The sequence below is a fragment of the Neodiprion virginianus genome, chromosome 4 (assembly GCF_021901495.1).
Source record: "Neodiprion virginianus isolate iyNeoVirg1 chromosome 4, iyNeoVirg1.1, whole genome shotgun sequence".
Lineage (NCBI taxonomy): Eukaryota > Metazoa > Arthropoda > Insecta > Hymenoptera > Diprionidae > Neodiprion > Neodiprion virginianus.
Genome location: NC_060880.1, coordinates 38,815,697 through 39,338,905, shown reverse-complemented (window position 1 = coordinate 39,338,905; position 523,209 = coordinate 38,815,697). Strand labels below are relative to the sequence as shown.

General features: G+C 38.6%; 41 protein-coding genes and 5 long non-coding RNA genes across 111 annotated transcripts; 20 read left to right on the top strand and 26 right to left on the bottom strand.

The window, feature by feature from the left end:
- The first annotated feature begins 88,844 nt into the window (after positions 1–88,844).
- LOC124304072 (solute carrier family 35 member E1 homolog) lies at positions 88,845–91,466 on the top strand. Its single transcript, XM_046762038.1, has 3 exons — positions 88,845–89,361; positions 90,015–90,223; positions 90,307–91,466. Exons 1-3 carry the CDS (start codon positions 88,890–88,892, stop codon positions 90,814–90,816), a joined length of 1,191 nt encoding a protein of 396 aa, XP_046617994.1. The 5' UTR covers positions 88,845–88,889; the 3' UTR covers positions 90,817–91,466.
- On the bottom strand, positions 91,129–96,223 carry LOC124304069 (glutamate receptor-interacting protein 1). 4 transcript variants are annotated; one of them, XR_006908051.1, is made up of 6 exons: positions 93,846–96,223; positions 93,212–93,732; positions 92,824–93,143; positions 91,947–92,159; positions 91,498–91,881; positions 91,129–91,419 (listed from the first exon to the last, which is right to left on the bottom strand). XR_006908051.1 is itself a non-coding variant. In XM_046762036.1 (6 exons), exons 1-6 carry the CDS (start codon positions 94,521–94,523, stop codon positions 91,560–91,562), a joined length of 1,758 nt encoding a protein of 585 aa, XP_046617992.1. In that variant the 5' UTR covers positions 94,524–94,564; the 3' UTR covers positions 91,129–91,559. The 4 variants fall into 4 exon arrangements, 3 of the variants coding, with proteins under 3 accessions (XP_046617992.1, XP_046617990.1, XP_046617991.1); XM_046762036.1 differs by having other exon boundaries at positions 91,129–91,881; positions 93,846–94,217; positions 94,514–94,564; XM_046762034.1 differs by having other exon boundaries at positions 91,129–91,881.
- An 18-nt stretch (positions 96,224–96,241) lies between these two features.
- Positions 96,242–104,867, bottom strand: LOC124304068 (probable serine/threonine-protein kinase mkcC). Of its 3 annotated transcripts, none has more exons than XM_046762031.1 (7): positions 104,656–104,867; positions 100,615–103,736; positions 100,016–100,129; positions 98,529–98,659; positions 97,838–98,332; positions 97,408–97,662; positions 96,242–96,661 (listed from the first exon to the last, which is right to left on the bottom strand). In XM_046762031.1, the coding sequence occupies exons 1-7, from the start codon at positions 104,742–104,744 to the stop codon at positions 96,455–96,457; spliced, it is 4,413 nt and encodes a 1,470-aa protein (XP_046617987.1). In that variant the 5' UTR covers positions 104,745–104,867; the 3' UTR covers positions 96,242–96,454. The 3 variants fall into 3 exon arrangements, with proteins under 3 accessions (XP_046617987.1, XP_046617988.1, XP_046617989.1); XM_046762032.1 differs by having other exon boundaries at positions 100,028–100,129; XM_046762033.1 differs by lacking the exon at positions 100,016–100,129.
- Positions 104,868–109,112: 4,245 nt separating this feature from the next.
- On the bottom strand, positions 109,113–111,724 carry LOC124304070 (ran-binding protein 3). The gene is made up of 5 exons (XM_046762037.1): positions 111,626–111,724; positions 111,283–111,369; positions 111,083–111,142; positions 109,850–110,532; positions 109,113–109,657 (listed from the first exon to the last, which is right to left on the bottom strand). Exons 1-5 carry the CDS (start codon positions 111,675–111,677, stop codon positions 109,346–109,348), a joined length of 1,194 nt encoding a protein of 397 aa, XP_046617993.1. The 5' UTR covers positions 111,678–111,724; the 3' UTR covers positions 109,113–109,345.
- Positions 111,725–113,455: 1,731 nt separating this feature from the next.
- On the top strand, positions 113,456–122,182 carry LOC124301859 (E3 ubiquitin-protein ligase MIB2-like). 8 transcript variants are annotated; one of them, XM_046757379.1, is made up of 13 exons: positions 113,456–113,548; positions 113,658–113,749; positions 114,020–114,479; positions 114,589–114,704; positions 115,158–115,537; positions 115,780–115,992; positions 116,221–116,389; positions 116,491–116,806; positions 116,921–117,232; positions 117,380–117,743; positions 117,852–118,069; positions 118,191–118,447; positions 118,540–122,182. In XM_046757379.1, exons 3-13 carry the CDS (start codon positions 114,049–114,051, stop codon positions 118,818–118,820), a joined length of 3,057 nt encoding a protein of 1,018 aa, XP_046613335.1. In that variant the 5' UTR covers positions 113,456–113,548; positions 113,658–113,749; positions 114,020–114,048; the 3' UTR covers positions 118,821–122,182. The 8 variants fall into 8 exon arrangements, with proteins under 8 accessions (XP_046613335.1, XP_046613332.1, XP_046613337.1 ...); XM_046757376.1 differs by having other exon boundaries at positions 113,479–113,548; positions 113,658–113,695; XM_046757381.1 differs by having other exon boundaries at positions 113,492–113,548; positions 113,658–113,695; positions 114,045–114,479.
- Positions 122,183–122,340: 158 nt separating this feature from the next.
- On the bottom strand, positions 122,341–173,304 carry LOC124301860 (midnolin-A-like). 2 transcript variants are annotated; one of them, XM_046757383.1, is made up of 5 exons: positions 172,217–173,304; positions 167,135–167,222; positions 124,987–126,261; positions 123,348–123,687; positions 122,341–123,225 (listed from the first exon to the last, which is right to left on the bottom strand). In XM_046757383.1, the coding sequence occupies exons 1-5, from the start codon at positions 172,642–172,644 to the stop codon at positions 122,975–122,977; spliced, it is 2,382 nt and encodes a 793-aa protein (XP_046613339.1). In that variant the 5' UTR covers positions 172,645–173,304; the 3' UTR covers positions 122,341–122,974. The 2 variants fall into 2 exon arrangements, with proteins under 2 accessions (XP_046613339.1, XP_046613340.1); XM_046757384.1 differs by having other exon boundaries at positions 125,017–126,261; positions 172,217–173,303.
- On the bottom strand, positions 129,442–134,476 carry LOC124301873 (uncharacterized). The gene is made up of 3 exons (XR_006907571.1): positions 134,362–134,476; positions 129,785–129,981; positions 129,442–129,496 (listed from the first exon to the last, which is right to left on the bottom strand). It is a non-coding gene; the product is annotated as an uncharacterized LOC124301873 (long non-coding RNA).
- Positions 173,305–173,666: 362 nt separating the features above from the next.
- LOC124301863 (ATP-binding cassette sub-family D member 3) lies at positions 173,667–179,765 on the bottom strand. The gene is made up of 13 exons (XM_046757388.1): positions 179,284–179,765; positions 179,121–179,163; positions 178,868–179,055; positions 178,688–178,757; positions 178,338–178,435; positions 177,967–178,147; positions 177,582–177,794; positions 177,423–177,492; positions 176,841–177,316; positions 176,455–176,754; positions 176,195–176,356; positions 175,999–176,106; positions 173,667–175,080 (listed from the first exon to the last, which is right to left on the bottom strand). The coding sequence occupies exons 1-12, from the start codon at positions 179,397–179,399 to the stop codon at positions 176,029–176,031; spliced, it is 1,995 nt and encodes a 664-aa protein (XP_046613344.1). The 5' UTR covers positions 179,400–179,765; the 3' UTR covers positions 173,667–175,080; positions 175,999–176,028.
- Positions 179,766–180,516: 751 nt separating this feature from the next.
- Positions 180,517–185,250, bottom strand: LOC124301865 (GPI mannosyltransferase 3-like). Of its 5 annotated transcripts, none has more exons than XM_046757394.1 (3): positions 184,644–185,250; positions 182,592–183,445; positions 180,517–182,530 (listed from the first exon to the last, which is right to left on the bottom strand). In XM_046757394.1, exon 3 carries the CDS (start codon positions 182,440–182,442, stop codon positions 180,961–180,963), a length of 1,482 nt encoding a protein of 493 aa, XP_046613350.1. In that variant the 5' UTR covers positions 182,443–182,530; positions 182,592–183,445; positions 184,644–185,250; the 3' UTR covers positions 180,517–180,960. The 5 variants fall into 5 exon arrangements, with proteins under 5 accessions (XP_046613350.1, XP_046613352.1, XP_046613351.1 ...); XM_046757396.1 differs by having other exon boundaries at positions 180,517–182,525; positions 182,689–183,445; XM_046757393.1 differs by having other exon boundaries at positions 180,518–182,530; positions 182,689–183,445.
- Positions 185,251–185,934: 684 nt separating this feature from the next.
- Positions 185,935–189,817, bottom strand: LOC124301864 (GPI mannosyltransferase 3-like). Of its 3 annotated transcripts, none has more exons than XM_046757392.1 (3): positions 189,612–189,817; positions 188,894–189,081; positions 185,935–187,927 (listed from the first exon to the last, which is right to left on the bottom strand). In XM_046757392.1, the coding sequence occupies exon 3, from the start codon at positions 187,867–187,869 to the stop codon at positions 186,358–186,360; it is 1,512 nt and encodes a 503-aa protein (XP_046613348.1). In that variant the 5' UTR covers positions 187,870–187,927; positions 188,894–189,081; positions 189,612–189,817; the 3' UTR covers positions 185,935–186,357. The 3 variants fall into 3 exon arrangements, with proteins under 3 accessions (XP_046613348.1, XP_046613345.1, XP_046613346.1); XM_046757389.1 differs by lacking the exon at positions 189,612–189,817 and adding an exon at positions 189,405–189,581; XM_046757390.1 differs by lacking the exon at positions 189,612–189,817 and adding an exon at positions 189,252–189,341.
- Positions 189,818–191,632: 1,815 nt separating this feature from the next.
- Positions 191,633–199,676, bottom strand: LOC124301869 (galactose mutarotase-like). 9 transcript variants are annotated; one of them, XM_046757410.1, is made up of 5 exons: positions 199,590–199,676; positions 193,338–193,546; positions 192,749–193,116; positions 192,069–192,494; positions 191,633–191,973 (listed from the first exon to the last, which is right to left on the bottom strand). In XM_046757410.1, the coding sequence occupies exons 1-5, from the start codon at positions 199,598–199,600 to the stop codon at positions 191,890–191,892; spliced, it is 1,098 nt and encodes a 365-aa protein (XP_046613366.1). In that variant the 5' UTR covers positions 199,601–199,676; the 3' UTR covers positions 191,633–191,889. The 9 variants fall into 9 exon arrangements, with proteins under 9 accessions (XP_046613366.1, XP_046613369.1, XP_046613364.1 ...); XM_046757413.1 differs by having other exon boundaries at positions 199,522–199,668; XM_046757408.1 differs by lacking the exon at positions 199,590–199,676 and adding an exon at positions 195,899–196,470.
- LOC124301866 (choline/ethanolamine kinase) lies at positions 194,508–210,060 on the top strand. Of its 6 annotated transcripts, none has more exons than XM_046757401.1 (6): positions 194,508–194,770; positions 204,438–204,550; positions 205,382–205,861; positions 206,074–206,320; positions 208,249–208,413; positions 208,533–210,060. In XM_046757401.1, exons 2-6 carry the CDS (start codon positions 204,438–204,440, stop codon positions 208,644–208,646), a joined length of 1,119 nt encoding a protein of 372 aa, XP_046613357.1. In that variant the 5' UTR covers positions 194,508–194,770; the 3' UTR covers positions 208,647–210,060. The 6 variants fall into 6 exon arrangements, with proteins under 6 accessions (XP_046613357.1, XP_046613356.1, XP_046613359.1 ...); XM_046757400.1 differs by lacking the exon at positions 194,508–194,770 and adding an exon at positions 199,872–200,303; XM_046757398.1 differs by lacking the exon at positions 194,508–194,770 and adding an exon at positions 201,831–202,838.
- Positions 209,708–212,044, bottom strand: LOC124301872 (histone H2B.3-like). Its single transcript, XM_046757421.1, has one exon. The coding sequence runs from the start codon at positions 211,954–211,956 to the stop codon at positions 211,585–211,587; it is 372 nt and encodes a 123-aa protein (XP_046613377.1). The 5' UTR covers positions 211,957–212,044; the 3' UTR covers positions 209,708–211,584.
- A 165-nt stretch (positions 212,045–212,209) lies between these two features.
- On the top strand, positions 212,210–213,049 carry LOC124301871 (histone H2A). The gene has a single exon (XM_046757420.1). It carries the CDS (start codon positions 212,265–212,267, stop codon positions 212,637–212,639), a length of 375 nt encoding a protein of 124 aa, XP_046613376.1. The 5' UTR covers positions 212,210–212,264; the 3' UTR covers positions 212,640–213,049.
- A 378-nt stretch (positions 213,050–213,427) lies between these two features.
- Positions 213,428–217,558, top strand: LOC124301861 (ribosomal RNA processing protein 1 homolog). Of its 3 annotated transcripts, none has more exons than XM_046757385.1 (8): positions 213,428–213,569; positions 213,652–214,101; positions 214,224–214,447; positions 214,529–214,699; positions 214,918–215,100; positions 215,196–215,485; positions 215,693–216,497; positions 216,596–217,558. In XM_046757385.1, the coding sequence occupies exons 2-8, from the start codon at positions 213,852–213,854 to the stop codon at positions 216,860–216,862; spliced, it is 2,190 nt and encodes a 729-aa protein (XP_046613341.1). In that variant the 5' UTR covers positions 213,428–213,569; positions 213,652–213,851; the 3' UTR covers positions 216,863–217,558. The 3 variants fall into 3 exon arrangements, with proteins under 3 accessions (XP_046613341.1, XP_046613342.1, XP_046613343.1); XM_046757386.1 differs by lacking the exon at positions 213,428–213,569 and having other exon boundaries at positions 213,623–213,710; positions 213,788–214,101; XM_046757387.1 differs by lacking the exon at positions 213,428–213,569 and having other exon boundaries at positions 213,625–213,710; positions 213,808–214,101.
- LOC124301870 (lysocardiolipin acyltransferase 1-like) lies at positions 216,926–222,341 on the bottom strand. 4 transcript variants are annotated; one of them, XR_006907569.1, is made up of 6 exons: positions 222,187–222,341; positions 221,631–221,814; positions 221,282–221,489; positions 220,514–221,080; positions 220,137–220,401; positions 216,926–220,066 (listed from the first exon to the last, which is right to left on the bottom strand). XR_006907569.1 is itself a non-coding variant. In XM_046757418.1 (5 exons), the coding sequence occupies exons 2-5, from the start codon at positions 221,796–221,798 to the stop codon at positions 220,253–220,255; spliced, it is 1,092 nt and encodes a 363-aa protein (XP_046613374.1). In that variant the 5' UTR covers positions 221,799–221,814; positions 222,187–222,341; the 3' UTR covers positions 216,926–220,252. The 4 variants fall into 4 exon arrangements, 2 of the variants coding, with proteins under 2 accessions (XP_046613374.1, XP_046613375.1); XR_006907570.1 differs by having other exon boundaries at positions 216,926–220,046; XM_046757418.1 differs by having other exon boundaries at positions 216,926–220,401.
- Positions 222,342–222,817: 476 nt separating this feature from the next.
- Positions 222,818–226,865, bottom strand: LOC124301868 (regulator of microtubule dynamics protein 1-like). 3 transcript variants are annotated; one of them, XM_046757406.1, is made up of 6 exons: positions 226,478–226,865; positions 224,988–225,179; positions 224,639–224,830; positions 223,836–224,068; positions 223,508–223,746; positions 222,818–223,387 (listed from the first exon to the last, which is right to left on the bottom strand). In XM_046757406.1, exons 2-6 carry the CDS (start codon positions 225,173–225,175, stop codon positions 223,121–223,123), a joined length of 1,119 nt encoding a protein of 372 aa, XP_046613362.1. In that variant the 5' UTR covers positions 225,176–225,179; positions 226,478–226,865; the 3' UTR covers positions 222,818–223,120. The 3 variants fall into 3 exon arrangements, with proteins under 3 accessions (XP_046613362.1, XP_046613360.1, XP_046613363.1); XM_046757404.1 differs by lacking the exon at positions 226,478–226,865 and adding an exon at positions 225,431–225,524; XM_046757407.1 differs by lacking the exon at positions 226,478–226,865 and adding an exon at positions 225,431–225,526 and having other exon boundaries at positions 223,165–223,365.
- Positions 226,866–227,453: 588 nt separating this feature from the next.
- On the top strand, positions 227,454–237,300 carry LOC124301857 (uncharacterized). 3 transcript variants are annotated; one of them, XM_046757373.1, is made up of 10 exons: positions 227,454–227,734; positions 228,350–228,823; positions 228,989–229,258; positions 229,759–229,910; positions 232,823–232,920; positions 233,553–233,913; positions 234,073–234,284; positions 234,367–234,702; positions 234,910–235,821; positions 235,984–237,299. In XM_046757373.1, the coding sequence occupies exons 2-10, from the start codon at positions 228,494–228,496 to the stop codon at positions 236,406–236,408; spliced, it is 3,096 nt and encodes a 1,031-aa protein (XP_046613329.1). In that variant the 5' UTR covers positions 227,454–227,734; positions 228,350–228,493; the 3' UTR covers positions 236,409–237,299. The 3 variants fall into 3 exon arrangements, with proteins under 3 accessions (XP_046613329.1, XP_046613328.1, XP_046613327.1); XM_046757372.1 differs by having other exon boundaries at positions 234,913–237,300; XM_046757371.1 differs by having other exon boundaries at positions 234,910–237,299.
- Positions 237,301–242,170: 4,870 nt separating this feature from the next.
- LOC124302056 (inositol 2-dehydrogenase-like) lies at positions 242,171–243,934 on the top strand. The gene is made up of 4 exons (XM_046757825.1): positions 242,171–242,330; positions 242,569–242,814; positions 242,893–243,274; positions 243,335–243,934. Exons 1-4 carry the CDS (start codon positions 242,248–242,250, stop codon positions 243,791–243,793), a joined length of 1,170 nt encoding a protein of 389 aa, XP_046613781.1. The 5' UTR covers positions 242,171–242,247; the 3' UTR covers positions 243,794–243,934.
- Positions 243,935–244,098: 164 nt separating this feature from the next.
- On the bottom strand, positions 244,099–248,160 carry LOC124302055 (protein DDI1 homolog 2). The gene is made up of 6 exons (XM_046757824.1): positions 247,694–248,160; positions 246,751–246,972; positions 246,387–246,641; positions 245,812–246,117; positions 245,604–245,720; positions 244,099–245,278 (listed from the first exon to the last, which is right to left on the bottom strand). The coding sequence occupies exons 1-6, from the start codon at positions 247,953–247,955 to the stop codon at positions 245,046–245,048; spliced, it is 1,395 nt and encodes a 464-aa protein (XP_046613780.1). The 5' UTR covers positions 247,956–248,160; the 3' UTR covers positions 244,099–245,045.
- A 5,386-nt stretch (positions 248,161–253,546) lies between these two features.
- On the top strand, positions 253,547–259,632 carry LOC124302566 (pancreas transcription factor 1 subunit alpha). Of its 2 annotated transcripts, none has more exons than XM_046758856.1 (3): positions 253,547–254,678; positions 255,521–255,846; positions 257,156–259,632. In XM_046758856.1, exons 1-3 carry the CDS (start codon positions 254,407–254,409, stop codon positions 257,356–257,358), a joined length of 801 nt encoding a protein of 266 aa, XP_046614812.1. In that variant the 5' UTR covers positions 253,547–254,406; the 3' UTR covers positions 257,359–259,632. The 2 variants fall into 2 exon arrangements, with proteins under 2 accessions (XP_046614812.1, XP_046614813.1); XM_046758857.1 differs by having other exon boundaries at positions 257,152–259,629.
- Positions 259,633–265,823: 6,191 nt separating this feature from the next.
- Positions 265,824–278,235, bottom strand: LOC124302309 (protein AF-10-like). 5 transcript variants are annotated; one of them, XM_046758328.1, is made up of 14 exons: positions 277,826–278,235; positions 276,854–276,933; positions 276,123–276,293; positions 275,735–275,932; positions 275,324–275,441; positions 274,782–275,131; positions 274,332–274,651; positions 271,479–271,928; positions 271,134–271,317; positions 270,761–270,956; positions 270,193–270,345; positions 269,825–270,107; positions 269,402–269,530; positions 265,824–269,305 (listed from the first exon to the last, which is right to left on the bottom strand). In XM_046758328.1, the coding sequence occupies exons 1-14, from the start codon at positions 277,932–277,934 to the stop codon at positions 269,155–269,157; spliced, it is 2,892 nt and encodes a 963-aa protein (XP_046614284.1). In that variant the 5' UTR covers positions 277,935–278,235; the 3' UTR covers positions 265,824–269,154. The 5 variants fall into 5 exon arrangements, with proteins under 5 accessions (XP_046614284.1, XP_046614280.1, XP_046614282.1 ...); XM_046758324.1 differs by having other exon boundaries at positions 274,782–275,441; XM_046758326.1 differs by having other exon boundaries at positions 269,825–270,089; positions 274,782–275,441.
- LOC124302310 (uncharacterized) lies at positions 276,289–277,331 on the top strand. The gene is made up of 3 exons (XR_006907681.1): positions 276,289–276,447; positions 276,541–276,973; positions 277,146–277,331. It is a non-coding gene; the product is annotated as an uncharacterized LOC124302310 (long non-coding RNA).
- A 7,333-nt stretch (positions 278,236–285,568) lies between the features above and the next one.
- LOC124302434 (uncharacterized) lies at positions 285,569–288,383 on the bottom strand. The gene is made up of 3 exons (XR_006907709.1): positions 288,095–288,383; positions 285,800–286,000; positions 285,569–285,716 (listed from the first exon to the last, which is right to left on the bottom strand). It is a non-coding gene; the product is annotated as an uncharacterized LOC124302434 (long non-coding RNA).
- Positions 285,843–287,450, top strand: LOC124302433 (uncharacterized). The gene is made up of 2 exons (XM_046758624.1): positions 285,843–285,946; positions 286,058–287,450. The coding sequence occupies exon 2, from the start codon at positions 286,223–286,225 to the stop codon at positions 286,988–286,990; it is 768 nt and encodes a 255-aa protein (XP_046614580.1). The 5' UTR covers positions 285,843–285,946; positions 286,058–286,222; the 3' UTR covers positions 286,991–287,450.
- LOC124302432 (arylalkylamine N-acetyltransferase-like 2) lies at positions 287,584–293,155 on the top strand. 3 transcript variants are annotated; one of them, XM_046758620.1, is made up of 3 exons: positions 287,584–287,722; positions 291,050–291,335; positions 292,191–293,155. In XM_046758620.1, the coding sequence occupies exons 1-3, from the start codon at positions 287,673–287,675 to the stop codon at positions 292,680–292,682; spliced, it is 828 nt and encodes a 275-aa protein (XP_046614576.1). In that variant the 5' UTR covers positions 287,584–287,672; the 3' UTR covers positions 292,683–293,155. The 3 variants fall into 3 exon arrangements, with proteins under 3 accessions (XP_046614576.1, XP_046614578.1, XP_046614577.1); XM_046758622.1 differs by lacking the exon at positions 287,584–287,722 and adding an exon at positions 289,917–290,365 and having other exon boundaries at positions 291,036–291,335; XM_046758621.1 differs by lacking the exon at positions 287,584–287,722 and adding an exon at positions 289,935–290,365.
- Positions 293,156–296,035: 2,880 nt separating this feature from the next.
- LOC124302367 (uncharacterized) lies at positions 296,036–300,396 on the top strand. 3 transcript variants are annotated; one of them, XM_046758487.1, is made up of 6 exons: positions 296,036–296,397; positions 297,622–297,806; positions 297,878–298,065; positions 298,537–298,703; positions 298,788–298,988; positions 299,160–300,396. In XM_046758487.1, the coding sequence occupies exons 1-6, from the start codon at positions 296,393–296,395 to the stop codon at positions 299,176–299,178; spliced, it is 765 nt and encodes a 254-aa protein (XP_046614443.1). In that variant the 5' UTR covers positions 296,036–296,392; the 3' UTR covers positions 299,179–300,396. The 3 variants fall into 3 exon arrangements, with proteins under 3 accessions (XP_046614443.1, XP_046614441.1, XP_046614442.1); XM_046758485.1 differs by having other exon boundaries at positions 296,037–296,397; positions 297,487–297,806; XM_046758486.1 differs by lacking the exon at positions 299,160–300,396 and having other exon boundaries at positions 296,038–296,397; positions 297,487–297,806; positions 298,788–299,090.
- A 5,022-nt stretch (positions 300,397–305,418) lies between these two features.
- LOC124302619 (cardioacceleratory peptide receptor) lies at positions 305,419–355,170 on the top strand. Its single transcript, XM_046758951.1, has 8 exons — positions 305,419–305,655; positions 311,637–312,260; positions 343,295–343,430; positions 345,514–345,711; positions 347,720–347,814; positions 348,983–349,238; positions 350,817–350,997; positions 352,892–355,170. Exons 2-8 carry the CDS (start codon positions 312,048–312,050, stop codon positions 353,049–353,051), a joined length of 1,239 nt encoding a protein of 412 aa, XP_046614907.1. The 5' UTR covers positions 305,419–305,655; positions 311,637–312,047; the 3' UTR covers positions 353,052–355,170.
- An 8,269-nt stretch (positions 355,171–363,439) lies between these two features.
- Positions 363,440–374,581, top strand: LOC124302135 (pleckstrin homology domain-containing family M member 2). Of its 7 annotated transcripts, none has more exons than XM_046757950.1 (9): positions 363,440–363,497; positions 366,414–366,609; positions 368,015–368,202; positions 369,021–369,215; positions 369,307–371,028; positions 371,227–371,451; positions 371,532–372,113; positions 372,176–372,295; positions 372,374–374,581. In XM_046757950.1, the coding sequence occupies exons 4-9, from the start codon at positions 369,051–369,053 to the stop codon at positions 372,488–372,490; spliced, it is 2,931 nt and encodes a 976-aa protein (XP_046613906.1). In that variant the 5' UTR covers positions 363,440–363,497; positions 366,414–366,609; positions 368,015–368,202; positions 369,021–369,050; the 3' UTR covers positions 372,491–374,581. The 7 variants fall into 7 exon arrangements, with proteins under 7 accessions (XP_046613906.1, XP_046613901.1, XP_046613899.1 ...); XM_046757945.1 differs by lacking the exon at positions 363,440–363,497 and adding an exon at positions 364,062–364,435 and having other exon boundaries at positions 369,021–369,197; XM_046757943.1 differs by lacking the exon at positions 363,440–363,497 and adding an exon at positions 364,062–364,435.
- An 88-nt stretch (positions 374,582–374,669) lies between these two features.
- LOC124302136 (39S ribosomal protein L47, mitochondrial) lies at positions 374,670–376,281 on the bottom strand. Its single transcript, XM_046757951.1, has 5 exons — positions 376,111–376,281; positions 375,586–375,753; positions 375,293–375,507; positions 375,002–375,161; positions 374,670–374,884 (listed from the first exon to the last, which is right to left on the bottom strand). The coding sequence occupies exons 1-5, from the start codon at positions 376,230–376,232 to the stop codon at positions 374,743–374,745; spliced, it is 807 nt and encodes a 268-aa protein (XP_046613907.1). The 5' UTR covers positions 376,233–376,281; the 3' UTR covers positions 374,670–374,742.
- Positions 376,282–377,178: 897 nt separating this feature from the next.
- Positions 377,179–378,794, bottom strand: LOC124302907 (cilia- and flagella-associated protein 69-like). The gene is made up of 4 exons (XM_046759476.1): positions 378,473–378,794; positions 378,067–378,281; positions 377,547–377,978; positions 377,179–377,382 (listed from the first exon to the last, which is right to left on the bottom strand). Exons 1-4 carry the CDS (start codon positions 378,792–378,794, stop codon positions 377,179–377,181), a joined length of 1,173 nt encoding a protein of 390 aa, XP_046615432.1.
- Positions 378,795–378,831: 37 nt separating this feature from the next.
- Positions 378,832–381,052, bottom strand: LOC124302906 (cilia- and flagella-associated protein 69-like). Its single transcript, XM_046759475.1, has 7 exons — positions 380,801–381,052; positions 380,287–380,719; positions 379,972–380,221; positions 379,588–379,888; positions 379,348–379,529; positions 379,125–379,276; positions 378,832–379,043 (listed from the first exon to the last, which is right to left on the bottom strand). Exons 1-7 carry the CDS (start codon positions 381,050–381,052, stop codon positions 378,832–378,834), a joined length of 1,782 nt encoding a protein of 593 aa, XP_046615431.1.
- A 1,067-nt stretch (positions 381,053–382,119) lies between these two features.
- On the bottom strand, positions 382,120–382,773 carry LOC124303218 (uncharacterized). Its single transcript, XR_006907867.1, has 2 exons — positions 382,660–382,773; positions 382,120–382,475 (listed from the first exon to the last, which is right to left on the bottom strand). It is a non-coding gene; the product is annotated as an uncharacterized LOC124303218 (long non-coding RNA).
- Positions 382,774–383,240: 467 nt separating this feature from the next.
- Positions 383,241–411,332, top strand: LOC124303213 (plexin domain-containing protein 1). Its single transcript, XM_046760170.1, has 8 exons — positions 383,241–383,771; positions 405,948–406,267; positions 406,545–406,871; positions 407,118–407,310; positions 407,412–407,621; positions 408,120–408,506; positions 408,586–408,722; positions 408,869–411,332. Exons 1-8 carry the CDS (start codon positions 383,651–383,653, stop codon positions 408,935–408,937), a joined length of 1,764 nt encoding a protein of 587 aa, XP_046616126.1. The 5' UTR covers positions 383,241–383,650; the 3' UTR covers positions 408,938–411,332.
- Positions 411,333–412,397: 1,065 nt separating this feature from the next.
- On the bottom strand, positions 412,398–438,005 carry LOC124303216 (uncharacterized). 2 transcript variants are annotated; one of them, XM_046760174.1, is made up of 4 exons: positions 437,725–438,005; positions 437,391–437,524; positions 415,343–415,919; positions 412,398–414,694 (listed from the first exon to the last, which is right to left on the bottom strand). In XM_046760174.1, exons 3-4 carry the CDS (start codon positions 415,806–415,808, stop codon positions 414,501–414,503), a joined length of 660 nt encoding a protein of 219 aa, XP_046616130.1. In that variant the 5' UTR covers positions 415,809–415,919; positions 437,391–437,524; positions 437,725–438,005; the 3' UTR covers positions 412,398–414,500. The 2 variants fall into 2 exon arrangements, with proteins under 2 accessions (XP_046616130.1, XP_046616131.1); XM_046760175.1 differs by lacking the exon at positions 437,391–437,524 and having other exon boundaries at positions 437,818–438,005.
- On the top strand, positions 428,785–430,082 carry LOC124303219 (uncharacterized). The gene is made up of 3 exons (XR_006907868.1): positions 428,785–428,893; positions 429,161–429,344; positions 429,494–430,082. It is a non-coding gene; the product is annotated as an uncharacterized LOC124303219 (long non-coding RNA).
- Positions 438,006–438,151: 146 nt separating the features above from the next.
- LOC124303212 (uncharacterized) lies at positions 438,152–443,419 on the bottom strand. 2 transcript variants are annotated; one of them, XR_006907866.1, is made up of 5 exons: positions 442,316–443,419; positions 440,851–441,625; positions 439,261–439,448; positions 438,704–438,909; positions 438,152–438,471 (listed from the first exon to the last, which is right to left on the bottom strand). XR_006907866.1 is itself a non-coding variant. In XM_046760169.1 (4 exons), the coding sequence occupies exons 1-4, from the start codon at positions 443,309–443,311 to the stop codon at positions 438,844–438,846; spliced, it is 2,025 nt and encodes a 674-aa protein (XP_046616125.1). In that variant the 5' UTR covers positions 443,312–443,419; the 3' UTR covers positions 438,152–438,843. The 2 variants fall into 2 exon arrangements, 1 of the variants encoding a protein (XP_046616125.1); XM_046760169.1 differs by having other exon boundaries at positions 438,152–438,909.
- Positions 443,420–445,039: 1,620 nt separating this feature from the next.
- Positions 445,040–449,898, top strand: LOC124303215 (calreticulin). The gene is made up of 8 exons (XM_046760173.1): positions 445,040–445,206; positions 446,184–446,288; positions 446,886–447,089; positions 447,385–447,536; positions 447,970–448,236; positions 448,336–448,572; positions 448,785–448,928; positions 449,169–449,898. The coding sequence occupies exons 1-8, from the start codon at positions 445,122–445,124 to the stop codon at positions 449,184–449,186; spliced, it is 1,212 nt and encodes a 403-aa protein (XP_046616129.1). The 5' UTR covers positions 445,040–445,121; the 3' UTR covers positions 449,187–449,898.
- On the bottom strand, positions 449,636–454,382 carry LOC124303214 (E3 ubiquitin-protein ligase TRIM23-like). Of its 2 annotated transcripts, XM_046760172.1 has the most exons (7): positions 454,184–454,382; positions 453,392–453,952; positions 453,005–453,113; positions 452,522–452,895; positions 452,068–452,436; positions 451,738–451,942; positions 449,636–450,796 (listed from the first exon to the last, which is right to left on the bottom strand). In XM_046760172.1, exons 1-6 carry the CDS (start codon positions 454,250–454,252, stop codon positions 451,754–451,756), a joined length of 1,671 nt encoding a protein of 556 aa, XP_046616128.1. In that variant the 5' UTR covers positions 454,253–454,382; the 3' UTR covers positions 449,636–450,796; positions 451,738–451,753. The 2 variants fall into 2 exon arrangements, with proteins under 2 accessions (XP_046616128.1, XP_046616127.1); XM_046760171.1 differs by having other exon boundaries at positions 449,636–451,942.
- A 17,334-nt stretch (positions 454,383–471,716) lies between these two features.
- LOC124303211 (homeobox protein 2-like) lies at positions 471,717–476,256 on the top strand. Of its 3 annotated transcripts, XM_046760168.1 has the most exons (5): positions 471,721–472,035; positions 473,263–473,449; positions 473,542–474,365; positions 474,405–475,335; positions 475,429–476,256. In XM_046760168.1, the coding sequence occupies exons 1-5, from the start codon at positions 472,002–472,004 to the stop codon at positions 475,730–475,732; spliced, it is 2,280 nt and encodes a 759-aa protein (XP_046616124.1). In that variant the 5' UTR covers positions 471,721–472,001; the 3' UTR covers positions 475,733–476,256. The 3 variants fall into 3 exon arrangements, with proteins under 3 accessions (XP_046616122.1, XP_046616124.1, XP_046616121.1); XM_046760166.1 differs by having other exon boundaries at positions 471,717–472,035; positions 473,542–475,335; positions 475,432–476,256; XM_046760165.1 differs by having other exon boundaries at positions 473,542–475,335.
- Positions 476,257–476,581: 325 nt separating this feature from the next.
- LOC124302174 (gem-associated protein 2) lies at positions 476,582–477,805 on the top strand. Its single transcript, XM_046758024.1, has 5 exons — positions 476,582–476,823; positions 476,901–476,985; positions 477,065–477,223; positions 477,286–477,552; positions 477,634–477,805. Exons 1-5 carry the CDS (start codon positions 476,717–476,719, stop codon positions 477,724–477,726), a joined length of 711 nt encoding a protein of 236 aa, XP_046613980.1. The 5' UTR covers positions 476,582–476,716; the 3' UTR covers positions 477,727–477,805.
- A 2-nt stretch (positions 477,806–477,807) lies between these two features.
- Positions 477,808–479,541, bottom strand: LOC124302175 (ubiquitin-like protein 4A). The gene is made up of 3 exons (XM_046758025.1): positions 479,168–479,541; positions 478,735–478,840; positions 477,808–478,601 (listed from the first exon to the last, which is right to left on the bottom strand). Exons 1-3 carry the CDS (start codon positions 479,213–479,215, stop codon positions 478,312–478,314), a joined length of 444 nt encoding a protein of 147 aa, XP_046613981.1. The 5' UTR covers positions 479,216–479,541; the 3' UTR covers positions 477,808–478,311.
- A 406-nt stretch (positions 479,542–479,947) lies between these two features.
- LOC124302170 (uncharacterized) lies at positions 479,948–485,156 on the bottom strand. Of its 5 annotated transcripts, none has more exons than XM_046758017.1 (6): positions 484,964–485,156; positions 481,871–482,029; positions 481,551–481,785; positions 481,218–481,344; positions 480,934–481,108; positions 479,948–480,850 (listed from the first exon to the last, which is right to left on the bottom strand). In XM_046758017.1, exons 1-6 carry the CDS (start codon positions 485,091–485,093, stop codon positions 480,645–480,647), a joined length of 1,032 nt encoding a protein of 343 aa, XP_046613973.1. In that variant the 5' UTR covers positions 485,094–485,156; the 3' UTR covers positions 479,948–480,644. The 5 variants fall into 5 exon arrangements, with proteins under 5 accessions (XP_046613973.1, XP_046613974.1, XP_046613976.1 ...); XM_046758018.1 differs by having other exon boundaries at positions 480,988–481,108; XM_046758020.1 differs by having other exon boundaries at positions 480,765–480,872.
- LOC124302169 (uncharacterized) lies at positions 481,956–484,049 on the bottom strand. The gene is made up of 2 exons (XM_046758016.1): positions 483,962–484,049; positions 481,956–483,783 (listed from the first exon to the last, which is right to left on the bottom strand). Exon 2 carries the CDS (start codon positions 483,731–483,733, stop codon positions 482,375–482,377), a length of 1,359 nt encoding a protein of 452 aa, XP_046613972.1. The 5' UTR covers positions 483,734–483,783; positions 483,962–484,049; the 3' UTR covers positions 481,956–482,374.
- Positions 485,157–485,185: 29 nt separating the features above from the next.
- On the top strand, positions 485,186–487,277 carry LOC124302172 (ribonuclease H2 subunit A). Its single transcript, XM_046758022.1, has 2 exons — positions 485,186–485,700; positions 486,037–487,277. The coding sequence occupies exons 1-2, from the start codon at positions 485,551–485,553 to the stop codon at positions 486,880–486,882; spliced, it is 996 nt and encodes a 331-aa protein (XP_046613978.1). The 5' UTR covers positions 485,186–485,550; the 3' UTR covers positions 486,883–487,277.
- Positions 487,278–487,684: 407 nt separating this feature from the next.
- Positions 487,685–514,185, bottom strand: LOC124302173 (uncharacterized). The gene is made up of 6 exons (XM_046758023.1): positions 513,596–514,185; positions 490,413–490,618; positions 490,032–490,167; positions 489,530–489,669; positions 489,158–489,422; positions 487,685–489,055 (listed from the first exon to the last, which is right to left on the bottom strand). Exons 1-6 carry the CDS (start codon positions 513,651–513,653, stop codon positions 488,985–488,987), a joined length of 876 nt encoding a protein of 291 aa, XP_046613979.1. The 5' UTR covers positions 513,654–514,185; the 3' UTR covers positions 487,685–488,984.
- Between the last annotated feature and the right edge of the window lie 9,024 nt (positions 514,186–523,209).

The following is a 523,209-nucleotide window of genomic DNA, read 5'->3' as shown; positions in this document are numbered from 1 at the left end:
AACAATGATAATATTTGAACGATCAAGGAAGACAGACGCAATGAGTGAAAAAAATCGGTATGTATAAGTACTAACTCAGCGCTGAAATCTGGCCCAACTTTGTACTCCGGAGTTTCGTCTCCATCTCTCTTACTTCCCGGAGTGTGTCCTGTGGGATTACGTATTAAACGGCGCCCGCCGATAAAGAAATTTTTAGGGCCCTAGGCCTACTTACCGACCGAGACCGGTCGCGAAAATTCGCCCAGGGGTAACGGTCTTTAAATTCTTCCCTCAACTACGCGTCTGTTATTACACCGCGTTAAGCCGGGCATTCGTAAATCGGGCTCTGCGCGTGTTTTCATGTGTGTATAACGAACGCGCCACGTGCCAAGTGCCGGCGTTGCCGCTCGCGAGAAGATTATGCCCGTAGATATAGGTACGTATGTATAGCTATAGAAGCAGCGCGCTCACTCGTCAGTTAATCTTGATGTATCCATCTAGATTAGATATGCCGATTTAGATAGAGGCCCGCCAATCTCTGATCTAACATCTAACAATCTAAAACCGAGATTTTAACACGCGGCTTCTCGCACTGTTCCGAAGTTAAACGCTATAATAGCTGATGTACAGTGCAGTTGTAACAGGTTGTTTTTCGTATCATATTCCTAGTATCATCAACGAATTAACTACGCAACCGCGCGCATTGCTGAAGTTTAAGGGAACTTTATCATCGCGTTATAATATACAACGACACGTGTAAACTAGCGATTTCTGTACAAGGTAGAATCTGTGATCAATGATTTTTTTCACGCCTGCAGTTAAATTCTGCTAAATCAGGTATGATGTATGCCTACCATGCGGAAATTACATGCTGAAAATGCATTCGCGGATAGATACGTTGCATAATCTGCGCAAATCTCCGTTCAATTTCACTCAAATTAAAACTCCGCACATAGTTGGAAATATAGACGTGGAATTATTTTTCGATTCTCGGTTATGGTACGATAATATTGACGTTTCGCTGCCTGCTTCCCCCGATGTGTAATATCAATCCATCAAATTTCGTTGGGGATGAAATTTTTCGTCGTAATATATATATATACACCAATCAGGCTTTATGATTATAAATCCTACAGGGTTTGAAAAATAACCAAACTTCGTCTCTGCAGCTTTCGCGTGGCAGCGACGAAAATATTCCGGTCAACTTGTAAGCCTATAAATATCCGGTGTCGAATCAATTCTCATTACAGTCATCGGTTAACGATTTCAAATAGTTTCAGGTTGTAGTAACATTTGGACTTTAATGTAACACCGCATGAGTAGGTAAGTATAACATTTAGCGTGAAACGAAATCTAAAACACAGAACGAGCTAACCTCAAAGTAACACACATATATTATATATATATATATGCGACAGAGGAGCGACGATAACAATGATCGTAACCGAATGTCCTCGGTTTTTAATTAAGGAATAAGATGAAGTTTCGCCTTTCGCGAAGAGGGGTTGCTGGTGCCCGTGTCTGTCAAGAAGGTGGTTTCATGCCCATTTCCTCTCCTCTCCTCTCCTCTCTCCTCACCTCTCCTCACCACTCCGCTCCACGGCTGGCCGCGCCTCGACGGCAGGTTATAACGCGGTTCTGGATCCGGCGGCTAAATCCCCCCACCACCGTCGGATCTTCTTTATACGACTTCGGGGTGAAGCCTGCAGAGCTTTGGAGGAGTTGTCAGTGACGGTGGGGAGCGGCGGACGAGTACAACCGAACAATCTGTAGAAGCTTGTTCGGGACGAGAGAGCGAAGTCCGTAGATCAGCCAATCAGATAGGAATACCCCCTCTCGTCCATTGTCACAAAATGGCGGCTCTAAATCAGCCTGACTCCGCCTATTGCCTCACCCCCCTCCTCCCCCGCCCCCTTCATCTCCCCGCCACACTAAAAGCGCCTCTTGCGGCGCGTCGTGGAAAAACTCCGCCTATCGATTTATTTTTAACCTTCTTGTTTCTCTCTCTCTCTCTCTCTCTCTCTCTCTCTCTCTGTCTCTCCGTGACTGTGTGTACCTCCTACGGTTTACGTCTGCTGTTCTCGAAAACGTGTAAGCTCTTCACGGAACCCCGCGATTAATACAACGCTCGTTTCAATAGCCTAATTCGATTATAATTAAATACTCCAAATTTTAGACGCACCGTTGACCGCGTTTTGCACTTTACTTGGACGTATTTACGGAAACTCTACGACTTTTGTTTCTTTCAATGGTTTGTAGTATAACCTCAAATTCACCAGAGATTACAAGTCTGACTTATTCAGCGAATTACGTTTGCACCTCATTCAATAATTACTTGTACGTTGCGTTAAAAATTATGTATTTGGTTAACGATGTTCATTCGAATGCTCGTGAAGATGATTTTCCAGTCTTATGTAACCTGTTTTCTTTGATAGTTTACAGTCAGGTTGACTGGTGAACTTATTTGACTAAATCCATTTAACTTGACCTATTGTTTCTGGTAACAATACGGTATTTGGCAAAAGTCGATAAGTTTCAATCTCGTTTCTTGTCCACTATTACAATTGTGGAGAATTTTCGAGACACCGTCGGTCAAGGAATAGCGATAGGTTAGAAAATTTGGCGGGAAAAAGTTGATCAACGAATGACGCGTAGTATCGATCATTGCGGTACATCGTTCGCGTCAACGATTTTTTTCTACTTTCAAGTCTTGCCTGTATAAATTGAATATCGCGACGAGAATTGCTGCATATGTCACGCATCTGAATCTCGTTTCAAGTGAAAATATACGTGGTGGATATTTAGGTATGATGACATTGTTTTTGAAATTGAGAAGCGCATATTTCTGCCGACGCACCGACGGCCATTTTAAGATTGAAGATAGTTTCGATCGTACTTATATACATACAATACTGCAGCAACGACGCTGGTCGAGGTTCTTCTTCATTCACGTGAGAATTCTTCTTCCCCTCCCCCTTGACCATAAGAAGAAGGAAAGAATATAAGAGATAAGAAAGTCCCGCGGACATAAAGAAACGACTTCTGCAACGGAGGAGAAGAGGAGGTGGTCGAGGCAAAGTAAGGAAGTATAAAGCGCGAGTAGAGAAAGAGGAAGGAAAAGCGAGTCGGGCACAAATGGAGACCCCGAGCGGATTCTTCCACCCTCAATTCTCACCCCCAGCTCCTCCTCTCTTCTTCTAATGCAAGCTACACGGTCACCCTCCTCCCCCCCTCCCCGCCCCTTAGCCTCCGGCCTCAACTACCCCTGATAACATTCTTCTGTTTCTTCTACATACATATATATTCACCGCTCAGCGTTGAAACTCAAATTTCCCGCGATAATATAACTTTTATTTTGTTTTCCCGCGAGCGGCGACAACTTCTTTCCTTCATGCAGGCATGTACACCGGTTATAAGTATAATATTTGTGTATATACCTATATATGCATCGAGAAGGCGAAAAAACAGTGATAAAAGTGTGAATTAAGAGAAGAAGAAAAAAGAGTAAATTTTATTCAATAGTCATAATTTCTCTTGTGATGTAGACGAAAGGAAGAAAAAAAATGTTGGTACTTTATCGAATGTGAGAAATGAAATACTTTTTTTTTTTCTTCGATTCATTTGACAGCACCTGTAATTGCCGATTGTGTTTTTACCATGTTTCCGTGAAATAAATTGACGAGATTTTACTTAAATCGAAAAAAAGAAAAACGAATCCTCCGCCATATTTGATCGCGGTGACAAATCCTTTTGTTGTGTGATACTCAAATCGTTCTTACGAGAGAGATAAAAACCACGTAAACAAATGTAATAATTTTCATTCGCACTGTTAAAAATTTCTGTATGGAACTTTTTACACTGTATTAGAAGTTTTATTCGGATACGGAACAGTGAATTCACCATAAATTTACCGTGTATTCAATCTACGAACACAATAAATTTATTAGAAAATTTAGCGAAATCAAATCACTTTTTTGTATATTCCCTATAAATTTTAGTAAAATAAAAAATTTTCATTGTATATTTCAGACAAACGCGTATAGTAATTTACGTTGCTGCACTGAATTTGTAAATTTACACCACTTTTGTACAGTACATTTGTAAGTAAATTCACAATAATTTCCGACAGTGCAGAGCAAATTAACTCTAAGAACATTGGAAAAGCATTAGAAACTGGAACAACAATACACGCGGACTGTCAGAGCGTGGGTAAACAGCGTCTAATCGGCAAATACCATGAGCACGGTAGGATCGACGGGGGTTCTTTCGCTCTGGACAGATTACCGAGGGAAGTTAACCGGAGTCGTAGAATAGAAGGGAAAAGTCAAGTAGCGGTACAACAGCAATCGGCAGAGTAAACATGGCAAATTAGCGATCCGCCTGCTGTACGGTTGTTTTTTTTTTTTTCGGGATTTCCTGCTCATTCGGAGACACGCCCAGAGGGTGGAAGACCCTGGATTCGGAATAGGTTCGTCGGCAGCAAGGCTGGACCCACTGGCGTGTTGTCGCAGAGTCTCTCGGGTGTTCCCCTCAGACCGAATTGATAGACACACGTCGTGACAACGACGACGGATGTCTACTCTTCCAAAGTTTCCAGCCGATTACTGATTACCACCATCCCAGCCTCGTCTGCAGGCAAACACCAGGCGAGCACCGAAACATCTTGACAAGGTCTTGGGTAAATATTGACTCTGGGATGAAACGGTGCCAAAAGCAGCTAGAAGCTGTTTTCAGCCTGCGGCTTCGGCTCTTGGATATTGTAATTTGCAACGCTGAGACCCTCGGCCACATGCTGTTGCAACGTGTTTGCAATCCCATAGGTATCATTTATTTTTTTTTTTTTTTGTGGTATTGCTTGTATCCGTTAAAGTGGATAAAATAAATCGACTCTTTCGGAATGGAATTCGAACTTGACGTTACGTTGTAAAGATGCTTCAGCGTTAGCCCATAGCTCCAGTTTGTTCTCAAAACTTTACGACCTCTTGGGAGAAGTTCGCCGGTGAGAAGAGACAACGGCAGAGATTTAAAGCCCCTTGATAAATCGTTTGTAGCGATTAGAATTAATGCCGGATTAATTCCAACGACTCTGATAAATCCTTATCTCCAGCGCTAGCCTGGAAGAATTCTTAACGAGTATCTGTATTGCTGCACCTTTATACGTAATACCTATAATACTTATATACCTGTGCCCCTCTTCTCCCACCATTCAATGCGAGGATAATGGGGTACCAGGAAAACTTGTTACGCAATCCCCTTCCGGAGGATCGAAAGTAATATCGCAGAATGTAAAAAAATCACCCAGAGACCCATTGAACTCAATGCCGTCGTAACTCGTGAGGCGTGAGGCGTTGGAGTGCGGAGGATGTTTTGGGAGCAGAAAAATAAAATTCTTGCAACGTCAGAGCCACTTAGGGACGGATGGCCAAGACTTCGGCAGTCCGTGGCTGAGTAGTAGGTGGTTTTATTATACCCATAGACGCGTGTCAGGAACGTGTTCTGCCCTACGTCCCCTTCTGCTTCAGCATCTTCTTCCTCCCGGTGTAAAGAGACGTCGATCGCGACCTTGGCTCTCGAACCGTTCCTAAAAGGAAGAGGTGGGACCTCCCCGCATCCCTGTGATTACCTTAATGCACCGACGACCAAACGAGAAATCACCTACTGCTCCGTGACGGGCAAAGATGAAACCGGGCCGAGTTCCAGGCCCAAGAAGTCGGATCGAGAAGCGAGTTCATCCGAAGGTATCGCTGGAGGCACCAATCGCATGTCGCGAAGTCGGGAGGTCCGTTCGATTCGTTACGGACTCATCGTCAACATCCTCTTCTCTTCTCTTCTTCAGTCCATTTCAGTGATTCGGTGACCGTCTTCCGGTGCTCTCGTTCCTAATTGTCGAGAACGAATCATCGTCTCGAGTCCAAAGTCTCTGCAACCATACTCCGTAAGGCTTCCATCGGGTTTCACGTTTGACGACGGAAAGACGAGCGTCGTCGTATAAACGCACAATGTCTGAGGAGCACAAAGGCAGCAGTCCGAAGTTATCTTGATGAACCCTAAGTACTACAAGACCTATTCGGAGATGGGTCGGTCCTGGCCTGGCTGGAAAGTGAGTAAGTGTGTAAAACGCACGGAGACCTGGGCACGCATAAATAGGTAAATACACACGCTGTCTTTCCATCTCACACTCGAGCATCTCCTCGGTCGAAGAGTGAGAAAGAATTTTGAAGCGCGGTCCCGATGATGCCATAGTGATAAGCTCGACTCGGTAGTTTTGCCAGTCGTCTTCTGTGTATGCGGAGCCGGGATTCGACGTACACGATGCGAAATGTACACGCATGCACGGGATGGATGTCCCGAACAATGGATTCGACCCAAAGACTACGTGATGCCGGCTCCTAGTTGCCGATGCACACCATTGCTGATACATTTCGTAAAAAGGCTCTCAAGTGTCTTTGTATATTACACTGGGCGGGAGAAGAAATTTGCCATTTTCTTTTCAGTGCGCAAGAAGAGGACTGGGCAAAGAACGAAAGCAAAGGAAGAGTAGAAAGGATTCTTGTACCCTTGACAATCGTGATATACCTACCGACGAGGGTGAAAGTTTCGAAACTGTGCTATATAGCATCAGCCCTTTGCGTGTCTCTCCGAGTTTTCGGTAATCGATTAACGGCTGGGGGTCAAAACTTTGAAAGGGCTCAAATACCATATTTCGAATAGTCGATATATTATCGAAATTTGAAACATGCGCGAAAGATGAATAGTTGAAATCTTGATTTTTGAAACTGTCACTGATGTCCATAGTCATTGCTAATCGGTTATTTGTTACTTTTTTTTCATTTACGTTCGCATGTTCGAAATTCCGATACATCTACCGTTTAAAATATTGACCCCCCTCCCCTCAAAGTTTTGATCCTCATCTCGATTTATGTCATTCCCGCTAATCTCAGTAGCGATTTGCACAGGTACCTTTTGCTCAGGTAAACCATACATTAGCGCCAGCAAATTCTGTGTATTTTCTATGGGCATACGTGGTGTTGAAGAGAAAAGGTCATAAAAATTAGGCGTGATGTTTACTACCCTAACCTCGTTAACGCCCCGGATATAAATACAAAATACCCCGATTTCGGTGATGGTGAAGTACCTACGTCTTACCTGCGCAAGATGCCGATCTAAATCGAATCCACACTTAACCGGGAGCGATATAAATCAATTACTAAAAACTCGAGAGAGACAATACGCGAAGGGCGGATGCTTGCGCCTTGATCCTACAATTAACACAGCGATTAAGGTTTTCTTGGAAGCCCCAAAGTTCCGGACGAATTGGACTCGTGTCCTGGGTCAAAGGGGCCCGGTTTTTAAAAACAGTTTCACCCTCTCGCACCGCGTGTCCTGGGCCAGCATAACTCGACCTCACCGCAGAACGGGCCTAATTAACGGACTCCACATTAGCAGCACCGTGAGAGGCTCTTCGCAGTACTTCGAGTATAATCGGAAACGGAGGCAGTTAGGCATCGATGTCACGAAGGTAAACATCGCTAAGTGGAAGGACTAAGTGCAGGTTCGTAAATTTGTATATATGTATATACATGTCCGGAATAGTCCGGTTTGCCAACCGACAAGGTTTGAAGAGTATACAGAGATTGCAACATTTGCAGCAACATGAACGACTTACCTGGGTCGGTGATCAGTGTGTTTACGAACACCGATGAATGGGTCGAATGGTGCGTCTTATGGCTTGGGGAAGGCGTGACGTTTAACATGCAGCCGAGAATTAGTCACGACTAGAATGACGGACGGACGGGTCGTCTTCGTCGAGTCCAACGGTGCGTCGCGACGCCGTTTCGAGTGTAGAATTACACCAGGAGTAGGTACACGAATATCCATCGACTCCGTTTTCCTCCGTCTAGCGCCAGGCGACTGAGACCGCATACTGCGGACAACGTTACGCTTTAATCCGGAATTTTCTACAGTTTTCAAAACCGTGCTGCGGCAGCCGACGCGGAGAATATAGACATGATAAACACCCGAAACACACGCATGCACGGAAAAGCTGGATCAGATCATTTTTCATATGAAGAGACATTTCGATTGATTAATATCAAAATTTATGTACCCACGTATTGGGGTAACATTGAACTTGATTCTGATATCTTTTGTTTGGATGAATAATGATTTTTGAAGCTGCTACAGCAGATTTCCGAGAATATCTCTAAAAAAAGGCGTCTTGCGGTGAGCAAGATATCTCTGTATTGGATCATCCGAAATGAAAAAACAAAAAATATTTAGTTAATACGAGGTATAATCTGGTATTTGATCGAAGTAATAAGGAAAATACTAATTTTTAACAAAACGGTGGCTTCTCAAATAAAAAAAAATTCGATTTTCCACAAAGATTTTCGCCTTAGTTTGTTTATAAAATCGAAAATATTTATAGGCGAGAAAAAGCCTTCGATGAAGGACTGAAAAATATATTCATAAAGCTTGTGTAAAAATTTGAGACTGATCGGTTCGGCCGTTTCCTAGAAATCTTGCTCACCGACAAAAATGAAATTAGAAAAAAGAATAAAAAAAATCGATTTTGTAAAAATCCCAACTAGGCATAACCCGTGAATCGCTCATTTCGACGTCTCGATAAATCGTTCCGATCGATCGACCGACTCCTCAAGGTGTGAATCAGCGGCGTGATCGTTTGATCAGCCGCCACTCGTTTCGGCAAACAGTCAATATTGAGCGTCAGTAACCGATGACGTCAGATAACCGACGACCCGCGATTTTATCTCTCGGAGCATCAGCTATCATCCGAATGGTCCGCAGCACTTATCTAGTGGGGCACGGAGTTGGTGTCGGGGCGTGTCGAAGATAGCCGGAATGATTTTTTCCTCATTTGTTCCAGAAATCAAACTTTATCTACATGCCGCAACGCTGCCGCGAGCAGATGCGAAGCCTCTTCACGAGCGGTCAGCTTATCTTTTTAAGAGGTGTGGCTAACGCGTGTTGCGCATCCGCATCTGCAGCTACTCCGATAACCGAAAGCACTATACTCGTGTCCGATGACCTGCAGGTGGTCGCTATCTCCGAAAGCTGTTCCATCCAATTTCCTGATCTTGCATCTTCAGCGTTGATTGGATTCCTGCAGTATATGCAAAATTGAGGAGGTGTCTTAAAGTCACTCTAAACTGTCCTCTGGTTTTCCTGGATTTTCAAAAAACTGTAGGTACTCAAACCATGAATGACGTTGACACAGTCATACTGTGAAGGTATCCCAATATATGCAACATGTTGTTGTAGTAGACTAAAAACTAAGGTTTTATCTACCATTAAACATTTTGAAGGGGGAAATCACCCTCCGAAATATACAAGGCATGTTAAGCGACCATTTGGCAGTCTCACCCACAAGAACATCGTATATTTCAATCAATCCAACTGGAAACGTTTTCTCACAACGAGAAATGAAAATAGTACTTTTCGTATCTAGCGCGTAAAGCAGGGTTTTACACCCCGAGTGTTCGGCACTTTATGCGAACAATATTTTTTGCCCTACGAGTCGCAAACTTGAAAAACATTGTACAAATATTGGAAAAAAGGCAGAGAAAAAAAAGTCTTGTACATAAGCGTGGAGCCCCTCCGGAGGAACAATAATAATTTGTTGTTAAAAAATATTTAAAATCATTACAAGTAATAGTAATATAAATTTGTTGTTTCACCACAGAAAGATTCTTAACTGAACAAAAAAAAATTAGCTGAATTCAGATCCCCCCCTTAAAGAACAATAATATTTAATTGTTAAATAATATTAAAGAACGATGATACGTTATTGTTAAAAAAATTTCAGAATCAGCTTGATCTGAATTACGAGTGCCAGATATTACGAATCAAAGAATTTATGTCCTTTTTCATTTTACACATACCGGTGCGTAAAATGGAATTTTACACTCGTAAAACGGTGCATAAAATACCATTTTACGCATACGTAGGGTGAAAATGTAAGTTTCCCTATGAAAAGAAAAAAAAAAAAAAAAAACACCCTTACACACGTCTTACTTTGCAGACTGGTTTCAAAACCCCTTAAAGTGTTTAATGTCAGATATAAAGAAAAAAATGAATAAAAAATTCGCGTCGCTTAGTTTTCAGTCTACTGTAACATATTGGAAAAGAAATAAAATCGGATACATCGAGCTGGGATACCTTCCTTGTCCTCGGCTGTCTTCCATCCCTGCGGAAGAGTAGGTATGTGATCATTGATGCGGAGACGCGAGGATGATCACATAACCGCAACAAGGGAAGAAAACGTTGCCTCGAGTATCCCGGGGTAAGATCGTCGAGATTGTCGCAGGGCCGTTAGTTTGCGATGTTGAATTCCGTGTGACGCGGTTCTGTTCTTCGCAGCAGAGGGATGGAAGAAGAAGAGACTCGCCCATTCGCCGGCTATACACCCACGCTGCTTTCTCGCGCACCTGACGAGCTTTTCCCTGACGAAATCGAGTCTGGACCCCGGCTCGAATGCATACCTGAGTAGTCCCGGAGTCCGTCACGGGTTTTTGGGGATAAGCGACGAGGGGTTGTGTCTCGACTTATTGTGAGGAAGGCGCCAGGCCTCGTAACCTAGCTGCTCGTAGACGGGCGTGTGTCTCAATGTACGTTGCACGTACACACGGCCACGTGGCTCCGTTTACCGTTTTTGACAAAATCTTCTGAATCGGCCAGCGCGCGCTTTGAAAGTGAGGAAAACTAGACCGAAAACGGGATAAAATTCTGAGGAACTGAAACAACTTGTACGTACAATGCGTACGTACATTTTCTTTTTCACAATGTTTTTGTTCGAGTTTTGGCGATTAAATTCAGTTGTTGAACTGTCAAAAATGGAAATATTCGAGGTAGATATCGGCTGATCCCTTCTTGCAACGATTCTGAGTTAACGGTTACAGTTTTCGCCAATTTTAAAGCGCCATTTTCTTTGTGGGATGTTCCTCTATAGATTGAATCAAAAATTTGTGGAAAAACATAAAAATTAAACGAAATTGAGACGGAAAGTTGAAAAAATATCGAAAAATGGACGAAATTTGTTCTTATAGTAACAACAATATACAATAACGAATTGATTGTTTTACATAGACGTGGGTTTCACTTTGCAGATACAGTTGATATCTTCGTAAAAAAAAAAAAAAAAAAAAAGGTGATATGCTTCGGATTTATTCTTGAGTCTCGCTCTAATACATGTTAATTGGAAGTGAGAAATCACTTTCGCACAGGATTTTTTTAATAAAGAATAGGATACCAGATTTCGAATTAAACGTGAGTTTAATTCTAAACGAAACTACAAAGACGAGTTGAAGAAAAAACCTGAAGCGATGTAACTTTTTGACTATTATTCAAAATAAAATTCATTTCAGCCACTCCATACGAAAATAAAATCATATTTTTCGAATATCCAACCGAACGGAGACTCGCCCAAGGCTGCGTCATGCCTGAAGGTCCATCTCCTAGGCAGTCCTGCCAGGAAGGTCAGGTAGAAGGATATTCCGTACTTTTGCTCTAAAATTTCGTAATGCGTTTGGACCCGCCACCGTTGTCCATATACACGGGATTTTGTTTAAGAGACACCCTGCCGTCACCAAAACTACGAAGCTTCTGTATCGGTGTAGGTTTCGTCCTTGCGCATGGTGGGTTTTATGGGCGCCATTGTGATTTATAGAAGAGGTCGCGAGGCGTGGAAGGAGGAGGAGGAGGATGAAAAAAAATCGTAAAGTACGAAAATCTACGGGGATATTCGACCCGGGAGGGTGAGTGAGAGAAAAAAAAAAAAGAAGGAAAGAAAAAGAAAAAGAAAAATCCCACCCCCGTACCTTTTTTAACGATTTTTTTTTTTTATTTTTTCGTCTCCCCGTATTGTCTTCAAGTTGACAGTCGGTCGTTTCGTTTATTTTCATTCTTCTTATATATTCTTAATCATTGTGTTTTCCCGAAGCATAATCATCGCCCAACAACCTCCCTAAATCATTCCCCATAATCGTTTTCCTTTTCAGAGCTTCATCTTCGAGAAAAAGCTGCAAAACAATCGGCTCCGTTTATTTTTTATTTTTTTTTTTTTTTTTTTTTTTTTTACGACTCTTTGCGGTCCAACTTTTTCTCATATTATCTTTTACATTCACCGTCTTTCCAAGTCACTTCCCTTAATACCGTAATAATAAATCTCAGATGCCTAATTTCAATTTCCTCTCGATCCACACACGCTATATATGCATATGCGATGCGCGTGTCTCAATCTATCAACCGTTTTTTGCCCCTCAACATTTGCTCTCTTGGATTTGACAGTTTTCACGTGTACGATTCGCATTCCATTGTAAATAAATAACCGTTCATTTTTCATTCCCGGTAAGTGATTTTAATTGTACATAATTTCGGGGTGATTATAAGCTGCGGCACGTGACGGAGAACCTTGAATTCCAACCTAATAATGATAAAAAAAAATCTCGTGTGCACATGCATGCGTGCATATATATAGACACATAGGCGCGTGTTTCCTCTGATTTTCCTCCTTCCTTTTTTTTTTCACATCTCCCTCTCCTTCTCCAAGCCGAGACCTTTCCATCCCTCTCCTAATTCCACCACGAAACCCATCAAGAGATCTATTTGGCCGCAGCACCGCAATTATCCGGTAGCACATGCTCTCATCTCCTGGCTTCCGACTTTCCTACTTATACATATAGTCACATAACAGTCGACTACTTGCATAGCCGTGGTGGTGCATCGTCGTCCTTTTTCTTTTTTTTCTTTTTCTTTTTTTTTTTTTTAACCCATAAGTCTTCCAGACCCTTCATATACCCGCATGCTTACAACATTGTAGGCAATCCCCATGGGCTTGGAAAATAGTTTTGGAACCCTTGACGCGACCCTCGCTCGTTGCCTCGGAATATACAACGAAATTAACGGTTCCCGAGGATACAGGTACCCTCGATCCTGATCCCTCTTCTACGTTTATGCATTTGCTGAACGTAAGGTCGGGGGGTTGTTTTTATTTTTTTTTTTTTTTTATTTTCTTCTATTTCCTAAAAAAGATAGACTCCGACGTTCGAGAATTGCAGCTCTCGAAATTTCTTTACGTCAGGCTTCTTCGTACGGAAAAGAAAAAGGTAAAAAAAAAGGATATTAAATAATACACGTACAGTATCATCGGTAAGAACTACCGCAGTAGCCGACTACTCGGTATAATGAGCGAGGGATTTTTATAGCCATTATTAATCAACAGCCACTTAACAATGGTATGAAAAGTTTTATACCGCTGTATGATATAACAGAGAACTGGGTATAAATGATAGTATATCAATGTATGGTTGTCGTAAAATAAATTTTTATGTACCTTATTTTCACCACTGACTTGCCCAATAAACTGACTTCTGACATAATTACTACTTTTTCACCCACAACTCTCGTGCCCACAGGTAAGTACCAAATGACTGTAAATCTTATGGGACGGTAGGGACGACGATTTGACTCTACGGCTGTATAACCATAAAAATTATACAACTCTAATACACCATCTAAATTTACCGATTTTCGTCGGGTGTATAATATCTGATGCGTGGAAAATCTTCAGATACTTCTGCAGAGGAAACGACTCGATATTCCTGATGATGGTAAGTAACGGTACACTGAAAGAAATTTTTAGTTCCGGTTACCGCTCAGTCCTTAACTATTTTTATTTTTTACCACAGTCGAAGAATATAGTTCTAGGTACAAAATGAAAATTAGTTTTCTAGCTGATACCGGAAAGTCTAGTATCCGTTACTATTCTTTCTCATTACGATCACTCTTACTATATTTTCTTGCAACCGTTGCGAAAATTTAACGCTCGTGCAACGATAAATTGACGTTAAAGCCTTGTTTAACTAAAAAAGTAGAGTAAACCGCAGAAACTGATTCTGCGTTGCAATAACCAAAAAAGGATCGACGATAGCGCGAAATGGTTACGCGTACCTCGTTTTTCGTAATTCCAACGATATTCAAACAGTTTTTTTAACGATACCTGTTTTACTCAATTTTTCTAGTCACTGTAACAAATGAAATTTTTCTCTGAATGATCTGAACAAATATGAAGCTAACGACAAGATTTCCTTCGATTTCGAACCATTAAATCGTATCTCGAACTACCCTGCCTTCGAATTTCACGGATAATAAGTACGCAAGTGAGGCGAGAAATTGATTAGCGCGTGTACAATAAGAGGGAACCTTGTTATACCATATATACATATACACATGTATATGTACGTATATATATATGGCAGACGTCTCGCAACGACTCGGTCACGACTGAAACCATCCTGCAGCCGATCCTCCGTAGTTTTCGGAATCGTCGAAGAGGCCCCTCTGGGCCGTCAATAACGAGGAGGCGGGGCCCGTTAAGTCCTGGGTCTTAAAAGCGGACGCAGTTCTCGAGGCGAGGAGCTCGATCCGTCCGGGTACCGAGCGATTCGTACGGAATCACGAGCCCGATCGCCTTTCGAAAGAATGGAAAAATTTTTGTCTTCAAATCTGGAGGACTTCTAATAATATAATACTAATGCTTATGAACAATGGTTAATCAGACCACGATACGAAAAAAACAAACTGATATATATACCGGGACAATCTCTTAAAACTTGAAAATCAACCGCGCATGCGCCAAATAATTAAATCTCATTGGTCGGCGAAATCTTCCCGCAGCGATAATTTTGTCTTGCGATGCAGGCGGGCCAACCTACGCAAAATGTGTACGTTTGAATTTTCAAAGAGCGTAAGCATTAAATTCCGACCGTTCTTTGGAGAATCAACTTTTCGATCCGATATCAAATGCTTTCCAAACCTTTCCGAGGTCGCTACCTCAATTATTTGAGATTCTAACCTCGAAAATTCGTATCAAACGCATCGCCGGCAGAAAGAGTTTGACAGCTGAAACTCGGGTTGGCCAGCCGATAAAACTCGCGCATGCGCGGTTGATTTTCAAGTTTCAAGAGATTGTCCCGGTACACAAGTCCGTAATGTTTAGGGATAAAAATAAATAAAAAATATTACAATAATCGGTAGCGACCTCTGAATATATTTTTTTTTTTTTTTTCAGCATTTGTCGCAGATTTTTCGAATGGCACCTTGAGACAAGAAGAAAAAAAAAACAAAAAGTTGAAAAACGAACCACCCTGCTTGGTGTAAATGAGAGCGCGAGGAGGTTTGCAGGATGACGCGCATTAGCCTCTCGAGCCGGGTGCTCGTTACCTTGCCACTGCACGTAGATGTCGATAGGGCAGATCGGGTCCTCGTGGCGAAGACAAGAGAGCGAGAACCGAGAAGGTATCATCGTCCAAGGGCCGAGTGGTCGACGATGAAAATGGAGAACAGCTACTCCTCCACTACTTTCATTCCAACGACTTTCGACCGTTTCTCTTTGTCAAGTCACGGAGAAGGGAGAAAAGTTGTTCAACCGAACGGTATAATTATCCAACCACAGTTTCACCCACCCACATCTCGCCTTGGGTATAACCTTCTACCGTATTATCACACACCGTCATCACACCGTGCACAGTCACTTCGAGTGTGCAGGTTTGTAACTTTACCTCTCGCGAAGCTTGGCTCATGCCTCGGAAAGTGTGCTTCTACTATTGTTTCTTTCACGAAAATTGCACAACTTGACTTACGACAAATCAGCAAAAATTTCACAGCACGTCTTCGGATTTATAAAGCTGTTTCGAGGTACGTTATCGGCGCATGGAAATCAGACTAAAAGCTTAACAGCCGTTACTGTAACGATTCGAACGTACTCGCTGAATAATCGAAACAAGGACTGATCAGAATTTGACTCATGGAGTTTTGGACACGTGGTACGTTTCTTTACCGGTTACGTCTAACTTTATAAGAGGCATGCTCTCTCTGCCAACAAATTATAACCAGTCTTTCACAGGTGAAACAAACATAAAACTCGTTTGACTGATCTTCGATAATGCAAGAAGAGATCTACCGATGATCTTCCGCACTAACTGGTAACCAAAATTTAAAACGGACGAAGTAAAAAGTTGAACAAAAATATAGGAATTAAAGAGAGACAAGTTTACCGATTGAAAGGCAATTGGTATTTACAATTTTAACATTATACGCCTGTTTAAATAACCTAAATACGGAATGAACGAATGATGGAACGGATTAACGAATGAATCTTAAACTTAAGGACGGCTCATGTTCTGTATATTTGATACAAAATAAAAAGAAATCGTTGCCATGTTCGTCATAAATCCTAAAATACGCGTATAATTTGTTCTGAAAATAATTATGAAATCAAAATAATCTTATACCATACTGCAAGCCAACGATCGTTCCTCATCATCAGTGTCGGGCAAAATCTGTCCTCCTGGCATTCCCTCCATCGGACGAATTAATTCAGTGACGGATAGTGCGATAGACCGTCGCATAACTCTGCGAGGTGTTATCTGCGGCTTATCAACGTCACACGTCACGTCATACGTGGAGGGCAATTAGCCATGCAAGGAAAATTCTTATCCCGTATACCGAGTGCCCGGCGTCTGTATAATAGCCGCGTAAATATCATTCAATTATACCTGTTCGTACATCTGACATGCAGAGCTTTCGCTCTCGCCTCGAGCTTATCCTCCATACTTAATTGCTCGCAGTCTTCCCTTCTTCCTCTGTCTAGGCTGTTATCCACGTACATACATTTATGTCCGGCCATTGTCACGCATTGCAATTATCCACGAGCCATATCCTGCAAAATGTGCCACGCACGCGTGTGTTAATACATCCATTTTGGATAATTATACTCGCACACACTTTCACACCATGGTAAATGTATCACGATAAAAGCTGCCGGTTAATTAATAAAAATAAAGCATACTTTGTGTACGTATATTACTCGCGGAATGGTTTTTGATGACGTTTTATATTGTCTTGACCACCTTTGCTTTCGAATCATATTTCCCCAATGTACAATTTTGGATGATATATTTTCTCGTATTCTCGTGGGGGCAAACCTTTTTGAAAAATTAAAATAGTCAATCAAGTTTGTTCCCGACTCAATTATTACAATGTCAAAGTTTTTCACTTGAAAAAGCGGGAAAAAGCCGGCATCTTATTCCCTCTTGGCATTTCTATCAATCTTCGACTTTATTCCCTTGTGACATAATGTACTACAGTCACTTTTCTGTTAGGTTATTTGTATGAGAAAAACTTTTACCGCATCGCATTTTCTATACCTGTGTAAAATTTGACCAAATTTTCATGTAACCGATCAAAGAGCTAAGCTCACGAAATCTGGATAGTTTTTCGAAATAAATTTGAGAAAAGCTTAGAACTACAGCTCGCGTTGCGGAACGGACTTGTTATACGATTTGAAAATTCTTGAAGCACGATTGAAATAAATTTTAACTTCACGATGTGATAAAATCTTTCCGGTAGTGGAATATAAGTTCAGCGGTGGCGTTCACTTGGCATTTGAATAATATATCGCGCACATCATGTGTCAGGATATCGCAGTGCGGTGTGCATACGTGCAGCGCAACGTCGCTGGAATAATAACCTATAGCCGAGCTTGACAGATCGACTTGTATATCGGTGGAGAGTAATGAAATGATATCGGCTCTATGTTATACGCCAGAACCCATTACCGAGGACGCGAAACCGCAGTTTCAATGAATTATGTCCGTCTGTAACGGAACGATTTCTGCTGCTGCTAAGCATGATGTGCATTAAACAGATCGCGAATTACGGACATCGACCGCAGTCGATATTGTGCAAAACATCGACAATATTGCACTATCTGCGAATATTTACGTTATAGTATGCAATATTTGTCGGTAATGAATAAATTACCGGTGCAAGGTTGAAGATTCAGGCTTCTGTGGTATAGTCGATTTTCTCTTCGTTATTCTTATATACCTATGTAAGGATATCGAGAAACGTTTGCAGGAAATACTGATATTAATATGGCTATTGTGTTTTCCAAATATTTTTCAAAGTTACGAAGGAGAGATTCGATCTACGAGTCTCTGATGTTGAGTTAAAATCTTTTGAAATCATTAATCACGTAAATGTTAAGTACGAGTGACTTTATCCGAAAATAATAGTAACAGATGCTAGATTTGATTGACACATTTTATTATTTACGCTATGAAAAAAATTACAAGAGCTGTAAAGAAATTATACCTAGACGGAGTTTTCCAAAAATCGATTTTTTTTTTTTCTTTTAATACCATTCTTCTAATGTAGATGAGCCAATCGGTCTTAAATTATTACCCAAGCTCTATGCATATATATTTCACTCCTCGATCGAAGGCTTTTTACTCGCTGACAAATATTTTCGATTTTATGAACAAACTGAGGCGAAAATTTTTATAGAAAATCGAATTTCTTTTTGAGAAACCGCCGATGTGTTGAAAATTAATATTTTGTTTATTCCTTCGATTAAAGACCAGATTATACCTAATACTGTCTAAATCTTTTTTGTTTTTTCATTTCGGACGATCCAGTTCAGAGATCTCTCGCTCACCGCAAGACGCTTTTTTTTAGAAATGCTCCCGAATCATTATTTTTACAGATAAAAAACGTCACAATGAAGTTCAACGTTACCCCAACATGTATATAAATTTCGATAATAATAAATTGAAATGTCTGTTAAAAAAAAAAATTCTTGAAAAGTGGCTTGTTTTCGGTCTCCTGACTGTTTATAACCCCACAAGAATTGTACAGTAACCCTAGAACCGCAAACGTTTCTCAACATGCCAACAACATTATTACGCCAATCGTCGACAATTTTCCCGCAACAGTTTATTCAATCAACTAGAGTACCCAATTATGTAAATCTCGTATAATTGCCCTAATCAACACCTGTCTCCAATTCATTCATTAACCTCTGATATCTCGTATTTGAAAAAATTCTCAGTCAACCAGCCTCTGAACAGGCATACCTGATACGTACAAGCGCTTAATACCGCCGTTGGATGATTGGCCGTTATTAGAGAACCGGTAGGCGGTGTGGCTGTTACGTGTCGCGTCATTAGTCTGATTTGTCGCTTTATTAGATCTTAGTTTGCCGTCTGATTGCTGCGCGACTAGCCTGCTGGCCAATGTACTTTAGCACAAGTGTGTGTATCGGCATGTATATATACGTACGCATACCTGGTCGTGTAGACGTGGGAGCGACTGAGAGCCTGGTCCAGGACCAGGGAAGAAGAGAGAGAGGGTGAGAGAGGAGCGCGATTTGCAATTTGCGTAAATTAGACGATTGTGCCCCGTGGCTAATGGCGCGCGTAATCGCCAATAATTTGCATTCTCCCTTTGATTTATAATTGGCGCTATGCTAATTATTTCATTAATTCTACCGCTCATGCCGCACCGCGGACTCTCTCTCTCTCTCTCTCTCTCTCTCTCTCTCTCTCTCTCTCTCTCTCTCTCTCTCTCTCTCTCTCTCTCTCTCTCTCTCTCTCTCTCTCTCTCTGTCTCTTTCTGTCTCTCTCTCTCTCTGTGTGCCGCATCGCTGCAATCGTAATGCTCCTGCAACTACACCTGTCACTGATTATTATTGTCGACGTTAATGCGAATGGCGCTGGGTGATTCGATATCGCAGGAGAGACACGTCTTCAAATGTGAACATTGCAATTCGAAAACCATGCAGTTTACACGTCATCGTTACACGGAACATTGATGTATATAGGTGGTAGTATAGTGAAAGAAAATGTTTAACTTTTCTAAGATACTTGAATCGAAGTTTAACCTCTTCATTTTGAAATTGAGATATTGATACAATGTGCCGTTATTTGAGTAAAGAAACACTTTTTGGCAAGATTATCAGATGTTTTGGACATGTTGGAGAAATTGAGTTTGGCTCGCGAAGTAGTATAGCAAGGAGAGTTCTACACGCAGATTCCTGTTACCGACACTTACTGACATTCTCCCCAGACTTAAACCCTTTGCGCGATGGCGTCACACACTTTGACCTTCGGTCGGTAAGATTGTCGGTAAAACAGCATGATTTTGCCCTTCTACCGATAAGAATTGCCGGCAAGGCACGGCGATTTTTACCGTCGACCGATACAACTGTCGGTAAGGTTGCATTGTTTTGACCTCAAGCCGGTACGGCAGACTGTGACGTCATCGCGGAAAAGGGTTTGAGTCTGGGGAGAATGTCAGTAAGTGTCGGTAACAGGAATCTGCGTGTAGAACTCTCCTTGCTATACTACTTCGCGATCTGAGAATAATTGTAGACAGTGAATAGCCACAATCAATTTTTCATAAAATTTTATACTTTCATTTTTTATACTCGGTAATTGTTTAATATGCAGTATATCTCAAGAAAGTTGTAAAAAACGAAAATCAATGGGTTAACGCCTGAATTTGACCCTGCCAAGGTTCATGTAAACCTACTTCGAAGGACAACCTCCAACTCCTAAAAATTAAAATATCAAGCCCTACTTTCAGGCTTTCGGTAGACGATTGAATCTGTTTTGACGCTATTGGACTTTTAACTCCTCATCTATAGATATATTATTTACAGCGACATGCAAATGTTTACAATGGCTAAATCCGAGGGCTATTTCGACCTAATTTTAATAAGTTTCGATAACATTTGTAAATTAAGTATCGCATTTCAATTGTATTTATTCGACGTTCTTACGAATACAAAAACCCTTTCAAGTGGTTGAATATAGAGGAAATACGATTGAACTCATACAGTGTAAGCCAATTCCTATTTGTTGGGATTTTAATTGGATTTCATACGTTTTAATCGTATTTTTTGTATTTCAATCATAATCGCTCAGAATCGATGGACCTTTATCGGCGGGTTAGAATTTCGAGCGTTAAAGGAGGGATTTGAGCAAACAGGTTTAACCCTACATCTAGAGGGTTAAAGGAGGTTCTAAACAGACCCTACTTTCAGCCTAAGCTTGGTTAATCGAGAAATTTCGGACGTTTTTAGAGTCAAAATGGGGTCTGATATCGCTTCGAAATAGAACCTACTTCACTATCTTTAAACCCTACGTAGTTGCTTTCACGTGGAGTTTAAAGAAGGCGCTAAATTTCGACTCTGCTACCGATAATCAGGATCCGCATGTACATACCTTGTAAGATGTTACAGCTGCGATCAATTCACCTTGTATAATACAAAAAATCGAACCAAGAAACAAAAGTCAAGACAGAATGGACGAAAAAAAAAGGAATATTAAAAATTTTCAGAGCATCCCAAACCTCCAATAATACAAATTTCACAATTCTAAACTCTCTGTAACTTCACCTCTGATAAATGCGCTCATGTACAAAAGTACACAAAGCACAAATGCACCCATAAAATAATTTAGAGAAAAGAGCAACCACGGGGTTGGGAAAATGCACGAATTGTAACTCTACGAGCTCGTATAAACGATGATGGTGTGCGGTTGCATAAACGGGATCCAAGCCATATGTCGGAGATCGAGCTTCGTGCATCCTGAGGCCTGAACCCCACGACTCAATTCCCGGTGTTGACATCGGAATTATTTTATTTAGTCCCCAGGGTGCGGTGACCGGAATTGTCGACATCTGCCGCTCTTACAGCTTCGGTTACCTACCACTTAATATCCGTCAAATTGGCAGGATCTGAATTGAAGTTGCGGTTTGAGATTGAGACGGCGGCTAATCGAGAGGAAAAGATTACGTCGGTTATATCGATCGATTTCGGCTGTTATTGGGGGCAGAAAAAAGGATGACATGATCGAGCTGCGCGCTGCTAATCATCGGATACACAAACGTGCTTGCAGCACATGAAATCAAGCCTAGTGTACCGATAATCGATGCATCGAATAATCGAGTAGAAAAAAATAATCGAAGACGACTCGATTGAATCGGTAAAAATGAATCGATTAATCCATTATTTTGTTGTTTTTTTTTTAAACGGTGCATTCGAAACCAAAATTTCGTAAATTTTAGTACGTAGTCTTAATTGCGGAAAAGTATTCCGATGATTGACAGTTTTATTGAAAAGATTTTTCAATTTTAGGTGAAAATATTTGTTCATCTTTCACTTATTATATCAAATAGGTATAACTTGGTAAGACAATGATGATAATAATTGATACTTTGATCACATAAATTGATATATTTGCAAAACGTCGTTCATGGGAGTAAAAAACAAAAACCGATCGTGAGGAAAAATAATCGTGTCAGTCGATTAATCGAGTTTGAGAAATAATCGATTGTACTTGATTAATCGTGAAAAGATGATCGATTATTTTTTATCATTTTTACTGAAGCGACCCCTGACAATTGGAACTATCGAATTACAATTCGCAGAAAGGTGGACAAAATGTCAGTAACGGTTGAAATATATTTTTGTTCTAACGTTATATATATACCCCTATTGAAGGACTCATTTCGCCCCCATCTCTCCTATATCGATTGTCGTTTGTATTAAGAAACAAACGATATTAAGAAATTGATGCAATAAAAGTTGACGAGTGATCTAATTTCATAAATTTTTAACATTTGTCCATCAGTTTGTTTATTTTTAACATGAGTCGTCAGCCTCTCGAATTAAGATTTCTGTTTTCAAGATGGTAATCTGCTTTGTTCACTGTATAAGCCTCATCAGTTACCGATCGTAACACAACGTTGAAATTATCGCTGTAATTTTTCCAGTGTATATTTGTCAATATTAGTCAATAGTTAGTAATTTTAAATCGCATATTTTTCACCACGTATCAAACGTTTACACCTCGCCATGGCTAACTACCATATATTATTAAACAAAAAACACGAATGCCGCCAAGCAAATTCATCCATTATCAAATTTAAACCAGTCGTAAATTACACATGAATTCCGTGCCGAATCATTTATGTATCATTGTAAAAGTTGAAACTACGACAAAGAAATAAATAGTCACATCGACCAACAATCGACGAAATAATCCATCGTACGAATTATATAATAAACTCTACCGTTATTGCAATAATACAATAACAAACGCGATATACAACTTGAGATACAAACTTTGGTGCGATAAATAAAGATCCTGAATATATCACGTGGAACGTGCACAAAGTCCTTACGATATAACATAAAATAAGAAAGGAAAAATCTCAAGTTCCTTATATTCGAAAAATCGGTACCCATATCCTTGCAAATGGAAAGGATTTCATCCCAAGGGAGACCTGAAGTTGAAATCGTCGTCCTATATCTCCGCATGCAGGACGGTTTCGCGGTAAATCAGGAGGTAGACGCCATACCGCGGTATAAAATGCTGGGGGGGTGGGGATGGGGTGGGTTTTGCGGGTGGAGAGTAGAAGAGAAAAGGTCGACGGAATACAAAGCAGAAGAAGAATTACCATTTTGCGGAGGAGATCCGCGCGCCGCGGCGAGAGCTCGAAGCGACTATTTTCCAATAATTTACCCCGGGGGTGGTTTCGTTTCGGGGACGATTCGTGGCCACCGAGGAGACGGCGGGTGCAGCGGAGGAGAGAAGCGTAAGAGCCGGGGGCGAGGGTCGCGTACGACTGACACTATCAGGCCCATAAATACTGGAAGTCTCCGACGTCACCCGGGCAGAGCCCCCGATATTATACTTTATCTGTGAACTAATTCCAGCGACCAGATTTATTGCAAGAAAGGGTGAAAAAATACCGAACCCCACCCCCCCCCCCCGAAACTCGGCAACCTGCCGCCCTCCACCCCCCTTTGCCACGCCGAAACACCGCGCCAACTTATCTCGCTAATGTAAAAGTGCCCTCGCGAATCGAGATTCTGTGCGTGTGTTTTTTTTTTCCAATTTTATTTTTTACTTCTTCTTTTTCTTTTTCGTTTTCTTTTTTTTTTCACATTTTTGCGCCGCTTTTTACGCGATAACCCCTCCATATAACAACGAGTTATACGTGCATATGATGTATATGTAGGTATGTGGACACGCATACTCTATGGAGAATATTTCCTGTAACTCGACTTTTAAAATATACTAGGTACATATTGTAACGTATGCTGTCCTGCGGGTTTACCAATTTTGCAAAGGAATGGCGGCACTGAGCTAGGAAAAGTCTTTGATTTTTTTTTTTTTTTTCTCACAACTTTCACTGCGCAATGCCGATATTTCAATCTTTTGTAATACGTATTGTTATACAATGTGGAAAAACGAAGCGGAGTATACTTTCGAAAAGAGTATAGTTTCATAAGATGTGGTGCGAATTTCTCTGTGCGGTATACAAGAGAGAAAGAAAAAAAAAAAAAAAAAACACCACTCCTGGACTTACCGATCATGGATCATATCTGACGATGGAAATCTTCACAGCAAAAATTATCGTTCGGGCCACTTTTTTGTCGAATCGAATAATATTTATTCGAATTGATATGACTTTTTTCGCCATCTCTTTCTCCCTCTTGGAGTATCGTGTGTATTTCATGGAAAAATCTGGTTGTTTCGATTAGAAATTTCGAAAATTGAGGTATACAAGATCGCTTGAAGAACAACGATCCACACTTAGATTATATATAATATCCGATTTGGCACGTAATCTGTACTTTCTTAATTATCGATTATTGAATCAACACGTCCGGATAAAATGATTTCAATTTCGCCCGGTAAAACTGTCACGTTACAACAATAACCGACTGTGCTTCAATACATGTATAATACCTATAAGTATATCTACAGAGATGATAAATCGACCGCGGTGGAGGAAATGTATTAAACGATACCTATACACACACATCTCGATATAAGGTTCATGTCCCACCATTTACATTACAGGATAGATATTTAATACCGTGATAACTTACGGGGACAACTTGGCGAGAGTACGTGAGGTGCAAGAAAACTGCACGGACCGGTAGATACAGTTCCCATACCAATCCATTCGGAACATCGTAAAAACGTGCAAACTCTCCGACCAGCAACGTTCATATGCATATAATACCTGCATAAGCGTAGAGAGAAGAAAATAATTGAAAGAAACTTATAGGTGTAACATATACATATATATATATACATAAATACACGTATGCATGGGTTGTACACATGTAATAAAAAGGAGTGAAAATTTATCATGCAAAACGTGTTCTTCCGTCGGACAGCAAAGTGCACGCAACATTTTACCCGGTGGTAGGTGTTACATTTCGTTATACATATATATATATATTACTAGGTACGAGTGTATATACGTATAGGCATTAGGTGTACAATTAAAGCGTTTCGGAAATACATAATTTACGATTTTTCACCGTGGAACACCCTAAAAAGTTTGATTGGGTCGAAAGAAAGATTATGTGAAAGGATGAGCGTTCTAGGTTGTGTGGAAGATCGAGCTCGTTTCGTTTTTCACTTTTTCTAGAGATTTTTGTTTTTCTTTTTTTTGAATTTGTGAAGAAACACGCCGCAGAACTTCGATTATTGTTTCTTTCCTGACATTTGTATTCGACCCAAAGATGACGGTCCGTAACGCAACGATGTATCAATCCGGAACCTTGTTCTCCTGAATTAAAAGTTTGCGTTCGATTAAAACCATTGCATGAGATTGAATTAATAATGAAAAAGTCGTCAGATAAATATCTCAAACATCAACTGGTGACTTGATATTACCAAGCGCGGGTCTTCTTCGTGACGTAAATTGATATTACGAGCGATGTAAAGAATTTTTTTAAAAAAAAGTGTACAAAAGTGAAAAATCAAGTGAGAGCGACCTTCCACATAACATGTAACGCTCATTTTTTGACACAACCTTCCTTTCAACTTGAACAAAAATTTTCTAAGGGGTGTCACGGTGCACTGAGAAACATTTCAAAACTAATTTTCATTTTCTACCTAGAACCGTATTTTTCGATCGTGGTAAAAAATGAAAATAGTTGAAGACTGAGCGGTAACCGGAACCAAAAATTTCTCTCAGTGTGGAAAATGGCGAATTTATTTTTCCGCGTTCGCGTTCGTTTACTAAGTACGCTCCACAAGGTGAAGGTGAAATTCTTATTATTACAGTTACACGTTCTCTGTTTTTTTTTTCTTTTTTTTTTCTATATCTCTCGGCAATTAAACTTCGAGGCCGCCGCGTTGTTTTATAAATATATAGACGCCTTAATACATACCCCGCAAACTAAACTGACCGTATCTCTACATGTCGTTTCACTCTTTTCCCTGCGACCCCTTCCAAGCATCGGGCCTGGTGGTTGTGGTGGTGGTGCTGGTACGTTGGCCATAATATATCAGGGATATCAGTGCTATCTGAGCGAGATACCCCAACGCTCATACTTTTATAGATATATAACAAGGTGTGTGTGGTTGGGCTTACACGCAAGTGTGTTATATGTGTACACGTGTGCACGTGCGCGATTACACGAGAAAAAGAAGTAATTTTTATGAAAAATGTTACACCTACGTATAGCGTTGAAACCGTCGCGACGACGCGAATATTGTACCTTCGTTGGTTCGTAATACGTGAGCTGTGCGATGGGAGAGGGTAACCAATGGCAGTCGTTCGCGATTTTAAACGAACTGTTTTATTGAGCCTCCGTATTTTTGTCGGGAAAATCTAACGGCGTCCAATTTTTTGATTCGCTTATTTGGTTCTCGTTGCCCGATAAGTTTTGTTACCAATGCAGAGATCGATGTCGACTTTTAAATCCATTTTAAGAATTTTAGAACAACCCTCGGAGCCCCAAAATCGGGAACTTGGCGAGCGTATGGAGTAACCATCGCTTATACGGAGATGAGAATTTGACGCGTGTTTTATATATTTTATAGTATACACTCTGAGGGTTTTAAATCGCTCACAGCCCCCAAACCGAAAACTTAGCGAGCGTCTAGAGTAACTTACACGCTTACACGGAGATTGAAATTTGACGTATGGCTTCTGACTTTTACAGTAGACACTCTAAAAATGTAAAATTGCTCACAGCCCCAAAACCGAGAACTTGGCGAACGTCCTTCAAAATTTACTTTTGCAATATACCGTAGGATGCACGAGGTTTCACGAGGCTCAAAGAAAGCAGCGAGGGTCTACACATTAGTATTTAAAGCGCTGCATGGCTCCGCGCGGTGGTATTTCACATTAAAAACATCCCCCGGCTACGTGGAGAATGGCGGAGTATGAGGAAAGGGAAAGAGGAAAAAGGATGAGGCAGGGAGGGTTGTTCCGAGTCCCCCGTGAACCCCGGCGAGCGAGCATATCTCTGGAAGGAATAAAACACGTTCGGAGGGTGGAAAGGGTGAAAAGGGTGGAGAGGGAAAGGGCGCGTTGCATCCCTTTGTATGCCGCGTATACCTACGTTCTACGGGATTCTATGGTGTACGTAGGTACGCCTACGTGAGGTTTTGTTTCGTTTTCCTCCTTCCCCCTATTTTCCTGTTTCACATACAGCACATGTATCCTTTTAAGCTGTTATTTTTCTCTGTTATTTTAATATTCGTTTTAACTTTTATCCTTTATTTTTGCCTTGTTTTGTTACATGTATACGTTCCAAGCACGATGGGACTGCGAGGTACGATTTAATTTAAAAAATAATTAAACCGCAAAATTAAACGCACGATTTTTCATTCTTTCTCTCTAGCTCTCGTGTATCAGATAAAGCAGAAAGGCGAAATGGACTGACCAAAGTCACTGACATGCTAAAGTCACGCCGGAGGACCGCTTATTCGGGTTACATGCATAAACCGCGTATGGAAAATTCTGCCCACTAAAGGTTAGGTTGAAAAAATTAATCGATTTGTTTTTCCTACAGGAGTATTTGATCCTTTCAGGCGAAATGGGACGCTCAGCGTTCCGCCTCCAAGATTTCCATGTCGTAGCTTGATCATCCTTTGTTCACAACTTCAAATGATCTTTGTCACTTCGTACAACCCTAAAAAATCCCGAGTAATAAGTTTCGGTGACAATCGTCGAATTTTTATAGTTTCTTCGATCTTACATCCGCCGTATTGGGTCCGCCATCTTGGATTTGGGAACTCGCAAATTCCGACTTCAGATTCATGATCAGGGACTCCAAAAACCGCCGAGTAACAAAACTCGGGCCAAAATATTGAGTTGAAAAATGTGTGACTGAAAGGGTTAAGACTCGGGGGACTCTTATGACACAGTGCACGTGATGACATGTCACAATTGCAGCGAAATCGTTTACCCATTGCTATAAATAGCTGGTGGAATTCCTCACGTATAACACATCACGAGTATAATATTCAGTTATTGAACGTGAATCGTAAAACTGTGAAAGAAACTACTTATAATCGATCTTTTTTTCATCTGTTATATAATAGAACATTTTGACCTAAACAAATTTAATTTAAATTATTTGTGTTTTGAATTTATGTCCGTGTTTGATAATGTGGAACTATAAAAACTATTTTGTAGAAAAATATCCTGTAGAATATTAAATGCAGGATTATTTCCGATGCGAATCTCGAATTCCTTTCTGTTAGAAAAATACGATGTAGAACAATTCTCCCTCAGAATATTCAAGCATGATTATTTCCAATGCGAATCTCGAATTCCTTTCTGCATGGAAATATTCCTGTAGAAACGTGTCTGCGTAACATATTCCGTAGAACATTTTGCCCGGTAGAATCGATTTCTATAGAATCTTTCCTCCTCCGTTCCAAACCCCTGGTATCAGAATAAAAGAAGCAACGCTCACAGTCAAAGTGGCGGGAAAGATGAGTTCCACCGGCACTGCAGAGACCTGAATTACTTACAGACGGAGATCGGCGCTTCTGTTCCGCTCCACATAACTATCGGGTAAGGACATCGCGAGACAGACGCCTCCTTCGTCCTGAACCGCTCTCAATATTTTAAACCGGTGATCTCCGATCCGGAGTACCGATAACTGCTGTCCGAGAGCTGTCGAACATTGTCTCAGGCATTGTTGAGGGTGCAGCGGTGGATTTTTAAGAGCAAATAAGGGGCGGGAACGGGGGGGGGGGATAATACTAAAAACCTCGAAGCCCCCTTTCGGCCCCCCGGAAGACTAAGACTGAAGCACCCGACCCGGATCAGAGCTTAAATCCTGCGCTGTGAACCAGAAGAGTTGACCCCGCTGTGCTGAGGCGCCCTGCCGGAATTATGGAAACACTCGGAATTACCGTGAGAGGTAAGAGCCTCGAGGAATGTAGTAATGCGAAACTATTGTCGACAACAATGAGGACAATCCTGCCCCCGCTGATCATCCCTGTAAACACCGGTGCCTTTTCCTCGCCTCGCTATAGTGAAGGGGCGGGGGGTTGAAATGCTCCACTTGTCCTAAGCTCGAGGAACATCTTCTCCCCGAGTGTTTCTTCTCTGATCTTCTACGTTTCGAAACTGTTGTTCGTTGGAAAGCGGTGTGAAAACAAATTTTCAACGAATTTTTGGTACAATTGAAACGGTGGGGAAATTTTATAATCGAAGATGTGTTAGAAAATTAAATGCAAAATTTGTTGATCGTTGGGTTGATCGAAATTTTACGAAGAAAAAATGCGTAGGCATTTTTAGGTGAATCGAGAAAATTTAAGGCTTTGCAGCAGAAACTACGAAACTTTGAAACCGCAAGTACTTTACTGTCGAAAGTCATTCGCCAGAATGATTCAAACTACGTTTCGTTATTTTTATACTTCAGGTTAACGATTTTTTAGTACACATCTCATTGTTAGGTTACTATTTCAATGATTAGGTATCAAAGAAGTTGTTGATTGATTATTATTTCAGTAATTAGCCGTCAGTACCGATTTTCACAACTCTGGATCTAATCACGAATGAAATCCAAATACGGTGTCTGCTTAAAAACACGAAAACAGAATTACCTAAAAAAATCATTTTGTCTCCAGGCAACGTAATTGTTTCATCCAAATTCCTTTAAACATGTATGTCCAATCTTGATCATTTGTGTGAATCTTTTTTTGCTTTCGTTTTTTACAGATGTCGTAAAAAATAACTACAATTTTTTTCATCTGTAGATTTATATTTTTAGAATGAATATAACAAGTCAAGAACGATAACAACAAGTATTTCAAAATGCTGTTAAACGTTACCGATACGTGTTTCATGAAGAAAGATTTCTTTTTCAAATCGACTGAGAATAATATTTTATTTCCAAACTCAATCTTGTTGTTTCAACGATTTCTATGAAAAAGGAAGATCGTTCACTCATCGAAAAAATTCGCCACAATTGACCCAAAAACTCTGTCGAGATTTTTCGAAAGTTTTTCAATTCGATAGAAAAAAAGAATCCTCTCAGATTACCGGGTGTTTCGATAGTATTGAAAAATTCGCTGTGATTTGTGGTATTTTTTCCTCGCAAGAGGATAAAAAAATTCCAAATAAATTCCTGCCCTTCCCATGGGATGAGAAAGTCTCCCGAAGTGCTAAAAATTTTTCCATCGATGGAAAAAGAAAATTCCCCAAGAATTCCAATTCAGATTTTACAACCTCGAATTTTCCAGAAAACGTACACCCGTTGTCAAAAATCCGTAAGCAATGAAAATATTCCTGAAAACTCGCGTACGAGGCACATCGTTTTTCGTAAAAGCTTGCACGTCACGACGTCACCGGGATATTTCACCTTAGCAGATGGTATGAAACCCCAAAGCTGTAAGCGGCGATAGATTATTTAGCAAGAAGCTCGAAGCGCCATGGTATGTATAGATGGGCGAAGCAGCGAGATCCACAAAGTTGCCCGAAGCGTTGAAATAAGCCATAAAGATACAGACATTCGATGTTTTATACCGCAGACTCACACCGAGGCCTGATCCAAGGTATTTCCCTCCAAAGCGAGGTTCTACATACACACTTTCGCATGTAACCGAGGTTCGCAAGACGTATAATTATAGACACGATCCACGCTCCGTAAAACTGTATAACAGATTCATCCCGAAGATATTCATTCGCATGCGCGTTTCGTTGGCCCCGCGGGACGTTTTTTCATTCCCTTTTACTCTCCCCGGTCTCACCGCAACTGGATTTCCCCCTTTTTTTTTTTTTTGTCTTTTTTTCTTTTCCGTTTTTATTCTCTCTCGTTTGTTTGTTTTTTTTTTCGTACAATATTCACCGGCAGTGTTTTTAACCGCATTTACCCCTGCGTATTCCGTTTTGTTCGGTTTTTAAATTGTTTGTCTGTTTGTTTGTTCGATTTTTACCGATCGCTGGACACCGTCCAATTTACAGTACCTACCACCCCAGGCCCCGGTGCCCACGCCGCTTTATCTAAATATTAAAAATATCTACTCTGGTTTTTATTATTATACTCGCGGCCCCGGCAGAAATTCACTGGATTCGTGTTTCGCATGGCATGCCGGCTGCGGTATGGATTCCTCTGATAAAACACACGCGACCGGAATCGTAACGTTCTTTGAGCTCCTCTTTGGTCGATCTGTTGGACAGACTTTTTTAAACAACGGTTTGAAAATTTGATCGAATAGTTGTACAGCCGTTTTTCGTGTTAATACAGAACCTCTAAGTCGGAAAAGGAAAGAGCTAATTGGTTTCAAGTCGTTAAAACTAAATTCGACCATTGAATTCTATCCATTCAAAGATTTTCTCGAGAAAAGAAGAGAATAAGACCAATTTTAAACTTCCTTCGATCATTTGGCGCTGCCTAATGGGCAGAGGAAGAGCGACGGGTTCCTCGAGATGAGAATTCTCATTCTGAAGTTGCCCGAGATGTTTTTCTCAATCTCCGATTTGCTGTTTCCGGTGAATAACCAAAGAACGACGAAATAATTGACACATTGACGATGGTTGGTCTACGATGAAACATCGAGAAAATGCACGAATTTATATAATTTTCACCTCTCGATTAATTCCTTCTTCTACGTAACTGATAAATGAAAAAATATTTTCATTAGATAAAGTTTGTTTGGTTTTGTACGAATGTAAAAAGAATTGACAAACAAAGTGTAAAAATGAATATTTTTCGTACTTCTATTTTCGCACGGGATTTCTCGTATCTAACCCCATACATAATTTCCCATCACGCTCTCATTATACTGCCTCTTGGTGAAAACGTTTTTCTTTTTTTTCTAAACAGGCACCCATATCAGCTACATCAACCAAAAACTTCAAGACTTATTTATCAGCGTAAAAAAGAAAAAAACAAACTTTACAAGTGATAAATAAAGGTTTTCATTATTATTCGATTTATAGAAACGAAATTTATTTATCTCAATAGGACTTTCAATTTTTTTTTTTTTTTAATTCATATCGACCTATGTAATCAAATGAATTAAAATTGCATCGAAAATTGCGTTAAATTTCAGTCAAAGCGAAGGAATATAATTTTAACGGTTTGTTGTGACTCGATGAATTCTCTGTTGAATCCCGTCCATTAATTCCTCGCAATTTTCTACCGCACGGGTTATTGCTAATGACGGTAACTACGATTTACCGTTGATCTTAACAGCTTTTATACATTGACATCGTCACCGCTACCTAGCTGCTTGTGCATTCGTCGTACGAAGACGAATTTGGTGAGGCGACGCCAAGACGAGACGCTAGGTATTCAAGCAACGGATTATGGCGCTGGAATGACTTTGGGCAGCTCGCAATCAGACATCAAGACGCCAGCAATTATGTCATTAGTCCGTTTTCCGAACGGGCTTTGCGCGGCTTTTCGGCTTTTCCAAACGAGCTGTAATAACAATAACCTAAGGGTAGCCAGTTTCAATTCGAAAAGAAAGTGGCGAGTTTTCCTACAGAATTGAAAATGGTATAAAAACTTGAGTGATCGATTTGATTGATAACTCTGGAATTGTTGAATTCAGGTAACAGTCTTTTGACATTTGATGCGAATGATGGTTAAATCCTACCGCTGTCACTTCAAACTACGTCGTACATCCGAAACACGGATAACACATCTCAAAATCCGAAATATCGTTCTAGTATCAACAAAAACAAACTTTATCTGATAAAACTATTCTTTCATTTATTACCTACGTAGAAGAAATAAAAATTTGACGTATAGAACCCAGACTCAAAATTCGCGTTGACCGGTGTAATTTTTAAACGTGACAAAACGCAGCTTATGAAATTCCCAGTTGTGGAACGCTTAAAGGTGGGTAATTCTTCTTCTTTGCTTAAGCGCAACCACCGTTAAAAGTGCAGTAATGCCTACAGAAATTGCGTAAAAGTATAACAGACGTAATTCATCATGCGGACCGCCAGAGTTTTGTCTTATTGTTAGACACCTTAACCTCGGTTCATCCTGTCAGCCATTACTCGATATTTTCCAACGTAATTATCGAGTCCAGGTACAAAGCTCAATTAGGCTATGCCTGCTGCAGGTTAGAGTGTTCGAGCCGAAATATCCTTCCGGCATCTCAAATCCGCTCTACTTTTGCCCAATTCTGCAAGCACAGGTATAACACAGGTATACCTACTCCGGAGATGTCGAAGGAACGATTAACCAAGCTAACGACCGGCATCCCGGTACGACTTGCCGCACTACTTCGGAACAGTAATTGTTTTTCCCTTCGAACTAATCGAGGCAAGAGTTCAAAGTCTAAGAATGTTGCAACTTTCATTCTTGAAAAGTATGTGAAGTATTTACTCGACCCCGTTAATGTCCACGAGAATAAACGACGCCCTTTCCAAGAACCTTCCAACGCAGACTGTTTGTGGTCAGGATATTGAAAGTGAGTTTCGGGATTCGGTTTGCGCCTCTTTCGGGTCCTGTTCACGACCTCGGGGACGTGAGCATCCGTTGAATACGGTTGGTATGACACTTATGTCAGGTTAAATTGAGAGGTGACACGACTGCCTACAAGTATATCGGAACCGCATCTCAGCTCCTTTTGGGCTGTTCGTTTTCGGCGACAAACGATTCGGAGATAGCACGAGATAATCTTCATCTAGGCCAAACAACGGGCAAGGCCAACCCTTGAGATAACGGAGATAGCATTGAGCCGATTCTTTGTCGATTCAATAAAGCGGTGAATGCACGCTTTGTCGAACGCCGAGTGCCAGGGGTCCCAAGGTCTGGGCAAGGCCCACCGGGCCGAAGTCGTGGATGCGGGAATCTGCATATGCCGCGTGATCCTGAATCACGGCCGCGGCGTGTGCGTACAATTTCTCAGCCTGGCATATAGGGGCGACTTTTTTTTCCACCACCAAAGACTCAAAGGGTAGATACGAGATCTGACATTCCCGCGATTCAACGACCGAACTCCGTGCACCGTTTTGCTCACCTTTGTTTCGCCTTCTCTCACGTTCCTGACACGCGTAATGTGCCCGCCTCTCCAAGAATTTCAGCATTGTAAGTACCGCGGTGTAAAACTGCACGAAATCGGCGCTCGAACACGAATCACTTCAAGTGAAGTTCGCGGTCTTCGATCAGACTTCATGCTTCCGAACGTGATGAGAGAAAATCGATACAGGGAAGCTTGCCTGAGTCGAAATTTAGCGTCTACGTTTCACCCTACCAAGGTTCGTATAAAACTACTTTGAAGGAAACCGAACTTAGAAATCCTACATTGAACCTCCAACTCCTAAAAATTTAAGAACAAATCCTACATTGAACCTCTAACTTTGAAAATGAAAGTACCAAACCCTGCTTTCAGGCTTTCGGTAGACGATTGAATCTATTTTGACGCTATTCAATCTACAGCTTCGCCATTGGGCCTGTAACTCCTCGTCTATAGATATATTAATACAGTGATACACAAATGTTCACAATGAATATTCCGAGGGCTATTCCGACATAAGTTTTATAAGCTTCGATAACATTTGAAAATTGAGTATCGCTTTTCAACTATATTTATTCGACTCTGAACTTCAAATAATTCAGTTCCAACGATTCCAATACTTCACTGCAATAGGGTTAAAAAAATATGACGAACCGGTACCCACTACTTCATATATAATCTTGACTTGATCATTTAATGAAATAATCTACGGTTTAGGAGTGGTTAACCACTTATTAGAAGATAAGGGGTGGATCTGTTCTGAAGTACCTCAACTGAAATGGGGTCGAGTTGACAGTGAATTGAACGAGGTTGTCGCGAGCGAAATCTGAGATAACTAAATCAGCGTCTACCGTACAGAGATTATCTACCAGTGATCTAAATCAACGGTAAATGATATTTGACCGGGCGTACGAATTTCGGCGCGGTGGCGCTGCGTGGTTCTAGGTACCTACAGTTTAATTCCCGGCCCCGAAACTCCTGCGCATTGCCGCAGGATTCTACACAAGCCGCGGGGTGTATAATAACAACAACAACAACAAGAACAACAACAACAACAACAATAATAATAATAATAATAATAATAACAATAATAATAACAACAATAATAATAATAGTAATAATAATGATGATGATGATGGAGAATACAGCGGGAAAGTGCTGCGGAAGGGCGATGAGGGGGCAGCGGGGAGGGGGGAAGGGGGGTGAAAAAACCGTGGACCAGGGTGCGCTGTAGCGTTTAAACGCACTATACGCGCTTATACGCGCTGCGTTGCAAAGCCCGGGATGCAGATGAGATTGTATCGCGCAGACCCGCAATCGCGATAGATCTGCTGTAGGCGCGGACAATACACGGTGTTCTCTTCTGTTCCCGAACACTTGAACGTACCGAGCGAGCCGCACAATGCCTTTAAATCAACGACAGCTGCCCTGCGCTTACGCCTGTATTCCGGTGACACGGCGAGCTCACCTCTCGCCAAATCTGATTGACGATTTCGGTGGGAAGAGAGTCGAGAGGAACCTATTTCTAAGGCTCCCTTATTTCCCGTCGAATTTCGTCGTCGAAATTTTTTTATAGGTTACGACGATGAATTCTGGGACGAATCGTCATCTCGCGTCGTGTAACGAGGAATATATCCGCCAGGGTTACCACTCTGGTAATTGATAACGTACCAACTCTATGGAAAAAAAAGTTACTAGATTGGTAGTAGAATGTACTAAATGAAAGTCAACGATTGTGAGGTTATGTTTTCGCTTCCAGACGGTGCTTTCGTTGTTTACGCACGTGTCAGTGAGGCGCCAAATCACCAGTTTATCGGAAGTAGTCTTGGGATAAATACAGTTTCAAGAATATAGTCTTTTCCATACTATAGATATTCTTGATCACGGAGTAGTACGCTAAATGCTAAAATATCTCTAAATGTACGGAAAACATTGTGAAGTGTACTAGCGTACCTAAAATGGTTGAAATGTACTGGAAAAGTACAATTGTACTAAAAATAGCAACTCTGAATTATACGCGCCGACGATTGTCTAATTCCGAGTTTCGCGTGGCATGCCGGGAGAAAAGACGCGCGCCAACGGAAGCAGGCGGGCCCCATGGGGCCCCATAAAAAGTGGAAATCCGCAGATCGGCGATTGGCGATAAGTGAAAATACAGCTGCCCCACAGTTTGTGGTCACCCGGTATAGATGGGAAGAGCTGATTGCGCCCCCACCTAGGACATATTTTGACTGAGCCGGCCGTAATTTGGTAAGCATTGTTGCAGCTTTCAAGGTGCAACAATGCCCTGAAATCGTGCGTCGTCTTCGTCCCGCCCTTCTGTGTCTATCATTGTTGTTATTATTGCTACAGCCATTCCTCTTCGTCTTCCCTGTTCTCATCCCTGTATCGAAATCTCGTGCGGGGTACTTTACTATTCTGTAAATTTGTTTGCAGTTGTTGTTACTCGGATCGTCACGGCCCCTTTCAAGAGATGAATACGCGCGGTTATAGTCTCTCTATTGAGATACTACAGAAGACGGTTTCATGTTCTCGCTCAAAAGGACGCGGAGTGAGTGCGCTTTTCCCAAAGTGACCCAACGCTAACTGATGCCAGACTGGCGATGGAGACTGCATGCAGAGCTTTATTTGAACGAACCTGAAAAGCTCGCCAAAAACAATTCGTCAATCTTGATGCCAGATTGAATTTTCTTCAAATTAAATTGTAAAGTCACGATATAATTATGATGAGGCGTGTCTCTGCAGTCTATGGAAAGAAACTCATGTCAGAGTGAAGAGGCTACGTTCAACCACGAATATTTCTCATTATTCGACGATAAACGGAGAAGAAAAGACAAACATGTGCTGTGCGCATGATCGTCAGATTAAGTCTGGGTGATATTTCAAACGAAACGTTGCTAGGATTCGGTGAAGAGGAATCACCTGCGCCGCAGCATAATCATTAAACTCGTTCTTTGTTCGAGGAAAAGGGACAATCACTTTCACGCCGGTCCGGGATGTTCGATGAATGTTCCAGAATCTATCATAACCGGGCGCGTTCCTCCTCACAGTGGTAGCCGGGAGCGACGGTAGGAGGTCCTGTCACGTCCTGGGGGGGCTGCGGACGCCCTGCAGCCGCAGGAATATCAATCTCACCACCACGGAGCGGATCCTCCCTCTACTCTGGAGCCCGTACAAGGTGTCGGGGCACTTATGGCTCAGCCGGCACCATCGGCCACCCAGATCCAGCCGATGTGACGCGATCGCTACTCGGAAAGCGTCCTGTTCTCCATTTCGCGCTGGTACGAGTGCACATCGAGGGGGTAAAGTTGGAGTCGATTTTTAATTGAGGTTCGTTCGCTATTCCAAGGATGAAATCAGTCGGATCTTGGATTGCCCGGGTGATAAATTAGAGAGACCCTTGTCACGTGAGTTTCGGGGTAGCTGACTACACGAGGCATGAATGACCCGCCCGAATTCGGGACTGGAATGTTTTAATAGGCCTCTCCGCGCGCTCTTGCCCAAAGCGGAAACCATTCAGAAACATTGGTGGAGGAATTCGGATTGATTGCTGTTAGCAGAAAACAGCGGCATGCTGTGACGGGGTGAACAGTGCGCTTAGGATAACTCGGAAAGTCCGGCAATGAGTCGTCAAATTAAACGAGTCTCGCAAACGGCGAAGGCTACGTGCTTCTCCCAAATTCTGTCAACTCGGTAATTATCTCTTTTCAGAGATTCGAACCGTCGAGCAAATTGATATTCTTAGAATCGTTTTTGAGTATGGTTTCTATATGTATAACGTGACCGCGCAGAGCGAGGCAAAACGTCGATGGGGTAGGAAAATTAAGATATTTATCTATTGGTCCGATCGAAAGCCATTTAGAGGTATACTGAGGTCGGAAGGTGACATTGATTAAATTTGTAAAAGATGTAGATGGCCTACGGTTTGGCTTGTTTATTTCTAAGGACAAGAAAAGGGTGTGCCCGGCAGTAGCCAAATGGGCCAGACTAAAATCCCTTGCGTTTTTCTAGAGAGATAGATAGAGGAATGGAGGGAGGGTGAGAGTTCAGATAGATCTGATTGGGGTAGGCGAGTTAGGATAGGTCAGGTCAGGCTGAGCTCAGCTGCGTTTAGTTTGTTTCTTTTAGTCTCGTTTCGTTTGGTCGAGGTCAGGATGAGGTTGGGTTTACTTTAAACATGGGTGTTCCCTGTGGATAACAGGATGTCCTCTGATTGCTCCCTTGTCCCAGAGATTATCTGCATAGAAGGAGACGCGTATTTCGGATTTTCGAATATTTGCATTTTTAATATCACCCCGTCAAGCAGCACCTTCAACTCCTGCTGCTGCACCCGGCGGCTCGTATACGGTAGCCGAAGATTCCACCAGAGATTTAAATCTTGTTACGATTTCAACGAATATAAGAGGATGTCAACATGAATACAAGACTAGGATCAGCGGATTATCATTTTATAATTTCAAATTCCCTCACCAAGACCCCAAGGCCAACTACACCACGCTCACGAACCTTGTTTCGAGTCGGTCTTACAAAACCCGGAATCGTTTCACTTCCACCCGTTTAAAGTAGAACAGTTAGAAATTCGTAAGGAGGTTAACAATAACCGACGAACGTTTCTCCTCGACAGTTGCTTCCAGTGGTCGAGATCCGTTCTCATGATCACAGATCGATCGCTAGCATGACCAAGAAATGAGACGTGAATCAATCAAAGTGTGAAAAGGAAGTGACTAGCTGGTTGAGAGTCTGACGTGTGAAGAAGATTTCACCTCTCGGTCCATCGCCTTCCGGCCTCGATTTCATTTGGGTAATTGAAGGCTGAGAGTGCGGCACCTCCGGCTGCTCGACCAGAGGAAATGCGACGGAGCGAGTTTCGGCGGCATCAACGACGACGAGGAGACGAGGACGAGGATGAGAGTGGAGCGAGCAATTCGAGCGAGGAACAGCGAGACCTCTTGACCGCGTCAGCGTGCAGACGGACGGACAGGCGGTAGGGACTATGCAGATACGTGCCCGAGATACGCTTCAGGAGCAGTCTTGCCCCCATAGATAGAGCAGATATCATTCAGCTAGCCTCCTCACTAATTCCATTCACTCGGCAAGCCCGGTGGGGCTTACGTTTGCCCCAGGATCCGACGCTGTCACGAACCGGCGGGTCCCTCGCGACCCGGAGAAATAAGATATTGATGCTGTGGCACCAGAAAGGGCGCGGAGATCGTTGACTTTGAACTCATCGTTTCATCTTCCGTCGCTCTTGTCCGCTGGCCGTTCGTCTCCGACGCTAAACTTGGCACTACGTGCTGATTAATCTCAGGAATTGAAGAAGACCAGCAAAACGCCCCCCCCCCCCCCCTTATTTCACGCATTCCGAAGTGACCTTCGGTTCATCTTCCACAGAGATTTCCCCGAAACTGCCGGCCATACGGGTTGAATCCCTTGAAGCCCTCGTGCGATTATGAACAGCCTCTTATCCTAACGAGTCAATTCCAAGTGAAACGTTCCGTCCCGTAGCGAGAGGCTGGGTGGAAACTGTCTATTACGGCTTAAAATCCGCGTGGCTGATCGTATCTGTCTAACGAACTCTACGCTAACACCTTCGCCCGAGAGTACGAAGCGAGTGTAACTCACCTGCCGGGCCAAAATCAGGTCGGGAAAAATCTCCGGGATGTGTAACGGAAGCGGAAACGATGCACCATGGTATTAGGAAATGGCGGGTCTCGCTGGTTGCATGCATGGGGCTATTTCGATGGTACCGCAGATGTCCAAATGGCTTTTAAGACTCCACGGAGAGTTTGGGGACGATAAATACTACCGATGGATGACGGAGCTAGCGCAAAACAAAAGCACACTTGCAACTGTTGACACAGACCTTCAGGACTCGCAGATGTCTCCACGCAATTACGACGCAATTGAGCTGGTGCACGCCGCGGGTGTTCCGGTGTTTATAGCTCGATCCGTTCCTGACGCACTTGTTGACCAGAATAACACCCGTAATGGTTTCCAACCAATGTCACCCCTGAGAAGAATTGACACCATGGACCCCAGCCATCTGCTCGTGAATCGGTGAATCCGATTTGACGGAGAGCAACGAAGAGTTGACGGGAGTTATATGATCAATTAGAGAGTCGATGCTTCTCGGAAATAGTTGCATAGCTTCCCACGGTGTTTTGGAATCACCGCAAAACCGTTCTCGAGAGGAACGAGTGCGTCGAGAACATTTTCAGTATTCATCCTGACTGCTTTGGAAGAAGATTTATACCCAGAAGAGGAGGTAGAATAGACCCGGTGAGGTCAGAACGGTTCGGTGAACTCGTTTAGTAGGCTCATGTCGCGTACGCGGAAGTGGCGGTTTCATTGCGTGCTTTAGACACCGGGACGAGATCGGAGAGGATCCGTAGCTGTAGGTTGGTATGGTACATACAGGCATCTGGTCTGCGGGATGACTATCTGTCTCGGACGGGCTCAAAGGACGAAAGATGTTTCCAGCTACCTCCGTAAAAAACAGTTCAAAAGCGGCCAAAAATGGACAAGTCACCGCCCAGCACTTTGCCCGATAATACGCCCATCAGAAATACATGAATACATTATGAATTTATAACGCCCCAACCCACGCATCAAACGCTCTCTAATTACCGGTTACCTAAAACCGATTGTTTCCGTTCCCAGCGCCGTTGCATTGCGATACAAGTCTATGAGTGCGAGAGCTCGGGAGCCAAGGAAGAGTGGACTTCTTCTTGATTTTTCTTCTATAACTTTCATTTACGGAGAGGTTGAATCGAGGTGGTTCAAACCCTCGCCAAAGAGACCGAAACACTCTAATACCGTGAAATTCAATTGGAGAATGGGAGTTCTGTATCACGGTGAAAGTTTGCAAGCTTCGTTTCTGATCAAGTTCGGGGAAAGCTTTTCGGCGATAAGCCGTGGAACGTGTTGCTGGAGAGGTCTGGCCTGATTTCAACACACGCGGTTTAATTCGGCGTTACATATTTCAGGATGCATAGATCGCGCGGCGTAGTCTCAAGTATATCGAAAACATATTCGAAAGTTAAACGAACCGTAAAGTATGCTCGATTTAGCTCCCCTCATAGACGTGCATGGGGGATGAATGGGTGCCTCGTTCCTCCCTCCTTTGGTCCACTGGCCACACTTTCCGACCACCCACCCCTCTTTGCGAAGCCAGTTTAGTCACACTGGATGCTAACAGTTATTTATACCAGTCACCCCCCGAATTTCGTTATACGCAGTTATAGGTGCAGTGTCTGCGCGTTTCTAGCACCTCCATTCGCCAGTGGCGTATTCGATCCCTCGGCACCCCGAACTTTTGGGCAGAAATGTCACATTTTTAATTGTTCAAGCGGTATCTTTATCTCCCATCTTTCCTTCCAAATGCCTTGTCCTAACGTCACCGTAGAAAGATTCGCTGGGTCAAGCTGGTGGGGTTTCTTTTCCCAGAAAGAAAACTGGTCCACCAGTGCCTGAACGAGGCGTTTCGGGGTACATAATCGTTAGGGGCGAGGACGGCCCTGTCAACTGTATACATCCCCGTCCCCGCCCGTAAAGTAAGAATGCTGTTTTGAGGAGATAAGAGTTATCTGGCGAGTTCTGATACGATAGAGCCTGCGGCGTCACGGCGGAGGGTTCGGTATAGTCGGAGGGGGATGGGAAAGCAGTACTTTGACTCAGCTTTTGGGGTTCTCGATGTGTGAGACCGTGTGAGATGATCGTCGCGTAACGCGGCCCGAGCCGTGGGGGTAGTTTTTCTTCCATGGTAGGTATTACGGGGCCATTGTTGCCGGTGATGCATCGTCTCGTAAATATTATATCGGGTCTGAAAACCGCCGGCGTACCTATATAAGCGTCTGCAGACGCCCGCACGAGGTTACGAAGGTACCTGAAACCGCCGTAAAGACGGCGCCGATCCCGAGGGCGGTTTTTTTATTTATGTTTCACCATTGGATTCTTCCGACATTTTTCTTCGTTCCTCGAAAAGTAAAAACATGTCTGCGACCCTCCTGGTTTTATTGCGATCAAGGGAAAATTCTCAGCCGTATGCAAATTTTGAGATTACAGCTGTACCCACAGACTATTTTGGTGCGATATTTGCTTCTATGAAGCTCCATTTGTCGATAAGCTTGCTGCTGGGTTGGACAGGAATTTTCGCCATGGATTTCAAGCTTCGCATGGAGACTATAAACAGAAACGAGATACGGAAATCCATGTCGTTGCGGGTTTGATCGGCGAATTTAAAATACCATCGACTGGGCTACTTTATCTCATGAACCCGTTGTGAAGACTTCGGTTTCCAAAAGTTTAATGGCACCGCGTGGTTCGAAGATCGCGGAAGAAGTAGCCTGCAGACCCAGACCAACCTCCATAGATCTTATCTGTTCGGCTTAGACTGTAATTATACAAGATCTCCGAGCCACCGCGTTATTATTATTAATATATTTATATACCTTCAACGTGTATTTATATATAACGTAAAGAGTGCTGTGTGTGTCGAGCACAATGGCTGCCGCGAGCGAAGGCAGGACGACGGAGAAATCCTATTTGCATACCGAATCAGACCGACTGTACACAACTTCGAACGAGCGAGTCTTCTTCGTCCAGCTCCACTGAACCTCATAAAAATTTCGACGTACTTACGGTTTTCACGTCATGCACGAGTCGGGAGAAAATCTTTCCGATCGTAATTCATTCCACGAGTCTGAAACACTTCGGGTATTTTCTGAACGTGTAAAGTAACAGCGACGACAATAATAACCTAAGGAAAGTTTGAATGACTTGGTGATCTCCCCGTGTACGATGGGGGTTAGCGCGTCTATTCCTCAGCTGAGTGACCGCAGTTGAAGACCGAGATTTTGTACCAATAATAAAAGATATGCTGGCGGAGTGACAGATTCATTTTCAAACTCTCATCCTTCACTCAGGCGGGGTCGCGAAGGAGGATAAAAAACAGTTGAATGGAAGATATCAGACGAATAAACACCTCCACTGACTGCTCCTACCGTCTTCCGATTCAACCTAATCCTTCCCGAAGTTTCCAACCACTCAACCTTTTGCTTCTTCTTGCCGTACGCTAATTGCGTCGAGTGTTTCAATGATGGACGAAAGAGTCGGAGAACGAGTCTTCGATGTCGATAGGTTTTCACATCCGAGAAAAGTCGTGCTTATGGGAATCGGTGAAACCCAATCCGGAGGAAACCTAGCTTCGCTCCATTATGGATCAGAAGTCCGAAGGCGTTAAAGAGGAGGACGTTCGGTCTTTTGTGAATTAAGCGACGCGTCGCTACGGATCGTTACCCAGGAACGAGCCCATATTCGGTTACGTCTGAATGCGAGGTGGACGAGGGATGCTTTGATTGGGAGTCTTTGTCAAGGCATCGCAGCAGACCATTTTCTTTTTCAAGTTTACATAAAATTTCGTCACTCGTTTTGACGTTTCGCCTGCATTTCGTCTTCCCCGTCGAATCGCGTTAAAAAACTCTCTTTATCCGTAACGACCAAGCTCGCTAAACAAAACGCCCATGTTTCAGCATCACGAACTGACATCGCGATGATGCTTCCAGGATCGGATAGAAGCGGATCGAGAGAATATCTTGACCGACAGCCCGCGCCTTATAGTGTCAGAAATCACTTAGGCGATCAGGTAGCCGCACAATGACACACGCCCGAAAGACTGAGGACTCCATATACATCGAATACGTGTACATTGTGCGGGGCACCATGGGCTGCAGAATGGGGGCTGGTCGCCGAGACGAGCTCTCGATCTATTCAGGCTGTTGGTCCCCGGAGCAGACATTGACGGGAACAACAATGCGAAGACTAATCGAGCTGCGATATATATCGATTAGTATCGATACAGTCGGGACCGCCGGCCAGCGGAGGGACAGGATCCATTGTCCAGTGACGGACATTGTGCCGTTGCACAGCTCTCCGCTCCCTCTCTCTCTCTCTCTCTCTCTCTCTCTCTCTGCTTCGTGAGTATTATCGTCTGCTCACGGACCAACCTACACGATTACATAAGATACCAGGCGTTAAGAATTCCACGACGAGGATTCCCGCCAAATGGATCATGCGGACATCCAGCCGCTTCTCCACTGTGCATTGGACACGAAGCTTTATTAATTCTTCGTTAACGCTCGTCCACCGCGCAGACGTCTGCCGGATCACAATAAGCCAATGACCCTCGAAACACGGCATGACTCACATTGAAGCCGTTTCGAAACGGCTCCGAATCGGTTGAAAGCAATTCACTATAGTACCGGCAGTAGTAACTGGTGGCCATTGTGTTCAGGAATCGATTGCACAAACTTTGATACACTCTGCAGGTACTTTCACACAAAAGTAAATCCGCTCAATCGGCGGATTTGGTCCAAAGAAGAACGTCGATCACTCAACAGTTCGTGGTGAAAAGTCACTCAAGATCAATTTTCAGCTACGTTGGAAGTGCGGCTCGGTAATCAACTGCAAACACATTGACTGGGCTAGAATGACCATAATTATGGCAGTTAATTTCACGGCTCATCCATCTGAGCCTATTGTACCCTATGAGAGAAATTCCTCTTATGATCGATAATTTTGGAAAATAGGTGGCCAAAATATTTCTTTCCAAACAAACGCGCTGAATGACCCCCGTTAAGGAAATAGTCAAAACAGGCCCGCTCCGCCCCCGACATAAGTTGACCAGCCGAACAGGCGTATCCCCCAAAGACCCCTGGCGATCGAGTCCCGTAGCGCGTGTCTCTTGGGAAAAGAGGCTTCCCCCCATCAGATCTCGAGGATGCCGAGGGGACGGGGATACCCGGGAACGGCCCACCGTGACACCATCGAGTTATCCTGTTTTGTACACAGATTCGGCATGGCCAATATAATGCTATTTGCTGGGCAGGGCAATGCGAGAGGTGCCTTTGGTCTGTTGGCAATAAAATTATTCAAGGTACAACGTTATGATACACTTGGAATCGCGAATCTCCGGTAGCTTGGAGTCTAAAGGTCGCGGCGAGGGGATGAAACCCGGTTAGAGTTACGCCCTTACTCGTTCAGGGTCTATCTGAGGCGGCTGCAGTTTCAATTACCTTTGCTCGTTATATTGGTAGATTGTTGCATGCCCGCTATTTCGTCTATAAATATGAGTTATATATTGGTGCAGCGGGACGCGAGAGATCAGGAGGCGTGTGAACATCCCGTTCGGGGAGATTATCTCTCACCCGTAAAACTAGTTTATGGTGATATGCTTTTAATTACTTTTCTCTTCCCGCGGTGCAGCCCGCGCAGAGTCTGTAGGCATACGTACCATAAGAGAAGAAAAAAGATCTCACTCGTAAATCGTCGGGAAACAATTACTTCGTACCTTGGCACAGATCATGAGGCACACGATGGTGAGGCTACTTGCACCTGTTATAATGAATTTTGGCGAGGGTCTGCGTGGACAAGAAGAAGAGAACCTGAAGGATAAATTTCTGATCGTGTATATTACGTACAATACGCGGCATTCCAAGAGTATAGGACCGTGAGACGTCAGGAAAAAATCATAAGAATTGACGAGTGAGGAAATAATGGATCCTTGGAAGTTGGGACCGGGTTGACACAACAACAGTCTCCGAGCTTCGAGAGGTTTGTCGATTCTGGGAAATAGTAAAATCAATCAAAACTCCCGACCGAGGGCTTCGCTGCGACGTCGCGAAGTGAAGAAAAAAAATGAAAATGAAAAAGGAAGAAAGAATGAAAATGGGGAAAACGAAACACGTGGGGCAGAGTCTTCGATGGGCTTCGAGCTGGTCTTCGGTCCGCCGTCCTCGCCGCGGGTTCCCATGGACGAAAACCATCGAAGAATCCACGAGGCACGGAGCAGGGCATGAAAAAGCTACGGTGGCAGGTTGGCCCACCCATGGCCATCTTGTCTCGACTCGACCTAGCCCAGACCATTCAACAGACTGGCGAAGGAGGCGAGAGCACCTTATCCTCCGGCGCGGATAGAGTTCTTGGAGTTCTTGACAGCGGGGGCTTGACCCCCAACAACCGGAGGATATAATTCTTAACGTTTCTCGTTCATTGTTGGTTAAACTATAGATTATGCCATTGTTGCATTGTAACCGATCCTCTGGCACCTCGGCTCTTGTCTGGGTCAGCAAGAATCGCATTATGGGTCAGTGTGAACGTGCTGAAAACACTGTCGTTGTCGATGCACTTGACTTCTTCTCTCATCCGTTGTACAGTAGTGCACAAAATCCATCCCTTATTGTACGTGTACACTTGTACCCATTGTAATGTATCGCAGACACAATACAGATATCCCGCCGACGCACAAAATACGCACTATTTACTGTAAGTGTCTACACTATCGTTCGAACTTTACCTTCAATGAGAGCCGACGAATAGTCGACGGAAAACCCGGCGTCAATTTGCAGTACATCAGTAGTTTTTTGAGTGCTTCAGCTACGAGTGTATAAGTTTTGGCAAACTATGGTATGCTTACTTTTGAAATGCACTCTAAGCTTCAACCGTCTGGAGGTAATTATTAGTTTCTTCGAAGGGTCAGTTGCTACTCAAAGTGTCCAGAGTCGAAAGACGGTATAACCTTCTTTATCTTCAATCAACTCATCGGAAGCGACAGAGCCACAAAATTCTTTAAACTCTCCATCATTGTCATCACTTATCAGTTACAAAACCATAAAACAGGTCAACAAACGGATAACAGGATACTGTGGTAAAAAATTTTCCACAAATTCGCAGATTTTTTTAAAAACTGAGGTTCCACCGAATCGGACGCCGTTTAGCAAACTTGTTCAATTACACGTATGTCCAACAAAAAACACAATGGCATAAGTTGTGCTATTGACAGTGAGTTTAACGTCTCGGCGGGTAGTTTTAATCCGTCTATTTACTCGCGAATGACTTTTCATCATCCCCCAGTGTAATTTGGAGGGGGTTACCCGCTAAGCTGAGATCAGGGTGTTTCGTCCCCCGAGGTTGAGTTCCAACGTAGCGCGAATCTGGCCTCGGTAAAATCCTCAGAACCCTCGGTCCAAACGCCTGCTGCACCCCAAAAAGTCATCGGAACCCGCGTCTGTTATCTGGCACGCGCATCGGATTGCGTATAACCTTATCGCAAAACTGCACTACTTTTACTCTTGCTGCGGCCGGGTCGCTTTCACGGGCCGAAGACCCTTCGTCGATTCCCTCCCTCGCCCCTCGACGCTTTACACCGAACTCGTAAACCATTGTCATTCGCGGATTTTAGCGCTTGGGAGGACAAACGATTCATTAAGCGTCGCCACGTACCACGCGAAATAAATGCGTGCAGGGGAGATGAAGAGAAAATAAGGGCATTTCTGCATATTCTACAATAACGGGGGGGGGGGGAACTTGTATGGTCTTAAATCATAACTATTTTTAGGAGTTTCGAAAAAAAAAGAAATGAAAACACTTGGAGCTTGTCATTTTAGACCGTCCATGCTCAATTGCAACCCCCTCCCCACCCTAAGGTCTCTACAAATCTGTGAGCATCAAGTTTTTCGTTCAGCTGTTAAAAAATCATAAACCCGCGAAGGAAAGGTGCAGGTTCTAAATTCAGAGAGGATTCCAGTCAGTTCACGCGTATTACAAAGGTATGCAGTATGATATTTACCTTGGCAAGTCACAGTATATTAGTAGGAATAAAGCGATCGTTGTTGCACGGAGGGCCATAAGCTAGTGGAAATATTACATAAGTATAAACAGGCCCAAATGAACTTGAGTTTAAAGACGATAATCCAGACAAATCCTTTCTAAAGCAGTAGTTATACTGTCATATATTATACGCCGGGGAGTTTTTATGGCGCCCCTCTATGTGTTAACGTCTTACTTTTATTCTTCGAGGTCCATTCACTGCAGCAGTCGATGGGGTACGGGGCATGGGAAAAGAGGCAAAATAAGAGTAAAGGTAGAAAAGGTGACGTGCTGCCCGGTGCTACGCTATTATACTTTCCAGTCCATTATGTTGCAGGCCGGAGTGTATTAAACTGTTGATAAATAGTTTATAGGTGTGCCCTAGTGGCGAGCATGGTGTCCACAAAGAATAGACACGGATCAAATGTGACGCAGGTGACGAAAGAAGAAGTTGCAGAATTTTCCGCCAATCGGGAAACTTCACAATAAACAGACAAAACGCAAATCACCGAAGAATTGGAAGCCAAAATCAACTTGTCATTAGCGTCGACTCCTCTTCAACGATGAAATTCGGTAAGAAAAATTTTTACTACCGTCGGTGTTTCGAAACGGCGATGGCGAGGGTGAAACAACGTGTTTTTTTATGGCCTCATTTATCACCGGATCAAAATCTGCAGTCACGATACCACGAGGGAGTCAATTTTAAACCGTATTATATACATAGTTACCAGTGAATATTCTCCAACAAGTAGAAGTGCAGTCGGTATAAGTTAAGGCGCAGGTAACTCTGTCTCGTTTTTCCTTTTATCCAGACTCGCGGTTCTTTTTTCTCCCCCTCTCTTTCTCTCTCTATCCTCTCGACGGTTTGACTGTTCTCGTTCTTTCCTATTGTGTGCATGTGTGTACGAAAAACGTATAAAAAAAAAAATAACCGAAACGAAAAAGAAAATGTCACCAGCCCTCCTGGAGTGATCTACAGGTTAACGGGGACGCGGGATGGCTCGTGACGTTTTTCATCTTTCCTCAGGGGCAGCGAAAAGTACGAGTCCAATCCAAACGTTTCTGCGATCAAATTTCGTGCGATCGATGTTCTGAGATCTTTCCGATTTCTGAGTAACGATATACGATCGGAATAAAATTATCAGGATTGAATAAAGTGCGCGTTTTATATTTTTTTATAAGTAGGAAAACGAATGGGTCGGATGTAAATTTTGTGTTTTAGGTGCGCCCGGAACGGGACCATCGGTAAGAATGCGAGAAAAAAGCAGGTATACACGGAGAGGAAGAATAAGGTTGGTTATACCTGTCGCTAGACGGGGGAGGTAATGTATGGGGTAGCTAACTGCTTCGGACAGTGAAATCCCTCGATCCTAGCTGAGACTAGCACATCAGGTGCTCGGTGCCAGAGAAAGTTAATAAGTTACCCTCGCCACACAGCAGCAGCAGCGCCGGCAGCAGCCCGGGGTCATAAGTCACGGATTTTACGGTGGGTTTGTTTGGAAATCGGTGGAAAATTATGCAGAATTGTTATGGAAAACCCGTGCCGTAAATGTCATAGATATACTACACACGGTTGATGGATACCTCTCCGTTCTTGACCTGCGTTCGGCAAAAGCCACGCACCGCGAAAGAAAAGTTAGTTCCTATCTCTCTTAATGTCTTTGCGTGAGAATTCACTCCAATGAAGTGAAAAATCACTAAGCGAGAGTGAAAACAACGCAAATCCAAATATAGTGAATAATTCCACTTCAACCGAGTGAAATATACTGTGAAATTATTCACTCCAAGGAGATTTAGTCAGTACTTGCTTCATCCACCTTAGACATCAAAGTTTGATACTCATTCACAGCCGTTGGAATAGGTTGACTGAAACGAGTCAAGCCTTCGCGATTTTCGAGATGTTGACCCGACGATGATTCCAACGATTAGTAATCACTCGATGAAACTTTACCTGTAAAATTAAACGAAATACTATCCAAACTTCTGGTTACCGAGAACTACTCGAATAGTCTTACGAATCATGTCTCAAAAAGAATAATTTCTAAGCAACGTTTACAATAAAACGGAAGCGATTTATTCACAGAATATAAACGAACCCGGATGATGATCTAAACTTTCTCAGAATCAAGTTATAACAGCATTCGATGAGGAATGATTTTCTGTCGGTCGTGAAACTTAGGCATGTACCTAGCCGAGGTAATTTATCCGTACCTATACGCCGCTTATGTACCTTGTACCTGTAATAAATACAAGGGTGTATATATGCATATATGTATCTGTATGCACATACGCGGCTATACGGGGTTACGAGTTACGGGGCAGAACGTGATTGATAGACTGAGGCAGCGGGTATAATGCGAGATAATTTGTCCGCCTCTCCAAACACAATCAGACTTATTGCTGCGAACGGATGCACCACATTTGTAATCTTTTATGTCCCAGCGACTGCTCTCCCGGTTGCAGTAAACTCATGATATCCACACGTAAACGAAAGCGAGCCTCACACACGCCAAGGTAAAGGCTAACTAAGCACAAGCTGCATTCACGCACGGGCGCCTCCACATGCCCAATGAAAGTGTCTTGTTACCGGGAGATATTAATCCCGCCCATTAAAAACTGGACGAGTGAAAAATAGTGGAATAAAAAGGCCAAAACGACACTGCTACCTGTCTTGCTTCTCAGGCCTCCGGACCCGATGCGATGCAGCTAGAAACTTCACCTCCTGCAACTCTCTGGCTTCTAAGGTTTCGATGAAATAGTGCACAAGCAGGGATCCAGCTTCTTCATTGTGGATTTCGCGTGGATTCATCGGCTCACAACAGTTCAGCGATTTTTGAAAACTCACGTGTCTTCATACCCGATGAGTCAACTAGCATTGGAATACCTTCTTCCTAGAATCGTGCCTTATTTTTGGCTCTCTTTCCTCAAACTTTATCCCCTCATGCGACTGTTCAGAATCGTTCTCAAGGAACACGTTCAGGTGATCAACGATTTCCTTCGATTTGATGTACTTTGGTCGTACCACGACCAGTCACGAGCCAGCGCAATTGAAAAATTATACGTAAGTAATATTCGGAAGCATCTACCAACTGCAAAATGTCTTTTTCATAAGTTACTGGAACCATATCTGAAGCTGCCCTGGTCACAATGAAAGTTCAGTAGTTACAGCTAATTCGTTAACACGTTTGAACATTATACTAATAACCTTATTCAAGCATCGAAGACAGTAGAATCGAATGGAAACATGTTCAAAATAGTAATTCCAAAGTTACTTGGTACATTCTTCAAGAGTTTCTTTTAAGAATATTCATTTTTCTGTCACAAGAAGTACGGTAGTGACATGAATTGATTTAAACATTACGGAACCCCGAAACGTGACAGATGATGGATTCTGAACTTCAAGCCTGGGGAGTCGGTTGATCACAACGATGGCGACTTATCATTGTACGAATTGTCGCGTTGTGACGTTGTTAACCGGGCTGCTGTTCAGTTCTACCACGAGAGGTGTTCACGAGGACACAATGAAAGATCCACCTGACGTAATTGCGGCCAAAGTTGAACGTCACGAGGTATTTTCTGTGAGTGGAAGCTACCGCGGGAATAAAAGGCAGGCCACACTCTGGCTTCCCGAGTCTATACGAAGCTGGCAGTAGACACCTAACACAGCGAGCGCATAATGTCCTCATCAGTCACAAGCTCGCCTTCCCTCGAGTCGGGCCCCGGGTCCGTTGCAGGTCTGGGGATCCGGGGCCCGGTGTACCAAGTTGGCTCCACGTGTAGGTACCATAGAGCATATTGGGGTGGTCCGAGCCACCGTAGCGAGTGACGCAGAGGAGCAGCAGCATCGGCCAGCAAGCCAGAGACGACGCCACGCTGGGAGACGACGAGAACTCCTAATTGAAACGTTCTTTTTCATTTGTTATTGAGAATTCAACCAGAGATTTCATCTCACCCCCGGAGAGAGTCGAGCGAACCCCCGTAACCCGTGTCGCGGGAACTCGAGGACTCTTTTGCCGCCTCTCGTTCGTCGTCGTACTCTCGCGGTCTTTCCTGCCAAATCGTTATTTTAGCCTTCCTTCTACTCGATACTCACCGTTCAATCAGTTACCAGCACCGAGTGCAGGGTGAATGATTGATCAAGCAAAGTGCATCGAGGGTGGAATGAAATCATATTGCTTGCATTTATTTGATGCAATGAACATTTTTTTCTCTCTTCTCAACGGAATAAATCTTTACTCAAAACTATGAAATAAAGAATTATTTAGTTGGAATGAAAAAGTTTTATTCCATCCAAGGAAATGAATTCACAATGGGCTGTCAATTAAATATTTAGTCCATTTTACCTGGTGATGTAAAAGTGGAAATCGCAGAGTATTCACTTACCTCGGATAAATGCTGATCGCTTCAAATAAATTTTCGTTCTACATGTATGAATTTTCGTCTCGTATAGTATGTTCCGTTGGTAACCTGCAGATAATTCATAACTGTAGACGAAAGATCCTGATCCTGATGATCCAACGACACGATAATTCATGACTTCGTAGCTGAAAAAAAATATTTCATTATAAGGTGAAACGCGGTTCAGTAATAGAACGTATTGATAGTGTAAAGTATCAGGCGACGAATCGAAATCAAATTACTTGTCACTTCTATAAATCGGATAAAGTTTTTTCCTAATATGGTCAACACCGTTTCACCAGTTTTCGAGCAATCTTTAAAATAATAAAATATCCACATATAATCGTAAAAAGAAGAACCGCCTGCGGATGGCGGAGATTTTATAGTTTTGAAAAAGGGGGAGGAAGAGAAGGAGGTAGGGAACCAGGGAGGATTCTGACGAAAAGAATATCGTATCGCGGATATAACTCTCGGAGTATTGTGGCAGTAAAAGCAAACAGGGCGACATAAAAGCTGAGCGAGGGTGTGTCCGGTCGGTAGCAAGGGATGCTGGGAGTGACGTTAAAACCGCTCTGCCGTAGGGGATGAACAGATCTTATCTTGTAACCACCATCATGCTACCTTCCATTCTTTATTTGTATTAACCCGATACAACGATGTGGTGTAGGTATACCTCGTATAGGTATATGGATATAAAATACCTAGTATGATCTCGACGGCTGGAAGGATTTTCAATTTCTTACTTCCGTTCGAGGATCCATGAAATATACGTCCAGAATCCTTGACATATGTATGAATAAGCATACAACACTTTTGTCCGTATAATAACCCAGGTCTGCTGGAAAATATTTTATTTAGCTCCATAGGATGTTTTTGGTAAATATTATGTTTTCGAGTGTCCTGAATCCAAGAATGACTTCCATTTCCCTCCATCGCATACGGTATTCTTGCAAAATACGAGGTGTTGGCATGAAAAAGCATACCGCCTTATCACAATGAACTAAACATTGTTTTTCATAAAATTAAACAAATAATGACTTTATGATATTTATTTAACATTCCGTGTTCTTTGTTTTCGCCTATGAAACCTTTTCTTCTTCTCTTCGATACACCTCCGAACACGCTTCCGCTTTCCAATTTCTGTTTCCCTGTTCGTATTTATTCTTGAGTCTCGCTCTACTACATATTAAATGGAAGTAAGAAATCACTTTTGCATAGGATTTTTAGAATAAAGTATAGGACACCAGACTTCGAATTAAACGTGAGTTTAAATCTAAACGAAACTACAAACACGAGTTGAAGAAAGAACCTGACGTAATGGAAGTTACTAATTGTGAGTAATTTTCTCTGTTTCAGTGAGTGAAAGTCTATAAGAAACAGTGTGAAAAAAGAAAACCTGTGCAGTTTTTTCGTTGCAGACCTGTGTAAACCGCAGAATATTGCTCTCGGCGTAGAACGAAGTATATAAAAAAAAAAAAAACCATAAGAAAACACGAATAATACCGTTTATAAAAAAATATAAAAATTTTTACCCGATATCATGCTATCTGCAACTATACTCGCGGTCATGTAATAGTTGCAATATATGCTGCGGTTATCCAACGCGAACCTGTAATTACAGCATAGGTACACACATAATCTCATACCCTGCGATACCGGCATAGCTTATTATACGTACATACATATACAAGACGTGAGGGAAAAGCGAGTGTGTTCAACGTGCCGGGTTAATTTTTCTTTAACAGATGATAATAATTTAGCGAGGTTCAACATCGCGTACAAGCGCGTGTGCGCCGCGGGTAAAACTTTATCGTATTATACGTGGGTACCCTGCGTCATGTTGGTCGCTTTTGTACATGTATATGTATGTATATATACACACCTCGTACACCACGTGAAAAATTATAAATTTTTTTATTACCATTATTCCCCCCCCCCCCCCCCCCTCTCTCTCACACTCATTTTTATCCCCCTCCTTGTACGCTCGCGCGATACAAAATGCCCCTCGCGCAGCATATATTATCTCGAACCCCTTATCAAGCTTTATGCTTTTGTGTTATACTTCGTATACACCCTGCACACTTTACCGCAAAAGCAATGCGCGTACACGCGAAGCTCGGTTTTCTAACGCCCCAGTTTTACGGACCACCTACAACAACCCCCCCCCCCCCCCGCCCCCCTCTCGCTACTATCACCTTGCACGCGTGTTTTTACTCTTCTCCTGTCCCCCCCCCCTCCCCCTCCCCCTCCTGCCCTTCTTCACCGCCATTTTTATTTACATTTTACACACCGCGTAACGTAACGCATGCGATTCCAATAGCAAACGTTTGTGTTGCGGTGGATTATTTTTCATCGGACGTGACATCGTGACGTTGAGAAAAAACTGCTCAAGGTTTAGAAATGTGATAAAAAAAAATTAAAAAATTCCTCAGTCTCAAGGAAAAATAATTGTATTATGGATTGCACATGCCCGACAAAGATGCGAAAATTGTACAGTGACGAAAATAACACCAAAAAAAAGGACAAAGAAAAAAAAACAAATAAGCGAACGGTTAAATGAGAAAAATATTCTTCCTGCACGAGCGTTAGTTTTATCGCGAGCACGTTCGTTGCCGTGTTAAAATGCCCTTCCTTTTCTCTCTCTCTCTCTCTCTGAGATCCTATCCGGGATAATTAAGTGCCACGGATAAAAAAAAAAGATATTATTTTGCATCAGAATTGTAACGAGTACCAAAAAAATAGAGGGAGAAAGAAGAATATGAAAATAATTTTTAGATTAAAACAATTGCGTATTTTGCTTGGACGTATATACGAGTTAAATCGGATCCATCGCCAATTTTAGTTGTATAATTCTTCTGGTAATTTAGCGAGACGTAACGAACAGAGAACGTACGATGTAAAAACTGCCGACACAGGCTAAACGCGGGATGAAAGGCGAGTATAATGAGAGAGAACCGCAGAAGAAGCAGAGCAGCCGAATTCAATGAGGTGGATTTCGATCGTTGCAGGTGTGATTTAAAATTCGCTGGAATAAGATGGTGTGTAATATAAGAGAGGGGGGGGGGGGGGGGGTCGAGTTGGCGAGATTCGAGACGCGCCTCTGCACGAGAGAAGACGTGTAGTCTGTAATACAACTGCTAATTAACAGTCTCTTCGGCAGTTAATTTGAATACAAGCTGCCGTCGGAGGCCAAGGCGTAGGTATAAGATATAGATTCTCAATTCCTGGTGCGCCCGGGACGCCTGCAACACCGAGCGACTAATTTAAATACACATGTCGATGCGTGCGAAGATTGCCTGCACTTATAGCGCGCCTCGGCTCGACTCCGAAGACTCCGAGCCGCAACCGCCTCGACTCGCCTTTTCTACCATCTGCGGAACGCGATTACATGCACCCAGTTATTCTAATGCTGTGCGTATACGCGAATCCTCCTCCCCACGCGTTCGAATATAATTCACTCAGTCCGCTGCGACGATCTCGACGGTCGAATTATTTTTCAAATATTTCTCCTCTCCTTACTTCGTGTTTATAATCAGCACGGCGTTCGTTTCACGAATTTGTCGTTTTTTGTTTTTATCAACGATGCAAAATGCAACAACTTTTTTCAACCTATGTATTCCTGGCATCGTTTAAATGGTAGTCTTTTTCTTTCAAACTTCCCGCCTTCTCGTCGTGTCGCTTCGCTGTTGGTTACTGGCAAGTGACGTCACTGATCGCAGCGCCTCTGACGGATTTTCGCTGCGTCAAACCTTCTCGGGGCGCTGTATAATACGATGATACGCATTTTATCACTCGACTCGAGCGAGACAGAGATTCGAGATGAAATTCATCACTGAAATGCGTTCAGAACGAAATGGAGAAAATATTTCTGGAGTTAGTTGCCTAATTTTTTCTAACTAAAACCAAGTGAGAGCTGTTTCAACACAAAAAATAATTTCATAATCACGCTAAAGTTTCATATCCAAGAGAATTAAGAAACGGCTGTATCAAATTTTTTCAACAAATTTTATGATTTCAGAACATCTGCTGCAGTTAAAGAAATTCATAACGATTCGTTGCTGTTAATTATAGGTTTGATTTATCAAAAAAGCCGTTCCACTCCTCGCTGGCTTCCTTTACCGTCGCTTGCGGCGTGTCGCGACTTATTAAGTAGACTATACGCGCATATTGCGTATGTGAAAAATAACACCTGTCGTATCTTCGTAAAAAATGTATTATCGTCATTAAAAATATCGTTACTGTTGTTATTATTAACATTATTATTATCATCGTCGTTATATTATCACTATCATCAACGTTTCCATTTTTAATATCATTATTACTATTATTATTATTTTCGGTAAATCCGGTCTGCAGTAACGATCATTCTCCCTAGATAGGTAGTGAAATAAAGTTTTCTCACGTGTACCTGAAGAAATATATCTCGATCGTCGTTAATAATGTAAAAAAATAATAACATATATATGAAATAAAAAAAAAGACGATGATAGAATTGTGGGTGAAAACACGAGAACGGAACAAGAAATAGTAACACGAAACGGTTTATACGTGTAATCTTGTGATCTTGATCTTGAATCGATTAGGTACATCCGACTTTAAGGGTATACCTAATTATACGCGTTATTCTGCCAAATGGTGAAAATATCACTGTTTACAACGCATTATCTGCACAGTATCCCGGAGTCCTTTCAAGAGCGGAGATAACGAAACGGAAGGATGCCCTGCAAGGGTATGACTTGAACAAGATGCCGGCAGTAAAATGGCGCGTTGATCAGTCTCACAATAAAATCCTGAATTCTGAGAATATAAATATCATAGAATAAATTGAATATGATCCTGTACAAACTGTATCAAAATAATTAAATGTTTGAATTTTTTTTTCAAAATTTTAGTCGAAAATATTGTTACAAAATTTTTTCAAAGTTCTTAAATAACTTTTTAGAGATTAGATTTATCATAAAATAACAACAGACCTTTTTCGTGGAGCGTTCAATTCCCTACGAAAGTAAGTTATTGTATTATCAGTACACCGATACGTTGATGAGTTATGAAATTTCAAAAATTAAAAAAATAAAGAATTCTCATGCCATTTAAATAGGATATACAAAAACGCAACTATTCACACCTGAATATTAATATTAATAGCGGAAACTTGGACGTCACCTTTTTGTTCGTCATTTTGAACAATATTGTTGACTTGAATTTTGAAAACAACAAAAAAATAAATAAAGGAAACGTTAATTTTTTTGATACAATCTAATGCACACCGTACATTCCTCCATTAATTTTTCAGGGTTGAATAATTTCGCCCAAATATTTCCGTACCACATCATCCGTGTGTTTGGCGATCTCTTCGGTGTTAATGATCGCGGCCTATCATCCAACTGCGAAGCGAAAGACGCGAATTAAAGCTGATTCCACCCCCACCCCCCCCCCTCCTCCCCCCCCGGCGTTGTGCAAAGGATCACTGGCTCCGTCAACAAAGGGTGGAAAAGGGGAGTTTGGGGGGGTGGGGGTGGGGGTGGGGAGAGGGTCGGTAGGTAGTCGAGATGCTGTCTGCAGCAGTAGAGATGCGATCAATATTATACTCCTCTTCTCTTCTCCGCACTTTCCCTCGGCCGCGGCGGTCGGCAGTCCTGTGACGTCACTATCGTGGGACGCCATCTTGCCATCAGACAACCAATCCCTCCGTTATCACGAAAACCTCTCCCACCCCTCTACCTCCGCACACCTCTCAGCCCTCGCCTTGGGTTATTCTCGCGGTCTCATCCCCTGCACCTGCAGGAAACCCCGAAGACTCCCCAGTAGCTCCAAAATACACAACGCAAATTTAATCGTCAAACTGAACTAAACTGAATTCAAACGACGGTTTTCTAGTCGATGATGTTGGGAAATTTTCATAATGATAAAAAGTTTTGGTTTTTTTTTTTTGGATTTATCGTGTTCTGTATATTGTAGTGTGAAATTTTTGGATTTTTAACTAGGAAGCTTGCCGGTACTTGATTCGGTCCTCTGGAAATCTTTGTATACGTTAGTGTAACCGTAATAAGTCGGATCGGCAGAACGTGGTTAGCAAAAAATTCTGACAATCGTGTTATGGTTGGAAAGTATTTGAAAAAGGTGTTCTCATAAATTTCAGGAGGAATTATTCAGAATTGTATACAGTTTTGTTCTTTTCGTTATACACTGGTTCGAGTTGCTTGATTTTATAACAGGACGACTAAAAAGTAATTAAGTATAATCTTCCAGCAACTATCTAAATAACTTTGTTTGTCTAAATTTTTAACTCGCCAAATTTCGTGACAAACTTTTTTTTTCTTAAACCGAAACAATTCAACGGAGTTAAATTTCAACACGCGATTATAACTAAAGCGGATTGAGGAAAAACTATGTAGATATATGCAATTCATCGCACCTAGTTACATATATTGTCAAATTGAGCAAATAAAAAAAATTTACGTACAAAGACTTGAAAAAACTCAGCCGATAAATGAAAGAAATTTATCGAGGTTGAGAGTAACATGAAAAGCAAAATTTGTGACTCTCATAATTATCAAAATATTGAATATTCTGAAAATTGTAGTAAATTTGAATATCGAACATGTGAATATACATATATTATTGACATTTTTTTTTTAATAGTTGCTATCGATAAAATATTACGATTTACCGAGTATCAGCCCTTAAAAATTTATCCTTTGGGAGGTGAGAATTTATTTTCGAAAAATCGAGAAAAATTCATATCTTTTGAATGACTCAACCTATTTGGCTGAAATTTTGATATGTTGTAGATATCACTTTAGTGCATTTGTAAAAAATTGCCAAATCGGAAAAAAATTTATAACCTCAAAAACGAGAACATCTTATTTTTCTTTTTCTTGTTTTTTTATCAACTTTCGATTTTAGTACAACCACCAAAATTTATTCACACGTGTCTTAGATTATTTTAAATAATGTATAATATTTTCGGCATTTTTTTCCTGCTGTATCACAGTTGAAAAGAAATAAAATATGTAAGAGTGTATTCTTTGTTTTTTTTTTGAGGTTTTCTTCATCGTAAAATTACAAAAAAATTTGTACATATATCGAACTCTATTCGACACGATATATAATTATTTCAGAATTCTTGTTCCGGGTGCATCATAGATAAAATAAAAAGTCTAAAAATATCCCGCTGTTTCGCAAACCAAAACTGATTGTCTAGATATTGTTAAAACATCGTCATAGTTGAAGAAAAGTGCCAAAAATGTCGAGAAAAAGTCTTTATTTCGGATGAGGAGTGGTCCTCTTCCATGGCTAAGGGACTTTACGAGGGGTGTGAAAAATGTTTGGGTCGGAATTCACCCCAAGTGATCTACTTACGGTTACGTTAAAAAACACTAATTGTTCCAACCGCTTATTTCCCATATCCGATAACACTTCTTCGAATAAAAAATAAACCATTTCCTACTCCCGTTAATTCGCTTATAAATCGAACAAATCCACCCGATGTGCGAAAAGCGGCGCAGCCGTTCCGACAGGCGGTAAAAAAGGGCTCTGCAAAGGATGTTAAGGATTCTTAGGGGTGGTCCGTCGAGCCGCTGCTGCGGTTCTCGGCACGCGGTGAAACAATGGGGTTTAACTAGCGCGGCACTCGAATGGTCCACTCGAGTCATCCGTGGAGTGCGTTTTGTGAGGGCACGCGCCCCGGGCCGAAGGTGAGCGGCACCCGCCCTCCGTGGTTAACCCGATCAACGGTTGTTACACTTCGAGGGCGAAGATCCAAGCGCCCGGGGGGCGTCGATCCGTGAACCGGTGAACCGGGCTCGAGTAACGCCGTCTACCGAGTGTCCCCCTCACTCCCGGTGGTCCCGTTTCACCTATTCGAGTCCTCGTTATCGAGCTCGATTTCATCCCATGTACCGTGTACACTGAGAGAAATTTTTAGTTCCGGTTCCGCTCAGTCTGAAACTGTTTTCATTTTTTACCACAATCGACAAAATATAGTTCTAGGTACAACATGAAAATTAGTTTTGTACCTGTTACCGGAAAGTCTGGTATCCGTTACTATTCTTCATCATTGCGATCGCTGTTGCTATATTTTCTTGCAACTGTTGCGAAAATTTAATGCTTGTGCAACGATAAATTGATGTTAAAGCCTTGTTTAACTAAAAAAGTAGAGTAAACCTGACAAACTGATTTTGCGTTGCAGTTACCAAAAAAGGATCGACGATAGCGCAAAATGGTTACGCGTATCTCGTTTCTCGTAATTCCAACAATATTCGAACAGTTTTTTTAACGATACCTCTTTTACTGAATTTTTTCTAGTAACCACAACAAACGAAACTTTTTCTCAGTGTATCTCACTGAGTTTGAATTGGATCAGTTTTTAGTACGATGTTCCGATCAACCGAAAAAAGAGTATCGGGAATTTTTTCAAATTTTTGTCAGCCACTGGTGAAATTTATACAAAATCGCAAAAGCAATTACGAAAAAGCCATTTTTTTTTAATCTTAGAAAATTCAAACCGATTCTATGATTCGAAATTTGATTTTCGAGCAACACACGATAAAGGGATATCAACATTTACTAATTTTTAAATAAGTTTTTAATATCTCCATGTCGGAATTCTTTTCACTTTTTTATTTATTTATTTTTTTTTGTGCCTCGATCCAAATAAATTGCAGAATCACATTATTTTCCCGTGGCTCCGTGATTTTATATTTGGATCGGAGAGTAAAAATAAAAATCGCAAAAAAAAACTCCATTTTACGACATGGATAAACTAAAAACTTAGGAAAAAAATAGTAAATATTGAGATTCCATTGCCGTGTGGTGCTTGAAAATGAAATTTCCAATCATAGAATCGGTGTGAATTTTTCCAGATTTTTAAAAATGGCGTTTTTCGACTTTTTTCAAACTTCACCAGTGGCTAAAAAAAATCTGATAAAAATTCAGAAACTTTTTTAAATCGGTACCAACATCATACTAAAAAATGATTCAAATCATATTATAATATAATTATTTATTTTTCTGGATACAAGAAAATTCTCCTTTTTTCATTCGTATTTTATTGTTACCATTCAACTAATTCGACGTCATTTCGTATAGTCGTTATAAAAGGGAATATTACCCAGGTTCAAACAAGGCTCAAGATTTTAACTAGTCGAAAATGAGTTAATGTACTACTAATGGTAAGAGAGAGAGAAACAAGCGGACATCATTCTCGTTGAAGTATAAAAACAAGGCTTCCCAATTTAGGGAAAAACAGAAATAACAGCTAATGGATGACTCGAGGAAATGAAGGAACAAACGCCGCGTGGCTATGAATTAATTAGATATTGGGAATACCGAGTTTGATACAGTGAGATTACACAGTACGCGTGAACTGGAATCCATAATCGTTGAATCGGAGTGAAAAAAATTTTACAGTAAAGACGTGGCGACGAATAATACACGTAACACGATAAATTTTTTAACATATCAGATAATTCGTCATTGCGTTAATTGTTTGGGACGAATTCAAGCCCGAACAAAAATTTAAAAAATACGAACCGCACTGCAAAACAATTGAATTTCTAAATTTCGTGACGATCGAAACAAGATCGACGTACCGAGTGATGGTTAAGGAATCGGGGACCGATAGCGTATTGGCTGATCATAGATCGGCCGATAAAACAGGACATCCACGCATGCATCACCGCACCGCATCGTCACAAAATAAATTACGGTTGTGTGCAAGGACAGGTGATTAAAAACCGACCGCACCGCAGTTTCGTAAACGATGCAAGTTGCACCTGCGTAATTCGAAGAGATGATAACACGAAAATTTGAATATTATTACGGGGAAAAATTATCACCGAACGGTGTATCGATCGATAATCTCCGGCTATAACGAACGTGTAATATTACAACACACAACCACCTCTATCGCGACAAGTGCGCGTGTTAAAATATTTTTTTTTTCGCCGAACCGAAGGGCCTTGTCCCTCCCCCCACCCACCCCACCCCCGCCCCGATTTCCTTCCTTTTTTCTGTCTCCCTGTTATTCTCTCTAAATTCTTTCCTCTTGCTCAACTGATTCGAAACATATGTGGCGAACTCTCGAGTCTCGAATGCAGGGGCGGAACGGGGAGGCAGATCTGTAGGGTCCGCGCGTGTCGAACAATGCACACTTCTCTCTAGAGCTCTTCCAACTTCTCTCTGCAGCTTGTATTGTTATGATTATAGGTAACCTCCGGCCTCAGCTCCGCGACTAGAAGGCCCCCCCGGGAGACCGCCGGATGATCGGACCACACGAGATGCTGCCGCGACACCGATATTAACCCTTCTTTTAACCACCCCTAAATTACAACCCTAACGAGGCATTGAATTTGAATTTTTCCGGATAATCATTACGACCGTTTCACCAGTCTGAAATATCTTTTGAATGGGATTTCCGGTTATGGGCCTTAAGATTTCTGCATCTACAGTTTTAAATGAAAACTGTAACTGAGACAAAAATGTCGAAATAGTTTTTTCTATGTTATTGGATTCTTTGGATACGCATTTTTTGAATAAAAAATTCTTGATACTTTGAGAAATGTTTCGACGAGCATTTTCTGTACACCTCTTTAGATTCTCCAAATGCGTTTTATTCATTTACTTATTTTTGTATCGCAAATTTTATATCTAGAAACAATGATTATTTTTCATAATGAGAAAGTGGGACTGAGCCGGTAATATATTTTTTTTTTTTTATGAATTGTATTTTCAATTCGAAAAATTTAATGGGATCGAAGAAAATGAAGAAAGAGAAAAATTCCTACAAAGCTAGTAAAGAAATGGAATTAAAAAAAACTTTGAATACGGTTCAAAGAAATAAAAAAAAAAAAAAGACAAAATCGCATTTAGAAAATGGAAAGAAGAACAAAAATGCTTGTTGAAACATTTCTCCTAGAGTTATAGTAGGTACTTACTTTTTAATAAAAAGAAAAGTTAAAAGTTTCATCGAATGATACTCGATGTTTAATTTAGCTAGTTTTGTTAGAAAGAAGTGTAAGTAATTAAAAATCTTATTTAAACAAGACTGAATAAATAATAAATGCCGATGATTATTAATAAGCTTGATTTTATTTGGCAATTAATTTACAATTTCATGATTTCTTGAAAGTTTAAAAAATTTCTCGGAAATTCGATAATTCCCGGGAATTCCTAATCAAGAATTCTCGAGTCACGAAAAAAAAAAAAATTAAGTTGAGAAATCAGAAACCCTACTCGTTTGCCTTTCGCCCAGAAGCTATCAATCCTTATCACTGCGCGTATAAAATTTAAAAAACTTAATTCGAATCGCAAAAAGTTTCTCATATTGCGAGGTAACTATTCACACGTATAAAAATGTGAGAAATTTTTCTTTTCGCAGAACAAATTAATCAGGATTCCAAGCACACAGTTCCAGTGTTGAATAAAAATTTTTACTACCGCAATTCGACGCTAGAGTTGCGCAGATATTAACATAGACAGGTTCGTTCTGCCGTTGCTGAAGCGTGACGTTTATCGGCGGATACGTCCGAGCACGATAATTGGGACGTTAATCGGGTAATTAATTAAGATACCGCAGCAGCAACAGCGGACGATTGGATTCCACGAGTGTCAAACCGGTGATGAATTTACGCCTACTCTGGAGTTGATTTCTGCATTACAGTGGAGAAGATGAGAGAGACGGAGGCGCAGATCACTGCCGCATTTTAGCACTGATATATACTGTCTGTATATATAATGCAACATGCAAGCAGCGGTCAACCTGCTTTTCTCCATTGTAAGATTACACTCGGTGATTACCACCAGATTTATGGTGCACCCATAGCCGAGCTCTGCCACGCATGCACAACGTAACCTGCATGAGTTGGCACACGCAGGTAGATTACCTGGTGAAAATGATTTCTACGATTATCTTAGAATTTTTATAAAAAACTTTAGAGATTTTCGTGAAAATTTGTATTTATTTTTCATTTGAAAATATCTACAAGCCTGTAACGATTTTTCATTATTCTAAATTCTACGCGATAAAATCAGATAAAGACACGAAAACAGAAAATCAGACACCAATAGAAATTGAGTATTTTACATAATTTTGGGAACTTCTATTTTTTATCTCTTTCATTTATCTACACTCTCTCAAATTCGTTCTTTCATTTTTACTGTATAAAAGGTACCCTACGCGTCGCGGGAATAAAAAACCTAGCTTGTTAGTTTAAACACACACGTAATGGACAAGAAAGAATACACAGATATAAATAAATAGATAAAACGACGAGTGAGAATGTGATTAGAAATAATACATAACAGAGAGAATACTACCGAGCCTTCGCTGTTCTTGACTTCAGCTTGTCACTCCCTTCCTCTCTCTTTCTCTTTTCTCCAATCTCAAATATAAATCGTCGCAAGCTACTTTCCAATTTTCAAAGAAAATTAACAATTCTTTACGAAAAACTATGCATATTCACAATTTCGTACGAAATAATACGAAAGATTCTAATTTTCCTAAAAATTCGCAGTAGTAGAAATTTTCACCAAGAATTGTCTGCTGTGGTGGTTTCGGTTGTCAGAAAAACTCGACCAGTTTTTCGCGTCATGACGCCTAGGAATCGAGATATATTCACAAGTACAAGATGATACGGGAATGTTGTAAAAGGAATGTTGACGGTGGAAATGGAACGAAGAAAACATCGACATGAAGGAGGAAAAAACCATCAAGCAAAAGAAGACGATAATGCAGCAGCGAAAAAATATCTGAGAGTGAATTAATGGACGAAGGTGAGACTAGGTGTAAAAAAAAATGAAATTGACAGACATCCCGGATGCGTGAGCGGGGGCGTTGCGTTCCTTGCGCCCGATGGTGAACCGCCAATGGGAATACTGGATAGCCTTGCGTGACTTTCGACTGTTTTCCATGGGTTCAAGACGAGAGCCTCTCTCTGGTGCAGAACTCTTATTGTTATAGCAGTATAGGTACCATAACTACGACGCGGTGTCACCCTCCGATTCTGAGGCGGCCATTTTTTATCCGCAATTATTTTCCGCTGTCTCACCTGAAAGCTTTTAGTTTTTCACCATGGGGTTACGAAATTTATAAACTGACCGAAGGCTTGACTCGACAGCATACCGTACTGCAATATTGAAGAATCCTTCATCTTGTCCAAATACAGAAGAATAGAAAGAAAAAACATGTTTGGCACGTGATGAATGGTGTTCGATTCTCAAGTTACAGAAATATTCTGCTATAATAACACCATAAGGTACAGGTAATAATGATATTGAGCACGATGGTGGTTAGAGTGTGATGCAAGTACCTATAGGTGTATCTGTGTATGTACATGATGTACATATTTTGGACAGAGAAAACAAAATTGAGTAGCGGAATGCAGTTCTAGCGTATCAATAGGACCGTGGGTTGAGTGAGTTCGGAATGGCATGCAACCCGTCGACAAGAACAATCAATAACTGGCTGCACTGAGCGGTTTGTAAGCTGCTTTTATATATCAGTAGATAACGAAATCATTTATAAACCAGCACATAGCGACAACTCGACTGTCAACCGGACCGACTGCAGACTAATGGCTACGAACCTGACAGATTGATTGCCGTCTTCAGAAGCCAAATTAATTTAAATACAGAGCGCAGGATGCAGCCTGGACTTGAAGATTGAGGTACCTTACACTCGTCATGCTGTACCGATCGACTGCGGATCCCTGCTATCGGAATACGCCAAGCTGGATTGATCTTCTTCCGAATAAGCGTTAGGTACCGCTGAATCTGCAAAAGTGAATTTCTCTGACAAAAGAAGACCGTGGCAGTTGTCAAAAGTCTTTGATGAAGAACTTGAATCGATCAAGAAACGTCTTTTAGCAGCCTCGTTCTCGTTTTAAGGGAGGGTTCGGTTAGGTTAGGTTAAGTTATGTACATTTTGGGCGATTGAAAATCGTTCCTATTTTTAGGAATTATTTATTTTAAAGACACTGAAAATACTTAGAGCAATTTGAGTTTGAGGGCTTTGTTATCTATACTTTCAAAAACAATTTCGAATTTTTTCATATAAATTAATAACAAAATGCCATGGTGCATATGCGTAGCGAACAACCACGTTTTCAATCCGGCGGCGCAGATTCCTCGCTCAATTTTTATCCGATCGACTTGAAATTTTGACACAATCTTTAAAACTTGGCTAATATTTCGAACTCGTTGCTAGATTTTTTAATTTCAAACCTGCATTTCTTTATACAAATCGTTTTTTACAATTTTTATTCGAAAAACGAAATATTTTGTTCATAATCGTATATATTTGAATTTTTGACTCTTCAACTCGAAGCCGAAAAGGTGTTTTTAACTCGAAAAATCTTTTCTATCTGTTATAAGTTCGACAAGTAATGTCAGGAGATGCGCCATCGCAAAAGATCTTAAAATAGGTATGATTTTAGACAATCCAAGCTGTAACACCCCCCTCCCTTAATATTTCCACAGATTGAAAAGGCATTTCACTTCTGCCTGTAATGTGTGGGTAGTAAAGTGAACCTTTCAATAGACATGGACGTGGTAATGTTCGATATCGGTTAAAAGTATGGGTGGAGTTATTTACACGCTCACCTACAAGTGTATAAGATAATTTACCGAGCAGCACCATTGCAGGGCAGCAGACGTTCGGGTTTAATTAATTTCCACAGTACAAGACGCGGGCGCGTGGTATACTTCAGGTTGGAATATTATTCCGAACGCGGGTTGCACCGCACAGCAGCAACAGCAGCAGCAGCTTATACCTACATATAACGCGGAGGCTTGAGATAGTAGCCGTATAGAGTGTGTTCCCACATTGTTAACTGTTAGAGCTTAGGTGGCAGCTAAAGTTGGAGTGGTTCTGTCTCTTGGTTTGATAAATGGTCCCATGTTTCGCTTCCGAAGAGAGCTAGTTAAGAACTGCGGTGGCCAATATAATAACACGACGATATTATATATGCGACCGGGTCTATAACCACCCAGAGAACGTACCCACGTATACTCTTAAAGACGGATGCACACGTCTGTAGGACACCTCGTGTAATGTAATAGTTATATAGGCAGAGGAACTGACCACAAACGCGTTCCACCGGCGTGTCCGCATGGATCTACAACGCGGGTACCTTATACATCTGTGTAACTCAACACGATGGTGGATATCATGGGTACCTACTTCTGCGCTCACTAATTGGGCATCCGAAGGTACGCCACACCCTGTAAGAAAACTTATGTGTACCGTGCATATCTAGTCTGGAGTTACAGAAGCGGTCAGCTGCTCCGCGGCACAGCGTGTTCGAGATAACCATTCAAATCGTCCAATAAATAAATTAAAACAAGCGTGCGGCAGCCAGGCGTTACTCGAGGTACCGGAGACACCGGTCAACCAGTAACCCTTCTTCCTCCTTCGGCAAATCCATCCTTACTTCGTGTTGATTACAGTAGTCGCTCGTCGTACCCGAAGTAGGTATCAGCCTTCGTTGGAACATCATCGGGCCACCTGAGAAATTCTTCGTATTCTAGATCCTTTAACCAAGAGTTTGAAGTTTCGTTCATAGAACAGTTCGCAAAATTGAGTACACCAGCGCGTATACGAACCATTCCGATCTCCGATGCGTGGTTAATGGAAGTCGATAAGCTGAAACTATTAAGTATGCTCCACGTAAATATGCGCGGTAAATATGTAGGTATGCCAGGGTAGGTGTGTATGTATGTATCGGTCACTTCCCATGCATCACTGATAAGATCGATCTTGAAGCGTGCATTCGTAGCCTCTGGTCCCATTTAAAATAACCATACCAGCCCCATTTGTTTGAAATAATGGGAGCTCAAGGGACACTCGATGGGTGTCGCATGATTGAAAGGTTCGCTGCAACCTGATCCTTTATCTATCGATATGATTCCGTTTTGGTTCAACGCCCATCGAAGATACGCTATACACTATACGTATGGGACGAAACTCTGTTTCAAAACCGAACCGAGCCAAACCCGCGACTAGTCTAGCGAGAGTTGCGCGCTGAAGAGAAGTTTGAGATTCGTCACGAGATTAGGGAAGGCAGGTTCTCCTCGTTCCGTAGATCGCTCAGCCGAAGATAACGATACTCAGGATATTGGTGCCCGGCTGAAGCTAAGGTCAACGATTCCGAAAATCCATACTCAGCTGACTCAGAATCCTGTCATTACGGGCCCGAAATTCAAGAGTTCACGATCACGAATTGCGCAATTTATTAAGCATCTCTCTCCTGGGGTATTTTTACAGACACGCGCGGGCAGCTGAATGATAATTAATATGAACCTTATCCATGAATAAGTATTCCGGTACAGAGAGAGACACACACACACACGGAGTTCAGGCGGGCGTTGCAAAAGCGATCAAAAAATAATCCGGCCATTAGGGTGACTTTACGTGCCGTGTACCGAGGGTCGAAGAAGGCGGTCTGTTGGCCCCCTTGCGAAAAGCTAGCCCAGTCATAATGCCTCGATACATCAAGCTTTGCATGCGTGATATGGGAACCCGTGAGTTAACTGTTAAGTCACAGGATTAGCTAGCACCGATGTCAAACTTTGTCTGAGCCGGGAAAATCGCACGTTTGTGGGAAAAAACTGTCTCTTGGAATACGGAAAATCATTTTCAATCTCTCAGTCAAGTTCCTTATAACACATAGAATTGGCATTTTTTTTACCCAACGATAAGTAATGTGATGGGATACATTTTCAAGACGAAGCAGTGAGAATCTAACAATAGAAAAAGAAACTCTATACGGTCCAGCGATATTTGGAATTAGAAAATTTACTAAAATAGACAAGTAAACAGCCGAAGCTGTTACCGAATTAAACATGATCCTATAAATACAGAGTCAACAAAGTTGTACGAGTGTCAGAATCCTGAATAAATACTTGACCAAAAGTCCAGAAGCAGCCCCGTTGACGTTTGGTGACTTAGCGCCACCCCTGACAACAATTCGCCGTCGCCAAAGTTGGCCCGTCTCCTGGTACTCGGAGGGGTTGGGAGCACAAGCAGCAGCAGCCCTGAACCGCACGTCGACGTGGTGCCTGGTCCGGCACACGCGGCACGTGCTGATCTCTGTGGGAGCAGTGAAAGGGGCGCTAAACCCTAAATCGACCGATACCTAGTATGAATCTGTTATTGTATCACCCCGGGGATACGGCCTGGGCGCTGACGCGACGCGGGGGGCTAACTAGCCCCAATCGGTGGAATCAGATCACGGAGTAATTTCAGAGCAAGAGAACATTCCAGCCTCCTCCGCCCGCCTTAGACTCGAGTAGATAGGAACGAAGAATTTTGAGCTGGAGGTCGTCAACTCGCCCCGCCTTTCCCTGCACCGGTAGTGGTGTACCTTCATCATCGCGAGGCGCGGATCAATGCCGCTGCATGGTACAGGATACCCTGGAGGCAGGATGAAAGGATGCAGGAGGTAGGATAACGGTGCACCTCAAGGTGCAACATCTTACGCCGAAGCTTCCCTCTTCCCTCTAAGCCGCCCTGGTCTCCCTAGCGTTGGGATTTATAGTCGAGCGAGTCCGCCCCCTACGCGTATCTTCATCTCCCGAGGACGTGCACGGCTTGCCTCGAGTCACAACCCAGCACTACGAGCTCGAGCCGAGTCGAGCCGAGCCAAACCTCTAATTAATAGAGACACCGACGTGCATAGGTGTTTCCCTTGGCAGAGAGCAACAGCCAATAACCAATATACATGTTAATATATTTATACAACTGGATGAGATTCGACTCTGCTCTTGGGAATCGAAGACCATCTTCAATTTTTATACTCCCCACCATACTCGTACACTCCTCTGGAGCCTAACTTTACTTTCCATTCCCTTCGACCAGAATTACGTCAACCAACCTCGCGAACCTGACATTAAAGCCTCTGATCCGTGGATGCAAAATGCTTGAACCTACTTTCCTTGATCGTCTAATTATACCGATTAAAGCCCTGAGCTCCGGAGTGAATTAAAAGCTTCCATCTTTCGTCCCTCGCTATCGGGTCCAGCGGCAAGAGCGCGGAAGACATGGAACATATTGTTCATTTGGAAAGCGAGTCGACCCTCGACCGTCAAAGCGATATACGGTTGGGCCGTTCTGACCTAGTGCATCGGGGGACCCCCCATGGGAACATTTCACACCGGTAACCACCGCGACCCCTGCAGCATGCTTGCGTCGCGATCTCTCCGCACCCTCCAGGCTGTGCAGTTTGGTTACATAAAGTCGACTTAGTCAGGGATGGTTTGCCGAGTGATTTATAATGCCGGCGGATTAGCTCTGGCTATACACCTACAAATCGTCTCATCTTTAAGTTCCAACGGCAGATTTCAATTTCTGGTAATCAGAGGCACGTGAAGAGATCCCGACGACAAAACACCAAAAATCACTACACCGAGAATTCGATCCCCCACACACTTTCACCCGTTGTAATTATGCAGTATTGTATAACGTTATAGAGAAATAATATCTATCTTGTGTTCATCTGTCACTGGCACCAGTTCTCGAGGAATACGTTTGACGGCGTAACCGATACACGTTACGTAGCTCTGACTTCCACGGCTTGATATTAATCGGACAATGAAGGTTCGCCTCTCTGTCAGTGAGTAGTTTTTTTCCCTCACGGTCTTTTTTCGAGGCCATATCGATCACCGTGCTTGTCACCATTCGATGAACCGAACACGGGACTTAGCGTCGGGCTTTACGGAAATATTTCTGGCTACAGGAATATCTCATTTTCGTTTCGGAATAGGAATTTTTACTACCAAGAAGCGTGAAAGTCGGTAGTTCTTTTGTTTTGGAAAGACGTAAAAGTGAGAAACGAATTAAAGCTAACCTTGGTTTACAGAAGTCAACAAGTATTTGGGGAAACGAAAAGGGTACTGGTACAAATAACAGAAATCGTAGAGCTGCACGGTCGTGGCTCTTCGAAGGTATGTACGTACCTCTCATACCTACATATGCAAATGACTTCTCTCCGTTAAGAAAGCTAATCACATAGGGAGCACTCGCATAAATCTCGCCACGTGTCATTCGTGAATCACACTACTCAGGTGGTAATAATAACCCAGAAGCACGACCCAGGCTGTTATTTAAGTTCATTTTTGCCTCGGGCCGTCACACTTCTTACTCTTCTATGCAGGTGTAACTGTCCGTTAATTCCACGTATTACGATCCACACGCGTTATGTAGCCAGCTTCGCGTTGGTGAACCGAACCGAATGAATCTTTCCACTCTTGACTACTGCACCGATGGAGCAGCTTCCATTGCAAAGTTGTTTCATCAATTTATACTGGTCTTCACACAAGTATACCCCAAAAATAAGTTGACACAAATCTTCGAAACTTAAAATTCAAAAACGAGGATGAGTAGAAACGAATAATTGACCCTCACAGCTTGAATTCTAAAATTGCAAATTCGTTGTCATTTATCGAAGCGGAAAAGAAGACCCCCCAACCAGCAGCGGACAACTTGAGGGGGCATTTTGTGCTCGGGATCACTGCGGGTAACGTAATAGAGGATGCTGGGGCGTGGGACAGGGTATCGGTAACTGAGACACCCTCGAGTACCGGATTAGGGATTAAATAACAGCGTGCAGTCAACCCCAGAGTCAACCGCGCGTACGCATTCATTCGATGCATCAATTTGCCGGAATTTTTTTTGAATTCATGCCATGTTTATGAATTTTGACATGGTGTTGTTAATTCTTTCTCTATATATTTCAAACTCAAATGCTGTAATTAAAGGGCTATACCTAGTCAGGAGTCCGAAAAAAGCAACTTTTCAAATATGTTTCATGAAAAGACAATTCCATTTATTGTTATAAAAATTTATACACGTATTTGGGTAACATTGAAATTCATTCTGAAATTTTTTATTAATAAAAATAATGATTTTCATAACTACTACAGTCGATCTCCGGGAGCACTTCTAAAAAGGCGTCTTGCGGTGAGCAAGATATCTCAGGACTGGAAAATATTCAACGGCGAAAACGGAACCTTCGATCAAGGACTGAAAACTATATTCATAAAACTTGGGTAAGAGATTTTGAAAACATAATGTTGAGAAAAACGTAAACAAAGTTTCAAAAGCACTTTCAAACGCTCTGGGGCGTCTTTGCAAATGTGCGCCTATAACTTTGAGAATATTTGTCGGATCGACATGAAATTTCCTGTGCGTATACTTGAATGTATGTACGTTACGAAAATGAAATTTAAAAAAAAATCGTTTTTCCAAAAATCCCGACTAGGTATAACCCTTAAGCCTGAATTGTATCGACTCAGCAATAAACGAGAAAAAAACGATTGAGATCATAAAACCTACGCATCTGTTTCCTGCCTATTTAACCTGTCGACGAATGTAGTATAGTACGTAATCCGTTAATGTCGAAAGTTGTTGGATCGGAAGTTCGATCGGTAAAAAGACAGGTAAAGTCGACTTAGTCAGTCACTTGGTATGCAAGTGGCGCGTGGCTCACCTGCCTTTCGCTGGAGTTGATTGCTGACCACCGGAATCTAACTTGTCCGATATGTTTAAAATTTACCTCATCACATATAGCCTCGAATTATAAAGAGTCGAGGCGAGTTCTCGTAATTTTAAAACCTGATCTAAATGTATCCACCTCACGGGATATGTCGATTAACTGTGAGTCCACCGTTAATTCCGCCCGCTTCTCGAGTTTAATGTTCTTTCAGTAACGAGCATCGTATACTCATCACAAAGAAGGCGAAACGAACTTTACCACAATCTCTGATTAATTACTCAGCAAGTGCTTCGTAGTGGTACGTCAGAGTGTTCTAAAAGGACTGGTTTCATTCGGTTTAAAAATTTTAGTCATAAAGGGTTGGTCCTGGCTGAGTGAAAGGTAGTTTACTTCAAGAGAGTGTGCTTCGAAGGCTTGTCTAGAGCTGGTCTTATACATGCTCGAATGAAAAGACGATGCTTGAAAAAACCTCAATGGCAATTTTTCGAGGTACATACCTACGCAGGCACTACACCACAAACTCTGAAGCACCATTTGTTTGATGCGTACTTACGAAAGGCTGAAGCCATCGTAGACCTGCTCCTTTTTACACTGCGACTCAAAAGACAGCAAATGCGCACTTACGCACGCACATACCGACCTGCCAACCTAGCAGCCGCAAAATTTATTCAGCGACACACTCCGAGCAGAAGAGCTTTCGTTGGACTGAAAGTACGAAGCTGCGTCCTCTTGTTTTCACCGAACGCGCAGGAACATCTACTACCAACATTTCATGCATGTGCAGAAGCTGAGTGAACTAGAAATGATCAACGCGTGTCCCAACTTTGTCTGTCTTACACTCGGGTTGACACCCGCACTGCGGTGGTTTAATGGATACATAGGTCAGAGGTTACCGGTTCACCACATCCCCACGATGATGATGAGTCGAGTATTGTATGGTTGAATGTAACATTGGGCCGCGATCGACATGGGAAATGGACACCTAACGTGACAACTTTCACTCCATTAAACAGATAATGAACTTCCAAGCCTACTCCCAGCTGCTAAATGCTACAGACTCGTTGCACTCGCTCGAGTCGACGAACTCGCATTTCCATGCGTGTATAATATTACAGAGGAATTTCGCAGAAAATTATACATAGATGTATGCAAACGGTGAATGGCTCGGAAAGTTGTCATGGCCACATGTATAATATACACGTATAATTTGACCGATCGTCATCGCCGCGTGATTGAGACAACATCCACACTATGCAAAGTGGCACAAAGGCGCTAACAAATTGATGGGTTAATAAATAAGTAACTTAACCCGACTCAACCCTTTCAGAGTTTTAAACTTCCGAAGGGGTACGCGTGTGAAATTCTCTGCCTCCCCTTACAGTCGGGAGAATGCAAACTGGAAGGGGCGCGCGGACCGATAGAGCAGTCAAATCCCGGGATTGCCTTATAACGATTACGTAGACGATGCCAGTGAAGAATGAAAAAGCGAATTTCAAACGAGATCACAACGAGAGAAAACTTTGTTAATCTTGTTTAGCCGCCATTTATTCCTCCGTCTCTTGGCGCCCATCCTCTGACAGGCAAACCCCTTCCGTAGGATGGAATTCGCTGAGGTAATTATTCAACCATCCAGTATTCCAGACTCCTTGAAAGTGCAGGAATAGCGGAAGTGAAAGTATCTGGTGCACATACATACACCACCTTCAGAACTTGCGCTAAGTAGAAATTTTAATCATTTAATTAGCCAAAAATTCGTGATATCAATTTTCTTGCCGCTTCAGTGACTCTGCTTTTTTTTCCTAACACTGCAGAGCGGTAGATGTTACAGAAAGCGAGGAGCATGGGCGTGATGGGGCACGGACGTATGCACGGCGTCGCGACGCCCTTTCTGCTTACCATTTCAATGGGAAATATCGAAGTGACAATCGGCGGAAAACACCGTTGACAACTGCGCAGCCATGCAGTCGTACGCATCTGTACAACGATACCCATGAGAATCTTTTTAACGTTTTCAAAGTACGAGACACACCCTCAACGCCCTACGCCAGTGACGAGGGACTTCGACGCGAAATTATATCGCTGACACTTGAACTGTGCGTGTAACAAGCAGAGACTCCGTGATGTTCATTTAGTGTAGTCAGGCACAATTTTGGTTCTGCTTGCCCAAGTATCGCAGCATCAAGAATTGGTCGTAGAAATTAATTCACGTTTTTTTCTCCCTTCCGAGGGTGTGTCGTTGACCATTTGATTTCGACGCCGATGGTGTAATATGTACATATGATGTCATCGGCAAAATTTTCTCACGAGAAAATTGACCCGCTTACAATCGCAGTCAATTTGCAGCAACCAGGATTTTAAAAAAACCTTTCACAATGGATCGGCGCTGCTGTGCTCCGCCCACCGTTTGGCGAGTTTTAACACTTTAAAACAACCCTTCCGCCCTTCGATACCTACCCGCCGTACTTGCGTTTCTCGTCTCCGCTTACAGACCCCTGGCTGCATTGCAAACTGGATAGAAGGGTGACGCCGGGACGGTACGAAAAATTTATTTCTATGCCTGTGTCCAACTTGGTTCGTGGTTGTTGTACTGATCCATCCATCATTTCTCTAACCCCCCCATTAGACAGCTTCGCTGCGGCACGCGCCCACCCAACGTAGTTTCGAGATTAACTCACTTTAAATTTAACTGGGTACCCTTTCAAAATTCAACCTACACGCGTGCTCTACAATTGCTCATTACGCATATACGCGTTCCTTGGACGAACATACATTTTTTCCTGTATTCTCTCACATCTCGGTGAAAAATATTTCATACCAAAAAATCAAAGTAAGCCTACAGCAGGATTAAACTTCACGCAATCGCTTCGTCCTCGAGACGATAATCCAACTAGTGCATCGATCGTCTGGTGAATTCGCTGCAGGAATCGCGTTGCAAGTTTACTCGTTCATCGAGATTGATGGAATCAATAGAGCAAAACGTCGTTGCAAAGCACCTAACAAGCCCAGCAAATCGCTTTTGCACCAACTACCTGCATTGCCCGCAGATTCGCGCCTTCTTGGGGATAGAATCTCCTCGGCATGGTGGATAAAAGGGAATAAAGTTTTTGGTTGTATAATACATGAGGTATGCATCGGTTACGTATGTACACATTTTTATAAACTAGAAACGAATACGATGAACAGTTGGATTATGCCTATTGTTCGAAAGCAAACCCAGTATACGTACAACGAAAGCTGTTGGATAAATTGCACAAGTCGATTACGGCGAAAGATTGTTTGACATTAGCGGGGTTGATGATGGGGTAATAGAAGCATTGATTACATCGTTCGAGGAATAGCTGCGTGGTCCAAAATGTCGAATAGAAAATCCCTCCCGCCTCGAGGATATGATCGCGTAGAGAAGCCCCAGGGTAGATAAGAAGCGTGTACATACAGTGCATACATGCATACGAAGGTTGATCCACGCTCTGGTCATACATATCTATATTGTTTATATTTCGCTTATTATTCATGATGCTAAGTTGGCCGAGGCCTGCTCTCGCATCGCCTCCAGGCACCGTACAAGATACCCGGTACATATATAGGTACGTACATATAAACCTGGTACACGTCGAAACGTATCGAAGAATCGTGCACGCCCAACGACCCCACCAGCTGACGATATCATCGGTGGTTTACCGGCAAAAATACCTTCGGCACGTTTGTAACGTTATACGCTACAACCGGACAGTGAGTGCAGCTCATGACCGGGTTCGAGAAAGAGGGTGAAAAATGTCTAAAGAGCTCAAGGCTAGCTCGACAGCTCACCGATCTATCCCCGGAAGTGAGACGCCGCCCCGGTGTGATAATTGCCTAGCAGGAATCAAGACGAGGATCGGTAACTCTGGTGCAAGTTGGATAGAAATCTGAAGCCCCGCTATCTGGTTCCGTGAGCGATCGTCTTTTGGTTCGACTAACGCGAGCGAGGAGAGAGAAAGAGAGAGAGAGAGAGAGAGAGATCGAGGGAGAGCCTCTTCGCGTCTCCGCGAAACGGAAATTACGTCTGGGTTTCCATCTCCGGTGTTGTGCCCAAGTTGGTACCAAGTTACCATCGCGTTCCCACCGCCTTCCTCGCGATTCACAACGGGGGAGGAAGCGAGCTTCGCGGAGTCAAGAGAGGATGGACCTCCGGGGTATGAGGAGGAGTTATTAAAGTTGTAACGCCGCGTCGTGGTTGGAAACTTCCCTACCGCTATAACCGGCGTAATCACGCTCGGATGACGGGGAGCCATGAAGAGCTGAGCCACGATGCAGAGGATGCACGGCCCGGGCCCGAGTCTGGGAGGGTCCGGGTTCCAATCACAGCTTCCCAAAGTCGTCGAAGGGTTTGGGATCCAAGCCAAGGTACGGCTGAAGGGCAGAGTCGATTTTGAAGCCGGGTAGCGTGGACCAAGGGAGTTTGTGTAGAACAGCAGCAACGCCGGCATTATAGCCGGGTCCTCTCCGTGGGTAATAAAGCCATCTTGCCGAAGCCGCCCTCCGCACCTCCGCCCAACGTCCCTGCACTCCCGGAGGAGGCCCGGAGGTGGTGGATAGCGATCTATACTGGTGCACCCCTCCGGCCGTTGCCAGGCAACGACTCAACCCCTTCTCCTTCTACCGGGTAGAGATTGCGCCCTTATCTAGCGAGATACCAGCCTCCCCTCTAAGCCCCAACCCACCCTTGCTCTTCTCTGGGGCTCTGCTCTTGCCTCCCTTGCCCTGCCGCCTACAAGTTTTCGGGCAAGATTGACGGAGGGGTGCAACCGGCATCTGATTCGATCTCGGCCGATAAAATTACCCCCACGCCAGATAGGACGGTGCAAGAATCTCAAGTTTATAGACAGATTTCCGGATTAAGCGATCGAGCTGGCTTCCTCTCCGGAAAGGATGGGCTTTGAATTGCTTTCGGTCACATGCTCAGCTGCACTTGCAGCTTCATCCTTCCGCGGAATTATACCCGGAGTGCCAGCGCCGGTATTTCTAATACGAGTACACTCGCGACAAGGAATCAGGACCTACTCGTCCTGATTCCGGGCTTAAACTCTTATCTTGGACAAGACCGCGGAGCGAGTACTGTAGCTGCGGCTTATTATATCTTTATATATATGTATAAAGTTGATTCGAAAGAATTGCTCGGTCGAAACGTTGGTTCAATCTTCGAATCTGATATTGCGTACAATTGAAAGTGAATGTCATGTCGCATGTCGCAATAATATCCATGCATACGTACGTACAACGGGTATGAATATTATTTGTTTTGTGAGTAGCAAAATGTCATCGGGTGCAATATTGATGTTTAACAATGGGTATAATGCTGCCTTTGGATATATCTGTAATGGTATTCGTGGGAGTGACTCGAACAATGAGTAATCAAGGCGAATCACAAGTTGGAGTCGCATTGCAGTGGTAGCCGAAGATCGAGGAGCGCTGTAGCTGTTTGTAGATGGATACGTTGGTAGGTAGGTACATACGTCTGGAGAGCATATTCCGGTTCGCAGAGAATCGAGCTCGGAACTTTTCTCGGCGATCCCGCGAATATAAATCAAAATCCCTAGCAATCCAATTTACGCCGGGTTAAAGAATCCCTCCTCGTCTCGTCGCCGGTCCTTTTCTATCCCAGAGGAATCCCGCTTGACCCGGTACTCTCCCTCTCTGTTATCCCCGTCCCGCCTCGCCAATTCGCCCCATCTCTCTCTCTCTCCCTCTCTCCCTCCCTCCCTCTCTTTCTCGGGAAGGGAAAAGGGAGCCAGGGAACTGATAACGGTTTGATGTATGGCTCAGTGACGTCACGGGCTGAGGGGCCGAGAACAGATTACGAAAATCGATAGGATTATGAACAAAGGAGTTTCGAAGCGCCATTCGAAAACGATCTCTGGTAACGCGACTGGAATTTTGTCATTTTGTTCCGAACCCTTTCCGCCGTTCCACCCTCGAACGTGTCACCCGAAGCCGGTATAACCAAAAAATTGAAAACCATCGGCAAACACGATTGCCAATTGAACAGGAAAAAACGTTTTTCATCGCTGATATTTACCGACGGTTTTATAACCAGCATACGAGAAGTGTGGATCGAATTTTTCGGATATTCAAAATCGTCGAATGACCGTCTATCAGTTCTCAGATCCCTTCATTCTTGAAATCTTGATACGAAAATTATACGCGACATAACGTAACCTGATGTTATCCACGACAGTCTTTACTCGTTGTTTAGGATTTGAATCAGTGTTCAGATCGTCGCTAGAGAAGCAGAGGAGAAGGAGGAACAGAAAATGGCGCCGGATGGAGGGGCTCGTGGGGTTTGGAAGCCGGAGGAAGAGGCAGGGAGTGATTTAGTAAGATGAAAAGCCACCCCTGAGGCGTTATCTGGCGTAGACAGAGATTGCCTGTTCCTTAGGAAACCCCAGCGACGCTAGGAACAGAGGGGGTGAGAGATCTTTGGCCGCATCTCTCCGAGGCTTACACGGGCAATGATAATAATAAGAGAATAACATTTGGGTTAAGCAATAACCCCGTGTCGAAGATGTATTACCCCTGACACTCCTAGACAGTGATAATGAGTTCCAACTTCTTCAGGACCAATTTTATTATATACTTGTCATTGCCCTTGAAACATATCCCTCCAATAAAATTTCACCAAGCTGACATTGCCGAGTATCGAAATGCAAATCGTGCCGATAGTCTTTGTTCTCGAGGTTACCCGAATTCACGCTTCGGATGCGGATGACGTGAGTTGGAACAACATCTAGACAAACGGTGAAAATGGAAGCGAGCTATCTGCATCAGCGAAGAGGTACCAGCCGCAAACGATCAACAGTGGACGAATCACTATCGTTCAGTCTGAGCGAGACCTCGGCACAAAGCAGCCGAAGGCTTCACGAGAGGACAGTGATCTTCCAAACACGCTGGGACTACGCTTTGGTGATAATCGGTCTTCAGACCGGAGTAAATCAACTGGCGTTCATATATTTGCAGGTGGAACGGTACGGTGGACTTGCGGTATTCGCGATATTCTTCACCCTCACCCTGGTAATATCACTACCGTTAATGGTCCAGCAGATGTTCTACGGCTTCTACAACAAGTGCGGATTCATGAAATTCTGGAACATAGCGCCGGTCGGTTTGGGAATCGGCATATCAATGGCGCTCTACAGCGTCTACGAGTGCGTGATATGGTCTCTGGTGGCCGGCCTGCTGGTACTGCACATGGCCCACGTGCCGTTCCAGAGCATTTCGGAGTGGACGAAATGCGAAACTACTGAAAGACCGGTAGGTATTCTCTGCTACGATGCTGAGTCAAAGCTTCCGGCAACCTCGTGCGAACTGTCTGCCTACCCTGGACGCGAATTCTACGAGAGAATATCGTTCCAGCCGCAAGAGAACGGCAAATTGAACGTCGCATGGTTCACTTGCTGTTGCGCAGTATGGCTACTCGTCTTCATGATAGTTTCACAGGGCTTTCGCCGCATGAGAACCTTACTGATCAGAGCCTCGGTGGCCGGTTTACTCGCCTTCGCCTTACTGGCAGTCTTCTTGATAGCCAGTGAAAAGAAACCGGGCACCGGCAGTGAACCGAATTTCTTCGCCGCCAAAGAAGCCCCCAGTAACAGCAGTATCATCTGGCTAGTCTGGCACGCCATTAGAGTTATCCAAATACCGCTCGGGACCCTCTACCAGCTGGGCAGCTACTCACCCCCAGGATCACCATTGCTCAGTGACGCCGTGATGATCCTGCTGTTCGTCTGCTTCTATAACTTCGCGTTTGTCTTCTTTGCACACGCTTGTGTCGTCTGGACAATAGTGAGCTTCAACGAGATCCGTGCAACCTGTGTGGCGGAGGACAGGTTAATTTTACTCTTCGCAGCCGTACCGACGGCGGTGTCATTTCTCGCCATGGGGAACGTATGGCTTTTCGTATACTTCGCGATACTCACGGTGAAAATAATAACCCAGATAGCGGTCACCCTGACTGCAAGCATAAACGCGATGTCGGAAATGTTTCACCTTCACCGTCACCGTCAACAGATCGTCGGCATAGTTTGCACCGTAACTCTTCTTCTCAACCTTCCGGTGACCATGATAGACAGCCGGATGTTCCTTAAACGAACCTGCCACTTCGTCGAGGTGATGGTGGACTTATGCATCGCGAGCATATCGTGTCTGCTGGTGGTTTCTCTCTACACCCTGACGCGGGTCTTCAACGACATGCACTTCACTTACAACGCGCGTCCGGTACCGTTCTTCAAAATCATATCGTACTTGTCCCCGGTTCTGCTGATTTTCTTCTTCATCAGCGGCATCGCGTCGGTTGTATCGATGTGGAGCGTGGACCCAGTCTTCAAAGAAGATCGGTGGGCCCACCCGTTCGTAATTCTAACGGTATTCTTAATCCTCGCACCGATACCAGGATTCGCTCTCTACATGTACGTAGTCCACCTAATGAAGCACAAGATCCTGGCGATGCTGCAACCCACCGTAAACTGGGGTCCCCCAGAAGCGGACGTGAAGCACGCCAGACTGAACTTCAACCCTTTGTACGAGCTTCGGTACAGGTCGAAAAAGCCTTGCACCCACAACTGCCTGGTGAACAATCTCCGGATCAAGATTGAAGTCGAGAAACGGGACTGCCAACGAAGGGACTTCTTTCTCAACGTCTGCCACATACCCAGTTATGCCGAATGGGACGACGATGAGGAGTGGCATTACCAGGGCGATATCATCGGGAAAACACGCGCCATTGACTCTGCCGGTCACTCTAAAGTTCTGGAGTATCCCACCATGGCTCAAGCGCAGGAGGTTTTAAACGTGAAACATGAAAGCGAGGAGGAAGATGGCGAGGAAAGCGGTGACGAGAAAGCGGGCCATGAACACGATGTGAATATTCATATGGAGGAGGAAACGAGTGATGATGAATTATACATGGATGTCAACCTTGATGAGGAATCTGAAGAAGGCCTTCGATTTGGGAACAAGACCGACGGGGTAAGCGTCGTAGGAAAAGAAATTGTTATCCCAGGGAATGACACTCGGGTCGAAGAAGAACTCGACGTCATCTTTCCAGATTTGAATTCCTTCGATCCATCGAATCGAGTCTCGCATTCGACTCCGCGATACGTTGTCATTGAGAAAGGTCGGACGCTTCGTCTGAGACGGGAACAACGAATGGAAAATCTAGTCGAGCCGGTAAGCAAGCAGATCTGAGTAAGTATAATAAAATCTGATTGTGTAACTTCATTCCCTGTTTTTTTCACATTTCGCAGCCCCACGCCAGCAAAAAATTGTACAGACTCACGAAAAGACGAATGAAACGGCAGTCGAAAGCGAAACATTGTCATACGGAAACGGGGCTGAACAGTTTTCGGAAAATATTCATGCCCTGGAAAAAGAGTAAGAAATGCAAAAAACACAAGTGTATCGGAAAACGTTCCGACAATTGGGCAACGAGTCGTTGCAGCAACCCTTCAACCTCAAATGGTTCCTCCGACGACACCGAGGGGTTAAGTGAAACGGACCGTTGGCCATAAGACTGAAATCGAAAGGACGTGACGTCGGAATTGATGAAAAAGAAAAGTGTGAAACAAAGAATTGTAATCCACGAACATAACGTGAGTGAACCAAAATTTTCCCCTCTTATATCCGGCGAGTAAAATACGAGGTACAAAAATTACCGGCAGAAGCGTTAAGTGCAGCGTTCGGTGTGTGCCGAGTCCAAAGCGGAGAACTTTTTGCGAGGTTGGAGAAAAAGTTACGAGGGTAAAATTAATGCTAGTAGTATCTATATACCTGTATATAAAGGTTGAATCTCACCAAGGGTGATTGCAGGAGGATTGAAATCGGGAGAAGAAAACTTATAAAATAAGTTTAAAACACCGGCGGCGGAAAGTTGCGGTACCGTCACGTCATTCTGAACGTGGAATTAAATTTTTATATCCCTTGCTGAGAGCTCGGAACGATTGAAGAAGCTCCTTCTCGCCGTGCTATAATAATAAGAAATTCTCTCGCGGAATGAGCTTGTAAAAAAAAAAAATAAAATAAATAAAGACATACAGATTCTATAACCGTACATAAAAATTAAATTCATTACCAAGTACATGATTTGAACGAAAAGTTAACGGCAACACTGGAGCCGACATTGTTTAATGCCTTGGGATTTATAACGGTGCCGTCCGTCCTACAGTTGCAAAATCGGAGGACTCGTATTACATCAGAGTGTGCAGATGGTGGCGATAGGAACGAAGAAGACGCCATCAAACGCACATCACGGGGAAAACGAAAGACGCGATCGTAAACCAGGAGCAGCTCTGCACGAGGGAATACGGTGTAAAACGTGGTGGATGGAAACATGGGGAGGGGGCGAAGGGCGAACGAGGAAGACGAAGTAGGAAGAATGGATAGAGGGAGTCATAAACCGAGCAATCCCTCGTAAAATCAAGTTTATCTCAACGATCCAAAATAGTTATCGCCGTAGCACGACGTACGCACACACACACGCACACACACACACTGTTCCCGGGATCGTTTCTCGAAAATCGTGGAAGCGATTGCCCGTCAAGAAGTATTAATTCTTCCCGAGGGAAAGGCGAGGCGCGAAACACTCTTTTAGCGTAAATTAGCCGAACGGTCCGGCATCGTCGTAGTTAGTCCGAGATCAATGCGGTAACTATATGAGTGAAACGAAGAGAACCTCTATAATCAGATAGCTTGCCCTAATATCCCTCGGAACTCTTCGCCCCTAGACTGTCATCCCAACGTACACGTCTATCCGAGCTTGGTAGGTGTATATTTTCCTGGAGTATCTTGTATTACAACTATAGTCGAGTTCTCCCTCCCCTCCCCGACTTCCTCCGAATCCTTCTCACGGGCTATTCCGTCCTTTTAACCCCCATGAGCCATACCCTGCACCCTATCTGATCCAACCGCGAACCTCACGAGAAAGTTTCGATTCGATTTCCTCGTTTCACCGAATCCACGATCCTAGAGTACATAGTGTATAAGCACAGTAATTACCTAACGAACTGATAGTTTTTTTACCACTTTTGTATAACGTTTTACTTGTTGATAGTGCTGCAAGTCCATCCAATTCTTAGATTCGTTACAAAAGCCTGTTCTGTAGATAATATTACTCTGATGATCAACTCTTTCAAAAGCAACTCGAAAAATGATCAAATCTGATTCAACGGTTTGTACCGCTTGTGGCCATTTTCTCAATTTTCACGCAGTCGTTGTTGGTCACAAACGGTACTAAAGTGGCCATGAACGGTACGTCCATCCTAATTGAATTTATCAGGTGTTCGTTATTGCGACGTGTTGCATAAACTTCTGATTACGTTCAACCCTATCGATACGTCGATTCTTCCCCCCTTCCACTGTCTATTCTGCACACCTACCCCCTTAAATGTATCAATCAAATTCATCCGCTAGCATATTCTGCAGCCGTATTCGATATTCAAAGCAGCCGTGATCGTGTCGTCCCTGCATCGATACGATCCGTGTTTGCATATCAGCTATAATGCAATCCGCCCTAAAGTTACGTACACCGCTGGTGAAAGCACGTGGATATAACGTAATTATCCACGTGCCAAACGGTCGTATGAATATTATACTTAATATTGCAGCTGTAAAAGATTAGAATCACGGTAAAAAAATTAAAAGATAAAAACTCCAGTCAGGATTACAAACGTAGAAAAGATATTTGTCGTCGAAAGTCTCAACGCATGTACACGTACATAAAACTACACAAAGAGTCTCCTGAAAAGAAATCTCTCAAGTATAAATCCGCGTTTGCAATGAACGAAACTCGGATTCGGCAAGCAAGGGGTGGAGGCCAGGCAACAGTCACGGTCGAACCTAAGCGGTGCAAGGAATATGAAGGCAGCATTGTAGGGACGACGATATCGGTAAGCAGAAATCAGTGTGGTAGTTGAATGGATGGCGCCAGTCCACCACTTGCTGCATCTCCGCCAGCGGGCCGCACAAACTCTTTAGCATTTATGCCTGGAATCGCGTCTGTCTGTCTGCCCGAAGGCGCTACCGAGAATTCTCCCAACTTCATTAAAATATCACCATCAACACTCTCCGCGAGCGTTTCTCACATTGTTGAACAAAGACTTGGCAAGCGTGTCGGCCAAAGAGAGACGAAGATGGGGAAAAATTGCCAAGACAAATTTTTTCAATACACTCGCGATTTTTGCCCGATATTTCACTTTCCCTTTATCGTACCGCGTATATAGAAGATAAAAATCGTTAGAATTCTAGTTCAACCACGGAAGAAGCGGAACGAAGGAGTTTGTTTATCGCAATTGCGAACTCTCTCAGAGACATGAAAGCACTCAAGTAGCGAAGCGTTGCACCACCGCGTCTAAAGCATATACAGAGCATATTTTCAGGTTGAGAGAAGATACGTGTAGGTTCTACATTCACTGGGCAACTTGTGCCACATGATGTACAGCCTCTTGTACGCATGCGGGTACATGTGACAGTTTTATTTCATAGTAACAAAGTGGGGGGACCACGCACGATGTACGAGGAAGTTGCTTTGGTTTTTGCCGCTCGAGTAATTGAGCTTGTCTCGTCTGAAACAGATCCACCAAATGAGCTTAAAGGCGCCTCTTCCATCCTACCCTGCGGATACCAACAAACGTCCGCCAATGCGTCCATACACGTGGCAATAAATATTCAACTCCAAATTCTACCGCTCACGTCAACGAGGAACCAGCTAAAAAAATTAACTACGTAAACGAGTCAATATTGTTCCCACCATAACGTGCTAGCCAAGTTGAGCTGGTAACGAGAAAATAATAATAGGTAAAGATAATTTACGAATATTACTTTTGTACTAATTCATCTGTTATACTTTTGAACAAGATATAAACTGGTTTCTTTTCAACTATAAGATTCCATACGCGCGTACTCGTAGAAAAGATATAAGAATTCTAGACATCTGGTAGGAAGTTCAAAAAGCAACCCTGCAGTCGAGAGAGGTAACGATGGGAGATGGGATAACTCGGTTCGTTAAAATAGATGAAATAAATGCCGCGTTTATAACTCTCTGCGTTGCTCGAAACAAACAACGGTTATTGCTTCGCAAACTACGCGCATCCCCTGCAGACGATAATCACTGGCAACCATTTGGCTATGATTATATTACTGCCACGTTAATGTAGCATCTTTGCAGGCTTAGCCGTACAAATATTACGGATGAACGCAACCCTTTTATGGTATACCTAATGAGTTCCAGATTTCGATTATTTTATTTTATTTATTTTTTTACAATTTTTTATACTTGTTTCTCTTTTCATTCAGTTTTGATGGTTCGTAGTGTATGGTAACGGTACCGGCTTGTCCTCTGTGCTATAATAACAGAGAAACTGCGCGCAGGTTTTATCTCATCATTGTTCGACAAACGCTGGAAATTACGCTCATTATATCAAAGATCCATGCCGAGATTTGCTAAACAGATGTCTGGGTAACTGTTTAACCGTTCGCTAGCTCGCGTAGATATTCGTCATGGTTAAAACGGCATTGTTCCTTTTATTGCCCACCATAACAGCGTGGAAAAATTCAACGACTCGGTGAAGAAGAAGGAAATTGAAGTTCCGGAAATCTATCGAACAACTAATAATTACGCAGTAATACGTAAATAATGACTCTCTGAAAATCATCCGACTTCGGTTTTATGAAGACTCCGATGAAGTGTTTCTCGGATTTTTCGTATAAATTTTACATACGAATTTTTCCACCGTGACGTCAAGACAAAGAATACATTGCGTGGTTTTAAATTGCGTCGAGGCACCAAAGAAAGATTGATGAGGCGAAGCGGATCTCTATCTGCTTAGATTGCTATTCACAGGCGGTGAAATGTAGGTATAAAGAGTGACATAGGAAGAATGATGCGAATACGAGACGTGAACACACGCACATACGTGCAGAACAAATTAAACGTAATTAACGACTCAGACGAGGAAGTGCGGCTTGGATTGAGTTGATCTGATAGTCGGGTCTCCATGAATGCATCAAAGGAGATTTGATGCAAACTGCATCTCGCACATACGCACGTTCAATTTAACTTGATAAATAAATGCTTTCACGAAACGTAATCAGATTTTTTTTCATTCACCGCGATGCTGCCTGTGGCGGTGTAATGTAAGTATGTATGTACCAAATCAAAGAGAGAACCGTATGAGATTTTATTAATTCGTCTTTGCACGATTTACATGCCAGCAGTTGGCTTTTTACGACGACTCGCAGGACAAAATAACTGCAAACCTTACCGAATAAATCAAGAAGAAAATATTACCCGGCACGCGATCAACTTACAGGTGCTACATAACAATCATTATTCAAGTCACATTGAGTATCTACTTATGGCATATGTATTAAAGTACCGATATCGCCACTGTAATGGACCATAATTCAATCGACGTTACATTATATCGTTATACTATCAGATTGAAGCGACGCTCTGAATTGATATTATAATATACGATACCGCCTCTGCACAGATCAGGCATAAAATAATAATAAACTTGAACTAACGATTCTCAAAATAAAGAATAACTCCGATTATGAGATACTTTGAACCTGAAGCTATGCAACGAATAAAAATCTAAATTTCAATAATATCTTTTAACAAATTGTAAATATTAATTTCACAGATTATGAAACAAGTTTTTGAGGGTTTCTTCAGCGCAACCCGAATGATACGGGCTCTCTAATTTATTTACACGAATTATTGTTTCGAATGCAGGAATAATACGTTCATGTCACCCCCTCGAATTGAATTTAGACGAGAAATCCACGTCGTCTATATTTACTCCTAATCTTAACTCAATGATCTAACGTGAATTCCGGAATGCAGTAATTGCGGATTTGTACAGACTTTTACCTGCTTAATTATGGCAAGATTACATATACATATAATGACATTGCCAACAGGAAAAATGCGAATCGGTAACAATACCTTACGGAGCGAAAATTAACAGTGAAAATTTTTAAAAAATCTTACAAAGTTAGCAGTGGCGTCACCTAGCGAGAATTTTTTATTAACCATGGGATTCGTAAGCAAACCTTAAGATACAAACGTCATTTCTATTACCGACAGATGTGAATATGACAGGTGATAACACGGCGCTTAATCGGTATGTGAAAGCTGTCGGTAAGAGTTCCTTCATCAACTTGTCGACGCATCGAGGTCGGTATAACAGTTACCATAATGACATTACAGAACGCAGACTAGCCTGCGATTTTAATTAATGAAATTTCAATAGAAATAAGTTACATGCCAATTTCAAATTTGCGCAAAAATGGCAGGATGAATACAACGATGCTTACCACTCCTGAAGTATGATCAACGATCCTGGTAATGATAGCAGGTATGTATGTACAATGACGTGTTCATGGATCTAGATGATGAATTTTCAAATAATGCTGCCGTGTTTCCCCGCACAACCATGATACCACTGATGCGATCACAAGATTACCGGTATATCGAATTATGGCACCAAAGTTATTCTGCCCAAGTTATGCTCAACAATTTCATATACTGACTGCGCAAGAACTTAAACAGCATTTTGACTGAAAACTCGCAAACAGAGTAACCGAAGGTCAAGTAAAACGAGATAGACTAAACCTGCGATCTGTGATTGTTTACTCTGCCCGATACACACATCGCGTTCGTTGACTAAAGATATTTCAGTCAACGTCACATTGTTGTATAAAAATTGTTCCCATTACGTACTGAATATATCACTGCTACAATATATATACTTAGAGCATAATTTCAATGCAAAGTTAGTCGATCTGCATGCCGATCATGATCAAACTAACAGGCAAAGATTCAAAGAATATTCGAATTGTATGTTTCGATCAAATGAACGAGACTTTCCACATTAGGAAAAGTTCTGCTTGCCGGTCGCTGCTCACGTCCCACCGATTGTCTCGTTACTGTCCATTACAGAAACAAACCCCAACTTACAATATACAGTCAAGGTATCATATCAGCATATTCATACCCACTATAGTGACTACTGCACGCAACCGAAACAAAAACTCGTCGAGACGAAATTCTGGACGCCTTCAACGAAATCGCTCCTGCAATATTTCTGAAAAAACTTCACCAGAGGGCAGTAAAAACATGCTCAGTCAGATTTCTTTCACAAATACGACGCGTTCGACGGTCTCGATGAGTTTGTTGATCAGCGATTGACGTGCGTGCACTGATATACCTATATATGCATACATGTATGTAGTATATAGTATACCTATATATCGGTGCATGCGTGGTACTTTTACTATTTTTTCCGGGGGTTTCGGTTTCGGATTTTCAGTCGTGTGTCGCGACCAAGACACGTCGTGTGGCGGGCGGGCATTGGCAGGCATGGTGATGGGTGAAAGACGGGACAGCCGTGAGGTGCTGACGATATTATTCCTGTGTATAATGTGGTACATCGTGTCAAGCAGCAACAATGTAATCGGCAAGATGTTGCTGTCCGAGTTTCCGTTTCCAATGACTGTGACGATGGTGCAGCTAACCTCAATCACCATTTATTCCGGCCCGTTTTTCAATCTCTGGGGTGTCCGAAAGTACGCAGCTGACATATCGTGGCCCTATTACTTTCGCCTTATCGTGCCCCTCGCCCTCGGCAAGTTCTTCGCATCCGTATTCAGTCACGTCAGTATTTGGAAGGTCCCGGTCTCCTACGCCCACACTGGTACGAAATAGAACTTTGTTATGAAATTACCTCATGCACGCTTTCTTCGTTCCCGGAATATTCTACAGAGATAACATCTAAGTTACGAGCCAGTCAATTATCAACGACAATAAATGTGTCAAAGAGTTCTCATTCACTTATCACGATGCATGTGCGTTAGCATGTGCGTTTACCAAAGGCGCCGCAAATCTGCTGTCTGCTGATAGTGACAGCTGTTATCTCAGCTGCGGTCACACATACACGTGGTTACTGCGTGGTACGAGGAAAGAGTCTGCAATAAAGATTATACCGACGATTGCTAAATAGCCGCGCTTTGCTTGATAGGAAAATCGGAAGACTGTTTAATTTGGAATTACTCATGACACGTGGCTACGAAAATTTCAGATGAAATGAACAAAATCGGTTCCAATATTGAAGAAAAAAAATAACTGGTCGAAAAATAACGTGGCAATGGAGAAAACCTATTTTGCAAATACCTGTACATTTCCTAATCTTGAATACAAGAATATCAAAGTAATCCAATATTATGCGGTAGCCTCATATTCATATTCTTTTGTGTGTACGTCGTATCACGTAACTGAAAAGTCACCTTTCGTCGATTCTTACTACCATTATGCGAATTTGATTCTTATGAAAATTTGGGTTTGTCCCAGTAAAGGCTACAATGCCCTTTTTTACGGTGGTCCTGTCGAGGATAATTCTCCGTGAAAAGCAGACCAACACTGTCTACCTCAGCCTCGTTCCTATCATTGGAGGAGTAGCGATCGCCACCCTAACAGAACTTAGTTTTGACATGACGGGATTACTCAGCGCCTTAGTCGCTACAATGGGTTTCTCGCTACAGAATATATTCTCGAAGAAGGTAACAAGTGAAATATCGCATATGAATTATCAAAGACAAGTTCACTGCTCTCCATAATTACTTATCTTATCATAAACTTCCAGGTATTACGTGACACGGGGGTTCATCATTTACGGCTTCTACATATCCTTGGACGATTGGCTTTGTTTATGTTCTTGCCAGTTTGGTTAATGTACGACTTCAGAAGTCTTCTGCACGATCCTGTAACGGGGACTAACGTCGAAGTCAGTTATAAAGTATTAATGCTACTTTTCGCCGATGGTATTTTGAATTGGCTTCAGAATATCATTGCTTTCTCTGTATTATCTATCGTCACACCGCTTACTTATGCTGTAGCCAGTGCCAGCAAAAGAATATTTGTAATTGCCGTCAGTCTTTTCGTTCTGGGTAACCCGGTCACAGGACTTAATATCTTAGGTATGACTTTGGCCATATTAGGTGTCCTCTGTTACAACAAAGCTAAATATGATCAGAGACAAGCCAAAAAGAAAGAATCTTTGCTGCCAAGGTACAGTTTTCCCATTCGAAATGGCACCACTCCGTTTATGGTCAATGGCTGGCAGGATGACAAGCATCAACTGCATGCCGTTTAGTTTAAATAAAATTCAACTACCTAGTTTTTTTTTAATGTTGGATTTTTTTTCAATCATTTCTTAGGCACAAATAAATTTAAGCCCACCAAATAAATCTTCAGCGGTAAGAAGGAATGAAAAAAAACAGTATTTTATCATCAGTTTTATCAAAACTCTACTCGAAATAACAGTGTAACTTTCCTTTCACCCGTTGTTTTCTAACATAGAATATCAAGCTAAATACTTATCAAATATTAATCACCAGCCTTATCTATTGTTAAGTTGTTAGTTGGTTCGAAATACTTCGCATAAGTTTGTGCCTAAAGAAATACATTCTGAAGAAAATATTTATTTTTAGACCTAAGTACATACCGTGAATAAGTTTGGTACGCAAGATATTGAACGGACAAATCTTATCTACGATAATTATATTTTACAAAACACGAATGAAGTGTTTACAGACAATTGTCTAAAGACAAGATTTCTTTTACTAATGATATTGGACAATTTTTAAATAGAATGTACAGTTGTATAAGAGAGAGAGCAAGAGGGAGAATATGTTACCCTTGTGTGTATGGACGGAGAGAGTGCAGAAGAGAAGAGTTGATTTTAGCTCAAAGCAGTCTGTAATATATATATTTTTTATAAATAAACACACGCGTACAAAAATAGATGAGTATTGTTTGATTCGTAATTAATTACCTTCCATCCTTTCTCTCAGTCAAATTGCACGAATATTAATAATCGGGATAATAATATTATATCTATAAAGTTTTCGTAATATTCTGTGGAGACAGAGGCCGAGCTACCGTTAAATCCAGCCTAGGACCTGCTGCAGCGATCAATGGGACAGCTAAACAACAGTCACAGTCTTCGGTGCTCGCATCATTGACTCGCAAAATTCGATCGAAAGGTCTTAAAACACCGTCACACGGTCCGCCAGGACGCAATCTGTTAATGTAGACACCTCGTTCGTACATTCCGTCGGATACAGAAAATCCGAAATCTTCATAGACGGGATCCTTGTGAAGAGAGACGTGAACTATCTGTTGCGATCTGTTGTCAGTACCATTTCGCCCAGGAGATCTAAGATTTTCGATTATCGATTTCAAATTTATAATTAATCCAGTAAGAAAATGATTAGTACTAACCCTGGGTACGGAGGCATGGATAAATCGAGTTGACCGCTATCCACAGACGCAGTTTCCCAAAGTCGTAGCAGCTCTGGTTCTGGACCGACACCTTCACCAGCGTCTCCCCAAGAATCTACGGCACTGTCTACACTCGGAAGACTCTCTCTAGCAGATCTTAAATTGCCTCCCGAATACTGTGGCTGCACAGTATCATTTCCTATATTCGATTCCCTGCGAAGATTTATTGTGAAGGAGTATCATACGAGTAGACAACTGAAAACGTGGGTAAATTTTGGGAATTTATAACTCCATAACCAGCGATTAAATTCGATTCAAGCCTGTTTTATTCACAAGTATGTAGATGGGGCTTCATTCATGTATTTTTTTTATTGGAATCAATTAATATGAAGCATTGTTATTAACAATAACGTCAATCTTTTTGCTCAGTGACGTATTTTGTAATTCCCACGAAACCTCGAAAAGGACTCGAGCTATTTAGTATAAATTTGGAGACAGTACACTAGGATAATTGTTCCTGTTTGCCACAATCTGACTTTTTTTAATCGCATGACTGTGTCCAAATTTTAAGTAAATCAGATGAGCCATTTTTGAGATATCACGAGCACCGCAAAAAATCGCACCAGATAAAATGCCTGATGTTATTGTCAATAATAATGCTTAATACTAATTGATCCTGATAAAACCTGTTATGTAAATGACGTCCGATCTACATACTTTTAACTAAATCTAACGGTAACCAATCGAATCAAATTGTTGATTGGTGACGAAATGAAAATTCTCAAAAGTTACCAACTTTTTCCGTCATCATTTACCCCTCAATTATGGAAATGTGAGCAATTATGTATCTGAACTGTGGTTCAACATCAGACTCTACCTTCCATCTGTGACCATATCTGGTTTTCTTATTGTAAGAGCTACGACCGAGCTCCCAGGTCTATGTAGGAGTTGAGCAGCTTGCCGAAGATCTCCTGAATTCAGTTTTTGACCATCTATAGCCAACAGTCTATCTCCAGGTGCCAGACTTCCAGTTCGGTGGGCTAAGGAGCCTTGACGAACTTCAGCAATAGCTAAATCTTCGTTTACCGTTAGCCCCAGGTCGGGTTGCCCGCCGAGCGGTCTCGCTACCCTTACTGTGAACACACCAGAACTGGGGACTACCGCCCCTCCGACTTTGTATTCTGTCACCAACTCGACCTGATGGTAGAAAAACTTGTTATTCACCAAATTACACCCTGCATACACCTCTGAGAAGATACGTTTACCTGAGAGGCTTCTAAGAGCGCTGCAACTTCTGCTGGCTGTAAATCTCTCAGCATTCTTCTATTGATGGCAAGAACCTTGTCTCCAGGGAGGAGAACCCCGCTTCTCTCAGCTGGACCACCGGCTTCCAGCAGGTCTATTACATACGATAGACGGTCCTCCGAGGGCCTCAACGATAAGCCGAGACCTCTGTGATCAGGTCTCAGGACCACAGTCAAACTTTCCTTAGTGTACAATGTTTGCGTAGAATTTTGCTGAGCTTGGGGCTGAGCCCTCCTTTTGACTGTTCTGGACGAGGCACTCGGAGGTCGGGGTAAAATTTGCAATCTAGCTATCCGACAATTGTCCGAAACATTGCGGAGTAACTTTGCCGCAGTCACTGCATCTTGAACAGGCATTTCATCCACCGCCAAAAGCCGATCGCCCGGTTGAAGTGCTCCGCATCTATCGGCAGTACTGGCTGGTCGAAGACTCTCGATGCAAACGCCGTTCGGTGTCTCTCTGACGGTCAGTCCTAGTTCTCCTGAAGAAAAGCAAGCAATTCAAATTACGAAATCAACTCTGGTCGTAGTACAAATTCACTACCAAGCAGATTGACAGCATTCTTGTTTAATTCCTATATTTCAAAGAAATTACCTGAGAATCCGCGCTCTAGTTGAACCAAAAGTGGCCCTGATGTAGCTGCACGGGCCTCTTCCATATTTGCGACGTCATACTCGATGGTCAGGGAAGCTACGAGGGCATCGGAGCTTCTTCTGAGAGCTCTTTGCGCCTCTGCCAATGTGAGGCCTCGCAGTTCAGTCTCATCGACTGCCAGCAGTCGATCGCCGGGTCTTACTCGTCCCTCTCTAGCTGCAGGACCGTCTGCTCTAACTCCGGTAACAACTAGGGCTCTGGCGACTCCACCTCTAAGTGTAACACCGAGGCTTCCGCCCTCCCTCTCGACCCTGACTTGAGCTACTTTTGAGGAGACGCTAGAAGGAGGCGGACTGGATCCCTCTCCCTCATCTAGAGCCAAAAAATTATTTGGATAACATTGCTGCTGGCACATTTCATCTGGACGGGCGGAATCAGAGCTCGCCGAAGTTGCCACGCTTCCTGGTCTCGCTCGACTCTTGTGCGAGCGCATACTGGCCAGTCTTAACGAACTGAACATTTTTATAGCTGAAAAAAGTTTTTTACAAAACTATTTACTCAAATTCATGTTTTTACGTTCTTTGATCGCTTGCTTCTGTTGTATAAATTTAAAAATTTTTTTCTTTTATTTTCGTTTCTAGGAGTAATCACCGATACCAGACTTTTACCTATTAGCATGCATAACTTTTATTTTGTACACTGATTTAATTTATATACGTATATATTAATATGATCTGTTATATTTATTAAATTAAGTTCACTAATTATTATTATTCAACAATTATTTTAAATTCTATTTTAAAAATAACATTATTTTTTTTTCCCTTCTTATAAAAATATGTACACATGGATACACGTTGTATCAAAATATTCTATACAAAAACGAAAAGTTTTATATTGACAAAGTTTTATCACGCAATTTTGTAACTCGATGGGTGATTATATATATATATATATGTCTATCTTTTTTTATTTATTGTTCTCGAAATCGCGCACGGCGGTTTATTTGATTTGAAATTCGTATCAAATAACGAAGAGAATCTTTGCTCCAAGAACGTTGTTGCAAGGCAAAACTCCTTAGAACTGAGCAGAGGAGTGTAACAACTCGGTATGAGTTCAAAAATAGCATCAATAGGGCCGCACCTAAAGGCAGACACGAAAAATCTATTTATAATAGAACACCCTCGCTTTTACGCTCTCGGGATTACGGGATGCATTTTGCGGCCCTGCAGGCGCCCCGCAGTCGCCCTGCAATCGTACAGTAGCGTGAAATAAGTCTGTACTTCTCGTTATCGTCAGATCCGACTTCCAACTACATACATGCATGAAGCATATCACGTATGACGCATCATTCTGACCATATTCCACATTGCCCGTCTGTAAATCGAATTATTCTAATCATTCCGTTACCAATGTGCTGCAATATAGATCAGAGGAAAAATTTATCGTTTTGCTGCTTCGCGTTCTCGGTAATTATCATGATACATGTGTTACCTTAAATCTATACGTACTACTTACAGTACGTTTCACTAATTGATTGAAACTTTACGAATTAAATTGTAAAAATATGTAATACACAGGTATCGTATCGGATTCTCTGACATAACATTCGTATATCGTTTGCAAACGCAATTTTATTATTTACTTTCTCCGAGCCAAAATTGTTGGTGCTGTATAGATGAAGTTACGTGAGTACGGGAATTGGCACGGTCTTAGTGATTATCGATGGGGGGAAAAAAATCAATGATCCAACAATAAAAATCGGTGCCAGAGAACGAGGTTTATATTAAACAAATCCCGTTCGAATTCGTGTTAAAGACACTGAACAGAACCGTTTCAGATATCATAACGAAAGCAAAACTGCACTAATGCCGATTTGCTACTTCCTCGGAATATCTAAAGTTGGCGCAGCCCGGCGAGTACGAAGCCAAACGGGCAGAAGAGGGAGGAAGAAGAGAGTCTTTTCACTGGGAAAACACTCAAAACTTTATCTATCGTGGCCATAATAATATAAGATACTTCTGATGTATTAATAACTTACAGCCACGGCCACGTGAGCCCAAGAAGACGAAGAGACGAATTCATATGTAGACGTAAGGGTATACAATACGTATAAGCAAAACTCTTATTTGCGACGCGTTAAATATTTCGCGTGACTAGAAGATGGGCCGGGCGAATCTCTATTTCATGCAAACAAAGATCGTAGCCGTGAATTCTATTTTTTTCCTTCTCACCGACAGGTATATCCTATCTCATTTATTCTTTTTCCTTCGTTTATTTTTTTTTCTCTGTCTGCTTTTTTTTCCCTTTTCTCCTTCCTTGTATACGTTTATGTCTGTGGCGTGCCTGTTTCTCTGTGTGTGTGTGTGTGTGTGTGTGTGTGTGTGTGTGTGTGTGTGTGTGTGTGTGCGCGCGCGCGCGTGCGTGTGTGTGTGTCACGACGCAATCGTAAAACTGAAACGACGTCAAATACATCTATTTTAAACGTCGGAAGATGCCTAGCTTGGCTTAGCTTTCGGCGCTTGATATCAAGCTGAACCTGAAAACTGCTATCGGTTTTCACATTAGTAAATCATTCGACACTAGGTAATTAGTAAAATTGGTATTCATCAGTCGGTCGCATTGGGATTTGTGTAAGAAAATCCTCTGAAGACTCCCTGGTCCATCGAGATGAGGATTTGCTCCGGCACTATGCTGAGGCGAGGTCGTTCGGCAGTAAATGTTGCATCAAAGTATCGGGTATCAAGGGTGTGTTCAAGCGCTGGTTTAAAGGGCGGCTCCAGCTGTCTTCTCTCCAGTCTATCCCAGGATAGTCCCTAGAAGCGTAGTATATTTATATAAAAAGCCGGTAGGTGCAGTTATATCTGTGTGCAAAGGCAGGAAGTAAAGAACAGGGTGTGAAACATGTCCGTAATACTGAGACTTCTATAACACAATAGCTTCCACAGACTGTAAGCAGCGAGTGTATAAAAGTGATTTTTTGTGTACTATTCATACATTTGAATCAACAAATAGTTAATATGCTGAAAGTTTGTGGACGCTGCGGTAGTTCTACGTTTATCGCTTCTCGAGTATGCCATATTTACGAGGTACAAAAATAAATATACCTCAGTCTCTAGACCGGCAGAATATTAATACTGATTTCCGTGGGAGGAATATTTCTCTTTTCTGTTTCATTATTTCGACATAGATTTTTTTTCTTATTTTTTATTTTTCTATAATTTATAACATTTGCAATTCGTCCTCGGATTTTCTTAAACAAATTGCCTCACCTAAGCCGTTTGCAAAAAATTTGAATCCGCATACCACGATTTTCTTCACTTTCAATGTAAAAAATCTAAATTTACACACACAGTAAATTCCTGACATTTTAAAGTTTAAATTCATGTTTTGACACATCCAAAGCACAATATCGTATTTTTATTAAATAACCGGAAATCGTTGCGACATACACAAGTGTATCACCTAAGAAGATGCTCATAAATTTCAAAGCCTTGATGTGCGAGTTAAAACAGATTATATTAGGCATGACATTAACAGTATTTAACAAGTTTATATATACCTGAAAGAAGGGATGGATTATGATCTCATGTCCAGGTAATCGTTTTCCTGCGTCCTTCTCCAACAGACAAACCAATAGATCAGTCGCCTCTTGACTCAAGTATCGCGGTATAAACGGCCTCTCGTTGCAAATACTCCAAAACAACTCATCTTCGTCGCATCCCGAAAACGGTGACTGACCAGTAAGCATTTCGTACAGAAGAACACCATACGACCACCAATCAACTGCCTGATTGTATTTCAGCCCTTTTATTATCTGCAGAGAATAGGAGACGAATATACTTTACTACTAATGTAATATTATTCACGAACGGTTTCGTATGAATAACGAAATTAGATTCACAACAAATCAAAAATCATTGTCCGGCTTCGCTATTTGGTCAGGTACTTTGACTTGCAATATGGATTCGCAACTGCTAAATTTCACTTACTTCCGGAGCCATGTAGTCTGGAGTGCCGCAGAATGTGTCGGCGGTTCGGTCGAGGTATATTTGTAGTTTGCACATGCCAAAATCAGCAATTCTGATATGTCCGTCAAAGTCTAATAGAACATTGTCCAATTTCAAATCTCTGTAAACGATTCCTTTTTTATGAAGAAAAGTCAGACCGGACAATATCTCAGCACCATAGAAGCGCGCTCTAGGCTCAGGAAATCTCCCAGATCGTTGTATGTGAAACATAAGATCACCGCCATTGAGATATTCCATAACAAAGAACAGATGGGAGTCTGTTTGAAAAGTGCAGAACAAATGACAGAGATACGGATGTCTCGTCGCTAGAGTCAGTACTTTTCTTTCGATGAGTGTACATTCTACGTCGTCATCTTCCAGCACAACATCCTTCTTCAGACACTTGACGGCGTAGAGGCAATCGGTATCCCTCAGCTCTGCTAGCAACACCTTGCCAAAGCTTCCTTTACCCAAAACCTGGAAAGTGTTCAAAAATCGAGCTGTAATATTAAACCAGTCATCTATTACCAAGCAGATACATGGATTATAGAAGATGTTTAAGAATAGATAAAGTTAAACACGTGACAATAACACGTGGATATAGGTTCAAGTTCTTGTTGTATAACACAAAACTATTTTAATATCGTTATTTAAAATTTGTTTCTAAACTTACTTTAAGAAAATTGAAATCAGTCACTGAATACTTCTTAAATCTTGGCAAATTGGTTGCTGGTGGTGTGATACGTCCGCTTGAAAATCGACTTGACTTTTCTGAATTCTGGCTGTCCGACGATTGCGACGGAGCTAATAACAAACATTTAAAAATCAATATTTCACAATCAATCAGGCATATTTACATTATACGCAATGCCACGGTCACCCTTTCTCTACGGCAACATCGGAGTAAATATTTACATTACGTACAGATTTCGTTAAAGGTGAAGGTTTGCTTAAAAGAGCGTGTTCAGATTAATTTACCTTAATTGGTGATAAAATTGATAAGTTGTCCAAGATCTAAAACACATACTTTAAATAGGTTCCCAGGCTCATTTAAACAAATTTACAAACTTCATATTCACAGGTAATTAGCAACATTGGTAATAAGTTAATCATCGTCGCGAGACGTCTATATTTAGAAAAATAACAGAACTTCATATTCAGCTGTTAAAAGTATATTCGAACCGCTTTGCTTAAAAGATTTTCAAAGTAGTAACTCAGATGCAAACCTAATGCTCATTGGTAGCCAGTCTTTTATAATAACTTCGAACTCGGAATTGAGAATAATTTATCGCGTAGATTGGCACCTGCTAGCACAAACCCATCTGTTTGTAAACAGACTGTACATAAATATATACATATACGATAATATTCCCATTCACTAGATACCTGTTCGTGTAGAATACCGAGCGACCATATTGCGATTCAAATAATTCGCCTTATTTAACTTCTAATTTGACATTCAAAGCGATTTTCAACTGGCAGAAGATAAGCAATTTGTTCCTAATATTATCAAGCATTTTTGCTATCTCAAATATCTCATCCTACCATATGTTTTATGTAGCCAGTCAAAGTAGCTAGTTATTCGGGCATTGGTATCCACTTAATTTCTGATGCACTCTTGGATAAATTCATTTGGCACATTTTTCCCATCGAGCATTGTAATTGCCTTAATACTGGCATTTAAATACTTCTGGCAAATTTGGCTGGGGGGACATTTTTCAAGAATAGACTTGGCAGCTGGTCGTTTTATATTTAGAATCTGTTCAGCAGTATTCACGAATTAAAAGATCCATTACTTATTGTTATATCAAATGAACAATTGATTCTCCATTAACGTTAAGCGTTATATAATATATGAATCAACCGTTACAATTCCGACTTGAAAATGTATTAGAGATAAATTGTTTCAATAATACACAGTGCAGCGGCACCCATGCAGAGCCCATCAGAAGATCCATCTAAAAGAAATAGATCTTCTGACGTCATGCTGTAAGTGAATAGAGGTAGGGTTTCGTATAAATAGGTTCTGTTGTGCGTAATAACACCTTACAAAATTCCAATCGGTCATAACTAACTAGCTAACATCGCATGTTCTCAATCACACAGAATTTTTTTCAAATACTTTGCTTACAACTAAAATAAAGAAGTCGGATAACTTACAGGCTGACTTACCCCTTTTCAGAGCCTGCAAAGCTTCGGCAACAAGTTTTTGATTCAGTCCACACAGATTTCCAGTCAATTTTTCGCACTTCTTATGACAGGCCATGTCGCAATCTATATTTACATGTCAAAATGCAGGTACAATTTATTCCACATACCTTTTAGCATCTGATCTGTATTCAGCACAGGATCTCGTGGCATATTGAAAGTTTAAAGTCGACTTGGATGGATTACAAGTGAAACAATCAACATATTCATTCAAAAGTAGCGACAAACGTAAGTAATATCATTAGTAATTTGTAAATCATCGTTCGAACCTGAGATTATAATTTCTATGAATTATCGATAGTCACATTTATCCCATTTATTTAATCCCCTATATTTCACCGAGATTTTGACTGAAAGCATTACTCAAGATTTGTCACTGCATTTACGCAATATATTTTCGAAGTTACGAAACGCTTATCCACCCGGACGTGTGTTAATTACAATAGTTAGATAAGCGCATAAACCACACGACACTTCAATCCACTGTAATTTAAATTATGCAAAAATAAAAGAAAGCTCGCTGTAATAATGAGTGATAAAAATATATATACTTGTCAGTCTTGGAGATCCATCGAAGCCAGAGTCATTGCTTCTCATGGATGTTAGTCTTTTATCATCTTTTGCCTCGTCGCCACCCTCGGTACAAGTGGAACTAGTGTCTTCGATGCTTTCTGTCGTTGTGCTCTGAGTACTCCTAGCACTTTCTGTGCTATCGCTCGCTGAAGAAGCTATCGACACAGGACGTTTCCGACGTTTTCCTCCTCTTCTTACTTTGGACAAGTCTCTCGGTGTAGCTGTCAGCAGCGGTCCTGGCGTTGTGTAGAACATTCTAATCAGATCCATGGGTCTCTGTTTGGGACTGTCTCTGGGACTTGACCTTGGAGAGCAACGCGGCGAATTTAGCGCTGAACTTTGCGCCGAGTTTTGCGGACTTGGTTTCGGAGACTTTTCTGGAACTGGCTTCGCTGCTTCTTCAACCAATCCGTTCTCTTCGCTTGCCAATTTCTTAACTGCTGATTTCTTTCTTTTAATAATTTTCTTCTTCTTCGAAGATTGAGCACTGGTGCTGAGGTCTGGACCGCTAGGCGGTGTGGGCGTTGTTTCTTTGTCAAAATCACCAACCTCTGACAAATTATTCTGGCTCTCCCATTTATCCTTTGTTAAATTTGCATTGGGCCATTCGTTGGTCGGTGTACTGGAACCTTCGTGAGGCGTTGATTCTACATTTACTTCTGGCGTAGCTGGAGCTGCCACAATGTTTATCGTCGGGAGAGGAGCGTCGAATCCAGAATTTATTGCTGTTTCTCCACTGGCAGAAATAGGCGTCGGTAACTCATCTATATCTTGATTATCTTGGCTTTCTACGATGTTGGTAGTATCTGTGTTTTCTAGCTTCTCAGATTCGCTCGTGTCCTGATCTTTAATACAAGCGTTTTCTTCCAAGGATTTCTTTACTTCTGATACCTTGTCATTTGACGGAATTGAAACGCTACTTTCAACACTGGTATTCACATCTGTCGATGCAACATCATCGTCTACTTTAATATGTTCTTCAGAAACTTTTTTGCTCACTGTTTGCAAAGTACCGTTTAATCTCCTATGGTCATTTGAATCAGTCTCTCTGTCAATTGAATTATCAGCAATAATTGTTAATGGTTTCTCAGCAGTTACAGTAGGTACCTTTTTTTCTGCAAATGGAGCAGGTTCATCGACACTGACTGATTCGTCCGCTTTCAAGGATAATTTTGACTTGGGTTTGATCGGAGTGGGTACCTCTTTTTCTACAGATGGAACAGGTTCATCGACACTGACTGGTTTGTCCACTTTCAAGGATAATTTTGACTTGGGTTTGATCGAAGTAGTTTCGGGTTCAATTTCAACCCAAAAATCGACCTCAGGCAACTGAGCACTGGGTGCAACTGAACCAGCTTTGTTTTCTACGTCTAAAATAGGTGACGCAGGTGCTAACTTTTCTATAATCACTTTTGTTTCTGAAACAGTGCCAACATTGTCGATTTCTTTGCTTGGTTTTGTCAGCTCCGCAGTATGATTTAAAGATTTTTCTAATATTTTATCCGTTATAGACACATCGTCGATCGCCTTAGGTGAAGTTGATATTTCCTCTGTGGAATTTGAAGCGTTACTGTGGTTCTGGGATTCTTCCCTCAGGCCTGTATTGTTAAATTGAAAATTTGACTTCTTGATTGGCGTCTTAGGATTCCTAGATGCGTTCTCAGGTTTTTTTATAGCAGCTTTCGAACGGTCTTTGATACCTTTAGCCACAATGACGGTTGTTTTTTCAATTACGTCAGAAGAATTTTCAACACTCCCAACTAGACCTGTTGTATTTATTGCCGACGTTTCTACATCTGTATACCTGTCGTGCTTGCCCGTGAGTTCAACTTTCGAGTTGACAGCTGTACTAGATTCCTTTATCGAATCTTTTGAATTACCTAATGTTTTTATAGGAGAATATTTATCAGACACAGTTCCTGTAACGCCAATTTTTCGAGTTCTAGATACTGCCGGTTCTTTTACAACAGTTTTTAAAGTAAGGCAAACACTGTTCCTCGATGTATCATTGACGTATTGTTTAGGCAACGCCACAACGACTGAATCGTCGTCATTTTCATTCGATTGTAATTCATTGATGACTTTAGCCAGCGAAGTAGTTTTATTACTTTTCGGCGCAGGTAGCCTGATTGATTCCCGATACTGTTCTGTAGACACAGGACTAGTTGGTGCGGATGATGCGTTTATCCATAGCGTTGAAAAATCACCAACACTGTTAGAAGCTTCTATTTTAAATTTCTGCGGTCTAATTCTCGACCTCTCCTCGCCAAGTTCCACTGATGACTGACTTCGTAGTGTTAAGTTGCTGTCCGACTTGGTTTGTGTAATATATTGTGTCCCATTACCAGGTTCGTCACAGTCTTCACTCTGTGACGGACTTCTGTTGAGAGTTTTTTTCTTTTTTTTTATCTTCTTCAACGTCTTCTTTACCGAGCCAGCTCGTTCCGAATCTTCAATCGTATCCGTCTCGTTATCCAAATTCTGTACTGGAACGGAAATTGAGTCTCGAGACATGCTTCTTTTGACCAATCTACCCTTTCTCGCGTCAACTTTAATCTGCGCCTGTTCCTGTTCCACCAAAGTATCCAAAGCCACTGCTTGCGCTTGAGCGATTATAACTTCTCTGGCTATTATTTCAGAATCTGTCGGTATCTCTAACGAAGATCGTCTGCGAGTCAGTCTCCGGGTTACCTTCTTTTGAACCGCTTCATTGACTGTCCTCTCTAAGCTAGGCTGATGATAAGCTTTAATCATTTTGATAGGATCCGCTTCCGATTTATCTCTGATCAAAAATTTCTCCACAAGGAGTTCTCCGACTGTTTTCTCATGTTTTTCATTGAGTTCTCTTAGCGCCGGGTTGTCTTTAAGAGCCTGGGATCTGATTCTAACTGTCGGTCTATCTCTTCGCACCCTATTTCGTCCATGACCCTCGGTATGCGATAAATGTCTGGGAGTCGAGACATCTATGTCTGCTGTGTCTACGCTTTTCGGTCTTGAGGCCACTGCAACGACCGGAGAATAACGCCGCAGGTGATTCAGCGGAGATTCAGATATCGTAGAGAGGTGTGGCGAGTACCGTGATACCAGGGGACCATGTATGCTAAATAAATAAAATTGTTAAATAGTTTCAAGGAGTCTGTACTCCTCGAAAGGAAATATTATCAGAGGAGCAGTTCAACGCAGAGACATTTTGTTAAATCCATCGTTTTGCCACAATCTATTATTATTTATTTCAAACATTGCGATAAAATATTGATTTTCTTCGATGACTACTGATATTCAGAATAAAATGTTATCGGATATGGTAACCGCTTTTAGACTGACTGTAGTTTATTACAAGAGGCAACGTCTCATACCCAGAATTTTGAAAAATTATTTTGTGATAAGCTAGACCCTTAAAAATCCCACTCGTTAAGGTGCATTTTCTTGCAATGGCACAAGTACAATGGAGTGACGAAAGTGAAAGAGACTGAAAGTAGCCGTGTGGTAATTTGGTAGGTTTAAAAATATATTAGCGACCGAGACGCATAAACTATTTACAATATGTGTTCCAAAGTAAATATAAGAGAAAGATAAAGAAACGAAAACCTCAGCTCAATCTATTGTACCGTTCCTAAGAAACTGTGAAAAAAATTCATTACATAAGTTTTTTTGCAGTAGTTTTGATGTGAGGTGAGAAAAAAATATCAAAGAAATTCGTTCGCTTTAAACTAATTGCGTGTTTGCGAGCACAATTAAATTTTCCTGAATTTCTGCCTACACGTATATCAGTGATCAAATTTTCAAATAGATCTTTAATCACCCGTTCACTTTTGTTAATTAGATCAGTAGTATTAATTAGCACTGCGTGCAAGAGAATCACATAGAAAGCATTGCCAAGTGTTTTGTCCATGGCAATAAAAGTTCAGAGATAGTCGCAGTGGTTCTATAAAATACGCGAGTATTTTAAAATGACAATATGTGGCTTGGAATTTGCAAACGGTCAATTTAACTTGGTTAAAATTCTGCAAATTTCTTACCGCCCGAAACCTGTAGTTGTCATCAATGAACTGTGGTTTGAAAATGACGTACCAAATTGGTACGGAGAGCCATCGCCATACCGAGGCATTATTTAGATGATATTCAAATCGATTACCTACGTACTAGAATGATTTAAAATACATTTGGGAAACTTAGTTAAGGAGCACGTTCTTATGGTTTGGAGATCCAAGACCGACTGAGTGTAAGCCAGCGACCTAGTATAATAATAGAATTCTAGTATATAAGCCTTCTACCGTCTAACTATACACCTAAACACTAATAACCCAACGAATACAAGTAGTTGCAACACGAAAATGCATCGGCAAAGTATACACAACCATGCAATTCATCACACCATCTAATTGCATTAATTGCACGCATGCGATATATATATATATATATATATATATATATATATATATATATATATATATATATATATACATATACATATGTACTCAATAATCATGCTTTAATCATAAGCACTAACGATTAAACAGATCTAACTTTATCTACCTTCAAAATGCCACGGGTTCCTGTGAAATTATTACGATTAAGATAATCTAATCGCAGAATTTCATTTAATATGACAGATTCTGCCAGCTTATGTAACGTCAAGATACCAATACTAAGGTTTCATTCGCTAAACCATTGATTTATGCATTCTACTGCAGGCAAAAGAGTTTATGGTTTCTTCGAAAGTTCTTTCAACACTTTGTAGCTCAAATCATCGAGTAGGCAATGTTTGCGAAAATTATCTAACTGATCTTGGTAATCATGCTTCGCTTAAAAGGAAATTTTGTTCTTCGTTATATTTTAGAACTCATTTCTATCACATTGATGTAAGCTATCGAATGGGGAAGAAAAAACTTTCGTATGTGAGTCCTAACAGTGAATACTTATAACTATAATTTTTGAATAACTTAACCATATTTTTGGACTCACCGTCACATCTCAAACCTTGTCTGAAAAGACCGTACAGCATAGATCCACAATGATCACAGAATGTTGGCGACATGAATGTATGGGGTCGAAATCTATGTGGTACATCAACTTTAAAGCGTTCTCTTAGATACTGAAATTGAAACGAAAGAAAAAAAAACTGTCGAGGATATCAGTTCGTTCGTAATGTTCAGAATATTAATTATGTGTGACGTAAAAGCAAATTAATTTCTAAGTGTTCCAATATAGCCAAATATCATTTAAAAAATTAGTGAAAGCAATGCATAATTGGCAAACAGATTGTTCTCTGATCGAAATGTTAACACTTACAATTGTAGTTTCCGACTCGCGACCGCTCTCTGGGCACTTGGTTAACAATTTATCGTGACATTTTTTGTGCACTGCTGTCTGACATGCTGTAACAAAATAGAAAAATATTGTACATTAGTTTTTATCTCATCAGGGCTTGATTTAAGATAAACAATAATCGTAAATGCATACCAACCTTGACACTGATATCCCTGCTTTCCAAAACCCCTGAAATTGCAAATACAAATTATATTCTTTAATCTGAAACTGTTTGAAACAGTTCTACAAGGCAAAGCTTCAATTAAACTGTACATATATCTATGTAAAGGGGTCGATTAAACAATGTGTTGGAACAGCAATGTGATTTATTTATAACAAGGTGAGCTGGAATTTTAGAGTGTCGATTCTAAGATAGCGATCTTCTTATTTTCTTCTATTTACTTGGTTAATGACAAATCGGAAGCGGCAGTTTCTGGACCTGCACGACCAAGTTATTACCACTTAAATCCATATTGGCAATAAACACACCTTTCATGGTTTGATTTTGTTCGTCTATCTGGTTTTGTCATCGAAAAATCCATCTCTAATCTATTGTGGATTCGGAGACTGACAGAGAAACTGCCTATTTTATGTTTATAAATTACCGAATCGGTTAACGCTACACCTAATCACAATATCTGATCCTTATACATATATATATATTATATACATGTAATATATATGTATATGTAAGCAAGTAGAAATGTGCTATTAATTTTCAAATCTCACCATAAAAAATCCTTACAAAATGCACAAAATGTTGGCTGTCTAAAGAACTTGGCGACCAATCGATGCCCTCGGACAATGTGAACCTTGTTATGTTTAACCGCACCTCTTCTCCTAGTTATTGGACCTCCAACATTATTCTCAGGAGAGGATCTCGATGCAGCACCAGCGTCATGTTCTCTATGAGGTATCCTTGTTCTATATACATAAGTCCTTCCGCCCGAACTAGCTGGTGGAAGATCTGTTGGATCCACCAAAGCTGGAACCCTAGTTCTAAAATTGACAAACAGAAAAGTACATCTCTCAGTTGCTGTTTACCAAAAGAAATTTTAAACGGGATAAACTTTAACGATTAGCCGAGTGAGTGAATATCTGTGCCGCACTATTTTCGCTCTGCAAATTTGATTGGAATTTATTTTATTTACATTGGAAGGTTTCAATTGTTGGAATGATGGAAATAAATATATCGAATCATGGTCTTCCCAAAACCAAGAAAATTGTCTGATCATCAAAGTGTAATAACTCATTAATGTCAGTCAATTAGAATGACTTTTGAAAATTCAGGACCGTCATTCGTATTACTGATATTTCTGAGATTTGTTTCCCACAGTATAAAATTATGACAATACGACTGAATTGATTTGATCTGAAATATTGCCAGAATATTTCAAACATTGGTATAATCTTGCCTGTAAGTATATCCTTCAACGCCGGCACGTAAATGTGGACGACTGTGCTCAAGAGACGACTTTCTTCCAGATCCTCCGCCAGTGGTACTTCTTCGTTTGGTACGAGAACCGGTGAACATCATTTTTACTAACTAGAAGAGTATAAATTCCTTGGAGAAGACTCTTAGTGCTCCGAGAAAAATCCGAGCATGGCGCAAAACATCGTCGACGACTTATCGAGAGGTGTTTTTATTTACCTATACGGATCCACGAACTTGTAAATTGAATTAAAATAATATTAGCTGTCTATGTGTGCATGCCTGATGAAGTAAAAGGATTGATATTCAAAGAATAGAGGAAAAATGTGTGTTTAAAAGTGTGTAGACTACTACATTCTTAAAATAAAATATTTGTACATATCCACTAGAACGGTGATTGTTGTATCTACTATATCTCCGTCAACTTCAAAATAATTTACTATATTATATTCCTTGGCACTACTGTCATCTTCATGAAACTAAACTCTAGTAAGGAAACATTACTTTATCGAGATTGAACCGTTGGTTTGCAAAAAAAAAAAAAATTCGCAAATAAATCTCATAGTGTGTGTATTTAATATGCAAAGGGCCTGGACTTTGACGCCCAAATCTTTATACGCTTACACGAAACTCTCTTGTGTCTATAAATATCGGCCTGTTGAATACCGCCCGCCATATAACGATCCTTGTGGAGCCATCTTTGACAAAGATTGTTAACCGTTTGATACCCACAGCCCGTTTGATTTGATCAAAAATTATTATTTTGTGCTGCTTCATCAATTTCAGTATTACAAGCTACAAATTATAGAAATAATTATACTAAAATAACAATCATAACTATTAATTGCAAAAAGTTAATACAATAGGTAGGTACTAACAATAAATATCATATTCTTTCCAATGATTGTGTAAAATCGAGTGACGTACTCAAATATAAAGTCAAGGGGCATTTGTTTCTTTAATGCAAATTCTGTATTTTAACGCAATCGACGAGTTTTACAATGCGTTTATCATTTCTTTCTTCTCGTTTTTTCTTCTTACTAATCAACAATTACACACTTTCTACCGCTTAAGTGTTATTACTGATAATTTATTTGATAGAATGTCGATTTGAATTACTGTAAATAGTATTTGACTCAAATTATTACCTTAATATTTACTTTTACAAACTTATTTATTTTCATTTTACAACAATAAGTCTGTGAGAGCGTGCGTCGGACAGTTTTAATATAGCGGCGATAACAAAATCGAAAAAAAGAGAAAAAAAAAAACGTTGACCTCACTGTACAGGGTGGTATAAAAAAAGAAAAAAATACATACGAATGAAATTTAATAACTACTAGATAGAGATTCCCGTGTAACGTAAATTCCTTTATCTACAATATTTGAACAAATAGCACATTAATATTTTTTCTTTTGTGAAATGTTCGAATTAATAAACACGCTATACCGCTCAAAATCCCTATCTAGATATTTTTTCCTATCCTATATATCATGAATATATATATTTGTATATACCTATATTTATTTATTCATCATGTGTAGCTTCTTTCGTCTTTTTAACAACCCTGTTACGTGACGTTGACGGAAAAAAAAAAGAAAAAAAATGCTAAAAATAAAAACCGAGAATATTTTTAGGAAAAAAAATAAACAAAAAACAAAAATACGACGTATCAATTGGGAATGATTAGAAAAAGGCTTGGGTGCATCAAAACAATAAGAAAAACCTCATGATTGGTGTCGGAATTCCTCGTACTCAGAAAATATTGGGAGGTATACACGAAAGCTAGCAACTTTAGTAGATAGATCGATGCATAAATTATGTAGCAGCTATCAGCATGCTCAAAGTCGGTCCTTACATCACGAAAACAATTATAGTTTACAAACGTGACATTTCACTCGAAAATCTTATATTGATTGAGTCGAGTCAAGGGTGAGCTCCACTAGGGATCAATATTACTGTGAGGTCAGTGTTCGGTTGCTAACTTCTTGGGCTGACGATCCTGAGCTCGACGTAATCGCTGCATTAAAAGACTATGGAGCTGATCAACTTCTTTGGGGGCTGCCTGAACGACAAAGATTCTGATGTCCCCATGCACATCCATCGCTGTAAGCCTCAAAGATTTGGGTCCAGCTCTTTCTGCAGTCATTCCGGGCCAAACTTTTGTATTTAGGACCAGCCTCTGAGTCCCGGCTGCTCTCCCTACTAGTCTTGACTCTTCGTCCCTGTCGTTCAATCGCAGACTTCCTCGCCCTCTTTCCTGCCACCCACTGGTGCCCTAAGATTTGAGTCAGAATTTAGTACAATAAAATGCAGATGAATCTCACTTAGGTATAATGATCATAGAATTTTTGGTATGTGCAATGCAGATTTGTCATATTGTTTTCTTTTTTGAACTCACTTTCTAAAGAATCAAAAACTGTGCAAGTGAGAATGTTAGTGTAAAAGATTATATAACAATCATAAGTACCTTGTCAAAAGCAAATAGCTTGCAGTTGATTTGTAATACATTAGTTTCATCCTCTTCGCCAGTAAGAAGTGTTACCTGGCTGTATTTACGTTTGTTAGCTCTGCTGGCCTCTTCGAGTTCTTGCGCAGCTTGAGAAAGTGTTAAACCAGGCCGGCTAGTACTTCTGCAGACTGTAGCCGCGCTAGAAAACAACATTTCCGAGGATCCATTTTCATTGCTCTCTTCGTCTTTAGTTTCATGCTCTTCAGAGCTGTCAGAAACTTCAGTGTCATTTCCAACGGCAACACGTTCCTTCAAATTTTGTCCGAAAATAAAACTTGGTGTCGAGGCACTCGGAGCGACAGTGTTATTTATACCATTTTCATTATCTTTAGTATTCACGCCGAGGGGTAAAAACTTTGGCTTCGTATCTTCTTTACTTCTAGAGTCATTGTTTACAGTTTCATTTTTATCTGTGTTCTTTGTAACACTGCTATCACTCTCGAGTTCAATATTATCCGTTACTTTTATAAACGGGTTGTGGAACTTTGCTGGCTGTAACGGATTCTTGGTAGATGGCCCAGGGTTATTCGTCACTGCACTCAACTGCGACGGCCTTAACAACGCTGGTTTTGGTTTACTAGAATTTGAGAATTCACTAACTCCAAATGAGTTTCCAAACTTGGATGCAGCTAGTATAGGACCTGTGAAACAAAGACAAGATATAATGAGGTGTTTATTATACTAACATTGTGTAAAAAAGTTTTGATTTTCACAAATATGAATGTCCAACCTCTAACATGTCAATATCAAGGCAGAGTAGAAAAGAGTCATGAGTAAATTCCTAAATGAAAATAAATGCATCAGATGAATATGGCTGGATTTGATATACTTTGGATAATTTCATTTAACTGTCTCATGACTTGATTCTTTTGGAAGAATTTTTCCTTTTGACAGAAAACTTGAAGTTGCCGACAGTACAATTTGCAAGTACATTTCCAGTGCGTGTTATATTCTAAAACGGACTTGTGCTGAGCTTGGAAATTTCCGAAGTGAAAGTCATCGATGTGTAAAAGTATTAAGGCTTATCATCGGATGATTCTTTCATATCGATATTTCCCTTTCCATATTAGCGTTTAAAACTGATATTAATATTTTTTGCTATTCTGTTCTTGTTATTGTTTGATCCATCATTATTAAACTTTTCAAATCCATGTGAATTGTGATAAAACTCGTAATGTATTTTACTATCACCTTTGCTTGTAGAACTTGAATTTGGTGAGTCAGGTCCTCCAGATTGTCCATCTCCTTCCTCTGAAAATATTTTACGATAATTAATTTTAATGATTTTTCTTAATTAAAAATTGTACCAAAATTTTTTAAGCATAAATTGACTAGTTTGATCAAAAATATTGAAGGAACTTTAAAGTATAAGTTGATTTGTCACTTCTGACCATTGGCCGAGTTTTCGCTCGACTCTTCCGGGGCATCCAACTTCATGATAATCGGTGGCCGAGGACAATTTTTCTCGTCGGTATTCTCTGAATAAATTATTAAAATTAATATTCATTAAATATTCGTGAGGTTTCAGTACATGTAGAGTGAAAGTGATCAAAGGAAGGGATCAAATGTCCCAAACAATAACAAACTGTCACAGATATTCTTATATGCGAATTCACAAAGCGATAATAATGTTTCAACGATCTTCAACACATTCACAGCTTTGATATATCGAGAATTTGCATCCAAGCAAACAATAGTAGGATATATTTTAATAAATAAAATCACACAACGCACCCTTGCAATCCGCCATGTTTTGCGTGTGGACTAAGCGGCGGTACTGAACCATAGAATTATCTCTACAAGAAGATAGTAGAGAACCGTATGGTGCTGCTGCCAATCTGAACTAACCGTTACCATGCAGCAATCAGTCACATGATGGTAACTCACAATTTAAAAAAATGTACGTCGGCGATTGGTTGAACTAATGGCGTGGGTGTCGTAGTCGCCATAATGATAATTACATTCGATGCTATGCCACAGAGAATAAGAAATATATCTACGTACTTTCACTTGCACTTGTGGTAGATCTCTGCATGTGTACGCGAGAATCACCTGCTTGATTTCATTTAAATTTTACCGTAAGACCCTACTTGCTTAGCCTTACAAATTTCATTAAAAAATTTTGAATAAGGAAATTTGTCACTCCGAATAGTCACGTCATGTTCTGCACGTTGACTAAAGAACCCATCAGAAATTGCGCAATGATTGAAATTGTTGGTACGGATCTTAATTTACCGGGATCAATAACTACAATAAGCCCATGGCAAAAGCCACCCCCTCGGCTGTTGATTTAGATGTCACAAGTTCGACGGAATAAAGAAGATATGGGGAAATGATGTAAGAATTAACGGGCGTTCTTTTTTATTAACATTGGACCCAATATCAGCTAATTGAGAAAATTCGAAGTTTATTAACCATTCTCAGTAATCTCAACCGCCATACTCGCCTAAATTGCTTCGATTTCTAACGCGCAGAGACGTTGATACACTTCACAGAATACGACTCAAGGTCGTTTTTTAATAAATCAGCTCAAAATATATTGAAACTTCCTCTGAAATATGGGGCATGTATTGCGGTACATAAGTTCTGATGAGATGACATACATATCTCATATATCACTCAAGATTTTGATATTTTATTTCAGTCAGCGTTAAATCTAACCGAAGTGCACTAAATTGTGAAATTACACGGGAAAAGTTAAGAACTTCGCTCTAGGAGTTTCTAATATACTTGCTATTATTTCATAATCCAATGGCAAATAAAGTATACTCTATGTATAGTATTTGAATTTTGAACTTTGATGCGTATCATTATTATTATTCACCAGAATCATTTTAAAGCACCATGTTAATTCGCAGGCTTTTTCGATTATATTATTAATTTATATTCTCTTTTATGTTTGTTTTTTTCGAATAGTGTATCGCTGTAACTATTTTGAAACCAAAGGCATTAAAATTCATGGAAGGAGGAAAAATAACGAAGTAGGTTTATTGCAAAACGCGCTACTTGATATCGAGTACATCCCAATTTATCCTGTTTGCTTAGCGGTTGGGGCAAACCGAACCAGGATAAATAGAGTTGATCATTATTAGGTCGAGGAAAAACACCAGTATAAAGTATTCGCGTATTTAGCTACATACTCATGCAATGAATAAATCACACGTTCCAATCCGGTACCACGTAAGTAATTTGAATGCGAGGTACCTAAATTTTACGTAGCGCTTTGTTCGGTGTCATCCGCGTCAAGTTTGTCATAAATTTTCACCGAATTTCACAATCTTACTCACCTTTCGGGTTTTCCCCGTAGACTCCTACGATGCCTATGGAGAATATGAGAAGCTACGTGTAATCTGCATCGACATATATGTAGTATGGACTACGCTTAGGCCAGTAGAATACGGCCAGCTGTAGAAAGAGATAGCCACTGGTGACGGTCAATCTCCGTTTCTTTCCATTCAGCAGCGTAGCAATATGATAGAGAGAGAAAGCAATTGACCCCCACCTCGTTCTCTCTGTCTAAATCTAGTGGACACTTTGCTAAGGCCTTCATGCCGGATTGCATGGTCTATACTATATGTCGATGGTAGTCTGCAAACTATGTGATATTCCGTAGTCCGTGATCGCTGGGAACACAGGATTAGATCACGCATAAGATGTGTAAGTAATAATACTGTAAAAATGTCGGGTTATTTTGGGTTACCCGCATAGTAAAATACCTAATTAGCTACCGACATCGTTTACATTGAAAATTGTACTCTCTGTGCAGTTCACTCGTGATATCTGTGCTTGACAATGTTGTCGTAGGTGAGTTTCGTTTGACGTTTTAATTGAGGAAACGGGAATACATCGCTTATATCTGTAAGTACGCGCGCAAGCCTAGGTGGAGAGACGTCGACCTCGTATCACAGTTCGTTGCTCACCCTGATTAGTACATGACTTGAAATACATTGCGTGGTAGCAACGCGAACGAAGAGTAGGAATGGCTAATTTGCGATACGATTATTCATAATGCGCAATAAGGAAATCTTCTAAACTGAGGAGGAAAATAATACGCCTACACATACACACAGCACACGCTGTATTAACGATACACAAATACAAGTATGTATAACAAATGATTAACTCCAGGATAAACACGATCATTTTCCTCAAGAGATATGGAAGTGGGATTGCGGGTAGTTCGTGGCCCACATTGGACTTGGGAAGACCAGGACGGTGGCGAGGGCCACGCAGGCACTGTCATAGAAGTTGGGAAGTCGTCTGGCTCTGGTAACCCTTCAAATTCGACTGCAAACACCGCTGAGAAGACACCTGACAAGACTGTAATTGTGCAGTGGGACAGGGGGTCGAGAAGTAATTATAGAATCGGATATCAGGGCGCCTACGATCTACTGGTCTTTGACAACGCAGCTGCCGGTATCAAGCACTCAAACATAATCTGTGACGGCTGTAAAAGACACGGAATTGCAGGCATCAGATGGAAGTGTGCGCAGTGCATTGACTACGATTTGTGTACCCAGTGCTATATGGCGGATGTTCATTACCTTAATCATACCTTCCAGAGATTTCAAACTGCCAACGCTGTGGGGTGAGTTTCAATTTTATTCTTGTTTAGTTAAAACTATGTTTGTTTCATTTCGTTCATGACAGCAAAATTTCGCTCAATGCATTTCCCACGTTGTATTTTTTTTTTACAGTGTGCAACTGACCCCAAGAGAAGGCTGCACTAAAATACCATTAAAAGGGATATTCATTGGTGCCAAAGTTGTGAGGGGACCAGATTGGGAGTGGGGTAATCAAGACGACGGTCCCGGTATGTGCGTTTGAACAATCTTGTGAGTTTTTAGAAACCTAAACAAACGGTATGGAAATGGTGCATTTTCAATCTGAAAATTTTGCAAAAGTTCAGGAATCTCAAGTGTAAAAAATTTGTGTCCAAATCGATTTCATTTTGAGTACTAAAGAACCATTAACTACTTAGCTAGCAAAACCTGATTGACACCTGATATTACCTTTTATGGACTCAAAAGACAAATTGCAAACTTGGAAACAAAATTCTGTTACTCCTATGAAGCGCCAGTTTCTAATTCACTTTCAGAAAAGTATTTCGAATTTTACTCTAAAAAATGTTTTAAAAAACCATCCTCATCTAACATATATCAAGGTTTCAAAGAATTAAGAGTAAATTAGTTTGCTGTAAAATTATGTCAATACTTGATAAATGGCTGATAAATGATGAATAAACGTTGCATAATATGCCATACAGATAAAACTGGCCGTGTAATGGATATTCGTGGATGGGACAATGAAAGTAGTCGGTCAGTAGCAACAGTGACATGGTCGACTGGTACCACAAACGTGTATAGACTTGGCTACAAAGGGTGCGTTGATCTCTGCTATGTTGAAGAAGCTACGTGCGGTACTTATTACAAACAGCACTTACCTGTTCTTGGACACATTGTGATGATGATGCCAGTTATGGATCAACCCACAACACCTAATGGTAGTAATCCTACTCTAAGCCCTCGACATTTGTCTTTTAATGTTGGGGACAAGGTCAGAGTTCTAATGGAAGTCGATACACTAAAACAAATGCAAATTGGTCACGGTGGCTGGAATCCACGCATGGCTGAATATATTGGAAAGGTACGTGCTATTAGGATTCAATCACATCTATTAAAATGACGCTTAGAATTTCCTTCAATATTTCACTTCTAAATATCGTAGAACTAGAAAATATAATAAAATTTACAGTCTGATGTTTGATAACACATACTTATCTACTAATTATCTAATCAAAATCGTATTTCAGATGTAACAATACCGAATATTGTTTATCGATTTGCATTTTCTTAATTTCGTTAGAAACATAATATTATTTATTTCAGATTGGTACAGTTCATCGAGTCACAGATAAGGGTGATATTAGAGTCCAGTACGAATCTTGCAATAATCGGTGGACTTTCCATCCGGGATCATTGACCAAAGTCACTACCAAAGATACATTTACACTTGGAGACATTGTTAGGGTCAAGACTGATGCTACATCTGTCAAGCATTATCAACGTGGCCATGGAGAATGGATAGATGTTATGAAAACTGTAATAGAAAATTCTATCGAACTGTTCAAGAAGGCGACATGGTCTATTTTCTTGATCCAAATGCGTTAAATAGTCAAAGTACTTTCCATTACAAAGAAGACTAGAAATTCTTTGATGCGTCTGCCAGCGTTTAGTTATGAACATTCTTACACCTCTCGCCTTCTTGTTCTGTCCACTTTCAACCACAGATCCGAAATTAATTTACATAAATTTTACGATACACCATAGGTTTTGGGGAAAACAGGAAAAGTAATTAAAATTTATTCGGATGGAGACATTCGGGTAGAATTTGATGGGCACACATGGACTTTTAATCCAGCAAACGTAACATTGGTTCCGCCCACAAGACCAGGAAATGGAGGTCAAGGTGATGCTAATCGCTTCAGAGATCGCTCGAGTGGGTATTAATAATTAATTGATGTTTCAAATTTCCCATTTATGTCATGTGCATATTTGGGATCAAAGTACAAATTTTCATTACGAATCTTCATGCTGCAGATGCGTTAAATCCGTCCTGGCGTCCCGATGGCGTCACAGGATCAGGTGATAATAGTATTGACAACGAAGTAGAGAAATTGCTGAGAGACGCAGCCTGCGGAGAAGCTGGAGTTACTGCAGTTAAAGAATTTTTACGTAAAAATCCTGGTAAAGTTGATGCAAGATCTACCAGACCAGGAGGTGGTGACAAAACGTGCCTGCAAATTGCCGCCCACCAGGGTCAGTGCGACATCTGTTCATTACTAATAGATGCTGGCGCATCCCTCCAAGCAGTAGACGAAGACGGGGATTCCCCTCTTCACTACGCTGCATTTGGGTATTATACATATTTCACATTCATCCCAACAAACTTATTGCTAATCTAAGACAAAATTATTGTTACCTCAAAAAATTTGGTGAAAGTAAGTAGAGTTAAATTATATTTTTGCAGAAACCAGCCGGAAATAATGGAATTGTTGGTGGCACGAGGTGCAGCTGTTGATGCAGTAAATAACAGCAAGTGTAGTGCGTTGCATGTGGCAGTAAACAAGCAGCATGCCGCATGTGTCCGAATTCTGTTACGCCATGGATGCGATGTCAATCTTCAAGATGAATATGGAGATACAGCGCTACATGATGCAATTGGCAAAGATGACCTTGACATTGTTGAAGCTTTATGCTTGTGCGACCGCCTTGATGTGACGCTTCGCAATAGAAGAGGGTTTAACATACTTCATCATGCAGCTTTGAAGGGGAACACGTTGTAAGCGATTTTTGACCCACACTGGTGGCTACATTATCAAACAACAGTATTAACAAAGAGAATATTCCAAATTAAATTCTAAATACAATTTAGAGACCTCTCTCTTCAATGTAGCTTCTTGAAGAAACAATTATCAATATATTACAGCGCGACTGAAAAGCTTGTGGTTAAAGCAAGACAGCTGGTAGACATAAAAAAAGAGGATGGATTCGCGGCTCTTCACTTGGCAGCTCTAAATGGGCATCGTGACGTTGTGGCGACGCTCCTTTCGCCGACGGGTGGTTGTGCGCGTGTAGATTTGCGTAACAACCGTCGTCAGACGCCACTGCATTTGGCTACCTCTCAGGGACACTTGGAACTCGTTGAATTACTGGTCCAACACCATGCAGACATTCTTGCCCAGGATGAAGACGGGGATACTGCACTTCACATAGCCATCACTAAATGCCGACCCCATCCCACCAGCGTCACACCGACTGATGGAAATAGCGAATTTTCAGTTATACACGCGGTAAGTTGATCAGATGTCACGTTCGGTATGGAAATTTTGTAATATTTTGTGGTTGTCTAGGCAATAATTGGTTGTACACAGTTCGTTTCAACATGTTGATCAATTCAGATTTCGCAAAATTTACTAAGGCGAGGAGCAAGACCGGAAATGGCTTTGGCATGCTTCCTCGTCAGTTCGGACAATTCTGGGCTTCTGTTAGAGCAAGTAAGGAATACTAAAGGCAAGTCGGCATTGGACTTGCTACACGCGGACCCAGAATACGCAGCTTTAGCTGATCTGTTACGGTCTTATCATACAGCTATAACCATCAGTAGTGAAGTACCAAGGTGAGAAGCAAGGTTGTAAAACAATTTTTCAACGCTCGAATAGTAATAGGCATACCGTGACGTGGAGAAAAAAAAGTAAAATTAAACGAGTTAAGTAATGTTTCGAATGATTTTTCGGCAGCAGTGGACCCACGAGTAGCCCCCTATGTAGAATTGCAGAGACACTGCCGAGCCAGATAGAAAGAGAACTAGTAACAGAATCGTCAGAAGAGAGATTGAGAAAGGATGAACAAAGGCAAGACTCTGAAGAGTGTGCAACATGTTCGGGAGTAACAAGAAATAAGCAAGAAGATATGACTGGTGTACCCGGTAGCAACGTAGTATCATATGGATGTTTACGATGTGGTCGGAATAATACTAAACGTCGAGTGAGTCAAGGTAAGCCAAAAGATTCACCAACTTTCACAGACTTACGCAGAAAGCAGTGCATTACAGCTTTGCAATTAATAATATTGTCACCAATAAACTAGATGAGCGAACGCTAGACAACGAGCAGGCAGAGGACAGCAGCGTGGACGTGGATGGGAAAAGGAGGAAAGAAGAGGACAAAGACAAAGATTTGGAAAGATTGCGTTACCTTGAGTCTCGAGTTGCCGATTTGGAAGAAGCCAACACATGCAGCATTTGCATGGAACGGCGGAGAAACGTAGCCTTCCTTTGTGGACACGGTGCGTGTGAGCATTGCGCTGCGCCGCTTAAAACGTGCCACATGTGTCGCAAAACTATAACCAAAAAAATCAATCTGTATTAATATACGATTCTAGACACCAATTTCGCTCGACCATCCGTTCACCTCACCTCGTGTAGAATAATGGAAATATATTATTATCATCACATGACTTCTAACACCTATTTGATATTATTCACACAAATATTTATAATACTAATAATGATAATGATAATATAATATTATATTGTAATTACACGTGTGAAGTTAGCATTAGGTTTTTCGTTTTGATTCTCTATCAACACTTTTTATTCTAACCTTCTATTGCTTGATTTCTACCCAGCAATTGTTTGAATGACCAATGATGATCACATGCTGACTGAACAATACTTTTTGAAATATGTTATGTAAATATGCTGTTTGTGTAATTTAATTTTTTTTTCTTCATATAATCGTCAATAGGTGCTACTTCAATAGTACCGAAAGAGATTCCTGTTACCAGTATGTATGGATCATTTACTAGATCATAATGTGCACGTCTTCCGCCGTGCAAATTTGCTGTCGATACATGAACATTGTGTACTTAATATTTACTCTCGGTTACAGTGAAAGCCAGTTTTATGGCAAACCATTTTTTCGAAAGCCAATAACATTGAGAAACTATCGGCAAAACGTTTGTACAGTAACACGTTTTGTACGCAATGACCAGGTTACATGAAAGTGATAAATGTTGTAACGCGGTCACTTTGAAAAGGAATTATGAATCTTATGCAGGGTTGCATTAATCACTTCACACACTGATATTTACGGGTATTTGAGCTTTTTTCATTGGTCACACGTCTACGAAAGTCATAATTTCGCGAGTCATGTAGATTTCGTTCCAATCAAAATCAAATATCAAAAATGTATTAATTTTGTTCTAATCTTTTTTATTATAATACTCACATCAGCGTCCTCCATGATTCGCGGATTCGGGTCATTCTTCACAACTTATTCTGTCGCCCGATTTCTCAAGTGTCATTATCGTCATTTAGTTCAAATTTTGTCGACTCCCATATGTGTAATTAAAGTAAATGAGATTACGTTATTAACTTACCTAACTTTATCAGATTGAGTCCTACTTAAAAATCGCCGTTTATAAATTTGCCTGAATACAATCATCTATTGTATAAAACAGGGTACATAAAAGCACCGCATGTTTTTTTCTAACGAGGTAAATTTCATTATTCAATTAAGTTAGACAAAAAGATGTAACGTTTTCTCCATATTGCATACACTTGTGCATCCCATCATCACTTAGTTTAAGTAGAATGATATAATAAGAATGGCGATGAAGTAGTTTAAAAACGAATCAAATATCAAATATATTCTCAGAAATAGTTCCAATTTTTTAATTATGTACGTTTGATATCCAATTCAATATAGACAAAGAGAATTATTATTAAGTTGAGTATTACCTTCAATTATGAAGAATAAAAATTACAATGGAATCGCGAACTGATTTGAATAAATTATTGCGAGTTGAAGTCTGTACTTATTATTGTTACACTAATTACTTTATGCGGAAAATTTTTTTTATCATAGTTATTTTAATGGGATAATTATTCAATTATTTGCAAAAAATAAGGGCGTTCAAATTTTTCAATTCGGGTGGTGATGCTAGGTTGGCCATGGTATAAAGTATATTATCATTTTATGGTACGTAACAATCATTTACCGGAAACATATTAAAGTTTTTGTAAGGGCTCACGTTTATTTGTTCACTTAATTAACTCATCACATTACTTTACAATCCTAGTTTATCATTATTGCCTCCAACTGCACAGTATAATGATAACGAAGTTCAACATTCGAATCTTTGGAGAACTAAACAGGTGAAAATATTGATCAGTGATCACTCATTTCAAAATTCAAAATTTATCCAAAGTTTTTTATCAACGCACATCTTGCTTCCATTCTTATACACTTTAGTAACAAATAATATTGTAATCAACAACTAAATGTAAACATTTTAAAATTAAGTGTCTCAAAAGCATAACGCAGTATCTAACAACAAATTGTAATAGAAACAAGAAAATCTACTAATAATATTAATCATTATCAAAGAGTTGTTCGAATTTGTTAAGTAATTTGCGAACAGATTTTAAATCGCTGCATATCGATCTATTACCAGTTGTGGATAGTTATTTCATTCGCAACCGCGATCTTTGATTAACTATAGATTTCATAAAAATAAATACACAAAACCAAGAACAATTTGCCCAAAGAGAAACAGATTCTGGTCAATTTTTATTGATACGTTGACTAATATTTACTATACTTTTCATCATTTCATCAAATAACGCATTCCGCATTGTTCAAGTATCGTGAATCGTTAATTACCGTAGGGTTTCTGAATCGTCTAGTTTTAGCTTCGGCTACATTGTTTGTCACTTTGTATAACTGACTTACAACTAACAAACACCAGATATTGTTCCCAAATTTTACTACTCAGAGTTAACAGACAATGGGGATATAGGGAATGTAAGGAAGCACGTGGTCAAAGATTACTTAATTCGCTAGAAAACTTTTGTTCCATTCCTTTTAATTCATTATTCAACATTGTGAAAACTGATGGATAGAAAAAGTGTAAGGTTTGAACGGAAAGACAGTCGAGGTATTAGTTTAAAAAAATAAAATAAAATGGATATTTGGAATATGACGGGAACTAAAAGAGACGCTCCAAATTTGTAGTGCTATTTCGTCACTGTATTCTATAGTTGTTTACATAGTTATTCGTCACTTCTTACTTGCATGTATTTCTAAAATTCTTTTTTGTTTTTTCTCTTTCCTTTTCATTGTATCTCGACATAGGTATACATATATAACGCTTAAGATCAAAGAGCGTCGTACAAAGGTAGCGAATGACACGTGCGAAGGATTATTGTGTAGTAACAATGGTCTGTATTACTACATACAAATGTATTTTAGCATTATATATAATACAATCATTGTTTAATTCTTTCAATTGAATTCTATCGGAGTAACTATAAAGGAACGTCGTAAAGACAAATTAATTATCTATTCCACAATGCAGCGGCGGGTGTTTTGGTTCCAAGGCGAGCTTAACTACTAAACACGCACAGACACAACACTTACCTATATGTATATTCAATTATTATTTCTATATTCTATTCAATCTATAGATGCTTACGGTTGTTGATAACAACACGAAATTTCATTCTACCATAGCTTAGCAAGCAGTATTTATTTATTCATTTATTTTGGTACTTGATAAAGTTTTCATAAATGTATGTTACAATATTGAGCCAGTTTGCAAAACTGTAGTTCATAGTAATGATAATAATAATAATAGTAATAACTCATCCTTTGTAAACCTAACTCGATATAATGATATTAATGATGACAATAATAATAATAATAATAATAATAATATTTAATAGCTATAAAACCTAAACGAAATCGCAGCATCAAGGCCACGTCGCGGGACCACCTACACACCTGGTAGCCCAACTTTCTTGACTCTTTTTCTCAACAACTAATAAATCTTATAGCTTGAATATATAATATAATCGTCTATGACGAAGATGGCCTAGACAGCCACATGATAATATATCGGCGACGGTCAAAGAACGACATGATAATGATTCGTTAAATTTTTTTTTTTTTTTCCTTCTCTATCTCTTCTCCTCTTTGTTTCATCCAGTACATTAGTCTAACTGTATTATTCGTTTTTACGATGTTAACGTTAAATATGATACAAATTACAAGTCTCACTTAACAAATGAATATGTACGCATATAGCGAGAGGATAACACGATGGTCCTAATCCGTCGATTAACGCGTTGACGAATTCTCATATTGACCTGCTTGAAAGCTATAATATTATAATTTACTCTTCCTCCAATACTCATCCGACAATATAATAATAGTTTTTTTTTTCTTCATACCTCACATACGTCATTATCGTTATCCCGGCAATTAATTATATATTTTTACAACAAAATTTTCGGTTTTTGTTGCGCGTTATTATTGTCATCTAATTGTTTTTCTCAAGATTAAGTAATTAACTACAGTGCATACAATATAAGTGTAGCGTATTAATTAAAGCTTTTCTCAACCTCGCGTTCATTATTGCGCGTCGATAAAACCGAACAGAAATCAGTGTAAATAATTTCTAGGACAACGTGACGTAGAGGTACAATTGAGTACGAATATCGTGTAAAAGAGGTATGATTTCAAGCTACTACTGGCTCAGGACTGCAAGGCTGCAATTCGGGTTCGCTTTGCGGTTCGGTATTTGTATTAGAATTTGTTGATCCCGACGTGGAAGTGTTATCTGGATTGGGCGTCAGTGCCGCCCATTGTGTTGTGTAAGGCGCAGCCCTGGCCTGTCTTCTCGCTTTTCTCTTCGCTCTTCTCTGTTCCATTACCAATCGTAGTCGCTTCATCTTTCCCTTGGTCGCCTCATTCTCCCTTGACAATTCTTCTGCATGGACAAAGAAACGAGCATCCGTTAGTAGTCAGTCAACAAATTATTCCAAATACCGCAGTTGAGATTACCGGCAGAATTTTTTTTGTAAAAAAGTATATGAAGTAGTAAAACCATACCTGTCCTGAAGGTAGTTTTGGTGATAACGGGTTCACCGGAGGTAGTCGTGGTGGTAGTTGTAGTTGTTGTTGTACTGGAAATAGTTGCCGTGGATTGCTGCTGTCTGTTGGTGGTCGCATGGGAATGCCTGTGATGTCTGTAGTGTCCAGCGGCAGCGGCGGGAGTGGCGCACAGCAGATCATTCAATATGTGAATAATGGTACTGATGTCCCGTTTCGGCCGTCCGTGACGATCCTGAAGCGCCGGATTAAGCGTGCCGCTGAACGTCCCGGAGTAAACTCCCTTCCCGTGGTGATGCATGCTCTCTATTATTGCCCCTTGCCTACGCCTCGCATTCTCCTAATTGTGCAAAGATCTCTGATATTTAGAAAAGTTGCACGAGCCATTGGCCACTTTGGGCCGACAGCTACGTGCTGTAGCAATGGAGGGTGAGACATTACGTTACGTTACGTTACGTTACACATTATTAGAACGGTAAAGTCGTCGTAGGCATCTGAACGCTTTGTTTGTTTGTTTATTCATTTATTAATTTTTTTCTCTCTCTTTTTTTATCTTTACCTCTTTCTCTAAACACCCAGCCATCACGGTGGACGGTACAAGTATTACATACTTCGAATAAGGCGAGGAATCGACTTCACCAGTTGGGCAATACCTTCTTCAACTCAGACCCTTGTTTCTTTATAAGGCGTTGTAAAAATAGAAATCAGAACTTGTTGCAACGGTTAAGTAACAGTTTCCCATTATTGTGTCACTGTTGGTGCATATAAAAGGTAAGACATTCCCTGGGCAAGAAGGATGTGGAAAAATTGCCAATTTTGGCAACTTTGCGGAATTTTAAAAGCCTAAATTTTTACAAAATCTCCAATTTAGTAGTTACAATAACATTTGCAATTGATTCGACGGTAGAGTGAGTGAAAAACGTGAGTATTACTTATTCAAAATTAAAAATGCACGTCAACGAGGAAATCATAATTCAAAAGATATCGTAAGAATATTGTTTTGCGCGATGTTTTTTCAAATCTGATTTCTCGTCTCCGTGAATGATTTAAACAATGAAAATAAATAAAATAAAAAAATGTATACATTATTAAAAAAAAAAAAAAAAATACATATACTAAAAAAAAAAAAAAAACCCACTATTATACGATTATATTCATAATTACATGCTTTTAGTGAGAATCTAGTTGTAAGCAGAGAAAAATTGTCGACAAAATCATCAATACTGGGACATAACATTCCATTCTATAAATAATGAGCATCTATTGTAAAGACCGCAGAAAAAAAAAGTTTGAACTGCTTCAAGTATATTTGAAAATGTACCGTAAAGAATTTAATAAATTTGACGAGCCGAAATAACTGTAGCGACGAAAACATTGCTTGTAAAATTAATTCCCACGCCCGAAGTATAAAATGAAACATATATCTAGTCAATACGCGTTCTCCTTTGAAAGTTGCTAGTGTGAAAGAGAAGAGAATGTTAAAATTGAAAGATTTAAGCAATATCGTCATTTAATTATTACATATAGCAAAATAATGAAAATATTATTATACGTAAAGATGAATCGACAACAACGTGAGTGACGCAAATCAAGGGATTTTTCTTTTTTCTTTTTTTTTTTTTTTTTAAGTAATGTATACCTCAGCGAGGTGGACCCGCGAGGTGAGTACCTCAGAGGAGAGTTGCTTCAGCGTCTGTGTGAGATTTCGCGATGCCTCTGCAAGAGCTCTGGTGTCGAGAGTGGCGGTTGGCTTCCCTCCGTCAACGGCGTTGTTCCCGTTAGGACTTTCGGGTGAAGTACAAGAAGCCAGAGACGACACAACGTTCTCCGTTCCAGATTCCTTGTCGATCTTTCTCGCATTCGGTTCCATATCAGTCTGCTGTACCTGGTGTTGTTGTTGCTGTTCTTGTTGTTGCTGGTGATGATGATTCGTGCATAATTTCTTTTTCTGTGGTGTGCCTAACGCCGTAGACTGCTGCTGACTACCGGCAGCCTCTACGATAGACGAGGTCGAGGAGGTGGGATCCGCTGAGGTTGACGGGTGAAGGGGATCAAACGACAACAATTTGTTCCTAGAGTGATGATGACTGTGACTGTGGCTGTGATTGTGACTGTGATGATGGTGACTGTGGTGGTGGCTGTGGTTGTGGTTGTGGTTGTGGTGGTGGAGGATGCAGGACTGACGGCTCCCCGACGTCGATAAGGGTGAACTGCCCCCTGATCTCGGAAAGTGGCCGACCGTCGACGCGGAGGAAGGTAAGGACTGGGCCGAGGGTGGCGGGGAGGGCGTCGGCGAGGCTGGCGATTCTGTCGTGCAGTAATGGGTTCGTGTTATGGGTGAGTGTTCGAGGTTCGTTGGACTAGCCGTGGAGTTACGGGGTAAGGTGGTGGACTTGCTTGCTACGGTGGGCGCCGTGTTGCAGGTCGAGGTTGCCGAGGACTCCATCGTCGTGGTTGTTGTCGTCGTCGTGGTCGTCGACGACGATAAATTTGAATTGCAATTCGTCGCTGCCTGTAATATAGAAGCTAGGCTACTGATAAGGGACGAGGTTCTCGCCGCTGCGTTATTTCCCTGAACTTTCGGCGGTGTCTTCGGCGTCCTTGGTGCCGGTATAACGTACGATCTCCTGCTCTGCGTCGTCGACGAGGACGAGGACGAGGACGAGGTCGAGGATGTGTTGCCCACGTGCATCGTCGTAGAGCTGCTAGACGTCGTCGTTGCCGTCGTCGAGCCACCGGGTACACCAGCTGGTGCCGCCGGCGTCACAGTCGACAACTGCAGCTGTATCAGCATCATGTGGTCCCCCAGTCGCATAGTCAGGTTCAACGGTGCTTTCCCTGAAAGGAAATCGTTCACCTGCGAGTCGTTCAGGCTTTCCAGGGCTTGCATTACACTTTGTTCCGGTCTCTGTGCCTGAAAAATAGAAATATCATTTCTTTCATTAGTCAATGGTTCTCAACGACAGTCTGTGACAAACTTTTCTCTACATGTTCGAAATAGATCACATTCCCGCATAAATATATGGGGTTTCGGGGTTTTCAAAAAATATCACTCGTATTTAAATGTAATGCCAATTTTCTCATCATTCCAGCTGGAGTTATACGTCCTATGATAGATATACACGAACGTACATTGATCGTTGAATGACGAAGAAAAAAAACGTGGTGTTATAAAAACAGCGTGACCGCAATGCGTATATTTTTTGTTCAATATTTTTATCTTCCCTCCCCATACACCACACAACACATTTCACACGCATGAAACGCGAAATTCCAATAACCACGCGTCTGTTCCTCCCATAAATTGCATCGATTTTACTCAAAAAAAGACACAGCGACTGACCAGCGATAAACGTTCGCAGATACAACGCAGCTTTTTATACAAGTCTGAAAGCTGTGGTGGTATAAGAATCAGCGCATGTTTGCTGTCGTCCGAGTATAATATCATGCCGAAACGTCGTTACGTAATATGTCTAATGTGTAATGACAAAATATGGATGGGTTGTATATTATTATATACAGAAGTATCGTGTCGCAGAATTACCTAGGTGAAATAGTTACCTGATCTTTGCAAGTCTCACGCTGCAGCTGATGGCAAAATTAGAATCGACCTCCGAAGGTAGATTATTTTTCATTGCCATTATATCCATTATCAGGCGGAGATTGAAAATAACCAACAATCGTACGAATGGTTCAAATTTCATTCAAAGAAACAGCACAGCGGAAAACAGGTCAGCCATTTCAGTGATTATTATTTTTGACAGTCAGCTGCCGAACCTGCAGTACTTTTTTCTTCATGCCCTCCTCTCAAGTTTCAAGTATTCTCATTGTGCCAAGACAGCATATCAGACTTCTATACCTGCGAGGCCTCAACAATCAATAACGACCTGAATCAGGCCTATTGCACCAAACTTTACAGATACATCCCCACCTCACCGCAACCCAAAAACCAGACGTAAATATCATTACGTGCAGGCGCTGAGAAGGTTTGAAGTTGGATTTTATTCTACGTGACACAGCGGGATTGAAAACCATTCAGTCACGTTATACCGCATACCTACGAGACGAAGATCGCGGGATCGGAACGTTTTCAACGTTTTGCATTGTAATCGTATCATTTGAGAAGAGCTATGGCCTGTAATATTCGTAAATCGGCGTGTTCTGCTGTGAGAGAGAAACCAGATACATACCAAATGTAAAAAAACGTGGAACAATCGTTAAAGAAACATGTAGTCTTATTTAAACTTCAACACTGATGTGAATATATACAATAATAGTACTGTTTATAGAATATCTTGGTATATGTTCATTTTGCAATTGAATAAAAGGATATGTTTCAATCTGTTTGTCAATGACACTACAAACGAGACTATCAGCTTTAAGGCACTTGGATAGCGACAGTAACGCCATCCGACGGATAATCGTGAGCACTGTATTCTTCAAATATTCAGAAAATAAATTTGACAACGTCGCGTGATTTTCTTTTGTTTTAGTCAGCTTGAACCTTCGATGTTTACCTCGCAATACCCTTTATTTTTGCGAGTCAAAATGTCATGTCAGTTACGATTTAAGGGCAGATTAGCAAAAATCAAAAAAAAAAAAAAATGTTTTAGCAATATCATATCTTAACAATAGAAAATAAATAATTTGAACACCGCGCGTAATGTACATACCTGCGACGTTGCCAAATCTACAACCTAACCAACATTACATTGAATTTTTAATTTTTTTTAGATTGTGTTTTTAATTGTTAAATAACGTACAAGATTCACAAAAACTTGATATATTAATCCTAAATATCCATATTACATTACTCGATATTTTTTCCCCGCCCTAAAAATTTTATTCTAAAATAACCAACTCGAAACTGTCAGTTTTTATCCCAGTCCCTATCTATACAAGATAAAATAGCTCAACTTTGAAATGAATAAACTCAGTAACTAAACGGTAAATTATTTTCAAAAAATTATATAATTAAAACTCATGTGAATTAAACATTTCCGAAATTACTGCCCAACTACCTTAAAACCAGTTCAAATCGATAAGCCTTTCACCTTAACCACCCTCTAATCCTAAAAATCAGCGAATTCAAATGGCGATGCTCATTTTCCCCCTTGAAGAAGACAACTCCATCAATCGGATTCGTTGATTAAAAACAATATGATGATGATGATGATGATGATGACGATGATGACGATGACGATGACGATGATGATAATAATAATAAACTCAGGAACCAGTGTACGCAAATGCGCGAGACTTCAAGTCACACTGATATTACGAGAAGAGTTCTATAATCCTGCCACACGTGCAATAGAATATAGATCACAAGCCAAGGGATGAACGTTCTGAGATCCATCGAAGAGCAATGCACCCTTCGCCATTCCCGCGTATGTGTGTGGGGCGACATTATCGTAACGCTGTTACCACCAACACATTAACATGTACTTTGTACGTATAGGATACGTGTGCATGTGTTGCCCGCTTTCCCAGCACACAGAGCCCAGTGAAAACGAAGTTTGTGGGCTCAGGCGGTCGGGTCTTCTGCAGTGGTTGGAATTGTAAAAGCGCGGATGTGGTGCTCGTGCGTAAGTGAGAGCACCGTGTCTGGCGGTATACCAGCAGGGTTTATAGTCGGGAGAGACTTGCTGATGTTGGAGAAGGACGCGTAGCTCTCTCATGAAAAGGGGGGTCCTCCGTCGCCCCGGGCAATCAATACCTACACACTGGCCTCGCCTGGTCTGCCTGCCTGCCTTCCTACCTCGCCCGCGAGGATGAGGACAACCTCTTGCCATGTACTAGCCTCACCTGACCCCCTGCATCGCGACCACGAATTCTTACTGGCCTCCACCCCATCCGGCATCCCATCTGGCGACTCGTTCTGCCTCTCCCCCCCCCCCCTGTTTCTCTCTCTCTCTCTCCTGCTCTCTCTGGTTCGTTCGGTCTTAACCTCAAGGATCCGAGTTCGTTCGTCTCTTCCATCCCGTTCCACCTTTCGTCGCGTCGACGGTCGAAACAACCTCTCGGAACGCCGACGACGACGACGACGACGACGACGACGACGACGACGACGACGACGACGACGACGACGACGACGACGACGACGACGACGACGAGGTACGTGCAACGTGCCCCTCATCGACTTTAGCCTGAAAGATCGAACCACTGGTACTGGAAGACGACTATCGTGCCGGTTGTTGCTGCTGTTGGTACTCTTGATCAAAAGTCCGATAGGGATGAATTCGAATAAGAAGGAAAGAGAGCGCGCGCACACGCTGGAATAGAGAGAGAGAGAGAGAGAGAGAGGGAGATCGCGCGCACTATAGCAAACGAGCACTATAGCCAAAAAGTGTCGGTTTTTTGGTGTCGTTTTTTTCCGCCTAGCCCCTACGGTGAACGAGCGATAAGGAACTTCGTTCCAAAAAGAAATTTCGTACCGGAAGAGAGAAGGGACAGCTTTAACCACGTTCTCTCTTTGCCCGTCTGTTTTCTCATGCGGTAAGGACGCGGTATGGAAATGGAGAATCTAGAAGAGACCAGACGTGGGGTCAACTGGCTTGCGCGAATCCTTTCGTCAGAGCTGACTTGCCCTCTGTTTCCAAATTTTGTTGGAATTGACATTCCTTGTAATCCACTGTGTACGATGAAAATACAAATAATTATTAAATACCCACGACTCTAGGAATTTAATACTTCAATTTCGTAAAAAGTATCACATAATTCCTTTATTTCTCCGTAAAATAAAAATTGATCGTAGTGATTTTGTTCGGAATTACATACATAATAGCGCTTAAGTTAATCCCTTTTTCACGTTTGCGATACGATACGTGGACTTAGATATTTGGAGATGTGTATGACAACGTCGAAATGAAAAAAGCTTCCAAATGCAATAAAAAAAAAAAAAATAACAATAAATAACAATTCCAAATGTCAGTGTGTATGCTTGAAATGAATTGCACATCACAAAGCGTTAACATCGCAAGGGAGTCCAACGTTGAATTGAACAACAAGACGTCCGCACATCAAATACCGATGAATCGTCATTGATCGGAGTACCAGTTCCATCTAAAGGTTCAGTACGAATTGAATTTAGATCTGTTTTTGAAAAACATTTTTTTTAAATAAATAAAATTCCACATTTCGCATGTACCGCAACATCTGACCCCGTCATCGTCGCTTCAACGGGAACGTGTATGTATAAAACGAAGCAAAACGTAGACGTACGACGTATATTAAAAGTGTCCGCGTAGCATAAACAATACTGAGAGAAGAAGGTGTGGGCGACGAAGGAAGCGGTACCAAAGCATTTGATTCAGCAGCGAGTAAGTAAGTAAGTAAGTAAACGACAGTGGGTACAAGGTATGGATGTACATATATGTGAAATACGACGCATAGGAACGGATTGCAGGGCCTTGGCAGTATGGATGGGGGTTTGTGTGACATGTGTACCAATAAACGTAGGTCGGTCTGCCTTATACTCGACGCCTGCATGCAGATCGGCGTGGCAGGAGGTACAAAATCGCGGTGTGAGATGGTGACGGGGTAGATTGCGTCAACGTCAACGAGCCCAGACAAGGAAGGCATTTGCCTCGCCCTCGCCCTCGCCCTTTACTCCGCATAACAGAACCCCGCCCTGCTGCAACGTCACGTCGCATTTGCAAAACCAACTACTCGAAACTCATTATAAAATTATATGCAATTTTAATGATTTTTCCATAGTTTTTATACTCATCGTATCGTTACGTTAACGTTAACTAACTTCATTCCTATCATTATATTATACAAGTACTTAAAGCTGCAAAACTGCAGTTTATATTCACCGAAATTAAAATTGATGCAATATATTCTCGATTAATTGTAAAAAAATTTCAAGCAATCGTTTCTTCTTCTTCTTCTTTTTTTTTTTTATACGTTCAATCTTTATTATACTGAGTTTGAATTATTGAACAATCGAATACCAAACGATTCCATTCTTCAGAATTCGGTAAGTTTTTCCCTCGTTCATGAGCGAAAACAATATTTTTCAACTTATCCCCAACTTCTTGGATTTTCATGTCGTTATTCCTGCGTCTTCGATAATATTCAATTAGACCCTGCAATACACGCAGGATCCCTCTTGCAAAAGTAGTCGACTTCACCGCGAGGTAAACGCTACAATTAGCCGCACACGTGTCGAATTGTTTCGTAAAGAGAAAAGAAAAATAAAAAACGGAGAAAAAAAAACAAATAAATAAATGAAAAATAGCGCACAGAGGGCAAAGGCCCCTGCTGCTGCAGTATTTTTGCAACAGTGAAACATTATTCAGCACATCCGGTTTTTATATTCAAAAAACGCACGAACGCAAACCGATATAAAATAGTCATGAGCCTTTCCGCTATACCGTACACATCATTACCCTGTATAATGTAGTTTGTAGAATACAGAAACCAACTTTTTTTCTATCTCCAATCAAATATATATCTATCAAATTGCGTAAAATATTCGTTTCTTTCTACACATGTACTTATACATATATGTAAACATTATAGTATACCGAAATACAGATAGTGTTATAGAAATTGTAAACATTATTGATTTTTAGATAGTGATATTAGATTTAGAATTTAGTTTGGTTATAAATTCATAATATTAGATATACATATAATGCTTGAGCAGAAGAATTGAGGCTATACAATATTATACATATAATTGTAGAACGCGTGCGGCAAATGTTCAAATACTCGGCATAACTTTTGCACAGCACACATGTCTGTAAGTCTGCCTTACATATTTGCGTAATTGCGAATGTATGTATCGAGCTTTGCAAAGCAGCGGTATTTCGCATTGTGGCTGCATCGAGTCGCGATCGTTTATACACGCACAGATCGATCGATTTGCCTGCAGTTTCCATGATTCGGTTTGCTGCATCAATGCGGGGATTGAGCTAATCGATCAAAAGAATTTATTGCGCGGAACGATAAAAAATGATCGTGAAAAAAATAATAAGAAATATTTTTAAATGGCAAAAAACATTATTGTTGTCGTACAAATACATCTAAACCTTACCAAACCCCTCGCAATCGTCGGCAATATTTTTCTCATTGTCAAACATTTATATCCCATGCAATATAATAATATACAATAGAATAGAGCAACGAAGGAATGATATGAATGAAATATTATGAGATTGATACAAAGAGAGGAAAAAAATACAAAATTTTACGACGTTACAACATACATTAAAATTATATTTACTGTCAATTTTTTAGGGGGGCGGGGGGTTGGGGGGGGGGGGGGGGGGGGGAGGGGGGGGGATCTAAACAATTAAAATTAAACGACAGAAACAGAGAAATACTTTTCACCAAAAATTCCGATAACCTGCATCGTACTGCATTCATTGCATTGTGCATATATGTACAATATTGAACGTAAATGCTTACAATTAAAGGGCTAAATATAATAGGTAATTAGGTGAAATCCGACACTGCGCTGCAGTATTTTATCCGTAACCTGTTAATCCCGCGCAACTTTACACAGCGATTTCACTGTGCATCGAAGGAGGAAATGGTTGACAGATGAATGCGTGTTCTACTACAGCAGCAGCAGAGTAATTTATTTATACACATATATATTATTCATATCTTACCGATGAAATTGCCAAGAAAGAAAGCTAATAACTCGGTAAATTTTTCATTCAATTTACCGGTCGTTACGTTCACCATTGTGAATAATTAATATAGATAAGCAAAAATATCGAGCTAACGAGTTTCGAGATATGTTCACATTTATATACTTTATACGTGAAACTAATAATAATAAGATAAAGGACTTGTGATCGAAATCAACTATCTATGAGAATATCTTCCGATTACTTACGAAGCGCCGTGGAGGGGCGACGGATCCTAGGGAAAATGCGTGGGGGATCCTAGGGAAAATGCGTGGGGGATCCTAGGGAAAATGGGTGGGGAATCCCCGGGATTGAGGGAAAGGGATTCTGGGTTATTCCTGGAAAACGTGCCTTTACGCTACGCTCACGTACAGGCGCTACGGATCAGCTACGCTCACTCACAATCAAATACAACCCGCACTAATCCAGCGCGCAGTAAGGTGCACTAGTGTACCAGTTATTCACACGTTTGAACCCAATTATTGACCCATCTAATTTCAAAAATTATAAATTGACGGCACAAATAATCAATTTCTTAGTTATTAAAACCAATTGCTACATATATAGTTAAATATTACGAATTTACATTTTACTTGGTAATTTTAGAACTAAGCATCAAAAAGATATAACCAAAAAAGGTCAATAATTGATATAGGGTCAGTAACTGGTACACTTACCTTACTTGTACGTGTTACTGACCACCGTAGCGGAAAAGCTTGTGTTCCACGCACAACACTTTCGAAATATAAGAAAACAAAGGGAATTTTGAAAAAAACTCGGTGAATTATCGCCAGATTTTCTTATTAACTAATTTATTAATCGTAAGATATCTTGAAAAATCGAAGTAGAAAAATCAATTCGGGATAAAAGTTTTTGCTTTTTTTTTTTTTTCTTTTCGTAAAATGCAGCTCTGTAATAAAAAATTACATTGCATACATACAGTAGCGCTCAAAAGAATTTTGATAATATGAAATTCGTTATTACTTTGATCAATCGTTTTTCTTACTTCTCTTTATTTTAACTTTATTTTAGAGTAATTGAGAGTTAATTTTCAACAATTATGTAGAACATCGAATTTGTTTCAACAAATAATATTATTGATTTTTGTAGTTTTTTCTTGCATGTAATCAACTCAATTACTATCTTTGTCAAAATACTCTTCAGCGCTACTGTATAATATACACAAATATATACCTATTGATATAGTATATAAAGCACGAGATGAAACGAAAGAAAGAAGGGTGAGAAAAAAAAAATCGAAAATGAGAAGTGGAAGGGAAAAAAAACACCACATCAAAATAATGACGAGTAAAATGTCCGCCCAGAACCTCCACCCCCCTCCTGCGGGCTTGCACATCGCTACTCACATGCATTATAACGCTCGCCTACCGGCCGGTCGGCGCTCGATAATCCGTCGGATAAAAACGCGATACATACACTTGGTATGCATATATACACATATGTACACTTGGGGCCAATGAATCTGAGACGGATAATGTTTTACACTAGACAGTTACGTTGGCAACACTGAGAAACCTGCAGCGCCACAGTCGGCCGAGCGCGGAACAAACTCGATCTTACTAAACGTAACATAACCCACGACCGTCGAATCTAACCTTAAAATACGTGTCAATCTAACAAGTCGTTATCCCCGCGGTATTCTGAGGTTGGATTCGACGGTCATGGGTTATGTTACATTTATGGAGATTTAGTTTCGCGCTCGGCCGACTGTGGCACTGCAGGTTTCTCTGTATTGCCAACGTAACTGTCTAGTGTAAAAAATTAGCCGTCTCAGATTCATTGTCCCCAAGTGTACGTACAGTACTCACGCGGGAGGTACACAGAGGCATATACCTACACTGCGTTGCAGGAGCGTAGGCATTGCCCGGGGACGAGGAGGAGGAGGAGGAGGAGGAGGATGCCGAGTTAGCCTCTCTGCTCGTTCAGCTGGGCGTCAGCGACGTTGCTTCCCCTTTAACCTCAGGCTGATCGCTGTTGCTGCTGCTGTTGCCGGTGCCGGTTAACCCTGTTCGTCCACCGTGGGCTGCGTGTGGGTGGTATACGTACGCGTGTATAACACAGAACCCCTCCTTCGCATGCCACATGTGTGCGCATATTTATTTACGTTTATACATATGTATATATATGTATATAGATATAAATATAATCACACGCAATACTGCACCGCGCATTCACTGCGAAATGCAGTAAATACAGGTATGTTAATTACATATAATATAAGGTACACACGCGCAATCGAAGAGGCAGAGCATCTTGAATCCCTGCGGCAGTGCGCATTGTTATACATTTGGCGGATAAAAGCGACGAGATGCAACCTGCGGCACTCGTTTGGTTCTTAATATTGATATTGCCATTGTCACTGTCATTTTTATTATTATTACCATTATATACAACCTGCACGATACATGCAGAGGTGTAACAAGTACGTATTAGTAACAAGTGGAAGTGGGGGGGGGGGGGGGGGGGGGGGGGGGGGGGATCACAGGTTACTGCTAATCGACTTGAAGAGGAAAATTAGGAGAGAAAAAAAAGAAAAAAACGAGGCGTCGTTACTCTTTGGAATTTATTTCAATATATTGAAATATCTACAATACTATCATTTTTGCAATAGGTTTGAGCTCGATGTATGGAACATATAGTCGAGCTAAAAATACGTAGAAACATAAATAGGTATGTACAAGTATAAGGAAAGGTACAAAAAGTGCAAGTGAAGCCGATCAAGCTGAATCTTATTTAAAAAGTTCTTGCGATCGATGCGGAATATATATATATAGATATATTTTTTTTTCTAGATTGAATCTCAACTGCAAACACCTGATTGTTGCTACAATTAATACCCATGTCAAAGAAATCAGATCATCATTACATTATTCCTCCGATTTTTATGAAAGACGGTTAATTCACATTCGTAAATTTATACACCCCCAAGAAATAGTCTGACAATGAGATAGATTTTTTTTGTTGATAAAAGAAACATAAATCAACATATTTATTACAGGATCGTTATAATTTACAAATAATAAATTTGTGCCTCAGCAAGAAACACGTTACAGTTATAGAAAATGTAGGTACGACGATTTCTGGAGAATTTACTTACGAATAAAACCAGCTATTGTCCTTCAAAACCGGTCAAGCAGCGTGAATATTTAGTTGCAAAAATAATTAATATAAAATAGAATCGTATGATTTCTCTGATTTTGTTAATATAACGATAAGTTAACGGTAATTAATTCTTTTTCTTACTTTGACGTAAACAACTAGATTTGCTTCACTCACACCTCGTCAATCTTTGTTTCGAAGCATTTTAACGTGTCTGTACATCCCATACGTCGTTAATTACCATGGGTTCAAACTTTACCCGAATATGTGCTCGTCGTGCAAATACACGTAGCTCTGAGACTTTCAGTTTATTTCAATTTCTTCATATCTAGGTCGCGTTTACAATCATTCGCGCCTGTTTTTTCAAGTGAAAAAAACAAGTGTACACAAGCAGGAGTCTCTTATTTCTCTCGATATTTTTATTCATTGTTGTTATTATTATTATTATTATTACTGTATTCAAAAATTCAACTATCCTATGTAAAATATTTTGATGACGAGTTGAGGACGAATGAAAAACGGTGAAAAAAATTCCACATCATTCTTATACGCAACAACGAATTCCGATATCGTTTCAACTACAATAAATATTTTACTATATAATGTACACATGGTTACGTTAACCCAAGTAGAACAACGCCAAGATATTTTAATCGACAAAAAATATTCAAACCCGTGGTGAAAATGACTGTATGAAAATAAAAATATTTATTAAAATAGCAAAACAACGTAATAACAATAATAACGAGAATCTTGTACTTGAATAAATATCTATTTCAAGAAAATTCAAGAAAGTTATAACATACTTGACTTGTAATATGCATATTTTGGCGATCAATTTTGGCTGAAAACACGAGAAAAAAAAAATGCACCGAATTTTTTAAAATTTCAAAATTTTAAAAGTAAGTATTTTTTTCTTATAATTCATTTTCATTACAAAGCAGTTTTTCAAAAGAAAATAAAAAAAAAAAAAAACTGACGTTAAGCTTCGAATAAATTCCCTGAAGTTTTCTTCAGGTTCGTTCGGTATTTCACTCAAAGAGCTTTAAAGATCAACGATACATGTTAAAAATAATAGATAAAAAAAAATGTATAAAATTAATTTTTTCAAAATTATCATTTTTCATTATTACTATTTCTTATTTACATGTATTTATCTTGTCATAAATTGCGCGTGTTTATCTCATAAAGTTACAGGTCGCGTTGTTAAACGGAGAGGGAAATCGATCCGTCAGCTTTAACGAGTATAACTTTAATACGTAGGTATACCTACGTCACTCTCGAGGAACTCGTGTCGTGTTTTCTCCTCGTCGCCGTCGAGAGAGAGAGAGAGAGAGAGAAAGAAAAGTGGGAGGGTTTTGTCAGAAATCAGCCGGTGCCTCTAATATCGATTTCGAACTGCCGCCGGACTGGCGAATAACAACGCTGGCGCATTTTGCGAGTTTCGTTCAGCGAAGGGCGACAAAAAGGGTTGCGGCGTTGGGATGAAAAGGGGAGGGAGAAGAGAAGGAGGAGAAAAGTATAATGGAGGGGAGGGAAAAAATCGAAGGAGGTAAAAAATAACCACGCGCATATAGCGTCAAGTGTAAAGTGTAACAGAGTCGTGGGCACCGATTTTAGCAAAATAAATTTCATAAAATTACCAAGTTTTTTAGGGCTCAAAATGCCATTTTTCCATCAAATTTCCCCCCTCTAACAATGAGTCATTGGTAAGTGTCCTAATTCCTTTCGGTACTTAATTGACCCTAAATTCGATCAAGATTTTCGTATTTTTCTCTTCGTATCTTCGTCGATCTTTGATAACGAATGAATTTTTCGTAACAAGGATTTATTTCAAGTGTACACGATTTAAGTTGACTAACAATTCCAGATTTTCCAGATTTCAGGAACATTATACAAGATTTTCAAGTTTCAATATTGACATAACTTGAATATACATTTGTATCCCGAAAGGAATTTCTCTGTATAAAAATTCTCCAATCTCTTTTTAAATAGATCTGTTTTCACATCGATTTAAATTTATTTCTTCATTATTGAGAACAGTTGCGATCGTTAAAACCTGATCTCTCATCAAAGTGCATAAATACCCATAACGTATCGTACAACTATTTGTAATTGTTCTTTTCTATTTTTTTTTTTTTTTAATGGAAAAAGATAGAAATTCAAATGTAAACACGTAAATAAATAAAGAATAAAAAAACGTAATCATACGACAGATCGTTTGTTATAATCACTCTGTCGTATGTCATCTTTGTTACATATATTATACGTAGAATACTTCTCTAATTTAGAATTTTCTCCTCAATCTCATACATGTACATACATAGTATACAAGTATATACATATGTACATGTTTATACAAGTCGATTTCACAGCTTTGATCCGCGGGGAAATCATCTATATCTATCAATCCGTGTAACTATTTTTATCATAGTAGAGAAAACCGCATCTGGAAAGAACCAAGACGCGATAAAAGAATAATTACCGTCAAAATTCTCCAGGAATCGTTGATTATACGTTATATTTGAATTGAACATGATTTATACATTATAAAACTGTATCGAATTATTTCTTACACAAAATATTACACAGGTTGAAAATTTAGTACAAATTTAATTCGCTTGCATTTCGGTAACCCAGAGTAGATTTTACCGATCGACATTTGTTTCACGGTCCATATGATTGGTTAATTAAAGATACTGCAGTGAAATGTCGACGATTCAAATGACCAGTCTGAAGTAAGTAACTTTTACGTTACGAAACATTAGTGGCGAAAAAGAAAAAAAAAAAATAATCATTATTGTAGTGCAATTTGATAATAACTATCAATTGGGATTCGTCTTTGCAGAAGCTATGAGTAAGTTTTATTTATTATAGTTAACAAAGTTTCAGTTTCAAACGATCTTAAAGGCAGGAAGTACAAAAATAACAACTCTTTCTGATGAAGATGCATAGTTATACGATAACGTTGCCAACTTCACACTCGTGACAAACAAATGGCGATCGGAGAAATACACTCTCGGTTGCCGGAATGCAGGCGTAGATTTTCTCAACATGTAAAGAGTGTTGCATAAATGTAGGCGGATTAAACCATGATCAGTGTTGAATTGACCGGGAATGTAGCATTTACACGAGGCTTGCTTTTTCCTTTTCACGATTAAGAGGAACTAGAGGTAGCAAAAAAAAAAAAATGAGAGGGGGAGAGGGAGGAGCAGAAAGTGATAAATAGAGAAACAAAGACGAGCCGAAGACCTGCTGAAGACGAAACCTCATCTAAACCTTGTTGCCGCCGCAGCAGTGGAGGGTTTTCCTCCGCCCTGGCGCCTCTCTCTCTCTCTCTCTCTCTCTCTCTCTCTCTCTCTCTCTCTCTCTCTCTCTCTCTCTCTCTCTCTCTCTCTATCTCCCTCTCTTTCTCGCCTTACTGCCGCCCTAGGAGTCGCGCCCATCTAACGAAGCGACACCTAACGGACTTCCCATACGGGATATTAGACTTCGCAGACTTCACCTGATCGCTGCAAATCTATATATATATATACATATATATATATATATATATATATATATATTGTAATTTATACACCATCTTCGCCGTCGTGTTCGCAGCTCACGATAAATAACAATAATATAAATAAAATAAATTAACCTTTTCAATTTTCATAAAATAATAATAAAATTTGCCATAGAGTTAATCCTCCTCACTCGCTGCTCGGTTTATTACTTGCTCTTGATACTTGTAACGACTTGCTGCGTGAACGCGGGAGAGGATGCTGAAAATTATACGTTACAACGTTAACAATGCGAGGGAAATTTATCGCGTAGGTCAGAAGACGACGGTGCTGGCTGGTTGCAGGCTGATGGTGGTGCAGATGATGGGATGCAGACGTAATTTTCGTAAACGGTAAGATAAATTTGCTAATAAATTTCCAGGTGTTGATATATAGTTGGAATAATATTGTGAGAGGAATTGTAATAAAGGCGCGTCTTGAATTTTCATGATAAGTGATCGCATGGTAGATTCGCTTTGGTAGGGGAAAAAAAAACTAGTGAATCCGGAAAAAGTTTCTTAAATTCGACAGAGTATGTATACAGAGAGTGAGTTGTTAACGACTGAATGGTTTAATGCGCATGCGTGGAAATTCGAGAGCAAGAGCAATTGTTTTGACAGGGCGACCAACATTTTAAGGTTATTAAGAGAATTTATAAATGTTGGTCGCTGTGCCAAAACAATTGCTCTTGCTCTCGAATTTCAGCGAATGCGCATGTATTAAACCATTTAGTAGTTAGCAAAATTCCCTCTGCATATACGTATATAAAGAAAAAAATAATGGAAAACCGATAGAATTAAAAAATTACGATTCAGAGTTAATAATTTTTGGCATACCAAATTCGTACAATTTCTCCAATTCCAAATAATAAAATAGCTTCGTATTTTGTTCGTTAATGAATTTCGCGCAGATCACCTTTGACTAAATATGAGGACTTTCGATATGATTAATATATTTAAAAATCAAGCATTAATTAGTTCATTACACGCAATCTGTGATTATACTACACACGTATTGATTTCACACAACTTGTCTATTCGGTCATAATACCGAATGCTGAATGATGATTTAAGTTGAGCTATTACTTGTCCAGATTGGATGTTGTTTAAAAAAATTAAAACAGTCTTGGATCGAAAATATTGTTGTTACCTAAGATATTTTCTCGACACTGAGACCGCATTGATTTGACCCAATTCGACCTGACTAACCTCATTTGTACTTTTTTCAGTCTTCATTACATGTAATTCCTTATTTTGGACACTGTTTTTTTACACTGTAATGTACACCTAAAATACGCCACGTTGTACAGCGTGGGTATGACAACAGTTTTTAGGACAGATTTTAGGACAGAGTTGTAAAATTCTAACAATACATTCCTAAGTGATAAAAAAAAAAAAAGAAAAAACTTTTTACAGCTACAATATAAAGAGAAAATTCTCGACGTTCGAAACCGCAGTTTAACATTCAAATGTACATATATAGATATATATTACAGTGTAAAAAATCAGTGTCCAAAATAAGTATATATATATATATATATATATATATATATATACACATACACACACACACACGTGTCTAGATAATAATAAGAAGAGAGAAAGAGAAAGAAGGTGAAAAACACAAGGAATAAAAAATAGCGAAACTGAACCCGCTATGAAGAGGCATGTAACGCGAAGCTGATGGCGAGAGCCAAAGCCAGAGCCAGCCAGCCAGTCAGCCAACCAGCTTCTCGTTGGAAGTGAATTTTCAAACAGAGTAGATCGTGGCGCTGCCGGTGCTGTTGTTATTTATAGACCTCGAAGTCATTCCGAGCAAAAAGGAGATGAAATCGCTTAACCTGCAGTAATAATCAACCTGCAGCAGCAGCAGCAGCAGCAGCAGCAACGCCTCTCTTACAGAATTATAATTCAAACAGGTATATCTAAAGCGTATTTCGATAGAAAATAGATTACACCTATAACAGACAGATATTAAATATTTATTGTTAGATGAAAGTATTTTTTTTTTCTAAGACCTTAGATAGAAAAAAACCTTGCGTCAAGTATAACGGTAAAGTGGAAGCTGCAGAGAAAAATTTACTTCGCAACTTAATAAACACCAAATAAACAATCCGCAAATTTTCGTTTGAAAAAAAAAGAGAGATCAAAATTTAACTAATAAAAGATTTTAGAAACACGTTCACGCGGTAAAAATATTGAAATCAATCCTTATTGCCTGCAAGTGCGTAATTTTTTTGCAACAAAAAAATAAATAAATAGATAAATAAAAAATAAATAAATAAAAACCAAAACAAAATAATAAAATAAAATAAAAACCAAAATTCAAATAAATTTTTCAACTTTGGATATCGCAATCGCTCTTTACTTTAAATACTCTTGATCTGGAGACAAAAAGAAAGAGAAAATGTTTGCCCACTGCTGAATTTATTATGGCGGTAAGTTTCTCCGAGACGTGTAAAGAATCATTGCCTGTGCCTAAAGAGAAGAAGCAGAAGCAGAAGCAGCAACAGCAGCAGCAGCAAATAAAACGCACGAGCAAAAGTGAGAAAAAGAGGGAATGAATACCTTCGTATTTCTCACAAGTGCAAAGCAAGGAAGGTAGGTAGATAGGTAGCGAATGCAAGGGACCGTGGTAAGGACAAAGGGGTTTTTTTCAAAGCGTTAAAAAGTAGGTGCAACAGTTAAGGTGGTGGAGAGGGCTATGCAAGTGTATTGTGCGTCAGTATATATATACATATAGGAAGGATGAAGGCATTAAAAGGGAGAAAAATACCACATATAGATGAGTACGTGTCAAGTTTCACCTTTGAGTTTCATGCCGTAACATAAAATCGCCTGTTTATACATCACTTATACATTATATACTTTTCATCACGCGTACATATACATATACACGATAAATCCTGAAGGGATTACGAGAAGCAGCTTCTTTCATATCGTGACACAGAAAGATGTAATAAATCCTCCAAATATATTCGCAGACAAATTTCAATTTGTATAATCAGCGGTGTATTTGTCTTTTTTTGTTTCTTTTTTCTTTCAAATTTAAATTCATTTTTACATATAGACGATAATTTTGAAATTTTCACCGTTGTTTTCCTATCATTGTAAGCAACAACTCTGCCAAGTTTCAAATCAGTCCCTCAATTTATACCAAAGTCATACAAAAGGAAATAACTGGTTATAAAAACTATAATGTATTTAAAACATTCGAAGCTTAGAGGCACGTGTTCCAGTTAACGTAGAGGTTCGAAACTTTACTCACAATCAGATTTTCTTACTTTTTTTTTTTTTTTAATGATGTGGAACAGATCTCAAAGTTTTTCGACCCCCAAATAAGGACTTATAGATACATGTATACGCATGTAAAGTACATTATACGGGTAAAGATGTTATAATACTTCATTACATCGACCAACCAACCGTCCGGAGGCTAACGATAAGCGAAGGTTGCGTTACACTTGAATCGTTCCAGAAATAATATTCAGGGTTTTCATTTATGCAAATATAAAACAGTGGGATTCCCTCGAATACATATATAAGTATATTGTACATGCACGTATGTAATGCATTCGTATACTATGTATATTGCACAGAATAATATTGTATAACATTGCAGAGGTGTTCCGCTTATCTCATCGTCAAAACATAACGACTAATATACATATCTATGTATCCAACTTGTATGTATACTCATATTGTGATAAATATTATCAGTACATGCACAAACAACAAGCATATCTATTTATATAATATTTATATTGTACATTGCGTGTATAAAATATGAATAAATTACTCCCAGTTTACGATTATTTTCACATATGAATAAACACCGTGAAAGTGTGAAAAACGAAAGAAAAAAAAAAGGCTACCTCCGTCGTCAAAATATACTATAGGCGTGATATTTGTTATATAATATTTTTATCTCTGACCGATATTAAATTACACAAAATTGGATTTCAAACTGATGGTACGGAAAAGAAAAGTGGAAGGAGCGAAGTCAACACGTGTGGAATCTTTGCATGGAAGAAAAGAGTGACACCTAAAGCCGTGAAAGATGAAATACTATATTGTGTAACAAGGAGGCAAACTCGGTCTTTTCGGGCCGAGCTTAAGTTTGCAATACGAGTCGTAGGTGAAGTCGAAGGCAAATATTGCAGATACACGAGGCGAAAACACCGTGGCTTCCTTGTTGCACTTGATTCTTTATATAACAAGTGTATGTTACGCGTTTTTTTCCCATAGCACGAAATTGAGGTTAGGGTCGCGTAATGTCAAATTTATTCGCAACAGCGCATGCGCGCATTACAGAAAAGACCGCTTTTAACTCCTCGAACTTGAAAGTGATCCTTGCTGTACGTCGCGCATGCGCATTCGCAAACTCACAATACCGTCCTGGAATAGCTATTTATGTGGCATGCCCGTAAACCGCCTGTTTTTGTTTTTTTTTTTTGGCAAGGATAAAGATTTCAGGACGAGCTGAAAGCGAGCCGGAAACGAGCCAGAAGCGAGTACTGAAATTATCCGAGCCAAAAAACGGTTTACGGGCATGCCACATACAATATTTTTTACGGTATGGGCATTGAAAAGCAAAACGAAGAGTGAGGTTATGTCGCGATCTGTTCGACGAAGCTAATTTATTCGGCAGTTTGGGATGCGCACTTCGAACTGCGCATCAAAACTGCGGAATAAAGACTTTATTCCGCAACTTTGTTCGTTGCCGTATAAAGCCTCACTTTACGAAACAAAAACTGCCACAAAAAGTGGACTTTTCAATACCCATGCCGTAAAAACGTATATTTTGTGTACGGAAAACACGCATGAAAAACCGCGTCGAGCATTCTCGCGTTTTATCAAAAATATTTGTATCTTCGCTCGGTACCTGAAACACGCACATATAGCGGGGCCAGGGCATAAGCAAGAACCTTACACAATTTACTCTCCGAGGTTCTCTTAGCACCGACCCACCACCGTTGGGGATCACGGGTCAGTGACTCTGAGCTCGGGTGTTGTTCCGGTAATCCTGCAGGGTTGTGCACAACAACCTTTGCCGCGCAGGCTTTGGCAATTTTTTTTTTGTTTATGTTTTGGGTACCGGTTTCAAAGTCCCTTCGCAGATATTTCTAATATGGAGAGAAATATTAGAAGATACGAGGTAATGGAGAAAGAAAGAGAGTGAAAAATCGAATCTTAAGGAATGAGAAAATTTCCGTCAACTTGGCGAGTTGTTTCGAACCCTCGACCTCCGGATTCCAAAGCCCGATGCTTTGCCACTGCGCCACCATTGCCCCACGAATAGGCTTCCTTAAAAACTTTTCTTTTATTTTCAATATTGCCAAATTTTTTTTCAAAACGTTTTCTTTTTTTTATTTTTGCTTAAGATGTCAAAGAATTTACATTATTATTATTATTATTACTAGGAAGAAAAGAAAAAAAAAAAAACATCGTAACGAATTGAAAATTGTATTTTGAAATCGGTTTCATCTCTCGTCTTATAAATTCTCTGGAGTTTGGTAAACACAACTTTGTATGTATTGAACATAAATTATTCGACTCTCTGTCTCGCTCTCTCTCTCTCTCTCTTGTTGTGTATAATTATGTATACATATATTATTCTCGATCGTGTAGCAGAAGATAGAAAGAGGCGGGAGAGGAGAAGGAGAAGGAATATTGATAAAACTTTATAAACATGAAGATAATTTAACTGAAATAGAAGCTTGGAACATTGCGATACCAACGTATTATGGCATATTACATTGAAACATATGTATTACATGGGGTGTGTACCTATATAATTATATATGTACGTCTGCCTGATGTATACAGATTTAAAGCATATATTATGAAACCATTATAGCCATATCTTGTCGAACATTGTTTCTAGAGACAGGCATCAATATATTTTGAATATATGTACATAGCTTTATACACAGAATACGTAAAAAACAGACAGAGCATATGTGTACGTTGTAGGTTAGAATTTGATTGTACAGTTGGTCAAATGGAAGCGTGACCTTCTGGTATGTGTGTAAAAAGAAGAGAAAAAAAAAACGAAACCGAGAAAATGCGAGTCTTTATAACGTAAATTTGTGCAAAATATTCCGCTTGAATTCCGTCGCAAATTATTCTGCCAAAATTGAACGTGTACGTTCAATATTCATGCGTTTACGTCTCTATACATGATACATGAGTAGTGGAAAGAGAGAGAAAAAAAAATGTACATAATACTCCACGCACAACGATCGGAATCGACCCAGTTTTTTTTCACATTCGCTTTCCATTTACGGGCACCATAAGAAACGTAAACTCAGAGAATTCTACAAGCGTATTTATTGTTACAAAAGTACTCCGATATACATATACAGATATGGGGGGGGGATTATCGTTCTGCAAAGGTGTTGATGTATAAGCTGTATAACAACAGTGGAATTTGAGCGACGCGCATTACGTATAAGAACCTTACGAGGATTACGCAACGTCTCCGAGTCAAACTTTAAACACTAATTCGTAACTTAAATTGTTATTACAATAACAATAGATCATGATAAAGAGAGAAAAATTAATTAATAGAATACCGTATAAGGTGGACAAATCGTGTACGCACAGTGTGTACAAATTTTTCCTATAACCGTACGAACTGTATAAAATTTTTTCAAAAATATAATCGAAAACACATGTAAAATTTGAAAATCAAACTCTTTTGATAACATGGTAAAAGGTAATATGTCTTGACGATTGCAGTATAAAAATTATAGCAATGTATATAAATTCCATGATAGTATTTCATGGAATTGTAAAATGTAAACTGTAAATATTCCTCGTAAAATTTCCTCGTGCAGAATTTTCCCAATTTTGCGAATAAAATTCCCATGAATCTGCACTATGTGATGTGATGATATATTACAAGTGTGTATGTATATAAATTCTCGGTTTTCTCGATATTTCCCCAGCACTACTTAGACACAATTTTTCTTTATAATTCTTTTGCGTCTGCCGGTTTCTACGCAAAATTTTGTGTCACTATTTTCTCGTAAGTATAAATTAAGAATAAGGATTTTTAGATGACGCAGGATCGGTTCGGGTGTCTGGACTTTATCGTTCGTTCGCTCAAAACGAACAGACACTCAAGACACACTCGCTGAATCAGTCATTCGCTCATTAGTTCTTTCTACCTTCCTCTCCTCTCCAATAGAATGGGAGAGTAAGAATAAGAATAAGAAAAAGAAACCACGAGGGTAATTATTATTAGAACTAAAATAAGAAAACGAGAGCCCGCAAACACGACGAGCTCTTCTTTGCTCTTTTGCATCAGCCTACGCTTCTCTCCCTCTTTCCTTATCCTAACCTCATCGCCGCATCTACCGGGCCTAAACGTGGAAACAAATGCCACCTTGGCGCCTACAGATAGGCAACGACCGGGCGTTACAATCTCTTTCGTGAGATGGCGAATTGCAGCTCCGGTTGCCTATCTGTAGGCGCCGAGGCGCCATTTGTTTCCACGTTTAGGCCCGGTAATCGGTATGCGCTATTTTATTTCTTTTCACCGGGGTGAAGTTTGTAACGTTATCGTGATAATGTTTAGAAAAACTCGTTATTTTGTAATTTTAGGATGACCTGAAATTTAGGAAACTGTTAATGAAGCATGAACAATCACAGATTTTGTAAGATTTTATTAAGATAATTTTTCTAGTTATTCTAAAGGTGACAAATAGTGATTTTTCTTTGAACGTTTGACACGGTAACGTTACTAACTTCAGCCTCGTTTCTCTTCTAGATCTGATTTGCAGCAGGACAGACACGGAACTTGAGTGGTTTAGTGTAACAGCACTTCGTCATTTTCCTTCCATCACAATGACAATCGGTAACGTAGAAAATCTTTTCGTCCGTTTAGACAGGCTGGCCAACTCTGTCTTGTCGGATCCCCCACGTGAACTGTCAATAAGCGTCAACGTTTCGAGGTTACGTTGACTCAAATACAAACTCTTCAAATTTTGGATATTTCAAATTCTCAACTACGCAACATAACCTCGAAAAGTCGGAGAATTTCTATGGCTAACGTATGGCCGTAATTGCGTTGGTGGTTGGTCAACCTGACGAGAAGATAAAAAACTGAACCACTGGAATCACGTGATTTGACGCATGTGAATTTGAGCACTAAATTTCCTGAGTTGCAGAAGGGTACTGTGATAAAGTGAAACAGACAGACAAAGGAAATAACGAATGTAAAAAAAAGAAATGCTGCAACGTCCAGCCAACAGCGAGGAAAATAATAAGAAAGATGGTAAACGTAGGCGAGATTTTCGCTTGCTCCTTTTTTCACCGTGAGATCTACGACTCCGCTCTCCTTTTCTCTCTCTTCCTCCTTAGTTTACCAAACGACGCGGTCGTCGTTGGCGGTAGTGGGTTCCTTTGCAAGAAAAAAAGAAGAAGAAAAAGAAATTCCGTCTCATCCTACAACTTCTACTCCTACTCCTACTCCTACTCGAGAAACGATGAAGAAGAAGAAAGAGGCAAATGTGGAGAGAAGAAGTCTCACACACGCACTGGAGCAGCAGACGACGCATACATCGATAAGCCTGGCAGCTAACTTTAATACGTCTGCGAGACCCCCGAATGATCCTTTGTTCATGGAGTCCTGGAGCAGGGGTCTAAAAATTGGACCCGCCGCTGCATTGCTGCCGGAGTTTAAGGACCCGTTAGAATCCAGAACTCCTCTGCTTCTTCTTATTCTTCTTCTTATACTTCGCCCTGGCAACGGGCCCGAGTTTCGCCGAGGCCGACGGAGGTTTGAAACCTCGAAACGTTCTCGAATCTCGGGTAGGATGATGCTGCGTTGTACCCACACGGATATCGTCGTCGATGCGGAGGAGGGCTGCTGTGTGGTATGCGAGTTGTGATGAGGAGAGGGAAGGATAGGAGAGTAGCAAGAACGTGCGAACGAGAAGTACACCCGGCGTTTTAGAGTCCGTAATCAAATTGGATAACTCTTGCAGCGGAATAGTTAGTCAATACAAAAAAACCCCTGCAACGTAAGCATCAAGCTTGACGTCACGTTGTTACTAGATTTTTATTTCCCGTGATAATGACGTAATTTCACTTGAATCTCATGACGGTCAAATATCCTGATCAAAGAAAATATCATCGTCGAACTCTATTGCCAACATTAAAATATTTCTGCAAACTTTTGGTGTATCGAAAACAAAGCGACCTCCTTAAAACTAACGTTTAGAGTTCAAACTAACTAGATCGGGGTATCAACTGATTATTTCCGTCAAGTTTGAGACACTTCGAGACTGACAATGAGAAACTTCGCACGGTTGTAATAAATGTTCTACTGTTTTCCTGATATTGATTGAAATTGATTGAAATAAAAAATTCCACTGCAACTTTTATCTCGTTCTTGTACGTCACATAACGTGTATTACACTGCTACGACACGCCTTCATTTTCGACGTTTACCTGCCAACATTTAAAATACCAGGTGTACAATGTGTAAAGGCATACAACTTTATACCTACACACACCTTTTCGCAAGTATAACGATGTATTTCCCATATGCATATACGTTGCGTGTAAGCGTGGGTACATGGATAAGGTGGACTCGTGCACGTGTCCTGCACCGTATGTAATTTAAAATATACATTCATTACACGACATAGCGAATAACACGGGGTATGCGCCACATGCGTGTATATGGATATTATGGAATATCACGTCGATTTCATTGTCAGCAGGATGCTGAAATAGTTACGATGTGTTGCAAACTAGCATAGTAGTTTGCACAATACGCAAGTAAAAAGGTCGTATGATAATCATCGCGAATTTCAAACACACACTTCATATATATATCATAGTTTACCCACGATACGATGATCTTTGTAGGTTAAGTTAGGTTAGGTTAGGTTTCTAGGTTAGGTATTTTTGTTGGTTTACCTGATGTATATCGTCGATATATGTTAGGTTAGGTTAGATATATGTATGTAAGCAAAACGATGGTTTTTTTCTGAATGGATAGGTAAGTAGAAAAACGTTGCTGAAAGACAATGGTAGGTAACTTTTCGTTGAATTTCAACTCCTGCACGACGAATCGATCGAATCACTTTCACGTTTGCATATTTTCATCTTCTCTCTAATCATTTCGCGATTACAACTCGCACGAGTAGGTATAAGAGTGTATAAATTGCGTAACGTTAATAGTAAAACGACGATGAAATTTGCAAATCGAATCGAAAGTGAAAATAGAAATCACGGACAGTACGAAGGCAGCGCACAACAAACCGCACGTACGAAACACGGTTATGTAAAGATAATAAAAAAAAAAAAAATCATAACCCTGCGATTTTAGGCCCGCGAATACGACGTCGTCGTCGTTGTCATCTTCGTTATATTACACGTCTATACTAGTCGTCGTTAAAGGCGCCTCGAACCGGTAACGCAATGTAGGAACGGTTCGGTCGTCGTTCACGGTGATTTTCTTCAGTCGTCACGGCAGGTAGCCAAGGCAGTCAAACAGGCGAGCAGACCAACCCGTACATGCACATTCACATGTGGTGTTTATACCACCTTAACATCCACCATGTAGGTACCTACACATTAGGGGACACACACACCATTCCAAATCCTCACATGTATTTATAAGATAAAGGTAGTTGTACAAGGCACAGGGTATAAAATCCTGCGCGCCCTCTCCTTGCGGTCCGGGTTACGTGGGTTCATACGTGTATGACATTGCAAAGAGAGACGCGTGTGTGTACACGGGGATAATAAATACTCTACAGAACCAGTGTGTGTCGGCAGCATCTTTGTACAAGTCCAGACGCCAGCACAGACGTCGACGATACGTTCTTCGTCTCTCTCCTTCACATTCTCTCTTTTTATCCACATCTCGTTATTCCTGCTGCAGCACTGACGCTAAGTTGAACGAAGCAAGAAGAAGAAGAAGAAGAAGAAGAAGAAGAAGAAGAAGGGAAGGAGAAGAGCCAAAAGCGACAAAAGCATGAGCGTGAGCATGAGCATGAGAAGGAAAGGAAGAAGGAAGATAAAATGTGTTGGATGCCTAGACCTCGGTGATCTCGGCACTTATATTTTATACACACACGCACACACACACACGATATACGCGTATACGTACACCTTGATATCCTTGTGCACGGCACTTTCAGTAAGGTTGCGGAATGGTGTTGTTACACCCTCTTCCACAGCAGGTGATTTCGTCCTTGATGCATGGACGTTCGATGGTTCAACGTTCAACATTCCGCAGCATCGTTGCTGCACTTCGCGATACTTCGCCAAAAGAAATTCTTCGACAATCATTCATATTCTTTGATATTTTTCGCAATGTTTCACCGTAACGTGATAACACATATCAACAGTGTCGACGGGTAAATTGGCGAAAGAAACAAGACCCATGCTGTACTTTTGCCTCGAACGATAACCATTTTCATTGTCCTTTGACGAGGTTTCAACGATTATATTGTAAGATCTCATCAACAGGAAGTCTGAACGAGTACTGATATAATTTCAGAGCAATAGTTAGATAACTCGTTGTAAGAAACCTTCGGCGACTTGATCTATCGTACGAATTGATCGAAGGAAGAGGAATCCATTATTCTGACCTGAGAAACACCCCCAAAAATTTCAGCATGGTCCGATGCTTTCCTTGTTGGTCTTATTGTTAGGTATAAATGGTCTCGTTCGCTCCGTTATAACCCACAACTAGTGGTTCGGTCGTTGCCGTTGCATGAACCCCGACGCAAGTTTGGAATTTGACGCGTGGGTGCGGAAGGTTGATTTTTTTTCTTTAACGCAACGAAGAAGGGGACCTCTGCAGACAGGATCCGGCTGCTGAGCTGTTCTTTGCACCGCGTCGGTTTGGTTTCACCTTCTCCTCCTGGTCCCGTTGTCGTCGCAAAATAAGCTATAGAATTGCTGCAGGTAAAACCTGCGCCATGCAGCAAATCATCGTTGCAGCATCGGCATAAAGCTACGCGTGCGCTGATCATATCCACAAGACGATTCGGAAGAGAAGAAAAAGGTTGCTGTCAATCATTTGAGTGTACTTATAACCACGAGACAGAGTAACGATGTACACATTTACACCTCTGCACGTTTGCAGAGAAAAACGATTTGTCGTTTCTTCAAAGTTTCATTTCTTTACGTAAAGTTTCGCCACCGATAAATTCGGAATTTCGCGCTATCCGAACTCTTTAAATTCGGAATTTTAACCCTACCCCAAACGATCTCATATCATATTACCAACAAAGCTCATACTTTACCATTCGAGAAACTTGTCGTCTCGCTTCTTTCTTTCGACTATGAATTAATTACGTACCTTCAATGCTTTCCCCGAAAATCATATCACCATGCTCTTTATACAATAATTTCTTTCCCATCTATATTGAATACACTTTTTCCCTATATTCATACCAACGTACTCAAATAGATGTATTCCATAAATTTGATTAACGATAAGTATAATTCATTGGGTTTAGCACGAAATTTCAAAGAATCAATTAAAACTTACCAACAACAAACCATTCATTCATCAGTATCATTCGTTCATATCTACGATATGATCCAGTAAAACTGCTTTTTTTTTTTTTAATTAAATTTCCGCTTCATTCCACGTTACAGTTTATTATTATTGTAAAACCTGCAACACGATGCGATCGTGAGTTATTCCTTTCAGTACAGAGGATCATATTGCACAAAAGGACTGCTGATGCTGCACGGATGATGCTTCTGTAGCGTTTTAACAAAAAAGGGAAAGGCTCCCCCCGCACGACGGATTATACATATAATATTATACCATAATGGCTAGTGAATCGATCGAGATCGTTGCGGTAATCGATACTTGCATCGTTCTCAGGTTCAGTCTGCGTTTACGTACCTCATCGATGATCTACAACGATAAATGTGGGAAAAAAAAAGATATTTTCTCCAGTATAACGCGTCGATCGATGTGCGAGTAAAAAAGAAACGCCATCAAATCAAAATCATCATCAGCGGTAGTTTTCGAAAGAAAAAAAAGATTTAAACGTTCACCAAAATCCCAAAAAGTAAAAACACGGCATGAAATCGAAAAAGAACCAAGCCTTAAGTTTCATCGCACAACGCACTTTGAACATTTTTTATTATCAGGTATATATAGGTGTGTTTCTGCAGTTACTGAAGCAGCGGTTTTCCCAAAAACTTATTGTTAACGTGAAACGTTTTTCCGTCGGTTCGCCAGTGCGTGAATCCGTTAAAAGATTTAAGAGAAAGCTTCTACGTACGTACGTACATACTATGGGTTAAATACATAACTATGCGTATAAGCGTATGGATATACTCCACGTGTACGTAAGCCGGAAGACCGGACGAAATTTCGCGAGAAAACTCTTTAACCAAATATAGGTAAGTGTGTCACACATCTGTAGAATAACGTACAATACACAACGAGTTTATCTCTATTTCAATTTACTTTTAAAAGATAAAAATATAAGAGAAATAAAATTAAGAAAAATTTCATTGCTAAGATTTATTACAACATCTTTGTAAAATATAGATATCAGAATAAAGGTAATAAAGTTTTCGCTTTTCAAACCTTCGTTCTTTCCTATTTATTTGTTTGTTTGTTTTTTTTTTTTTTTCCTCTCTCCTCAATAAATAGTTACAAGGTATACTATACGTTACAAGTATAAGATGTCAAGGCAAACCGTGTCTGTTATAGGTACCGTTTAGTTTCGTTTGAAAGGCCTGTTTCGCTGCTGCAGCAAAGTTTCGAAAAAAATCCTATAACAATCTTAGCTGCGAGTAAAATATATCTAAACGAGAACGGTATTTATTCTAATAATTATCTCAAGTATACTAACGAACGAACAAATCTGCAAGCTTCGTTATAAATTTATATACGGTGAATATCGTGCGAAATAAACCGACGTCTGATCCTCACCATTTTAATTTTGTTGAAAAAATTTTCTACAATTATCCCAACTCTGTAACAGTGCCCTGAATTTTTTCCGATTCTTTATTCTGACTGGTTAATTATTTGTAAATACTGAGAATGGTTTTGAAAAGGCTTTTTGGATACTCTAGAAAATTTATCAAAAAGTTTATGTTATTTTCCGAATATTTCAAGACTGGTTCAAAATTTGTTTGGTTTTGGTAATTTTTTATTTTTTTAATCAACTAAGCCACCGTCTAGAAATGTTCTAAAGGAAAAACATAAGTATTGAGAATTTTTCAAACGATGTTTTAGGTGACCAAAAAAATTGAAAATGTTTGAAATAGAAAATACAGTTTCTGAGAATTTTTTGCTAATCTATAAAAAATATATAATAATAATAATAATAATATCCTCTTCAGAATCACTTTAAATATTTGTAAATAATTGAGCAGTCGAATAAAAAATCTGAAAAAATTCAGGTTACTGTTTCAGATTTGGGATAATTGCTGCACATTTTTTTTAAACAAGTCTGAAATGGCGAGGGTCAGACGTTGATCGGATTTCCATGGAATTCCCCCTATATACATATATAATATATGTTCCGTTAAAAACTCGACATCATACATCATCCCCGCAGGCAAATTAGCACCAGCTCAAATTAACGCACGACACGGTGATAGGATATAACGGACATATATATATACACACGCAGATCACATTGATATGCAAGTGTAAAAGGCGATTTTCTCTAATAAACTGCAGCGTCTTGGCATTGGCACTAATGATATAACCTCGGGCTGTAAAGATCACTCGTGTCAGTGGTTATGGTAGGTAGTTCGAAAGAAAAATTGCGACACATGCCTGGCCGTATAAATGACATATAAATGCGCGCGTGGATACCTGTGCATAAAGAATATCGCGTATGTGTATATACCTCCATTTATCATCGAATAACAGAAACGACCGAACAATATAATCGTAGGATATAACACGCAACGCATACTGAAAGGTAATTTATTTACCTGCAGGTACTCGATTAAGTGTACCGATCACATAATATATACATATTTATATATATCGCTAAACCGTATCGCAATAATAGGTAAATAAGTGAGAATGATGAATACCTGAAACGATCGTATTAATTAGTCGTTGAAAAGTAAGGACGGAAAGCTCCAATTGCAGAAGACTTTCGCTAATCGCAGGTGAAAAGCGAAAATCTAATCTACTACAACGAATCGAAGGTTCGCACGATCCGATCTTTTTCCTTTTTGCAGTTATAACGATAAGTCTGGATAAATTCCGTAAGGTTATAAAGAAGATCGTTGTGTTTCTTCAAAGATTGAAGAAAGTTTCGGTGGACAAGTCGAGTCGTATAAACTGGCTGCGCGAAAAAAATATCATCGTATCGGAAAAAGTGTAGCTTTCTAAAGTATAAGGACATCTTGTGCCGTTTGAGTTCTACATGAACGATACCTCGACGTCTTTTGCCGTTGTAACACGTGGCATTGACGTATAATGTAAAAACTCACTATTCGACACACGTACGTAAGAAGAATATAGCAGGAGTAACAAAAATGATTTTCATTTTCTACTCAGCACCGTATTATGTCTGTTAGGGTGTGTCGTAAAAAAATAATATACGATTTTTCACCGTGGCAATCCCGAAAAAGTTTATTTGGATCGAAAGAAAGATTCTATGAAAAGATGAACGTTGCACTTCAATTATTATTTCTTTTTCTTAGATTAAAAGTTCATATTGAATTATAACTCTTTCACGAGATTGAATTAACAATGAAAAATTCGTCAGATAAACTTCTCAAATATCAACTGGAGACTTGATATTCCCAAGTGTGTTTTTTCTTCGTTACGTAAATTGATATTACGATCGATGTAAGCAATAGAAAAAAAATTGTTTTTAGTCACGATACTTCGTAAGTTTGAAAAAATGTATAAAAGTTAACAAATCAACTGAGCGCGATCTTCCACATAACGTAGAACTCTCACCTTTCGACAGAGCCTTTCTTTCAACCTAAACAAGTTTATTACGGGTTGCCATGGTGGAAAATCGCAAATTACGTTTTTCTTCAAACACCCTAATGTCCGTACTACCAATATCCATTCTCCTCGTTCACGATTACAAAATGAAAGGAAAAAAAAAAAAAAAATGGTAAGCAAGAAGAACTACGTATACATATAGAAATTGTCCCTCTCACAATCACTGTAATAAAATATTCAGTCTGATCGTGAATCGGTATGCCACGGTAAGCAAGGCGACATCCGGCACTGGTCGGCAGTCCCAACAGCGTGTCGTTACGGAGACCGAGGTGGTGGTTACAGAGCCGGAGACACGGCTACGATAGTCCAAACTCACTTTCGTCCCGATTAACAGTTTTAAAGTTTCACCGTTACCACCGGCTTGACGTAATCTTGGTTAGATAGCAGTACAGACCCACGATGACCTCCTCCTCCTTCTCCTTCTCCTCCTTTTCCTTTTCCTTTTCCTATTCCTTTTCCTTTTCCTCCTCCTCCTCCACCACCTCCGTCATCATCTGCTTCGCTCTCTTCCGTGACCAGCATTCGGTCCCGCACCGACTGACTCTGGTCTTTACCATTACATCCAACATCGATACGTTACTCTCCAAGTCCTGGTGGGTTTGTGCGAAATGAAGGTGACACGAACCGAATTGAAACGAAACGAAGGAGACGGATGGTATCATTGGCTGATGAATTAGGAATTGTTGGTGCGAAGTCGCTCTTTGCGATACGTACTCGTTATGCCATAGCGACGTTTGGTTTGCTACATTCCGTTGGGTATATAATATGAATACGTACTACCGAAAATTAGCACCGTAAGTGTATTCACCGTTACATACGAAATCACGATTTAAAGACGAGATTGATGTTAGTAACGGTTGTCGTAACGAAACGTTGGGGGGGGTATCACCGTTTACTTAATTTTAAAATGATTTTCGAGAAACTAAGATTTCGAAATATAAGCGTGTTTTCGATATTCAAAAAATTCCAAAATCGCGAAATAACGGTTTTTCCTCGGCACCAATCGTCTCGATAACGTTCCCAACTTCAGCGTGATGATCTAACGGTTTTAAATCTGTTAAAGCTGTTTCCGAGTATAAAACGATCGATACTGAGACTTTCCACATCAATCACCAACAATTTTTTTTTTATCTCTAATCTCCGATATTTCTTCGCTAAAATACCAATCAAGTTTTTCATCGTGCGTCGTTTAAAACCTCGCAAATGAAATAGTTACGATGAAATAATCGCATTGCGGAACATAATACACATAATGTGTTACAACATACGTTATTATTACAATAGACGTTGATCGATTAATCGTCACGAGGTCAGACTCCAGCGATTATTTAAAACATTGTCTAATCTTTGAATTATCGTCATGTAAGCGCTAAAAACAAGGTATATAATACAGATGATTGACGGACGAACCCGTAGCCATAATATAAATATATACACATGATTATGTTTATGTGTATTGTATCTATATCTACACAAAAACGCGCGTCAAATATAAAGGTAATATCGTTGTATTGTAACATAGATTGCAGGGAATAAAGACGACGAGAGCCTGTTAAGAAACGATGAATAGACTCTATCAGGACACATTGTATAATATCTATTCCGCTGGTACACCGTATACATATGCATATTACATGCGTATGCGTACATAACCTTATACATACGGTACGTTATAAAAGGTATTGTATAACAACGTATGAATAAGGCGAGTGAAGTGGTTGCTCTCTACGACGTCTTTCTCGAGCTTTTGAACGGCCGTCTAAAAAGTTAGCGCAATAATAATATTAAATAATAACGACAACAACAACAACGACAAAAAAATAAATCATACTTGATAAATAATTTTAAATAATAATAACAATGATGACGGCGATCATAATGATAATAGACACGCTGGATTGACGGTGAATAGAAATGTTACATATTACTATATGTATGTACATATACGTATATAAATAATATACAATTTAAGCAACTATGTGAATCCTGCGTCTATAAATACTAGTTTTTGTTTATCAACGAATTCAAAACGCAAACTCTTCACGGATCCTGTGTCTCAATGACCTAACCTGACACCTAATACAGATTAAACACGAGATTAAAATTAGTAACGTCAACGTCACGGAAACTCGAAAACAAATACCAATTTCAAAACAGTCTTAAAGTGTAACAGCGGTCAAGTTTTGTAGAAAAAAAAAAACAAAAAAACTATGAGTATACAGTATTGCTTTATTGCGGGATTACCAAACTTCGGACATTTATGAGACAGAATTTATGGTAAGGTTATTGTGATGATTAACGTTTCGGAAAATCGTTATTTCACAGCCGCAGAAATGTCCGATATTCAGTAAATCCATGATAAGGCAAAATATCTTCATATTTCGAAAACTTGACTACTTTAAAGTCACTACAAACTTGCAGAATAGTAATTTTTTTCCCCCCACCAATGTTTCGTTACGTCAGCGTTACCAACTTTAGCCTCTCATAGATATTTCCAAGTTGTGAAATAACGACTAGTGTTTTCATAACAGAAATGCATCGCTGCTGCAGCAACGGTGCTAACTTCAACCTTATGAATAAAGTAACCCAATCTAACATAACCCAACCCCAACTTGAAATATAAAACCTGACGTAACTAACGACGAAAACAATCATCATATCATCATCTAGTGACAATTATATGCGATGTTGAATAACCCGATGAATATTTCGTATTCGTTTATCGAAAATTTGAAAACGGTTCTAGGATATGAAGAATAAAAAGGACTCCATCCGCACTTGTCGAAATACCCATATAGGTATAGTAATTTACCCTATGCACGTATAAAGATTATATATATATATATATATATATATATATATATATATATATATATATATATATATATGTTATATATATAATCTGTATAGGGCAATATAACAAACCGTTATAATCGTTTCTCAGACTGTCTGTTAGCGGGCAATTTCAGAGGCTCGTAATAGATAATTTTTCTTGTACATGATATGCAGGTTTTTTTTATGTTTTTTTTTTTTTATTGCGCGTTAAACGTATCGCAACTACACCATTTAAGGATGTTGTTACCGCTGCGTATAAGAAAAAGGAAACTGCGAATCAAAGCAATGCAAGTCCATGCGCCTGGTAGACTTTTTTGCGTCGCGACCTGACCCAGACAAACTTAACCTGACCTAATCTAATCTAATCCCAACGGAGATAAAGACGACTTGACTTGACCGTACGAAATTGCACTGAAATCGGTCAAAGAGTCTGATTTAAAATTATTGTAAGTCTGATACGATTATGTGTTTTAGCTAAAATCGAGGAAATTGAGGATCAAAGTTTTTACATGATTTATTTATTTTTTTGTTAATGTTTTTAAGGGACCTTTCGCGAATCTAGTCCTTTAATTTCATATAAAAAAGAATAATTTTTAACATTCTAATACTGTTTAAAAACGACGTATTTACCTAAAAATTGCTACACACGACATTCTTACTAAGGAAAAGAACAGTAAATTTATAATAAAGCGTGTCGTATCTGCAATTAGGAAATTTTACATTTGACTACGACGTTTTAAAATAGTTTCTTTAAAAAATTATAACCGTATAAAATAAATAAATAATTAATTAACTGACCTACTTAAGAATCATTTTTATCAAAATCTAATTTCACCATCCTGTTAAGGGTGGTCGATTTTATAAGAATTCATATTTATTTAAATTTTCACAAAAATGACACATACCTGCAACATTTTACGCCGAAAACGGCATTGTAATCGAGATACCATCGGGAATGGAATGCGGAATAATTCGAGCGATGAATCCTATTATTTATGGGTACAATAATCTAAAGACATATTGGCTGATGTGCACTCACGACCAAAACATCGGAAAGACAGTTGATAACAGTTACACGGATCTGTTTTATTTGAAAGATTATTTAAAATAAAATTATAAAAAAATAAGAAAAGTTAAAGATTGAACGATTTACGAAAAAATTTGATTTTTAAGAAATTAAAATTTCGAAATATGAGTGTATTTTGTTTGTTTTATTTATACGGTTTACTGAATTTCAAACAATTCCAAAATGGCGAAATAACGGTTTCTCTCTCAGCAAAACGTTACCGACTTCGATACGATGAGAAATCATCACCTCTGCACCCGGTTCTCGATATTATGAATTTAAACGTCAGAACTTACAGAACGGTATTATAGGTATGTTGTACATCTACAATAAAACGTAACAAAGTAAGTAAGAGACCGGCGATCAATTGCGACACCGGAAACCGCAAGTAGGGATTCAAACTGACCGCGAAACCCTAACCGAAATTCTTGAATTATACATACGATATACATATATGTATATATATATATAAAACACAAAAACAAAAATGTAAGATAGTAAGACGGGAAAAAAAATAATTTTTTTTTGTTCGTATAAAATTCCTTGATTTATCTCGTGAAAAAATTTAGAATTCCCCGACGATGTCCAACGAAACTTACAGGTAATGTTGGACAGCTTTTGTGATCAAAAGCTCGAGAATTTGTGCCCCTTGAATATATAAATATTTGTATAAAAACCACACAGCATTGCTTCGTTTCGTACAAATAGTTAGAAATTGAACAACACCATTTTCGAAAGTTAGCTTAAATGAATTTACGAAGCGTAGCTGAAGTTTTAAAAAGTTTTATAAAAAAAAAAAAGTACGCCTGTCCCTATTGTCAATAATAATTCCCCGACTATTTCCGGTTTTCCCCAATTTCGACAAATCAATGGTTTTAATATTGTTCACGATTATTCTAGGTTTGTTCTACACTCTTTCAAAAGTTTATAATGACAATTTACAAAATACAATTAAAAAAAGGTTCGATTCTCGAAACGTTGGGGGCTCGGTAAAAAAAACAAACGATTTTTATCTTTTTTTTTTTTTTAATTGTATTCTGTAAATCATCAATAAGAACTTTTGGAACAACGTAGAATAAACCTAGAAGAATTGTGAACAATGTTCAAAACATTTAAGTTGCTCAAAGTGGAGGGATGGATCAACTTCACGTGAGTCTGTCGCAACCCTGCCGAAGTATAATGTTCAAAATACAAAAGATCGTGCCAAATTTTTGTACAGAAATTTACGTGCCGCAGAAACTATAAATTGTATATATATACCGGGACAATCTCTTGAAATTATATATACAATGCGCATGCGCCAAATAATTCAATCTCATTGGTCGGTGAAATCGCCCCGCGGCGATGTTTTCGTCTGCTGAGCAGAGGGCCAACGTACACAAAAATGAGACAAGACTCAAGAGCTGTAAATCTCTCGTGCATAAAACCGCGGATTGAGGTTATGTTGCTGTATTATTTTTACGTAGCGCGAATTGTCTAAGAATACTATCGTTCAGCAATACCGTGGTCGATATCGGAAAATATTCAAGCGACGCAAATATCAAATGATACAGAAACTGGATGTTATTTATTGAAAGAAAAAATCTGAAATTCAATGTGAAATGTCATTAACAAGTGGGAGTCTGGATAAACAGAGGTAGGTGAGTGAAAACAATGTTTATTGTGAACAGATTCTTTATTTACATAAAATTAAAAATGCGTCTCATTAACGATTTATGTTTTGTCTGCATTTTATTGGAAATTAGTTGTATCCAAAAATACCAAAAGTTCCAGTCTGATAATAATAGCTTGTAATATTTTCAGGTACGAAATAATTCATTGTCAAAGCAGGACTAAATTTGTCAGGCATGGAAGCATGTAGGTAAATTTCTAATTAGGTGATCTTTGACAATTACAATATTTTCACATGGATTCAATGATTAAATTCCTTTTTTTTTTCAGCTGGCTCGAAGTTTAAACTTTGATTAACACGAGGAAAATTATGCCTTACCTGATGGTCAAAACGTTTAGGTGGCAAGGATCCTGGTTTCTCGAGCGGTGCAATCATTATAACCATCGAACCTGGTTGTTCCGTCAGACATCAGGTGCCAGAGTGAATTTCATCAGGCCATCGCCACCTTCTTAACATCAGTTGAGGCAAAATTGAAGAGCGGGATATACTACAGAAGAGGAATCATTCTGTGCACCATTGTAATTCAAGCATTATTATTGACCAGCATTGTTTTTCAAACTTTATGCCATTTAATTTGGTATCTTATTTTGAAGCTTACTTTTACTCTCATTGGCATTAAATTCAGATGAATAGTTTTTCAAGTCCTCAATTAGATTGTGGGGTTGAATTTTGCTAGGCAAACTGAATCAATCTAAATCTAGAATTGTTAAATAACTTCGGTTAAAAATGTCTTTAAATTTAATTTTAGTTGACGATGTCATCTGGCTAACTAGTTGCACGATAACTTAAAACCAAATTCAATTTTACACTCTTTATAGGGTCCTACGCTAAGACTGAAAGCTTGTGAATCTCCATTTAGCGCAATTATTTCTACATTTCATATTAGCATTGTCTGGAGCAAAAAAAATCTCATTTTGAGATTGGAAATGGAACCTGAAACGCAGAAGTTATTCAGTAGCACGAATTGAAAACCAAGAATTTTATAATGGTTCCTGCAACAAAGGTACTCTTTCCAAATATCCTTGTTACAAGGTGATGTTCAAAGGACTATGAACAAGATATTGTATCGGATTACATTATTTGGAAAAAAATCTTCATGAACTTCGTTAAAAATTAGATATTCATTTGTTTTGATGGAACAAGGGGCACAATCATGAATCCGATAAGTCAATATCCTCGTAATAATGTTCTGACGTTACTCTAAAACATGATTGTCCTTGAAGGTAATTGTGACGTTAAGGCGCATTTTGAGAAAGTTGATTTTCAACTTGTGTCACAGAATGTGATCTACGTTTCCGAGTTCTACGCTTCCGATTACATTTTCTTTGTTTCGAACCGCACTAACATGAAATACAGAAATTATTTTAATAAATCTAATATTACTTGAATTTTCAATTTAAGTATTAGGTTTCCTTCATTTATTTAATTGAACATCATTAAAACATCATTAAAAATACATTGACTATCGACTATTTGTAAATTTTGTTGAACTATTTTCGAGAAAAAAAAGATTCACAGTTCTGTTACAGATAGTGTGATATTTAAATTTCTTGAACACTCGGTTTAATGTCCCATTTTCAAAAGTAATAAAATTCAATGTTACCGCCTGAAATCACAAGAGAGTGAGAAAGTCGCTTAGTTGCTTGAAAGTGGCGATGATCTTTGTACCTGTGATAAATTGAATAGGCAGATAACAGTAAATATTAGAGATGCAATTATTTTGGCCGTATCACCTGCTGACAGAAAAAAATTTCATTGTTATTTCTAATGTACAAAATAATAAAAGTGATCAAATAAAGTGTTCCCACCTACCTGCTGCGTTTCTTCCAAGCACCCAAGATTTAAACAGATTTCTCATTTCAGTCGAATAAAGCCAATTTTCAAAGAGCATTAGCATCAACTTTCCGAGTCACTATCTCGACTGTTTGAGATTCTAACCTTAAAAATTCGTATGAACCACATCGACGCCAAAAACAGAGTTTGACAGCTGAAACTCGGAGTTACCAGCCTGCCCGTGCAGCCGATAAAACTCGCGCATGCGCATTGTATGTATAGTTTCAAGAGATTGTCCCGGTATATATATATATAATTTATTTAAACATGCGAAATGGCTTAGATTGAATTGCAATAAATAACAGTTAACACGTAATACATTATACGTATAAATATACGACGATTGACGAGACGATTTGATTTGATCTCTCGATCAAGAGATTGCATGGGTTGAAAAAAAAAATTAATTAAAATCCCGTTGGATAATTTTAGCACATTATACTAATAACATGGTGTGTGTGTGTGTGTGTGTGCGTGTGTGTGCGTGTGTAAATCTGCCGTTACAAGGAATTTCACGATCATCGTAAAAAAAAAAAAAAAAAAAAAAAATAGAAAAAAACAAGTAACAACAAATCAAATTCTAAACTCGTTTACATGGCTCCATGGCATATTAAATGCATTACGACTTTCAAATTGCAAGCTCCGTAAATGTTTTCTTCATATTTTTAAAAATTTTTTTCATGATAAATAATACCATTACTTTTATTTAGTTATAATAGATTTTTTACGTAATATACCTACCAGTACGTATAAAGTAAATTAATTACACCGACGCGAATAATACAATCTGATTCAATTCAATCGTTGCAACAGCTATGTATTGCTAATAAATTGTCTTCGGTAATTGGATAATGATTGTTTTGTATTGGAATCAGTACCAAATGATGGTAACAAAGAACATTACGTCAATACTAGAGATCGGGGGGGGGGGGGGGGGGGGGGGGCTAACGGGGTTTGTTAGGAAGAAGAAAAACCTAAAGCTTGTCAAGTCAGCAACAGAACATAATCCACAAATGAACAACGCGGCGTTACAGAAGCTGTTCTGTACGAAATGATATACAGCGGCGGATCGCTTTACTGACGTCAATAGCGCCGAGGGAAATTTCCTCTCAAAACATACATACATACATACATACATACATACATATATACATACATACATACACACTTGTTATACTGCAGGCTGTGCTATCGAATTTGCAATTGTTCGAAAATAGACACCATCATTCACAAACGTTTGTATTTTTCCCTTTCATTTCTTCATTTCTTTCACTTCTTCAAAGGTTTTTTTTTTTTTTGGCCGTTACTCGTTTCATTTTCTAAAATCTTGAAAAACACGAAATGCGATGTAAATGGTGTGCTTTTACTGTTGCTGTTTCTTTTTTCTTCCAAAGGTTATGTAGTTACAATGCCACTCGGTAAATTATATTTTTGTATATATCAAGAAAAAAAAAAATATATATATATATATATATATATATATTTTCGATATCGGGTTGATTGTTTCCTGAAGGATTCTAAAGAAAAAGCAAAAAGAAAAACGGATCTAGTACACGTTAAATGAAAAATGTTAAGAGATTCGGATGGTAACTAATTTGTAGAAAATAAATCGTAAACAAAGCTTGTTAGAATTTCCTTTCTTTGTTAGGTGTGATGTATAGCAACACCGTATGTTTCTATAAAATAAAGAGTCAAAGAATTAAAAACTTTGCATATCAAAGTCTTTATTTATATGTATATGTATATATACCTATATAAGGTGTATATAATATTACACAGGGAGAGAAGCCCGGCCTGAAAGAAGAAAAAGGAAATGTTGGTGGAGATCGATACCAGCCGGAGTCCCCGGAACCTGGAACCTAGAACCTAGAACCTGGAATCCTGGAACCACCGCAGCTGGAATCTCGGGACCTCGAGAAGCTGCCGACGTGGTCGGAGACGCGTCGAAGTTCGTCGGACTCAACCGAGCTGTTTTGTACGTCGTCAGGGCAAGGCAAGGTAAAGGCAACGCACAACGTGTGATACGTAAAAGGCGAGGCGAGGCGAGGAAACGCAAGAAAAGAAGAACAAGAAGCAAAAGAAGAAGAAGAAGAAGAGGAGGAGGAGGAGGAGGAAGCCTGAAACACCGTCTGAACGTCGTCGCAACCCGTAAGACTAGTAAAAACCGTAAATAAAACAAAACGAAACACCAACCAACCAACGAATGAACCAACCTGAAGTGAGGTTATATGACCGAGAAACCAAATGACCCGACCAGCGTTGTGCGCAACCACCTATAATATCAACTGGCGAGTAAAAGATAACGGTGCTCATCCCAACCAACCGTTGCTGCCTACAAACAGCACCAGGTTCTTATTATATGAGTGGTCAAGCCGCGAGGATACCCGCTGCACTCCGCATCGATGACGATATTACAATCTTTAACCCTTCGAGTCATAGTGGTTTTGAAGTATTCTCACCACCTATTTTACATCCATATTTTTCGTGTATTTAGAGAACATTAAAACGTATTTCTTTGCCGATTTTTGCTATTTCTGACAGTATACTAATAGGTTTTCAACACTCGAGAGTAATTATTGCGATATAACCTAAATTATTATTGTTAGGAAAAAATTGATTGAAAATAATCGTGAAAATCGAAAGAATGATCCTTTCTGAGAAAGTTACCCCTCTACACGTATACATGTTTTACATAGATTATAAGTTTTTAGGATCGCTGATTACGAATCTGAAATCGGGTACAAAAAATTCAATATGGCGGATCCAATATGGCGGGCGAAAGTTTCAAATCCGATCGAATCCGGAGAAAAAAATGTGTACAGAGGTTTTTGAAGTCGCTGATTACGAATCTGACATCGAATTTTGAAAATTCAGTATGGCGAATCCAATCAGCAGCCCCGAAATCCCTGCATAGTTTTGTAACCAGATTCGATCAAATTTGAAATTTTTGTCCGCCATCTTGAATCAAGTATCGCATGTTTATTACGATTATGATAAGGAATTCGTTTAAATCGTTGTTATACCTATACATGTGTATAATATACCAAAAATTACCATACTGATTGTATGTTTTGAAAACTCAAATTCTTTAAAGTCGTTATAAAGTTGCTAAATGGGTGATTTTCACTTCCGATATTTCGCTAGATAGTTATAACGAGTTTACGTTACTAACTATTCCAACCTCGTAGAGAGAATCAGGTTTACGTCGTTAAACGCTACAAAACGTATACCGAATTGAATTCGTAAATTGTGTGTGTAAATTCGCCGATACGTTCTACATGCCAACCTGTACAATGCATCTTCCTCCTATATTCGCTAATTACAATTACTGTAGTACATACACGATATACCGTATGTGTGATAATTACGACAGCGCGAATTTATGTACCATCATACACGGTTAAAATATATGGCAGAACGTATGACTAATCCTGATGTTCCGTCAATTACTTTCTCTCTTTTTTTACACTAGTAATTTACAATATAATCTGTATTATCGGTGTTATAAATGCGTTCACTCTCTTACTGCACATATATATATACGGTTTCGCGTACTTTTTTATTCATTTATTTGCAAAATTTTTCCGCCTTGTCCGCAGGAAAATTCGAAAACACCCCAAATAAGGACCAACCTAGTACGTACACACATACATATAGAGAAGACGATTTTACAGAAATGCATCTATAAACGAGTGAACTGATCGTGAGACGGAATTCCCCATTCCGATATATAAAACATTACATTATTACACGTCATACGCCTATACAAAACCGCAAACTTTGAATCATTAAGACTGCGAGACCGGAAGTTACAACGTACCGTGTGTATCTGTGTGTGTTTAATGCAAATTGTCGAAAATGCAACACACGCAAAGACAGAAAACAAAACGCGTGGAATAAATAACGTTTAATTGGCGATTATTCGAATACTTCAAGCAGTCAATTCTTTGAAAACCCCTCGAAGTTACAGTTCGTTGTACAAAGTGTGATACATATTATACATATATATATGTAATATTTTGCTTACGCACCGTGCTTAATCAAGCAAAGTAATATCCTTATAATAAGTGTCTTCTACTCACCAACAGGCCAGTTTCTACACTGGGTAATAACGTGAGCCGACTTCCATCCTGGATGTGATTTTCCTGTAGTGTTCCTTCTCTCAGTTGTCTGTAAAACGGAAACAAGAAAAATAATCAAGTTCAGGTTTAGTTCAATTTTGGTATCCCCCTCCCGCCCTTTCAATATTCAGGCAAAATTCTTCAATCGATGCTAAACGATCTAACTCATTATTATCATCATCATTATCATGATTATACATTAGACGGACTCGTATTACGAATCATAGATTAAAAAGTGCATGGTCGTATATAATATATAACCCGTGATTACTGTTTACACACAATATGTATGTATAATGTACGCATATTATTATAAACGAGAGAATTGCGCCGCCGCCAAATACACAAGCGCTATGTCGGCGAAATTACAAGATTAGAGACCGGGAGTATTAGAAAGATTATAATTTATGTACCTATGACTATTATAGTATTACTAACAGCAGCGGCGGTGGCGGCGGATCTATTGTTCAAATTTATCATTATCACTATATGATACAGGTATAAAGTATAATGTATCAAGATTTTATTTGCCACGTTACAATTATTATTGTTGTTGTTATTATTATTATTATTGTTGTTGTTGTGGGTAGGTATAGACACAACGCACGCGTCAAATTAAAGAGATTTGTTTACAAATCGCTTCTGCGCAACGTTTCAATATAGCGTGTATAATACAATCTTTTAAATTATGATTTGTATGAAATATAAAACAAATACCTATGACATGTATTTGTATATTTAAATATATGGTGTTCCAACTCCTTGCAGTAAAAATGGTGGTATAGGTCACATCGTAGATCCGTGTGCATTATTATACCTAGGTATGTATCATAAGGTTTATATATACATAACATACTGCAGACATGATGTAAGTTAAGATTATTTTTGTATAGTTGAAAGCGGAAATTTATGCATATATATATATATGATATAAATTCTAAATCAACTGATATTATTATCGTCAAAACCTTTCAGAATTGATTACGTAAGGTTAAATTGGTTACAAGAATAGACGATTAGTGTGTTAAGAAGTAATTCAAGTAAAGATGAAAAGAAGAAAATTCTGTTTTTGTTGGAACAGGTACTGACTGACTTTCTTTCTCCCACTAATTAATAAATTAAAATTGGCTGGTAGATTAATGATTATAATCCTGTTTGAAAAATATATAATATCTGACCGCATGATGACAAAATGAATGAACTTTGTTAAATCGTCGTTCTTTGTCGCGTGCAGTAATTTAAAGTGCAGGTGCAGCAACAACCGGCGTTGCAAGTTTTTTTTTCTTTCACTTCTACCAAGCAGTCATACAATATTTCCCAACACAAAGAATTGCCGAATGGAAAAAGTATATACCCAAGTGGCGTATGGATGGTATCAAAGCCATGTGTAGAATGTTTCGAAAAAAAAATTACTACAGACGGAGGGTGAAAATGATTCTTTCTTTCAAGTTGCAGAAGTTCAGGTGAAACTAAACGTATTCGAAAAATTTGCCGAATAAAATCCAAATTTGTCAATTTTCTAAAGATGACACATACTATTACAGTATGTATGTATTATGTTACGTAGATTAGGGCAAACACTCTAATGATTCTGTAGCAAAGAAAGGAAAAAAGGATGAAAGGGAATGGAGGCGAAAAATAATAAATCCAATTCGGTCCGATCACCCGGTATGCATGAAAACGGTTATTGTCACGGACAGGTGGACGCCGCCGGTCGGCCGGTTATTTCACATTCGTACCCGCTAACAACTCTCCTTCTCCTTCTTCTTCTTCCTTTCGCGACTCGATACATTAAACATTATGATACACGTGGAGTAAGTTTTGTAGAACTATAAGTTTCCTGCAAGGAAAGTAAGGTGGTCCAAAGTTTTCTTAATTAGCGAAGCGGATAAAAAGCAGAAGAAAAAAAAGATGGAGAACAAGAACAATAATAGGTGTAACCGGTGTAACGTACAATATGAAAAACAATGACAATCCTCACGATCCATTGCACAATCGACTCGCTGCGCACACTTTTTCTACTACAATGTACATCATACTGTATTTATATCAGCTCTTCTGTTCCCGTCCGTTTCCTCAACGACGACGACGGGTTTCTTTCTTTTAAACTCCGCGCGCCTGCAGCTGCTACACATTATACATACATATGTATTATAGAATAAATAAAGTGAATAATAAGTGAGGTATTTGAACTGCTGCACTGAATTGTACAACATCTATAATGTATAATATATTTTATCGTTATTCTTATTATTATTATTGATATCATATCCCGTGGTGTGACTGCTGCGATTTGAATCTGTTGTTCGAAAGAGAGAGAGACAGAGAGAGAGAGAGGAGGGAGACACGTCGTATAGCCGCGTGTAACGAACCTGACCGGCAGATTGGTAATATATACCTATACATATAGACACGTATGTATATCTGCACAAATGATGAGAAAAATATTTTTTCGCCAAACTGATGATCAACAAAACAATATATTATTTCAATAGAAATAAGTAAGAAATAATAACGATAATATAGCAATGATAATATTTCTTGAAAAGAGAGAAGAAATATACATTTGTGCCAATTCAACGTGAATCCTTTTTGCTCTTATTATTACATACGTAGAACAAAACGCGTCACGAGCTAGGAAGATGAAGCGATATCAACAACACCACAACATTGTGAGGATGACGAGAAAAGGAAGTAGGAATTGTGCAAGAGCAACCAGTGAGAGAGCGAGCCCCCCCGGGTTGGTAAAACTGTAATCAAGACCCAGACCCGCAAAATCAGGCAGCGGAGCAGTCAGTCAGTCAGTCAGTCAAGCCTCTCTGCTGAAAGTGCGCGAGAGTCAAGAGAGACAGAGACACAGGGAGAGAGAGAGAGAGAGAGAGAGGGGAGAGAGAGAGAGAGAGAGAGAGGAGAGAGGAGAGAGGGAGGTCTCTCATAGCAGCAGCAGCAGCAGCAGCAAGTGACGATATCGCTTGCGAGGCGACGACGAAACGCGTAACAACTACTCTGGCGCTTCCAAATGGATATACCTATCATGTCGTAACACGAAGGAAGAAAATGCAGCACATGGATTACGCGTAACAGCATAAATAGTGATTCGCCGTCGTGCCCGTTTTCGCCCTATAATGAAGAAAACATAGTCTACAGATATCTCAAATTGAAGATTTCGTGATTCGTCAATTCAGTTTCTCTTTACACGGCCTGCCTATATTTTCCAACTGCACATCAATTAACCATTTCAGTCACAGTTGGTTGCTCAGCCTCCCACCTCAAAAATATCCATATCCTACCCTTATTTCGGTTTATTTACAACATTAAATGATCTTTGTTAGATCGTATAACCCCAAAAACTCCCGAGTCACATAATTTAGGTCAAAATATTTGATTGAAAAATGTGTCACTGATGGGGTTAAGTGTATACAGTTATACATATTGTTTATCATCGCCGATAAAGTAATGCAGGGATATCGTTAGTGAATATCCGCAGCTGTATAACCGGATTGTTTGGCGAAAATTTTACACGAGCAATTGACCACGGCATAGGGTAAATCCGCCTGAAATCCGGCAAATCATAGTACGTTTGACCGATTGGCCGTCTCTCGTCACTCTCCAACCAATGGTGGTGAACAACGAGACAAATGCCGATCGGCAGTACACTGTACCCCGAATTGCCTAAATGTAGGCGTCTTTAAACCCTGTGTTAATATTAATTGCCCATGTAACATTTCCACGAAGTGACTCGATACGTGACACAAGTAGCTTTAGCTTTGCTCGACTTATTTAAAAAGGGGCGAGGCAAGAGACATACTCTTCATTGTTAAGGACTCATAATCAGTGAGTGAGCGAGTGTATAAGTGAGCTGGTCGTCGCCCCCGCCTTCCTAAAAGTAGCAGCAGCAGCAGCAGCCGGCCCACCACCTTTCTTTCGAAATATAATGTACATAGATACACAAAAACCGACATACGTGCGCCAGCTGATGATATTATACGTCATTATATATATCTTTATATCGCTGAAATACACGGGCGAACACGCGCCACCGCCGCATTCAAATAGGCATAGCTGTTTCTTACAAACGAGAACATGTGTATGTATAAAATTTTGCACCATTCTACACACGACACGTTATCCATGCAGCGAATATGCGCGTAAACGTAGCCCTACGACGCACAGTAAACGTTACATATATGCATGTACGCGTACATTTCAGTCTCGCGATATATTCGCATATACTCTCAGCGACGACGGTTGTGTGGCTATGATATGTGGCCGTGTAGTAGATATATTTCGTAACAAGACCAATCGTTTCACTTTATCCTGCACGAGCAGACAAATTTGCAATGACGTCAAGCGATTCTTCAATACTCCGCTTTTCTCCTTACTCTTCTCCTCTGAAACATGTTTCATTTCACGTACTGCAGTCAAGCGTTATTCCCGAAATCCTGATTAAACCGTTACGTGTGTATGTATGTATTTATTTACGTCGAATTTTTGAATCCCGAGTATTACGATCTCTGCGCGTGACAATTGAATAGTGGTAAAAACGACTCGCGCGGCTGTTCAGTCATTGAAACGTGCGACAAAAAGATTACCAACTTGGTATAAAAATCCCAGCTGCCTAAACGAGAGCAAGCAAGCTGAAATCAAAAGAAGCGAGCGAGGGCACGAATAATAGATTTTCACCAAAATCCTGTCGCCATCACTTCTTGGATAGAACTGAAACAATAGAATTCCCCCGGCGCGGCTATACGGTATGAGAAAAACGATTTGAAAAACTGTAAAACAATATATAGAATATAAAAATGCAAGAGGGATAGAAAGGTACTGAAAACCGTAATAGTAACCGTAACAATATAACCGTAAAGCGTTGGTGCGATCGGAATAATACGACTAGTGAGTTACGCGCGAGTGGTGAGCATACCTATACCTAAGCTTCAGGGCAAGGAGGATCGTTTAGCACGGCCATCCGTGTGAAGAAGAAACAGCGAGGCAGAGGAAGCAGAGATATGTATGTAGTACGTATGCATATGTAGACACGCTCACCTCTCCCGATGCAGTAAACAAATCCGTTCCTTGGCGACCTTCAATTTTTTGGATATAATTTTCTTGAGATTTTCGATACTCTCCGAACGGTCAACGGTGAGATCAAAGTGACCGCCGGTGGTGGGGTCAAGGGTGATGGTGATCTCCTCCGCGTCCCCGGTGACCACAGTGCAGCCACACCCCGGCGCGGAGGAGGATAAGGTGAGAGAAGGCGACGGCGACGGGGAAGGCGTGAGCAACGGGGACCTGCCCCCGTCTCTCCGCGAGGTCAGCGTCGAGGCGGCGTTGGTGGTCATTGGGGATGTCCGGACGCCCTCGGGTTCGAGTTCGGGATCGCGATTACCGCCCCCGTTCTTCGAGCCGTTTTTACTTCCACTGCTGGTGTTCGCCGCCGTGTCTGACGGCGTTTCCGAACTGCTGCTATCCATTGTTCCTCTCTCCGCTGCTGCGTCGTTGTATCCTCAGGCGGAATGTTAGAATGAGCCGCGGAGAGGATGAAGGAGCGAGTTGAGACGAGGAGAAGGTTAAAACGGAAAGAAAAAAAAAAAAGAAAACAAAGGAAAACCGCGTTCTTACGGCTCAGACGAAACGGGAAGGGGACGGTTGTTGGTAACGGACACACAGAGAAGCAACGAGAAAGAGAAATGAATGAAAAAAAATCTAAGAAGAAAACGGAGAACAACTTTCCTTAGACGAAAACTTTACTCTGTAGCCCCTATTATCCTCTATCTCTTTCTATATCTGTATTCACGAACACACACAGCCACCGCGCACAATACCCAGCACTTCGATTTAATACACGTGTGTACGTATGTGTATATAATATATATGTTATGTATGTATGTACTTTTTTACACCTTGATTAATGCAACTTCAGAATTTCAGACACCCACTTTCCCCTGGCCGTTGTTACGTTTCTATATTATCACTGTACGATAACCACGCGAGAGAGAAAACACACCTCAATCAATAGTCACCGCACTCACCAGCCCGCCCTCGGCTACTTGAACCCTGCGACTAAAGACCCGGAGACCCGGACGGAATCCCAGACGTCGAACGTGCCCGAGGTGCCGCTCGCCGAGCCAGCCGATTACCGAATCTTAAAGTAAAATGGCCGCCGCGATTATAGCGCCCTCTTACTGCTACTCTGCGATTCACCTTCGCGAGCCACGTGACATGCTGCGCCATCCTACGGGATACTGGATAAACTTTACAGCCGACGCCGTCTAGCATTTATTTTCATGTGCTATGAAAGCTATTATAGAACTAGGCGTTATCGACATAGAAAGACCTGTTTGTAAGTAAGGGTGCATTCCGAGATTAGCTCGTGGAATAGCTTTGTCACTGTCCTAGGGAGTTTATATCGTTGCCAGCTAGTTTCGGAACGCACCCTAAATAACATAAAAGGGCACGAGTACGATATTTAAATCAAAATAAAGAAAAGTTGGTATTTTCATCATTTCACGAAATATTTATTACTAAACAAACATTGTCATACGGAGGTCGAATTAATTATAACCTTTGGGCTGCGACAGTCACCTCCTGCGATTTTATTACGTGTGATGTGACTGTGGTTTCGATTGTGCCCCTTTCGTACGGATGCCAAACTCATGAGTAAAAAAAAATCGTTGAATTTCGATGTGTTTCCAATGACCGTTAAAAGTGCTTACATCTCCTTAGGGAGGCCGAAACGGCGAATTTTTTATTCTTGAAATTCTCCTTGATTTGGTAAAAACACCAAGAATCAATGGTCAAAAATGGGCGCCACAAATATCTTACTTATCCCTCACAAAAACCTTTTCACTGACTGAAAATTGCGGTTATTTTTTAATCATTTTTCTGTACAATGCTTTCTTCGGAAAGTGATCTTTATTTCAATATAAAAAAATTGTTTCAATATTTTTACCCGTTGGCCAGCAATTCCATATACATGTATACTAATAATAAAATCGTTAAGACTATGGTTATTGTGATGACATTTTTGTTAAAATTATTACGTTATATAAATATACAATGTGCTCTGCACATAACAATTAACAATATAACAATAATTGTAATTAATCGTCTCCGTCGTAAATATGTATACATAATATACAACTGTACTCAGTGTTAACTGAAACCTTATAACTTTCGTTAGACTTCTCTGTGATTTTACTACCGAGAGTAAAATAGGAGGTAATTTTCGGAAGAAGAATATAAATGTGTAATTATTATTTCCGCGAGTAGAGGTCTTTTCGCATTTAAGCTAGATATAAGATAACTATGGCATTGTAAAGTACAGTCTCTAGAGGCGGTATTAATTTTTTCGAATACGATATTTCGCAACTGATTTTATACTTAAAAATTGCAATATGTCGAATATATTAATATTTGAATTGTATTTAATAATGAGAGATCAAATAAACAAGCAGTAAAAAAACTTTTGTTTAAAATTGTTCAAATTAATTACTAATTGCTGAGACGCAAAATTTTCATTTCTATCAATAATCTTACATCTCATTCCAGAAGATGTTCATTGAACAAAATATTTACGTTCAACGATAATGCAACGCGTTTCATTTAATTTTCATTGTCACTCGGTCAAAACGTTTGGTCTGATTGCTATAGTACAATTTATTACATCCCCTCCTAATCTTAGATTTCAGGGTCTAAAGCTTACAAATTCACAAGTGACAAATTCTTGTTCTTACCCTAACGCCATTAAATGGCGTTAAATTTTTTTAAAAGAGTTCAAATGCTTGTGATGTTATACGCTAGTAATTATTATCTATAAAACGTAGCCTAACGATCCCTTCTTGAACACATTAGTTTTGGAATCAAGCCGTGGCTGAGCATCGTGGTAGCCTAAACTATCCATGATTCACCTGTATGAATATAGTATAATATATACAGTTATATTTACCATTTATTTGATACTAACGTAAATTTGTTTTTTTACTTTATCTCGGCACAAATTCGATTACTTTAAGTATTGTTCACGTAATTTAACAGGACACACACAGTATTAAACTGATATACACCCCTTGTTCTCTATGTACTCATTCCCAATAATTTATAGATTCCCGATGTTACCAAACTCTCTCCTATACCCATTCAGAATATTGTTCCCTTCCATTTCTATTCTTCATATACAGGGAATGTCTGGTCAAAAGGCAATCTCCAAGCCACGCGAGTAGCAACTTTTACGTGACCCGAGCATAGCAGATAAATGCTGTGAACAAAAACTTGTACATGTGGTTAGCGCTAGCGGTGAGCTCAGAGGTTGCCCTTTCATCAGAGATCCCCTGTATATTTGTAAGAGGAGATAGAGTGGTGAAAATTTTGACTTGCATCAACTTAATTCAAAAATCCCATAGCCTGTGAACTGTTGATTGTGAGACAATTTGTTTGCTAAACATTATCATGAAACTATCCGATAATACAATAGTTGCGATAATATTCCTAAATGTTCTAAATAATGATAACCATTATATTTCTGTAAAACTTGATTTAGATTTTCGAAATTTCCCCATAGTGAAATTATTAAAAAATCATTGTACGTATATTTTTACAGCCCGGTTTTCAAGTATTGACGACGTATTTATAGTTGACCTGTGTAAAAATATCTTCTATGCCTACAGAGATGTGTGCGTATAATATGAGCTCAAATCCTACTCTCTAAAATCGATTACGTTCGAATTTTAATTTTTGGGATCATTCGTTAGATGCTTGATTTGATAATTTATCATAATTGTTCTATAATTCTTGTAATTGTATCTATATGTATATTTAATGCATACCACCTTATAGAGAATTACGATTCACAATAAAATTCATGATCCAAATTCTTCCGTATCTTGCTCAATTTGTTTAAACTCAAACGAGCCTCTACCATCCATTTGAAGGTAATACTGAACAAAAAAAGAAACAGAAACGACATTATTATCCACATTTATCCATCAGGTTTGCGAAAGTAACAAGCCAGATTTTGAGTCCTACCTCGTGGTGTTTCCAAAGGGACTTTCGGTGAGAAACGGTGAATAAAGTAATACCAGCTCGTCTGCAGTAAGAATACATGGAATCCTCGACATCCACGCTAACTGCACTCGTACATTCGTCGAGAATGGCGAACTGTGGTGCATGATAAAACAACCTTGCCATCTGAACATAAAAAAATCGGTTCCGCGTCAATTTACACGATTAACAAAAAGTTTTAGTTCACTGGTATACGCGCCCGTATACAAGGGGAAACAATTTACCGCAATGCGCTGCTTTTCTCCGCCTGACAAAACGTCAATCCAGTCGGCAACGGTGTCCCAACCCTGTCCTTTCCCCTTTCCTTGACCGTCTCTTTCCAGCAGATGACCAAGTTGCACCACATTTAAGAACTCCTCCAGATCGGCGTCATTACAATTACCTCGTCGCAGCATTTCGGCTCTTGTATGAGGGTAAATTACTTGGTCTCTGAGCGTACCCAACGTCATGTACGGTCTTTGCGGGATGTAAAACAATTTCCCCTTTGGTGGCTTAGTTACAATTCCTCCCCAGACTGGCCAAAGCTAGTTGTTGAATAAGTTATTGATTATTATGATACAGCTATTGCTCAGGCAATGAACAGAAAATTGAATTGGTGCCGATTACTTACCTCGCCGAGAATTCGGAATAGGGAACTCTTTCCACAACCATTTGGACCGCAGACCAAAACGTTCATGCCAGATTTCACCTCAAAACATAAATCTTTTACAAGTACATCACCGTTTGGTGTAACTAAAGGCACATGCTCGAATTTTATTATGTTGTCCTTAGCAACTATTTTTCCTGCTCCTGGTGCGCCAACCGGTTCGGACTTATTGTCTGCCACCATAGTTCGCTGATATTTCCCTGAGTTCAGGTCGTTCAAGACTGTTCTTATTTCTGTAACTCTGGCTGTGAAACCGGCCAGTCGTGTCAACTCTCTTCCTGCAAGTACCAGCCTGCCGATAGCTTCCGCCAACTTTATCAACATTCGGCCATATGTGTAGTAACTCTTGTAACGATGATCAGGGGTTCCACTCAGTATCGGATGATTTTTTTGGAGGAAGGGAATGCTAACTGCATAGAAACCGACAATCGTTGCCGCATCTGGAAATAATAAATAAAATTATCCCAGTTGCGGTCTTTGTTCTTGATCTCTCCCCAAAATCTTGCTGTGGTCAATTATAGGTATTTTGTTTACTATTTTACTTACACTTCCCAACAAAATTGTCCACTACTCCCAAAGTTACTTTAAACTCAAGGAATCTTCGTAGATGTGTGATCTAAAGAGTTCATTAAAAGTTATTAGTTACCGTGTCTAGTTTCTGTGTTATCTCGCAACATATTTATGGTATACAAAAAAATGTTTTACCAATTTTTGGAAGCTGGTGAGGAGGGTGAGCTTCTCACGATTATTTCCCTGATAAAAAGCAATCTCTTCTGAATTGACTATCAGGCGTGAGTTAATGTGACGATATTCCCCTTCAAGTCGCTGTTCCGTCACAGTCAATGACCCGATTGGTCTACGAAGATGCGTTAAAAACGTTCCTGCTCCCAACAAGTAACCCAGCATAAGCAGGGGTGTCTGTTGGGGGAAAAAAAAAATGAAAGAAACAATCATGATTTTGCGTGATGTGCAAAATTAGAACGTTATATGAGCGATGACTGGTCTTTACGGATTTGCAGCAAAAAGTTTTTGAGCAGCTATTTTATTCATGTAGCAGAGTATAAAATTTTATTTTAAATATTGTCTTTACCTGTCCTCCGAGAGTGGACGTGAGTCTGTATACATAAATAGATATATCCAGTAGAGGTTTAGCAATATTACTGTACAAATCTGTGCAACTTTCGCAGAATTTATCAACATCTGTTGTGAGCAATTGGTCTGGATTTGCAATGCGGTTATCCAAGTTGCACATTTTATAGTATGTGAAACCCCTGTGAATTAATGAATAAATGATTAGATGAATTAGATTGTAATTGCATAAACAAATATTAATACTACAGACATAATATGCCAATTTAAAGCCTGAAAAAATCTGTACATAAATTGTTTCCACCCTGATACATCATATCGTTATCTTCGAAATGACTTCTTCTCTGATTGCAACCAACACTTAATACTTACTTGAGGTATTTATCCATAAGGTGGTGTGTAATGTTAGTGCGTAACCTAAGTTTCACTTCGCCAATACCATACTTCAGTATATTGTTCACTATTGAAACCTAAATCAATAAATGTGTGGTCAAAATTTTATCAAATTTTAGGAAATTATCATTTTATAGGTGAAAAACAATATTAACATTCCAGAGAGCTGATATTCATTATCCGATGCGAATGAGCATAAAATTGTGGTGTTTCTATTTTCACTATGTTTGATAGATCCCGATATTTCAAGTGCGTATTATTGTAACACCAATTTTAGACTCATCATCAACAACTCATTTGAAATCAATTGAACAAATACACTCGCTTACCAACGGCAATGCGGAGAAGAACCAGAAAAGTCGTTTTCTAAATAGAGGTCCATTCATACTAACTATAGACCTGAAAATGATTTTTTGCTTAAGGACAAAAAGCATGGACGCAGTAAATACTAGATAGAATAATACAATATCTACAAATTGTATAATTTTAGATAACCAAAGTTTACATACGATTCGATAAGCGTCCCGGCATTAATCATCCATAAATCACAAAACGATCTGACAACGAGAGCCACAGCTATCAGGAGTAAGTATCCCGATTCCGTGGAAAAAACTCCTGGAACGCCAATAGCAATAAGCTGGCGTAGCTGCCTGAAGAATTCTGCGTTAACGTGAGCTTTGGGCGATTTTGGTTTGTCCTGCAGAAATTGAATTATCGTTTAATGATTATCTGAGTAACTATGATGAAATTTGTCATCCTTACCTCTTTAATGACATACTGAATGTCGTTGTTTGTCTGTTGATGTCTGTGAAAGGAAAATTATTACATTGCATTATTTAGGAGAAGAAAGTTAGTGACATTGCAGAATGTAGACAAATGAATGAGACAACGTCGACGGTTTCGACTAGTAATTTTAATTAGTTACCTAAGTTTCGATGTCCGTTTTTTCGTTTTTTTGTTCAGCAGCCAAATTATTGCGCTGACACTTATCGCTCCTGCGATTGACCTTTTTGTTACAAATTTACTAAGTGCAGGTGCCATTTTTGCCTTAACTCCCTTTCGGTTCCCTCACTATGGACTTTAATTGGTATCTGGTTTTCATTCGCTTTCGATGGAATGCATTTGAATTCTTGAATACATTACCCGGTGTTTATCACTCGTTTTTGTTTTCTTACAATTCTACTTCGTTCGTTACCTCCAATTTACATCAACGCAAGTCACTACGCCAGTGACGCAACGTATGCCAACCTAACCGCGCGACCACCTATGTCCTAACCGTCAAAATAAATATTGAGTAAATTTTCAATGATCACCGCCTTCATGGAATGACGGTGCGAACCTTCGATTTTACGTATGTATGCATGCACATAATTTAACTGTCGAAAAAGATACAATCAAAGGCTACGTTCGGGCGCATCCGAGTGTAGCGAGATAACTACAAGGGAAAAATTAGACACGTGTCTCGCACACTTGCGCAAGCTCCAATATAAGACAAGGATAAAACTGAACTCGATAGGCTAGGTTAGCCACAAACTCGGACCTTGGTTACGTCATTACTATGTCATTACAGCTATCACGGTACGTTTTTGAAAGAAAAATATTTTTCAACTTTGTAGAAGATAGTAAAAAAAACTCGTTCGAACTTATCATTCATGGTCAATTGTGTGTGATCCTCCCCGCCGTTCGAACTTCCCACTCATCACTAGGGCTCAAATATCAAATTATATTTAAATACTTTGTTGATCGGAGGAAATAATCCTCGACCTTGAATTCTACTTGCAATATAATACAGTTATAACCTCGATTGCTTATCAAAAGCCACAAGTTTGAATGACTATAATGCCTCAGAGTAATTGAAAAGTCTGTTATATCTATGGTAGCTTGTATAACAGTCAATTACGAAAAAAGAAATATAACGGATCAAGAAGTGGGAAAGCAATGTGTATACTAGTGATTGATTGAAAAATACTTTAGAGAAATAGGATGTTCAACGGTTGATTGACATTTATAGGAAAACCGTCACTGGAAACTTTCTAATATTCTGGCAGGCCCAAGTGACATTGAATTTTCATTGAGCATAGCTAACAGCATTTTTACTGTCCACCTGATTGTAAGATTGGATACTTGGATATCAAATAGGAATAAAAAACGGTGACATTTTAAACACTGGTTTATTACGATTGCTACTTTTGTAATAGCATTCATATCACGCCCTACTAACATTTTAAGTCCAATGAGCAGACACAGATAATTTTACGTCATAACATGTCAGTTTCATAATATTTACAAACCTGTAACACACAAAAAACTTAATGTTAAGTCATATAACAATTTGCATGGCTCTCGAAGTTTCAAAGTAATAACAATTATTCCCGAGCCATTTGAGTCACCAAACCCAAAGCAGAATCCTGATGTAACAAGTTATACGCTAATGAAAATCTTATGCGAATTTTACATGTAAACAAAATGCATAATGATGACTAAGTAGCCTTAGTATATCGGCAGTTTAGGAATTGTTAATCACGTAGACTAGATACGAAGTTATCAGTCGACAATGGAGATACTTAAAATGAAGCAATCGATGCAATTGAATCAAGGATAGTCACTTCCTTTTGTAAATCAGTAGGTATTGACTGTAATTAGTTGGTGTGATATGAGCATAAAATAAATCAGCGATTAGTCTGTATTTGTCAAGAAATTGATGAATACTTGGAGCAAGCTCATGAAATAATACAAGATGTGTGGGCATCTCCGTATCTTTGGTGTTACTGTAAGTTTGTCTTAACCAGAGGTTTGGATTTGCAAAGAACTCTGACGCCTCATCAATGTAGTCATCTCGGTTGCTTAAGCTTGGTTCGCAAGTCAGAAACCTGGCTGTTACATTAGCATGCAAGTGACTATAAAAGGGAGTTGCATGGCAGGGAGTGAGGAATAAGATATTGACGTCATCATTTGGTACACTTGCAATTTCCTGACGTAATATTTTCATGGCATCTAACGAACCTCGCAAATGAACCAGAGAGAAGTAAAGTCCTGGCAATAAATTAGTGAGCACCAAAACGGTCATGAGAACTTTTCGCGTAAAGGGTGCCACAGAATTTTTTATGCACAAAATGCCACTAGTACCAAGGCAGACGAAGAATGGGAGTAACGGAAGAATAAATCTAATTTCTTTATGAGGTATCATTGAATAGATGGCCAGAGTCCATCCAATAACGACTAACATAACAGCCTGTCTGTGAAACTTGGCAGGATGTTGCACGACTTGCCAGGCACCAATCAAAAATATGACGTAGTATAGGCCCAAGATGACTGGGATTCCTATGGTCAAGTACCAGAAAAAAGGCTCAGTACCATAGAAATCGCTAACCCGATAGATGAGATTAATCCGAAGAAATTCTATGTGACTTAAAACGAACTTTCCATAACCAATGGTATCAACCAAGGTCGCTATAGATAAGGTGGTCATTCCTATTCTTAAATAACTCAGAAGGAGAACAATTCTTCCTGAGGTCGGAGTAGTCAAAAGGTGATACAGACATAACGGAGTCCATATCACAGCCGCAGTGGGTCTAACGACGCAGAGCCATGCGACGATCCAAATATAGCTGACGCTCTTGGTGTTACTATCTCGCCACGGAAAAATGGACAGGGCAATTGTCGTTAAGGAAGTCTCCAAGGTGTTGACTAAAGTTCGAGAGGCATAGTAATACCAGAACCAATTGGTGCAGAGGCTGAAGAGGGCCCACTTGTTTTTGGTCCATACGTAGAATCTGTAATCAGCGTAAGCGGAGAGAAGGGCTTGAATAATGCGAGGCGCGATTATTATAAGCGTGGCAAAATCTAGGTGAAAAAATCCAAGGATCCGATAGATCAACGATATCAGTAACGGATAAATGTAGCTACGTATTCCTTCCCGCCACTCCCAGGTCAAGTGGCCATAACCAAATGCCAGCCGATGAGCAACCTCCACTGACTGCCAATATTCGTCCGGTACGTCACTCGTTTGCACTAGAAATACTGATGACAATCTCCACGCGATCACGCAGAGTAGGACTTTGTGAATTCTATTTGACAGAATCATTTTGTTTGGTTCTTTGTTCGCAGTTTCCGTCAACTAAAATCAGTTATTACGTTGTCCGTTACGTATAACTTGATTAGGTACACCTGTCCTGAAATTTGATATGTGTATACAGTTTGTTGCTAGATTAGGTTAAGTTAGGTTAGGCTCACAATAATCGAACGCCGAAATTCAAATCTTCGTCATTGATTTCCGGCGAAAATTATTCCCAGCTGCTCTGGTTACTCTGGACCAAAATTTTTTACATACTTAAATAGTCTAATATTTTCGTTGTGTATCCAACAGTGGGCTAAACAATCACACATCGCGTCGCGTTATCGGTTGATTATAGGTATGTGCAACGCGAGTTACCAAGAATCGAAATCTATTCTGATGTACACGGATAAGTGAATATTGAGTTTGAAGATAACAGGAACAGTCGGATAACCGGTAACGGCTATCTGAGCCTCAACATCCAATTCCTACGCTTCTTTCGCATTTTCAAATAACTCGATAGAACCGGTCGGGTTTCAGACTAATCAGCGTGCTAATCAGACAGTCCTGGTGAGTCGGTTTTGTTCATAGCATACAAGAATAGACCGCAGGAGTAACGAAGGTGGCCCTTTGGAGAATGCAATAGCGCAATAGAAAGAGAAAGCTGCACATAGGACCCAGGGTTGCCAGATGGCCGTTGCGAAAATATCGTACCAGGCTGCATAAATTTATCGTACACTTATCGTACGATGATAAAAAAAATTATCGTCCTAATTATCGTCTATTATTATAAATTATCGTACTAAATTATGGTATACACCTTTCTGTTAGGAGAAAAGCATTGAGTTGATAAATCGATTGTTACTCCTGACAGTCCTGACGAGGAGGTTAAGCGGAATACCGACTGCTGGTAAAAAGACAGAATAATAGAGGATGAAATTTTCGAAAATAAAAATGCTACGCTGTACTTATTCATTTTCCTCGATGTTTGGGCCTAAGCTTGACGATCCGGCGTGACGTTCTGACGTATCGACTAAGGAGCAAAAAAAAAAATATCGGACAATCTCACATAATATGGTACAATTATCGTACAAATTAGTACGATAATCGTGTATCGTACGGACGGTAAATATATCGTACATGTACTATAGTTATCGTGCGTATGGCAACCCTGATAGGACCCCTCTATCCTTGTTTAATCACGCATGCGCACTCAGCGTTCTTTTAGTAAGAATGAAATAGAAAATGAATGGAGGGATGGAAGTTCTTATACATATATTGTACATAAAACATAAATTAGAAGTTATAATTTAAAAATAGGAATAATACTAATAAAACATTAAAATTAAATAATTGGATATTAAATCGTTGAATGCTGTTCATCATTTTTATTAGGTAACAAACATGAATAATGCACATAAGTACATACTGTATGATTATATACTGTAATAAAACGTTGAATATTATTATACTTAAAACAATACGTAAAAAAATATTATATTTTCGTAATATATAAAAATATTATTTTACAAGAAATTTACAAGCATATCTTGCACGAACATTCTATTTGGCTCATTTGACTTTTGTTATTGAATACTTATACATAATTTGAAAATCTTTAAAAATCGTGAGCTTATTGTTCTGCATGCGTATTCTTTAGCTTTGACCTTGTAAAAGTTGACCTCGCAGTGTCTACGCGTGTTCGCGCATGCGCGACTTGACGAAGGCAGAGTGGTCCCATCATAGACTTATAAATATGCAACTTTCTCTTTCTATTCTGCTATCGACTTCTCAGCCCGGTCACGCGGTCTATTCTTATATGTCTATGGTTTTGTTGATAGTCAATGGATACTCAAGCGAATCACAAAATTCTGTAAAATTTCGCGTCAAACGCATTATATAAAGAAAAAAATACTTTGACGGAAACCCCGCCGAGTTTATGTACGTTAAGGAAAGCTCAACAGCTTGCATGTAAAACGAAGATATAATGTAGACGAATTACTAAATTCTCAGTTCAATTAAGAATTTTGTCAGTTTCTTCTTCCTCTCCTTTATCCGAAAGTTGACTGAAGAATATTGTCAACGCTACAGTTAAGAAAAGCAGGCGTTACTTCTTTTTCAAACATTTTCAGATTATCTATTTCCTGTCTCCAGCTTCGGCACGTACCTTTTGTCCATGCAAGGTACACATCTTCAGGCTTTTATAATTTTCATATAAAAAGTATTTGTACCTCTTTCTTTCATTCTATACTCCTTTTCCATCGCCCATATTGCAGTTTCTTCTGTCCGAAGGTTTACAAAACATTTTATGAAACTTCAAACTCATAATTTACCAATGGGATATTTTGATTCTTATTGCAAATGTTTTAACCCTGCTTCGGTCAGGTGGGTTTTTTAGGGCATAGTACACCCTGCTTTTAGATAAGTTTTGAAATCCACCTTGCCGACGACGAGTCAATTTTTCACTTGAAATACGTGGACTTTGATATTTCGACATATATTCATCAATCACAGGTGGCGAAATCACTGTAGTAGGTATGGAGCACTCCACACCTCAATATTTGGTAGGTGTGGAATTCCACACCTCAGATATCTGCAGTTTCAAAAAATTCAATTTTGTTTCAATTACTAATTGAATATCAACGGTACTACAAGATCACTTGGGCGGTGTAGCTATAAACCATATTCACCAAGATATACCTGAAGAATTAGATCTTGACATCCTGATAAATGAATTCATCAGGTGTAACAACTGCAGAAAAACAACTTTCGATATATTAAACTGAAATAAAAGTGTAGAAATAAAAGTCTGCCGAAGCGACTTCCAGAATCTGACGTATCGGCCAAGCCAATGTGCACGAGAACTACCCCCACTACCTCGGCCAGCAGAGACCCCCACGAGCACCAGCATTGGCAATCTCTCTACTAGTCTCTGGTTTGCTCTGGTTTGCAACCTTTGCAACCTTTTCCTCGGATTTAATATCGGGTGAAGCTGGAAAAGCAATTACTCGATTTTCACTGGTTTTCACTCACTGCAAATGTATATTTTACGAATAATTTACGGAGTATTTTAGAGCACGTACGTTACGATCGCCGCCGTTCTTTTTTTACATTTTAGAGCGAAAATTTAACTTTTTCCGTAAGAAGAGTGTAAGTCGCATTCAGATAATTCTTCTTAAGTTATCTTAAAACTGGGGACAAGTCTTATCGCAGTGTCGTCTCCTTCCTACTACTCCGTGGTTTAGATTCCTTTCCGTAGTGTGAACGGTGTATGTCATGTCTGATGATCCGCGAAAGATCTACGTCGTCAGAATTTATCACCCTTTGGCGTACCATATGTGTTTGAAAGAAAAAAAATCATCGTCTAGTACCTGTTGATGTGAAAAAACTGACAAATGTTTTTCAACTTCGTAGAAGATACTTGTTCCAGGTGACATTCAATTTTAAGTAAAAGCATACATACTTGGATATCAAGTAGAAATAAAAAACCTCAACATTTTGAACACTGGTTTATTCTGTTTGCTATTTTTGTAATAGTCTTCCATATTATGCTCTTATACTAATATTTTTAACCCCAATGAACAGACACAGATATATTTACATCGTAACACGTCAGTTTCACAATACTTACAAACCCATACACACAAAAAACTTAATTCTAGGTCACACAACAATCGGCATGACTCTTGAAATTTCGAAGTAATTACAATTACTCCAAAACCATCTGAGTCACTAAACCCAAAATGTCATCCCGATGTAACAAGTTATAAACGAGTGAAAATCTTATGCGAATTTTACATGTAGGCAAAATGCATAATGATTGCTAAGTAATCTCAGTCTATCAGTACCTTAGGAACTCTTAATCAAATTGAGTTCATACGAAGTTATCAGTCGACAACAGAGATACTTAGAATAAAGCTGTTGAAGCAATCGAATCAAGGGTAATTACTTCCTTTTGTAAATCAGTAGATACTGACTGTGACTACTTGGTGCGTTATAAGCATGAAATATATCAGCGATTAGTCTGTATTTGTTAAGAAACTGATGAATAGTTGGGGCAAGCGCATTAAATAATACAAGGTGTGTGGGCATCTCCGTATCTTTGGTGTTGCTATAAGTTTGTTTTAACCATAGGTTTGGATTTGCAAAGAACACTTCCGTCTCATTAACGTGGTCATTTTGGCGGTATAAGTTTGGTTCACAAGTCAGAAATCTGGCTGTTATATTAGCGTGCAAGTGACTGTAAAAGGGAGTTACATGGCAGGGCGTGAGGAATAAGATATTGACTTCATCCTTGTCTGTGTTTGAAATTTCCTGCCGCAGTATTTTCATAACATCTAAAGAACCTCGCAAATGAATCAGGGAGTAGTAAAGTCCCGGCAATAAATTAGTGAGCACCAAAACGGCCATAAAAACTTTTCGCGGAAAAGGTCCCACAGAGTTGTTTATGGACAAAATCCCACTAGTACTGAGGCAGGTGAAGAATGGGAGTAACGGAAGAATAAACCTAATTTCTTTATGAGGTATCATTGAATAGATGGCCAGAGTCCATCCAATAACCACTAACATAACAGTCTGTGTATGGAACTTAGCAGAATGTTGCACGACTTGCCAGGCACCAATCAAAAATATGACGTAGTATAGGCCCAAGATGACTGGGATTCCTATGGTCAAGTACCAGAAAAAAGGCTCAGTACCGTAGATATCGCTAACCCGATTGATGAGATTAATCCGAAGAAATTCTATGTGGCTTAAAACGAATTTTCCATAACCAATGGTATCAACCAAGGTCGCTATAGATAAGGTGATCATTCCTATTCTTAAATAACTCAGAAAGAGAACAATTCTTCCTGAGGTCGGAGTAGTCAAAAGGTGATACAGACATAACGGAGTCCATATCACAGCCGCAGTGGGTCTAACGACGCAGAGCCATGCGACGATCCAAATATAGCTGACACTCTTGGTGTTACTATCTCGCCACGGAAAAATGGACAGGGCAATTGTCGTTAAGGAAGTCTCCAAGGTGTTGACTAAAGTTCGAGAGGCATTGTAATACCAGAACCAATTGGTGCAGAGGCTGAAGAGGGCCCACTTGTTTTTGGTCCATACGTAGAATCTGTAATCAGCGTAAGCGGAGAGAAGGGCTTGCATAATGCGAGGCGCGATTATTATAAGCGTGGCAAAATCTAGGTGAAAAAATCCAAGGATCCGATAGATCAACGATATCAGTAACGGATAAATGTAGCTACGTATTCCTTCCCGCCACTCCCAGGTCAAGTGGCCATAACCAAATGCCAGCCGATGAGCAACCTCCACTGACTGCCAATATTCGTCTGCTACGTCACTCGTTTGCACTAGAAATACCGATGACAATCTCCACGCGATTACGTAGAGTAGGACTCTGGGAATTCTATTTGATAGAATCATTATGTTTGGTTCTTTAATCGCAGTTCCCATCAACAAAAATCAGTTATCACGTTGTCCGTTACGTATAACTTGATTAGGTGCTCCTGCCCTGAAATTTGATATGTGTGTACAGTTTGTTGCCAGGTTAGTCCCAACTGCGCTGGATGACCAGAATTTTATCGAAATAATTCAACATTCTTGGGCTTTATTTCCAAATTTATCATAGATTTGCCAGACAGAAGTGTAGCAAGAGTAAAATTTCTGTACAGCGAAGGTGGAATTTCTATACATTTTTTGTGAATTTAGTAACAGACTATATATAGTTTTTAAAGTTGAAACTGAGGTTTTCGTTTCATTTTGTCCGTTTGTTCATACCTATGTATAAACACAAGTTGTGTAAATTTGAAATCTTTGAAGACATATTGTTGGACAACTAATGAAACTTCTTTATAAAAAGTAGTGAAATTCCCCCAAAAAGGCACCTAACTTATAAAAACTTTGCACCGAATACATTAATTAACCCTTTCAGGACTGAATTAGATCTACCACTTTTTTCTTCTCATATAGGACTTCGAACTGTTGGAAAACGCCATCCTTTGAAAAAAAAAACACTTATGGACGAAACTTTTTTTTATGAATTTCGAAATGTGTGTCCACTGAAATGGACAGCCGTTCTTAGAGGGTTAAAGTCAAACTCAATAAATACGAAATATTACGGATATAATATGCCTATTACCAAAAATTCTTCACTCATTTCCAGAAGTATCGACTAAATATTTATCCAAATATCTCATGCAGCTTATACTAACAATACAATTGTTCAAATCTTGACTATCGCTAAGACCATCTAACATTTGCTTTGTTAATAAATGCGATTAAAATGGAATCGTGTGAAGGATTCAAAATTGGAAAATAAGGTGAAAAAATGGAACGTAGTCTACTGAGTTAATCATACTTTGCCTCATTGCACGTAATAATACATATATTAAGTAGGTACTAACGTGGGAAAGGATAATCTTGACCGAAATGACAAATACATATGATAATTAAACAAAATGATATATAATATACATACGTGTTTTTCAATCAGATTAATCGTCGTCATCCAGCCGTATAGTTATATTTACTATTCTTATTCTAGTCTGATTCAAACCTTTCTGATTTGGATTATATTGCTTATGTGAGTTGATATTCGACAATACGGCATCAGTACAATGAATTCGAATGAGATTAAGAACCTTCAAGCGACTAATGGCTCATCATCTGAAAAAGCGATTAATGATGTGTATAATGAACGACGTGGCTGTTTTTCACCATACGTTTGTCTATGTCAAAGCTAATAAAGGTGCTTTTAAACAGGTACTGTTGTTGACACAGCTGATATAGGTATAAGTACACATCAACTAAAATGTAAGTTGTTACTACCGATTTACTTGTATCAAGTATAGAATATTATATAAAGTTCATTGAAATTAAAAAACCGGCCAGGTTTGGCTATACAGTAGAAATGTTTTACGTTGTTTTTTATAATCGTATATTTTATTTAAGTATAATGAATATTATATTTTTACTCTCTTTTTTCATACTTGCGTTACTGAATTTTTGACAATAATTATAAATAATAATGCATCAGTTTCTTTTCATTGATTTCTTAATACTTGTGTGATGTAGAATATCAGTGTAGGTATAATAACAGCAGCTCAGCCACAGGAGAATTGGCTTGATTAATCCGAATTTTTTTATATGTATTTTAATTCGTAAAGAAATTATAATTTTGTCAATTATGATGTTACATCTCCCAGACCTCGTATTCCTTTCCCACAATCTTATAGTCACTTTACACCAAGCAACTCTCCTTATCTTCACCGAGTCAGCAGGAACTTATACATCTTTCAACTGCAACTAGCAAGGCTCCTACATTTTCTAAGCTCGCTACTTCTTTCCTAGCTTTCGTACGATAATTATACCTCTTCATGACAATCAAAACCTATCCCCCAAGCCGTCTACCATCTTAAATCGTCTACCTCCCTTAGAACCGATCTCTTCTTTTTTTTATCATTTCCTGCATTGGGAGTATTCGCACGTAAGTGCATAATCGACGTGAGCAAACCTTAAAATACCCTCATAACACCTTAGCTGGGCGTAGAATTATAGGTTTCGGATACCACTCATCGAAGTCTACGCGTTCTATTCCGTGAGAGTGATTTAAATTTAATTATTATGATGATAAATTTATTTAACAATTTGCATTTAAGAATTTTTTCGTATGTATTTACATATGATCATATCTAATCATATATATGCTTTTATCTGATAATACATATATGTTCAGACATCGCCAAAATTCATGTACGATCATATCTATATAAGTATATACGGTCGGACATGGACTTGTTTTTCTTGAGTGCGCGTGTGTAAAAATTCGAGGGATTTTAGTTCATTGTCAGCAAAATGGCGCGACTCCAATGTATATCCTCAGTCAACGCTCCAAGTAGGAAATCTTTATTTGCAATCATTAGAAAATGAGCTGGGTTTCAAAAAAGCTGAAGTTTGGCATGATTTTGAACATTATTTAAACAGACGTCTACTTTAGTTGACTGGAGATATAAATCAAAACTGAATAAATCAAAGACCAGAAAGAATCATGCTGTTGCATGCATAAAAATATAAGCCATGTTTCTTCAATGATGTTTGATCAAATTTTGAAAAAACAACAGGTGGTCGCTCTTGGACAAAATCCGGTGTTCACTTGTTCATTGTTGGGGAGCGCCACCGTACGGAGCTTCGATCGTAAGGCGAGCAATAGTTTTTACTTATCGAGTACATAATTGAAAGTAGGATAGGAAATCCGAATACGATGTGAGCAGCGTTAATTAAAAATAGTTGATTTATTTACGGTTTATGTAAACTAAATCTGGATCACTGTGACAAGATATTTAGTAATCTAGTCGGTCTGTCCGACGGTGACACGGCAAACCAAAAATACTAACCTAATTTACTCAACTTTGTTTGCCGTTATTTTCAAATTTTATATTTTACCAAGCTACAATTAATGTTATTGAGAGAATCAAGTTCTTCAGCACAATTATTCAACTATGATTTTCCAAACAAAGTGTAATCAACAGGATTTGATGTGCAATGTTGGTGCACCCATAGAATCTTATCGGCAGAGCGATACTTGTTTTAATAAATATTATGAGTTTGCAAAATATCTGATTTTATCTACTTGTTGCAGAAAATGTGGTTTCTAAATATGGCAATACGCAGATATGCTGTTTATGCAACGCTACCTGTTGCAGCTGTTGTTGGTTCTATTGGTTATTACATCGAGGGTTGGATATCAGATCGCTATACACCTTCAGCTGCTCCGATTACGCAGCAACGACAAGATCGACTTCTGGAAAATATTGATTCAACTGCGACAAAGAAGAAACACAATCCATTAGAAGTGAATCTGTCCCCGTCATTGGCATGAGATCGAGTTTTGGCAATAATATATTTAGTAATTACTGATACATGAATAGTAATTGGACTCACAGCAAGAAACATGGACCTTCACTGTTGTCACGTTTGTTTGTAATACTTGAAAACTTTGCTGAGCTCATTACTAATCTTCTCACACCAATTGTGTATAAATATACTTCTTTGTAGTTTATATATATTTTATACTGAAATCTTGTGTAAATATTTAATATTTATTTAATTATACTGATGAACATTAAAAGTAGGTGAATTCATATGGAGCTGAAATGAAACTTAAAAATCAACAGGAGTGGTGCAATTTGTTTTAGGTTTAGCCTCATTAGGGCAGCAATTCATTTGCTGTGCAATATACTTTATTTCAGTTAATTCAGCTGGAGTCTAAAGCCAAGAGGGTCACAGTTCTGTGATAATGCGCTACCCTTGACACGAAAGTAGTACCTTAATCACAGAATAGAACCAAAATACACAAATGCTGGCTTCAAAGTCCATAAATCTATTGAATGCTGATGGAAATTCTATATAAATCTCTTCTTATTTTAATCGTATTGTAATAATCATTGCATATCACGTTATACTTGGTTCTCGATTTTACTGCTCTTGAAATCCAAATTTGTATGTGACGCTGTGCTTATAGGTTTGTCCGGGTCGCAGGATGCTATTTGGGAAATTTTCCTGAAAAATCATTCAAACGTTTTATCGTCGAGTAAGAGTGCATGGAATTGTGAAAAAAATGCAATACCAATCCAAAAAAATACAGAGACACGTACATGGTTCACAGCATCTGGGTAATTCTGTGTCTCTAGGCAAAATGCTCCGTGCTTAAAATACTGCTGGCCGTTTTTGCCGACAATGCCTTTAGTCTTTTCATCTGGGAACCCGTTGCTTGTATACAGCTGAACACCTGGCTGGTCAGAGTACACCTCCAAATATCTTCCAGTATTTGGATGTAATACTCTAGCAACGAATCTATCTCCCTTAGGCCCATCATCATTCGGTACACAGAAGTTGTAATCATATCCTCCGCTGGGTACTTTAGGAAGAACATCTCCAAGCTGTTTAGAAACTCTAAGATCCATTATACTGTTAGCAACGGATCTAATTTCACCAGTTGGTATGCTTCCTTCATCCGTCACTGTCCAGCGATCGGCATTTATCGTTATCTCATGTTTGTACAGTTCTGTGGCATTGCCACTCTGGAATTAAGACAAATTATTCAACAACTTGGAGTACTAAAAGAAATGACATTTTTCATTTCCCAGCTTTTTTACGTTTATATCGCAGAAATGAACCGTCACGCAGCTATACAAACAATTATAACTAATTAGCCTTTGACATACCATTTGTGATCAGTGTTAAGAAAATATCGTGCAGATACAGTCTTTATTCAACGCCTTCACTATGTTTATCTCGTGTGAAATTTTTTTCTCATGAAATGAATGCCACTTACATGTCCAAACAAGTTGAAGTAACTATGATTAGTTAAATTGATGGGAGTGGCTTTCGTGGAAACTGCAGTCATCTTGATGACCAATCTTCCATCATTGGTAACGCTGAATTTTACAGTGGCGATTACTGCACCTGGATAGCCCTCCTCTCCGTCACAACTCAACAGCGTCATCCAAACTGCATTATCCCTGATTGTGGCATTCCAAATCTTCTTGTCCCAGGCTTTCAACCCCCCGTGAAGACTGCCTCCCGGAACGTTTTCAGCCACAGTATACATCACTCCGTCAACATTGAATTTGGCTTTTCCAATCCGATTAGCAACTCGTCCAACAGTTGCTCCAAAGTAAGGGTTGTCACTTCCGAGGTAACCTTTGCGAAAGAATTGTCAAAGTCGTTAAAAATATTTGAGGTATGAAAAATACCATTTGTTGCAGTATTAGCAGCAAAGCTTCTGCGAGTTCAGTATTGAGCTCAGGAAAAGCAACGCTTGGAAAGACTTGGTCGTAAAACATGATACATTCCAAGAATTCTTACATATCATTGATTCTCATGCTGTGTGCAGGATTGACTTATCAACGACAATTATCTACCTTCAATGTTATCGAAGCCAAGAACGACATCATCAATATTTCCATGCTTGTCAGGCGTTCTAATGGATTGTATTGTTGCCCCATAAGAAATAACGTCAACTTCAAAGCCATGCCCGTTTTTCAATGTAAATATCTCCACTTTCTCGCCTTGAACCGTTCCCCATGGTTGGCGTGTCACCGACATAGCTTCAGAGTTGGCAAAACTTGCTCTGAAAAATAAAATGAAAAACGCCGCTTGATTGAACTTATCTATATAACTTTATCAGTAAATAGATTGGAAAAAAAAGTACGATAATATTTTAAACTGCGGTATAGGTTTCAGCGTACGGTTTGCCATACAAGTCTGATTCTGTCATGAAATTTCTAATACACACGTATTGTACAATTATTGTAATAGAGTTAATACTTTAAGGGATTCTGGTTTACCGCAGCAAGAAGGTTCTCTGTACAACTGGCGTGTCTAGAGATTCAGTCAAAGCTCCTTACCAGCTATCAGTAGTTATTGCTACCCGTGTAGGACCGGCACACATACAGACAAACCCAATCAGTCCCCTTATGAAATTTTATTGACCATAAGTATGTACAAGTCAACACCATGCAGGCATTAACTGGCTGATGTTACACTGACGGTATGTTTAACATTACGTTTTCGATAATAGGTTGTTTGAAATTTTCCTATCTTCAAGTGATTTATCTATATGTATACATATAAGGGGCGTGTATTTCTAGGATTTCAACGAAGTAGAAATAGGGCAAAAACATTTGTTGCGCATTTTGCAGAGTGACGTATCGTGGGACCTATTTGGTTAACGGCAATGCAAAGTCAGTTTATTTGTAAAATCAGAGTCCTATATGAACGCTAACATTTCCTTTACACAAACCCTGTATAAGTAGGTATAGGATTTCATCAGATAGTCAAATATTTAAAATGTACAAAAGTGTCGCATTGGCCGTACTTTCTTGTACTACGAAGTTTTGTTTTTCCGAGAGTTGCCGAGGACAATACCCCCTCAACTGTACCTCGGCCTTTGTTTTCGATCGAGAATTGATATTATTGATAATTGAATGTTTATGAGTCATCATGGCCAAGTGCGCGTTAGACACTGCGCATCATGGCATAGTTGCCATTTTGCTCCAATTTTTGCAGCTTGATTTCCGTACCCTTTGATATAATTAGGGTCTGACTGTAGACACGTGCTTATGATGTATACTGTGTTAGTGTGTTACTATTCACAAGTGTGTTTGCTAATTCGTAGCGTCAACTTGCTTTGCCTGTTCGTTACGGATTGTGAAATAATAGCGAAGTGAAACGGACATAAACTCATTCGGCATGTCTCAAAGATTTCCGGCACTTGACTGACCACGTGGATGATGCGTATACATATATTAAATTATGTATAACGATAATCATTTCTTCCGGGATCTTGTAGTTGGTAAGTTATTTTCTCTCTTTACTAATAAATCGAAATTGATCATGTGTGATCCGTACTTCAGTATAGTTATCAGTTGGCGTTATGACATTGTATAATGATGTATGGAAAGACAAAACTCTGTTTTATGATAATTATACTCTTGTTATCATTGCCAAATTGAAAGAATTCATACAAAAAGCAAACCTCAGCAATTGTTCATTGACCTAGAACTTGAATTTCAATAAAATCGGGACATGTTTGAAAACTATAATCAGAAATTAAGTTGCAAACTAAGAATGACCAGAAATGATCAATTATTTTTTCCCGATTAATCGAGTATAATCGATTACTTTTCAAACTTCAATAATCGGCAGACTCGAGTATTTTTCCTCGCAATCGGTTTTTGTATTTTACCCTCATTAACCTCGCAATGTAATATCAATTTGTGTGTTTAGAGTATCAATCACTATCATTGCCTTCCTTACCAAGTGCCTGTTTGATATAATAAGTGATAGATAAACGAGTATTTTCACCTGAAATTGAAAAATGTATTGTATCAAACTATAAATGTTTCAAAATTTTGTCGCTATTAAAAATACATTAACGAACTTTTGGTTTCATATGCATCGTTGTCCTAAAAATACGAAATACTAGATTAAGCGATTAATTTATTGTACTCAAGTAATTCATGCATTGATTAAATTTACGCACGTCGCGTACAACTATAGTATGAGTACTCTGCGCAACTAACTTCTATTACGAGAAAGTATTACAAACATCGCCTCCTTGCAGCCGTGCGGCAAACTAATACGCTGTGAAAAAAAAATAAAAATTCTGTGATACCAATTTGTTGGGGTTTGATTACGTTGCCGGTCTGGCGCCGTTGAGAATGCGACATTTTTTTTAGAAAAGTCTCTTTCGGAGTAATTGACGGTAATTGATACGAGTAGAACGAGACACCCTGATCGAAGAGGAGGATAATTAATTGCTTGTACTGCGCAATACGAAGAATGAAATAAAAATAAAACATCAAGTAGATATCTTTGCTTTCGAATATTGCAGGACTGTGAATAATATAAGGTAAGCGATAAGTGCACAGCAAATTTCGCTTTTTCTTTTGCTGTTGCCTGGTCATAATTACGTTCTTACCCGATTCGCAAGACGATGATAAACATAACGGAATTTACTGGGTGCATCATAGTGGACGATGAGTGTAACATTGAGACTTGAGTTAATTAGTAGTCGTCTCGGCTTGTCAGTCTATTCTGACTTCATCTGCACGAATATTATATTTCTTCAGTGTTTTTTTTTTTTTTTTATATATTTCACAACTGCACGGTACAGTGTCTCGTTGTAGATAATTCCTTTCCAGACGGTGTAAGAGCAGATGATTGATGAAAATTTTCCAACCACAGTTTGCAATGTTTCACGTAATCATTAGTTGTAGGTATAATAGTTCGTAGAATTGTTACGTAGATCAATTATAATTCTTCGAATATATGTACGGCGCACTGTGTGTAACACTAGGTATATTGTTTTCCTGTAATTGTTCACGTATTTTACCGACTCTGATACAGACTTTTAAGGAAATTTTCAAGATATATGCAATTCGCAAGATCTGCAATGTATGCACACAGCTGACAAGCAGAGATATATTAATGCTTGAAGTTGTACAAATATTGTTTGACGGTTTGCAAGGGTAAAAATACGACGACTATCTATAACGTGACCACCAACTTTCACGTCTGAAGGCTGCCTTACGATTTTCACCGGTTTTATCTTCCTTACTGACCGTTCACAGCGACACGGGTATTTTACCGTTAATTCGCTATAGGTGAAATTTGATTTTTTTCTCAGGTATTACAGATGCGAATGATGCTACATTATGAACACGTCTTAGAAATAGTTATATCTTAATTACTACACCGCTCTAAAATGATCTGCGATTCTTTTATCGGGATTATTACGTACCATAATATAGTTAATCGCAGGTACATAATACCATACGGTAGATATGCGGTCACATTTATGTACCAAAATGAGATTTTTGATAATTGCTCGGATCTACATGGAAAGAGGGGTTCGCTGATTAACCAGAATTAGCTGTACGAGTTAGCATCGTCTTCCAAGAGGCAAGAATTAAGTAATATGTTTTTAAATGGAGGATCAGTTTTTGAATCTCCCGCCGAGAGACCCCTTATTCTTTGCGCGGTCGAAATTCAAAATTCAGTAGCGAATGATTCTACAAACCAATAAATTGTATATCGTATCAAAATTTCTTGTTTAGTAATGCACTGGGGAAATTCCACCGTAGCAATCAATAACATTCGATGAGTAAGTGTTGAACATGACGCACCTATTAGAGGCTGGATCACGTGAGCACATGTAAACGTTTTAACATCTCGATTACACCTATGCAGATTTATCGATATGCCTCATTCTGTAATACTTAGTAGTTTGCGTGAAAATAAATTAAGGAAGTTCAGTTTTTTCCTTATTCGCAAAATGTATGTATATTACTGTCTATTAACAAATGTCCAATCCTATTTTTCGGGTATAACGATTTCTTTACCGCAGTCGGTATTAGTTAGATGCCTATTTTACCTACACGTCTGAATTTTGAAACCGGTAAGGCCGTTGGTTACGAAAGAATCTGTCATCTCGTCATCATCTGCACAATAGATGTAGATTATACTTATGACAAATTCTTGATCGAATGGAACTAACCCAGTTTTATACTAATTATCTACGGAGGGCGTAAACACATTAGTCACGTGTCGATAAAGTACGAATGGTCGATTTACTATCGTCAAGGAAATCTTGCAGTAAACAAGTATGCATGGCGGAAACTTTTATTACAAAATATATTTTCCGCATACGTATAATATTGCCTCTTTATGTGTAATGCAATGCAAAGTCCTGCTTTAATACGCCGGTATAACCGGCAAAAATTTTGATACATCTTTCGCAAAATCGACAATTACGATCTGTTTCAAAACTGGTTAATCGGGTTTGCTGGCAATATTTTTTTTCTGAGACTTGAGCCAAGATTTTGCGCGCTATTTGAGGCACACTGGTATTTTCAATTAGAAATTTCAAGTGGCGGTTGTAATCGATGATCAGGATGAAGAAATTCACTCCGCCTCCGTAGTCACTGCTCCTTACATTTCATTTTTATTAAATATACATGACCATGAAAATTATGTAATATGGATTTGCCATCAAAACCCTCGCAGTGCAAATCTGGATTCGATCGGGTAAACACGTATATATAAGGCAGGTACACCCCTATTTTATGTATTTTATTATATAATCTATACTTCATGATTTATTATGTGGTTTGTTATGTATTGAATCGTATTCACATATCAAATTACATGATAAAATACATCGAAATATCGGTCATAAGTTATGACTCATAACGTTAGGTGATTTATTATAGAATGATTTCCAGTAGGGCCGATAGTTATTTCACGGATGATGAAACCTATAGAGATTATGTTAATTTCTAACCACGAGCCAAGAACTTATTATGAATAGAAAGGTTAACAACATTGCAACCACTCCAATTTTGAACTTTGGATTAAAGTATAATTCTCGACGACTGTATAATATTTTAAGAATAACTTCAATGTCTAAAATGCGTTTCAATTTCATGACTTTGTTTATCAAATAAGTCTTAAGTATCGTTATGTAATGTAGAATTCAATGTTGTCTAATTGGAGATCTTTAGTTGTGATAAATATGTGTAGTTAAGTCTTACTACTTCTATCTCTATTACGTTTTCGACTTACACAAAATTGTACACCAGGCTTCCTCCATGTCTACATGCTCTAATTGTTAGCACGAATCCTACATTATACTTTACCCACGACGATACAATACAACTGACGAAATAAAAGAACAAGGACAAAGATTTCACACGAGTCGCAAGTCATTTTGTATCAATGCAACGGGTTTTAGACACATAAATACGACACGTACATAAATTTGAACTGAACTGAATTGTTACACAGTTATAGTTAATAAATCTGGCTTGTCCACCTCTACATAAAAATATTCAGAAATAAATAATTGCATGTATCAAAAATTTGTAAATTCTCCGGCAAAGAAGCCTTATAAATATTTATATGTATTGCGTCGTCAGAATATTATACCGAGATTTCGAAAAAATTACGTTAATTTTTGTTGCATCCTTTAGCGTGCGATGTGTGCTGACTTGCGTGCAATTGCACCTGCATCGGCTTAAACGTTGGCTTCTTCGCGATATGTAGGTCTGCACGAATTCGCATACACGTGTCATACACAATATTGTACACGGGTCCATGTATAATTGCATGTATATACAATGTACATAAAGCTAGCTGCCACAAAGCGGTTGGAAAACACCTTCGCTCGGCGATACAAATAGACACGTATATACGCGAATTGAATTGATCGTAGAATGCATATTTCGCAGCTCACTGTTTGTCGACTGCGATTGTCATTGTGATGAATTTTTTTTACTTTAAAAATTCTACTTTCGTATCCTTTTTTTTTACGCACAAGTAAGCACGACGCATAATGCACCATGTTAAATTACGTCCGTCAGCCCTCGTGACGTCGTAAGATGTTTACCATTTCAAGCCTGCTAATCCACCGTTCAAAATACGTAGGCTATATTTGAATCCGATAACGATTGCCGGTAAATGTTCAGAGCTACGAATTTGAGTAACCGAATGTACTAGGATTTAGAGTTCGCGGTTTATTATTATACAATTATTTACACTCACCTTTATTCCGAAGCCTCGCAGCCTTGTAAGTTCCTACGCAGTTTCGGATTAATTCGAGTTTGCCTTACCTTTTCACCATTCGATATTTTCACGTTTGATTTTAATCGATTCTGAATCAGCGGTTGCTGAATATTCTCCGGGTAAGAAATACCGGGACAGCACCTCTTTCTGACACATCCCTGAGCCCTCGTGGCAGACGGCGCCTGCGCAGTTGCTGGTCGGCAAATCTCGAGCGTTGATTGGTCGATTTTGAGCCGTAAGATCGTCGGTGGCAAAAAGCCAACAAATCGCGTTTCGCCCCTTCCCACCAAGGTAGATTTTACCGTACCAATCTCTTACATGCGCAATCCTCGCCCATATACTTGGTGACGTTCAACGGACGCGTTTCGTACAATTCTCTAGCTCGCTCTCGCTGGATAATATTTTTGTTTTGTATTGTAAGTTTGACAGAAATTTGTTACTCACAGTCGCTCTACATCACACATCGATAAGTAGAACTGCTGTAAACGATAAAGGAAAAGTGAAGCGTCAGATTTTGCGATAAAAGCGTAATCGTTGGAACTAAATACCTGCAGCTTCGGTCTTACGTAGCGGTTTTCATTCACGACTTACAAGAGCGAAAGCCGCAAGTCTATAATTAGCCTTCCAGGCTGAAAACTCAGTGGTAAACAGCAGTGCTTTCTCGCATACGGTAAACGTAAAGCGACCGTCGATCTTCACATATCTCGACTTCGACTGCGTCGCTTTTAGCAAATCTGCGGACAATGGGTGTTCAAAACAAGGTACGTGAACTCGAACGATTTAATTCTACGCCTTCCACAGTAGCGCTTCTCCGATTTTATGTTACAGGGCGTTAAATCGACGCTGGCTCCTCGTTTTTACGCAAGCCGTTATTACGCGTCGTCTTATCCCATCCCTAGATTCCGTATCTGGGACGCTTTCAAAACTCGCCCTTGTACAGCCACGACGTTTTTAAATCATCAAGGTGACGTTTGCTGCCGTCGGCTCACGTAAACTTCGAGAATATTTCTCAAGCGCCAGCTCTCATTCGATTCACAATCGCATTGCGTTGCAGCGCAACGATTATAAGGCGAATACTATGATGTAAAAACAATATAATCAACACAGTTTCTCCCGCATTTTATTTACCGCATGCTTGAGCTCTGACGTAGGTGACGATGAGACACATATGTAAATAACCTCATGTTTACAAAATACATAAACAAGGTTCAAAACCATGATTTCAAGACAATCGAAGGCACGCTTTTATATGACTCTAGGTGCAACAACCGCAATTTGCAATCGTTGCTCTTGGAGCGTCGACGCAGAGGTTCTTTTTATCGGTCAGGAATTCCGCCGTCAAGCCTTGGCGCAGGAAAAGTAATCGCTATGTTGCTATGATTATTCGTAACTGCTACTGCAGAAATTGTATCTCTTGGTTCGTTCCTTTCCATCGTTTTCTGCTGCTCCTGCATGTGCACGGTATTTATAACTCGCGGGAAACTGTTTTCTCCTCCCATTTTCGAGCTATTTGTACGCGTGCATAATGCAGCCGAGACGGGAAAATATAGGAAATATATTGTATCGTGCCTGATATGACGGCGAAACGACTTGGACCAGGAAAATATTTAAATGAAGTGAAAGATCCATTTGTATTTGGAAAAACTTTGATGATGCGGGATGATTTCAGTCAGGAACACGATCGAGTTTACTATCCGTTAAGTACACGCGAAAATGCATTATTTATTCAACGTATGCAAATTGCGCTTAAATAAATTACATTAGATACTCCATTGCGCAAGTGGAGTCTTCGATATAGATTAGCCAATTATTTCAATCCTTCAAATCAGTATTGCACTGATACACAATCTTCGCAAAAGTTTTGCAATTCACAAATTCAAATTATCGATAGATGAGTTGTTGTATACCGTCAAACCCTTTGAGTCATAATGGTAGGAGTATCCTTACCACCTATTTTATATCCATTTTTTGTATAATATGTAGAGAACTTTTCAATATATTTCCCTATGGTTTTTTTTTTGTTTTTGCTATTTCTGATAATATACCACTATAGGTTTGCAATACTTGAGAGTAATTATTGCGATATAATGTAAATCATTATTATTAGAAAGAAGTTGATTGAAAATTGAAAGAATGATTCATTTCAGAGAAAGTTATCCTTCTACACATATACATGTTTTACATAGGAATCTGAAATCTGATTTCAAATATTCAAGATGGCGGATCCAATATGGTGGAGGAAAATTTCAAATTTGACCAAATCCGGAGAAAAAACGCTGTTCAGAGGTTTTTGGGGTCACTGATTACAAATCTGAAATCAGATTTACAAAATTCAGAATGACGAACCCAATCACCGACTCCGAAAACGCGTGCATAGAGTTGTTTGACCGGATTCGATCAGATTTTCAATTTTGGCCGCCATATTGGATCCGCCATCTTGAATATTTGAAGCCCGATTTCAGATTCGTAATCGACGACTCCAAAAATCATAGAATACTACCTTGTTGTCAACGTCCTATTATAAAAGATGACTCAGTACAATAATGTGTGAACTCGAAGGGTTAAGAAGCGAACATGAAATTGCCCTCTCATAAACCGGCGTCAAACGGTATTGATCTAATTGCGTTGAATTCAATCGGGTCTTGAAGGTAAATTTCGTTTCAATTGTCTCACACAACTTTGTATAGCATTGTAAGTGAAACAGAAAATGCGATCGTATTATATCTTTACTGCCACGTATGCGGTTTGTTTAACCGGAATTGATTGTGGAGGTTTTTTTCCTAGAACGTATAACCATATTATCGAGAGTTACCTACGGTCCAAGCTCGGGTCCAAGGTTCACGATTACTCTGACATGCTCGTGTAAATGATGAAGTAGCATCGTTATCGGTTGACGTCTGGTATATTGGTCTTAAATATCCCTTGAATGTAGTTCGCAACTTAGATGTATGGAAAACTTTTAATATCAGAATAATACATACAAATATCATTACAACACATACGAGAAATTGATTGTTTTCTTTAATGTCATTCGTACATTCAATTAGCGGATGGATCAATAGCGGGTTGAAACCAATTCGATACCGACGCCAATGAATGCACATTATAGATATGATAATGCCTAATATTATCTTGATTTATGGCCCACTTGTACTGATCGTTAATATCCAATCGATGCCAACGATAAATATTTTGTTTAATCGATATCTTTCGTCGTGTTATCAAGGAACTATTCATAATTTATGTACACTATTGGTGAGATCCTTGGAGACGACGGTTCGTTTTCATCTTCTCAAGTAGGTACATACGTCAATTGATCGCGTCGAAACGACACATTCTTATATTTACATATACGTCAATCGATTCTATACGAAATCTTGCCATTTAAAAGTAGTTTAAAAAAAAAAAAAAAAATACACGACTGTTATAATTATTTCGAATATTTTTCTACGGAATTATTCCTTAGCCGTATATTATTTTCGTCAGTTCGAGTATCTATATTTATCTTGCTGCGCTGCAAGGACAGGAACTGTTTACGCATTTCTTAGAGTGTATAGTCGTACTAGATTAACATAAAGTAACGTATTTACTAGTCAATGGCAGCAGCTGTCTGCAAGTAAATATAAAGTGTCCCTTGAAACTGTTTTAATACACTTATAATACACTTACAGCTTCAGAAAGAATCTTCGTTTCTTTCTCTATATTTCATACTTTCTGTTACATTATCGCCTAGCTGTATCACCCCAACTCGTTGATAGCAGCAATACCGATTGTTATACTGCACTGAACATATTATGTTGTTTGAAACAATATACCACCGTTCAAGCTGTTTAATCAATAGATATAATATTAACACTTATAACTCTACGTATAACTGCGCAAATTACCACATACTTGACAATTATTATTAAAGCATCTACTTTTACTCTAAAAATTCGACGAGATTTTGTTAGTGTAAATTGACGTAATGATAACTGCTAATGATAAACCCATGTGCATATGTAGGCATAAATCGTTACCAAAAGTTTCATTCCAAAAAAAATAGGTCAACTTATACTCGTGTATTGCGAAATATATGTACATACATACTGTTATACATGCAGTAAATACTTTCGGTATTACCTGATATTTGTTACGCAAGCTTCATGACCTTGTTTCATTTTATCCCTGGGTAATTATATTATACATATATATGTTATTTGTCGTCGCAAAGTGCGTAATGAAATATTAAAATTTTTTTAGAAATAATGTATAACGTACGCGAATAATATAGAAAAAATGATCATTAATATAAATTGACCAATATCAGTTATGTAAATTATTGTAAAAAAGGGACGGAATATTTAGTCCTTGATAAAAGACTGTAATTTAATTTAACGCATAATCGCATCAAATAATTGGAGTGCGTTATTTGTTGTAAAAAGGCCTTTTTCTTACACGCCGTGTCTGCCAGCTCAAGCTGTAACATTTAAGCATCGTGAGAATATTATTGATCCTTTAACATCGCGCAAACGCGGATAGCTTTGCTGGTGATTTTTCAGGGGGCAGTTTCGTACGATCTTCATGAATGTTCGCGTCGTATGATGAACGGATCATCACGATACGAGTAATTTTACTTGATTGAGATAACGATTTGATCATTGTGTGTAAAATGTATATTATCGCATTGATGCAGCCGAAGCTACTTTAGATAGACGGATTTTTATCTTCTTATCTATTCCCAATATTAGCTTTTGTATAATAAACCCAATACTGTTTCAACAATAATTCGTCCCAGTTCTTTTGTGGCTACATTGATCTAAGATTATGCTCCGAATTTTCCGCTGCACGCGATACGAATCTTCATAAATATTGAGATATTCTTGTAAATTTTATACCTCATTATTTCGTTGTAGATGTCAGAGCAGAATCCGGAAATGAGAGAGACTGCAGCCCGAATTTGTCGTGATTATTTACACGGTGCATGGAAGTATGTTACCGCGGATAATATCGGCTTCAAACGGATCAGGTAAGCTCGCAACAATTTACACATTCATTCGCTAATTTCAATTGATGATAACGATAAATTTTACCTTTACGCAAATTGTGCATACCTGGAGTATGAAATTGATTCCTAACGTTTTGAATCATATTTATATATAATTCTTGCACTCGAATCGAAGTTTTTAGCAATATTATGTAAACAAAACATACACCAAAATCAAGAAAACTTTCTTTTTGAATATCGAGGACTGAATTACAGATAAATAGTTGTTTAAAAGAAACAAGAACACAAATTTATGAACTACAATTTGTTGTTGTTTTTTTTTTTTTTTTTCCCGGTTTATGAACCATACCTCGCTTGAACTGGAAATTTGTCTTGTACAGATGCGTACAGATTGGTACATTTCGTGTCTTTTGTGTCTTGTCACTCACATATTTTTTGGCTGCTTGTTTAAACGTAGAAGAGACTTCATTAAAAGCGTGCTATTACGCAAGAACTCCGGAGTCTGAGTTATCGTATTCATCGTACTAATAAGTTAAAACGTAGTAGCGTCAAACAGTGTGAAATAAAATTAGACAAAAGGAATCCAGAATTTAATTATGATTAGATAAATATGCCACATTTCAATTTCGATAGAAATTGGCTCAGCTGAGTGAAAATTGCTATGTCCATTTCAAGATAATCTATATTTAAATGAAAATATTTTTAACCGTAACTGTTAGTATATTTTTCTCTCGGAGTTGTTGCGTTTCACCAAAGTTATGTACGGATGTATTTAGATTAGTCGTCGTCTTTCATTTTTTTATCACGTTAACGCATAGTCACAAACTAATCCTAATTGTGTCCTACTTGTAGCGGCGGCTTGAGCAACTGGCTGTACAATGTGGAGCTTCCGGAAGGAGCCGCACCTGTACGAGGAGAGCCTCGCCAGGTGCTTTTGCGACTGTACGGACAAGTCCATGGAGAACGAGCACTCGAAGGACTGATTACAGAGTCTGTGATTTTCACTCTTTTGTCAGAAAGACGGCTGGGCCCAAAGCTGCACGGCATATTTCCTGGTGGTAGAATCGAGGAATACATTCCAGCAAGGCCCTTGCTGACCAAAGAACTCGCTGACCCGTCTCTCAGTGTCCTAATCGCTGAAAAAATGGCCAACATACATTCCATGCAAGTTCCCATTAGCAAGGAACCTACCTGGCTATGGGACACCATGGCAAGATGGCTCGACACTGCTACTGATGTCCTTGAAAACCCTGGTGAAGTGGAGCCAAAACTATTGGACAACGTCAATGTACTCAGATCCATGGATTTGTCTCAGGAAGTTAAATGGCTTAGGTACAATTTGGAGCGTTAATCCATTTCACTTCTGGATGTTGGACTGTTTGTTTTAGCTTTGAGATTTTACCTGGTAGTTTGAATATTATAGTAGATTACTTCAAGCGTTACCTTGATTGAAACATTAGATAATGGTGGTTGAATGCAGTAAAGGCAGTGAGGAAAATAATTTCCACCAAGAAATTGAAAAAAAAATATTCATGTTCTTGCAGGTGTTTCATAACGCAGACCAAATTTCCTGTTGTATTCTGTCATAACGATATGCAAGAAGGTAACATCCTTCTGAGGCAAAATACCAAGAAACCAGAATTAGTCCTCATCGACTTTGAATACTGTTCGTACAACTACAGAGGATTCGATATTGCTAACCATTTCGTCGAGTGGCAGTACGACTACACAGCACCCGAGTATCCATTCTACCATGAGCGAGGAGCGGCTGGCCCTACCAGAGAGCAAAAGGTAAGTTTCAGATAGGACGTAATTGGCGGAGGGAGAGGGAAATTCAAATCATGAACTTGTTACAAGTGATGGTAAGAGATATTTTACGACAAACCAAACCTACCTTCACACCTCATTCATTGTTGTCAGTTTGAATAAAAAGCATTACGCATAGTTCGAATATAATATTACACGATACGTCAGGGGTTTAGAGCAGCATTGTTACACGCAACAAAGTATTGCAAAATTAATTTTGTTACTTCCGGAAAAATGGTTTTACACAGTGTGAATGATACAATCACTAACTGTTCGAACTGAACATTACGACGCGTATTCAAATTTCACAATTATACATCCATTCAAAACATTATTAAATAAAATGTATAACAAGCCTTTTTACAATTTGTTGAGAAATTGTATACTGTTGAAAGAGAAACAGCCTCTTTTTTAGTTGAAGTGGCAATAATTTTTTTTTCAAATTTAATGAAAGCATATTAGTTACTCACTAAACCAGTGGAATGACTTTTTGATAAAGTTGGAAAGTAATCTGATAGATATCACTTTGCGTGTGACGCTCTTTGCTTTCTCCATTTAATATTATATTGAGGCGCTGAGAAGAGGATAGGACACCTTGGCGTGTGTATATGTTAGTTTCACAGGAACGCGATTCCTTGAGAGAAGGCTGATGCCTGCTATCATCAAATCGATGGGCCAAATCAAATCCCCAGTCTGATGGACTCTGCTCTCGCTGTGCGTTTTGGTGGAAGCTGAGCAACCTGCGCCTATATCAACATGGCGACAACCAGAACCGCATCTGGGCATCTACGACACTAGAGTACCTCTACACGCACTCTCAATAGCCAAAATCTATTACCTCCCTTAAAAAAAAAAGATAAAGAAAAAAACGTAACTGTAACGTAACATTCAATCCTAGAACTGTGGCATTCGGAGTTGAGACACTTTTGAAGAGTATGTTTCTCTATTTGCTGATTCATAACAAATACCAAGTAGTTTCATAACCCTAGATATGTAATTATTCATTTATTTCATCAAAGGTCATTCTTCTTACTACAGTTATCACAAGTACTTGGCTTACAGCTAGATTGTAGCTGTATGGAGGTGAGCCAAGATTAAAAAATTTCAATGGAATTCTCCCTGAAGAATATAAGATATATAATGATAGTCATCATCCTTGCACATAATGCAAAATCATCAATAACCATAAAACCCTTTGACTCCATACCGAAAGTAACAGTATTAAAGAATTGGGATCATTTTTTATTTTTCGTACAAAAGTGATTCAATTAATCAATAGTATACCATATTCGTATGCACAACCGAAATCCCATTCATAAATATCATTATAATTAATAAATTTATCATTTTCACGTACAAATTTAAATTACGAATAAACAACAAATGTATAAATAAATGAAAATGTGCAGAAACAAATTATAACTTGGTTGCTATGCTGAATTTTGTATATAAAGAAACAAACTCTGAAGTTTCTTAAATATTCAGTTTATTTGGAATTGCGTGCCTGTAATCACTCCAATTGTTATGTTCATCTTTTTCTCGATTTTTTTTTTATTGTCATCACAATTCCGGACATGAATACAGTTGATTCGACTAGGTGAAACTATAACAATTCTCCTTTCTACCGTGCAATCTTGCTGCATACGTAAAGTTATAAACTTGTGTGTCCATAAATATTTCAATACCTACCAAAGTATCGATAACATATAAACGAACATTTGGTTGATCATTTATCACGTAAGTTATGTTATTCCTGAGTCGATTGCACTTTTTTCCAAATATCCTGCACTATTATGTGGGAATTCCAGTTAGTAAATGCTATAGTAGTAGATGTCATTCAAACGATCAGAGCCAATAATTAGGTTTTCCTCTTCTCAGCGTGCATTAGACTTATTCAATTTCATTCTTGACAGTTAAACTTCATCCGGAGTTACCTGAGGACGCTAAACAAAGAGGGAACCGCGGAAGAAGAACGTATGATGCGAGAAATCAAGACATTCTCATTAGCAAGTCATCTCTTCTGGGGACTCTGGTCTATTGTCAATGCCAAACTATCCCAAATCCCATTTGGCTACTGGGTAAGATATATTTCAAGAAACAACTTGTTACATTGATTTATCAACTTTCAAAAACGTCACTGACTGATACGATTCAATAATTTAATAAGGGAATTCATAATTTTATCAATTTTCTTCAGGATTACGCTGTGAGTAGGTTGAAAAATTACCAAGAGCTGAAAGAAAAAGCAATCGCATTGCAAATGGACCCAGTAGACAGTGGAGTAAAAAGAAAAGTCACAGATATGGACTGAATGAGGTGAAGGGCTTTACGCGATTGGTACCTAAGAGTAATTCTGCACTGCAGAGTAATATTCTTGCTAAACCCTCAACACACAGCCAGCAGTTACTCTTCGGAGATTAATGAAAAGTGATCTCCAAATCATGCATTATATGTCATACAGTAGAATCACGGTGTTATCAACTGCTCAAACCTTCTGATGATAACAAGGGAGCTATGATTCATTCCTTAATAGGGTGCGAGCCATTCGCTGAAGTGAATTAATAGGCTCGCGATCCATTGCAAATGGATTCTAGAGTGAAACAAGCCAGTGGCTGCTTCAAGTTGATGGCAACAAGGTTCTACTGTAAATCGCGATTTGTAATTAGATCTTAATGCTACAATATTGCTCAAGTTCAGTTAGATCAAAGCGGGATGAGAACAGAGTCAAGGGGTCTCGATATAAAGGGAAAACATGATAATATGGCTGGTCTGCCGTCCACTTATTGAATTCAATTTGACTTCAGGACAGTAAATCAAGTAAAAATTGAAATTTTAATATTTTGCTTAAAAGACTTTTACTTTTCACGTATCGTGATTTACTCATACCCTTTTATATTCTGTACTTAAAAGCCGCTAATTCCAATTGCCAAATTGACTAATGCATGATAAAATAAACATGTGTATGATGCGCAATGTCTAGCTGGCCCGCTGAAAGACGTGCAGCATGTCACTTGTGACGTCGTTAAAGTTGATTGTTACAATCGATTATGAATTGAAAGTAATGATAAATCTAACCATTGACATATAAGACTAAAATTTTTAAACTACTGTTATGGTATTTTCGAATGACAGCTAAAGTGATCAACAACTTTCAGTCTGGTGGTTGTACTACGTATACAACATTCAAAAAATTACATCCCGCTTGTTGAAAGATGTATTTTGCCTTCCGGAATAGAAGGCTTTTTATGGCTCCTACTTGAAATGTTAGTAGTACTTTACAACTTTTTTATTACTTATTTAAGCTGTGAAATCTCTTCACAATATACTACACTATCGTTAGCAATATACGTATAATATGTTTTTAAGTTCGCACGTTGCTATTTAAGATGTAGAGAATAAGGCTGCCCATGGCGGAGGAGAAACTTCGAAAATATTTTCATTGAAATTCAAAAGAAGCGGTCTAAGAACTGATATAATTATCTTTAATTTACATGTAAAATTATCGTGAATTCTAGTGAACTTTGATACAGTCGGGTGAGTGCAAAGAAGTGGCTCACCCTGCAGATATCTGTGATTGGAGAATTTTATTACTACTGTTATGTTACTACATATATAAGATAGACAAACAAGATTTTAGAATTGTCTAATTGTATTTCAATTTAATGTAATAATTATTGTTTCGAAACTATGTAATATTGTTTTATAATAAAGTTTATTAAACATTTCATTTATTTTTTCTCTTATTTCCTTTATGAAAGATTTTATTTTATAAATTATCCTAATGAAAATATGTTTGACTAACAATTATATTTCCCCCAGCTGCGAGATACATCATAATGTAGGTATGAAAATCTTACAAAATTCAAGTGCTTTCCCATGATAAACTAAGTGACAGGTGATCTTGAGTCCCAAGATCTGAGAAAAAAAAACTTACAACTGCAATCCTTTACTATATCGTGATCAACGGTCACTCATGTGTGAATGCAGGTACTGCAAACAGGACGAAAACGTGTATTACACTTCTTATTTGAGTCTCAAAAAAACGATATACCTAGTATACGTTCGCAAAAAATGTTCAAATCATAAAATACAGAATGTGGACGGACGTGCAGCGACGCGATCTTCTTTTTGGACGGACTGTACCTTTCCCTACTCATGGTATTCATCACTAAAGCAGCGATAGCTGCAGCTGCTACTGGAAGGGGACAAAAGCGGTTATTCGCCTTCTGAGAAGGTACAATCCGTTCAGTACGTTAATCGTTCTGTGCCGCATAATCAATTATCGTTTGCATCACGCTGCCTTCGCAGTTCTACGGGAAAAAGTATGTTTCGTCCGCATTCCAGTTTTATGCTCAGAACAAATGAGTAGCCAACTCTCTTTTCAGACCTCGTTATAACATTCTATCATGTTGCATTCTGCATACATCTCTGGCTGGAGATGTATCGGCCGACCCCTATTCATAAATTGGTGACAATTGATTATTCCAAAATCCCGGCAGTGTTATGTAGCGTACAGCGGTTTGCTATTAGTTCCCACAACGTACTAACAGTAACAGTGAAAACACGCCTGAATTTTTGGTTGCAAAAATATTTGTACATTTCCAGCAGTTTATATTATACAACTTCTGCGACTTCTACCGCTGAGGGCGATGAAGTGTCAGTGATGGGAATCACCCGGCTTTTGAAATTCTTCCATCACATCACAATTTTTAGTGCAGAAAAAATTATTACAATTGTTAACGGTCAAGTGACAATTTTTAACAAAAGTAAATAGAGCCTTTAAAGACTAAAACGAGTCCTACTGTTTATAGGTTACACAAGTTCGGCTACATTTTGATTAGGTGTGTACGCAGGAGTTGCTGTAGGCAGTTTCTTTAGTAATTCACTGGGAGCGATATTTTGAACAGTAATAAGTTAAACATGTTAACAAGGAACTCTTGACCTCCAATATAAGTATATTTATACAAGTTGAACATATTGTAGATATATTTGTAAATTAGAATCGTTTTGAAATTAGTAAAATCTAGTAGGAACGAAGAAAAGTGGAAGATATTCGATATGTTAGATTATTAAACGACTGTTGCAGTGTGATAAATTGAACTCTAAATTCATATATTTAACAAATTACGTTGAATTTTTAATAATGTTTGAGCAGTATACACTTGTTTATTGTTCAGATTTCGATCTTTCGTAGGATGTAAGTGGTGGCCCTGAAAAGGGCCTGTTTTTGTTTGTATCAAAGAGTCAAATTATTTGGAGCTGGTGTATTTGGTGACCGCCTTGGTACCTTCACTGACAGCGTGCTTGGCGAGTTCTCCAGGAAGTAGAAGTCTGACAGCAGTTTGAATCTCCCGAGAAGTTATCGTCGAGCGTTTGTTGTAGTGAGCGAGACGTGATGATTCGGCAGCAATGCGCTCGAAAATGTCGTTGACGAAGCTATTCATGATGCTCATGGCTTTGCTTGAAATACCAGTGTCGGGGTGGACCTGCTTCAAAACTTTGTAGATATAGATAGCATAACTCTCCTTCCTCTTGCGCTTCTTTTTCTTGTCGCCCTTCGAAATGTTCTTCTGTGCCTTTCCGGCCTTCTTCGCTGCCTTGCCACTTGCTTTAGGAGGCATCTTCAAAACCACGATAATCCAAGAAGCTGAATACGATGCGTACGACGAGTGCCCGTTCGTTGACGTAATTCTACTGTGTCGCTGAACTCCTGCGATTCCGGATTTATACTTCCGCTAGCCGTCCGTGCGGGGTCTCGAACCGACCAATGAGCGATGCCGCATTGGTGACGCGCGCTGATTGGTCCGCGTCAGAATAGTCTGTTGGGTATAAATATGTAACTCTCCCAACACCTAGTCATTCGTTCATCGACCGCACACCGGATAGCATCGTTACTCCTTACAAGTTTAAACTATATAACTTCATCGATATGTCTGGACGCGGAAAAGGAGGCAAAGTCAAGGGAAAGTCAAAGTCTCGTTCCAGCCGAGCTGGTCTACAATTTCCCGTTGGTCGTATTCACCGATTACTTCGCAAGGGAAATTATGCTGAGCGTGTTGGTGCTGGGGCACCGGTCTACCTTGCTGCAGTGATGGAATACTTGGCTGCTGAAGTCCTTGAATTGGCGGGTAACGCAGCTCGTGACAACAAGAAGACCAGAATCATCCCTCGACACTTGCAGTTGGCCATTCGCAATGACGAAGAATTGAACAAACTTCTCTCAGGTGTTACCATCGCTCAGGGAGGTGTCTTGCCCAACATCCAAGCTGTTCTTTTGCCGAAGAAAACCGAGAAGAAAGCTTAAATTTCGACAGTCATCCAAACTCACAATCGGCCCTTTTCAGGGCCACCAAATTTATTTACGTCAAAGAATGATTATCGACTCGCGCTAACATACTATTTACATCGTTTCATCCAAATTGATGTCGTTAGGTTTGCGATTTCGTAGGATGCATACGCATTTAACTGTAATCTTTAACCCGTACAACAAACTTATTGTTACATTTACCAAGTTTCCGAAACTAATTGAATAAGCTACGTACGGTCAAAATCTAAATGCAAACACTTCGACACATAAACTAATTTCGTTGGCTTTACAAAGCCTCTACACCGTTCCAAAGCCGATGCTTGTGTACATCAATGTGAGAGTACAATCGTGTTCCGATACATTTAGTCAGATACGAAATAAAGATTCAAATGCACCGATAAATACCAGAAAGTGAAAAATGCATTATTTTTCTGTAGCTATGACGGTATACATTTGGTAATTTTATTGACTCAGTTAATTCTACGTAACAGTTCAGCCTGAGGTGGAATTTCACGGCAAATTAACCGCAAGTACACGTTAAACAAAATATCCATGCAACGTCACCCAACCGTTACTTGGATTTACAAATTTTTATAAGACGGCGTAGGAGGACAAGAAGGAAAATGTCGGGAAACAATGATAATGCTGAGAGTTCTCGCATAGCCGTAAAATGGAAGTTTTATACCTGAACGATATTTTATGCTGTTTTTCATGCAATTTTTTCTTGTCACAGCTACATCATTAGGGTCGTGATTTTCCATAACTGTTATATTACAAACATGTAGAGTGAAACTAAATCCGTAGATATATATATATACATATATATATATGATTAATAACCGTAATTTCGGTCGTAACAGATCAGAATCTTCTATCCATAGCGCCATGATTGGAAACCGTACGGAAAAATATTCGCACGGTTATTTGGTGAGGATGATGTGTATTACCGCAGTTAGCATTAGTCAGTATCGGTCCATGATTGAGAGGGAAATAATCTGCCAATTTCTAGGTTATGTTGGTAGTACCTGCGCGCATAGAGAGACTGCCAAGATCGTGTCACGTTTTCGGGTAGATATTTTGATTTGCAATCACCAGGTTACGAATACAAAAAGAACCTCGTTGAGTGAACATCTTTCCTCTGTTAGTCTGTGTTTTGTGATTACACCGAAAGTGTTTTACTTCGAGTATAAAGAGGCATAGTATGATAGAATGTCGGTGAAAAAAATACAGAGGAAACCGAAGCACGTGTTGCCGAAAATCAAACGTTTCGTGCAGGAGTTCAAAAATAGAAAACCGCAGAAGAACGAAGTACAAAAGTCAGCGAAGAACAAAAAAACCTTGGTCATTGCTCATGAAATAAAATTTGCCAAACTACTTGCTGGTAATGACAAAAAAGTTAGAGACAAGGTGCTGAAGAACCTAAGAAAATGGTTAACTGTGCGATCCGAGAGCACCTTTGGTAAGAATTTATAAATATTTGCATTTTGAATGAACCTTTCTTCAAATCTCAAGGTCTCCAAAGATTTAGATTTGCTCGGGTAAAATTGTACTACCCCAACAGTTAATATTCAATATTTACAGCCTTCGAGGAACAAGATTTCATGAGGTTGTGGAAGGGCCTCTATTACTGCATGTGGATGTCGGATAAACCATTGATTCAAGAAGAGCTAGCAGAGTCGCTTAGTAAACTCGTACATTGTTTCAATAATAAAGATACTGCTCTGCTTTATATTAAATGTACCTTACTGTCTCTTGCAACTGAATGGTTTGGAATTGATCAGTACAGATTAGACAAATTCCAAATGGTAGGTTTCTTTGTAAGTGCAAAAAACGGTCCTGTCCATACCGATGTACAAGAGTTGTTATTCCTTTTGTTTTTCTTACAGTTGGTACGAAGAATCATTCGACAAACTTTTGAAATGTGTAAAAAGAAACTATGGAATCGGGATTGGGTTAATGGAGTTACAAAGATAATTGAAGATCTTTTAGTAAAATCAAAAGCTACCATAGGTTTTAGTTTGCATGTAACTGAATTGTACATGGAAGAATTGGCAAAGGTATGTAACGACTATGTGTGTTCTCTAAAATTGTCAAATATCTTGAAAAACTCTGAGGAATACGAAAATGAAAGTGTTCCAATGAAAGAAAGTGTTAGTGAACAATCCATATTGGTTTGTTGAGAAAGACTATTCATATTGGTGTCGACTTAGATTTATATTTATTCAATTTACGATCTGTGATGTTGATTCAAGTATCAATCCGATATATTTGATAGGTGAGTGGAGGCGATGTACCAGAAGATGTTGTCGTAGAATTTGTCAGGCCCTTTGCAGTGCACTTGGCAACTATGAACGACGAAAGAGAAATACGGCATGTCATGAAACACGTTTTTAGGTACCTAATTTTTCAATCCGATCCCGGCTTGGATTACATGGAAAAGTTCGAAGCTTGGAGACACGTATGTGTGCAGATATTGAATTTTGTTGGAATATGCCTATATGATATCGATGCATGTAGTTTTAATGGAATTTTCTTCCGCATTTAAACAATTAGGCAGGTTTTCCTGATGGAGACATTGAATCAATGCAAAAAGTAGAAGAAGATGAATCTGACGAAGATGAACCTGATGAAGATGATAACGAACAGAAAAGTGATTTTGATGATGATCATCAGATTGATAATATAGAGGAAAGACCATTGGATCCGCGAGCTGGAAGAGTCGATGTTGATTTACCACAATTACCAGTTAATGGTAAAGCCATTGCTGATATGGTTATGAACTACAGATTTCATCCGTCGTCTACAACAAAGTCTCGACGGCAAATAGTTAGGGTAGCTAAAGAGTAAGTAAATATGATTTTTTTCGTTAGTATTTTTCTAGGAGAAATTTTTTATGAATTATGCACATATCTTATTACTTCCCTAAACGATATTTTTTTATGTAATGTTAAAAATTTGTCATCCCATTTTGGACTCACCTTATTTTAAAATATGAAAATAAACCTGAATATGATAATTAGCATTAAAATAAATAATTTGCACTCTTATAGGTATAATGAGTTGTCTGAAGGCAACATGCCATTAGGTATTAAGAAAGTGAAAATTCACGAGGGTTCCAAATCTGAAACTAGTTCAAAGAGTGCAGCATGGAGATTATTGAAGTTTGAACAAAAACTTTATTCTGATACTATCAGACGTAAACGTAAGAAAAAAACTAGCGAAGTGATAGAAGAGGATCCAAATTCCGAGCAAGATTCTGATTTCGAAATCAAAAAAATAAAGTCTGAAAATGCTACCAAGGCGAAGAAACGAAATGCAAAAAAGAGCACATCAGTGGAGCACATATCAGAGTATGAAAGCGTCGAAGCTAGCCCTCGCAAAGTAAAGTCAAATGCAGTAGAATCTTCTAAAAAAAGGAAAAGAAGTGCAAAGATAAGAGATGACGGAGATGTAACCACAATTACCGACACTCCAAAAAAGAAAAAGTTGAAAGGGGTAAAAAAACCATCTCTGCAAAATGGTGACTCGTCCGATGCAAATAAGAGTATTCAAAACGCGAGTAAAATTACCAAACACAAGCCTCTTAAGGATGATGGCAAATTATCCAATCCTGAGCCTTCTACGCTAATAAAGAAATCTCTTATCAAGAATGGATTAAAGAAAGTAAAGAGATACAGTTCTGAGGGGAATTGGAGCGTTTCAGCGGATATTAGTTCAACGTCACCGTCAATATCAAATCTTCGTGTTCCAACTACTAGTTTACAGGATAATTCAAAATCAGTCAAAAAGTCACAACCGAACAGGGCATTATCCTGGTTGACACCAGTGAGGAAAAAGGAGTCAATAAAACAGTCTGTAAGTTTGCTTCATAAGAACGAAATAAATCGCGTGTTTCATCCGATTCCGAAATAATATTGTGAAGTCTTATCATTGTTTTTGTTATTAAATTACAGAGCACACGGATTTCCACCAATAATGCAACCAGTTTCACCACACCAGAAACACAAGCAATCAAAAATCTTTCGTCGTCCTCTTCCAAAAAGAAAGTGAAAATAGATCTTCAGAAAAATACAGCTCAGCACACGTCGGATTATAGGCTTCAGTTGAAAAAAAGCCCTGCCATACCTTTTGACGCCAACCGAAAGCCTTCTGTGGGCGTACTCAAACCCAGTCCGATGCAAAGTCCAGTAAATCCATTTTATAAACAGAATTTTAAATAGGTATTTCAATTCTATACTTACTACAATTTGCTGAATAATTGTTGCTTTCTTCTTTTTTTTTGTGGGATTATGGAGAGGCAGTTGTGATCGAATTTGTGTTACACTTTTGATTTTAAAATCAGATATGTACATACATCCAATATGTACATACATCCAGTGCACAGAAACATGATTTTAATTGAATGAAAATTGAATTACACTAAATCCATTTGACTTGTGACTATACATGTCACAATTACACATTGTTGCTACCATTCATGAAAGTAAGTTTATTAAATATTGAAATATTAATCAGCTACAGGCATATGAAACGAAAAACATGTAACACATGTATAACTGACATCAACGTACTCATCATTGATAAGTGTGTTTGAGAATCAGTGATAGTACGCATTTGTTGAACATTTCTTCTTCTATTGAAGAAAATAAATATCGATTAAAAACAGATTACTATTTATCATTTATCCTTAACTAACGATAAAACTATTCATTCATATTGAGCAGACCTAATTTATTCGATTGCTGATTTTGTTTTGGACAATGTCCGAGTTTCAAAACGAAAAGTGACATCGATCAATGGTATACCATTGGATTCTTAGAATGCTGAATTCATCTAATAACGATCAGCTTTTGTGTTAGATTCATGAAATGAAAAGAAAGTATCACTCCACATGAATTCTAAGAACAAAGTTTTTCTGTTACAATGAAAAATATACTAGACAGATGCTTCTCGATGATGATATTTTCAACTGGCAAAAGTTTTTAGTATATGAACACGAAGTTTCATTATCACAGGATTTGAAACCAAAATGAATTTCAACGTTCTTCATTTTGCTACAGAGAATTCTAAGAGTCGGCTGATACACATTTAAATAATTACTAATCTTAAGCATGTTTTTTCCCTTTACGTTCTATTTCCGTATACAGTAAAACTGAAATGTATTTCTTGAATCGAAAGTGCAGAGAGTGTTGCTTTGAATAGTTTTGGGTCTGTATTATCGAACTTTGTACGTCACTTCTGTTGCTAAAGAAGATATTGCCTTAAACGCCATTAGAATCTAAACGAATTTACCTTTTCAGGTTGATACACACTTAGGATTAGTATAATTGCATGAACATTTGGCTCATCTCTTACTAACACCGATAAAAGTAATTTCTGTCTATTTTGAATGACGAATATACAATTAACAGGATACATTTATGTAGCTAAAGATACATGAGCATTCTTATATATTTTTTTCATACATACACATTGTAGTTGTTATACCATTCAATCCAGCTAACTGCTTAGATATTTATATGTATGGTGGTGCTAATTTACAAACAGTACAAGATACCTATTAGAGATTTTACTATTAATACATAGTGCAACCTATCCTGGTCCCAACACTTAAATTCATCACTATCACTCAATAGATTTAATGAAATAATTTATGAATCGCACTTGAAAAACATTTACTCGTTAACTTTTATTTACTCAAGTTATTGCTGGAAAAATATTACGCTGTTTTTCTATGAGGGAAAAAAAAAAACTCATTTCAAACACGCAAGAACCCAATTTTATGCAATCCATTGAACCTGTTGAGCTAATAGAGAAGTGTCGTCGACCATAGTTGCTTCTTTGGCACGTGAATTCACTTTTCCTTATTTTACGAGATATGCTACAACTACGGAAAAAATATATTCTCTGTCCGAACTTCCAATACATATATTTTAGAATACTGAACTCGCTCAAGGTACAATTAACACTTGGTTAATCTTATGTACAGCTGTATTTTATCACTAGATCTTCGAAGTACAACCCATCGCCAAAATTTTTGTGACAAATCAAATAAAAAATTTCAGGATTATCTGATAATTATAATTGCAAACAATATTGATGGATAATCGTGGCAGATGAATAAATATGAGTTACATTTCATGTTCACGACTATAATTGTGTAATTCATCTATTTCAAGTGACTGCACATGTTCGTTTGGTTTTTTAACGAAGATCTGATTGAGTTTTCCATGTTGCTAAGTGTTAATTGTATTTTGTCCGAGCGTCAATCTAGAGACGTTGTATTTGGATGCTTAAAATAGTGTGTGTGTATATATATGTATATGTATATAAGGTATAGGTATATTGAATAAAATTTTACTATAAGCTATTCTTTAAAATGTAAATACACTCTGTGTATCGAAATTCAAACAGGATATGAGGCTATAACTGCGCATAAAATAACAGGTCAACAAGGCTCGCGAACCATCTTAAATTTATATTACATATTACACAACTAATTAGATTGAGCTGCGTATATCAATGGCCAAAATAATAGTGCAACAATGAGTGCTTGAAAACGCAAATTATTTGGCATTGTTTGCGATTATTACCGACTTCTAGTACTGATATCATCTTGAATATAACAAGATGGGTTAAATTTTGGTATGTACTCAATCAATTGTGAGAAATACGTGTATTTGAATAATTGTAAGCGAATAGATGACACCGATTACTAAATTTACAACATGTTTCTGAATTGCAATAATTGTTCATAGAATTGCACATAATGCTAGTAAGCACCCTTTTTTCATTGCTGGATAGAATTAAATCATATCCTGAATACGTTTGATTAAAACGACTGCAATCAACGAATGGCGATATTATACTTAACGTCACACTGTGAGTTGAATACTAAATGATGAATGAGAGAAGAAAACAAATTTTTCAGTTATATTACTTCTACTACTAGTATAAAAGTTTAAGGGCACGTTCAAGTTTTCGGGTAGCTATGAAAATTAAAAATCAACTTCCAATGTGTACGAAATACCAAGCAATTTTCTTATTCGTATATTATGCAGTCATGCTGATATCACTCCATATAAAAAAATCTCAGTAAAACTCAAGAAAACTCAAAGGATTTTTCAGAAAATATATAACTGTTGTATTAAAAAATACTAATTCTCAACACCGTTGAAGATAAATATCTTCCGCAGTAGGTGTACATCGAATGTACTAAAATATATTAATTTATCAAGTTGTCAAAATTTTTAAACTGCTTCAAATGCCATTGGTTAAAAAAATACCATTTTGTAGAGCCATTCAAATGTTTGCATATTATTCCATTGTAGTTAAACATCACATGCGTTTACGAATTTTCTCACATCTTGTTACTCTTTCTTAGAAGGCGAAACGTAGTGCCTGCTAACAATTAACATTTCAAGCTAATTGAATAGTGAGAAAGTTCAAGAGACAGCACATGATTTAAAAAAATTTATAGTGCTATTTACTTGCCTCTGTATTCACCTGCGATGCATCATAGTGCAACATGGAATGTTGTGGCACCAGGTTTTCCACAGTTGATAAAAAACAATTCAGCTTACAATGGTATTATACCCAAATACGTTTTCTTAACTTTGAGTTTTCCAGCGCCAATACCATCCCATTTCAATTTGATTGAAACCAGTGCTGAACAAGGAGAGGGCAACAAATAAAGCTGAATGTACTAAAGCCCATAGTTGAAATAACGGAGAAATAACGAGTAACAGAACCGTTGCACCTGTAAGCGATAAAAAATTCCGTTACACAACTAACAGTCATCCTTCGTAGATTCTTCGAATCATTATCAGGAAATTTTTGAAATTTATATCAGAATGAGCTACACTTCTCACCTGTTAGCAAACTCCAAAATCCAATAGCGGCTCTCAGAGGCAAGGAAGAAGCCATTGGCCACACTTTACCTGGAAAAGCTTTCCCTTTGGAGAATTCTTGAAGAGTTGTTTCTTTTTGATGCCACCTCTTCTCCAGCCACTGTCGCAGCATCAAGTCATCTGTTGGGACATCGGTAGCAGGAATACGCTTGACGTGGAAATGGACCTCCTTGGGTAATTTTCCCCTCACTAGATCCACCTCTGATTGTGGTACATAGTCAGGATATGCTATTGTCAGATCGTAAACAGCATCAAGGTACTGAGCCTGGTGAAGATGACGTGCCAAGTAACTGAATCCGGTTGTTTTTGGATGCAACGTGTAGTGATATTTTGGCAAGCCATGTTTGGCCGCGTAGTTGTCGGACTTTTCTTTACTGTTTGGAGTTAAATCTGTTCCTTCAGGGAATATTAAAAGTTGACACCGCCTGCCTAGTGCCACTAAATAATCCAGTGAGTTTGACAAACGTCCTCGGTCTTCCTCCCAGTGCCGCGTTATGTAAAGGAAGCCATTCATCTGCATCACCCACCCTGTAATTGGTTTTTGTTTTATTTCCTTACCTAGTTATAATCTCTTTGCCATACAGTTCAAAGTGCTTACAATTCTATGAAACATAATGCAATTAAAATACACTAAACTGGTTTTACAAAAGACTCGCTGACGTGATTGGTAGAAGGACATTAACTGTTGCATTATCATAATGACAAATTAAAAAAATTGATTGTTCATACCTGGCCCTGGAATATGTCGAATGGGATCTTTGAGAATGAATTTCAATTTATGAGCAGCAACTTCTGGCATACATGCCTGGTACATTGCTGCCCATAAAAAATTCCAATCAACTCTGGTTCTATGGTTCATAACAAGAATGGCTGATTCATAGGGGGAAATGTGATCTCCCGATACCAGAATCTTTACACCGAACAACTCGAGTAATCCCTGAGTGAAGTATTTTTGTATTAATATTCAGAACTTTGTTTATTGCCTAATCTTTGATTTGATTTTTGATTGTCTTTGCGTAGACTTTGGTGTGATACTGTGAAGGAGTATTCTAAAGAGAACAAGTGCATGAAAACTTACCGTTGGATAAAGTTCCCAACATGAAAATAGCAAATCTGCACATTTTCGAAATCTTATAGGGCTCAGTAGTAATACAGGCAAAAGTGGGCATGCTATGAATAAAAATCCAGCGACGATGCTGCCGTACCACAAAGCACAGTAGAGTGCTCCGCGCAACAGCGCTCGCATTACAATTTACACACTTCTGTGGATGAAAAGAATATTTCTTAGTTGTAATTTTATTACTTTACGACAGCAAAAAGAAAGGCATTCTTATGAATACCACTATGGGTGATTATAATCTGGAAAAAGATTTATTTGATTATCAATAAAAAAGCAACGAACGGCTTCCATGTTTAATGATCTTCTAAACTGGGCTGATATGCTTCAGAAAAAAAAATCTTCCCACCACTTTTACAATGTTCACATTAAATGATGAAATAAATTTCTATATTAATTATGCAATGACTCTTTGTTTATAAATGAGATTACTGAGTTGTTTGAATTCGGCAGTTCGTACATCCAAAATTGAGCCACATTCTAAAAGTAGGAAAAGTAACGTTTTATTTTATCATACCACTTCTCACTGGCATCAGAACTTGACAACTAACTAATTCACTCTAGGAGTAGAGCCTTGATTTGGCTTCCCCCTAGAACTGTCAGAGGGGCTTCCCTCGACTCACCCCTTCGTGAAAGCACACTCATCCCCCTGTTCTACTCTTATCTGACATGCTAGTGGCTTCTGGGATGCTGTGTTGGACCATTATTGATCTGGAAATTACACATACAGGTACAAAACGAGTGCGTGTTAGGCGAAGAATAACTTACATTGAGAATGCCACAGAAAGAGTAGTTGTTCATATTGCACAAGAGACAAGAAGAAATTTACCCCATCCACTAGATTTTACTTACAAAGTTATAAAAAAAATCTTCTGCGATTGATAACTGCCTCGTTCTTCCTGAAACGTCAAAAGCACGGGATGACGAAAAAAAGACGTCTGTAGACTTTCTCTTCTTTCAGGCGTAAATTTCACCCAACCACTGATGAATTCTACACATTCAGTACATCCTTCATTATTATTTTGATAAGCTTAAAGAATCTTAATAAACTCAATTAGTGATATAAATTGAAATGTTTTGAAGATCTTTAGAATTACCTTATAAGCATAGCAGAGTTGACTATTGAAATCGAATAAACAACGCAATACTTTTAGGTCAGGGTGTATATTTCACTCATTCAGTGTATTATAAAAAAAAGTTTGCAAACCGTGTTATACCAAACCAATAATATTACATTTCATCAAATCACCTAATAAATTTGTTACATTATACTCAAATGGGAACCCCCTCCTATTTTTATTCCTTACTCGTTAACACAAAGTTCCACTACACGATACGAGCACCATATAAATGTAATACCTAAATGTACGTTCTCATAATATCATGAAACGAGCATACATGCACACATATATTTATATGCATATTTACAATTTTAATTTCAATAGCTGTAGTTATGAACGATATTTAGAGTATTTTGATAAAAGTTGATCGGCCTCATTTTGCGAAACACGGTCTTCTTCGCTAACTGTCGGAATGTTACTAGTTTCTTCGAACCATCTGATTGCATCTTGATAACGCCCAACTGCTACATAACATTTACCGAGAAGTAATTTGTTATCTTTAAATGGCTTTATCGTCAATTCTTCGGCACGTTCAAAATCAACAATCGCTTCCTCGTAAGTTGCACTTGGAGGTTCTGCGAACAATGTTGACGCAACCTGTATAAAATTGAGGAAAAAGTTGCAATTTTTAGGCGACACAATAAAAAAATTTTCCAATCAATAATTTAAAGATTGGAATAATCAACTGAAACAGACAATATATAAAGTCAAACTGACCTTTCTCTCAATCCAGGTTAAGCCAGCAACTTCAAACTTGAACCTTCCCGATAAATGATGAAGTACCGGGTCTTCTGGTCTGATTTCTAATGCTTTGTTGAGATGTTTTTTGAAGCGGTAGCCACCTTCTATTTTTTCTTTAGTAGAAAGAAACATTCCGTGTGATCCTATCAGTATTGCGTACCACTTGTGAAAGTCTGCGCTGTCTGCTTCTTCAAATCTTTCGCAAGGGTTGAGACCTACGGGGTAATAAAAATTTTATTTGGAGTTGGAATACACGGATACTTCAGAAAAAAAAACTAGAGAATATTGCTTCTTAAATCCTTACCTTCGACGATAAGAGCCAGCTTTTTACTTGTCTCCGTAGCATTTGTGGAGCATCTGTGACAAGCTCTTGCCAGCCTCCATATAACTTCAATATTATCTGGATATTTAACAAGTAGATTACGTAGTGTACTAAGAGCCTCTTCACACTCGCTACCTGGACGTAGTTCCGATGCTTCAATTAGTTTGTCTGTTTCAGCGAGCCTTCTGTCCAGTTCGTTTGTTGGTCCTGAGATCCTGCATTACTAAACATATACTTTCTTCTGCTAAACTTTCTATAATTCATGTGGCATATAATCTGTTCTCGGTGAAAATTTGCCACGAAGAAAGCATTTTCACGTTTCTTTAATATATAATGTATCTCATTACCTTTGGTACACATCAATTGATATAAATATCAAACGTTCAATTGAATTGAAGTAATCATAAAATATCAAGTACAATTACAAAATGCATTCGGCGGTATGTATTTCAGATGAAACTAATTAAAAAAAAATAAAAACACACAAAGTGGGCACTAAAATTGACACATTTATTTATAGTAAATTACTTTACTAGCGTGCATCAATATAAGTATCCATCGAAATCTTTTGGCATTTGAAAATGCTGTGATAATATTAGCGGATAACATTTATCACTGCAAAAGATTTGTTTGTGAAAGGAAAGACTTGCCTTTGTGGTAAGGAGTCCAGTTTGTACTTTCTACTTTGCTTCCTTTTCAGGAAGATTTATTATTCTATGTATTGAAATGAAATATGAGTTATTAGTTTGATTACGATCCATTATTTGGTTGTTAAATTTACAGACCTTTCATTGTCTCCATCGCCTGACTCCATGTCGGAGAAATCAAAGAATTCATCATCGTCAAACTCTGTGTCAGCTGTTGAAAAGGCGTCTACGTCAGTGTCATTATCTGTTGCAGAATAAGTGCTGCTATTTTTAAGATTCGGCTTTCGTCGCGATATTCTTTCTCGATTCCTGCGTTGATTTTGCTGTAATCTAATTAGGCAAGTATGAAATACAAGTGGTAATGACAATAACCTTTCAATCTGTACTTTTTTAATTTTATTGTTAGTTACGTTAAATTAGTTATACGTATTTCAGAGGGCTAGATATAACGTGATTATCGAAATATCTACAACTAAAAGGAGCCTACCTCAAAAGATCCAACTGTGCTTGTAGTTCGGCCATAGTTTCACCCATTTTATCCAAATCTCGTCTGACTCTTTCGGTCTGTTGTTGTTCTCTTATTTTCTGGTACACGAACAGACCCACAGCCCCGATAACGCCAAACGCTGCAGCAACTGCAGTCGCAATCAGTCGCGGAGAGTTTATATCACTCATGGTGCTAAATTGTGGATAAAACATAAAATGTATGATTAATTAAAGAAGTTATGAAATAATCAAAGCAGATATATACAAGGGCATAATTGTACAAAATTATGATATTGCAATTTTTCTATCTGTATGTTTAAACCGCATCACATGCTTTGAAGTATTCAATGTGATTTTGGGTGGGAAATATTTGTTGGTGTTTCTGTCTATTGTTATACTGTACATTATCACAAAATATAGTTCTAAATTGTGTTTCAATATTACTGGGGTGCTTTTCTCATTCTGACGGACTCTTGGTTCATGGAATACATAAAGAGAACTCACGGCAGTTCACATAACAGATTTGGAAGAAATTTAGACTTTGAACTTCGAACGTGTGTCAAGTGTTTTTTCTTCACACTATGTACAGTTCTTACAGGTACATTAATGCAAAGCGGAAATGTATTCAACCAATCATACGTAAGATTTGAGAGGAAATTTCCACCTTTTCAATATACAGCTCATTGGTTATTTGTATTTCACAATAATTTGTGTAGCTAAGTAATGTGCATTCATAGCAAAGAATCTAATGTTTTCAGTGAACGAGCGGTCTTTTTGAATGTACAGTGATGAAAGATTTACCAATATTTGCTTATCAAATTTGTCAGACAGCAGACTAAAAGAGCGAACACTGTCAAACACTACATTACCTGTACCTACTCTGTGTTTGAAATGGATACTGTAACGTAGTGTCCTCAGTTTAAAGTTCCCTGTGCAACATTGAATGAACTTAATGCAGTGCACAAAATTTTGGCATGTCATTAGTATGGTATTTGACTTATGAGTGTTTCGTCATTAAGTAGAAATTGCGAAATAACGGTATAAACATTGTTTCGACACGCGTTTATACGTCCTTGCAATTTCAGAACTGAAATACCTCAATCATTTCGTAGTAAGCTATCCTAATTAACAGGCAACATCGGTGTTTGTAACCCTGTTAAAATGGGAAATAATTTGCCAGGGTTGGAAAAAATAATTTGTTTGTTCGTCGTCTTGTATAGTATAAATTATGAAGAGTGACATGGCAAGTAACATTGAGCTGTAGAACTGGGTCAGATCAATTATAGCGTACGTTACATACGCATGTTTCATTTCGCGCGTATAGGCAAAAATGCTAGTGATAATGCATGTGCTAATTTCGCGAAAGGAGAGTATGAATTATTTCTTGAGCAAAGTCGTATCAATCAATGGCAATACAGGCAGGTTTGGGCATGAATAATGGATAAATTAAATGGGTATAAAATAAGTAAACAACTATACTCGTCAACGTACGATTCTCGTTAGTTTTCATCCGACTTTTGGAACTGGTGAATTAACTGTATAATAAAGATAACTGTAGACAGGCCAAAAATTTTGTCATGTTTCTTCTAAATAATAATCAAAATTATCCAGCAGCACACTGCAGCACGCGAACTCTTTCACATTACACCTTTACATGGTATATACAACTAGTCGCGTTTTCAGCGAGTCTTAAGAATCGCGTATATACTGCTGTGAATCCCCTCGCACGACACATCAAACTGACATTTTTCTTTCTTATTTTAAAACCAAGGACAATCTATCCAACGCTCAATTTTTGTAATACACAAAAAGCCCTTTTCGACATGCAGTTGAACGTTTCAGCTTTGCGAAAGAAGCGTGCCGCAACTGTTTTTCACTTCCGCCGGCGGCCCATAGAGGGGTAAAAGTCGCTGGAAAAACAAAAAAGCATCATTCTTAGCGCGTCATATGAATCGAATGACTGATGCATATGATTTACAAAAAAAAATTTGTTTACACTTTCAAACTCATTCACACATTAGCAAGCGATTTCTGGGCAGTTGATCGGCTCATAATTTTCGTGACTACATTTTACTTGAATATGAAATTCGGAAATCGGATTTTGGGCGTCCAACGATCCGTCGATTGCGAACAACGGGACCGGTGGAACAAAACTCGAATCTCGGCCATTTCCGTTAATCCGAGCGTTTAATCAAGAATTACGTTGCCGAAAGATATATTGTATATCGTATAGCTTTAGTTTTTAGCCAACGAAAATTATAATGCTAACTGTCCGAACGCCTGTTGGATTTCGACGCTGAAAGTATATGAGGATCTGTATTAATTGTTCCAATCATCATCGTAACACGTATACATTGCGGCTACAGTGCGCAGCTCTGACACAGCAGAGGTCGCAGTAATCAACATTATTAGGTATCCGAGCGGAACGCCGGATTTTCGAACCGGAAGTGGCAGGCAGTGTCCAGCAGTGTCTTCGTCAGTCTTCATATACCTATCATGGAGTCGTTAGCGTCCGTGCACAATATTCCCTCAAGCTGTCGGTCGTAGTCTGTATTGTAGGCGTTGAGATTTCAAAAAAGTTGATGACGCTTGTCCAGGGAGTGTTCGCTTGGCGCTATATTTGCAGTATTATTGTAAATAAAGTGTTTGGTAATTTGTGGCCTTAGAACGTTGAAGTGTTTTGTGTACGCCGAAGTGGTGACCTGGGAGTAGGCCTCGACAAATATAATCGCGACGATACTGCAGCGGGTTGGTCTCACTATTTTACCGTATTATGATGTATATCAATGACCCGACATAAAATTCGATTAAATTCACTACAGTAATCGGCTCTGCCACGAGTTTACTTCACCATTACCGACTAACCTTCAAACATGGTTATTCGATGCCACACATCCCCACTACAATTTTTGCGTCATCATATCCCTAGTGCTTCGAAAGTTGGCACATACACTTTCATCAAAATTTTCGTTGTGGGACGAAACGTTTGTTTCGCTCGCCTCTTCAATTTACTCATTCTTTCACATATCCAACACTTGTCCAATGTATTTTTTCCTTTCTAGTTTTCTCTTACCATAAATACAAGTGTTAGGCACCTGTGCTGGCACTGTTTGCAACACGGGTTTCTACAATTACTGAACACATGTTATTTCGTTATTTCACTCTGTTATTTGAAGTTGAAAATAAATGAAAAAGGAAATGTTTTGCTCCTGTGAAAGTATGTCTTGCATCTTATTTTATTACTTTGTCAGCACTCTTCTACAATCCATTATCAACGACGAATTTTTATCATCAATTACGGATATTCACAACGATGCAGAACCTACAATTTTTGTAACTATGACTTTTTTAATTTTATTTCAGATATTATCGCAAGGATGGCGTTACTACTGTTAAATGTATTTCGTGACTTTGTTCTATAATATGTCTCGGGATCTGAGTCTAAGAAGAAGAGACCTTGGTTTTAGATAAACTTATTTAAATTATTTCATTTTCCAAGCCATCAATATGTCTGTCAATGCTCAATTCGCCAATCCACCCCCGGTGATAAGTTTACCGAACATGTCGGTTCCACCACCCATTGCAACGCCGAATTTATCTGCACCTCCTCCTAATTTAACAACTATAAATACTACGACTGGAGGTTATCAGCACAGATTTGGTACTCACAGAGATGGAAATCGTGGTTTTTTCAAACCATTTCGACCTTATCATGCCCCGAAAGTTATAGCTGGTGGTCAAGATGCGTTACAAGATGAATTCGATGGAAAGAGACTCAGGAAATCTGTGATGCGAAAGACGGTCGACTATAATGCTGCTATTATTAAAACCTTGGAGGTAATAAATTATTCGTATAAACAAATTACTTTGGTTCCTGTTTGTAATTTCATATTTTTTTTATCTCGTCAGAATGTTCAGCTGCTCCTTTCAAGCTTCTAATACCTCTAGCATCTTTCTTCTTCGTGTAGGTGTAGATTAAATTTCCATCTTTTTGTTACTCAGAATCGGGTTTGGCAGCGAGACTACAGAGACAGAAGAGCTCTTCAGCCTGACGTTATATATTATCCTGACCTTCTGCCACCACCAAGCTACGTTGATAATCCAATCAACGCAGTGACAACAAAATTTGTCAAAACAGCAACGAATAAAATGAGGTGTCCAATATTTTGCATGGCTTGGACCCCCGAAGGAAGAAGGCTTGTCACTGGTGCATCGAGTGGCGAATTCACATTATGGAATGGGCTTACTTTTAACTTTGAGACTATTCTACAGGTGGGGATATATTAAGAAAATTTACCACTTTTTTTGATACTCTATTAGTACATGGACCTAATATTCTTGCTCTATGAATCTGTTACAGCCTCTATTCTCGTAAATCGCTATTTTTTTTATCTGTAACAGATTATGAGATTCGTTAATTTAATGTCCACGTGTATCTGAGTTACAAATATAGTTCTCAGAGGTCATTTTCGTTTATGAAAAAAATCTTAGCTTGGTTTTTCATTCTCCTGTCATGTCAACAAATATCACGATTCTCAGAAAATTGAATTTAAAATGTCAAATAAACAAACTGTCAGTAAGTGAAGATAAGCAACACATCTCTGATCACTAACTTGGTGTGGCTAATTGAAAATTTGCAAAATATGGTTTAATATTAGCATCTCCTCTTGAGTGTCGAATTAGTCAAAAATGAACCTAATGTAATGGAATAACCTTGTAAAATGTTCCGACAGGGCAGTTAAAAAATAATCATTCATTCTTCCATTTCTTAGGCTCATGACAGCCCTGTACGTACAATGGTTTGGTCCCACAACGAAAGCTGGATGGTGACGGGCGACCACGCAGGCTACGTTAAGTACTGGCAGAGCAACATGAACAACGTCAAGATGTTTCAGGCGCACAAAGAGGCTATTAGAGGACTCAGGTATAGCATCTACCACTCTAGTCCTTACATCTATCGTGACACTGTCCTTCACGGCCGATTAACTTATGTAGCAATCAGGACACAGGACGTGGGTTTCATTTTGATGTATTTTCCATTTAGTAAAACGTTTGAAATCAAGTTACACCTTCTCATTTGGGTACATAGGTGAAGTGTTTTTCTTGTTTCTTTAGTGTGTTCTGTTCTTATCAATGATCTGAGCATTCAGCATTTTTTTTTTAATGCTGTCTCCGTTTGTACCTTAGATCCAGTGTATCGGCAATCAGGGTGTTAACTAGATCAAATATAGTACTTTGGTTTGTGTATGTGCGTCGAGATTGCTATATCTTATGATTACAAACAACCGTTTTTGAATTTTTTTTTTTTACACCTACGAAGCTGAACTGAGGTGATAACAGCAGCATATTAAAATCTGGCCAGTATGAAACTCAAAACGTCATTCGAATCTTCCAAGTATTGAGAATAAAAAACAATCGTATCAATCATGACTTTGTGAGGAACGAGACATTTATCAGGGTCAGGGATTGATTTACAAAAAAAATTCTTTGAATCTGTTCGTATAATTAATTTTGCGTTATATACTAGTAGGTAGTGCTTTGAAAAGATTATTGGGCAGTACGCGAAACACAGGTGAAATTGAAGCATGTATTGAATAGATAGGTTCAATGGATCCTCGATTTTACAGTATAGTTACCTGTTCTGAGAGCCATCGGGATCTTATCTTTGCATGCAATGGACCATATTCAACCATTTTTATCTCAGGCTCAGAAGTTTTGCATATACTGAACAATTACCGATGTTTTACATTAATTACACACTATAATTTTGTGGTCAAATTTCCACTCAAGAGTTCAAATAGGTTTACGCAAACGAGCTTCCTTTATCTTGCAAACATATTTCTTTATTCCCAGTCTATCCCTGTAATTATGTTCATTTACTTCAAAGTCTTGTAATATTTCAATGCCGGTGTGTAATTGCGGGAAGAAATTTAAGTAGAAGCGTAATTGGGACCTTATGGCTGTCAGGAATAAAGTTTGTATACAGGATAGGATATTGGGCAAAGATGTATCGTAGAATAAAGAGAAGATGGTAATATTGATAATAATAAAACTAAAGAAAAAATACAGCAGCACCCAGTCGAGATTCCCATCGAATATATAATAAAGAAAAATATCCTAGCTCCCTTCACATCATCCAAAAATATCAATATAAATGAATAAATACTTCACTATATTATCACATATATATTTGCATTAATAAAGAATGATCATCATATATCTTCCTTTGTTTTGTGTTGCTCTTGTCCTTCAGAAAACTGATTATCTTAAATAAAGACAAATTTGGAAAAAAAAAATTTATTAATAAAATAATGAAGGAACATTCTGTACACATTAATCGTTTTTTTTTTATGAAATAAACGTTAAATTTGAGAAAAAATAAACCTAATTTTCGTACATTCTCCGGTGGTCATGTGGCATCGAAAACACATTGTGTACGTGTGCAAATTGAGCTCAGTTATTGCTCATAAACTGCAGAGTGTATTTTGAGTGCCAGATATGACTGTCGGAGATGGCTTTTTGTTTATTTACAATATTTACATCTAGTTGATCCTTTTATTAGAAAATATACCATGTCCATATTTTGGACTCTGCTGATACATTAACAAGATTTCAGAACAGTGACTTAATAAAGTTCTAAGTTAAGTCAAGAACACTTCCACATACACATTTCCTACCTTTTCTCCACGTGCAGTGCGATATTTACTAATACTTCCTCCATTCAATATCCATTTTTGAGAATATTTCCGATATCTGCATTAATTCATTTCGCTGCGGAATAATTTCAGTAACTTAAGACACTGCAAGAAAATTGAACATAACAATCTATCATTTACAATTGTTCTTATTGCAATGAACTCCAAAATTTAACGAGCCTGACATTCTGATGCTACTTTGGTTGAATAATATAATTTTTCCTCCTATTTCTATCTGAATCTAAATTTCGTCGTGTTATTACCTATTTTTTTTCATATTTTGTTTAAAATTTTCATTCGAATCGTATCTTATTTATTGATGTTTAAAATCTGAGATGCTGGTCAATTATCGTTGAGCGATATTCGGTACAATACCCTGATTGGAGGAATTTTAGTCAAATAATATTCTGCACATTATCATGCAAAGTGAAAAAAAGCAACGAAAAAACATTTCCACATTAAAATTACACAACGCTGATGGGTATCACTTCTCCGTGACTGCTTCACTGCAATTGTCCGAGCCTCCAAGTCGTTTCGAGCTGTGCTATATTTGGGATCTTCACCAGATTGGAGTTGAAATTCTGTCAAATTGCATATTTCAATAAAGAATTAAATACCCCTTGCTTCTTCCTGCTTCTAGTATACTATCATCTGTAAAGAATTAGGAACTAAAAGAATTCGAAAAAAAAAGGAAAAGAAAAGACAACATGATAAATCGAGCAAATAAAGAAACCAAAAACACCAATAACCCAGAAGTTATGTACCATAAACTTTTAGCAGAATAAAGTTGTTAGGTTTTATTTATTTAATCGTTTACTAGTGAATATTACGCTCTGTGGTTGAAAAAATAAGAAAAAAAAAAAAAAAAATTAACAATAAACCGACAATAATGCTGTATTTTTGGAATATTGAAATAAAGTTAACATTCAAGTATATTACACTTTATTATAATGATAAAAAATGTCAGGGTATTCTTGTTCTTCACTTGGTAATAATTTGGTATTGGTAGTTACTTCGTTATTTTATATCACTACTGAACGTTTGTTTGTTACATTACATATGTGATTTAAAAATAAAGAATTTCTTTTATAAATATGACCATGCATTTGGTGTGTATAACTTTGTTTTTTTGGGTGGGTAGTTTCAGTCCTACGGATCACAAGCTGGCCACTTGCAGTGATGACGGAACCGTCAGAATCTGGGACTTTCTGCGATGTCACGAGGAACGAATTCTCAGGGGTATAAACTTCTTTATATTACAATATATTTGTAATTTGGAAAGAGTAATTAAAACAATAATTATTTGCAAACAATAATAGCTAATTATCATTAATAATGTATTTGTTTTTTTTTAAACTTTGTTTCCACGTGTCACATTTGATTGAATTGTCCATATTTTCAAGTATACTCAAAAATCTAGGCAAATGATTTGCAACAGTCAACCTTTCGTCTTTTTGTTCTTTCAATAAAATAATTTGAGACTATTTATTCTGGTTCAATCCAGATATCGGTAAAATTGCAAACAATTTGAAAAGAATGTCAGAAGACCAATCTTACGACATATAAATGTCTATGCCGATTAGTTACGAATTATTAATAGTAATTCAAATTGATTAACTGGTGATAACTATATTTGGTCGGGTTGCTGGTAGAAAGAAAAAAGGAAAGAACCATTCATTGGCATTTAAAAAGTTGATTGTTAAATTTTATTTACATAATGTGGAATCCATGTGCTATAACTGCAAAGTTTGCCGTTAATAGTAAACTGCAACAGTGGACATATTGTTTAATAAATCTGCACTGATGATATTAAATGTATTATACCGTGAGGCTTGGATTGAATCAATTGGTACTAAATTGTGATTTTTCAGGTCACGGAGCGGATGTAAAGTGCGTTCATTGGCATCCGCAGAAGAGTCTCGTTATATCTGGAAGTAAAGATAATCAGCAGCCAGTGAAGTTGTGGGACCCAAAAACTGGGCAATCGCTAGCTACTCTACACGCGCACAAATCAACGGTGATGGATGTGAAGTGGAATGAGAATGGAAACTGGTTGGTCACAGCATCTCGAGATCATTTACTCAAGCTGTTTGATCTGCGAAATCTTAGTCAAGAAGTGCAAACCTTTAGGGGTCATAAAAAAGAAGCTTCAAGTGTTGCTTGGCATCCTAGTCATGAAGGACTTTTCTGTAGCGGTGGTAGCGACGGGGCCATACTCTTTTGGCACGTTGGGTATGTATTTCTAATCCTGTTTCTGGTACACTAATTATCTTCTGACAATCAATGATGAAAAATAATTACGCAATCACGGGGTTATTATACTTTAATATACTATAATTTACGAATTCCATTAAGAATACTAAACATTTTTGTTATTCCTCCTTCGTCAAGCGCTGACAAAGAAGTTGGAGCGATAGAGCAAGCGCACGACAGTATAGTATGGACCTTGGCGTGGCATCCGCTTGGACACATATTATGTTCTGGAAGCAACGATCACACATCAAAGTTCTGGACGAGAAATAGACCAGGAGATTTGATGAGAGATAAATACAACCTGAACACTCTGCCTGCAGGAGCTGCAGGTGTTGATGATCATGAAGTTGGTAAGAGAGTATTTTTAAGTATAATCTATTTTATAAACATTCATTTTGACTTGTCTAACCGTCGAATTTTACACATTATTAGCTGACGACTCGCCAGTCATACCGGGTATGGGACCTGAAGATAGAATTAATGCTGACGGTGAATCTGAAGATAAAAGCGGCGGAATCCCAGGTCTTGACTTAGATCATGCGATTGACGAGGGAAAGAAATATGCCAATAAGAAAGTTCCTTATAGTAAACCGATACCCAGAAATTTCCAAGCGCAGTGGAATGAGATGGAAGCTGAAGATATCGAACAAGTCGAGGCATTGAATGCCTTCGTCAATCAGTTAATCGAAACGACACCTGGGGCTGTACCTTTGAACGAAGTTACACCCAACGCTATAATTTTATATGGGAAAATGATTCCGGTTGAGCGTAAGTTGATGTACTAAACTATGTGCGTAGAAATTTGCATAGAAATATGATTTTCCGCAACTTTTGAAGATTATATGTACATGTAGACTGCCTTTGGTATACATGATCACAAAGTATTTACGTGGTTTTTTCACACATTTGAAGTACAGTACTCTGTGTAACTGCAAATATATTTTAATTCTTTTCTATTTTTACTTCATCTTGCAGCAGAATCAAAATTAGCTGAGGCTATTACCAAAGGAAACGATGCCATAAACAAATTAGTATTTTCCGGAGAGATAGAGGAGCTTCGCGAAGTGATCGGTTCTCCTGAAGATGTGGAAGAATCCGAAGATTTCTTACAAGATGAAGGTGAAATTGATTACTCCAAAGTTCCTGACATCGAACTTCCTGCGCCGTTGCCCAGTTCCAAATTTGCGCAGAATCCAGAATTACTGAAAACATTAAACCGTGGTGGAAAGAGAAAGTTTGATCAGTTAATTGGTTGGAGTGACGGCGGTGCGAGCGACCGAACGTCTAAAATACATCAACCTGTCTTTGGGGCTTCACTGAACGATGACTTGTCTAGTGACACAGAATCGAGATCTGGAATGGCTAACAATTCCGGCTGTGAAAGTAACTCTTTCGGAATGGGTCTAGACGAAGACTTGAGACACTTGCCAAGTGACATGCGAAGCATGGGTAGAGATGAAGATTTACGATTCGGTGGTATGGGTGGTGGGTTGGGCAGGTCGATGATGGGTAGCGACAAGGACTTAAGAAGCAGTTCGATGAACTTTGGCGATAAAGATTTCAGGCAAATGTCCATGCACAATTTCGGAATGGGAAAATCAAACATGGACAATGATATGTTTGGGGATAGGGACAGAGAAAGTAGAGACAGATCAAGATGGGACGACGAGCAGGGTGGTAGAAATCTTAACGACAACTTCAACATGGATTTCCCTGGGAATAACAATTTTGACAAGCGAGACAACATGCCGCCAAACATGGGAAACAATCACAATATGCCGCACATGGGCAACATGGGTAACCATCATAACATGCAAAATATCAATCCGAACATGAGTCATCATATGTCGAATATGGGACCCCATCCGAACATGCCGCCACACATGGGTATGCCAAATAAAAATAATCCAAATATGTCCTCGCATCAAGGAATGCAGAATATTGATAATCCAATGCCACATATGAATAACTCTAACATGCCAAACATGATGCATCACCCCAACATGTCTAATATGCCACCTGGGTTTGGGCCAAATGGAATGCCTCCAGGCAATTTTGGTCCCAATTTCAGACCTCCCAATGGAAACTTTGGGGGTAATCAACACTTCAGACCCAATCCTATGGCGCCCTTCGCGCCAAATTCTGGGCCACCCTTCAACAACTCGTTTATGCAAAATCAAGGCCCACCAAATATGCGTGGTCCCAATGCCGGGAACCAAGGACCACCAAACTTCGATCGCCAAGGTTTCGGTGGTCCAAATTTCCGTGGTCCGAACCCTGGCAATCAGGGACAAGGCGGATATGGTGGATACGGTGGGCCGAACAAAAACGGACCTATGCACAACATGCAAGGAAGATCCAGAGGCTCTAATGAAAACAATATCGGACGTGGTGCTTACGGGAATAGAGGCAGGGGTAGAGACAATGATCAACCACCCAGGGGTGGCAATTCTAGAAGCAGAGACAATTTTTGAACTGTCCTTATGAGTGTAAAATATCTGTGACATTGTGTTGCGAATCATACAGATTATGCAATTTGTAAATTTCGGTGACAGTTTCATTCATTCGTGTGTGTGTGTGTAATCACGGTAATACGGATGTGTACTTAGCTGGTTACCATTAAAAATATCGCGTCGACAAGACTGCGTTTCTTGAAGATCCATTGTGACAATACTCTCATGGTAAATCAATGTTTGTTTGGTGTCGTTTAACCATTTCAACGCATCAAGCTCTATGACCAGAATAGGTATTAAGAAGCCTTGAAACACTCGATCTTACTATCCTTGACTATTGTCGAATTTATGTTCAACACTGTATTTGTAAAGACCCGAAATTTAATGAATTTTCGATTTATATTTCACCTTCTGTCCAGAAGTTTTAATGATTTTCGCATGGCAAATCCGTTGCTTTTACATGCTATAGGTTGTTATTAATTATTACTTGATACTATGATATAACGTCAACAATGCTTTACTGACGACATTATTAGTAAGTGATACGTTTCTTCAATCTATTGTATCGGGTGATAACACATTGGGTGTAACCATTCCCAACACTTATATTTTCGAGAAACGAAAATTATAAGTCTGTACCTCAATAATGAAATTAACCATAATTTGGTCAATTTTCAGAATATAATCTGAAAATATTGTAATATATTATACAGTTATACACAATAATTATTCTGATGTATAAAAAAAAAAAAATTGTTCACTAGCTGCCTTGTGAGGGATGTCATTTCATTTGCGATCCTTTGGGGTCGCTGCGATAAAATTAGACTCCAACTTATCATGAAAGTTTGAACAAGAGCAGTTTAATTATGATTCATTGATAATAAAAAAAAAAAACAATATTGACTATGTTTACAAAAATTTTTTTAGAGAGATTGTATTGCGATTTTGTAACTACCTACTCATCTTTGTCCCGAGAAGAAAAATTTCATTGAATGCAATTTCACTTCACACTTTCCCTACCATATGTGTTTCCTTTTAAACACACTGCAATATGTGAAACATATGCAGGCGGTTTTTTTATAACGGCGTTGCTGTGTAATGGTTAAATAGTGTTGATTGATAATTTTTTTTACACTTCTTTACCGCGTTCAGAATTGGAACTCTGTCCGAAGTGCTTTTTTTCATTCTGCATGAATAGTCAAATTTTTATTCAGAAATGTAACTTATATTTTGTGTGCTGTCTATATAATTCAGATTCGCAGATAAGCGTTATTGAGAAACTAATACATAACAGAATGTTTCACTGTGATTTCTAGATTATCGTTCATTCACCACCTGTTCATTGCATTCGATTATATTTTTTCTGCAAACCATCATATGGCAGTGTAAAAATATGAGTCATCGTCAAGATATTTCATCACTTTAGCAATTAGAACAGAATACATCTGTTAAACCGTACTGACAATGAGTGATTGGTCACTCGTTCGGTGTCACGTCGGAACAAATTCTCATGAGCAATGGCTACTGTCATGTTCAAAGATGCTTTCCCCTACACTGAGGGAAGGCTAGACGTGATCCACCTCCGTAGGATTATCTCTACAAGGTGTAAGTAACGAGCTTAGAGGTTGAAAGAGATTCTTGAATTCCTAAATTTTTCAGCAGTTTGAACAATAGATAAAATTTTTTTATCCACTCTGAACAAAACCTTTTTCATCCAACCTTTCCTGAGGTGCTAAAATGATTATTTTATTCCTCCCATTAGCTCTGAAGTCAGGCAGACTGGCTAATGACAAGGTATTAAGTGCAGCTCCGTTTGGAGTTGGCTGAGCTGGCACCTACAATTTAGAAATGTAAGCTCGCAGTCCTCGTGTTAAGATAAAATATATCGTTGAAGACCTTTAATCAAGATGGGAAGGGATCAAGAATTTCTGGGGATTACATGATCCCACTTTCTTAACTAGCCAACAAACAAGTGTGTGTACAAAGATGAAAAGTGTGAAAGTAAAATTATCACAAAATTCTGGAACATCGTAAAAGAGTGTATTCATATGTATTGTTATAATTTTTACACTCGACAGCATTGTCGTTATTTCCCCAACTCTCACTGTTGAGGGCATTGTCGTTGAATCGTTAAAAAGCTCAAATATCAGTCTTCTGTGAAGAACTAATTGCACAGTCTTACGATAAAAGCGTTAAATACTACGAAGCTGCAGCAGCTATTGGTGGGCCACTTTTTTGCACGTTCAACAAATTTTTTGGTCCAAGTTTCTGTGCAATGAGACAGCGAATGATTAAAGACGAAGTTGGGCATATTCAAATTATTAAAATTTGTAATCGAAACCCACCAATAGCTTCCATTGCTTACCTTAAAAATTCTGATGGCATCTTTCATGAAACTATGATCCATGATATTGACATGATGATTTAGATGCTCGGAGTATTTCGTATAAAGGTAACTATTACAATTAAAGTGGTTCATGAATATTTCAGGTTTCTGTACAAGTACAAGTTTGTGACTCGCTATCAGGAAACTTTGGCAATAAGCAGAATTGTCATCTTGCGAGAAATCAACTCGCAGAGCAAAAATGGTGGAGCTTAAGTGGGCGGCCGATGAGCTTCCCGAAAGAAATTAAATTTGTAGAAATATCACAGAGCTCTGTCTTTGATTCCTAATAAAGTAAGTAACAAACAATGACATCAAGTTCAAACAACCGTGCAAATTTAGCAGCTATTTATTAAAGTAAGGCAGCTTAACAAATTAAATTTTGTTAAATAACATCAATTATAAAATTTTGCACTTAAAGCTATACTGTATGAATCTGAAGAGCTTTCGACTGCTAACATCTGGCATCTAACTTCAGTTACAGAACAACATTTGAAGTAGTGTAAAAAATGTGTCAATAGAATTCTAAGCATACTATTCAAAGCATTGAACTTTTAACTTCTGTTACCTCTTCCTTATCTACTCCTTCCTCTTTTCTCTCTGATGATAGGCTCGCAGAATTGAAACAAAAAAATATTTATCAACAAGAAATTGGCGTGTGTATTATTACTACACTACCCATGATAAGTAATCGACTCTGGTTTATTCCGATGACATCCCATATTTCTTTTTCTCATTCAATATTACCGTTGATATTAAAACGAATTTAACAATGTACTAATAAGTCTATCTTTTAATAAGCTACCTATGAGATCTCAAGCTGTGAGATACAATCTAAAATAGCAGTGACTTATATTTGATATAGAGATTAAAATTGAATTCATATTTGACGATGATCAAAACAGGGTATTCTTCAGTATTTGGATTTTGGAAATTTGAAGAATGGTAGTATGTATTATAGAGAATGACCAGCTGTATGATCGGTAAATTAATGTGAGTCGGATATAATATGTACAGCAGGATCAAGGCTTAAAGAATATGCATACGATGGTATCGATTAAAATGGTTATAGAAAAATCTTTCGGTAGATCTGTACAGAAATCGATTACCCTGAGCAAGTGCCAAGATCAGAGATCACATCACAAACAATGACCTTAAGAAAAGAGTTTGATTATGGTTCCAGTTCAGTATATCGTATCAGAAATAAAAAACGTATCGTCAGAGATATTACAACTACGTAATCCCTAATGCTTGATAAGTTTTATCGACTAAATATTACACAACTGGATACTTAATAAAAGCGTTATGTTATCATTCATTGGACTTGAAATATGTCACGCAATTGAATTTGTTTTTTAAAAAATCGATGTATGATTAGAAATTAATTAGCAGTTAAACACACAGGTGCAACACCTGATACACACGAATTTAGCAGAGCTGTTACATCCGCTTACTGCGATGCACTGTCAAAGGAAGATAAAGTGTTTCTGAGATAAATTTGATGGTATGGAACATAAAATTGTGGCAGATTGAGGAGAATCGGGTTATAGCGAAATGATTTTGAAAATGGATTAACAAGAGGATTATCGATTATTACGGATCCTGACACTGATTCTGTACAGAATTACTACGAGACACATGAAAGACTATATGGAATTTCCACCTAAAACATTCAGACTCATACAAGACTTTGGATCCAGTGATGAACCCAACGCTGATAAATAATATTTCAACAAGGTCAGGTAAAAAATGAGTGCTCACTAGTATTTCCATACTGAACATTCTTTGGGTGGTTGATAGTAACGTCAGTTAAGGTCTTGTTAAATCGCCAAGGATAAATTGTGCGATATAATAAGCCCCCTCTATGTGGAACAAACAATTTAAGGTCAGTGATTTGGGAATTGAGTGACGTAGACAACAGATCGTGGAATATTTATAGAAATTTCCAGAACAACAATCTTCCCCCACTTTGCACTGTCCTAATGAAGGAACTGGTTATTACTGGAAGCGAGAGAACTGAAAAAAACTTAGATGATGCGTATCACGATAGAACCGGAATTATCTTGCCTTTTGAATTGTGATTTCAGCTGAGGTGACGAATTTCACTATGAGTAGGCAGAAGTGCTTGAGATGTTTATACGTTATTATTCAAGTATACAACTTGACAGAGAACAATCACTGGACCCATTTTATGATAACACACTTGCATGGATATAAGAAGCATTTTTATAATCAATGTAAAGTAAATGAAGGAAACAATAGTTGAATCAGCACAACATTCGGTGCATCAAGGGGTTCAGATATTTTTTCAAATTAGTTCCAATCTGCAATTAATTATATAATCCTAAATTACGTATTTCTTAGATTAAATTTGATTTAGATTGTATATTTCATAATACATCAGTATTTAAAGTTTTCATACCGATCGAGATAATCAGAACATCTTTAATAGTATCGATAACATAAATCATATTTTTTACTGTTCGATTGAAGTGCATGCTATAAAAGTAACGATACCAATAATGTAGCAATTTTTTTTTGCAGTTAGATAACGCATTCATCAGTTTCACACAGCATGTTAAAGATACCGTAATGATTAAAACGACAAATCAGAAGATGGGTGAAAAGGAGAGAATTAATAGTTTTTTCACACAATTGTATCAAGCGGCTTACTGATTATTTTGATCCATGAAAAAGAGTCAATTTCACCACCGTGCAAATACCTTGAGGAAACTTGAAATACGTGATTTTTATTCTACTCCGTTTGGACTTTAGGCAACTGTGTGAACCATCATAGGAATAATTAATGAAACTAAACAGACAAGTCACCTGATTTTAATGGTGATCAAGTCTCGAGAACCTTCGTTTCTTCCCAGATTTCAAAAATCATTTGCAATTATTAGTTAAGATTGGGTTTGAGCTGGTCCTGTATAAACGATATAATGTTTAATATTCATTATTATCAACTTCGGCAGTATTATATAATGGCAAGATTGTATATCATCAAACATAGGTCATGCACTCACAGTTACGCAGATGAAGAGATCGAAGATCAATGTTAGAATCAGAATTCGGCCTCTGAGAAGAGTTTCGGCAGCGTTGTTTATTGTTAATTCAATTTTGTTCAACATGATTTACAATGGTATCAATAATTGTTTCCAGTAAAGCATGGTAGCGTGTTTAAACCTATGATGATAAATTTAACGAACACCCTGCGTAATGCGAATGTAATCTAATAGTTTCTAAAGGTTACATAAATCAACGTTCGTCAATCCCGCGTTATCAATAATTGAACATAAATACATTACGTCCGACAGTTGTTCTCTTTTTCTCTCTAAACTCTGATGTGGCAATATAAAGAGATTAGCTTTAGTAAAGATACCTCCCCACTCCATTCAAAGAAATGCTTATATTGAACATCGCTCAACATTGGGTTACTTGTTCGGTCCTAACGTAACGTCGAACTTCTAGTCCGTCATGGCCACCATAAAATTCAAAGAGGCTTCTCCCTACGTTCAGCCCACACCGACGCCGCCACCAGAGGACTATCTGTACAAGATGTAAGTAATACGTTTACACTGCACTCGAGTCTTGTATGAGATTTTCATAATGTTTGAAATAATAAATGACAAATAGAAATCGCAACTTGTTCTCTTCGATATTGGAATTTTTCTATTTCATCTTTAAGACAAGCAATGGAATGCTTCAATTTCGACTGTGGCATTACTGGTGGACACAGTTCTTAGAATTAGATGATTAATATACTATCTTGTCTAAGTGCTTATTTTATTTCTGCAGTTACGAAGACAATGTAGCCCTAAAGTCAAGCAGAACAGGTGAGAAAGTTCTGAATTTGGCTATTTTTGGACTTGGCCGTGCCGGAACCATTCATTTATCATCTTTGGCTCGCAATCCTCGTGTCAAGATCACCTATGTTGTCGACGATGTCGAATCTAAATGGGCAGCTTTGAAGGAGTTCTGGGGACTTAATGACGCCACTTTCCTGAACAGTAAACAGTCCAGCGCTGTGTTCAAGGATCCCAAGTAATACATTATAATCAATTGACTTGGCATTCAATTTGAGAAGACCGTCTTGTTGAACATTTTTGTTTCTTTTCTTAGAGTTGACGTTGTTGTCGTCGCTTCTCCAACCTTCACTCATGAGGATATTGTGGTTGAATCTTTGAAAGCTAAGAAGGCTGTCTTCTGCGAAAAACCCATAGCCGAGTCCCGTGAAAATAGTGTCAAGTGCTATGAAACCGCTAAGGCTGTTGGAAAGCCACTCTTCTGTGCTTTCAACAGGCGTTTCGACCCAAGCTACAGCGCAGTGAGGCAGCGGGTGCAAAAAGGCGAAGTCGGTCATGTTCAAACCATCAAAGTTTGCTCCCGGGACTCTCCGCTACCTTCTATCGAGTACCTGAGAACTTCAGGCGGTATCTTCCACGACTGTATGGTGCATGACATCGATATGATGACTTGGATCATTGGAGAATACCCCATTAAGGTAATTATTTGAAATCCTCAATCAAGTGTTCTAGCTGTAACGATTTCATAAACATTTCAGGTTGCCGTACAAGCACACACTCACATTCCTGAAATCAAAGCTTTGGACGATCACGACACTGTCGCCGCTACCCTCTACTTCCCCTCGGGAACTTTGGGAATAGTTGATTTGTCCCGAAACTGCAATTATGGTTACGATCAGCGATTGGAAGTTTTTGGTCCCAAGGGAATGCTCACTGCCACCAACGAGCAGCCGATTCATTGTGTCGAGACTCAGTACGGATTAAATGGACTCACCACCGCACCGATTTGGTACAGCTTCCCTAGTCGTTACCGTAATGCTTATCAAACGGAAATGGAGCACTTCCTAGACATCGTTCACGGAAAGGCACAGTCAATTGTTGACTACAGAGAAACTCTGGCAGTCAGTAAGATTGCGACAGCTTGTGAGGAGTCTGCTCGCAGCGGAAAAATGGTCGAGATTAAATGGGGAGCGGATGAACTCCCTAAGAGAAATTAGTTTTGTAAAAATTTACTTTTTCACCAATAATAAACTGTCTGAGTATATATCGTCACAGTTACAAATTAGTAATACCAATTGTGCTGCATGTGTGGGAATCGTAATCTCGACGAAATTAGTAAAAATACCACAATGAAATTACATTTGCTTGAATTTATTGCTTTTCCAATCATGTTTCCAACAATGAACCAGTAGATAAATATAATGTATTTACACTAGTTTATTTCTATTGCAATTAGGTATGAATATTTTGGAAGCAGTGTGTACACGTCAAGTACACATTGTGCAAGTGTTCATCATTTTTCACAGAATCGAAGAATATTGTAAAAATATTTTTCTCATAAATCGATTTTGAGCTTTGAACGGTCGTGTTATTTTTTGCAGTCTGATCATCTTTAACTAAGGGCATTATCAAATCGTGTCCGAAAGTCATGCTCTCTGAAAATTCATCTGATTATGTAGTTTTCAAGTTTTTAAAATACTTCGTGCGTATTTTTAGCATTCAGAATAACATTGATTCACATGTCTCAATCAGAGCCAAACAAATTTAACTCTTCAGACAGTAAATTTGTCACACAAAACTTGGCAATTTGTATCTACATATACGAAAGGTTAACTGATTCAACCTTTTTTTGTCAGTTACGGGGCTGGTTTAAAATAAGGGTAAAATGAATTCACACTCGAAATTGATAAAGGTGTGAGCAAAGAAATACAGATTTGTCAGGAACTTTCTATCCAGGGATGAACTGTATAATCCTACGGATTTCATGAAACAGTAATTGATGTGCGTTGAATAAGGTACCCTTTTTTTTTCTTTTCTCTTGCATTGAAGTCTTTCCTCTTCTACTTGTCGTAAGTCACGCATTTAGTGTAGGCTCAGCTAAATGTGATTACATTGTTCAGTCGTATGATTAAGAGGCTTATCAACGGGTAGCGGCCAACATTTACGAAAAAATACATGACACTTTCGAAAGCTGCAGTACGTAGCATATACTTAAACTTTATATTAACTATTTTTTACTTATTTATTCGTCGTTCCATACGACATAAAACGAAAAGAATCAATTCAATCAGTACAAATCATCACATAATTGTCTCAAACCTGTGGCACTGAATAATTCATTTGATATTATGCCACAACTTTCTTTTTATTAACATACTGATGACACACATTGTACTGACTATCAAGAGAAGGATTCTTTTCACCAGTATTCTGTATTGTTCGTCGAAATATTTAATAACCTCCTTATTATTAGAATTTCAATGATTTAGCAAACAGCGCAGCTGTAGCTTGAGCCTTGTCTCCGTTAAATCGACGCAATTCTGAAATTACCTGCGCGCGAGTAAAACCTAAGGCTTCAATTTCTTTTACTGTACCATCTGTGAAGGGGTCATGTGGAAGAACGGTTGTTTCTAAAGTTGTTGTCGTGCTCGACGACATCGATGGTGTGACATTCATTGGACTATTACTTGCGCTTGGCCCGTCTGAAAAGCAAATCAGGCAAACATGATAACCGGAACTTAACAGTTAGAAAACGTGAAAGTAAACACATGTTTATCAAGAGCATTTCTGATATTTCAGAAGCTGTCCAGGCAAGCAGGAAAGGAATATCAAAAAGAGGTGATTTTAATCACTTGATAAGCCGCAACGCTATCAAGTACTTCAGTGTAACTTTGCTGATTATTATATGAAATAATAGATATAAAATGATAACGTACATCGACAAGATTATAATATTTTCTGTATGCCATAAATTTTTAGGGAATGGGATTTAGGAAGTTGGGGAAGCCCGGACAGATACATACTTACCCTGCTGCTTTTGCTTTTTAGCATCCTTTGAACTATCTTCTAATGCTCTTTGCAAATCTCTGTCGTCTAAGGATTCATCACTATTTCCACTCAGTCTTGCACATTCTGGTAGTTCGCCTGTATAAATATTGAACAGAACAATATGAGGTTTGACGTGCCATCAGTGTCTATGTTAAAAAAACCATTATTGAGTATGTTCCTTACTCACCCTCGGTTAAAAACGGAGTTTCAGTTCCAGTTGTACCAATGTTTAGTATGTTTTTTTTCAGGTCTATGCAACACTGATGTCTTTTAAGCATGTCAAGACCAAGTAGCATGTCCATTGGCTGTTCTTCAAGAACACTGAAAGAAGTCGTTAGGTGATCTTGACCTATCTGTATCTGTACCATATGGATACGGCCAATGATTTTTTGCACTCCGACACCTTTTGCCACACCTGCCCACCTCGAATCTACCAGACGCATTATGTGACAACGTTCTGCACATGCGGCAGACATAATTGTAGTTTGAGCACCTGTTTGTAGAGTGGAATTGATAGACAATGAGAATTATCGTGAGATGCAGTTTTAGAGTTGGTAAAATTTCTTGTCATGCATTTCTGAGAGCAAACTGGGTTGGATAGTCAGATAAAGCCGAGTTCTATTATTAAACTGTTTATGTGTCGAGCGAAAGTTATTCGGTCACCCTTGGATTCTGCAATGTTTAAATTTAGCAAGCCTGTGAATAAACCTGACCTTCAACTTGGATAGCTATCGATAATATTTCGACTGGTATAGCAATTACCTGAATCAATAAACGCTTTCACCGGAAAACCGTTTACTTTACAATTGATGTAGAGCATAACTACAGTTCCAAATGTTTCGGGATTATATTCCATCGCTGCCTCCATGTTTGCCTCAATATTTTTTTGTCTTATCTCTTCAGCTATAAGTCTTTGCGTTTCTGTATCAAAAGGATCTGCGTTCATCATTCTTACACGCTGAACTTGGCGTTCTTCGCGCGACTTAATTTGTTCCTTTAAAACATTCGAAAACCTTTCTGCAATAAAATTTCGATATAAAATTAAATTCAACGATATTCAGTAAAGTATATTTGTTTCTACTATTTCCAATTGGTTCAAGTTTAAAACCTGAGCTGAAATTCTTACCAATATTCCCGGACAGCAAGGCATCTGCTAGCCTGGGATTATTTTGTTTAAGTAAAGCTAGCTGATCTGGATTAGCGAGGAACATGTCTCTGATCATAACAGGGTCATCCTCGCTACGTGAATTTTGAGGTCTCTGCGGTGCTGCAGCACCGCTCGAACTTGGCGCGGATCTACCTGATGATCCAGGAATCCTAATCGCGCTGAAGTCCAACGTAGGTACAGCTAAATTTGCGAATCTTAGAATTAAACAGCCTCTGATCAACTACGGTGAATGTAAAGAATTTTAATTATTGACAATTAAAATTGATAATAAAACATTCAAGCTCAATTTGTGTTCATTGAACAAAGTTCATCAAAGTATAAGAATAATGTGAAAATAAATATTTTTGCTCAATTTACATGAGATATCTTGTGCAAAATAATCAACAAGTTGTTTATTTTGTGCAAATGAAAAAGAGAGTGGAAAACAAAAATAGCAACAGTGACAAGCATATTATGGGTATACATAGAACGTTGCTGCGGCATTACATAAAAATATGAAGTTTGTCTTGATGTATAAATAGAATTCATCAACAAAGCAATCATTGATCAGCAAAAATTGCACATACAAAATTGCAATGAACTGGATCACAAGACCAAAGATTAGATGAAAAATCAATTATGTTGTCGTTGAGATTGAAATTTTGGTAAAATTAGTCTTCTTTTGCCCTCTTTAAATACTCGTTGTAAACATTCTCCCGTCAACGTGACGTAAACAACTTGTGTGCACTTCAGTAAATTGACCGAATGGATTGTAGTATAATAAAGTAGGAACGGATAAATTTGAATGCCTTGAAAAATTTTGATGAGGGAAAAAAATGCGGAGAAATGGAACAGTGTGGTCAAAATTTGGTGTTCAAGTAAAATTTTATGCCGAATTTTGGTAATTAGTGAGAACTCCAACCTCCATCGAACGTCTGTAAACTGAGTCCAGAACCGCTCTGTTGCATGTGCTGTAAAATGACCACATCCCCGTCTTTGATTCCATGTTCCTTTAGAGGTTTCTTGTCGTCCATCAACGGACGGCCGTTAAATGCAATAACGATTTCATGGGCCGGAAACCCACTTTCGATTTCGCAAAACGCCTTGAAATTTTCGAGCTCCAGCTCCTCGCTGACATCGAGTACAAAGATGTCATCGCTTAACGTGGTCACAGTCACTTTCATGATACGATTATTTTTCACTAAAAGCTCTGGCTTTTATTTGTACCGAATAAAATTTCTCCGCGTAAGGTTAGTTGGAGATATTGTAAAAAAATAATTTCTTTCCGCACCAGTCGGACGATCAACACTTTTCTTTGGGGATGTAAACAATCCAGCTCAGCAAAAATATTCCTCGTCTCCGAGGTATGGCGTGAAGGCACGAACAAAACAGCCGCCGCATTTCGCATCGATTATCGCTTCAGGTCGACTCGCTCATATCGAACGACTGCTGTTTTAACCAGTTTTAACTCACCGCGTAATATCGATCTTTATTTGAAATGCGAAGTATGGGCTGCAAGATGAAAACATATTTTACGTTTATGGAAGAGTTTAATTAAAGACACCTGGGAGTATTTTCTTGACCAATACTCTGTGGGTAAGTAGGCCTGAGTGGGTTTGGGACCATAAGAACCCGTGATAACAATCCCGTAGCTTCTTTATCGGCGGAAGCCGTTCAACACGTAAACCTATGAGTGTTCGGTCGATGACATCAATCAAACATTTGCAAAGGTCCTTCTTTTTGAAAAACTTAGACAATTCAGAAAGTGTTTATGAAATATTGACCATCCCATACACAGTGTCGATGTAATTTTTTTTAGATGAACCAATCGCTACAGATTTTAAGTCACCCAGTCGGATTGACGGGTCTAAGCTGGTTATGCAACAATGTTTGGTAATTTCTTATGATTGAATTTCTACAAGAGGCTGTGTAGACTAGTCGATAATTGCAGAAAACTGTTGCACTCGTATACAGATGGATCGATGATCAAATTATGAATATAAAAATTGTAAAATACCGTAACGTTTTATACCGCAAACACATAAGAAGTCATAAGTTATAATTCACTAGTGAAGTCGCAGATCTGGGACGGAAATTACCTAAAATTCATCAAAGAAATGGTCTGCATAATTATTTTCGTACCGTATTCTTTCGGGTGTAATAGTAGAAGCTGACGCCTAACTGTACGTATTTGCATCCGATATTCATGTGGGATATTTCAACCGACTTAGCTCATATTCAGGAGAGTGTTGAATATTTTATTATTAACACCGCGACATGGGATAGATCCGGCTCAGAGAACACCCATGTAAAACGGTAGCGGAAAATTCTGCACGATCATTGGATCTATCTATCTATCATTCTGGGAGGATAACAAAATGCGATGGTAAATCGATTTGCCATTTGGCCCGGGTGCGTCGGAGCGTGCAGTGTTTAGGGTTCGCGCCCCCCGTTGGGCCCCGTAGCACCCCCATCGAGCAGACGTATGTACTTGGGATTCGGGTACATCCCCCATGTAGAGGTAACCCACGAACCGGAAGTCGGAATGCACACATTGATATGCGAGGACAGACAGTGACCGGATGTACAAGTATACATTAGACAGGTGCGGGTTACAGGAAAATATGCGTAATGGCAAAACAACGATTGATGTATAGTATATAATATAATATAGACGAAGTAAAGCGGGACAGAAATAAAGTAAATCAACAGAAATAAACTTATCTTTAGAATGTACGTAGACCGTAGTAATTAATGCGTTAAAGGTAAACATGACGTAAACTTCTGATTATAAACAAATTAGTGAAATACATTTCCCGAGGGAGGAATCACAATAATAGACTGGGTGTGCAAAGGGCAGGTGATATAAAGAAATGTTTGAAGATTATGGGAGACGTTGCAGGAAGAATTTTGCCACATTTTTGAAGATTACTCAAGACTTTTAAAAATATTAAGTGAATTTAAAATTTTTTGGCGTGAGCTTGCAGATATTGCAAGGTAATGTTAGAAGGAAGTGTATGGAGATGGTAGTGTAAACAATTTCGACAGTGATTTACCCCTCGGTGGACTTTTTTCGAGTATTCCAAAGATAGAATAGGACAAGGTTATTGATTGAAAGTATTTTCTATTTTTGAGAGGGTTGGGTAGCCAAAAACCTATACTCTTTAGTAATTTTACAACGAGGTATTTGTAACTTAAGTATTTATGAAGTAATTGTATCTGAAAGCTATGAAGCTTTTCTTAAAATACAAAGATAAAAAATGAATTCATATGGAGTATCCTTCCGATTAACATGAGCCATCGTTGAGTGAAATTGAACGAAACCGCATGATCTTCAACCAGTTTCAAACGATCTCAAATAAAGCGTCGACATCTAATTGTAAGCTTTTGTTTATACGGACAGTATTTTCTGTTTTGAATCATCTCCGTAGCTTGCGAATACAATAATTGATTAAACAGTTAACCTGCGATGCTCTGTCAAATATGTGAAAAAAGTATGGATTTTTGGTTAGTAAGTTCTAATCATGCTTCATGCACGGTTTGAACGGTTGATCAGACGCCTAATGACAGGCAACTTATCTACCACCCCGGTAGATCCAGACTTGAGAAATAAGAGCCGATTAGCTACGGTGCATCTCGGACCCAGCCGCACCTGGGGTTTTCACCCCAACGCCCTCGATACCCTCGGTCCCTCAGTACCCTTGGAACCCCCAACAACACGTTGTAAAGGGCTCCAGGTTTATTAAGTGTCTATTAATTTATACCTAGCAGGAGTGTACAACATCCATTTGCAATTTGACACGCCGTCATACCAGTTCGTACAGTTTTCATGATGTAGAAGAGCTGTTCGGACCTGAACTGATTAGCCTCCTTGTATTCCGCGTTCAGAAAAGTTTCATTAAGGTATAATTATGTAAATGAATTGATATTCATTACGGATAAGTATAAGATGAAAGATGATGATATAAAAAAAAGTTAGCATCCTTGGCGTATAGTGTGATTTTGTAATATTGTTAATTTTAATCATGTATTATTGGAGTCTGGAGTTTTACATGAAACTCTATGCTCAACGCCAGCAAATAGACAACTGCTGCTACATTTCGTATTCCTGCGTGTTCTGAATGTAGCTTCGGTTGCCTATCTGCTGGCGTTCATTGGCAAGTTTCACAGAAAACTTTCGGGATACCGATGGGTCGGTGTAAGTTATAATATAATAAGAGACCGAAGGCTTATTAATACGGAGGTAAATACTAGAGTAAATATGTCAAATGTAAAGATAATATTCGCCCTGGACTTTGGCGACGCGTAGCTGGTTTGTAGAACAATCGAAGCACGTGCAGACGTGAAGGATTTCTGATCCCCCGGCTCGCAGTCCCTAACTGTTTGGATGGCTCATAGCCGTATCTCTGAATCGTCGTTGTACGAAAAACTCTCTCTACAATAGGGAGAGATTCTAATCCTTTATTTTCAGTGCGGATTACGTCTGCCATTTGCGTACAAGCACGTGATTGGCTGCCAGAAATCCGCCCAACAACGGTACGATTACCATTGCAGCAGGCGTTGCATTTAACGACTGCAAAAAGGAAAGTGAATACAAGGTGCAAATTTTATTTTTATTATTCTTTCGGGTATTCCGCTTTACTCGCACATTATAGGTTCGTGATAATTCGTTCCCACAAATCTACGAAGCCTCGATCCTCGCTCCCTGCTGGGAGTTATTCCCAACATATTTCATTTCCGATTTGATGTTTCCCCTGCAACAGACGTGTGTTCGTGTTGATATGCACGTACGTTATATCTATGCATGTATCCTTAACCCAGCACACTCGATCGTGTATCCAGAGCGATATTTTATTCCCACTAATTACAGCAACTTAATAGCCTGGCACCCCTGGACACCCTCAGGATCCTTGCAGTTCACGAGGGCGATCGAACACATGGCAAGTTGTGATGAGGCTTTGTTTATTATTAGCTTGTCGGTGTTGTCAAAGGATGCCGGTCATTTATTACGTGTCATCCATTCGTAGGTATATCATGCACAAGATTCATAGCGCATGGATGGAAGACAGATACCTCCTTATACGGTCGAACTGAAATTGCATGTAACAGCAATTTGTTTTACCCTTGAAAATGAATTATGAAATCGGATCGATTTGTCCTAGATGGATTATCCAGGTGGTGCAGTAAATTATAGAAGTCGACGGCATAAAAGTCCGCCCTGCAGAAATCGTACAATCATAAACTATTGTTAGACGTCAACCGAATAAACTATTCATATGACACATGTTTCAAAAATTTACTCTAAACCTCATTTTGCTCTTTTTCCGAATTTCAAATTTGAGCGACAAAAATACAATAACCAATTAACGAGTACCGACTTCAGGGGTGACCGATAAAAGGGCAGCACGCCGCAGTTTATATTTGCGGCAGTCAAAATCACGATTAAAATACAATTGCCAGGAAATTAGTGACACGTGAGAGACACGTGCATGTATGGCTGGTTCAATGCGGTCGGGTTAAGCACCGGGACGACATTTGGCCTCCGAACTCCAACCTGTAATTACTGCGGTATATGTGTACGTATAGTAGCACCCCAAGCCGCAGAACCTGCAGTCTGCAATCTGATCCATAACATATTTATCAGTTAATCACGTGTCTAATAACTACGGCGAAAATATTGCTGCAGCCGCTTGAATTATGGGTATTACTAAGATCTGCTTTTACTCCATGTAAAAATGATTCATAAATCGATCAAAACGTGACAACATAAGGATGAAATGGACTTCGTTTATTTAGTTTTCTCTATGATATTCTGCATAATATTTTTCGAAAGAATCTTCATTGATCGAGATGAGTTTTCTGCTTTTCTTCTTTAACCCTCTGACTGTTACACACGTGTGGGCAGAAAAAAGTCGTGAGACATATGTGGGCATTTGAAAAAAAAAATGTGTTTTTACATCGATTTGACTGTATTTTGGTAAATCGTCGTTTTTGAGGTGGCTGAATTATGGGATAAATTTATGAAATTATTTTGCGACACAAAAGTGACTCGAAAATCTCATTTTCGCCTGACTGATGCTAAGAGGTAACAACTACATACCATCTTTATACATTCTCCTACGAATCTGTGCAATCAATTATCAAAATTTTGGGACTGCACTTTTGTCGAGAAAGAATATAACGTCTCTCCATTTTCATTTAAAAATGTCACACTGAGGAAAAAAACAATCAGGTTTTTCAAATAAACGCAGCATTTGTGTGAGACGAACTCGAAAATTCGTGAAGAATTTCCCTGAACAGGTATATCCGATCTGCAATTCAGACATTAAATGCAACTGTGATACTACGTCGTTTACGGGTAAACACAAGGTTATCAAAGCTCTGAATCGATGCCGCAAGTCGATTCATTTGTGCGTAAACAAAGTGCGTGGCGGAATAAGTCTTGGAGGAAATATTCTACGTCTATCCAGCTCTGGATGCGTCCTCTTAGCGTGACCCTTATCAGATCGATGGATAGGCGGTGCCGTGGCGGCGTGTTTCCGCGTTCCCCTGCTTCCACCCTTCGTCGGCAAGTTGAACGGAGCCGCCTCCGACACCCCCGATTGGACGAAACCGTACCGCGCAGGGATTCACCGTCAGGGAATGGCTTCCAGTCTTGAATCGAGACTCAGTATGATAGGGATAACCGAGGTGCAGTATCGTTCCCGAGGGACCCGCCTGTAACACGGTGTATCGGATATAAGCGATCCTAAACCGGCGTTGAGATCGGCGTAAAAGCATGATTGGTTTGTATTCGAAAAAGAAGTGATGCAGATGAGACTTACGATGAAGTCAAAACAACAAAAAGAATAAAAAAATCTAGGCAGAGAACGGAACAAAGAGAGGGTTAAAAAATATGATATCTTGTGGTTTTTTTGATGTTACTACAAAATGAAGTGTGTAGAATAAGAAGTGCGAACTGAGTGAAAATGCGCTTTTCGGTTTGTGCATTACCTGCAGCAAGAGCATCCGACTAGGTGACGAAGTGAGGAAAATCTGAGATCGGGTGTTGTAACTGCAGACAGTGGGTGTTTTGTTAATTTTTGTCACACCTGTAGCCTGGGACGAAGGTTCGGTAGACGCGTGGCCGACACGCGTCGACGTTTAAAGGATTGTTTGGAGAACCGATCGCTGACGCGTGTCGCCGACGCGTGTCTTTTTCCCCCCTTTGCGATAGCGAAGAGAGGGTGTAGAAATTCCTCCGGAGCATGTGTACCGCACACGGCAATTGAAAAATACCGTTGTTGGAATGGAGGTTTCTGGGAGATTTCAAGTCCTTGATATAGCGGCAGTGTACGAGCCGATATCGTCGTTGTTAAAATAGGACCTTCCAATAGAATGTGCGAAGAAATGTTAAGGCCAGCTCTTCTCGATCCAAACAGTCAAAATGTACCAAATATTGTCTCTGCCCTAGATTATTTCAGTAAAGAAGAAACAAAGTGGCGGAGTGAATTTTCAACGATCATGAGCCTTCGAACGCAGTTCGAAGAACGTTAATTCGAAATTCAAATCGCGATCGTTTGAACTAGCACGTAGGTCGACTCGGGAATGTGTGAGATTGAAATCGGCGACTAGTAAGTAATAAAACGCGGCAAAATGTATTCCATTGACAACCTCGATCTGGACATGATGAACAGACAATACATGTACGAAGCTCACAGCTTCCTTGGTAATCCTGCGATACCCTCGTTGCCGCCGCACTGCGGACCTCCAACGACGGCGAGCTTGCTCCCGATTCCTCCCCAGATGCCTTCACATCCACCTGGAAGCACGGGTAGCACGAGTGGCAGCGATTTGTATCTGTACGACGAAAACAGCAGCGACAACGAGAGCGCGTATAGCAGTGACCAGGAGAATCACACTAGAGAGTCAGTAAATACATAATTATGTACCTACTTACATTTCAATTTTTTTTTTATTAATCACAATACACATACACGTCACTAGATTTTTTTATCGCATACTACAAATTTTTTTTTTTAAATAATAAGCAATCATAATAACAGTAATAATATCGAATTGTGTAGATTTTTAATTCGTTTCAAAATATCGCGAACGCATTCCTTTGCATCCTTTTTTTTTTGTTTAAATACCCGCGTAAGTGAACATACGGTGAGTACGCTTGGATAAACTGGTCTATTTATCACCTCTTATCGCAAGCTGTTCAAACGAGCGCAGAGCTCCTCAATTGCCGAGTCTATTTCGTTGACAGCGTGAAGTCTGTCCATGTTTGTCAAATTTCGATACGCTGATACTCGACAGTCGATTAAAGCATCATTATGATTGCCGTGAGACTTCGCAATGCATGAAAATGGAAAAAAGTCATTGACGCTTCAGTTACTGGATTCAAATCTGTTGTAGCATCCTCGCCGTACAAAGTGCGTGCAGTCCTTGAACAATAAATCGGGAATGAAAATGTGGTGTTGCAACATCTGGTAGCAAAGAAATGGATTGCTTCAACCTTGCCATATTTAATTTTAAAAGATGTCTCGCGTTTCATTTCTTGCGGTACATTAATTCCATGTGAAAAAACTGAAGCCTCTCAGCTTGCACTGAGTTGTCTCTACTTTTCTACTTGTGTATAATTGACCTAAATCATCCGCTGATAGACCAGTTCTCTACGCCATACTGTTTTACAGCCATCAATCCGCATTCTTTCCCAATTGCACAATTCGATTTACGCAAATTTGATCGTCCGATTGTCCTGCAGACGAAACGGTCGGAATCGGCGAACGGGAGGATCGTCTTCTGGCGGAAAATGTCCTCGGCAAGCGGTTCAGCAACGGCAAGCAGCTAATCTTCGAGAACGACGGCGAATGCAGAGCATAAACGACGCCTTCGAGGGTCTCAGAGCCCATATACCAACTCTGCCGTACGAAAAACGGCTCTCTAAAGTTGACACGCTGAAGCTCGCCATCGGGTACATCAATTTCCTCAACGAACTCGTCCGGGCCGATAAGGGCAACGATCCTCTCACCGGTGGAAGCTTGTCACGATGTTCCGGTCGTGACGATTCGAAGAAAATCATAGTCCGCGGTAAGTTTATCGATATAAGAATATTATGGCTCCGGTAATTGCTGTGCAGATTTTCAGGCGCTATACAAAAAAGCTATGCCGATAAATTTCATTCGAATTTTTTATTCACCGCAGCTTTACCTTGATAACGTGCATGCACGTTATATGTCGTAATTTTCTAGCTCTTTCTTCAATAGACATCAATCACGCATCGTATAGTATAAATCACGATGTTCATTGTGGGTTTTGACACTCGGAGAGGTGGCAAACATGGAACCTCTAGTTATGCATAATTGTCAAATATCCATAAGGCCCCCCGTGAAACGTTCCTAGTTCGGAGCGGTGTTTGTATTTCCGGTCTGTAATTGTCGCAATACTGCTCGTTTATCATAATCACGCGTACCACCGTCCCTCTTCACCTATCCGCTGTGTACCGTTGCACCCTCGGACAGGTGTGCGACGTCGTTGGCTGTCATCCCTTCTGCCTCATTACGAAATTCAAACAAGAAAGAAAAATAAAATAGTAACAAGTTTTAATTGTCCTACACACCTTCGTTTGATTGTATGTAAGCTTGAATGTAAACAGTAGCATTCCCATCGCAAATGAACTAGGTATAGTTCGTCTTCGCATAGGTTTTCTAGTTTATATAATTAGCCGATCATCAAACCGATTGTAATGCCAATTGGAATATAGATAGAAGTCGAAAAAACTGCACATGAGCTGCGACTTCAACAATGGAATCTATGTTTTTGTTTCGTGGTTTGGATGTCCAGTTTAGATTTTCCAAATTTTAACTTGCAAATGATTAGTTAATGTACGTATATACGCATGGCAATGAGACGTATGCACACTTGGGGACAATGAATCTGAAACGGCTAATTTTTTACACTAGACAGTTATGTTGGCAACACAGAGAAACCTACAGCGTCACAGTCGGCCGAGCGCGAAACAAACTCAATCTCGATAAACGTAGAATAACCTATGCCCGTCGAATCTAACCTTAGAATTTCACAGGGATAATGACTTGTTAGATTGACACGTATTCTAAGGTTAGAAATAAAACCTTAGAATTCCACAGAGATAATGACTTGTTATATTGACACGTATTCTAAGGTTAGATTCAACTATCATCGGTTATGTTACGTTTATTGAGATTGAGTTTGTTCACGCTCGGCCGACCGTGGCGCTGTAGGTTTCTCAGTGTTGCCAACATAACTGTCTAGTGTAAAAAATTAACCGTTTCAGATTCATCGTCCCCAAATGTACATTGTATACATCCATGCAGTTATTTATTTCAGTGTTTTATGGAACGAGACTTGTTTCAGGTAGCGGTGGTAACCCGTTTCTCTCACACTCACTATCATGGTCCAGAAAATCTGACATTTCACCAAATGGTACGATGTACGCGAAAGTCTGGACGCCGGAAGATCCTCGAGCTAACAAGAGCGTTGGGGGCGTCGGACACGGTGGTGGGAACACCTTCGTTGAGTGAAATTGTCGAAAATAGCGTCGTTCGACCTCTCCGGGCGTAAATCGAGACGTCTTTAGATATGCAGAGGACAAGAAGTCGAAAGGTAAAAAGAAACTTTTGCTTTCGCGGGTTTTGCGAAAATCAATACGAAAGGGATATGTACCAGAGACTTTCAAATAGTGATATTACCCGAATGTAGGTGAGACATAATCCAAAGATTAACATAATAAAAATCGAGAGTGGTTTTTGAACCGCAAGTGTTCGGAACACGCCGTATAAAACATTGTTGGTGTTGGGATGTGAGGAATAAAACAGCGCGGGTAAATATATCATGTTATAGTTTAATCGAAAAATATTGAATTTCTAAGGAATTACGTGTGAATGGTTTTGCCGTTCAAATCTGATGAAATTTTGAGAATGAACTAATACGTTGCGGAGCATTATAAATCGATCTAGTCAAAATGTTATTTAGTGTTTAAGCTTAACTGTATATTATCTAGTCGTAAATCGTATATTAGCGATAGATATTTGTGGATAATAGTCGACTTTTACACTCCTATAATAAATGATTTTTTTCGGAATAATATACATACCATATAAACGTAAATATATAGTTCGCAGTTTCTCAGTTACGCGGGTAATTAAATAACCAAAACTATATTCAATCATTCCGGCAAGTGACTTGGAACATGAGAAATGAGAAATAAAATTATTAATTTATATTAAAAAACAAAATGTGGTTTCGTTATTATTATTTTCAAATCTTCAATTATATATAACGTTATAAAAATGTTCTCGATCAATTGATTGCTTGATCAACTGTCCGATGGTTGTAAATTATGTAAACTATATTACAGGAGATACTTTTTAAATTTTTTTCTCGTCAACAGGGGCGAGATAAAATTGTTATGGCTTAGGTAAGATTTAGTCATAACATGTACTATATGACAATTGGTTGAAACGGAGGTTACACTCAATCCTCGTACGTATTAGAATCAACGTGAAGAAGAAAGCTCAAAAACGCGATTAACTATACATATCGACTGTCTCAAATAGCCATTATATGGTTATTTGATATACCGTGTGACCTATTGTATATTTAACCTGTATTATACGTGTATACTAATTCTAGTCAATCGTTTTTAAGCAGCGGTACCTACTTATACATACATGTATAAACATATAAATAGAAGATTGAAAAAACAAACCAAAATAAAAATAATCTTATAATCACGACGAGTTATAATTTATATCATCGCCCAATAATTAACAAAATTGACGCAAAGAATGAAGGAACATTGCACGGTATTATTTACACAATGAAAATCTTTTCACGTAATGTATTTTCAATTGAATGAAAAACAGCGAATGTAGTAGTTTAATTCATGAATATTGAACGGTCAGTGGCAAGTTTTGGAATTCGAAAAATACGAATGCACCGCGTTTTTTGAGCTGATTTTAATTTTGTTAATGCAACTAACGTGCGATGAGAACATTATTGGGTGATAAGACACGTACAATACTCATGGGGAAATATCAGGGACACTGACATATCCAAGCAGCGACGATCCTTAGGCTTTAGTACTTTCTAGAGCATTTCGCCCTGGGAAAGACAAGATGGCCGAACACCTGTTCGATCCCAACAGATACTGTACCAAATTTATAACAAAGTTGGATTGTGTTGGTGTGGGCGGTACGTCGATACCGCGGCGTCGCGACGCTACAGAATGGCGCCGACGGCTGTGGATCTTCCCACGCCTCGCGAATATACAGGGGTGACTAGAAAGAGAAGGATCGAGGGAAAGGGAGAGTGTTCACGGATAAGAGAGACGCAGAAATTTACCGTTGAATCTTTAGACACCCGAGGTATATAATTCGGCCATACGTTGATAATTCTTACAATTGCACGCGATAATTTAGCACCAATTTTCGCCAGCCGTATGAAATATTCAGTGTGAAAATTTCCAGGCTATAAACGCGGTACAGGTATACCTATACTACACGTCTTAATTATTTTCTTCCATCCGTTAAAGATCCAGGTGGTTTCAACTGTTGCAATTATAATATCAATCGGAAGTATTACAAATTGCACGGGAATTATATGTTATTATGAAATTGTTTAGTCAATCCCTGAGAAAAGCGCGTTATCTTTAGGTATTTTTTTTTAAATACGAAGGCCAGTAGTTGATATATTTATAACACTATCTGTGTGATATAGTAATGTGTATATACTTACAATAGTATATGTATATATAGGTAAGATAATCCGAGGTAGTTGATACAGGTGTTTCAAAGCACCTGCCGCGTCATGCGTAACTCTTGACAGTGTAGGTTCTACATTATTTGTATAAACGATTAGATGCATAGAAGAGTATTAAGCGCACTAAACGGATATTGCGATAATGTGTAATGTGCATGTAACAGGATATAAACTGATACCAAAATCATTACTTCCTGAAGTATTGTTTTTTCTGTAAAATGCGAATTTCCTGAGAGAAATTTCATAAGCTCTTGAATTTTTCTTTTCATCGAGATATAAGTTCAAAAGACGCGCATATATATAATAATAGGAGACCGTTGATCAAAAAATTTGAGACGTATTTGATTGTGAATTTGTTGAATAAAAATAAAATTCTACCGATTTCTAATTCTTCTTCGTATAATAGTTATTCTTGAAGGTATTTACAGTTGGAACACCTAGAAATTTCGCTGACAATCGTCCAAACTGTTCTTAAACCTCTAGACAAAAGATAATGTGATGACTTCCTGATTCGATTACTTCATATCATTCCTTATCAAGTTTCTTATACCGGTTTTCTAGTTCACAGAACGACACACAGAGGGAGACGTATAGAGACTTTGAAAAACTACAAAAATATCACGTCACGCGAATTATGATATACTATTCGTGCATATTTCTTATTGGAAAATTTTTTGGAAAATTGGGTGCACGGCCAAACCATTCACCAACCGTTACAGCTTGCTTTTTTATACCGGAAGTTTTCTGTGAAAATGTTCACTCAACGCCAGCAGGTATGCAACCGATGCTGCATCTCGCATTCTCATACATATCAAGAGCGCAACCACGGTTGCCTATCTTCTGGCGTTCCACCGATACTTTCATAGAAAACTGTCGGCAGATTACAGCTAGATTGTATTTCAATCTATCATCACGGGGTACGAAAATGTTACAACGTTTCAATTCAGCAAATTACCGCCGCCGCCGCTGCCGCTGCGCTTTGCACCCCATATTATTCCCTCCAGTGGCACAAAATTGTCCCTAATTGTCCACAAATCGGGTGAACTTAACTACCGCGACTACTATTATACCACTACGTCCGTTGGAGTCACCACCCTCAATTCGTACCGTTAAGTGTGGCACCGCGATCATTGAATGGGGATCCCCGAGGGGCGCGTATAAGGGCGCGAGAGCAAGGGCCAAGGGGCACCGGGGGTCTCTATCCATATGGAAACCATGGAATATGGATTCAATTACACCTCATTGTGTACCGATGTATATAAACAACGTTGTTTCCACAGCTGATAGAGCGCCCCGGTCACGCCTCGAGGGCCATTCCCGGTCGCGTTTTATCTCGTACACTATCGCTCGTACTCTAGCTGTAGCTCAGGACCTTGTGGGTTGGGTTTGCGTAAGCGTTTTACGATGAACTTGTGACCACCGCTAAATTTTACCGGCTGCCCGTCATCGGTCGGAATTCAAACTGCACGTGTCAGGATGTCGCGGAATAAATAAATGATGGTATATTTTTTTCCCCCATATTATTGCCGCATTGAAGGGTAGTTTTTAATTTCTGTAATGCGAAATCGCGTCCTTGCAAGGATATGCAGGAACGAATCGTTTCAGTTTGCCTTGTTCATAACTTGGTGTGGGTAAAGAAAAAAATGCTTGGAATTAACGTTCCTTGAAAATAATTGGAGAATTTTATATTATTGGTTTAAAATCCTACGGTTCTTTCAAATTTTCGTTGGGAAAACTGTCAGAGTTAGGTTCGTCCGTTTAAACCTTGACAAGCGTTTCCAAAACGGAAGTTTAAATCACACGCAATTCAAACAGTTACCAGGATTTCTTTCTTCGTGTGCTATCAAAGCAACCAATAATTTTTTTGAATTGAAATAGGATTCGGTTCAAAAGGGTATTGCATTATTCTGAACAGAAGGAACAACTTGAACGGAGTGTCTGCAAGATTGTCGAACATTGGATCTCCGTCTAATCTATTTTTGGCAAATGCATGCGCGAAAAAATACAGTTGTCAGGGTGTCACGACGCCGGAGGCGTGTAAATTGAAATTCAAGGGTTGCACGGTCGTGGATAGGAAAGTCCGAGGGTCGGTTTAATCGGCTCCGACGGCGTGACGACGTTCTGATACGTCCGATATAATGCCTGAAAAATTAGCGAAGCATGGACCCGTAGCCGTCTAGATGACGGTGTGTGTGAGTGCGTTAAGGGACATATTATATACGCCTGCGATACCTGCGAGTGTGTGCATAGATGCGCAAACGCACTCGACACCCCGTTGTCGGCACTTTGGGGAGCCAATGCACCGCGTTACATTTCGCCTGCATGGCAACTTGTGTAGGGGTAGTTCTGAGGGGAAGGGAGTAAAACCGAGATAGAGAGAGAGAGGAAAAGAGAGAGGGAAATAGATCACTCGGGGTGTTGCATCGAGCCACTTGTGCTGATCCTCGCAGCTGGAGTGACGTACAAATAAAGTATTAATTCTCACCGCGTAGGAATAATGGGGGATAATAGAAAGCCTAGGAATAATAGCTGCGAGACCGGTGATTTACACCGTTACATTCACGCGCAAAAATTTTGCGGAACATCGCAGTGAAGTGAGAAATAAAAAATTATCAAAATATACTCATTATTGTGGGTACATTATTTTTTTGAAATTTTTATGTTTTTTGTTTACTACTTCCCACTTGTTACGTCCGCTAGATCTTACAGTCTTTCCGACACTCGTACAGCTAATATATAACCCTGCATCGTCTTCTTATCATCACTTCACTGCCTCGGTTCCTATACAGGATCAGCAGAATACTTCCTCTACTCCTATGCAACTAACCAGTCCTTTGAATCCTTCTCCTATATATTCTCACTCTCAAGTTATCTTTTATTCATCGAAAATCTAAATTCACCTCTGTTCCCTATTTCCTCCTTTACATCTTCTCATTTACTCTCAACATCTTTTGCAATAAATAAATTATAATATACTCAAACATTCAATTCCTCGATACAAGTTCCTCTCATTCTCTTCTATTTATATTTATTTATTTACCAAAAACAGGCCGTAATGATATGACCGCTGGGTGTGGAGGAGGTCATTGATAGCCGCTCGTCGTGATTATAATCATCGGCCCCGTAACACACTGATGTGGTCGTCTGAAAATTTTTCATGTGAATTTTCAGAAAAGAAAAATATTTATTATTAATATAAATAAAAATATTTATATTTATCGTACGAATTTAGTACGCTTAAACCAAAACTATCTCTGTCGCTAGGAAAAAGAGAAGGATTAAATTTCAAAATAAATGCAACTATATAATAATTGAAAGTTTGAGGGTGCGGAGAGCCGGTATGATGGCTTAACGCACGAAACATGAACTGAGCAAGAGACGGTCCCCCACTTTGAAAAGGACCCTAAAAAAGGTAAAAATTAGGGCACGCAAATACCTGGGCAGCTGCACCACAGGGGTCCCAAAGTCCACCCCACTTGAATAGTGCAAACACGCTTTGGCGCTTGTGGCTTAGAGAACCCAAGGTTCGTTATAATGCAATTATTAAGGGCTTCGGATCGAAACGATTATCTCCTCCGCAAGAAGGAGGGTGGCTACCGCTTTTTTCGGTACCAAACCTGGACCGCATTTCAAACTCAACACCACGCGCTGTATTGAGTTGGAAATGATTGAATGGCCGAACGTTTCGATTTAGAATATTTCAAATTTTTCTTTTACTGCCAATCTGCATCTTCGATGATGATCGGATTTCTTTTGTAAGTAAGTCATGCGACCGTACAAATTTTTATTAGTGAAAAAACGCATACCGGTAATTTTTACAGGCTAATTTTTAAAGCGACCGTCGTTGCACTCACATCGCGGAGAGATCCGTTCATTTTTATCGCAATAAGGGGATCAAATTTGTTTAGGTATAGAATTTGATAAGATCACAGGATCAACTGCGGTGAATTCAGCGGAAAATCTCTCTAGCGAGCGGCAGATAACGCGTTAGAATTCAATTTTAAATCCTATTATGTCCACATACACGTATGCATTTATATATGTATTTAAGTTGTGCCTACATTTCTGGATAGCAACGATCTTATCCGTGTTTCACATTGTTCCGACTTCACGTGCATTTCGATTAAAATCTGTGTGGTTCCGCCAAGTACCCTGGAAATATGCACACATAGAAATTGCCGTGATCTACGAGTTGCATACAACAAGGGGCAGCGCACACCAGCCCCCTTGCTTTGTTAATTTGGAAGTTTCTAGTTTGACGCAGGTAAAAAGCGCGATAAACTTAGTTTTCTGATGTACCGTATCGTTGTTGTCTATGAATGTGGTTAATAATTGCGATAACCATGGTTTGTTACAAGTTAAAAAACAATCAGACTTTATTAAAAAAATTTTCCTTGGAAACACATATGGTATTTCATGTTTTTATTACAGAATAATAATTATTAATTATTATGTATACGAGGAGGCCAAAATTCATAATATTTGTGTTTTCTAGTAATTATTATTGAATAAATATCCACCAGTAGACAACGAAACAGAATAAGTCACTTGGTTTTCCAATATTTTGTTCAATAATTCTTAACATGCACAAATTAATTCAGACCGGCGCGCAGTAACGGAATTAAAAAGAGTTTTGGTCTGCTCTATACGATTTATACTTTATACATAAAATAAAGCTAGCGTTTTACTTCGTCTATATTAGAATATTATAATATTTGTTTTTCCTCTGCTACTGAATATGGTACAATGCAATGTAGTGTTTCACTGATATACACTATACAATAAGCGTATAGCGTCGGCATTCATCGAAAATAACTTGAATTTGTTTTTTTCTATTAAGATTACAATTCATTCACAGAATCGAGAATTGATCCGTGTGTTGACAAGTGCAAGAGCTTATTGTTAGTTAGTATCGGGCGAATGGTAATACATGGTAAAATGGAACAATTTCTTTTCCTAGCATGTTCTGAAAATCTGAAGGATACATCATGAATCAATTCTTCATACTTTGATTTCATTACACAGACTTTCACCGAAAATTCATAGCCACAATTGTTAGATTATTTCTGCGAATGAACGGGCATTAAGTAGCTGCTTAGTTGTTGAACACCTATGGGTTACACATTACAAAATGACATGCGGGTATTATTATATATTGTAATAAATAAATACATGCTCGATGACATTGTGTTATAACTGTGAATACAGCTGATAATTCTCAGCTTGGTATTTTTATATCAAAACCTAATTTTGGTATATTTCTTTTTTTCTCTTCTTTTTAATTATTTTTATACATGCCTACCGATTAATTCATTAATCAATTAAATGTAATAAGATAGAAAAATTTGGCACGATTACTGTGAGAAAATATCATTGTTTTGTTGTATTTTTCTTTTTCTTTTTTTTTTTTTACTCTAGCCTATATAAAAATACGGCGATTCGGTGAAAATTGTTATTCTTTCGATTTTTCTTATTTCCCACTTTTTGTTTACAATTTTTATCTTTCTTTTCTCTTTAGCCCATTATGAAAAGTCGTACTTAGTATTACAAGGTATTGTAGAAATTCTTATACTATTTTTCATTCAAGACCGCACTGTTTGTTTATCATAATCTATACAATTAGAAATCTGTTCTGCACTTTTATCACTCGTTTGAAAGAGCAAAAAATTGTACTACTTTTCGAAGCCTTTAGAAAAATACCATTAGGACAGGCAAAATATGAAATTACATTCAAGGAAAGAAAGAAAACGCAAATATAATAATAAAATTAAGTTTGGGTTTAACAGTAAAATTAAGCAGATGAATCGGGAAACGGGGAGAAAAAAAAAAAAAAAAAAAAAACAACAACATGAAACGGATAACTGAACGAGTGATAAACATTGCAAGATAGTTGACAAATTGTTTCTCTCTACTAATTATGATGGTTATTATTACTATCGTTATTACATATTTCATTATAAAATTGAAGGAAGTAGAATAAACTAATTCCCTGAGTAATATTTAATTTTAGTCTGTTAGATCAGTGTTTCGTTCTATTAGCAATTTATGTATGATATACAAGTTGTGTGTATGATTTTTATACATGCAGGTCTCTGATTATTTCTAATTTTCAAATGCCCATTTATGCTTGTTTATAAAAGGTTTGTATTTGCCTTTTTCTATCAATTTTTGACATTAAAAACTCAAAACTTGTATTCAATTTTTATCTTTCTTTTCACCTTTTCTTTTCCATTCATTCAATGCCATTCAAAGGGTTTGCAAATTCATTTCTTTTCATCGATTTAGAAATATGTGGTGTTCTTTTTTTTTTTGCGACTTAGATGAAATATCGAGGGCAAATGATATTTTTACACAGGTGCTAATACTCCTGTTTTAGAGACAAAAAATAATTCATGACAAAAACAGAAACAAGAAGGTGATAAATTTTCTCCACAAGCAATGTGTAAAGTTATTCTATCAGGCTGTCATTAATTCGCTAATGAAATTTGCATGTGTAATAAATAGAGGTCTACTCAATCAATTTGTTTCAATGACGAAGAATAATCAAAGAATTTGTAGTTCTTAGCGGATCTTTTGTTAAGAGAAGAGTTTGCTTTTTCTCAAAAATTGAAATGAATTCTCTCTATTACTTTATTACGATCATTGTAATCTGTTGCTCTCGGCATTGATAATAATCGGAATAAAGAATGATATGCGAAAAAAAAAGGTTTGACAAAAATAATAAATTCAAAGCGTTATTTCATGTGTATACAATAAACTGAATCATCTGTAAATATAAAATGAGCTCACAGCTTGTGGCTTAGGTATATATACATGCGATCATTTTATTTTTAATAGGAAAAAAAATGAATTCTAATTCTACTTGTCAATTAATACATCATTCAACGGATTATACTCTCGGTGAAGATACGAACCATATCCCAATAGAATGTTCTTAGAAATGAATGGAATATTATTTTTGAAATTGTTGGTTATTGTGCTCTTTATTGAGAAGCGATTTGAAACAAAATAAATAACGCAAAACAAGATGAGATGATTGGCAATTTTGAAAATGAATTTTCTAAGGGTAGTCCCTGGGATACCCTGGCTGATCGGTCTTTTTACGGCAGTCTATGTCACAATTGATTTGTTTTTTATTCATTAAGTAATAATAGATAGTCAATCAACTAATGATAATTATAAAATAAAACTAATTCATGCTCGCTATAAATTTCTACGCTCACAAGAGCGTTGACCTATTTCAAAATTGGCGTTAATGGAAGGCAGTGTTTGTCGTTTACATTATACAACTAAATATTAATTTTTATGGTTCACAATTAATTTTCGATACTGGTTTTGAAATAAGATAAAAAAAATTCATTCCAAATTTACAATATTGGGTGCAGTTTGTATGCGAGTTAAATTTAGCAAACGAATCTATTATACATACGTGAACAATTTTTTATTATATGTATATTTCCAATCGTTATGTCGATCTTATAAATTCGGTTACATAGTAGCTAGACATATTAAAGATTTATATTCGGCGGTTGAAAACAAAACGAAACCAAGAGAAAAGCCGAAATAATATAATAATACTTAAATAACAAAATGAAAGCAACGTGGAAATTGATTATCTTCCAACAGCTGTACATTAAATTTCAAATATATTTGTCGTTTAAATAGTTCATCAGATAATTTTGCTTGATTCTTTTAAATTTGAAATCACATACCAATTTTCATTAACGGACATTCAATTGTACGTGTGTGTAATTTAAAATGATTTATTATACAATTACTATCATTATTGCTATTTTTTAATTCTATTCATTTCCCCTTCTCCCCTTCACGATAAGTAAACTTACTTACGTTTCTAATATTTGTACATCTGTGGGATTTTTATTCATATTTAGTGTCAAGTGTAAATTTTTGACACAACGCTATTTTAAGATTGTTTTGACATGCGAGAAAACTTCTTATACCAGCTCATACTTAAAAATTCATTAGTTCATAAGTATTGAAGACCTGTTTTTGGTTGTCATCGAAAATTTGTCGAAAATTTTCAAATCGACAGAAAATATAAACCCTCATGAATGAAAGGACCAAAAAATTTTTTACTTTCTTTATCCCTATACAAACAAAAAACAGATCTGATCGCTGTTGTCAAATAAATTTCATTCGGATCCTTTTGCAGCAATTAAAACACCCTAAAAATTAAAAATGTTATACCCTAAAATCAGCCTCTAATCAATCATAATATAGTGAATGACCCTTAGTTTATGTAGAAAACAAAGATGCTGAAGGATGTGCCTCTTTGATTTTATATATCATACGTACAAGGGAAAAAAAATCGTACAACACCAATGCGAAAAATTTCGTGCATGCTAATGACATACACGTGATACATTGTATAGTTCGAGAATTTCCCCGTCACATTTTAATGACGTTTTTCTTCTAATTCTGGTTATTAATCGTGTTTTAACAATAACATAAGATAGACGTAACAATTACAACAATCATTAATAATAATAACACACCCAAAGATAAAATCAGTTTTACATTCGTCATTGTTTTATTTTGTACATAAACCAAGAACGAGACTTGAGTCTTATTACCGCTCATACCAAAAATAATGAAACGCTAACGATTCCATCAAATTGGTATGAAGAAAATTTAACATGTTGATTTTTTTTTTTTTTTCCATTTTCAATATTTTACCATGCTAAACTGACCATTTTATTTCTTTATAATTGTTTTTCCTGCTGCGTAGCATATGAAGAACATATAAAACAGCTGGTGCACTGCTCGCAAAAATAGAATTAAAAGCTATTGCGCCATGTCATTGACATTAAATTTTGCAAGTTTTTAATTCAATATCTTTATCTCGCATACTAAAAGTGCTACTTACGGATCATTCCCCGTAAATGAGAATTCGTTCGTCAAAAATACAGACGTATAGAAATTTTTTCTGTACTGCCAAATTGGATTTTAATATAAACATATTCCTGAAATACGTATACATATCCTGAATAACGTGATTCGGTTGAAAAGACTGTGAGAGAGTAATCAGTTTTTTTTCTCTCACAATTAAAATACGCTGATAACTGTTAATTCTATTCGGTCTGGATATGCAGTCGATTCTTTATTACCCGCAAGAATTTTTTCGCTGAAACGAATCGTTCAAAGACAATAATTGCGTGCATACGATACGTATCAATATATGAAAAATGAATGGAATAAAAGGAAAATTAATGCAAATTAATACCCTCGAATAAAAAGTTCAATGAATGTAAACCCTCTTCTAATTGCAAGTAAAATTCTGTCACAGGACACAGTTAACTTCCATTGAAGATGATTTAATAAGGACAAGATAGATATTCTCTCGAGGCAACTAAATTTTCGTGTTGCCTCAACCTCACGACTTGATTATACTTACATTCATAAAATTCACCTCATTCTCTTCTTTCCCGTATCAATACGTATACTGCCGATCTGTATATTAGTATAACTCCGAGCAGTTTACCGCTTATGATGAAAACGCGGCTCGCTAGCGCAAGGTGTAGCCTGAGATCTAGTTGAAGATGCAATGTTGTGCCCGTTCTGGGCTCGCACCTACCTTCAGCTGGGTTTGCCCGGAGGTCCGTGGCTGGTAGGCGCAGGTCCGTGTGAATGTATGTTGTGTATGCTTCCCGTTTGACTGCTAGCCAAATTGGACATTGTTTGCTGGTACAGTGTGGGCATATAGTTGCTCGATGAAGGCGCCACGGATCTGAAAAAGGGCGCAAAATAGCACATGTTGAATTGTAGTAAAATTTATGGAGTTACAAAATACGTGACATACTACTTGGGCAATTGAAAATCTTACCTAGGTACACCTCGTAGAGGATCTGGTGTCACCGATGAATTTCGAACGACACCCGAGCTGTTTGCACTTGCAGGCGAAACGATATTGCTAGGTTGAGCTTGATGGTAACCAGTCCCTGCTGGACCATGCCTTTCACGAAAGAAAGAAAAACAACTGTACGTTACAAAGTGTTTTAAAATATATATCAAACCATTCGATAACTGAGGGCGGCCCGATATTTGTGATCAATTAATGTACATGTCTCAATCAATTGCAAAAATTTGAAAATATGGTTACAGAACAAGATGCATTGTACCTGTATATTAATTTGGACAATTTTTACTTTCACAATGGAAGCATAATGTTAACGATTCATCAAGATTTCAAGTTATTGTTGTGGTGATGATAATGTTCACAATGATTGAGTGTCTTGAATGAAATTACCTGATCGTTGGACTTGGTTGGGGAGGAACAAGTGAGCCTCTGTGTTGGTATTGTGTCAAGGAGGCAGCTGCAGGTGGGGAAGGGTCGGGTGGTAATCCGTTTTCCATGACAGTGGAATGCGAACTGGAACTTGAATGAGGTAAGTAGCTATTATTCACTCTGGCTTCACGGTTGACCCGAGAAACTGGGGCGGGTCCTCCTGGCTGGATATCCGAATGCGGAATATTCGAATGCGTCGGATTCACCGAAGGATGTATGTTGTTCACTATATGAAAAAGAGAATCTACCATAGTGAAACGAATACGAATATGCATTTGAGATACACCAGTCGAAACAAAGCTACCGAATTCCTTGCGTCGTTTATTTACCTGTATGTGTGTTTGGTTGTGTGGTCAGTGGAATAGCTAGCCGAGCATTCACTGCTAGCAGGTGATCTCTTCTTTGCAGCAGACTGTTGACATGCTCTTCCAACCTCAGATTTTCCGCTCGCAATTGATGTAAGCACGATAAAAGAGAGGCAACTGTGATTGAAAAAATTAGTGGTGAATTTGTGTGACAAACACACAAACAAAATTTGAAGATCTAGTGTAGTCGATCAACATTGCTAATGATTTAAAATAATTTTTAAATGCAAAAATAATAATTCAATAATTCATGGAGAGATACAGCAATAAAACTACAAGCTTATGTGCTGTACAATTGCATAGGTTAGTGTTGAAAGCAGCATATTAAAGTTTTAATTTCGTGCACAGGATAAAAAAAATCAGCAGAATAAATCACTTAGCTCTGTACGGAGATGGTTAAAAGTTTACAATAGCAGATGGGTATTTTTTTTTTTTTTTTTAATTGTTATTTGCATACAGTCACTTATTTTGCCCCATCAACCACGCATTTGGAAAAAAAAGCGAAGCTAATGTTTTCTTGCCGTACACTTACTGTCAAAGTGCTGGGCCTGTTCCATGAGAAATTGACTGCCCTGTTCCCACTGCCTTTCGAGTAGTTGATCCAATGTCTGAGGAATTGCACCTCCACCCAACACATTGCCACCAGAACCGCCAGTATTTGGACCAGTGTTAGTTGCGAAAACGGATGATAAAGACGTTGTCGCGGGTGCAGATTGGTTGGATCTTACCTATATGTCAAATATTGTTGGTAATGAAAATGCGAGTTCTTTTGACCGCGAGTAATAAATAATTGTTGATGATTACAGAAGTGGGGGAAAAAAAAATAAAAAATCAAAATAAAAAATTTTACGGATGAATGGATAAAGAAAAACGTTTTTAACACATATAATCAAACGAGCACTCACAGAGGCAATGACATGACTGTGTAACTGTGGTCCAACCAAGCTGCTCGTAGGATTATTAGCTTCGGTGAAAATCGAGTGAGCCTCTAGTTCTTGGGTGAGAGTGTCAGACATTTTTTGTGCCATTGTAGAAGTGGGATTCAATTGATTCCCAAGCATATGTGGTGCACTGATACCATTTTGGAACCTATTAATCAGAAGCAAATGTTCCAGAATTAGAAAAATGATCATGTAACTCAAATTTTTATGCTACGTTGTCTGGAAATTACGTAAAAATGATTATTGCTAGTTCTATAACATCTTTCAAATTATCAAAACCGAATGTATAAAAACTGAAATTTTACTCACAATTTTACATCTTTTTCATCCTTAGTACTGTTCGCCATGGCTGTCGGAGTGGAACTTGACGTGGAAGGTGTTGGTGTGGTAGAAGCTCCTCCAGCGCTTTTGCGCTTTCGTCGAACAGGTCCAGAGTTGCTCATGCTTTCCGAACCAGGGCTGCTAGGTGGTGAATCTTTGACAGTAGGTCCCATCCCTGAACCAGTTCCGACACTGCTGAAGTGACCGACTGCTTGGCTGGGCCCTTGAATTATGGATGGTACTGGGGCCACGGTTATCAGTGGTGGTGGCGTTGGATGATTACTTCGACTTCCGCGTTTAGTTGTGCTGACTATACTATTGGGAAGGGTTGTTGATATTGTCGTTGTTGTTAGTGGCGGTGGCGGAACCGGCTGACTGCTCGAAGTGCCGCCCCGTTTCGGCTTCCGCAGTTTATCCGGCTTGTCCGACGAGTGTGACCTGAAAAAACGAAACTTTGAATCATTATTATTGGATTTCCATACCCTGAGAGAACGCAACGCTTAATTGACAACTGGGAAATACTGAGGAATGTGCTTTCATCACAAGCTATGAAAAGGATAAGTAGATCTCTGATCTACTGGAAAAAAAATTTCTATTTATAAGGCCTCATCTTTTTACCACCGCCAATATGATTAAGAATGAAAAAAGATAGAAAAATAAAACGGACAAATATTTGATAATTTACGGAGTGTTGGTAAAGTGACATTTTCAGGTTGATTGTGGGATAGTAATTGTGGAGGGGTGTGTATTTACAGCTTAGTACGATCTCATTTGTAAATAATGATCGAACATAACCTTGAAAAGGGTGATATTTGATACACGATTAAAAGCGGAAATAGACGTTGAAGAGTAGTCAGCTAGCCGATCTGGTAATAATACGATTTTTCTAAATGTAGGGGGACTATCAGGGCGGTTTAATTTTTATTTTTATGAAAATCCATAGCAGTGGCATGACCTGAAGTGAACTACTGTGCCCGATATACGTACAAAGGCCGTACTACTGTTATAAACAGTTGATTTTTATGTCAGTAAAACTGATTTTTAACGTAAGTATGAAAAGATATGGGTTCCGAAATATGACTTACACTTGCGGAATGAACTTCTTCATATGATATAATGTTTTATTTCACTATAAATCACCGATATTCTCAATCGAATCCCGATATTATTGCACTTAAATGAGGTTAGAACAACCTGCTTCTTGTTTACCCCTCACACCGGCCATTTTGAACGCGGCTATCGAACTCGAATAACGTCCATGACGTCGATATCATCCCTGTTTTGTTCAGCGGTTCGATCTTGCGCGAAAAAAATTCAAATAATGCATCATTCGCAAGCGGATTGGCTGAAAATTCACAGATAAACAATGACCTACCAGTTTTCCATACTTTGCTGAAACTTCTAGGACGAATAAAAACGCCTCCCACATTGATCACGCACGCAATTTCTTTTATCTTACAATTGAAAAAAAGTTGAATTTTTTTTTTTCAAGTTTGTAAACATCTGGTCTGAGAACATCCATCAGAGTTATGAAAGATAATCTCAGCATCACAAAAAAGAGCGAATATTTCATATCTAATACTTTTGAATTTCTGTTGATTGATTATATTTTGGCTTGAAATAGAGCTCACGCTATATCATTGATAAATAATTTCCTGAATCGGCTGAGAATAACTGCAGTTACATTTACAGTGAAACTTTTATTAATAGACACCTCCCGACAACAGATTCCTCTTTACAACGGACAGCCTAAAAATCTCCAGAAGTATACAATGTACACCTTAATATTGTTCTGAATAGCGGACACTCCTTAATAACGGACAATATTTTCAGTCCCAAAGATATGTCCGCTATTGGGATGTTTCACTGTAACTGAAGTATAACACATTTTTTTGGGCTTAGGATGAGTGATGAAACTATGCTGGTTTCCTAGTTGCTGTTTTAAACAGCAGGTATCAGCTGCATCTTTCAACATGTTGATGGTCAATAAAAATGTACATTAATTGTTTTTGTATATGATTTTTTTGACCTCAACAATGACGAATAAATATTTGTTTCTTGGATATGAAGGTCAATGAAAACAAACGTCAATTTGTTAACGTTTCGTCCCGGGTGGGGGCCCTCCTCAGAACGAATTTTTTTTAATATGATAATCTGGTGCGAGCAATTTTTTGGATGATAAAGCATGATGTGGAACATGCCAATGACACAGAATTACAGAATACAATTTTAAAATACACTGTTACATTATATGGTGCAATACGGAACTCCCAAGCACACATCGTGGAACAAGATTACTGGCAAGGAAGGAAAGAGCTTTTCTTCTAGTCCGACCATTGTTGTGTCAAAGTCTCTAATGGTCATCTAATTTCAATTTCTTTCCTTCCTTGCCAGTAATCTTGTTCCATGATGTGTGCTTGGGAGTTCCGTATTGCACCGTATAATGTAACAGTGTATTTTAAAATTGTATTCTGTAATTCTGTGTCATCGGCATGTTCCATATCATGCTTTATTATCCAAAAAATTCTCGCACCAGATTATCATATTAAAAAAAATTGGTTCTGAGGAAGGCCCCCACCCGGGCCGAAACGTTAACAAATTGACGTTTGTTTTCATTGACCTTCATATCCAAGAAACAAATATTTATTAGTAATTGTTTTTCTCTGTAACGCCATGTAAAATATTGAATAAAATAATCGTGGTTAATCATGGAACCAGATAATTTCCGTTGAAAATATCGAACTTATAATACCCGGTATAATAGTACTTCAAAACTTGGAGGAAAACTTGAAATTTTTTTGATATGCAGTAAACATTAACGCTTTTTTATTCTAGACTCACCGTGATCTCTTGTTTGGCATGTCGTCACCTGGAATTGGACTTCGTTTGGAATCATTGGTAGCAGCTGTAGTGACTACACTTTGCTGTATTTGCTGGTAGAGGGTGGGAGCGTTTGTAACAACACTCTGAACGGAGCTGGGAAGAGAAGTCGCCGTCAACGGCACAGAGACAACAATGCTGTTGGAAGTCGTGGTAGGTGACTGAGCAGGAACTGAAGGTTGAGCTTGAGTGATCAATGTTATAACTGGTGTTGTTGTTGTAGTCTCAGTTGTGATTGGAGGATGCAAGGATGATTGTGCCGGCGGACTCTCTATTTTCGACTGTAAAATATGACTCTGTCAGTGAATGGTATATATTCAAAGCGAAATGCTATGACTCCGTTATTTTGAAACAGAAATTTGTCATGCAAAATGCCCACTTTGAACGTGAAAAAAGGTAAGAGGAATTTACCTTTTTTGTTTTTTCAGGATCGGTGGTTGTACTCAGACTGGTAGCTTCGGTAACGGTTGGTAGAACAATGTTAGTGTTAATAGTTTGCTGAAGGACTGAACTAACAGCGACAACAACCGAACCACTTGCCTCGGAACTAACGGAATGATTTGAATTTTCATTTCCAATAACAGTCGGTGTTCGGGCGCCGGTTTTTCTCTTTTTGTTCACATGGCTAGAGGCCTTACCGGACGTGGAGGAACTGGATTTGGACAGGCTGCTGCTTTTGTGAATCACATTTGAATTAGATCCAGACTTTGCAGTAACGTTCTCGTGCCCAAAAACACTCTCCGACTGAGTGACAACGGTCTCTACGAAATTTGAGGTGGTGAATTTACTTGTGTTGGAAGAATTTTCTTTAGGCGTATTACGACCACTTCCACTTTTTTCGTCGGCATTTCCATTTATTTCTAAGCTAGGACTAGCGCTTGATTTACTCTTTGAACTAGACGACGACGACGACGACGCCGCGTTCATCTTTGAGTTTGAACTCTTGCGCTTACCGCTGCTCGACGTTTTTACAGGTGTTTCAGCCTCTTTTTCGGGCGACGAATCCGAAGAACCGTTGTCTGCTGGGATTGGTTTATATGGAGGAATTGTTTTAACGTTACCCCCTTTTTTCTGTAATTCAACAGTATGATTATTCAATTTATTTACTAAATCAATTACAGGACTCTAAAAAGCAGAAAAATACATTAATTACATTCAATAATCGTGATCACTTTTTCTCAATGATAATTAAAAATCATTTTCAACTGTGCCAATCATACTGTCAATGCAAAAATACTAACGAACTGAGTAACATATGAACACAAGCTATCGAAATTGATTGAAACAATTCGTACGGAATCATTTTGCTAAAATTGAATAATCTTCAATTCTATAACAGCACCGACAACATTCGGAATACTCACCAGTTTTGAATAATGATGCTGACAATAACCGCAGTATTTTACGTTGTCCAAATAATTACCAGCTTCTTCGCAAAGCAGTCCCAGAGCCTGAGCACAAGTAACATGAAATTGTTGTCTGCAACCTGCTTTGTTACATTGCATACAAGCTCCCACATTAGCCCTGCCGCCTCTGCCTTGTTCTTCACAGATGTAACATGTCTGAGGACATAGGATAAATTTGTAACATGGGCAACACCCTTATTCTTGAAAAACGAACATCATGGATGTGATAGCGATAGTGAAATGAATACAGAAGAATTGAGAAGATAGGAAAACGATTGACAAAATAACATTTTGACACGATCAATCATTTTTAAATTAGTATTCGGATGACGCATGGTTTATTTACCTTACTGAATCGCTCCGATGGTATCAATTGCAGGATAATTGGCTCCATCGTTGTAACGTTGCCAAATCTGACCTCAGGTATGTAAAGAGCACACACAACGTGCGCCCAGCCCGCCTGATCCGTTCTCTTGAGAGCTCCATCCCTGCTTGGGCACAGCTCGCAGCGCTGCTCCAACATTTTGCATCACAACCACACAATTACTACAGCCTACCTCTGCCTAGTCTACGTTTACCATTAAAAATAAGTCCCATCTAATGCACGGTTATAAGTCATTTTTTTAATTAGTAGAGGCACATTGTTGGATTGAAAGGTGAAAAATACAAAGGTAATGAAAAACAGGGAACTTGAAGAACCTTTTTTCGTTGTACATATTGCTTAGAATTTATAATTACTGATTTTCTTGTTTGCCTATTTTTAGATGCTGCTTCATTTCCTTTCAACATTTACCTCAGCAAAGTTATATAACACAAAAGAAAATTACTATAGTCAAGCGTCTTTAGAACCTTGACACAAATTTACACATATGCAAGTTTCTTTCATGACTGCAAAAGGTTGATCAACTTATGCAACAACTGGTATTCGTTAAATGCATCATCTTCTGCTATCCTTAAAAATAATTTAAGTCAAGATGTTCATCGAATGAAGGAAGTTTCGATCAATGTGAGAACTCTTTTTAACGTATTAAAAATCTTGAATAATTCCAGTATCACTCACTGATGAAAGTAACTTACCACCCGTGCGCTACGTTCCTGCGATTCACATTTTCTGCAATACCATGGGCCAGTTGGTACCGTAACAATCCCATAACAAGCTGCAAAGCATTGATACAGATTTTAATTGTCTAATTCATGGTAAATAAAGATCATACATATTTCATCATACGTATTGTTAAGGAAAAATAATGACTGAATAATTTAATCTCAAAATGTTTAGATGAATTACAACGAAATATTCAATTTCTGCTTGCTTGTTGTTTTCAAAATGCACAGGTCACACAATGCTTCGTATCATATTCCTTTCCAGCTATTTAGAGTGGAGAGAATGTAACGTGAACCTTTGATGGGGCGGTTAAATCACAGAGGAGGTCTTTTTAATGACTGTAGAACAAGGAGATGATACAGCAGATGGTGAGAATAAAACTCAGGTAGAAATAATTGATATATAAAGCAAATGTGTTTTTCTACCAATACCGTTGTAACCTTTAACAACTTTTCGTATCATTTGAGGGCTGCTATTAAAGTTAAAGAGGCCATATTTTAAAAAGACATTGATCTAATTATACAGTTTACTGCAAGTGGGAACGAATATGAATCGCTGGTTTATTTTCTTGTCAACGTTTTAACGTTCATCGAGTACCATCGAAACAAAGAGTTTTAGGAAAGTACAAAATAGGTCTCATTGCGTGAGGGTTGATTAGAGTCGAAGGATCATTTCATCATTTCAGAACTTGATCTAACCTATTCGATAAAACCAAGTTGCCTAAGGTTGTTTCGTTTCATTCTGACGTATCGTAGAGTTGGCTGAAATTTTAATCATACAATAAGAGAAGAGCAGTCTCGAGACCTGCGGCGGGGAAGCAATTCCAAACTCCTGATTTCCACTAGGTTAAGAAACAGGGATTATGAAGAGGTGGACCAGGAGGGTGGTGGGGGGGGGGAAGAGGAGGGGAGCTGAGGGGGCGATAATACAGATGCGTGTTATACCTTGGTGTACGGCGACCGTGCACCCCTGGCCATCACAATAAACCAACGGATTCTCCGTCCAACCCCTCTCGTCCGAACATACGCAGCAACCTCCAAGCATCTCCTTCATGCTGCGGTACAGATCTCGTGAGCTACACCAGCCGAACTCGCCTTTTCGTATCGCTTCGTAAACGGAGCATCGTGTTTTGTGGTATCGGGAATTAACCGCATGCACACGATTGCACTATTTTTTCTTATCACTCTATTGGGTATTGTTACCGAGCTGCGGGCCGATATTACCAGCGGCTATTCGGGGCTGGGATAATTGATTCTTTTCGATAACATTCGATCGTCCTGACGACCGTTTTAACAACCGAGCCACGCGAATTATTTATTTACTCTTCGTACTCTCTATTTATCTCACTATGCGGCCATTTTATTTTGTTGTTGCGCAGCAAGCGCATGCGCAATCCCGCGCGTAACAAAAATGCATCATGGGTCATGGACTATTGGGCAATGCTAGTGACTCTCTAATCAAAGAGACTGGCGAATAGGGGCTTAGGTTTTCATTGATGTCGACATGTTTAATCACAACCAGCAAGGGGGAAGGCTTCGACAATTCTCAACCTTTTTAATTTAATACAGCAGCCAACAACGGCTACAGTCTTAAATCATGTCGAATAACGGTCGGAAAATAGGTATGCGTTCTTCGAAGTATACAAATAGTGCTATGTTATGATAGTCAACTTTGTCGGTCACATTGGGCGCTTCTTTTAACGTCAATTTTCTGACACAACACGACGCTAAGTGATTTCATTAGGTTATTGCGTTAGATCCGAATAATGGAATCACGTAGCGTCGATTTGTGTCAGAAAATTGACGTAAAATGAACGCGCGCGTTAAAAAATGTCAACTTAAGACATTATTTTTAAAGGTTAAAATTATTTCGAAATACATTTTCATCAGCCTAAATTTGTCAGTTGGTTCCAAAAAATCGAGAAACCGTGATGTCTTTCATTTGTGTGTGATGGAAGAATTCGAAAACGGTTACTTCTGGACAAATTTTGGTGACCATTACTCGGCGGGTAAGTAGGCTTCAGGTTTGTGGTATTCAAATTTACGCCTGACGCTGCCAGTGACAGCAATCCGTAAACACAGCCGACACTTGCTCGGCTCTGGTCCCAACCGTCTATCGAAACATCCAGCGGCGATCCGATTCTGCACGGCGCGGCGTCATTCGCATATAAGAACTGTTAACCCTGGATATTTTTCGCAACAGTTTGTTGGATCTGGACTGATTTGGAGATATTAGCAGTTTTATGTGTTATTAACCAAGTGACTGGCCACGCAGGTAAGAAGTTCTTCATAACCATCAGTTATTGAGTGGCAGACGCTGGTAATATACCATCGTCACTTTTTGAACAACTTCAGGATTATCGATTGATAAAATACAGTGACTCAAGATTTCAGAATATCCACGAAATTCTGAAACATTTTTCGCGTTACGGGAAGAACGTTAATACAGATATGGTAAAAGTGAAAGTAATTCTCTGGATTTTGTTCAAAATTTCAAAGAGGTAAGTGGATATGTATAATGTGGATAGACTTACAAAAACAATTTGTTTTCTCAATTTTTGAAATGCTAAATCTTAATTATTGTCAATTCGAAATTATTTAGTGTATTAAAAAAATTTTAAATTCTTCCGTCACTGGATCAATTTTTAAGTGTTCATAACATAAAGGACATTATATACGTACGACCGTTTTCAAACGATACTGATAGTTATTACGTGCAATTTTGTATCAAACGAAGGTGGAGCAAAATAATTACACCTTGCATTGTAGCACGTTTATTTAATGTAAAGAAGTGAAAATAGTGTGTATTGTTACGGGTCTGAAAGGTGGAGATGAATGAGTTGAAGAGGTTATTTAAAGAGACGTATATGGGTTGTGGCCACCTGAAATAAAAATAGTACTGAAAAGTGAAATTAAAAATAGTTACAACAAAAAGAAAGCCCGAGAATTTATAGTTTATAATAAATTTATAGTGGTTTGCCCATTATATTAAACGCATATTACCCGTCTACTATGGATAGCAATCCTGTGAGGTTTTTGATCTTACAGATCGTTTTGTCACCACCATACATGCATAGAACAAGACAAAGTTTTTTTTAAACAAATGCGTGTCTCAACTATGTATTGAGTGAGGCTGCAATTTATTTATATGAAGTCCTCTTTTTCAAGCATCTGTTGAGCGAACAGCCAAGATGATGAACTTGTTCGATGATAATTGATACGTATTCTGAAGGTACTGATTGTATGGCTGGCTAGCTTCGATCAGGGTGCATGCTTGTAATTGGACGTGTTATACGCAAAAGTGTCGGTGACAGAATTGATTTTTCCTGATGTTGGCCCTTATTATACACAACTCCAGTTTTATATTTCAGTTACCTGACTCACATGACAAAAACAGTGGTTCGTGAAAAAGCAACTCTACAGTAACACATCAATTAGCCTCAGCGTGGGATTCCTACACATTGCAAAATAATTCGCCGGACCAACAAATTTTAGTGTTGATATAGAGACGGCAAGAATTTTAGCTATTGAAGTTTAGCAACAATTTTCACTGAATTTGCAATAGTTTTCAAGCACAGTGACGCAAGCTTCCAGATGTAGCAAACCCGTTAATTGAACTTGCTGTCTACATATTTTTTTACTTTTTGTTCTCAGCGAAACGGCGCCCCTGCTCGGTGGATGAAGCAGAATTTTATAACGGATCTTCGTCGGATCTCATTGCAATACGTATAATAATTCACACACACGCACACACTCACGGAATAAAACGTATGTAAGAATAATTAAAAACAATGATTATAGTACAATATTAGATTTATTAGATTGATCAGAGAAAAGTTTTGTCACGAACGAAGTAATCAATAAAAACGAGTAAAGTGCATAAGGTTTCTTAATTGTGCGATGAAAATTGTAGGTACATCAGCAATGCCTACAGATATACAAATTAACAATACATATACTGGCACGGAATGGATCGCTGAATACATTGGCTTGCATATTGCAGATATCATAGATTTGATATTGCGTAAACACGGAACAAGCAGAACAAGACGTGATGTTGGTCATGGTAAACATGGAACAGGTGATGTTGATATACTTCAACTGTACAAATAGCGCAAATATATTCAAAATTACGGGACTAATGAATACAATGAAAGTGGCTGACGGGCTCAGTTAATGGCATCATCAAATTCCAATTCCAATAAAACGGGTACATCAGGTAGATTATACACAACAATGTAAGAAAAAGATCCGGTATAGCTCACGGGTATACTGGTCGTGGATCACGTAATGTGACGTCCTTCACAATCAGACAGAACTTGATGAATCGGAAAAAAAACTATTAGAATATTGTCGGAATTACGAAAAACGACGTACACGTAACCATTTTGCGCTATCGTCGATCCTTTTTTGGTAATTGCAACGAAAAATCAGTTTCCGAGGTTTACTCTACTTTTTTAGTTAAATAAAGCTTTAACATCAATTTATTGTTGCACAAGCATTAAATTTTCACAACGGTTACAAAAAAAATATATTAACAGTGATCGTAGTGAGAAAGAATAGTGAGTAAGTTAGACTTTCTGGTAACGGCTACAAAACTAATTTTCATTTTGTAACTAGAACTACATTTTTATTATTTTATATTATATTTGTTATTTACAATTAGCTTCAGTTGACCCCAGAACCGGCTTTAAAGTAGAATTTTAAAGTCAGCGTGCTTGAATCAGGGTTGTTTGTGAAAGTAAAATGAAGAATGATTGGAAAAAACTTTGGGGTGTTAGAAAATTCAGTTACCACCTCAGTGTGCAATGGTCTTGCATGTTCACAAAGTATCATTCTCAGACCTCAGAAAAGCATTCTTGCAACTAACTTAAATCTGATCAGCACTGAACCGTTCGGCTTCTTTTAAAACTAATCGTGTTGCACTGACGTAGATAAAGACCAATTAAGAGTTTCTTCAAAACTCCCACTTTAAAACCAAACTAATGTAAGAGAGAATCACTTTAGACACCAAAGAGCACAGAACAAATTAAGACTTTCAACCATTCGGAACGAACTTCAAAACAACGAGCAATCCAGATCATTCTAGATTACAAAACGTTCACACTTAGAACCATCGAACAATATTGTAAAACCAAACTTCGAAAATCAATTCAAAGAACATCTCATTGTTAGTAGATGCGTATTTTAAATTAAAGTGTTCTGTAAAACGAATTATTTCAATCTCGCGCAGTGAGAATTGGCACGATTCACAAAAACATGGTTCTAAATTGAGATAAGCTGAACAAGGAATCCACACGACCAGGTCATCGAAGTTCGTGAACCTATACACTACAAGGTTTGTAAATCGAGCTTGGAACGTAACATGGGTACCAGAATTCTGTGGGTCGGGTCGGGTTGGGTTGAGGAAAATATATCATGTATTATATTTTCGTATGGCATGATTATTATTGTACGCCCAGTGCAGTGCCGGCAATAACAAGTAACGGCAGACGGGAATAATTACGTGTTAGTAATAAGTATGTATATGTAACCTAAGAAGTCGCCGATTACATAATACTTACCTGAACAATTTTTTTGTAAAATTTTGGTAGTTAAATTCATCGTCACAGTGTGTACGTATAATTTATATATATAGATAACGATAGTAATGTCAATATGATGAAAGAGGATACATCTTTTACTGGAAATATTAATGTCTCACTATTTACTACTATTATTGACTATTAAGTATCTTTTCGATATTACAAATATTAGGTAAGTTAGGTTATCTACGATTCGGGTTTCTCAAAGATTTTCGGTCTTACGAAGATTCCAAGTTTCCCGAAGATTCCGGCTTTTCAGGCCATTCTGGGATTGCCAAAAACCCGATCCGATATAAACCTATTAGGCAAAATGAGGCGAATAGCAAAATTAACCGGTAAAAAATTATAAATTGGTGGAAACCTTTATTTTGGCGTACTTTTGAAGATAGTAAAAATCCTGACCTCCACCTCTAGGGTTTGATACGTCATCTTGAAAAAAGTCGTTTCAATCCAGATTTTTCGGGTGGAGATCAAAACTTGGAAGGGTCAATATTGCGAATGGTCGATATATCGAAATTTCAAACATGTCAAAATAGAACAACGAAAGATGAATCGTTCGAAATTTTTGGCCCCCACTCGTTTTTTCATCATATCTCGGTAATCGTCGATCCGATTGCGATAAATGTTATTATAAAAATTAAAGCTCATCAAATTTTCTATAAAAAACATAGAACTCATTTTATTCGTATCTACAATAGTATCTCTGATTAAATTTTGTTGGTTGAAACAGCCAATGATGACAAGATGCAATTCATGGAATGATGCTTTTATTACGACGTTTCGGCAGGACCTCGCCTGCCATCATCAGGTTTCTTAAAAAAATATTATAAAGGAAATTACAAAATTAACTAATTTAAATTAGACACATTTTACAATAAAAACTTTCAATTAAAATTTGTATACATAAATGCCGTTATTAGTTTTAGTTATTATGTTGTCATAAGATAATAAAATATCATACACCCACATTTCTAGACATTCCTTAGCTCAACAGTTGTTGCTTACATGGTGTTATAGAAGGAAGTGACTATCCTTATGTCATTTTGACCTGCTTAACGTTAGTTATAATAACAATGATATAATGTCGTACATTTGCCTATATGATTGTTGTTATACTGGCACTTTGTTCGCATGACCTTTAACACATATGTGTTTTGCGATATTATAAAATGTCTACGTAAAGGTGACTTAGATTATCGATATCTGTTCTTTTGTTTACAGTATCATTTGTTGATGCGTGTATCATTTCTTTTACAATTCTTTTATGCCACTTAATCTCTTTGTCTAATATTAGTACGTTTTCAAAACTGAACCTGTGTCCTTCAACTAATGCGTGATACGCTAATGCCGATACGTAAACGTCGTAATAAAAGCATCATTCCATGAATTGCATCTTGTCATCATTGACTGTTTCAACCAACGAAAATTTAATCATACAAAAAACACAGTCGCGAACTTCAAACATCAATAGTATCTCTGTTATACATCGTTGTACACAGAAACAAATTTTACTTGTACGCTTTGCTCTTGGATCTATAATATGCTTCTACGCGTTTAAAATATCAATAAAAAAAGTATTGGCTACATTTAAAAATTTTCCGTAACTAACGCCGTAATAATGACTACGGAACAGTGTTTTTCAATAGTTCCTGGTTATACTTGCGCCGGCTGCGTAACCTTAGGCTTACTAGGTCTATTTTCGCTTGCTAGCTCACGGAAATTTCAATGGGTCTATTCGATAATCGACAACATTCGTTTCGCGTTTGTTTCCAAGTTGAAAAGTGGCGCGGTAATGAGAAACGCCCTGAAGTTTGGGGTTCGAAAAAAGTCAACGGCTGTCTTAAGGGCCGTTGATTTTCATGCAATTAAATCTTGGTCACTTCGAAGTAAAAGTTGACGAGATCGAAAATAATTCTTACATGTTTACTCTTGATGTCGTTGATCTTTCAACGATCAAGTCTTGTGCTATGTGACGTTTGATGGCAGAATGTTTTATTTCACAGTGCCTGAATTCAGAAACGAGATTTACTTGGAGTTCCGTTGACAAACTCTGATCACAAATTTAATTCGGTGTTGATATCGGGATTCCACGGTGAGTATTTGAATAATTACGAAAACTTGGGTAGCTTGGAACTCTGCAAATGAGCTCGAAATACGTAAAGCGAAATGTGCAGCACTGAGTGCTCACTGTATCGAACATAGTCAGGTGGATCAATTAGAACTAACAAAGTATATCTTGCTAATTTTTAAATTGGTTCGATGAACTGTGGAGCACTCGATGATGCTAAACGCAGAGTTAGTAGTCTTTCCAAGTCTGAGTTTATGCTCATGTAATCGGGTAAACTTGGCTTAACGATCTATAGCACCTTTGAACCATCATAGATCTTGCGCTGAAACTGTTTTAAAATAGCTATGATTTTGTTCCAATACAATTCTCTGCATTTTGAAGTTGTCAAGGTCTACCAAAAGTAGTTTATACATCAGAACGAGTAACACATAAAGTAAAAAAAAAATAGCGATATCCCCTCGAAAAGCATCTCTGGCGCAAAAACCTTTCACCAAGTACATTAAAAATGTGTTCTCATCCTTTATCAATAAAGATTCAAATCACGTACTACTGCCAAGTAAATGTCTGTTAATTCACAATAAAAGCATGATCGAAACTTGAGCCTCTGTTTCCACATCTCTAACACTGTTGCCACACTGGGGTCAGATTAACCATAAAATTATACAATTACAAATGATAATGAAGTATGAATAAAAAACAAAATAACTCGTACAGTAATGAAAATCCAGAAAAAAACGTCATCCGGTTCGTACAGACAATATAGAGATAAGTGTTTTTGCACCAGAGGTTCTTTTTGGGGTAATTTGATTTACGTGTGTAGAGTTTTCGGTATGGAGATCGAACTGAAAGGAAGTCAGAAATTGACATTTCGGCCCTGAGAGGGGCTCTCGTCAGAAAAAGTATAAATATGTTTCACCATTAATAAAGATATCATTTAGGATAACAATGAAATATTCATTTTGGGACAGATATAAAGAAGCACTCACAGTTAAATACTTTCAAACCTTATGACTGACGCGAAACTTTTAATGTAGGAAAATCTCAAAAAGCAATACAAAATCGGTGGACATTAAGTTATAATTCATATCGTCGTTAATATCCAATCATCGACCCTCATCGGAGTCGTAAACAAAGTCATCAAACTAAACGATGACGAAGGTTACGTTAGCTCTCTCATCCCAATCTAAAACGATCCATAGCTCGATTAATATAATATGCTTACTTCTACTATTTGGATTATCAGGATTTGATTTACTTTCACCATACCAGATGCCGCATTGCAAAGTCTGTACACTTTCAGTTCCAACAGGCTCAATTTAGTCCGGAATTTGACCACCGTATGAGCGTCTTGAATGACCATTTCCGAACCTAACCGCTGCAGCGATCTCATACAGTATTACATAACGTTGAGAGGTGAGTGATGCATAAACCCGAATCCATCTCCAAAATTCAGTTACGTATACCATTCTGTAATCCACGAAGGTCTCTTATCTTATCGTCAATTTTTGTAATCAATTCACGCAGATTTGGCTGGTGACAAAGGCAGCAGTTTTGCGAAAAATCATTTCACTCATTACCGAGTGTGTTGAGCTTGCTTACATACGGAGCCGTATTCTACTGCACCCGTGAGATTTGATTGGTTTTGAGAAGCTTGCGAAGTGGAAAATCGTGGCCGAGTAATATCAAGGGATGGCGATGACCATGGAATACCTAAAAACGTATCCGACAACGGCGTCGGGTTACAGAATCGAACTGGCCAAACAGAGCCGACTACCCGATGTACTGAAGTTTATGAGTGAAAATTATCACGAGGATGAAAAAATTGGGAGAATGTTAAAAGCGGGCTGCCAGACGAACCCGGACGAGGAGGAGGAGGAGGAGGAGGCTGAACGCGCTCAGGAAGACGACGACAACCTTGTCACCGCTGTTTACGAGCGATCACCTTGTCTGATTGCCGTTCAAAATGGGACCGAGGAAATCGTTGGCGTTATTCTGACTATTCTGAGTCGGCGAGAGGGTGAGGATGAACGGAACGGTGCAGGAACGGCGGAGCTCTTCAAGTCTTACACGTTCAAATCCAAGTTCGTCAAAGATTACTACAGCTACTTGGCAAAGATGGACGAAGAAACGGGTATGCACCAGAGGTATCCGGATGCCGAAGCCGTTATGGAATTCTTCGCAATCGCGGTTCATCAGGATCATCGCCGGAAGGGACTCGCCAAAGATTTGTCCGAGACTGCACTAACGATTGCCAAATGCATTCCGGGACTCCGTGTTGTGTTCGGCTATTATTCTTCGATCTACTCGAGGAAGGTCGCCGAAAAAATTGGAATGGTTAATCTGTTCGATTTCGATTTGTCGGACGCGTTTAAGAACGACGAGGGCGAGCCCGTGTTCCGCGACGTTGACGGAGACAGCGTTGTTTCCGTCATGGCCTTGGAAATCGACCACGCATAATTTGCTTAATTTTAATATAAGTATGAAACAAGGCCTAGATTCTTAAGCGAAAAATACCCATTGTGTCAAAAACGATATTCCGAATCTTTCATTTCGGATTGTATGAGAAAGAAATAATCATAATACTAAATCTTTGAACACCCTCGTTTATTTTGCATCTCCGCTTAAAAGACAATTCATTCCTTTTTGGTACTCGGAATTCGGTTCTTTGAACAGACGGAGTCGCTGATATACTTGGGTCAATGCGATTGCTCTACATTCAAATGATAATGACGCCATTACGTATGAACACGAGGAACGTGATTCGAAATTTAGATAAACAATTTTCAGCCAAACTTTAACGTTTAGAAGACAACTCACGAAATATTAAAGTACATGTACTCAAAATATAGTATCATGTTTGTCGTATAAAATGTAAATTACAAACTTATTTCATCTAAAGCAAGTATGTTTACACGTATTTTTTTTAGTTTTTTTTTTTTTTTTTGCCCTATTTCGAACTCCGCTGTAAAAGAAAACTTATAAACCATATTTTTGTGATATAAAGTATCGTGTCCACCATCGAGGCAAAGTCTTTATCGCCTCGCGTATTTGCAATATTCGTCTTCGTTTCGCGCACGCGCTCGCCTGCGGCTCATATTGCAAACACGCTCAGCGTAAAAAGACGTACTTTGCTTCCTTGATGCACAATCTGCTATTGTTTATTCACCTTGGTCTACGCGGTGAACATTGGTAAGTCTTATTAAAAACTGCAAGTTTTCAAAATCATTTTTACACGGATTCAAAAACACTTTGCTCCTAACCCAAGTCAGGTCAAATGTTCGTTGTATCGAAATCAAAAAAAAAAAAGAAATAAATAAAAATACAAGAAGAATAATACGGAAGAACAAATAACGGAATGTACGTAGATTTTTAAAAATAGGCACCTGACATTTGAAATGGTGAAATTTTTCTTTAAAAACAACCACGTAATTCAGATGTACGTAAACAAAGGTGTCGTATTAACCAACTTCAATTTCCGACCAATGAATCATCACTTGGAAATTCCCGCTAGGAGAATGACATCATGATAAAATATCAACCGTAACAATTATAATTACGTACCTAACGAAACTTGCGGGCTTGCTGTGATAACGTCACAGTGACACGGTAATGACAACGTCAGCAACATTGTAAAGTGACTCCTTTAAATTTGGTTAGAAATTTTGTATCGAGTTCCAACCGCTGCATGGCATTCCGGTTTTCAACGTGTAACCGAACGGTAGAAAAAAAAAAGAAAAATAAAAATAAAATATCGGCGTTTCACGTCCTTGGAGATTTATATATACGCTAATTCCATTGCGGTGGTCACAACCGGCTAACGGCTATTTTTAAAGAAAGAGCAGAGCCTTCCGCAACCTGCCGCCTCAGAATGAGTACAACACCGATTTGCTCCAGATACACGATGTGTTTAGGCTAACGTGTACAGTAGAAGCCTCACAACTTTCCGTCGTCGTGGTTATTGATAAGAGTGGAAGGAGAAATTAGTCGAAATAAAAATTAATCATATTTACGATGCTGCAATCACGATATATTTCATTCGGTACAAATGAGCAATGTCATTATCACGGATGATACCGTCCACCTTGATTTTCACACTTATCGCGGCGGTGTACCGGGAATTTTCAATTGTTCAACTATTTCTACTGATTAACTAATTGAAAATCCCGTAATGAAAACTATTGGAATACCAAGTAGGCGCTTGAATCTGATTACCTAAATTTTTTGTAAATTTTTGAAAAGTCAATAGTGGGGAAAAAAGTGGTTAGTAAAAGCCACGTGACCGATGGAGGGTTGACCTTAAAATGAAAAGATTTGAAACTCGGACATCGGTAATGCGTGCAAGTATCACGATTAGATTAAACAGTGTTAATTATACATCAGTATTTTATGTAAAAAAAGTCTGTGTAAAAATCTTCACTGAGAAATAAGTTTACACAATCTTGTATAAAAATTTTGTACCAGTGTTTGCGGGTTCGACTGTATGATGATAATTGGACGGAAAGAGTCACGAGCGATGAGAATTTCGTTCGTCTATAGTTTACAGTCTTGGTAGCATCTTGACGTTATGTTAATTGAAGGGAAGAAAATTTGAATTGTGATAAACACACACGCTTTACACAGCTAGGATAACGAACGATGTATAAGGATTAATAATTAAGAAAACGAGGTGTAATTTCGTGTACTTGGAAACGTACAACACGCGACAATATCGATCCATACACGCGATAGTGATGTAACAAATCGAGTTGTAAACTCGGAATACATTACGCTTGAATGTATAATAACGGACGTCTCAAATAACGAACTGTGGTGACGAGATAACGTCGCGACGAATCACAAGCACAAGCTCATCGTGAGTTCATTGAACCGAAGAAACACTTTCTCGCCTGACACACTGTAGATACATAATATAACTGATGATGTACAGTAGAACCTGGATTATCCGATCTAATTGGGACCGAGTCTAGTTCGGATGATCAAAAGTTCGGATAACCGTAAAGCAATTTTTATCTCGAGGTATAACAATATTATACAACGCAAATTTAAATCGTTTGCTCGACGTTTTTTAACGAGCAACAATGTATGTTAGCACCATTTTAGCACCATGTATTTTTTTTATCGGATAAATCAAGTCATGGTTCGGATAATCGAGGTTCTACTGTATCAAATTCATTCACACCGTTTCGCCAAATACCGTTTTTGCACATCTTTTACCAGAACTTCGTTGCCGTTGCTGTTGTTTTTGTTTTATCGTAAACGACCGAGATCCAACAGACGCCCTGCACTCACAATCATGGTTCGAACTTGAACCGAATTTAACTTGTGCAACGAACACAGCTGTGTTCCAGTCGGGGAACGGAAGGTCATTCATAATGTCAAAATGTGATAACATACGTAGGTATTTACTTTTGGTACGATATACACACGAGACGCCTCACTCCCACCACTCTTGCCTCACTGCAAGTTTATCAAGTGATACGAACCGAGCCCGGAGTCATTCTGGAGAATTTCGTTGGCAGGTTGACTCAAGAGCTGTGCAGTTTCAATCACATACCGTGGAATTGCCGATACTTCTGATTAATTGATTTAAAATTATGGTCTTGTCGTACTAGAAACTTTTGTTGTACCGGTTATTGAGTAGTAATTACAATAAACGGTTTTTGCTAATGGTAAAACATCAGTGCAAAATTGTGTACATCTGATACTTTGAAGAAGACGTCGTCTTTTGTTATATAACACTTCTACGTCGAATAAACCTTAACGCGGTTGGAAAGTTTTCACTCGTCGTTTTATTCTTCGTCTCAGACTCGTAGCTACAGTGATCATAATGAGGTTTGTTTTTTTTTTTTTTTTTTCTCTTTAGATAAGATCGCTTTATATTCGTTCATTGGTGTTTTGTTTCGAAAGAGAACTTGTACGCAAGGAAAACAAATTACAAGATACGATCGAAATGTTGTAATAATTATCCGTATTAACGTCGCTAATTCCGTCGTCTCGTGATCAGTTTCGAAAAATTAAAATTCATATTTGAGAAAAATGTCACGGTGGTTTGTATGAATTTTTACCCCACGTCGCACAGTATGGCGGAGTTTCGTAGTTTCGGCAAATTGAAAAATTGCAAGATAACAATAAAGGTCAAGAAATGTTCTCCAGTCACTCCTGTCTGTGTAAAATCTCGTAGTTTTAGAGGAAAGAGTTTCCATGAAGTCCCAGAGAGTCCATTTACTTGCAAGACTATTTACTTTAGTACGACGATAGACTGCGAGAGAGAGAGCACAAAAAACAAAAAACAAAAAACAAAAAACAAAAAAAAAAAAAGAACAAGGAAAAGCTTTCAAGCTTCTCTTTGAAATGCAAGGAAATGCGATTTTCCGTTGAACTTTCCGTGGTTATACAATTTCTCATACCCCGGAATGACTTTGATCGTATATTTAAGAAGCTTTACCTTTCTAATAAAGACCATAAATGCGAAAAATTTTACTGGAACGAAAACTCGCAACAGATTTTTCTTCTCAGCAACCGAAAGAGAATGCCGTCTTATCGGCTATGGGGTTCGACCGAGGATGGCGAAGTCGAATTCGAGTCATTGACCACCGAGACACTCGAAGATGCTCTCCAGATGCTAAGGGACTCCTTCTTCAAGGACGAGTCTATCTGCCAAGGCGTCGATCTGCTTTCCGAACCCGGAGCTGCGGACGAGCTTATAGAATTGTGCAGACTCAGTGCTAAGGACGGAGTTAGCGTTGTAGCAGTTGAAGTCTGCACAGGACGAGTAGTCGGAGTTTCATTTAATAAAATTCAGGTGAGTCCTTTTATAATCGTAAGGAGCGACGATATTCGATCGTCGTCATTTGGTCTGAAAACTTGTCGAACCGGTTATCCATTTTTATTTGAAAGATTTTTCTTTTACTTCATTTTCGTTGGGTACGATTCGAGTATGTACACAAAAAAATTCACGACGATCCGACAAATATTCTACAAGTTGCGCGCGCGTTTGCAAAAACGCCCCGTAGCGTTTGAAAGTGCTTTTGAAACTTTGAAAGCGCTTTTCTCAAAACTATGCTTTGAAAGTCGGTGAGCGAGATTTCTTGAAAACGGCTTAACCGATCGGTATGAAATTTTTACACGAGCTTTATGAGTATATCTTTCAGTCCTTGATCGAAGGTTTTTTCTCGCCGATAAATATTTTCCATTTTATAAACAAACCAAGGCGAATATTTTTATGGAAAATCGAAATTTTTTTTTTTGAGAATCCGCCGTATTGTTAAAAATTAATATCTTGCTTATTCCTTCGATCAAAAACCAGATTATACCTTGTATTAACCGAATCTTTTTTGTTCTTTAATTTCGAATGATCCAGTCAGGTGATATCTTGCTCACCGTAAGACGCCTTTTTTTAGAGGCTCTATAGCGGTTTTAAAAATCATTATTTTTACAAACAAAAGATATCAGAACGAAGTTCAATGCTACCCCAATATGTATATAAATTTCTATATTTATAAGTTTAAACGTTTCTTCGTGAAAAATCCTTGGAAATTCGTTATTTTGTCGGCCTCTTGACTAGGTTTAACCCCTTAACGGGTGTTGAAAAGAAAAGTTTAGCAAACTTTTGAGTGCAGGTAGCAGTGTTACGATTATTCATTGCGCTTCTTTTCAGACGCTTGCGGTTCCCGGTGTTAAAGGATTCTTTGAAATCTTTGCGGAAAACTGCAAATGCGACTCGTCTCGAGCACTGACGGACTTCATGGTGGACGTCGACTCGAGGCTGAACTTGTTCGAGCACTACAACGTTGACACCTTATTGGAAGTTATGTTTTTAGGCACCGCAATTTCGCATCGGCGACGGCGAATCGGCGAATTGATTGTGGCAGCTTCTATTGAACTAGGAAAACAGTTGAAAGCTGGAAAAGACGTTAAAACTCCTGTTGAAATTCATGGTGTCGAAAGCATCGCGAACAAGGATGCAGCGCCTAAGCTTTGCTCCTTGATTTGTAGCTCTCTTTACTCTTATAAGATCTGCAAAAATCTCGGATTCGACACCCTCGTCACCGTTTCTTTGGCGGATTACGAATTCAAGGGGAAAAAATACATCGAACGAATACGCGACGACAAACAAAAGTCCGCTTCTCTTGTTGCTAAGCGGTTGTAATCAATTTTAATTTTCATAAATTATACTACGATAATTATACTTGGATTAAAAAGTGGATCAAATATGTGCCGTTAATATTTACGGAAACAGTGCGAATTTCTTGTTTCAAAAAAAAATTCCTTTCTGTACGGAAAAAAAACGTATATTGTAATTTTTCAACTGTAAAATATACTATTTTTATCAATTACCGATTGAATGACCTCCTCCACCTCCGATTTAGCGCTTTTAATTTGTATTACTTGCATTTGTGATCGTTATATCGCTGAGTTTGGTTAACTGAAGACGGTACAATTACAAGTTTCATATTTTACGGCTCTTCCAAAGTTGGAACTACTTAAGCACGTACGAAGAGAAGCTTGGAATCTTATAATAATTCATGTATAATATAGCTGTTGAATTATATTATATAAAATCTGAATTGGTAATGCGTCGGAGAATGTAATTTGATTTTTAAATAAACTCGTTTAAAACTTCTCATTTTTTTTCACCAAGGGTTAAAAACTATTTTAAAAACCGTGCAGGCATACCTTCGTGTTTTATCTGCAGGAGTAGCATAGCAAGGAGGGTTCTACACGCAGTTTCCTGTTACCGACACTTACCGACATTCTCCCCAGACTCAAACCCTTTTCCGCGATGACGTCACAGTCTGCCGTACCGACTTGAGGTCAAAACCGTGCAACCTTACCGACAGTTGTATCGGTCGACGGTAAAAATCGCACTGCTTTGCCTGCAATTCTTATCGGTGGAAGATCAAAATCATGCTGTCTTACCGACAATCTTACCGACCGAGGTCAAAGTCTGTAGTGCTCACCTGCCAACGGTAGAGGGCGCAGCGGGGGCGAGAACTTTTTTACCGTCCCGCATTCCTTTCCCACGATAGGACTACTGATGTGTAACATTAACCACTCCAAATTCCTTTCCCACGGTAGGACTGCTGATGTGTAACATCAACTACCCCCACATTCTTTTCCCACGTTATCAACCACGTGACATTCCAAAATTAATAGTTCCGAGAATTGTTTTTCATCCACTCGGATATCGCTGATGTGTAACACCAACCACCTCACATTTCTTTTCCACGTTATCAACCACGCGACATTCCAAAATTAATGGTTCTGAGAATTGTTTTTCACTTACTCGGATGTCGGTTTGATATCTAAGGTCGACCGATAGCCGCGGTACATTCAGATCCATAGATCTGCGGTGTTGGGATACTATCGCTCCAAGAATGCTAAAAGGTGCGCGCGCATACACAAACATACGTATTTGATATCAACCACGTGACAAGGGTTTGAGTCTGGGGAGAATGTCGGTAAGTGTCGGTAACAGGAAACTGCCTGTAGAACCCGCCTTGCTATGCTGCTTGCAGGCTGTTGCTCAAAAGTTAAAATCTTCGGCGAATTGTTTTCGACAGGTGATTTCGGTATTTTTAATCACATCCGATGCTCTCTAACCGTACTTTGGTTGTTCTCCATTTTCAGCTGGCTTCAAACTGCGTGTTTACAGTTAAGACTCCCAGAAAACCTGAACCTTGAATCATCTCCCGTTGACGCGATTCCACTTTTCGACGGAGTTTTTATTCCCGATCGAAATACTCGTACAGACCAACAGCAGTAAAATATTGTTGAAAATTCTTCACGTGCGATGAGTTTTGAACGACTGCATATCGAATCTTTCTACAAAGATATTTCACTTTAGAGGTGAAGAGATGCCGATACTTTGGTAGACGTTTAGTTGTTGACCTCGTCTCTTGAACTGTGAAAATAGCAAGCGTGTCTGATTTTCGTTTATGCCATAAAAGATAATGGTATATGATTGGAAATAGCGCCGGTGATTAGAGGTTTTGTAAGAGAATACAAGTGTCGGCTCAATAAAGCTTCGTCAGCAAAGTAAGTATATGTATAGGGCATTCCATGACATCACGATCAAGATTCTACGTCGACGTCTCGGATTAGCTTTATCATTTCTTTTTTGAAAGTAATCGGTGTATCAGATGTATGATTTAAAAACTTGAAAAAGAAAACTCCACTTTCTAAGGTCTGAAAAAATTTAGAAGAATCTAATAAAATATAAGCTTTCACGTTCATTCTAATGTCAAAAATGCAATCCAATAGTATGATTCATTTTTTTTTTTTTTCTTTTCTTATTTATCTTTCGTAGTTATGAAATCTCCATTTTGTAATAGGTGTGAAAAATGTTGTTACTTTTTGTAAGATTATTGTGAATTTTTATCCGATTTTAGAAAGTGTGTTTTTTTTTCAAGTTATTAAATCATACTTCAGCTACGTTGCGTCGAAAAATTCTGAAAAAAATTGCAATTTCGTTTTTCGTCATGTACTTTCACACAAAAAATCATAAAGCCAGTCCGAGACACAAAAGTAGAATCTTATCACATATAACAGGCATACGGTATTTCCCACCTCACTAGTAAACATGCATTATTGAAGAGCATAATTTTCGAAGGTTGACTGTACAAAAGTAAGGCGTATAATGAATATTTTATTGCGACCGTAAACACACGACAAAGTCGAATGCCGAATACATACAACTTGTCTTGTAATTTCTATTCAGATGAATAACTATTTGTTTTTTGTTGAAACATCGCTTAAACGTACATCCCAGTAATTAATTTTCGCGTATCGTCGATCCTTTGAATCGATCTGAATTGCTGAAAAATGGGACGGATTAAGAGGGATGTTTTGCTTCCGAGTGAGAACCTTTTTTTTTCATATTCAACACAACCAACAGCAGAAATTCTATGAATATTGAAATTTTTCTCATCCATTCGCGCGATGACAAGAGTCAAGAGCTGCAGTATGGGAGTAACGATTCGAAAGATGAATCAATATTGAAATGGACGAGAGGCAAGATCAGATATTGGAATTATATAATACCTACTCTTATGGTCACATCCACGCTTTCTTGAATTTCAAAGTGAGAATGTGTTAAGTTTGAACAAACAGTTGCAATAACCGGTTAAAAATACCCGCAGGATTACAACAGTGGGTATGAAAGTTACTTGTTTAATTATACGTTTCTGTGATTTTTTTTTTCTTTCCTTGACAACGATCACAACTTGCGAACTAAATGAAATTTACAATCTCTGTTTGCTGCGCAAATGACGTTACTTTGGGTTTACTGTATCAGTCAATTTTTTTTATATATTTTGCTTGTCATTCTCATCTGGCTGAAAAGCTGCGTTGCTCTGCGGTAACCTGGAGCTGCTTATTTTCTTGACTGACTTCTGTCGGTGATATAACACTTATTTGCATAAACGAAGCCGGCGACCAATACTAACAGCGACTGGTTATTACTGTGATTAGAATTCATCTACAATTCCGACAAATTGTTATTTCTCGACCGAGCGTTGCACAGTGAATACACGTAACGTTATGAACGTTCTTAACAGTGCGATTTCATTTGTTGCAGTAAAAACGATAACGATATCAGTTAAGTTAAGATTTCTCAACAACATGTGTGTGGATACGCACGCGTAGGTTACGCAACTCAGCCAGTAAATACAATACCTGTATAAATTTAAATTTCGTTTATCATTATTGAAAAACAACGTTTATCTATTGCGCATTGTGAAGATCGAAGTTCAAGTCATTTTGATACTGATTTATACCAGCGAAGGACTCACAACTTTAGTCGCGAGTGTGATTGAACAGCGTTCAGGCGATACTGTTCCAGAATATTTGAAGTTATAAATGCGGTAAGTGAAGGGCTGTTTATTTATAATATTTGATAATGCAGAGTGTGATAGTTGGATGAAAAAAATTGTGAATAGAAAATTGATATTGATTAACTAAGATATTCTTTTCTATCGAGTAACGAAATCGGTAGTTGTTTCGGCACGTTTACTTGAAAGGAAAAATTGTAACTTTACACCTTTAGGATTGTCTAAAACTTGGCATACTACAATAATGAACAAAACATGCTTATATTTTGAAAAGTGGGGTCCTTGAGAGTGATTAAAAAATTGCAAGATAATGTATTTTTTTATCTTTGTATTGATACGTTAACAATACCAACTATGACTTCGTATACATTTACGATCTAATGCACACGGAAAAAAAAATTCAGCTCGTGGAACTAAATATTAGATAGTTACTTGTAAACAGTTCGTCGAACTAAACGTTCTGTTATTGGAAGAGCACTGCATGGTTCGTATAACTGACTGTTAGTCAGCTGTCATAGCTGTACGTTGTTCAGCTCTCTCAGCTAAATAGCTTCGTTCGAAGAGCTAGACCAGAATTTTTCGGCTCCGCTCACAGCGCTTATTATTAAATAGTACAATTATATTGCTATTAGTATTATTTTTCATCATTATTATCATTATTTATTCAGTGTCATTTACATATTTGAATTGACTATTTAAACAATTATCTATCAACTGTATTTAAATCATACTCATGAAATTTGAAGGTTATGAAATATGTCAACGCGCCAGAGCACAGCGCAACTTACAGCTCTTAGAGCAAAACCATTCAGCTGTGAGAGCTGAACAACTTGCAGCTATCAGAGCTGACTAATATATAGTTGCTGTAACTACAAGATAGACCGTAGAGTGCGTATAGTTACTGGAGCTGTAGAATACAGCTCGCCGAACAGAATTTTTTTTTCCGTGCATGGATTCCTTTCAGTAGTAGGTTAGCGGTGATAAGATTATTATTTTTATCCGCCATTTATATAGAAGATTTGTTGACCTCAATCTATCGCAGTATTAGAAAATAACCAGTTGAAATCGTTGGTAACTGTTGAGACTGTTAATCGACAGAAGTTTATCCGTAACCCTTATTAGGACATCACAGTAGAAACGAAGAGAAAGCTGTATTCGAGAAATCTTGAATTTTGATAAAACTCGTCGAAAATATTTCAATCCGAGAATGGAGGGCGATTACAGTGAGAAGTACGTCGATTACATAAACCTCTCTGGGCTTTCCTGGAAGCGTCCTGAAGGTCCGAAGCGTGTTTGGCGGGTCGTTGACGGTCGGAAAAAGATGCCGAGTGGAGAAGTACCGAGATTCATCATCCAAGAGGTCCCTGAATCGATGGAGGAAGAATTGGTTGATTTTATGACAAAGTACTTTACTGCCGAAGAAACGATAACCGTAAGCCAGAGTAAGTGAAAATTACGTAAGCGAGACCTGTTAATTTGGGCGAAATAACACTGATTCTCATACATCGAATAGAATTGCTGAGCGACCCAATTGCCGTGAAAGAAATTCGTACGTTATGGAAAGAGACGCTTCGTCAGGGGGTCAGCCTCGTTGCTATCAGGGAGAATTTCGAATCCGATAAGAAGTCTGAAATTGTTGGAGCCAACATTCTCTTCGTTTGTACGAATGAGGACGAGGATAAATTGACAAGCGCGATAGAGGTGGGATTTTTTTTTTTACTTTTAACAACGCATATTTTCCGGTCATTGGGTAGACATCCGGATTTTGCGGGTAGTAGTCAAATTTTTTAAGAAGAAGTCATTTACAAACACAGCGAGCTATTGCGAGTTAGAATTAGTCAAGTGACATGGATTTTTTTTTAATGAAAAATCTGTGGAATAATTTTTTTTTTTTTCGATATTGTTCGTAAAAACGAAGTGTTTCGAGTTAAAATTCAGTGTTATAAAATTTATTCCGGCCTCATGGGGAGTTTTTTCATTCAGATGTACGTAACTCGTTTCGTTTCACAAATCAGTAAAACATTCCAAACCTTTGTAGAATCAACTTCTTGTTTGAATACGTTTTTGATCCGACTGTTGACACGTTACAAATTTTGCATACATTACAAATTCCCTCTTCATTTCCACGTTGATTCTCAAAGTCAGTGAATCGATTATTTTTTTACTGCACAGGTACGAACGAGAAAAATGAAGACCGTGATGGGAACTCAATTCCGGTTAGCGGCTGAAGTTGATATGGCCAAAATATACGGAGTTGACAGATACCTTGGTGCATTTGGCCTCAGCGTGAATCCCAGTTACAGAGGGCAAGGTGTTGCAGACGCCCTTCTTCAGGCACGGTCAGTAACACCGAGCATTATTAAGTTTTTTAATCATGTGGAGATGGGAAAGCAGGGCTACGTTCAAATCGATTTCACTTTCAGCACCGACATTGGCCAGGCTTATCAGATACCCGCGACAGAGACAATTTTTACGGGTACCGCATCCCAGATTGTGGCTGCCCGGAACGGTTTTGAAGTTCTGGTTGAGAGAAAGTATACGGAAATCCTCGACGACGAAGGAAATGTCGCCTTTCCTGGAGTTGAGCCGAAGTTCATGAAAGTTATGGGAAAGAAATTGTTGAAGTAAACGCTGTAATATTTTTCGCTTTTTGTAAAAAAGAATACTTCGGTTGTTTACAGTTTTTTCCTAAGCTTCCTACCGACTAAAGATATTTTATTTTTGAAGTTCGTTTTCATACTCCGCGATGAATTCAAACGATTGCACTCCTTACCTGGGACAATGCGGTTTTACAGGGTAAACGTTCGCGTCTAACAAGGATAGAAAAGGAGGCTTGAAAAATAGGAACACGTATCGGTCCACTATCATCCGATGTGCAGAGAAAAACACCGACTTTATTTTAAGTATGCAGATACAAAAATGTGATTATCTGGTTACTCTGATTTCTCAAAAACAAAGAAACACACGAACTGGGGCAGGGAAGATTTGCTGGTTTTTATATTTTCAGAGCAGTGATATTGTGTTGTATCATTTCGTAAATTCTCGTTATGTGATCTGAGAAAGGTGAAAAGTGAATAACGATAATGCCAAGTTATTGGCACAGCAACACATCAAGACGAGTTAGGTAATGAATACTGTTTTACTTCAAGTTTTAGCAACGCGCAGGCTATTCGATAACCTTTTATCGCCTCCATTTCTTAAACACAAATTTAACAGGCGGTAATATCGCCCACAACTGAAGACAAAAAAAAAAAAAATATTTCTATTCCGCATAGTCTTGCAAGTTCCAATTAAAACCAGTAGAAATCAGACGCGTTAGATTAGAAGATGATAGAACAATCACCAAACACGAAAGTTAAACAAATGAAATCACTGAAACTCATCTTGAAGTCGAGCAAGCAAATCTCAACACGATCGCTCGCATGAAAAAATGTGTAAAAGTAATGGTTTCATTTCTAGACACAAAAGAATCTTTCGAACAAGAGACTAGAAGCTCAACTTCGATATACTCGTATACCGGGTGTTTTCGAGGCAAACGATCTTTCGCCGGTAAATAGGCAACCGAAGTTACGTTTGAGAGACCGCGTGTCAGATGTAACAACGATTGCCTATCTGCCGGCGAAATGTACGCAGTGTGGTGAAATATTTATCGCAAAACTGATCTTGGTAAACTAACCGAACGGTTTATTCAATTTCAACAATTCCATTCAGTTTACTGACTATAACTCTCCATGTCATATCAATCAAAATTTTCTGTTCACTTAGCATCTGATCAGACTATAACTTTCGTGTTAAATATTTGATGTAGAAATCCCTGTTGACCAGTAATACAAAGCCTTTTAGTTGAAGTAATAAACAACGCATTTGAAATTTTAAATAAAAATAAGAAGGCTGAGCTCAAAGCTTATATCGATACCAAAATTGTAGTGAACCGGAATTCGTTCTCTGACACACTCGGACCTTCTACATGTCATTAGAGATCCTCATAATTCCAACCGTCAATGACAAGGTTTTAGTTTATAAAAATGTTTAGAAAAAAAATGTATAAATTTAAAAACTTGAAATCTTAAAATTATAAGACAATCTATCTACTACATAGTATAATTCCAATTAACTTGTAGTTTTCTCTCTTTTCATATCATCGATTAGAGTTTCACGACGAATCTCTTCTCTTTCTAATATCTCCCTCAAATTTTCTTTTCATCGGTACGATCTGATTTTGTATATACAGATAATATTTAAATGGATTAAAGTATTGTGAATGCAAAACAAAATACAAGAAAATCTGAATTTTGAACAATGAAAGAAAAAGAAAAAATCGTATAATGTAATATATACGCGACGGCAAAAAAATGGAAAGCAGATATAGATTCGGCGCATTAAAACCTTCATACATCTATATTATTTTTTTTAATTAAAGGAGGTTTTCATTGCAGATTTGGGTTACTTAAGATATCCCGTGAGACATTTGCAAATATAACCAGTGTCAATTCATTCGTGGTGGAACATTCAGCTGAAAATACTCAATCTTCAGTGATTTTCACTAATATATTCGCTATCTCGTTAGTTTCAACATTTTTCAAGATTGCAAATTTGGAGCTAATGATTGACGTACGTCAGTCTTCATCCTCGGAACATAACGTAAAACAGGAAGAAAACGACAGAAATGAGAAAATCGTTCTTCATAATATTTTGCCGATCGTTCTTCTTTCGACTTATTTCTGGTTGAATTTTTCCATAAATAAGAATCGCAAAGAAAGTGAAGCTAGACAGCTAGGAATGGTTGGGATAAAAAAAAAAAAAAAAATTTAAGCAAATCTCGTTTTAGCCAGAGAATAAAGATGCAACCGCTTTGGGAGATGGAGCGAATCCCTCGGGTGACGAACGTTTGGCGACGGACCAAAATGATTGTTGAAAAAGGTTTGAGAATTGCGCGGAGTGAAGGAAGTGGGATTCTTCAAATAGAAATTTACCTCAGCTCTGTATCTTCACTGTCGCTCTGGAATTTATCGTCCAACTCTGAAAGCGTTCAAATATTTCACCCTTCCAATACCACTTTTCTACCACCGATGTGTTATATACTCACCCCGGTGTAGTAAATCCACATACGACAACTCCAATTTCAGTGGCGACAATTCTAATCGTAGAAAATAAATTGTAAAACAGTTCATTAGCAATTACCTAGTCCTTCCAGTTACAATCGCCAAATCAAGTGTCTCCGAATTCGTTCCAATAACGGCAACAGATTTCAGACAGATTTCTAAGAAGAGCACATTAATTCGGCTTCACTGCTAATGGGGGTTGAAAATTTCCCATGAGTTGGACAACTGAATACAGTTATCGAATAACAAGAAGAAGCAAAATGAGAAAGATCGCTTCACCTTGAACTTGGAGTTTTTCTTAGCTTTTAGCAAGTTGGTTCCGACTGTTTCTCTGTTTCTTCTTCATCTCTTTTTACGCGTCCCCTTTCTGTAACTGACGGGGAATAAATTCGGCATTCTCAATTGAAGGCAGAAATATTTCCACTCGTAGGTAGGAAGGTATGTTCCATAACAGTCCCCCTAGGGCATCACCTCGAGTGCATAGCGATGTTGTTCAATTATTACAGTAACCCTCTACTAGGCAGCCTTCGAGCCCTCTGAGCGTATCCCTTTCGTTCGATCCTTTGTGAAATTCATGAGCGAAGGAAGTGCGCCGGCGGCTCCTGTTTAGACTCGCTTCTATGAACCGTGAAGATATAAATTTTTATCGGAAGGAGAAAAAAAAATTTGATACACCGTCGTAGGTACGTAGAAACGAGTCCTTGCGAGAAAAGACTACAAAATGAAAGTTGTTATGAGGGGTCGAAAAAAATGAGGAAAAAAATAACAAGAATTATAAATCAATTAAAAATTTTTGATCGATTTTTAAGCCTGTGTTGAAAATGTATTCGCTAAAGAAATTGTTCCTACTGTAGCATATTAGATGGTTTTTATAAATTACGACGCTGAAAATAAACGTGCTAACTTATTGCTTTCGCCGTTTTTCACCCCCGCTATTCGGCCCGTCTCGCCCATTTTTTCTTAACATGAAACTTGTTAATCCCATAACTGTATAATATAAACGAATTAACGAATATTGATGATTTTTTACCGGAATAGGGCTATAATAAATCAATGTATTATGACTTTTTCTTTTCTCCCCCCACCCGCACACCTCTTTGCTTGTCAAATAATTTCGTCATTGGTCTACCAACGAATAGATAAATTTTCCAACACTTGGAGATTTGATTCGATTTCAATTAAAGTGTATTTATTTTTTTTTTTTTTCTCATGTCTTTAGTTCTCTTTCTTCGTTCCCTCTCGTTCAAAGTTTCTTCGCTTTACTCCTATTTCAAAGTTTTAATTTCGGCAAGTCCAATTTTATCGAGGGTATTCGTATTCAAATTCAACTTTTAAAAGAACAAAGGACAAATAATACAAAAATTTCACGTTCAATAAAGGTTTCACTGGCTTGAAAAAAAAAAACGATAACATCATTAAACAATACGTACATACATTTGTGCATTATATATGTCTTACATATATACATATATATATATTATGAACATGACTCGCTTCTATTTCAAGGCGATATTTGTAGCACCCTCTGTGGTCAACGACTGGCAATAACACTTTCCAGTTACAAGCTTAATGAGAAGCTGCCCCAATTTCACCGGAAACAACGGTTACTGTCTCCATTTCGACGTGAGTATTTTGAAACGAAATAGCAGCAGCAGCCGAAATTCCACGAGCTTGGCGACTTTTTGCCACATGTGCGATTCTAAAAACAGCGGTAAAAAAAAAAAAAAAAAAAAAAAAAAAATGAGAAGATGCAAAATGAAAAATGAAAACTACTTAAAGAATGTGAAAAAAAATCTCAGCGTCCTACAACGAACGTTGAATTATATATACTTTATTAAACTGGAGCAATCAAAGTACTACAATTTGTGTGGGCTGCTCGCTAAAGCAGTTTTCGTATGATGTAAACGATTGAAAACGTGATTCCCAGTAATTTAATACGCTGTAAGAAGTCATTGAATGCTCGGAACGCGTTTATCGTTTGCATAATTAACAGCTGTTGTACATTGGTGTAACATATACGTTGTAAATGTCATGTTCACGTTTTAATTTTTGGACACTTCCAAGCCTAGATTCGGACCTCTCTTCAAAAAAATTAAATCTTGGCCAAGTACGTGCGCTAAACGGAGAGCTCGGAATTCACTAACTATATTCGGGCCTGACAAATATTGTCATAATTAAAACATCAATTTTCATCCTCCCAACGCTTTTGTTCAAACAAATAACATTATTTTCAGAAACCGAGAGAAGCCCTGAAAATTTCGAAATGGTTCTAAAATAAGTAACGTTTGAACTGGAATCAGTTTCAGATGGCTCAATGTTGATCGAAATTCCTCAAAATATCTCTAAACAAATAAAAACTACTTAAACTTGTGACTCTGTGAACTGACCTCATAAAGCTGCTATAAATTAATTACGATTGTCCAAGATTTTTAAGTATAACTAAAAAAATGGTCAAAATAAGGAAGATAAATTGTTAAAATTAGCTCGGAACAACTTTCAATTTTCTAAAATTAGCTCGATCGGTAATTCCTGTTTTCCCGACAAAAACTGCCAAACACTATTTTATACTTTTCTCATCTACCGCGTAATAGAATCGTTTCATATTTTAGGAAATAATAGAATTTTGGTTAAAGGTTGAGTGGTAGCTAAACGAAGTTTAAATCCTCGATGGAAATACTTCAAATATACTTGCAATTGATTCTCACTCACTTTGAGGTTAGTTATTATGCCATATTTTCGTTACTGTATCATCGGATCACAAATTTCACTTAGTGCCAAAAAACGCGTGATCACAAACCCTTCAATTTTACAAATAATTCCAAGCGATTTCATCGCTCAGGAAAAAAAAAAACTGTAAAAAACGATTTGTTTCCTTGATCGATATTTCCTGTTTTACCATTGACATCCCGTTTTTCTCCTTTTTAGTAATATAGTCGTTTCAAACGTTGGGAGATGGCAGAATGTTTAATTGTGTTTCACGCTCATTATGAGAAATTAAAAAGAAAAAAACGGCGGAAACACTTCAAATGTTATACCTGCAGCTGATTCTTCTTAATTTTGACGTTATGGTCCGCTGATGTAAAGTAATGTTCACTAATGCCCTCCCTTTCCGTCTAACTTGTTTCGGTCTGAAAAAAATGCGATCCGACTTTATACGAATTATGTGAAAATGACTGGCGATGCAGCCGACGTGAGAGATTGAGAGTCATTTTCACATAATTCGTATAGAATCGAACTCGCATTTCGTTTCGGACCGAAAACAAGTTAGCCAGAAGATTAAGGCATTAATGAATATTAATTATGTATGTACAGTGAAATGCATAAATGCCTTAATCTTACAGCTAACTTGTTTCTATCTGAAAAAAATGCAAGTTCGATTCTATATAAATTACGTGACAATGACTGGCGATGCAGCCGCCGTGATAGATTAGAAGTCATTGTCACACGATTCGTATAGAATCGAACTCGCACTTGGTTTCGGCTAACTTGTTTTGGTCAGAAACGAAATGCGAGTTCGATTCTATACGAATTATGTGACAATGACTGGCGATGCAGCCGACGTGAGAGATTGGGAGTCATTTTCACATAATTCGTATAGAATCGAACTCGCGTTTTCTTTCGGATCGGAAACAAGTTCGCCGCAAGCTTGAGGCATTAATAAATATTACTCTACAATTGCACCCCATACTTTGTATCCTAATCGTCAATTTTTTTTTCGCGAAAAATACGATCAGCCGGATTCATCGTTTGTAAGACTCGAGGGTCCGTCACGACCTTAAAGTGAGCTTTACCGTGGATACGGATGTCGTCGAGGAGCAGGCGCGCGACGACGACGACGACGCCGGAGAATCAGAGTCGCGCGTTAGCGTTTCGTTGGCGAGAAAACCGCGAGAAGCGGCGCGTGGTTTCAGTGGCATTTCGCGCGTCGTTCAAGTCGGTTCTCCACGCTCCTCCTTCAAGTTTGCCGGTTCCTGGAGGACGTGAAATCGCGTCGTCGCGGCCCGCCGAAATTTATTCTTCTCCTTTCAACAACCCTGCATCGGGATATTACCGCTGTTCCAATTGTGTATCTCAATATCAAGACGCGATACAAAAACTTTCACCGTAAAATCAGATTAGCCGCGCAATGAATTTTGCGGATTTATTATATTCGAAATATACAGTATTTTTTATCGATTTTACATGTTAGGTGAGATTCAGATATACTTACATTATATATATATATATATATATATATATGCATATAAAATTACAAATAAGGGTAAATTATCATCCCTTGATAACGCAGTTATATTTTCCTCCTGCGGAAATCGCCACCGAACAATTTTTCCGAAATTTCTTCTTCAGCTCTCTGCATTTTATAAGGGGGTTGTTTCTTACATATGTATAATGTACAATTTTCTTTTAGTGATTTCATTGGTGTCGATTCTTCGGTTTATTTTCTCGAGAAAAGATAGCAACAATATATTTTTCCTACTTTGTCAAGAATTTTTGTCATGTTTTGCACAATTTTCCATCTACATGTTGGTCGTACTATTTTTTATTCTATGTTTCCTGTTAAAAAGCGATAATAAGGAAATGTTGGTATCTTTTCGTGGATTTTTAACTTCTCATACTTGACAGCTATTTTCTTTCTGACGAATTTCTCTGAATTTTGGTGTACGAGCTTGACGAAATATGTCTTGAACGCATTTTTTACCTTCATATCTACATTGTTTATCATACACTTTAGATCTAACTTTATTATAAACAAAGTAAAATTGGTCTTGCAGAAATTATTCAGAGATTGCGAAAATCAAGTTACCTTCACAATCAGTCGACTTAACTAGATTTGAAACAGTGTTTATAGGTTGAATTTAGCGAATTCATAAACTTAGACTAACAAATTTTCATTAAAATCGGTTAAACGTCTTGCTCGGATTCATTAAAGAAATAAAAAAAAACATACACGACTCTTGAAATTGATTGACATTTTATTCTGTCACAAAAGTATCCAATCTCGCATGAATTTCGCCGAAAAATTTCATATGAATCATGAAACGTGGAGAAAGAATTCATGTTAAGAAGTAATCAAAAAGTTTCGAAGAAAAATGAGTCCGTGTCTATCGAGAAAGTTAAAAAATTTTCCGTGGTTATTCTCATCCGCAGACTTCTGCAAATGTATATAGATATCAGAGTGTTTGAGAAAAAAATATTTTACACTTTTCTATCGTCGCACCTCCCAAAAAGTTTGTTTGGATTAAAACAAAGATTCTGTAACAAGATAGCGTTCTACGTTTTGTGGAAGATCGTGCTCATTTCATTTTTCACATTTTTTTTTACATTTTTTTGAATTTAAAACATGTTGTCAGATGAGCTTTTCAAACATCCACTGGATACTTAATATTACAACCGTCGGTATTCTTTGTGAACTAATTTGATATCACGATTGATGTAAGCAACAAAAGAAATTTATTCACGACACTTGTTAAATTTGAGAAAATGTATAAAAGCAAAGAATCAACTGAGCGCGATCTTTCCAGATAACGTCGAGCGCTCATTTTTGAAGGGAACCGTTATTTTAACTTGAACAAACTTTGTAGGGGGTGCCATGGTGGAAAATTGTCTAATTATTTTCTTCTGTAACACCTTAATAGATCCACAATACAGAATATTTTTTCGTACGGATCCACCTTTCACCTGAGCATTTTTATAATTCAAGTTTGTTATTGTCAAAGACAAATTCATACACGGTTTCTTTGAACAATCATAATCTTGTCGATCAGTCATATACAATCGGTAATTTCGCGGTGGAATTTTGTTTTAACGTTCCAAAGTGAACAAATTGTTTCAAGAAAGTCACAAGGGACATATTTTGTTCAAATTTTCGGATCTACATTAGTGAAATATTATGTCGTTCATGGGGGTTACATTTATTCGTGCAAGCGAACAATCGACGGGAAGTTCATTAAAGTATAACATATACATCTTGGTTTTCTGTAACCGTAAAGAATGCTGATCAGATATTCATCAAAGCCTTGTACAGGTACTTTCGCATTGTTTCTGATTGCGATCTCAAGAATCCTCCTTAATAATCCAATCATCGGAATACGAATAGCGAATATGTAATACATATAAGGTATAAATGTGATCGGTGAAAATTTATTTGAAATACGTGTAAAAATGTTCTTTAAAAATAATTGTACGAGCATTATTGTCGGATAAACAATGATAACGATTAGTTTGAAAGATTTAGAAATATCATACGGCAGGAATAAAATGAAACCCGATATATTGGCTTATAAAATCAATGCTTCGAGATGAAATTGAAGTCTGATTAAGAGGTGTGGAGAAAATAACTAACTGCGGCGCTCGATAGGGAGACAATAAATATCGCAGCAATATGCACAAGGTTTTCTAAATTAAAATGCAACAGTGCTGCAGGTGCAGCTGGTGCAGTTTTCCTATAATTGAATCTGCCACGGAGGGCGATTAATTCTTTTCTCACCCCATGCATGGCGGTCGGACCAAATCTCTTGATTTAATTTCAATGCGGGATAATTAAATCTAAAATTAGTATAGACGTATAATAATGGGTACTGCCGAATATAAAGTGCTTTAATAACATCTTGCGATCGAAATTCGAGCCTCGATTTGCGTTAGATTAAATTGGAATTTCCGATTTCATCCCATTAACTTGATTCTTGTGTTACTTTTATCGAACGTACGTCCGAAATGTCGAAATTTTTGGCAAAACTAGCGGGTTGACAAAACGATTAATGTTGTACGTGATAAAGGTAGAGTAATGAAAAATTGTTAATTAGAACGAGGCGTGATCAAGAGAAAAAAAAAGAAACAAAAACAAAACTAGAAACTATAAAACTGTCAATAATTCAGTTTTGGGTTCAAATTTTTCTTACCTTTTTCGTTTGTTTGATAAGTTTTGATTGCTAATCGAACGGTGCAGTAATTTGTGTTAAAATTCCGTATATCAGTGCCGCGCCATTGGAAAAGAATGAAAATGTTGTCGATACAAATCTTTTAAATAATTACGATAATTGCCGGTGTTATAACAGAGCAATTGCACATAATTGTCAGCGAAGCTTGCTGCACGGCGTCGCGGATCGTCGGATGTCGGAAAACCGTTTGTAATACATATACACCTGTGTCATACGTGTATGCACGGAGTCACGCGTGCACTTTACTATTATCAATCCGACGGTGCACTAGATTTCGTCGTTTAGATAAACGTGCCACTATCCCTAGCTCTATGGAGTGTTACACGTATAGTAAAATTGGAATCGTTTAATTAAGGGATCATCGTAGTATAACGGGTCGAAATAAAGCTAATTTTCGACGCTTAAAACACGCTAATCGGTCTGATTTTTTCTTAATGTCAAATCGAAGCACTCGCGAAGAACAGAGAATCAAATTTTTAAACGTTTGTTTTTATTTTGACAGTATTTTTAGCGGTTGAAAATGTCTTCGAACAAAATGAGTGAAAAGATCATTAATCAGTATGAAATCCACTATCTTGCGATGGAGGTATTTTTACTTTTTATTTTATTTTTTTTTTCATCAAAGTTGACAAAATGGCCGCGGTTTGAGAAAAAAAACGTGTCAAATTTAGACTATATTTTCGTTTGTAAAATTATGAAAATGTTGAAAAGAAAAAAAGCTTCCGTAGGAAGGTAAAGAAAGGTGTGAAGAATTTTGTGTCCAAATTTGAAACGGATAGCTTGAAAACTTTTAGTTTGAGAGTGCGCAACGTTTTGAAAAATTACGTTTCTCTAAAACTGAAACTCAAGCATAGAAGGTTTGTTATTTAGAGAGGAAGTTTCATACAAATATTGGTCTAACTTGTCCAACGGACCTTAGCCTAACTATTTTGCATTCGGGTTACAACGGCAATGTGAAATATAATTCAGAGCCGAGACTTCTTGACTATGTTACTTAAAAACACATTAAGACGATGGCTTCAGATAATATTAAATTTTTCAGATTAAGTAATCCGAACGTCAATAAGCTCCGAGTAATCCTCGGTTGAGAAATTTTCGTATAAAATTTGCCTCAAACCTTAGACAGATTCGAAAATCTCAGAATACGCTCAAAGAAAAAGCTCAGAAAAAAAGCTCCCCGAAGCTGAAAAAAAATGTTAAAAAAGTTTTTGGCACGGGAATATCAGTGATGGGAATTTGAGACTTAAATTCGTAGATTGATCGAGCGATTGTCCGTGTTATTATTGTCGTTAGAAATTTGAAGAAGCTTGCAGCTGAATGTGCGTTGAGTGATATTCAGACACGAATTTCCACTCGTAATAAGACTCCGGATGACGTAATTTAGGGTTCAGAAAACTGAACAGGGAGAGGTGGAGATTTTGTCCCATCGTGAAGCTTTGGAAAATACACTCGTTCGGAGACTTTGGACATAACGGAAAGTCGATATACCTACAAAACGGTAATGGAGACGGGAGAGGATGCGGAAGTTTTTGATAATACCGCTATTCTGGAAAAAAAGCTTGCGGCGTTTGGCAATCGGCTTGATAATAATCCGTAAAATGTGGTTGTTATGAAGAAGATAATTGAGAAGGAAACAATCTGCGTGTAGGTACACGAGAAGCCGGGCTCGAAAAAAAGAAAGAAAGAGAGAGAGAGAAAATTGGAAAGAGAGAAACGAGGAGAGAACTTTTTTGCCGCAACAACTCCAGACCTCAAACTCATTTTTATTGTTAGCTTGCAACAGGATTATTCTGCCAGGATTCGTTGATCCCTAATCGGAACTCCGGCGTTTTGGTTTTATTTTTTTTATTAGCTCGCCTGCCGTATAAACGATCCGATTGTTTGTGATAAAATCATTGTTTGGCTGGACCTTGCCTATGTGAATATATTTTTATTCGTTCATTTCTTATCCTATTGGTGCACTGAAAATTTGACGCGCGGATGTTTAAAGAAGAAAATTGTCAATTTTTTGAACTCGTATTTCGCTCGATCTTTGATGGATAAAAGATCAATGTAAAATCGTCGAATTCACAGCATAATAATCGAAGGCTTGCGAAAATCGCACGAAAATTGAGTCCTTGTTTATTTAGCGGGGAAAAAATTGAGTAACAGACTAGAATTACCTGTAACACAGAAGTGGTAAAAGTAGTAACTCACCAATTTCCTGCTTTAATCGTACAGTTAGAAATATATAGGACGTACAGTCCAGTCGAAAATCTGTCCAAACAAAAACATGAAAAGATAGAGGCTTAAGAAGTTTCAGTGAAATTGATCAAGTTAAATAAATTTAAAAAATATCCTTCGATCGATTAAAAATTTCACTGAGAATTTTTTAAACCTTTGTCTTATTACGCGGTTCTTTCAACGCTTTTTTGACCCGACTGTACGCCCCATACATCCTCGAGTTATCGCAAAAGTAGTTTAAAACTTTGAGTTTCTGTACTTTCCACTTCCACCTGCTTTTTCTGGTTTCTTATTCATTCTCTTCCTATTCTCCTTCCAGTTCTCCAAAAAAAAAAAAAAAAGTGGATAAAATACGCATTGTACTAATAATAAAACTAAGAAGAAGAAAGATATAATTCTCATACCGAGGTACAAATGTTTATTCGCGTTATGACGAGGTAGTAAATGCCCGCAGCCAGCATCAAAGGGATATTATATGTATACGTTCGTCGATCGTTTCGTACGGGCAATAAACCTATTCTCTGTTTAAAAAAAATAAAATAAGATAATAGTCAAAGAGAAAAATCGAAAACTGTAAGCCTACGTTATTCATATTTGTGTACATAGCAGCTGTTGTACAGTCGATAAATAATTTCTGCAAAACTATGATCTTGGAGCTTGCGGCGATGAATGTACGTACCTACAACTCTAATAAAAGCCATACGTTCATAGAACTGAACCGTGAAATCAGCTGATTTCATAACTCGTTTGTAAAAAGTTATTTTGGAGAATTTTTTGTAAAATGTATTCTCAACGCTCTGATTTTCGAACTTGATTAAACCGATGCACTGAATCTGTAAAAATTACGCGAATTTCGATTAAAATTTTTTTTTCTTTTTATTCAAGCTTATGTTCTCGGCAAAATAATCTATTTATAAAAATCTGATTGAGCTTTTGTCATTTCGATTTTTTGGTGAAGAAGATTGATTATTTCGCTTGAAACTCACGGATATCTATGACGTCGATACAGCTTTAATATTAAAAAAACATAATACGAAAGGTGGAAAAATTTGTGAATATCAGATAAACTGTGTAATTGAAGTTATGTAACAAACCACAAAAAAGTGAACTTGATAAAGGTGTTTAGAATTGACGTGGAACGATTTTGACTTCCGATTTGAAATAAATTTAAAAGAATGCAGCGACAAGAGGAGCGACAGTGGAAACAGCAGCGACACGAGAAGCGGAAAGGTGATAATGAGAATACGGGTAACGTAATCGTGCAACACTGAGAGAGAGAGAGAGAAAGAGAGAAAAAAATAAATTAAGGATTGTAGAATAGAAGGGAAAGAGAGGAGGAGAAATGGAGCGGTTCGAGGCTCGATTAAATACCGATTAAAAAATGTAGTGCTTGGAACGAGGAGCTGATCCTCCGTCAGATATGTCTCTCGAAAATTTGTTGAAAACACCCTACGACGAATCGAATAACAGCGACGACTTCAACCAACCGACCGAAATTCCCGCTTCCGCCGCAGATTCGGCAAATTCAACGAACACCTCTGGATACGCTCACATTTACTTGAGCACCGTTCAAGTAGCAACCACCGGCACTCCAAATTCTTCCGAAAATATCAACCAGTACTATTTTTATCGGGTGAGTTTTTACAATTTAATTCTCTGTTTTATTCTGTTTCACAGAGGTGAAATTAGTAACGTTATCGTAAGGAAACATTGGGGGAAAATCACTATTTTCTTAATTCGAAAACGATTTTGAATGAGGCTGAAATTGGTAACGTTGTTGTAATGATTAATGTTTCGGAAAATCGTTATTTCACATTTGCAGGAATGTCGAAAAATTCAGTAAATCATAATAAGGCGAAATGTATTCATTATGCCAAGTATTCGTATTTCGTAAACTTAACTTCTTTAAAGTCACTATAAACTTGCAGAATAGTAATTTTTCGCCACGATGTTTCGTTACGTTAACGTTACTAACTTCAGCTTCATGATTTTGAAGGAACTAAGATTCTGAAATAATTTTATCGTGTTTTGTTTTATTACGGTTGACGAAATTTCAGACAATTCCAAAATCGTGAAATAACGGATTAACATCAGTATGAATCGTTACGATAACGTTGCTAACTTCAATATGATATTTTTTTCTCCATTTGTTGGTAATATTCACAACGATTGACCTCGACAAATTTTCGAATTTATTAAGGCACGCGGAAAACACAAGCTTATTTTATTTATGTTAAACATTCGACGCAGCCAAATCGAGAAGGTTTCTATGTAATCATTTTTGATTTGATTGAAAATTTTACAGTTTGTATTTTTTTTTTTTTTTTGTGTTCTTGTTTCAGAATTGAGAATATACAAATTTTTGCTTAATTAAACATGTGTGAAATTTCTCTGTAATTTCAATTCTTTACTTCTCAAACTCTCAATTCCTTTTTGGCTCTATAAAAAAATGCTTCAAAATGACGAATTTTTTGTAACCATTTTTAAAAAATCGTATTTTCTTAGAGTTGATCACAAATCAGATTTAAATTTTGTTCAAATTGATACGTTTGTTGTGAAGTGACGTAAAAAATTTAAAACATTCAAGTCATATTTTGAAACCATTCAACATTGATTTTTCTGGATTCACAACTTTTAAAGTGCCGTAAAAAAATTATGGAAGAACCGTTGCTTGATATTGAGATTGCTCTTAAAATGAACTAAATAAAAGATTCAAGTCTTGAGAATCTTAAAAAAAGTCGAAGCTATGAAACTATACATACTTTTCTCCTAATGTTTTCTGCAGAAATGTCGATTGTTTCGCTACGAAATTTAATTCGAGTTACGATGAAACATAAATTTCGAGGAAATTGAAGGAAATGAAAGTTTTTGTCGACGCTCTGAAGCTCAAAATACATCAACTTTTTTTTTCACTCTTTCCTCCGTCAAACAAATGAAACATTTTTTTTCATCAGAAGATCGTTCCGATCAACTTATATCTGCAGTGATGTGCGTTTTATATGCGTTATTTTGATAGTTATTTTCGGATCTCGGGTTTAATCGCGTGTAGATAAAAATCGTAACTCGAAAAATGTGTATACATTGTACAAAAGCTAGCATCGTTCAAGAATAGCGCAATATTCAATCTTTTCAGTGCAGTTTCTCATAAATAAATATATTGAAAATTCTTCGAATAAGTATCTACAATAATATATCAACGATGCTCGCTTCAAGAACGAATTTCACACACTGAAAAATCGGAGCCTTTGTTCGCGGCTCGTTCGATCAACTTATTTTATAAAAAATACGTAAAAAACGGGTAAAGTAATAGACGAATAAACATCTATTCACTTTTTATACGATACTCTTGCAATTATCGAGAAAACAATTTTCCAACCTCACGGACGGAGTTGAAACGATGATTGTACATTTTCCGTTACTTTCATTCACTCTCTCTCTTCTTCTTCTTGTTTTCGACTTTTCTTTCTTTTTTTTTTTTTTTTTTTAAAGGGGTAAAGTGGCAAATTATTACCAATCGATACATCGAGTCCCGATTGCAGGGCAGATCATAGAGGAAATGAAAAAGAACAAGATAGAGAAAGAGATAGAGAGAGAAAGAAGGAGAGAGGGAGAAAGAGAGAAAGATTTTGCAGAACCACACGTGTAACGGCGATCCTAAAACGCGACTCACGTGTGTATTTGAAACCGCGGAAGGACCCGAAAGGAGCGAACGTGATCGGGATCGTTGAAAGCTTCTTTGCAGCTCGCACTCAACTACACCTATCGACAATAAATGTACATCTCTATCCCGCGATCAATCATTCAATTAAATGATCAGTCGCTTACAGACGTCGCAATTCACGTTTCATTCGTTCTGCTGCGGATGAAAAACCATCGCCTCGATTCAAGCGACTCGTAATTCTCTTTTATGTTGTATAACCTGAATGGAAAATAGTTAGGCAAAGGTCCGACGGACAAGTTAGACACATAATGCTTACGAGACGTCCTCTCTAGATAACCAACATTCTATGGCCGACGCCAACCGGAGTTAATTCGTAATGACACGCGGAAATTGAATAGAAATGTAAAAGCCCATTGTTCATTAATAAATATTATTAGTTGTAATATGAACTCCCGTGGGATTTTATTTGGGCCAGACCGGCGAGCAACATCTTAAGATATAACACATTTAAATGATATTTGTACGCTATGAAAGTTGTCATATTTTTGTTCGATTCTTTTATACGTTCGTAATACTTTATTACAAGAAAGAATTTTTCAAGTTGAACTTGAAATTCATGCTAAGAAACTAGAAAATCTTGACTGAGTGTTGAGTCTCACAATAATAAAAAAACAAAAATAAATAAATAAACAAACTCCCGTTATACAATAAAAAAGACAAAAACTGGTGATCGGAAAAGGATTGGAATATAGCAGATTTACGTGTATGTATGTACGAGCTAGAAAATGATTTGGGAGACTCGTTTCGCAGTCGCAAAACGTGGAATAATATTTTTCAAATCTAGGGATTTTTTTTAACGTGAGAAAAACGGGGGCGAGGTTTAAAATGGATCCGAACGCACGCAGCTATCGCGAGAAACTCTGCAGGACTCCCACGTTCTATACCGAGCAGCTAGCTCCCCGTGTATTCTTGGTGCGGATGCCAGATAACAACTTGATACGGACAAGGATACTGTGAATTGGGACACGTAGGTATACATGGCGGTCCCGATAGTCAAGGGTTTTGAAATTCGAATATCGAAAAGTTGTTCGTGAAAGAAATTCGAAAATGACTTTAACTCTGGTACATTTCGAATGTTTTCAGCATTATGATAAATAATCGTTATTTGCAGTTTCATTTCAGAAGGTTCTGAGTAAAAAAATGTTTGTTCGATCGAAGAAAGTTTATTTCCTTTATCGAATCGGCTTTCAATTATTTCTTTTCTTAATTTTGTTTCCAAAAAGAAAATTCACACAAAAACCCTCGTATTTTGAGAATTTTTGGGCTTACGGTAAAATTCTACGAATCTTTTACAAAGTTTGAATATAAAATGAACGTTTTACGGTATCGGAAACTTTCATCAACCGCGGATGAAAAACTTGGAAATATCCGATAGTTGATATTTGTCAAGATATGTGGTATTTAGGTTAAAAGTATAAAAAAAAAAAAGACTTCAGGGCATGAATGGCCGGTCAAAGAAGTAATACGAAGAATAATTCTCCAATCGAATCTTCAGACTCGAAGTTTAAAACGCATTCCAGGATGAACCGAGAAAATGTATACATATATACAGGGCGAGGCATTTAAGTTGGCAAACGCGAATAACTTGAAACGGAAGTATTTCCGAGATAAATGTTTCAGACAAAAGTTTTATCATCATCGGAGTGGAATCTAGAGGCTATAATTTTTTCCATATTGGTGAACGAAATCACGGTCGTATGAAGGTCATTTTCGTTTTTTCAAACGAATACCCCAATTTTTTTATTCAGTTTTTTACAGATACGTATTTTATGCGAAAAAATAAGCAATTTTTGTTTAAACCGTTTTTGCGTCTCGTCAAATTGCTTTCGAGTGATTGGGCATTCTCAAAATATAAGAATACGTCCTAATTAAATATGTTTGACACAAACCACTTGCAAAATGCAATAAACAGAACGATTCCACACCACTCTGTTCAAGCAACAAGCTCACAAAAATTGCGTCTAATTTTATCATACAAAACACGAATCACTGAACAAAAAAAAAAAAAAAATAGGGGTATCCATTTAAAAAAACCAAGTTGACCTTCACATGTCCGTCAACTCATCCAATCACCTGAAAAAAACTATGCAACCGTTAGATCCCGCTTCGAAGGTGATAAAACTTCGGTGTTGAACATTTTTCTCGAAAATACATCATTTTTAAGTTATTCGCGTTTGGCAACTTAAATGCCTCACCCTGTATATATGCTTATCAGCCTTTCACCGGTTTTCAAGCGGGTCCATTTTTGAGGTAGAAATCTTCCGTCGATCCGTATACCTATGCCTGCGTATATCATGCCACACACACAAACACATAGACAGTATGTATAATATATATCTCGAAGGAAGAGTCGGGTTTTCATGGTGGGTAAAGGTGGTACACATAAGACGGCAGCCTAACGGACGTGTCAATTATCGATTACCACTACCGACATGTGTGGTATAACGGGTAGAAGAAACGGGATAACCCGGTGTCGTTAAAGGACAAAACGTTCGTCCTCCCGCGGCTCTTAAGGTCCCCCGGAAATTCCCCCACCCGGCATTCAAACCCATACGTGGACAGCTTTTTCCAATTTTTCCCCCCCCTCTACCCCCCCCCCCCCCCTCAGCGGCTCTATATACCCCTTTTTACATGATTTTATTACTGTTATCATTATTGAAGTCGGCCCGGCTCTTCTTTTTTTTTTTTTTTTTTTAGCGCCGTTCAACGTTAATAACCAGAAAGGATATTCCAGGATTTGCGACTTGTGATTTTATCGCATGCGCGATCAAAATGTCCACATTATTCTCTATCTGATTCGACCCAATTTCCTTAATATCAGAATTCAATCCGTGTTCTCTGTTTTAAATCTGAAAAACAAGATTCGGCAGAAACTTTGCGTGATATATCAAGTTTCTTAATATTCACGATGTCAGATTTTCCGAATATTTTTCAAGGAATTTTGGGTGATCTGGTCAACGAAGAAAATATACCGAAAACATCAGAATGGGATTGAAAACATTATGCAGAGTTTGATATTTGTGAACGGTTGAAATATGGAAGCTTTTCTTAAGTTTATGATGTCTCACGTTCAGCTTGTATTTTTCGAATTCTCTTGGATTGGTTTCAATCACATAGTTGCTATATTGTTTCATTCGTGTTCACCGTAATTCGCGTGAATAACATTGATGGAGATTTTTTACCTGGTTCTTTTTCTCTTTTTCTGTAACTTTTGTTAAAACTGTGGGTCCAATTTATTCTTGAATCTATTCATTTAGTCGCCAAAAATAAGACTTAAACTAATTTCATTCGGACATACCACATTACGATATAAATCGTATATCTGTAATACAGCTGAGTTGAGACCGCACAAAACGCGGCTGACTCGCGCAGTTTTTTTGCTGCAACTTTTATGGAAATATACAGAGAGGAAAAAAGGTTCAGGAACGAAAGAAATTTCGAGTCTAGGATTTTTATTGCCATACGTCTAGTGACAAAAATGAAAATAGTTGTTAGGGAATAATTTGGGGATTGCGACGGAAAATGGAATTTTTTCTATCGGTGAAGCAATAATATTCTTCGTACATCTGAAAAAATGTATATTTATAGTATATTTATACGTCAATTTTGTTGTTTTTTGAATTCAATTAACTTTTATATATATATGTTTAAAACTTTACTTGTTGGGAACAAAAATTTATTCAATATTTGGAAAGAATGATAACCGAATCAGTGAAAAGTCTTTCACCAACTACGCGAAATAAATTGTTTAATCTTCAACTAAGTTCATATTCAAACAAGAACTTATTTTCTGAAGTCAAGTTAACGATAAGAAGAATTTTTTTTCCTCGCAGCGTGAAACAAATTTTCATACAAGCTCGCCGTCTTGTTTTATTCTTACTCTTCCACTTTTTGGAGCATCCGGCTTTTGAGAAGAATTAGAAGAAAAAGACGAGAACTAATTTTAACCCTCATCCTCCTCCTCCTTCCTCTTCTTCATCTTCTTGTATCTCTTTTTAATGGACTATTCATTACACCTTCCGGAAGCTTCGGAACGCTTCGATACACATCGTTTGCCATGAGTTAGCAGAGTCAAAGGTACCTACAACAGTTTCTACGGCATACCTGACCAACATCAAAGTCTGATTGTGAGTAACCGACGACGAGATGCAGTTAAATTTACATTACAGACTGATGAGGTAGTTTGCAAAGCGGTGCACTTCTGCACTGTGGAGAATGTTCTACTACAGATAGAAAGGTGCATTATATTGTTCACCTACTCGTGTGCGTACTGTGACATACACATATGGGCAATTGCATAAATTATCGACACTCAATCAGGGGTGAAAACTTCACTTTTTTTCAACAATTCTAACATCTTCTATATTGCATTTAGATGCAGTGGTTCGAAAGCGTGGGGGTAAAAGTATAGAAAGATCAAAACATCGAAGGGCTAAAATATCGCATTTTTAAAGAAGCGAAAACTTGATTTATCGAATTAAAAAATGTTGAATATCAAAGTATGGAGAAGTAAAAGCATCGAAAAGTCAGAACATAGAATGCCAAACTGTAGAATCGTCAGAATTCCTCTCGATAATCTTTTACATTTTGACCTTTCTGTATTTCAACTTTCTATATTTTCAATTTTCTACACTTGGATTCACCACATTATTAAATTCTACGTATAAGATTTTCGCTTCTATGAAAATTCGACGTTCTGGTCCTTCTACCAATCGGTAATATTAGTTTTTTTCCCCTACTCGTTGGAAAAAATTCTGTTCAATGGGTCGGTAGGATTCTCCGCACAGCGCGTAGTTCAATAAGTGAAGCCCTGAAATCACAATCCGATCAAGAGAGCCGCATTTTTGAGGAAAGGTCTGTCAGGCCATTATAAAACGCCTGCGAAACTTGCAGAGCACCCGTTTCCCGGGGATTTTAAGCTTCTTTTTTTTTTGACTCGGCTGCTGGTTCGTTCGTCCGTTGACTGAAGATTGCTAAAGAAATCCGATCATGGGTACGCATTCTTTCGAAGCAAGCGAAAGGGCACGGAGGATGTGGCGGTAATGGCAGTACCCTACATTTACCGACTCGCTTATGGAGATTACAATGTCAATTGAGTCGGTAGCGGTAGGAAATCTCTTTACCAAAGATCTTTCGCCTTATAGTTGGCAAATTTTGAGTCGTCAATTCGTCACACTCCGCACGCGATGCTGGTTGCTGTGTACCAGGCGTAGTCGTTATTGCCTAATACATCTACAATACACATACCTATAACTGCAAGCGAGGATCTTGGTGCCGTATAATATACTGTTAGAAAATGAGCTGGTTCATTACGCCGTAAACGTGTGTATTATACAACGCTATAATTAATGGTAATTATATTGTTACACTCATTACACTCAACTTGGTAATCATATTTAATGACAGACAGAAGAATGTCAGCTCACTTTTCATGTATATTGAAATTAGAGGGAAAAAAAAAGTGTGGGAAGGTACTTGTCATTAACTTGACTAATATTGTGTTTTCACTGATCTAGGGTTTTCAGCGATTCTGAAAATGATTTACAAACGTCTTGGAAATATCTTAGAATTTATGACTCATCGAACCGAAAATATCCTATACGTATGAAAAGTTTTTGATTTTACATTCATTTCCAAATTAAAATCGATAACTGACCGACGCTAAATTTTACACGACAAATTCGTGTTGTTCCCGTACGTTTAAAATTTCTCTGCTTACCACGTGATTGTTCTAATGTCAAATTTTCAATCGCTAAGAAAAAAAAACGAAAAAAAAATACGCTGAATCTGATCCACATTATTTTGACTTCTGATGCTGCATGAAAAAAAAAAATCATTCGAAAAATATAAAGGTTCCAAAATCACGTGCATTGATGTTACTAAATATCCTGTTATTTCAAATTTAAAGGTTACAGAGTTAATCCGAGCATATAATGACTATGCAGAATATAGACGAAAAAAGACCAAAAAATATACAACTACCGCGAATTTATTTTCATTGATTTGTATCATTGAATTCACCCGCAGAATCGGGTTCAACACAATTTTTAGGACTTGGCTCTGGAAGCTTTACGAGAAATCGCTCTCAAGTCAAGCTGCGAGAGTGAAGAATCCCGCTTTTTTGCACTCGCTGCACTTATTCATTCATTCATTCGTTCCTGTTTACCGTATATCCGGACGTTTGAATGGACCGCGTTCTGCCTAATAGCATGGTGGTAGCCTTTTCTTTTTCTTCTTCTTCTTCTTCTTCTTCGTTCCTCCAATGTCGACGAAGGAGATAGACGATGGATCGACTTCAGCCCTTAGCCAAGCTGCTCCTGCATTAAATATGAGGAAGACGTTCACCGGCTCCCCGCGCATATGAGTATACAATAATAACAATAATAACAATAATAATAATAATAATATGGGCTTGCATCATCGTCTTGTGATATTTCTCCCAGGGAGCTAACGGGCGCGTTTAACGAGCCGTAAATCTGTTCAACAACCACTAAATTTTTTATTTATTACGGGAAAAATTTGTCAAATTTACAAATTCGCTAACCTATTCATTTACTTACGACGGTATTCTCTTTTCTTTCCTGTCCTCATACCTTCAATTTTAATCTTGCATCGCTTCTTTACCCGACCAGTTACCAAACCGGAAACTTGCCGTGAAACTTACCACTCAATGCCGGAAGATCAGTAACTGAACCTGGATTATAAATAGCTATGTAGAAGTACAAAATATATAGATTCGGTTGCCGCTTCGTTGGCGTTGAGCAGTTTCCCAGAAAACTCCCGTTATAAAATGTCACTGCATCCCTTTTGAGCAAAGATGATGACGTTATTTAAGAAGTGGATAAAAAGAGTATAAATAAGTAAACGATCTTATCGATCGATTCAACTTATAAACAAATTTTGGATAGTTTTTTTCCCTTCACAAGTGGGTGGAACAAACATCAGGGGAATATGAATATGGAGGCATGGAAAAAAACGGACACAAAAAATACGTATGTAAAATACATGGCAATATATATACCATCGAATATACGAGACGAATTTATTGACGACATCTCGCGTCACTCGTTTCGCTAAGCTTGTGCAGGCAATTTGTTGAGAAGGCGCGAGAGAATTTCATAGGGCGCCCGAGATGCAAAAACATGAAAGAAGACCGAGGGTATATTGAATGGCTGGTGATATTTGTGTGGGTGCAGTAAATTTACACGCAAATATCTGCGTATACAGATACTTTGGTGTGTATGTGTGGGTTTGACAAAAAAGCGTTGGATCTGTCTTCTCTCGTCTCCGCTTCAAGTGTCGAGTCTTGTCGTCCCAGAAGGTTCAAAAAAGAAGAGTTATTTCGCCGAAAGTATTCGATGTGTTTTTACTCCGAGGAATTGCACGATTGAAATCCGGTCCAACTTGTCTCCTTTACTCAATTATTACATATTACGTATGACGCGTTATATTTTATGATCACATTGTACCGTATTATTGTACAAAGAAAAAAGTATATTATTTTTTGTTTTGGCGGAGGTATTTGGAATTTTTTTTCCTTTTTTTTTTGTGTGATATTTCACGTTCCAAGTCTTTTTCAAATAGTAAAAATTCTAGTATATTGTTTCCGTTTCGCTTTTCGAAGATTATTATTCTCTTCGGAAAACTACTTTCTTGCAATTGCGCTAAGGTACATTTCATTCATCACGTTGGTGTCGTTCAATATTTAGTTTTTTGCGGTCACACATATTGATTTCAATTAACATACAAGAATATTGACTTGACCGTTGAATTAATTTGTGAAAAATCGGATTCTATGCCAAACAAGGTATCGAAGAGTGACATCGAACGCATCTACACGGCTTTAACGATTCTAAAAAGTGATTTGGAGTGAATAATCGACAGAATTCGTAGTTCTTTTTTATATTTGAGTATTTCATCTTTGTTGCATTTTTAGGTTAATCATCGCGTAGCATACGAGAATGCCTGTAACGATTCCATAAATAGTCTAATGAAGAAAAACTATATCCAATGCCAATTGAAAATATAAAATGTTTACGTACAATTTACGTATATCGGGAGTTTTCTGTGAAACTTGCCACTCAACGCCGGTAGATATGCAACTGAAACTGCAATTTGAATATGTAGAAATACGAAATGTAGTTTTGGTTGCCTATCTGCCGGCGTTGAGCGGCAAGTTTCACGGAAAATTCTTGGCATAGATGTAATATTGAAGTAGTTATACGAACGCAAACTGAAAGAGTCCCCTAAAGGTAAAACGATGAAAAACAGAGAGTGGGAAAAAACGTGAATATAACAATAAGGAAAGGGAAAGGCGACAGCCGATGGCACAGGATCCGAGTTGATAGGGGAGCGACGGAGCAGAAGAAGTGACAAAGCGTCACTCGAGACGCACAGGATACGTACCTACGTACATATAACGTACCTACATAACGAGTAAATGTAGAAAAAAGCTTGAGAATTTCTTAGACCACGCGCCCATACGTAATCGATGCGGAATTCTTCGGAGCCGTTTCGTTATTCCGCTTCATCGTCCGCGCCGCGATGTGAGCTGGGAAAAAATATGTGAAAATATCGAGGAAAAATAGATCAAGACTTTTTTTTCGTGCCGTTGAATCAATTTTCTTTTTATAAATTGTCGGAACCCGTCATACTGAAGAATTTATTTCTTATCGAGGGATTTTGAAAGCTTCATTTCAAACACAATGCAAACTTAATTGGTTCACGGAAAACCGCGGAGACGTTTATGTTCATTCTGACGTTCTAAATTGGTTATTTCACCAGCGTATAATTCAGGCAATCTGGTTCTGAGTACGATATTTCAAAGAGAGATTTCGCACTATGAAATTAGAACTTGAAGCAAAGTACCGAAGGTCTTAGAACAAGCTAGTATTCAAATTCCCAGAAGATACATAACTGTTTTGGTAGAATACATATGATATTGTAATTGATTATTCACAGCGGTATTTGACAATCATTTTAAGATTTTCACGAACCAGAAACGTGACAAATTAGACTTTTAAAACATACCTACTTCGTAAATCTAATTAATAAAATTCCTGTGATTGAGAAACTGTTTTCGGAAATACGTCGTATCGACTTATATGGATTTCCACAATCCTTTCAATATACCATGGTATTTATTCATGTACTTATTTGAAGTACTACACACGTCGTTTTTAATATGAAGTAATTTATTTTGCTGGTCCTTATTTTGGCAGTATAACATCACGTCGCGTAGCTACAAAATAATTGCCCCGGACGTCGTTAAAGCTCCATTGAAGATCTTACAATGCCCTCAGGTACGTTATTCAGCAGACTCGAGATCCGATCTGCCCTGGAATGTAGTTCCACAACCCTGCCTGAGCCGACTCAGCCTTGGAAATAATTCTAATCCTCTCAAGGCTCTCGGGAATTTAGCGATTTGTCCACGCAGAGGGCAGGAGGGGAGGGGGGGGGTAACTATGCACGTGGATAAACTGCCTAGAAGCAACGAGAAATTCCTTCCGTCATCGCCGTCGTCGAATATGTACTGTTTTATTTCGTGGTTATGTTACACGGCCAATTTAACATCGTCCGGGCAAATACGCCTGCATTTATGCAATTCAGGATACATTTTGCATAAATCCTCCTGCATTTACGAAATTCAAAATACATTTGACATAAATCCTCCTGCATTTATGCAATTCAAGATACATTTTGCATAAATCCCCCTGCATTTATGCAATTCAGGATACATTTTGCATAAATCCTCCTGCATTTACGAAATTCAAAATACATTTTACATAAATCCTCCTGCATTTATGCAATTCAAGATACATTTTGCATAAATCCCCCTGCATTTATGCAATTGAGGATACATTTTACAAGAGTCTGCCTGCAATTATGCATTTCAGCATACATTTTATCTAAATCTGCTTGCATTTCGCCAACTGAGAGTACATTTAACCGATCGAAATTTGTTTCGTCCACTTCACGACCAATGGTTGATCTGTGAAATCTACTTTTAAGTGGCCAAAATTTAGGCGAATTTCATTCAAATGTATTCTGGATTGTATAAATGAAGGGGGATTTACCGTGTGTTAATTGTAAATTGTCCGTGTAACATTTTCACGAAATAAGCTGGTACAACATAATCAATACGCTTTCAATCGACAATCGGTTCTTAATTGCGAGATGATTGTGAATGCATGACTTGATCGAAAAATCGCAAATTACAGGGTTAAACCTGAAGATTATACAAGGTGAATTCATAACGGCGAGAAATAAGAGGATGTATTGCGCATGCGGGAATTTTATACCTTCGATTGTTCGACAGTACAGATACAAAATTTGCACATGCGCAGTATATCCTACGATTTCTTATCGTTAGGAATTCGGCCCCTGTATACGTAATCTTGTCCCGCATTCGTTCTCTTTTCCGACTTTTAATTAATCTTGAAAATTGTGTAAGGTAAACAGTTTACTTTCAATGAAAAATTTTTATAGCATGATACATACGTATTATATACATTGGGCATTCCATAACAACTCGACCTGGGTCTAATCCTTGATGCCTTTCTAATTTGGCTCGTGATTTTTTATATGATTGTTTTGACTCTCAAAGGCACTCGCGAGTGTTTCTTTCACTTCCCTTTTCTATTTTTCTCATTCTCTTCGTCTTGTCGAATTCAATAGACGATTTGAAGCGATCGAGCCAGATCAGAAATTGGTATAATAGCGTTCATAAATAAATGAGTAAAATTCTGACACCTAATTTCTCTTTTTGTTTATATGCGCACGTCTTCTGTATCACTGATATAATGTTTCGAAACTATACTTTCAGTATACATATAATATGTAGGTATGCATGTATGTATACGCAGCTTAAGATATAATTTGTGAAAGACTGCCGTGTGAAAAGTGCGATTTCAATTAGTAGACGTTGCTGGTCTACATTTTCTATTTTTTTTTTAAACGTCGTACCATCACGAGAGCATGTGCTTCGTGATTATATAATCAATAAAACAATACAACCTGTATCTTTCGGTATAATATTAGATTTTCAATCCTGGTTGATAAAATGTTTTTCCGAGAAAACAGTTTGCGATGTTAGCAAATTACTTTACTTATAACGGAGATTCTATGTAATGAAAAATGTATTCCTGCGCAGGATATATTAAACTAGCAAACTAGCAAACACGATCGAGACCGAATAAAAAGCGGCTTACTCGAGTGAACAAATGTTTGCCAAATTTTCGCATATTTGCAATGAAAAATGTATTATCACGCAGGATGTAATTAAACTGTGGCAGACTTGATCGAGAACGAATAAAAAGCGGTTTTATCGAGTGAACAAATAAATAAAAAAATGTCTGGCACCGTTCGGTGTTTGGCAAAATTAGTATTTAAGAATTTTCTATGCATTTAAAATCCGAAAATCGAATGTGATCTCACAATAAATCAGGGGATGCTAGGGGAAAGTGTATGGAGAGTAAAGGTAGGAGGATTATCTCCGTGTACAGTAGATGTCCACAAAATAGACTGCAATTAAGATGGCGCTGCTGCAGCAAAAGTTCAACAAAGCGCCGATCAGATTGTTACCCTTATTGCTTATGAGCGACATTCTGGTGACTTTTTGAACCATTATTTGTCACTTTTTAGTGGACACTTTTTCAGTTCAAAACCCATGTACGATACTTCTTCTTACCTCTACCCTCCATAGGAAGGTGTTAGGCCCCGAGCAGTGGCCGCGGCCATTTTGCTGTCTAGTGTGACATAGATGTCGGTTTAATAAGGCTAGGTGGCAGCGGCTGATCGCACGTCTCGAGTCCAAGCTGCAGAAGCCCCCTGGAGGCTTTATGCTGCTTCCTCGAAGTACCTACGAAGTGCAAGAGCCACGATTTATCCGGGTCGAGGAATTGCTGCAGGAGACCAGCATTTGAGGTTAACGTTCGATTACTGACCCCTCCATTTCTCAAGAGATTATGCCAGTCGTGCCGTCTAGAACCGTATGATTTATAGGCGCATGTAACATTTCGGTAGCTTACGTACTTATCGGGAATTTTTTACAGAACTCGTTGCTGAATGCGAGTCAATAGATTATCGAAGCTACATTATGTACAGCTACATATTCATAGAGCTACACTGTGTACTGTGAATTTAGAAGTATTTGAAAAGGTACATTTTGTACTTCTATATGTTTAAAAAGATATATTTTGCACTGCTACATATTCAAAAAGCTACATTTCGCACTGCTGCATATTCAGACGGCCACAGTACGTACTGTGACATGTTTGAAAAGCTACATTTTGCACTGTTACATATCCGAAAAGCCACATTTCGTACTGCAAGACGTTCAATAAGCTACATTTTCTACTAGGATACATTGAAAAAGCTACATCTTGCACTGCTTCATATTCATAAAGCTACATTTCGTATTGCGAGATGTTTGAAAAGCTACATTTTCTACTATGGCATGTTTAAAAAGCTATGCACCGCGACGCACTTAAAAAGCCACACTTTACACTGTGATTTAATCGAAAAGCTACTTTTTGTACTTCCATGTGTTGAAAAAGCTACATTTTGTACTGCCACATATTCAGACAGTCTTATTTTGTGCTGTGGGATGTTCAAAAAGTTACGTTTGTACGTCCACATATCCAAAAAGTTATATTTTGCACTGCTACTTATTCAGAAACCCACATTTTGTACTACGGGATGTTCTGAATATAGCTTCGGTTGTTTGACGTCGAACGGCAAGTTTTGCAGAAAAATTCCGCTCTGACAAGTAAAAAATTCCGATCACATACTTATCATCAAAAATCTTATGAGTTTGCACTATCAAAATATAGTATTTGTGATTCACCCGGTGATTATGCCGTGGACCCTTTGGCTGATCATTCGTATGAACGATGATTGAATGACTCGATTTTTCGATCGCAGAAAAAAAATGCCCACGGCTTTGAGAAAGGATGAGCTTTAGAATTCGAACATGCTGGGTTGATTGGCGAGTGAATTCGGATAATAAAATCCAGCGACGAAAGCCTCGCGAATTTACTCGCGGATCCAACTCTGTAGGCTGTCTTTGTCAGATTTCATTTGACGAAAGAAAGTCCTGCAGGGTGACGAAGGACTCGGATAACTGGTACGAGGCTGCAGCTAGCCAGCTACCTTACGCATTGCTCAAGTCTCGAGACTTTCTCTACTAGGAAGATAAGACCTCAAGTTTTAAGATTGCTGCCGGGGTCGTTTCTTGAGTTGATATCGGCCCCCGGGCCGAATCCTTGGAGGCCGGTAAACCATCCTCGGGTGGACTCCGAAAACCCTCGTGTGCCTCCCGCCCACCCAGCTCGGTCTCACTTTTTTCCTCGTATATCTCACTGGCCATACACCATGTTAAGGATGGTTATGGAACGTACAGTCTAGTCAAAAAAGTGTTGAAGTAAAGACTAGTTGATAAGAGGAAAGATCAAAAAAAGGTTCCTAAGGCTACAAGTTGCATCGAACTAAAAAAACATAATGATGCAAAAAAATAAAAGATCAAACACAATTTTTAAAACACTGAGTTTCAACTCCAAACATCGCAGATATTATATTATTATTTTTTTTCAGTTGAAACTTACTTTCTTTTCCTAAGGACTTTTGTTTAATTCAAGTCAACTTGATTAGCTTCAATGAAAACTCATTTCAATTTTTTGCTTTGTCAAGTTTTGGCCCGCTACTGTACGCTCGACATATCCTTAAAGTAGGAAAGTATAGAGGCAGAAATGCTCGAGGAAAGTGCGAAGGGCAAAGTGAATGGCCTCGACGAAATTGTGATCTACTGTTTGATAAATTCGCCAACCTCCCGAAGTTCCCAGGGATCCAGAGTCCCTCTTTGGATTTTCAATAAAATTGTAAGCAGTACCGAAACAAGATTTAATTGCGGTGAATTTTGAATTATCGTATATTTCAACAAATATGTTCAAGAACGGATTATCACCAGATCCATTCGTTGGGGTCTTTGAATATAATCTTACGAATACTCTTAAAGAATAAAAATTTCTGACAAAATGCCTTGTTGTTAGCAAAAATGATTTCCGAGGTGAATCGGATGACATGCTATAAAGGTAAAAAATGATAACGATGCTAATTTCATACCGTTCAGTACTGAAGATTCAATATAACTAATTGCAACTTTAAATAGCTATCTTGGAAGCGAGAAGTAGGTATGAAAATTGAAATCCGTAAAATTGGAACGACTTCTCGTCGACGATTAACAGCAAAGTTTGACTAAAATTCCGAGGAGCCTCTATCACTTTCTCTAAACCGGCTTAAAGTCCCACTCAATGGATTATTCTCCCGCGTACAATTGTTTTAACTGGATTAAGGGTCCTTCATTCCAAACCCAGATCCTCCATCGGCTAACGTCTAATGTTTACCAATTCGATGACCAGTTCAGAACTGAGGGATCGTTTCCCCATTAGCGTGATAGCTAACTAAACGAGTGAATTCGGATATATCGAAGTTAAATTGGCTGTGACGTGCATGCGTGCCTGTAGTCTCAGTTTTCGAAATTAAAATCTGTCATTCGGGTTTCAAGGATTATTTTTCCCCGACGTTACGGGAGACCGTTGAGTGTAAACAAGCACGGCAGTTGTACTAATGACAGGGAAAAATGGGAGGAGCGAGGGCCGATCCATCGGGACGTCAGGGGTGAATAATTTTCTCATTTTTTGCTCAGTTAATCCGCCCCTGTAGCTTATAATTTAACGAATCCTGCCTCTCCTCTTTCTCTCTCTCCCTCTCTGACAGAATGTATCAGCGCCTAAAGCCCGCCGTCCTTCTAACGACATGGTATCAAGATACAGCCGCAGTGATGTATATCCATTTCGTTAGAAAACCACGTGCACAAAATACAAATTCATGCATATTACAGCGTGTGTCCTTCTCTGGTCCATATATAAGGATGAAAAAGAAAGGCGGGTTAAGTGGCTACTGTAGTCGATTTTACCGACCGAGAACGTTTCTACTGTTATCCAAAGAAAGAATCGTTTTGTTACAACCATTTTTAAGAAGCTTGAGAAAATAACTTTAAATCGACGAAAATCAATCGTAACATCTTCGAGAACATTCGAGTTAAGTGCGTACAAAATTGTCCAGTTACCTTCGGAACTCACGAAGAAGAATCTATTGTTCGATATTTTCGTCACACGAATTTGAGAACTTTCTTATCAGTTTCCGGTGTCAAGTACAAGGTCTCCGAATATATTTTCTAACCCTGACGAAATTGCGGGAACTTCATTTGCCTAGAGCTCAGGCTGAATATTATAGTTTGAAGAAAACTATCCCAGGATGTAATTCCTGGCTCAAGTCAAAGGTCAGAGCTGGTATTTGATGGGGTAATAAAACCGAGGAAGGGGAGGGAACGGCCGTTTTCAACTCGAAATTGTCAATTTTACCGCTCGAATAAGAAAATGTTCGAGAAACATAAGCTTCTCCCATCCTCTATTTTCTTTCGACATTATCATATCGCCGACGTGTAATGTGTCCTGGCGTTATTTTATTATCCTCGAATTCTCAAATCGAATCCACTCGACCAGCTTGGGAGTTGAGGATCGCCGTTAACCAGTCCTCCTCTCGAAGAGGACTTCTTGAGAATAGTCGCGGGGCTAACTGCGGATGCTTCGGAAAGGATAGAAGAGGCCTCGTGTGATGAGGATTTATCACTTGGAGAAACACATTCTCGACACTCGGCGTGTGCCTCACTCAGACTTCTCCCGATGCTTCCAGTTACTTTCCTGCCCTCTTATCCGTATCAACGGCTCCCAGAAGGGCGAATTCTCATTGTCGTCATCATCGGCTGGCTGACAATTCGTTGGGAATTATTGAGAATACTTTTTAGGGAACCGATCGTAACTTTTTTTTAAAATACGTCAAGTAGAATATGACGTCTTTTGGATTCTCCGAGACGTTTACGAAGTCCTGTGCGATTAGCTTCACAATTCCTACATCAGTTCCGCGAAATATTTGATGACGTTCATCGAATTCCGGAAAAGTTTACCACAAAAGTTGCCTTACTAAATTTCTTGTGAAGTGTTACACGAACTTTCAGGAGTGATCATTACAAAACAGTATCGCGAAGATCTATAAAAGTTCTCGGACGAAGTTTATCTGTAACCCGAAGTAGAGTTTCTGAAACTTCAAAACTAGGCACGGCTTGCCAATTTTTCGGAGTGAATGACCCTGGAATTCTAGGAAAAATGTCCCTGGTCCAAATAATTTTCCCATTCCGGAATTCACTCGTATATTCGAATACCCGACGGCCGGAACATGTAAAAAGTTTCCTCACATCGACCAGGCAGGGAAAGCGGAGGCGAACGTTCAGAGGATCAGCTTATAACTAAAACTCGGATCTCGTGACTCCTGATATGCCGGAGGTTCACTTACCCGTGAGATTGAGCCACGCGCAAAAAGCTTTGGAATTTCTTTAATCAAGTAACACCTTTTATCGAAGGATCTGCGTGCGACCTCTTGCTAACAAAAAGGAAGCGGAAAATTCAATTACACGGCTGGTAAGTGCGCAAAAACGGAGTCGATGACAAAGACGAATGATGGGTGAAAAATTAATACGTACATAACATAATAAAATCGGTGAGTCAATGTACAAAAACTTCGAACCACGATAAAAACTTTACCTAGTGTTTGATCACTTTGATCTGCCGAATGGGGTTAGAGTTTTGGATCAAAATCCGCGATCCCTGAAGACTGGGAGAAAAAGTTTATCCACAACCCCAATGCAGATATCGACTTAATTATCTGTCTCTGTACAATGACTGCGGGAAAAAGGCGGTACGGTGGCGTCCTCTCCCGGAAACGGGCGCAACTGGACCCACTTAACGCGACTCTGAACGTCGGGGATTCGCGTTTAAATGAAGAAATATATCACCGAGGTAAACGATGGACCAGCCGTAAGAGAGAACCTCTCTCCCTTAATCAGCATAACCGGATTAAGGCGCGTTCCAAAGGCGAGCGGATAGGCTGCGGTGTCAACGCTGTCGTCTCGCGGTGCGTATATGAACGTTAACACGCGTCTATATAGGTATGTATATGTATACATAACCATGTGCGGGTATAAATGGGCTTCGAGCGAGCTACTCCGGGTTTAAAACACGCCTTTCAACCCACAGCATCATCGGCCAATCACTGTTTTTCAATTTCTAAATTCCCCCGTCTGTTATACCGCGCATGCAAGTCGTCACGGCGACCTTCTCGCATTGCCAACACAGTCACGTACTATCTTATAAATTATTTATACAAGACCGATAACAGACACCCTATACCACTCTCTATTGTACATTTACAAAATCGGCGCCGTTTCGACACGCAATTCCGTTTTAATTCCCTCGTACTTAAGCAGCTGTTTTCAATTTCTCACTGATTTGTTTGTCTTATTTTTAAAATTTTTCTACTCACTCGACTAGCAGAATTTTGAACGGTGATCGAGCCTTGTTTGTTATTCTCCAAGTCTTACGCTATTCAGGCATTGGCGTGGAAAACTAATCGGGGCCCGAACTGACTAACCCGACTAAAGGTAGTCAGGAATGTCTGATCGGGGCCCAGTCGGGCCCAAGTCAACTTTCCAGGCTAAGACTGTACGAATCGACTGAACTCTATCCATTGTCCAGAATCAATTTTCACGGCCATCTAACCTCTTGTATGGCGTGAATTTCATACAGGTATGTATTTGCAGCAACGGGTATTATATACGATCCGGTTTACGGGTGAAAATACTACCAATATCTCGTAAAGCACCCAGTATAGAACAGATTTAAAATCGCCAAATAACCCGGACCCTCGACTCCGCTATAAGGATTATGGGTATTATACCGTTTTCCTTTCACTGGGGAGAAATAGATGTGTATTGTGTATGAAGATTCCGTTGAATTCCAATTTCTTTCCTTATCAAGAGTTCATTTATATCCATATTTTTGGACGATTGTAAAGAATTTTCGACTAAGATCAATCTGATGTTTAAAAACTAAAATACTGGCTAGATTTTGTTCATCCATTTCGGCATTAAATTTTCATTCCTTGATTGCAAGTAAAGTAATATTTGTATCGCAGTTTTTGCCTTTAATTCGAAGGGAAAAATAATAAATCGCACTCTCGGGTGTTCAGAAGGTGGGTAGTTCTACTTCTACGATCCTCGGTGGGCGTTTGGTAACGTTATGGGTTAACCAAGGGTGGTTTAGGGGGTTGCGGGGAATAAAAAGGGTCGGCAAGAACACGGGAGATTGAAACGTAATGCCGGAGCTTCGACCTCCGACACAGGGTGGAGAAAGCTCCGACTCTCCGCGAGAAGCTTGGGCTGGGAAAATTAGGGGAGGAGGAACGCAGCGGCGGAGAGAAAAGGGAGTAAGAAATTAATCCAACGAGTTTGTCCGTCATTCCCGCGAGTTTATAGAAATGCGGATCTTTCGTACTTTTCAAATTGAATCGCGTCGGCTCTTGATCGAACTTTTTACCCAATTCCCTCATCCCCAAAGACTGATCTGACGAACAACACGTGATTTTCATATTACGCTGCATGGTGTTGGAAATTATACTCTAGAAACGTAAAAATTTTCCCATTTAAATTGACACGTGCCCATAAATAAGTTTACAATATATCTATTCGTCAGTTTGCTACGTTTTCGCTAATCAAACGAAATTCACTTCTGATTAACAACGTTACGCACTAATTGGCTGATCACATGAATTCGCCGGAATAATTTACCTGGCCAATTAATTGATACACGTGAAAATGAGAAATCAAACAAAATATCTTCTCCTGAATCTCTTGCTCTAGTTAAATATATTTCACAGCCGGAAAGTTTCGGTTTCTTGTTCTTATATTGAATGATCACTTATTCGTGTATGGCAAAAAGTTGGGAAAAGTACGTCACGAGAGCGCGTAATTGAATGAAGATTCATTACTTCTCCGCCCGGGCCTTGAAAGATTTTTCAAATTCTCCGAGCTCAGCTCCACACGTGCTTGCCATCCTAAATCAGTCGGAGAGCCTTTTCTCGTCCTCTGTAGGGAGGCTTCGTTATTTAATGTCGTAGGTCTAATGAATTCAAACTCACTTCAAAAGTGTATTATTATACATATCGTGGTATTCTACTTCGGTGAAACACATGCTTACAATTTCGATTAAAAATTTACATCTAGAACTCGGGTATCAATTTTAATAATTCATTTTAAGGAAGTTTTTGAATTCGAAATCAATATTTTTTCTTGCTTTTCGTTACTAGATACAATGTGAATGGTATATTTGTAAATTGCGATGTTTTTCGTAACAACGCAGAACAGAAAATATTCAAATTAAAATCCAGATCTTGGATTATAACCGTAATAGTAAGATAATGAAAAAAATCTAGTAGATTCGTCTGACTATTAAAACTGTATAAATTTAATAAATATTCACTGTCCGAAAAGGTATCGATTCTGGACTATCCAATCTCCCTAATAAGAATAACCCCAGTATCGAAAAGTTTGTTTTTTCTTTTCCCACGCATCACTACGCGAAGTGAAATTGCGTAGATCGTTACTGTCGATCAATCAGAAGGAGGCGTCAATCACGTCACGTCAATGCGAATGGTGTGTATCAATTTTTTCTCCCCAGCACGTGTCGATATGACATCTATATATTTATTTGTACATGTCCATGAATTAAACAGCCTTAGAAATCGCAATATCTTTCGGCAGCTCGCCGAGGGGATGCTGTATACATAGTATAGATGATATCTTGCCAGAAGCGACTAGTTTTGTTGTGATTTATTAGGCGGAATAAATTTGGATATTCTTCGTGTTAAAATTGCGGCACGAAACTGCGGTTACAAAATAACCGAATATCTGTAGTCAAGACCAGAATCTCGCCCCGAATTTCTTCTCCTTTAACATAAGATTGTATTTTGCGGAATTAGTTCGCTCTTAGACACAAGGAAAAAAAGTCATTTGAAACTCAACCAACAAGGGCGGGGTTGAAATTCCAAATTTGAAAAGCTCCGAAACCGTCAAAATTTGAGTTTTTTTGGTGGCAAAACTTAAAGTAATGAAATTAAACTTTATCTTTGTTGTTTCGTAAAGGTTTGATTACTTTTCTTTAAGTTTTGTCAACAAATAATTCGGAGCTAAGCGCTTTCTGAACTTCAACCCCGCCACTACCAACAGTAAACTTTAAGCTACTCAGAATTGTTACCAAGGTGAATAAATATTGTGTTTTACATTCATTCATGCAAGCATTACTTCTCTATTATTTTTCTTTCCACAAAGTTTTAACCTAAACATTTTAATTTTCTGGATCGTCAGAATTTAACCAACCTGTCGTATGGAATATAGAAGAACATAAATCTTGTAAACAAAAAACATTACTTGCCGTTATTCTGAATTCTGTTTTCACCAACATCAAAAAAACTATACGATTAGACGTTTCTTCCTGTTCATTGTACGGAGCCTTCATCCCATAAGACGAAATACAGAATCGTTAAGCAGCCGATTGTCGCAATTCTTTCATTTATACTCGAAGAATGAGAACAAAAGACCGAGCAAAAGATTCAATAGTGTTTTTTGCATCTCGCTCAGAGAAAGCTAGTGAGTCTCCTAGGGCTAAGGAATCGTTTTTCCCTAGAATTCTCCTAGCCGAGAGACTCTTAGCCGTCTAAATTACCCAAATTTTTCACTCTCTTGAGCCGAGATTGGATGCGGAGGAAACCGATAAATTCTTGATCTGTTTTTTTTTCCCCGCCCTTCTTTTTTTGTATCGCAAATTGGACAGGGGTCGGATTAATAGCGATCGCGATAAGCCGAATCCCAAAGCACAAGTAATATCCTCGCGTAATTATGCGTTCTTAATACCCAAATCCAATGCGGAAGAAGAGAAATAAATTAAAACTTTGTCTGCGATGTATAAAAAAATGTTAAGTCACCAAGTTTCAACCGTAAACACTTGATCATGAATAAATCCGAAAAATCGCTTCGTTTCGGGGAAAAATAGCTGACCTTATCCACAAATCAACTCCCTACATTCAATCATCTGAGACACATTGGTTGTTGTTAAAAAATGTGCAAAAAAAAAAAAGATCTGCGAAATTGTCACAGCTTACAGGTGATAAATGCATCAGTCGGTAAGAAATACATAAATTATTATTAACCGAAATCTAAAATACAGGATTTGTGGAGAGTTTAATCATGAATAAAACATGAGATATTATTCATCAGAACGGGACAAAAAACATGAATTTTTTTGGTGAAAAAATAGTAAAATCATGTGCACATGATGAATCATGATTTCTATGACACTATTAATATAGTCAAATATTCGTAAATGAAACTTGGTGTTTGAACATTTTTTTTTTTTTTTTCATATCCTCGAGACTTTTCTCTGATTATATGTAAATTGTGACTAAATTAGCTTTACACAGACACTTCTTGAATGATTCTTTCATCGCGTTACTAACCCGACTGTTACGTTTCAAAAACCCCTAGAGTGTTATAGGGATAGGTTAACCGGTTATAGCGTGATTTTGCACCGTTCTCTCCTTCTTTTCTCCTGTTTACCCGCATCGCTTTGGCTGAACTGGGTTAATGCCGACCAGCCACCGCAGAGATTCTCGTCTAATGGGAATAGCCTCCCTGATGGGCCCAGTTTATTCCCAATGGAATTATAAACAGGGTCCGCGTGGTCCCGAAAGACTTTCATCGAATTTACAAACTCGGTAATCGTTATACTTAAAACCGTCTCTCAATGGCCATGAAAATTATCTCACAGTGAAATACCGACCTCTTCAAACTTTCCAGATACCACACGTGTCCAAAGAAGAAAATAAAAAAAAAAAAAAAAGAAACTGTCATAAAAGAAGCCATTTCCCGAGGGTAGACAACGATCAATAAAAAAGATTAGATGTAAACAAATTATTCGACGCTTTACTCGACTTTCAATTCGAGCATCTACCTACTTATAAATTCTCATTTCACGCGCAATTCAGATACCGTGTATTTTTTGTTCGTTACAATAAATTCAAACGCCTCTCTTTATGGGGTGTATAAAGTTACGCATAGATCACAACACTTGAGACGTTGTTGTGAGTTTAAAAGAAATTTGATTAGAAAGACAGGGATTTATTAGCCGGATCGTTTTATCCAGTCTTTTCTTATTGTTTTATCTCATCTTTCTTTCTTTCTCTCTCTCTCTCTCTCTTTTGTTTCGTCCGCATTATTTACCCTACACCTTTTCGAATAACACTTTTTATTCAATAGTAACCGCATTACTTTAGCGTCTAATTTCGATCTTACCGATAAAATATATTACGATAATTTTCACTTCCCGAATATAGTTATGTCCACATTACATCGTGTTTTGAGCAATAATTTTAATTAAGTATACGAACAAAGTTCGCTTCGGTCCGTGAATATCTACAGAAACAATCTCGTAGCTCGTTAACCCTACAAATTGATTCTTAGTGATGAAAACCAATTACGTTAGCCAGACAACTTTTTAATTCAATTATAAATTCGTAACCATCTCTCCGATTAATCCTTCAGTCAAGAGCTAAGCCAATTCTCATAAATCGTCGTTATACGTTCAACGCCAATTATGGATCTACCGTGAAGTTACATTCCATGGCAAAGAAGAAAAAAGGAGCAATAAAAAAAAAACACACCATAAACTGATCAAATTCAACGTACGTAACAAACCGAACTCCTTGCCTCTTTTCCAGTTTTATCAAAGTACTCGGCATAATCGGGTTGGAGCCAGATTTATAGAGATGGTCTCTGACCGCAGCGGCTTAAGCTCGATCCTTGACCTCTGACCCTCGAGTTTTTCCTCGGAATTGAAGCTGCATCGGAAAACGGTAGCCTCTATCTTTTGTCGCCTGCAGAATCGGGCCGAAAATCCATGACGGATCAGTTTTATTCCGAGTTTGTGTCTGTGTTTTTTTTCCTTCTTCTGGTTCTTTCTTTTACCTCTCGTTTTGCCGAGGTATTAGCTCTCGGCAAGTGCAATGACGCGACCTCAGATTTCTCTTGAATTTATTGCTCTCTTACTCTCTCTCTCTCTTTCTCTGGAGATGAAGATAGATCAGCGGATTGACCGACCCCATCGCGTTTACCCAATCCGTAAAGTCTCTGGGCTTCTTGCGGATAAACCACTCAGATCGCAGATATCTTTCGGTGAGCAAATTGCGCGCGGGGGAAAAGAAAGGATGTATCTGAGCTTTGAACAAATTCTCCTCTCCTCGATCCGTCGCGCGTTAAAGATCGCCGACTCTAACTTACCTACCAAACTTCCGGTCCGATCGGAATACTCGTGGCAATAAGTTTGCGAGCGCCATGACGCGTCACTGATCGTAAATTATCATACCGTACAGCAAAGTGAAAAATTTCGTGCAGCCAAGAGGACAACTATCTGGAAAACCATTTCTTCTCAAGTGCGAAAACACCGAGCTGATATACATATTTATAAGTATGTATGTATAATATCATGTGGACGTGGGGGGAGATTCAAGTTTGAGAATTAAGAGCACGTTGTTTACTCTTATCTTTCTTTAGCCCTCTTTCTTTTCATTTTGCAGTACAAACACAGTGTAAATAATTCTGGAAACGGCGAGTATGACACACGCGGTTGTTTTTCGAATGAATTTCACTTCGATTCAAATTTACGCGCGTCAGCTGAGCTAACTAGGGATAACGTTTCGCACGGCGCTTTTAGTGTGCTATTTATTGTAACATTCGCCGAAGGTTGATTAATTCAATTCAAGGCGGTGCCTACCTTCAGACTATATACATATAGCGTCCCTTATTACAGGTATAGAGGTGAAGTGGTTTGACCGAAAATCCACCCTTTGTAGTCGCAACGCCGAGCGCCACCATCTGTGCTTTATTACATTCAGTACATATCTCGAAAATTCGCCAAATCAACTGGTACCTGGTAATCGCTCATGAAAGGCTTCGTCGCGACGTTCACCTTATAAGTGTCGGTAATTATACCGTAAGTTTTGCTAACAGCGAAACGATCCGTACTCCTGATTCAGGCAACCGGAGTTACAGTTCACGTTCAACGGGATACGATGTTTAACCAGAACATGAGCTGTAACTCCGGTTGCCTAACTAGTAGGAAACGATACGTACCCCTGATTCAGGCAACCGGAGTTACAGTTCATCTTCAATGGGATACGATGCTCAACCAGACCGTGAGCTGTAACTCTGGTTGCTTAAACGGTAGGAAACGATCCATGCGCCTGATTCAGGCAACCTGAGTTACAGCTCATGTTCGGCGGGATATCAACTAGGACACGAGCTGTAACTCTGGTTGCCTAATTCAGGCGCATGGATCGTTTCGTTGTTAAAAAAAAATCGGGATATAAATGAAGCCTGAGTCTCGATATTTTCAGTAACAGTCCTGAGCTGTTTCGAAGATGCAAGCATCTGGCTGAAGGTGAATATCGATAAAAGATGAAAAGTCGGGAAATAAAAGTGGACGAAATCCTTTTCCGTGCCAATGCGCACACGTCGTGGTGAACGAGGGTAATTGCATGGTGTCGTTTATCCGTGACTGGTCGTGCACACGGATGGCTGGAGGCAGAAATCCAGCCGGCAGCTCTGGGGCCATTTTTATAATATTGCCATTACTATGTTGTCAGCAGCGAATGTCGTGGCAGTCGCCTAGAAAGATCGGCTGGGAAACTGGCCTCGCCTCCTGCGGACGCCTATCTCATACTTGATTTGCAGTTTCGAACTGGTTACGGCAAATGGCGGTGATGCGAAGTGGCTCGACACCGTCGCCTCTGACAAGGTCCGCCTAGCTCTGTCACCGGCCAACCGGATTATCACCTGTCACTGATCCCCGATATAAACTAACCGCGTAGACAGGCTCATTCTCCCTCGGGCGGAAATCCAGAGGTGAACGCTTTAGTCACTAGTGAGCCAGAATTGACTCTAATGATTCGAGTCAGATGCTGATTCATGATCGTCGGAGATACCGCTTGACCAATTAGGCGCTTCAGCTGTCTTTGATCATCGCTTTTCCTTCGGCTCCGAAATTGGCACAGAAGTAACCACCACGTGATAAGATCTTCTTCGAGCTAAACGACACTGTAATTTTTATCTTTATCCTTCAGACGTACTCATCGAGACGAAATTCTTGATGTTCAACTTTGATTGGGACCCGCCACCCTTGGGACGCGTGGGCAGTCTCAAATCTCAGTAGTCGGTTTGGCCTGGCGATACTAAATCAGAGTATCCGACTCGTGTGTACATCTAGTCTGGCAACCACTCCCTTCACGAATGTTATTCGAATGGGCAAAGAGACTCCGTCGCACGTGTTTACGATTCTGTAATCTTAGGTCTAGTCGTTGTGCCTCTTGAATCAAATAATTAGAGGCATTTGCTCTCAGTCCCCTTCATTCGAGTGTGTAATTCCGACTTGCGAGACAAAAGTCAACACTTGGCAAAAAGCTCTTCTCAGTGTCTGTACACCGAAGTACTTTGCGGCCTCTTTGATCCCCTGAACGATGTTAACGATTATTCGCTACCTGCACCCATCCGCACTCTCGCTACTCGCCAGTTAATTATCTGGAGATGTTAAACGCCAATTCGGGGCGATCCTCATTCATCCATTCCTCCAATTTAGAGAAAATCACCCCGTCGTGTCCACCGAGGTATAATGTCAACGGCACTGTGTCTTCAAACATCCCGCCTCCCTCACGACCCCCATTTTTCACTTTGAAAAATTTTCACCACGGAGCAGAGACCAGCGTGCGACAAACATCCGAAAATCCGGAACCCCGCATTGCGACCATAAGGTAAGTGTACCCGTTATTGACCCTGTACCAATTATTGATCGTTTTTGGTTGTATCTGTTCGATCCTTAGTTCCAAGATTACCAAAAAATTAATTTTTATCCTTTAACTATCTAACAATTAGTTTTAAACATCGACAAATTCACGATTCTTACCGTTGATTTACAATTTTGGAAAATAACAGGATCGATAATTGGATCTATCGTGTCAATAACCGGTACATTTACCTTGCTTCAATTTTTACGCTTCGAAAGTTATGACCAACACCAAAGACAATGGAACCTCATCCCACTGTGCTCCGCCAAGTTTGACGTTCTTACTAACGAGTCATGCGGTAAGAGTGGGTTTAATTATTGCCAGTGAATTGTAATCGGTTGGTTTGATGGCCGCCTTTCGAATGGACAAGTCGATTGATTCGCAGGAACAGCAACAGACGGTTACATTCAGCTCCGAGTGGCCGAAGTGACGTATCCGTTTCCCGATTGAACTTCCTCTGGTCTTTTTCCTTATCTCTTTGGAGGATCGACCCAATTTCCGGAGGAGGTGATTGATCGCGGTTACGCATCACTCTGTAACCTGCACCGCGTTGGTGATCCTGTCTCGTCCTTGCTCCTCGTGGTTCCGGCGATATAACGCGGCCACCAGCAGATCCTGTCGATGAAGGATATCCGGCTAAAAATCCCACTCCCATAATACGTGCTCCCGGTTTACTTGCAGGTACCTAGCTTCACGTATCTTGTATGTATGTGAAACTCCGTTACGTGATAAGACTTCGGAGTTAACCACATCAGGGTAGATAAATGACCCGGACGCTGAATAGCGACGAAAGAACACCATCGCTTCTCATACTACCGACCTGCTCAGATTTTCTTTCATATTCTGACAGTGCTGCCGAGATTTTTCCTCATTTTTTCCAACTCCTTAATGGAAATATTATTCCCTTCAAATTTCAAGTCGTTCTCAAGAAATCACAGGGCTCGTTCATATTCATGATTTTCTAGTTTTATTCATTCATTTCTCTTCCTTGAACGGAAATTATAACTTCGACTTCCCTGAACCACGTCGCAGGAAATGATAAAGATTTTCTGATAACTTCGTCGAGCCTGCGGAAAGTAATTACGTTAATTAAAGCCGTTCTGCAAAGGTCCGTGACACTCGGTGATACGCCATTCGGTTATCAAAGCTTCATTCGTCACTATAAGATTCTCCTATAACCAACAATCGTATTTGGTGTAATTAATCAAACGTATACGAAAAACTCTTCTCCTAACCCTTGTGAAACGATCCCCAATTCTGGTTCGATAATTTCGAGGCTTCCCGACGTGAATACCAAACGATCACGATCGTATTTGCCAATTCTTGAAGAAATTCTCACAGCTGTACGGATTCTTCGCAGCTGCCTGTTTCCAAGTAAAAGGATCCCCCGTACTTGCAACATATCGAACAATCAGGCTCATACCATATCCTTATATAATTCCGTATAAATCGCCCGGTCTAATTAGCGAGCGGCGTTAACGAGGTCCTTGGAGGGTGTCGATCCCTGCCATTAGGCCAAAGATTTATCTCCCCATTGATACAAACGGCGGCGAAGCCGCTAACGGCTTGCATAAAATAGGAAAACGAAGATAGCGTAACTCAACTCGTATGCGCCTATCTCGGTATATCCTCGACTATTCTCTCGGCGGTAACAAATTTCAAAGGCGCCGCACAGCCGCCAGATATGAGACTCGAGCCACCTAAATGAGAATTTCCACGCAGCAATGCCTTCGACTGATCGCCAAAGGTCTACAAGTCTCTTCGGCGTTCGAAATATTATGAAAAATTACCACCGTTTGTGAAATGCCACCAAAGCGAAAGAAGAAATAAATGTAGCGAATTTATACCGTCACACGGTATGCCAAATCGAAAGAACAATAATAATGAATGAGCGACATTTCGTCAGCTTTCAGTGTCTCGATCCAACTGTTTCTTCAACCGAAGACCCGACGAGGCACAAGGTGGACAATAAATATCACGTCAGCGGTTCATGATTTATGAGACGGTGTGAGAAGGGTGTAATTATAATTGACCAAGGGTGATTCCTTACGGCTACGTCACGTCGGAATACCTCTGTCTACATGTGTGCAAATTTATCGTCCTGTACGAGACGGGGCAAGTTTATCCGAGGCGTATGTTAGCACACCAAGCAATTACTACCCGTCAATTATCCCCCTTTCTGTTGGCTCTAAGTCGCACGGACGTTGCTAATTTTACTGAACTGCATTTACAGATCAGGTTTAAAATGTAGGGTATGTGTGCAAGTGTGTAATAACGCGCGTACCTCAGGGGCCAGGCATTATTTCATTTCCTCCCAAGTTCTTTTTTTTTCTTTAAGCTGTGTCGCTTGATTTCTTCATTTTCTTAAAGACACCCTCTAGCAATATCGCGACATCTGGAAATGGAAGATCGCTGCAACCCCGCGAGCGTTTACACTTTCACAGATGATTGCTTGAGTAAGATGTGTGTCAGAGGTACAGTTCAGTAAAAACAACGTCAAAGCTCAAGGATTGCAAAACGACGACCAAACAAGTGAAAAACTGAGTTTCATCAAGTTCATCTAAGACGAAACAATGTCCCCTCAATATAGAGCAACGAAAAAAGTACTAGTTTGCATGGAAGGGTTTCCGATACCGACGACTTTTGGAGAGATTAGGAAACGCTTATAAACCACGTGGTTTATTTAATGCGGATAGAACCACGTAGTTTATGAACTTTCCCTTATGAACGGTCAAGTTTCGACTAGATCTCTTCACGCTTTAAAGTCTAGAGTATTATAAATAAGTCTAGGCGAGTAGTTTGTTTCTTAATTTTTTAGTCTTCAGACCTTATTGACTGATCCGTACACCTGATAACTTTTTAAGAGCGATAGCTTTAGCTGTAGCCTGGCGACCGATGACATTATAGGATAAGCTTTGAGGTTGCCGATTACACGAAGATAAGTGCGTTGCAATCAACCGCTTGGTTCTTGCAAGAAGAAGATGGAAAAAGGTTCAGCATGATAGTGGTACCTGCTTACAAGTTCGAAATTCTTGGGCTTCCGCTGAAATTCAATTAACCATTTTTACAGACTTACGTAATTAAATATCGAGGATTTTGTTTTTCAGAAGGAGCAGTTCACCGTTCTTTGGCTTCTCTTTACCGTCATAGTTGCCGGGAATCTTGGAGTTCTGGGTTGGCTTCTACGGGGAAAAAGGCGAAAGTCAAAGATGGACTTCTTCATCAAACAGCTCGCTTTTGCAGGTGCGTATCCGTTATGAAACTCACGGCGAAATATGATGGACAAAGGTATCGTTCCTTCAATTACACCGGTCAACAAAAATTCACTTTTGGTATGTAACGTGAAAACTTCTAACTGACTATGTGAAGGACAAGGTTTAATGTAATCGAATTGATATGAGAATGTCTTAAATGCGAACAGTTTTATTGTAATATGGTTTTTTTATACCTTTCTTGGTACAAAAAATTATTGACCAGTGTTATCCGTGACACCAAGCCGCTGAAACCAACGACAGTGAACCGACAACTGAACCCAAGATGAAGTTGCTGACACGAGTATTAATTTGAGAAATGCCCTAAATCGCGATCAGTCATTCAATTTCGCAAACAAATTTTGGTCTTGGAAGTTGGCAGTCTGTTTCAGTGACGTCTTGACGGCTGAGTGAATTGGCGGCTGCAGGTGTTTCTGTAAACTTTCCTAATTATCCATCCATCTCTAGAAACTCGAAACGTACTTCGAACAAATCGCTATTCGAGCCCCAAGGCTTTGCCTTGCGCGCGAGATGCGATGATCGCAAATATATTGCCCCAAGAACTTTGCATCGGTTTGACTTGTCAGTCGAGTCGTGGAAATTTCATACCCCTCGCGAAGTGGAGCATCAACCCGTCTTGAAACCAGACGAATAGATGTACACTTTGTTGTTCAAGTGGCTGATATTCGATGCTGCAAATTTGAGATCAAATTTTTTTACCACCCCGCATGATCCCTTTGTCACGTGAAACGAACGATAGAAAATTTCCTTTTTGCCAATCTGAAGCCCATGGCGTGAAACGCGATCGTTTCAAATTGCCTTCACCGTCTGAAATAATCCACACCCTCGGCTTTCTACCCCATCATTTTCTCGACAATTTTTCTTTTTCTCACCGATTCTCCGATTATTTCTGAATGGTAAAACTCTGCTGAAGCTGAAAATTAACGGTCTCAGCGACGCCAACCGAACCGTGAATTCCATATATCCGAGCTTTGGCTTTTACCCTGTCCTCTTAGGAGGTAAAATACACGTTGCTAGAACTTCCGTGTGGTCTGAAAAAGTCTCGGGCCCCGTGAACAGCCCCGTAATAATACACGTATACGGACACCATACGTGGAATCAAAGTCGCACATAGTCCCGGTCGTAAGTTGGACTTAACTTGGCTCGGCCTTACGTCGAGGACGATAAGCGGAGCTTGCGATGGCCGGCATTGTGCTGGTGGTCCAGTCGTCGTAGAGCGGAATTGATGGGGATCAAAGTACTGCACAGCCGCATAACGAATTAGGGGTCGTAATTTGGACTCCGTTGCTTAGCTCCATTCGGAGTTGACATTTTAGATTCGCCTAATCCAGCCCGGTGCCGGCCGAAATTAGCCTCGCCAGCTGAACAATTAAAAGTTTTCAGTCTCTCAAGTTACCCGTTTCTTCTCCTCGTCCTTTCGTTTTAATCTTATCACCGGAATATTCCGCGCGTTTCAGTCGTCAACGACCGTTTATCCGCGAAAGATGCTGAGCTTTCGGTTAGCGTTTTGACTTTTTCAATGATGCAGTCTGTCCGAAATGACTAAACAAAAAAGACTTCCTACCAAAGTCCGAAGGGTCCGATGTACGTATCTGTTCGACGCGATTTTTTAAACGGAAATAACATCGGGCGGAGCTTCTCTCGCGTAATTTCTGAGGTACCGGAGCGAGCCGAAAGCTCTGCGAGGACTGTGACGAGTATTTTGATTTAATACTACCCACGCAAGCCGCGCCCGGTATCCGCGCTTTATGCCCGACCTTTTGACCTCTACTACTTTATGTACGACTTATGCTGCAGCTGCGGAGGAAAGCCTCCGAGCTAAATCCATCTTGAGACCATTTTATCGCTGTTTCTATTGTTTTTGTTTTATTGACCCGTGTCCCGAGCGTTCTTTTCGGGTAAAAAAAATCACCCTCGGCTTCGAATTAGCGAAAGTTCTAGGAGTAGAAAAAAAAAAATAAAACGAAATGTGCCCCGAACTTCGCGTTTCTCCGCATCTTCGAAACTTCTTATCCAACCGATTAAATTCAACTCACCTATCGTTCAATTTCCAGATCTACTGGTCGGTCTGATTTCCGTACTCACGGACATCGTATGGCGAACCACGGTTGCTTGGTACGCCGGAAACGTCGCCTGCAAATTAATCAGGTTCATGCAAGCTGTGGTCACCTACAGTTCGACCTACGTTTTGGTCGCCCTTTCGATCGACCGATACGACGCCATTACTCGACCAATGAACTTTTCCGGAAGTTGTGAGTACCTTGAATAAAATAACACGGTATTGTTTTTGCCCCGATCAAGTGAAACGGTGAATCTTCAACGCTCGACGGTGTTTCGTTTTCTTCACTTTTCCCGCGTTGTTGTACAACAGGGGCGGGGGTGGGGAAAGGGAAGGGCAAAAATCGCGCCTAAGATATGTGTCATCCGGAAAAGTCGGCACATAACTGATCCAGGTGGAACGGGGGCAAGTGGCGTGCGAATACGACGGAACGAGGGGCTAACAGGGGTTCTTCCGTTTCCGGATGGACCTTTGGGAGTAACGACGTCTCGGATCGAGTGAAAACCACTCTGGGGTCATGCTGCAGGGTCACTGGATCGAGGAAAGTGGAGGAAAAGGGGTTGGATATATCAACGGGCCGAACACCATGTGGAGTAATATTCGGGGAACGGTGAACTGCGGCGAGTAGCCGGGGCTAATATTAAAGATTTTACTTTCGCGCGTAAAAATGTTTCATGATTTTCTCGCTGACTTTTACGGCGAGTTTCGCGATGGCGACAGAGAATAAGGAAAGCTGGCGGGAGGGGGGGAAACGGAGGGAATGAAAGAAAGAGGAAAGTACGTCAGGAAAGGTGCGGAAAAAAAAAGGGTATATGCGGGCTGGTAAATGGGGATTGCCCTCCCATCCCGGCGAGGGATGAGAACCACAGATTTCTTTTAAATTGTCTACCGCCAAAAGATCCGGACACCGGGAAAATCTGGATGTATACCGTTTCTGTTTCTCTCTCCGATATTCTCCGTTCCCTGTTTTACATATATCGGCAAGCTCGAACAAATCGCCACAATTTTAAAGTTTGGAAAAGAAAAAATGTCTCGGTAGATCCACTAAAATTTTCGGATTGATTTAACAATTTTTCAATGTATTACTAGGTTAAAAAGAAATTAAAAAGTACAAATTGAATGTTGATGTGACAGTTTAAATGTTAAAATTACTATAATTTTTGTCATATTTACAAACATAAAGTAAACCATTATTTTTAGTCAAATTTTTCTTACAGTGCTTTTTGCTCCTCTGACAATTGATGTAGCAGCTCGTCTCTGTCGATATAGAAACAACCTTTTAGTCGTTATTTCTGCTCAATATTCTTGCGAAGAAAGTTCTCAACGTTTTTTTTTTTTTCAGCAACGCCCGCTTCGAACTTTAGAAGCTAGATATTAGTTTCTGCCAATTGAAACGAGGAGAGCGACGGAGAATCGTTTGCTCGATCGTGTAATTCGGTCGTATAACTTATCCTGCAGCCGAGTTAAGAAAAGACACACCATCTTGCATACGTAATATCTGAATAAAATAACAATTTGAGAATAGAAGGAGGGGGAGGAGAAAAAATACGACCTCTTATGCTATAGGAGATAAAGTTAACGATGAGTAAATTTGAGCACGGTAGATGTATTCCTTTGTCTTTGACGAAGTCAAGAGAAAAAAAAAACAAAAAATGAAAAAGTAAAGTTTCTTTCCGCCGTGTTATTGAAGCTGGATCGAAATTCTGTTTCAATGTTGAGTTTCTTATGGTCCGCGAGAAAGTTGACTCAATATTTGCGCATAATATTACGGCTGGTTAAACTGAAATAACAATTTCTTGTCACTAGATTTGAAAGTTACAGTAGAATGAGAGGTTTAGTAAACTTTTGTTCCACCGCAATATTTCAGCGTTGATACGGTATATCTATGATAGGCAAGTTTCCTCGCGACTCGTCCGTCTGGACTTAAATTTATGGGGAATAATTCAAAATCCCGGCGTGTATGCTTTATTTGCATCTCAGCGATCGGATTATTTACATTTCATACACCGAGTGTATATACGCAGTGCTCACGGGACGGTGAGAGAGACTCGGAAACGATCTTGGGGAATTCCATGTGTCGAAGGAGCCGAAAAGAATATGAGAGAGTTTTATGCCCCCGAGTTTATTTCTCCATTTGTCAAATGAGCCCTCGAATTGATAGCTTCGGGGTAAAATGGTAAACTTGTTACGTGTCGTTTCAGGGAACAGAGCTCGAGCCCTGATCGCCGTCGCTTGGAGCCTCTCGATCTTCTTCAGCATGCCGATAATATTTCTATACGAGAGCAAAACTATACAGGTGAGAATGAATTCCCGCGCATAGTGGAAAATGATTTTTGACCGAGAGGCCATTCGAGCCCTTGAAAACCAAATGAAGGATGCCGATTCAATGATTGCTACCTTATCATGTGATTTAAATTGATTTCCAATGATTTCTGAGCATTCTATAAAGCGGCCTCCGGTCGGTTCTGGTTTCGACTGACAGTGAAAATAACCTACAACGCTGGGAAATCGTCGGTAATCAATGACAATCACTTGCTAGATTAGAAATCAACGAAGGGACGGGACAAGATAGACAACGATAGAATGCCAAGGAATTGAAGCTATTTGGAGTTCAGGGGTTATATCTAGTCAGGAGACCGAAAAAAGCGATTATTTAAGGATTTTTCAAGAAGAGGCATTTCAATTTGTTAATATAAAAATTTATATACATATTGGGGTAACATTAACTTCGTTCTGATATTTTTTATTTGTAAAAACAATCATTTTTAAAACTGCTATAGCCGATCTTCGTCAGCACCTTCAAAAAAAGGCGTCTTGCGGTGAGCAAGATATATTTGGACTGAATCGTCCGAAATGAAAAAACAAAAAAGATTTGGTCAATATAATGTATTATCTGCTCTTTGATCGAAGGAATAAGCAAACTATTAATTTGGAACAAAACGGCGGATTCTCAAAAAAAGATTTCGATTTTCCACAAAGATTTTCTCTTTAATTTGTTTATAAAATGGAAAATATCTATCGGCGAAAAAAAACGTTCGAACAAAGACAGAAAAATATATTCATAAAGCTTGTGTAAGAATTTGAGATTGATCGGTTCAGCCGTTTCCGAGAAATCTCGCTCACCGACTTTGAAAGCATAGTTTTTGAGTAAAAGCGCGTTCAAAGTTTCGAAAGCAATTTCAAACGCTCCGGGGCTTCTTTGCAAACGTGCGCGTAACTTGGAGAATATTTGTCGGATAGTCGTGAAATTTTCTGTGTATATACTCGACTGTATTTACGCAACGAAAATGAAATTAAAAAACATCGAACCATCAATCGAAAGACTCGCAATTCATCGTTATCTCGAACAATGTTTCGGTCATTCGATATCCTTTGGGTTTACAGTGTGAATTTGAAATCGTGAATTTACGACTTCCTCGAATGAAGCCGCCCCTCGTTATCGACTCTCTGCTGCCCCCTTTCAGAACATCGAGCAGTGCTGGATCGAGCTCTCCTCCCCGACGAAATGGAAGATCTATATGAGCCTGGTCAGTTTTACCTTGTTCATCGCACCCACGCTGATAATAGGAGGGTGTTACCTGGTCATTGTGGTCACCATATGGTCGCAGGGTGGAGCCCTGAGGCCAGGGCCGGCACGAGATACGAGGAGGGCGTCATCCCGGGGGCTGATACCAAGGGCGAAGATAAAGACCATCAAAATGACGCTGGTCATTGTTTTCGGTAAGTTTGCTTTTCATCTCGGCGGGTTTTTCCAGACGAGCAGCGTTGCAATTTCTGTCTCATATCTTAATTGAATCTTGTTTACAGCCCACCTCGCTCAATAATTTATTCAAATTTCATGATTTTTCTCGGTAATTCCAATACGTGCAGCCGCATAGAACCTCGTGAATTAATCGCTTGACTGCCAGACCTCGAGAGTGTTGGTATCGAAAATTCTTCACCTCGTACTTATAATGACAGAAGTTGAATGTCGCGAGTAAAACTTATATCCAAGGATGTTTACATCGTCCCAATGTCTTGAGGAGAATCGGCTACAGAACAAGCGTAAAATCATACCGGATCGTAAACAGCCAGTAAACCAAGCGAGTTATTGGATCTCCTTCGTTCGTAAAACCGTATACTATAACATAAAGCGGAAATGTATTTATTGCAATTTTTGTAACCTGCTTTGAAAATTTCTCACTACTCTTATACTACGAGGCTTGACACAAATCACCTGAATTTTTCTCTTCGTCATCTGAGCGTTATTTGCGAGACGAATTGATTCCCTTTTTTAAAATTCAAAATTTCAGTCACGGGGTTTTTATCGCGTGCAGACAACGAAGGTATTTGAACAGTCTCAGAGACGACGCAGATGTTGGCTCGGTAAATATTCACCGGGGGCTCATTTTCGTTATTTATTGAGCCATCATCCAGTTTTAAACCTGCAACCATTCGGAAGGAGGGTGAATTATTTTCACGGAAGATTGTCGATTGCGTGTAATAATAAACCTGACGGTCGGAGATTGTGAAAAATCGGTAATTAGGTGCGCGCTGTGAGGAATAAAAACACGGCACGTTAAGGCGAGAAACTTGGAAAAAAACTCAATCCTTTTTGGAATTCGGGACGTACGAGAGGGGGAAAAACTGAGCGTCAGCATTCGGTCACAATTCATTTTCGTTTGCACCTGATTCTCTCGTCGGCAGAAAGATTCGGCCGAACTTCCCCGAGGAGTTCTATAACATAAAATAACTTTCAACCAAGAACGCTACCCGCGTGTTATATTTGTGTGTCTCCCGCGTTGCAAGCTCCAGGGGATTTCTGCCCCTAAGCTGACTAGGCATTCGCCGAATACACGTCTACCTCTCGCACTTCCGCGCGTAAGGAATCCTCTACTCTTGTCTTCTCTCCTCTTCTCTTTTCCCGGTTTCCCAATTCTCCTTTTCTTATTCTTTTCATTTCTATCCCCCTTCCCCATCCCTCAGCAACGCTGGGCGATGCGACGCGACCGCTCGTCTCTCTTCTTTTGCTGAAAACGTTCACTTTTTTGTGGTCCACAGTCTTGATTTCACAACCCGAAAACCCTCGGCGATCGGAACCGCGAGATAAATTGATAAGAAGAAGAAGAAGAAGAAGCAAAAAAGAAATTTCTCGAGGTCATGCGGTACCTAATTCTATGACCGATAAAAAAAATTCTAGGAAATTTTTTTTGCAACCTTTGAACTCTTAAAGCGCTTTACGGGGAAAATTCTTTTATGTTATTTCCTATACTTGAAGGATATAATGTGAAAGTTTTCTTTCTTTCCTTCGATTTTCAGTTTTCGTAATCTGCTGGAGTCCTTACATCATTTTTGATCTTCTGCAAGTCTACGGGCATATCCCTAAGACCCAGACGAACATCGCTGTTGCCACGTTTATCCAGAGCCTTGCGCCCCTCAATTCAGCCGCAAATCCAATTATATATTGTCTCTTCAGCACATCTCTCTGCAAGAGCATACGGTGAGTCAGTTGAAATATTATTTACGACTCTTAATTTTCCGTCGAGTCACACTAATTATATTTTACGCTCACGACGAATCCTGGAAAGGGAAAAAAGATTTCTATTCGTCTGTGCCATTAAAATAATTCTTCACTGACCTAAAGATTAGACCTAATCGACTCAATCGTCTAATGGTACAAATACATGTGTGTAAGACATTTAATGGGAAAAATCAAGCGTCGGAATGAAATCAAGATGGCCACCACGGACCCGCCTGCGATTTTATTTCGGTCATAATTTCGTTTCCGATGCTAATTAACGACCAGACGACATTGCATAAGGAATAAAATGATGGCAAGAATGGTTCTTGTACAATATGACTCTGAGCAAAGACACTTACAGGAACTAAGAATTCAGTATACTAAACTCACTGACGCGTAGTTGTAGGAAATGCCTGTACGAAGTTGGTGGAAATAGTTGACGAGTTGAAATCCTTCAGGGTAAATATTTCAATTCGAAATCGTGTTAGGGACAATAAACTTGGGTACACGAACATGCCGGTATCAAGATAGCGAAGTGTGTGCGAAATTGATGAATTCCTAATAGTGACGGCATGCGCAGCGCACTTGGCGAAGGTTCATGTTTTTTATAGTCGAATACCCGCGTGATTTGCGACGAAGATTTATCTTCCGGCGTTTCTTGTAGTCCTGCATGCACGCGAACAAAACTCTAAACTTGTAGAATCTCTTGCTGCTTGCCGAGCTCGGCTAGTCTCCTTTCTCTGTCTTCTTCGGCAGTAGCAGCAGCAGCAGCAGCAGCAGCAACATCAGAGAGGACAGCGAACTGTCGTCAGTGAACATAGCGCCGAGACGCGATAAAACAGAACGAGAAACGACGTCCGCCGGGTCTTCCCCCTTCCCGCCCCTTCGCCCTTTCTTCCCGCGGATACCTTCTCTAGACTGACGAGATCCATCGACTTTTATTTCTCCGCATCTCGATCGCATGTCTCCCGAGGAATAGGGATTTTTTCTTCCTTTCCTTATTGCTTTTCTATTTTTTTTTTTTTTTTATCTTGTTTCTCATTCTTTTTTCTTGTCATTTTCATTTCCTGCTAACCAGCTCGATTTATTGTTCGAATTACATCTCCTCATGTTCTTGTTTACTATATTCTGATTGTTACGATTCTCCAGGGGGTATGCATTGCGGTCAATATCAAAAGCCATCATCATATCTGACACTTGTTAGCTCTCGAGTCCCTGGACAGTTCGCCCGGATTCACTTCGAGGTTTAATGCTTTTTTCACCATTTTTTTCAGGGGTTACACAGGCGAATAAAAATGCGAACCAGACAAATACTAAAGTTATAAACATGAGCTATAGATCATATTAATTATCCATTGCAAATCGTTTTAAAACGGTCAACAATTTAGTATAATCGTTATATTTCACCCAGCGGTTATTTATTTTATTCAGAATACTATTTTCTACAATGCCGCACTGAAACACACTTTTTATCGTTTAAATATTTTAAGATAGATACAGATGCATTGATATTGATCAAGATTGATTAGACAAATATGTAAATACGATAAATTGATATTGATCAACAAAGAACAATATCAAATCAAATCTGAAAAAAGAACTGTTTCAGTGAATTTCTAAAGAACATTTACTTCAGCAAAATAAACATCCGTAAAGCAAAATCGATCGATTCAACCGCGATTTGAAATTGAAATTTTACGTTTAAGCTCTTGTCGGTAATTTATGTATAATTTTTTCTCGCATTCTCTGGTAAATCATAGTAGCCTACGCATATACAGATTTAATGTTGTACGTTAGACCGAGTTTTTTTTTTTTTGGAGAAAAATGTTCTGCAGGGAAAGGGAATATTTTAGTAACGACGACGGTCTCTCAGTAATTTGCAGGCAATATCATGGATCTCTGGATGGTGTCCCGCGAATCCGCATCACTGCTTCGGCTCGGGTTCGAGTCAGAACAGCACCCGTACGACGGTTACCACGTCTTTGACGGCTCATTCGTCGAAGAAGAAACGCGTAATGGTCTCCATCGTGTAATTCTGCAGCTGCATCGGACAAGAGATTGCGCCCGAAATTGACTGCAGTCTCGCGGCATGGACGAGAGATCCACTAACAGGAAATGCGATAGCAGAAACCCCGGGGCTAGTCATGAAACCGAAAGAACCATCGAGAACCGGAGAGAGAAAATACCTCCTTTCTGCAGCAGTTTCACCCCATCCCCTCGAATTCAGTGTCTTATTACTTATTCCAATGTGCGGTGTATTCGTATAGGCATATACACACCAACTTTCTTTCGTCTCCCTGATGTATTCAGTCGCTTGCTTGCGAATTACACATGTTTCACTGTTCAAAATTTCGAGTTGGTACTTTTCGTGCGTACGCCTTCTCGGGCAAAAACCGCAATTTGACTACTTCAATTCGAGGGATGCGTACGTGCTGGTGAAAAATTTGCATGAAACTCGTGTGAAGTTCACGTAAATTTTCACGACCTCGTATGGCCTTTAAATTACGTGCTAAAGTTGAAAAAAAAATTGTTAACAGTGTATGTGTAATTTCATTTTGTTTCTCTACCATCAGCACAGTATCGAATTATATTAATACATATTTGGCTCGTTCTGCCAAAAAGAACTTCACAAATCCAGTATTACTTCGTTAATATCGAAATTCTTCATTAACTTGCGTTTAACTCACCAGTCTCACTCTATTTTTCTCTCTGACCCTAAAACAAGGCAATTATGACATTGACCGACCTTACTTACTTTTTATTTCGTCTAAATGTTACACGAACAATTTAGCACGGGATAATAAATTCGCTTGCATTAATCCAATCCCGGTTACATTTGACCGAAATCCGCCTGCATTACGGCAACTGAGAGTACATTTTACCGATCGACATTTGTTTCACGATTCAAGATTGGCCAGAGAGTCAGGATTTATCGAATCGTGAACAACGAGACAAATGTCGATCGGTAAAATGTACCTTAAATTGCATAAACGCAGGCGAATCCGATGTCAAATTGCCCATTTAACATTTTTTCGTAGCGAACCGTCACACCGAATGTAACACAATTAGGTAATCGATCAAATTTCAGCACAGCGTCATAGAATTTTCCTGCTTATTCGGATTATTATGTTTTATCTTTAGAAGGTTAATCGCTCATCTAGCCCAAATGAAGATTCACGGGAGTTCACATTAGAACAAGTAATGTTTATTAACGATTATTGATTACTCTTACATGTTTTCTAATGCCAGTCGGCGTGGGCCATAGAAAAGTTTGTTCTTTAGATAGGACGTCTCTTTCGTGTCTAACTTGTCCATCGGACCTTGGCCTAATTATTTTTATATTCAAGCTAGAACAATTATACTAATAACAGTAAGAAAAAAAAAGAAGTAACATAAATGTGAATAGGTAAAGGGGAGGAGCAGGTAAGTTTCAAGAAATAACTGTGGCTCGAATTTAACACGAGCATCGAGTGATCAGCCGGGTTTCAAGCGGGGACACGTGTCAATCCGACGTGCAGTTTGAGGGTGTCTTTGAGACGAGTCATCCAATCTGACCACCGCTGAGGGAATGGCGGAGTCGTTCCTTTCAGTTCCTTCATTCGAGGTGGGGGGCACCTGAATTTGATTAAAAAAGGGAAGAGGTTTCGGCTCGTGTGTGTAACGCGCGATAGGGTGCGACACGGTTTTAGAGCGGGTGCACAGCGCCTGTGTAACAACCTGAAATCTCGCGAAATCGAGTATCGACCTCGCGTCTTCTGCGATAGTTATACGGGCATTGCTCTGCCCTGCTCGGCTCGGGTCTCGATCGATAAATAAGGCTCAACGTTAACCGGTCCCCAAAATCAGCCACCCCCGCTGTGATACGGGACCTTCTATACAGCGATCAGTTAACCCCAACTATGTAATGCCTCGCTACCCCGCCTGGCAACCTACAATATTGTACAACTGTTTTCAATTTGTTCCAGTAATAACCTGCAGCCCTTAAGCGTCTCTTTGAGCCATTCTTGTTCTTACCTCGAAATTGTTATCGCGGGTTAATCGTCCGCGAAAAGAGTAGTCGAACAACGTCATACCCATGATTACGATAGCTCTCTAACTACACTTGCCGTATTACTATATCTATTAGGGTAATACGTTTAAAAATTCGTTTTTTTTTTTTTTACGTGCCACTCGAAAAATTTGTGACAAATGCTGAAGAAAATTGTCGTAAAACCTGGTGGAAGTAGGAAAATATTTAGAAATCGCTACCAATTATTGTAATATTTTGCAGTTATTTTTATGTGTAAACCTTACGGACTTATATACATATTAGTTTTCTTTTCGTATCGTGGTCCAATTAATCGTTGTTCATAAAAATGAGTACTGAAAACGAAATAGGGACATTAAGGTAATGTGATACTCCTATTTCCGTAACAAAAACTGTTAGTTTACCGTTGATTTATGAACGATTAGTTAGGCCCTCCAGTTTTCACGACAATTTTTTTACAGTATTTGTCACAAATTTTTCGAGTGGTAACGTAAAAAAAAAACGTTTACGAATGAACCACCCTGATAACTATGTACCAGGGATGGCTAACTCGATCAGACCTAAGATCTACCGTTTACTGTCCAGACTCTTTGCGATCGATCTAGCAATCTCAAATATTTACCACAAAATTAAATGAAATATTTTTTTACAGAGTCATGTAGTTTTCTTTGCCTTGTCACAATCGACTAGTCTAATAGCCACGATCAACCAGTTGGCTATCCCTGTTATATACCGTGTAAATAAACATCATCCAATCGCGGGAAGAAACTATTCCCATACGATTTTGTACTCTGCAATTTTTTTTCTTCTGTCCGCTTCTAATGAACGGTATAATCAGATCCTGTGAATCAATTAAAAGTTGCAGCTGCGTAGAAACAATTCAGTTATGAGCAGAGTTGCGACTGTTTCCCGCATAACGAATTCCACGAAATGTCTCGTCCAACCAGAAATATTTAAAGAAAGAAATAAGATCCCGGTATCGTTCTTCGTTAGAATTCGATCTGCAATATCACGCCTATCATAATTAACAGGGTGGATTAGAGGAACCGCACGATGAGGTTTTTGGAACTGAGTTCCCTAGCTTCGAATCAGCGATAAGCGGGCATCTCGTGTCGCATACCAAATTGCGCAAGGGGATTTTCGGATGAAGCTAAACTCTGTATACCTATGTAGGTATGTGCGGGGAGTAATCTAGACAGTAAGCAAGTGAAAGGGGAAAGAGAGAGAGAGAGAGAGAGAGAGAGAGAGAGAGAGAAAGGGAGAGGAGACGAGATGGTGCCTATTTCGGCATCGACCCAAGCAAGCTGAAACATCTTGAAGCACTGAAAAGTGGCACTTGAGAAACCGAGTGCTCTGTGCGGCCTCCTCAAGAGGAGCACCTGTTGGAACACCTTTCGCTTAGATTGCCGCGAATAATACTCGAATTTTACAATTGTCCTGAGCTTTGTCTCCTCTTCTTTTATTTTCCTTTTTTTCTTTCTTCTTTCCTGGAAAATAATCAGGAACACCCGGTTGATCGAATAAGTCATTCCAGAATCCGATCCACGGCACGCTTTACAAATGCTGCGCTAATTGTACAGAAGTTGATGAGTTTATAGGTGTAATCATCCGAGTGTGTATGGAACATATTGGATGAAAGGGGACCGATTTTGCGAGTCATATTTGACAAATTGCGATTAAAATATATCCTTGATCTTTGCTTAAAGTCAACTCGTAAATAATTATTATTCCCTTTGATAAGCGATAAGCATACACACAACTATTTATAATTAAATGTCGCATTTCGCACCGTATGACTGACTGTCTGATTCGATAAAATAATAATAGTAATAATAATACAGTAAAACCGCGATTATCCGAACCCTCAGTTATACGAAACATGAATTTATTTACCCGAATACGCTCAATTATCCGAACGTTGGCTCAAAAAATGCATTTCTGGTGCGAAATGCATGTACATTGTTGCTCGTAAAATAATGTGAAGCAGCTGTCCGTCAATTGATAAAAGACGACTATATAAACCCAGAGTAATAAAATAAGCGTTCGATGTTTAAAAGAGGTTCAACATGTATTTAGATGTTTAATACAGACTGTTTGTCGATTTAAATCTGTGTTATATATATTATTATACCTTGCGATAAAAATTTCATTTCAGTTATCCCAACTTTTGACTAGCCGAACTAGGCTCGAGCCCAATTAAATCGGATAATCGAGGTTCTACCGTATAATAATAAATGTCCAACGGAATTATCTATAATGTAATTTTTCTAAATCTGTATACTGTACATATATACCTGAGCGGATAAATTTATAGATGTTTATATGTATAATAATATTAAATATGATCGATAGATATATTTGATTGAATAATAACGATGGTAAATCACTGATTGATAAGATTATATAATGTGCAGGATTATATGATGTTAAGGTAATAGAAGAGTATTCTTAATTAGAATTATACTTATGTAAATCTGGGGGAATTCTTACGCGAAAATCAAATAATCGATAATATGCATACATGTTTTTCATAAGATCTAAACCTAGGTATTAATCTAATTACATAGGTACATTATACTTATAATACATCAAATTTGCAAGAATCTAGTGCGAGGAAGTTATCGTCACTGCAGATCGACTGACCAAAATTAATTAAATATAGATATTAAGCTGGAATGGATAAAATGAATTTTTTTTTTCTTAATCATTACGATTTAATTTAGGCTAAACGAAATCCACGTGACAATTCTTTCCGATGGTTTAACACTTGTAATAGCAAATACCGACAACGGTGTATGTATATCGCATATATTCAATATAAATTTTTTAATACCTGTATGAATATATATGCACATTGATATCAAATCATTCAGGAGAAAAAATATTCGCCTTCTTCGAATGATGTCACGATTATCGATTCCGGAGCAAACAAATAAAAAAATTACTTCAGTTTATTTACGCCTAAAGAAACTCGAAGAGGCAACAAATATCAGACATGAAGTGCAGGTAACATCACGTCAGGCGTATGTACTCTATTCAATGTTCAGTTGTATTCATACACAGTGCACGCCTAAATACATTCGAATCTGAATCGCTGCACACATTATTAATTATGAATGACATTTACATTTCTTTGCGAAAAATATAGTTATATTTTTTTAATCGTCAATTGTATTGTACGCATTAGTATATTTATAAAGAAATTGAAGGAATAAAATACCAATACATCTAACGCATTGTGTATTACACGTGTAACAATTAGAAGTACATGCATAAACTATCTATGCGTAAAGTTTTTTCGGATGTAAATAATAGTATAATTACATGTAAGCGTAACTCATTGGCGTAAATAATAATTGTAACATTAACGTGAATGTCAATTTCAGTTATATATATATATATATACATATATACCTATATACATACGTACCTTATACCATCCTTCTTATAACTGATTCTTATCTATAATCACAATTACAGTTTTGACACATCTGTTAGTCCATCAGAATAGTACTACAGAAAGAGGTAAGAAAAAACTTTTAAAAATAAGGGAAAGAATAATTTATTCCGAATCAACAAAAATTTGCTATTTCTCATGTACCGCTGTCACGGAGTTGAATAAAGAACAAAGTGCGGAAAAGAATAAAGTTTAACGGGAAACGTTACACAACCTCAAGTATAAAAGCATGTTTTTTTTTAACCGTTCTAAAAGCTGGTATAATAATAATATACAAACTCCAAGCCAAGAAAAGTGTTATAAAGTTAGAATATGAGGAGTTGTTTCACGACGTTGAAGGAAAACTTTTTTTTAGCCATCAATGAAAATCCCTGAGACAACCGACGAAACCCTCAAGTCGTTTACATACGCCGTACCTTCTTACGTACCATACCTCAAGAGCGAAAAATAACAAACAAGAGAAAATCTCGTAACCAATATAATCGAAACAAGAGATCCAAGGATACAAAAATAGACGGGGAAACAGTGACAAAATTATACAGAGTATAATAATTATAATTCTTATGATGTGCAAATGATAATATTGCAAAAACGCGTACATTATTTGTAAAGAAAATCAGAAATAAATTCAACGAAAATACCTGTAACCCCCTCAAATTTCAACATCCTCAGATGTCCAGGTACCACGTGATCGACAAGCCAGAGGGCAAAGGTTACGTCGACGTCCAACATCATGCCTCGAGTTATTCCTCTTCGTCGCCCTCTCCAGCTGGAAGCCCCAGGGTGGAGCATTTTTCGACCGGTAAGTATAATTTGAAATAACTTTTTGTTCTTAGCCGTGAAAAAATTTGCTCCATCCCCATATAAAATCCGTTAGGATTGTTCGAATTGAAGAAGACTTGTTCGGAGAAGCAAACCGTCCCAAAGAATTGTAAAAAAGTTCACAAATACAGACGCGTGTAGAGCTTTTCTTAGGCATTTTTTGTTTTCTTGAGACACGTTTCATTTGGAATGAAATCTCGAGTTACTAGTTAAATCCGGATAGGTACAGGCGATATTTCCGACCAATTAAATTTCTCACCTCGTTAAAGCTCCGACCAACTCGCGTCGCCTGGATCGTGAAACGGAAAGATTCTGCACAGCAGAGGAGGAACCGATGTGCATTAGGAAGTGGGAAGTTTAACTCGTTTATGTGCACACCGAACCGTGCATACTAAATGTGCAACTACCATTTGATACCACTGCGAATAAACGCGATGATAATAGTGATTAAGTGTTCAACTAGCTCCTCGTTTTGGCAGCAGTGAACTTTGAGCACTGAATTAGGTGCTCCGAGGTGAAAATTGCAACTCGGTTACATCTCTTGCGGGCTTTGAAAGGTGGTGCATTAACGTCGTTACTTTTCGATTTCCTTTTTACCGTTTTCACATTTGCATACGTACATGTACACGTGAATGCTATTATTCAGGTAGAGGAGATCCCTTGTTTCCGGACATAGACATGCAACTGGGTATGATACTTGGAATGAATTCTGGTAACGGGGGCAAAGTGAATTTGGAAAACGGACAGCAACCCGACGAAAGGTTAATGATGCGGTTGAAGTTTTTGGAAGACAGCAACACGGTGATGCAGACGCGGAATCAGAATCTCATTACGGAAAATAACGCGCTCCATAGCCAGTAAGTGAACGGGCTGTTTAGTTTTCCAATTTTTTTTTTTTTTTTTTTATTTTACCGGACGACATAACGTTCTAAGGTGTTTCTGCGTTCACTTTCAGACTTGAAAAGGTAAGCAAAGATGCGGACGAGCTCAGATCACAAATGCAAAAAACCCTGGAGGAGCTGAGAAAAGAAAGATGCAAAATCAAGCAAAGTGTAAGCCCTCTAATTAAATAGAATTAAATTTCTTTAACGCATTCGAGGCTAGTCGTGTGTAAAATCGCCTCCTTTCCTCTTTGGTATTCTGAAAAAATTATATCAGCTTTACCGATTACACCATGTCATCAGTTTTAAATTTCATTTCGACGATCGATCGATCCCCCAATCCGTCACTCAATGTTTGAAATCCGTCAAAATTTGTATAACACTGCTAATGCATTGCCGAATTTAAGGGGTACATATTTTCCCAATAGCAGAGCAGGCACACGGAAACTATGGACGAAAATACATCAACGGGAGGTCTTATCTCGACGATCGAAAGGAGCGTTCAATGTTGGGCAGTTTGTCTCGCCTGTCAGCGAAAACTCGAAGGTCTCGAGACCATGGAACCTACGGTCACCATAACGAAGTGAGGTCACCATAACGAAGTTGCAATAAAGCATCAGTGGACTGGTTCTTTTCGTTTATAAAATTTTCGTTTAAATCTTTCTTTTATCGGCCTGTTCAGAACTGAGCTTGAGAGCTTAGAGAGCGACATGCAAGCTCTGAGAGACGCTGTTGTCGCCAGAGAAGAAGCCTGGGACAGAGCCATGGAAAGGGAGCAAAACTACAGGCAGCAATTGGCGCGTTTGTCTGCTGAGACTGTCACTGCACGTCATCTTTCAGACACTAGACACAGCGAGCTTGAAGCAGTTAATGTAGCTCTCGCGGTACTAAAATCCGAACCGCATAATTTTTAAATTTATCTCGATGTCTCTAATTAAGCGCGAGTCGTAAAAGGCGATTTTTACGTGAGTCTCACCGCTCAGCGCCAGCAAACAGGCAACCAAAGTAACATTTGAGGTCTGTACTACCATTTTTTGAGAGATCTGATTTGGTAGTTTTCGCGGACTCCGTCGGTTAGGTAGGGAGATGTTTTTAGAAAGGGCAGTACAGACCTCAAATGTGACTTCGGTTGCCTATCGGCTGGCGCTTAGCGCCGAGATTCGCCTACGAAATGTGGTGGAAACCTCCTTTACTTATGACAGATTATAACAATTATATGGATTCTGTTTCAGGAGAAAGAAGCAGAGTTGAAAGCCACACAAAAAGATCTCCTGAGTCTGCAAAAAATCGTTGTCAAGTTCGAGCGACGTCAGAGGTTTGATAATTGCAGAAAAATAAAACTCACTCTCCCGTCCTCTTCTTCTTTACAATTAATCTACAGGAATATATTGAATTGGTCGAACCCCTTGATGATTAATTGCGCAAGTCTGATTAAAAATTGCAATATTTATAACTTTCTTTCTCGCAGCACTCGTCAAGCGAAAGTCTGCAGATTATGCATGAAAGTTGCACGGAGAGTGTAATAATAACAGTTCAAGCAATAAGCAGCTACCAACCGTAAATCGCATTGTCAGCTTGATCCCAGCTTGCAGCACCCTGCATCGATCAATTTTTACATTTAATTAAGACCGGAATGCGAGTTGCGATAATGGCTGGTAACAATTTAACTCGCGTCAATAATTTCGTCTCGATAACAGAATGAAATAATTATTGAAAAAACAAAAGAAAGCTCCGCGCTAACTTCCCAAAAGCTTAAAAGAGCTCGGAATCCGCCGACTAAATTTAATATCGCCATTTGCCAACGTCAGTGGCTAGACTAAATACGCTTGTTACGTCTGGCTGAACGCTGACCGAGCAGTTGCTCTTTGCGCGGTATTACCGGATCAGCATAATACAACGCACATAAATTCCCCAGGGATCTAGAGGACAACTTCGACCTCGGAAACGCGGAAGCGAACGCGAACCCGATGAGTGAGAAGGAGGTGAAAACCATAGAAGAGATTTTGCGACGACAGGCTTCCGTAAAACCCAAATTCCGGTCTCGTACCAGAGGAACTTCATCGATGCCACAAAGTCTTCAAGCCAGCCCGAGATCCGCCCGAACAAGAGATTCGGCAAACGATGCTGAATCCGGTTTAAAACATTAATCACGTAGTTCGACATTTTCTATTTTCCGTCAACCTCTTATTGTGGCCGTTCTGTGCAAAATACCGTGTAATTGCTTTCAAATAAATTACCTTTGCCTAAAGTTCGTCGTTTTCGGTTCATAAATGTTTCTAGACAATTTTGATACACAGATATCTCGTCATTCTATTGAATCTTTCTCCATTTTTTTTTTTTTTTTTTTTTCAACCACAGCGGCATTTTCTACGCAGCACCGATCAAACGATCGATTACCTTACGTTCAAATTGCATTCTCATTCTGCACAACGTTTGCCGCATACATAGGTATACCTATAAAATATACCACAAATGGGAATATTAACGGACAATTAATTTCCTGTGTGTAAAAAATTTTAGTAATATATCATTTTTAATGAACCTTGGGGTGAAAAAAGCTCGGGCGTTCAATGGAGCGAGTTAACTTATGAAACTCTCGCGTTCCTTCAGACCGCTAATTTTTTGCGTACAGTAAACGAATTCCAATCGACAATTACCGCGATTACCAATTTGTTAAAAATCGTGAAAATCGTTGCCTGTCGATTTGCAACCTTGCAGTATCAAAATCATGTTCAAACAGTATATGATTAATATTAATTATTGTAAAATCGTATGAAAAGGATTTCATTCAGAGAATATAAATTCTATTTGCGATCCGGTTGACGATATATGTTATTTTTGCCGCAGTTCCAGCGCTCGGTAACATGCGATGAAATACATGCCATGAGCGCACAATTTGATCTATTTATGAAGTCGAAATGGTCGTAAAGACTTGTATAATACATATTTAACATCAGGGAAGATTGCGGTGATCGCGGAATGGTTAACGGGCACGTATAACAGAAAGTCACGTGACAGCTTGAGTCTTCTGCCTCTATTTATTTATGCGAAATGTACATATTTTTTTCTCCCACGTCTCATTTAATCTACTGCGATATCTACTTAAGGTTCCCTGCACAAAAACATTTTATAATTAATGAACGCGCTCCGATATTGTAATATCTTTTTCACTGTCGTATTTATAAAACGCCTGTTTTTCTTTAGATTTCCTTCTGCTCGTATCCGAGCATAATTTTTGTTCTTTAATCAATTGAATTGGGAATTGCACAAAACTCGTTTCGACAGTCATACAGTAAGTATACCGACGAGTTGATCTCCAGAATTCAGAAAATTTTCTTAATAAATATGTATTTGCCACGTGACTGAAATTTTTGTGGAATTATGAAATGAATTTTTTCTTCTTCCTAATTCTTCAGCTATTTGCTGACGTCCAATCTTCTATCCTGCATTGCTCAATTATACGTAATATCGCTCGGAAATAATTCCTCAGGTCGGGGAAACGTGTTACGCATACTCAAACAGACTGATATACAGACTTCGTTTGAACCCTGGAAAGATCCCTCGTTTATAAGCGTACTTTCATAGTTCCACGGAAAATAAATACTCGTATAAGTGCAACGGTCAGAATCGTGTAAAACGAAATGATCAAGTGAGCAATAAATAATTACACAAAGATTGAGAAACTAGCGTTACACAGCTCCTGGGAATCGAAATAATAAAACAAAATATCGCGTGCGTATCGGTTTAAAATTGTCGTACAACGGAGCGAGTAAGTGGGGGCTAAAATTTATGGCTGACACATCACGTTCCGCGTTATAAGAATGACAAATATCCCCGGCGAATCGAGCAGTGTTAATTGTCAGACGAACAAGGGAAGATCGATCGTTGAAAAGAATAGCATCGCGCTAATGACCGTTTGAAATTCCCGCCGGAATCGCGCGCCGCTAAAATCAATGCGAAAGGCGTTCGGCGACAAGCAGTGCAGTGAAACATCGTCTGCAAGTGAGGAGGCAGGATCTCCATTGGAGCCTTGCGCCTCTCTATTTTCGTATATAATATTCGCCCGCATTAACAGAGCAGGGAAAGTTATGTGAATAAATAAAATTTTGAGTTGATAAACGGGATAAATAAAACAGAAATATGCCGTCGCAGGACGACATGGACCTCTGCACCGACAAAGTACTGTCCAAAGACCGAATCCTGCAGGAGCTGACCAAGGCTGTCAAATTGGTAAGCAGCCGTCTGCTAGAATTCGTCTTCACGTCCGTAAGATCGGCGCCAGATACGTCAGGCGACGACGAAGTTTGATTCATTTTTACCCACCCAAGGCCTGCGAAAGTTGCGCCGTCCGCAGATGTGCGAGTGCCAAATTCTTCGCTTGTTTTTACGAGTCATATCCTTCTTCGTTGCGTTTTGGTGTATTTTCTCCTTCTTTTTTTTTTATTTTTCCTTTCATTTCCTGTCCTCGTTTGTCTTCTGTTTTTACGGCTCGCTTATAATGCGAGGGTTTCGTCGTTCTGCAGTGTTTGCCTATAATCGCCAATCACACGCTGCAGCCGTTCATTCGTCGGTCTCTCCCTTATTTATATTACCGTCGTAGATTAGCATCAGCCTTATATCACACGCCTCTAAACACGTACGGCTTCATGTCATCGCCACCGAGAATTAATCCGCTTTTACGCAGATCTGATCGACGAATATTTTCGCACAACAGCCAGCTGGCTGGCTGGTTGTGTTGATTATCATTTAATTAAATCGCCAAGCTTTTGTCTTTCTAATTTTTATGTACATTATGTGTGTTATGTGACAATAGTATTCTCTCGTACGGTTTTGCCAATTTTTTTTCCTCTTTGATTTGTCAATACTCTCGCTTCTCGCGTCGATTCGCAGCGAATTCGTATTATCTAGATACACGTCCGTGCACACAACGCATACGAATACCAACTGCAATGTAGATATGTAGTGCGTCTAATCAGCCAACCAAGCAGTGAGTGAGTGACTAACCTTGACGGTCGTCCTTTGTTTCGACTAATTACATCTATCCCCGTTATTTTACGACCTAACGCTTTACGAAAATTCGTCAATCGGCCGAATGATAGTTCGCATAAAACCACACCGTCAAGCCTTAGTGATACAACACTCAGAAGCAAAAACATAGGATATCTCTGTGTAGGTAAATCCGTTTTTATACCTCGTTCTCAACCAGGCCGCCACATTGGATTTCCACAATGAAATACGGTGATGCTTTGAATATAGAAACCAATCACGAAGCCCCGATATTCGCTTAAACCGTACGAAGTGCGACTTAAAAAATGCCTGAATTTTTACTGATTCAATTTAATTTTATTCGGAATTAATTAACGTGCAGAAGCTATAGAAAACAATCGAAACACGAGCTGTCACTCGATCTCCGCTAATCAATTTTTCGAAAATTTACTACGTCATCGTAGGAAAATTTATATCCTGATCGGTAGTCGGGCTGGTTTCGGTACTGTTTAAATTATACTGTTAAAAAATATCAACTCGAACGATAACACAACGACTGGGGAAACTGGTTTCAAAAACACGAGCACAATTTGTAACCTCAAATTTAATGACAGTTCGCATTTGTCATCGAATATTATCACACTTATCCACATTCTGTGACAACAAGTTTGTGCGACAAAATCTTTTAAACGTAAATTCGTATGGTTTAAGTGAATATCTGAGTTACGAAGTTGTTTAAAGAATTGTGAAAATCTTTCAACGGTAGCATAAAAATTCAATGCAACCGCTCACATGTTTCTTCATTTATTTCTCTATTGCTCTTTAAACGAATCATAAGAAAACAACGATGAAGAACTACTAAACAAGCAACACCACCGACAACAATGAAAACACTTACGCGCCATGAAGTTTAAGTTCGTAACGTTGATGTAACAATGCACGTGTTTAGGGAAAAACCATATTCTAAAATTTAATGATTGTCGGCAATTTAGTGAACTGTAATTGATACAAAACACATGCTCGAACAATATCGAAATGGCAACTATATCCTTTAAAGCTATTTCAAAGTTATAATACAGTTCTTTCTTTTGAATACATTTCGTTACATCAACGTTACAAACTTCAACTGCTTTACCCGCCTATTATTTCTGTTTGCCGATCTCTTCACAAGCTACCACTGGGTAAAAACAAGCTTCTATGAGTTTCTGTGTGCCTGTGTTAGGTATACGCTCAGAGCCTGCACGGTACTGTGGTCCTGGACGGTGATTCCTGGTTGGTTTATTGGTTAGACCGGGCCTTGAGACACGGATTGCGCGTAGAAAGGCACGGATATTGGGGAACAGCAAGGGAACTAAGTCACCAAGACACCGTTGTGGTGATACATGCGTTGCAAAGCGTACTAACTTCCATTGGAAAAGGTACACTTTATCAAATAAAAAGTATACGTATTTGTGTTTATCAAAGTAACGCCGCTCGATACATTTATTTTGCAGTTTTCTTGGCCAAAAATTACTCTTGACCATTAGCCGATAACGACTTTGATTTCTTGTTTCCTTCTACCAGAAAAATATCTTTCAAAGCCTTCAAGCCACCGATTTTTTACAATTTTTGGACATAACTTTTGAAAGTAATCTCCTTGCGCAGGTTTTTGATTTAAAATCTAACACTAAAATTTCACTGAATTTATAAAACCGTAGCAAGTTTTCAATACAGTTTTCCTATTTCATTGGATATAACGGAAAGCTGTTGAAGATGGTTAACTGAAAAATGAAGAACAAACTTTTATCAATGCTAGTACCTTTCTTAGGTATGAAAAGTAACTTAACAAAAAAAATCTGGTCCCACTATCGAATGATCAAGAAGAATAGGTCGGTTTTTTGTTTGCTATTTTGTGCTCAAAAGCCGAAACGAGTATTGATTATATTGCACGGGTTATTCCATTTCCTCAAGTCTATCCAGCAACCCTTCAGGATTATACTCCCAGCTTTTGCTGAACACCTAATTGCAGCTTAGGCTTTATCGTAATGTAACAAACCTGTGGCCTACCTCTAACAAATCAGTATTAGTGCGTTTGTACGAGTGTGTATTCGACTGCGTAATTTTACCACTTAAATTGTGTGTACAGTGCTTATTTAGAAAAGGTATCGTCATCATATAAATTAGGATATGTGTACATAACTTTCTTCGTCGCATGACATGCATCTTCGTTTCTTAAAATTAACTGACAAACAAGATAGCGGAGTGAAAACTAATTTTTTATAACTAAGTTCGTGTACTCAATTGTCCTATTTAATTCACAGAAAGTATATCTAGGTATGTACATATTTAAGTGTTGATTGCATGGTTTCTCGAAACAATATTTATTGATATATATCTTTCTTTGAAATACACTCATGTTTGTCACATAGTTCGATTGACGAATATTGATTCAGCATTCTTGCAATATGAATTCTCAACAATTGGAAACTATTTCAAAGGTAACAGTAACGAAGAAAAACACATTTGTAATTCCTTCAATTATTTTTCATTTAAAGTTAATTTTAATTTGTGATAGAAATTTGGTCCCTTCTTTAGTGAAAAAGATATGACAAGGACAATTAGTAAACTCTATACTGCGGTATTTAATTATTTTTATTTCATTCCGTTACCCATTCAGTTTAATCATTGTTACGTTCACTATATACACTAATCCATTTTGCATCTATCTACTTTTATTCAGTGACCATACAATGACGTGATTTTTCTATGTGAGTGTTGCCTCTATTTCATGTAATTCCTAAGTATCATGTCCCAAGAGGTATATATAATTCTTTGTCAATACAGGTAGAGCCTGGCTGTACCACACTCTGAGTGAAGGAAGTTTTGAGAGTTACTTAGCCTGTCTTTTGAGAGACGTTAAAACACTCCAGAAGCAGTATTTCACCCACGCCTTGGTTCGGGATGTCGACAAAACAATACAGCTTGTGAATCTTCTAGCTGGTCTTGAAAATGTGTCGTTCACATTGCAATTGGTAAGACTGGATACTCATATCAATGAAAAATCCTAACTTTTCTTATTATGATCCTGAAAGTTCACCGACCTCAATAAGGCCTAGCCCGAATCGATTAATCAATCAATGTCGAACATTTGATCAATAAGCAACCAGCGCTTGAAAACATTGACGAGCCTCCAAGGTGCAGCAATATTATTAATGTAGTTATGAATAAGATAAAATTTTATTAATTGTTATGATAAACTCGAAGAGAAGGATATAAACAGACAAACTATTCACCAGTTACAGCGTGTTACTATCAGCCAGAAATTACTCCTCGATTTTTATTGGATATCGTGGTTTTCGATATGATGAGTTGCACACATCATATCGAAGGCTCGAACACGGCCAAGTTCGAGATGATGAGTTGCACACATTTATGGGCCTCCTCGCAACCGTCGCTGAAGTGCTCGTTTTTCTTTGATTCCGATATCACCCCATGGTTACAATTATCGAATGAATAAACAACTTTGTTAACATAAAGAACACGTAGCCTGAGCTATTTTATGTTTTTCTCGATAGCAAGGGCACCGGGTTATCGTGGTGATTGCGTTTATATATTACTCGTCCATTAATCGTCTGTAGTCAATAAATGTGCAATGCTTATTGCAAAACGTTTTTCAGGAAGGTATACTAACTTATATTAGTACTTTTCCATCGGTAAGCCTAGACGACGGTACATAAGCTGTGGGTTTCCTCTATTGTATCCACCTAAAATGGATTAGAATTCTTGAAATATGCGAAATCGGTTTGAAATATTCGCAAACCCCGTAACGATAACGTTTTATCAATTTCAGGATGTCACGTATTTGGATATCTGTAACTACATGCCCCAGCGGCCTATGAGCGGCTCTCCTTCTGGAACTGCGTTATCTCTTCACCTCAGATCATCAAGCGTATCTTCGAGTCTTGCTTCCCCGGGAGATAGTGGTGTTGCTTTCGATAGCGACATGGATCCGGCTAACGAAACTGATGTTAGTAGTTACAAGGAGGTGAATTTCACCTATCCTGATCATGCTGAAGTGATTAATTGATTGAATACTGCGCCAATAGTCTCAAATTATATATAAAATTTTGTCCTAGGAGGATTCTTCCGTCGAAGATGTTCCCAAGTATCGTCACAATAAGTGTAAAGTCTTTCCGGGTGATTGCGGACATGATAATAAAACAATGGAGCAAACGTCTTCCTCGAGCGACTCAAGTGAGGATGGTAAAACCCCTATTCAGTGCCCAGCGATGGTAACGAAATTTCAAAAGGGCATAATGACGAAACGTGACATAGCTAATCGGAATATGAATAAACTTGAAGAAAGCGAACTAAACTGCTCCAGTCTAGATACTCTGAAGGACTTCAGTTTCTACAGCAAAAGTCTGGATGATTCGAAGCTTGACAAAGTGGGGAATAATGAGTTTGAAAATAACGCCAAAGATCTTAACAAAAGATACAGTCTCTATGGGGACGGCAGCTACTGTTTCAAAAAAAATATAGATCCTCGAAATTCGTACGTCATAAACAATGACACTAATCTTTTGGAGCTGAGCATGACTATATCAGACTGCGACAATACAGAAGCACCTTACAGCATTCTCAACACGATAAACATGACGGACAGCAGCATAATGTCGTCATCTGGATCGGATCCCGTGGTGCAACGAAGGCAGCGCAAAAAGAAGCGCAGCGATACTAAAAAACGGGTTAGCTTTCACGAAGATATACTGAAGACTATGAAGCTGGAGGATGATGAGAACTATGCAGATTTTTCGATGAGCTTCTTGCCACCTAATTCCGTGCAGAAAAAGGACGTACAAAAAGGTCGTTACAGCTGGTGCGGTCACGGAGACTCGCCTTACGTACAAAAAAATATAATCACGCGAAATGCAAATTCGGATTATTATTCGTCAGCATCGTCTTTGAGCACGTTTGAAAATGATAGTGAAAAGAAATTGTTTCCACCGAAGATGTGCAGCGAAGCGATCTGCCAAAAGAATTCCAAGTGCAGTTGCGATTTGTCTTTGATCGAACGTGGAGCACCGGAGGGTCAAGAAGATCCGGGAAAAAATTTTAGACCCAAGATCGAGATCGAACTCGAAGAAAACGAAGCACAGGAGGCTTACATAGCCGAAACTCAATGCGGTAACATTATTGAAGATGCTCTGTCAAAAGTTGAGATGGAGAATAAGCTCAATCAGAAAAAATACGCAGGCTCCAGTGATTGGTCTGACTTAGACAGCACGACGACATCTACGGATATCGACGATCGTAGAAATAGCAGACATCTTTCGTCTCCGTTAAAAAAACGTAACATCACTGCGATACTACCGGGCGATGCCAACAAATTGGCGACGTCGCAGCCCCTGCGTCAAGCACCGTCGAAAAGCTCGCTGCTCAGCAGATTTTTAAGATCCGTTACGGAGCGTAAATTTGAATCAAAGAAAGCCAAGAAGCCGCCGAAGGCAAATCCGCTCTATATCAAAGGAGTGAAAGCTAATCAAGAATCAGTTAAGGATTTTAACGATAATCTCGAGAAAGAGATTCAGGAAAACATTGCAGCTGAAAAGCAGGAGTTTAGCGGCGAGAAAATAGGGCTGAAACTTAGAGAAACCTTCAAGCGGCATATATACAGAGATAAAACTGAAGAACTCTACAAGGTCTACAAAGTGAGAAGTTCTTACATGACCAACGGGGAAAGTAAAGCTATGCTGGCATTGCTCACGGATAAAACACTGTATTTGACTGGATCAAAGCTTGGTCATTCTTACAGCAATCAATTTGTTATTCCATACAACGAGCTCGATGTAATTATGGTGCGTACATAAATATTATTTCTAACTCCGTCTTAGCCCACGCTTTTTACGATACTTACGGAAACGAGCCTTGAATTCCTCCATAGATAATAGCCATGAGTTATCATAAACATATTTACATGTTTTATTATTTTGTCATAACATGCCCGATTATTGAAATGATTTTACTAATGCATCTCACCTTTCTTTTCTCTTAAGATTGGACCAAACGCACAAACGATACTGATATCAAACGCCGATTACGAAATGCAGTACTTGTTTTCAACTGGATGCTCACAAACTACATCAGAACTAGTCGCACATTTAGAAATGGCCATGCGTCGTTCACCATCAAAACCGCAGCTACCAGCTGTCAAGGAGTTGAGATATGAGGACATGCATACTCTACGCCACGCAGTCCTTGAAGAGACAGCTGTACATCCTGTAAGTTGATAAGATTGAGCTTTGAAAGTACCCTGAAATCAACGATGACACCCTGGAACTTTGACAATTTTGTGTTTCAGGATGAGAAAATCGAACACTACAGTCTCATATACATGGAAGACGAACACATGTCACCTCCGAGTACGCCTTGCGGTCCGATGAAGGAAGGTCACCTGATGTTCAGACCCCATACCTATCAACCAATGTATCCCAACGCTCCGATTAACCCCTGGGAAGCTGGATACTTTGTTTTAAAGGGTGGAGTTGTCTACATGTTTACCGACTCAAATCAACGACTTCCAAAACGCGCAATTCCATTGAAAGGTGGCCTGTGTCAAGGGTGCAGAAGAATTCCAAACTCGCACAGGCCTCACACGTTTGAAATACTTCTCAAACCAAACAAGTCTTTTCAATTCGCCGCACCCGATGAATATGTTGCCTCGGAATGGCTTCAAAGTTTCGTACAAAGTGCCTCGGGTCTTTTCGACAGTTCGGAAAAGAAGGAACCCTTGCCGTGCAGCCTAATAGCTACGACAAGGCATTTAATCGCGATGAAGGAAGCCTTTCCTGGCACTCAGAGGGGACAGACACTCTCGTGTGCCTGCGTGCAAGATTTGACAGCTTTTCGCGTACCATTAGCTCAACAATCGTGGTGTATTCTGGTGAGTTTCTTAATTTCTTCATGCACTATTTCGTACGATGATAACCATTCATTTTATTTCAGGAATTCGCCTGCCGAGAAGTTCACGAAAGCAGTGGCGATTGGGTTATTTATTTTACCAACTATACAGAACTGTGCACTTTTCGAGAAGTACTTCAAACCCTATGGGCAGATGCAAATATGGTAAGACCTAATTCACTCCTCACGCCAATTGCCTGTTGTACAACTGATATTAAGCCTTCTCATCACTTGATCACACAGGGAGACTTTCCTATGGTTACACTTCCACCTCAAGATAAACTTCATCGCCGTTGCTCAGATGCGAGTAAAGACCTCGAGTTAGCTTGGCAACATCTGCTACCAATGGTGACTGAGTAGCGTGTAGATATACTCCAGAGTAAAAATATTTAACAAACCACGATATTTCAGAATCATACAATTCTGCAATTGCTTTTACGGCTTTACATTGATGATCAGAGTATTCGGTACAGCACATGAAACACACGTGAAAAAAACTCGGTTTATCAATAGAAAAAAGAAGGGAGACAAATATTGACACATTCATCACGAATGAAAGCGGAAATTGAGGTCTGTTTTGTGATTTATTTTTATGTGAAATAATTTGAAAAACAAAAAAAAAAAAACTCACGTTAGAATTCTCGTTAAATTATATCTTTATTTCTATGTAGTGTATTGGCATAGTATAAATACAAAGTCCATCTGATATAATTGTCTCAACAAAGTAGTAAGCTTTCAATAGTTCTAATAATTATTCAATAAGAGAAATCGTTGTTTACCATAGTCAACGGGTTAATTTATTTGCAGGCAACTATTGAACGATTGGAAAATTAATTGCAGCTACTAGCAACTATAGTACCAGACTGTAATTATTTATTTTGAAACGGTATCAGAGATTTCTGAGAACTGGGTACTTTGATAGAATGAAATAATTTTTATAATTCATTATTTATTCACCATACACCATATTCATCGCTGTGAAACAAAATTAAGATATTTTGTAAAATGTTCTGACTCCCGTTAATACAAGAATCCTAGAGTCGCATGTTAGATGGTGTTCGTAATTATATTTTTATGTACAAAGTAAAGTGAAAGGAAGTTTTGGCACACTGTTAGAAAGAAGCGAAGATTCTCGTCTCGGAAAATACAGTTGGGCTGTCATTTAAAGGGATAAGAGAAACTAAGTTAACCCTAATGTTTTTATACGTGAAGTTATTAATCCAGTGCAATATTTTTTATTTATTTTTCTGCAAAACACTAAAGATAATAATCCGTATTTCAAGCTCTAGAGAAGAGTGTACAAGCTGGCAATTGTAAATTAATTATCATTACCAATAATGCAATGAGTGTCTATATTATGTACCTATACTCACCCTTATACTCAAAGAATTATTTAAATACGCATTTTAGTCGGAAGTCTTTCAAGCAACTCGTCATGATAATAATAAATATTAAACATCACAATGCTCGAAGGAGATATATTCAACAACTTTAACAAAGATAATACTCTATATTATACATGATGCATAACTATAATAATTACATGTAGAGGCGTATAATTAACATTAGTACAACATGAATACTAACATTCCTAACACAGTACATAATGTTTTTTATCGGTTTATAGTAGTTTTCATTGTTATTTGAGAAAAAATCGGAAGCAAAATCTTTAGCGTAGTTAATTGATTCATAAAAAAGCGAGGCTACAAATATGGTTGTGTTTAATTAATTGTAAATTCATTTTTTATTATCTTAAAACGAAAATCAATAATTTGATAATCAATTGTTTATTTATAATTTTTAATTTACGGGTACAGTGGAGAATAGTAAAATGTATTATATGTAATAAGGTGCTTCAATTGTTTTATAATTATCACATTATTGTACCGCTGCGTCGAATTTATCATTTTCAACAACATACCGATTAATTGCATAATTTCAGTAATTATTCATTATCTATTCAAGTTAGGAAACATATGTCTTAAATGTCTCCGCAGTTACGAAAACGCCTTATTTTTAATAATAGAAAAGTTTTGGTGAAATTGGGTGAAATTTTGTCAGCGATTTGTTATCAATTTATAAATCGTACGGCAAAAACATCCATTAGTCAACACGCTTGACAGAAATGTGATCGGAAGATAGGTTTACGATACGACGTTAAGATTTAAACAATAATAGTTGGTAATTCAGAGTATACATAAATCAACCAAACTATACCTATAAATATCAAGTATTTGTGATCATCAAGAAATGTATACCTATACAATGATTAGGAGTATGTTTGCATAAGGAGTATCGAAATTTGTTTGTAAATTTTGTTTCATCGTCTGGATGGAATGTGTCAAAAGATACTTATCTTATCTTCACACAAACTGTTCAAAATTATAATTCAAGACTCCAAATATATTCTGTAAAGAAACAAAGTTGAATTATATAAACTAGTCAAATAAGTTTTTAAAGTTTTCATTCTTATCCTCTGACTTACTACAGGCACATACGTATTCTCTGAGGAAAAAAGGGAGAAACACGTAAAACAGGATTCGCTGGATGACCATTTATTTCCAAACTTTTATTTACAATAATATTGCCAAATTATCTACACCGTTACGCGATTACTGAGGCACGAAGTGTCCCCGTGCTTTTTTCTGCGATTTAAGGTTCTCGATGTCAACATCAGGATACTGTTCTTTTACAGCCTCTAGATCCAAGTTGGGGAATCGTTTCATGAGATGCATTACATGATTACGGTCGCGGCTGAAATTTCAAATTAATAAATTTGTGATACTAGTAATTAAAATTGGTATTTTGAAAAGTCGATGCATCTTGACAGAATGTTTCTGAATGATGAAATAATCAATGAGGAATACGTACTTTCTAGCCTTGCGTTTTTCATTCCATAACTTTTCTCTGTAAAGTTTACGGAATTTGTGAACTGCACTGCCGCTATACCCAAACTTGTACTTTTGTCTCCATTTGTTGTTCATAAATTTGGGAATGGTGTGTTCACACATACGGTAATAATACATCATGCCTAGAGAACGATTGTTGCGTGATAATGTTAAGTATTAAAAAAAATAACTTCACTATAGTAATATTAAATGTAAAATGATGAAATGATCTTTTTTCCAGTTACTGCTGCCATTATGAATGAGAAATTTGTACCTAGTTGATTGTGAACTAATTTTCCAGGACGCTCGCCGTCCTCGCCAGTTTCAAGGAGATGGTAAGCTTTATTTCTTTCACGGACAACTGTTTCCAGATTACTCATGCTTTCTTCAACTTTATATTTTCGTTCTGGGTTTGGTAAGATCTCAAGATCTTTCTTGGCAGCATGTTCCATTGTTAAAAGCATGTTGCGTTCTTTCAGTAGAACAAACCTGAAGACGAAAAAAGTATGTAGAATTTCTCAAGTACTTCGAGTAATTTCGTTGGGATTTAGTATACATAAAACAAACCATAATTTGTGGAGATCCTCGTTACTTTTAATTCTTAATTCATCCTTCCTCCAAGCTCGTCCAACTTTCACGTCGAATTCGCCCCAATTCTTTGCATCATCAAAGAATTCCATCAGAGCTCTTCGCCTTGGTGTAGTATGAACATATGCGCAACCATAACGAGGTACCCTAAATCAGAATGCAAATTGGTTTGAAAAATGTGTGATGATTACTGAGCAGAAATTTCGCTTGCTCGAAGAATTATGTCTATAGACAATCCTCAAAGAAATTTGCAAATAAATCGTAAATAGTGAATACTCAAAATAGCACAGACCAAATTTCCACGTGCGATAAGCTATGAAAAATCCAGGATGATCATGGATTTGAAATATTCGAAACTTATAATATACAAAATTCTTTCTGTTAAATTCAACATCGTAATTTATTGAACCTGATAAAAAAGAAAACCACAGCAGAAAAACTGAATTAGGTTATGTATTCTATAACAACGCTACATGAATAACAAAAGACAATTTAAATTCGTACCTTAATTGCGACACCAGTACTGACGTGCATTTAATATTTGGCGATATTGTTAAGTTTGTAAAAAGTTTCGAAACATTGTTTATCGCCCTCGAAATATTCACGACTTTTGCAAGGGATGCCATTTTGGCTCCGTTGGCCGTCCCTCGTGAAAACACAATCACAAACACTACGGAACCTGGACTGCGTTCATACGCGGCTTGCCTATCCTAAGATGCTTTTCTTCCTACGAATTTAACCTGTCATATTATTATTTTTTGCACTTTCATCTGGATGTTGATACAAGACCTAAGGTTCGCTCATTTTATCATTCATACGTTTCAATCCAGACAATTGTCATTGCGGTAATTTGGTTTCCAGATGAGTGAGTTACCGCCTGTTTACAAACAGCCCGCCAGCCTTATCTGCATGCGTAAAAATGTGCGACACGGCGTAAATGAAAAAAGTGGCGATGAGGAGCCGAGAAAATAAAGTATGTGCTTACCACTGAATGCAACTGCATGCATCGTTCCGATATCGAACAAAATAGTAATCTTAGGTAATGAAGAAAGTAGTTCAACATCCTTGTTTGTAAACCTTTACCGAAAAATTGAAAACTAGAATTAATATTTTTTTTAAATTTAGTGAAGATATGTTGGATGCAGGATTTAATTGAATAAAATTAAATCTCATTCACGTGAAGTGGATTTGTACTTAATCAGGGGAAATTTCAGGACGTAAAGTTCTGGATCGATAAACATTGAAAGAAATGAAACCCTTTTATGCTCCAATCAGGATGTATCGAATAAAAAATAATCAGTCTCCTTTTTCTCATGTCCACGCGATTATTTCAACTACAAGTGTTTGCTGCGCCCACGCTGACAATATGCGCGACCCACTTTTTATCGCATTAATTTTTGTCGACTACATGCATCTGGAATACTTGAAAATACACGCTGTTAGCTGTACTATGTTGTGCAACCCAGTTTGCACGGGAGCTCCACGGTTTGGCGTGATATAAATTGAAACTGAGCTGTGGAAACCGGCCAATATCCGTCAGACATGATCGCAGTGGGTTATTCAATACAGTCTTCAGTGCGGCTGCTGTTCGTGATGAAAGCATGGTAGGCCAGACATGAAGCATGCACGACACGAAAGCCCGTCGGAAGCTTCGGCGACGATCGACGGGGTTGTACAACCGGATATCAAAGGCGACACGGGCATCAGTTTATATTTATCGGGTTCGGCGTTAGCAAGGGCTTCACTTTGTATAGTATGCTGGTGATTCATTATGGCCTGTGGAATTTAATGAATCCATTATTGTAACGAGGCGATTTGCGGTCGACGCAATATGCGAATTACATACATAAAACAACTGCACATTTGGTGCCGAATTTAGCCGATACGATCACATCGGAATAACTCGGATACTGAGGTTGAATATCTGAGGGGATATTCACCGTGACATTTGTTTTGCCGAGAAACGTTCTGTGGCAGGATTGGGGATCCGCGTCCACCGGAAAATGAAGCGCACGTTCGACTTCCGCTCTCTGGCGATTTTTGCTGCGATACATGAACCTCGGGTCGGTAGTTCTGGATATGAAATCGATCTGGTGCAGGGCGTCCAGTGTCGGCGCAAGCTTCGAATCTATGATTTCTTTGTACGTCGCCTTTTCTTTCCGAAGTTCAGCCTCTTTTGCCGCCTTTAAGATAGCATCTTGACTCTCCTTGATAGACAGAGCTTGCCTTTGTTGCCTCTGGAGCATCAGAAATATCATCTCACCGTCTGTGCGGATCGGCAGCAGACCGATCCTGTGAATGTCTCTGTGAACTTCTACCCATACCTCTCCCTGTTTCATCCGAAAGTAGTGATCTATTAACAGCATCGTAATCTATACGGATATTCAGGCAAAAGATAAAACGGTCATCGTTAATTAAAATTGTAGAAGTCACGATGGATATTTATGGCTCGAAAATCACCTGATCCTCTATGGGTATTTCTTGTAAAAATATTCTGTAATGATTCTGTGCTATCTCGTATCTCTCCGTATCACGTTCGAGAATTTTACGAATCGCGTATATTTTCGGTCGACAGGATCCCATCATGTCTTCTAACGCTGGACTCGTTGTTTTGGGACACTTTCGATGAAACGTGGCGAACCACTGATTTATACCCATTAATGGCAACTCAAGGTCTGTTGAAAGAAAGAAAATTTTTCACAATTGCAATAATCATTCTGTGTCACTGTCTTTTCTTGGTTGAAAAATTTGTTACTTTTCTATTAGTTTTTATCAGATGGAAGTTTAACAAAGCATGATACTTCATGGAAAGTTAATAAAGTTTTCTCTTGAGTCACATTTCGAACTGTTTCATAATAAAAATAACCATCAATGCAGCCATCTTCGGTCCTCTTAGCCCTGATCTTAATTTCTTCTTCCCTCCATATTTTAGCTAGCAACGACATGAGGCCCAGTTCTTTGTTACGACCTCGCCAAGTGCAGAATTGTGTCTCATAGCCTCCCTCGTCACACATGTCGCAGAGAGCACCCAAGAAAACAACTCGAACAGGAAAAACCGTTGCATCTATGATGTCAAGCATGAGGTAAACCGCACCTCGTTCAACGAACATCCTCAAGTTCGGCGAACACCAGACTATGCATTCCCAGACGAACATACCTACCGTGATTGCAAGTCTGCACTTGAACATTAATGTCCGTTTTGCTTTGCTAATTTGTTTTTGTTCTTTACCTGCTGTCTGGCTCAAAGTGCAGCTCGGTTTTGTCGTAAAAGCATCTATGCAGCAGTCTCAGTACCATTTTAATCCCTTGTTCACCGTACATCATTTGATAACGCTTATTGTTCTTGATCAAAGCCTCCAGAATCATCATCGCGTGAGTTAATATACGTTGATGTTCAGAGTTGATAACGTTCACGGACAGAACAAAGTGGATAACTTCTAATAAGCGTAGAAAACATGTTACCATCAGTTGTCGTAGCGCGACTATCTCTATTGCGCTAATTTCACGGACATACTAACTCAAAACTGTTCCAACCGCACCCTGATCTTGAAAATCTTTGCGAATAATTTCTTTCTCGCTCATGATGATGGCATTCAACGTTTTCATGCAGTTTAAAATTAGCTGAGAATCGCATCGCTTTAACATACTCCATTCGAGGATCATCAGTATCCTGAAAACGTTAAATTTTCTCACCAAATTTACCTAATTTTTTATCGCTGCTTCGAAAGTATCTGCTAGTACCTATTAGTTCCTCTGTATTCAATGAACTTCTCAGGTATCAGTGGAAGAAGGACTGCAAGAGCGTATAAAGCGTACTTGTGTAAGTCCCAGAACTGCATTTCATTTAGCGATTTATTCATTTCTTTGGCGTCTGGATTGATTAAGCTCAAAATACTCGCCATAAGTCTTCTCTGTTTCATGATCTGCAGCAAGGTAATAAGTTATCGTACCTACAGAATCACAGTCCATAATTTTTCTCACCTCCACACTAGCTCCTATTTTACTCAGATAACACATGATCAATATCAGTATTTTTTTGAACCGAAAATCTTCGTTGGAATTACCGAACCTCACGCCATTCGCCCACGTGTTTTCGGTCCCGAATTCAGTCGCTACAGCGAGGATCACGAGGTCTTCGGCCAGTCCGGACTGGACAAATTTCCAATCCGGAAGAGTGGCAAGGATTGCTAGCATTATAGCTGCCAAGTCATTTCTCAACGTGACGCTGCTCCGATTCCGACCAGCACAGCGAACTTCTCGTTTAAACGCATGACGAAGACTCCTTCGTAAAGTTCAGAAAAGCTTTGTCAACAGATTCTTATAACAGAGTGAACAACGCTGGGTTAGTTTGGCGAAAGAAATTACCACATTGCGGATTGGGACGGCGGTTTTACCAGGATATTTATATCTTTTGACAACGTTTCCGGCAACATTATAGACTCCAAGAGCGTCCATATGATGTTCGATATCAGTAACACTAACTCCGACTGACAATCCGCCCCCAATTCGTTTTCTGGGATTTCTGGTGCCGGTTTGTGCTTTGGTCTGGTAGCATAATTGCGATCAAGACGGATCAAAATGTGCTCAAAAACTCCAGCCTCCATCATTCTGTAGCCTGAACCGGAGCACGAAAATTCGAGTAATTGATCTAGCCATGTATAGAAAATCCGTTAAACCTACAGCATTTATGCGAGATGGAAGCAACCAGCAAGGTGGTTTCCAACATCCTGGGATGAATTTCGTCAGTTGCGATTTCAAGCAACGCCGTGATGATAACGGGTAAAATAGATCCTTCGACTGCGCGATGACAGTGGTCCAACTTGACGGCGGCTATGTGGCCCACTTTTTTCCTGTCAAGCAGTCGGTGAATCGCTCGATGAACCATCAGAATCTCGGGAACCGTTGGTAGGATCACCAGGAGATAAGCGAACAAGGTGAAATAGTGCTCAAGTACTTCCACGCAGAAAAGTCCATCCGATGATTTCTTCAACAGCGGAGGCATTCCACATAGTTCCAGCATCTCGTCCAGGTATTTTTGATACTCTGCAACATGTCGTGCTTGCAGTGCCAAGAACTCGAGAATGCACATTATGTCGTCTAGATCCTTCAGGTACTGAACCGACCGGTTAAGGAAATCGAGTGAAGTCCACCAGTGATTTGGGAAATTCCGTTTTATATACGAAACGAAGGATACGAATGCCTGATTGTTGTTGAGATTGACAAAGTCGTCCAAGTGCTGGCAAATTCTGAACGTGTTCACACTGGTCACCGGATCGGAGACGAGTTCCACGAGCTTTTTTATCGTGCTGCTCAAGTCTTTTTTGCGACATTTCATACCCACGCCTTCCAAAGGCTTCAGTTTACTCTTAGTGAGATCTGGACAGCGACAGAGTTTCGACAAATCACATGGACTTTGATACCAATTGTTTGAATCTTTACTCGTCATGATTAACGCTTTTAGTTTGGAAATTCTAATATCTTCTTTACCGCTTCATAGCAACACATTAATGTCAAAGTTTATCAGTGCTCTTCATTTTTTGACGAATTACGCATTCTCTTGTTCGATTAATCGACTCGAACGGGAATGCAGGGCGCTGTAGCCGATAAGTTTCAACGTATTGCTCTGATGTGATAATTTCGACGCACTTGATACTAGACACTTGTCATGCTTGTCTTTACATTTTTTGTACATACTGTATATTTGTAACGCGTTAAGTTGCCGCGGAGTCAGAAAAAGATCAGTACCTTAAATCGGGCATCGCCAAGGCTAACGAGTTGTTACTCTTTCCCTAATTTTAGCGTACGTTCCAGGGTAATAAAAACATGATACCGAGAAGTCACGAAGAAAAGATCAAAGTAACACAAAAGGAGAATCGCTGATTAAATATTCACACTTCTTCTGACCACAGGCAACCAGTATCGCAGCGGATGGGACACCGTGTATGGTCAGACTACGCTCTTGTAAAGGATGGCACATAATTGACTCACAGTTGCAGTACATTACACCTTTAGCAGTGACGTACCCGGTCCCGGTTAAGCCCCGACACTAGAAAGGATTAACTTAGTAAGGAAAGAGTTATGAAAAGATTATAGAAAATACACAATCATTGGTTTGTAACGTATGTAATTTATTGAAGGTGAATGCTCCAAGAATACATTCTTTCATTCATTCTGAATTCCGATTGGTGATATACTTCGGTATAAAGACACGATCCTCAGTCACCGAAGGGTTTAGAAGGCCCGGAACTTGCCGCTCTTTGCACTATGGCCATCTGAGGAGGGTAAGTGCAGAGATACAGGCGGCTGGTCTCTCCGGGATTCGATTCGACTGCAACCATGTTGAATTTTGATGCTAAATTATGAAGATATGTGCAAAATCAAGCGGTCTTACACCCCGACATTTAGCTTAGCGTTAATTCCGTACAAACTGTGCGGTCGTATCGAAGATTGGAGAAAAAACAAACTAAACCACAACCCCGCAGGCGAAAGAGAAAAGGGCATTGAAGAGAATGATTCACGATCGTTTCGGCAGTTAATAATTCAAATCGCATTTCTACAAAGTATATCCCCAGCGTCATAATATATCTCCCCAGGATGGCCGAATATACTAGAGCCCGTAACAGCGACCAACTCGCGCTCGTTACAGTTCATTTAAGTCTGTCATGGCGATGAAATACACATGTGGGAGGTTGGTAAGTAGTCAGTCGATCCGGTCGCAGCATTCGCCCGCAGGATCGGTTCTGGCCACGGTCTCACATACAAGTCTTGCAACTCTGGTGGTGGGGGTGACTCACTTCTTGGGTCCGCTTTCAATAATTCTTAGATTGGCCGCAAGGGTCGCTGTAACCTAGTAGGGTCACTCGTGTCACCTGTGAGCGACAGAAATAGAAAGAATGTCTCTCTGTAGGCGAAAGTGCGCTACAGTCTAACCCCAATCAACCACATTGATTACTTTACTGATATCCGAAATTGCGAATATCAGATATTAATACTATAAAAACGAATACAATGATATGAAAAAAATGCAATATTAAAGAGAATGGACAACCTCACCATTTAGCGGTTTGCGACAACGGCCAAAAATAACGAAATTTGAGGTTATGTAACTCAGGCTTATTAGATAGTAACGACGCAGTGCCGAAACCGTAAACAACAAATTGATTCAATATCTGAGTCACTCCTAGCCTACCCCCACCACCAGAGTTGCAAGACCTGTATGTAAGACCGTGGTTCTGGCACTCGTTTGCCGAACGGGTTGTAGAGAGACGCTGGCGGTAGTCGATGAAAAAGGAACACTGGAAGCGAAACGGAGTCCAGTAAAAAGGCAGAGAGAAAGGGGAAACTCAAAACTCGGAATTCCGCCCGCCAGATAAACTCCGATCTTCCGTTGTTCGTTCGGGCAAGGACTATGCGGTTATCTAGAGTGGCGTTTCTATTGTTTCGGGTGATCAATGGCCCGCCACAAAGCCTGTCGGTATTTATTCCGTGCGATGGCTCTTTCTTTGGAAAAATCCCACTCGAATGCACCGAACCTCCCCGAATTGTCATCCGTCATATGCGCCAATAAAAGACGAACGTTTTTCTTTCCGGTCCGCGGTCGAGTCGCGCGAGCGCCGATCGCCGGGGTCTGAAGAGGGTCGCGGAGCAAAGACGACGGTGTTGCCTTCGGTTCACTTCAGTTGTACCGAGTGAGCCGACATGCTGTGTTCGAACTCGGTCGCCGTACCGGTTTGAGGGAGGGCCTACGCACCAGTTGTGTTGTATACGTCTCGGGTGTCGGTCGGATAGCACGATACTCGCGTCCCGAGGTCTTTAAAACGGCGCTAGCTAAAAAATCGCCGAAGATCCGTAAAACGGCAGCCGGTGATTCGTTACGTACTTACCGAGTCTGAAATTCGTTCGTGAAAACGTTTCGTCCTTACGTCGAGAAGAGAGTCGAAGGGCGATTGTGAGCTGGTTTAAAACGAAGAAATAGCCGGACAGAGCTGAGTTGTTCTTTTCTTTGTAATATTATAAACAGGAACTGCAAATCCGAGGCAGAAATATGGCGCGTGAATCACGGTGGTTGTTTTCTTCTTCGTGCTGTTATGTGCGCTATTCATTCGTCATACTCGTTGCTGCATCCCTTGGATTTTCTCTCGTCGTTTCAGCGGCTGACACGTCAGGTGAGACACATTTTACATATGTATATATGCGTGATGATACGTCACGGGAATTTAATCTCGTTACAAAATCCCATCGCGCATTCGCTGTGATCATCGCATCTTTATAAACACGTCATAGACAATGAAACCCGTGCGAAACTCGTGATAGCCTGTTGAATGAATACAGATTTGAGAGCCACTGTCCACTTGGTATTCGCACGTTGATTAATAATAATTTATGTAAAATAATGCCATTCCGCTTACGGTTACGTTTCCTCGATTCGAAATATGGACTCTTTCAAGATCTTGGGGATAATTAACGATGATACGTTCAAATTCCGAAAATTTCACACTTCTGCAACATCTTTGTCTAAATTAATCGGAAATCGGTCGAACGATTAACAAACACTTTTGATAAACTCATGTAAATTACAACCCGAGTCACGCACATGCAAATACTTGATGAATCTTTCCCTCCATGAGCTACCGGATACACCAAAAGTAGCGTGAAATTTTCGCTTCGTATTTTTCCTCCTCTACTCTTTATCCGCGCGTTTACCGTAAACTCATCCGTTATATCACACCGCCTCTGCATAAGTTTAGAAACATTCATTATTCGGCGGTATATTCAACCCAGAACTAAAAATAATACCTCTCAACTTTATTTACGTCTCATTCCGAGCTCCGTCAATATTCACAAACTTATCTCATTGCCGTCGGATCACACAGATATTATACATATTTAAGCAATTCACCGACGGTACTTGGTAAATGTATTTTCTTTGCCTTTTTTTTCCCTTTCTTTTACCCTCGCCAAGAAGATACAATTATGGCGTTCTTAACACGTGTGTATAACAACAAGAAACTTTTCTCTCACACGTTGTTGACCTTCTTTGTTGTTGCGTGTCATTGAATTTTTTTTCTTTCACCTATCTTTTCGACACGTTCACTTGACATTATACACCTATGCCGTGTCTGTGTTCTTTGTCCTATCGGTTTATTTATTTTTTTTTATATCCACGAAAGAATAGACAAAAAATATTAATCTTCATTTTGACTAATCATTATTTACTTAGATATCCTAGATTGAATATCGTATATACATGTATTGTTTCAAAATACATGTAAACGATGATGAATCGTGACAACCGAAAGAGGTGACGAAACGCGTTTTGCGCCTGCATCCACGTAACATAATCATAATATTAAGTACATACGTTTGCATTTTAAATGTAGAACAAAAAATTGTTTCACATTACCAATTCGTTGTTCGTATTTCATTACTGTATACAGCTAGAAACTCGTAAGTCGTCAACGTTTCTGTACAGAGTATGTATGTAAAATAATTATCATAGGCACGTGAAAGTATCTACATTGTCGCTTCTAGGTACACGTACATGTAAATTTATAAATATACATTCGTTTCATCGATATAAGCCATGTATAACCTACCTCTATGCATGTAAACGGCGTTGAAGATCTGTCGTATTCCTGTACAATATCATTACAACAACGATAAGCGGTAGAGGAGACGACGACAATCGTGTTCTACCTCGTGTTCAGAAAGCGTTACATTTACGTCCGGTGCCAAAGTATATATATGTGTGTATATATGTATACATATTTATATTGTAATTTCAATCCCTGCTTTAAACTTCACATCATCAATAATTAGGTCGTACGTTGTAATCTCGTTTGTTTATAGGAATGATGATGGTTTATATATGTATATTGTGTGTATATATATGTTATATATATTATACATAATATAAAAATTTTGTGCCATGCAAATGAGTTATTAAGACGATATTAATTATTATTTAATATCGTCTTAATAACTCATTTGCATGGCACAAAATTTTTTACGAAGGACGGCAATAGGCCGATAAAACATTACTAAATTCGACGCAAATATTTGAATACATATAAGCGATGTACGCAGAAGAAGTAGATGAAGAATAAGAATAACAATCAAGTGAATTTACGATTAAACTGTCGAGGCGAAAGTTAATTAATTGACGAACAATTCGACTTTGTATCATTCGCGGATTGTGACAGCGTCTTTATAATAATCTTCGATTAATTGCTCTGTAATCATCTCGTTTCAACTTCTTTTGTTACTTATTTTCGAAGTAGCGAGAAGGTCAAACCGATAGAATTATTATACCAATTATAATAAGTAACACGTTACCAAGAGAACCATTCGCGTATACATGAATATATAGATTATAATATAATCTCAAACGCAGCGATTCGGGTACCTTTGAAATTTGCCTTGGCACTTCTTTCAAGTCTCGACCTATAATGCATGCATCATAATGTTATTATCACAGTCCGAGACGGGTTTATTAAAGGCGAACTGCAGTCGTCGCTTCTCCTGCCTTCTCCCAATATCGAAGATTATAAACTCGCACTTTCTTTATTTATCATCTCGTTCTCCTTCCGTCGAAGCCTTGAACAGTTGGAAATTTCGTCTCCTCGCTATGCGTGCATAAACGAAGACCCCTTTCATGTTTCATACGTGTGACTTGCATACTTTTGTGCATGAGCCATTCCATCAAATCTTGTACGCAAATCCGGCCTCCAAATTTTGTGATTTTTTTTTTTTTATTCTTTTCATGATTGTCATTTTTAGCACGGGATTCAAAAAGTGAAACTTAAAATGTCAATTCCGCCATGTTTCCCACCGTTTTTTGAAAATCGGTTTCTTTCTTTTTTTTTTGAAAATTGAGGAAATTTTCCGATGAAAATTATGTCGGAAAGATTTTCCACTCGTTTACCCACAAACCACAGTGTGTAATATCAGTGAAAAATAATGAAAGATACGCCCTCAAATTTTATCTGAACGGAAACTGTGATTTGGACGTAAACAAGCGGAAAATTTTCAGACATGATTTTCGTCGGAAATTACCTCAATTTTAAGAAAAGCAATTACGATTTTCAAAGAAAACGACGTGGAACATGGCAGAGCTTACATTATACCGTTAACTTTTTGAATTCCGTATTAAAAATGACATGTAATAAAAAAAAGTGCTCATTATTTTCGAAAAATTGAGAAAATTTTCGATCAAAAGCCGTGTTTTCATTTCTATTTTAAGGCATGTTTCCAATCATTTAATTAGATTGGAAAATTTCGAAGCAAAATCTAATAATTACGGTAACCCCTATTAATTGAAGTCAGAGATCTTTCATACTCGAAAAATCTCTTTGTTAACACCTAAATAACGTAAAGAACTCAATAGAGAAAACATAAAAAATTTGGTGGCCGGATTTGCGAACAGGATTTGGTTGTGGAATGTCGCAAGTAATAAATCGGAAACTGGCGCAGCAGCTTTTCGGCGGTGTTTGTTATAACATAATTGTTTGAAAAACATTTCACAAACAACAATAATAATTATCTATAAATTACATTGAACGTAAAAATGTAAGGAAAATTTTATTCATATATCGTATATTGTATCTTACTATTTACGCACGGCGACAAATGATATTTAATTTATTGTAACTGCGATCGTAGTTTCCGTAGCGTATCGTTATTCATCAGCTATCGTAGCCAACAATCGGACCATAAATTATACCGTATATCCTACTCGTAGTTTAAATTTCATATATAATCGTGCGGTGCTTCCAAGATGATGAAGAAATTGTGTTTTAAAAACACAACACTTGCGAAACGTCTTTGTTATCGAAAATTAAATTAAAGTTTTAATACCGCAAGCACTGATTTCGTCCTATATATACATATATATATATATATATAATATACGGGCTTATCAATCGAAATATTTCGGTCAGCGACCCGATATAAACAAAAAATATATATTCCCCTTTGTTTCTTGAGTTCAGAAAATTGGGCAAAAGTAATTTGAAAGAATCTGACGGTGTGATTAATAAATATTTTTTCTTGTAGTTTTCCTCTCCCTCTCTCTCTCCCTCTCTCTCAACGATGACTAATCATTCACTTATATCTTCACAATTCGATGATTATTCAGAACTATTATTATTATTAACAATAATAACAACAACAACCTAATTCGTGTCACGAATTTTTTCGCCTCTGCAGTTATCATCTGCATCTCATCATAGCTATTTTGTTCTGCGGTCGAAATATGCTCGGAGTTTCGCTCCTCTCGGATGTTCTCTAAATAGACGCGAGAGACTCGTAGACTCGTTCGTCTCGACAGACAAAAAACAAAAAAAAGAAAAAAAAAAAGAAAAGAAAACAAGAAAAACGAGAACTCGGCAGCATCAGCAGCAAGGCTCGCGGTTATAGAACGTTTCGATGTATGATTTTTCCCCCGTCCCTCGATCCCTGCATCGTCCTCCAGCATAACGCATCTTCATGCCGTCGTCGGCACGCGAAATTTATTATTTATCATAATATTTTCCGTAAAGATTTTGAGAAAAAAAAATTTTCAATCCCATTGACCGACGGAACTTTCACCGGAAAATTAGATCGCGATAAATGTTATTCGCTTGCTTGGTTTTATTGTATGTACAGGTAAAAAGAAAGGGAAAGGCAAGGAAAAGTGTGTCTAATTCGATCTGATCAACAGATACGGTTTTTCTTTTTACATAAATGTTTTATCAGCCGATTGTGCGAAGCGAAAGAAATGAAAGCAAAGAGTTGCGAAAAGAAATGGGAAAAAAAAATAAGTAATCTGCGATACACGTATAATGCAAAATATGTAATAAATTTCAGAAAAAAAGAGGGAAAAAGAAACACGTTAGTGGAATAAATTGGTCGCAAGCCTGATAAAAAAATTTAAAAAAAAATCGTGCTCGTTGACGTTTCAATCTTTGAAACTTGAATTTTGAAATGTGTATATATATATATCACTGTAAGACAGTAATTGGCACGAAGCAATTTAATCATCGTCGGAAGAACAAGAGAAAAAAATATCTTCTCTCTTATTCTTTTTCGATGTGTGTAGAGAGACGCGTTCGTGTGGTTTGATCACGTAAACTCGTATTATCGTGAGCATTAAATTCAATCCGGCACTCTATACTGCAACACACGACGCAGAGTTAATTAAGCCGATTAGATTCGTCGTCGAGTATCGTCTTCAGTTCTGTAATCTGTTACAGGTATCACGCATGCACAATGAGATATATTATAGGTATACATCATGATGCCGGTATGTTTACACGTATACGAAAATATAGACGAAGTTGAAAAATATCAGGAGAGAACTATTTTTTTTTTTTTGTAGGTAACAATATTTTGTAAAAAAAAAAAAAAAAAAAAATACAAACAAAAACAAAAGGTCTCCAGATATTTTATACAATTTTGCATATTTTGAGAATTATCGCGACTTAAAACCTGAAAAAATCGAAAATGCTGAAATAATCGTATTAAATTCAGAGAAAATAAAAGTTTTTGTATGTACATATATTTTACAAAATATTGTTGCCTACAAATAAGTGTCTCTTCATATTTTTCGTCTCTCTCTATATATATATATATATATATATATATATACGAAAACTCGATAGCAACATCTTTAAATTTAATCCGATCTAGCTGAATTTTGTAGATTTTTTTCATTATCAATCCTAAAAAACGTTAATTACGAGGAATTCGCATTGAAAAAAATAATTTTGTTTTTGTCGAACCACTCTGATGTACGTATACGTTAACATCTCGCTAACCAGACGCACACGAATCGTATAATATGCCTGTATACCCGTGTATACCGTATACGATACTTCTATTATACCCTATATTCTACGTAACAGCAACAGGCAGGCGAGTATTTTCAACGGGGAAAATACGCGCGTGCGCGGGTCAATAACTTTTATTTTTCATACCTGTGTCGTCTCGTCGTAGCCGTTTCCGCTTCTTCGCTTCGGCTGTGCGCAAACGTCTAACGTCACGTATAATGTGTGTTTTATACCCCTTCCGGGCAGGATATGCTCCCTACACCGCAATCGTGTAAACGTAACTAATTCATAAACACGAATCGAGCGGTTTTTTTTTTTTTTTCTTTTTTTATTATTATATTATTTTTTATTTTTTTTTAATTCTTTATTCCCCCTCCCCCCCAAATATTTCGTCGCGCTGATCGAAGCATGAAATTATATACGTATTAAAAATAATGTGTAAGAAATTTACATTATTTTATATGTATATTGAAATACGTTTAAGTTGTTGTTAGGTGCGTTTAATAATCGCGAGTATTGCAAATATTACAAATATATATATATATATATATATAATATCGTGATGGCGGATGCGACGAGTCTCTGCAGTAATGGCGGATGTAACGGGCCAGTAAACCTCCTCATCCTCATCCTCATCCTCCTCCTCCACCTCCACCTTCTCATTGCAAGTTTAGTTTAGTGCACTCCGCGCTCTCTGCACTCTCTTATCTCTTCCTTCCTCCCTCCTGTATTACGTTTATACTAATACATATGCATGTATAGGACTAATCCACTTATCTGGCGGTGTATATATGTCACGGTATATGACGTAAAAGCGGTCGTTTGTCGTTAGTCATGTAATCATAGTCGGTGATTTTTACAAACTTTATTGTCGCATCTCAAGTATTATATATATATTATATATATTATATTATATATTATATATTATATATATATATATATATATATATTGTGTATATATATATACACACACAATATATTTGTGAATTACGTCACGTGTCGTATCAAATTAATTAAATTTTTATTCAACACAATTTTTATTTATTTTTTTTTTTTTCAATATTTTAACGTAAATAAAAAATTACCGTCGTGGAATCAACAGAATAATGGTATTATTATTACAGTAATAATTGATTGTTGTTTTTTTTCCCTCTTGTCACTATTCTTGAAACTCCGTAAATCGGAATTATTTGTGGGAAAGATAAATTGACGTTTCACAGTTTGGTTTCGCCGAATGATTATTATTATACATATATATATATATATAGATGTAAATATATATATAAAATACACTTTACATAGGTATAATATGCTGTTATATTTAAACGGAGACGTTGCGCCTGCCCGCCTGCCTGTCACGAGGTATAATAATGACTTGAACCACCCACCAACAATTCAATTCGTTCGTTGAAGGCTGCTGTATAATAATATGGAGTAAATTTTTTTTTTTTTACCGACGTAGGTATAGCAGCGCCGTGACTAATTAACAATTATCCCACAACCGCAGACTTTCGTTGTTCGTTCTTATTCACGCTGACGTATACTGTGTTAATAAAAGTCTCGTTTGTGCAGTTGCGGTAAATTTGATTATTACTATTGTTGTTATTGTTGTTATTATTATTATTATTATTATATATATATTTTTATTTGAAAGTTTTTGTTTTCCCCATCAATAATTTTGCTACGATTAAAATACATTTGTTGCGATAAATTCTCTTTGATCTTTATTATATACGGATAAGTTCTAGTTTGTCTCGTTATTTCAATTTTCTTCTCCTTTGTTTCGAAATGTAGAGATAGAGAAAAAACACTTGCATGATTCCATTAACTCACTTTTCGTCTTATTTTGTTTTGAAGTTTGCGTTCCAAGCCATCTGTTAATCACCAACCTTCTTTGTCTAACGAATATTATGATTATTATTGTTATTATTGTTATTATTATTATTATCATTATTATGAGTCTCTTCTATGCGCATCCTGTCGTCAAACTGTTAGGTTTATTACATATACATACATATGTATACATATATACACATACACACACATACATTATACATGTCTTCCTAGGGAACTCTGAAAATTTGTTATTCTTATCTTATCACGTGAGAGCAAGCATACGGCTCGTCGGTAATTTCTCCATTTCTGTTTTGAATTATGTAAATATACGTTTGTAAACCTCTCTATCTTGTGTCAAGGTTGTGAGGAGATCTTTATTTATTTTACTTTATTTTTTTTTTTTTTTGCAAATCATCTACAATTTCAGTAGCTATATTTAGATATTTGAACAACGAATTTTACCGCTGTAATTATAAACCTTCCAGGCCCTGTTATTAAATCGACGAAGTTTCGACGTTGAATAAACATTGCGATACTCGTCGACGAATCATTATCATACAATTTGTATTTTGCATTATTAAACCATACGTAATACCTTATTCAGAAGGAATTTTTTTAATTTTTTTTCTTCAACTGTTACTGAAAAATTCCGAGCTACGTTTGTCCTGAGTTGAGAAATTTAATTATAGACTATTGGTAGCGGTTGAAGTTCGTTCAAATAGACAATGAGGCTGACGTTAGTAACGTTAACGTAACGAAACATCGGGGAAAAAAATTAATTATTATTACGCAATTTTAAAATGCTTTTGAAGGAATTAGATTTTCAAAATAAGATCATGTTTCGTTTATCATGGTTTAGTAAATTTCGGACATTGCTAAATGTACGAAGTAACGATTTTTCCTAAACATGCATCGTTACAGTAACGTTACTAACTTCATTCTCATTATAGACGTGTATGTTTATAAATTATATAATATCTATTATAATAATGATACAAGACGAGGGTAATCAATAAACATTTATACTTACATACTTATAAGGTAAGTGTACCTGTTATGGACATATTTAGACCCAATTATTGAACCTTTTATTTTACAAAATTATAAATTGACGGCACCAATTGTGAATTTCTCCATAACTAAAACCAATTGCTAAAGAATTAAACGCTACAAATTTATTTTCTGGTAATCCTAGAACTAAGGTTGAATCAGATTTAATCAAAAATGGTCAATAATTAGGACAGGATGAATAACTGGGACATTCAACTTGATCTTAGATTAGTAACGCTCTTAATATCAAGTCGAAGTCACTTCATCAATGCTTCATTATCCAACAAGCCGATCTTTTTACAAGTATATAGATTCATTTTATTTTCACAAGCGTAAAATGTTCGTAAAAAGGAAAAAGATTGTGAATTATGCGATGACACCACACCCACAGCTGTAAAATTCTGATCCCACGTGATTCACGTAATGGTGAATAAACTTGAATGAATAGATTCCGTTTGCGTCAAAGTTGGGAAATGAGAGAGAGAAAAAGGGTTTAAAAAGACAACCTTTCTAGTATGTGGTAGAAACTATTTTGGAGTAAATTTGAATAACACGAGTTGACATGTCGATGTGAGAAAGGTTTTTTGTTTTTTTTTTATTTTTTTTTCCAAGTGGAACCTTGAAAATTATCCAACTCTGATTTTTCTGACCCGCTTTCAATGCGGTAATTGTAATAAGTAACCTGACGGATGTAAGCATATCGTTGCTAGCATCTGTGATACCGGAAGTATAGCAGAGGACTGGTTATTGTTCCGGGTACATGACGGAGTGCGATGCGTGCCCGCATATTGTAACTCGGAGGGCTGAAGCAGACGACGAAAACGGACGTGAAACCCGAAAGCCTTAAAACACCGAAAACCCCGTGCAGCAAAGGCTCGTAACCATAAGAAACCCCAGAAGTTTAAATACACGGTCATTAGATACGGTTTGTCTCTTGTTAATATTCCGTTTAGTCACCGCACGGAAGCTCCGTCGGTAAAACAGTCGTCTCGAATTACATACCACCCGCGCTTAACTTAACCTAATACTTTCTTGTATCTGAAACTAATTGTACACTTATGAATTGTTAACAGGAAATTTGTAATCTTTGATAGAGCAAGAGAAAGAGAGAAGTAAAAGTATCTACGGACATGATGTGGAACGATGCAATTTCAGGAGAAATCATTATTTTCAATTTTGAAATTATATTGTCCAAATTTCATTGTTCATAATAAAGCAATAGATACTAATTACTCTGAAACATTTTCTCCTATTTTCAACTCTCTCAGTCATTCAAAAATTACAAAATATTCATATATTACATCTTTCAGTGTTTAATTTGTTTATACGTCAAAGTTATCAATTTCAAGGCCATAATTTTTCCGTTCAACATTATTGGTATACTCTGCAATATTACGTTATACGCACCTTATATGTTGCAAGAGCTGCCCCCGCCTTCTTATAACATATATAACATATATAACGTATGTATACGCTGAACCATTTTATCTGTGGCTATAAATTCGTTAACTACCGCGCATTTTCAAGTTTCCCTTACATACACATATACAAAAGGCTTGCTCAAGGCTTTGCACTGGTGCAGGTGACGTGGGTGGTTCAGCTTCCTCGAAGATGTATACATCCAACATTTTCGATACCCGTAACCTGTGTAAACCGACCTATTCCGACACGGACGTCGGTTCACTCGTCGGACATTTCCCATTTATTATTCATCATTTTATATATAACTTGGTAGTACGTTATAATTTTTATTATGCATGACGGTCATTTTAACATTTTTTTTCTATATCAGAATCAGCTGCTTGAGTTCGGAATTTTTTCATACCGGAAACGTGTTGTGTATGCTAAATATGCTTGAAGTTAGAAGAAAAGAAAAGAACGAAAAAAATTATCGAACAAAATGAAGTGTGAATGCAGAATTGACCAGTTAAACATATTATAATCGTAGACTATTTAGATCGTGCAGAGACAAAAAACCAAAGAATCGTTTATTACAACAACTGAAAACTCTTCTTCGTCATAACATATGAATTACAAATTATGTTTACACCAATTGTAGGTTTTACACGTATGCATACGTGTGTTAATGTAACGTACCTCACACGTGTGTGCGATATAATATAATATGCGAGATGTGGGACGTGCGATGTTGCTCGGCTATCAGGACGACGTAACTCGTTGGCGTACCGAGGGTTTTTATTGAAAGATTGACTCAATGAATTTGCGTATCTGCGGAGAGCTGTATATGTATGTCTATCTATCTATACACGCAGCTGTCATTGTCGATAGACTATATATATATATATGTTATTTTATTATACGGCGTGTCAGTCGTGTGATTCCTTGATGCGTATATACATACATATCATAAGTCGAGAACGTTCGACGACCGGTTATACGTTAAATGCACAGTCATCGTATGGCGAAAAGTTTAGATATTTCGAAACTTGAAATAAAAATAAATCCTCCCGCTGCAGCTTTTCGATTTCTTTCCTTATTGTAATCGTATTACTAAGGTAAACATCCGGTTGCATTTATATAACAAATTCGGATAAGATTTTGTTGAAATTCGCCTGAAATTCGGCAACCTTAATTACAGAGTACCGATCATAAGGCTGAAGTTAGTAACGTTAGCGTAACAAAATATTTGGGAGAATAAAATCACCGTTATGCAATTTTCTAGTGACTTTGAAGTGGCTAAGTTTGACAATATGAATTACTTTTGCCTCGATATAATTTACTGCATTTCAGAGATTCCTAAAATTACGAATTAACGGGTTTTCACAAATACAAATCATAACGATAACGTTACTAACTTCAGTCTCGTTACCGGTCGTCGTTTGTTTCGTGATTTATACGATTGGTCGCAAGAGTTAGCAAATTACGAACAACGAGACAAATGACGAACGGTGCAACTTACAATCATCGGTTGCCGAAATACAGGCGGATGCCAGCGAAATGTAAACTGAATTGCATAAATCCAGGCGTAGATTTACCGTGTAATGTTGAGTTGGCCATTTAATGTAAAACTTAAACCTTTTCATGCAATAATCCGGTACACAGGTTGCATTATTCTTTCCCTCTGCATCGTGTACTCAACATTCTTGTTATTCCTTCCTTCTTTGTGGCGTTTCTTCGATTTACATAACCCTAGCAGCAGCAGCAGCAGCAGCAGCAGCAACGCGTTACGCAAAGGCCAACGGTAATTATCGTGCCTACAGTTCAGTTACAGGCCGGTGAATTATACGAGCCATATTATAACGAGGGACAATCTTACCTCACCTTACTACTGCACTACGGTGCTTTAAATTTGTACAGATACGATGATAATGAAGCTCTCTACAAGTTACTGTGTGGGTATAAAGGCCGCATTTTATCTCATTTTTCGCCTTTTCATTCTCTCGTTAAACGTACGTAGTTGTGTTTGTTGTGTACATAATGTTACAACACAGTCTGAGGAATGCGCGCAGAGAAACAGGGAGTCTTGGCCCTAATTATTTAAATAATTATAAGAAATATTCTAGGCTTCGAAGAATTGTCCTGGCTCAATGAAATCTTTTATTGTTAATATCTTTTTCATATAAATTACGTGATATACTTGCACGCGTTCCCTTCACTTAAGGTATGTAATCATTATCGTGCTACAGACGATTTGAATGACGGTGAAAATTATTTCTTTCTTGTGTAACTAGAACTTGCAGAACACACTGTTTTATTTTGTTTGTTCTCTTCAATCGTGAAGTCTGGATCGCTACGCGTCGTTCATAAGTGATGATTAAGCCTGGAGAAGTGAGCCGTGAAGGTTTTTTTTTTAATGTCAACAATAAGAAAATAAGACTCGCATATTTATCATGCAAAATATTCATACCTATAAAGTAACGAATTGAAAATTGTCTACGTATCTAATCGGTATTACATGCGTGTATTTTTTTTTATTGTTCACAAGCTATAATCATGTGTCGCATAAATATTTTTCACATTTTTTTATTATCCTTTTAGATACATACTATATGTATATAGTACATGTAAACATACGTCAGGTGTAAATAATCATTATGCGGAAAAGTTTGCACAATGCATATTGCGTTCTTGAAATTTCCACAGTTGAGAAAAATCTGTGTAGTTATATTTGAATATAATAAGGTAATTTTGTACAGCGTGTATTAAATTTTATAACTAATCTGTTCTTTTTTTCACGAATGTTTTTTTTTTTCGTCGCACTTAGTAAACCACTTCCTCACAAATTTGTATCTCGTGTCTCGCACGATTATCTTTACACGCAGCACTTGTGTTATGTTACTTACATTATTTATGTATATTATACATCGTCATATAACGTAACGCAAGCCACAACCCATGTACACCAATGTTGTATGATTTGAACAGAAGTGACGACGAAAATTTTCCAATTTTTAAACGGCGTAGGTTACAGCATATACATATACATGATATACATACCGTACCTGTTTGCATGCAACAAAATTAAATATATCGTTGTGGTGAGCATTGTTCAAGGATTTCGCACATTTAGGTATTTGCATTCTGTATTGAAAAAGTAATACTGCGAGAAAATTATCCCCGTAATCACATGGAGCAAGTATGTGGATTTTAATTTTTGAAAGCTGAATAGAGGAAATGATATACTGGTTTTATATTTTAAAGATGTATTGTAATCAATTCATTTATATTTTAACAGTTTTGTCCACATGTCGTTGTGAATATTCATTTTTCATATTTTTATTTTCACATGTATATATATATTCACATAAACTTCCGAATAAACTCGTTGCGGCCCATGAAACGTACTGTTTATCAGTAACTCCACGATGCTCCAGTGATAATAAATTTTAATTCAGCCTGCCCTCGGTTTGATTAAACTCAATTGACAGTGGTATGTATACAATACAAATTCTCGACAGACTCGCACCACTATATAATGTGCAGCAGTAACAGCAGCAGACGAGCCAGATAAACAAAATTTCATCGTCAATTGGCAATGTGTACTAGTGCATAAGAAAGAAAAGTATTCACAGGGATTATGCTGGTAATTAATAAACAGTACCAACTTCTACCAGCCAAACTATTCCTCGAGATGATGCTTTTTTTCAGTATTTACCGACAGAGTAAAATATGTCACTTATTGCGACTATTACTACAAGTCGCACAATTCTACATGCAATACCAAATACAAATATCGAAAAAATTTGATTTTACGCATTAATAGTTGAATTACTATTTATTGCAGGAATGCATTTCCTGGCCTTCGTCATTCTCCCACAGATCAAAATAAAGGCTTTTTTTCAATATTTTTGGTATCGCATGACGTAGAACTGCATCCCCTGCACGGCATTTTCACGTCGGTAATTTTCAGCATTTAATAATATATTATAAAAAGAGTGAATCTGTACTCTGCCGGTAAAAACTTACTACTACAGTATTCTCGTAAACTCCATCGGAGCTAGAATAAGACTGGCGTAAAGATTCTTCTGACACATTTACTTTCTTGCGTATGCATGCGCAACGTTGAGCATACATTGTATAATGCCTTATACCACTTAAGAGGGAATACGCGTCTGTTCATCCGTCCATGCATGCGTGCCTTAAATGCGGATTCCCTAAACGGGAACACTACGCAAGGCGTAGACGCTATGTATGTACACACGCGTTTCCATCCACCCATCGATCTCGATCGCTCTTCGTCTACTCCCTCCTTCTCCGTTCCTCCCCTTTGCGATCCGATTCGGTCCGATCAGTAACCACTCGCTCGTTCTTTGTTCGTTTCCGTTAAACGGAAACACGCCAAGCCGCCGTTTCAATACCCCGCGGACAACTCGCCTACTGTAGACTTCTTCTTTCGACGCCGTGCCGCGTCGAACACACGATCAATTTCTAGGGGGTATTATCGGAACTGGGAATTCAGGCGCCAGCTCAGAGTATATGTTATTGAAGATGGCCTCGCGTGTACAGAAAGTGTGGCGGAGGAGCGAGAAGGAGTGTGAGTCAGAGTTATGTGCCAATATAACTTGTCTCTCTTGCTCTACATTTGATTGGTCGATACGTTTTCTCTCAGCTAAACAAACGTAGAGTGAGAGAGACGGGTTATAGTGGCATGTACACTCGGGGACAATGAATCTGAGATGGTTAATTTTTTACACTAGGCAGTTATATTGGCAACACAGAGAAACCTACAGCGACATAGTCGGCCAAGCGCGAAACTAACTCAATCTCAATAAACGTAACCTTAGAATACGGGTCAATCCAACAAGTCATTATCCCCGCGATATTCTTGTACGCATCCTATATCAGTGTTAGTTACGCATATGAAGTACATACAGTTACACAGTTACACTTACGGGCAACTTGCGTTTAACAGCGCCACCCTTATTTGCACTCAAAAATGGCTCACTTTTTCTAACCCTAAGATATCCCTTTTTCTGTAACCCCCATAGCCTCTATACTATATCGCCTCCTTGACGTACGTTCTAAAAGACGCGCAGAAATACCTACTACATGAATATTGGTTCAATTGGTTAAGTAGCCTCGAATGTTAATTGAATATCGCGAAGCGACGATGTCTGATTCAAGAAATTATCGCATGTGTACGAGATGGAAAATACAAAAATTGGAACAATTTTTGTAATGAATGCGTTGAGAATTTAAGATTGTGAAATTTTAATGCTGCAATTATATCACTTTACGAAACATCGTTATCTATCGCAACTTTAATACATAGGATTATCTGAAATTCGACAAACTGTATTGAAGCAAAATATATTACTCATACTTTGCTATAACTTGACTCCTTCAAAGTCATTTAAGATTTGAAAAATAGTGATTATTGATTCAATGTTTCCGTTTGGTACATTTTATCGTTGCTAAAACTACAAAATCGTAGAAATTTGGTTATGCAGGTGTAATTATTATTCATCTGCATGGGTTTCCGATAATTAACGTATTAATCAACGGTCTGCAAAATCTAACTGAAAAAGACCCTGCAGATTTTGGCATGTACTCAAATTATTATGCAAGCCCTGAAGTACACGATAGACCAATGTTGTAATATTTATATATTATACGCTGCAGAATAATTTTCGAAAGAGTACAAAAACTTTTAAGTGTATTAATTAAAGTAGATTCAGCGTTCGTTTTTAATTCGCTGTATAATCTTAATATACACAAATAGATTGTGCGGGAACGATCGTGTTTGAAAATGATAAAGTTTGAAAAAGACGAAGGGACCAGCAGCTACAACAGCGTTTTACAACAAGGCCTTCTGTATCTATCAACACTTTCGAAAATTACGTACACTGCACGTGGAGTCGGCTTCTGGCTCTTTGGTTCTTCAAGTCGTCGAACTTTCCTCCTTTCTTTCTCTATTTCTGTATATACATGACATGAGCCAATCGTCTGTATGCAGCTGCTGCATCCTTAACTTGAGTGTATCGGGTGGTGGGTCGAAGGAGCAAGAAGCAAAAAGGAAGCGGGGGAGACCCTTGAGATCAGAGACGACGACGACGACGGGATGAGGGTCCATTTACAATCTGTTTACAATTGGTAGCTTCTATACGTCAGCTCACGTTTCTTCATAAGCTGTCGTGAGACGTCGTTCGTGTATGGTTGTGTGTGTGTGTGTGTGTGTGTGCGTGCGCATGTAAAACGGTACATGCACTTCGGGCGCGAACTCAACGCCCCAAGTGCAACACTTTGATATGTCTCGTATACCTATATAACACATTATACAGGCATAACCATAACCGTACCAACGTTATAAAATACAAAACACCGGATCATGAATCGCGGGGTCTTACATTATCTGCAGACTGCACACACGTGTATACAGCTCTGTATTTCTATTCTTCTCTTCTTTCATAGTTTTGTATAGACTCCATGCAGTTATACTCTTGGCATTATACGATGTAACCCGAGCCTTTACAAACTACAAACGAATCTTCTCGTACGCTGCATTTACGTGTAAAAAAATATATAATTTTTTTTTGCCTCAGAGATCAAAGAAAACTTTGGCTTATATTAGTGCATCGATCTGTAATGAATGTGCGCTTGGCTTAATTGATCTAAAATGTTTTTATTCTCTCTTGAGTCAAAGGCACTTACATGTCGTTATTGTAAACGATGACTTTCTTCTCTTGGATCCAAAGTTACCAAAAATATACATGATTTATCATTTCAAGATGTTTGAGACGGGCAACGATAAAATCGCTTGAGACAGATTGACCTCGTGCATATGTATGTTATTTGGTTAGATATAAATGCACAAGTGCTACGGTTCGTTATATCTCTGACAAATTACTGTGTCGCCGGCGTTCTTGCAACGGGAGCATGTGGCTATACTATTTTTGATCATGCTGCAGAGATCGTGGACCTTGCACTGTGCATAATAATGCTACTTGCGCGTTATAACATTCTATTTAACACACTTATTTCTTCCATGTATCATTGATACAAATAATTTTTTATGTTTATACTTCATTCATATAGTATATTTCATTATTTTCACACTTGAAATGTTTCTTGGGATATAAATTTGAATCAATTCGTTCCACATATTACGCTATGATTATCATCTATCTGTCTTTGATCCACTGAGCTACAAGTGAGGTTTTGCCCAGTGTACGAAAAAAGAGTAATTTAGTACATATTTTCTACATTAGATACGTCCTGAAATTTATTAATGATATTATTCTTAGGTGATTAATAATTTTTGTTGAGTGAAGAACTCACATATTCTTGTTCAGTAGGTGCCTTTATGTATTCCAGGTCCAATCATTGTTCATATATTAACTCATCGAAGACGATGAGTATACATCTTAACTATACTGTCGTTTATTTGGAGACGCGATAACGCGTCACGCACATGCATCACGCGTATTTACGCTTTTATAACATTGACGAATCTTCTCACATTTTTTTATTGGTCCTAATTTTTTTAAAAACAAGTGCATAAACCTACGTGTCAGATGATTCAAATTATTTGTGTAACACGAATCAAATGCCCAATATTGTTTTAAACTTGCTCAAGATCAGAGTTCGCATTGACTTACAATTACTTTGACATACGTACAAATTATCAATTATTTATACGTACAACGTTGAATCGTTACTCACACACGGCATATGTTCGTTTCGTTGCAACTTATAATATATATGTGTGTAGTTGAGGGGGATATAAACGTCGCTGACGTTGACCTTGACCTTATGTACCCGCGAGATTGTTCTCTCAAGGGTCTTATTGCTCCTCACGGTGCAATGTGTGAGATACGACGCGGATTGATTACATGCATTGTGCGTATCTCCTGTTTTACTTATACACATTATATTATCTTCTACGCCCGCGGACTCGACATATCCTCATAGTGTCTGTTCTCCTGATGATTATCAGTATGGTGCAGCGTTATCACCCGTTATCGTATATAAGAAAAATAAATTAAAGTCACGATTAAGGTCATAATGTCATGTGTAGACATCAGGTTTCTGGGTAACTTGTATTCGGAAAATCGTGACGATTCATGCTGAGAAAAAACCATTACTTCGCAACTTTGAAATTGTCTTAAATTCAGTAAACCGTAATAATACAAAACACACTCATATTTCCAAATCTTAGTTTCTCAAAAATCAGTATAAAATTAAGAAAATAATGATTTTTTTCTCAATGTTTCGTTACGATAACGTTACTAAGTTCATCCTCGTGATATTCTCTAGCCCAATGACGATCAACATATTATGTCATGCTTTGTCTTATGAAAATACGCGATAGCTTTACAAATGGAAGAAAGGACAGTTTACTTGGTCCGCTATAGTTTCTACTGTGTTCCCAAAAACGTCAACTTTCGAATTGTATAACAAACAACGACAAAGTCTGTGTTTTTCCGCATATGAACTTATTTTTGTTTTCCTCACAATGATACTGGGCTGTTAATCTTTCCGTTTGAGTTATTTATGCAGTGTGAAAAAAAACTCGAATGAGAAAATTAGCCTGCACTGAACATCACCTAAGTGTTAATCATTGATTAATTACTGATCTTTGCAAATAAACTTGCAAACTTGATGCTTCGATCGTTTCGTTACAACTCATCTTATAATATTATATCCTCGCTGACGATGAGTGCAACGCTCTTAAGTCCTAGCGATGATCGGGACTTAAATATACGTTGCAAGGCATGCACATGTGTGCGCCCATCAGTCTGTACAACCAATGCGTTTCACTTCGTTGTTATTACAGTCATAAACTACATAACCTCACTCAAAGTAGGTAGTGCGAATCTCCGTAAATCAGAACGAAACACAAACTTCAGGCATATTATTATACAGGTATAAGTTTTCACGATCTATTTTTATTATTCACTTCGTACTCTGTGGCGAAGGCTACTTTGTCCGAACTCTCATTCAGTGACGGAATCAACGACTTTCGATGTACATATAAATATAAGCGTTTGGTTAGGTTAAGTTATATTACAATGATCGATAGATTGATGGATGGTACAAGCCCTGTAAAGATTTACTCAGAAAATATTTCTCCATGAATCTGAGCAGATGGCTGTTTTAACTACTTATATGGGTTTCGCAAATTCATTCCATTCTTTAGATGTGGCTCACTTTCAATCGCGTCCTCTAACACAATTCGCACTCGCTATACATATGTATGAACAGAGCATACGGTATGTGTCTATATATAGGTATAGATTTATACTTATATGTACGAAATGTATTCACGTGCCGTATTTTATTACGTGGATACGCGCTAAATGGTTAGCAACAAGTCCGTGTACCTGCTTCATGTACACTTATATCTGAAGCATGCAGTGAACATTTGGAGTTGCGAAGTCAATCTGAATTATTAAATTCCAGTTGTTATATATGCGTACATCTCGTGACGTCTTATTATTTCTTTTTCTTACCTCGCAAGATTTTGCATACTTCGTGCATAACATACATCGCCATATGCTACGAAGAGTTTTTTTATGGAACTGTTCCGTATACAATTTAATACAGGGTAAATCAGCCTGCAACTATGCAATTCGGGTTACATTTTACCAAAATCCGCCTGCAGCTCAGGCAAATCGGAGTACATTTTACCGATCGGCATTTGTTTCATTGTTTACGATTGGCCAAATCTCTTCACTCTCTCCAATCGTGGACCATGAAACAAATGTCGATCAGTAAAATTGATGTAACCTCAATTGCATAAACTCAGGCAGATTTACATTAAATACTCGTGAAACGTTTCAATTAAATATTTGGCACTGTCTTGCATGTAACGCGTATTACAGTACATTTACGGAAAGTCAATCATTCGTTATTCGATATGCCTGAACCACTCACGTTCTTCGCTGTTAATTTGTGTTAATTTGTTACGCACGACATATTGTATTCATTTGATGATCGCATCGCCGTCGGACCGATTACGTTTTTTATTATTGGACTCACAGGAGATTTCCATAAACCAGATACACCCACCTATGTTACTATGTTTACTATTATCTGAGTTTATACGTAATCCAATGATGATAATGACGAGCCGAAAACACGACGCTTGAAAAATTTCAATGCGTAATAGTTGTTTCTGCCACTTAATGACTCATTGTTAATGAATTTTCAAAATTTTAAGGAAACTACAGGTTTTGTATTTTTTTAAATTTGACACACTTTTTCCGAATTCACGATCAAACTTGGTTTAAAAAGTCTTGATCTTCCCAGTAATTTCGCTTTCAAGAGACTGCATTTTGTATTTTATTTTATTTTCCAATAGGGTCAAATTCTGATGATTCTAAATTTTTGTTTTGGTCCATAGAATAAACTATTGTTCTAGATGACATTGACGAGAAAATTTTGGGGCACTGGCTTGAAGTTTCGGCAAAGACATCAAAATCAATTTTCAGTTAGTTGCTTTCTCTTGTCATTCCCTCTGCTAATAGCATTAATTATTCAGTAACATATTCATGATCCTCAGAGACACTAGCTGACATTTTTGTCTTTGGGTTTATTTTTATTTTTTTGCAAGATTTCTGTTATATGTGTTATACCGCATTCAGTTCCAAGTAATGAAGTATCATGTCATGCACTTATTTATGCATATACGACTTACGTGTACTTAGCAATGGAGAATTCTACATAGGTATAAGCCGATCCACGTCGAACGAATCTGCAGTCACGTCTCGTATATATAATACTTTTAAAATTGCATAATCATAATTCTCGGTGTTAGATTTCCGTGCCAAAGCGTAAATTAGTTCGATATCGCAAAATTGATCGAGCTATTTGCAATAAAAAATATATACAAAATTTTATTAACAAATTAATACTTCTGCAACAAAAAAAAAAATATTTCAATTTGTGCATAATGTAATGCCAGAGATTTGGTAGAAGGCAATGAAAGTTGATAATGAAAGTTGATTTTTTATTCGCTTATTTAACAATTAATTCTTTCACAATAATCTGGACCATTCAAAATTATACTGATAAAATTGTTATAGGTTCTCCTATGAGTATTCTAAACATTATCAAAATTTAATGTACGCTTTGCTTTCTGTTTTTGAGCTATTGTAATAAAATGCCTCTAAACTTGAATAGAAAATATCCGCCCTCGGCAACTCGAAGAATTTCGGAAAGATTGTTGACGATTTTAAACTGAACAAACACATGAATTGTGTTATTGAAACTGATTTTACAATCTTATTGCTCGTCTTGCGTTTCATGTGACAACCATGATTTTATGGTGCATCACACCAATTACAGGCTGGAGTCCAGATTCTCGAAAAATATATTGAAAGTCTGTTTATTGTTGAGCATGATTCATTCCAGTTATCCTTCTTATTTCAAGTTATGTTCACTTCTGAAGATTTCGAATCAACTGAATACTATCTCCCTGTTCGATAAATCCTTGCTTATATTTTTAGTTGCTAAAATTTACGCAAATTACTCTAAATGAACTGATAAAAAAAACATGCGAGGGTGAGACTACTCACGTTAATGTACCGAAACATTCACAAAAAATGACTATTTTTTAGGTTTAAAATAATTTTTAAAAAATTGTACTTATTTTTTTTAGCTTTATCACACTATCACAGAATTTCAGATAGTCTCTAGGTATTGAAATAACGATCTTTACATTGACATTATACGAACTTCAACATTATAAAAAGCAATATGCAATGTGAAAGAAACAGGGGGAATTTTAAATACTGCTTGAGATTATTTTGTAACTTGATTTGCGAACGTTTCTTCACAGTTTTCTTCTTCCTCATATTGTTCAAAGTAGTATTTCAATTCTATAAAAAATGAGCGAATAGAAATTTCTTTTCATGCGCTGGAAAATCTCCGTGAAAAATTCTACTGAATATTGTTTTCCAGTTTCGTAGCTTGAAACTGTGACAATACTCGTTGAAACACGCCTTCAACAGTGACCACAGTTTTCTAATTGATGGACAAATATCGTAAATATTCGTCGCGCCGCGCCGTCTTATCATTATCGCGGTAGGAAACAATGCACGGGGGTCTATCACTATATTTATCCAATATTCATATTACACTTGTGCAGATGAAAATATTCATTAGCGATGCAAAGTATCACTCACATTAATATAAATAAAAAATAATGAAGATAATAAAAGTCTTTCTCATTATCTGTTACAGAAGATTTCTACCATAGCTATGAAAGCTTGAACTTGGACAAGAGGTCTGCTCCAGCAGTGCCTGTGAATTTAGTCCTCTACGATGAACCAGCGACCAGAGTGCGGCGTAGCTTACCGGAACCAGCACCGGACCAGAACGCAACTTTGGATGTTGCAACCACACCATCGACGAAAACAACAGCGAAATTGAACAGCAGTTTTGAAAATGTTGCATACTCAACCGATAACAATACCAAGAATTCTACGTCTCAGCCAACGTTGGTTACAACGTCTCAAGTCGTTGTTTCGCAACCATTGAATGCTGCTACTGGAAAATCAGTTGTAAGTTAAACAAATATAACGTGTTTGTTGATATCCAAAGTCTGGCTCAAATTAGCTTAGAGTTATTTACAGCAAGTCATTGCATATTATTAGACAATCACATTATTGACAATAATTAACCACAATAAACTACAGCAAGAGTTGTTGGGGGATCATATCTGAATAGTTATGTATGTGAATATGATGACCCTTGCACTCTCAGTTCATTTTGTTTCTTTTCTTCATTTACTGTTCTCTTGTTTAATTTCAACTTTGACATATTCTTCTGGAATTCCAGGATCATCCAAGAGTATGGGCCAACGCAACGATGAGGCCGGTTGTTCTGGAGAGTCCTGTTAACAAGACTGAAGTCTCGGCTACAAACACAACCAAAAATATGGACGATTCGATTGGCGATGATATAAACATTAGTAAATTTGGAGATCTTACAAACACTACGTTGTCTCAGAATAATATCACTAAGACCCAGGAAGATCATCACATTTATTACAACAGCACGATATTCACGGATAAGGTCGAGGCTCAGAAGTTATGGGTCGACATGGACAATCATCCGCAGCTTGTAGTCAATGAGCTTCTCAGTGACAGCCATAGGAGAGCTGCGGTAAAAAATAATTCTTAAACCATCCCTAGGATACAAGTATTGAGATACACTGATCAGAAATTATTTATCACAAAGTTTTGTGCTTGTGATGTGATCTGCTTGACCTTTGAGTTTATCTGGTAACCTTCCTGGCACTTTTATAAATCTATAATACCGTCTGATTCTCATTTGATTTTAACATTCTTCTCGTTTTTACGATGAAAAAGTGAAAATAAATATCTTATGACAGATTTGTTTCTCCCACAGACAGTGAAGTTATCATTTGATTTTCCATTCTACGGACATGATGTCAGGAACGTAACGATAGCAACAGGCGGCTTCTTGTACACTGGCGAATACGTGCACAGCTGGCTAGCCGCAACTCAGTATATTGCTCCTTTGATGGCGAACTTTGATACCAGGCTGTCCAATGACAGCTATGTCAAATATGCAGATAATGGTGTGTAACTGGATTTTTCTGATATTTCTTCCCTCTGTCTTTTACTGGGAGAAGCTACAGGTTATGAAGAAACAAGTTCAATCTTTGTCCAAAATTTACAGGCACAGCCTTCACTGTGGAGTGGTCTAAAGTGGCACTTCAAACGAAGCAAGACGTTGGAGACTTCACTTTCCAAGTGACTCTTCACAAAAATGGTGATATCGTGTTCGTTTATGCAGCTATACCACTGGACATTGAAAAAATCGCAGACAATTTGCACCCTGTCAAAGTCGGGCTCAGCGATGCTTACATAATCGACAGAACTGTCTTTTGTGAGTAAATTGCGATCAATCGATGGAATTTGATAGATAACCAATTATATTTAAAACTACTTTGTGAATGCAACGCTTTTAACAGAACTAAAATGTATACATACGTGTCTTTATTTGAGCTTTTTGTATAATTGCTGTAAAGTGTTTGCTTGGCTTGGCAAAATTCAACTTGTCAGATACGTACTTGCATTGCAGCACCTGACACTCATTAATCTTTACTTCAAGTTTTGTCTCTGGGTCTGCGCCAAGTTTCAAAATAGATTCACATGCATCCGAGTATTTAATACTTGCAGCCTTTTAATGTTCGTGCGTTGTAACTGCAGGGACATCTGTGCAGCTTTTCCTTGTCAAATTTTTCTCTTCGATTTTCTCCGCAGGCACAGCTGCTCAAGATATCTTTGCAGTACTCTGTTGCTAATTTATACTCCGCTTCAAATTTCTTGAAAGATAAACAGCCTTGAATAATTTAAGTAAAATGTCTGCCTTGAATATTGACAGATGTTCGACGCAAGACGATTTACGAATATCACAGGGTAAATTTCATGAACCAGGAAGTAAAAAATTGGACCGTAATTTACCTCCATGCATTACCAACATGTCTGAGAATGGACAACTGTAACGACTGTCTGAATACATCAATCGACTTTAAATGCAAATGGTGCCCAAGTTTGAACCGGTGTAGCACTGGCATTGATCGTTACAAGCAGGAATGGCTTATGAAGAGATGTGAAGAGCAGAGCATCAAGGAAGAGGAAAGCTGTCCCGTGACACCCTCAACGGCCACAACGTACGAGGAACATGAAGTCCATAGTCATGACCATCACAACAACACATTTGACGTACAAAAAATTATGCATACAGCAAATGCTCGCGGCCCTTTGCCTCGTGAGTGATCCTTGTTATAGCAACGACTCATAGTCATATTTCAATTTCGTATATCTACCGTTGATTTACTGTTTTGCAGCTACGAATAAAATGACTATGGGGGTGTCTGGAATAATCGGAATTCTCTTAGTGGTCTCGCTAATCGTTGCCTTAATTGGGTGGGGCGGATATGCTTATCGCAATCCACACAGTGCCTCCGGTCAAGTACTCATCAGAGTGAGTATATCTGTGATACTCCGTTTGCGAATCGAGGTCCTTTAAAGTGGCATTGCTCTTTCTCTGTAGTTGAATCACAAATTATGCTCAGTTTAACTGAATTAAAAGACTCTCATTTATGTTACATGTAATTATATTTTTTTCAGTATCGACCAAGTCAATGGAGTTGGCGGCGAGGAGAAGCACGTTACACAGCCGCAACAATTCATATGTAATGAGGTACCAAGACAATGAACAATAACATCTGACAGTGAAGATAGTCGGGCTGTCAGAGAGACATGAACTTCCTACTTAACGTATACAGTACATATACTATAGAATACACTACAGTAGTGGACCAAGTCTACTGGCTAGAAAAACCGAATTCTCAGCGTTTGTGCGAAACTGCCGATCTGCCAACAAAAATTAAACCGCATATAAACGATTATGAATAATAATTATGTTGAGCCGCAGAGCTGAAATGAATATTATGGTATAGTATATCGTCAATGGAAGGAAGTGTATGTCAATTAGCAATATAAGTCGTCAGAAGATTGAATTTATGAAACGAATGATACACTTTGCATCGGATGTGTGTAAATGGAAAACTAGTATGCATATGATCTTAGCAGTAATACTTACGAATACCCACGTTTCGCGCAACTTTATTTTATACGAAACTTGCAGCCGTGTACGTAATATCTTATGCTGTAGGGTCTCATGATAACCGTTACAATTATTCGACATGTGGGTACTTTGTACGTTTTACACGATCTAAACCAATCTGACGAACATAATTTTATAGATTATAGTACTCGCGTATCCCGAAGCTAACGATTTATATGTTGTAACAAAGGGTGAAATCACCCGTTTTGTCCCCTTTTAATGATCTTGAGTAGTCATCGTAGATAAAAGACGTTTATAAACCTCTTATGTCTTTAAAAAGAATAAGGTTGCTGCGTCAACCAACATTATTGTAAAAACAGTCTTGTTTGAGACTTTAAACTAGAAACACGTTCCCTGCTATTAAAGCTTTTTCTCAGCATTTTATTAACGCCTTTGATTTTTGTCTCGTTAATTAAGCTCACAAATCCTTATTTTATTTTCGTAACGTCTAAGAACGTTAAAATATATTATGGTGAACAGTTTCTCTAAAATAACTTAGTATTCTGTATATTGACAAAGATAAATGAGAGATCGATCTAAGCCAACGCATTTATCTGATCACGTACAGGGAGAATAATAAAAGGGTGTAGAATTAATTTATACACTGAAACATAGTTCGACTACATTTTCATAAACTTAGAAGTCACTACGTGTGCTTTTGGGAAGAAAAGAGAATGAAGAAAAATGAATCAAATGAAATTGAAAGTGCCTTGAACGTTTTATACTATTCGTTATCATTATAGCTTTGTCCGAATATACCTATGTACGTGCATTCACGATCCCTAATTGACTATTGTGAAATAATTTTTATACGAGATCTGACCGAGCATAACGTATCTGTTAATTTTTATTATTATTATTAAAAAAAAAAAAAAAAACTATAGATAGGAGAAATCGAATAATGTTTTTTATTTACATGTCTTATCCTTATTGTCAAACCGTCAAAGTCATGTGAAATGAGTTCAAACTCTCCAAGCGATGAACTCTGGTAGCCAAATTCATCATCTACACATAATGTAAATTACTTCAGTGTGAATTGTCCAATTTTCATTCTCATTAGTATACCTTGAATTTAACGCCCATAAGAACATTCCCAAATCTGAATAATTATTTGGTCGGATCAATTGTGTGAAAAAAGTTTCTTCATCGCTGAAAAGATTTTTTCGACTTGCTGGATTATGAGTGTGGCAACATTGAGTTCTGCAAGTCTATAATAGCGCAAATATACTATGTAATTTAGAAGACCACAATTAAAGATTACATGCATCTTTTGTGCAACACGTATATATATATATATATATATATATATATATAGTATACAATATACATAAAAAGGGATGATAAAAAAAATTTTATAATGAAAAAAATCACACATATATGATATTTTGGAAGATATCTTCATAATTGTATATAGTAGTATTTTAGAGCAGTATAATTTCTACGTATATATGGCTTAAGAATTGTAAAGTGAAAAGAAAAACATTCATACCCATTTTAAAGGTGCCTTGAGCGTTTTCCTACATAAAAAATTATGATGATCATTAAAACTCGCAGCTGATCAAAGCGAAATTCATTGATAAACTGAGAAAACTGTGAACCTCGTTACTATAACTTTAGTGCCTAAATTGTGTAAGCTTTGACGCCAGCTTTTGAAAATCTGTAAAAAAAAATATGTCTAAAATGTAATCAGATGTTTGGAAGAAATTACAGAGATTGAAATAACAGCCCAGTGAGCTGATTGGGCGTTTAAACTTACATCTTTTCATCGTGAATATATTGTGAAATGAGAATAATCATGATTTATGAAAACCAAATCACATATAAAGTATAATTACAAAGCGTAAATGATTAAAATTTATAAATTTACTTAAGCTTATATGATTTTATTATGTACGGTTTTATTCATAGTATGTGATAATAATTGTTTTAATTAATATAGCGATTAAACCAATTTCTTCGTCTGTATTAGCTTATCTTTCATTTATTTTATCTTCCACTATTTCATACAAATTTTCGCATAGAAACGATAATTTAGTCATGCGTGTTTAATTACAATGAGCTGGAATAGAGTAGATACAAACGTAGACTAAAGACCAATTATCTCAATCAGCAAATAATTGTCTTGCAAATACCTGTGTTGTCCAGATGTTTCTCTAAAATTCATCATTTGATGAATTTTGCAACAGTATATAATTGGGCAATATATTTGTTACAATCGCGAAAATGCCTAATCATGGTTTCGTCGTGACTTAATAATTCCTGTGATGGACATATTATTATCATGCATTTAAGACTGCAGTCAACAGTGCAAGTATGTCTGGTACAAAGAAAAAAAAAATAAAAAAGTAACTGACCTGTTGAGTGTTCGAAAAAATTGTATCTTGTAACTTCCCGACTGTCTGCGTTTTACTAACTCAATTATCATACAGAAAGAAAATATGAGATGGGGAGAAAAAAACTAATGGTGTCATAATTATCGTGGATAAAAATTGACAAGACGAATTAACGACAGTGTAAGAATGTTGTACCAAAATTTTGCTTACAACGCTGCTTACCATCGATTTCTAAAAGCCGATGCCCTCTAATTGTGTTCACAGAAAACCGGAAAAGACATCCAGAACATCGTAGGATGAACAGCTAAAAAAACACGTAAAAATTTTGTGTCACTTTAATCTATGCGTGATTGATTTCTCTCACTTAATCACAGTGACGTGGGGATGAATTAAATTAGGGTTTGACTAAATCTAGGGCATTTGAAAATGTGTCAAAATTTGGCAACAAAAAATCAAAGCCTTCCTTTATTCCGAGTTTATTTATTTTTTTTTTTTCTCTTCGTAAAAATATGTGTTTCTGAAACGATTTGTTGCAGCTTGGTCTCGTTAATTTCACCCTCCAAACCCTCGAAAAGATACATTGAAACTGGCGTCTTGACTAGAGTACTGGAGCCAGTTTTTGACAGCTTTCTAATTGTTGAGTTGATTAGATTACGCGAATGGCGCAAAAGCCTTTGATATACATACAGTAGTAAACTTCGTATTAATATTCCTTGATTAGTTTATTTTTAGCTACATTGTTATCATACACAGCTATGTTTTCTTATTTTATCTCTGTACTTAGTGTACATCACATGATACCTAACGTCAAACATACGCGTTTTCATTCGCAATATACATACTTGTATGTTGCAGAATCGTGAGTGCAGATATGCACAAATATAGCAATGCGACGGTAATGGAAAAAATGAATTAGAATATATGTAATATGTATAAATCAACCGTTGAATTTATGAGATACATTCTAGTTTAGGAACGTAATAGTAATAATCAATATAAAGGTATACGATAACTTAAGAGTAAACCAAATAACTATTTTATTAAAATGCAAAAAAAATTTCCAATCTATCTGCAGCTAAGACATATTTCTAAGAAATATATTAGTTACAGATAAAAATGCTAGGCGTGTAAAATCGGAGCTTAACTGCAACAAACTTGCTTCCAGAATTATAGAAACGATTTTCCGTAAAATGTTGGGTGAGTTATTTTAAAAGTTGGCATAAAATTAACTAGACTGCCGTTTACTCGCATTGAGTTCTGTTACACATGAAAAAAATATTATATGAAAGAATTTCGTTGAATGAAAGCCTAATGACTAATGATTTAACTTTCGAGATACAACCATGCGTAAATACTCCTCTATGGTTCACTTACAAGAGCAAATTGTTCAAGCTACAATTACAAGCTTATACCAATATTTGTAATTATAACATTTAGTAAATTTATGCTATATTCATAAGAATAGTAATATTCATGTGTAATTGTATTTTAAATTCATCGCTTACTTCGCTCCATATCTATTACTATTATTATTACTGTATGTACGGTGACTAGCTAATACTAACAAAATAAGTACGCGAAAAATACTGTCGAGCAGAAAATATTATTAAGGTACGTGTTCACAGAAAAGTTGTAATCAATTTTTTTGAAATTAATAAGTTCTATTTGAAACACCTGTAAGCATAAGGTATACTTATATGACAATATTAGTTGTGATGCGATAGTATATTGTGATATGTTAGACAGCAATTTCACACAGCGGGAACCAAAATATTGGTGTGACCAAAGCGCTTAGTGTTACGTTTTTTATAACCACGGTTCTCAATACCCAAAACACGCGTAATTCTAAAACTAATTAATTCATTACTCATACCGTGATTACGTGCATTACTTTCATTTATCATTTTTCTCTACAATTTAAGAGGAATCACGCGGAGACTTGATCGTCGTAAAATATATTTATTTTAAGTACATCGCAGTTATGTAGATACAATAATCTTTATATATATATTTACTTTTTTCATATACATACGAAAGCACTCTTAACTGTATCCCTTAAAGTACAATATATAACGTAAAATTAAAGTACCATTGCATAAATATATGTATATTCAAATATCCATCAAGCATTTATATATTGTATATAGTAGATTAAATCACGTGACAATTAGTCGCGAAAAGAATTTGCAATCAAGGCTTTGATCTATGGTTAAAAATTTTCAAATTAGTATATTCATTTAGGCATTCGATGCATCCGGATAAGGAAATATTCGTTACGAATGCGAAGGAATTCAATAATATTATGGGAATACATTATTCAAGTTAAAAAGTAACAACAATTGTCTTTCAACGACATCTTATTGCAAGTAATCGGTAAAACGAAACAGTCGATTGCGCCTGCGCCGAATCCACGTGTTTCATTGGTTCGTTGTTTAAAATACTAGCGATTGGGATCGGACCGACCAATGAGAACCGAGTAATTTGGCGCGAGACATAAATTTACTAGGTATTACATCGTTTTACCAAAACCTGATATCCGCAGATAGCGAAAATCGTAGTTCGCTCGTATCGGGTGAATCGATTGCGAATAATCGGTCGAGCAATGCACTTATATCACAGTTTTCACACGTAATTACTCTGCTTTCAGAAATATTATATATGCTCGACGATAATCATCATACATGCTAAATTATATATCTTATATTTCGTATAATTTTAATATACATATGTATATATATGTATAATGTAATTATATTAATTATGCTCGGGTTTGGGGCCTGCGGAGTATCGCGCGTTTAGTTTACCGCTTGTTACGATTCTTCATCGTGAAACGTCTCCAGAAGTTTCCTGACTTCTTCGAAGCCGGCGTTCCACCTCCGTGGCCATCGTAGGTGTAACTGCACTCATCGTCCGCGTCTTGACCCTGAGGTTCCCTCGTAGGAGAACCACCGTGCCCAGAATCACGGTCCACGTCATTTCCCCCCTTCTCAACACCTGCGCAGGATAAAAATAAAAAATTGTTTCAACCGCTCTTTGTGAAAAAAAGTTTGTACATACATACAAGGTGTGTCTACTTCATTTCATCCTGCATAAATAAATAAATTCATGCACTTTATCTGCACGTTTGCAGATTTGCAAAACTCTAAAGTGGAAATTTTCTAGATATAGTAATGGAAAATTTAATGGAATAGCTCCACCGGTTAAAGGTGAACCTGACACAAAAGTTGTACGGAACTTAATCTTTTTCTTAATCTGACACAGAAATCTGGTTTACAATAAAAATTGCGGTCTCTGTGACCTCTTGAATCGAGGTCTACTGAACTAGCGTCAAAAATAGCGACCACGATTCACCCGTATAACCGTGCAATCAGTTTACTGATTATTTCTACATTTTCACGCCTCAGTTCCGCATCATTATAGGTATACACTTGTCAAGTTTCTATCAAATTGACTTTCGTATACGTAACTTCGGATCCATGAAATTCCATAATGAACTAAAAAATCCAAACGTATTGGAGGTAATAAAAATGTTGACTAAATCAAAGATTATTTTTCATAAAAAATAAATCATCCTTTTAGAAAGTTGTAGGTCTCTATAATTGACAATTGGTTAGAATAATATAATGAATTTGGTTTTCTCACCTCCACCGCCTCTGAGCATGTCGAGAAAATTGCTCTCGGCGTTGCCGCGATTTCGTCCCTGTTTTTGAGACGGTGTGCCAAAGCTTAGGCTCTGTATATTTATCTCAGCCTTGAGCTGTTCAGGAGGAATGTCATCGACCCTGAATTCGTTGGGATCCTCGACGAACGCTTGTTGAAGATCGCGCATTATCTTCTTCCGGATGGTTTTCTTCATCGACAAGTGTCTCTCGAGGTGTTTAACGTCACTCTCCGTCAGGGTTTTGCTGTTATCGCGACGCCGTGATTTCTTCTTCTTATTATTCTTCGGACTTTCCTCGTCGCCCGAAGTCGAGCTAACGGAAACGGCGCTGTCGTGTCCCGGAGCTTTTTCCTCGGCCGGTGTTCTCCCGTTCTCCCATTTACTACCGAACCCGAATATGTCCCGTAGGTGAGGAATGTTCCGGTCGGTTGTCTGTTGCCTCGCCATGTCTTATTCACCGTCCCGTTCTCCCCTCTTTTGCGGTAACGATCGACGAGAAACCGTAAATATCCACCGGTGTTTATCCAAGGCTGGATTACTTCCAAGGACGATCTTATTCTGCAACAGAGAGTAATTAAATTTACCTAGCAATTAGCTTGCTTAATAATTAAATCATAAACTGTTAAAACATATATCATGGAACAATGCTAAATTCCGTAGCGCGAAAGGGAGAAACATGGAAAGATTGTACAATATTCTTTATACCAATAAACAACCGCGACGTTTTAAACCCGAATGGTTGGTCAGACGGCTTGAAATACGGTACGTTACTACCAGTTTTTTATCCTCTCTTTCTTATCCTCATCAGCTCTCTTTGGTTTCATGTTTTTTAGCGTATTTCAAAGCATGAAAATCACTTTTACGTGATTCTACCGATCGAACGGCTTGCAGATATATTCACGATTGAGTTTTTGAAATTAAGATTTTATTATAAATTGTTGGCCCTGCGTGTATTCAGATATAAAATACGTATGTATGTACATGGTGTCTCACTTTTAATCGTACAGTTAAATGCTGATTTTAAGTGAAAATCATGCGTAAGAAAAGATTGTCGCCTAAAATGATTCTCGTGAACGATGCCACTTGCGGTCCAATTGTCTCCTAAAATCATCATACTGCAGGCTGCATAGTTTCAGCGTTATTTTGGTGCTTTAATTAAATATCGCACACCCGGTATATGAAACGAGAGATGAATGCCAGAGGTTTTTTCGTTATTTACGACGATCGTCCTTGATAAATGCGCCTACGCAACTCTATATTGTCCAACTTTGAATAGGCAAGGGCATTATAAGCGATATCAGGTTTTAACAGCTGCAGTAGAAGTTAATAAAAAGTATATAAAATAATGGCGGGGAATCATCTCCGGATGAAGCATAACATAAAATGGCGATGTTATTTTTAGTATAACAATATCAAAGGTACTCCGAGAGAAATTACTAATCCTTATCCATTTTAATTTTCTGTCATAAGCGAAAAATATTATTCTGGATACAGATTGAAAGTGAATTTTGTAAATGTATCCAAAAAATCAGTAGTACGTGCAATTACTATTCTCTTTGATTATAGTCATTCGTATGATATATTGTTGTAACTATTGCGATAATTCGATGTTAAGGCCTTAATTTGACTGAAAAAAATGTTGTAGTAAACTAATCAAATAGATTTAATATCGTAATAATCAGACAACTATGATTACGTGAATGCAATAGTTATTTGTACATTTTTTTTTTTTTATGTTTTGTAATGTCAATAATATTCCATTCATTATTATAACAACATGAATTATTAACTACAATTTTCTAGTAACTATGACAAATGAAATTTTTCTCAGTATGGATACAAGTGTTCGCGGCACGTTGATTGGATTGCATCGAGCCTGTATGAAATGAGTGCCTTTTGCCCGGTCACAAGCAGGTCGGAGATAAACGATCTCAACGCGTTTCGTTGCGCAAACAAGTCCTGCCGATGCGATGGTGTGTATAGGATATATTATAACCTATGATCGTGAGTGCCGATGAAGTGTTATATCACTCTCTTTGTCGCCGACTATGAACGCGCGCTGCTTTGTCAGCTGCCCGTGAGCTGAGATAGTCGAGAGGAGGTTCACGGCGGCAGCATCATCAGCAAACAGCTCTCAGCGTCTTAGTCGCGTCGTCCGCCGAGTCAAAAAACAGGTATATAGCCATAAGTATAATAAAAGTTGTAAGGTGAGTCGATTAAACGCTACATAACCAGTCGGTTAGGCAATCCTCCGCAGCCGCGTTAATATCATCGTCATATATACCCTCGATTCTTCAAAAATTGCTTCGGTACGTACGGTAACGTTCATTAATGACTTGGGCTTCCGGCTAACTTGTTTTCGGTCCGAAACAAAATGGAAGTTCGTAAAAATGACTCCCAATATCTCATGTCGCCTGCATTGCCAGTCATTGTCACATAATTCGTACAGAATCGAACTCGCATTTTGTTACGGACCGAAAACATGTAACCGGAAGGTTAAGGTATTAATGAATCTTACTGTACAGTGAAACGCCTTAATCTTTCGGCTAACTTGTTTTCGGTCCGAAACAAAATGCGAGTTCGATTCTATACGAATGATGTGACAATGACTGGCGATGCAGCCGACATGAGAGATTGGGAGTCATTGTCACATAATTCGTGTAGAATCGAGCTCGCATTTTGTTTCGGACCGAAAACAAGTTAGTCAGAAGCCCAAGGCATTTAATGAATATTACCGTACGTCTTTCTATGTATGATGATGATGTACTCGCATCTTTTTCAGAACTAGTTTGTCCCGGAACAAAGACTTGTTCCTGCAGTTGTCTCATGAACTCAACAAACAAAAATGGCCTCTTCATTTGTAGCACTTTCGCGTCGAGAAGAATTTGGCCGAAAACAATTCTTCTTTTAGGCACTACTGAAAATAGTCGAAGCTTCGAGCGATGCCTGCACGAACTCAACTGTACGTACGTATGTATAGTTAGGGCGAAACGGAGTATGAAACGGCCGTGAAAATAAAATGTCTTTTTTCACCCGGGAATCGTCGGCCGTGTTTAAACGAAGAAGGTCCAGGCTTCCAGAGTCCCAGAGATCGTCTCATGGAACGCAACGCGGCGTTTCGGCGTATCTTGAATTTAAATTTCTTCCTTTCCATTGTCCCGATCCGAGAGGGCAATGGGCATAACATAACAGCCAGCCGAATGCGTTTTGTCTTCTCCCTTTTTTTCTCTCCGACCTCTTTCTTTCTCCGGCTCTCTAAAACGAAACCTGCATAAACTAGAAACAGGAATCCTCTAGACGCTCCAAATTTAGAGATATATCACTTTGAATCCGGGGCCTAAGAGTTGATTCTAACGACACTGTTTTTCGGACTCGATAAGTTGGCCATTTCGCCGACTAATGAATTACAATTAACCGGTGCAATTGCTCGGGTAAAAGTGCGCAGAGCCATTTTAATTTCCAGCGTGGTAGAAAACCTTCACTTGTACTTATATGTAAATAAGTGTAGAAAGTGTCGTTATTTTCAATATTTCAAGAAAGTTCTGCATCGGTTTTAATAGTAACGAAAGTCGACCTCATCATATATTATTATAAGCGCAGAGATTCGCGCTGATCCTCACTTTCAATTTTCCTTTTTGGAATTATTATCATTGATTTCTTACAGCGGCCTATGTATACCTCTATGCATTATATACACCGTGCAATCTATAAACGTGGAACACATACACATACCTACCTTATACAACTCGATCCGTATAACCGCGGAGAGTGAACGCACTGACCTCGAATTCGCTCGCGAGGACAGATCGATCGATTACGTAGAAAAACCAATTTCGTTTATAAATATCATGATCTCGGGGCAACAATCGAATGCGTCAACTAATGCAACGATGTTTGCAATTTTTTTTATTTTCATTTCGGTTATGACGGTCACGATTTATCACAGCAGTTCACTCATACGCTGGCTATTCAAAGTATACGGTGATCTGGTTCGTATTTTGTACCTTTCACGGCTAAACACGCATTCATAGTATAGAACTAATCATCTTCAGCTTCTGAATCAGATCAGTCATAGTTTGACTGTTAGATCCTTTTATTATGCGCAGTCTCAAATTGTTTAAAGAGGACTCGGATATTTCAATCTTATAAACACATGCCGAAAAAGAGAGGAAAGGAAATTGAAAATCTGCTGTATAATAGACAAGAGTCACAGTAAATTTTTACTATTCATTTCCAGTTTTGAATTATATCAATCCGAACGCTTATTCGCTCGGATGGTTAAGATGAAATACAGAAACAGTAATATGATTCGAAGAAAACTTGTTCTAGGTATAAAATATATACATATTGTGTAGTACCAAAAAACTTGAATAAAAACCCAGTTGACGATGCGGTTACCCGCAGCATCCATATTTCATCTCTTTCACCTTTAGCAGGCGCATTTGTAGCGAATCAAAAACGAAGCACAAACGCATGGCATAAACAGATAGAGAAAAAAATTAAAATCAACTTTGATGGCCTGAAATTTTTTTTATCTTTACGATTCTATAACCCGATCAGTGAAATTAATATTTTACCAATAAGGCGATACACGTAACCGCAATCGCAAATTCACATCTCATCTGAATCTCACTTTAGGAATGAATAAAAAGAAATACATTACATGAATGTTCACGCATTCGTGTTATTTTATATAAATACACATAAGAAATGAAGTTGAAAAGTTTCAAAGGATTCATCGAATCTTTGTATAATACCACACTTCGATTTATGAACTAATTTTTGTTTATGAAAAAATTGCAAAATCTTCGCACTTCTTTTACGTATAATATAATACAAGATTCAGCGATACACGAGGTGACTGCGATTTGAAGCTGTGAAACTGTAGCTACATGAGTTGTACCTACATGCATCATGCACGTTCTAATAATATCCTGCACGCGTGGGATTACAAACCGTCAGCTTTTACCATTTATACCTGTAATGCAAGCTAAAATGGCGGTGCAACAAAACGAACAACTGGCGGCTCGGTTAGTCGGGACGAATCTGTACCGACTACTAAGTCCAACTGTAACGCTATATTGCCATGCCATATGGAATATCCTTCATCGTTTTGAGACGGAATCGAGAGACTCTATAATTTTTAGCCCAAGTACACATTTTAAACTGAGAAAAACTTCGAAAGTTACAGTTACTTAAAAATCCTAGTGTAAAAATGGGTATAGTTACAGTGAATTTCAAGAAAATTTGGTACCGGTAAATTAATATTTAGTGTGATTATAATTGTCAATATTATATTTTCTGATTATTGGAAGATTAAATTTTTTCTTTTTCATAGTCGACTACATTCTTCGAGTTAAATAAGACCTTAACATCATTTTGTCGTTGCACGAACAACAAATTATCCCCATCGTTACAAGAACGTATAGTACGAATGACCCAGATAAAAAAGGGATACAAACACACGACTAATATCAGATTTTATGGTTTCATCTACAAAATTAACTTTCATCTTGTACCCAGAACGGTACTTTTCGGTTATGATAAAAAATGAAAATAGTTATAAGGACTGTACGGTAACTTGTACAGGTGGAGATCTCTCTCGATGCATAATGGAGAATACGGGGTCGTTATAAACGCGGATCTGCGTCTACTGGATCTCGATCTCCTCTGTATATCGTACCTTGGTTAGTGCGGATGACGCATTGATAAGTTGTGGTTTACGTAGGCAGTTTCATAGACACAAGGAGCATTTATGTGGTTCGACTTTCACGATTTCATTATACTTACACACAGAATTACACTCACATACCTCCCACATTTATGCATTTATTTATATATTCGTTCTAAGTACTTGCAGGAAGAATTTGAAAACGCTATTTTCTATAACTGCAGCATCGTTTAATAGTAACGATTAGCCGGATGTGCGGTGAAGAACAGCAGACGCGTATTACAGTTTCTCTTCGTTACTTATTGAAACCGAAAACTTTGTTGCAGATTTCTAACACTTATACGGTTAACCCTTTTATTGCTACATGTAATTATCACGCACTGGACTTCGCAATGTCTAAACACTCACATCCATCACATTTCGCAATTGTATTTACGCAGCAACCGCGAAAAACCGTGGCGCGAAAACTTCGAAGATTGCAGTTGACAATAAAAGTCAGACACGGTGGTTTCGTATCTTCCGCCTGCAATGCGGCGATATTTGAAAGGTTCACCGAATCCCCGTATCCACAGAATAAAATACGTAAGTAGGTAAAATAATGTAGGTATATAATTTTGGCCACGGCTCGTTTGACACTCCAGAGATGCCGCGGTTACGGTTCCGATTCCGATTGCAATTAAGATTACAACACTCCGCACCACGTTTGTTATACGACTTGACTGTGCTGTTATAACAAATCTTTCGTAAATACTCACCCTGCAATATCAATCATTCACAGCTGTATTAAACTTGAGCGTTCAACGAAGCTCATCCGAGAGCTGCGAACTAAATCAATTACGTACCGCTAAAATATTTCCAGTTTCGTCGAGAGCGTGAACCATTGCATAAGGCAACGCCAATGAACGCGTGCGTGCAAGCACATACGGTTAGAAATTTCGCAAGCTAAATTCTCGGCTTGCAGGCCTTCTTGGAAGTTCAAACCATGCGTAAACAATCCTTGCCATCGATATGTTCGGCTTGAAGTAGCACTCGACAATTCGGGAGTGAGGGAAGAAATCTTAGAGCCAAAACAAAACCGGAAGTGTGCGCGTCAGCGGCGGCCATGTTTGTTTTGTTCCAGCAGCGTTTGAATTATATACCGTTGTAAAATCGTGTCGTGACGTTCTTTTCTTGTAACAATTTGTCTCCAATAATTGGAGTGCGTCGAAGATGCTGTTGATGTTATAGTTAAGCTCCCACGATCTCAACGGAACAGCTATTATTATGTAATTCGAGGCTTAACTGCGGGCTACTACTCGACTCACCGAAATCACTGGACCAAAAAGTGTTTTACAGTAGCTATACCCAACCACCCACCCGTACAGTCACCCCCCTTCTTTTTCCTCCTGCAAGTAACGAGCACCGCCGCGAACTCCCGCGGACCGAAGCGAACCGGAGACCCTAGTCAGGACTCGACTTCGAGACTTTCACTCCTCTTACATTGCAGTACCCTTGCGATATTCGCAGGTTGGTCCGAACGATGTGGAGCACCTCAACAGCCTGCATGCAAAACAATATCGACGATCATCCGTTCGTTTGCTCGCTAGCTAGAGAATTACCGAGGCCTGTCAAGACCGAGGTTGAAAGAGACTTAAGCATAAATGCTGCAACATTAGCGCAGAAGTGGCGTCGTTCCGTTAAGAGAGAAAGAGAAACGAACAAACAAATTAAAAACAACCTCATTATTACGAAGTTACAATCTCTCCACCGGATCTGATTTTGTCATTAAAAATTAAACCATTTCTTTCTTTTTCTCTTCTGTCGTCAGGATTTAGCCTATTCATTTACATACGTACGTTTAACTCACTTGCAATTAAATATACAGGCATGCAAAGTTACTTCGTATATACATATATTCCATCATCGAGAGGTCGCGTAGAAAAACTTGGTTTTTTGGAGTCTCATTAAAATGATTGATGTAAACATTTCACAAAAAGTAAAAAAATATATTCAAATTTAAATTCTACCATACGTACCGTCGATGATTTATATCGCGAATTGATAAGTCTATGCTAATAGTGTGTTACATTATACTTACACACGTTATTGCAATGCAAAGTACAACGTACTTGTATGCAAACATAACCGACGCCGATGCGTATTATGATCATTGCGAACGTACGTATTATGCGTACTGAGAAGACAAGAACTAATTACCGTGTGTACATAAGTACTCGTAGAGCCGCAGGTATAAGGTAGGTACAGTTGTACGAATGAAAGCAGCGATCCACCCCCCACCCCCTATCTCCTTACGTAATTATCGCGGTATAAGGTACGTATTTCCATAGCGGATTGTTCATTCGCCGTTTCACACTTTCTTAAAATAAATCAAGATGGGAACTGATACAATGCTGCCGCCGCCGTGTAATTACTGATTATTTCCCGTTTCAACTACATTGCAGTCACGATTGCTTTACTTAAGTTTGTTTTGCCGCGGAACTTTTACGGTACTGCAGTTATAGTTCAGTCTGATTCAGTAAAGCATATTATTCTCATCATTCATGAATTCATTTATTTATATTCACAGATGAACAGAATACACTCGTGTAACAAGGTTATGTGACTTATTGAATTATACGTTTGTCAGGCATTTACGGATACACGGAAATCGTGACGACTTTCGCAGTGTCGTCTGCATCTTAGTGTGGAAAATATTCCGATATCGATGTCCTTTTATTTATCCAAGCACAATCACCCACATCGAGATTGACTGTTATACGCAGTTGCAGGGATCGTTTTGTCCAACCGAGTCTGCAGGGCGTGCAATGCTTTAGTTCGATTTTCGATATCAGTGAAGCATTTTGTCGCTGTTTGTCGGATGCGATATAAATTGCGTGTCGCGTTTTGCGTCTAGACTTTGTCGGCCGATTGTAGAGACGTCTGTTTCTCCCTTTCTCTATTTCTCTCTCAATATTGTGAATTGTCTCGTATGCAATTTCTACACAACGTATGACAAAATAATTTTTATAAAAATTAAAGTTTATTACATTACACGCTATTTTGCGGATTTATATTTACGATTTGGCGTCATTGCGTGTGGATATTTCTGGTTAGATGAAGTCACGGTAAAACCCGAAATGTCACATGCACGAGGAGAAATATTGTTAGCATGTTACGTAAACAATTGTCGTATTCAACAGCAGAAAATAAATGACAGCGGGTTTTATACCATATATGTAATACTCATACGACATACGACGACGATAATCTCGCTTTGCTACCATTTTGCTACCGCATCGAGGATCGAGTATCAATTAAAAACAAAATGGCGCCGTTTAAGAACGCCTGTACAGAGAGATAAAAGGAGAGATCCGAATTTTGTGAATAGTACAAACTCTTCTTATCGAAAACTGCTGTAAGTAAGCTGAAATTGTGATCAGAGTTTAGCAAACGGTGAAGATAACTAAACTAACTATAAAGTATGGATTTCTCTTCAGGCATACTGTATTTTTTTTTTTTTTTCTAGGAAAAGGTCTAAGCGATTTACTTGCACTTCTCGCGTGCTCGCTACCGATCATCGAGCAAAAATTTATATAGTTACACGAAACGATAAGCGAGCAGGCTTTCCTTCCAAAGTGGATAAAAAATTTATACATCACCTCCGATATATTTCGGGTGATCGAATATAGGTATAGCTGCCCTTGCTTTTGAAATCAATATATTGTACATCGTGAATTTCTGTATTCTGGGGAAAAAATTTGCTTTCACTGCAAATAAATTATAAAGTGTCGCTTACACCTATGGTTACTCAAACACTATGATTACGACTTGAACAGAATTCTGGGAGAAAATTTAACAATTCAGAAATAGACTTCAATCCTAGTCTTAATAAAAAACGATGGAGGATGTGGCAGAAATTCTTGAAGCACCTTAAAGTAATAGTAAAACAATATGTCATACATAAACGGGGTCTCATAGACCCCAGAGTTTTTTCAATCATTCTTCATTTTACTTGCGCAAACAACCCTGATTCAAGCACGGTGGTTTGAAAATTGTACGTAAGTCGGTTCTGGGGTCAACTGGACCCCGTTTCAGCGACCAGGGTTAAAACTAGGCTAGCAGTAGAACCGGGAGACTTGAACGAGCTGAAGGAAACGATGCAAAGTACATGATACGGAGGGGAAGAGTTCACACTTGAGATAACGAGATGGACGAGGAGGCGGATAGCGGCTGCAGGTCTCCTCGTATTATAGTTTAATAATCACTCTATACGCTACGTCGAGCAGAAACTCACCGCGAGCTGTAGTCACGTAAGAGTGAAAGAAAAGTGTCGATTATAGGTTTTCAGCGACAAATTTATAGTCGGCAGAAAGCTCAAGTAAGAATAATACAAGAGAAAGAGGTAATACAGTCAGAGGGACAGGTAAGAAAACAATCGCTGGTTTCTTTTATCTTATCGAAGCGCGCAAAGAGCGGAATTATATTCACGGATATATATCGAGCGGCAATATAACGAGCGGTCTTCTAGTCTTCGTGCACTGCTTTCAACGGGGTGTGTAATACTGTACCTAATTGGTCAGGAATTATACGGAACAAAGAGAAGGAGCGCGAAACTCCGCGGATTAAATAGGCCGGAGTATTTACAAAAAAATTGCTAATGCTCTTAAAATTGTTGGCGAGAAAATTAGTTTTAGCGTTATATGTACCTATGTAATAAACCCGCCACTCAACACGTTTAAATAATTTTCACGACGTTAAATTCAAGCGCACTTTTGTACTTACAGGACAAAATTGATATCCGGTGAAAAAAAAAGCGCATGTTCGATATTTTATTCAAATCAAGAAGGTAAACTTTCGTCGTTTCATCCTCGCTGATTACTGATTAATTCATTTCAATCTTCGGAACTACATGTTTTTTTATTTTTTTTATACAGTATTCATGAAATGTATTCGTGTTATCTATCATACTAATTAAACGTGTCAGAGAAATCATCGCTCAAATTTTATAGCGATGTTGAATATTACGCAGCAATTATTACAGTTGGAATTAAAATATCGCGACATCTTTACCAATACGCGACTTTTCGATTATCCAGAAGAGACGAAGAATCTAAATGTAATCTTGGTCTATTCCATTATATCCTATGCGCGGTCTAATGTGAGTATAAGTTCTTTCAGAGGAGAGAAACTGCCCCAGAGATAGACGGAGTGATTTTTTTTTTATTTTATTTTTTTTTTGTTCGCCAAGTGACCTCAATGCGCGCTAGGTATACATATAATGTTGTCAGCGTCGGGCAGTTTTATATAAAAATGTGTAACGCGCGATGTAATCTCGCAGAATGCAAGAGAGAACCGGCTCTCCTGCTATACGTTTATTATTCGATAATGGTCTGGCACAATTTTTTATTTTATTCTTTTTCTTATCTCATCACACTTTTTCTCCTGTCATCATCTTGTCCATTAGTGACTGAGAAATTTGTCAGATTGTGAACGGTACCGGCCCTTGAATATTTTTTTTCCCCTTCAAAATTATGGGAATTATTCAATAATTCTCTCAGTTTTTGCCAATTTGATGTACAATGTAAGTGTTTTAAAATTGCGTTGGAATGAAATAATTTCGGGTCTTTGCTGTAAAACAATTTGGTCATTTTTTTTTTTTGTTTTTGATTTCTGGATGTATAAATTAAAAATTGCGTAGTCGACTAAACGAGAGAAGAATTTCCACCGTCAGTTTCAATGACTTTCTCTCTCTCTCTCTTTCTCTCTCTTTAACGATAAGTAGATGTACCACATAATGATAGGTATCGTACTGCAGTATTGTAACGTGCCATTTTACCGTCGTAAACCCGTCACATGAATCTTATGGCCAAGAGACAGTGCAGTTGCATGTATATAATTCCAAAATGCGAGAGCGGGAGGTTTGAACGAGCTCTATATAACTAGCCTAGCGTAATTTCAAACTGTCCGAGGAAGCTTAAAGGCGGAAAGCATCTTCTCTTTTTCGCCTGAGCGCGTACTTCGTCAAGTTAATGTAACGTACTTACATTATAACTCGTATGTACGTACGTATGGATGTCCTTAAATCCGTATTTTTCTCGCAATTTTTTTATTTCTTTTTGACACTTACCTGGTTTTATCTCCGTTAAAAAATCGTAGCTGCAAATAACTTGGGTAATAAATTTTTGTCTCCATTGTGTTATATAAGTTTTCAGGCTTTTTATACGGTGTTTCACTTCAAGATCGTCAAAGACTATAACAGTAAGTGATACGATCTTAACAATGATCATTAACTTTCTAAACTATATTTATTTTTTATTCTCTTGTTTTTAAGTTTTAGTTGAAAAAAAATAAATAAGAGTCGAGCTTATTACACGCGTTCGCTTATATATATAACTTCTTGCAAGTTTTCTGAACTCGAAAATCGATTCCGCAGAACTTAAAATTGTCGAGAATGTAATTTTAGTTTTATAACGATCTATTTAGGGGACCATAATTGTCGAGCAGTTTCAGTTCAGTTGCTGATCACTCAAAGTTGGCTGCCTACTGCGGCAGGTGACGGGTACCGCAATTCGATCGTGTAAATTGAAAATTTATAGCTCATCGAAGCGGTTAATTAAAAAAATAAAATCAACTACAATCCTTTGTAGCGATAGATTTCGCGCAGCAAGGTATCGATCGGCTCAGCTTCCTCCGTTGCACAAATGTAAAATAAACTTTGTAATCCGGTGCATTAAAAATGGCCGGCGTTTATCACCGGAAAGAAATTTCATGCATATATCCGACGCTTGTGAAATTTCTGTCGTGAACTTAACGCTGAATATTTTCGTTGTGGTTCCAAAGTACAGACGCGTGATTGTGAGCCGTCTGTATAGCCGTGTGCATATGTACATACATCGGGTTAAACACAACGTGAAAATATATGCATGGAAGTCTCTAATGTGTCCACATGAATGGTGCACGCATGGCATGTTACAAAGAAACATCTCTCGGCTGTACCTTACAGGTACACAACATACCTATACCGTCTCAACGGATAAAAAGAACCGTTGCGAAATCACAAGATGACGATTTTGTCATCGTTATTGTCGTTTTGTTGCGTTTAGATGCATAAGTCAATATCACATGTCGTACACAGAAGAACGCGCGTCGATGTTGAACCATTGAATACCATCAGGCTAGGCCCCAAGAACGCGCAACGATTGTAATACAGGTTACACAGCTGTGCATGGTGTACAACTTGGGATGATTGTGAGATAATTCAGTCAGAATGGACTCGGGCAGAGCGTGAATTATGTTACACAGCACCATCAACTCACCATTGGAAGTTACATGTTGCATGAAATAGTTTCTAAACTTCTTGTTGGTGAATTTTCTACCTCGGCCTTGCTTCTCGGGTTGTCACGAGCGTCGAGGCAAGCATTGTATAATTGTCGCGAGAAACCTGGGTACGTAGAGATTTCATTACCAATAGAGCGGAACGTGGCATGGTTATTATACAACGAAATCACATAGTACACCTATCGGGTATAAGTTACGACGTCCAAACGTGACCAACTGAACCGAGCCTCTTCCGGCAGATTTGAGCTTTCGGAAGCTCCGTATTTCACTCCGGTCCAACTCATCAGCATAAGTCACGAGGAATAAGGAAACGCGTCGATTCGGAGCCGAATGACTTGCTTCTTTCAATTACCGTTCCGCTCTTACGTAAACGCGCACGCGATCTTCAGGGATCCTAACAAGATAGGAAAGTACTTTAGAACAGTGCATGGAAGGTCGTGTTCGAGCAAGGAAGTCGACTGGCGACTGCTTCGTGTGGAATAAAAACAGACTGCATATTGGTTCCCGTCTAATTACAAGAATTGCAAATTGTTTTATTGCCGAGGTAATTTGGCGCCGTAATTATTATCAGGCATTATACCCATAAAGTGAGGAATCGCTTGGTAATGTATTCCCCGGACGTGGATCCTCCTGATGAACCTTGATCCTTGAACCATGCGTAACGGCACGGAATTGGGATGGCAGTGTGGCAATGGCAATTATTCCACGTCGTGTATTATACAGAGTGTATATCGCGTTATAAATCGTTCCACCTGACGAGAGGCGAAGCGTCTCTTGACAAAAAAAAAAGGTTTTTTTCTTCATTGTGTAGGTATACCTTCGTTTTTTGATCTATGATCGGTTGGCTGGTGTATAAACTCGACGGTGCATTGACAGAGACAACAAGTCCGAAACTCTAACCAACAAGCGACTCGCTTATACGATGTCGATTCAGATTACGATTTGACTATTGCTGACAATAGATGCGGTCGTCTCATTGCGAGCTACGGTAATTGGTAGGTACATACATACTTAGAACGATTATACATAAGACAGTTTAGTGACCCGAGTGAAGTTGCTCGCCGATGCACGTCGCTTATTGTCTATGTATGTACGAGTAACTTTGCCGTGGTGTCCTAAGAATTGAATTGGTTTAATGTTTCAGGATTTCCCACGAGAAATGTGATCACTTGAAGTTCTTCTTCTTCTTCTTCTCAGCGCCATCGCGGCATTGCGAGAAGGAACAAGTAGCAATTCGACTTGAATGCAATCCATTTCCGACAGCTAGGAGAAACTTCATCGCTGATTGACCGACGGAACTGTGGATATTACTTGGTCAAAGTCTACTCTGCTGCACCTGCTAACGAGCCTGGATACCTACACTGAAATCTGAGAAGAGGAGTCGATCCCTCGTTGTTTTACGTTGACATTGGACGCTGTGTGGACCGTTAGACAACCTGGGCTCAAAACGCGAAGACCGACTCCCGTTGTAGCAGCACCCGACTTTCATCTCCAGCGACCCCGTGGTCGAAGCGCTGCAATCCATACATCAGAAGCCACTGCTACATTCTTAGTGGTATACCGTGCACATGCATGGTGCTCATAACGCCGAGGAGTAGGAGCAAGCCACCGGGTACGGTTAAGCCCATTACACAATGTGACGTGAACGTAGGGAATATGAGAATACTATAGTACATGTATTGATAGAAATGGTACAAGACCCGAGAGTCTTGTTGCAGTTGCGAACAATCAACTTGCTCACTTGCGAAGTCGCCATGGTAGCCGCCAATCGAACATTTGCTTTCAGACGAATCGTTATTCCGTCTAAATTTATCATGATATGTAAAGGTAAAAAATCTCAAGTAAAATTGAAGAAAGAAATAATTAGTTTGACGAACGATCCAAACTTCATCCACATCTATATGGGTCGACAACGAAAAGAACCTCTGGGTTTTCTCAGCGGCTGCAGCGAACGATATCGATAAGAGGACTGTATACATGTCGATATGTGAATGGATATGGACTTAAAGATGATAGATATGTATACTGTATATAGATATATAGCAACACGGGCACGGGTAAGCGGATAAGTAGAGTGTATTTGGCGTGGGTGTTACGAAACGATTTCGTTACCCAAGATCTCGTGTCCGGCGCGGCTCGGTTTCTCTTTGTTCCGCTGGCTTGTTTCTGAATATTTTATACACTTTAGACGATCTAGCCTCTGCAGAGCTTCCCGCTTCAGCTTGGCTCCGCCATCCTCCTCCTCCTCCTCCTCCGACTCCTTCTTTATTCTTCCTTTTCCTAAGCTGCCTGCCTGCCTCCATCGACCTGACTTCTTCGTCCAGCCGCAAGTGACGTTACGAGTCACTGTCCACGGTAGGAATACACCTACATGGCGATTGTATACATAGGTGTATGTGGATAAGAAACGGACCAGTTGGTCTCCACGAAAAGAATCGATCTTTAAAATTACACCTTGACGATGTGTAATGGATCTCAACATTTACCTCATATTTTCGACTTGTTTTGAACCTTTATTTATTGTGGTCGTAGGAAGACACTGAGACCATAAACGTGGCACGAAGTACCATTTTCGTCTACTGGTCAAATCGACCGTAAAACGGGATGATGGAAGGGTACTATTGACGAAAGTATCGACCATTCTGAAACAAATGTCAGACAATCAGTGTAATGTTGTTTTTTTTTTTCTTTAATTTGTTACTTGTTGCCAGCGTGAAAGTTTTGGGCAAAACCCTTTCAATGGAAGCATCCATTCGTATACTTGATGAAATTTCCACATAGGAAATGGTTTTTAGGACCGTTGTGACAGTGAAAAGAAGCAGTTTGTCACAAGATTGACAAAAAAGAATCTCCTGGTTCTCGATTCAAGTTCTTTGGGAATGATTGGCAGATTACTGAGAGCACCGATCTTCCTGCAACTGCGCTATACTTTCAAATAAATTTTATCGTTTAACTGACATTTGGAAGCCTGCTTGCAATACAAATTGCATGAGTCACTCGAAATTGACCACTCTGCAGGTTCCACGTACCTACCCACCAATACCTATACCTACTGTTACATGTTCTGCACGCCTGTGCCTTTCATCGTAGCGGCTTCATACTTGTTGAAGGAATTAATCAGCATTCACGGTTCGCGCAACCCAACAAAAACAACGTAACAAAAGCAACAACAACGACGACGATCTCGGGTGAATCACGAATAAAGTAAGCGAAGTAAGCAATCGTCATGACGTATTCGTCAATCATTACTGTCACGTCATACTTCGGTGTAATAATAATACCGTCATGTCACTCGATGTATTCCGAGAAAAAGCTCCGAATCGCGCTTTTTTTTACCAGGATAACATCCTCCTGAATGGTATCGAAATTATTCGCTGCTTGTACAAATTACAGAAGGTTGTTACTCTTTTCTGAGGACTCAGAGACCCTGACGATTGGAATCAGGCCAACGTTCAGCTCTGGAAACTTTACGACAATTACCTAGCAATTTTGATACTGAAAACTCGTAACAGGTACGTTAATTATCGACGTGATTACGGTCGATGACCGATTATGTATATACGGTCCACGGTTGATTGAATTGGAACTAAGTTCCCACCCGATAAAAGGGCCGCAAGGTGATTTGAATAACATATCCACATCGTCCACCATTAGTAAAAATTGCCTCAGTTATAACTAATCCCGTGATCGATCATCGACCACAAAAATAGGTGTAGATGAGCCTGGAGGGTTTTCCCCTAAGTGCCGATTGTCAAATGAACGTGAACCATATCGGGTGTATTTTCCGACTCTGCGCAAGGTCAGGTAATAACTTCATTGCTCGAGGCGACGTTGCGTCTAGGACCGGGGCTGGTTAGTTACAAGTTGTATCGATATACAGGTACCAACAGGCTCGTAGGCAAGCTGATTCGCGGGTTCTGAGTTCGAGCTGGAACTCCAACGACCAAGGTGATCCGGTGTGAAAGCGAGAGGCCAAAGCCAGATGAGAGGAGAGGGAGAGAGAGAGAGGGAGAGAGAGAGAGAGAAAGAGAAAAAGAGAGAGAGAGAGAGGAAAACAAAGAAGGAGAGGACCGTGGTGGTCGATGACGCCGTCTTCGTGGGAGCAGAGCATGATATTTTACAGAGTCAACTCCAGCTCCAGCTCCAGCTTCTCTCCTGGAGACCACTCGACGCGTGTGGAACATTCAAATTCGCGGTTCAACCTACTCCAGAACCGGAAGTTGACCCCAAAGGCACTCCGTCATTCGTTTGGCCTCGGGCATCCTCCCCGACGAAGAGGGGCTGCGGTTCGCAACCCCGAAGGTTTTCCTTATACGGCATGGTTTCACTGGTGTACGCACAAACACGCTTCACGGTCTTGCTGTGAAGCATGCGGAGAGGGCGCCCGGTTTTAGGGAGAGTAACGTGTCAAGGGGTTGGAATACGACGCAAGCCTTGGTACGAGGATGGGAATTTAAAAAGCCTGCGATCGATGCGGAATTTAATTGAAGAGGAATCGGTATGGCTGTATCTGTTTCAAAAATATCCAGAAGTGTCGCGATCTGCGCCAATGATGGTGGACACCAATTGTACAACACTTCTATTTGTATAAATTAATTATAATTATAAGAAGTAATTGTATTGAAATGGATCTGAACAAATTCGAATAACACGGTCTATAAGAAAGATTTTACAGTTAAAACGTTTAAATTGATTCGATATATTATATTACATTATATTTTTAATTAGATTCTAACGTTCTTGGACTGATTTTGCTCGCTGAACAGATGCAATTCAGCCGTATTATAACCCTTAGAATTACATGTGCACAGTCTTATTCGCAATTCCGCTATCACTGTTCCGGATCTGGCATTTTTAATCTCGATTACTTAATACCGGATTTGAAATTTCCTGAAACCACTTTGCAATCTCGAAGACTGCGTCTTCAGGCGTGCTAAAATTCATAAGACCCCAGACAAACGGTGTCTGGAACCCTTTAGAAAGCTCGATAAATTCGTTCTGAGAGGTAGCAATTTATTTGGAAAAATGGTCTGTCCTTATTAGTCCTGACAAATTTTGTGGCCAGGTAATACGTCAATAAAATCTGATGAAAGTTGGGGATCAAGCAACGACTATCAAGCTTTAAGGGTCACGGGTCACGGGCCAATTGCTAAGAGGGTCGCGGTTAATCGATATCAAAGGGTAAGAAATTGTGCGGAATAATTGAACGAAGTGAAGTAGCGAAGACGAGAAATCTCGTCGTAATAAGGCAATTTGGAAAGAAGAGACGGAAGAAAAATGGAATATTTTTCTGCATAACGTTCCGAAAAAAATCCCAAACTTATGGAAAGTCTTGCAAGGTTTTTGGAAAATTTAAACAATTTTTCCAATCAACTTCCAATAGCGTCGAATTATTGCATAGAAATTTTCGCTCTTGGCTGGTTATCAATTTGTGCGATTTGACATTGCTTGCGTGAATGCAGCGAAGTTTCTGGCCAAAAAAAGAAGCCTCATCGATTCTTTGCGAAAATCAATCGATTACGGATCGATGTATATTTATTCAGCGAGGTAGCGACGGTGATTTGTTCATCATTTTCATATCGGATGTAATATCAGCACACGCAATTACCGAAATTTTTGTAACCCGTGCCGATTTTTTTCGCCACTGTAATATCGTAAAATTGCGAAAGTAGTATACAAGAGAAATAAAAATCGTCTCACGTAATCGCGATCAGCGAAAAACGATCATGAAATCCCGGAACGAAGAGGGCCGCAAAAAACTGTCGGTTCATCAAACAAATCCGTTTCTCGTCTTCATGGCGTTACTGAGCCGTCGAAAACGGAACCTGACCAAGTCAAAACTACGCAAAATGGCAAACAACCAGTGGCGTCGTATGTCGGGGAAGAAAAGATACCGATATATACTGAAGGCGAGACAAGAAGCCCGTAAACGAGCCGCCAAAAGGAAGAGACGCTGAGAATAAACGTCGAAAGAAAAGCTGAGTGCGCATAAGTGAAAATTAAGGAAAAAAAACTTTCCCTTTCCCTCGCCCCGTTTTCAATTTTATTGAGATCCGAGTGACTGCACAATTATCTACATCTGTTTATTTATTCATTTACAGTACCCAATTTTTTGCTACATAAATTTATATTTAAACCAAGTTCTTGTTTTTACCTCCACGTTTCTTCCTTCTCGTCCATTCGAAATCAAACTTATACACGTAATAATTATGCGTGCAAATTTTATCATTACATTGATAATTGCAGTGCGTCATAAATTTTACTCTTTTTTTTTATCGTTTATTCCGATATATCAACGAATACAAATTATGTAAAGTTGAGTCGCTGCTACTTTGGTACTTTTTTTTTTTCTTCTTCATATCGGTATATAATAACACTTGTATAAATATTTACCGATATTATTAGCATGTACGTACCGGGAGTTTTAGACTTGACAAGATGTATATGTACAAATACACGTACACGTATACCTAAACTACAGGAAAAATCTCCGATGTATTGTATTGTACGCCTGTTTCAAATTATTGTGTATTGTATTTTTTCGTCTAATAATAATAAGAATAGTAATAATAATGTACTCCCGTTTTTAAACTGAAAGTCTTCAACTTATTCCCGATTACGTTATTAATTGTTTCACTCATTTTTATGTTTTTTTAAGTACTTTTAATTACTTATCCAAGGTATAATATCGACGCTTTAATTTATCGTGACATTTATAGGCGTATATACATATATATATATATATATAATGTATATGCGTTCTTACAATATTTGTACAACTTTGGTGCACCTGACTCAATTGAATATCGGGGTCATTAGGGCGGTTTGAGTAACATAAGATATTACAAATTTACAATTCTATGGAAAAGTTATAGAATTATTTTATAGAAATATAGCATTTATTGTTTCTAATTCGCACCTTGTATTGTGCATAAATATAAGCCGTAAACAATCGATTCACGCACAAAAATTGCGTGTTCACGAGTGACTCGTCATACAAATAATACGAATAAAATGAATTCAGGTAACGTTATGTACCTATAATATGCATATGAATTCATTATTTGCATATACAAGGCGTCGATAAATTATAAATTATTCCGAGATAATATATTGCGGATATACTTTACACAGAAATTGAATTGCGCATGAGGTAACAATCGATTTATACCCAACTCACACAGCAATTTTTAAATCTTTCGATTAATTCCTGCCGGGTATATTACAGGATTCTGGTTTAGGTGATCAATTACAAATTTCACTTCACGCTCGATTCCTTGCTTATAATTATTCATGCACCGTGATCGGCTCTGCAGATTGGTTTTAAAACTATTAAATGAAGTAACACGTAGTTTAATTATCGTTATTAAAAACCCTGTTTTCGTTTTTCATCATGTTTCATAATTCTTTTAAATAATTTTAGCTAGCCTGAAATTAAATCTCGTTGAAAATCTGTAATATCCTTAATTCTATACGAGCATTTCCTTGGACGCGATGCCGTTATATAACCGTTCTATCGAAATATTCATCGTCTCTTCAAGATAGATGATGATAATCGCGACCCTATAATAACAGCGATGTAATAATTGTTTTAACTATAAATCGAGATCTTGAGAACAACGCGGCTGAATGCGTGTCAAGGATGTGAAGACCCTGGAGTACGGTCTTCGGCTGAATCAAGTAATACGAAATCGAACCATTGTTCGATCGTTATCCTTCTCCGATCACCGTCGCTGATCCATAATTTCAATCAATAATTATTTAATCGATCGATTAAACGCGGACGGTAACTGCGAGAGAAAAATTAGTCGCGTTCAACTATGAACTTGAACTTTTATTTCCCATCTGCCGATCGCTCGATCCCGCATTGAGTATTAAACGAGCAGACATCGATCTTCTCGGAGGTTCATTAGCATGCGAATAGACGATTTGACGAAAACTCCGGTTTAGGAAACCCTGGATCACTTCGATCAGATTTCAATTACGATCAAAAATACGCCTCGAGCCAACGTGATTTTTATCACTTATTATTATACAGATTGCGAGTGTATTGATATTCGATATCGCTGGTTAGTTACAAAGCGCGGATGTCTGTTTTCAAGGCGAAAATATTTTATACTTCATCAGACTGTACGCCGCAGACACAGCCAAGCTAATTACCGCGAACCGATCCATTCTCTCAATAACAAGTCTTATAAGCCAGACTATAAACGGATATTGGAGCGGTTCTTTCTCATCCGGTACTTTTAGCCACACAAAAGAGCGTCGAGTAAGCTTTGGGTCGTGACTTTTGGAGAGTAACTATAAAAGATGAATCGATCCTTTGCTAAGCTTTCTTCAAACATTAATGCCATGAAAAATAGGATTCTTTATTTATAAAACGCAGTGTAATTTTTGTCCGGAAAAAGCAGCCAAATCGACTTTCTCTGTTTCTTAATTTTAAAGATACACAGAATGCAGGTTGACATTTTTTTTTTCTATCATACCTCGTTGTGTAAGAAGAATCCGTAAGCAAGTCGGATACATTCATTTCACGTTTGTCGAAGCCACAAGTTAAATTATTCCACGTATAAGCCTCGATATGTAGGTATATTTGAAAAACTGAATAAAATAAAATTTTACACTCCTCCGTATCTTCTCTGTTAATTAAATTAGTGAACAACTAAAGTTAGATCACCGTTTAGCGTAAAGCGTTCCCAAAGATTTTTCACGCCTACAATAAAGCCAATTGACCATCCACGTATTATATACCTGAAAAGGAAGAGGCTTCTACAGCTGAAAATCGCAAAAGGTCGCAAAATCGCCAATTTTGCAACTATAATTCCGGAAACGAAAATGTTACTCGTGTAAGGTATAACAAGACATCAAACCGTCAAATAAATTAATTCGCCGCTATAACAGCCGGCCGTATGACGACTAATTAGCAAAGATGATCGCGGTTCCCACACTTTTTCTCGAGATCTCATCTTTATTTCGTTTCTATCCTGTTACCAAATACTTGAATATATATTTTTATATGTATGCACTACAATAGAACTCACCAGCAACAAAGGGACGGTGTTTCGAATTTTGGCATGGCCGAATATCCGGACGTGGTCTTCAGTTCCGGTCAGTTTAGTTCAGACAGTAGGCGGTAAGAAACTGGATTTAAAAACAGGGTAACACGTCCCTGTCACTGGCAACAATTAACAGTCTGCACCAATTGCTTCTCCACAATAAATATATTAAGTATATGTATATATATATATTATAACGATATAGAAAAACAAAACTTAACGATTTTCAATAAAGAGTTATCGTTTTTTTTTTTATCTGTAATTTTTCTTAAAAAATAAGCACCAAATTATGGGTTCGAAAGAAAAAAAAAAGGTATACTTCTAAAGACTTCTTTCCTCCGAAATCGTGTGGTAACAAACAATCTCTCTCTGAACCTCTCGATGAACGAATCGCGGATTATTATATCCTTACGTGTGTTTGAAAGGCCGCGTTTCGAACGAAAGTTCGCGGGAAGAACGGCAGCGGGATCGGAGACGCGGTACCGCGAGCAGTTCAAGAACGACTAGCTCGCAGACGTGAGTGACGACCATGTCCTCCTCCCCTTAGGTCCGCCTGCTCCACGGTCTCTTGGATCGACTCTCTTCGCCGTTCCGAGGAACGTTTCTCAACCGAGCTATTCGCCGCTATTCGCCGCTACTCGCCATTCGCAAGTCACCTGGTGCGGAGCGGCTTCTCGCGCTGTGAACTTAGGTTCACCAAAGTTCACGCAGACTCGGGTATTTTTTATTTCAATTTTTTTTTTTCTTTTTCATCTCAACCTTTTGCCATCGGCGTTTTTTTTTTTTATTTTTTCTTATTTTCTTCAATTTTCTTTAGTCATCTTGCTTTTCGACTCTTTTATTGCCAGATTGAATTGTTGTCGTTATCGGGATCACAGACAATTAACCAAGCACCGTGACGTAGACGTGACGCGTGGCGCGAAATGAAGAGTCGTGAAAAACACGGACTGGTTTAACTTCGACGCCTCGTCCCTGTACCATGAACCGGAAGAATTCTTCATCGAAAAGACGTTGTCAAGCTGCGTGATTAACGCAAACTTTGGTTTATGAGGAGTATTTAATTAACCTGTGAGATTTATTAAGAGAGGGATAAATTAGGAGAAGGTTGATTGTTGTTTATGCCGCCGGAAACTTTCGACCGATTTCATTGTTGGTATGTTGTTATGATTATTGTTATATCTATTATTTTATACGCGAAGTCTTATACACCGTATTTAAACCATGTATGGTATGCTAAATAATTTAACTCCATATATCTGTATGGAGAACAATTATAGGTTGCGATTCAAAATACGTACCTACATATATATATAACAAAGGTTCGAAGCCGTTGATAATTAAATGTTCTTCCTTTGCTTCTTCTTGCCTTAATTACGTCCAGATCCGAAGTTGAACGACAGTATATAATGTATGTACATACATCATAATTATTTAATGATCATGTCACGTGACATCGCCTCTCTCGAATAATAATATCACGGAAACGTTGCGTTTCACGAATCATCTGCAAAGTAGAAAACAGAATTTATTATTCACGTGTGCCGATTATCAATTTGAAGAAAAAAAGAGCAGTACAGGTATGGTTAGATTCGATGCAGCGATATCGAGATATACGTACAGTAATGTTCATTAACGCCGTCACCTTTCGGCTAACTTGTTTGCGGTCCGAAACAAGATGCGAGTTCGTTTCTATACTAATTCCGTGACAATGATACCCAATCTCTCACGTCGGCTGCATTGCCGGTCATTGTCACAAAATTCGTATAGAATCGAACTCGCATTTTGTTTCGGACCGAAAAGTTAGCCGTAAGGTTAACGCATTAATGATTATTACTGTACGTGGATGTCTCCCCACCTTTTTCGTTTCTTTCAAAGTGACTGGGATGTACGTTGCGTTAATAGTCGATGCTAAATTGCTGTAGTCTCTGTAAAGGACGAACTGCTGTTTCAGCCAATGTCGTATTCCAAGGACACGTTCGTGAATCATTCGCAAATGTAAACGGCTCTCGCAGTCCAGGTTGGCGGTCTTGTCGTCTTCGAAATCTGGATCGAAAATACGAATCAAATGTTTGATTGAATATTTGTATTTTTATCTTCTCTTCGTTACTTAGTTTTCATTTACTTGTTTATTTATTTATTTTATCACCGAACCACGTCCTCTTTGCGACAGAGAGAAATCGTGATTTGTTAGCGAATGAAGGAAACTAAAATTCAGTTTAGAAGTCGTAAAACAGTGGATAAAAATAGCCGGGAACCGGATTTTTGACTCGTTACGTATATATAATCTGTTACCGCACAATCCGAGCGAAGTCAATAATTATAACTGCATATCTAGGAAAGCAACCGTTTTTGGGAACTTGTTCAATCCTTGACAATTAGACAAAGAGAGGGATCGGATCGTTGACCTCATAAGAACGAGGAAAGTGGGAACCTATTCCCAAGAGCATGAATTAATAACCATAATATTTTAATGTTTGAGGATTATTTGATTTGAATAACTTCTGCACGTATTTTATATAAAAAAGTTTCGTGAAACAGAGATTACAAATATTGCACGGAGCAAACGATGAAAACAGTTTTTTTCCCCATGTTCTCAGAATTCTATATATATACACATCTTCGTGTGTTTTATTCTCTTACGCGTTGCATACACATACCTATACGATGCACAAATTGCATGTCCAAATCGACCGAATAAACTTTCTTCGCGGCAGAGTATATGGACACATACCTATATTACTATACAAGCATGTATATATGAGTTCGTAAGAAAAATAAATAGAAATACGTAAACTGAGTGATTAGCGAATGAACGGTCGGTGCGTGGTTAATTTTAGTACTGGATTGCCAGAATCCGTTTCTCGTACAGCTCGTAGTTCATCCTATCGACGTAAGTATATATGATCGTGCTTATAGCTCCCAGGCGTTTTCAGAGCAAGAGGAAAAAAAGAAAAGTGATAAATGTTTAGTGAGAGTTCAACAAAACGTGGATCAGAATTTTTTTTTCGGAAAGAACAGAACCCGATGATACGATCTAAATCAGTTAATATATTTATACGTAACGAATTAGTACTCGAATAATAATTATCACACGACGATGCGGGTCCAGGTTTAATATCAGCATGAGCAAATTATACCTGACGTATACACAACAATTAAAAATAACTCGAAATTTCACGCCGACGAAAAGCTTTCCGAGGATTCGTTTTTGTTCGATTCAATATTTTGTTGTCGGTTGGTCGTATTTTTTTTTTTTTTTTTTTGTTAAATCTTTTTCTCTCCGACTTTTTTTGTTCTCGTTAAAAATACAACAAACGTCGCCAGGCCGAAGCCGAGGCCCTGGAGCAACATGCGATCAGAGGCGGCGAGGCTGCAGGCAGTAGCAGGTTCGGACCACGGCGAGGCTAACGGTAAACTATATACTCCAGTGGAGGCACCAGTTTACCGGGTCGTTTAAAGGCAGCGACGTTCGGGAGGTCGAGAGGCTTGAAGAAGGAGCATAGACTCCGGTTTCGTCGCACTCCAGAAGACGACGAGTCTGCGTCGCAGTCCCCGAATCCGTCATCCTCGTCCATAATTTGCTGCAGGTATCTGCGTACGCGAGGTCTAAGCTGCTCTCGTTCCTGTTCGAGAAGAAGCTCCTTTAACCGTCTTCTGAGCCTCTCCACGTCCCCAGCTACCCGTTTCGCATCTGTTTCTTCTTCTACGCCTGCGGACCGGCGATGGCGGAGCTTCCGGTTCTCTCTGGTTCGACTTTTGCCCGCCCGATGGCGCTCCTCCGTTTTGACTTTTTTCGACCGGTGCTTTTCAACGCCGGTCGCAAGCCGAACACCGCCTGCGGAAGCTTCTTCGGACGATGGAACCCGTTCAGGTTGCTGTACGGCCGCAGAAGCAGCGCTCTCCTCTTTTTCCCAATCCTTGGAGCGAGTCTGCAGGTCGAGTTCTTCGACCAGTGAAACTGGAGTTTCGATCCTCGCCCGGTTTCTCACGCTCTTAGACTCAGCTTTTTCCAGAACCCTTTCGTGTCTCTGAAGCATCTCGGCGGGGTTGGTAGACTGCGGATTTTTACCTTCCATGAGGAAAACTATACGACGATTTTCCGCAAACGTTTCATCCTGTTTAGTAATAATTTCTACCTCGTTTCTGCTCCCGGTTTCAGGATCTTCTTTCGACGAAAGTCCGGAGGAATCCCTGGAAGAAACTGCAGGCCTTCGTTTCACCTGGTGAAAAAAATTTCTGTTATCCTCTAAAAAGTTTTTCGTTAAACATTTTGCTTTTTTACGATCTTGCCTTGTACAGCAATCTTTCAGATGGCCGTAATTTATCGAAGAATATCTCAAAATTCTTACTGTAACTATATGCACTGCGTTGTTCTTTCTTGAGTCTTTACATTCCTTGTAGGTACGTATTCATAATCTTATAGAGAGAATCATTTCTATAAGAATTGATATGTGTCTGCGAAATTCTTAAATGAAAAAAAAAAAAACAATTCCCGTCTCCATTTCCAGTTCTTAAATTTCTTCTACACGAATTGTAAAAACTCACAGTTTTCTACAATTATCTACGTGAAACTAAAGCTGTTTTCTATTCAATGATAGATTGTCGTATAGATTCTTAAAATTCTTTAAGAATTCACAGAATTTTATGTTTAGTCGATTTACTATACTTTTGTCTTAAAAAATTGTGGACCGTCACAATTTTTCGTAGAAGATCGTTACACTCTTCTACAAAATTGCATCGAGTTTTATAGAGTATCCGAAAATTTTTCAATTCTGTTTTAGATAATTGTAGACGAATGTACGATCAAAGGTAATACTTGATCGTTTTCTGCGAAAAATCTAAAAGGAAAAAAAAAGAAAGAAAACACGATATTCGTTACAAATTATCAACATCGCGGAAATAATTTTTACCCGGTTCATCCGGCGAATCTCATCGCTGCGATCAGTCGAAGGCTGCGAAGACCTGAGAAGACAAACGGGGCTTGCGGTGTTTCCGTTCGTCGATGCTTTTACATAATTGCTGAGGCCAGGATCCAAACCGGCGTCGCATTTGCTCAGGACGCGAATCACCTTCGGCGCTACGAGTTGGGTGAGCTTTTTAGTTTCCAACTGCATCGACGTAGGCGATGACCGTTGCGGCCGATAAGAGCCCGAAGGCGAATATGAGTCTTCCGGTTCTTGCGCCTGCAGATCCTCCTCCACGATACTCAGAGTCTCAGCAGAGGGCGTACTTCTAACAAAGTCGTCAGAATAGCCGGCGGATGCCATCAAGGTCGGTGAATCGGCGTCCAAGGTGCTGGCTCGCCTTTCTTCCCCATCAATTATCGACTCGACGCTTTTCATAGTTATTTCTTCGCCGAGAGAAGGGACGTCCGGGTGGTCAGAGACCGGACGTGAAAATGGCGCGATCGACCGAACGACTTCCGGGACTTCTTCGCTAACCGAGGTGTCCGTTTCCGTCGCCAACTTGCCCGCGGCTTCTCGCTCGGATTCGACCTGCAGCGACGGAGTTTCGGATCGTTTTCTTGCCTCCTGGTTTTCGGCTCCACCGGCCGCCGGACCGTCTCTTTGATAATTCGCCGATTCTTGGCGCGGGCTCTTTTTCCCCGACTTACAGTCGAAAATCGTCACCAACTCGGCCGTAGGCTCCGAGGCTTCCTGCCCTCGACGTCCTTCGCTGCGCTCCAAGTAAGCTTCGGGCATTCTCACGTCTAATTTAGGCCTCACAATCGCATCGCCGGAACCAGATTCACCCGCGGGTTTCGATAATTCGTCCGCGCTGTCGACTGCGCTTATATCGCTCAAGCTGGATTGCCGTTTCACGCGATCCTCGCTGCACTTCATTTTGTACTTTCTGTCGATTTCCTTGAGTTTCATCAAGGCCGCCGTGGCCTTCGATCGCATCATTTTACTTATATTTATATTACGCTTTTTATACCCTGCAATGAACTTTTCAATTTTGCCTAATTTTTAACTGTCAAACGATCCTCGTTCTAATACACCTTCTGCCTCTGGAATCGACGCGGCACTACCGTCGCCATGATGTATACAAATTCGTTGCCATAGTTACGGAATTAAGAAAATATGACGAGCGACTCCCCCCCCCTGGCTGGCGACGGTTTGGCAGTGTCACGTGCCACTTATAGCGGTTTGAGTTAACTTGCCACAAATGATTTTATCTAGCTAAGCGGTTGTTCATCCTAGAAGTTTCCAACTTCGTGGAAGATATTATAATATTTTCAACACCACCTGGTAGTTTAATTGCCTAACTTAATAGGTTGCACTGCAATGTGCAGTTATACCTATAATAATCGAATTTTACGATTCATGTACGTATTCTCGAAAATTCCAAAGTCCAAATGTGACGGGTAGGTTCTCCCGAAAACATTTCCCTTTCTCGAAACTCATCGCGACACTGCAAGGTCCTCCTATTTCGGATAATCGACTCAGGCAATAACGCGTGTTGCATGTATCGTTCGATATAAAACTTTGAACTGCAGACGGTAGAATCGTGTTTTGATCTTAATGCATTGAATATATTGAGACACGCGTCTACGCGCGAGAAGTTGTTACCTTAATTTTCGAGAAACATTATATATATACATATACATATACGTACTTTCTTACAAAAACAATTTCCTTATTTTTTCTTAAAAATTCTTTACGCGACTTCGCCAATCACATCACATATTATCACCGTCCTACAATAGCTCGTATATGGGTAGGTATAATATATATCCTATTGAGATATTTCGAAAATTTGCACATAATTGCAGCGATTATATCACTATCATTTGCCGAGCTATAGGTAATATACTATACTGAGCTCGAGGTAAAATACGTAGGCATACGTAAGCGGATAACGTGGCAAGAGTTTATTACGTCGTATGCATGGATGAAAATTCTAAAATATTCTAGTCGCGTGAGCTATGCATTAAACGTATTATCGCTATTCTATTTTCAGAAACTTCGTGCAACAACGATTAAAAACGTTTGCCTATAAAACCTGGGAAAAATTATGTTCACATATTTAAAAAAAAAAATTGATTATTCTTCAATAAACATATTTTTCTGAAATATATGATTCTCAAAATCTCTTCGAGAATCCAAAAGCTTATATTTATTTCAATGAATAACCACTTTTTATGTAATGTTTCGCCTTTACTTCCATTTTTACACCATATTACATTCATGTATACTTATAGGTATGCCTACAAAAAGTTTGCAGAAACGAAAGGTACGATGTTCGATTGTTTGCAGAACAGCGTGCTTGCATATCATCAGTAAGAAAGTGAAAATGTTTTCCTGCATCTCAGTTATTTTGTTGATAAATTCTCTTGTACCGTGCAACCTGAAAAATTTTCAGAATCTTTCCACCTGCCGTTGATTAAAATCATTCTCGTTTGAATAAAATTCCGACGTGACTAGCCGGATGCGCCGCGCCGGTTGATAACTCTGCATTATCGACGCGACGTGGTGTTTTCTATCTGTTTACCTTTGGATAGTTGATTCGTCATCTACGTAGCGGCGCCTCATAGGTCGGCGAGCGTGGTCGGAGGTGATTGGTCGAAAATAGGGAACGAATGAGCGTTTTCCATCTGTCTGGCCCGACGGCTGCTCGGTGTCTCTGTTCGCTACCACGTCTGGCATTATTGGCTTGTTCCTTGTGCGAATAGGACGATTTGACGCGGGTTATTTCGCGATCCCGGCGCCCGAGATGCGGTCTTTTTACGCGTTCTTCGCCTTGTTGGCGATATCGGCTGTATGTGCTGAGGTCTACTTCGAAGAAAAGTTCCTCGACAGTGAGTACAAGACCATTTTCAACCCCCTGATAATACCGTCTTTCGTATCCGTCCTTTTACATTTCTTCTCCCTTTTACTTGTCGTCACCCTCGATCTCTTGACAATGCGTCAACTGCTGCTCCTGCTGCCACTCTGTGACGACGTATCTCTCGACGTTCACTCTCCCGGGCTTTCGATGTCAATTTATAAACCACACCCTTTAAATAATACTATCTCTTCATGTGCGTCGGAAGCCGAGTAGGCAAATTCCGTTCACTCGGCAGCTTGATGAATGCGGTTACAAATTTCCCCGCAACGAATACCTACTTAAATAAATTTGCTACTATAGCATCATCATTATTATTATTATTATTGTTATCATTATCATTCGGTGCAACGTAGCTACTTCCCGGCGAAAGCTTGTATCTCAAATATAATCAATTAATCACGGTCAAGGGGATCGATATCGTTCGACATCGGAGTTTCATTGGCACTTATACGTTAGAGATTATCGGATAAGACAAAATTTTCGGCACCGGCATACGTGCTGGCATTAGTGGTATTGTTATTATTATTATTTGTAAATAAAACACAAACGAAAATGCCAACCGGCACGGCAGGGACGAACGAATGAACGTAGAGGTGGCCACTCTCCCTACTCGGATTATCGAGCGCTGCCATCTGTGACAGTATCGCCGTAGGTATGAGACTATGCTATCATGTAGCACGCTCAATGCTTCGTTCTGCTAATTGAACTTCTGGACTCTGTAAAAGAGACCCGCCAAGTATTGTCGTTGAGGAAAAAATTAATCGTTGAAAGCGAAGTGCGAACGTGATTTCTGTTAACGTTATCCTCAAATATTTACGTGTTTAGTTCTACAACTTGGATATTTCATTCGATTTCGCGTTTACTCTTGACTTTAATTAAAGTTTTCGTTCGTCTATTAATGGCGGTGAAAATTATAGCTAACCTAATATTCCTGTCTGTTAATTGCAGACGCATGGGAAAAGGAATGGGTATATTCTGAACATCCCGGTAAGGAATTTGGAAAGTTTGTACTTAGCCATGGAAAGTTCTGGAATGATCCCGAGAATGACAAAGGTTGGTATCTATAACTGTTTGCGTATTTATCTATAATTTGCTTTGCCAATGTAAAATAAAACTAATTGATCTGTTTGAATTGATATTTAAATTTTTTACATTAAGTAATTGATTTCTGCCACACAGAAGTTAATTAAAATTCTTGAACTTTGAAATCTTCAAATATTTTTTAATTGTCTACTTAGTTTTAGATTAATATCAATGCATATAATTATGTTTAATCTTATTCGTAATCATTGTAAAAATTGAAGTATAAATGACTCGTGTTGAATTAAAATGAAAGAAACTTTCTTTTTTATTAAATTAATGTATTTCGTGTTCTGCAAAAGATAAAATTCTACAGCCATTATCATCTTTCAGAAATGTCATTAAAGAAGGCAGAAAAAATAACTGTAATAACATTTTGATAACATAAAGATAAATTCAGTTTGTTTACTTTCACTTCATTGAAAACTTTATTATTGCATAAACAATGTCTTCTATGTATTGAGAATTATATTTTTAAGTGTAATATTTGTAAGAAAGCAAAAGAATGAAAATGTAAACTTCATTTTAATACTTTGATAAACTTTATATTATATATAATTATTTCTTCAGGTATCCAGACGTCCCAGGATGCAAGATTTTATGCACTCAGTAGGAAATTCACCCCGTTCAGTAACAAGGATAAACCACTGGTTGTTCAGTTCTCCGTTAAGCATGAACAGAACATCGACTGTGGAGGAGGATATGCCAAAGTGTTCGACTGCTCGTTAGACCAGAAGGATATGCATGGAGAAACGCCATATCTTCTCATGTTCGGTTAGTACGATTAAAACCAATTTGCTAAATTTGCAATTTCTTCACTTTCCACATAATAAAGGAACAGCCGACTTGTTTACTTTTTATTTTTATATGAAGTATAAATTTAACTCCCCCAATACCAGTGCACTCCTTTTGGAATTGATCCAACATTGTTAGGATGACTATCTGCGTCTGTTTACATGATAATTGAAACGGAATTTCCAAATAGTTTTGGCATTAGATCAATAAATAAAGAAATGGAACATATTTGTTGTTTGTTTAGCAAAATTCATAAATTTCTTTCTGTAAACAGGACCCGATATCTGCGGACCTGGCACCAAGAAGGTTCACGTTATATTCAACTACAAAGGAAAGAACCTACTCATCAGCAAAGACGTTCGCTGCAAAGATGATGTGTACACTCATCTTTACACATTGATTGTCAAGCCAGACAATACTTACGAGGTAAAAAATACCAGACTTTTTTTTACACTAGTCTTGAAAAGCGATTAGATTGCTACATTTTGTCAAATATCAACGAGCAGAAGTATACTCCCAGAAGTCATTCACTGACCATGGATTTAAAAACAAAATTTTAAATCGAGCCTAGAGTCACTCGTCAAGTCTCACCCTTGTGGAGGATGAGTGCTATAGGAACTCGAAGAGCATAACACGTCTTACTTATGCCCTGGAATAAGTTACTATGCCTATCTCAGGTACCAAGTGAAGACACAGATCACTATATTACGAGAGATCAAGTCGTAAAAATGCTGAGATGATGATTCTGATTGTTTTGCCAAATCATACGTCACTTGGACATTAATTTGCTGTCATTTTTGTTAAAAGTGGACGAATTTTACATTTTTACTAACATCGTTAATAATTTTCTTTGCTTCAGGTCCTTATTGACAACGAAAAGGTTGAATCCGGCGACTTGGAAGCTGACTGGGAGTTCTTGCCTGCGAAAAAAATCAAGGATCCGAACACCAGCAAGCCTGATGATTGGGATGATAAGCCCACCATCCCTGATCCCGATGACACAAAACCCGAAGACTGGGACAAGCCAGAACACATTCCTGACCCCGAAGCCACGAAACCAGACGACTGGGACGACGAGATGGATGGTGAATGGGAAGCACCCATGATTGATAATCCTGACTACAAGGTAAGAAGCTTTAATAGTGAGGGTGCACAAATATTTGAAATATCATTCGCCAAAAACCATCGTAAAAGTAATGATACTGTCATTTTTCAATTATCTTAGGGAGAATGGAAACCCAAGCAAATTGACAACCCTAACTACAAGGGACCCTGGATTCATCCCGAGATTGATAACCCTGAATATCAACCAGACCCTGAGCTCTACAAACGTGATGAGATCTGTGCCATTGGTTTTGATCTCTGGCAAGTCAAGGCCGGTACGATCTTTGACAACGTTCTGATCACCGACGACCCTGAATTAGCGCACAAAATCGGGGAAGAAGTTTGGAAACCTACTTTCGTGAGTGAAATTTTTTTGCCACATTATTAAAAGTGGTGCAACGTTGTTGAACTATAATTTAAATTAACGCAAAATGATGATAAAAGCAGGTCTGATTATAATGAGCGATAAAAAGCTGGAATTCCTCGTTACTGACAAATACTCTATCAAGCAGTTGACTTTTGGCAGTACTTTGAGAGTGCAAATCTTAATTTAGAACTTTATTAATTCAGGAAGGAGAAAAGAAGATGAAGGAAGCTCAGGATGAAGAAGAGAAGAAAGAGAGAGAAAAGGAACTCAAGGAAAGTGAAGACAAAGAGGAAGACGATGAAGAAGACGAAGATGAGGACAACACCATCCCTGATCCAGAAGAAGCAGTAAGTATTCACAAAACCTTCACTTCCTCAAGAAAAATTATTAGCAAATCTCTAATCTTAAAATGATGAAAAGACGATTTCCGATTATTATGAGCGATAAAAGCCGGAATTCCTCGTTGCTGAAGCTTTACCTGTTGATTCATTTCTTTTTACTACCATATAAAGCTTAAGTTCTCATCGCGTGCTGAACAACGTGCTACATGTCGGATATAACAAAATGGAATTGCTTCTTTTTTGCAGGAACACGACGAATTGTAAATAGTGTGTCAGGTGGCACAAACACAGACTGTATTCCAGGAGCTGCTGCCTAATTGTGCGACGCTATCAACTATTGCAAGAGTGTGAAAAAAGAAAGAGACAGTTGGAATGAAATATTACAAAATGTTATACACTAGATGCTTTCAAACACTAAATAGTGTGTAAATCATACGTGCGGGCAAGATAACGTTGATAAAATTTTAAAAACGTTACTCATCTGCGCAATTTCGTAACAGTCGGTTGCGAAACCGAGAAAACTGGTTGTTATTATTGAAAGGATCACAAGTTTCTCTAATTGTCGTAATAATTACTTCAAGTGATTGAAGAATCTCCAAAAATCGTCGGAAAAAAAAATTATTTAAATCGCGACAATTTTTATTCTTGCCCCCGTGTCCACATCATCATCATCAGCTCCAAAAGACTAAGTTGTTCCGTTTTTGTTTGTCAAGTGTTTTTATATATTATATTGTATTAAAGTAATTTTGAAATTTACTTTGGATGATACAAGAATTAATATTATTATTTCATTCTCCTTACAAGTACAGTGGGTACGCGTCGTAATAATGCGCTGCGACTTCTAATAGTGGTTATGAATTGAAAAAAAAAGCAAAAAGTGATGGGTGTGTGCAAATCGTGAGTGAGTGATAACAATAGCTAATAATTGTATCAAACCACCAATAACCATATAATAAATAAATAAGACTTTTCTAGACTTTGCTTTGTTTATTGACACTCGCCAATTTCCAATTTCCCATCATTGTTTCTCTACCGTTTGCATGGGAAAATGATAAACATGGAACGAAAAGAAGACTAAATACGTTTGTAAACTTTTACTTGTTAGAGATTGGGGAAAATTTATTTACCCAATATTTGCACGACGTCATCAGAGAATAGACGATTGGTTTCTAAAAGCGTTAATTATCGTAATTTATTTGGTGACATATATAAATATACACTAATGTACATACATACGTAGTAGTCCTGAAATGGAAGCTGCACATTGCTTTACCGGAGCTAAGAAAATTAAATAGATTGTGCACCAAGGAAACTTACACCAAGCGTAAGTTTGCAATGAGTCGTAGGCGAGCGCATGCACAAGCCGAAGACGAATATGGCAAATATATGAGGCGAAAAAAACTATCTCAAGGGACACATGATACTTTATGTAACCAAATTGTCAATTACAAATTTTTTTCGTATAATGGAGTACCAAGAAAAAGCACTTTTCAGTACTAAGACACAAAGATGCACTCCAATGCTCTTTTTCTTGTACTGTCGCAAAAATAATTACTTTATGTACAACTTTGGAAAATATCGAGCATTTTTAATTTTGTACTAATTTCATAGCCATCTCATTGGCATTTTTCTACACATCAAAGACTGAAGGTGATAAGCCATTATTATAATTGAAATATTCTATCACAATATTTGCAGCATTGATTGCATCTTCAGATTTAAAACTACAAAGTTGAGCCAATTTAACATTGTCCTAACTTTCATCATTTCTGAAGAAAAAGTCGTTTCAACCGCAGTTTCATCTGCATTAAACAATTGCTTCAATCCGTAATCTTCTTCCGGAATCGTTCTCCAGATTTTTTCTACCTGCAATGCTAGGAGAAACGTGAGCTGATTAATTTTCGCTACAAATAATTACGATTAAAATCTTTTTTAATTCCCATGTGTTGATGACGTTCTAATGCTTCAACTGAAAATATACATTTTCATGAACTTGTGTTTTGCCATCTAATTTCGTACAATTTTACAGTGTCTATCCACTGCACATAGCACATCACCGAATTCGCTGTATTTTAAAAAACCATTTTTTCGAATTGTTTTGACTCAAGAAAAAATATCTTTAAAACAATAATTTAAAAAGAATGACCCATGGTTACTTCTATTGAAGCGTGACGCTTTTACTGCTTTTACCGAACCACAACCCACGATCACGTTCGACTACGTATTCGGCTTACATGAAGTTTTTGACAATTTTTATAATTTATAATTAGCCTTATTAGAAAAAATTATGCACGACAGTTTTGCGGTATAAAATAAAATTAATTCATAAGTACAGAATATGAGTGTTTCATATTACTTTTTATCAGAGGTCCGTTCAATGGAAGACCGGATTTGTATCTTCTATAAAACCAAATATACAATGCCTCTTGTAAGTTATCTAAAAGAGATATCCTGATGCGTTTATTTTCCTGCCTCTGATTTAGGGTGATTCATGTGTCCAATCTCAAGTTCACTCTATCACTTCATATTTTTTTCCCCCACTTCTTTTACTGTAGCTCCGGTATGAATCTCCTTTAAGATGTCTATTTTAGCTAAAATGATAAGGCTATTGCATTTCTTTTCATTACCGTCACATTTGACACTATTCTCTGTTATGATAATTTAATACTTCAAGCGCAGAGCCGATTCTGGTCATGCTTCCGTTTAAGTGGCGCGGGGTACCGAAAAAATTTTGACAGCTTTCGGTGTTGAATTAATGAATATAACGTGTGGCGATACAAACCGTGCCTAATGTAAATCAGAAAACTAGACTCACCTAGTATTTTTTATGATTAGGTACTGTTAGTGTACAGGGCCTCGTTTGCACCCAATTGCTGTGTCAGCCAGTCTAATCCCTGAATGAGACCAGTGGAGTCAGTCAAAGGCGAAGATCCCTCTATATGCCAGGCTCTACCACAGCAAAATTTTTGTAACGAAAGGATTTCCGTCAGCTCTTCGACTGTCGCACAACCTGGTACATCCTGAATTAAAAACAGATTATTTTCTTTTTATTTCAACAATAATCAATTTCACCTATCATCAATTTCCTAAATTGGACTGATTATTCATTTCATTCAACATGTAAAATCATAAAGTCATGTTGTACCTGCTTGTTGGCGTATATAAGTAACAAGGCATCTTTCAGTTCGGGTTCGCTAACAATTTTTGTCAGTTCTTTATGCGCCTCTTTGAATCGTAACCTATCGCTAGCATCGACAACAAAAACGACAGCCTGAGTATTATGGTAATAATGCTTCCACAGTGGCCTCAATTTATGTTGTCCACCAACATCCCACAATGCAAACACCAGGTTTTTGTACTCCAGACTCTCTACGTTGAATCCAATGGTAGGAATTGGCGGACTGCACAAAGCCATATCCCTCATGGCAAATAAAATGCTAGTTTTTCCAGCCCCATCTAGGCCAAGTATCACGACTCGCATTTCTATCTTTGTTCCAATATAAACTCTGTTGTCCTAAATGAACGAAATTTGTAAAAATAACGCGACTCTTTCTCTAACCTTGCCATTACCGATCATGGGAGAATTAAGCTTTACGAACCCTGCTAAATATTATGGGAATAGAGGATTCGGGCGTGAGCAGGTCTGGACCAAGCTGAGCATAATGTTTCTGCTGCTGTTCCAATGACGTCAGAACTTGGCTGACATCTCTGGCGCTGCTGAGCAGTTTCCAATCTTCAGAACCCAATAGACTCTCCCACTGAATGCAAACTTCGGCAACTTGGGTCCTAGTCATATTCAGATTTTCGTGTAATTCTCTAAGCGTGCAAAGTCTTTCCCTTGTTTCAGCATCAACGCTCATTGCAGCTGCTTTTTCCTGTTTTGCTAGCAGTGACCTCAGCTTTTCAAAGTGCTGACGTACTCGCTGCCGAGCATCTTCTATTGCCCAGCCTTCTAGTTCCTGTATTACAATTTCTAGAAGTATTCGATAAAATGTTAACAGATTGTCTGCAATCAGTAATTGTAATACTGATAATTACATGTTAACTGCTGCATCAAACAGAGCCAAAATTATCTTCATTACCTATCCTATGAGCTGTATCCCTCATGTTTTCCGTAAATAGAGTCATTTTTTGCATTGCTGTGATGATTGAAACTCGGATATTCTCAGCTTCTGTCTCTACCAATGTATGCTGCAATTCAATAAACAAATCTAATGAATAAATCGAATAATCAAAGTCCTGAACAGTGTTCTTGAAGTTTACAGCCAAACATTAAATCCGGGAAACATATGAACCTTTTATTAGACTTTTCTTAACAATAAAGTTGAAGCTAGCAGCCAGAGTTAGCAGCTAAACGTGTTAAACTTTTTGGAAACAGGAAAATATGTTTAATTCCACTTTCCAATATTCATTTAGATTGACGGGTGCAACAAATGAAACTCTTTTGTTTGAAAAACTATAAGCTTCACCTTGTGAGTACTGTGCCTCCCATAGTCCCTGCAAAGGTAGCACATAAGAGCACTGTTGCATCCATCCTGTGTGCATGTGAATTCAGCGATATGCGTGCTATGAGTGGGACACTTTGGTTTTTCCTTTGGTTTTTCAGACAAAGGAATGCGCCTGTGTCTGGCGAGAGTTTTTGACGAGTGAGTGAGAACATCGCAGGCGTCGCAAAGGTGAGTCATGCATACTGTGCAGTACAGAACAGCAACATGTTTCTCATCTTCGTCGCACGGCTGAGTAGACTGTAGCCTCTCCCGTTCGAGTTTCATGTTTTTCTCAATATTTGACTCTTCTAGCCTTTCCAAAAGTTCGATGAGCACAAAGTTCTTCTTTAGACTATACACTCCATTCTTCTTGATGGCTGTGGGCTGCCGGTCGAACGGACATAAAAGGAACTTTTGATCCGACACACAGGGACGAAGACGCAGTAAACAAGAGTGACACACAGTGTGACCGCAGTGAAGTAGACGTGGTACTTTCCCACCTTCCGCAGTGAAAACTTCTTCGCAAACCCGGCATTCTAGAACCTGTTGAATTTATAAGTTGATATTCCTGTTCCGCTGCTCAGTGGTAGCGAAAATAGAGATAACCTAATATGGGGATGTAATGAACAGTATTGAACAAAACTCTCCAGCATAGAATAAAATTTGACGAATAATAATTTAGAAAAGTTGTATGTCGGATATTTATTGGCAGGACATAATTGTTATTTTAGAAGTCAAGAAGACGGTTTGGGTATAATAAAAATGTTTCTTTACGTTCGGTTTCGAAGATACTGATGCGGATCTGTTGAAATATTTGTTTAGTTGGTCCATGTCTTCTGTCATCCTTATTCGACCCTTGTTTTTCAACTGTAAAACGAACCGCTTTGACGTTGCAAGTGTAGGATCGACATAGGTGTAAATTTTAACATTCTTTGTCAATATGCATCATTGGCTTGAACATGAATTTCGCATTCGCGAGCTTTTACGTTAACTGAAGAATATAAAGTTGGGCGCATGCGCCCCCTGAGATGCTCGTGTGGTAGAGTTGGAACTTGTTGCAGAACATCAGAGAGTTACCGATTTCGACATGATACTGGCTGCATTTACTTCCGAGTAACACAGTCTTCGCAACGGTAAGCCCAAGCCAGTACTTAGCCTGTGTGTACTTACCGACTTGTCGGCGATACAAGAAATTAATAATGAGAATAAATTTCTTCCAAAATTCGTAGCAAAACAGTGATTTAATTAAAGTCTAGGTACCCGAGAGAAGAATGTGTACACAGATCATGAATAATTTAATACGTGATGCATACTATAAATTTTATAATTTTCCAGGAGACAAATTAGATTATCTACAATAATCGGCTATAATATAGAAATATGTATAATATAGAAAATAGAAGAACTATTCATTTCCAAATGGGATTCTATCCGACGCGCCCTGGATCTATTCCATAACATTAATATTCATAATTATTCAAACAACTTATCATTTGCTCTCTCGATCTTCAATTTTCGTAGGCATAGAATCGAAACGCTGTTTTAGCTAGTCGCAAGTGAAGACTTACGTTGGGTAGAGAAGCAGAATTGTTTGTCGAAAAGTATTCGTATGGCAAAAAATTCAGAGTAACTTTAATACATCACGGATGCGCTAATTTTGATCAAGATGAAATGGATGCTCCGTATATGAGACAGTATTTAACGCAGTGTCCTGACTTAAAAACCTAAAAAGGTGATTGTCGGCCATTTTTTTTTTAATAGGGAGAGATAAAACGAAGCTTCTTAAAACTTCGAGTGTATTTTAACACACATTTAAAAGGAACGAGCACAAATTTTTATCATCCAACTGTCGCAGAACGGCAGCGTTATTAGCTGACTCGTTAACTCAAGAATATATCTTTAGTCAACGGCTGACCATCGAAGGGCCTAGCCGCTTGAGTCTGAATTCGGCAGGAAAGATAAAGTGCGTATTTCTTATCTGAAATGTGAAAACTGAAATCATTAGACATCATATCATATCATACATCATATCCGTGATAATTTCATATCATACGTAGTATTGAAGTTCGAAACCAAGGTTTGGATGTTCGGATGTTTAGAAAGTGACGTCAGCCAAAATTTTTTTTCTCTTGACGTCATCGATCTATATAGACGAAAATCAGCTAGCCGAATTCCTCAGTCCGGAAGCAACCGCGTAGTAGATAGTAGATGTAACCGTTTTGCGACAGTTGGATGATAAAAGTTTTTGCTCGTACCTTTCAAATGTGTGTTAAAATACATTCTAAATTTTAAGAAGCTTCGTTCTATCTCTTCCTATCAAAAAAAAAAAAAAAAAAAAACACCGACAATCACCTTTTCAGGTCTTTAAATCAGGACACTGCGTTAAATACTGTCTCATATACGGAGCATCCATTTCATCTCGATCAAAATTAGCGCATTAGTGATGTATTAAAGTTACTCTGAATTTTTTTCCATACGAACACTTTTCGAAAAACAATTTTGCTTCTTCACCCAACGTAGATACTTCACTTGCGACTAGCTAAAACAGCGTTTCGATTCTATGCCTACGAAAATTCAAGATCGAGAGAGCAAATGAAAAGTTGTTTGAATAATTATGAATATTAATGTTATAGAAAACATGGATGAGCAGGGGGACCAGGAGGACGAAAGTGGTCGGTGTTGGTCGGAGGTGGTTGAAGGTGTTCGGGAATATTAGGAAGTATCTGGCGGTGGTAGGAAGAGATCGGCGGCGGTCGAGGAGGACGATGACGACGTTGTCGCCGAGGGGTGTGGGGTGGAGGAAGAGGCCGGGCAAGAGGTGGACGAGGTGGGCGAAGGTTGTCGGTGGCGGGAGGAGATGGTTGATGGTGGTTGGAGGTGCTCGGCGTTTGTTGCGGCGGTTGGCGGTGGACGCGGTTACTCGTCACTCACGGGGATGATCGAGCTGATCGACGTTTCTAAGTCGCAGTCGGGAAGTAGTGTTACGTACTCACTTTGTACCGACTCAATCTCAAGCTTCCATACCGACACTACTTTGGCTGCTACGAATATCAGTGCGAGCCCGCTAAGTACAATCGATAGAGCAGAACCCTCCTACGCTCCCAGGCCCACCTGAGCCCACTTGCCCACCAAAAACTGGTCACAAAAATTTACCCACAGGTATTCGTCTTTATATTCTTCATTCAACGATTTTTGTTATTCATGCATTGATGTCGATAACAGACATAACTGGTGATGAGAAAGCCAAAAAGGATTCCAAAAAATCTCCTTTCAACATCGACTGACATTTACGGTTGATAATGTGACTCGTCAAAGTTAGCACCAGTCGATAAGGTAGTAATCTGCAAAGAAATTCCTGACTTTCAAATCTTTACACGTAGAGATCGATGAACATGATCGATTGTGAAACTCTCGTTTCATTGTAATTTTGTCTAAACAGTTTTACAGTCTTTCAACTGTGTATGACGTTTCACTTTCTTTCTACACACAATTTCCGAGAAAAATTATTTTTTCATCATAACTTTCTATGTATAACTATACTATCCTGTGGTATATATCACCTTATCAAGAAAACGGTAATATGATTAGATGCATCCTAGGCACTGATCTCTATTATAACTAGAGATCAGTGATCCTAGGTGAAACGTATTATCATTCAGGGTTACACACGACGAATTTTCGCGTGGGATAATCATTAGTGATTATCGCAATGCCATTAAGAAAAAAAATATCTATATTGCAAGAGAACGGATATTCCGAAATCGATCCTACATGTAAATTTCGAAATTGGACCGCCTTTGTACAATGGTCTGTAATAATGAAATGGTATACATAAGAGTGTATCCATGCATACGAGAACTTGTTTTCAACATAATTTATCAACTCTACAACTTCGCTAAAGCTGGCTGACCGAGCGGCGATTTTGTATATATAAGAAAATGATCTGCAGATGAACTTCTCCATATTTAAAAAAGTTTAAAAATTCGACGATTAAGACCAATTTTGCTGTTGCTATTCGTCCTTGAAAATCGGCCATTTAGGACGCTTATACATACATGTATCAGTATACGTATGAAATTGTACATAGTAAGGAATTGATCATAACGGTATAAGCGATCTGAATATTTGAAAAAATGTTGAAATATCGTGACTAAGGCGTTAAAATTACACCTCAATTCCGCGAAGAAGTTATTGTCGTATATATCTGTAAAACTTTATATAACCGCAGATCGTTTGCAGGTGCGCGTGGGTTGTAGAACAGGAATTGCATGAATTTGCGCATAAGCCAGAAACCTTGATATTGACCGTCAAGAGATTGGTCATATTAAACGACGCAGAAAACGATCTATCAAATATGTTAAAAAGCGGAGCGTTCAGTTCTGCTTTCGTAATTCCGCCTGGTTTTGCAAGGGTACGTACATAGGTATGTATGATGCGAAGCCATTATTATACGAACGTATAGGTATATAGTAGACATATACCATAGACCATAGACTTACAAAAGATTCGTCGGAGCGAGTGTATCCAAAGTTAAACTGCGTTATGTGAATTAGTTCTGCTCCAAGTGGCACCGCAGAAAACTTATTCTATTATTCTTCTTTGCCTATTAAACAACCGTATGTATATATAGGTATGTACAATAGCTGCAGGAATAAGTACGTCGTCTACACATAGATATCTATGCACATACAGTGCAGGGTAGTTATTACACGTGGTGCGAGTTACAACGCTTCGAGCATTGTAACAATACGAAAATCCTGTAGCATTTAAAAGTCGCCATTACGTTATGCATGGTGGGACCATTAATACACACCTTTTTTCCCTACCAAGATACCGCAGCATTCTTCCCACTGTAATGCTGCGCAATCTTATACTGACATTCGTAAATACGATAGGTGGTAATATCCATTCGATTACTTTCTACCAACGTAGAAAGTGACCGTTCTCTAAGAATAACCAAAAAAAATCGGTTTTCGATTAAACCGATTATTTTTCAAACTCGATTAATCGACCGACTCGATTATTTTTCCTCACGATTGGTTTTTGTTTTTTACACCCATGAACGATGCAATTACTATCATTGTCTTACTTACTAACTAACTATTTGATATAATATGTGAGAGATAAATAAATATTTTCACCTGAAATTGAAAAATATTTTCAATGAAACTATAAATTATCAAAAAACTTTTCCGCTATTAGGATTGCATACTGAAATTTTACGAAACTTTGGCTTCAAATGCACCGTTTCAAAAAAATACGAATCAATCCATTAATCGATTAATTTTTATCGATTCAATCGAGTCGTATTCGATTATTTTTTGGACTCAATTAACCGATGTATCGATTATTTTTAGCTCAGTGGCCATCGTTAGCCTTCTCAGCGCTGACTCGCCAATTTTCATGGCAAAGTGATTTTTGCGTGCATCGCATAGTTTGCATTCGCATTTAATCGTTATACTGCACGGAATTTAATTTGTTGACTTTTCGTACTCTCAACCAGTGTTCTCTAGGCGCAAGATAGTGAATTCAATCTTGCGTATAATTTGGTGGCTAATTGTAAGAGAAACGGTACTTCTTAACGACTTGATTAATTGAAAGTAATTCAGGCGTATAGATGAAGATTAATTTTCTCTCATTACTCATTGAACAGATATGACATTTATGCGGACGTATCCTCCTTGTAAACACGACGAGGCTCGGCTGATATTATAACCCCGTGAAACGACGATCAGCGGATAGAAAGAGGATGTGCGATCAATGATGTAGCAGGTTTTATTTAATACAAGCAAAGGTCATCGCGTCTGTATTCGGTTCTTCTGTAAGTGTAATGTCGCGATATAAAAGGAATTACTAACAGTTCAGGGGCGATCGCGGATATTTATATATATAATACCTGTTGCTTAAGAGCTAACAACAACCTGCAGCCATTGAAGTTTGAATCCATTGTCCGTTTCATCTTTTTTATTTAACTCACAAATGCGCAGAATTTCGAGCAATTATTTAATCTCCCAGAAAAAAAGACCTGAGAAAAAATGTGAATCATCATTACCTGCAAAATTCAATCACGAGGTAAAACTCGAGAATTTGATCTGTACCAAGACGTGCATAAAAAACGACTTCCGAGAGGCTTTTCCGACTTCGCATTGAGACGGCGGAAAACCCCGGGGAAATCTTGGTCGGCAAATTTAAGGTTCTGCACGTTAATTATGGAAATTATACCGAGATACTCGCGTTCAATCGCTTGAATTTTCAAGGATTATTGGCAAGGATTCCGTGTACGTAGTATACCACAAATAAAAAACGAGCTCGTCATTTTCACCCGCAGCTCGGTCAAACATCATCTGCAGGAAGTGAAACGATTCGCCCGTGAGGCAATTTATATCTAAGAATGAAAACTTTTTCACCCTGTAATATAAATTTGAGATGCTCGATGTATCTAAACGACGATAATTCAACCGGGCGAAGAATCTCGACTTTAAAGAAAATATTTTCCGTTCGCATGGTGCTAAGACGTTGCGAAATTAATGTAAGTCCGGCTCTACGTGGAAGGAACGTGTTCCACGTGTTCCTACAACCAACGCTGTGAATCTGGCACAAGGATGAATCTTCACCGTTTCGCGCGCTCGGTTCACGACTTGATGCATCGGAGTTCTTATACTTTTCATATATCTTTCCGGTGCGATTCCGATGTTCCCAATTACGCCTCGCCATTATAACCTGAAGGTACGTGCATGAAGGGGTATACATTGCAATCTGGCCGAAAATTGGCACGCGCAAATTGCTCAAACTGCAGCTGCGGACGCGTGCAAACCGGAAACTCTGCAGAATTATCTTACTTTTATCGACACGTGACGTGCTGAGAAGCCTTCAAAAATAGGCGATTTAAATCTCAAGCAGATACTCGCGGCCTTCCGCTATCGTTAAACACGCCGGTAAGCAATATCTACAACGTATTATAGGCAATTACTGGTAAATTGGCGGAAATCGGTTGTTTGTTAAATAACCGTCTATGGCTGTAGAACTATATACAGCAACTCAACACGTTTTAAGATTTATTTCACACGTTTATAATTGTGGTAATCGACTTTTTTCTTTTTACCTCATTCTCAAGGTCTACGAATAAATTTTCTCTCTCGTCTTGTTGTTTCTGAAAATTAAAAGTAAAATATTTATTCACAATCAACGATCGTGGTTACAGATTCATACTAATTTGCATACTCAATTATTTAAGCTTTGGCAGTTTGCGGTTGAATTGGATGAAAAATAATAAAAATGACAGCGTAAAACAATTAAAAGGAGATCGGCACTGCTCAAGTGTGAGAAATAATTGTTATACGAAGTTTAATTAGAATCAGCAATGTAGTCTCTGTGTAAAAATTGCGCAGTAAGCAATAACATATAATATATCATTGAGACACACATCAGTGGGTGAGTGTATATAACGCGTCGTGTCTAAATCATCTTCACGCATCACTTTCTCCTTTCACCTTTCTCTCTTAAGGCAATTCTCTATAATGTACCTCTACTATGTAACTTCCTACGCAACGCATGTCCACGTGACAAAAACACCGTTCGAAGTTCTTTTGGGCGCCGGTTTCAAGCGAACTTTGACACGCTAGCAGCTGTAGAGGAAGCGTCAGTTGTTATTACACGAACCCGGTGTAAATTGTTCAGACTTTCTTCAGAACAATTACGCGGAATTTCTTTTCGGGTGATTTTTGTTGGAAAAAAATATACCGCCTGATTTTTCGACAACTGTGAATATAAGACGCATGATATTTTGCTAATTGCCTCATAAAATCAACAATCAATAAAATTGTTTGGAATGAAATTAAGATTGGTATATTTTTTATCTGTCGAATTTTCCGTCGTTCGAAATTTCGATTCGTTTCTCGGTAGCCGAACATTGACTCGAGTGACATAATAAGGCAACTAGGTATATGTATACCAATCAAGGCACAAGCTTATGTAGAAAATAGCGCTTGCGTTGTAAGGGGATTTTTCCCATGGTAAGTAAATTCTCATAACGTGAAGGATAATAGAATTCGTTGAATGCCCTGAGGAGTTGAGACCTAATTAGAAATTATTATAACATATACACAGAGACGAGGACGACGACGAGGTAACTTTATGGGAAAATGTCTCACGGAGATTGCGTGTATATGCGCTTCTATGAATAACCTGAGACACATAACAACGGTGTATTGCCGCAGTGTTTGACGCGACGCGAAGTGACGTGTTTTCCCTAGGCTAACGCGATCGTTACGCGCGATTATGAATATATATCGCACTCGTTACATAGTTTTGACGACATCAAAGACGGGGGCGCAGCGAATGCGTCTACGAGTGAGAACCCAACATAACCTGAAAAAGAACATGGCGCCGATAATTGGGCTGCCAGCCGATGATTTGAGGTCTGTAATTATGGGATTAGAAAAGTACGGATAACTTAGTGCAAGCCGTGAGGCTTTAGTTTTTTCACTTGCTATCGATATATTGAAAAAAACACGACGAAATACGTAGTTTAAAATTAAATACGGCGGCCATGTTAGAGTGACGAATATTTTTGCCACCAGATGTCACGCCGCCACATTTTTATCTCATGATTGCAGAACTCTGCGCAAATTCTGGGAAGGAACAAGAAAGGAAGAAAAAAAGAAGAAGAAGAACGAGAAATAGAAGAAAATCACTTCGTCCTCCATAAGTGAAAGTTCCTCCGATACGCGAGGCCATCTTAGTACATCGCTCTGACCTATGGGATGATCAGCTTCACTGATTTATCTTCGACTTTTGTGAGAGTCGCGCAGATGCAGAAGAAGCACCGTGTGTGCAAAACTGCATGGCTTTGAAAATTGCAATCCGCGTTTTGCAGAAAAGTGTAAGGACGGGCAAATTCCGTAGGAGCGTCTGCTGGTGACTCGTGCGCTTGAAGACGTTGATGATGTCACTATTGCATGCGAATCTCCCTGAATCAACAACACGTTTATCGTGACTCGTGGCTCGTGGCTCGTTCTTCTCCCGGGAAGACATTTTACGGTTCTCAATTCTTCCTTAAATCGCAAAAGGTCAAAAATTATCGATTTTGTTTCAGTCCTTGTAAGTATATATATAACACAAACTTTGTTGCGAACGTTCTTTCGCTTATTTGGTGTATTTCTATTGGGATTTTGATTGGTTGTTAGACGGGTTTGGTAGATTTATAAACGGAGTACCAAAAAACAGGAATCGTAAAAATTAACCATTATGTACTTTGATTTGCAAGTATAATCGACGTTTTCGCCGAAAATTTATGTACAGCAAGAATATTAATTTTATTCCTAAAAGAAGTGTCATTTGTGGTTCGTATTTCGCGTCTCTTTGAAATTTCGTATAACTTTTTCAAATTGAAAATATTGCCACGAGCATTTAAACTATGTAATTGTAACTAATTTTCAAACGATAGCCTCATATTCAATTTTAGGAGAATGAGTCGTGTTATTATGAAGAAATTTAAATAATTTATCTCAAGAATCATGTCAAGAGTCTAGCGTATAACAATTTTTTTAAGTAACAGTGAAAATTATCGATTTTCAAAAAACTAAATTACACAATCAGAAGCATCCCCATATATTATAAATCGAAACTAGAAATTGTGGTAATTGGAAAATTTCCGTAATAGATCATTTCTAAACGCGTACTTAAGAAATCATAATTCTTAAGAGGACGATTTTTCATGCGCCTGTCGAAATCAATGAAACAAAATATGTGAGATCGGAGTCAGAAATTGATTTAATCACAGTGTATAATTAAGTTTGATAAACGATACCGACGTCGTTGAGACAAATAATAAAGATAGCGTAGAAACAAACTAGTGCTTAATACAATAATTACTCACGAGTCAGGCTGTCACGTGTTAATCGAATGAAATTAAGATCGTCGCGTGATAAATAACCATGGACTGCAGCTGCCTTTCGAGAGTCTAGTTGGCGTATAAGAAAAACTATACTCTACATGCCTCAGTAATTCAGGTTAATCGAGGCAACCGGCTATAAAAATGTTCTCGTTCCATGCCTTGTGACTAGTTTGTTGTACAGGTACTGCATACAAGCCTGTACCTACTATAAATAACGTAAATCCGGTCTGTACGTACGAGCCTTATACCTTAATGCAGAGGATAATCAACTCTGGTATACTCGCAGTCCATACCTGCAGCAGGATTAGAGTTATCATCGTTATTATTATTATTATTATTATTATTATTATGTAAAACTCCATTCAGCGAAGGATTGGAAAATCGTGTTTACAGGGAAACTGTTTCGAAACCTTTGCCATGCATGTTATCCGGCTTATACTGCTGCTGCATTGATGCGGCGTTTTACAGTTATATTGAAAAACGAAATAAATAAAATAAAGTTTTACGTAATCTTGAATATTGCATACGTATGAACGAACCGTTACGCGATGTTGATTATTGTGATGAGGAAGCAGTGGTGATATTTTATAATATTTCATGTATACCTGCAATGATTATAAACGCCGATGGATATTTTATTATTTTCTTTTCGACACAAATTTCGTTACGCCTCCGTAAGTACGACTGTTAATAAATTTAATAAAATTACTTTCCTCGCGCGCGGGTTAAGAATTTTACCTAATTTTTTCATTCGATATTTCCATCGTTTGTTCACATTCTCAAAATGCCAGATCCCTGCAAAGAGGCAATTTACGAGTTGAGTACTTCCGCGAATGTATTTATTTTTACAACGCGAAAGAAGAGGAAAAAGGTGGGGGAGGAGTCGAGGGTTGACTGAGTTACCGTGAAATGAAATTTCACCGGGTAATTCGGAAGAAATTAAGCAAAAAGAAAAAAAGAAGATGAAAAAAGACGGGAATAATGGTTTTACAATGTTCAATGGTCACAAGATACTTTAAGTGTACTACAGGCATGTTAAAACCACTCAAATGTTCTCTGGGGAGGGGCTGAACATCTTCCATGGACCATGACACGCGGAATACGGTGTATTTCGGATCAAGTTGCGGTGTGTAATGAAGAATTTTAATAACCTTACAACCACGAGAGCATTATATATATTATACGTATAGCTCCAGACAAAGAGTCTTCTAACATTATACCTACTGTTGCATGCACGGTTAACTGTTTTCAAATCGAGTTACAGTTGGTTGTACGTATCCGGATGGGTGTGTAGGTGTGCAATGTACACATAAGAAGAAGCTGCCGAGTTACTTTCACTTTCCCACGTGGGGATCTATCAACGCGTACATACCCTGGATCAGACGAGGAGAACATCTCCGCAAACTATGGAAGGTAATCACCTACGAGACGTCTACCTGCTACACAATCAAAGACAAATGTTTGTGTCAGGGAACACGGACATGTTCCCCCTTGACTAACACAAGGTATATTTACCAATGCATGCGGCAGATGCCTCGGCGCATAACTTCGTCGTAATCCACCTATTCATGCGCTACGTTACATGATCAGCGTATCGCACTTTGTTTATGAAATTGGAACCCTTCGTGCGCAGCACGGATGTCAGGATTGTCAGGATTAAGCAGTGAACAGCGTTATTTCTACACCAAATTAAGGATGTATCAGGTGTACAGTCCAGTGGAAAGTAATCCATGTAAGAAAGAATCAGAGAAACGAAGACGGAACAAGTGGAACTCGGGTTAACTAAGGCCAAGAAAAAACGGATGGTACTACGTTTTATGTATGAATCCGGAATTAATTTTTCAATCAACCCTCGAGATTTTTATTAAAAAAAGGGTTGAATCGTTTAATTCGGAGCCTAATAACTTTGTCAAAAAAAATGTGAGACGAAATTTGTCGGGGAGAAGAAAAAAAAAACGAACGTAAAAAAGTGTCCTATGTTCATCTTCGTATCTTAAAAAATAAGAAATATCAGCAATCAACAACCTTCAAGATATTAGTTCATTCTGCCCATTTTCGCAGGTCATTTCCGATGCGAATGGATTATATGCAAATCACTTTGACTTGAATTTTTCTTGCATTCTTCAATTCACCATAAAAATCGAGGGTGCACCGAGGAACTCATTTTACGATCAATCTTGCCAGACCCTAATTGAGTTGCTGATTCGAAGCCTATCTTTCCTCATTTCTCCCTTTTAACACTTCTCGGCTGGACTGTACACGTGATGCATCTTTAGGCCTGTCCTATGCCCATGGTGTGGCATGTCTATGATAACATCGGGTTATTTGTCAATCTCGTATTTCTATTAATCACTCTGGCATCGTTCGTGACACCCATTCGAATTTAAATTTACATATCAGACCTTGAGTACATTAAAGAGGATTTATCAGAGCGAAAGGTAGTGTAAGAAGAGGTCGAAGAAGAGAATCGGGTTCTCCCGTTACCAATGCAGATATACGACGATTACACATATCCTGTGATAATATGTAAAATGTACAAATAAATATAAGTTTGCGATAATATTATAGGAAATACTAAGAACGCGAATAATTTTGCGGATATTACACGTCGAATGGTTTGTTTAAATGCGAATACAATGAAGAATTTTATTCCTTAATCTTCGAAACAATAAAACAATGGGACAATGAGGTCGGAGCGACTGGAGGCAGGTATAATGGGTATAATGTCCGGGCGTAAGTCACACTTTCCCCAGCTCAAACGAAATCTAAACAGAAAAAGAGAGGATCGGTGTCCTACGTCGTTAATATACGAGGTGAGAATTGAAATTTAAATAGAGATTTCAACTCTTTATTAGCGATATTTCAAGTCTGAGCGGTGGCAGCAGCGGAAGAGTATCATGTACTTTTACAGCCGTACCTGTATATTTCTTTCCCTTCCATTTTTTATTCTTTTTATTTGTTATTACAGATCACGCGTGTACGTCGGTATTACACCGACTAGATATTTCACTCGCATACGCTTAGCACCTTTTTGCATCCGCTTAGGTAACATCCCTGCAGCCTTACTGCATCGAACCTCGTTGATTATGAACTCGAGTCTTGACACCGTTTGGATCTATTTTATAAGATGTAGGAATGTGGCGAAAACGTTACAAATAGTTGAAACTATTAATCTGTCCTCACTAATCGTGAAAGTCATCGGCAGACAAGATGGATTCCTGAATTATACGAAGAAATTTCACAGGCTGAATTATCGAACCTTGAGCTTTCTTCGTACATCAAATCATAGCTCAACAGACTCTTGCCATCATTTTTATCGACGTCAGATACCTCTCGATAATATCTTAGTCACGGGAATGATTGTACCGTCGAAAAGAAATCGCAAGCGTGTCGATGGCGGCCATTTTGATTTTCTTCTTGCAACGCATAACATATTAGCGGATCGTCACATATCCTACATTCGTTTCTCGAGAAATACTTGAGTTGAATTATCCAACCAACTGACCTTCGCTATTGCGTGCGAAAAATTTTAACGTTTTAAATTTAAAAATATGATGATTCGATTATATAACATCGACCGAGAAACTGCTACAAAGTATTTCAAGTACCCAACATTCCAACCAGAATTTCGTGTTCTAGTGAACGTAATATCTGCACACTGTGTAATTAAAATAATGTATACAATCTGCGGTTGCATGCATAATTGAAGCATTTGACGATGTGGAATCAAGACACTTATTAATACCCCTAGACAATTATTCGAATCAAGTCTGAATTAAGGACGAGTGCAAATATGGCGAGTGGAAGATCTTACTAAAGACAGTAATGTGCAAATACGGCCTACATTCTGCACGACAAATTTTTTTCCACACAGGTATAGAATGTGTGTCAAAAACTGGAGCTTTCTCTCGTCGCGCATGAGATTATATCTATATACAATGATTAAATCGTGCAGCTATACTCGAGACCTCCGATCTGGAGGTTCGTTGCTCTCTGGGATTGAACTTAAAGAAAAAGAAATTTACTGACGAGGTGGATTGAATTTTTGACACCGCATTTTGACGCGCCTTTTATAAACTTATCCGAGAATCATTGCCGCACGTTGCGTTTCTAACGGAATATTATCACGTATCAAAAGCGATCGATCAATTATAATAGTCATGAACAGGTTCATCAGCTTGTAAATACTGACACGAGTTTGAAGGGGCAAAAGTTATGCGCATGAAAATCCCGGCTCAAGTTCTGAGTTCTCAAGCTTGGAGATGAGCAGCGCGATTCTTTATACATGAAACCTAAACGTCCAAACACATTTTCTACTATTCATGATCCGACCTCTGACACGGCAAAAAATATCTACACGTAAAACGATGTAGAAATACGTCGACGAAAATCAACTTCACATTCAACAATATTATTTCTATTTATCGTTTATTATACCTTATACAGTGATATCTATGCATCCGAGTTTCATCTTAAGGATCCTGATAATTATACCCCGTATATTATTTGTAGTTATACCCATAGACGAGTCGCGTATTGCGTAAACGGCGACATTTAAATCCGAGGAGAAAATATCTCCGTCAATATGTTGCATTAACTATTGATAAATACGTAGTATAGAAAATATAAAAAAATAAAATAAAATAAAATAAAATACTATTGCAAAACAGATTGCAAGTAGTTAAGAACATGAGATGAGATGCTATCGTCAGATTTTTTGATCTGGATGAACGGGATTGCCGGTAACGAACAATTTACCCGACTGCGTACGAGGTGCATTAATTAATTTGTTGGTTGCATTATACATCGGCCGCACGGAAGTGGAGACTCGGAATCAATGTGGAACACCGGTGTTACGTATTACAGTTGCTTCTTCTCCTGCGACTGATGCCTTAGCAAAAGATGGAGTGAACCGAGTCTCGAGTTCCGAAGACAACTTTCGCCCTCCAAGGCTGAGAAGATTCCTTTGGTGTAGCCTCACCGCGATATTACGGAGAGACGATGCGGATGCCTCGGCGCGTGAGTCTAGACGCGCGATTAAAACGGCGATTGGAACTCCTATGGGACATGGAATCGGCTCGGCATTCTTCCTTGCTGGCAGCCAGTTACCCTGATTCCGGAATTGCGAAACCGTGGATTCAGGATTATCGATGGCGTAAACGGAGGTGGAATAGGATTGGAGGAGCAACGGACTGCGCTCTTCGTTCGTGGATATCCGGGATATCCGTGACCAAGGCTGATTTTTTCCCAAATGATTTAACGACCGCGGTTTCTCCTTGTACGAGATCCTGCAACTTTTCGTTCCCACAACCGACGACCTTGATCCGACCCCGCCGCCGGTGAAGATGAATCGTACATCCAAATTCGCCGGGGCTGATCATCCTCCGTTGTTATTATACCTGCCTGGACGACTATCGTTTTTATAATTTATATCACGCGGTGCGGAGAACACGATTTCGATGTTTCGTTACAGGTGGTATACAAGGTATACTGTATACGTATAATGACGAGTCGTGACCAAAATATCGCTGATCATCGCTCCGTGTTTTTTCTTGGCCTTTCAACGATTGGCCTGATTATCGTATTTCATTCCGTAGCAACTTAACAATTTTACTCACGGTACCTTCTTTTTTTCTATTCCAACTGAATATACGAACGACAGATTATTCGTTCAAGTTTACTGTACGGTAAAAACAATTTCGGAAACGAACGAATTGCCGAATGAATATACTAAACAAATTTAGATTTGACGAGAATTTATTTACGGATAAAATAAGCTACTGATCATTGAAACCGATCAAACCATACGAAATTTTGCATCAAATTAAGGTACGCGATAACGATAACCGTTTCGCGTAACTAACAATTCACGGGTTCAAATTTTCTCTGTTTGTATACCGTGAGGATTATTTTTTGGTAAAACTTGTAAGAACTTACAAAACTTCTGTTACTTAATCGTTCCGTTTTGGCGCTGTTTCTAACGGACTGTACAGGCACATGACACATCCGTAATTAAGAGGTACGAGATGATTGTTTTGCTTTGTTATTACCTAACTGGATTTTCGACAAAAAACTTGTCTCTCGTACTGTGCTGGATTGTTTAATGAGAGTTTTGAAGACGAAAAAAAAACTACGTCTTAATTGCTAAATTACAAATTGCGAAAAACGTCTACCTATATGTATAGAAAAAAGAAACTCACCGTGTGTCTTCACATTGTATGCGTGCTGCAGGCATTAAACTCTGCATTGTATGGACAAAGTGAAAAGGGCAAATATTACATTATCGTACAGAGTTTGCAAAAACAACGGTTAAGGTATTGGAGATCGATCGGAGAATTTTATATTGATTACGTTGCGCAACTTAATTATATGTTTTGCTTGGACATGCGTAGATCAAATAAGTTCCCATCTTCCTATAGGAATTTTTATATTCAAGAGAGGTGCTCTACGCAAGCACGCTACCTGTAAGATAACGATGTAACATAATCGAGCTCGTGCAGCCGTGCCAGCAGAGGCTAAAATACCAAGCATCAAAGGTGACGGTCGTCCGAGAAAAAAGAATCATAAGATAAAAAAGAACGTCGTTAAATACGTCTACTTATCATTAGGCAGTGTTGAGCAAGCTGAGATTAACGATCCACATCCCGATAGCGCATTGACAGTTAGATGAAGCGTTTAAACTGGTTTCGAAACGCGATAACGAAACGCAGGATCTGAGAAAAAGAAAAAAAAAATTCATTCAGATGTCTCTGATTGTTGTTCGATGAAATTTTTAGGCGAAACGGAAGTCGTCTGATAAATTTTTAACGTATATTTGAACGTGATTTTTCCACGAACCGAGAATGTATCACGATTAGTGAATAATCAGCATTCATGTGGTGTAATATTCTAGCCTCTAGCCAACCCGATCAACGAGCCATCGAAATTCTTGGTTTCTTTTTTTTTTTTTGTAAGAAACAGACAAACATTTGAGTAAAAAACTGTTGTAGGAATAATGCAGGTGTAATTATAGGGTTTTTTTATTTTAACGATCCAGGATACTTTTTCTGTACGTAATTACAGGGATTTTATGCCCATGAACTGCTATCGATATAATTGTACAAGTTTTCGAAATCTTTGAAGAATCGAGGACAAAAAGAACGGGCCAACATTCTATCGGGATTTAATCGCGTGTCCAGAGAAAAAAATTTCACAATTAAGGGCCCGTTAATTTATACGAGAATCGTTTGATTGCACGAAGAGGAAATTAGGTTGAAACTGAAGTAACGTTAATGTTAATGTAGCGATGCATTTTTAGTTGAACTTTACGTTTTTTTCTGGATTTCAGAAAACCATAACGGAGAAAGACGTACTCATATTTTGAATGATGAAAATTTTCGAAGTCGTCATAAAGTTGTAAAACTGCGAATTTACTTCAAAGTTTTTAACTCGAACCTCGTAAATGGAAGGGCGAAACTCGGAGATGAATATGGGGTGTTCCACGCCAACTTGGTAAACGGTTGACTATGACATTTTTCAATTTCACCAAGGATGTTTTCTGCTTTGGCGCGAACTCTGAAAGGCTTCCAAAAAAATATTCAAATTTTTTAAATCACTTGTCTTTACTCTATGATTTTTTAAAACCCATCTCAAAACCACCGCAACTGATTTTTAAGAAACATAAAAAAAAAAAATTGGATTTTCGAAATGAAACATTTTCACGCAAGATTCAGAGTGGAATCTCGTTTTTTTTCTATTTTACTTTAATCGTTATTTCTATTTTCATACCTGTTCAAAATATGTGATAAAATTTGGAAAATTACGTATGTGTGTTTCAGAACTGGAGAAACAATTAAAAAAATCAGTTATCTCTCTGAATCTTGCGTAAAAATGTTTCATTTCTGTAGGCAAATTTTGTCTTTCCTGTTTCATAAAACTCAATTTGGGTGTTTTTGAGATAGGTTTAAAAAATCATGAAGTAAATACGAGTGATTAAATAAATGTGAAAAATTTTCGGATGCTTTTCAGAGCTCGTATAGAAACGTCGGACAAATCCTTGGTGAAATTAAAAGAATGTCACGTTAAACCGTTTTCATGAGTTGGGGTGGAATGCCCCATACACATCACGACAAAAAATCGGGTGTGAAGAGTCCCGAAAAATTCCAGTGGCATTACTAAATCAACATTTCTGTTTACACAGAGATCGATCCTCTTTATTCATTCGCAGAAGACTTGCACCGCGGATCTTCATACTCCTTCCACAAGTCCGAGGAGAATAACCGGGGGCATAAGATCCCTTTCTCAAATCGGTCAACGGCGCTCAAAGCGACTTACCCGAGTGACGTAATCGTTCGTTACGTCTTCAACGGCAGCAGCAGCAGCAGCAGCAGGAGAAGCAACGAGTAAAATAGACAGAAATCCCTTCTCTCGGATCGGATGCTCGCGAGGATGGGACAAGAAGCTTCTTCAGGGGATCGAGTTGATGGGGTCAGCCGCTTCAGTTCCATCCCCGAGGTCCGTACGAGCAGTCAAGCCACTCCATTAGAGACCGAGTGATCAACCGCGATTTTGTTTTTTCATCCTCGTCTCCGATTCGTCAAGTCCGTGTTCTTTTCAGTGCACTGCAGGAATCGAGTCGAGTAAAAACGGTTTGGCTGAAGAAAACCTTCGATAACATCCACTGTAAACGATCAAGTTGCAGCCGATCGATCGACTGCTATGGCGGATCAGCGAATTTTCACTACTTTGCTCGGTTAGTATCGCATAATTTTTTTAAAAGAACGTCACTCGCTTGGTTCCTTTTCTCAAATTAGGTAATCGCGTTTGACTGTTGCACGGAAATTTTCTCACCTATCACCGTGTCAAACGATTCTACAAATAGGCGGTGGAGTAACGAATATTATGCAAAAACAACGCTACTTTCGTTTTCAATTCGCACATTCGTCGTCTCGCGCGGTCGTTACAACGCGGCAGGTGATTACGAAATTTAAAAAAACGAAACGACGCGTCGTTTTAACGCATAATTAAAACCGGTTTTAGACCGTAATTTTCACCGCGGAAAGTATCGTACATCGTAGTGTCATAAAATCAATTAAACCCAACGCCGAGTCCCACCTTTTCCGAATACCTTGAAAATACGAATTACGTATTCCGATTCCGCATAACTTCAGCGTAATTTTTGTGTCTCTCCCTAAATCACTTTCGATTGACAATTTTGGGTGGTTATGGAAGATTTTTAAATTTCGTTTAACGGCGGTAACGTCCGAGTTGTAACAGGAACGCGAAAGCCGGTTGCGTGAATATCTCACCCATTATGCAGATTCTAATTTAGAAAGGCTTATCAGCATTCGTGAGATCTTGAATATCGCGCGCGCGCACTTAGTACAAAAACCGCAACTGCCCAGAAAGCATTGAAACTGCACGAGACGTACGCACGTTGTATATTTGTACCGCAGACAATTAGATCATATCGCTATATTCAGTACATACTCTATCTTCGGTCTCGCTTCGCTGCAAGATTTTCTTTCATACCGCACCGCATGATGCATTATATGCAGTGCCTACATGCAAATCACTTGTGCAGCTATTAATTAAGACCCGTCGAGAGAAAATGAAATATCCTTAAATTATAACCCATCTTTAGCCCCAATCGGGTATTTACGCTAATGAGTTTTAAACAAACTACGTCTCTTCGTTAGAATAGAAATTTTGCCGGTAAATCTGAGGTTTCAAATAACATCGCGGAACACAAAAATTCTTAAGCTTGATTTTAGATCCAACCAAGTGTCATTCTGATTTCTAGAGTATTAAAAAATATGGGTCAAACAATGGATGCGGAAACGTTAAAGACTATTAGAAATTCACGTTTGTCAAGAAATTAAAATGATATATCGTTAAATTCATCGTACGGATTCTATGCATGTAACGAGCTTTAAATTCGAAAAAAACTCGAATTAAAACAAATACAAATCATTTTCAGTGGCAATATTGTGGGGATGCGTATTGGGCCTGCAGAGACCCGCGCCTAGATATTCGCAACAATTAATGCCGGACACGTCGTTCACATGTCATCACAAAATCATTGGAAGTTACTACGCGGACCCAGAAACTGACTGCCAGCTATTTCACGTGTGCGTTTCGGTAGCCGGAACCGTCCAGGACTACCGGTAAGTACTTGATGAAATTGAGGTAATGATTTTTCAGCGTTCGGAAAGGTGGGCAAGGCGCAATAAAATGGTCTTCCATGTTGTGCCGACAGGTTTTTGTGTCCCAACGACACCGCGTTCGACCAGGAGAGCCAAACTTGTGCGGATTGGTACGACGTAGACTGCGAAGCAGCGACGCTTTACTACGCGAGCGACAACTTCGATCTGTACAGACTGGGATCGGGTCTTGAGTCGCGGCGTTACGACGGAACGCAAAACGATCTAGAGCCGCTGGATCATCTGCAGCGCAGCGAGTCTAGCGACCCGGTTAGATCATCGGTTAATAATTTGAACAGGGTTGCCCCTAGCACGAACACGAACAACAACAACAACCGCGACATCTTGAGGGGAAGCAGCAGCAGCAATTTCTTTAACAACCGACACAACAGCAAGGAGGACGATTACGATAACGAGAAGATTTACCGCGAACCAGAACAGAGCCAGGCGGAACCGAAGAGGAAATCGGGAGTGAGAAAAGTCGCGAGGAAGCAACAGTTCAACAGCAACAACAACGTTATCACACCGACAACCGCCACTCCATCCACAGCCTTCGACAATCAGAACAGAAACAACAACCAGAACAGCGGTAGTAGCTACAACCAGAGAAACAACAACCAGAACAACGGTAACTACAACCAGCAGAGAAACTACAACTACAACAACTTCAACCAGAGACAAACACAGACCAACAATTATCCCACCTCTTCGTCAGCCCGGCCTTACGTCGAGCAGACCAACAATTATCCCACCTCATCGTCAGCCCGTCCTTACGTTGAACAGACCAACAATTACCCCCGGAATAACCAGAACAGAAACTACAACACACCGTCTTCGACCTTCAGACCTGCGACGACCAACGCGTTCCAAGGCAGCAATTACAATAACAACAACAACAACAACAACAACAACAACAACAACAACAACAACAACAACAACGAGCAAACTGCGGGGGGCTTCGGTAACTTCGACAGCTCGAAATTCGGAGCGAGCAATCAACAGACCACGAACTACGGAAGCACAATCTTCGACCGAACTCCTGCGGTCACGACGACTGTGAGGTCGACGGACTTCACGGCGAACGTTGCCACCAAGATTAAGAAGCCCACCGACCAGAGCAGCCCGACTTTTACCAATCAGTTCAACCAATTCTCAACACAACCGACGACCCTAAGACCCAGCACGAGCTTCCAGACGACCGACTACACCGGTTACTATCAGAAAAACTACAACACCATTCAGAGAACAGCGAACACCGGCGGTACCACGTTCCAGACTTCGACTTTCGCGTCAACCTCCTACGACGACTACTCGGTCACCCCGAGAACCAGCGAGCCCCAGACTGCGAACAAAGTTCAGACCACCAGACAGCAAGATTTTACTCAAACCACTCAGAGATTCGCAAACAGCTTTGCGGGTAGCAGCTACATCCCGACGACCTACAGTCCGGTTACCAAGAAACAAGCGACCATCGGCAATGCCAACACCCAAGGCCAGGTGATCAATCGAGGGAACGATCAGTACACCGGGCAGTACGAGAGCGCCAGAACAACGAACAGCGGCCAGTACCGCGAAAGGAACACTCAGCAGACCGAGCAGACCTACGACACCTCGAGGTCCAACGATAACAGCGGACAGTACAATCGCGAGGTGGCTACGAAAGCCCCGAAGAAGGTGGCTACGCAGTACAACAACTATGAATCTAAGACGAATTTCGACGGAAGCACCAAGAGCTTCGACAACTTCGACCAAGGCGGAAGAACGGCTTCCGTCAACGGATTCAGTCCCGCTAGTGTTAACAAGCTCGCGGAGAGTCCCGTCACCGTGAGAGCGACGACTCCCGTTCCGAGGTAGGTGATTTTTCTCATTGAAAGTGCTTGGATTGAAGGAATAGCTGTTTATATGTTTATCGCTAATGTCTAACTTGTGACGATCTGTTATAGAAGGACTGTCTACAATAACCCAACAACTCAGAGGCCGTCGTCGGCTGCAGCGACCAATTACGCGTCGCAAACGACGCCGAATTCAAGAACTGGAAATTTCGTCAGTGCGACACCGAGGCCGTTCACATCCACGACAAGGACTGTCGATCGGCGTCAAGAATCTACCACGGCAAAATCGAAGTCGGAAAAGAAGAACGACTACGATTACGCTTACTACGACAATGCTGGAGCTTTGGAATACGACGGTATTGATCTGGAACAAGTTGGCGGCTCAAGAGATACCGCGAAAGTAACAAGAAATTGAAATTCATTATACGGGTTATATTATACTTGCGGGAAAAATAGTTAGACGCAGATTTTTCAATCCATGATATACAGTCTTATTCGATCTATTCGTACGTATGGAGATTCATACGCATGCATTTGAGATTGCCAATTGCCAAACTGCGCGATTTTTATGATAAATATTTTTTGTCCAGATGTCATATCTGTCGATTAATAGAATACAATACGCAAACAATGATCTGCTGTACTTACAATTAAGATATTTTTGTTATGTATGTACGTCTACTACGCTACGTACGATAAATATGTTATATGTATTATGTCGATCCACCTAAAATTAATTTGAATTTCAAGAATATTATTAAATATGGTTTTTTTATCGGTATTTTTAGCTTAGTATACGCCTGCGCCGATTGAACTGTGTCCCGACAAACATACAATAACAAATTTTTCACACACATTCTTTTGTAAATAGGTCGCTACTACGGCTACCGAGTGTACATATTTTATGTATTTTAATAAAAAAGAAAAACAAAAAAAAAATAACAGTAGGTATAGAGATGCATATGCTCACCAAAAGTTGTAAGGTTAATAATGTTCAGATCACCCGGTGATGTCTATATTCGTAGAGTAATGAATAAAACGCGACGATAAGAAGAATCATTAATCGTGGTGGAAAGAATATATCATGATCATTTACGACTAATAAACTTTGATTACCGTTTTATATAGGTAGACAGTTTTAAATTTCCCGGGGTTTCCGTCACGCGTTTGTCCAATTTTGCCGCCACTATGATTGTACCCGTTGCCATGGCAACAAGAGCTTGCAAAATGATATCGAGTTTCTGGTCTTCCTGCATGTGACCACCGATAATACGTCGAAGGATGGCGGAATTCACGTTATTCAAACGTAATCTAACCTTGGAAAAACATGTCAACAATGCGAAATTCTTAGCACGCGTTGCGACGAAATTTTTTTTAACCATATACCTCGCCTCGAAAGATGGGGGATATTTTGAGAGAGCCTGCTTTATTTGTGGGCGAAATTGACGCGGAATTCGACCTTATGCTACCTCCATCCTCAGGAGAGGAATACATCAAGCGTGTGGTGTCGGTATTCCTGTCCCATCTTTCAATACGCTAATTTTCCCTCTAAACAATTCACTGCAATTGCAAAATATTTCTAGAATTGAGGCGCAGCAGTGCGACGACGTGGTTGTGGCAGAGAATATAAAAGCTCGTATTAGGACTCCCATGGTGGCGGTAAAGCCTGTAAGTCAATGAAACAAAACAAGCAGACGCAAGCAATCATTTGTACGATCTGTGAAATGACTAATAAACAATTGCTCAGCTAGCAGGATGTGTCGAGGCTCCAGCTTCGATGGTTCCGACTCTGGACTGGCAGCAATGTCAACTAGCAGACTTTTCTTCTGTGAGACTAGAGATCGACCGGATTAAACACGATTTACAAAATGCTGAGGGTCGCCGCAGGCTTCGACAAACTGTTCTGGTAAAATTTAATTTCTGATCACATCTGATTTCAGATTACACTTATCCTTGTGCAAATTACAGCCTGACGCAGATGATCAGGTTGGCTGGCTGGAGTACATCAGCAACATGAGACCGTTGCTTGGACTAGTATTAAACATGAACCAGCCGCTGATCGAACAAGTCTTGGAACATCTCGTTGAAGCAGTAGAAGAAAAGGGCCTGATCTCGCAGCCATACGGAGGCTGGATTTATGCCCTACTAGCTACCCTCGAATTACCTTTAAATCCAGACACGTGTTCCTGCTTACGTTCGCTTGCTAGAACATGTTCGATAATCAGAGCTAGCATGGTAAAATACATTTTGAAAACACAGTGGCAAATGTTTGGAGTGGTAAATTTTTTATGGATAATATTTGTAATTTATTTTTAGACAGAGGAGAACGCTAAAGATGTCACAGCTTTGAATTTATTTATCTGCCTGGTCGCCAGATATTTTAGACAAATGGATTTGGTGGACTTGTAATTTGTGATTAAAAAACAACGTAATTGTAAAATTGGGAATCAATGAAATTTGTAACTACTGATTGAAATAAATATAGATTAATTTTAACGTAACAAGTTTTGTTTTATTATTATCATTATCTTGCACTTAGTTAACAGCTAAACATGATGGATGAATGTTGATTCAAGCGAGCGATCATTGAAGAGGCTACATTACATCTCTTGAATATTAGAAATTACATATGCTTAAAATATTCTTTAGGTCAACTCAATGAATTATTCACGAATGGAATTTCGTTGAACATTGCTGTTAAATATTGTGCAAATCAATCGTCTCAGCCACCTGTGGGTTTGCCATTTTGTGAAATGAGAGGGAAATTAATGCGTAAAACGGACGAATGTATAGAAAATTTGTTGTAAATAATTGATTAAAAAAGAGTGCAAAGAATTAATTTGTAAAAGTGAGCAGTACAAGAAAACATTATTCACTTTTCACAAAGCACGGAAAACCTTACAATTAAAAATTTTCTAGATGCAGAGTTTTATTAAAAATTAACAAACGAATGATTGAAGGTATTCTGCAGAAAAAAATCCAAGGAAAATTTCTTCAAGTGGTACTTTCTTGATCCTGAAGCAGAGCCGTTGCTAATCTTTCCAAGTCGTCATAGCTCAAGCCGTCTACTTTCTTTTTTAAGTCTTTCATAAACTCATTAATTATCGACTGTGTTTCAGATTCTGTATAATAATGCCTCAAGACTCTTGACATCTCGCTTCTGAATAATTGGATGCCAGTATCACCTTGAGCACTCTTACCCTCACTTTGAATTTGCTTCTTTACAAATAAATTTAACTTGCAACCGTCTTTTATCGTTGGATAAAAACTCAGAAGCTGGTCGTCTGAAACGACGAAATTTTTTAGGATCAACTTTAAAGATATTTTGAACCAAATTTGAAGCAATTTCTCGTTTATTACTAGAAACCATTTAAATTTAATGATTTTTGAGCAATGATAATTGCAGATTATTCGTACCTGCAAGGGCCTTTCCTGTATGAATCAACTTTTGATTCGGTACAGCGATTCCTAATGATTCACTAACTTTATGTTTCAACTCGAGGACTGTGTTTGACGGCAATATCTGAAACGATGGATGGTGAATTAATGACAAATTAACGGAATTGTTAGAATGCTGGAAATAACAAAAAGAAATGTGAATAATTCGGAGAATGTTTAATAATGAATACCTTCCGTACGTCTGATTGATAAAAAAAAATGCTCCAAAGAAAGAGAGCATTAGTCTTTAGCAATGTTCTCGAAACTTTTGCGGGGTGGTTTGGAACGTTGGGTGATGAAATCTGACTTTGAATTCGTGATTGAAATGTGGAAAGGAAAATACAAAAGGTGAATACTCATAAAAACACGTCAATATTGACGATTTGACAATTTAAAGACAACTCGTACTCACGTCAACTACACACTCTCTTCCCTGTAGAATTTTCACAACGATTTTCATGTTTGAATTAATTTAACACAGAACGGCGGGGGTAGAACTGTGTCAACGTTGACTCATCTTAATTTAAATATCCAATACCTCGCAATAATTAAACGATTAAAGCAATCTGTCCTACACCTAGGTTGGATTCCAGGTTAGATTCGTTAACGCAATTTTTTCTACTACTGCTGCTGCTGCTGACGACAGGTGAAGGCACAAAGCAACCCTCAATTTTTGTCCAATATTATCTCCATGAAGTATACGACGACTCAAGAACGCATACTCGCATAGAAATGTGGTATATATTGATGTATTTCGTTTATTGTGATGTCGCTTCGATGTCAAGACTGGTCTGAACCTTGCCGTTGACTGAGGAATATTTCAGTGAACGACCTTGCTATCAATCGTGCAGAATATGGCTGCCGCCTGTAACTTGCGGCCACCTCCCAGGTAGCATTCTGTCGCAAGTTCACGTTATGGTCGTCACGTGGCGCGTGCATGGCTCTGTCGGCAGACCACTATCTGCCTGTTTCCGCAGTTGTAGGAAGACGTGCGCATGTGTGCTTTCGACAGAAGCTTGCTGCAGATCATGCATGATTCTCGAAGGGTCTGCCGGTATTCACGAAGAGCAGAATGCACAGGTTCTCATTGGCCAATAAAAAAAAAAGAAAACTATATATTGTGAGATTTTCTCATTTATTTCAAATATAAGGTTCAAAACCACAGAACATGGCAGGTCATATAAGGGTTGACTATAATTGTTGTACTATATAATTATAATAATATTTATGTTTTATATTATTGATATGCGGCTATAGTAAAATATATGATATATTACACCCATATACATATATAGGTATAATATAAGTTTGCATATTTTTTACTGTTACTTAAAGATAATTAGTTATAAATGTGTTACAGTTACTAGCGAGCAAAAATGAACAAGAAAAACGCTGACTTACAGATCTATGTCTACAACAAGACTAGAAGAAACCCTGAAACCGTTGTACAGTTATTAATATAAATACATCTTTTGTTACATTTTTATACGTTGTAGCTTAAAATTATCATTAACTACAGTTTATAATAGTATTGATAAACTCATATCAAATGAGTAGAATAGTAGATAAAAAATACTTTATATAAAGGTCAGAAGACTAAAATTTATACAGTATCTAATTTTTAGCTATTTTATAGCTATGTTAGTACAAACCCGCCGCATTTGTTGATATAGGTATGTTTCTTTGGAACACATATAGTTACGTATCACTGGTGCATATCACAGCTGCAGTCAAAATTATAAATACTGTGCTTGAGCATAAACATAAAAACTAACATCACAGCTATACGTACTAAAATATTTCTTAGTCAAACACAGTACATAAGTACGTATGTTTGAATACGCGTAGGAACTTTAATAGTCAAATTGCAGGCCTATTATTCCGCAGTGTTACTGTCCTGGGTGTTCAACCTCGTAACGATTAGCCATTTCAGCCATATATTTTTGTCTGCGACCCTCCACGTGGACAGAGCGATTAGCACGTCGTTTTGCATCCCGCAATCTTTGTTTTGCGCCCCGAATTGCCTCTTGCATCAGTCTCGCAAATTCTGTACGATCATGTGGCTGTGGTATTGTTCGACACTCACGTAAGGCATCTGCGTAAACAATCATCGAAACCTTGCATTGAATATAGGGTAACGTATTATTAGTCAATAACGATAATCTTAGTCATACACACCAAAAAATACCTTTCCGATACAGGTATTAAATAACGGTCGCAGATTCTCTTTATCTGAAACAGTCTTTCCAGTCCAAGAGAATTTTTGTGTGAGGCTATCCGTCATGGCTTCCTTCAAAAATTGGTTGAGAGCATCTCTAGCTGTGACACCACCAACGTTAATAAGATAGTGTCTCTGAAATCCATATCACTCGTTTTTAAACTTGCAATAAACGTCACTGAAATTAGTTAACACCCGAGAAAAAATACAGTATCGGGTGATATGATAAAACTATAATGCTTACTAGAGATCGTTGTCTTTCAGGATCTTCTTCAAACTCTTGGAATACCTCCAAGGAATCAAGAGGGAACCCTGGTGGCTTCTCATATGGGTACGCCCGTTCAATATCCTGCTCTTTTTTAATCATTTGTCTGCAAGAATATTATTTGTGGAAGCAGCTTATCATGCAAGCAGTGGCGTAATGAACAATCTTAATTTGGAATTCAGTTTTAAGTTGTTTTTTTTCAACTATAACACCTGTTGTTCCGCCATCTTTCAATTTCATATACATTGCAGTAGATGCGAATAATATCAGGAAATGAAAAATAGAACCTTAGATAATATATGAATGCATTACTTGATAACTGTTTCGAAATGCTGGTAACGATTCTCTGCATAGTTGTTAAGCTTGGTCATGTCTTCACGGTGGTCCTTTCGAATTCTCATTGCAAAGTCTAGAAAGCATTGCTTTTGTCGCTCCTCATGCTGTTGAAGAAGATCTTGCAAACTGTCAATGGTGGATCGGGCAATACGCTCAAGTGTCTGCTCTGAAGACACAGTCGGTGTACGGTAACGATTTTCTTCAACTGTACCTGTGAGTTTGTAGTCAAAACGTATTAGTGAATGAAAAACACTTGAGTCAGTTCTTACAGCAAAGATCAGAATTGTTATATTAACCTGATACAGTGACCGGACGTAGATTCACTGATGCTCCATGTGAATTCAAAGGAATATGATTATTTTGCTCTTCCACGTGATTTTGTCGTCTTGTGGTTAGTCGTACTACATCGCTAAATGTTATAGAGTTGCTCGAGTGTAATTGTGAATTTGGGATGATTTCCTCAGAGTCATCATGATCACTGGCCAATTCAAAATTTTGTGAGTCTTTTGAAGTAATTTGATTCGCCATCATCGCAATGCGTTGCTCCATGGATACGCGCTTCTTTAGTAAGTTTGGAGCTGCAGTTCTCTCATCTGCGGACGACTCGGTTGTACAATATCGCTCTGGCTTTTGAATAATGCGTCCTTGGCTGCTCAGTGTTATTGATTTCTTCTGCATTTTACTGCACAGTTATTGAACACATGAAACAAAAGAAAAATTATACTGCGAAGAAAGAAAGAAATTTACATAATAATCTAGGATAGGAAAGTAGAAATACTTGGAAAATCTTCCAAAAAAACTCAAGCATGATGCAACAGGGTCATTATTACAACCACAACTCTATTTGAATTTGTGCCAGTACCAGACCAAAGCGGCATACGATAACATTTTGCTGCGACGTCTGACACTGCCACTAATTCAATATCACTCGAGACATTAGTACATTTGAAAATTCCTACGGACGATGATGATCTGCCAAGATTGTATAAATTTTGTACAGTATTAAACTTTCTAGCTACGAGAACCTGATGACCACCTATATCTAGAATGTTACAAATCTCACAAAGAGATCCATCTTTAAGCATAACAGTGTTGTTACCGTCATTAATACTGAAAATTTTTTTGCCAGATTTCAATTTAGCGAATTGCCTGGCACTTGCATCGCAATTCTCAGGAAGGGGTCCAGCGTTGTGCATTCCTAATAATCTGTTTTCATGGCTGTGGGATACTTTATTAAATGTTGTATAACAATCACGCTCCATCAGTCGCCGAGCAAATTGCTGAAGAGGACAATGTTGGTTCCTTACATATTTACGAAAGATAGGCATGTTATTTTCATATGGAAAAGCGGAAAATGAATCTAGAGCACCAAATCGTCGGTAACCGTCAACCAGATGCAACAGACCATGTACATTGTAACTCAGAAATGCTGGGCCATATAAGTCTTCTGCAGATGTGACGAACAATTTCAAAGCATATTCTGCGAATAAAAGATCTTCAGGTGATGCGGACGAAGTTGAAAGTATGCGAATAGCTATATGAAGAAGCAGGAAGTGTAGGTAGTAGTCAGATTCTAATACACCATATAGCACGACAGGGCCAGTATACAAGAGGAACTGGCGAAACTCAGTTGCTTTGTAGCGTTTGAATTCAGAAATTGGCCTAGGAGGACGTGAGAACTCTCGTGGACATAGTTTTCCAATATCTTTTAGACGTGAAGATATTACACTGATTTGTCGGCCTGACCACTTTGCAGCACGAGAAAACTTACCGTCAACCCCAGCTTCGATCAGTTTCTTCATTACCCCTAAGAATACAAGGTGCATTTCATCATATGGTACACCTGTTACCCTACCTATTCTAAGAAGAGTGAGAGGGCTGCCTCCCTCCTTGTGGTGATCGTCTTCAAGTTCCTGGTCGTATTCTATGTCAGTTCGCAAACAGTGGTCAGTACCTCGGAATATCATTCTACCTTCGAACCTTGAGCCTATAACTTTGCATTTAGAGCACGGTTTTGAAGACATGTGTCCTTTGTGGTTTAATATAAAAGCTCTAGCCGGAGCATCAGCTATGAAGCATCTGAATTTTATTTTTACTAAATGATTCTTGAAATGGATACCACCGCTGGCGAAAACCTCTTGGACTTCATTTGTGAACATTTTAAAGAAATTGTTCGGGTCTTTTGGCTTACCCTTCCCATAATAGACACCTGCGATAAGTATAGAGCTATCAGGAATATTTATTATTCGGAACTGGATAGGCCAATACTGAGTTGAACCGTCTTTTGCACCAGCAGCTCCATCAGTACTAACATCGATTTCTAAGATATTAGGTATGGCATATGTGTGTTTCGACAGTTCTTTTAAAATTCCAGCAACAAAACCTACATGCCAATATTTTCCGGGTTCAACATCAATCAATTCAACGCGACGATTGCAAGTCCCAATCAATGTTCTTACATCTTGTGGAAGAGAGGCCAAACAGCGATGTGATCTGAGAACTGTGAGTATTGAGTTCGCCTGGACATTGTTGATGTTATTCTCAATAAAACAATCAGCTAACTGTGTTCGAAAGCAATTTTTTAATCGAATACTGCCTTCTTCACCCATAGACTGATTGTTACTATCGTCTTCACAGATAGCATCTGAATCTGAACACTCATATTCGGAAGAATTATCTTTCGCCTCGTGAGCTAAGTTATTCCAAGTAGCCGAACTTTGCGGCTCGTGAGGAGGACTGTCATTTGGTAAAATAGATGCTACTACGTTTCCATTATTCAAAGGTATTTCCTCAGAACTATTATTATTGACGATATTGCAACGTAAATAAGGATTAGCATCGGCATGCCTCGCCATTCTACGGTCATTTAAACGATTACGCCGTTGCCTTTGTGTGAGTTGACTAAAGGGGTTTCGTTTCAGCCTAATCATGATTCAGGCATGTATATAGACAAGCTACAGAAATTATTAATAATATTGCATATATAGTTATAGTAGAGGCAACAAATACAAATCTTTGAGAATTACGGGACTTGAAATTTGACGAAATATCACTTTCGTACGTAAAAGTAATAGCAATGGCCAAAAATTTAACTTAAAAAGTGAGCTAATATAGGTAATATTGTATTATATGTCAACATTTGAACCCGACATGCAGGTCTCCATATGTGCATTAATTTTGAAAGATAATTTGAAACGACACTTACTCTGTGAAATGAAGTATTGTGTTTCTTTTTGTTTTCCTTCCAGTACCGCGTGTACGTCTTACGGCTGATAAAATGTCGTCGACAATATCTTTACACGTTTTACTGGGATCCCCAAGCTTCCCCGGTTCCCGCTATTATTGTACGTAATATATAGGGTATAAGCATCCTGCGCGCACGTGCGGGAAGGTTGCGAAGTACGAAGAACAGAATTGCGGCAGACGTCGCATGAATGCTGCAGCAAGCGCTGTTAGACAGTCCCTTACAGCTTTGCTGTTTGCTCGCTTGTTTTGCGTCGCCATACACCAATCATGCATTATTCTGCCGTATGGCGCTGCCGATCAAGATCTTGCATGATCTGACGGCGCATGAAATGCTACCTGGGCTGTTACTCTAGCCGTGTTCTAGCGCTACTTCGGCGGAAAATTTATTGATCGTATCGTTTTAATCGAAAAATAATGTCATGAAAATAATTAAGCAGCTTATATACGAACCCAAAACATTATTATCCATGCATACCTGAAACATTTGACTATCTAGCTCTAGCTATAATCTTGAGGCGCTGCTCGTGGTAGGAAGAGAAATTACTTTCAGGCGCCGAATTTTGACGAACACAAGGCTTGTTTATTTTCTTCAGAATTTAGTCTAGCCGCCCTCACTCCTGCGCGCCAAAAACTTACACGCGGTAAACAACTAGAGAAAAAAAGCTATTCTCTTGTTTTGGTTTCTCAATATTTTCACTTCAACATTCTTTATAATAAACTGCTCAAAATCATGAGTGAAGACGAACAGAAATCAGAATTTGCAGTGGAACCAAACGAAGCTGAATCAATAAACGGTGTCGATCACATCACGTCCAGAGCCGATTTGACACCGTATTTTGTAAACAGTGATCATAGTGTGAATAAAATACACGTTTCAAAGGTATTCTTTCTTTTAGTTTCTACAGAAATCATTCTCGGTCTCATCGATAGACGATCAAACGTCGCGGCAACGTCAGCCGTTGCCGAGCTTTGAGGTTATAATTACAATGTGGATCACGTTCAACGGTTTTCCAAACAAGAAATTGCCTATATTTAAGATTGAATTAGCGTATTGTCACACGTAATAATCATGATACTATTTGCTTATTGCACATCATGATGCTAAATTTTAATTTTGAAATTCTCTATTCGTATGGGATTACAACAATTATGAAAAATATACGATAAGAAATACAAGGTCTGTGAAACAAATAAAGTTGAGTTTCACTCCTTTCAGGTGCCGCAAATTTGTCGCACAGAACCATGTCAGCTGGGAGTAGACGAGGCGGGTCGAGGTCCGGTTCTGGGTCCGATGGTTTACGGAATTTCGTACGCTCCGTTGAACGAAAAGCAACTGCTGGTGGACTTGGGCTGTGCGGATTCGAAGACCCTGACTGAGGATCAAAGGGACGCAATTTTCGACAAGATATGTGAAAATGACGATAAAATGGGCTGGGCAGTAGAAGTAATATCACCCAATGTCATAGCGAACAGCATGTACAGGCGTAGCAAAGTTACGCTTAACGAGGTATCGATGAACTCTGCAATTGGATTGATCAGGAGGGCGATAGAGGCGGGAGTCAATCTTGCCGAGGTCTATGTTGACACTGTTGGAAAACCTGAAAAGTATCAAGCAAAACTGAAGGAGATATTTCCCGAACTTAAAATAACCGTTGCAAAAAAGGCTGACTCCACTTATCCTATCGTTAGTGCGGCTAGTATCTGTGCCAAAGTATCCAGGGACCATGCGCTGAGAGCGTGGCAATTTAGGGAGGGTGAAAACGAGAACGAGTATGGTAGTGGGTACCCAAATGATCCTGTAACAAAAAAATGGCTCACTCAGAACATCGATCAAGTTTTTGGCTTCCCGCAATTAGTCAGGTTCAGTTGGTCGACAGCTGAGAAAATTCTTGAGTCAAGCGCTCTACCTGTTGATTGGGAAGAGGTCAACGACGAAGAATCTACCCCGAATAATCAAAAGATATCTAAATTCTTTAGCAAAGTTGATACGCACAATAAAGTTAACAGGAAGAAACACACGTTCTTTGCAGACAGGTGCTTGACCAACGCGACTAGCCTCTGATTGTTAATATTTATTTTATTATATCGAGAAGAGGAAAGTTTTATTATCGCATTTAAGTTTTAAATTGTTGACACAATTTCTTGAAGTATAAAAACGAAATCAAGATATTTTAAGTCGCAAGTCATAATAAGCGAACAATTGCAGGCAGATAGAATATCTTGTTCTCTACCTCGATTTTTAATTTGTTTTTTAAATGATAGATGAGTTCTGGCAGTTTTATTTTTAATGGTCAATTTCAACGACCCAAGCCCCAGAACACTTTTTTTCTTAAACTTATTTATTGTTACTTTCAGCATTATAGATTTCAAATACTATGAAATTCGAAAGTATTGTCTCACTATATTGTACCGCCTTTGAATTACAGTTAGAAGAATAAAGCATTATTTCTGATATTACTTCGATCAGTGTTTGACTTTTGGAAAATTTTAATATATTAGTGTATCATGGAAGTCTTCTTGAATCCTTTCACATGTTATTTCCTTTCTGATCCATTTAAGTTTAAGTTGAACGAATACTCATTTCATTAATTCTACAGAAATTAGCCGTACACCAAATTGCTGTTGATTTATCGATTATTTTTGATATAACACTTTTATTACGGAATATTAAATTAATTCAAATAATTTTAATTATATACATATTTACATTACATATGTAAGGTTAAGTATAAGTAGATGAAAGCATAAAATACACGTTATTATACTATTACACGAATATTTGAAGAACAGTCAGGAATGTCTAGCGAGAAATGTGATCTCTTACAGCTAATATAGACACATGCTAAATTCACACGTTTTTTTTCGTTTTCTTCTTTAGAATATCAATGTAATACAATATTATTTGATGATTACTAAGTACCGACTAGATTAGTAAAGGCTATACAGAAGTTATTAAAAATCAAAATATAGTCTTTGAGAAGTATACAATAACCAATAAGCAAACTATCCTTGATGAATGACAAGTGATCGGGGACAACCGAAAAAAAGAAGTCATCGTCATTAATTTCCACCACCCGTATATGTAGAGTTTTACAATATCTAAAAAATAATAATAAGCCATTTTTTATGGACAGTGTTTGCGAACATTAATCATTTTTTATACGATATACTAAAAATATATTCTCTTTCTACCAAGATCAGTTATAAAATTTGAAATAGTGAATTGATAGTAGAAATCGTTCTTACTTCAAAGTAAAAGAATTTACTGCTACGTACATATCGCAACCCGAAAATTCTCATATCATGCAATAAGAAATTGCAGACTCTGTTCAGTAGAAAGACTTTTAAAAATGATTAAAACAAAGTTTACATATAAGTTTATGCGAAATATTCGTACCTAAACTCTTTATCACGTCTGATGTGACGGCAATAGTTGCAGTGGAGTCATTTCATTGTTATGTTATAGAACAGAAGCGTAAAATTCTTTATACCATTCACGTTCTTTTCAAACAAGTCAATAAATAGACTGCCCGATTAGTTCATTTTTTTCTTTATTCCTTAGATTTTTCCGAATTCCTGTTCGTGAAAAACGCGAGTTCCTTCTTGTGAATCTACACAATAAAAATTATCTAAACAATGCAATTATTACGAATATAGCAATGCAACAACTCCAGTACGTTAAATATATAATCGATATACCTAAATGATTAGGCCCTGATAACTATTTTCGCATACGTTATTGTATATTATACATATATGTGTATATATATATAATATATATATAATATGTATCTCTATATGTATATTTACATATAAAAAGTATTACAAATATGCATCATATAATATACGATATTCTATTGAGATATTTTTTATAATAATAAAAAAAGAAATAATAATAACAATAGTGATAATAGTAATCGTGATAATAATAATATATAAAAAAATATCAATGACATAATTATTACTTTTCCAATATACATATGTAAGTATGTATAATATAATAATGCGCGTTTGCTTCATAGAGATATGTCTCTATGGTTTGCTTTCCTTATCTTTTCTCCGTCTTCGTCGTGAAGAAAATTCGTCAAACGAAGTCGAAAATGATGAGCTGCTTTTTTGGAAGAGGCAGGCGTATGCATGTGTGTGTGTGTTCAAGGTATCTTTTTATCGCAGTAAAATTAACGCTGCTGTCACGAGTACCAGACAAGATTCGATAGTCGTTCGACCACTGCTCGCTGTAATATGATTTTTATTTATGTTTTTTTAATTAGAAAAAACGAACATAGCACAGATTTATTCGGTGTGAATTAATGGCAGTTTGATTGCGTTTTTCTTACCCAATATGTGCTCGGCATGAGTGTGCCCTTGGGCTCTGGTCTCGCGACTTTCCATGGCCGGTGCTTTGACCGGTTTATCACCCTCGATGCTCTGCTCGTTCGATTTCCAGTACACGGTAGCTATCGTCGCGAGACATTTAATCTTCATGTCGCCACGCTTGAAGTGATTCGTCTGCAAACGAAACTCCAGACCCAAAACTGGGGTTTCCAACCCCTCGTGATCAACTCCCGTAATGTGCGGGCCTCTCAGGTATTGAGCTTTGACCTGAAGGAAGGAGGAATGAAAAAAAAAAGAAGAGTTTATCAGCACGAGGTATATAACGCAACATCTTTATTTACTGTAGATTATGATAATTATTCGGATCTCCTCACCGGCTCTCCGTTAATAAACCAACTCAATATTGCTGGCGGCTTTGATTTCGACGAAGTGCAATTGAAACGGACAACGTCTCCGACTCGGAATCGTTGCCGTCCAGGCCTTCCTGTAATCACTGGTCCTTCTTCTGGTAGAGCTGAAGTACAGAAATCGTAGAAGGACAAAGGTTATCAGAATTTAAATTATCGTTTTTGAACTGTAACGATTCTAGGTACCGAAAATTCGGTTATAACGATATTTAATTACAATTTTTTAGGGTTCATATCGGGAGTTTTCGGTGAAAAGCCCCGAAAAAGAACGATCTTTAGCCTGCAGATAGGCAAACACGGTTACATCTGATATACTTAAAGCAGCTTAAAGCGTGTCAGATGTAGCTTCGGTTGTCTAACTGCAGGCGCAGGCGTTGTTTACGTCTGGACTTTTCACCGAAAACTCCCGAAATACCACAGCTCGCATAATTTGGTTATGAAATCTACAAAGCACAAGACTTGTACTCACCGATAACCAACATGTCCGCGTGATCGGAAACTGTTGTGAACGAGGGAGCTTCCGCGGAAACTTCGCATCTGTACCGACCCGAGCTCATCAGCGTGACCTTTTGGAGTACGACCGATCTTTCGGTGGAATTGTGAATCTGTCGATGAAAATGTGTCGTTACAACGTTTGTTCGAGGGTGTGCTTTTCCTCCTTTATAAGAATTTCACCGTTGGCGCAATTAAGTTTCCAGCATCCAACGGCGATAGGGATTTTATTACAGGGTCGTTATATACCTATATAAAAAGATAGGAAGACGGATCCGTCCTCGTCGTCTATCGGGAATCGCGCGACGAGGTGGGAAAGGGGGACAGAAACTATACGTCAGGTAGAATAATGACTTACGTCGACCGTTACGCCGGGCAGTAAGAAGTTGATAACGGGCGGCATTTCCTTCGGGACGTATCGGTAAAACTCGTTACCATCTTTGTACCATTTTACCGAATAAAGCGTTTCCTTGTCCAGCTCAAAGTTGCACTCGAGTTTAACGTTTTGCCCCCGCACAACGTGCTTCGGTATCAGTAGCTCCATCATTCTCAGAGCCTCGATTTCTGAAATTGCAAAATAATCATGCCGCAGACGGTCTTTAAATAACTACGAACGTGTTCTATACGTAAGGTGTTCCTTATTCATCTGTTATTTGTTCTCAATTTTATTCATACAAGCTGACCTCTCGGAGAAATTCTTTGTTTGTCGAAGGATCGACTCGCTGTATACTTCTGAATTATTTACCGACCAAAGACGAAAAATCCTCAGTAGATAAAATTGATCTTCAGGAGTAATAATTATGCTTGGGCGTACTTAACCGAGATATTTCGTTGAAATGTTCCATGGACAATTTATTCAGATGGAGTAAATCCGCCTGTATTTATGCAAGTCAGTGTACATTTCACCGACCGATATTTGTTTGTTCATATTATTCAGGATTGGCCGAATTCTTAACTAGCTCTAATCATTTACTACGAAACAAATGTCAATCGGTAAAATGTAACCAGCATTGCATAAATGCAGGCGAATTTACTGATCGCCAATTTGTCAAATAGAAATTCGTCAAATCAACTAATCTAATGTTTTTTATAAATAATTGGTTATACTCAAGAGTATCTACTGCGTGGAATTTCTAAAAAAAACATTTCATCGACGATCGTTCAAATACATAAATTTGTACAAGAAGTTGTTGTAAGGACATCCTTTATACATAATCACCCGAAATCACCCCTCATTAATTAGCAGTCATTTAACATTTTCCAGTCGACGGAGAAAAACTGCTTAAAATATCATTACGCGAATAGTGTAGAATAAACTAAATGGGTGAATTAACTTTCGAAATCAATGAACTTGCCAAACTTGGTGAACGGCGGAACTATCAAGTAGTGTCTTGATAACAACTTGACTCTGTAAATATCGTGAGGAAAAACTCGCTGGTTGTATCGGAATAACGACTGTGGGTAGAGTGATTGATTTGAAAAAGAAAAATTTGTGACCAATATATACTGAAAAAAAAATTGTCGTAAAACCTGGTGGAAGTAGGAATATATTTGGAGATCGCTGCCAATTATTATAATATTTTTTATTTAGTCTTAAACAAAATAGGTACATTAAAGTGATGTGATACTCCTCTTTCGATAGCAAAAACTGTTATCCAAATTTCTCCGAGACGATTAATCTTTCCTATAAAAGGCGAGAACAGCCAACTGCGGAATTGTTAGGCGCAGTTTGGTGTTGATTGGTCAACGATTAATTGGACAACGATACTAAAAAAAAAAATAAACTAATATATGTATATATATAAGTCTGTGAGGTGTACACGTAAAAATAAACAAAAAGTATTACAATAATTGGTAGCGACCTCTAAATATTTTCCTACTTCCACCAGGTTTTACGACAATTTTATTCCAGTATTTGTGACAAATTTTTCGATCAAAACCTCAAAAAAAAAAAAAAAAAAGTTAAAAAATGAACAACCCACTGTGGGGGTACAAGTTTGTCTGCGTCATCAGGCACAGCGTGTTTTTCGGCGGGGGTGCAGCGGGTCTAGTCACCCGTCGGATCGCTGAGTGCATGGCAGAATGACTCACGAAACAATATGCATATTGAATACACGCAATTGCATCACGTTTAGCTGCCGCCGAGCTGAATTCACACGCATAGTCATTCGCTTGAACGCAATTGTGATACACACAACTTGTGTGTCTGAATCATGTCGTGTCGGTTATATACTTACAATGTTAAAAAGTTACCCATGCACCGGACGAAAGTTAGACCGGTGTGTTCAAAATGTTTCGGTTTAATTAACCCCTGCGGCAATCTCGTCACGCCGCCCCATCACCCCGATAAATTTGTATAAATCTCGGCATGCGTGTGATTATATCTACCTGTCTTTTATTGCTTTGTTTCTGTACGTATACGATTACGTGACACGTTCATCATCCCCCCCCCCCCCCCTTTCAAAAAATTCTGCCATGCGATCTTGATTCGGATTAGCGTCGCGCTTGTCCCTTTGTCGATTTTATTGACTTGTTGTTTATTTGTTTTAATCCCCCCCTCTCCCCCTCCCCCCTCATTTTCGTTCATTACACAAACCTATTTAATCGCAGATTATACTCGGATTTGATTAATGTTGTTCCGAAAACATATCCCCAGCTGACTTGCTGCAGGAAAGTGGTCATATATATATATATATACGTATAGGTATGCATAATTTAATTTGTCATTTTGTTGGCGGTATAAATATGGAAATAAAGGTGACGCGGATACAATTTTCACGTATGATACCCCGGTTTTACATCGAATTTCATTTTTCGCGTCAAATTTCCTCAACAAATTTTCTGTATCCAAAGCTTGTCTGTCAAGATTTTATTGAAATCTCACACGACTCCTCAGTTCTTAATGATTACAAAAAAAAAAAAAAAAAAATACAATATGTACCGTTTGATTTGTGCTGCAACTAAACCGTTGAATATTTATAATTATATAACATACGATATATATATTATAAATTATATAAATATATAATAGTTATATAAATATATATCTACGTATAGTTTTGTCCATCGATTAAAATGCGCCAACTGCACAATAAATGCGCTCACGTTTATTATAATTATACGCAATACATCTATAACATGTACACGTACAAAAACATATGTAACTACAGCGAGGATATAGAATATTCTGGTTCAAATTACGACCTATTCGTATTAGAGAGCAGCGTGTCTCCGCGTACAGCTTGTATCATTTTGAATAAAAATTTAATTACAAACGGCAGACCAACGCTGATGTTAATTAGCAATTTATTAATCATTCAGTCTGCGCGCGGTTATCACAGTGTCGTGTATTTGGAAACTCGTGTGCAAACCGCAGTAGCAGAAATTTTTATCCAAGTTGAAACAAGAATTTGAGTTCAACGAATATTGTTTGACGGTGTATATCTTCTCGAAAATAAAAAACAATAAAGATTGTAAGAATATGGTGATAAACAATCGTATGTATGCATGAGTGATCTCAGTATAGATGTGATTTTGAAATTCTGTTACTGGAATGATAAACTGATGTGACATGTACGGATAGACCCAGGTATAATGTAACACGATAATACCACTACGATGTACAACGAAATCTAGAACAAGTTTCCGATTTCAAAACCTTCATCAAGTCTGTACTGCAGACGTGGAAAAACCGCCAATTAAAACAACCAAAAATCGTGGTAAAAAAAGAGAAATCGATAAAAAAAAACGAGGCGATTAGATCGAGTTGCGTTCATCGTTTTACAATAAAAAGAAGTCCACGAGTACGCACACATCGCAGGTTTTTCTTCCACCACATCCGCGTGTCTGGATAAATGCACGAGGTATATAAGTATAATAAGTTATCAACGAATATCCCCCCCCCCCCCCCCCCCCCGCCCCCATTGATGATTCATAATACTGTAGGGCTGACAGAGCGGTCAGTAGCTTCGAGAATTAGGGTAGGGGTTGCAGGAGAGACTGGAACAGCTAGCACACCTTGGGTGAAATTCGTTGCCGAGGAAAGGTGGCAGTTGACCGATAGATCAAGAGACGTGGGGGCCGAAGTATAGAGCTGATGGTTGGTGAAGTGGGGTGTAAACCGTGAGACATACGAGAAGGGACGACATCGATACGTTCACAGGGCAGGCGAAAATTCGAGTGTGTGTGTATATGTCGCGATTCATGGGGCGCGCCGGTGATAATAACTACACCTATACGCCTATATCTGGATCCCGAGTAAAAAGTACATCCGAGCCGCAGTCTAATTTCTGTTTAGTATTGTTTTACAGAAATCTAATACCTGACGATCCGAGGTGGGAGAAAGAGAAAGTAGATTGAGGGAAGCCCGTTATCTGCGACATCGGCAACTTTGCAGTCCGCTGCTACCACGGAGGGCAAACGGGTGTCGGATATCGAGTTAACACTGAGCCGCATTCGAAAGGGGTCGTCGATGACGACTGCAGCGCCCCCCCCCCCCCTCCCCCCTGCTGCCATCCGTCGGGGGTCCCCCTCAACCCCGATTACTCCCGCACTAATTTGTTTTTTTTTTTTTTTTGCCCTCTTTACACCCACTTTACTATCTTTTACTCCCTCTTTCTCTCTCCCACGGCTCTTGCAATGCGCCAGCAGCGCGCTCTTTCGGAGAAAGAGATGTAGATATGATACATACATATATATAAATATAATATATATATGCGTATATATATAAATGTAATATGTATAACGGTGGACTCGCACGGGCAGCGGCCATTTTGCGGAGGGCTTCCTCGTCTCTATATAATATTACTGCTTGACTAACGCTCTCTGCAGCGCCATGCCGTGTTCATAATAATTCATCATCAACGTTTTCGCCGCTCGCTTACATGCAGGAAAAAGCAAATAGAAACGCCCGGTAATTATTCAACGTTACAACCTAACCTCTGCACCCTCGCCTCTTTACTCTAGCGTAATGCTCGCTAAGTAGATATAACGCGTTATGCGTGTTTACGCGGAACGGCCGTTCGAATTGATTTCGAATTTTTGGCTCGAACATGCCTCTGGGACTGTGTACAGGTTGCAGACACTCATTTTTAGAACGCGAAAATGAAACGTAAAAATTTCAGGGTTCCCCGTTCTTCGCAAATCGTGTCGTTTCTTTTTTGTTTTTTTTTTTTGAGTGGATCGGTATTAGGTATGTTGATTTTTTATTTGCACTGAAAAGAGACAAATTTAGATTACACAACTGAACAAGTTTGAATTTCAAAATTGAAAAAGTTTGGATAACCTGTAGAATGAGGATTAAATATTATGTACATACAGTAGTATTCATTAATGCCTTAATTTTCCGACTAACTTGTATTCGGTCCGAAACAAAATGCGAATCGGGTTCTATGCGAATTATGTGACAATGACTCGCAATCTCGTATAGAATCGAACTCGTATTTTGTTTCGGACCGAAAACAAGTTAGCCGAAATGTTAAGGTATCAATGAATATTGTTGTACCCAAAACGTGTAGGTTACCAAGTGGGTTCTAGATTGACTTACATCGTATTGTTCAAGCATAGTATAAACAAATAGCGCTCATATAACTCACTTTGTATATTATAAAAGGATTAGCAAACGTCAGCAGGATGTATTTCATAAGAATGAATTCAGTGTAAGTTTATAATACGCTTTGCCGGGAACAAAAGTGGATAAATGTAATACTGTTTTCTGTTTTAATACATTTTGCTTTGACGAAACATCAGCGCTAGGAAGAACGGAACATTTCGTATTCTTGTGGAATTAAAATTGTACACATCCTGCGCTCTATGATGTACTATTATGTATAATAACACATGTACGCATCTACTTAAGATTCGATGTAATATTTATTAAGAAAATCAGCGCACCTACAGTGTTTATTTAAATTTGTTTGTTTTTTTCAGAATTCTCTCAACGACCAAATTCTGTACATCAAGGCACACAGGTTTCTTTATAATATACGTATACACGCATACGCAACCGGCTTATATTTACTTTCCCGCATCAAATTGATTCACCTGGGTTTACATATATATGTATATACATATGTATAAGCGGTGTGCGTTATATACCGTGTATAACATCCGTATTATTATCGTTTATGCTTATTTTATACTGTTTATGTACCGCGAGGCAAACATCGAAGGGAGCAATTGCTCTTTATACATACAATTATTACATTATCCACATTCCATCGTCTGTGTATATACGAATATACATTCATAAGTCCCCGATATCTATTATAAACAGTTCTCCCTTGCGTCTGTGTGTTATGGGAAACAATACACGTAACCCGTAACGCGAAGCGATGATTAGTTGATTACTATTTAGATTAGATTAGCAAGGCTGGACGTCGTCGCTGGAATGTGAGGGACTCGACATATACATTCAAGTGAAATCCGAAACCCGATGTAATCCAAGATAAGTTCCGCCTACCCAAAAGGATCGCAAATTGCAATTGAATATATACTGGGTGCACAATTGAAACGATATCAGTTACAATTCAGTGAAGGTGTTTTTTGTATTTTATGAATCGTCTTATTTCAAATTATCACGTAGCAAACGTTGGAAACGTGTACGTTTCTGGAACATTCAACTGCATAGAAACTGAAATTAAAAACCGCTAAGCGTTTTCAGCGGTTCTAAACTTTCGATATCCTAATAATTAAGAATGCATGAGACGGTATGTCAGGTCAAATAAGGGTTGAAATAAAAACCTAGTAAAATGAGGCTTTGATAAGTGTCATTGAAGCTAATCCAGCCACCTCTATTTTGAAAAATCTCCGTGATTGAGGACAAAATTTAAAAAATGATGTATTTCAACTGTCAACATCATTGTTAGATTATTGTTAACAACATCACAGTAAACCAGATTGTTCTATATTGATTGTTCGATTCTGACAAACAATACAGCTAATTTTATTCATAAATGAATTTTGGATGACAATAATTTATTTCCTTCTAAATAGTAAGTTTGTTATCGGTAAATCACGACGATTGTACATATCGGATTTTATTTATCCTGCAATTAACGAGCTCGATCTAAAACTTGTCTCGAATGAAACGAGCTACTTTTCATCATAATCTATCAAACTAGACTTTTATTTTGTCGATGCAAAAGTCTAGTATGTAATAATGTGATTTATCTGAGACTGTTGTAACCTTTGTCAATTGTCACGTCTATCTTTCGACACATTTTATTTATTTATTTTTTACATCTAAACTATAACTGCATAAATACACGCTCGACAGATCCAAAAACCTTGGTATGGTAAATTTTTTCGTCAGCAGTCTTTTCAGCGCGTCGAGTTTGCTTGTACAAATTTTACCGAACGGTGGATGGGCTCCCCTATTTTTTGTCCGTCACGGAAGAGTGAAAATTCCAGAGGCAATGCGGAGTAGGACAACATATGGTCAAGTAACGTAGTCCGAACTTACGTAGGTACGTACACGCATACACGTGTTGTTACAAACGTAGAATAAAACGAGGAGTCGTCATCGCGGTGCTGCAGACGCTGCACGCGTGCCGGCTGCTCGTCGTTTAAAACGGCTTAATTGTTATTAATTGAAAACGGGTCAATTTATCTTTAATAGTCGTAGGTGGAGGCGGGAGGATATACATATAAGGTGCCTGCAATAAACGGGATCATTATTATTACGCCTGCAGCTGAGGCGAAGCCCGGGGGCGTAACGATTGAGTTATGAAAGGTGGAGGGCTAATACGGATGGATATACCGATGAATAAAAGGCAATTGAACCCTCGGATTTGCGAATCGGTGTCGTTCTCTTCGTTGTCCAACTAGCCGGATGACGACTGGCGTAATTCAAGCGCACAAACCCGAACGCGAAAATTGAATGGCAAAACAGTCGCCCTTTCTCTCTCTCTCTTTATCTTTCTCTTTACCTCTTTCTATTTTATACGTACTTTGCATTTAGAACGAGAATTTTAACGACCTAGGACGATAATGTACAGAGCATACGTATAATACGCTAAATATGTAATGCAATGCCGAGCGGCGATTAAGATCCTTATCAACCACTTATACGGTTTATCTTTCACCCCCTGTTATAACACAGAGTATATATGTAGACGTAACACCGAAACGTAAATAATATTTTTCCTCCCTCTCTCAGTTGGTAAAAAATTTTGATTTATACCTACTCAGACTGGGATGAGAATATCTTGAAGCTTTAGGCTTGGAGCCTAGCAAAAAAGCACGAAGCTAGTCTGGGAAAATAAATTTTAAAACCCATATACATATCGTACCTATATATTATACGTACGAGACTAATTTGCAAGCTGACGTTGAATTATTTTCGACGGAGAGTGAATGAAAAAAACGGTAGTCAGATTTTCCGTTCTAAACTTTCAAATCAATTGTTATTGTTATGAAGCTCAAGTCACGTATTTGCTATAATCTACAGTGCAATTAAATCCTACTGAACGATACAAAAAATAATAACAGATACTGCAAGTAAAATTTTTTACTCGTTTCCAAATTCCGTATGATACACAAATTATATTTGCGGCTAGCTTATACATAGCGAAGCAATGAATTACACACGTCAGAGTCAGCAATATGACATATTATGCGGGTTCAACGAAATCGTTTAACTGCGGTTAACCATTGTCGATTCGATATTGTTACGATTGTTGTTTTGCTCGCGAAGCAATTGATATGGGCATACATTATTATACCTATACACGTATGGTAAATGTATGATACCTTTTACACGCGGATATATAAAACCTTTTGTGATACCGGGATGAAAATTGGTTTACAATATATTCAAGCAGAGAATTTTTTATGCAGGACCACTGACATATATATATATATGTATATATATATTGTCCCTAAAATGAATTTTATTATTTTGCAGCCCACCCGGGCGTAAATATAATGTACCTGTATATAAATATTCAATTCCCGTCGGAAAGTTTTCCCCCCGTGCGGTAAAGGCGGCCAAAGCTTTCTCTTCGACTCGGGCTTGTTTAACAACATCCGAATTTCATTTGAAAAGTATATTATACGCCCGTTTTTTCCTTCAACGTTTTCATCTTCGCTAATGAAATTTAACGAATGTAAATAGTGTAATAATTATTTTATCATATTTTACGAAGCTTCCGTAAGATCGATGCTTTTATTTATAATTATATACTTTTTCCAACGATTCGACAAAAGTTAGGGTGAAAATCGTGTAATCACCTCTAACCCAGTATCCCGTAATGACGCGCCCAAACACATACACAGAAAAAAAAAACAAAAAAAAAAAAAAAAAACATAGAACCTTTTTCAAATCCGTAACAGGTCGTTAAACTAATTACTAGCAGCGTCAGTCATAATGTCAAGGGTCTCGGTGGGGTCTCGGGTATACCCATAGTAGCCTGAAAGAGAGGAATTAGGCGTTAGCGACAAAGCCGAAGAATTGAAAAGCGGAATTTGACGCGTATTACGATACGCATCACATTATTATACACGCACGAAATTTAATAAACGTGCTTAATTTCCGGCCGATGGAATTCCGGGTCTATTTATTAGGGTTCGGGTCCTTTATTTGGTTTTGTTCGTAAAAATTTTCAACCAGAGCCCCCCCCCCCCCCCTACCATGTATAATGAACCCGCACCAAATCATCTAATTGTAAAACACAACGTGTCTATAATTTCAAATTTTATTTCCATTACAATTACAAGTAATTGACATCGATTGATTATCCGCAGGTGTTGTGTGACAAGTTTCACAAAAAGCTCCCTGTCGACTGATTTCGAGTTTGGAAGCCTTACGTAGATTATAGGTGTAATGCATATAATACGTGCAGAGAACTCGAGCAGTTGAGGTTAGACTAGACAGTTTGCGCCGCAGCGCAAAGGCGCGTATATTAGTTTCTGCGCACCGCGCAAACACGGACAAAGAGAACTACCTAGAGGGGTAACTCCGTATAATCTTGACGCAGGGTTAAACACAATGCGAGCCTTCGAGAGAAGGAGCCGTGCCTTTACACAGTGACGGGCGAAGTCAGTAAGTCTTGTAAAACTCACATATGCACCGTGCGCACAGTGCAGCAGACACGCATTTATACATAGACAGAGAGGACAATAGGCACGTGCCTAGATATATGCGCTAGTTAAGTAGCACTAGAAACCAACACACAAGCGCAGAGAACGACGCGCGTGAGAGTGCATCGCGTAACGATTATAGGGGTAGGTTGAAACTCGTGTGCCCGTGGCTGGTGTTAGACGACGGGATGATGATGTGGATGTGTGACCGCCGCAGCTATATAACTAACTATGTAAGGATCGAATCGATATTTCCACGGTTCGCTGAAACCCGCGAGCGCGCGAAGCTGCTCTTGCGAATCCACCAAGATATCTCTGTATGCATAAAATGGGGATGAAGTTGGTCGCGTTGGCGTTAACGATTCGTGTTTAGGAATAATCGTTACTTTGCAGATTTTATGAATGTCGGAAATTTAGTAAACTACGACGAAGAAGAAATTATACTCGATGTTTTTGCAAAGCCAACTCCGTGAATGTTGTCCTAAAATTGCGAAATAATTACTTTTTTTACTCATATTTTCTTACGTTAACGTTACTAAATTTCGGCATTGTTGTGTATAATTACTGTATTCCGTGCGTTAAAAAATTATTACACTACCGTGCATTCCTGCAGATCGTTGTTGCATAGTTATAATGTTAAAACGGTTTGAAATTCTTCTTGCAATTGCAGGGGAATTTCTGTTCCGAGATTTATTGTAGACGTTCTTTTTTTTTTATTCTGCAAACACGGATACATTTTCAAACGGGAATATAGAGTTGGACTTGTATACATATAGTTAGTTTTTAAGAATGCTTTGTTAGACGCTCCTTTTATTTTGCAAGCTTTCAAAGATTCATGCTAACAAGAATGTAGAGTTGGAATTGAACATAGTTGGACAGTAAGAGCAATCACATTGTAATTTATGGATTTTTTTTTTCTTCACTTCGTGTACATTGTAAGTACAATGGAACGTATTCCTGTAACCAATTACCATTGGATATGAACTATTCTGTAGTGAAATAAAAATAACCGGTTAAAATAAGAGGCAAAACAACAAAAAGTTATTACTGCATTGGGCTGATTTCAAACAACCTCTGAAATCAAATATGAAACATTTGTAACTATTTTATACCAACAAACAAGAACGCGATGAATGAGTTTTGAGGTTATGGCAACAAGGAATAGAGAACTGATGTAATAAATTTGTGGATTTGTAGTTTTTAAAGCTTAGAGCCTGCATTTTGTCAAGGCACATAACAGTTGTGTACGAAAATACCTGCGTCCAACATTTCATTAGATAAATTCGCAGTACAGGATTTCGGACGTAACATCAGCGCCGCCTAGCGGTAGTTAAACTTCTTCATTTTCGTCATATTTATTACGAAGTTGAAGGTAGTTCAATCGTTATTATTTAACGAACCGCATTTACAGTGAAAATCATTGTTTCACGACTTTATATGTATAATTGTCGGAAATTCAGCGAACCGTTAATTGAATCAAAACACAGGCGTATATTATCGAAAACTCAACCACATCCTTCGATACAATAAATTTCCTTCAATCATAATATTCACTTTCTCTGCTCTTATATATCAATTATTTTGAGTCGGTGAAAAATAATCGTTGTAACATTATTTTATACACAATTAAATTTGTAAATCTTTTTACGCTTAGATCATGCACGCACCATTGAACGAGTCGGCATAAAAATTTCGATGGCATTGTTACAATTGCATTGTCTTTTTTATATACGCATACTATGCAGCAGACATGAATTGCAGCATTTGTCGAAGTTCAATACTCCCTTGAAACGAAAAACAAAAGCATTACAAAGTGATTTTCTGAAGTGAATTCGGTGGGTCTCTGAACCGCGTTGACAGCGACCAATTTCGCGGATGCCACCGTATCCGGTTATTTCACGTGTATGTAACGTACGTACATGGTATGACATATATGTATTGACCTGTGTCTATTGCGTGAAACACAAGTGAATGGAGGCAAGCAGGTAGAACGAGTAGAGTGTGTCATTGGATATATTGACCACTGGAGGGTGGTTTACGGGGGGACGGATGACTCGTTTCTTTCATAATCATTCCACGTTTGTTAAACAATTAAACACGAAACTAGCCGAACCCTTTTCCGTATTATTATATTATGTGACTTCCACGCATAGACATAGAGACATTAATGAATTATAATTGCCCCGGTGTGGATGATTTATGAAATAAAGAGGAGGCGAACAAACGAACGATCCGTGAACTTTAAAGAGAAACAATTTTTGGAGTGATCGCGTTAGCTTAAGGGTGTATTGGCTGTACATGTTCAACCAAAAGTGAGTCTCGTCGACGATATTAAATGCTTTGTGATAAGATAAAAATATGAAAAAAGTCAACCACAATAAAGACGAGAAGAAAATTAAATTTCAATACTAACAATACCCAAAAGATGTTGACAAATTTCTAGGGAAAGCGATATTTTTTTTTTTTTTTCATCGTGTGAAATAAATTCGTCAATTTTTCTGAATACACATGAATTTTTAAAGAATATTCTCAATATTTTAAAATTTATTGATAACTTTTGGGCACTATTATTATTCAAATTTAATTCTCTTATCGCCTTTATCGTGGTTGATTTTTATCCGATTTTTATCTCATCACAAAGTATTTCGGTCGATTTATATACACATTGCGAAACACATTTGTAATACGATTTACTTATTACATATACTTTATACATGTGTCGCGGTTTGAGTTTTTATGTACCAGGCTGTAGTGTACACACCGGATAAATCCCCCTAATTCGTCCATGCGACTGAAACGGTCATTTGTACTACAATAATTGTATAATAATTCATTGAATTGTTATGGTCGATAATCGTTGAATAATTAATTTTAATTATTACCAGATACCCGCCACTGAACTGATCCATGAATTAAACGCATAGCAGACGCTTTTTTACTGCAAGAAATTTGACAAGTGATTGAATTGAACGAGACGGAATTATTAGGATCGTTTTGGGTTTCATACAACATCTACGCGCAGTGATATAATCCGAGACGACTTGTCTGAATATATGTATACATACAATGGCATATGTTTAATATACGAAATCTATTTTTGATGTAAGAATACAAAATATAAATATAATGCGGTGTGCATAATATATTCGGATAGATATATACTTATATACGCGCAAGATATTACACGATATTAGTATATCCCACCTCCTGTTGTAAATTAGACTCTTTTTTGCGTCTCTTGTCAGTAGAAATGTCAGGCTCAAAGGAGCGAGATTTTCAAGCAGCGTGGGCTGCAAGAATAAAATTAGACGCTGCTCGCTTGTATACGGAAGTATTTTTCCTTTTCTTTTCAGTTCATTTCATTTCATTTATTTTCTCCCCCTTCACAGTCGTTTCCTCCGGTCCACGATATACCCACAGACCACCAATTGCCAACGACCGAATGGTTCAATGCGCATGCGCTGAAATTCACGAGCAATAGCAGTCGTTCTGTCAGGGTTACCAACATTTTTGAGGTTAGATACACCGCGGCAACCTATCACCTCAATTTATGATTCAGCGGGATTGACACTCGACTCTTTCGTACAGGACCCTTATTCAAAAACACGTTGCAAAACATTATGATGTGAATCGAGCTGCGTGATGAAGCAACCAAATGTTAGTAAAACTTTCAAGTTTTCCCCCACGTTTTTTGGTAACAAAATTTTTACGCGGTATACTCTAGAGGTAGAAAAACTAACAAGTTTCCATTGTTTGTAATCATTACAATCGATTCAGTCACTCTTGCCGGTCAATTTCCTTGGCAATAAAATGTCACGCAAGTTTACAAATGAGAAATTGGAAAGGGAAAACTTGCGTAACTCCGCTGTTATGAATGTTGGCCGGCCTGTCAGAACAACTGCTTTTTTTCTGCGCATGCGCATCAATCATTCAGTCGTTCGCAATTCACTCTTTATAATGTACATATATGCTATGCATGCACGTAATCTCCCAACGTTTCGTGTACGCAGATCCGATTTGGAGTTTAATATAAAATATATAAACAATGATCCCAGCTATGAGGCAATGCAGGTTTTTAATCACCGCTTAGCGATCGTGTTTTTCTTTTTCAGTAATTTTCACCGACTGCACGTCACTTGGCTGCCGCAGTTCGTTCTCTCCCTTCTTGATTCGCAGTTCGCTTCGCTTCGCTTAGTTTGGCGATATTGTTAATTAAAGCAATTTTGCGGTACAATATCGCTACGCTACATGCCGACCTCCCTCACTCACTCACTCTTCTTCTCTTTCCCTCTCTCGCTCTCATTTTCTTTCGCTATCTCGCTCCTTTGCTTCTCTGCTCGGAGGAATACAAATGAAGGTATTAATTCGTCTACCGCAAGGAAGAGAGACGACGAAGAAAGAAGAGAGGGAGAGAGAGAGAGGAAAAAGAAAAAAGCTAAGAAGTGGGAGGAAAAAAAAAAAAAAAAAACCCAAGAAAATGAACAAGAAGGAAACGGAAAAAAGAGGAAAACAGAAAAATGTCACGCGAGAGTCGCGTCAATAATGTATAATTAATTGCGTTATATCGTGCCGGAGTGTAACTGCTACTGGTCAGGTGTAACTTTTAAATGTTATCCGTACTCTAAACGATAATATTTTTCCCTGTATGTATAATAATGCATTCCTCACACGCGAACACACGTTTGCTGAAATCCTTATATATATATTTTTGTTACTTTCATGTTTCATTCAATTTCATTTTTCTCAGCTGTCTCTGAGTCCTAATATTCGGACCGATTTGCCGCTCGGTTTATAAATTCGCGCATATTATAATGTGTTATATACATCCGTAATCGTTGTTCCTATACTTTGTGCGAGTTAACTTTAATAAATTGCAAATATTAGATGTACATATAGGTATAACAGATTCGCTCACGTTGTGTAATTTATTATCCCAGACAAGCAATCAATTTTCATCTTCTTCTTCAAGGCTGAGATTTACTATTTTCAAGAAAAAACTTCAAATGAGGATATTTCAAATTTGAGTGCTGAAATTTGCAGAAAATGTTAAATAAAAAATTTCATCCCTTACACAGAAACCGAAACTTTCACAGTTACAATCAAAGTAAAAAAGTGGTTTGCAATCCGTTATGATAAAGAGTTTAGATTTTTTTTCTGTAAAGAGTTTGTGCAGTAGCCGCGTAAACATAAAAATTGAAGTCTGTTATAAAATATGTAAAACCCTCTAGAAAAAAAAGTCTTTAATATAGTATATAATCAATGAACCGATAACAGGGAGAAGAGTATATGATTCGTAATTGCAGTTTGTAAAAAGAAATCGAACTTTTGAGAAAACATATTTTTATAAATGTGCGAATGACTCACAGCGATCTGATTAATTTACTTTATACAACGCGAGCATGTTTTACTCGTTTTTCCATGCTTGTTTTCCGTACAGAAAGTACCCGATTCAATGACAATCGAGTTATTCCGCGAATGCGCATGCGCGGAGTACAGAAAAGACCACTTTCAAATCCTAAGAGTGTTAAAAGTAGTCTTTTCCGTACTACGCGTATGCGCTGTCGCCAACATATCCGATATTACGCGATTCTAACCTCAATTTCGTGCTTGGTGACAAAACGCGTAACATAATCTTGTTGTATAAAGATTCGTGTGCAACAAGGAGGCAACGTACTTTTCGCCTCTCGTATTTGCAATATTCGTCTTCGACATCACCTACGACTCACAACTTACGCTCGACCCGACAAGACCGAGTTTGCCTCCTTGTTGCACAATATACTATTCCCGCACCGGAAAAGAACGAATTGGTTTTTAAGCCCGCCTTGGCTGCAGCATCGGTGATAGGTAACTGGAGATTCATTGATCTGTCACTTGAAACCCGAATAACTCCCACCTCGCTCTCCTTCTCTCTCTCGTTTTTTCAATTATCTAGATGCCGTAGAGGTAGCAGATTACACCTCCACCGGAGCCCGTTCAACCGTAAACACAGTTACTGGGGACACCATGCGTTCCAACTCGATCAGAAATTCAGCGGAAAACCGTCGCGGTGATGCCTAAGGGTGTGTGTGTGTGTGTGTGTGTGTGTGTGTGTGTGTGTGTGCCTATCTCGCTAATCGTCAAGTCCGCGAACTTCCAGGGTTCAAATTATTTTCCGCAAATAAACCCTGATGCGGTGAAACGTTTTTTTCCTCTCCCTCTCTCCATCTCTTTTTTTTTTTTTTGGTTCGCATTTTGTTCGTCACACCAATCGCGATTTGATTTCAACGCAAAGCGAATCGAATCGGCTTTATATACCATTTTTCGAGCACGAAAGAAAAATAGATTAACGAATTAAAAGAATATGGAAAATAAAACAACGGTTTTCAAAATTATATAACGGTAAATATTTCAGCTATGTGAGATAACACCTGTGCAGATCAACAAAATAGATTTTTTTTTTTGAGTTTCTCTTGAGATAAATAAATTTCGATTCTATACATTGAGTAATAACCAATACCTTTATTTATTACTTATAAAGTTTTCTTTTTATCTTTTTTACGTTGATAAATAGGTCTTGAAGTTTTTGGTTGATAGCTGGTACGGGTGCCTGTTTGGAAGAAAAAGGAAAATCTTTTTACCACGATGTGACCGACTTTGTCGTTATTAACGTTATCAGAGGCATTATAACGAGAGCATGATGAAAGATTACGTTTGGGGTTTGATACGAGAAAAGTCTGTACTAAAATAGAAAAAGTAGGAAAAAAATTGATTTTTAAACTTTGTTTGTCAATTTTACATATGCAGTTTATTATTAGTTATTATTTGTGAATAAAGGTGATTTAAATACAAAACTGAAGTTTGCTTAATAGTTATTTACAACAAATGATTGAGAAGATAGGTAATTTTGATTAAAATCCGAAATATCGTTCTGGTTTCTACAAAAACAAACTTCACCTAATGAAACTATTTTTTTTTTTTTTTATTTGTCAGTGACGTAGAAGAAATCAAAATTTGACATCTAGAACCCAGAATCAAAATTCGTGTTGACCGGTTTAATCTATTTCATATCCCGCCGGTGTATAAATGCAGTTTAAATTACAACAGAAAGTCAAAAATTTGCATCTACATATTTCTTTCTAATTCGCTTAATTAAACTCAAACTCCGTGCCGTTTGACACGATAATTATTTTCTACACTTTTCACTCGCCGCTGTGAAAACAAATCGTTGTACTTATAGGATGAGTTACGATCCTGGTATTTAATTTCAGTTCCGCAGTGACCGAAGCCAAAGATCATATCCGTTAAGAAAATAAATACGCAATTGCGAAGTGACGAGAAACAGCGTGAATTAAAAAAAAAAAATGAATAAAAAAAAATAAAAAATTGAAAGAAAAATAAAAAGAGAGTATAGACGGAATTAGTTCCAAAGATATGTTCATTTAGTGGAGACTTTGCAGCAGCGTTAGGCGGCAGAAGGAGGAAAAGAAAAAATAACAAACACCCGTACAGCAGAGCCTAACATGTTAAACATCTTACGTTTATATTTTTTTTCCGCTAACGCTGCAAGTCGGATTATTAAATTAACTCGCTCGAAACTTTTCTTCTGATCTTTAATTTCGTTCCTATGTATGGTTAGCATAATCGTCTAACCGCGAACGAACAAATATCACAAAGTTAAGTAAGTCACGCGTTTTAATTTATAAATGGATATAGTATATACACGGGCGAATTGCGAATTTACATTTGCAAAACACTTTAGCTTATATGTTACTTGTATACACAGTAAACACGATGCGTGGTTTCGAGGTTTTCCGAAATCGTGTCTTAATTTTGAAAGTTCCGACTTTTTCAAAGTCTTCTTAAAAATAAAAAAAAAAAATAAAAATACAAGGAAACAGTTTCAGTGTTGGAATAATCAGGAAACTAAAGTAACACTAAATAAACACTTTCTTATTGTACCAAATTTGGCTTCTAATTTGAAAAATATTTGAATCCTTACATTGTATTATATAAAAGATATCGATTTTGCCGGAAGTTTTTGTAATTAATAATCATACGTATGTAACATGACCATTTCTTTCCTTTTTTTTTTTTCCTACCGCAGGGAACAAAGAGAAAGTCAAGGGGCGAACGGATAAGACACGACAGAGATCCCCTAAAACCGCAGGATGAGATAAGGGCTGGTGTAATAAATCTGGGATGAAAATTTAAATAAATAAGAGAACAGGCGAGTGTCTCTTTTCGAAAAAAATTTGCATCTCCTTTTCCGGGCAGGTTGGTTTGCTCTGGTTTTGTCGGCCGAGCGTTGGTCGCCGGAGAGAGAATCGATAGAACACGACCTCCTCTCCTCTCCTCTCCTCTCCTCTCCACTCCTCTCCTGCCCGTCTGGATGGTGGGTATATAGCTATATACGATATATATATATATACACACACACACATATATATATACAGTATACCGATGTGCTTTGCTTTCCTCGTGTACACTGTTTAAATCACGTTTCTGTTATAATTCGTAACTCCGCGGGTTGTGTGCTGTCTGTAAAATGCATACATACGTATAGGTATTGCACGTATCAATGTATGTAAATTGAACGTGCGTTTAACACGTTTGTATATATATGTATATATATTAGGTTGGTTCTTGTTTCGGATGTGTTGGAATTTCTTCGCGCTCAAGGACCAAAAATCAATCAGATTGTTTGGGAAAAAAAAATTAGGCCAGATCTAAAATAAATTTCCGACAACCTTAACACACTCCGCCAAGCGGTAGAATTTTATATGGAAAAATGCAGGCATGTGAATTTTTTTTTTAAAGAGATCTGTTAATTACTTTAACTATAGATTACAAAACAGAAAAAAAAAAAAATTCCTCCGGTTGTTTTGTAAGAAATTTAATCCTCTGCAGAAAAGATATGTTGTAAGATTTTCATAAGTCTAATATTTATCACGTTATCAGCGAAGATCAGTTTTTTTTTAATCTGTATCAGTTTTATAATACATAGTATTTAAGTAACTGACAGTGTTTTCTTTGAAAAAATTTTAAACGTCTGCATTTTTCTATACAAAATTCGACTGTTTGGCGGGGCGTGTTAGAATTATCGGATTTTTTTTTTTTTTTGGTTTTAGCCTGATTATTTTCTATACCACATGCACTGATAAAAATTTCATTTGTTACAGTAATTAAAAAAATTCAGTAAAAGAGATATCGTTAAACCAGAACTATATTTTTCGATAGTGGTAAAAAATGAAAATAATTAAAGACCGAGCGGTAACAGGAACTAAAAATTTCTCTCAGTGTGACTACTTTTTGTGGTTGAACGCGAAGCAATTCCAAAATTACCCAAATAAGAACCAGCCTATTATGTATGTATAAACAACATGCAAATTCCGCGGAACCTGTGGCAGCGAGTACTCGTGATACGTGTACATCTCAAGTTTTCGACAGTGTGCAAAAATGTACGCAAAAATTAATCGGCGGATTATGACGACGACTTTTTGACTGGTCCAGTTAAATTTACCCACATATGTATACGGTGTCGTGTGCTTTTGCGCACCTTTACGAAAGAGGGACGCGGATCCTCCAGGACTAAGAGGAGGAGGAGGAAGAGGAGGAGGAGGAACACTCGCTGTTTTAACCATTTCCGCATGGCTAATGGACCCTCGAGTTGTAAGGCTTCAGCATGTTTTTGTAGGGTGGAAAAATTCGAGATCGTTGTACGTTGTAAGGTGACGCTGTGTCGTTTAAAATTTAACGCGAATCGCCGCGTCGTCGCATCGCTCAAGTGATTTTCTAATACCAAAAAGATGCATATTACATTAATATTATGCTGCGTGAAAAAGAGAAAGAATTTGCTAAATTTTCCGATCAAACACGGCAAATTGAATGTTTACTCGTTTATTATTATCATTGTTATTGTTATTATTTTTAAGCGAAATGTCACGTCACTTGATTTGAGGAAAAAAGAGTCATCTTGATCGAACGATTATTTTTTATTATTATAATCAGTGAAACTGCAAATCTGTTATCAAAATCAACGAAACATTTATTTCGGCATGTTTGTTAGACTCGAAAAATTAACGATTTTTTTTTTATATCTGTGTAATTGTGATGTTTTTTTTTCTCTCTCGCTGAAGAGAAAAACACATATTATTCTGCACTTCGTCGACTGATTTCGAGAGAAATTTACTACAGTGTAAAATCTTGCGTGATTCGGAATTTGATATGAACCGAAGAAATTTGAACGTGTATAAGAAGAGAAAGAATTAGGTACTCTTGTTTGATTACAAGAAAAATGGTCAGAATACACGAACTTGACGTTGGTAACGTTAATCTAACTTTACAACTGACGGTGAAACAGATATTTCAGTAATTTTCAACTTTACAGAACGACCTAGAATACGAGTTGAGTTTTCGATATCTTCGAGTTGTATTTACATGTTTCGTTTAATTTATACGGTTTTGTGATCGAATGTCAGACAATCCCACCTATAATGTTGCGAAATAACGATTTTCTCAATATCCGGGATCGTTAAACGAACTGCAACATTGTTACAGTACAACAAAATGTTTTTTTTTTAATCATCTTCAAAACATAAGAAGAATTAATTTCATTGACTTTACCAATTGTACCAACGAAAAAAAAAACGTTACTTTTTCTATTTCTATCGAAATATCTTTGTTCCATTATGATACAAAAATTTGGCAAATTAAACGAACGATTTATTTGTCTTATTTATTTATTTTTTTTCATTTCTCCTCTCATTCTCTCTCTCTCTCTCTAACCTTCAATTCGATGCTGTTGACTATATGTGTAAATGTGGGTTCTTGGTTGTGTACGCGCGGCGAATAACCCCGGCAGTCTGAACAATTACCGTCAATTCGAACAAATAAGCAGAACTTCTTACAACGTCTATTATAACGGGGTGTGAATTTAACAGAAAACTAAGAGACGAAATAACCGACGCGGTTTCTTCGCTGGCGTGAATTTTTCCTCCCCCTGTTTATACGCGCGTATAACGTACGTACAAACAGGCCCACGGGGAAATCATAGGGTTAATATGCACATGTACGTTACAATACATAGGTACACGTATTGGTGGGTATGTATAAAAATACGTACATAACGGCAGGGCGAATGTTACGTCCAGAAATGAAATGAGAGAAAAAAAAAAAAAAAAAGAAAAAGAAAGGAAGGAGCTTCAAAATAAGAGAGGGCTAATAAGCAGGAGCGTTAAAAGCAAAAAGAGCGTAGGTATGCTTAAAAAACATACGATCCGCAATTTGACGTTCACGAGGAGCGTGGATTAACCGTAGAGAGCCGCAGGCACGACATACGACAATTACTGCACCCCCTCTATATTCGCGGGGTGAACCCTTTCGGCCCTGCTGCTTATGCCCCCGTTATATGCATAATGCGTAATTTACAAAAACCGTTCGTGTGTGTTGCCCGATATTATTATACATACGCCCGGGTGGGATAATTAAATTCGCGGTAGAAACATGCGGAGGGGGGAGGGGGGGGGGGGTCGAGGGTTAAAAGTCGGCGATGCCATCATCGACGGGAATTCGCGTCGTCCTTGTCATTACGGGTATAATATACAGTCGCATGGGGTGGGGTTGAAATTACGAGTTTGAAAAATTCCGAAAGCGCTGAATGCCGAATTTTTTACCGCGGCGAAACTTGAAGTAAAGAAATAAAATTTGAAATATTCGAAATCAAAGTTCCGAATGTCCGAGAATGAGAAAATTTAAAGATCTGAAACAACGACGTTCCGAATGATCGAAGATTTTCAGTTCCGTGAATATCTGGCTTGCTGAAATTTCGTCACTTTCATCTTTCTTTGGTTTTGGATTTTCGATATCTTAAATTTTGGGAATTTCACACCGTCGGAACTTTATTTTTCGGAATTTTTGTCTATCGGGACTTGAATTTTCAGAATCTTGCAATTCGGAACTTTGAGCCGTCGGATTTCCGAGTATTCGAAACTTCGTTGTTTCTTCGAAGTTTGATTTATTTACTTCAAGGTTCGCCATCGGATAATTCGGAATTAGGCGCCTTCGGAACTTTTCAAATTCGGAATTCGGAATTTCAACCCCCGTTTTAAGACATGCGAAATTTTTGCCATCACCAAACCTCATGCTGGCCTCTCCAACATTCGACTCACATCTAATCGCCCAACTAATCGTTTCCGGAGAGAAGAGAGACGCTATACGCTGTAGTTCAACGTTCAAGAGTCAAATATCCCGATGACCCACTGACGGCTAATCGTCCAAGTGCTACTTGCCATGCTCATTAAAAGGGGGGTGGGGGACATGGAAAAGTTCCGAGTTTGCGCCTCGACAAATCTTCCCTGCAGACAAATGCCCGGATGCTTGAACTCGGTGCAGCGATTCGACTCGGTTTATTCGAAAAAACAATCGAGACTGAAAGATGATAGTGAAATTTATTGGTCGGTATAATTTTTATAATCCATGAAACACGATTAACGTCAACAAGAACGTATAAATTGTAAAAAAAAATGTCAATCATACCGCAGTGATGACTGTGAATTTTTATTTAACAAAAACAACGCGATTTTTTAATCAAATTTTACCGTTACAAACAGATCTTTGGTCTGTTTTCAACTGTCGGGGTTTCTCAAGACCTCCGTCAAAGATGCCGGTGATGCATGAAGAGAGAATAATTGAACGAATCTCGATGTTGAAAAAGTTGTTTACAAGAATGGGGAGATTTTTTCTCAGCTCTCCTTTATATGATACAACAGTATTTTTAATTTAATTATTAAAAAAAAAAAAAAAAAATCTCGTCAGTTTTCAGAGAGTTCGTTTGATAAAATGAATTTTCAGTACGATCGGATTTAAGCGTTTTTTACATCCAGGTAAACATATCGCGACATTTCACCGGGACGATAAAGAAACCCTTGCATGGGAAGAGTTCAAGCATCGAGGAACTGTAAGAATAAAAAAATAAAAGAATCACTTGTTATTCCCTTGGAATAAAATTCCCGTCACTCGTTTTACGCGCATATAATATCATAGGTAAAACGTTACTTTTTATACGCTGATAGGGATCTTCTTTTGACATGTCAAAAATTCGCCTGGGGTTATATATTACATTTATACGTGCAAGGTTTACATCAGGTATGTAGTACGTTATGCGAACATCGCGTCTCTTCCTATAAAAGTTGTACTGAATTTTTATGAACACTGCCGCGGTGTGCTTCGCAGATTCTACAAGAAATACCTGAAACCATCGCATAAGTATGTATAATTCGAACTCCCTTCCATTTTTTCCACAAAATTTCTCGACGTTTGAGCACCCCGGAATTTTATTACGCGGTAAGAAATTAAAGCGTATGTTTCTTCTCAAAATTGCAGGGCAATCGGAGACGGGGTTAAAAACGTCGATTAGCGGATTGATGGGTAAACAATAGTGGTAGTTGAAGTCTATTGACGGTATTAAAACATTAATCAACTTACTGGATGGAACGGAGAGGATGATTGCCGCGACGAGGATAATCCCTAGGATCCAATCCATGTCTCGACTAGCTTTGCGTTAACCGAATGAAATCTGCGGTTAAACGACCGGATTTATCCCCAGCAGAGAGCAAGAGAAGAATCAGAAGAAACGGCAGCAGCGGCAGCGGCGACGGCTGCGGCAAGAATGCCGAAGGGCGTGCAAAATTCGTTTTCTCCCCTATTTTCCGATACAAATTATCTTTAAACTGCACCAAAGATTGAATATAAAAAATAAATAAATAAAATAAACAAAACGTATTACAAGTTATTACGTCTTGGTATCAAGAGTCCTAGAAACGGTCACAGAAATTCACACAAACAGCGTCGAAACTGCGGCGTTAAAACAATTCGCACTGATTTCAGGTATAATCACAGTACCGAAAATCGACGGGCGAATAACGTCATCTGCAAACTAGGACAAATCGGTGTGTAGGAATCGTCCGGAGAAGCACATAGATAACTGCAGTGTTGAACCCTCGTTGGGAACATTTGTCGATGGGACGAGAATGCGCCGTCACGCGATTTTTAAATTTCAAAAATACATATACGGGGCAGTGAAAATCGGCACGCCAACCCCTCGGAAAAAAATATATCGCCCCTCCCAGTAATTCCGCGGCCCCGCGAAGGCTTGAGACTGTAATCGGCGTGAAAACAGCCGGCGCTACCCTCGGATGGATACCTACTCGGCAACCCTTCGCACTTGGTGTCTCGGGGTGAACTGAGTGGAAATGAGTCGGCGAGTCGAAACTTCGCGCGCACGCGTCTCTCTGTCAACGGTGCCACTGCCGTTCAGGCGCCGGGGTTCCCCCTCCGAAATCCACGGCCTCGAACCCTCGGCCGCGCCTGCAGCTGGTCGACGGGAGTGCCACTTGCGAACGCCACCTGGTGAGCGCTCCTCGGACTAACGAAATAAAGAACCGGTTCTCGTCTCGGATTTTAGGGTTAGGACTGTCGGAACTTCGAATCCTAACCGAAAACTGAAACCAGTCGTGCATTTGTAACGTTGCTGTTATTTTTTTCCTCGATATTGGAAGAGTTTTTTTGCCATAGAGCCCGACGTAAACGATTATTAAATAGTATATACCTGGTGAAAATTATTTATAAGATTTTTATACGAATTCTTAACGACGCTGGTACATTTCGTACAGTTTTTTTTAGAAATAATTGTTGTCGTGGAAAATTTGAAGGATACATAATTTCTCATAAAAACTTGTAGATTTTTATGAGAATTTTTATTGTTTTTTGGTAAAAAGATTTACAAGGTAGTACAGTGTTTAACGAAAATTAACAATTCTTTACGAAGATAATACGAAATGTTGCAATTTTTGTAAAAATTTGTTATAGTAGAAATTTCCGCCGGGGTGTATATTGTGTAATAAGGAGGCAAACGCGGTTTTTTCGGGCCAAGCGTAAGTTTGCAATACGAATCGTAGGTAAAGTCGAAGACGATTATTTCAAAAACGCGAGGTGAAAAGACCAATGCCCTTTTGTTGCAAACGATTCTTTATACAACAAGATTATGTTACGCGTTTTGTCACGGAGCACGAAATTGAGGTTAGGATCGTGTAATGTCAGATCTGTTCGCGACAGCGCATGCGTGCAGTACAGAAAAGACCACTTTTAACACTCTCAGGATTTGAAAGTGGTCTTTTCTGTACTCCGCGCATGCGCATTCGGAGACTCACTCGATCGTCATAGAATCGGCTACTTTGTGTACGGAAAACACGCATGGAAAAACGCGTAAAACATTCTCGCGTTGTACAAATAATGTTGTACAAATATTACACAAGCACGCTAAACAAAAAAGTTTTGCCGAGCGGACTAGGCCACCATACCTATGCGGAGTTGCTCCATCACCCCCAGATTTTGACTTACATTCTAATGGAAATTTTTTTTCAATGTTCGATGTTCAACGAACCAATGTTTCAGGTAGGCGTACCAAAAATCTGTGGGTGAACTGATGGAGAAATTTCGCAACTGATTCGTGATTAAAATTCGTTACAGGTGACGCTAGTGTCACTCTAGGCCACCAGATCTACAAAATGTTCGATTTTTAAGCGAATTACAGGTCGACGAGCATCTGTAAAATCAATTCCAGGAGAATAATTTATATCATATATATATTTATAAATATTGCAGGAACAGTTGCTCGAAATTGCATGCATCGCCTTCTTTCGTTTCGACCAATTAAAAAACGTTCCTCGTACAAATGAGGTAAACTTCTCGAGTTACCGATCTTCGAAATCGTATTAGTTACCAAAAACGGCACGATCTTTTATTTTCGAGAATTCTTCTTGACTCATGATTCGCGTGCATGGAGCCACGTCGGTCGTGCTTTTGTCCGGGTCGCAATGGACATGGTTCGCTCTTAATTTACCGCTAAATTCATCGTAGGGTCAATTTTCCTAATTGTCGGCTGATTCTTGGTACCGCGCGACTACAAAGGGAAGCGGACGTAGACGACATGCGATGTGTGTTGGCAATTTTTTTCTCTCCCCCCCCCCCCCCCCCTTCAGCTAGACGTGCGCATGTTACATACAATACATAGATACTTCTGCGTGGTACCTACTTTTTTTCATTATATTCGTCGTTTGATTGCGATCCGCTTTTATACTTTTCACTATTTTCTCGCTGTTTGACATCAATTGTTCTTCTTTGTAAATAACGATTAAGAAAACTAGCGTCAAGCAAATTTCGTTAAGAGTAAATCAAATTTCTTCATTTCTTGCAATAAAAATCGCCGGTTATTCGAAAAATTTTTAAAAAACCGTCCCGATGTATAAATGACAAGAAAAAAAATAAATAAATGGAACGTGTCAAGGTCACTCATCCGTGGTACATTATATAATAAAACCCAAAAACTAACATCCGTCTTCACTTAAGCGCCAACACCCGTGCCATTACCGTGCTTTTATGCGTGAATATGTACAACGTAAATTCCCTGACATTTCCACGTATATTTTTCAGACTATAAAATTCTACCCCATAATAATATTACACATTTCCAGATTTCCCGGGTTGTTTCTGTCTCTCTTTCTCTCTCTCTATCTCTCTTTCGTTCTTTTTTTTTTTTTTTTGTTTTTTCCTTCGACGCAGCACGACATTTCGCGGAAAATCGGAAAACCTGGCGCTTAAAATTATTTATTTATTTATCTCGTTTTGTTTTTCTTCACATCTATTTTAACTCTCTTTTCACCGCGTTTTCTCGTTAATTGAAATTCTTGCGCGGTTATACATATACCAAAGAGAGTGTATAAAACTTGGCGCGGATCGTTGTTTTTCTTTTTTTTTTTTTTTCTTTCGTTTTGTTCTTATTTTTTTGCTGTTGTTTATTTGTAATCGATGGAAGGGAGAAACGGGAAACGACCGGCGATCCGGTCATTTCTACGTCGGTGGGTCCGCGCATCGTGAACGAACGGTTTCAGCGGCTGGAGGAGTGACTAATTTTGACATCGTCGTCGGGAGCCGTACAGGCGGCAAAATGCTTGATACCATCCCGAGGGCCCCGGCGGAGCCACGAGGCTTTAAGTGCAATTAACGTTATCCAGGATTCTCTGGTTTGCAGTGGCAACTCCCGAACTCTCCTCTCCCTGCGTCTCCTCCCTTTCCGCTTATCCATCCACCCTCCCTTCCTAAACACCGTCCATCCGTCTGTCTCTTCCTCCCCCTCCCACTACTTCTCCTTCTTCTCCTTCTCCTACTCATCTCTATTTGTTATATAATACATTATAGCCTACGAACCGTCCGTCCAACTTATATACACATATCGTATACGTATTTTTATACATTATGTACAAATTTATTTACCTTCGCCCCGTCATTATACAATTAATGAGTTACCGCGCCAGCGATCAAAGATTACATCTGCGGTATTCACTCATGTTGTTGGTATAAAGTAACATATGTACGAATACAAGTCCCTGTAGACTAATAATTGCTCTTTTTCTACAATTTTCTGGTTTGCGATAATTTTCCATAGTCTCGATTAGTGTAAAACGAAACAAAAAAAAAAAAGAAAACAGCAATACAAATGAAAAATTACCTAATGTAACTTGAGAATAACGAGAAACAGATAGAGAGAGAGAGAGAGAGAGAGAGAGAAAATTGGTATTATACGTTACCGTGCATACGGGGTAAATTATAGATAATCGAGAGAAGGGCGTGAGAAAAAGCTTTTTGAAAAAGGTAGAAACATACAATCGAACAAATAAAAACGACAGACGGACAAAAAGGATAGAATAAAAATAACAAAATGTAACGAGACGACAAATGAAAATAAATAGATTTAAAAAAAAACAAAAAAAAAAAAAAAAAACGGGTACCGCACAGTGCGCTATAGTCTGAAATATGGGGGTGTGGGATAATTTAGGGGGAGATTTATAACCGAGTAAAGGGAATATTTCGCAACGACAAATGTACACGCATCGCCGCGGCCCGACCGACTGCCCGAACTGCTAGCAGCAGAGCGGTATGATTTAAGAGGAAAGAATAGAACGGTAGAGACAAAGAGGGAAATGATGAATATTATTAAGCAATATAGAGAAGGCATTGATAAATTGAAGGAATAAAAATTATATACACAAATTGTAAACAAAAAAATAAAATAAATAAATAAATAAATTCTTGATTCAGAAATGAGTTGACGAAAACGAAAAAAAAAAAATAAAAACTCCACATTTTTCTATCCCTCTCTTCATTCCCCTCGATGTATCCTCATATGTATATATATATATAGTATTGAAGCACAGCTGATACACCATACTATCTTATATACTGGGTGGATTATCGATTTGTAAGGTGCATTATTTGTATGGGTAGATATGCGTCTACCTATACACGTTATACGTACGTATAATGTTATGTGTACAACATACACACACTGATGCAGATATGCACAATGCCATAAATTCCGTCTACCTATAATAGCTTCTTACGTTTTTCTTACTATTATTGTTATTATTTTTTGTTTCCATTTTGATTTTATCAAACCAAACCGAAAAACGCAGGGGAAATTATTTTTGTGAAACAAAACGGAAATGCACCCTAGATTTGTACGTCTGAGGAATTTTTATTTGTCTTTCTTTACTTTTTTACCATTCGCATTTGTTCAAGATTTCTGTTCGGAAAATATAAAATTTCAAACGTCTTGAGTTTTCAACGCGGTAGGTACGACAAAATCAACCGTCGTGAGTATATGTATACAATAATATTTCTTGTCGTCAGTGAATGAAGGAATGAACAAATTAATTAATTACAGCAGACTTGAGGCGATAAAAGGTTCTCGAACTTACACACAGTTACAGTTTCAAAGATTAAAAATTCGTTCCAATTTATCATCCAGCTGTATTTAGTGGGATTGTAGATTTCGCGAACTGTAGATTACAGGTGAAGCTGTGGTGGATTACAATGTATAAAAATACTTGAATCAAATTAAACACAGAATATTCAGCTGTAAAATCTTGCATGTGCGTGCGTGTGTATGTGTGAAACGGTAGTGTGTTATACACGTTAGCCTCTGTTTACAGAGTTGTAGCTCGACTATAAGTACCCAGAGTCTCCTCTCCTCTCCGCCATGCCTTCTGTGTTACACCTCTATACAACTGTTATACATACGCGTATGTAAAATACAGGAACTTCTGAATGGGTTTTAAATAAATAAAACCGGCGTAAAAGACGGGTGGGGGGGTTACGGGTATGATATAGGTATAGGTGCAGGGTATATAACGCCACCGGTTATATACACGAGATCCGGGTAAACTCTCCCGCGTATACCGAAACATTCCAGATGTTTAGATAGGCATAAAACAGACAGCATTGCCAACCGCCCCCAAACTCTGCATCCATGTGCACGAGTCGTGATCGTCCCGCCAAGTCGACGTAAACTATCCGCCATCACGGTGTTGTGTCCGTGTGTGCATATATATATATATATATATATGTATGTAAATGCGTGGCTAATACTAAAAAACCTCCCCCTCCTGCGCCCCCATCATCGTTTAGAAACACGCGGGCACACATTTACCGTTTGTAATAATATACAAACAGGTATAACTGTATAAGTTGTGTATAACTCGGGCTGTAAGGTCGCGCCTTTTGCCCCTGATGCAGGCAAAATATACACAGAGTGCAGCGAGGGGGGTTAACGTTGATTATACGTCAGGTATAAAGTTAAATTTAATAGGTTACAAACCCGAATTTACGACAGTAGGATGCTATTCCCGTTGCACTTACGATGGTGCGGTAAGGTTGGCATACGAGGATACATATCCTCGATTCGATATCGATCGTATATTAAATATACATACACGTATAATGAGTATGAACTTACGATGTCAGATCATGGAAGAAAATTAAGCAACATTAACGCGTATGAAAAATAGGATTAAACGAAGAATCGGCCCCTTGTTAAATGTAGAAGGAGTATCGAGGATGAAGGATGGAAGTAAAGAAGGAAAAAAAACTGTCTCTCGCTGTACCTATAAGGAATTAAAAAAAATAAATAAACAAAAAGATCGAGTCGAGGTCTCTTCTCTCTTTGTCAACTATTTCCATTACTGGGGCGTATAAATTGAAGGTCCCAATTACTTTACCCCTCCCCCCGCCCTTCGCCCACCGACCATCTCGACGAACCCGTCTCAAATTCATCCTTTGAACGTGAATTTACTCCGGCATCCTGAACACCACCGTCTCCTCCTTATACCGACATCTTAAACGTATATATATATATATATATATATATATATATAGTATATGTATACCAGTTTGTCAGAAGTCTTTTCTATTGTTCCTTAGAACCGGGTCAACCGATTAGATTAATTGAGAACGTGTGTGCGATGTTGAGACTCTGTGTCTGATCTCCCAGTTTTTCCTATACCTACAGTTCCTATCCCCTCCCGCCGCACTGATACTCCTACTTGGAGGTTTCAGTTTATTTACCCATTCGCTCCGAACGCCGCCCACATACTTCAACACCTTCAAATATACGACACTCGGTTCGTAAAATTTCATTTTATTATGCTGTCCACTGCTCGCATGGAAAATAATAGGATGTTGTAATTAATCGACGTTTTTACAAAATTCTGCGATTGAAAACTAATTTGCAAATTTCTTATTACACATGAGCGCACAAAAAAAAATATCAAGATTCAGCGGGTTTATTGATAAATCGTACAGAAAGTTGCTAACAGATGTCGCTAGCGCTCGACGTTCCCGTGGCAAAAAGAATTTCTTACTTTGTCGTGTTTAAGGGGGGATATTGGACGGTATAAAATCATACCTCTTTTTATGAGGTTCTTGATTTATTATTTATAGTTTATATTTAAAAAAATATTCTTCGAAATTAACAAGAAAATGGCAGAATGGCGCATACAAGTAGCGAACGATTACGTTTTCAAGCCGGTCGCACAGATTCCTCGGTCAATTTTTATCCGATCTACTTGAAATTTTGACACAATCTTTAAAACCTGTTTATCGATTCGAGTTCGTAGCTAGGTTTTTGAATTTCAGCCCCAACTTTTGTGTACAGAAATTTTCTTAAAAATTTTTTGATCATATTTGTATATATTTGAAGAAACATTTTTTTTTTTTACATTTTGGCCACGAGATCGAACCCGAAAACTGTATTCTTAACTCTAAATTTTCTTCTATCCGTTACAAATTGAACAGTGACGTCGGGAGAAGCACCACCGCAAAACCCCTCGAGTTCGGAGTCGTTTGCTACCTATACGCGTCATGCCGCAATATTGTTGTCGATTTCAATGAAAATAAATTAAAAATATTCTTGAAACGATAAATAACAAAGCCCTGAAACTCAAATCGCTCCAAGTGTTTTCATTTTCTTTAAAAAAAAATATCCTAAATACAGGTATGATATTAGACCGTCCAAGCTGCACCTCTCCCCTTAAATTACCAATCAAACCTTAGCTTCGACAAGTATTAATCTTTCATCAAGATGGGATAATATTTCAATCAAAAACTTGCGTTACGAGGTTGAATTATCACTAAATCAAACGATCTTGTGTTCATCTAATAAATACACTGGAATTTTGTGCGCGTCTAATAGAGTTGTATCCAAAGAACAAAAATTTTTTTTTTTCAAACAGACATATATCCGAAGCACGAACCTTTCCATATCTCAAAAAGAGTGAAATTTCTGTCAGTCTTTCATGAAATTTTTTTCCAACGAAACCCGTCGTACAACGCGATGCAGTAGCTGCGAGTGTCTCGCGAGTCTGTAAAATTGCGATGAAATATTTGGAGAGTTGGCTGCAGGTATGCGTTGTAAGAAAATACCGCGTCAGTGGGCCGATAGTACAATGCCGCATATATATCGCTCTATAACATGTGTATCTTGGGACGTGAAATAAGTAAGGAGATACTGCAGTGTCTCAAAGTACACGCGTTGCGTGAAGGCAAATATTTTCCCTCTTTCTACTTCTGCTGCTGCTGCTGTTGTTGTTGTTGTTGTTGTTGTCGCTGCCGCTGCCGTTGCACGCGTTTTGTTGTTCCGTCATTCGAATAAAAGGTGGTAGTAGGGGGTTGGCGTATTGTGTATCGTCGATTCTCCGACATCTCAAAATCGACTTCTACGAATCGCCCCGAGCTCTTCTTCATCACTCGTGTATCCAATGAGTAATGAGAAACGCCCTTTCCTTTGATCGTTCGCCCACCATCACCGTCGGCAGGGTCTTTCCTGCATTTATACTATTATATACCATATACCTTCCACAAGCTGCATTATTATTCCTTGAACATCATTACATAGGTATACATATAATATACATATATATACATATAGACGCTTCTAAAGTTTTACGAAGGGAAAAATTATTTCCATCTAACGCACACGCGATGCTTACTTTCTGTTTTTTTCTTTTTTTTTTTTAATACGATATTCGTGCTGTGGTAATTTTACAAAATGAAAAAAAAAAAAAAAAACAACAACAACAAAATACGAAGACAAATTTTTTATCGCTCGTTCCTCGTCACCTTTTCTTTTTTCTTTCGCACTGGTGTCAGACTGGCGCGATTAAAAATTCATCAATTAACGATAAGCTATTCTTCAGAGACAGGTCAAATGCAGACAATCAACCTTTTTAATCCTGTCCCAGCAAAACGTCCCTTGAATATTTAATTGTTCATCGGTTTTGACGTATTAATATTTAAAACTGAATCGAATTACCGGGTTTACTTCTTTGATCGTTCCACCGCGAGCTAATCTCATCAAATTTTACTTTGTTGCGTTAAGTTTTAACGTTTTATTCCGTTTCTCTCTTTCTTTTTTCTTTTTTTGTTTTTTTTTTTTTTTACAGGCGAGCCGTTAATACCGAATTCTTTCTATCTCGTCAACTTTTTCTAGCATTTTTCGCACCAGTCTGGAATTGCCTTTCACCTGCACAATTATCTGTAGCACCGTATCGTTACTCAAAATATGGATTTCGGGTTCCTGTCAACCATGCACTTAGGGTTTTAAGTGGGTAACGAAATTCTTGCGAGACCTTCGCCATATCGTCTATGGCTTTGAGATAATCTACCGTCGTAGATCTTCCATTTTTCTTGCAAGTGAACTGCAGCGT

Coding starts and splice junctions, on each gene's coding strand:
- LOC124304072 (XM_046762038.1), top strand. CDS start 88,890: ATGTATGTAGTATATAGTATACCTATATATCGGTGCATGCGTGGTACT. Junction 89,362..90,014: donor GGTCTCCTACGCCCACACTG/GTACGAAATAGA, acceptor GGTTTGTCCCAG/TAAAGGCTACAATGCCCTTT. Junction 90,224..90,306: donor AGAATATATTCTCGAAGAAG/GTAACAAGTGAA, acceptor ATAAACTTCCAG/GTATTACGTGACACGGGGGT.
- LOC124304069 (XM_046762034.1), bottom strand. CDS start 94,365: ATGTTCAGTTCGTTAAGACTGGCCAGTATGCGCTCGCACAAGAGTCGA. Junction 93,733..93,845: donor ACTAGAGCGCGGATTCTCAG/GTAATTTCTTTG, acceptor GCTTTTCTTCAG/GAGAACTAGGACTGACCGTC. Junction 93,144..93,211: donor CGCTCTTAGAAGCCTCTCAG/GTAAACGTATCT, acceptor TTCTACCATCAG/GTCGAGTTGGTGACAGAATA.
- LOC124304068 (XM_046762031.1), bottom strand. CDS start 104,744: ATGCCTCGGTATGGCGATGGCTCTCCGTACCAATTTGGTACGTCATTT. Junction 100,130..100,614: donor TGGATCTCCAAGACTGACAA/GTATATATATTT, acceptor ATGTAAATATAG/ATTGCGACATGGCCTGTCAT. Junction 98,333..98,528: donor CTGATTTCAATTTTCTTAAA/GTAAGTTTAGAA, acceptor AACACTTTCCAG/GTTTTGGGTAAAGGAAGCTT.
- LOC124304070 (XM_046762037.1), bottom strand. CDS start 111,677: ATGGTTCAGTACCGCCGCTTAGTCCACACGCAAAACATGGCGGATTGC. Junction 111,370..111,625: donor AAACATGGCGGATTGCAAGG/GTGCGTTGTGTG, acceptor TAATTTATTCAG/AGAATACCGACGAGAAAAAT. Junction 110,533..111,082: donor TTCAAGTTCTACAAGCAAAG/GTGATAGTAAAA, acceptor TTTGTTTCACAG/GTCCTATACTAGCTGCATCC.
- LOC124301859 (XM_046757374.1), top strand. Junction 114,705..115,157: donor TAATCAAGACGACGGTCCCG/GTATGTGCGTTT, acceptor TATGCCATACAG/ATAAAACTGGCCGTGTAATG. Junction 117,744..117,851: donor AATTTTCAGTTATACACGCG/GTAAGTTGATCA, acceptor TGATCAATTCAG/ATTTCGCAAAATTTACTAAG.
- LOC124301860 (XM_046757383.1), bottom strand. CDS start 172,644: ATGGATAGCAGCAGTTCGGAAACGCCGTCAGACACGGCGGCGAACACC. Junction 126,262..167,134: donor GTGTAGAAACTGGCCTGTTG/GTGAGTAGAAGA, acceptor TCTATTTTTCAG/GCACAGAGACCGGAACAAAG. Junction 123,688..124,986: donor CGCGGGTCCACCTCGCTGAG/GTATACATTACT, acceptor TTGCACAATTAG/GAGAATGCGAGGCGTAGGCA.
- LOC124301863 (XM_046757388.1), bottom strand. CDS start 179,399: ATGGCACCTGCACTTAGTAAATTTGTAACAAAAAGGTCAATCGCAGGA. Junction 179,056..179,120: donor TTCAGTATGTCATTAAAGAG/GTAAGGATGACA, acceptor CAATTTCTGCAG/GACAAACCAAAATCGCCCAA. Junction 177,795..177,966: donor CGTCCACTCTCGGAGGACAG/GTAAAGACAATA, acceptor TTCCCCCAACAG/ACACCCCTGCTTATGCTGGG.
- LOC124301865 (XM_046757394.1), bottom strand. CDS start 182,442: ATGATTCTGTCAAATAGAATTCACAAAGTCCTACTCTGCGTGATCGCG.
- LOC124301864 (XM_046757392.1), bottom strand. CDS start 187,869: ATGGGAACTGCGATTAAAGAACCAAACATAATGATTCTATCAAATAGA.
- LOC124301869 (XM_046757408.1), bottom strand. CDS start 195,969: ATGTTACACTCATCGTCCACTATGATGCACCCAGTAAATTCCGTTATG. Junction 193,547..195,898: donor ATCATCGTCTTGCGAATCGG/GTAAGAACGTAA, acceptor TTTATTTTTCAG/AGCAAGTTTTGCCAACTCTG. Junction 192,495..192,748: donor ACTTCAACTTGTTTGGACAT/GTAAGTGGCATT, acceptor TCTTAATTCCAG/AGTGGCAATGCCACAGAACT.
- LOC124301866 (XM_046757398.1), top strand. CDS start 202,785: ATGTACACTATTGGTGAGATCCTTGGAGACGACGGTTCGTTTTCATCT. Junction 202,839..204,437: donor GTTCGTTTTCATCTTCTCAA/GTAGGTACATAC, acceptor ATTTCGTTGTAG/ATGTCAGAGCAGAATCCGGA. Junction 204,551..205,381: donor ATCGGCTTCAAACGGATCAG/GTAAGCTCGCAA, acceptor TCCTACTTGTAG/CGGCGGCTTGAGCAACTGGC.
- LOC124301872 (XM_046757421.1), bottom strand. CDS start 211,956: ATGCCTCCTAAAGCAAGTGGCAAGGCAGCGAAGAAGGCCGGAAAGGCA.
- LOC124301871 (XM_046757420.1), top strand. CDS start 212,265: ATGTCTGGACGCGGAAAAGGAGGCAAAGTCAAGGGAAAGTCAAAGTCT.
- LOC124301861 (XM_046757385.1), top strand. CDS start 213,852: ATGTCGGTGAAAAAAATACAGAGGAAACCGAAGCACGTGTTGCCGAAA. Junction 214,102..214,223: donor GCGATCCGAGAGCACCTTTG/GTAAGAATTTAT, acceptor CAATATTTACAG/CCTTCGAGGAACAAGATTTC. Junction 215,486..215,692: donor ATAGTTAGGGTAGCTAAAGA/GTAAGTAAATAT, acceptor GCACTCTTATAG/GTATAATGAGTTGTCTGAAG.
- LOC124301870 (XM_046757418.1), bottom strand. CDS start 221,798: ATGCGAGCGCTGTTGCGCGGAGCACTCTACTGTGCTTTGTGGTACGGC. Junction 221,490..221,630: donor GTTGGGAACTTTATCCAACG/GTAAGTTTTCAT, acceptor TACTTCACTCAG/GGATTACTCGAGTTGTTCGG. Junction 220,402..220,513: donor ATTTTGGAGTTTGCTAACAG/GTGAGAAGTGTA, acceptor TATCGCTTACAG/GTGCAACGGTTCTGTTACTC.
- LOC124301868 (XM_046757404.1), bottom strand. CDS start 225,477: ATGTATTCCATGAACCAAGAGTCCGTCAGAATGAGAAAAGCACCCCA. Junction 224,831..224,987: donor GCACAGTTGGATCTTTTGAG/GTAGGCTCCTTT, acceptor TTGCCTAATTAG/ATTACAGCAAAATCAACGCA. Junction 224,069..224,638: donor GGCGATGGAGACAATGAAAG/GTCTGTAAATTT, acceptor TTAGTAATGCAG/GATCTCAGGACCAACAAACG.
- LOC124301857 (XM_046757371.1), top strand. CDS start 228,494: ATGTCTGTCAATGCTCAATTCGCCAATCCACCCCCGGTGATAAGTTTA. Junction 229,911..232,822: donor GAGGCTATTAGAGGACTCAG/GTATAGCATCTA, acceptor TTGGGTGGGTAG/TTTCAGTCCTACGGATCACA. Junction 234,703..234,909: donor GAAAATGATTCCGGTTGAGC/GTAAGTTGATGT, acceptor TTCATCTTGCAG/CAGAATCAAAATTAGCTGAG.
- LOC124302056 (XM_046757825.1), top strand. CDS start 242,248: ATGGCCACCATAAAATTCAAAGAGGCTTCTCCCTACGTTCAGCCCACA. Junction 242,331..242,568: donor GAGGACTATCTGTACAAGAT/GTAAGTAATACG, acceptor TTATTTCTGCAG/TTACGAAGACAATGTAGCCC. Junction 243,275..243,334: donor TTGGAGAATACCCCATTAAG/GTAATTATTTGA, acceptor TAAACATTTCAG/GTTGCCGTACAAGCACACAC.
- LOC124302055 (XM_046757824.1), bottom strand. CDS start 247,955: ATGAAAGTGACTGTGACCACGTTAAGCGATGACATCTTTGTACTCGAT. Junction 246,973..247,693: donor TTTACAGACGTTCGATGGAG/GTTGGAGTTCTC, acceptor TCGCAAATTTAG/CTGTACCTACGTTGGACTTC. Junction 245,279..245,603: donor TAAAAAGCAAAAGCAGCAGG/GTAAGTATGTAT, acceptor TTTGCTTTTCAG/ACGGGCCAAGCGCAAGTAAT.
- LOC124302566 (XM_046758856.1), top strand. CDS start 254,407: ATGTATTCCATTGACAACCTCGATCTGGACATGATGAACAGACAATAC. Junction 254,679..255,520: donor CAGGAGAATCACACTAGAGA/GTCAGTAAATAC, acceptor ATTGTCCTGCAG/ACGAAACGGTCGGAATCGGC. Junction 255,847..257,155: donor GAAGAAAATCATAGTCCGCG/GTAAGTTTATCG, acceptor TGTTTCAGGTAG/CGGTGGTAACCCGTTTCTCT.
- LOC124302309 (XM_046758324.1), bottom strand. CDS start 277,934: ATGAAGGAGATGCTTGGAGGTTGCTGCGTATGTTCGGACGAGAGGGGT. Junction 276,934..277,825: donor CACGGTCGCCGTACACCAAG/GTATAACACGCA, acceptor AATGCTTTGCAG/CTTGTTATGGGATTGTTACG. Junction 276,294..276,853: donor AGGAACGTAGCGCACGGGTG/GTAAGTTACTTT, acceptor TGCAAAATGTTG/GAGCAGCGCTGCGAGCTGTG.
- LOC124302433 (XM_046758624.1), top strand. CDS start 286,223: ATGGCGATGACCATGGAATACCTAAAAACGTATCCGACAACGGCGTCG.
- LOC124302432 (XM_046758620.1), top strand. CDS start 287,673: ATGCACAATCTGCTATTGTTTATTCACCTTGGTCTACGCGGTGAACAT. Junction 287,723..291,049: donor GGTCTACGCGGTGAACATTG/GTAAGTCTTATT, acceptor TTTTCTTCTCAG/CAACCGAAAGAGAATGCCGT. Junction 291,336..292,190: donor TTTCATTTAATAAAATTCAG/GTGAGTCCTTTT, acceptor GCTTCTTTTCAG/ACGCTTGCGGTTCCCGGTGT.
- LOC124302367 (XM_046758485.1), top strand. CDS start 297,572: ATGGAGGGCGATTACAGTGAGAAGTACGTCGATTACATAAACCTCTCT. Junction 298,066..298,536: donor AATTGACAAGCGCGATAGAG/GTGGGATTTTTT, acceptor TTTACTGCACAG/GTACGAACGAGAAAAATGAA. Junction 298,704..298,787: donor GACGCCCTTCTTCAGGCACG/GTCAGTAACACC, acceptor TTTCACTTTCAG/CACCGACATTGGCCAGGCTT.
- LOC124302619 (XM_046758951.1), top strand. CDS start 312,048: ATGTCTCTCGAAAATTTGTTGAAAACACCCTACGACGAATCGAATAAC. Junction 347,815..348,982: donor ACGAGAGCAAAACTATACAG/GTGAGAATGAAT, acceptor GCCCCCTTTCAG/AACATCGAGCAGTGCTGGAT. Junction 350,998..352,891: donor TCTCTCTGCAAGAGCATACG/GTGAGTCAGTTG, acceptor ACGGTCTCTCAG/TAATTTGCAGGCAATATCAT.
- LOC124302135 (XM_046757943.1), top strand. CDS start 364,346: ATGCCGTCGCAGGACGACATGGACCTCTGCACCGACAAAGTACTGTCC. Junction 368,203..369,020: donor TGTCGTTCACATTGCAATTG/GTAAGACTGGAT, acceptor TATCAATTTCAG/GATGTCACGTATTTGGATAT. Junction 372,114..372,175: donor AACAATCGTGGTGTATTCTG/GTGAGTTTCTTA, acceptor ATTTTATTTCAG/GAATTCGCCTGCCGAGAAGT.
- LOC124302136 (XM_046757951.1), bottom strand. CDS start 376,232: ATGGCATCCCTTGCAAAAGTCGTGAATATTTCGAGGGCGATAAACAAT. Junction 375,508..375,585: donor GAGGATCTCCACAAATTATG/GTTTGTTTTATG, acceptor TTTCGTCTTCAG/GTTTGTTCTACTGAAAGAAC. Junction 375,162..375,292: donor ATTAGTTCACAATCAACTAG/GTACAAATTTCT, acceptor ATCGTTCTCTAG/GCATGATGTATTATTACCGT.
- LOC124302907 (XM_046759476.1), bottom strand. CDS start 378,794: ATGTTCAAGTGCAGACTTGCAATCACGGTAGGTATGTTCGTCTGGGAA. Junction 378,282..378,472: donor CGAAGATGGCTGCATTGATG/GTTATTTTTATT, acceptor TTCTTTCAACAG/ACCTTGAGTTGCCATTAATG. Junction 377,979..378,066: donor AAATACCCATAGAGGATCAG/GTGATTTTCGAG, acceptor ATATCCGTATAG/ATTACGATGCTGTTAATAGA.
- LOC124302906 (XM_046759475.1), bottom strand. CDS start 381,052: ATGACGAGTAAAGATTCAAACAATTGGTATCAAAGTCCATGTGATTTG. Junction 380,720..380,800: donor TCAACAACAATCAGGCATTC/GTATCCTTCGTT, acceptor CGGTCGGTTCAG/TACCTGAAGGATCTAGACGA. Junction 379,530..379,587: donor AAATAGGAGCTAGTGTGGAG/GTGAGAAAAATT, acceptor ACCTTGCTGCAG/ATCATGAAACAGAGAAGACT.
- LOC124303213 (XM_046760170.1), top strand. CDS start 383,651: ATGGCGCGTGAATCACGGTGGTTGTTTTCTTCTTCGTGCTGTTATGTG. Junction 383,772..405,947: donor TTCAGCGGCTGACACGTCAG/GTGAGACACATT, acceptor TATCTGTTACAG/AAGATTTCTACCATAGCTAT. Junction 406,268..406,544: donor CTGCTACTGGAAAATCAGTT/GTAAGTTAAACA, acceptor CTGGAATTCCAG/GATCATCCAAGAGTATGGGC.
- LOC124303216 (XM_046760174.1), bottom strand. CDS start 415,808: ATGGCGAGGCAACAGACAACCGACCGGAACATTCCTCACCTACGGGAC. Junction 414,695..415,342: donor CATGCTCAGAGGCGGTGGAG/GTGAGAAAACCA, acceptor TATCCTGCGCAG/GTGTTGAGAAGGGGGGAAAT.
- LOC124303212 (XM_046760169.1), bottom strand. CDS start 443,311: ATGATGCGATCGAAGGCCACGGCGGCCTTGATGAAACTCAAGGAAATC. Junction 441,626..442,315: donor AGATTCGCCGGATGAACCGG/GTAAAAATTATT, acceptor TTTTTTCACCAG/GTGAAACGAAGGCCTGCAGT. Junction 438,910..439,260: donor CTTTGAAAGAAACGAAAAAG/GTGGGGAGACAT, acceptor TCTACTTTGCAG/ATGATTCGTGAAACGCAACG.
- LOC124303215 (XM_046760173.1), top strand. CDS start 445,122: ATGCGGTCTTTTTACGCGTTCTTCGCCTTGTTGGCGATATCGGCTGTA. Junction 447,090..447,384: donor GCCATATCTTCTCATGTTCG/GTTAGTACGATT, acceptor TTCTGTAAACAG/GACCCGATATCTGCGGACCT. Junction 447,537..447,969: donor AGCCAGACAATACTTACGAG/GTAAAAAATACC, acceptor TCTTTGCTTCAG/GTCCTTATTGACAACGAAAA.
- LOC124303214 (XM_046760171.1), bottom strand. CDS start 454,252: ATGACAGAAGACATGGACCAACTAAACAAATATTTCAACAGATCCGCA. Junction 452,896..453,004: donor GGATACAGCTCATAGGATAG/GTAATGAAGATA, acceptor GAATACTTCTAG/AAATTGTAATACAGGAACTA. Junction 452,437..452,521: donor TTCCCATAATATTTAGCAGG/GTTCGTAAAGCT, acceptor TCGTTCATTTAG/GACAACAGAGTTTATATTGG.
- LOC124303211 (XM_046760165.1), top strand. CDS start 472,002: ATGGCGGATCAGCGAATTTTCACTACTTTGCTCG. Junction 473,450..473,541: donor GGAACCGTCCAGGACTACCG/GTAAGTACTTGA, acceptor TTGTGCCGACAG/GTTTTTGTGTCCCAACGACA. Junction 475,336..475,428: donor GCGACGACTCCCGTTCCGAG/GTAGGTGATTTT, acceptor GATCTGTTATAG/AAGGACTGTCTACAATAACC.
- LOC124302174 (XM_046758024.1), top strand. CDS start 476,717: ATGGGGGATATTTTGAGAGAGCCTGCTTTATTTGTGGGCGAAATTGAC. Junction 476,824..476,900: donor GAATACATCAAGCGTGTGGT/GTCGGTATTCCT, acceptor AAATATTTCTAG/AATTGAGGCGCAGCAGTGCG. Junction 476,986..477,064: donor CCATGGTGGCGGTAAAGCCT/GTAAGTCAATGA, acceptor ACAATTGCTCAG/CTAGCAGGATGTGTCGAGGC.
- LOC124302175 (XM_046758025.1), bottom strand. CDS start 479,215: ATGAAAATCGTTGTGAAAATTCTACAGGGAAGAGAGTGTGTAGTTGAC. Junction 478,841..479,167: donor GAAGAGAGTGTGTAGTTGAC/GTGAGTACGAGT, acceptor CCATCGTTTCAG/ATATTGCCGTCAAACACAGT. Junction 478,602..478,734: donor TACAGGAAAGGCCCTTGCAG/GTACGAATAATC, acceptor TCGTCGTTTCAG/ACGACCAGCTTCTGAGTTTT.
- LOC124302169 (XM_046758016.1), bottom strand. CDS start 483,733: ATGTTCACAAATGAAGTCCAAGAGGTTTTCGCCAGCGGTGGTATCCAT.
- LOC124302170 (XM_046758017.1), bottom strand. CDS start 485,093: ATGCATGATTGGTGTATGGCGACGCAAAACAAGCGAGCAAACAGCAAA. Junction 482,030..484,963: donor TTCTTCGTACTTCGCAACCT/TCCCGCACGTGC, acceptor ACTCTGAGGAAA/TCATCCCAAATTCACAATTA. Junction 481,786..481,870: donor ACGTCCGGTCACTGTATCAG/GTTAATATAACA, acceptor ACAAACTCACAG/GTACAGTTGAAGAAAATCGT.
- LOC124302172 (XM_046758022.1), top strand. CDS start 485,551: ATGAGTGAAGACGAACAGAAATCAGAATTTGCAGTGGAACCAAACGAA. Junction 485,701..486,036: donor ATAAAATACACGTTTCAAAG/GTATTCTTTCTT, acceptor CACTCCTTTCAG/GTGCCGCAAATTTGTCGCAC.
- LOC124302173 (XM_046758023.1), bottom strand. CDS start 513,653: ATGGATTGGATCCTAGGGATTATCCTCGTCGCGGCAATCATCCTCTCC. Junction 490,619..513,595: donor CATCCTCTCCGTTCCATCCA/GTAAGTTGATTA, acceptor TTGCAATTTCAG/AAATCGAGGCTCTGAGAATG. Junction 489,670..490,031: donor CGCGGACATGTTGGTTATCG/GTGAGTACAAGT, acceptor TCTGTACTTCAG/CTCTACCAGAAGAAGGACCA.